The following is a 576,716-nucleotide window of genomic DNA, read 5'->3' as shown; positions in this document are numbered from 1 at the left end:
CATAGAGAACTGACTAAAATATGAGTATGCCCAAAGGGTTCCTCATCCTCTCATGAAGATACTTGCTAAACAATGTTCATTGCTGCTCTACTCATAGTAGTCAGTGTTAGGAATATTTCCTAATGCAAGCTCTCTGCCAACGCCAAAAATCCCAATCAAGCCGAATCACAAGAGGCTGAATTAAAGGATACCCAGGTTTTAATGAGATTCCTGCACTCTCAGGTGATCCCAAGATTAAGAGAAGGGACTCTCAGGAGAGCAGTTTAAATAAACTGGGGGAATGGTCAAGGTTTGACAGATTGCCTTTATTCATGTAATGAGTAAATTACAAGAAAGACGAAAAAAATACCACTTGCTAGACATGGGTGAATGACACAGAATGCCCCAACTTATGAGAAAGAATTAATGTAGCATGATTATAAACACCCAGAGAAAGAATTTGGCATTCAGCCTGAAGGTCAGAAAAACAAAGCAGCCAGTCACTGGTTCTTACTTCTACCTCAGTCCGAAATGGTGACCCTGCCTCCAGGAATCTCAGAATGAGACTCTATCTGTGAGCTATCTTCTCCCATTTTATATTCCTCTCTAGGACTGAGATTAAAGTTGTGCACCAATGGGTTTAAAGGCATTCACCACCTGGTTTCTATGGCAAACTAGTGTGGCTACAGGGATTAAAATATGTGTCACCACTGCCTGATTGGTAAGGCTCACCAGGGCAGCTGTTTTACTCTGTGAACTTCAAGTAAGCTTTATTTATTAAAATATAAATAAAATATCACTACAAATTAGTACAAATTTGCTTCTGCAGAAGCTTCACATATCTGGCTCATCGCAAACATGATACTTTAATAATGAAGTTTGGCATAAAAGTAAGTCAAGTACAGAAATTTTCCCAGAGTCATCAAAGTCTGCCACACGACTGTGTAAAGGTATGGAGGAAACATTTTTTTTTTAAGCTTAAGCTTTGTGAATCAGAACTACAATTGTCATGTACTGCAAAGGCTGCAGGTAAGATTCAGTGTTACTCAGCAGCACTAGGAAAATGTCAACATGGGGGTCTCTAGCTCAGAAGACTGCCAGCAGACATCTGTTTAAATGTAAACATTTCTACTGGGAACTCTACATTTGCTTTGTAGCTTAGTATTCTTTAAATTGTAAATCTCTTAGAATAACTTACTTATAGACAGAGCATTTTATAGGCAATATTGGTCTATACTAGGTGCTTCCTAACAATTTTTTTAGGAACTATGTAAAACAGCTTGTCAAGAAGAGCCAGCAGTTACCACTGTTTACAAGCTAAAATCATCAGCCCTTGCATAAGCGTCAACTGCTCAGAGGAGATTTGAGGAACTCAATGATGTTACAAAATTCAAATGTGTATTTGTCTTGATTAAAGTTCAAAAGAGCACTGACTTACAGAAAAATTTCAAAAAAATTAATCAGAGCCCTCAAATATATTGTGAATAAGACAGCACACTTGTGAAACAGGAACATGGAGAAAATGCTTGGCATTTCAATATTATTTTTTCCTGTTATCCCCAAATATACTAAACAAAGAATGGTACTAAACAAAATATACAGGTAAATATCAATAATTTCATAGTTCTGTATGTTACCAAGCTATGCAATTGGAGATACATTTTCCTTTCTTTCAAAAGTAGGAATAAATCAATTGAATGGAAGTAGAACTTAAATAATTTTCTTTAGAAGTCCTGCAATATTTTTTAGGTAAACTTATCACAGTCTTCCAGGAGAAGGAGAGGTGACATGGTGTCAGTCTTACTTGGAGTGGCTCTCCTTCTACATTGTCTGTTGCCCTCAGGTCTTTTTCTTTCCTAATTTTCCATTTCAGTCTTGTTTGGGCAAAAACATAGAACACACACAGATCATACATTGGTAAAGTAGAAAAAGTGTAAGAGGTAACTTCTACTGCGGTTCAGGTTCTTGCAAAAAAGGAGAATGTAGATAAAGGTTTTATTCTTCCAGTATTGAGTTTTCTCATTGGCAGAAAGAAAGTAACTCACAAGCAGCATATCTAAACATATGACAATTCTATAACCATCAGTTCTGTAGTCATTATGAAATTGAATATATTATGGGCTGGATTCTGTCCATTTGAAACTTAGATGCTGATTGCATAATATCAAGTGCGCAGGAATGAGACCCTGTTTGGAGACAAAGTCTTTGAAAATACAGTGAAGGACACCCCAAAATTCTGCCACCTCTATGCCACCCTGCTCATTGACTCCTGGCTGACAGATTCAAGAGGAGATATATTACTCTTGTAGAGTTATTCTAGCTAAAGAAACTGTCTTGTGCATGATGCCTTATGACTAATACTCAACCAATATTTAATAATATGCATAATAAAAAGAATTGTCCTTAATGTCATTCTTATCTTTGTTAGTCACAATTTTGCTCCTTAACCATTTCAACTAATAGAAACACACACCCATACACGCACACACCTAAAATTAGGAAATTTCTCCACTTGCACACATTTAACGACTATTCTTTCCATATACATGTCTCAGTTGGGAGATGACTCCAAGCTTTTGTCAAATTTTGAGTTGCATTACTGCTATAAGTTCAGGAGATACTCCTTAAGGAAACATTCCAAGAAAAGAACCAGAGATAAAAAACCAAACACAAGATATAATATTTAGAGGCTCAAGTGATGGCTGAGCTATTGTGAGTATTTTTCTCTTTTCCAGAGATTGAAAGTTCAGTTGTCAGCATCACGTAACTGTAACTACAGATTCAGGAATTTCAGTGTCTTCTTCTGATTTTCCCAGGCACTTGCTCACATGCTATACATACATAGCCTCCGATCCACACATACACACATAAAGTAAAATAGAAATAAAATAATTTTTAAAATGTATGACTAATGCATTAGATACTAGCCATATTTGATCAAGATTATGTTAATGACTGATAAAGAATCATCAACCTGATTTGAAAGAATTACAAGTAGCCTTAGCTCTTTTTGGTTTACATCCATTGTATTCTTTTCCTTAACTGTAGCCACTTTATCTCATGTTATCTCACTAATTCCATAATGTCAGACAAAATATTCTGCTTTCCCTGCTAGCATCTTTGCCATCCTGAAATTCTATAGACTTTATAGTTCTTTGAAAAGATTGTAATATAAAAAGAAGTACTGGGGAAAACAAAAAAGTTAAACCAATGGGAGACCCTTAAGGCATCAATGATAAGTCTCTATTGTCTACTTTTGCATATTAATAAAATGTTATTGATATGAGCCAGAGATTTAATACTACAAATTTCACCATGATACTTCCTTTAAGAAACCTAGGAGTAATTCAAGACACTTTCAGATGACTGTTAATCAACCAAGCTTTCTTGTACACTTATTGCTCTTTCTCCCACTTATGTTCTTATAGTTGATCGTGAGCCAACTTCTCTATAATTTGGAACTTTATCTCCTGGCCCTCATTGCCAGTGATTTTCCCATGGCTCATGACCCAGCCCTTCCATTATCTGTATCTGTATTGGCTGCAGCTTATTTGCCAGTCTAAGAATGTTCAGATTCAGCCCCCTTATGGCTTCACAGGAGACCTGTCACTCGTATTCATATGTTGTCTACAGCTCTAGTTCAACCAGGTAGTCAATCTCATTTTCTTTGCTTTGAGAAGTGTAATCTTATTATACTTTAAAAGAAAAATACCAGTTTACCAAAACATCGAAAATATGTACAGTTACAAAAGTACTATGCACTTTTCTCAAACATGGCAGATTAAATGGCAATTACTCTCAAAGTGTGGTCGCCAAATCATCAACATCAGTGTTACCTACCATACCTATGACCTGTTAAGATATAAATTCTTAGCCCTTTTTAAACATTAGTTTAAACCAGAACTCTGGATTGCAGACTGTATGCCAAAAAGTCCTACCCAAACAGGCTGAAAGATAAGAATCTCTGGTTTCCAGTTCATTCTTCTCAACCTTGGAGAAATGTTAGAAATACATAGGAATCTTCGTAAACAAATTCTGGAATCTCATACACAATTCCAATGATACTTGTTTCTGCTTTATTCAAACACCAGTAAAAAATTTTAAAGTTTTTTGCCCCTGGATGAAGCAAATGAATGCCCAAGATTCTGAGCCACTTGACTACAATATTCTTCGTTGAGTGTCTTCATTGGAGGAATGAAGTGCAAGTTGTTTTAATCCAGTAAGACCCAAAACTATATAATTCCTGGATTCCTCACTTTGTCGGTACTTACAAGCGCTTAATTATATGTAAGCAACAGTCCTCTGTTCTAACCAATCTGTTTCCTTATAACTACATTTTGCTAGCTTCTATTTCTTTGCAATCATTTGTTTAAACTTTATGAAATCTAAGATTAAAGACCTGTCATCCAAATCTGGGATCGTAGTTCATTTTTATTTGTATGTAGTTATTATCTGCCCTGGCGAGGGGACCCAAAGATAGCTGTAGGAGAACAACCAAACTGAAAAGACATTTGCCTATGTTTGTGCGATGCAATGGCAATATGCTGCACAAAATTAAAAGAACTGGTGTTTATTTCACTAGATTGCAAATCTTGTAACAACTTAGAGTGTATATATTACAAATGGTGGAGGGAAATATGAGCATTTGCAAAGCGCTACATTAATCTTCGACTACCCACATCCACCCAGCACCAGTTAGAGCTTTTCAAAACCATTAAGACTATTAGTTCTGACCAGAGATAAGCAGAATAAACACAAGTTTTGCTGAAGTGGATTCAGCAGTGTAGTCTCTCAACAGGCCCCAGTGAGGGTTCATGAAACTCAAAGATTTCGCTGATATGTTTTCCTTGTTCCGTGCTTTGTTGACTCTGCTTCTCCCATGTCTAAGAACTTAACACTTAAGTTACTAAAAGAGCTTTCTGCTATGTCTTTCCCTCTTCTGGCTCCTGTGAGAGGGAAAAGGGAGTTTTAAAGATTCTGGGGTTTTTGATTGCGATTATTTGGCCTTATGCAAAGAAATAAACCACATTTTAGCTGGAAACAATTTAAAGGAGCAAAAAGCCAGCATCAAAATATTTGAATTATTTGAACAAGTGGCAACATTAACTACAGCTTAAGCATGCCTAAGGAAGTTGTCCCATAATAAAGTAAAACTCAAAATATACCTCAAAGGAACTTTTGACTTTGATTTGAATTTGAAGACCCAGACCAGTTCATAACAATGTCTACTGGTGCCATTGTGAGCAGGAAGGGCAGGTGGCCACTGTGTTCCTGAAGCTCCTGAGGCTCGAGCCCTCCAGATTAATCTGAAGATATAAAAGTTTAGAGAGGTATTGTAATGATCTGTAAAGCAAATATCTCTCTCAATGATGTATTTTAAATGACTTCAGAAGCTAAAAAAAAAAAGATTTAGATAGGACAGAATTAAACCCTTTACTCTGACCAAACACAACCCACCATTAGAAATACTTAACACAACTTCTCGACTATTTCTAAAGATCTATATGTTGGCTTTCAAGATAATTCATTTAAATGTTCAGGGTCAGAGTTTATATAGGTATTTTGCATGTAGTTTATCTACTCAGTTCTCCCATATCATAAATATTCTGCCTCTACACCCACTACTAAAATAATAAGACCAACCCCCAAGAACATACCCACACTATCCAGCAGAGGTTTTATAGCAACTTCAGCGCATTGATAATGTGAAAAAAAAATGTTTCAGTACTAGAGAAAATATTTTATCCATAGAGCTAAACAGTATTCCAAGTGAATAACTAACTGATGCGACATTGTAAAGTGACCTGGTAGGTAAAAGTCATTCCAAGTGTTAATATAGAGTCAGGTGACTCCACTAACGGCATCCTGAAGGTCAAGGTAGTTACAGAAGAGAGCTGTACAGAAACATTCATGCATAAATGAAAGCATGTGGGCTGATCTCCTGCCTTTTGGAATGGAAGGTTAAGTCCCAGGTGCTCCTGCGGCTGAAAGAGAAAGCAGCAGCCCTTCCGGTAAGCAGCAAGAGGGGAAGGGTTCTCTGTTCAAAGCCCTACAGAGGTGCCCTTTGCAGCCAGAGTGTGGCTAATTAAGCAATTAGCACGAAGTCCATGATGGAGCATGGTGTTTAATCATGTTGATTTGACAAATAATTAGGAGATAAATCACTCAAACTATGAAGCTACTGTATCACAAAAATACAGTTCAAATACTAATGATGGTGTTTACAATGGCACATATTCATTTAATTTTTCATTTTACTGAAAAGAAGGTTAAAGCCAATTTATGTGACAGCCACCTTTGCCTGTAAATACTGCCAAGGGTTTTGCTTGGGAACACTCCAATCTTTCATGAAATTGGACTCTGCGTCTCATTCAAAGGGTTAAATTGAGAAGTTATAAAATATAAAGTATGGTTTGCAGTCCTTTTTTGTTAGCTGTGGGCAAATGTGTGCCTTTGGGTGGTGTGGGAAGTACCAAGGCATATTTATGATCTTGAAGGGTTGTCTGTATATTGCTGCGGAGGCAAGCTCTTAAGGCTTCTTGTACCCCCTTGAGCTGTTTAAACTTTTAGAGGAAAAAAAGGGCAGTGTTCTATCTTACTCTAAAGAATTTTTAATTGAATAAAAATAAAATGTAAGTGAAATGATCTAAGTCCTTATTTGTTATTCTTGAAAATTCTGCTATGAACATTTATAAGGAATCCAAAGAAAAATCAGGAACAATATGTAATTGAGTATTTAGTTAAAGGTTAAGAAGCTGAAATTTAAGCTGTATGAAACACCTATAAGTGTATATTGGTAAGACTATTTCATGTTATATTTCATAACAAAATGAAAGATAGTACACCTTGTATTTGTTTACAAACCTCTTCTCCCTGCCCCCACATCCTCTTTCTCTCTCTTTCTCTCTCTCTCTCTCTCTCTCTCTCTCTCTCTCTCTCTCTCTCTCTCTCTTCTCTCTCTTCTCTCTCTCTCTCTTTCTCTCGTGTCTTCCAGCAAGATTAATTTGTTTTTGTCCCAAGTCAAGTGAGAGGACAAATCATAAAACTGTTCAGACACCTAGCTATTGAAAAAGTCTTGAAAGGAACTATATATGGTTTAATAAGCACAAATTAATCTCAGCAGTTTGCATGGCTTTGCTATTATAACTTACAGCTGTACTCGGGAGAGATCAAATTACACAACTATTTCTTTCTATTATATGCTATGTAGATATTGTGAATAACTGCCTCATCTTTTTAAATTGTACCTTTTGAGATATCTCATCCCTAAAGAGTGACTTTTCACAGATTTTTTTCACATTAACTATGAACCATTTTGCACCACGTTTGCCCAAAGAATTAAATGATATTCTAGCATAGTGTTCTATCTCAAAGGTTTATAAATATCTAAATGAGTCCACTTTGTTTTTAGGATGTAACTGAAGTAGTATAATTTCTTTAAAGTTATAAATTGAGCTGACAAGTTTGAGACAAGAAATGAACACTGAGTCTTCGGTTGGGCAACTTGCCCCAGGGCACGTGGTAGTTAGAAAAGAATTTTCCAAGAATGGACTTGAAATCTCTCCTTTTACTCATGCAACATGTCACTTTCAGGGTTAGCTCAGTGAAGGTCCTTCCCTTACAGGGTGCTTCATGGCTTTTGTAATGACCATTGTGATCAGAAGAATATTCTTGAAGTACAACTCCTCTGATATCTAACATTTTCCATAGGTGTTTATCCAAAATTTTGAACTCTCCCAACAAAATATTACTCTAGTATTAAAAAGCCCTCTCCTGATAGGTAAAACTGGGCATTAAGAACAGAGTGATAAGAGAATAAACTATTTGGAAAATTGAATTACCTAACATCTATAATTATCATCATCTATAATTAACTCATGAGTATAGAAGAGAAAATAACCAGTGGGTAATAGAGGGGAAAGAAAGAGCCCTATAAACAAGAGAAAAATGAGTAAAAATGTGCTTGATCATGTACATATGGACTTGGGTATTTTAGTTAAACACAATGTAAACTTTAAAATTGATGATCAGAGAAAAGACAATTCCAGATTTGCAGGGTAAGTTGAGAAAATCTATATAAAGCATGGTACGTGCAGCTAACAATTCAAGATGTCAGTATACTGAATCCAGCGCTAAACTTACTATTTGGCAGGTTTTAGATTCACCTCAGACCATTCTAAAAATAGATATTTGATTAATACATCCTGATATCTTTCACGTACAAGTTAGATGTTCTAGTAGGCAGAAGAGATGCAACAGTGAAGAAGTAATTGCTACTCTTGAAAAAAAAATCAGGTTCCTTATTGTCAATGTCAAAGTATGAAGGCTTACAAAGTGATCCATTATTTGAATTTAGTGGTCTCCAGAATTATGTAACTTTATTTCTGGGGAACACTGCTTTGATTCTGACTTTACATTTTAGGTTTCTCAGTTCAAAACTGACTACCCAGAAGAAAGCCAAACTTCTTATGACAAGACTTTGATTTGTTTTATGCTCTTTGGAGTTCTAGCCACTTAATGATAGAATAAGACTAGATTATCAATCATATATTAAAACTGGGGAAATGCTTAATGGTAAATTCCATTTCTTTCTAAAAACTATTTAGTTGAAGAATCTGGGAGAAAGAGATGCTATTAATTGCCTAGGATACTCTAAAAGTAAATAAAAAGGGTTTATTCAAATTCAAGGGGATGGAATCAAGATCTGTTTTACTTAATAGCTAAGTTCCATTTTTAATATGCATTTCTGTTTCTGCGATTAAAAAAAAACTCTGAACCAAAAGTAACTCGGGGGAGGCAAAGATTCACTGTCGCCTTTTCAGAAGTAGGAGGTTTGGGTGTAGGTAGAGTCAGTGTTCTGACCTGGTCAGCAGATGGCACATTCATAAGCACATAGTCCATTGGTTTACAGGGAAGAAGGAAGGAAGTCTGTCCTCTCAGTCTCCCGTTTTACTCCCTCCTTTTCCCTCCTCTCCCCTATAAGTCACCTTCTACTTAAATGTCTGAAACTATGAGCTAAAGTAAATCTTTTCTCCTCTGAGTTTACATTATTAGGATTCTGACATGATAATAGGAAGTCAATGCATACAAAGTATACTAATCATAACAATAAATTCCTGTCATATCTCTGGACATTTAATTGTAATATTTGTGGAGAGATCTCATTAACATGTGATTTAATAATTACATTCCTGTGAACTGTTATCATGAATAGTTTTGTTCTTCAAAATTCTCATGTAAGATGAAATTTGATACAAAAAAATTCATTTTTTTATTTTTATTGAGCTCTACAGTTTTCTCTGCTCCTCTCCTTGCCTATCCCCTCCCTTTCAACCCTTTCCAAAAGTTCCCATGCTCCCAATTTACGCAGGAGAGCTTGTCTTTTTCTACTTCCCATGTAGATTAGATCTATGTATGTCTCTCTTAGGGTCCTCATTGTTGTCTAGGTTCTCTGGGATTGTGATTTGTGGGCTGATTTTCTTTGCTTTATGTTTAAAATCCATTTATGCTGGAGAGGTTGTTGGGAAAAGCGAGCACTGCTGCATTGCTGGTGGGAGTGCAAGCTGGTACAGCCCCTTTGATGTCAGTGTGGTGATTTCTCAGAAAATTAAGAAACAACCTTCCTCAAGATCTAGTAATACCACTTTTGGGTATATATCCAAAGGATGCTCAATCATGCCACAAGGACATGTGCTCAACTGTGTTCATAGCAGCACTGTTTGTCATAGGCAGAACCTGGAAACAACCTAAATGCCCCTCGACTGGAGAATGAATAAGGAAAATGTAGTACATTTACACAATGGAGTACTACATAGCAGAAAAAAATAACGACATCTTGAATTTTGCAGACAAATGGTTGGAGCTGGAAAACATCATTTTGAGTGAGGTAACCCAGACACAGAAAGACAATTATCACATGTACTCACTCATAGGTGGTTTTTAAAACAATTCATTTCTCGAATACTATAAAATTAGTGAACTGAACATGACGCTTAGCAAATGTAGGTAACATACCTACATTGTTACTTTTAATTCATGTCTCAGTCACTCTTCTCTTGCTGTGCTAAGACACATGATCAGTGCCACTTACATAAGAAAATGTTTTATCAGCTTACAGTTTCAGAGGGTTATTCTTTGATCAACATGGTAGGGAGTTTGTCAGTAGACCCGTAGGCATGACCCTGGAGCAGTAGCTGAGAGCTTAAATCTTGAGACAACAAACATAAAGCATAAAAAGAGGGAGATAACTGAGTATGGTGTGGGTATTTGAGCCCCAAGTGTCACACTTCTTCCTTTAAGACCACACCTCCTAATCCTTGCCAAACAGTTTCAAAAATTGGGACTCCATCATTCAAATACATGAGTCTATGGGGGTTATTATCATTCAATCCACCAATACAGGACCTTTGTTTTTGAAACTCCAATTATTTTAATTGTGTTGCTACTTCATGATTAATAAAATTTTAAATGTAAGAAAAGTTGTATTTCAGCTGTGAAGGAAAAGGTGAGAAGCAGCAGGGAACTGCTCAGAAGTCAGACTTACTTAGGAATTTTTTAAAGGAAGTTTCCAAGGGATGAGATTTCCAGGGTGGGGACTACTGAGATTTCAATTCCTCACATTCATGCAAGCTCAGGAATTGGTGGAGTTTTATGCTTATGAATTGGTAGGTTTCCGTGGGTTTTCAAATTTGGTAATGGCTTGGACCTTTTACCCTACAAAAGCATAAGGGACATCTTCTCCAATGGTGCAAGCTGACCGATGAAGTATCGAACTGGGAGGTAGATATTGAATTTGTGGTCCCACTTTTCTCTCTCTCACAGCTTCATATTTGCGACTAGGATGTGAGCTCCAGCTTTCTGTTCTGGCTCCAATGCCTGCCCCTTGCTGCCATGTTGTCCCTGCCATAAGGGCTTTTACCTCTCTAAAACTGCAAGTCAAAACAAATTTCTTCTTCAAAGGTTATGGTGTCTTTTCACAACAATGCAAAGGAAAGTATTTCCTAAACAGACCCCAAAAGGACAAGTCTTTAAAATGTGTTTTGGGAGAAGAAACGCCAAAGCTTCTTCCCTGATGGCAATTGTTACTTGACAACTCAGCAGGGCTAAAATGTGCCAAACATCTGGAAAAAGAGTATTCCCAAAGGCGATTGTGAGGAGCCTTTAGAAGATATCAACATTTGAATGGTAGCCTGAAAAGGAAGATTCTTGCTCTCCACTGTGGATAAAGATCCCTCCATTGAGAGACTAGAACAGGGCCATTGAGAGACTAGACAGGAGAGTCAACTCGGGCTCAGTCTGTGAGCTGATGCATTCATTTCCACTGTCCTGAGACATTAGTGCTGCTTGACCTTCATGCTTTGAACTCAAGACAGGACTTAGGACCTCTTTGTCCTATGCAAATACTACCTCAGGCCTTTGTGCAAACTGAATTATATGATTTTCCTTTTCTTTCCTTCAGCTGTTTTTCCTTTCTCTTCAGTTTGCAGAAACCAGATCATGGGACTTCTATGCAGTTTCAGAGCCTGAACAAACTATCTTGCACCTGTTTTATTATATAATTCAGCTATATCCGAAGTCCTTAGTTTTTCAAGAGATGGTCTCATTATGAAGCTGTGGCTTCTAGAAGCAATGATCATCCATCCTCTCCTGCCTCAGCCTCCTTAGTGGTGGGATAGGTATATGGTACTTTGATTAGCTTAGTTCATGGCATATCTTGACTTCCTTAACCATCGTGTAAGTTCTGTTTTCTGTTGCCCCATACTTCATTATGGTGGCTGATTTTTTTATTAATTTTTTTAATAATACCAATCCAAATTCCTACTCCCTCCCCTCCTCCCACTCCCTCCACACAACCTCCCACCACACCCCTCTCTAATCCTAAGAAAGGGTAAGGCACTTTGCTTTGTACAAAATCCAAGGCCCTCCCTACTACATCTATACTGAACAAGGTATTTATCCTAAGAGAATAGGATCCAAAAAAAAAAAATGTACATGCAGTAGAGATAAATCTCAGTGCCACTACCAGTGGCTTCTCAGTCTGCCCCAGCCACATTCAGAGGGACTAGTTTGGTCCTATCCCTGTTCCTTCCCAGTGCAGCTGAAATTATTGGATGCTATTTTAAAGAAGCTCTAGAGGAGAGTACGGTGAAACCTTATTTAGCAAGCATAAAGTGTTTCTATAAGTTTTTGTATCTAGTTCTGCCTCTGCTTTTTGCTAGACCTTACACAGCAGAATAAGGAAAGACTCACAGAGAGACATACGCACTGTGACTGAGAAGATACCCTCAGATCTGTGTGGTTCTTTAGAAATGTTATTACATGAGGATACTTTTGGTCTAAGACAGGAGGCACTAAGCTAACTGTGAAATTGAAGTTCATTCTTCTAATGTCTAAGTGTCATCCCTGTCTGAACCAATAGGGAAAAAAATACCAAAACTCAAAAGCTTCATCTTACTCCATCCTGAGCACCAAAAGGATCATGAATCAGTGCCTATGATATCCAGGGAAGTCACATCAATGAGACACAGTTTTCAGTGACAAATGAAAGCTGAATACCTATGGTGCATTAACAATTACATGTTCATTTGAGAAATATGAATGCTCATATTTCTCAGAAATGGTGCTCATTTAGCACCAATTTATAATTGCCATGTTGTAAGACTAGAGATGTTATATTGCTCTTATATTTCCACCAAAGCCAAAAATAGGATTTTATTAGACCAGTGTTTCCGTTTTTACTTTTTTAATGCAATGCAAGCCAAGGCAAACATACCTATGACCATATATGATCTTTCTCTCGATCTACAGTCCATTCCCATGACAACAGAGTGAGGGGCTTTCTAAATGCACAAATCAGGTTGTAATTTTCCAATACCCATTTCCCCTGGTAGAAAATCAAACAGAATTTCATGAGTTATATGATCTCGTTCATGCCCATGTTTCCAAACTTCTCTTCTTATGCCAAGTTATTTTCTAACTAACATCTTAACTTCTATCGTTCCCTTTGTCTAGGGGTTATAGTAATCTTCATAGAAATTCTCTTTCATGAATGCTATTCAATCACTCTTTCTTCAGGGCACATTTCTAGCATACCTTTCCTCTCACTATAGTTTCCTGCCTTTCTCTCCAATTTTGTTTTATTACCTTTCTCTGCTGTTTCACTTTATTGTTTCTGTAATATAAGGACAAAAGCAGAGGCATTTGATCTTGCCACAGACCCTGTTTAGAAATTGTGGCATAGCTAGCAGTTTAGTTAAGTTATCAACTTTTTGTCTCTTGTCTAAATCTACCTTTTTTTTTCTTTTGGTTTTGGTTTTTTGTTTTTGGTTTGGTTTGTTTGTGACACAGTTTCTCTGTGTAACAGCCATGCCTGTACTGGAATTTGCTTTATAGACCAGGTTGGCCTTGAACTCATAGACATCCACCTGCCTCTGCCTCCTGAGTGATGGGATTATAGGCATGCAAAATCCTTGCATGGCTCTAAGACTATAATTCTATATGTCTCTCCAATCCTGTTTCTGTGCAATTTGCACTCCCATTACCAGTTGGGTATCTATTATATTTTAAAAGCCAGAGACTGTGATATTGGAAGATAGAACACTAAGTGGCAAGAGAATGGGCTCGTTTCTTGTGCTTTCCCTGCTGGTCTGGCAGCAGTAAATTATTTTGACTTTTTAGTTTATGGATTTTGTTTGTTTTGTTTTGTTTTTTCTTCAACTTGGAAACATCTGCATAGAAACTTGTCAGAGATATTAACAACATTCAACCAAAGGTGTCTGCATAAATATCAGAGTTCCTCCTTGTTAAAACCTGCTCTTCAGACACTTAACCCCTCTATATAGTAATGAAACATCCTCTCCTTAGGAGAGCTGGTCTCATGAAAGTAGTCAAGGGTCTGGTTTGCTAGAGAAAAAGGAGCAGAGAGAATGACATATAGACAAGAGAGGTCAATGGGTGATGAACATTATCAAAAGATGCTTTTATACATCTATGGAAAGGTTATAATGAAGTGTATTAGTTTGCATAATTAATATATACTAATAAAATATATTTTAATATGTGCTAATCTTGTCCGCATTGATCACAATCAAGAGTTTCTGATTTTTAGCAGCTGGTGCCTCTTTTTTCTGTGTCCTAGAGTAAATAGTACTTACTATGTTGTTGTTCCCTTGCCAGTCTCAGTCCTTCAAAGCCCGTCTGATTCCTCAAAGAATCCACCCTTAGTGTGACTTTGTGCTCTTCCTAGGGTTTAGCTGATACAATAGATGTTGAATAAATATTTAACACATTCCTTCATAAATTATTGTGGCCAACAGACATGCCATTTCCAAGATGTGACCCCAGAGAGTCTCCCTGTGGAGTTCTTATGACAAGAAATAGTTTTTACAGTAACGCAACTGAGGCATGTTTCCCAGTAACCCACTAGAATAAACTGATTAAAAACCATGACCTCATCTGCTTTGACTGCCATTCCATGACCAAGAGTAAGATGGCTTCAGACTCAAAAAATTATAGATTTTCCATTGGGAAATTCAGAATAAAACATTTATAGAGAAAAAAATATGTGTTTGTAAATTACCCATGAGGTTTGCCATATTTGTACTTTCTCATAATTGTTGACTTAATCCCTACATAAAGCAAATTAAATGTCTTTCAGTAAAACAATTCTCTAATTTTAATGTCCATACTTTCTTAGTATTCTAATAATATTTTTTTCTGTTTTATAATTGATGCAGTATTCCCCTCTGTACACTATTAATGTCTCAATATCATTGCTAATAAAAAAGCCGTTTCGGCCTATGTCAGGGCAGCATATAGCAAGGCAGCAAATCCACGCAAAGATAGAGAAAGAAAGAAAGAAAGAAAGAAAGAAAGAAAGAAAGAAAGAAAGAAAGAAAGAAGGTAGAGTCAGAGAGACACCATGTAGCTGCTAGCTGCTGCAGGAGAAGGGCACCAGAACCTTACTGGTAAGTCACAACCTCATGGCGATTCACAGATTAACAGACATGGGCTAATTTAAAATATGAGAGTTATGTAGGTATATACCTGAGCCTTTGGTCAAACAGTGTTGTAATTAATACAGTTTTGTGTGATTACTTTGATTCAGGAAGATGGGAAGCAAAAGTGCAGTTTCTGTTTACACATAATCTATATATTTTTTTAAATATCTATTTATTATGTATACAATAGTCAGTCTGCATGTATGCCTGAAGGCCAGAAGAGGGCACCAGACCTCATTACAGATGGTTGTGAGCTACCATATGGTTGCTGGGAATTGAACTCAGGACCTTTGGAAGAGCAGGCAATGCTCTTAACCACTGAGCCATCTCTCCAGCCCCATAATCTATATTTTTTTTATTCACATGATAAAGTTAATATATGAAGAAAGCAGTGAAGGACTAAGTCTCTAGGCTAAGTCAGACACAGAATTATGCCTCAACTACTTATCTTCCAGAGGGAAAAGACACATTTCCTATTTTGTTTTTACATTTTAATTCTCTCTTTTCTGTGCATGTGTATATGTATGTGGACATGCACATGACATGGAACAAATGTGGAAGTCACACAATAACTTCTGGGACTGTTTTCTCCTTTCATCATGTGGATACTGGAAATCTAACTCAGATTATAATTGTTGGTGGCCAGGCCCTTTACCGATTGAGCCATCTCATCTGCCCTATGAACCATTTTATATTACTACCACCATAACTTCCTCAAGCTTCCACATTTACTGAATATTCATTATCATTTCAGGATGTCTTAGGTATAGCTCTCTGGTAAACACTTGTGTAGAGTGAGGAAGGCCAAGAATCACCATCGAATGCCAGCAAAGAATAAACAAAGTTACTGCTATTGTTAGGGACATCATGGATACAGTACCATTTGATCATCACAAAGACATCAAGATTGAACAGCTGAGTATTATTCATAACTCCACAGAGCCTATTAGGATGCTGAGAACCTAAAACATACTTCATAAAGCATTGAAATGTAACAGCATCACTTTTAATATTTTTATTTGTTTGTTTTGGGACACAACATCACTATAAAGTTCAGGATGGTCAAGACTTTAATCCAGAATACACTACATAAATTAGACTAGCCTAGAATTCATTATTCTCCTGCCTCAATATACCAAGTTATGTGTAATGAACCTGGCACCCTTTAACATTCTGAATAACACATAATATGTTAGGATTTATTTAAGTTACTTAGATGTACTATATATCATTTTGCAGAGAACAATACTATATATAATATTTTTCATACAATTTACCCTGTGAATAAATGGTAGAAATCAATAAATTATTCCCACCTTTAACCAATTCTTGGCATTTATTTGGTGATAATAATAAATAAATAGCTTTATGAAGTTTACAGATATAGCTTAGAAAATGCTTTGTAAGTTACTGTTTTCACAGATTGCTACTCTTGGCTTTCTTCAGAAATGATTGTCTTTGCAATGAGCACCAGTGAATACACAAGATCATGGTCAAGGTCAAGGTGCTGAGAATAAGTACAGGTAGAGTGCTCGTCCACAGACAGACATTGATGCCTTTCTAAAACTCAGGAAATATTGCAGGAAAAGAGACAGGGAATGTCCGAAGACAGGAACAGTTCTCTGAAATGCTATCTTCTAGGGATGACACAGCTGTTGCAGTCATGATCTCATGTCAGGTATACTTGCTTATACGTGGCCTACACAAGACAGAAAATGTCATCAATAAAACATGAGTCAGAATAGGCTATTGCAACATTACCCCTCCCTCATTACTCAACTCTGAGGTTTCGGTGGATTCTGAGAGGACAGTCATTGTGTTCATCCATATATCCCCTGGTGAGTCTACCACGTTCCAATGGACACTTCAAGGCAAATAGTCACATACACTGATTTAGTAATTGTGCCACAAAACAGTATAAAAAGACGTGAATGTTGCAAACAGACTTATAAGAAAGATGGAATATTGATGAGGGAGGAGAGATAATGTGAGGTGAAAAATAAACTAACCATAATATATTATTTTCATTTATGAAACTGTCAAAGAACAAATTTCAAAAAAATATTTTAAATTACTATCTCCAACTAAACTCTGTGTCATCTGATTCAGCCATTTATATATTTTTCACATTATTAATCCCCCAAATATGTAAATATTAACATCATTTTTATCATTGGTAGTTCTAATTTATATATCTTTTAGTTGATGACACAAATTGTGATGATTAAGTCAAACACATGTAGTTCTTACTAAATTTCCTTAATTTTTTTTTGGTTCTTAAAACAATATCTCAAATCACAGTTAGACCCTGTATGTCTGGCTCAATCTCCCTCTGCAGTCCTGATTTTAATCAGTTTTCTCCAGGATGATGTCTATCCACATGAGTCTTCCATGCTTCAGGCATTCTAGAGCTTTCGATTTCATCTGCTAAGTTTCCTTCTGCCCTACCCATCTGTAAGTAGTCAATCCTTAATCATTCTATGGATCTAAAGTGTTACTGCATTCAACAGTCTTCTGTCTTGGTCAACTCTTTGTTAGTATACCTTAGTCATGCTACAAAGCTTTTTACAATGTACTAATTTCAGAATTCAGCATGCCTACAGATGTTAAGCATCTATATCCTGAAAACAGAATAATTTCTGAGACCAGAGCCTGTCCTTAAAAAGACTTTTCAATGTCCAACACCTTTTACATATGCACCCAAATAAAAAAAAGGTTTAAAGTTCCCACACACACGCAAAAAAGTAACTTGTTGTGTAATATTCCTTTACACTGTGTGATGATGTGTCACTGTGATTGGTTTAATAAAATGCTAGCCTCCCAATAGCTAGGCAGAAGGTATATCAGGGACTTGTGAACTGAAAGAGCTCTGGAAAGAATAAAGGCAGAGTAGCCAGCCAGACACAGAGAGAAACAGAAGCTGCAAGATGGAAGAGAGGTAACATCATGTAGTGAAATGTTGATTAATATAAATAGATTAATTTAAGTTGTAAGAGCTATCTTAAAACAAGCCTAAGATAAGGCCAAACTTTCATAACTAAAAATAAGTCTCAGTGGCATCATTTTGTGAGCTGCTGGCCCAAAGAAAAGACCTACTACAAATAAGCAAACAACTACAATTTCAGTCTCCTTATATTAGTGATGAAAGTTTCTACTGTCACATAAATTTTCAATTGTCTGTATGCATGATTTTAATTATTTTAATAGGACTTGCTACGTAACTCACACTTATCTCAAACTTGTGATCCTTCTGCCCTTCTCTCCCTGAAGCTAATGCTACCATTGTAACCACCATGACTACTTGTACCTTGAACCTTGCAAAAAAAATCTAGTATTAATAGCAGATTTTATTTTCTAGGCTTTACTGTAAGATGTTAAATTTTATGTGAACTGACATTCACAACACTAAAGTTCTGATGTGATATTTGGAGGTTCTCAAAGAAGGTAGGTAGATAGATATATGGGTAAACAGACAGAAAGATAATAGATTGATGTGTGCCAAATAGACAATAAACAGATTATATATATATATATACATATATAATACAGATTTTATATATATATATATATATATATATATATATATCATCACTGTAAGTCTTTTAAAGTTTCTAAAAGCACCATTTCACAACACTGTGAAGATGTCAAACAGCATTAGATAAAGATAATTGTCAAAATGTCACGGTATAAATGAGTGTACCTTGTGGCTGGTGACCCTCAAATTTATTTGTAGGTGCTCATTTCAGCTGTCAACTTCTGATCACTAAAATAAGTGCTGCTATCAAGGCCACTGAAAAGAACTCTGATGTCCCAATATTGTGTTGTCTGTTACTAAGGAAAGCTATGAATGGCTATGGATCATTACACCAGATTTAATTGATTTTTTTTCAAAACCATCCATGCATCTTAGCCCTGGCCAATGTGCTCGCTCTGTCTACATGCCATAATTTGGTTTTACAAGTATGCGTGAGATGTGTGGCATACTTTCAATATCTTCCCCTTGGAGAGTCATTTTTCCCAAAAATCTTTCACCTAGGAAAATAATGTCATGATATTTTTTTGATTAAGAAATTATCCAGGAAAGTTTTGAGCAACCCTCAACAATAATAATCATCCCACATGTTTTCAAGAAAAAATACTATCAGCAAAATTTCTATATCATTTACAGTTAAAATCAGATGGATTATACTTGAAGAATTTACTGGTAAATTATGAAGCAGTAAAATATGCAGTGCTATAATTATAAAATCTTTTTTTTTGGTGGGTATATGGCCATAAACTTAAAAAGAGATTGATATTCCTCCAGTAAAACATACCATGGTGTACTTGCTCTTCAGGGCTTAGACAATCTTTATTTCTATTTTAGAAAGTCATGATCTATGCTCATTAACAAATAGTAGTTCCTTTGAGTTACACACACACAAAGAAACAAATTCATTCAGCTTTACTCCTAGAAACTTTAGAGAAAAAAGAAAGTGGTAGAAAAATGCTGAGAGAATAGTAAAGAGGTCAAAGAAACAGATGTGTAAAATTTTAAGAAAGTAAAGAAAATTTCAGGAATATTTTATGAAGGAAATTGGCACCATTGAGAAGAATGGTGCAGAAACAACGAAAATGCAGCATCAAGAAGAGCCATTATGTTTTATACAGAGTTCCCTAGTTAATCTCAGGAGTTATGTTCTGTACAGAGAAACCTCTGGACAGTCTTAGGAACAAATAAAGAACTGAGCAAAGATCTGAATATAGTGAAAGCGAAGCATCAAGGGTCTTAACTTCTATCAGAAAGGGAGAGTCTAGAAATGCATAAAGCTCATGTAAATGTAGATGAACTTTTTTTTTTTGGTCTCACAAGTGGATTTAGAAAGGAGAGGTCTAGAGATGTAGGGTTTATATAAATTTAGATGAAGCATTTTTAATACTGATTTTCATTCTCATGTGTGTGTGTGTGTGTGTGTGTGTGTGTGTGTGTGTGTGTGTGTTGCAGGCTCTTCTTTTTTGTGTTAAGTTTGAATATAAGAACTGAGAAGAGAAATTTGCAGGGGTAAATTCTACCTATTTTTAGCTACTTTGTGTTTTCATGTTGTATTGCATATTTTGAGCACTTAAATAAGAGTCTTTCAGTTGTATACTGGAAGAGACCCTCTGAGAATGACATATGACTTCTCTATGGCAATTATTTCCTGTACTTAAAGATGCACAATAAAAAGGGACTCCACAGTGTCTGGTGTCTATCAAATAGCTTTCTGACTACGCTACATGAACATACCTTTAAAGTAGTTGTAAAGTAATATCAAGATCTTATTTTTAGGCCTGAGCTAATTTTGACTTATTTTATTTCAAACAGCATTTTAATTTTTAAAGACATCTATATATTTATAATTGAACATTAAATATTGGATATTATTTCAAAAATTTTTAAATTTTTTATAAGAAGAAAAAGGCATTATCAAGAAGGAAACACACACACACAACAAATATCTAATTCCAAAAATGTGATACAAAGAATATAAAAGTTTTGTTCTAATTTTCCAGTATCTTCTTTGGTGTTCACATCTTAGGCAGAAAGAAACAACAATGAAGATATTTCATTGGTAATAATAAGTTAACTAAGTAAGCATGTTAAATTATTAAATTTGGAGAATACATTGTGCTTATTATGTTACTTACCCTTGCAGTGAACTAGAAAATGAATGTGGTCATTCCAGACTGGTTAAATTGGAAATGTATTTTATACAGATGTGTCTAATGTGGTTCCCTGGCAGAGGCATACTGCATACAACTTATATTTATAAGTATACAAATCTGGCTTTATACAGCAGCACAGTTCTGTAAAATAAGATTTCCCTCTCTATACCTTGTTTTTCATTTTCAGGATGTATTTACCTCCCACCCCCCAAATCATTTAAATTATCTTTATTAAAACACTATTTTTTTCAACTCCTCCAACATTGGTTTCATTTATGGGTAGGCTGGGAGTTGAGAATTAACACTGAAAGTTTAGAATAAACAATGAACAATCCATGTAAATTAAGGGATTCACCATCCTTCATTAGTATTAAGTTGATTTTTTTCAAACATCCATTTCTGCTGCCAACTCAGCTGCAAATGTAGTTCCTTCTTATTTTCTCTTGTATCCTTTTTTCCATGCTAAGTCATTTCCCATGCCACAGTTAAGACAGCTCGATACACTCAAGTGTCAGGCCATTAATATCTCTTTAGCTGTTTTCACTACGTCAATCTAGTCATGAAGACAATAGAAGTTTATCTAGCTAAATTTCCTGTAGATCTTCCATTTTGGGGTGTATGTTTGTCTGCTATAATTACTACAATCATTTCAGTGCATTTATTTAAAAATAAATATTGATGAACTAAAGGGGTGTAGTAACTAGGTATAACACTAGGTTTGCACTATTGAATAATAAATATCAATGACCTAATAGTTGCTGTTTGTGGTACTTCACCAATTCTTTCTATGGCTCTAATATTTTCTCAAAATTAAATTTGTACTAGATTTGTTAACAGTTCATCCCATGCTCAGGACCTTTTTTTCTCAAATAAAAGTTTATATAATTGATTTTCAAAAATACTATCATCTAATGGATCACCCATTTACCAAGAAAACTAATAGTACGGATTTCATGTTAAACGAAAGATGATATCAATATCTAAATAAGAGTCCCTCTTTGATATCAGCTTACTTTCATTATATGTGACACACATTTATGCGAAATACAATCTTCATCTTTTGAATTCCTTCCCACATATTTTTTATAGAAAATCTCTTTAAGGAGAGCAAAATAGCATTCTGAGTACACATTTGTATGTGACTCTATTTTAAATATCAGGTCAGAATCTGGCTCCATCTTCTGTTGTTTGTCTATATCACCAATAGGTTTTCTCCGATACTTGAGATTGATATTTGAACCTCAAGGCTACATTTGGCATGCAACTACTCAACTCAATCTTGTTTGGTTCAGTTCAGTGTTATTTGTTTGTTTGTCTTATGAACTTTGAGAGGAAAATGATGTGTAGCCATAAAGTTTCCTCTCAATAACTTTAGTTTGTCACAAAAAGTTGCATAGAACTCTGCATAAAGTATTTGGCAAATCAGCAGTAAGTCATTTTTTTTATCCTTGTCATAAATAAAAAGTAAAGGTATTTTTTAAAACTTTTTTCCTCTTTTAATTAATTAATTAATTGATTAATTTTACTTTATCAGCTTTGGTGTTTTGCCAAGGGTGTTGGGTCCCCTGGAACAGGAGCTACAGACAGTTGTGAGCAGCAACATGGGTGCTGGAAATTGAACCTGGGTCTTCTGGAAGAGCAGTCAGAGTTCCCAACTATGGCGCCATCTCTCCAGCCTCCTTGTTGTTGTTGCTGCTGTTGTTTTGTTTTATTTTTTGCTTTGGTTTTTACTTCCATTTATTCTTTGAAAATTTTATACATATATACAATGAATCTTGACTGTACTCATTTCTCACTATATTACAGACCCTTCCTCTTTAGATCCCCATTACAGCTCTCTCCAATCTTCCATTCCTTATTTAGTTAAACTCATTGAGTGCAATTAATGCACATTGGCATAGGAAACATCCACAGGTTTCTATCTCTCTGTCTTTCTCTCCCTTTCTGTCTTTCTGTCTGTCTCCATCGCCCCCCTGTTCCCTTTTTCCCTCTATCTTTGTCTTCTGACCCTTTGCCACGCAATGATGTTTTAAGGTCTTTGCTATATATGAGACTGTATTGTCACCTTTTTTATTGCTCTAACAAAATACTTAACAAAACCAACTTAAGGACGATTTTAAAAAGGCAACCTACTGAATGGGAGAAGATCTTCACCAACCCTGCATTAGACAAAGGTCTGATCTCCAAAATATATGAAGAACTCAAGAAACTAGACATTAAAACTCTAATTAACCAATTTAATTAGATCTGATCTAATTAGACTGATCTAATGGGAGCTCACCAACGCCAGCTGGACTGGGACTGAACGAACATGTGATCAAATCAGACTCTCTGAATGTGGCTGACAATGAGGGCTGACTGAGAAGCCAAGGACAATGGCACTGGGTTTTGATTATACCGCATGTACTGGCTTGGTGGGAGCTAGTCTGTTTGGATGCTCACCTTCCTAGACCTGGATGGGCGTAGGGGGGTGACCTTGGACTTCCCACAGGGAAGGGAACCCTGACTGCTCTTAGGACTGGAGATGGAGAGGGAGGGGGAATGGGAGGAGTGGGAAGGAAATGGATGGAGGGTAGGAGGTTGAAATTTTTAATAAAAGAAGAAAGGAAAATAAAGAGAGAGAGAGAGAGAGAGAGAGAGAGAGAGAGAGAGAGAGAAAGAAAGAAAGAAAGAAAGAAAGAAAGAAAGAAAGAAAGAAAGAAAGAAAGAAAGAAAGAAAGAAAGACAAAAAAAGATTTATGTGTTTTCAAGGGCAGGAAGGAATAGCAGCATAAACGTGAGACAACTTGTCTTGTTGTAGCTGTAATCCGAAAGCAGAATATAATGGATGTTGATGTGGCAATGGCAAGCATCCCAGAGCTGCTGCTTGACAAAGATCACAGTGCCCAGCTGACTTGGACTGACCCTTCCCTGCCCTTGCTGGAAGTTACCGCACAATTCTTGCCTATGTCTTTGACATGTTTAATGTGTAAACTCCTTGTTGTTAAGGGTCCATCACCAAAGGCAAAAACATGGACAATGTAACAATTCTTGTGAAAGCTGATGTTAAGAATAAGCTTATGGTGATTTCCTGGGTGAATTAGCTGTATAAGAATTGAGTCTTCTAGATTAATTATTACTTAAATGGTACTAATGAGATATAGGGTCTGGAAGAAGCATTTAAGAACAACTCAGGAAATTTTAGAAGTTGAGCCACATGATGCCCACCATGCCTCCTTTGGTTTTCATCTCCACCTGTAGCATACTTGTGAGACTTTCAATGTTTGTACAATTTGGGGATAATGGATTGATCAAAAATTTCTTATGAATCATTTCTGCCTTTTCCAAGGAATACTATTTCTAATCTTCCCAGGGACTGTCCTGAACATACTATTCCCCTGCTTTAAGGAAACATTCTTACCTACTTGCAGGTCTTCTCTACACTTTAGAGGTTGTGACATACATAAAGAAGACAGAGGTCTCCTTATGAGATATGAGACATTCTTGAAACAACTGTCCTTGTACAGGAACAAGATAATCAAAACAAAGAAAAATTTAAAATGTCAAGAAGATTCAGTGGGCTAGAGGAGTTGGCCCACAGATCAGACTGAAAGCCTTTTTCCACCATAAACTCAAGCAATTGCGTGGCACATACAGCAACAAAGTTAGATTAGCTAAAGTTACCTCTGACCTACACAGAATCTCATAAAGATGGACAAAGAATGGTGTAGAAAGATGATAAAAGAATGAGATGTCAGGGTCTCCATTTCTTAGAAAAGTTAGTAAAAGGAGCAGCAGGCTGCATCCCAACCACCCAGTTCCCGGCCGCCTGGCTAGCTTAGCCCCGAAATAATTACACAGAAACTGTTTTCATTTAGACACTGTCTGGCCCATTAGTTCTAGTCTCTTATTGGCTAACTCTCACATCTTGATTCAACCCATTTCTATTAAATCTGTGTATCACCACGAGCTCCTGGCTTACCAGAAAAGATTCAGCATGTCTGACCTGGCAGCTTCAGGGCCGGCGGCTCTCTGTCTCTGCCTCCTTTCTCCCAGCATTCTGTTCTGTCTACTCTTCCTATCTAAGCTGCTGCCCTATCAAAAGGTCAAGAAAGTTTTCTTTATTCAACCAATGAAAGCAATACATAGAAAGAAGACCCTCCTACACCACACACGCAGAGCCACTGTGGTGTCTTATGACCAATTAACAATAGATTATGTCAGGATTAGACATATAGACAAGTTTTATAAAGATATAAAATGTAAACTCTGTATTATGCCAGAATTTGAATAACATCTGCAACAGCTTTGGCCTGAGGATTTTTCATGAGCACTATAACCATTAAGAATTAATAATATGCTGCTTCGGACATGGCACTCTTCCCAGGTTGGCTTGAAGATTTAGTTTTGGTCTAGTGTTCTTGAAGTAACTAGAGCTTTCAATCTGAGAACAGGTTGTCATATGCCTCTAGATCCTTAAAAAAATAAGTTATGGGGTTAATGATTAGCAATAACTCTGATTATCACTGATGTCAAAACTTGAGGGAATGTGATTGGAAATGATAACTCTATTCTGTCATGGTTTATCAATGACTAAAAGACAAGCAAAGGAAAGTTAAACATATGTCCAAAAACAAAAATGATGTGTTCTGTGTTTTGGAACAACATGAATCTACCCCTACTTACTGAGTTCTGTATAAATAAAGAAGCACTCTGGCTGCTAGTCACTCAGGTTGTAAGATTCTCATGACCACTATGGCCTGGCTCACTTCCTTCCTCACCAACTCCTTATATCCTCTGCTGGGTGGGACCCACCCTTAAAGACAGCTCCTGGCATTGATGCTCAACTTACTTTCTCTTCTTTAATCAATCCAAGACCCATCCAGAAGGTGATGCTGTCCTATTTGTGGGTCGTATTACATCATCTAACTATTCTAGAAACTTTCTCACAGACATAATCAGATGTTTTCATCTGGGGTGATTCCAAATTATTTCAAGCTGATGATCAAGATTAACCAGTACAAGTTAATAACCCTCAGTTTTGGGACCTTGGCCTCCAGAACTATATTCAGTAAATATCTGTCATTTATAAGATATGTAGTCTATAGAATTGTGGCACAACAATAAAAAGCAGACTAAGACATTTCCTTAATGTCTTGACCAGCACAAATATTAGTGTGAATGGAGTAGGTTAAGTGGAATAAAATGCTTCAGGATATGGGAAGGGGTCTCAACAGTAAAGCACTAGCCATACAATAATGACGACCAGTTGCCTAGAACTATTACAAAAGCCAGGCTTTGTTGCACACATCTGTAATCCTATAACAAAATTAAAATCTCCAGGAATCTCCAAGAACTCATGAGACAAGACAGCATGGCATATACTATAGTGAACAAAACAATACCTTGTCTCAGATATGATTGAAGGTGAGAACCAACACCTAAGATTCTATTCTGATACATGCTCTGTGACACACACACATACACACACACACACACACACACACAGAGAGAGAGAGAGAGAGAGAGAGAGAGAGAGAGAGAGAGAGAGAGAAAGGGAGAGATGCAAGGATAACAATAGAAACATTCTGGAAGATAATATTGATAAATATAACAATAAAAACTTTCAAAACTTTGTAGGGTCATCTTACATAAAATGAAATACAGAGATTTCAGAGAATGGACGAATGCTAAGATGTATTATATAATCCATATTTATGCAATTATTCTGACTGCTTTTATGATAGATAAAATTTTGAGCTGGGCTCAAAATTGGAAGGTAAATCATTTTATTATGATTGAAATTCAGATTGAAGATGAATGGCCAAACTGATTAGGCTACCATCAGTACAATTTGTTAGAAAACACTACTTCCTAGAAATATTTTGGAGATTATAAAACGAACAAGTATAATATGGGATATACAAGACAACTCAGGGTTGATTCTAGAGTGTTTCCCCTAAGAAAATTAAGAACTAAGAATAGTTGGTACAAAAAAGGGAAATGTGTTAAATGTGAATGAGGTAGAGTACATGTGCATTTTTCAAATGCATAGAGGTAGAGAGCCTTCACATGTATAGTGTGCAGGATGGTCATAGATGCATGATCATCAGAATGGTAATGTGATTAATATTTTGACATAATGATTAATACAGAAGTCAGCTTTTAGCCATAACAAAGAAAGGCTTAAAGGCTCACTGAAGACTCTCTGATTTATAAAGTGAAGAAAAGAAAGAGGTAAAAGTTGTTCAGCATACCTGTGAAAGCAAATTTAACCAAGTTCTTTTCCAGAAGCTTTGGAATTTTGCAAATACCGTGACAAAGCTAAAAGACTCAGCATTCTGAGGCAAGAGCTTATCCCTAGGCTCCTGAAATCCCAGATGAAGCAGCTTGGCATAATTTAAAATAATGAAGAAGATGGCTATGAGCCAACTTGGTATGTAGCAATCAAATATTCAGCGACTCATTTTGAGGAAAGATGTTATACAGACTGTGATATGGCAAGGATTAAGTTACAGATGGCGATGACACTTCAGAGAACATACAAGCGCTAAAGTACTGTGAAGAAGCACAATATAGAGCTTACAGAGGGTCATCAGCAAGGGAGTTTTAATGGAATGCTAATTTCACTGTACTCATCATTGATGTTTATGTAAAAGTATGTGGTTTCTCCATAGTACCAAATTTTATAAATGGAGGAAATGTGTCCTGTATTGTATCAAATCATGTGGATCCTGTAAAATACTTAATGGCTGTACCTTCCTCTTTTCTTGTATTTCAGCACACTGATTGGACTGACCAATAAGATTGGCTTTTCCTTTACATCTCTGCCAAGGGTTAACAACCTTCCTTAGACAGATCTTAGAAATGAGCAGTGAACAACAGACAAAACATCACAGAAATGGTAAGAAAGATAGACAGATAACACAAGCTTTGAGTAACAGAATATCAGGTAATATGCATAGAAACAAACAAACAACAGGTATAATGAGAAAGACATTGTTGTCCACCCTTATTCAACAGGAAAATGTAAACAAAAACTACTCATCAGAAAGGCCATCATTAGGGATACACATGAAAACATTGCTAGTAAGGTTATATAACCAGGGAAGATACTGTGTAAATCAGTTCAGAGATTTTTCAGATTAGAAACAAAAGTGGCTGATTACTCACCTCTATCTGGTCACATACTCAATGGCATTAGTCCTATTTTAATGATTCTTTTTCATGCATGTTTATTGCTACTTTCATCACAATAACTAGGAAATGGAGTCAACATAAATGTCCATTGGCTGATAACTAGGTAAAGAAAATATTGCAGTTTCAAACAATGAAATTTTATTACTAAATCTTAAGATATAGGTAAATAGATGGGACTAGAAAATAAATTGTGTGGGGTGAGGTAACCCAGACCCAAGGGGGAAAAGGGTATATGTTCTCTTTTATATGTCGATGTTTCTTCATATATTTTGTTTGGTGTATTTAACTTTAAGTAAAAGATCAGAAAGTAAGAGTGAGCATTAAGAGACTGTATCATCAAGATGATGGCATATACAAAATCTGAAGCAGAGGGAGAAATACTAGGTGTAGAAAGTTTTAATCAGTGAAAATAGTAGGGTTGTGGAGATCTATGGAGTGGGTTAACCAAATAAAGTGTGCATGACAAAGCAATAGTCACATCTCTTATTATGCAATTCAACTAAAAAATATATTTGGAAAGGACAGTACAGCATACGTGACATTTAACTGAAATGGGAATGGGGATCTTGGAGATGAGGGTTCAAAGTATGGGTTCCCAAAAACTATTGATGTATGGAAAACCCTTATGGGAGGTCAATGTTTTGCAAGCTTATTAAAAAGTATAAATTTTTAAGAAAAACAGTTTGGGGGATATTGCTTCTCCCAGAAAACATGGGTTATTAATGAAAATCTCAATGCCAGGCTTGAAATTCTTTCCTATAAACCATCAGTCAAGGAGACCTCAAAGTCCCCCAAAACAATATAACCAATTACAATTCTTAGTTGCCTACCATAACTAAATCATAAGAATCTATTGCTGAAGGCAGTACACATAGTGTTCCATATGTATATTCTACAACTACACAGGTTAGCTTTCATATTAATGGAAGTATCTATGTGGATGACTGAAGAAAAATAATATCAGTGGTCTTTACAAAACCTGAATGGTATATGCTGCAATATCGACCTGCCAGGAAAGATATGCCTGTGGAGGCAGAAAAAAATGTGAGCCTATTTCTACCTTGTCTGATAGTAAGAGAGTTTGGAGCTGACTAAAAATTGTTTACAACAACCAGGGCTACACATCCTGTCTCAAGTTGTGGTTACTTGGTTCTTTTGACATTAAGACTGCACAAGGTCTGCTTTTTCTTTTGTAACAGGAGGTTTGACAAGGGAATGAATGCCTTCAGGATATGTGAAGATGTGGCTTTACTGCCTAAACAACAGAATGTTAATGGGTTGATGCCTCACATTGTTGAAACAATTAACTGAGTTGTTCTTTGTATCATGTTAATGAAGTCTTTTGTTGCCTTCTTCCCCTTTTTGTATTGCGATAAAAAAGTGTGTGGAAAATTAAACCCAAGCATTTCAGTATTCACTGGAACTCCCTCCCAATACTGTTCTATGCTTTCTGTTTTATTATTTTTATTCACATCTTTGTTTTCATTACTATTTTTCTGATCCCCACGCCCTTACACTGACAATAGATATTTTTGTTGAGGCTTTCAAATGGCAGCCCAACATCGCATGGGCCCTGATATGTGTCCATTGGAGTAATAGAGGTATTGTTATTACGAAGGTTAAAATGTGCTTTCGCAATGGACTTAAAGATGTTCTATGGACAGCGTTAAGTTGGGAGCATAGTCTCCAGGCCTGGGAGTTGTATTGGTCTGAACTCCAAATCCCAGCATGCTAGGTCCTCACCCCTCCCACAGAGTATTTAAGTGAACTCCCAAAGGAGAAACAAGTGGTCTCTTTCCTTTCCCCCTGGTGGTCATGTTTGCAGCTTCTGGGTTCCCCGTGAAGCTACCCAAGAATACAGGAATCGCATTAAACCTGAATATTTCTTAATTTGGCTTGTTGTGATTTGGCTTGATTGAGATTTCTGTATCAGCAGAGAGCTCTATTAGGAAAAATCCCTAACAGAAGGAATTAAAATCATTCTCTGTACTGTAAATCTGATTAAGAAAAAAAAACAACAAAATATAAACAAAACCAAAAAACCTTCTATCTGAAGAGGTCCTAAAGGGGACATTTATTGTTCTGCTAAATGGACATGTTGTCAAGTAGCCTTCTTCTAAGAATTTATGTTTATTCTCATAGATCTGTGTTACTATAATCCTTGGTCAAGAAATTTTATTTTTGCAAGGGGCAATAGTTAATTCATATTTATAACTAGACAAAAAGCTAAGAATATTTGGCTATAAGTATTCTATCTTAACTAATGCATCTGTATCAATTTCCTCACCCAAGATGGAGGAAGAATTACAGAACCTGGAGAGAAGAGATTGTAAAAGTCATGGGCTGGAGAGAAGGTTCAGTCACTAAAGGGTGGGCTGTCAATGTCAAGAGTCAGAGGATGGGGAGAAATGCTATTAAATGTTCTCTTTTAGATCTGGAATGTGTATTACAATCATGAACTCAGTGAAGCTATGGTTAACTTCAGAAAATTCTTGCAAGATCAGTTCCAGCATGGACTGGGGAGGATTCCTGAGGTCTTATTCCTATCTGCATTGCTATTGGTATTTTCTGGCTTTTGAAAGAGGACTCATTTTCTGTAGGAATACAGCCACTGGTAGATCAATGTGTCCTGGGAGATAACCATTGCTCCTTTGCATATGTCAATAGGCTTAAAGAAAGAAAAGAATAGGAGATGAAATTGGAAGAAGAGCATGTTGGTTGTGGCTGGGGAATAGTTGAAGGGGCAATGGGAGATATATACCATCAAAATGGATGTGTTTATACATTCTTCAGGGATAAATTTTAAATTTTTAATTAAAAAATATTCATTGTAGAAGTTTGACGTGCAAGGTCTTCTAAATTTCAGAAGCATATCTGCTCACCTCTAGAGCTGAAATTCTACAGTAACAAGGTAGAGGCATTCTTTGATCAGCTCCATGGGAATTTGCACTCTGAGGATGGAGAAATATGAGGGCACTACACACTAACATGGCTTAAGAGGTTAAGTTCTCAAAATTTTCTTATATTGCAGAGGGATTGGGTCTCCTATCTCAATTGTTTCCCTCAGTCTATTTTCTTTACCATATCTGTACATTTGGATGCAAATCTTCTCTAAGCCTAGTAGTGACTATCTACAGCTCCCTGCTCCCAAACCCCTCGCTTCTACTCCCACCATTTCAACAATCTTCAACAGAGAGCAGGGCTGTCACCTTACAAAGGACATCTACAGAAACTGATGGATTGATTTCTTTCACCTCTTCCTCTTTAGACAGAGTTCTCTGTCAGAAGGGGCGGGCAAGGCTCTGATACAGCACCACACAATCATTATCTTCGTGCTTTTACCCACGTCCTATTTCCATATAAATTCTCTGCCCTGGTCTGTGTTGTTATTGTGCTCGATCTCCATCGTGATGCTAGCCAGGTGTGCTCCGTGACTGTATCAAGATGGTAATCATTGGGGTTTTCTCGGATGTTTCATTTGTCTTCAGCTAAGACAAGGTTCCAGAGAGCCTGGATGCTATGGAAACAGATTTATATAAATGCTTATACAAGAAATACATCCTGTCAGAAGAGCTCTTCATTGGCTACAGAGTAAATTCTTAGGCTGAACTCCTTCAAATAATCACATTGGAAATGTGTGTTGTCAGACCATGCATTTTTGAAATGCCCTTTCTGTATCTTAATATATTAATCATCACATACAACGGAAAATGTCACTTCTGAGAGCTGGTTGACAAAATTTTACTCAGTACATCACATCTCTTTTTAAATCATTAGTTTTAGCAATATGATTTCTTATTAATTATTTATTTATTAAAAATTTCCACCTCTTCCCCGCCTCCCTTCCCCCCCCCCACCTCCCCCTTCCCACCTTTCCCTCCCTCTCTAGTCTTAAGAGCAGTCAGGGTTCCCTGTCCCGTGGAAAGTCCAAGGTCCTACCCCATCCATACAGGTCTTTAAAGGTGAACATCCAAACAAACCAGGCTCCCACAGAGTTAGTCCATGCAGTAGAATTAAATCCCAGTGCCCATTGTCCTTGGCTTCACAGTCAGCCTTCACTGCCAGCCACGTTCAGAGTGTCCATTTTGATCACATGCTCCATGGCTCCCAGTCGGGCTGGCCTTGGTGAGCTCCCATTAGATCATTCCCACTGTCTCAGTGGGTGGACGCACCCCTTATGATCCTGACTTCCTTGCTCACGTTCTCCCTCCTTCTGGTCCTCATTTGGACCTAGGGAGCTAAGTTCAGTGCTCCAATGTGGGACTCTGTCTCTATCTCCATCCATCGCCAGATGAAGGTTCTATGGTGATAAGCAAAATATTCATCAGTATGGTTATGGGTCGAGGCCAGTTCATGCACCCCCTCCTCTGCTGCCCAGGGAACAATCTGGGGATCTCTCCGTGGACCTGGGACCCCCTCTAGAATCAAGTCTCTTACAAACCCTAAAATGGCTCCCTTAGTTGAGATATATACTTCCCTGATCCCATATCCATCCTTCCTTCATCCCACCCATCCCATCCCCCCAAACTATCCCGAATCCTCCCCTTCTCCCGTCTCTCTACCCAACTCCCTTTACATCCATCGCCCCCCCCAACCCCGTGCACCCACGTTTGCTTGGCAATAATGTCTACTTCCAATATCCAGGAGGATAACTATATGATTTTCTTCAGGTTCACTTTCTTATTTAACTTCTCTAGGATCACGAATTATAGGCTCAAAGACCTTTAATTATGGTTAGAATCCACTTATGAGTGAGTACATGCCATATTTCTCTTTTTGGGTCTGGGTTATCTCACTCAGTAAAGCATTTTCTATTTCCATCCATTTGCATGCAAAATTCAAGATGTCATTGTTTTTACCGCTGAGTAAAACTCTAATGTGTATATGTTCCACACTTTCTTTAACCATTCTTCTATTGAGGGGCACCTAGGTTGTTTCCAGGTTCTGGCTATTACAAATAGTGCTTCTATGAACATAGTTGAACAAACGCTTTTGTAGTATGATAGGGCATCTCTTGCGAATATTCCCAAGAGTGGAATTGCTGGGTCCTGAGGTAGGTTGACTCCCAGTTTCCTGAGAAACTGCCACACTGATTTCCACAGTGGCTGTACATAAGTGACCCCAAAAACTCTACCAAAGAACTCCTACAGTTGATAAACACCTTTAGTAATGTGGCAGAATACAAGATCAACTCCAAAAAATCAGTTGCCCTCCTATACACAAAGGATGAAGAAGCAGAGAGAGAAATCAGAGAAACATCACCTTTCACGATAGCCACAAAAAGCATAAAATATCTTGGGGTAACTCTAACCAAGGAAGTGAAAGACCTATTTGACAAGAACTTTAAGTCTTTGAAGAAAGAAATTGAGGAGGATACCAGAAAATGGAAAGATCTCTTTTGCTCTTGGATTGGGAGGATCAACATAGTAAAAATGGCAATTCTACCAAAAGTAATCTATAGATTCAATGCAATCCCCAACCAAATCCCATCAAACTTCTTCACTGACCTTGCGAGAACAATAATCAAGTTTATATGGAAAAACAAAAAACCCAGGATAGCCAAAACAATCTTATACAACAAAGGAAATTCTGGAGGCATTACTATCCCTGACTTCAAACTCTATTACAGAGCTACAGTATTGAAAAGAGCTTGGTATTGGCATAAGAACAGAGAAGTCGACCTATGGAATCGAATAGAAGACCCGGATATTAACCCACAAACCTATGAATACCTGATTTTTGACAAGGGAGCTAAAGGTATACAATGGAAGAAGGAAAGCATCTTTAACAAATGGTGCTGGCATAACTGGATGTCAACCTGTAGAAGAATGAAAGTAGATCCATATCTATCACCACGCACAAAACTCAAGTCCAAATGGATTAAAGACATCAATATTAATCTGACCACATTGAACCTGGTAGAAGAGAAAGTGGGAAGTAGTCTACAAGACATGGGCACAGGAGACCACTTGCTAGGTAGAACCCCAGTAGCACAGACAATCAGAAAAACCATGAACAAATGGGACCTTCTGAAACTGAGAAGCTTCTGTAAAGCAAAGGACACTGTCAGTAAGACCAAAAGGCTACCTTCTGACTCGGAGAAGATCTTCACCAACCCCTCATCAGACAAAGGTCTGATCTCCAAAATATACAAAGAACTCAAGAAACTAGACACTAAAACTCTAATTAACCCAATTAAAAAATGGGGTACTGAACTGAACAGAGAATTCACAACAGATGAACTCCAAATGGCCAAAAGGCACTTAAGGTCATGCTCAACCTCCTTAGCGATCAGGGAAATGCAAATCAAAACAACTTTGAGATACCATCTTACACCTGTCAGAACAGCTAAACTCAAAAACATCAATGATAGCCTATGCTGGAGAGGATGTGAAATGAGGGGAACACTCATCCATTCTTGGTGGGAATGCAATCTTGTGCAATATGATTTTTAAGATAGATAAAATCAGGTAAAAATTGTGTCTGTATAATTTTCTACTACAATTTAGCATATTTAGGGAACTTACTGAATTACCACAAATTTATGATTGAGGAGATCTATTCTCTTGTGATAATGAAAACAATGTACAGATCCACATATATATGTTGACTCATTTATTGCTTATTTTTATAAGAATTTAATGAGTGCAGAGTACTCATTACTGTAGCAGTGAGGGTGAAAGTTTGAATGAAACCTTCATTATTCATCCTCACAGATGAATACTAGAGGATCCATTTGTAAGTAAGGATATAATGGCATGTAAAACTCTGAATATATTCCTTAAGAATGTAATCATTTGTTTCTAAAATATATACCATAAATTTCAATTTACAGTAATATTCAACAGCCCCCTGAATACTGATAATTATAAAAGTGACATATAGGTTTTGCCATGGTAAAATATAATATGCTAAAATTTAACATTAAAATCCTTAAATGACTAGACAGATTTTCTTTTCCCAAAAGTAGAAATTGAGATAATAAGAACTACAACCAGGGCTAGAATCTCAAGATGGTAACCCAGCACCCAAATTGCCCTTAAATCACAGAAAATCAGATTATGACCCCATTTTTTAAGTATGAACAGTTATTTGATATTGCTATATTTTCATCATCTCCCAAGCCATTGAAGATTACCAACAAAATTTAGATTTTTTAAATATCAGTTGAAAACTCTTTATTTTTAAAATAGTAACTATGTACCTATGTATTAGAGTGGGAAAAAGAAATATTCCTTAGTATATACCTCCATTTTCAAGCACAAAACTAGCTGTAAGCTTAAAACTGGTTCCAGAAAATTAATGATATCTTATACATCGATAGCAATAAAATATTTATTAAGTATAAAATAAAAAATAGCATTCAACCTCTGGGTTTTAGTTATAGTGCTCATTTTCTTGAAGAAAAACTCTTTGATGTGGAAAGACCTGACAATGCCACTGTATACAGCAATAGGAGGACTAGAAGGTATGCAGGGGAGAGAAATCTGTAAAATTTGGCCATGCTTAGACCAAGCCTTCCATGGGATTAGCAAATAGAAGCCTATTGTAAGTTTCCAAGCAATGGAAGAGAGGGGAAATCTCATGTCTTTTTGGTAAAAGAAAAAAAATAACCTACATGTAATCTCATCCAAAGAGATGTGGAAAAAAAACAATAAATTGGCCAGCAAACACTTAGATATTTTCAAATCTTAAAGATCAGTCAGAATTGCCAGACAGTGATGGCAGAAGTCTTACAAAACAACAACAGCACAACCAACCAGTCAGAATTCCTCTTTGTTTTTCCCCAAACCAACTGCACAGAATAACTACCTAAGATTCAGAACTTCTGGCTGGTGATCAAGCCAGCAGTCATTCCACCAGAAATAGCATTTCCTGGACTGACACAAAAGCAGCATTCACTTCTATCAACTTTATCCTCTCCACATAACTTTTCATTGATACTCTGATTGTTGTCCTTTGTTACAAAATTATGTTTCAGCATATTCAAATGTTATTGCAAAGTAAAACTTAAAAGAATTGCATAGCAATAGCACCATGTGATAATTAACAAGGCCTAGCATTTTATAAACATCTTCAGAGATTAAAATATATTTGCCACACACGCTGTCTTATATTTTGTAGTGTTTTTTCATTTTTTATTCATGCTACAGTTTTCCTAAGATTAGGAATCTCCAGCTAAAACATGTCTCATGATATGCATATAGTCTCAACGTCGTGTGGGGAAGTTATGAAACTGGCAGCTGATCGAGCTCCCAGGGTGAACTCAATTTGGTTTGTCATGGTTTCTGTTGCTTTCTCCAGAGCAAGACTCTTGTGGGTACATTCATGGTGGTAATTCCAAAGAATATAGCTATCCCTTCAACCTGAATGCCAGGAAAGTCATCTTATATTTAGAAGTTCTTCCTCCTCCTTATCCTCTTCACAATGATTATAAACATTAAACAATGTTTTGTCTTCTCTCTCACTAATTTTTTATCAGAATTACCCTTAAAAATGATAGTGTGTTTTTGTTGTTGAGTGATTTCTGAGAAATAATTCATAAGCCATTTCTTTTGACTTACAGATTCCATATCCCATTTGCCTCTGCTTTCTAAATGATACACTAACATAGGTTTTTTTTATTACATCAACTCTAGAAAATTGATACTTAATTTTGTTGAGAACTTTATGGTTTCAGTCTCTATAAAATGTTACTTTTCCTTACACACACACTATCATTTTTATTGCCAACAAAATCATATTGTACCTGCTGTGACTTACACAGCTTCAATATTGACCTGACTAGGGCGATAGGAGAATGAGGAAATGGCTAACACATATGCAGAAAAGCTGAGATGAGGTGGAAACTACAGGTTTTGATGGAGATTCACTAATGGCAGCTCAGAAATTCAGTGTGTTTATTAAATAAAGTGTGCACAACGAAGAATCATGTTAGCTAATCTTATTAGCAGTTCTCAGTAGGGGAACAATCTTAGGTTGCAGTCTTCCGAGAGGAGGATGCTGAGGTTCATAGTGCAGTATGCATTGATTTTAGCTAGCATTCAAAATCATTTGCAAACATTGGCACTCAAACCAAGGTAAGGTGTTGCCATTCCCATGGATCTGAGCCATTGGTATCATTAACATGGCTATGGTCAGGTCAATAATAAGCGTCCACTCAGGACGTCATTCATTTCTAATGTATCTTCATCTTGAATAAAATCTGTTGTTAACTAAACGACTGTTGTTTATAACCAAACAAACCAACTTTGTGGTTATTTTTCTCCTGAGGAATTTTGACTGAGATTTTTAAAAAACATTCTTGTTTAACACAATGATAAATTTCTTCTTCTTTGTACAGCATCAGGGATATTGAATAATTTGCTATTTTTATTACTTGTTTGCCACTCCATTTATTTATTCTGTATCATTTTCACAGAGTCTATGCCCAACTCTTCCACTCTCATTTCATAAATACTCATTTGTGCTCTTGCTATCCTAGCTCTTCTTATTGTTTCTTCTTACTCAATGAATATTTGTATGTCTTTAATGAATCACATATTTCCTCTTGATTTTGTTTATTGATTTGTTTCGCATGTTTATTTGCTTTTAAGACAGAATCCAATGTATCCAAGATTGATCTCAAACTCTTTGTGTGACTGATAATATTCTTGAAATTCTGATCCTCCAGCTTCCTCCTCCAAAATACAAGGATACCAAGCTTATAGGCATTATGTTATACAGCACTTGTGTTCAAATCAAGGGATTCATACATTCTAAATGAACACTGTGCCAACTGAGCCATGTATCATCCATTTTCTTGGTTTAAAAATCACATTTGGATATATCTTATCTTCCACCAATACATAGACAATCCCTGGGAATGATTACCTGTGGTTTCCATTTCTGAGCATGAGTCCTAAACACAATTAATTCTGAGCATAGATTTAAAAACATCAGGCAAATACACATGCTTTCCCTTTGTAAATATGAGTTCATGATAAAACATAGGAACTTTAGAAGCTTTAAATTTAGAAAAGGAGTTTAGAAAACAGGTGTTGAGGTGGGCACTTTTCAATCTTTTTCCTAGATTTTTCAGGTCAGCAGAAATAAGAGAAAAGGTTAAGGATAAGGCAAGTTGGAGGTTATAGTGAGATTCCTAAACCTCCACATAAAGCAAAGAATACTGTATGCATTGCTTTTTATGACATGGGGAACTAGGAAAAACTGGAATACCTCAAGGCTGGATCATGAAGATTTGTGATTTTCTGAGCCTGGGTCAGGCTCAGATAGGAGGAAAAGTCTCTAGGAATTCCTGAGATAGAATGTTGAACTGTTGTTCTATTTGATTAGAGTTCCAAAAATTGTTTCAGGATAAGTCAATAATTAAGTTCTTCCCAGGTCTGTGGTAGTTCTGGGTACTGGGAAAAAATAAATAATTAATAATAAAGCACTATAAAAAGTCAGGAGAAACTATTATAATGGATTTATAACTTTAAGAATGTAAAGGAGTAAAAGCATCCTCCTAACTTCTGGACCCAAAGCTGACACATAACTCTAAAATCATGGCAAAAAGAACAAGGTGAAAATCCAAATCTAGATAATTTGTAGAAAAAGTCAAGACTAAGCAGCAAAATGTGATGTAGCTGAGGAACTGTTATGGTAGGAGAACATTTATATAAATTCCCTTATTTATGAAAACAATAACTGTTAGGAATGGCAAGGATAAATACTCATTTTGAAAATTCCAGGGAAGCTTGGAGATGAGCAGATGCTGTTTGCTTTTGGTTTGTTATCTTATTCATGTTCCTATTGCTGTGAGAAAACACCACCAACTTTTTAATGAAAGAGTGTGATTAGGACTTCCAGTTTGAGAGGTTTAGGAATTTATTTTCTTCAAGACAAGCAGCATGGCAGCAGGCACACAGGAAGGCCTGGTGCTTGAGCAGAAGCGGTGAGCCCATATCTAATCCACAAAGAGGAAAATAGCACACTAGGGATGATAGGGAGCTTTGAATCCTCAACTCCAACTCCTTCTACACATACCCAGTGACACACCTTGCCTAGTAAGGAAGACCACGCCTCCTAATTCTTTTCAAACAGTTCTACCAATGGGGGAACAAATATTCAAGCACATAAGCTTAAAGAGTCCATTCTCATTCAAAGCACCATAGCTGTGATGGGGGTAACTGCACAGACCAGTCTATGCAGTGTGATTCAAATTAAAGTTCCTAATAGGATGGGATGTAGGCACAAAGGTTCATATCATTTAAAATACTTTGGAGTAGGAATTTTAAGAATCTCCTTGCCCTGCTTTGGCACAAGGAACAAAGAGTAGAATCAACTAGTTGTCTGACATACACTCTGCCTAGAATACTGAATCCCTTCTCTGTATCCTAAACACAAAATGAAACTCATCTTCAATGTGATGTGAACAAGGTCAGAAAGAGGTGGAGAAATTCCCTAGATAATTGCACTCCCTTATGGCAAATAAAAGCAAGGAGTGAGATTTAAGATGATTTTTTTTTTAAACTCAGGACACATTTTCATCCACCAGATAATAAAAGAGTATAATATATGTTTAATATATAGTATTTTATGTTTTTCTGTTAAACATTTTATTTTCAATGTCTGCATGTTCTACATACTCTAGAGAATTACATTGGAGGTCTCAGTTCTGAATATAAAAGTGCTTTGATCTAATTGAAACTGATTTTATATGCTGCTGTCTATGGCTTTCTGATTCTCTACTGTGTTACTTTGTAGAAAATAATGCAACTATTATAAACTCTTACATTAATGGAAAATCTTCGATAAGCTTGGATGATATTAAGCTTTTCACTAATTAATGTGGCTTTGGCACATGGTAGGTCCCCAGTCAATAAATAATAAGTAAATAGACCTGATTTGTCATTTTCAATTCTACAATTTCAACTGAGGCAACATTAAAAGGTTATACAATATTGCACAAATAATAACAAGGTCAGAATCAAATTGCAGAAGTAATGTAAACATATTTTTTCTTGGCATGGGACTGATGTTCCAAACTTTGAGTCATGATCTGCTCTTGAGACCCGAAATTTCTGTAATTGGTCAGAAATGACTTTTTTTTCCAATGATATTGAAATAGAAGAATGGTAGAGTATATGTAACACAGACAACAACCCAGAATAATACAATTTAGGCTAGAAAATAAGTCAAAGCAAGCAAAAGAAAAGGTGCTATATCAAACATAATAAGTCTTAAGGGACGTTCTGTAAAACTTCTATATACAATAGGTCAATGAAGAAAAATATTTGTACTGCTTTAGGTCTTAGCAGAAAATGTTAGAAAGCAACTACAGTAGGTCATTTGTTTTCCCTAATTAATTTTTAACATTTTCAAGAAGAAAATAACCTCTTTTAACCTAGATTACTAGATTGTCTCTTCATTTGAACTAGGGTTAAACTTGTTTTTTAATGGTCATAAGATGTTCTACATTAAAAACAATAACGAACAATAATAGAGGTGACCTATACATAGACTGGCTGATTGTGTTTTCAAGCTCCCTCAAGCCCTCCTCTTGCCGCAGCATTACTTTCTTCAAAGCTTGCAGACTTCAAGGGGAAATTTGCAACAGCACCCTCAAAAGATCTTCTTGGTATTGCATTCTTTTCGACAGAAGTAGCATTTTTAGAAACTGCAACAGTGTTTGAAATTGGGAGTCTCACATGGAATGCTATAATTGTAGTATCTATTTATCTCTCTGTAATTCAATGATGTGTTGTTTCAAATGTTGGTCATTTGGGTGATTTTTACTTTATATTTTTTCAGTTTAAGAAAAATCTAACATTATTACATAATCACAACATTCCTCCCTTCCCATTCCTCCTTCCAAACCATCCCGTGTACCCCTTGCCACTTTCATTCAAATCCATGGTATTTTTTTTAATCAGTTAGTACTGCACACATTATGTATATGTATATACATATAAAACAAGTATGATGCCAATAGGCATTACAAAGTGGAGCAGGACAAGCCCAGAAGACCTCAACTAAAGATAAAGATAAAGATAGATAGATAGATAGATAGATAGATAGATAGATAGATAGGTAGGTAGGTAGGTAGGTAGGTAGGTAGGTAGGTAGGTAGGTAGGTAGATAGATAGATAGATAGATAGATAGATAGATAGATAGATAGATAGATAGATAGACAGATGACAGAGAGATAGGAAGAAAGAAAAGAAAAACCTATGGGAAACGGAGGAAAGCTAGAACAGAGTATCAGTTGTTTGTCGACCCTGAATTGTCATTTCCAAATGCATACATAAGGGCAACATTATACAGACTGAGCAGGTTATATCGTTATCTATTTTTTATGTGAATCTTTCATCCTGTGACAGACTCCTAGGCAGTTTCACAATCACTATTACTACTATCATCCTTATCTTTTCTACATGTATACAGTGAGAATTTCACTACTTCAGATGTCTGGGAGTTGAAGTGGTCTACCTTGTGTCTAGCAGATAGATTTAACATTGAGAGACTTGAAACAGTGATTGTACTATAACTCTCACCACAGCATACAAAAATTTTTTGTTGTCCACATCCTTGAGAATACTGATATTTTTCAGATTCTTTTCATTTTTAGTATGTACTGGCTAAGAAATTGATTTTTTAAATTGTTTGTGAGATGTAATCTCTTTCCTGTCTTTATATATCCCTTGTATGTTTTTATTGCGATGGAGGGTTTGTTTTATTGATTGATAGAATTCCTTGTGCATTCTAAGTACTAATTTTGCCTATGCATATGACAACTCTACTTTCTAGTTTGCGGCTGAGTTGTGAACTTCATGACAGGTAGGTTCATGGTAGACTATCAATATTATTACTGTGATATACTTTATGAATTGCTATTTATTTTATTTAAAATAATGTCTATGCTAACATTATAAATATTGCCTTAACATTGACTTCCAGATTTTTTAAAGCATTTATCCTTTTACATGAACCTTAATATAGAGGAAATGTGTTTGTATCTGGAGATAAATGGAATCTGGTACAATTTTATGTCAGTTATTTAGCTTTGAATTATTTATAGGTTGTCATTACTAATAGTGTTCATATTTACATACATTCATGTGTATGAAAATACTTACAACTTTATATATTTACTCTTATTTTTATACTAGTACAAATAAGATCTTAACTAGTTACAACACTGTCCAATGTGCTTTCTCCTCATTCTTCTTTCTTCTCTTCTTTAAGGGTGCCTCAGGTACTTCTAGGTCATCATTCTAATATTTAAAATTTCATATTCCATAAAAATTTTCTTGAGAATATTACTGAAAGTAAAATATTAGTTACTGGATAATTGCTATGCCTATAATTCTGAATTTTTCCTACAAAAATCGGCATGATATTTAAAATATTTAGATATGCTTTCATTGTTTTCATACTTTCATCAGATTTATTTCAAGAACAAATAAGTATTTGATCTAATTTCATACTTGACATTTCTTGTGTTTGACCACTTTGTCTTTTGTTGTGTGTTGACAACATGACTGTACCTGAAATAAAATCAATAATCAGACGCCTCTCCTTTTTTAAAAAATTTATTTATTCATTTATTAAAAATTTCCACCTCCTCCCCACCTCCCTTTTTCCTCGCCCTCCCCGCCTCTCTCTCCCTCTCCAGTCCTAAGAGCAGTCAGAGTTCCCTGCCCCATGGGAAGTCCAAGGTCTTCCCCCCTTCATCCAGGTCTAGGAAGGTGAGCATCCAAACAAATGAGGCTCCCACAAAGCCAGTACATGCAGTAGAATCAAAACCCAGGGCCATTGTCCTTGGCTTCTCAGTCAGCCTTCATTGTTAGCCACATTCAGAGAGTCCCGTTTGATCACATGCTCCATCAGTCCCAGTCCAGCTGGCCTTGTTGAGTTCCCATTAGATAAGTCCCACTGTCTCAGTGGGTAGACGCACCCCTCGTGGTCCAGCCTTCCTTGCTAGTGTTCTCCCTTTCTGCTCCTCATTTGGACCTTGAGAGCTCAGTCCAGTGCTCCAATGTGAGTCTCTGCCTCTGCCTCTCCTTTTCTATGCATAGTATTGCAACATTGTTACAACTATCCATAAATAATTGTTAGTCTATCTGTATTTATATAGATAATTATAAACTTTCATTTATGATTTTATACAATAAATCATCATAATAATTTTCTGTAAGTATTTATACTCCACAGTCCCAATGTTCATTGTACCTGCTTCTGGATTTAGTTCTTGCTAGTTTTCTATCACTTTATAGTTGTGTTTGTCAGCCTTTAATTCCTTTCCAGAAGAAGGAGTTATCTTGTGTCCTGGTTTCAAAGGTCTTGGTCATGTACAATTGGATCCTTGGCTTAGGAGCTGCTATATGTTGAGCCAGTATGCCCTGGCAGGAAGCACCAGTGGAAGGAGGTGGATTACCCCAGAGGGACTGGGAGGGAGTGGTTGAGGAAAATGCACTGCCTTCAAACGCATGTTCTTGTCTACCCACTCTACCTTCAATTAAGTCTTAATTCATTATTTTTGTTAATTGAATGTATTCATTAATTTTAAATACCAATTATTGTTTCCCCTCCCTCTTCTCCTCCCATTCTCTCCCCATGCCTCCCCACTCCCCCTCCCAATCCTCCTTTGTTTCTGTTCAGAAAGGGCCAGGCCTCCCATGGGTGTCAACAAAGCATGGCATATTGAGTTAAGGTAGGCCTAAGCTCCTTCTCTTGTATTAAGGTTATTAACTCAGAGTCATAGCAAAGGTACTTTGATATTCTTGACTATCATACATTACTACACATGCAAGGGAATGATATAATACAGTGTTCATAGTATGTGCTCAGACTCATTGGAAGGAAAGAAATTCCAGTGAGAGTCTTAAGCATTATCTTATAAATCTGCCAAACACAATTCCTTGTCTGTATTTGAGAATTTTCTTGGTGTCTTCATGAGGTGAGCTTAACTGAAATGAGACTGATAGATAATGTTTGTATTTAATTCAAATGACTTTACTCTTTTTTTCCAGAGATGTCAGCCCCACCCCTGCTGTTATGCTCTCTAAAAGAACATTTATCTACATCAGTCTAAATGTGTACACAAGGAATATTTTACACTTTTTATTTTTGAGTTTATAATGAGGTTACATAATTTTCTTCTTCACTTTTGTTCCTCAAAACCCTCTCACATATCTCCACTTGCTCTCTTTCAATCCATGGCATCTTTTTTCATTAATTGTTGTTATATGCATGCATGCATGCACACACACGTGCACACAACAATTGCATATAAGTTATATTTCTAACTTGGTGCAGGAGAATTGTCTGTATTCTGTCAATCATGTTTTAAATAAACACTGATTGGCCAGGCAGAGGTATAGGCAGGAAAAACAGACAGGAAGTGGAAATGATGCAAGGAGAGCAGGAGAATTCTGGGGAGGAGGAAGTTGATTCCTCCCATTCCTGCCCAGATCACCGAAGCAGCAGGATGTGAGCTGCCCCACTGAAAAAGGTACTGAGCCACACGGCTAACAAAGATCAGAAAAATGGGTTAATCAAGACATGAGAGTTAGCCAGTAAGAGGCTAGACCTAATGGGCCAATCAGCATTATAACTTACGGAATCCTCTGTGTCATTTTCTTTGGGCTAAGCAGTTGGGGGGCTGCGCAGTACAGAAAAACCCCCAACAAACAGGTTCCCTCATGTTACACTAACTATAACCTACTTCATCTGCATAATGACTCGTGTATGTTTCCAATGCTGATCATTTGGTGTTGGATAACCAATTGGTGTGCTCTTCTTGGGGAAGACTATTTCCCCCACCCTTAATATTGCTCACTTGCCTATAGTTCTTTGTGAAGGTGGAGGTATCCTGGGCAAAACGCTGATGAATCAGGCTTTACATTAACCTTGTTAGCTTAGAGCATAAACACTAACCTAGTCATTGTATATTTGGAACATTGTTGCTTGCTTTGTGCTTTGGACTGGTACTTGAATATTTGCATTTATGTTGTTTCGAAGGTTGTTCCAGCTACACTAGGACATATACATAGCGTTTCGTTGTTATTGATCTATTGACGAGCACTCTGACCATCAGATCCACACTGTTTAAATGATATAAATACTTTTCAAAAACATGCCTTTCCATCAATCACCAAATCTTTTCTTCTTGCAAAGAAATAGGATACATGTGCTATACAGTCCAGAGTTCATGGAATATATACTTGAGGAACTAAGATTTAGTTTCAAGTTAGCTGTTTTTTACCAATATATTGTTGAACAATAAATTGTTTTCTATTTTATGGTGGGAGATAGCTTTCATTAGACTTTCTATATTTCTTTGTGCTATAGGCTTTTTACAAAAGAAATGACAATATTTGTAAAACGTTGACTGAAAGACAAGTTTGCTTTGATGCCCTAAGTAGTGCATTGCTCCAGACAGACAGATACTTACTCTGCCAGGAAGCCCTTCATTTTTATCCCATTGTAGAGACCTTTCTCCTCCATTCTAAAAGAGGACTCCATAGTCAGTTATCATATGGAGTTTTCCTGGTGAGACAGATTAAATATTTTTACAGAGTAAGTATAGATATGTGTCCTAGTTAGGGTTACTATTGCACAATGAATCCATGACCAAAGCAAATTGGTGAGGAAAAGGTTTCTTTGGCTTACACCTCACTATCACTGTTCATCATCAAAAGAAGACAGGACAGGGACTCTAATGTGACAGGAACCTGGAGACAACAGCTGAGGCAGAGCCTATGAAAAAGTGCTGCTTACTGGCTTTCAATACATGGCTTGCTTTATTGTTGAACTCAGGACCACCTGCCCAGGAGTGGTACCACCCACAATGTTCTGGCCTCTTCCCCATCAGTCTCTGATGAAGAAAATCTTATAGGCATTTTCTCAAAGTTCCCTTGTCTCAGATGACTATAGCTTTTACCAAGTTGACAACAACAACAAAATACAATAGCCAAAACAACATACAGTGGTGGAAAAGTGGTACAGGAGCTGGGCGGTGGTTGCACACGCCTTTACTCCCAGCACTTGGGAGGCAGAGGCAGGAGGATCTCCATGAGTTTGAGGCCAGCCTGATCTACAAGAACTAGAAGAACAGTCTCCAAAACCACAGAGAAACCCTGTCTTAAAAAACCAAAAATTAAAAATAATAAAATAAAATAAATAGAAATAAGGAAAAACAGAAAAATGTTACAGGGATTGGAGCAATGTCTTTGCAGGTGAGAGTGCTAACCACACATACATGAGCATCTGTGTGTACTAGCACTACCATCAAAAGCATGGCATGGCTGCCCAAATGACTGTAGCGTCCAAGAAGTAGGCATCTTGCTGAAACATGAGGAAGCAAACATACTTCAGGTTCAGTGAGAGGCTCTGTTAAGGGACTGACACATAGTGAGATAGAACAGGACACTTGATATCTTCTTCTGACCTTCACACCCAAGAACAGGCACCAGCACTTGTACACACCTGTGTATCTCTCTCTCTCTCTCTCACATACACATACACACATACACACACACACACACACACACACACACACACACACACACACACGACAGAAAAAGAGACAGATAGACAGACAGAGGTATTAACAGTTTTTATATGACCAGAGGCATGATAATACTTAGAGTTAGAGATGTCAGTTATTCAATTTTTCTCCCCTCCATGCAGTTTATTTTTTGCAAAGTAATGCTTTTCTGCTTACTTGCTGTATCTGTCTCTATAGGATACAGAGACGATGAAAAGAAGTCTTCTTACATCTTAAGATGCTACTATACATCTTACAGCTTTAAAGAAAAACATAACAAGATGTTATTCCAAAAAGAAAGAAATACTTGCAAACTTAAACCAAAATAATTAAAAGTTATTTTTAAAAGTTCAAATAAAATTAAAGGTGCATCTTGTCTATTATTAGGCAAAGATAGAAATTAGCAAAGAAGCCAAAATGTGCTTAGTAAAGGTGTCCAAAAATTACATTCCTCCTCACTCACATCCCCATGCTCCTTCCATACTGCAAAAGAACACCCATTTGTGAAACGTGATCCATTGTCCTTGTCTATTCACAGGCCCTACTTTTACCAACAGACTATACGTTTTATAAAGTTAGGAGATATGAATCTCTACTTTTTAATTTAAACGCCTAAGAATTACACAGAGTAATGGAACACATATGTGATTTGCAATGCATGAAAGAATTAAGAATACAAATGAGGTCAAATGTATGGATCCCATCAAAATTTTTTCCTGAAAGATTCTTACTCCACAACTTAGGCTGGTCTTACCCTCAAAATTATCCTACTCCCTCTGACTCACAAGTGCTGGGACTGTGGGCATGAACTACCATGCCTAGATTTTCAGTGTTTTTTTTTTCTTTTCAATGTTCTTTGTCAATCAGTTACTATGAAGATCCTTCACTGATCACCTATAATAACACGCAAAAGAGAAGGAAGTCAGTTTTTAAAAATTGAGAAAGAGAAAGATAAAAGTATCTCTACTTCCAGTTTTCAGGACCAGGATGTTACAGAAATAAGAATCAAGATATGGTCACTAAAGACTTTCATGAATAAGATCCCCCCACACCGTCTCTCCCTTTCTCCCTCCCTCTTCTCTCTTCCTCCCTCTTTCCCTCCCTTCCTTCCCCATCTGTATCCTTCCCTTCCTCTCTCCTCCTATCTCTCTCTCCCTCTTTCTTTCCCTTTCCTGTATCTATATCAAGTCTTTCTGTCTGTCCCACTAGCCAGTTCCCAAATTATTATAAGGAGATTTATTAATTATGAAAGCTCAACAGATAGCTTAGGCTTGCTTTTAACTAGTTCTTATACCTCAAATCAACCCTTTTCTATCCGTCTGTGTGCTGCCCTGAGACTTATCTCATCTTTCTACTTTACATCTTGTTTTCCTGCTTTCTCCCTATCTTCTTATATCTCCATCCTTCTTCTTTCAAGCAACCTCCATGCCTAGAAATTCTGTGTAGCATTGGCCATTCAGTTCTTTATTATACCAATCAGAGTGACACATCTTCACAATGTACACAAACATTATTTGCACAACACTCTCCTCTCCCTTCCCAGCTCTGCATGCTTGTGTGTGTGTTGTCATTCTCATTTTGATTTATTTTATCAGCCTTAAATAAATGATGTTCTTCTTTTCTCAATCACGTTGTCTAGAAACCACTGCTTTTAAGATGATGGAATTACAGTTCAGTGGGTGAAATCAACCTTATTAAATGTTGTCAGTGATGTCTGTAACTTTTCTTTATTCTTTTCAAAACTCTGTTTCTTTATGGTGAGCAGAAATTAATTATTGGCATTTCTCATATTTTTCTGAAAGTGTTGTTTAACACTAAAAGCAATGAAAAAATAGTGAGTTTAAAGACGTAGCAGAAAAAGAACTACTGAAAAGGATTTTGGAGTCTGAGCAGTGTGCAAAACATTGCAAGTATTTTGGACTGTATGTTCCCATCTACCGTTGCTTAAATCTTAACACTGACTCCAAAATGTCTTGTCTTTTCTATCTAATAGCGCCAAGTCAGATCCACAGTATATTAACTTAGAGAAATTAATTTACACTTTCATTTTCTAGTTTTTCTCTTCTGAGACTCTTAGCATAAATATATAGTTTTAATCTGGCATGAAGCTTATTTTGTTATGCAAGGCATTATATAGAATTGAATTTTGTGGTTCAGTTTGCTAAACTTGGGGTTGAAAACTAAACATTTCTTGGGGAAAACGGATAAGAATATCTTACATTTGTTGAACATAGCCAAGAAATTTATTTTTAATAACTGAGCCACAGATGGGATGCCATCTGTCAGCATATGGCTGGCTCTTAAAGCAGTGTTTACATCTGGGGGTATGGCGCTGTCTTTGAGAGTAGAAGCATTGTTGGACTAAACTTGAAGAGGAGTTATTTGAGAATCATGAATATTGTAAACTGCTAAGGATAGAATCAGTGTGTTTATATGCATACAGTTTTCATACATTTGGTGGGTAACATTAAAGAAAGTCTGTCCATCGAAATTGTGTGATGAAAATGAAAATAATTATAAATTTTACATCCCTAGACATTTTATCCTCCCTTGATGGACAAAACTGTGATTATGACATGAAAAAATAATTGAGTTTGAGTGTTTTATGCTTTCTATTTCACTTATAACTCTCCCTGATAATTACTAACATGGTCTTTTAATTTTGATCTTTTAATTTATTCAAAACTTGTACAAAAGACACATTTCACTCTTTCCTTTTTAAAAATTATTGGTGTGATTTTATTCTGTTTAATTATGCAAAATTTATCTTATTTTAAGTTGAGTTTACAATTTAAAACTTATTAAAAGACTTTTTACGATGAAACTAGTAAATCAAATTTTATAAATGCTATTTAATATATGCATTAAAATGTAAAACAGTATGCAAACTCAAGAGTGCCACAACAATTTCGATAAACATGTATATCTTGTAATATTTAAAATATAAAAAAAATGTGTCCTGAAGCATTTATTATTTCTCCATGGTAAAAAACATTCAATAATCTTTTTCTTTGACTATTTAAGAGCAGGAGCTCCATGAGAAGAAACCTACTTAGGTCCAAAGACTAAGCCAAATAATACTAATCTAATAAAAAATTAAAAATGTAGAGTTAAAATGAATCATAATGATATCTTGTTATACTTATAGATCAGTGCCATAGAAGATGGAGAACATCAACAAAACAAGACGCTCTAATGTGAGAGTCTACTCTGTGTGCTGTTATTACCATTAATGAATAAAGAAACTGCCTTGGCCTCTTGATAGGGCAGAACTTAGGTAGGCAGGGAAGACAGAACTGTATGCTGTGAGGAAGAAGGCAGAGTCAGAGAGATGCCATGGATTCGCTGCCAGAAATAGACGTGTTGAAACTTTGCTGGTAGGCCACAACCTCATGATGATATACAGATTATTAGAAATGTGTTAAATTAAGATGTAAGAGTTAGCCAATAATAAACTAGAATGAATGGGCCAATCAGCGATTTAATTAATACAGTTTCTATGTAGTTATTTCTGGACTAAGCTAACCCGGTGGCCAGAAATTGGGCAACAGGAACAAACAAGCTATCCTCCCTTCTACAGATTGGTGCCCCAACATGTGCAAGCTAAATTCATGTAAAACCTGAGAGGGCTTGAAAAGGAATTCTAGACCAAAAAAGAAATACAGAGTTTAACACAACGTCTTGTTGTTTGCTTGCAGTTTGCCATTGTTCCTTTAAGAGAGATTTTCCTGACTCAGCTGCAGTAGAAAAAGAGCAGTGGTTTCAAAATGCTTTCTGGGCTGCCAGCACAAACTCTGACTCTTTCAGGAAGGAGGTCTGACTACAGAGCACTTGAGTTGAGTTGTGAGCAGACTGCTGCAGCTTGCTTAATGGCAACATGGACCAGCTTTGTGCCTGGAACTGGGGCAGTGTGTGTGGCTCAGAGGCACAAGTGATATACAAGTAATACTATTTCGCTTCTCAGGCCTTCAGTGGGATTGAACATTAGAAAATGGTAGATACTGTACTGTTATGATCTAGCAAAGCCATTTCCTATACAAAATAAGACTCCATAGAATAGAATGTTTATTAAAATGTTTAGCATAATATTGTTTATGCTGGTTGTAATTGCAATTATACTTGATATGTGTTCCTGGTGTATATAGTTTTGTATTGGGTTTGGAACTCTTTTATTTAAACAAAAGGGGGAGGTGTTGTTGGAGCAAATTCTGCTCCTTCAGCCAATAGCCTTTAAGATAAAAGCCCACTTGGGCTCTTCCCCCCTCCCCTCTGGGGCCACAAGATCTCACCAGAGCTGCTCCCTTGCATGCTGGGCCTGGGTTGTGGGCTCAGTCCGGCAGGGGCAGTTCCTGTGCTTTGAGAGCCTGCCTAACTACAGGCAAGCTCTGTCTCAGCTCAGCCACATTCCTGGCCAGCAAGAGAGAGTGAACTTCTAGCAGACATCCATTGGAGGAGGGATGAGTGTGCTACTGGCCCGAGGGCTTCGGCTAGGAGGAATTCAGATGTTCCCCGCCCTCCTCGACTTTCTGGTAACCCTGCAGTGGTGGCACCTCCCTGTGGAGTTCTCCCGAATCCCGTCCCAGCCTTGATCCAGGCACACCTTCCTCTCTTCCCCCCTTCCCTCTGGGGCCACAAGATCTCCCCAGAGCAACTCCCTTGCGTGCTGAGCCTGGGCTGTGAGTGCAACCCGGCAGGAGGGAGTGCCTGTGTTTCAATAGACTGCCTGAGGAAAGGTAGGCCTTCTGTCAGTGAAGTCCCTGCCCAACAAGGGAACCTGACCTGGTACCAGAAGATCCAATAGAGAGCATTTGAAGGAAGAGATGGGCAGACGCCAAGGCAAGAACTCCTCCAATAATCTAAAAAACAACATGAAAACACCAGATCCCAATGACCCTACAATAGAAGGACTTGAACCTCTTAATTCAGAAGAAGCAGAAAAAAATGCCATTATGAAAGCAATAGAGTCCCTTAAACAGGATATGAATAACTCCCTTAAAGAACTGGATGAGAAGTACAACAAAAAGATTGAAGAAATGAATAAAGAAATGGGTGAGAAATATAACAAAAAGTTCGAAGAAATGAGTAAATCCATGAATGATACACTGGGAAACCAAGAAAAAACAATCAAACAGGTAATGGAAACAGTTCAAGAATTGAAAACTGAAATGGAGGCAATGAGGAAAACACAAAACGAGGGCCGGCTGGATATGGAAAATCTAGGCAAACGAACAGAGAATACAGAATCAAGCATAACCAATAGGATACAAGAGATGGAAGAACGAATCTCAGAGTCTGAAGATACCATAGAGAAAATAAATGCTCTGATCAACGAAAACAACAAATCCAACAAATTCTCATCACAAAACATTCAAGAAATCTGGGACACAATAAAAAAAACCAAATCTAAGAATAATAGGGATTGAAGAAGGAGAAGAACTGCAGATCAAAGGACCAGAAAATATACTCAACAAAATTATAGAAGAAAACTTTCCCAACCTAAAGAATGATATTCCTATGAAGGTTCAAGAAGCATACAGAACACCGAAAAGACTTGATCAAAAAAAAAATCCCCTCGCCATATAATAATCAAAACACAAAACATACAGATTAAAGAAAGAATATTAAGAGTTGCAAAGGAAAAAGGTCAAGTAACTTATAAAGGTAAACCTATCAGACTTACACCGGACTTCTCTATGGAAACCATGAAAGCCAGAAGGTCCTGGATAGAGGTACTGCAGAAACTAAGAGACCATGGATGCAAACCCAGACTACTATACCCAGCCAAGCTATCGTTCACTATCTATGGAGAAAACAAAATATTCCAGGATAAGAACAAATTTAAACAATTCGTAGCCACAAACCCAGCCTTACAGAAAGTAATATAAGGAAAATTGCAACCCAAGGAATCCAACATTGCCAACACTGCCTACAATAACTCAGACATCTAGCGACCCTTCACGAGCTTACTCAAAGAAGGGACACATACAAACTCTATTAAACAAATAAACAAAAAATAATAATAACCAGAGTCAACAACCACTGGTCATTAATATCACTTAATATTAATGGACTCAATTATATAAAAAGGCACAGACTAAGAGATTGGATACGAAAACAGGATCCAACATTCTGCTGTTTACAAGAAACATACCTCAAACACAAAGACAGACATCTACTCAGAGTAAAGGGCTGGGAAAAGGTTTTTCAAGCAAACGGACCTAAGAAACAAGCAGGTGTGGCCATTCTAATTTCCAACAAAATTGACTTCAAACTAAAATCAATCAGAAGAGATGGAGATGGACATTTTATACTCATAACAGGAATAATTCATCAGGAGGAAGTCTCAATCCTGAATATCTACGCCCCTAATATAAAGCCTCCTACTTATGTAAAAGAAACACTTCTAGAACTCAAGGCAGTCATCAAACCACACACACTAATAGTAGGAGACTTCAACACTCCTCTCTCATCAATGGACAGGTCAATCAGACAGAAACCTAACAGAGAAATAAGAGAATTATTGGAGGTATTGAATCAAATGGACTTAACAGACATCTATAGAACGTTCCACCCAAATAGGAAAGAATATACCTTCTTCTCTGCAGCTCATGGAACCTTCTTGAAAATTGACCACATACTGGGTAACAAAGCAAACTTCCACAGATACAAAAAAATATAAATAACCACCTGTGTCTTGTCAGACCACCATGGATTAAATTTAGAATTCAACAACAGTGCTACCCCCAGGAAGCCAACAAATTCATGGAAGCTGAACAGTCAACTACTGAATCACCCCTGGGTCAAGGAAGAAATAAAGAAAGAAATTAAAGTCTTCCTTGAATTTAATGAAAATAACAACACAACATACTCAAACCTATGGGACACTATGAAAGCAGTGCTAAGAGGAAAGTTCATAGCACTAAGTGCCCAATTAAAGAAAACAGAGAAAGCACACATTGGAGACTTAACAGTACACTTGAAAGCTCTAGAAAAAAAAGAAGCTGCTTCACCCAGGAGGAGTATAAGACTGGAAATAATCAAACTGAGGGTTGAAATCAACAAAATAGAAACACAGAAAACAATCCAAAGAATCAATGAATCAAAAAGCTGGTTCTTGGAGAAAATCAACATGATTGACAAACCCCTATCCAAATTAATCAAACGGCAGAGAGAGAACATGCAAATTAATAAGATCGGTAATGAAAAGGGGGACATAACCACAGACACAGAGGAAATTCAAAGAATCATTAGATCTTACTATGAAATTTATATGCCACAAAGTTGGCAAATGTAAAAGAAATGGACATTTTTTTTAGATAAGTACCATATACCAAAGTTGAACCAAGAACAGGTGAACAATCTAAATAGACCTGTCAGTTGTGAAGAATTAGAAGCTGTTATTAAAAATCTCCCTACCAAAAAAAGCCCAGGACCAGATGGTTTCAATGCAGAATTCTACCGGAACTTCCAGGAAGAGCTAATACCTATACTCCTTAATGTATTTCACAACATAGAAACAGAAGAATCATTGCCAAACTCTTTTTATGAAGCTACAGTTACCCTGATACCAAAACCACACAAAGACACAACCAAGAAAGCGAATTACAGACCAATCTCACTCATGAACATTGACGCAAAAATACTCAATAAAATACTGGCAAACTGAATCCAGGAATACATTAGAAAAATTATCCATTATGATCAAGTGGGCTTCATCCCAGAGATGCAGGGCTGGTTCAACATACGCAAATCTATCAATGTAATCCATCATATAAATAAACTGAAAAAAAACCATATGATCATTTCATTGGATGCTGAAAAAGCATTTGACAAAATTCAACACCCATTTATGATAAAGGTGTTGGAGAGACTGGGGATACAAGGATCATACCTAAATATAATAAAAGCAGTATACAGCAAGCCAACAGCTAACATCAAATTGAATGGAGAGAAACTCAAAGCCTTTCCACTAAAATCAGGAACACGGCAAGGCTGTCCACTCTCTCCATACCTCTTCAATATAGTGCTTGAAGTTCTAGCAATAGCAATAAGACAACATAAGGGGATCAAGGGGATTCGAATTGGAAAGGATGAAATTAAACTTTTGTTATTTGCAGACGATATGATAGTGTACATAAGCGACCCCAAAAACTCTACCAAAGAACTCTTACAGTTGATAAACACCTTTAGTAATGTGGCAGGATACAAGATCAACTCCAAAAAATCGGTAGCCCTCCTATACACAAAGGATAAAGAAGCAGAGAGGGAAATCAGAGAAACATCACCTTTCATGATAGTCACCAATAGCATAAAATATCTTGGGGTAACTCTAACCAAGGAAGTGAAAGACCTATTTGACAAGAACTTTAAGTCCTTGAAGAAAGAAATTGAGGAGGATATCAGAAAATGGAAAGACCTTCCCTGCTCTTGGATTGGGAGAATCAACATAGTAAAAATGGCAATTCTACCAAAAGCAATCTATAGATTCAATGCAATTCCCATCAAAATCCCATTAAACTTCTTCACAGACCTTGAGAGAACAATAATCAAGTTTATATGGAAAAACAAAAAGCCCAGGATAGCCAAAACAATCTTATACAATAACGGAACTTCTGGAGGCATTACCATCCCTGACTTCAAACTCTATTACAGAGCAACAGTATTGAAAACAGCTTGGTATTGGCATAACAACAGAGAAGTCGACCTATGGAATCGAATAGAAGAACCGGGTATTAATCCACAAACTTATGATCACCTGATTTTTGACAAGGGAGCTAAAGCTATACAATGGAAGAAGGATAGCATCTTTAACAAATGGTGCTGGCATATCTGGATGTCAACCTGTAGAAGAATGAAAATAGATCCATATCTATCACCATGCACAAAACTCAGGTCCAAATGGATTAAAGACATCAACATTAATCCGACCACTTTGAACCTGATAGAAGAGAAAGTGGGAAGTAGTCTACAAGATATAGGCACAGGAGACCACTTCCTAAGCAGAACCCCAGGAGCGCAGACAATAAGAGAAACAATAAATAAATGGGACCTACTGAAACTGAGAAACTTCTGTAAAGCAAAGGACACTGTCAGTAAGACAAAAAGGCTACCTTCTGACTGGGAGAAGATCTTCACCAACCCCTCATTAGACAAAGGTCTGATCTCCAAAATATACAAAGAACTCGAGAAACTAGACACTAAAACTCTAATTAACCCAATTAAAAAATGGGGTACTGAACTGAACAGAGAATTCACAACAGATGAACTCCAAATGGCCAAAAGGCACTTAAGGTCATGCTCAACCTCCTTAGCGATCAGGGAAATGCAAATCAAAACAACTTTGAGATATCATCTTACACCTGTCAGAATAGCCAAACTCAAAAACACCAATGATAGCCTATGCTGGAGAGGATGTGGAATGAGGGGAACACTCATCCATTGTTGGTGGGAATGCAAACTTGTGCAGCCACTGTGGAAATCAGTGTGGAGGTTTCTCAGGAAACTGGGAGTCAACCTCCCTCAGGACCCAGCAATTCCACTCTTGGGAATATACCCAAGAGTTGCCCTAACAAACTACAAAAGCATTTGTTCAACTATGTTCATAGCAGCACTATTTGTAATAGCCAGAACCTGGAAACAACCTAGGTGCCCCTCAATAGAAGAATGGTTAAAAAAGGTGTGGAACATATACACATTAGAGTTTTACTCAGCGGTAAAAAAACAACAACATCTTGAATTTTGCATGCAGATGGATGGACATAGAAAACGCTTTACTGAGTGAGGTAAGCCAGACCCCAAAAGAGGAATATGTTATGTATTCACTCATAAGTGGATTCTAACCATAATTAAAGGTCTTTGAGCCTATTATTCGTGATCCTAGAGAAGCTAAATAAGAAAGTGAACCTGATGAAAATCATGTAGCTATCCTTCTGGAGATTGAAAATAGACAAGAGTGCCAGGTAACCTCGGGTGCATGGGGGTGGGGGGGGGCTGTTGGAAGGGGTGAGGGTTAGAGAGAAAGTAGTAGGGGAGGAATGGGGAAAGATCGGGGGACTGGGATGGGGGGAGGGAGGAAGGATGGATATGGGATCACGGAAGTCTATACCTCAACTAAGGGAGTCATTTTAGGGTTTACAAGAGACTTGATTATAAAGGGGATCCCAAGTCCAAGGAGAGATCCCCAGATTGTTCTCTTGACATTGGAGAGGGTGCCTGAACTGGCCTTGGCCCACATCATACTGATGAATATTTTGCATATCACCATAGAACTCTCATCTGGCGATGGATGGAGATGGAGGAGGAGACCCACGTTGGAACACTGGACCTAGCTCCCTAGGTCCAAATGAAAGGCAGAAGGAAAGAGAAAGTGAGCAAAGAAGGCAAGAGCAGAGGAAACCTTCATCCGAAGTTGTATGGCGATACAGACGGAGACCCATATTGGAGCACCGGACTGAGCCCTCCACGGTCCAAATGAGGAGCAGAAGGATGAAGAAAATGAAAAAAGAAATCAGGACCGCGAGCGATGCGAGCACCCACTGATACAAGGGGACTGATATAATGAGAGTTCACCAAGGCCAGCTGGACTGGGACTGAACGAGCAAGTGATCCAACCAGATTCTCTGAATGTGGCCGGATTCTCTGAATGTGGCTGGCCCGGAGCCTTTCTGAAAAGCCATTGACAATGACACTGGGACTTGCTTCCTCTGCATATACTGGATTTTGGCGATCCAGTCTGTTTGGATTCTCACCTTCCCTGGACCTGGAGGGATGGGGGAGGAACTTGAACTTCCCACAGGACAGGAAACCCTGACTGCTCTTAGGGATGGAGAGGGAGGAGGAGAGGGAGTGGTGGGAGTGGGAGGGTGTTGGGAGGAGGGGCGGAAATGGAAACTTTTATTATTTAATAAAAAAAAATTTAGAGCTAAAAAAAAAAAGATAAAAGCCCACTTGGGCGTGGTCTCTTATACTGTAAAAGCAGCTGTAACTATGCACCCACTCTCTTGATTCCAGCCTCTGGTTCCGGCTGTTAGAGTTTGTTCCTGTTTGCTCAGAGGACCATTATCTAGGACAGTGATCTGTAAGTTTTCCCCTTAAATAAATAACCCTTTTTATTATTCATAATTCTGTACTGGTGTGGGATTGTTTCGTGACTTATGTCATCAACCCTCTATATCAACATAAGCAGAGTTCATGAGTTTGCAGAAATAGCATTCTCAGGGCCTGCACAAGTTTGTACTAGGCCCTCTGCATATATATTATAGCTTCAGTTCAGAGATTATATAGGGTTTATAGGTGTATAAAGGAGGAGGTCACTGATTCTTAATCCTTCTCTTAGACTCTTTTTCTCTCATTGGATTTTGGTTTATCTTATTATATTTTATTTTGCTATAGTTTTTAAAATAAATTAATGAATAAATGAATGAATGAAAACCTAGCCATTAACATGAGGTTAACAATTGAACTGTCACATAATTTTTGGGAGCAGAAAAAAATTTAGGTTTCTCTAATAAAGTCACACTTGGTAAATCAACTACTACAGTATAGGCCTCATGTTCAGGAATAGTTGGCCAACATATAATGGACACCACAGTTTTTTATGTGTTTTTATTTGGTTACAGGGTTTGGCGAATTCTATTGGCTTTATTTTGCTCTCTTGGGTTTTGTGAATTTTGTTATTACTTTGTGTTTTTGGATGCTTGTTGAGAAAAAAATGTAAAGTTGGCTAAGTCTGGAGAGATATTATCTGGAAGGGCTTGGAAGAAGGGAAGAATATAACCAAATGTATATTTATGCTTAAAAACTCATTAAAATACTAAATATATAGTAAAACACAGGCACTTACACAAAGAGTGTGTGACACTTTTTCATATTTCATAGTTACACTATTCTAATGAAATACAAAGGGACCGTCATTGTTATCTCTCTGCAAAGTAGTGTTCCTTGATCAACATCTTCTACTGGACACTGGTAGTCACATGGTACTCTCAGCATCTCTGAAAGCACACCATCATTTTAGATTCCACACATGAGTAAAATCATACAGTACGTTTCTACCTCTCTGTCTTATTTTAACTAATGTGTGTTATCACAAATGGCAGGATTCCCATTCACTTTCATGACTAACTGGCATTTCACTGAAAATTTGCACTGCATTTTGTTAAACCACCTATCATTTTATGACTATTGTGAATAGACCCACAATTAAGTCATGAGCTGAGCTGTCCCTTTGACATGCTGATTTTATTTCTAGGGGATATATGCACTGTTATGATTGCTAACCATATGAAAAAAATGTACATCATATGTCTGATAAAAAGTTAATATACCGAGTCTAAAATGAAGCCTGACATCTCAAAAGCAAATTAAAAATCTTGTTAGAAATGAGCAAGAAATATTTGTAAAAATAATGCCAAAGCTGTTGAACATTCATAACAATAAAATATGAATCAAAGCATTATGACTAGTCACTTCACTCCAGGAATAATAGCTAATACCGAAAAAACTAAAGATAGCAAGTTCTGGTGACCATGTAAAGAACAGGGAACACTGTACACTTTTCATAGGAATGTAAATTAGTAGTCATTTTGTAAACTAGTACATAATTACTCAAATAATTAAAATTAGAACTTCCATATGATCCACTAAAGTTTAATTGCCATAAACATGTAAAGAAGTTGTTTGATTTACTTGCAATTTACTCCCTAATCAAAAGTAATTTGAGCACATTTTAATGAATACCATTTTCCTATCACCAATTCAAAACATATGTAAAGTAAGGCATCTCTATTCCTCCATCTACAATAGCTAAAACTCACTGCTAATATTAGGAAATTAAGCAGGTTGTAAAACTCTAGTGAACATAGGTTGTAAAGAAATGCTCACATACACACACACACACACACACACACAATAATTAGAAAAGGAAGAACAAGCATCACTTTACATTATGTTTAATATAGCCTATGCATAAAGATTTTTAAATATTATCTCACATCCTAATAATGTTTTAGTTTTGCATGAAGTTACGTAACTGCAAAATAAGTTTAGTAAGGTTAATAGGTCTGTTATGAGATCATATATCCTCTACTATATGATGTTGCCTCCTAAAAATATTGATCATAAATGAGAGAAAGACTAAATGCACTGTTGATGACAGTGAGAAAGGAACCCACCTTGAAGTAACAATTTCTATTTATCAGCTAGAATATTAAATTATTAATTACTCTTGTCAAAATTTAAAGAAGTAACCAAAATCATACATTTCAAATCTGATTTTATATCTATGTTTGGGACATACTAGTCAAAATTCTTAAAAGGTTAAAGCTTTAGATACATTCTCTATAATATGCATCGATTTGAATAAACTAATATTCACTGTTGAAGAGTTCAACTGTTGCCCTTTTTTAAAATTTTTCCATTCAAAAATTTGCACTTCCTCCCTTCCTCCCAATCCCCTCCAACTCCCCTACTGCTGTGGGAGTTCCTTCAGCTCCTTCAGCCAATCGCCGCTGAGTTACCAGCCCATTGGGGCGTGGTCTCTCTCCCTTTAAAAAAAGCAACGGCTGTCCTCCACTCTGTCTTTGTCTTCCGGCTCCGTTTCTGGCCCCTGGACTCCTTTCCTGTTCGTGCGGAGGGGCTGTTGTCTGGGACGGTAATCTGTAAGTTTTTTCCCCTTTGAATAAATAACCATTCTATTAATCATAATTCCAAACTGGTGTGGGATTGTCTGTGACTTACGCCTTCATCTGGCGCCCCACGTTTGGTTGTAGAACCCCCCCTTCCCCTCCACTCAACTGCTTGCTACCAGCTCGGCTAGTCACGAGACCTCCCTCAGCTGCGGCCTGTGCCCTGTATGTGGAGCCAGCAGTTCAATTAAACCCCACGCCTCCCAAGCTCCACAGGCTTGGGACAATCTCTGCAAGCCTGGTTTGCTCTTTTCTGAGTTGTTTTTAAATTTCCCTTGTAAGTACGGTGCTTTAGTGGCATGAATCAGAACGACTCGGTCACGTGGAGGCATACGCGGCTTCCGGGTTGCTCTTTTCTACCCCTGGATTCTGGGTTTCTGGTTCCGTGTATGGAATTGATTTAATTAAACTTTCTTTCTTGAGCAACTTATATTTCCTAGTTTTTAACAAATACTAAGGCAGACACTGAAACAGGACCTGTTTAAGTCACCTTTGCAGTGGTTCTAGTCGCAACTTGGCAACAGCGCCGCCAACTAGACAAGAGGTAATATGGCAGTTTTTGTTTCCAACGCCAATTTTACTGTTTTCTTTATTAATACAATGGATTATGTCATGCAAGGTTTATATGACTATGGGAATATATTAATTTACTTGTTACTAGGTTTCAGTTTTCTTTTCAATATTTTATCATTAAGAAAGATACGATTTTTACGGACTAATATTGAACAACTAGTTGAAAGGATTAAAATTATTGAAAATCAGGGGTTATCTGAACAAGTGGATACTATGATAGACAAAATTGACTCCATGTCCAAGGGTACTAGGAAGTTACCTGAAAGGGTACAGGCTGTTGAATTTGACGTTCAGACGTTACCACAAAGTTTTGATAAGGTAACAGATAGAATGAACCTCCAGAATGGGAACCAAAAAACTGATACCTTAGTGAAATTACTAGAAACACGGGTAGGTCACGAGATTCAGGATTTAAGGGATACAATGATAAAAAGATTAGAAATGATTGAAGAAACTATTGGAGCTGGTGAACAGAGTAAGAAGGCACAAGGACAGGATACAATGCCACCACCAGCTGTTAGAACTGGCTTACCCAGGGTCCTAACAACATACCCTGTAATTTATTCTGACAAAGGGTTAACTTCCAAAGGCTCAAAGGGAGTTAAAGAAGCTAGATGGACACCAATAGCAATGAATGATTTAAAAGAAATTAAGCAAGCTGTCGTTAACTTTGGCTTGCACTCTGCATTTGTTAAGGAAATGATAAGGACTTGGGCTTCTAATGTCAGAGCTACCCCCCATGATTTCTCTCAGCTAGTGTCTGCAGTTTTAGATGATGGGCCTTCCTTGATGTTTGGAATTTATTTCAGAGAAGAATCCAAACATATGGAACAGCAAGGAAGAGCAAAAGGTGTGGAGGTTTCCCAAGATCAAATTCTTGGTGTAGGAGCATATGCTGATCCACAGGTCCAAGCTCTTTATGATGAAGAAGTGCTGTCCTTATGTCACAAAGCAGCCTTGAATGCTTTGAATAGAATACAAGATCCAGCAAAAAGGGTCGAATCATATACCAGGGTTAGGCAGGGACAGAGAGAACCCTTTACTGACTTTGTGCAAAGATTAATTAAGGCTCTGGACATAGGGGTAACAGACCCAGAAGCTAGACGAATACTTCTTGAATCTCTAGCTTTTGAAAATGCAAATACTGAATGTAAAAAGATAATTGGGCCTTTAAGATCTAGATCAGCACCAATGGAAGAATGGATACAGCATACAATGAATGTTGAGATGTTTAGCTATAATGATGAATCCTGGGTAGGAGAAGCGATTTCCAAAGCTATGAGGAGACATCAAACTACCAGGTGTTTTAATTGTGGTAAATTAGGACATCTGAAAAGGGATTGCAGGCAAAGAAATCCTAGGAATAATATCTCCTCTGGGAATGACAAAAGTAGGAGATCTCAGCCTTCAGGTATATGCAGGAGATGCGGTAAAGGCCGACATTGGTCCAACGAATGCAGGTCAACAACAGACAGACAAGGCAACCCGATATCATCGGGAAACTCCTTGAGGGGCCTCTCGCAGGCCCCCAAGCCAAAAGTGGCCCAGTCATTCCCAGTTACAGTCGAAAATGTGTCTCACCAAGAAAATTAAAAACTCCAATGTCTGCCGTAAAAGGTAATACTGGTCTAAATGATGAATTACATGTGGAGAATGAGTCAAAAAATTCAGGAGGACAGAGTAAACGTATATTTTGGCAAACGTATATTAACGATCAAAGACCAAAGCTAAGAGTCTGTATAAATGGCATTTTTATTGAAGGCTTATTAGACACAGGTGCGGATGTAAGTATAATTACTCCAGAATCCTGGCATCCGAATTGGCCTCTTCATGAGGTAGATGTTCAGTTCCTGGGAATTGGAACCCTATCTCGTGTAAAACAAAGCACAAGATGGGTGGAATGCATAGGGCCTGAAGGGCAAATAGGAAGATTAAGGCCATATATAGCAAATATTGCAATAAATTTATGGGGCCGTGACCTGCTACAGCAATGGAATACCCAGATTAACATTCCTGTAGTTCCAGGAACTCACAATTCTGGGAAGGATATAATGAGGTATTATGGAAAAAGGTCACCAGCCATTCAGGCTGTACAAGAACACACAGCCAATAGCAAACCTTTAGAGGTACCAACAGTCCTACCTTTAAAATGGCTAACTGAGAAGCCAATATGGATCAAGCAGTGGCCTCTAGCTGAAGATAAGTTACAGGCTTTGGAACAGCTGGTACAAGAGCAACTAGATGCTAACCATATTGAAGAATCAACCAGCCCTTGGAATTCTCCTGTGTTTGTTGTAAAAAAGAAATCTGGTAAATGGAGAATGGTGACAGATCTAAGAGCTGTCAACAAGGTAATTCAGCCTATGGGTCCGCTACAATCTGGAATTCCTTTGCCTTCTCTATTACCAAGAGGATGGCCTCTTATAGTTATTGATTTGAAAGATTGTTTTTTCACTATACCTTTGCAAAAAATGGATAGAGAAAAATTTGCCTTCACAGTGCCTACTTATAATAATTCTCAGCCTACTAGGAGATATCAATGGACTATCCTCCCACAGGGGATGCTCAATAGTCCCACATTGTGTCAATATTTTGTTAATAAGCCACTGGAAATAATTCGTAAGCAATTTCCCAAGTCCATAATTTATCATTACATGGATGACATTTTATTATCTGATTCAAATAAAGATATTTTGGAAAGTATGTTTGAAGAAGTAAAGAAAGTCTTGCCTAGGTGGGGATTACAAATTGCCCCTGAAAAGATTCAAAGAGGAGATTCTATTAATTACCTAGGCTACAGAATAGGGTTAGAGAAAATTCGAACACAAAAGGCACAAATTAGGAGAGACCGGTTACGGACTCTTAATGACTTCCAAAGATTGTTAGGAGATATTTCCAGTCTACGACCAGCTGTTGGGATAACACCTGATCTAATAGTTCATTTAAACAAAACCTTAGATGGTGATAAGGATTTGAATAGTCCCAGAAAATTGACAGTTGAAGCAGAAAAGGAACTGACAATGATTGAGGAAAAATTACAGGAGGCACATGTGGATAGGGTCAACCCGAATCTTAGTTCCATCCTAGTCATACTGCCTTCCAGAATTTCTCCTACAGGGATTTTAATGCAGAGGGAAGATATTATTTTAGAGTGGATATTTATACCTCATAAACCAAGTAAAAAATTAAAAACTTATGTAGAAAAGGTTTCAGAATTAATTATAAAAGGTAAACTGAGACTTCGTCAACTAGCAGGTATAGACCCAGCAGAAATTATAGTGCCTTTTACTACTGAGGAAATAAGAAAGTTATGGGAAGATAATGAACCATGGCAAAGAGCTTGTGCTAATTTTTTGGGAGAAATTAGCAGCAACTATCCCAAAAGTGACAGACTTAACCTCATAAAGAGAACTTCTTGGATTCTTCCTAGAATTGTACGTGATGCTCCAATAACTGGAGCTCGGACATTTTATACCGATGCAAATAAATCAGGGAAAGCAGGTTATAAATCGGAAGAATTGAGTAAGGTGGAACAAAGCCCTTATAATTCTGTCCAGAAGGCAGAATTATATGCCATTCTTATGGTGCTAAGGGATTTTAAAGAACCTCTTAATATAGTTACAGATTCACAATATGCAGAAAGAGTTATCTTGCATATTGAAACCGCTGAATTCATACCAGATGACACAGAGTTGACTTCATTGTTTATCGAGGTACAGGACATAATTAGGAATAGGCTTTGTCCAATGTACATAACACACATCCGGTCCCATACCGGTCTGCCTGGGCCTCTAGCACAAGGTAACGCTGAAATTGACCAATTATTGATTGGAAGCGTTCTGCAGGCCTCAGAATTTCATAAAAAACATCATGTCAATAGTAAAGGCTTAAAGAAAGAGTTTTCCATTACATGGCAACAAGCTAAGGACATTATAAAGAGATGTCCTACTTGTTCTTTCTATAATCAAACACCGTTGCCTGCAGGGAGTAACCCAAAGGGTACTCAAAGGAATGAAATCTGGCAGATGGATGTGTTCCACTTTATGGAATTTGGTAAATTAAAATATGTACACCACACCATAGACACGTATTCAGGTTTTCAATGGGCAACTGCCCTGAGCTCAGAAAAGGCTGATTCGGTAATCACACATTTATTGGAAGTTATGGCCATCATGGGTATACCTGCACAAATAAAGACAGACAATGGTCCAGCATATGTATCTAAGAAAATGAAACGCTTCTTTGCTTATTATAATATAAAACACGTTACAGGTATACCAAATAATCCTACAGGTCAGGCAGTTATAGAAAGATCAAATCGTACTATAAAGGATATGCTAAACAAACAGAAAGGGATGAAAGATACCCCCAGAAATAGATTGCATAATGCTTTATTAACCTTGAATTTTCTTAATGCTAATGAGAAAGGAACAACAGCAGCAGAGAGGCATTGGATAATGGAAAAAACTTCTGAACTAAACCAACCTGTTTATTTCAAAGACGTGCTGACCTCTCAATGGAAGCCAGGAGATGTGCTACGTTGGGGAAGGGGTTTTGCTCTTGTTTCCACAGGAGAAGAAAAATTGTGGATACCATCAAAATTACTAAAGGTTCGATTTGAAGAGGAGAAACCTCTTGGAAAGGAGAAATGACAGCATCTACAATGATGATAACCGTACAGGTGATAAGAAAAGCATATAGAATGGGGGCAGGGTTCTGTTCTTATCTCCACAGGAAAACACTGATCTTTGAAAAGTTCAAGGGACCCTGGATATTTGAATACTGACAGATGGAAAATAACGGCCCAATAGGGACTATCAAGAAAACTGAATAGGTTCTGTAAGTACCATATACTAAATCATATTTCTAAATTTATAGAACTGGTTTTAGAGTTGGACTCTGGCTCAGTCCCTCTCTAATTCCAAGCCTGTTGTTTAAAGAAAAACCCAGAGTTTCTGGAGTTTCTGTCTCATGTCAAGAGCCATGATATGGGACAGAAAGAAATATGAGTTTAGAAAACATCTTTACTTTTCTTCATATCTATCATACCTTCATTAAATATATCTATCATGTCTCTCATTGAATATAGGTATTCATGTATATGTCTATATAATTAATGTTTAAGTTTTCCACAATGAACAATGAGTTTTTCCTACAGTGACATTTGAAGTTTCCAGGAAGAAGATGAGGCCCCATAACAACAACTCCACCTGGTTGATATGACGTCATGATACTGATAGCGCTACTACAAGACCTGTTTTGGGTACCAGCTGCACAAGACGGTTCCAACGTGCTGAAATGGTGCACATCTTGTACAACATTCTGGCCAGACCTCCACAAAATACTCAGAGACTATTTGCAATTTTAAAAGACATTGATCTTGAAATTTAACTATCATTTTACTTTCACAGGATCCCCCAGAAAGAACGTCGCCCCCATGACAGCTGGAAGTAATTCTAGAGAACGACGTCCCCTCTCCCAGTAAAGTTTGTCCTTGGGTTTAGGGACATCATTTAGGGGTTGGTTATAATTAGTATACGGTTGAGGGTTGGGGGAGGAATTTTATAAGCACAGGAATCTTAAAAAAAAAAAAGAGGGATAATTGGATTATGGGATAAATAGATTTGTACTTGTGAGTTATTGCTTTTAGACAAACATATTGGTATCGATTCTTATATATTGATACAAAGTTAAATTATGTTGACTATTTTATGCATGCATGCTTCATGCTTCTACCTCTGTTTAAAACATTTTTATGTATTTGTATATATATATTGTATTGATATATGTATATTTACCATATTGCATTGTACACTTCTACCTCTGATTAAGATACTTATATATTGTTTATGTATTGATATATATATTTACCATATTGCAATGTATACTTGCACATTGTTTATATTTGGAAGTCACATTGTCCTCATTTATTGCACAGTTGTTTATTATCTCAGTTTTTAAGTTAGATAGATATTGAGAATTATATAGATCAACAGTCATCTAAGTTTGTCATTTATAATTAGACTAATCAGGTTCTTTAGATATATAGAGATTATATTCAGTATAGATAGATAATCTTCAACCTCTTCAAAGAGCTGTAGAAAATGGCCTTTAATCTAATTCAGAGTTCTATGGTAGGGAGACACAATCACTCCTGGCAACACTGATCTATGCCCGAGAGAATGTTGAGCACCAAAGACACTCCACCTGGAGCCTTTCTTCTTGGCAGAACTGGCCTTTGGGTAAAGAAATGCTCATACCTCAACTACTGACAGAGTTACAGAATATCCGTAAATGGATAAAACAAGACTGTCATATCCTGCCAAGACAGGGTAAGATAGTTTTGAAGTTTCTTGCCTTTGAAAATGGTATGTCAGTTACATCAGGCCTTAGCCAAAGTTGGTTGCTTCAACGCTGCAAATGTGACTTTGGGTGTTTGTCCAGGTAGCCAGTTGTCTCTGCGATTTGGTACATGTTCTGGAAGTTGTTTGATTGCACTTCCTAATTACTCAGATAACATTATTTCCCTTCTCAGATCTTCGATGGGATTGAAGATTATATAAATGTAGTTACTTTCCTTTCATGACTTGGCCAAGTTATTTGTTATACAAGACTTAAGCTAGTTAGAATAGGATATTTGTATTTATTGTATATAATTTCGTAGGTTTGTACTTATTGTATATAATTGCGTAGTAGGCTTAGAACTCTCTTACTTAAACAAAAGGGGGAGATGCTGTGGGAGTTCCTTCAGCTCCTTCAGCCAATCGCTGCTGAGTTACCAGCCCATTGGGGCGTGGTCTCTCTCCCTTTAAAAAAAGCAACGGCTGTCCTCCACTCTGTCTTTGTCTTCCGGCTCCGTTTCCGGCCCCTGGACTCCTTTCCTGTTCGTGCGGAGGGGCTGTTGTCTGGGACGGTAATCTGTAAGTTTTTTCCCCTTTGAATAAATAACCATTCTATTAATCATAATTCCAAACTGGTGTGGGATTGTCTGTGACTTACGCCTTCACACTACTCACTCTCCTCCCTCCCCCCACTGCTTGAGAGAGTGCAGGGAACCCCCCTGTGGGAAGTCCAAGGCCCTCCTCCCTACATTCAGGCCTAGGAAGCTGTGCATCCATATAGACTAGGGTCCCAAAAAGGCAGAACATGCCGTAAAAACAAATCCCAGTGCCTTTATCAATGGCTTCTCAGTCGCCCCCCATTGTCAGCCACAATCAGAGAGTCCGGTTTGGTCACATGCTCTTTCAGTTCCAGTATCACAGTGATGATTATCTCGAATATCACCATAGAATCTTCGTAGGGCTACAGATGGAGATAGAGACAGAGACCCTCATCAGAGCAATGGACTGAGCTCCCAAGGTCCAGTTGAAGGGCAAAAGGAGGGAGAAGATGAGCAAGGAAGTCAAGACCGCGAGGGTTGGTCCGCCAACCGAGGTCGTGTGCCTGTTCTAATGGGAGCTCACTAACTACAGCTGAGCTGGAACTGGTGCCCTTTTTTGCTGCAGAAGAACGTCAAGGAGACTGGAAGTGATGAGGAAAGCATACTTTAGTAAGATGTTTAAAACACATAGCACAAAGCCTATTTTTAAATGTTCCTAACAAGGTGCATATACACATTTAAAATACAACTCAATAAATATAGCAAACCAGGGAAGACTTGGTGTGAGAGGCTCCTAAGTATGTGGTGTTCTTCATGGAAGAGCCCATTGGCTGTGGAGATGCTCTCCGATATGCAGAGGTAATACACAGGAAATCAGTCCTACAAGATGCATGTGAAGAACCATGATTTAAGATGGTAGAACACTCCACAAAAAAAGTTTAAAAATGGTTCAACATAGTCTAGAGGTTGTGGGAATACCTTCCTATGTAGACTTACGAATGAGATGTAATAAGTGCTGTAACTATAAAAATTATAGGAATGTATACACATGTATGCACACACTCACACACATATGTATATAAGCAAGTAGGCAAATTGAAAACTTGAGGTATTTTGTAATTTTATGTCAAATATTTGGGTATATTTTCTTTGACCATAGTGATTTTCAATAAAGATTGAATGTAATTACAACAATAAATATCAGAAAACTAACTCTAAAGCACAAGTTTTAGAGAACATGATGGTGACTATCTAAAGAAGACATACTTGAAAGCCACTGGACTCACTTTTTCAGCATCTCCTCTGTGAAAAGAAAAAAAATAAGAAAAACAATTCTTACCAACTTTTATCAGATGTTCAGTATACAGAAACTTAAAACTCTTTCTTCTGATGTACCTTTAAATTGGCAGGTAGTCATATATAGTAATGTGCCTTGTAAGGCCAGAAAACTTTCTTTCAAAAAAAAAAGTTAGAATTCTCTCTCTCTCTCTCTCTCTCTCTCTCTCTCTCTCTCTCTCTCTCTGTGTGTGTGTGTGTGTGTGTATGTGTGTGTGTGTGTGTGTGTGTGCGTGCGCACGCTCACACGCACAAATCAACCACACTTACACATGGAACTTCCTAATGTGACTCGTTTCCACCTACCAATTCCCTAAGAGACTCTCAGGATAATAACAGGCATATTTTATATATCAGGTTTTATTAGGATCTGTGAGTCATTTCTCTGCATCAGAGGCAAAACAATGGCACTACCCTAGAGTCCACTATGGCAGAACCCAGCATATATTAAGTAACTACCTATTGCATCAATTGGAGCATAGACTCAGGGAATGCATATTTCTAGCATGGATTCGGAGAGATTTTGATGGGTAGGCCACTTATTTGTTTGATTAAATTCCTGACTCCACATGACATTGCCTTCTGCCAGAGAAAAGATTTCATTCCAATTACTTTGAACAAGAAATGATATATTGATAGGTATTGAATGATATTCTGAATTATTTAGAATCATCACAAGCAGACAATAGGTTAACAATCTAGAAAGATTCTCAAAGGCACTCACAAAATCTAGAATCTAATGGAAGTGTCCGCCCCTTTAAACATTAGAGGTGAGGATACAAGACAGCATGACCATCTCTGGCCCATGGCCATCCACACCACATGAGCAAGCTGGGTGCTCTGTGACTCATTTCTCTCTCGTGTCAGCTCATCTCTGCTGTCAAATATTGTGCAACCATTTTGGATTAGTAAAGCCTTAATCAATTCCAGAATAATGGTGAAAATTGGTCTGAGAAAAATTTAGTTTTCTTGTTTTGTCAGTTTATAAAGGGAAAATAGAAGGAAGTTAAAGGAAAATAATGAATTGATCAAAATATTATAACTGTTATAATAACAAAATTTATTTATTGTCAAATTAAAGCTGTTAGTAAAATCATGACATTTCATATGGTGCATTGTTTAATCTTTTAAATTAATAATTTTTTTCTCTTGAAACAATTTGTTATCCTTCTGAGTTATCAAATTAATTAATCTGGAATTCTTCACTAACTGGGAACACTCTCCATCTTCTGTAAGCATAAATCCTTTTCTTATTAGTCCAGAAAACAATTGTGAAATCTTTGCAATCCTGCCTTATCATGTAGCTCTAAAACTCAAGGTAAGTATTCTCACACAATGTTCACAGGAAGGAGGTTTTACATGTGCAGACATTCTTTGACAATCCTGTGCTTTGCTTTGTGGATTTGTATAAGTGAATGAACAAATAAAGTCTTAGACTCTGTTGTTGGAGGTTTTGGCACTTATGAATGATATTTTTAGTAATGTGAAGATATTTAGAGCAGATTATATATGCTTGTGCTTAACCACGATGAAAAAAATATCATCATGTTGATACAAAGCCTGGGAGGAGTCAATTTTGTGCTTGTCATCTATTTCAGGAATAAATGTCTCATCATTTCAACAAGATTTATTTCTTGCTTTCCTCTTTACTCAGTTTGAATTCCATGGATGACGATTATAACTACTTATCAGAATAAATCTATTTTACCAATCCCTGTATTCTTGTGTCTAGAGAAACAACCTTCTCCCCACTTTCTTCCTTCATTCTCCTAACTGAACGTGCCCAGGAGACAAGGCAGCCTCGTTTAATGATGGATTTGTGATTGCTGGCCTTCATGGACACTCAACAAAGCTGCCGTATTGCTGTGGGCGGTTGTTCTCTCACACTCAAAGTCAAGTTCACATCATATTCTCCTTCTTCCAAACTGCAACCGACAGTCCCACCCTCATTATTACCTAAAATATTTCTTGTAGAATTTAAAGTACAAAAGCCACCTGAGCAAATTTCCCAGATCCTATTGTATAATGGCATATCTACTTTCATCTATGCCGTACCCCCTGCCTTGACTGTGTCTCTTGCCTTCTTGATGGCTATATTCTGTGAATTAACCTTCTCTCTGGGAATCTCGGTATCCAGATTTCTTTCTCCATGGACTGCATTACGTCATAGTACACGCTGCCATCAATAGTTTTGTCTTGCTTGGGAGAGACTGAAATCCTCAGCGCCACACAACCCAGCTGGCTTTGCTTTTTGGTTACTTTGTTTATTTGTTTGGTTTTTGAGACAATGTTTCACCCTATAGTCCTGGATGCCCCAGAATTTCTTATATAGAAGAAATTTGGATCAAAGTCCCAGTTATCCTCTTGTTCCTGTCTACTGAGTGCTAAGATTACAAACATTAGCCACAATGACAATCTTTAACCATATTTTGGGGTTAAAATAAACTATAATATGACTTAAAATGATATTTAGTAATTAGATATTTCCCTTTGTTTGCTGAGATTCCTGAGCAATTACTGTAGTTCTCACAGTCCCAGTGAGATTGTTTATTCATAACCAAAATTATCTATGTGTTCCTAAGTCCAACAGTAAATTATTTGCCCTTATCTTCTTGGACCTGTCAGAAATATGTGGATCAAATCACCACTACACCCTCTCAAATACTTTTCTTAACTTAGAATCTGAGATACCATACTTTCATGTTTGTTCTTTCATACGACCATCCACTCCCAGCTGCTCTCCCCACGCCTTTTGTTCAAACTGATCACTTGCCATTAGAATTTCCTCTCCTTGGCTCTTATTCATCTTTGGTTTAACATGTACAGTCATCTAGTCTCATATCTTACTCTCTCCAACTAGCGCTCTCATTGTCCGAACTCCTGAAGTGGTATCTACGGTAGAATTGCTAAAATCCCAAAATCCACACATCTAAAACTAAGGCTGTGGTCTACTCTTGAAAGCTTAATTACTTTTACTACAATAATATTTTCCCCCTCAGTAATCATCAACACCATTGTCTCAATGAATTAAGTGGAGAAAAACATCCTGAACCCCTCTTTATTGTCCCATGGTCTACATATGCATTGTATCTGTCATCAAGTCCTTCTGAACTTTGCTTTCAAAATATGTCCTATATCAGCCCACATTTCCACACCTCTGCCAAAACACTCCGAGGCAAAGGTGTTATTTGTCATGATGATCTTTTGCCTGGATTATGTCAGCGGTCTCTAACTTAATCCACATACTCCCTCACCCATTGGCAGTAGGTGATTTACACAGTCATAAAACACAAATCAACATCCCTCAAATCCTCCTCAGCATCTCTTCTGTGCCCTGAGCAAAAGCTACCATCCTCACCTCCAACTGCACAATTCTCCTTACCTTTCTTTCCACCAATCTAATGAGACAGAGTAGCCAGTTTCTATTCCCTAGTAACAAAAAGTGGAGCAGGATTATGTTTGTCCTTGTCTCTTTGGTTGGTATTGTTTTCTTGTTGCTCTGGCTGCTGTAGTTGTAATGGATCCCAAGATAGTTTTGAACCCTCAGTGTTCCTACTTCAGCCTCTCTAGTGCTGGGATTAGGACACGAGACACTACACCCAGCTGGTAATGGGCTTTAAATTGAATCAGGGGAAGTCCATCAATATATTTATTCACTTGTAAGTAGCCATTTTAACTTCCATAATCAATAATATTAGTTACTGAGAATATATTATTGAACGACAGTACAGGAACTTCATCTGTTAAATAACCTCTTCAAGAAAATGTAATATACAAATAATGAGACACAAATTAAATGCAGCCGCCTCCACCCCTGGGAATCTCTGAAGGTACACAGAAAAATAATGTGATCTCTGTTGAGGAGCTACATAAATTTTCATTGAGAAAACAATATGGTGCGTGAAAATTGAAGAGAGACTGCAAGTGGCAGACAAGGTGACTGGGACCCATGTGAATAAAACGATTTGTGCAAAGGTAACGAGAGAGTTTGCCTGTGCTGAGAGAGTATGAAAAGTAGGTTTTCTGAGTGACAGCTGCACTAGACTTTGTAAATATCTCGACTTCTCCTGTTTTAGGTTATTGTTTCTTTTGTGTGTGTATGTTCTGTTTGGTTTTGAAAAAGGAACTCATGATCAGCCTGCCTCTTCCTTGAAAGTGCTGGGATTGCAGAGTAGGATCTCCCACTCAACTTTTAGGCATATAAAGAGCATCTCAAGAAAACAAGAAGCCCTTAAAAGAGAGATTTTGGTTAAAGAATAATGTCTTGTGAGTGCTTTGTCTGAATCTCCCTCTTTCTGTTTCTCTCTGTGTATGAACTTGTGTATGTGTACTATCTATGTGCCTCATGACTAAGGAGACCAGATCATGGCATATGATTTCTAGAGTAGATGTTGGAAGTTAATCATAATGATTATGGTATAGGTAAGGATCACATAAGATTAATGACAAATTTTCATCAACTGAAGATGCAGTGGGAAGCAAATGGAGAAGCACAGTCAGACATAAAAAGGGTTCATGTATCCTCTTCCTAGGCAGGCTTCTATATATGCCAATTACAGAAGATGCTGAGATATTTTTCCCCATCACAGTACACAGAAGTCACACAGAGATCTGCCTTGCCTCTGCAGGCAGGTGAATCACAATGAATCTGAGGTGAGCACGAAGAATGCTCAACCTTTGAGCAAAAACATTTCTTTTTGTGATATTATAGAACATTAACTAGATCAGCAGAGTAACCATGCCCAAGTCTTTAGGTACCCAACTGACCAGACACAAGGGATGCTGGATTTCCTTCTGAAATACATGAGTACCAATGAAATGTATAGCTGTATTTCAGACATAACATGAATACAAGATATGAACTGATTTTTTTTCTTCACAGAGTCTTTAGGTTGACACTCCAGGCTCCAGTATGACTGACAATATATATAGAAAAGGAGTTTATAGAAGTAATTAAAGCTAAATGAAATCTTTGGTTAGGACTTGAATCATCTATATGTAGAGCTCTTATTGGAAGAATAGACCCTGGTTCTTTCTAGCCTCTCCTTCATTCAACTGTCCTCTTCTGGCCATGCGAAAGAGAATGAAACTCCATGTGAAGACATACAAAATATATGACCACTTATAAATGAAAGAGAGAGAATCCTTTCCAAAAATCAAGCATGCATATTTCCCATGGATTTTCATATTTTAGAATTGCAAATAAATAAATAAATCTCTGTTGTTTATGTTCTTCACCGTGTGGTGTTTTGTTAAGGAAGTCTCAGTGTACCAACTGTACTAGCCTTCAAACAATTGAAGAATGAGAAAATTCTTTCACAAGCTCCCAATACAATGGCCATACAATGCAGCTATTTTGAGAGATAAACTGATGATTTAAGAACATCTCATTAAAAAGTGTCATTTGCTAAAACAGTCCCAGAGAGGAATTGTCTTATGGTGCCTATAAGAAAACAAAGCTATCGCTCACAAGGGAAACAGAGATGTGTTTTATGTTCTTTTCTAAATACGGCCTCAGTTATGTTGCCAGAAATGAGTCCTCTGGAAGGAATGGAAAGAACAGATAAGATAAAAAACAAAGCTAGAATTGTATTAGAGACATTCAGACAGTGAACAAAGGAAATTAAGATACTTGCATTCCACGTGAAGGTGACTTCAGCAAAGGAAGAATACAAAAGTCAAGTAGATAGTAGGTCTCATTCTGTGGACAGTCACCCTCTTTCCCCAGCCTCCCACACTAAGTCCAATGTGCTCGTGAGTATAGAGGCCATGGTGGCAGACACGGAGGTTATGCATGGCTTAGCCAATACGAACTTCTGAAACTCACCAAAGCTGACCTGGCTACCACTGCTGCTGAGTGCCAGATCTGTCAACAGCAGAAACTAACACTGAACCCCAGATATAGTACCATTTCTCGTGGTGACTAGTCAGCATTTTGGTGTTATGTTGACTACATTTAACTGCTTCCTTCCTGGAAATGGCAATGCTTTATCCTTAAGGGGAACAAATATTTATTCTTGTTATAGATCTGCTTTTCCTTCAGACCAAACTACCATCTCTAAACTTAAAAAAAAATGTCTTGTCCACCATAACTGTATTCCCCACAGGATTTTTTCTGACCAAGGAACTCACTTCATAGCCAGAGAAGTGGGACAATGGATCTATGCTCATGGAATTCACTGCTTGAACCAGCTAGTATGATAGAAAGGCTTTTTAAAGACACAGGTACAGCACCAACTTGGTGACAGAAGCCTGGAGGGAAAAGACAAAGTTCTTTGGATAGACATATATACTTTGTATCAGCATCCAATATATGCTATGGTTTCTCCAAAAGCCAGGAGTCATTAGTCTAGGAACAAAGTGCAAGAAACGGGAATGGTTCCACTCACCATCACCCCTAATGACCTAACAGAGAAAATTTTTACTTTCTGTTCCAGAAACCTTAAGTTCTGCTGGTCTAGACGTTTGGTTCTAGAAAGGGAACACTAATATGGGATATCTTTCTGTATATATGTTGCTTGTATTGATTAATGAATAAATCTGTTTTGGTCAATAGGTTACTAGAGTAAAGCCAGACAGGAAATCCCAACAGAGATAGAGAGAGAGAGAGAGTAGGCAGAGTCGGGGAGATGTAATGTAGTTGCCGAAGGAGAAAGGTTCCAGACCCTTACCTTTAGGCCACAGCCTCATGGTGATACACAGATTAATAGAAATGGGTTAATTTAAGATGTAAGATTTAGCTATAAATACACCTAAGCTATTAGTCAAACAGTGTTGAAATTAATATGGTTTTTGTGTGATTATTTGAGTCTAGGCAGCTGGGAAATGAAAGAGTGTTCTGTTTACAGAACACTCCTTCCAGAAGCTACAATAAACAGTCTACATTGTACTGGAATCTTGGGCTCCCCTTTGACCACTTTGGGCTTCTGATGTCCTTACGCCAATAGGCTACTTATTGATCTGTACTACCAGGGGAAAATTGGATTACTTATCTACTGTGGATGTATAGATGTTTAGGTCTTGAGTGTAGTGGATCTTTTAGAGCTTCTTTGGTGTGACCGTGTCTATTATGAAATTCAATGGAAAACTACAACAAGTCAATCCAGGCACATGCAAAGGCCCAAGAACCTTCAGAAATGAAGGTATGAGTTATTCCTCTTGGAAAATAATCAAGACTAGCTGGCGTTTCTACTGAGGGTGGAGAAAATACAGAATAGCAAAGAAAGGTATTTTTATCTGAAGTCATGTGACTAATTACAGAAACATGGATTATAACCAACTTGAGTGTTTTTGTTCTATTTTGTTAACCTGTTTCTGCATGTATACACACATATCAAGTAATGTTTGTGTTTTCTTATCTGCCATTTAATGTAACATCAATTGAAAGAATGTCAGTAGTTAACATATTTAAGTTATGAAATGTTAAAGGAGTGCCCATTAAGGGGTATTTCTCCCTATTCTAAAGTGCATAATGTGTTTGTGGCTTTATGCCAGATAGTAATGTTAAGTAGAATTATGAACTGGTTATTGATTTCATTTAGAAATTAAACATAGCATAAGTAGATAAGATTGTGTGCCAAGGTAACAGGAGGTGTTCTTGTGATGGCTAGTCTTGTTTCTCATCTTGCTACAAATGAAATCACCTAAAGCTTCTGAAGAATTTTCCTGATGAGGTCATTTGAGAAAACTACCCTAATCTGGGTCCCACTTTATGGTAGCAGCCTCCATAGAAAAAGAAAGAAAAGGAAACTTTTATTTTTTGCCTTCCTGCCCTCACTCTGGCTGACAAGTTCATCTATTTTGTTCCTGAAACACTCATTCTCTGCTTCTATAACCCACTTCTTTGAGATTCCTACTTAGCCTGAGGACTGGAAATTCTCTATGACTTCCCTAGTACTCCAGACAGACCTATAGTGCTACTGCTGAGACATTCAGTGTTTTGGTCTAAACAACTACTGGATCCTTCACCTGTCTGTCAGGAGACACATAATGTTGGGTGATAACCTGGAAGTGACTAACTCACTCTAATAAATCTGTCACATGTATATATAAAACATCCATACATATTCTATTAGTTCTGTTTTTTTTTTAGAGAACCCTAATACAATGACTGTGGAAGTGATAGAGTCAGATCGTAATGATTATATTTTAAAACACTGAAAGAAAAACAGAAACTTAGGATTCTATTCCTAGAGTAAATGCAAAGACATAGGTTAAAACTAGTTGAGAAAAACAATAGCCATGAAATGAAATGAAACACAGAGAAGAACATAAAAACACACAAAAGACAAATTAAAAATGAGTCGAGAAAAACAATGGCCATTAAACCAGCACAGAGAGGACTAGTAAAGAGACTTATTTCAAGGGCCTGATACATGGCTCAGGAATTAAGAGCATTTATCGTTCTTTCAGAGGATCTGAGTTCAATTCTTAGAACCCACACTGGGTGAATCACATGCATAATTCCAGTTTCTGAGGATCTATTGTTTGTTTCTCGATTCAATGAATGCATACACACAAACGCATACATATAATTAATGATGAAATGAATTTTTGAACCAAGTAAAAACTGTTTTAGCTCAAATAAATGATAGCAAATATAACTTAGTATCTAAAGCAAGGAATAATAGCTGACATATAGGAAAATGCAAATACTAATTTTTCTTTTAGGAAAGTTCTAAAAAGACAGTTGACATTTAAATATAAAGTAGTAGTTTGTGGATTATTAGACATAGAAACAAAATACAGAAGACAAAGAATGATGGGACAATAAATTATAATGTATTGTTCTCTTATTTGTGAACTTTTATTATATTAAGGTGAAATTCATAGTGATATGCTAATGGTTTACATTATGATTACCATGGATGTTTGATACATAAGATAAAAAATGTTTAAGCTTTTCATAAATATAAATTTTCTTTGAAAAATGCATTACAATAGTATGATTAAAGGCCTAATAGAGGAAATAAAACAGAAGACTAATAAAATTAAAGAGGATACTGGGACACCTTTGTATTTTTTAATACTGGAAAACATTGAAACACTATAACATCTAAATTTAAGAAAAACACACTTAGGTAGTTGATGGACTCAAGGATAAGATATAACCTATAAGAGAGAAAAGGTCTGACTGCATTGCAAATTAATAAACCCATCTTACTACAGAGGAGAAAGTTGTTAGTGAAATATGTAAGCAAATTATGAATTCTGATATTGTTGTATGGTTACATTGGAACTGAACAAGGAAAAAGATGCAAGTTGATAGAAGCCAGGTTTTTTGTTTGGGGGTGATTGTCTAGTTGTTGAGACAAAAGTATCTTACAAAAGCAATGTAAGAAAGGGTGCATTTTGGTTCATACCATGAGAATGCAGACCACAGCGAGAGGGAAGCTGGACAATGTGGTCACACTATCAGCTTGGTGACAAAACAGGAGGCAATGAATGCTGGGAAGCTCAGCTTCTCCATTTTATTCAATTCCTAAGTTCAGCCTGTGAAATAGTGACACTCACAGTTAAGGTGAAGTTTCTTATTGCAACTAGCTTCTTATCTGCAATCTCTCACAATCATTATCATGAGCTTGTCTACCGGGTGACTCCAGTTTCTTTCAAGTTAAGAATCAATATAAAACATTACAGTGGGCTAATATTGACAGAAGAGAAGAAAACTAGACTGTTCCATATAATACTGGACTAAAGAGACAGAGAAATCAGGAGAACTCATATTTGACTTAGTATAAACATAAATCATCCTTCATAAGAACATGTATGTGAACTTATTAGTAAACATACATACACTTGCTTGTGAAAGCCTAAAACTATCCTACTTCAAGATAATTGAACATGCCTACCATGTTGCAGTCTTTATGCCACTGAGCAATAAATCAAGAACCAGGACCCTTGGTGAAAAGGTTGATTCTAATACTAGATAAGGGAATCTCTAGCATGAGCTAAAACATGTAGTAGTATAAAATGAGTCCTTGCGCTCTCCACGTAAAATAAACATAAATAAATAAAATACATAAATAGCAAAAATTTAGGATCTAAAAAAGGAACCCAGGAGTCTACTGAAAAAGCCACTGGTGGCCAAAATTGGGAACATTTTGATAACATATCAAACAGTACTAGGGTATTAATAAAATTACAAAATCAATGTCCATAAGTACAAAATGACAGGAATAAATCAATAAGTAAATTAATATAGGAGGGGAGGGATAACAAATAACGTGTAGTAGAATTTGAAGTAATTTAAGTAGCATTATCAAGAAAGCAGACAATAATTCGTCGTTTCTTAATTGTGCTCTGCGCAGAGTGAATTCTTTATAAATATAACCTGGTAAATAGGAATGAAGAACAACTCTATAGTAAAGAAACTCAAAATCGCTTTGTCAGCTAGGTATTTGAGTTGAACGTTCTTCGTAATAAATGCTCCCTCAAAAGGAGATGATGAAAATGGTAGTGACTGTTCAGGTCTTCTTCCTCAAATGTCTAAAAAGAGACTAACATCAGATGAATCCCAATCCAAAGAATATCTGTAAATGGACCAGTGTCCTCGTTTGCTTTTGATCACTGTGATAAACACCACAACCAAAAGCAAATTGGAATGGTTCACTTCAAATGGGAGGGGGTCATCTTACAGTTTTTAATCTATCATAAAGGGAAGTCAACACAGGGGTCTCAAGGCAGGGACTGAAACAGAGACAAAGGAGGAACCCTGCCTTCTAGATTTCTTCTCCAGCTTGATGACCTTGCTTTCTTGTACAGTCCAGTTTCAAATGCCCAGGAGAGAGTCTAACTACATAAGGCGATGCTTTCCCTCAAGGATTTGCTGTCAGAAAATTGCCCCACAGACAAACCCAGATGTCAAACTCTTGGAGGCAATTCCCCAACTATGGTTTCTTCATCTCAGATATATATGTAAGTTTATGTGCAGTTGACAAAAATTAACTATGACACATGATTATGCAAGGCTTTCAAAATAACTAAAAACAATATCGTGACTTTTTCCATGCATTGTATTAAATTCCTTGAAAGAGAAGGCACTGTTTAAAAGACAAATTCAATTAAAACAAGGAAGCACTGTTCTGCTTTCAGCAAATATGCAGTAACAGAATCCAGACTGACACTGCCACCCTAAACAATAAAAACAGCAATGCTCTATCCAATCTATCATCAGTTTAGGCTCATGAGTCATCTAGCAATGATCCCTAAAAGAAGCCAGAAAACGAAGGCAACACCATCATTGCCCCTAGCCTATCTTGAGACTTTCCTGAAGAGACAATGCTAAGTGATGTGGGTTCTGAGAGAGATTCTTCAGAACACAGAATAAGGGGGAAATACCTGCATGCAGAGAGCATGTCAGATCTACAGTTGATCCCCCTTCAGTCTTCAATAAGTGTTGATTGCCACATGCACATGCTTTTGAGACCAGGGAATGAAGAGTAGCAAAAAAATTGGTCATAATAGTACCAGAGACTGAGACAGAGCAAAGAGAGGGGGAAAACAAAAACAAACAAACAAACAAAAAAACTCCACAATTCTTGAGACACTGAGTACAGAGAATAGCAACATACTATTTATGGACTGGATCTTAAAAGCAACAATCTAGAAAGATTATAATGTATCTGGCTAATTTAAATGAATTTTAAAAGGGAAACTGAATAAGAATATTACAGAAGTACAAAATGTTGAAACCTAAAACAAAATCATCAAGTTGATGTAATCTAATTAAAGTATCAATAAATGTGTTAAGAAGCAGGAAAATGTAACCCATAATTTAGAAAAACAATTAATTACTCAACATCAACTAACAAATCATAGAGGTGATAAAATGGTGAATGGGATATTAAAAATTATAAGCTTGCTCTTCCAGTTCACAAAGCCAGAAGACAATGGTCACATTAAAAGGAAACATGAATGATCTAAAGATTGAAATCTATGATGTTTTAAATTTTATTTATACATGTCTATTGGTATTATGTTGTAGGTAAGTCTTTTAAAGAAAAGAAACAGTTGAACAGAATTTAAGACCAATCTGATGGAAAGAGTCCAAAATAAAATGCATGAATAAAATAATAGTAATAATAAATACATCACAAATTAAACAATCATATTACATATTTAAGTGAAGACATTAAAATGATATAAAGAAAATAACAATTTCTCTTTCTCAAAATTTAAAGAAAAATATGAACATATTTGTTTTGTGAAACTCAGAGAAACTTGAGCATAAGAAATATGATGTAATCTACAAGTTATATCATAGCAGCAATAATAATGAAAACTTCACCAGCAGCCTGCGGAGAAAGGCATGTTGCTTCCAGAAGAACAAAGACACAAGTGACAAGTGTCTTCTCATTAGAAAGTACACTAGCCAACTCAAGAAACAGAACTCTTAAAACACTGAAATGAAACATAATACAGCCTGAAGGTCATATCTACAGAGTAGCTGTCAAGAAAAAGAAAAAAGACTTTCTCAGAGACACAACTGAATACACTCATAGCTGGGAGAACACGACTTGCTAAATCTGACACTTCTTCAGGTAGAAACACAGGTTTGCATTAAGAACTAGAGATAAACAAGTACGGTTGCACTCAGGAAAAAATTATTTTAATAATTAAGGAGCTTTTAAAGAGAAATGACTGTTTAAAGCAGAGTGAACATCAGGGTGCACTGAGCTTTATACCAGCAATTGTCATGTGTATGATGATAGAATCAGTAGCAGCTAACTAAGCTCCTGAAAACCACTGCTATTGGCTTTTCACCTTCATGTGAGATAGCAAAACCTTACCTGGAAGTTAGTAGCTCACTAATGTTTACTATTTAACAACTACTAGATAAATATGCATGCTACAAATCTCAAACAATCACCAAGAGAAAACACCAAAATTTATAACCAATAAAAGAACAAATACAATTAAATTATAGAAAATATGCGATAAACATAAGACAAAAATAAAAGGATCGTAATACATGTGCAAAAGGAAACAAATGGCAAGAGCAAATTGGTAGCTTAGCTCATCAATCATATGAAATATAAATTATCTGAACATTCCAATTGGCAGGCACAGTGTTTCTGGTGAAATATAAAAGCAAGTCCAAATACAATGTATACTATTATTTTAAAAACTCACTTCAACAGTAAAAATACTAATAAATTAAAAGTAAAGATTATCTTTACACATTTAGTAACCTTAACAAAGTCATAGAAAATGTTAGTAGTATTTAGAATACATATTTTGGATTCACCTATGGGAAATAAAAACTTGAATATGAAGCCTACTTCACAGAAGGAATTTCATAACTAGTATTGTAACCCTGATCTGAAGCACATGGTAAAGGGGAACTGCAGGCCCTGAGCCAAAACTTCTAATCTTTTGCTAAATGATCATGTTGTCAAACTACGTCCTAAATAATTATATTTAGATTTTGCATCCATAGATTTCTGCTGCTCTCAGCTCTGATGAAAAAAAGCAAGCTTGTGGATAGAGTTAAATGCAGAAACTGGTCAAAGTGCCAGGTATAAATAGCTTGAGGACTCAACTGCATATGTGTTGTCTATATCCATCTCCTATCATCCAAAGATCAGAGAACTTCACAGAACATAGCTCAGAAAACAGTATAAGAGTCATCAGATGAAGAGGGAAGCTATGAAATGCTAACTTCAAAATACAATATAGCTGTTGCACATCACAACTCATAGAAACCTACAAAGGATTTGCATTAGATTGAGCCAAAATTGACAAACTTCAAGACAGATAGAGGAACAGCCCTCAAGACTAACCATATCAAAGACACTGCTGATAATTCATGACTTCTGAGAGAAGAAAATTCACTGTCCTTTGACGACATGGCTATTGACAAGGTTCTCGTGTCATGGTGTCATGGTAAATGGTCATTCACTCATGGGTAGCATTAACTGGACTCAGAGATGTTAATAGCAAAGAATACCTTATGACACAAAGCTAGAAAAGAGATGGAATGTAGGATACCAGGAGAATTGGAGGCAAGTAATATTATGTAATTGTGACAAATATATATCGTATAAATGTATTTATCTTCCAAAAAAATGTTGGGGTCCAACTTCAATGGAGTTCACATGTTCAAAGGTAGGGGTGTATGGTTTAGAAAAATTAGGTAGATGGAACAAAGATTTTAAAGAAATACAGAGACGAAAGACAAAAATCAGAAGAGCAATCCAGTAAATACTGAATATGTCCATGTTTATCTTCCATATGCTTATATATCCCATTTCAAAAGGGGGGTGAAGAAGAAGGTAAAAGACTGCTTTAACACGAAATAAGGAACACATAGATACAAACATCTGCTTGAATACCTGAAATATCAAGAAACTATAGCCTGAATTAAACATTTTGTTGTTTAGACAGGACATACAGTGACTACACCTTAGACCAAGTATTTCTAGACAATCACTCCCCGGATGAAACCTCCTGTATCAATATTCAAAATGCCTTAAGTAGAGGTGCAACCGGTGGCTATATGAAAAGTCCTGAGCCACTTCGGTTTTTTTTTTATTTTATTTTATTTTATTTTCTGCTTTGATGCTGGTTAAATATTGAAAAATATGCTTTGTTTGACAAATTAAAAGCAATTAAATCAATTCTGTACACAGAGCAAGAAGCCCAGAACTCACGAGCAGGGAGCACAAATCGAAGCCGCACAAGTACCGACAAAACAGGAAATATGGCGGGGGTAGGGGTTGGGGGGTGGGGGGGTGGTTGGGATGTATGCGTGCTTGAGAAATTTTTAAGTCGCCACATGCAGTTAGTTCCGCAGTGGTGGGGGTTTTACAAAAACCACTTAGTAGGTAAAAGCAAATCAAATGGGCAGGGATGGGAAACTTTCTGGGCTGTGGATCGGTTAAGCTTTTAAGCCAGTCCAACTGGTAGGTATGGAGTTCGGATCCACTTTGGGCACCAGATGAAGAAGCTTGCTAAAAGGAAATCCCACAGTAGCTCAGAATTGAGTATAATAAAGGGTAACTTATTTGGGGGTAGACTCACAGATCACAATCCTCTGAATGAATGGGGAACAGGAACCAAATTACACCACTGAAAGAGAGGCCAGACTGTAGCTTCACGTCGGCATATATAGTATAAGATGCCGTGCCCAACTGGGTGGGTAACTTAAAGGCTACTGGCTGTAGTAATTCCTACAGCACTATCTAAATATCACAGACTATTTACAAAATATGTAAGTAAGGTCCTGTGCTGAGGACACAATTTACTTACATCATCAAAACTAGGGAAATAGAGCTAGTGTCCAAGTAAAGACTTCTTCACCCTGATGATTAGCATTTCATGGGACTGGAAGGTACTTTGCACAGTAGTGGAAGAAAACAGTAATCATCAATATGACCCGGTGACTGTAAACCCTGTGGCCTGTGTTCATGGACGACTGATACAATAGTGACAAATCTTACTGAACTAACCAACTACTCTTTAATTGAATTTAAGTCTCAGTGCATGAGATAGAACCCATATCTGGCACTGCTAAAGTAGACAAAAATTGGAAACCAGGTAGCTTACGGGTCATAGGGGAAAGCTCTCTATTAGCATTCTGATAAAAATCATAACAATAAAATTATATATTGTTATAGAATAAAACACTGCTTAACCCTTATCACAGAAGCCTTTTCTTGCAGTAGATGAAATTTATCACAAAGATCCACGCGTGGACAATGTTCAGAGAGTGAGAGATTTGGAGCACTGAACCCTAAATGATATGTCTTTATCAAAATGTTGCCCTCAAGACTCAGAGATCTCTGTGAAGAGGAGTCAGGAAAGTTTAAGAGACAGAGGTTGTGGACAATGTAGAGGAAACAGCATCATTCAGACGGGGCTGATGCACACATGAATTTCCAGAGACTGCGACAGCGTGCACAAGACCTGTACAAGTGCAATCAAACAGAATCCAAGCACAGAGAAAGGAAAGTGAACACACAGTCCCATCCCTAGTTAATAAACTATTTGTAATTGCTTCCTGCTGGGAAAGGGAACATTAGTTTTCATTTTCCCCATTGGGGAGTCACTGGGTATATCAAACTCACTCTGGGCCAAGCCCAAGAGTAGCTGGCTAACACAAAAGGAACTCGTGTGTGTGTGTGTATGTGTGTGTGTTTTGTTTTGGTAGTTTTTGTCTTATTGAACTTTGTTTGTTTTGATTTTTGATGTTGCTTGTACTTTTGTTGTTAAGGAGGAGAGAAAGAAAATGAAGTGAGATGGTTCGAGAGGTAGGGTAAACCTGGGAAAGATTGAGGAAGAGAAAGTATATGATCAAAATATACTATGTGAAAACATTAATGAGAAAATAAAACTGGAAACATCACAGAGGAAAATAAAAGCTTTTAAAAGTTGAAAAACTGTTCATAGTCATGGATTAGCATTTACAATACTCTTCTAAATTGCTCTTGGGATTTTTAAAAAATTTTTTGAAATTACAATAAGAATCATTTTTCTCCAATTCTTCCATTGCCCCCTCAGTCCTCAAATGTATGTGTATGTAACAATATTCCATTATAGATAGATAGATAGACAGATAGATAGATAGATAGATAGATAGACAGACAGACAGACAGACAGACAGACAGACAGATAGATAGATAGATAGACAGACAGACAGACAGACAGACAGATAGATAGACAGATAGACAGATACAACTTCCTGTGCCTGGGGATTATGGGTATAATGTAGATGTTCCACGTGTGCGTGAGCATTGTACAGAAACTTGGTCTCGCCACCTTGGCCAGCTTTGACTGTCTTCATTAACTACTGTCCGCTACACAAAGGAACTTCATGAAGATTTCTGAGAACTGTACTATGCTGTGAATATAGAGAGACTTGAGGGAGAGTTTGATCATAAGTCCTAATGGCAATATTCTCAAAATTAATCTGTACATTCAATTATCATAATTTCTTCTGCATTTTTTTGTAGAAAAATGTGGAGTTTTAAAAGGTCACAAAAAATGAAAGGGAGCTCAAGTTCTTCTTTTACTTATTTTTACTCTATGTGTACAAGGTTTTGCCTCCATACTTATATTTGTCTGACATGTACATTTGAGGCCAGGAAATGTCCCGCGCTACCGTCTTGCCAGCAAGAACCACGCGGTACACATAGGATACTTCTGCAGTAAAGCTTTAATGCCCCTTGGGAGAGCGGGCATCAGCCAACATGGCGGAGACCCAGATAAGATGGAACCCATCCCTTATAAAGGAAACAGACCCTGCTTCGGACTGTCACTCTTGGATTGGTCAATTGTCCATAATCCCAGGTGAATGCCTCGGGAGTAGTGGAAAAATACCAACACGTGTGAGCTTTCTAGCTCACCTGGCGGTGCAGCGCCATCTATGGTGGAGAGTGTGGTTGTGACCTTCTACATCTCCCCCTAATTTTACTTCTTAGCAGAAAGGCAACTCCCTCGGAAGGTAAAGATAGAGGTCGCACTTCCCAAAATGAAAACATTAAAATGGGCTTACACGGAATCTGTCCCTAGGTTCATGACACCTGGAACCTATCCGGCCTGCCCTCTGCCAATTTTCTGGGAAAGGGAAATATATGGCAGGAAACCCTTATGCAGAGCGACTTATCTCTCAGAGAGGGCCATTCTCTGTGCGATGCTTTTCAGCTCCACAACCTTCAGGGCTAGCTAAGCCAAGCACTCCACCCTGTGCAATGGACCACAGTCCTAGGGGTGCAGGAGCTGGTTGGCTTAAACCTTACTGCTTCAACATAAATAACCACACATCAGTAGAGGCTCCCTGTTCCAGGGCAGCCAGCGCTGTGCAAAAACCACTTTGTCCCTAAGACTTTGGGATTTGAGTCAGCAGACCATCCAGAGGAGAAACACTATTCCATAGCGTAGGACCGTTCCAAAAACATTTCCACCCCCACCCATTCTTTGAAGTAGGGGATGAAGGACACAATCCAGGACTGGAATCCTTTGGCCAGGCTTATGTCCACTCGCGTGGAGTTGATTGTCACGATGGACCATCTCAAGGAGGACAGCAAATCATCAAAATTCTCCTGCAAGATACAAAGACAATTCTCGGGACAAGTTAGCCACTTTTATAAAGTTCTCATATGGTATACTGGTCACACATAAGGCTGGAGTTTTCCATACATAGCCCAATTGGGCAAGCTGCCATAAGATATCCACCTGTTCTTTATTCTACCTCTAATAGATGTATCTATGGTAGCCTGTTGATCCAGGGCTGTAGCCACTGTGGTAGATAACTGATTGAGGGTCTTTGTTTTTCATGATATAGGCTGTGCTGTCCCAGTGGCGCCTAGGAAAAACCCAGGCCCTGTTTGTTGATATTAGGTTTAAGATTTATTGGCTCCCGTATTTCTTGCCAGTACGGTGGCCTCGGGCTCCAGAGCCCGCCCGCCATCCAAGGGCTGTGTGTGGCCCTGGGCCTGCTCGCTGCGTGGATCCCCATGTCCCAGGCCAGGAAGTGGCGGCTCCACCCCCAGGCGCCCCTGCCTTCCCCGCGGGGCTAGCCTAGTTCTCTGAGGCTGTGTTGGTGGCGGAGTGTGGCGGGAGCTGACACTCAGACTGAGGCGGCACAGGCGGCAACATCTCAAGGTCCGCGCCAGAGCCGCTAAGGCTCAAGGGGCCGCTTTCCTACTAGCAAACTTTCAACACCTGTGCCACAGCAAAAGCGGCTGTAAACTCTCACAGATCCAGCCAACGACCCAATCACCCCAAAATCCAAGGGCCCTTCGCATCCATCTCCCTGCGGATCCTGAAACACCAGACAAGCCAAGCGTATACACAGCAATCTTTCAGGAGGACTTGAGTTCTTAAAAACCTAAGTTGCACTATGTAGATGTAATACGGTACTGCCTGTTTACTGCGGCTAAACCTTAATTGCGCTTTTATTATGATAAATACGACCAGCCCTGCCTGAAGTCAGCATCGTTTAGCATAGCCAAATGGAACCAAAGCCATTTTAGCCTCAGAGACCCTCACAGTTTTAGGTACATTGTAAGCCTTCTGGCCCGGCTGCCTGTGGCACCGCTGTGACATCCTCCAGGCCAGGCACCAACCGAGCCGCACCAATTGAGCCGGCGCAACGTGCTCCCCACCATAGCCACAGAGCAAAGCTCCGTTCCAGCCGCCCTCCAGCCCCAGCTGCACCCACTCCGCGCCCAAACCGGTGTATGGAGCAAAGCAGAACTCAGAGAAGCAGGCTTGCAGATCTGCGATCACTGAAAGGACCTCATTTAATCTTTTAGGGAATTTGGGCGTCGTTTAGTCTCTTTGGCTGCTTCCTGCTGTTATTGGGCCGTTGCATTCTTAGGGGTATACACTACAACATTTCAGGAGGTCTCGGTGATTCAAACCACGTAAATCCCAAGTACACCCTTAGGCTCTCCTTTTCTGTGGAGACGAAAACAGAACCTCTTTTCCAAAACATCATATCCTTAGCAGTTTCTAAATTTAAATATCTTTCTCCTATCCAGTACACAAAAGACAACATGAACAACATAACATAAAGCTTTTGACCTTGTAAATCAGCCTTCTCCCCCATTTTTACTTTCTAGAATCATTGGGGGGTCCTTTTTAACTTATTTTCTTTTCTGTCTCCCCCATTCTTTACCGGAGGGTCATTTTTTAACTTATCTGGGTGCGCGCACAACCTCCCACTGCTGCTCAGTTTCTGATATGCTCTCTGGACTTTAGAGCGTACCTCTCTGAGCACGCATGCCTGCAGTTCTGAATCCTCCTTGTGTCCAAGGGGTCTCCGGCGGTGCAAAGTTCTTCTTTTTCTTCTTCCTCTTCTTCCCGGGTATGGCACCAGATGTCCCGCGCTACCGTCTCGCCAGCAAGAACCACGCGGTACACATAGGATACTTCTGCAGTAAAGCTTTAATGCCCCTTGGGAGAGCGGGCATCAGCCAACATGACAGAGACCCAGATAAGATGGAACCCATCCCTTATAAAGGAAACAGACCCTGCTTCGGACGTGTCACTCTTGGATTGGTCAATTGTCCATAATCCCAGGTGAATGCCTCGGGAGTAGTGGAAAAATACCAACATGTGTGAGCTTTCTAGCTCACCTGGCGGTGCAGCGCCATCTATGGTGGAGAGTGTGGTTGCGGCCTTCTACAAGGAAAGAGCATTAGATATCCCGAAATTTGTATGGCAGACAGCTGTGAGCTGCTATGTGGGTGTTGAAATCCAAATACTAGATCTCTGCAAGAGCAGCAAATACTCTTAACCAATGAGCCATCACCCCAGCCCCACTCTGTTTGGTTTTAAAGTTTTAGTAATCAAAACATTGTGGTTCTGACTTCAGATGAGACATGTCCATAAAAATCCAATTCTTCAGAGCCCTAGAAATAAACCCACAAGTTTCCTTCATAGCTAATTGATTTTGCACATGGCTGCTGAAATAAATAGTCCAATGGGGAGTGAAAACAATTTTTTTATCTTTGTCTGTCTGTCTCTCTTTCTCTGTGTGTGTGTGTGTGTGCTTGTGCGTGTGTGTGTGTGTGTGTGTGTGTGAGAGAGAGAGAGAGGGGGGGGAATTATGTAGTGCAGGCTGGTCTCAAATTTGCTATGTAACTGAGGATAATCTTGAGTTCCTAATTCTCTACTATGGAATTCTGGGATTATGGGAAACACATCACTGCCCCTGGTTTCATGCAGGACTTCAGACTGAAATTGTTTTTTTTGGATATGCTAGGTAGACACTCTAACAACCGAGCTTCAACTAGAGTCCATGAACATCTTTTAAACAATAGTCACTTTAGGCAAATGTCACAGAAGAACATCACACCAAACCCACAGGTCAAAAGGAAAAAAGAAACAGGAGAAATAAATAATTTGGCTTTCTTTAAGATCACGCAAGGCCAGTTGGAACCCCAAATCTGAACTTAAGGAGAATAGACAAAACATGTCATCAAAGAGTAGTGTCCATTTAACAGAAGGATTAAGAAGTAATCTGGACTAGGGAGATGACTCAGTATACTTGTGGCTAGAAGATAGAGGCCATTTGAGGGGAAATGAGCATATTCTTAAATAAATCACTTTAAATACAAATAAAATTTCTCTTCCTAGAAGTCTGTTAGCCAGTTTCAGATGACGATAATGATCAGATTGCTGGAACTATCAGTGTATCATAAATGTGATTTTCTTGACCTAGTGATGTCATATGCCTATTTTTGCCCTTGGAAATCATTCAGCTGTATACCTAGAGTTTATGCACTCTTCTGTATCTATGTTTTACTTCAAAAGAAAAATATGTAAAAAGCTTTTAAAATTTTATTTGTGTGTGTGTGTGTGTGTGTGTGTGTGTGTATGAACACTTTGTGAGAGGACCTATGGAGACCAGAAGCCCCTGGAGCTGAAATTATCGGTACCTGTGCATCACCTGACAGGGTGTTGACAACCAAGCTCTAGTCCTCTGAAAGTATAACGGGGCTTTTAATCGCTGAGCTGTCTTCAACCCCTAAATAATTTAACAAAAAGTAGCAACAGGAGTTTAGAAGTTTCAGTGGTTTCTAGTTACAGTAGTGACAGGGGGGTGGGGCTAAGCGAAGAAATGCCTGAAACATTTAGAAGTTTTCATTGAATCAAGGACCAATCATTGTCAAGTTCTCTCTTACATATTGACCCTAACTCTGAATCTTTTAGTGTGGAATATATCACTTTTAGCCTCAGTGGATACTAGAAAGATGAAAAGGGACCTTGGGGTGCTGGAATCCAAGAAGGAGTTAATAAAAAGGGGAATAATAAGGCACACTTGTTGTGAAGGAGAGAATGGAAAAAAAGAAGGCAACCTATCCAGGGAAATGGAAGAAAGGGCAGGACAGAGAAAGAAAAGGAAAAGTAGAATAAATAATCACAAGAATGTCTAAAAATACCCTAAAGGTTATACTTATGTTGACTTAAAATTAGGCATATTCAAGGGTATGTGTACACATATTTTTTTAGATAAAGTTATACTATGTAAGGTGATAATATTCTCAAAATAGTCTAACCATCTAAATAAAAATTCCAGTGTCTCCGACATGGGAAACTTTCATTCCCGTTGATGGATAGAGTATAACAGCTTCTAACACTATATTGGTTATTGTTGTCCATACACTTTAGACAGCAGACTTGAGAAATGGAGCTGGAACTTACTCGGAAGCCTCCTCCCTAAGAACTAGCTCTTTTTAGTGCCTGTGGACCACAACAATGTCCAGAATAGCAAGATATCCTTAGAAGTGGATAGCAGTCCTGATTTCCTTTTTCATGTTCTTCCTCCTGAGGAGAGGGAGTGGGGGGGAGTGGGAGGGTGTGGGGAAGAGGGGCGGAAATGGAAACTTTTATAATTTAATAAAATTACTTTCAAAAAAAAAAGAAGTGGATAGCAGCACTTATACCCTGGCAGTGATGAAGAATTGGTGAAGTTAGACATGAAGTTTACTTAATAGGAGGAATTTATGCCTAGTACTACAAACCTAGCCCACCACCTCTAGTTGGTGAGGCTATAGACCCTAGAGGAGAACTAACCACTGATTCTTCCCTAAACCACTATAATTTCTAATTAACCACTACATACCCCAAATACTCACAGATAGGGTGGTTCTCACTCTTCCTCCTAAAGGCTTCTCTTTTTTTTTGCAGCAGATGGACACAATTACAGAGTGCTATAACTGGTCAAAATTCAGAAAACAACAGGTCATGAGGTATTAAGTCTGGGTTAACACATCTGCAACAAAATCCTACGTCCTCAGACTCTGGGAATATTTTAGAAAAAAAAAGGATGTGGAAAGATTGCAAAGACAGAATAACGGGATTTCTATTTTAAGATCATGTCTTCCATATATGACACCATGAAACCTCAACAATATAGTTGTTTATCCAAGACCAGAGTTATGACAACAATAGCTGAGAAAGCAGTGGGAATGAACAAAATCTGGGAAGGCCTCAGCGCTAGATAAAGAGTTGTGGGTACAGACAAAATTCAGATACTTTTCCTATTCCCAAACATTTATCTATAAACACAGATATGAGCCACACTAAATGAACTCAGCAGATTGCATTTGTAAATTCTCTCTCTCTTTCTTTCTTTCTCGCTCTCTCTCTCTCTCTCTCTCTCTGTGTGTGTGTGTGTGTGTGTGTGTAAAATAAAACAATTTTCTTAAAGAGTTCTCTCTATATATCTGTCTATCTTTATCTATCATATATATATATATATATATATATATATATATATATATATATATATATATATATATGGTTTTTAGAGACTAGGTTTCTCTGTCTAGTCTTGGCTGTCTTGGAGTTTGCTCTGTAGACCAGGCTGACTTAAAATTCAAATACCTACCTGCCTCTGCCTCCCACATGCTGAGATTAAAGGAACATGCCACTATACATACTACTCCCAGTTTAGCCTTATTAACTGATGGTTTTTAATAAGCAGGTTTGATTTAAGCAGATATGTTTTCCAGAAAGATTACCTTTAATTAATTCTTAACTCCTCTAGCTAAGGTTATCAAATAATAAGTCGAAGCTCCCAAGTTTCATCTATTGGGACACTCTGCTTCTATCTTCATATGTGTTCTCCCTGGATCTTTCTTTCCATCTCTGTATGTTCAAATGAGACTATTCTGTGTTGTGAAATATTAACTTAAGATGTGTTAAATATGGCTATAATGTGAAACATTTATTTAATGATGCAAAGATGTGTTGCATTCTTTTAGGTTGCATTTGCCTAACTTTGTGAAGTGGTGTTACTGTGCCTGTCTAAAACATATGAGTGGTATAATAAAGAGCTGAATGGCCAACAGCCAGGTTGAATAAAGAATAGGCATGGCTGGCAGGCAGAGAAAATAGATAGAAGGAGAAATCTGGGAAAGGATCTAGGAGGACTCCAGGGGCCAGTTATCCAGCTACACTGCAAGCCATGGGGTGAGAAGTAAAGAAAGGTATACGGAAACAGAGAAAGATAAAATCCCAGAGGCAAAAAACAGATGGGATAATTTAAGTTAAGCAAAGCTGGCTAAAAACAAGACAAGCTAAAGTTGGGCATTTACTGGTAATATTAAGAGTATGAGTGATTTATTTGGGAGATGGGAGACAAGAACCCAAAGAAAGCAAAGAGCCAAAGGAGTAAGAAACAACTCACAGCAAGTCATTAAAAGTAGTAAAAGCGAATTCCCGTTATTACTTCTAGTCAGGTTAGTTCTGGTTAGTTCGATCCCTTGGGATGCAGGGGAAGAAAGAAAGTAGAATAACGTTCATGCTGAGGGCGGATAAAAGCGTCTAGCTTTTTCTAGCAGCGTGGTGATTTACCACCTCTTTTAGGGTTCCCTTATCCCCATTCACACCTCTTTAAATAGTTTCATTATAAAATGCTACTTAATTGGGCCATCTGAGTGTACCTTCTGTTTCCTGTCAGGATCTTAAGTGATTTGGTAATTGACAAAAGTGGTCCCAGGAAACATCCTTAAAATAGGATCTGGGGTTAGGCAGCTCCCATATTTGAGGCACTCACAGAGAGCCTTTTTGCTTTGGGAAATGAGACACTGATAATCTCTGGCATGTTGTGACATCGTGATTGGTATAATAATCACTGGTGGTGGCATAAGATAAAGTGCAGAAGCAATGAAGGCGTCCGGAGATCAAGTGGCTATGCCACTTAGTCACTATGGCAACAATGGCTATTATAAAGACTGTAGCAGGAGGGGACAAAATGAAGGTCCGCTTCAGGAAATGAATGAAAAATCAGGAAGCTTCTATGGAAGCTTTAAAAGGGTGCTTTATCTCCAGTAGCCACGGAGCAGATATGAATGAGAAAAATCAAGTCCAAGGGCTAAAGGTAATTGCACAGCTGTTAAGTTCAACTATCTAAAAAGTCAGCCAGATATCTCCATGCCAAAATAGAGGTATTCATAGGAAAAAAATATGACCTTAAATACCTGACCATACAGAGGAAAGGGTAAGAATTTTGAACTTCCAAATCCAAGCATCTCACCTGAGTTCTGAAAGGTGATGGAGGTGTTTAAGAACCTAAGGAATGGGATTCATATGCAAAAGCGAAGATAATGGGAGCCTGAGCTCCAAAGAATCCTGAAGTTAACAGGATGTCTTACAATGGCTCTCAACCCTGGCTACCTTGAAAACCATCCTGCATAAGACACACTCCTAAAGAGGATTTTAGTCTATCATTCTGACAGACTTTTGGGGACTGGGTTTTGAAGCTCCCTACATGATTTTGTGGTGCGGTCAAGCCTGGAAATGACTGTAAGCGAAAAAAGAATCACAAAGATTTAGATGATGGGAATTTTAAAGTAAATTTACTGTTCATTTCTTCTCAGCTTCTCTCCGGTTTCCAGGAAGGAGCCTGCAAGACACCTCCTGTATAAAAACATCTCGAAATTTCTCAGAGGTATTTGTTTTACAACCCAAACATGATTGGTTGTAGAAAAGAATGGTCTCCATAACTCAGGAGGAATAATGATGTGCCAGAATAGTAGAGGTCAGATAAAAGGGATTCAATAGAAGGCACAAGGTGCTTAAAATCACATTAGTAAGTTGTGTGGAGCACTAGCCATCAATTTTTGACCCACATTAACCTGTGTCAGTAGCTTACTGGACCCTACTCCATAAGAGTAAATTGAGTGGGAAGCCTACGGGAATACAGCTTAATATATCAAATCACAAAAATTGTAGCCTTAACTTACAAATCTCATTCAAATTATAGCTTCTTATTCAGTAAAACAATGCACAAGCCCACAGTCCTTCCACCAAAAGGGTTAATGGTTTCCTTTGAGAAACTATTTGTGGCATATCTATTGATAAACGCTCATTCATAGATCATCATTTTTACCATTACCATTTTTACCATTTACCAGGATAGACATGGGTTGGTAGAAGGGAAACTACAAAAGCACTTTCAGTGGCAGTTTCTGAACCACTGCTGATGACCAGTCTGGCCTATTCCTAGTGGGCATTTGTGTATTAGAGTACCTGGAATCTTGACCATTTCTTGACCATTTCCTTATTCTCTGGGTTGTGTGTGAGTTCTTCCTATAGGAAAAAAGAGGAAAGACAAAAAGAACTTCTGAAGCTTTATTTACTTCCAAGACAGTAAAAAGTCCTGGAGAAATGCAGAGTTGAGTGACCATCATATACCACAAAGAAGCAAAGTAAGGGTTGCACAACATTTTAGATATACATACATATACATATATATATATATATATATGTACATATATATTTGCTCAAACAACTCACATCCATGTCTGATGGATAATCAGAAGAATCTTAAGAAATTGACTTTGGATCATTTTCTAAAAACTTATTAAGTATTATTGTCTATATTAGCTAATTTTATATGTACTATTTTTTTTTTTTGCTAGAGAAAATATCCCCACCATCACCTAATGTATTCTGGTGCAGGAGAATTGCCTGTACTCTGTCAATCATCTTTTAAATAAACGCTGATTGGCCAGGCAGGAGGTGTAGGTGGGAAAACCAGACAGGAAGTGGAAATGACTCAATGAGAGCAGGAGAATTCTGGGAAGGAGGAAGTTGATTCCTCCCACTCCTGCTCAGATCACTGAAGCAGCAGGATGTGATCTGCCCCACTGAAAAAGGTACTGAGGCACATGGATAACATAGATCAGAATAATGGGTTAATATAAGCTACAAGAGCTAATAAGTAGCTTGGCCTAATGGGCCAATCAGCTTTATAACTTATAGAGATCTCTGTGTGATTTTCTTTTGGGGCTAAACAGCTGTGGGGGGTACCCGGAAGGACAGAAAACCCCAAAAAGCCAGCCCCCTATTTTACAGTATTCCTCAAAGTGTGGCTCTTGACCAATGGCATACTTTTTAATACAAAGAATATTAGCAATACGAATTCTTGTGCAACACTTCACACACACACACACAGACACACAATCAGAAACTCTAAATGTGAAGTTCCAACTCTCTGTTTCAAAAAACATTCAATGTGCTCCATGCCTTCCATCACAATTTTCTAAAATACTTTCCCTCCTCAGTTCCATCAGGGAAAAACAAATATGAAAAAAAATTAGGCTAGAAATTAATCTATAGTGGTCTCCTTCATGATATAAACTGAGAACTTAAGCCTGTTCTTGCCTCCTAAACATCACTCTGATCTTGACACTGATGGCACTATGTCAAATATAGAAGAGGAGGACAGCACTAGAAGCCTAGCTAAGACATAATAGCCAACACCTCCATATCACCTTTGATACTTCCCCTGCCAAGTCTAATTTTATGCCTTTTTTCTTTCTTTCTTTTTTTGCTGATTTTTTAAATAGCAAACTAATTTCAATACATGCTGGGCATGTGGGCATGGGGGTGGAGCCATTATTTAGAGCTCAGTGCTCAGTCTCTCATTCTCAGCATTTTGACCAACTACGAATCCCTTTATATACAGTTGCCTACAAAGTTTCTGGTCTAAAGCATCCTAGGTCCTATGTGATCCTCAACCTGGTTTTCCAGCTTCTGCCAAGAGTTGTAAAATTCCCCATGCTGTGTGGGCCTTAAGTTGTATCAAATTTTACCCCCTCCCCCTTTTAAGAGATGTAAAACTTGTTGGGCCTTACTGAAGATGAGTTTACTACATTTAGGTATGGTTGTCTGGTTCACATATCAGCTTATCATAAAACATTCAGGGTGTCTTGGGCCATGAGTTAAAACAGACTCTGCAGTATGTCTGGGTTCCAGGGCAAAATGTGATCCAACTTGAGTCTTATGATCAGAAGAAGTTGTTTGAGAAGACAGAGAAGTTACACTGAAGGAACTTCTGGGAATTAGCTAAAGGAACTTTATTGCAAAATTCTTTCATTATGTGTAATGCTACTTTAGAGTTCCCTGCCAACAATATATCTCCATTGAAAATTAACTTCATTGTAGAGGGAGGAACTGCTTGCTATACCCAGCATCCTAGCTAGCTTATCCCTGAAATAACCACACAGAAACTATATTAATTAAATCATTGCATGGCCCATTTGATCTAGCTTCTTGTTGAATAACTTTTACACATGGGTTTAACCCATTTCTACTAATCTGTGTATCGACAAGAGGCTGTGGCTTACAGGGTAAAATTCCCAGCATCTGTCTCTGGCAGCAGCTCCATGGCATCTCTCTGACTCCACCTTTCTTCCTCCCAGCATACAGCATTGATTTTCCTGCCTACCTAAGATCTGCCTTGCTGTAGGTCCAAAGCTGTTTCTTTATTCATTAATAGTAATCACAGCACACAGAGGAGACTCCCACATCATTTCACAGTTAAATTTGGGCACTTGCTGGATGGCCACCCAGAAATATATGAGAAATGGTCACATTTTTTACCTCACTTTGGTATTCTCTTTTCCCTTTATAAGTTCTACTGGGCCATGCTGAAAAATCAAAGATAATTTTCCATGTTCAAAACTCTCAACTTGGTTGTATCTGTAACATGATTTTGCAATATAAGGTAAAAGGACCAACATTATCATAGAAGATAATGTGAAAATCACTGGGAAGATTTTCCATCTAAGACACCACCCAAATCTCATATTTGAGTACTAATGCCACTATAAAGTTTAACAAAAGTGGGAAAAATTTAAAAGCTCATCAACAGATAAATGAAGTAAAGGATGTTATAGTTCCTTGCAGTGTAATATTATTCAATGTTTAAAAAATAGAACAAGCCCCTGAGGCATATAAAAACATTGATAAATTACATAATAATTACATCTAGTGAAAAAAAACAGGAAAGCTGTATCATACACAATTTTATTTTTAAAACTGTAAAAACATTCAAACTAATCTATAGATATAGACAAAACCATCATCAATTTAGAGACATTGCAAAGAATAAGGAAGTTTTGAGGTGATAGATACAATCATTTTCTGGATTACAGTGGTTGTCTCAGAGATACATATGTGTGTGATGTATATATTAATATGTTACATATATATTTATACACTGTATTAATGAGTTAGTTTTCCTCTTGAACCAAATGATCAGTTTATTCAAGTTAATATTTAACTCAAATGCTGAGAATGCTCAATGAATATGAAAGGACTATACTTCAATAGACAGGTTTAAGAAAGAATTTTCTAAACAGAACTCCAATAGCATAGGCACTTGATCTAATATTCAACAAGTAATGCTACACGGAATAATTTGAAAGTATCTCTGCACAGCAAAGGAAGCTATCAATAGAGAAAATAGTTCACAGCATGGGGGCAAACTGTTACCAGACATCATCAGAAATAGTCATTAAGAAATATTCATTAAGTGACAAAGGCCTGAATGTATGCATGTGTACAAATACACACACACACACACACACACACACACACACGCATGTGCTTTATGGTTTGACAATAATATATTTTATAACAAATACACCATTATATAGCTGCTTTCAAAATACTTTTAGTAGAATGTAAAGGAACTTGCAAAAATGACACATCTGACATAAGAAAGCCCCCGAATCAAGTAAATTATATGAAGTCAGATGTTTACATGCCCCAGAGAATTTTCAGTCCTTCCTTGTACTTTCCCCAATTTCTAATCAGTAGCCCCATGGGAACTTCTCTATAACCCATTAACAGAGGAAGTGAACATCAAGCTATCTTTATGGATGGATTAGTACAATAAGCCACACCAGCTGGAAGTAAATTGCTGCTGCATTATAAGGACATCTAGAAGTCTTCAAAAAGCAATAATTAAGGAAAATTTCTTAATTGGGAAGAATTTCTGATGGTCTCAGGAATGGATTCAGTGAGTCACTAGCAGTAGCTAAAAATAAATAGGGAGATTACAGACAAGATGTTGAGGATAGAGATATGTGTGTGTTATATATGAGTTTACAAAAGGTGTCTCTTGTGAATTCAGTTAATTTTCTAGAGAAGATTTCCTGCTGACTACAATATTCTGATTCCTTTTCTAGCTATCCTATCACATTTCAGAAGGTCAGGTACAATATGACCGTAATTGAGTATTGGAGATAGTACACAAGAAACTTGCAAGTAGAGAAAAAGAACATATATTAATAATCAAACTACATGGATTTATTTCTATACCGTCATTCTAAAAATAAAAGAGGACAATCTAAAACTAGTTGATTGTGTAACATTGAATGGAAGACTTCATGCTTCAGTGTCTGTGTCAAGGGTAGTAACTCTGATTCTGAGAGAGTTTCTAAGGTACCTATTGGATCTTGCGTCTAATTTTCCTCTTACTGTGCTTCTTGAGAATAGATGCTCACAAATTTAGGACAAAATTACATAATTAAAACTTGATTGTGAAGCAAGATATATTTCGCCCTGGAAAGAAAGGGTCAGATAAAAGTTCAAGGCAACATCATCAAACTTTTTTTTTTAAGTTAAATGTCAGTTTGTAGCTCTATGAACTTGATTTGAAAATAAGTAAGTACACAGGAGATCGTATCTAGTTTCTTTTCCCAGATGCATTCATGCATGTCTCTCTTCGGGTCTTCTGGGCGGTCTAGCTTCTCAGGGTTTGTAAACGGTAGCCTGGTTATTCTATGCTTTGCATGCAATATACTCTTACGAGTGAGTACATTAAGTGTGTTGAGGGCTACTTCACTCAGAATAGGTTTCCTAGTTCCATTCCACTTGCCTGAAATTTTTGAGATGTTATTGATTTTTACTGCTGAGTAACTCTCTTGTGTAAATGTACTTCAGTTTCTTTTCCCATTCTTCAGTTGAGGGACATCTAGATTGTTTCCAGGTTCTGGCTATTACTAATAATGTTGCTGTGAACATAGTTGAGCAAATGTCCTTGTGTTATGAAAGTGCCTCCTTTGGGAATATGCCCAAGAGTGCTATTGTTGGGTCTTGAGATAGATTGATTCTCATTTTTCTGAGAAACCAATATACTAATATCCAAAGTGGTTATACAAGTTTGCACTTCCAACAGAAGTGGAAAAATCTTCCCTTTACTCCACATCTTCTCCAGCATAAGGTGTTATCAGTAGTTTTGATGTTAGGTCTCCTGAGTAAATTGGGAGCATTGGGGAAAATGAGGGGAAAATAAGGGAAGGAGATAGTTGAGTTGGAGGAGGGACAGAGAAGTAGAGCAAGAAAAGTTATATCTAAATAGAGGGAGTCATAATGTGTTGATGGAGGTTTTTGTTCCACCCGGTCCCACAGCTGATCAGTCCCAAAGAAACACACAGAGGCTTATATTAATTATAAACTGATTGGCCTATTAGCTTAGGCTTCTTATTAGCTCTTCTATCTTACATTATCCCATAATTCTTGTCTGTACTAGCCACATGTCTTGGTACCTTTTATCAGTGAGGCATTCTCATCTTCCTTTCTCTGCATCTAGGTGATGACTGAAGACTGAACCTTTCCTCTTCTCAGAATTCTCCTGTTCTGATTGCTCTGCCTATACTTCCTGACAGACTACGTGCCAATCAACATTTTATTAAGCCAGTACAAGTGACAAATCTTTACAGGGTACAAGACCATTGTCCCACATCACTTCCCTCTCCCCTTTTTTTTTAAAGCAAGAACTCTGAATTTTTGTCTAGCTTTTTTTCCTGATAATTATTCATAACAATTTGCAACCAACACTCTAAACAAAGACGAAAATCCATAACCCAGCTTTTGTGAGTATGGGTGTAGTTTTCTAGGCTACTTCCTGCTGATTGGAAGCACTGACACTCTTATGGGGACCTAAAGAAAATGTAGGATTATGGCCAAGACCTGACTGGAATATTCTGTGAGGCTTGATTATCTCAGCCAACATTCTTGATGCTGTTCTGGATGTAGAACTCAGAGAAAATTCCAATAGAAGTCCTATGAAATGTTGCATCATCTGGGCCATTCACTCCTACTGGAGATGTTCCAGGAGTCTGCCTTGATCAAACCTGATTTTTCTTAACCCAGAATTAACCCACAACCTCTCATTTCTTGTGGAAACAAAGCCAAACCTCTTCTCCAAAGTAATATATCTTTTGTCTTAAATTTTGAAGTCAAGCCATTTCCAAAATACATAGGTTTGATTAATTCAGAAGTATTTATAATCAAATGCCTTCTAGCAGCTGTTGTTCCTTTCTCAGCTACCAAACAACTCAAACACAGCACAATAACATACCCTATCCAGATTCTGTCTATATTTTACATCTTTACATGGCTTTATTTTAAACTCTATTTCTTTTATTTTTATTTTTAATTTTTGGTTTTTGAGACAGGATTTCTCTGTGTATCTTTGACTGTTCTGAAATTCACTCTGTAGACCAGTCTGCTTTTGAACTCAAGAGATTCACTTACCTCTGCCTCCCAAGTGCTGGGATTAAAGTGTGTGCTACCACACTCAACTACACTCTTTCTTTTCTTTTCTTTTAAAGGATTTTATCCTCTTTCTTTTATCTACCAAGTCACATATATATTTAAATACACTTTAAACCATTTAGAGGTTTGTTTCTTTTTTCACCTGAATCTATCTTTACTGTATATCTTTCTTTTTGTGATCACATGAGTCTTTAATTTGGTAAGCGATATAGCTAGGATTAAAGCTGTGGCTTTGGTGGCTGGATCCACCCCATTCCTTAGCTTTCTGAGAGTCCAGCTTTATGGTAGAGATACTGGTGGAAGCAATGTTTATTGCCACAACTCTATGGAGTTTCAAGTTTCCTGCCATCATCAAACAGCATGCTGTTGGCTACTCATAAACATCATTTAAGTGCTTTAAAGCAGAGCCTCTTAAAAGGGCTGCAAGGTATTTTGCAGCTAAAGATGAGTCAGGAAGCCTCTCTTAAATGAGACACACTTGCCTTTGACAAACAGAGCCCTCCCAAGAAAATGTTGCTACCAAGAAGCCATGCTTAACTCTGTTCTTTTGTGTCTAGAATTACTTCCCAAGCTCTTTTAGGTTTTATGTGAATATGGCTGTTCACAATGATGCCATGTGTTGACAGAGGTTTCTGTCCTGCCCAGTCCCACAGTCATTCAATGCCAAAGAAACACACAGAGGCCTATATTGATTATAAAACGGGTTAGCCTATTAGTCCCAGCTTTCTTATTAATTAACTCTTACATCTTACAGTAACCCATAATTCTTGTTTGTGTTAGCCACATGGCTTGGTATCTTTTATCAGTGAGGCATTTTAATCTTGCTTTCTCTGTGTCTGGGCAATGACTGCAGACTGAGCTTTCCTCTTCTCAGAATTCTGTTATGTTTGCCTTACCTATACTTACTGCCTGGCTACTGGCCAATCATCATTTTATTAAACCAGTTTAAGTGACAAATCTTTATAAGGAACAAGACTATTGTCCTACAGTAATAATGGGCAAAATTTGATGCTAGGGAAACTCCCAGGAAACCACAAGGATGACCCTAGCTAAGAGACCTAGCAGTAGTAGAGAGGATGCCTAGACTGGCCTTCCACTGTAATCAGATTGATGGCCACCCTAATTGTCATCATTGAATCTTCATCTTTACCAGATGGAACAGATACAGAGAACTACAGCTAAGCACTATGCCTACCTCCTGGAGTATAGTTGAAGAAAAAAGGAGAGATTATTTGAGAAAATATACCAAGATCATGATGGGGAAACCCACAAATACAGCTGACCCGAGCTAGTGCAAGCTCATTGATGCTAGATTCATAGCTGGGGAATGTACATAGGACTAAACTAGGCCCTCTGAATGTTGGAGATAGTTCTGTGGCTTGGGTAATCTGTAGGGTAATCAATGGGATGAGGATTTATCCCAAGTAAATGAATTGACTTTATGAACCCCATTTCCTTTGGAGGGATACATTGTTCAGCCTTGATAAAGGAAGGAGGAGTTGGTTCTATCTCAACTTGATATGCCAAATTTTGATGCCTCCCCTTGGGATACCTTACCTTCTTTGAGGAGTGGATGCAGGGTTGGGTGGTGAGAAGGTGGGGGTACTACAAGAAGGAAAGGGAAAGAGAACTGTAGTTTGTATGTAAAATGAAAAAAGCTGTTACATAAAAATGAAAAAGAAAGAAAATTAGAAGGTACAATATTTTCAACGACTACTAAAGTCCCACATACCCTCAAACTATTATTTCTTTAGAAATCTTGAAATCTTTCAAATTTTTGTATCAACTCAAAAATCAAGGCTACATTTACTTTTCACAGAACTGTGTTTAACCAATATGCCAATAATTGTGCTTGCTTTAAATTGAACTTGTTGTGATTTTACTTTCATTGGAAAGCTTCTATATTATTTTAATATATTTTATTGATGAGTTGATTTCCTCTTGAAGACCCCCTTAAATGAATGCTTCACTGAAATGCTAAGAATGTTCCATGAAAACAAAGGTGATACACTTCAATAGACAGGTTTCAGAAAAAAAAAAACTTTCTGTACAGAACTCTAATAGCACAGGAACTTGCTCCAAGATTCAGCAAATGGGACTACATGAAATTTGAAAATTTCTACACAGCAAAGAAAGTTATGAGAAAACAGCCTATAGTAAGGGGACAAATTTTTAATAGATATTGTCAGAAATTGCAGTAATATCTATAATTGACAACTCTAAAAAAATAGATATCATATAAAAAAACCCTCTAAGCAAGAAGTGGGCTGATGACATGAGCAGTTATCACAAAGGAAAATAAAAGCAAAGGCCAATGAAGAATTTTTAAAGTATTCAACATTCCTTGTTATTAAGATAATGAAACTAAAAACTGCTTTGAGATACCACCCAGTAAGAGTGTTTATAATCAAGAAATCAAATGACGGCAAATAATAACAAGCATGTGGGGAAGAAGAATCCTTGGTCAGTCCTGGTAGACATAAAAACTAGAATAGCCATCATGAAAAGCAGTATGCTTGTTTCTCAATAAAGTAAAACTAGAATTACCATCAGATTCAATTATAGTACTTCTGGCAACTTCTCAAACGACCCTTGTCCTACCATACAGATACTTGAATATCCATGTTTACTGTTGTTCTATTCATGAGAGCAAGAAAATGGAATAAGCAAAGATGCTTTCCAACAGTTGAAAGAATAACGAAACTGTATCCCATATATACAATTGAGGGTTTTTTTTCAGTTGTAAAGAAAAAATAGTTATGAACCTTTATGGGAAAATGGATTAATCTGGAAAGTATAATGTTAAGTGATGTTATCCAAATCCAAGAAGACAAAAAAGGTATTTCTCATATGTAGATCTTAGCATATAATTTACAAATTATGTATAAATAGGTTTTTATTTGTGAGCAACACCTTAAAAACTAGGAAAGATACAAGAGAGGTAAAAATATGTAATAGTTTTGGCCTGATGAAGCAAATCAATTGTAGATAAATCCTTGTTCTGTTAATGGCATATTTTATCTACCATACTACCCAGACTTTGTTTACTAACCTCAACATCAGAAAATGGCTTTAACTTTTTGCTGTTAAGCATTCAACCACACAATTAGCTTTTACAAAAGAAGTCTGAGTTCAAAGGAAAATTTTTGTTGTAGAGAAGATTCACTTCATTTTATTTTGTTTTCTAGTTTCAGCCATTTTGTCTTTATACCACAGCCCTTAAAACACAGTGAATTTTGTAGCACGTTTTACAGCACAATGCCTTCAAATATACAAATAAAGAGAATATAATGGCGTACTACACAGCAGAAAAAGTAACGACATGTTGAAATTTGCAGACAAATGGATGGAACTAGAAAACATTATATTGAGTGAGTTAACCAGTCCTAGAAAGACAAATATCATATGTACTTACTCAAAAGTGGGTATTAGACATAAAGCAAAGAAAAACCAACCTACAATTAACAATTCCAGAGAACCTAGACAACAAAAAGAACCCAAAGAGAGGTATTCATGGATCTACTCTACATGGGAAGTAGAAAAAGACAAGATCTCCTGAGTAAACTGGGAACATGGGGCCATGGCAGAGAGCAGAAGAGTAGGGTAGAGGACAAGAGGGAAGCATAGAAAAATATAGCTCAATATAAGCAATACAAAAATTACATATTACATATGAGTGCTTATTGTGTGTAACATTGTGACAAGACTTGTCATTTACAAAGCTCTTGCTTCGGGATTCTGCAGTCAAGTCAGAGGAGAGAGAGAGAGAAAGAAAGAGAGAGAGAGAGAGAGAGAGAGAGGGAGGGAGGGAGGGAGGGAGGGAGGGAGGGAGGGAGGGAGGGAGCGACCTTAAAATGTTTTAAGAAAGTTTGTGATATTGCCTTAGTCAACATACATAGTTATCTTGGGCCGTATGTTGTTTGCACACTGTGTATTGATGTTGGACACTCTTGATGTAGAGAAAAGCAACTCCTGAGTTTTGAAGCACAATACCTATGGATTGTGGAGATTGTGCTTCATTTTTCTCTTGAAATCTAAGGTATCCTCTTCTGATACCTATCCTAGACTGAAACCATGAATTTCATTAACCTTTAGCTGAAGAGATTCAGAGAAGAACTGGTATCAGCTAAGGGCTAGAAGGCAGAAGGAGCATTACAAAAGCATTTCCCCCTTGCCTTCTCTTACAATAAGGTCATGGATTGACATGAGAGTCGAAGGAGATACTGATCACATGTATCTCAGGCAATCAAAGACTGCTATGTATTGCAATGGCACTTTCTTATTTTCATTTTCTAGAAAAGAAATCTGCTCTCATGTACATGATTTGCAATTTTCAGTATCCTTAGGAAACACATATGACCTATTTAGAAAGAATTAACTGCAGTTTAGTGAAAGGGCAATTTACAGTATGTGGGCAGAGATAAGAAAACCAATAGGGACCAAAAAGCATTCACATGCTAACAATAGTAGAAAGCCATGATTAAATCCGGGGACCAACAGGGAGGATAATACAAAAGCCCCACTAATTCCACAAAAACTGACTCTAGTTAAGGGGAGACAGACTGTTTATTAGCACACAGATTACTGGAGAGAATAGATAATGACTATCTGTCTGTCTGTCAATCTACCTATCTATTGATCTATCTAGCAATCTACCTCTCTATCTGATGCCGCAGGGCGATTGGTAATGAAAAATCCCCAGACTATCTTAATACAAAATATACAGCTTTAATAAACAGAAGTAAGACTTACAACAGCTTACACCAGAATTCAAACAATCCGTCCAGGCGCAGGAGCCAGGTAAAAAAGAGCTAGCGGAGCTTGCTAGGTTTATAGGCAGACTTTAGCCTGAGGGCGGCACTCCCCCAAAACAGAATGTGATTGGATGAACTCCCCTATGATCTATCTACCTACTCCTTGCCTTCCTCCCCCTTTCTCTTGCTTTTCCCTGCTGTTCCTCCAACTGGATATAAAAACTACCACATAAACAACTAAGAAATCAAATATCACTCTACTATCTATAAAGTAAGGATTCCAGAACAGACAGCAAGTCTAGACAGCAGAAAAGAAAAATTTAAATGTTTGGTCTGAGGGCCATACAAGGTGGGGTGACTGAGGAAATGACTCGTTTTTTCAGTAAAGATTTTTTTTCAGCATTCAAGCATAAAGTCCTGTGTTCAGATTCCCAAAATGCATGTAAAAATATGTACCAGCAAATGAGGACCATAGGAGGATCCATATAAAAGGTTGGCCAGTCTATACAATCAATGAGCTTCAGATTCAGTAAAAAGTATATTCTTAATATTTGATAGAGGTAGAAAGAGGCTTGTGGAAAAAAGTCATGATTCTGCAGTTAAAAGTACCTTGTGATCTTGCATAGGACTCCAGTTAAATGCCAAGTACACATTTCCTAGTTGCCTATAATTCTAAATCCAGGGCATCTGCCATCCACTTTTGGCTTCTGTGGACCCCTATAACCATGAACACATACCCTGAGAACAATCACACACACAGAGGTCATTTAAAAATTAATTAAAATCATCTAAAATATAAGTGGAGAGTGACTCAGAGAGATTCCCAGGGTCAACCTATGATCTCACATACATGTGCACACAGACACATGCATGCACATCTGTGTGCATAAACAAACACACAAGGAAATCATTTTTCATATGCTTGTTTGATGAACATTGAAAACAAAATACTGGATGGAATGTCATAAATCAAATTAACAATTCAGAAAAAAATGCTTTGCCAAGCAAGAACATTAACAGGGATTCTGTGATTCACAGAAAACTTCCAAGCAGCTGGCTCAAAGAGGACATCTTTGATTCCTGCTTCCTCTTGATCCTGCAACACGTGTTATCTTTTAGCTTTCACCCAAAAAGATGAATACTGGTGTAGATTCCTTTACATCTGTGCAATGACAGCTTTGAAAATGCAATTGTTATTAATAGCTTCATTTCTAGCAAAATTATGTTATGCAGAAATCTTATAGAAGCAGAGAAAACCCTCAAAATATTGTCTCACTACTAATAATCACATGATATAGCCAGTTGAGAAATAAAATTTTGCTAAAATGCCTCTTTGAATTATTCAATTTTTTCTTGTAGTTAATTACTTTAGACCACATGATCTATGTAAAGCAACTAAAACAAACAAAATTCAAATAATTGAGAATTATATTTGCTGATAGCATGCTTTAACATTGATACTGTGCTTCATACATCTACCATAAGTAGTAGAAATTAATAAATTAAGTTAGAGCTTTTAATGAATTTTATATAAAGAAAAATAAGTATAAAAGTCTAAATGCTTAACTATATAATTTGAGGGAGCGAGAAGGTATTTATTGCTATCAGACACTTCTTACTGAGGTAAGAAGCAGGTCCAGTTAATGCATCAAGATTCAAGTCCTACCTTATTTTCCTCATTTTCACTGTGTACCATTTACAGCTCTTATATCCATTAGCTGGGTCCTTCTTGATCAGATCATCAGAAGGGAACTTCTAAGGATAAATAAGACCATATGTTTAACAAAAAAAGACAAATGTATGGTATTCTTAAACTCATTTACACTAAGCTGCTACCTTACTATTCTAGATAGAGGCCTGGAAACATCTTTTTTCATTGAAATCAATATTCATCCTAACACTTCTTATTTTATGAAAGAAGAACAATAGAATCCAGAAATTCTAATCCATTTCTTTGTACTAACAAATTTCATGATAAAATTTTATTTCTTCTCATGACTGAAGAAAATGGCATATGTATAAACATAACACTTGCTTTACCTACTTATCTGTGGTGGATGTCAAAGCTGATTCAATTTCATGTCTATTAAGTTTGCTGCCATGAGATCATAGATGTGCAGTTATTTATGTGTCCTCTTATCCTGACACCATGTAGAATGATATAAATAATTACTTAAGTGTTTCCAATTTTGCATCATATTACTTAAATTACAGATTTTCAAAGAAAATACTAAACATCACTTAAAGACTAATTTCTAATCTGGGAAGCAGCTAATATGTTTTTAGTTGTGTTTCAGGTAGTTATATCAACTTATTCAAAACTAAAACTTTATATTTCCCTGTTGTGGATGACAAAAATAGCTTGAGAAAATATGTATGAGTGACAAGTTGACAAAGCATGAATTTATTTGTTTTTTTTCTTTTTTTTAAATTTACTTATTTATTTATTTATAAAAATTTCCACTTTCTCCCCTCCTCCCAATACCCTCCCATTCCCCCCACTCCCTCTCCTCCTCCCTCTCCAGTCCTAAGAGCAGTCAGGGCTTCCTGCCCTGTGGGAAGTTCAAGTTCCTCCCCCCTCCCTCCAGGTCTAGGAAGGTGAGCATCCAAACAGACTGGATCCCAAAAAGCCAGTACATGCAGACGAAACAAGACCCAGTGCCATTGTCAATGGCTTCTCAGTCAGTCCCCATGTCAGCCACATTCAGAGAATCCGGTTTAATCACATGCTCGTTCAGTCCCAGTCCAGCTGGCCTTGGTGAGCTCTCATTAGATCAGTCCCCATGTATCAGTGGGTGAACGCACCCCTCGTGGTCCTGACATCCTTTTTCATGTTCTCCCGCCTTCTGCTCTTCATTTGGACCTTGGAGGTTCAGTCCAGTGCTCCAATGTGGGTCTCCGTCTCTATCTCCATCCATTGTCGGATGAGGGTTCCCTCTGATCCTGCCTTCCTTACTCACGTTCTCCCTCCATCTGCTTCTCATTTGGACCTAGGGAGTTAAGTCCAGTGTTCCAATGTGTGTCTCTGTCTCTATCTCCATCCATCGCCAGATGAAGGTTCTATGGTGGATTTATTGTTTTTAATTTTTAATAAAATGTTTTTACCATTTTGCATACGAAACATAATTCCTCCTTTTGTTTCACGCTCCACCCACATTTCCTACACCCAATCCCCTATCTAATCCTCAAAAAGAGTAAGGCCACCCCTGGGGAGTCAACAAAGTCGAACATATCAAGTTTAAGCAGGATCAAATCCCTCCCCCTTCTATCAAGATTGAGTAATGTATTCCTCTATAGGGAATGAGCTTCAAAAAGCCAATCCATGTACTAGGGATGAATCCTTGTTCCACTGTCAGTAGGAGCACACACTTCTCAAGTCACAGAACTGTCACCCACATGCAGGGGGCCAAATTTGGTACTATACAGGTTCCCCAGCTGTCTGTCCAGAGTTGGTGAGCTATCACTAGCTTAACTCAGCTGTCTCTGTAGGTTTCCCTATAATGATAGTGACCACTTTACTCATATGATCTCTCCTCCCTCTCTTTCACTGGATTCCGAGAACTCGGTCCAGTGCTTAGCTTTGGATCTTTGCATCTGCTTCCATCAGTTACTGGATGAAGGTTCTATGACAGTGGTCATCAATCTGATTACATGGGAAGGCCAGTTCAGGTACCCTCCCCACTATAGTTAGGAATCTTAGCTGGGGTCATCCATGTGGATTCCTTGGAGTTTGCCTACCACCAAATTTCTCTCTAACCCCATAATGGCTCCCTCTAATAAGATACCTCTTTCCTTGCTCTCTTTCTCACTGTCTCTCCCCAACTCAACAATCCCATTCCCTCATTTTTCTCCTTCCCTCTTCCCATATGCTTCCCTCCCCTTTCCCCTCCCAATTTACTCAGGAGATCTTCTCTATTTCCCTTTTCTAGGGGCATCCATAAGAGATGGATTTATAATAGCTAACCAACTTGATAGAGCTATGGGATGCTCGTCTATCCTGTTGAATATTATTTTTAGGGCTGTCAATGAGTAAGCATGTAAATCAATGGACAAAGTAGGATATTCTTTTCCCAATTTCAGTAGACATCAACTCACTAATTGATAAAACAGAACAAAATTATAGAAAATAGTTGATTTACTTCCCTAACTGTTCTAGCTGAAACATAGATCATTCAACAACTTGGGCCTGACTTTCAGACCCTGGGCAGATAATATATACCTTGAGAAAGATGCAAGTGACTACCAGATTAATTAATATTATTATTAAGGCTAGCATTAATATTACAAACCCATCAAAATTGAAATATCCAAAGCTCTATTTGTATCTCTCAACTCACCATCAGGAAAACAAAACCATTTCTTAATCACATGATTTCAATAATAAGTTCCATCAGAAATAAGATGTGACAAATATTGGACATCCTGCAGTCATTTATTATTGAACAATAAACAATTGGCAAGATTTGGAAAAGAAAAAGCTACACAAAAGAGAAAAATGAGTGAATGAATAAACTTACAACTAGAAAAACATATAGAACAGTAAATAAAGCTAAAATCTAATCTTGTGGGAAATAACTAAACATTCAAACAATACAGTCAAGTAAAATTGAAATTATTAAAATTAGAAACAAGAAAAATATACAGTATCTCAAACAGGTAAGTTGTTGCTTTTTTTAAAAAAAAAAAAGAATTACTGTAGCCACATGGTTCTCTCTCTTGCATTCAATAAACACAGTGAAAGAAATATTTATCCTAGAGAAATTGACATTACTGAAGACTGCAGATGAAATAGAAAAATTTGAATAAAGCGGTAACTGTATAAGGAAAGGAATTACCCAGAGAGGGGAAATTTTCAGAAAAGAGGTGTTTTACCAAAAAACTCTAGCAAAGAATATTTTTGGACTCTAAAGATTTACGAAGCATGGGAGAAAAGGAAGCTGCCATACTTCGTGGTATTCGATTAGCTTGCGGTTCTCTATTTGCCCTCCCACACTCAGTCCTAAACTGTCAGAATGTGTAATTTAATGCCTCAAGCATTTGTTGAACCCAATCTCCTTTATCTTTTGCAAAATGTCATTGAAGAGATTAAACGAAGTGTTTTTTTATGGAGAAGATCAGCTCTCACTCAGGGCAGAATTTCCTCCATACTGGTGACACACAGAATTTCCTCCATACTGGTGACACAGGGAAGAATACAAATCTCTAAGCTTCCAGGACCTGGAATTCTTGTTCTGGGATGGTTTAAAAAACAGCAGAAATTTTGAAGAAAATGGCAGCATAGACAGCTGGAACTGAACAGTGGTACATAACCTCTTAAGAAAGTCAGAGACCTCCAGGCGATGATGGTGCACGCCATTAATCCCAGGACTTGGGAGACAGAAGTAGGCAGATTTTTGAGTTCAAGACCAACATGGTATAAAAGAGCTAGTTCCAGGACAGACCCCAAAGCTACAGAGAAACCTTGTCTCAAAAAAAAAAGCAAGACAAACAAAATCAAAATCAAAACAAATAAAAATATTAGAGACCATTAAATAGACCATTAAATACTATTGGTTTGCAACCAATGTTATAGTACTTTGTAAAATTATTGAAACTTTATACTAGCTCAAGGCATAGGAAAGAGAATCAAGAATAATTGGTATTGAGTTTCGTACCAACTCAGAAACTTACATGATTAAGATGGAATTAAATTGATTTAAAATAATAAAATGGTGGTATTTCTTTCACAATCGAGCTGGTGCATCTAGATTCATACCCACCACATATAGATTTAAAATAAAATGCATTTCTGGTACATTAAATCCCGGAGAAAAAAAATAAATCAAGTACAGTTAATGCCACAAATGTAAGGATGGTTAAATATTTAGAAACCTTTTCACAACACTGATCATATTAAAGACCATACTAAAAGATAAAATTGATATGAGCTGCTGATAATGTATCAGAAAAGTTCAATATGTATGAGTTTTAGAAATTTATTTACTTAAAATTCTTCAACAAGATTAAAAATAAGTGTATGCTCCTCTACTACATACTTTCATATTCTATCACATTTTTCCCTTCAGAACCATCTTATTAACAGTATACCTGAAAATTTGTACTAGAATGATGAATAAAGAGACCCAAAAACATTTGGATTGTCAGTTAATGAAGGTCAAGTGTAGGTTGTAAAATTTTACCTTGTAAAATTAAACAGAAAAACGAAACATAAAAGAAATAACCCCGGTAAATGATAGAACAAAAATAAAACAGGTTTACTTTACTCAGAGCCCAGGGTTTTCTTTTCTTAAAATAGAATTGTTTGTTTCTCTGGTTAAATTGTTTATTCTTTGATCATTATCTTGTATGTTGGTTATTTTTATTCTTTTTGCATTAATATGACATTGCACTTATACTATACTCAATGTTGCGCCAAAGATTCACAAACTTCATTAGTATGCCTTATTTGAACAATTAACATTTTGTATAGATCTTGTGGCTAGGGGTGATATTAAAATTGTTCAAAACTTTACATGCCAGAAACACCAGTCAGCAACAACCTGGTTTCTTTGTTACAGTAAAGATCAGCATGAGCCTTGGCATAGTGAAGAGCACAATATCCAAGTGCTCCTACCAATGAGGAAATGATATCGGAATCCCCCAAATCATCTGGTTCAACTTTTGCTACTACCTTTGATAGAGCAGTTTGCACAGTGGTGAGCATCAGATAGCCCTGACTCTTGCTTAGAGCCTACTCTCTAGAAACTGCAGGGTTCACACCCATGACATCGGAGTCACATGAGTCCAAAGGAGTGATTCCTGAGAATTACAGTTTCCATGATATAAATCTGAAAGTTGAAAGAGGAGATTAGTGATCTTTAGAGAAGTCTTCACTTCAGAAATTGTTGGGGCACCATGTAACAGTACATTTTCTGAAGATCTGTATGGATAACTACCTCAAAAAAAGGAAGAAGGTTGAAACAAACTTGAAAATATGAAGACAGACTGTTTTCTAAGGACATTATATCTTGGTCACTGGTGATAGTTATACACTTAGGAGTCAGAGTTCACCCAAAGAAGCAGAATCAATATGTTTTTAGATGCACTCTAAGGGAATTATCACAATGCATATACTAATTCAATTTGGGGTGTGGGCTCAGAATTCTCCATGTGTCTGTTTCCATATCTTCCTAGAGGTCAGTACAGACAGTTGAAAATGAAATCTTCAGCAGGCTGGAAGATTCCTAAATCCAACCAAGAATCCCACAGGGACAATCTGAAGTCTATACTGACTTTTATGACCCCACAGTGGGGAAAATGTACTGTGTGAAAGTTCAGACCATCTTCAAGATGCTGCACCTAGTAAGTAGGATAAATTAAAGATCAGATAATTAAAGTAAATAACTACAGAGCCAGGCTTGCTTGATGCCAAGGAGATGAAGCAACAGAGCAGCATTGACAGATTTTGCCACAAAGCAATTTCTGTCTTCTCCTTTTTGAAACTGGAGACAATGACAAGGATCCTGCATCCTACCTTGATGAAACATCTCCAAGGAGAAAGGAAGGAAGAAAGAAAGGAAGGAAAAGCAAAATTAAAAAAAAAAAGAAAGAAAAGAAAAATCTTCACACTTTGGGAAATATAACTCACCATGGCCACACTGATAGAGCTCAACATTACCACATATGTATTACCCCCTTACATTCAGATAAAATATATACATTATTTTAATACAAATAGAATCACATCACAAATGAAAAGAAAAAGTAATAATAAAGGCCTTGCATGTGCATTTTTTTCAAATTTACTACAAAAATATTCCAAAATGTTTTTTAAAATCCCCTCAAAATCATACTAACTTGGTGCGGGAGAATTGTCTGTATTCTGTCAATCATATATTTTAATAAAACGCTGATTGGCCAGGCAGGAAGTATAGGTGGGTCAACCAGACAGGAAGTAGAGGCGGGGCAATGAGAATAGGATAAGGCTAGGGAGGAGGAAACTCCCTTAGCCATTCCTGTGCAGACCACTGAAGAGGCAGCATGTAACCTGCCCTGCTCAGAAAGGTACGGAGCCATGTGCTAACATAGATAAGGATAATGGGGTAACATAAGTTATAAGAGCTAATAAGTAGCCTGAATTAATGGGCCAATCAGTTTATAACCTTATGGAGTCCTATGTGTGATTTTCTTTGGGCTTGCCGGCTGTGGAGTACTGGGCGGGACAGAAACCCCAACAAGCCAGCCTTCATGTTACACTAACTAGAGTGGAGGATGTTTCTGGTGGTCTTGTCTGATGTTTCTCAAATAGCTTTGAAATCAGACAGGTAACCACATTTTAGGAGTAGAGTTAAGATCTTCTTGAGCAAAACAGGGAGGATTAATGTAGATGATTTTTCAAGATTCTTCCAACTTCGTGATTGTGTTGTAAACCAAAAGGCCTTTAATTGTGTTTACTGCTATGGCTTCAACTAGCTTACTTGCAATAAAGAACTTTTCAGTCTCAGAAAATGCATCTATAACTTGTTGGCTACAACAATTATTTTCCATGAAATGCCATAGGAAAAACATAACTTTCAAAAAGAATAAATGCTTCCAAAAAATAGCATGGAACAGATATGCACTTACATCTTCTGCTTATGTATAGTATACATGATCTGCCTTAAAAATACTTTCTTTTTGTAAAATTGTTCAAGATTAAACATTAATATTTAATAAAATCTGGGCTTACCAACCTTCTTCCAGTTTACCTAGACAGTTTATATATTATTAATCTAGCATTTGAAAGAAGGAAAATACCTTTATTTGTTAGTTTTTCTCTACTTTCAGAGGCATCCTCCTTATCATTTTCTGAACCCTAATTAATTGTCAGCCTACATTCAGGGTTCCTCATTATATGAAAGAATAAAGTACGGAATTGGAAATAAAGCTCAGTGATTAAGAACATGCATTTTTTTTTAAGTTCCAAACCCCCAAATCATGTGTCTTACCACCGCCTCTAGTTCCAGGGGCTTCTGACACCTTACTTAAACATACTCTCACATATGCACAACTTAAAATAATAAAAAGAAAACCTTACAGAGTAAATAACACATTTCACAAATATTTCTGATGTTCTCTATAGTAAGACACTAGCAACAGAAAACTACAAAGAGTCACTCTCCCTGAAGGATATCATTATTGAATATATTAATGGCACTTACCCTGAAGTCCTCAAGCTAAATTATCGCATCATAACAAATATAAATCGTGATCATTCCTTTGTTGCACTGCAGATTTTGCAGGTTTCCCAGTTCATCTATCCACTAGGAACTCAAGTTAAAAAATGGCAAAATGACTCAACACAGACAGTGTGAACTTAGATTCCGTGTGATACATAACTTACTTTCCAAACAAACAGCAGGATTCATGAAATTATCTTAAGTCACAGAATTGTATGTTAGATTTGAGGAACAAAGTATAAGCTTCTCATAGTCTGATAATTTATTATCTACAGTTCTCCTAGCTTGCTTCCCTTGGATACCTCTTAGGGTGTTCCTACTTAGGGAAGACATTGATAATCTTAGACACCAATACAGATTTTTACGTACCATACCATCAGGCAATTATATGACTATGTAAGGTTCAGCTTGATGTTTATTCAAGGGGATGACTGCCCTAATTTTGGCAATATTCTCAGAATGGAAAAGTATTGTCATCTTATAAATACAGCAAAGTGGCTTAAGACTCCATTGGTGTGTTTACGTTTTGACTAGAGTATGCTTTCAAATGCTAAATAGATATTGATGATGTTTACTAGTCTTCAATTTTTTTGAACAATTTAAGGCCTTTTGAGTTTTCTACCCCCATGATCCTGATACATGCTCCTTTGCTCTGAATAAACTATCTTGAGCAAACTTGAAACAAAAAGCCTGAAAGACTTTTTCAACATCAAATGCTTGTTATGAAACACTTGGATGGGCCAAGTATAAAAGAGCCAGAAACATAAGGATTAAATTTCCCTTGACATCCACTTAAGTTATAAAATTAAAAAACAGTGATTGGCGAAACAGTTTTGGAAATTTTGTAACATTTGAAAGGCGTTCAAGATGTTTTTCAGAACTTGAAACAGGCTAGGTTCTTCCATTCAAAATAAAAAAAAACAATAAATATGTACACATGGGGAAGGAAAGTGTGTGTGCATGTAGGAGTGAATTCACTTGCTTCTGAATTTCTCAATTTTAAAGAGCAAGTTTCCATTTCTGTTTCCCCTCCCCTTTTAGAACTCAATGTTGTTCACCTGGTCTCATTGCTTAAATTGTATTTCAATTATTTGTGTGAGAAGTTTTAAAATATGGAAAAGTAGTTGCTTCCCAAACAACTCCTATATTGTGACACCTAGAGGCTAATCTCCAAGTGTTCGTTCCCTCAGCAAGTGAAATCCTCCAGTCATGAACATCGTTTGTGTGTTGGAATTCCAGGAGACTCTATTCCATTGCTTATAGAATACACTAGATGATACCTAAGGCTCTTCGATTTGCCTTTTTTTAATGGGACATCCTAATTCACTCTTCTGGCAACTTTTCTAGGAAGTGCTCTAGGACATATTTTTGAACGCCATCTGTTTTTTTTTTTTGGGGGTCTTCCACCACTATCAGAATTGAGTCTGTTCTTAATTTGAGTTAGTAGTCATGTGGATGGACTTCTATAGATTTACTCTACTAAAATGTTTTACATTAAACTACACTTAGATCTTTATACCTCTTCTAAAATGTAACTTCCCAAATGTGTGTTGTGTGAGCCTAATATCCCAAAATCAGAATAAAATACTCAGCAAACATTTACTAAATAATTGCTGAATAAAATTAAAGAAATAGATAATATATTTGTATCACATCCTTTTTTGATCAAGAATTAAAAAAAACCACTTCACACTCTAGTAATTTCAAAATTGAAAATGCAGGCACGTCTTTTCCCAAAAATCAGATTTGTATATATGAACAGTTAGCGAATTGTCTCCTTTTACCACCTTCAGTGAATTCTAACCCAAACTGAACACATCACTTGTTCTATGTTATGTTCTCTGTAATTTGCTGAAATCACTTCAGCATTGCCAGTGGGACCCATGTGTTTGTGTTGGTTTTTATCCACACCCTAGGGCTAGCCAGTTGCCTTAGTCTGGAACACACTCTTAAGGATGGATTGCTGGCACTTATTTAAAAGTCTGTATTCCAGAACTGCCTGCCTCGAGTGATTCAACTATCTTTCTTTCTAAGTAGGAACAGAAGTAGTGTTAATTAGCACAATGAACATCAGGGAGGAGATTTTCTTGATGAAATGAGTGGTACGCAAGATGTGTTCATTGGCTAAAACGCAATCTAGGAAGCTAAAGAGACTTACAAACTCTGCACTTCTATGAAGAGTGCTGTTGTCTAACATTCAGCAGCCCATTCTAAGTGTTCTAATCCACGTGACTAGCTAAATTCTGCCACTAGGATAAAATTACATTCACCTCAAGACAGGCACTTATGTGAGCTACTCCAGGAATCCCTAAAAGAATCATTTGTTGGGGTGGGAGGTCCTTCTGTCTATGTGTTGCTTTTATTGGTTAATGAATAAAGAACTGCTTTGAGCCTCTGGCAGGGAAGAACAAAACTTGGCAGGGAAAGCTTGGTTGTATCCTGGGAGAAAGAAGGGTGGAGTCAGAGAGATGCAATGGAGCCGCCCCCAGGGTCAGATGTGCCGAAATGCAGTAAGGCACTGTCACATGGCAATATATAGAATAATAGAGATGGATTAGTTTAGGATATAAGTTTAGCCAGAAATAAACTTAAGCTATTTGCCAAGAAGTATTGCAAATAATATAGTGTTCTGAATGGTTATTTTGTGGCTGGGCAGCTGGGATGAACAAGCGACCCTTCCTCCAACAATATGTTCTTCCCAAATAGGTTGTATGTTTTTTTTTTTTTATCTGTAGAAGGAACGGTGGTCTGCCCAGCTAGCTTTACCCGAAATAATTACACGGAAACTGTATTCTTTTAAACACTTCCTGGCCCATTGTCTCCAGCCCCTTATTGGCTAACTTCCACATCTTGATTCAACCCATTTCTAATAATCTGTATGTCACCACGAGGTCGTTGCTTACCGGGAAAGATTCAACATGTCTGACTTGGCATCTTCATAGTGGGCAGCTCTCCTGACCCTGCTTTCTTCCTCCCAGAATTCAGTTCTGTCTTTTCTGACTACCTATGTTCTGACCTATCAGGCCAGGCAGTTTTCTTTATTAATTAACCAAAGAAAGCAACAGATAGATAGAAGACTCTCCTACGTCATTTATCTGTTGTTTTTGAGCTTTCTAGATAACAAATACCTTTAGATAAGACATTATTTAACTGAGAACACTGTCTCTTAACTTAGGAACAGTATTAAACAATTCTACATGTAATTCTACATCAGCAATTCTTTATGTCCCTTTAGAAACTAAAAGTATTGGACAAAATAACTATGTGTCATCAACTAATAAGAATCAAAATTTTCCTTCCTCTTTATTCCTTTGTAAATGAGGACTCCTCTACTCTTCCCATTTTGCCATCCAATATGTGTATCATTGGTAAGGTTTCTTGGTTATTCTCCATCACAACTTGATTTTAAGCCCTATTATTTTGCTATCACACATTGTCAGTTCATTGTGTTCCTTCCGAATGAACTCCCTTATTAAAGCATCTCATGTGGATTAAACTAACTGTGTCTTAGTTATTTTCTGTGGTGATCAAATTGAAGTATATTCTACAAATTGCAAATAGAAAATTATTCAAAAGAGCATTTCAGTAATGGTTCTTTAATTCACAATTTACCTTTCTCTGATGTTGTACACTATCTGCAAAAGTGTCCAGACAAGGAAACAAAGGCCTAAATTTGGAATTTGCTATTAACAAAAACACAGAGACTTAAAAAAAAACATTTCTTTGCAGACTTTACTTGGGGGTGAAGTCAAATGACAGACTGATAAAAGACAAATTTTGTGAAGTCTGTAATTACCACATCATGAAGAGCCTTGTGAAGAGCTAGTGACTGTTGCATTTGAATTTTTTTTAAAAAATATTTACTCTATAAAGACAATATAAAATTGGGCAGAATTTCTACTCAATTAAAGCTCTGACAAGTATTACAATTCTCATTTAATTCAGTTATTTCATTCTTTACTGAGAATAGAGAATATACAAAACTTTTGAATTCTTACAAGTATCTATTCAATGACTTCTATGTTATAAAAGTGTTTACTATTAGCCTCAAATGCTTTTTAGTGTGCTTAAAAAAATGAGTTTAAGCTTTGCTTATGACCAAGAGTGAAAAAACATTTCTTTCTCATTTCTCATGCTGGCTCTTAATAGATACTTAATTGTCAGAAAGAGAACAAGTAAATGCCATTATCTGGTAAGTGGAAGCCTCAGAGAAACCAAACTGTGAAGATTTTCTGAAGCTTGTTATAAAATAAGAGGGGATAGGCTTCAAAGCTATCTGCTTAGTTGTTTATATTGACTTGATAGTTAACATGAAACAAACCTAAATAGATCTGAGACGAACACCTTAGTTAAGAAAAAGCCTTCATCAAACTGCCTCAGGCAACTGTTTAGTTCTTTATTAGTTAAATATTAATGTGGGAAGGGCACCTCCTTGGAGCCTGTGCTACTGCAGATGTGTTCTCCAGGTGGTATAAGAATGAGGAAGGGTGGATATGGGAGCAGGGAAGTAGATATCTTAATTAAAGGAGCCATTTTAGGGTTGGCTAGAGACTTGACTCTAGAGGGGTTCCCAGGTGTCCAAGGAGATGTCCCCAGTTTGTTCCTTGTGCAGCAGAGGAGAGGGTACCTGAACTGGCCTTATCCCATAGCCACACTGATGAATATCTTGCATATCACTATAGAACCTTCATCTGATGATAGTTGGAGATAGAGACAGAGACCCACATTGGAGCACTTGACTGAGCTCCCAAGGTCCAAATGAAGAGTCAATAGAGGGAGAACATGAGCAAAGAAGTCAGGACCATGAGGGGTGTGTTTATCCACAGAGATGGTGGGACTGATGTAATGGGAGCTCACCAAGGCCAGCAGGACTGGGACTGAAAGAGCATGTGATCAAAACGGACTCTGTGAATGTGGCTGATAATGAGGACTGACTGAGAAGCCAAGGACAATGGCACTGGGTTTTGATTCTACTGCATGGACTCTCTGTATGGGAGCCTAGTCTGTTTGGATGCTCACCTTCCTCGACCTGGATGTAGGGGGAGGACCTTGGACTTCCCACAGGACAGGGAACCCTGACTTCTTGTATGACTGGAGAGGGAGGGAGAGGGAGAGTGGAGAGAGTGGGAGGGAAATGGGAGGAGGAGAGAAGGTGGAAATTTTTAATAAATAAATAAAGAAAAGAAAAAAGAAGAATATATGCCAAGAGTCTTAGCAGGGGTCACTGTTGTGGGTTCCTTGGAGGTTCCCTGGCACGAGGTTTTCTTTACCCATTCTTTGTTTCAGGGGAATCTAGGCTGTTTTAAGGTTATGGATATTATTAATAATGCTGCTAAAAACATAGCTGAACAAGTGTCCTTGAGGTATGGTTGAAGATTCTTTGGGTATGTGCCCCAAAAGTAGTATTGCTTGATCTTGAGGCAGATTGATTCCCAATTTCCTGAGAAACTGTCATATTGATTTCCAAGGTAGCTGTACAAGTTTTCACTCCCACCAACAGTGGAGGGTAACTGAACTGGCCTTTCCCTTTAATCAGATTGATGACCTAATTGTCATCATATAGCCTTCATCTAGTACCTGACGGAAGCAGATGCAAAGATTCATAGCCAAGCATTGGACCGAGTTCCAGGACTTCAACTGAAGAGAAGGTGCAGGTATTATATGAGCCAGGTGGGTGTCAAAACCATGACAAGAAAACCCACAGAGACAGCTGAACTGAGCTTGTGGAAGCTCTTGGACTCTAGACAGATAGTAAAGAGCCAGCAGTTTTGGACCAGAGGTCCAAACTAGGACCTCTGCATCCGAGTGAAAATTGTGTAGTTTGATCTTTTGTAGGGACCCTAGTAGTGAAAACAGAACCTGTCCCTGATGAACCTGGCTCTTTGGAACCTATTCCCTGTGGTGGATGACTTGTTCCGCCTTGATGCAGAGAGGGGGACCATAGTCCTACCTCACCTTGATATATCATGCTTTGTTGATTTCCAAGGGAGACCTTACCTATCTGAACGAAGAAGGTGAAGAAGAGAATAGGGTAGAGTGGAATGGAACTAGAGGGAGAGAACAGTAGGAGAGAAGAGAGGAAAACTCTGGTTGGTATGTAAAATACAATAAAGGAAAAATACAAAATAAATAAATAAAAGCTTGCTTGAAATCTTAGAAAAAAAGAATGTAGGCTGAGAAAGCTGTGTGGAGCAAGTCAGTGAACAGCATTCCTCCATATCTTCCGATTCACTTCCTGTCTTCACGTTCCTGCCTTGAATTCCTTCAATGGTGGAATGTGGCCTGGGAATTATTTATTTGAAATAAACCCTTTCTGCACCAACTTGCTTTTGGTCACAGTGTTTCTTCACAGTAATAAAAACTTTGACAAAGAAGGAAGGAATAATTATAGAAAGATATGAAAGAAATGTGAGAAAATGGTACAGTTTTTATTAAACTTTTTGTGTTCTGGTGCCTTTACGCTAACTTTGAACTTCTCTTTTAAATCTTTACCAGCAATTCTAATGTATCTGGTATTGCTGGTGTACCAGACTATATTATTGCTGCTGAATTTTCAGTTGCAGTACCCTATAGGTTTATACATCAAGAGTGTTATGAACCCTGTACTGTGGAATAATGCTCTTGTACACGGTCAAGATTTTTCACTCATATTAGTTTAATAAAACACTATTGGCCAGGCAGAAAGTATAAGCAGAGCAACAAGACTAAGAGAATTCTTGAAAGAAGAGAGACAGATTCAGTCACCAGCCAGACACAGAGGAAGCAAGATGAGAATGCCTTCCTGAAAAAAATTACCAAGCCACATGGCTAAACATAGATAAGAATTATGAGTTAATTTAAGTTGAAAGAGCTAGTTAATGATAAACCTGAGATAATAGGTCAAACAATTTAAAATTAACATAAGCCTCTGTATGGTTTTTTTGAGACTGAAAGGCTACAAGACTGAGCAGAAAAGAAGCTCTCTCTATAAATGGTGCCTAAATATTTGGCAAGAATTTCCATATAAAGCCTGAGAAACCTTTTTTAAAAAAGGTTATAGACAGACAAGAACAGAGTCATCGCAGCTTCTTGGTAATCATCTTTACTCCAGTGGCTCTGCTAGAGGAAAACAGAGGTACAGATCCTTTAAGAAAGGCTTCATGACTCAGTATTAGTAGCCAAAAAGGCATGGCAGTTCCTTTAAGAGGTTGTACCATGAAATACTTAAATGGTGTTTATGAGCTGCTAGTGGCACACTTATTGTTGGTGGCATGAACCTAGAAACTTTGCAGAGTAGTGGCAGTAAACATGGTTCCCAGTAACACTTCAGTCAAGCTAGACTCTCAGGAAGCTAAGGAATGGGTGGAGTCGGTTGCCAAAACTGCGGCTTTAATCCTAGCCATGCCACATAGGAGATTAAAGACTCATGAGGTCAGAAGAACATAGAGATATACAGTAAAGACAGATTTAGATGGGAAAAACCCTCTAAACTGTTACAATGTGCTTTAAAATATACATAGGCTCAGGAGAGAAAAGAAAAATGATTGAAAATGTCCTTTATAAAAAGAAATAGAGTAGTCATATGTGATGACTCATGCCTTTAATTCAAGCCTTTGGGAGTCAGAGGCAGGAGGATCACTGTGAGTTCAAGGCAAGCCTAGTTTGCAAGATGAGTTCAAGAACAGTCAGAGATACACAGAGGAACTCTGTCTCAAAAAATCAAAAATTAAAAAATAAAAATAAGAGAAATACATTAGAAAAAAGTCATGCAATGTTATAAATACAAAGAGAATCTGGATACTGCATGTTATTGTCTTGTCTTTGAGTTGTTTGACTACTAAGGAAAGGGCAACAGCTGCTGAAAGACATTTGATTGTAAATGCTATTGAATTAATTGAACCTACACGTTTTGAAAGTGCCTTGACTTCAAGATTTAAGTGAAAAGATACATTAATTTGGAAAAGATGTTTTGCTTTTATTTCTGCAGGACATGAGAGGCTGTGGATTCATTATGGGTTATGAAAAATGAGGTTTAATCAAGGAATACCCCCTGAAAAATCTCTAATTGGAACAGTTGATCCAAGGTTTTAAAACACATCTTTTGCAGTTTCCTCTGAGTTCTACATGGAGAACAGTCTTGAGATTTCTGGGTGAGATCGTCCAGCATCACAGAATACTCTGGTCAGGATTTGACCATAATCCCAAATTTTCTTTGGTCTCTTTAAGATTATCAGCTCCTCCAATAAGCACGAAGTAGGATAAAAAACTATGCCCATATCTCCCCCCAAAATGGATTATTGAAGTTTATGTTTGTTTAGAGTGTTGGTTACAAGTTGTTAATGGAAAATGGTCAGAAAAAAAAAAGCTAAACAAAGAAAATTAAGTTCAGGGTTCATTCATGTTTTGAAAAGAAAAAAGTATAAATGCTGTGGGATAATGCTCATGAACAATGAAAAGATTTGTCACTTGTATTGGTTTAGTAAATTGTTGATTGGCCAGTAGTCACACATTAAGTATAAGTGGGGCAACCAGACTAGGAAAATTCTGGGGAAAGAAAAGGCAGATATGCAGTTGCCTGCCAGATGCAGAGGAAGCAAGATGAGAATGCCTTCCCGAGAAAAGGTAGAAAGCCACATGGCTAAACATAGATAAGAACTATGGGTTAGTTTAAGTTGTAAGAACTAGTCAATAATAAGCCTGAGCTAACAGGTTAAACAGTTTAAAAATAATATAAGCCTCTATGTGTTTCTTTGGGGCTGAACGGCCTTGAGACCAGGCGGGACAGCAACTTCCATGTACATCCTAGCCACCTCTCATGTCTGTCTTTACACTTTTACTACATATTAAGTTTCTAAAACTGATTATTTCCTTCCGTCAAGAAGATTTTCTTCTATTATTTCTTGATTATTTCTCTTTCATTATTTCTACTTTACTCACTATTGTTTATATTAGAAACATCACATTTTTAAAAGTGTGTCTTAAGTAAAGTTATCTTTCTTCTCCATTTCTAATATATTTCTAAAGAAATTTCATCAGTTTATTTTTTAACTTAATTCAGTTTTTCATTATATTCCTCCCATATATGAAGTTTACTTTTAAATAGTTAACAATAAGATTCTTTTTCCCCCTCAAAAACAAGATTGCATGGCCTCAGAAGGTTCTGTATTGATCCAGACGTTTTTGATGTGACCATAAATACAAACGAATTGCTGGTTTTTCTGCTTCATTATTTTATGGAGTTCATTTCTCAGAACTGTATCTGATGAGACTTTCCAGCAAGTCTTCTTCGGACTCCTGAATTTCTTCATGCACATGATGATTTTGTTAAGCAGAGAACTTTTCTTGTCTGGCAACATAATTTTGGTTTATTTTACAGACATCATGTTTAAGTTTTAGTCTTCTGCCAGAGAGGAAAATAAAGCATATATTTTGTGTAGTTTGATTTTCTAGACTGGAGATCCACATGGGCAGGAGCATACAAAATTTTGCATCTTTTTCTTTGCTTGCAGGTCCTCCCATGAACAAAGACACAGCAGGTGGCTCATTTATAGCCCGTTTTTGTGCATTGGGTGACCAATAATTGATTGTGAATTTTGTTTTCATATTGAAAGACAAGAGTCCCATTTTGCTAAACCTCTAGAAAAACTGCTTACTATGATGAGTAGTACAGTTTTCTCGTGTTCCATAGTTTAGTTGTCACTTACAAGATAAGTGTACAAACTCCTGAGCCACGTTCCTTGAATACAGAGACCTTGAAAATACACTGCTCATTTCCAAATCATTACTCACCTATTACCATATTTGTGTCTTTTTTTTCTGAGACATTGAAACTCAGACTGGCTTAGAACTCACAACTCGCCATGTGGATCAGGCTAGTCTCGACTCATCTTTAAATTTCCCAAGTGCTCGTATTTCAGACATGAGTTACCATACTGAGTTCTTCCCCTGCTCTTTTTATCCCCAAGGCAGACTCCAAAAATATAAGTATAATTTCCCTTATATTTTGGTAAGAAATCTGTCCACCTACTTAGTAAGTTGTCCTCTCCCTTGCCTTTATCAGTGTGGTGTTTTGTAAAGATTTTCAATATCTAACGACAACAACAAAAATCTCACATTCCCAATGCCATGATCGAGGCACTGTTATTTTAAGCTTCTCAGATAATTGCAATGATATATGAGGAGTGAGAGGAAGGAAAAACATGTGCACAAAGATTTGTTTTGAATCCCAAATCTGGAAATGTGGCTTCTGAGCCAAACCACTGTGTAAAAGCCAATTCTCTAAACTACAGACTACAGCTTAAATGGTTTAACTACTCAGCATTCATGCTTACTTGAAGAAAATATTTTAATTGCTTTTTGAGAAAGAAATGTGTCCTTTAAGATATTGGTAAATACTGCTTATACACAAATATTACAAGGCATAAAATACGTTAACTTCATCTCCAAGCCAGGTTTGGTACAACTTGAGAAGAGGGGAACTGAAATGGTAAGCCCAACATTTTAGGCTTCCCATAACATATTTTAGAGTAGCTTTGTTCTCATAGTCCATGTTCATTAATTTAATGCTGACAATTGTAATTGAGGCCCATACCTTAAGACCTGTAAGACAAATGTTCATATCTAACTAAATGTTGATAATAACCTACAAGTCAGAAGAATTTTTGACTTGGTTATTCATTATTAACTCTACTACATATGCCTTTACTTTCCTAATTATGCATGTGTTCATGTATGTAGGTATGTTCATATGGGTATGGGTGTGAGTGTTCATGTGCGTGTTTGAACTTGGGCATAGAAGCTAAGCATTATCACTATGTGTCTTCCTCAATTATTCTTTACAATTTTTTGAAACAGGTTTTCCCAATGAAGCTGAAGCTTGCCTGTTGACTAGAAATAACTTGCCAGTGAACTTCAAGAATCCTTTGTTTTTGCCATCCTAAGACTGGGCTATAGATCTGGGACTTGAGACAAGAATATTTTTAAACCAGCACCCATATTCTACTGTAACAACTGTACTGTGTTAGATGCTCTTCAAATTAAAATTAGTATGATGATTTCCCCGTGACCAATAAAAACTGCTGAAGTCAGCAATATCTGAACACCAGAATCCTCCCTGATGCCAAACTGATTTGGCTTATCTGGCAATGTTTATAATAAAGGAAAGTCATTTCATTCTATAAGCTTAAAAAGTTGTAAAATTATTTAATGAAGAAGTCACCAAAGAAAGCACTTGATAATAATTTTTCAAAGAGCTAAATATAAAATATTTGCTGATAGGTGTGTTGTGATGAGAAGCATCATCCCTGCTGTGCAATTTCACAGTATGAATCTGTGCCATATTGGCTGTTGGAACAAAAACTGCAACAATAATATGACACAGGAGTTAACCCTGTGAGTTCCACTAATGAGCACCTGAAGGTATACATGTGAGTATCATAATAACACAAATGTAATAGTGCAACCTTTTTGATATGACTTCCTTCTGGAGAAAGAACACATAGTTGTGGACTACTTAGTATGATATAACACAGAAACAACGATGTGAAGTTGAGAAAGGATGCTAAAGAGGAGAAAGTGTTCCCAGGGGGAAGGGGTAGGAGGAGTAGTAAGAATAAATATATCAAAATACACTAACCGGCCAGGCGCTGGTGAGCATGCCTTTAATCTTAGTACTCGGAAGACAGAGGCAGGTGGATCTCTATGAGTTCAAGGCAGGCCTGGTTTACAAACCAATTCCTAGTACTGCCTCCATAGTTACTGGGAAACCCTGTTTCAAAACAGAAGAAAACGAAACAAAACACCAACAAGAACAACAACAACACATGACCCTACTAAAATTATTTGCTATGGAGACACATCATCCAACTGCCCTCTAGTAAAACACACACACACACACGCGTGTGCACGCGCACACACACACACACACACACACACACACACACATACACCTTTCAGTTCTCATCAGAGATATTTCTTTCTGTACTACTTGGCACTTAATGTGGATAATGACAACTGGTTAATGTACAGAAAATAAGTATCTATGACGAGTTCGGCCCAAAATGGGACATATAACACATTCTGTAACACAGGTTCAGAGAAAAATCACTGAAAAGAAGATGAAAAATATTTTAAGAAATAAGGTTGTAGAAGACAAGCTTAAAACAGTATCCTCTGGATGTGAGAGGAGCAGGTAGAGAATGGAGGATGGAGGATGGAGGGGCTCATGAATTCCTGTCTTTCAGTAAAAAGTTATTAGTAGCTGATGGATGCTAAAAGAGGACTTGGTTTTCTCTAGGGATATGGTTCCTGTTAGGTTTATCATGCTCCAGTGGATAAACCGACATCCATGAATATAGAAACATCACACATTCGACATGGTGGAATATAAAGCAGAAAGAGATGTGAATTTGGAGGTGTCTAAAGGAGAGAAAGAGAACATGTACATTGCAAGCATGTTTGAAATTATGAAAGAATTAATAGCAAGTATATTTTTACAAGGAAAAAAAGCAGGCTTACTACATTACATCCTAAAATAAAAATCAGCACAAATGGATATGACATGCAGTCTTTACTTTCCTCTGTAATAGTAGAATGTTACAGAAGCCATGGCTCCCACAGTGCAATGGGATACTGTTATTTTGCACACCCAGTCATTCATACTATGTTGAGACATGGAGGTAAAAACAGTTTAAGAACATTTTTATCTTGAACAAAACCTTCCAGCTAGTCCTTTCTAGATCTGATTCCCACCAGTTGCCCTACATTTCTGTTTCTTCCTGGCTAACTCCTCTGAAGCTACAGCCTACTTTGAGGAAATAAAAATAATCTTCACTGAGGTGCTAGCATTTGCTGTGTTCTTCTTGAAATACCTCTTTCTGTGCCTTCTTTGTGACTCCTCCTCCATTCTTTTAAGACTTCTGTTTAAATATAAATTGACACTCTTAGAAAGAAGTACTAACTGTCATACGCTATCCCTTTCACTTGATGAAATATCATTGGTGAATTCAACAGTCACAATTTTATAATATGCATGCTTTTCTCCAAAATAATATTTTTTTATTATTTGGGAATGTCACATATTGCATCCCAACCACACTCACTTCACAGGTCCTCCTAGGTCCATCTCCCAACCCCTGTGCCTTTTCATTCTTGAAAAAGAGAAAAGAAAAGAAAGAAAAAGAAAAATATCAAGTCCAATTTGTTTAGGTCATATAATTACTAGAACATGGTCAGCTCATACTGGTCCATTTCTTAAAGAAAACTTGAGTCTTTCCCCACCCCTGCCAGAAGCCATCAACTATTGAGAACTACTTTTCAGGATCCCTGTCTCAATTTTTAATACTTTTCTTCAATGATTTTATGTCTAGATGTTTTCTTTGCCGGGGGTTCAGGGAAGGAGGTTACCCCAGGAACCTCCTATGTCTTTTATTCTCAACTCTGAGTCTGCAGTCATCAATACGACTGAAAAAGAAACTTTCTTGCCCTTCACAGTAGGCTGCAGTACAGACCATGGACTTCTACATGGTTTCTGTCGATAGCACATAACATGAGCATTCACATGATCCCAGTGTCAGAACAGACTACAGACCTCAGCATGGTCTCCAGTGGCAATACATATCATAGTGCTTAACACAGCTTTTGGCCAGGCACAGCACAGGCTACAAACAGCATGGCATCCATGGCATAGGGAAGAGACATCAATATAGTTCCTGATGGCAGTCTGCCCCCAAAACATCAATGAACATCAATGTCACTTCAGAGAGCAATACAGACCACAGATATCACACAGCCTTCAGAAACGATATGGCCCCAGCAGGTAGCCTGGTCTATGGACATCAACATTGCTTCAGTCAATATTCCTGATTATTATGTGGAATTCCCTTGCCTCTTCCTCAAAGCTGTGGGTTTCCCATGGGCAGAAGTTTTGTTTCCTTTTCAGATGATAATTCCTCCTTGGAGGTGCACATCTATCCTATCATATGGTCGAAAGTCAGCCAGTATTGGATGAATGAAATAGTGCATAACTAAACAGGAAAATAAAAACTTATTTTGCTGTTTTCATTTTGCTTTCATTCACTTTTACCTTGTAGGCAAAGGCATATGATAGTTTAGCTTTTATGTTATAGAAAGTGAGTATTAAATGGTTGCATTAAAGGGAACTGGACATGGGAGATATTGGGAGAGAGGTAGAAATTATACATTCTCGTGTACGAAATTCTCAAAAAAAGTTTTTATTAGAAAACAAAGTAACTGGATGAGGTGTAAAAACTCAAATTCTTCTTGACTCCCCAGTTCATAAAAGTTGGACTACACTGGTTTTAAATCACTGAACCGGAAAGACTTTAAATCATTTCTGATCTAATGGTGTTCTTTTTTTGTTCTTACATAATAAAAATATTTAATAAAAAGCTTATATTTATCATGTATACATGATTAAAAATTTATAGTTACTGTATCATAACCTCAGGCAGAAAGTGTAAAGAGTAAAGGTTGTTTCTAGGTGTGTCTGTGAGGTTAATTCTGGATTCTATTAAAGGTATGATATTTGAATCAAGAGACTAAGTAAATCTAATAACTCTCCAGTTCACGTAAACATCTTCATCCTCATTTTGTCCCAGAATGCCTGCTTAGAATGTGCACATTTTCTCCTGACCTTCGTCTCAGATTTACCTTATTGTTGTCCCTAGTTCACATTGTAGAATATATCATTGACTTTTCTAGGTGCCCAGTGTCTTAATTGTAGACCCTGTGATTGATTTGACTTTAATAATCATGTAAGCCGGTTCCCCATTGGTTCTATTTCACTATAACATTGTTACCAGTATTCTAATGGAATAATGTCAAGCGTAGATTTTCTTGGAGTCATCATTGGTAAGTAGAAAGATTATGGATTACTACCCTTTTTATCTTTCAAGCAAGCCATTTGCCATAAAGAAACATTATGGATGAATATCCAAGTTTGTTGGGAGCGTTCTTGATTTACACTTGTTATATTGGCACAACAATAAATTACTCAAAAGATTCTCTTGATCACCAAATATCTTCACATATATGTGTGTGTACTTTTATGGAGTGAGTCCATGTGAACTTTAAACAACCTGTTACAATGCTTTTCTAAATAATTGGAATGGTTTTTGTCTCTTGTATATAAGCCTTACATGTGCGACTATAGCATAGCACACCAAGCTCTCAGTGTCTACATGTAAAAAGCTGGAAGGAATGAGAAGACAGATCTCAAATTACCTTTTTTTAAATGTCTGTGTATCTGGTCTTATTTTCTAAATCACCATTTCCCTTTCACCGTGATCATTGCATTGATTTCTCGGTAGCTTCTAATTTTCAGAATTCTCTTCTGTTTGTCATAAAACTATGGTTGAGATAAGAATTTAATACATGAACTGGAGAATCAGGGGGTGGAGAGTTGGATCACTGGTTAAAAGTGTGCTCTAAGAGCACCCAAACTGAGTTCCTAGCACCTACATCTGCTGTCTCACTACTGTCTCTAGCTCCTGCTTCAGGAGATCTGGTCTCCTTTTTGATATCTTCAGGTACCTACACTTATGTGTACAAAAAAATTCTCCTACAATATTTACATAAAAATAAATGAAAGAACACATGTGCTGGCTCCAATCCTCTTATGAAGATTAAGTGAATATGAGCATGGATGCTCTAGAAAAAGATGGTGGCAAAACATATGGTGAAAGTGCAAGGAGATTCAGGGAGCAATGAGAGTCAAGGAACACTTTCTGAGCATGCCTTATTATGTTTATCCTGCAGACACAGTTCTTGAAATATTAAAAAATATGTACAAACACATGTTATGGGATAACTGTCTCCTCATTTTTACTTGCATTGGTCATCAGGGAAACAGTTTTAGAGATGATTCCAACTTTCTATGAACCAGAGATGTAAGATTATTTTAAATTTTATGTCCCCAGATCTTAATGGATTCATCAGATTTTCTCTGCAAACTCTTCTATTTTCTCTCTCATATTCTCCCGGAGAGCACAAAATTTCATTCTTCTCCTTTAGTTTACACTCTTCCACCCCATCTCCTCACATCTCTACTCATCTCCCTCCTTTATTGAGTTCTCAACTGGAAATCTCTTCAACTTCAGAGTGAAAAAAGAAATAACAAGAAAAGAAGTCTTTGCAGCCATTATCTGACTTCTCTTGACTGTATTAATGACTTTACTTTCATCTCATCAAAAGAAACATCTGCCCATGTTTCAAACAGCACTTCTTCAATTGCTCAAGCTCTCAGTAAATTTTCTGCTACCTCCTTTGGGACTTCATAGCTCAGTTTTTCCCTACTTCTGGTATTTTTCAGTTTTCCTCCTGGGTATGTTATTGTCACATAAAAACAATTTCAATGTTAATCCAGTGATAATGGAGGAATAAGAAGAGCAACAGTGATCTATTAGAATTATTTCTCAATCAAGCATCTCCTTTGTCTTCTCCAAATAGTACACTCTTAATCATCAGTTATATATTATAAAACATCTCCCTCCATAAGCAGTGATGGGTTAGTTGAGATTCTAATATTGTAATAAATACTAGAAAAAAATGACTTTCAAAAAGGAGACATTTATTTGAGTGCATGGATTCAGTGGCTTCAATAACTGGTCACTTGGGTAGATTGTCTGTGGGCCTTTGGTGAAGTAATATATCATGGCAGAAGCACAAGGAAGAAGAAACTGTTCATCTGACCTTGATGGAAACCAAAAAGCAACAGAAGAGGTGATGGAGTTGCAATATGTCCATTGAGGGCAAATGCCCAATGATCTACTTATCTTAAATATGGCTTCTGTGTGAAGAGAAAAGTGTTCCTAGAGGAGATTCACACTTTCTATTACATACAATTGTTCATTGTGGAGGGCGAGGTGTCCTACACACCAGAGTGCACATACAGAAGTCAGCAGAGAAGTGAAATGACCCATCTCCCAGGACTTGCTCTAAATCACAAAACTTCAGATGAGGTTATATGGGAAGGCAAGCACAGGCTACATTCCTGATAACTGAGAGATGGAGGCATTTGCCAACATTCATTACTTTCTGCCCTCAATAAAAGTACTAAACACTCCCCCTGAATATCAGGAGAAATTCACAAAAGAAACTCTTAAACTTTTTGGATTTCAGCAAACCTCACACGGATGATATGTTTCAGCTGTTTTTTTTTCAAAGTTAAAACACTATTATCACCCTTTAAAATTTTCCTTAGAACCATAAAGTACATTTGGCATACAATGTCTTTATAAAAAAAAAATTGTCCTTAGATGGTTAAAGAAATCTTGTTTCAATCATTGCATTCCTTCAACAGCAATTTATTTCAAATATTGACGATATATTTAAACTCAAAATATTCTGGACTTTCTCGCATTGATGATTTAGTAACAGAAACACAGAGTGTTTGGATTTATAGCTTATACAATTGCCACTGTGGAGTGTCATCTATTTACTGAAATTGTAAAGCTCTTTTTAGAAAGTCCTAGGCAAGCTTGTTATTCAGTGGCAGTATCATGTCATTTGCCACAATTTCTCAAGGGCAGTATGGAAATCCCCTTCCTTCACCATCACGCTGGCTAATTTGCTTTTAATTGAGTATCAGTGTTACTTAACTTCCTCTAACTTTTGGCAGTTTTCTTCCATTTGAAGCAACAAGCTTTTTGTGAGGAAAAAAAATATTTACTACAAAGTGAAAACAGGTTTCTCTGTGGGTGTTCTGATAGCTCTGTCGCTTTCTCATCCTAGAATGTGTTGGCAGTTTAAATGCCTGTCTGACCTTTATAGAAAGTTTTGAAATAGCTGTCATGCTTTAGCATCATTTCCCAACATCTTTGAGTTAAACTTTGTTTAGAATTTTGCTTTCTGCAAATATCGGTATAGAGAAACAGCCTTAAGTTGATTTGGCAACACATAGAATTATGTGGTTTACCATCCTATACATGGAAATACAACCATGCTAGAGGCAGAAAAGACTAACCTGACTAAGAGTGAGTATGAGCATTGTCTCAACAATTCTGTTTTTAAGATGAGGAGACTTCAATGCAGAGAGGTTGAATGACACATCTAAGGCCATAAGGAGATGAATAAAATCTGTTGTCAGTTCTCAAGGCTGATATGCACTCTCTCGCCACATACTGACTTCATATTTTGGAATTTTTGCATGAATTCCTCCATTGAAAAGGCTGTTGGCGTGGGCACTGGATAAAGAAGAATGCTGAGACATTTTTGTGGCTTTAAGACAATGAACAAATCATACATTAGTCAGCCGTTTTCCCTTTCCCACCCAACTTAGAAATTTTGGAGAGACAATAAAGTATTTTCTTTTGTTCCAGTAACTCTTAATAGTTCTAACAAGTAAAAGACAAATAGAAAATGCATACAGAACTTGTTCCTTCATCTGAGCCATAGCACACATTAAGTAAGAGGAAAACATTCATAAATACTGAAGGAAGAATGGTTTTCTAAAGCCTGGTATTAGTAAATGCAAGGTAACATGTAAGTTAAGAGCTTAAATGCTAGATCAGTCAAAAGGAAGGGCAGTGGGAGACTTTGCTGCTACAGTGCAAGCCTAAATGAAGATTAATTTTAAGCACATTTCTAAAGGAAAGGAAATAAGGATAGCACGAGAAAGAGAGCAAGCAAGTTCATTGTTCAGTGGTTAGATCATCTTAACTGTAGAAAAGCAGAGATGGGGAAACTCCTAGACTGGGAGAGAAATGGAAACACTTGGAACTGGTCATCTATGAGGTTCAGAGTTAGAAAATGTAGTAAAAAGGAGCAGCGGGCTGCGACCCGCCACCCAGCTCCCAGCTAGCTCTACCCAAAATAATTACATGGAAACTGTATTAATTTAAACACTGCCTGACCCATTATCTGCAGCCTCTTCTTGGCTAACTCTTACATCCTGATTGAACCCATTTCTATTAATCTGTATGTCACTACAAGGTCGTGGCTTACCGGAAAGATTCAGCATGTCAGACTTGGCAGCTTCATGGCAGGCAACTCTCTGCCTCTGCTTTCTTCCTCCCAGAATTCAATTCTGTCTTCCCCACCTACCTATGTTCTGAACTATCAAGCCAGGCAGTTTTCTTTATTAATTATCCAAAGAAAGCAACAGATAGATAGAAGACTCTCCTACATCATTTCCCCTTTTTCTGTTTAAACAAAAAGAAAGGCTTTAACTTTAACATAGTAAAATTACATATAACAAAACAGTTATAAAGCAAGAATTACAGTTACAAAATCTATATCTATTTTTATCTTTTATCATAACTAAGGAAAACTATAACTATAACTAACCATTCTTCAATTCCATCAAAGACTCCAGAAGGATATAATATTACCTAAGTAAACAAGAAGTAAGCAACTTCCAAAACTCTAGAAATGACAGAGACATCTCGCTGCCAGGACAGTCACCCAAAGTTCCTCTGTACCGTTGGGGCATCCATCTTTGGCCTTCAGGCCCATAGTATCTAGCAGACATTTCCATGAAGCATGAAATTTCAAAGACAGTTCAGTCACTATCTGCTGTGTCCTGCATAATGTCTCGCAGACTCTTTCATGAATCAGGAACCCCGAAAGACCATCTCACTTTTAGGAAAGTCCAGCAGTCCTCTCTCTGTGGGTTCTTTGTGTCCAGTTTATGCAACAGTCCAGGCAAGAGCAGTTTCTTGCCCAAATGGCTAACCAACTCCATAAGGAGCCTCTTCGATGCCCATCTTCCTCTTGAAGTAGATTGGTGCTGCCAGGAGCAGACGTGTCTCATTGTCATGAAAAGCCCTAAGTTATTAAAATATTAAAATGCCATATTCTGTGGTCTTTGAAAGATATGAAGAATGCCTATCTAACTAAAATATATCTCTATATATCCAGAAAATCCAACTAACACAACTACAAGCTTGACTATCATTGATGATTATCCATTAACCTATATTTCTTAATTATACATTACATTTTTAAAATGAACTACACAGTCACAATACCTTAATAAAGATCAGAAATACATATACATATAACAAAATTGACCTTAGAATCCATACCAATGCAAATTATTCATATCTATATCATCTCCCCCTTTAAATTTAAAAGAACATTTATAAACAATATTTGGGAATATGGACATAGTTATTTCTCTCCAAACTTCTTCCTGCTGTATGGGGGCGCTGTTAATCAGGTCTTTCATGGTATAACCTGTGTGCCAGGTTCATCTCAGTCAGTAGTTTAGCAAAGTAATTTCTTGAGGGTGTTCACAGGAACCTTTCAGGAGGACGTGGTCTATCGTACCATATTGGGATAGAAACAATCCACAGGGTCTCATCCTCTGTGAAAACAAAAGAAGGACTTTTCCAAAGCATTATAACCTTAGATCCAAATTTTGAAGTCAGGATACCTTTAGAACATAGATGTTGGATCAGCTTAGCAGCCCACACAATGAAATGCTCTCTGTATTTAGCTCCTTCACAGTCAAAAGATTCAAAGAAAACACAATGATACAAAGAATCCAGACTCTTTGTGTATTTTCCATTTTTACGTGGCTCATTTTTATTTATCTCTTTTAATCTATAACTATCTGTACTCTGTTTCTTTAAAGACTTTACCCTTTTCTTAAGACATTAACTTTATTCTCCATATTCCTTTCCTTCTCTCTCCCAAGCCTACATACACTCATCCAACACTGTGACCCATTTATGTCTGAATCTGTCCTATTGTGAATTTGTAATTTTTTACTTTCCAGGAGCATTTTTGTTTTGCATTTTTACATCACTAAGCACTTAATAATCTAAGCTGTGACATTCCTAGGTAAAAAAACAGGTACTGCCTGCTTGCCCTGCCCAGCCCAACATGGCAGAGCCGCTTGTGCCTCTGAGCCTTGCACACTGCACTGTTAGCATGGTGGAGGCGCTTGTGCCTCTGAGCTGCAGCACGCAATGACTCCCTTTTAGGCACACAACAAGTCTAGTTGCCATCAAACAAATCATAGCACTTTACTCCAAATGTTCCATTCAAAAGCTCTGGCTCCCACAGGAGCCAGACAGAGATCGCGAAGGCAACACAGCACAGAAACTGGTATTTCAAAACCGCCACATTCTAGTAGACCTGATCCCACTGCTTACTCAGGCAGGAAGAGTCACAGGCATGGTCTCAGCTACTTTGTTTCTGACCCTGAGTAGGGCCAGAAATGCTCCATAGCCAGAGTTTGCACCAGTGGCAGGGCCCAGGAAGCTGCGTTTTAAAACGGTGCAGGTTTTTTCCTGCTGAGGTTGCTGAATCAGGAAAATTTCTCTGCATCACACCCTAGCAAACAGCAAAAAGCTGTGTTAAACTCTATATTTGTGTCTAGAATGTCTTTTTAAGCCCTCTTAGGTTTTACGTGGAGTTAGTTACCACTTTGGGCACCACTCTGTTGACGGAGTGGCGGCGGGCTGTGCTCCCGCCGCCTGGCTAGCTTGACCCGAAATAATTACATGGAAACTGTATTCTTTTAAACACTGCCTGGCCCATTGTCTTCAGCCCCTTATTAGCCAACTCTCACATATTAATTAACCCATTTCTAATAATCTGTATAGAACCACGAGGTGGTGGCTTACCGGGAGGATTCTAACCCACTTCTATCTTGGGCAGGAGAAGCATGGCGACTGCCTCACTTCCTTTCTTCCCAGCATTCTGTTCTGTCTACTCCGCCTACCTATGTTCTGACCTATCAGGCCAAGCAGTTTCTATATTAATTAACCAATGAAAGCATCAGAAATACAGAAGACCCACCTACATCAAGAAAATAAAAACTTCTTAGAAGTTTTTGGAGGGAAAAGGGTACCTATGATGTTCAAATCGCTCCCATCACTCACATGTGTTTCTATCTTTAGAGTCAACTCTGTTTGAGTTCTTAAGGTCAACCCCCTCGCATACACATAGACTTTCTCCTCCTTCTCTCCCACATTATCAAAGTGATGCCAATTATAAAATTCACCCAGATCTCTTTCATCTCTATCAGTACAACTCTAATACAACTTTCCATTGTCTTTCTCATGAGTTTGATGCTAAAATGATCCCTATGTTTCTACCCTCAGTCAAACTATTCTTCAATTCCATGTATTATTACAGGCTTCTGATAAAGAAGCTACTTGCAACTTTACTGTCAACCTTCCTCATTAACACCCACCTGAGATTCCAGCCTCATTTCATAATTTACATGTAACCCCCTGAGATTCCAGGCCTGCCTGTATCCACCCCACTACTCTAAACACATTACCTTTATTTGTATTTTCTCTCATCTTAACTGTGATGATGTTAGCCCATTATTTAGATTTTCTGATAATATACATATTAATTCATAGTCATTTGATTTACTGACCTAATTAAATTTTCCTTCTGATATCATATTATACTAGTTATAATACCTCGAAACCTTCAACACTGTTATTATTTCTTATTTATTTTTTGATCATTTTAATAAACTCAGTATCCTTCTCTGGGCTATGAACTTATTGGATTTTAAGGTGTTTTTATTTTCTTCCTTATTATATCTTAAATGCACAAAAGAGTGTCCAGTCCATAGTAGGCATGCAATTATAATTTGAATAAATGAAAGCTAGCTAATATGTTTTTAGTTTTACTTTAATGCCAGCTACTATATTAACCATTGTTGCATTTTTCTTTAATTCCCAAAGCAACTCAACAAATGTGATTTGATTATTTTTTTCCATTCCATACAGGAATATAGAGGATAAGCACATTGTTTGGGTTCATGTGGATATTATCGGATAGAGCCAACTTGGAGAACAATCCTTGGTTTCTGGAACTACATCTGTGTTTGCATGTCTGACAAATTGATGGTGGACAGAAAACTAATGGGTCTGTATCAGCACTTGGTTTTGGAAACAGTAGTTTGGAAATAAGGGAGTGGAGAAGACTAGAGGGTTGCAATGGCAATCAGACGTTTTAATCACAACTGATAATACTAATGAAGAACACTGGAAAAGCACACCTACCTACAAAGCACTGAAGAAATGATGAGTGGTGCCCAACATGTAAAAGCAAACCTGTAAGAGAAAGTTGTAAATGGAAAGTGACTTTGTTTACCAGCCGCCCAGACCAAATAATCACACAGAAACTATATTAATTATAGCACTGTTTGGCCAATGGTTCAGGCATATTCCTAAGTATCTATTAGATAATAAATTAACCCATTTCTATTATTTTTATATTTTATCACAAGGCTCATGATTTACTGGTAAGGTTCTGGCATCCTGCTACTTCAGCAGCTACATGGCATCTTCCTGACTCTGCCTTCATTCTCCCTGCATTCAGTTTAATTTTCCCACCTACCTATATTCTGTCCTGCCATGGGTCAAAGCAACTTCTTTATTAACAAATGGTAATTAAACATGTTCATAGCATACAGAGGGGCATCCCACACCAGAAAGTGATAGTAATTTTGATATTGCAGCCTGTGGAGCTGGGGAAGGTAATGCTGAATAACTTTTGTCAATATTACAAAGACATTTTTACAGATTTTGTATATTAGATTCTCCAAATGAGTATGGTAAAAGTTTCTCTCTTGTACCCTTCAGTGATTGAATATTTTTTCCAAGCTTGGAAATTCATCTGGAACATATTATTTATGTACCATTGGGCTACATTGTACAATGAGTTTCCAATGAATAGACTTCATTTGTCCTATTGTATGACCACTTAGTATTATTAATTGATCAATGACATCTCAGCCATTTTATTTTTTAATTTTCACACAATCAAATGCCATTATTAACTATTATTCAGAGATAAATTATTATTATATAATGCAGATTCAGAAACCAACTCTGTGTGGTTAAATTTACTCTTCAAATTAATAGATGTAGTTTTTTTGTAAATTTCTTTTGATTAACAAAATTTTAAAACTTTATTTGGTTTTTGAAAGATTTTACTAATACAAATAGACAGTTTGTTTGAGTAATAATAATAAAATATTTTATATATCTTTAAAAATAATAGAGCCTCTAACAAACCAGTCTAAGTAAAACAAAACTGCTTAGATGAACCACTTGAAAAGGTCTATAAAAATCCATTCTTTTTGTTCATTTGTAAGCATATGTTAGATTTCTGTGAAGCAAGGGTAACCACATGGTGCTCTCTCTTTGTGAAGCAGCTTAAGCTGAGCACTGAAAAATGTAGAAAGTCATGCTACTGAAACCTTTCAGAACCATGTAGAGTTACTATCACTTTACAGACAGAAGATAATGTAAAAATCTGTAACTTTGAAGGTGTCACAGATGAGATTTAAAAGTATTCATATGCAGTCTGTCTATGTTCTTTTCTACAGAATTCTTGATAGAAACATACTGCTTCGACTAGTTTTGTTTCTTTGGCTTTGTTATTTAGCTTGCTAGTGGTGAAGAGTAAGGGAAAAGTAGGGGGATCACTTCTGTGTGCTTCTGCAGGCTTAAACTAGTGGTAGGAATGTAAACTCTACAGTCTGTTGGCTATTTTTCAACTCTGCACTAATTAAAAACAAAGACTGAATTTCAGTGCATCACTGTTTCTTGGGAAGCTGAGCTGCCCAAGTGGCAGCAACCACATGGAGTCTTTGCATGAGTTTGTTTGACTGTATAGTATTTGGATGAGGTTCTGGCATTTAGTAAATATACAACCAAGTTTAGCTCTTTCCCTTGCTACATGTTGCTGATGACCTCAACATTTAACACGTCAGTCACATTTCAAAGATTTTCATAATTCTCAACTTCTTTCAAACCTCAAAACAGTCTAAAACATCACAAAAGTTCATATTCAATTCTAATCCTAAGCACCTACCAGGAAGACCCATGTCTTCCTAAACTAATATCCACTATACCATAAATACTATACTACTTTTAATACATCGGTTTATAAAACTCCTTACTACACTTATTACTTAGTCGGCAATCCTCTATTGATGGAAACTGAGAGAATATTGCTTTTGCCCCACTATTTTATTGAATCAATATACATACTTATAAATATTAAAATTTAATCCCAACTTTATTAATTTAAAATCTTTCAAAATTATGTTAAGGTTTATAGGGAATTTTAAATGGTAGTTAGTTGCTGGGAAGAATGTACTAAATCTGGGAATCTTTATCTTCAAGGTACTAAAGTATCCCCTAAAGTTGCAAGAATTCAAGAGTCCAAATGACGTAGTACTGAAGAAGAAGTGAAGGCCAACCAATGACAATATACAGAGAGATTATAATCAATATTCACAGCAAAGGCACACAACAAAGTGAGAAACAAATTGGAGGTCAGGTGCATGTTATCAATGCAGTCCCCAAAGCTAACAGCAAAAATCAAACATTAATTAGAAAAAATAAAACATAGCATTTATTCCAATGACAGTTTTGTTTTCATATAATGATATGAATAAACTTATTGATAATAAAATATCTTCTTGATTAGAAATAAAACATTATTTATTTAAAAGTAAAAGACTGATAACTTTTGATACAGTAATTCAATTTCCAAGAATATAACATAAACAAGACACAAAGAGATACAAATTAAACATTTTTGTAAGTTTACAAAAATCATTAGTAAAGTACAACAGATAGACCAAGTACATGAGAGAACAAAAGAGAGACAAAAATAAGTACCATTTTGTTCATCAGGGAGCTATAACTAATTAATGAAGAACTTTATTTTCATATTAGTGGAGTTAGAAAATGCTCACAAAGATCAATGTTTCTAAAGATTAGAGAAGTTTTCTTCCTGTTATTTTCTAAAGGACTAGGAAGAGAATCCAGCTTTGTAAGCATGCTCAGCAAGTGCTCTACCACTGAGCTGCATCCTCCACAAGTGTGAAGCTTCAACAGCAACTTTAAGGCTTTCCAAATTGCTTCACCCTACCCCCCAACCAAAACTAAAGCAAAGGAGCCAAAGACAGGGAAGGTGCAGGACATTTTAATCAGCAGGGAAATGAAAGAACAGTGTTAGACACAAATGTCAAGGAATTTTGACTGGTGTACTACAGATGGAGACAGATTGAATGACAGACTTATGGTACTCTTTCCAAGAAAATGATGCAGAATGGCAGGAAGTATTAAAAAATTCTGGCATCACATCATAGCCATCCCTCATCCAGAGAAACAAGGTTTATAGTCAAGAGTTTTCTGCATGAGTAATGTGGACAGCTACTTGTGGTCCTTTCCTTTGCAGTGGATTAAACATAATCAGACACAGCATCTGTGACTTTCTGGCCTTCTTGATCTGTTTGAGGGATGAATGCCTAGGGCCTCGTTTCTTGGATCTTGACCCGTTTCTCAATAGAAGACTAATGTGGGGGTCATATGTGAATACAGACAGGCTTTGTATCTTATGGTTCCATTTCTTCTGAATCTGAGAACAGTAATAATTTCTACTTCATAGAGAGACAAAATAATGTGATGCAAATTCAAACCACAAGACTCTCTCAGGATGTCTTGAAAATCACAACAATCCTAACTAGAAAATGTGATAGTACCGCAGTACATTAAAGAGATGATCTAGACACTGACTAGTAACTCTATGCAACCAAATAAAAGAATTCCATCTCTGCCTGTTTTCAGGTAAAGCTTTGAAGATAGAAGGATTGTCAAGCATGGGTCACTTTTCAGTAGGGTCTAACTTTGAAAGTGGGATAAATACATCCAAACCAGAGGAGGTCTCGGAAAAGGCTTCATAGGTTGGCAAACAAGAACCAGTGCAAATAGCTGGGAAATCGGCTACTAAATCAGGAGGCTCAGATGCTTCCTACAACAGTCATTACAGAAGGAACTTAGAAACCGAGACATAGGACAGTTCATATCCCAAGACCAAGGAGGAGGACTCAGGCAGGAGACGTTATCTTCCTTAACTATATTTTTATTCCAAACACAAAAAAGAACTTTTGAGTAAACTATAGACTTCCTGAAAGATATCTTATTCAAAACCAGAAAGCAAAAACTCCAGAAGGCAAAAATATCAGGACTAATTTCATGATTACAAGTAACAGATGCAAAAAAACCCGAATATCAAAAGGCCAAAGTTGGAGTCTACTGCAGAAGTGTCATGAATATTACAGGAAGAAAATACAATGCAATTGTGTAGAACCTTTTACACCAGTGAATAATTAAGAAAATGCTTCATAGATATTGCTATAGACCAATCTGATAAGAGCAAATCTTCAATTGCAGTCCCCTCTTCTTAAGTGACTCTTGGTTCACAAACAGTCGAAGGTGAACTATGATAGTAGATCAACATAAAAGAAGTCAAAATAGTGCACACTGCATAATTTCATTGCACTTTCTGAGCAGAATACAAGTATTTTTTTTTAACATATTATAAACTTAAACTAGCAGGCAGTGACACACTTAATGGAACAGTACAGTGTTCATCAAAAGAAATCAGAAAAGCATTATGTTTCCATTGAGGAGACAAGTGGTTAACAGGTTCAGACATTGCCATGCAATCCTTTTGTTATTATTGTTACATATTGAAGTTGAAAATAAGAGTCATAATTTGCCAGAAATACAATTATCTAAAGACATCAGTATAGTCAATTGAAGGCTTGCTGGAATTAGAAACATGGTGGATAGAAAATAAGATAACATAAGTGGATTGTTTAAACACCAATCAGAAAACATACTGAAATAATAGGCTACATATAATAGCAAAAAGAAAAAAAGTATATCTGGTGATAAATATAAGAGTAGCTTGTTTCTCTAAAAGAGAAATGTCTATAAATCTCTTATAAAAGACAAAAATAAAATTTTAATAAACAAGACTTATTTTTTGCTAAAATATCAATACAATAAAATACACAAACATCTCCCCTATACAAATGTAATATAATATAAAAGAAAACAACACAAATATGTTTATAAGATGACAAATCATCTTATGAGATCATCTATAAAGATAAATATGAAAACAGCTAAATATATTTTTACAAAAAATTGTTGTAAGATGATTTTTATTTAAATATTTGAAAAACCTTATGTAACTATAAAAGTAAATGTTTAAAACTAAATAGTACGACAGGCAACTTGTTGGGAAAGAGTGTACTCTTTCTTAGTGAAAGGAAGTGGAGTTAGATTTCTCTTTTATTCTTTATTTTAGTATATTTTAGAGTCAGGTATAAAGGAACACACCTGTAATATAACACTCAGGAAGTTGAAGTATAAAGATCATGAATTTAAAGCCAACCTGAGATACATAGACCTTGTCTTAAAAAAACAAAAGTAGCAACAGCAACAAAACATGCACACACATACACACATGCACAAACACACACACGTATAGAGGCGAACACCCACAAACATATGCATACATATACACACAAACTCATGCTATATACAAATCTACATTGACACATGCACACACACTCACAAGCATGCACACACGTGTGAATACACATGCACACACAGAATCATACACATGTGTGCATGTATACAAAAGCAAGCATGCATACACACATGCATGTTCATTATCCTTTTGGTTGTAAATAGCAACAACAAAGATAGAATAGGGTCAGACATCATAAGAAGGAAAATATTGCCAAATACTAAAACAATCTGGGAACTGAGAAAGATCTAACATTGTGCCAATATCTTAAATAAGTTTTAACGGTTGAGACACAAATGGTCTGATATATAATGTTAGCCTAAACTATTTTGGCAATTCTGTAGAAAAGTATCTTAAAAGAAAATGAAGGACAAATCAAGTGGGGACTCAATTTTAATGCATCATGAATATGAAGAAAACTTATAAATCAACACAAAGTAACACCCCAGTAATGCGTTTTTCTATTGTTTATTGATTTGTTCAAAGCCGCAAACTATTTCCCATTAATTTTGTGATATAGTGATTCTGTTACTTGTGAACAGATGGTTTGAAATAATGTTGTGTGGACGCTCACAGTGTCTCCTTGGCAGATGTAAAAAACTTCAAGGGAATGAACCCAGGAGTGTCCTCAACTTTGCCACATGGCACTAATTAGTTTCCAAAGCATTTATTCCAATAAACACACCCATCCACAGGCACTATGAAGTAGGCCCTTCCCCCGTGAACCTTGGCATTGTCAGACTTTTTATAATAAGCCCATATATAGAGACTAAAAGGGTATTCTTGGGAAATTTCATTTGTATTTCCTAATTGCAACACAAGCCAGATTTTCATATGCCTATTGGTTATTCATGTTTTCTCTAAAATGCCCTGTTATATCTTGGTCTTCGGAGTGAGCTGTCAGTTTTCAAATGCATTGGAGTTTGATGGTCACATTTCCAGTTTGTCATTTTTTAAACTAGTCAGGTTATGAAGAGAGAGTGGGGGTCTAAATGACACTAATAACATGAATTATTTGAGACAATCTGCAGTCTGTCCCCAGGAACACGGTCAATATCAAAAATATGAGCCTAAAAGAGTAAATCATGTCCAGGTGTGTTGTGTTGAGTCAAATATGACTATACACCTGATTGAGCTCATTGACTCCTGTTTTTATCTCCTCAATCAGTCCAGTTCTGAAAGCAGAATGTTTGGACTTCCAATTACATTGATATATCACTTCCTGATTCTTGTGTCTTTCTGGTAACTTGACCCTTGCATCATTAACAAACCGTACCAGCTTTATCGGATTTAGCATTTGTCTAGTACATCATTTTGTATTATTTCTCTTGTAACTATTTTGAATCTCTGGTTAAAGAAGTGCACATGTTAAACAGAAAAAAGTAAGAAATGTTGTTCTAACTTTTACATGAGTGAGTTCTCAAATTTATGTTTTGTAATTACTGCTATCTCTGGAGTTATTTTTAGCATCTTACGTTCTGCTTACTATGCTCCTTTCTTAATTCTCTTCTGTTTGGATTTTAAACTTGCAAATTTATCTGTTTAGCCTAACATAAATTAAGATATTTATCTTCCTCAAGAAGAAAAAGGAGCAAACATTTAAACTTTCATCAGGGAGCTTGGGGCTTTGTTCGGTTTGTTGCGTATTGAAGAAGCCTCCTTCACTGTAGAAACAGGGCAAGACAACGTAGGCCTGTAATCTCAGTTATATGTAGGCCTTAGCAGGGTAATAGGAGTTCAAGGTCAGACTCAAATAGCCTGGACAACATGATAGCCATCAATGATTAAATAATGGACTCTAATTTTCTATTCTTTCTCTCTTTCCTCAATCCTTTCTCCATCTATAGTAACATACAGCCCCATGTTTTACTTACCACTTCACACCGTCACAAATTCCTTTCTCACTAACTTTTCAAAATAAAGACCACACACACCTTTTTTTTTTTTTTAGGACCCTCTTATTTCTTTCTGAAATGCATCCATTACTTTAGAAATTTAAATTTTAAATTTTATTCCTCTGTAATGGCTGTTTCTGTATTTGTTCTTAAAGCAGTATTTTGCCAGCTATACAGTGTCAACTCTTTTTACTTGGAATACTAAGCATGTTACTTTTTCGTGTTTATTTATTTATGGGGGGGGGTGGGGGCATGTATCTGGAAGTCAGAAGACAGCCTATAGTAAGATTTAATTCTCTCTTTCCACACTGTAGTTGTCAAAAATCACCCTGGTCTTCACAATTGGCAGCAAGGACTCTTATCCTCTAATTTTCTTGCTAGTGTGCTTGAAGAATATTATTTTATAAAAAGAGAACATTATTTTTGTTGCTATTGCTAGGCGTCTTAGCTGGGGTCATCTTTGTAGATTCCTGTGAGATGTCCTTGAGACAGGTTTCTATCAGATCCCAAAATCTGCCCGCTCCAGTAGTTTCTTTAAGTAATCTTTCCCTCTGCTTTCCATCCCCGATCTGATTGCCTGCATTCCCATCCCTACCCGCCCTCAGTCCACTCATGAAATCTTTTCTATTTTCCTGGGGATACATAGCCTGAACTATCTAACAGCTGCAACCTGGTTGGTGCCTAGCCCAATTGTCATCCAGGCTTCATCCAGCAACTGGTAAAAACTGACACAGACCCCAGCCAAACATTAGGCCAAGCTCAGGTAATTCTTCAGAAGAGAGGGAGAAAGGATTGCAGGAGGCAGAGGAGTCAAAGACACCAAAGAAAATTCACAGAAGCAACTAACCTGGGCTCATAGGGTCTCATAGAGACTGAACCAACAACCAGGGAGCCTGGACGGGACTGACTTTGGCACTCTGAATATGTTACAACTGTGTAGCTTGGTCTTCTTGTGGGACTCCTAACAGTGGGAGTAGTGACTATCTCTGACTCATTTGCTGACTTTTTGGACCCTACTCCTCAACAAGGGTCACCTTGTGGAGCCTTAATAGAAGGGGAAGAGCTTAGTACTCTTACTGTAATTTGATATGTTTTGTTAATATTCATGGGAGACCTGCCCTCCCCTAAACAGAAATGGAAGAGGAATGGATGGGGGGAAAGAACACAGTGGAAGGAGGGAATGGACTGGGACAAGAGGAGGGAGGGGAAACTGCAGCCAGGATGTAAAATTGATTAATTAATTAAAACAAAATTTAAAAATTGAAATAAAAAAGAATATTGTTTTCCCCCTGGTTCTGTCATATTACCACATCTGTGTTTTGGAATTTAGCAGGACTTTTTTCTAATGAGTTTAGTCATAAGTATCTTATTTATCCCCCTTGAAATATTATGCTTCCCAATCCTGAATATTCTTGGCAGTTATCATTTAGAATATTAATTATTAAGGAATAAATTAATTAAGTATCTAAAATTTTAAATTCTCAGCTTTTAATTTTTGAGATTAAATCAGTAAATAAACAAAAGCCCATATTCCACCATGGAGCCACGCCTTCTAACTGCAGCCTGAAGTTGATGAGAAATTATTTTACTGATTACTGCCTCAGCTTCCTCACCTGTAAAATGAGATAACAACAATAATAATATCAATATTACAATGTAGCAATATTTCCCAATTTAGTTGATAATCATTTCTATTTTTACCATCTACAAATCTGTTCAGATATTTGTAGGATCATGAAAATTCAAAATTTCTTTGGATAATTTTTCAATAGTTCTCCTCATTGCCCTCCAAGTTTCCTCTGAGATATGTTTTTATATTTATCTTAACTTGAACTTGATAACAAGTACCAGAAAACTCTGCTAGCTTACTTATTAATTTCTGACATCTTCTCCTCTCACTAATCTCTGCTACTTGACCTCACAGATTTTCATATAGAGCGTCTTCAGCTCTTGTATGCTGTGCTCATGCTTTTGAGCATTAGCATGTATACAATGATTCTTTAAAGCAACAAACAGGCATTTTACTGTATTAAGAAAACCTAACATGGTAGAACATGGTGGCACACGCCTGCAAGCTCAGCACAAGTGCCCAGGGTGATGGTGATAGATACAGGAATATCTATTGAGTTCAAAGTCAACTTGGTCTGAATATCAAGTTGCAAAAGAGGTGGGTGAGATCCTGCCTAAATACAATACAAAAATAAATTTAGAAAACAACATTTTTAAACTTGACTGTTATTTTCACTAGGAAAATGTGATCCCTGAGTTCGTCAATGACAAAGGTACCTTTTGTCTCTCAAGTTGATTAGACATCCCCTCATGTATCTTTCCCGTGTATCTCCAACATCGCACCTCTAGTTTTCCCTCCAAGCAACTCCTTAGCTGGGTTTTCAGCGCCTTGGACTGCGAGCTGTTCATGGTGTTTTGGACGGCGGCTGCCCATCCTCCAAGAGTCCAAGCCAGGCTCCTGACCTTTAGCTCCAGTGGGAGTGTGTCTTTGGCATTTTTGGAGTAGCTGCTACACAATAATGCTTCACAATGTGATTTGTTTGTGTTTTCTTAATACCCCTCTGCCCTTGTGGAAACTCCTTTACTTTCTGGACAGATCATTCCTCTGCAAGTTGGAGAGTTTCTTTAAAACACATTTCTGTTACATATTTTTTAGTAGGAGGAGATTTTAGAAGAACTCATCTGTTATAATGTCAGGATGAGTAATTGGTGCTTAATCTCAAAAGTTAAATTATTTAAGAATTCAACCCAATGAATATGTCAGCATACTAAATTTCTGTCATTAATAAAATGCTTTAAAGCAGAAATGGATATTTATGAATCTGAGAAATGTGTTTGATTTTCTTTGACATGAAACACACACAAACGCGCGCATGCGCACGCACACACACACACACACACACACACACACACTACATAAACACATGGTTGGGAGAGAGAGAGAGAGAAGCTTTATCAATTGCATTGTAATAGGTTTAGCTTATTAGAAATTAGACTGTATGAAAAGAGAGATTTTCAGGCAGTAAGGACCACCATAGCAAAGGTAATTGATACTTCTACTTCTCCCATTTTTGACAGTAATTGATTTGCTCTATTTTAGTTAGTAGAGCTATTTGCTAATTTTTTTTATAATCAGGGCTAGTATGTCTCAACAAAAGAGGCCACCCAATCTCAAGAATGTTATGTAACTTTTCCCTAAGCTAAAATTGAGCACAATTTATCAAAGCCATTTTTGCTTAGTAAACACAGTTTTAAGCAAGTATTTATATCAAACTTTATTTATAATCTGTTTTCCAAAAGGAATCTTCATGTGAAGAAAAAAACTGCAGATTTTTTCTGTTAGATACTCAGAATACTTAACTTTAAATAGAGATGAGAACATATTTTACAAAAGGAAATTTCAGCAGGAAACTCAGAGAGCTGCTCTTCAAAATGTATTCAATGGTTTTCTAGAAAGTACTGTTCCCCCCCAAAAAAAACCCTTTCCTCTTAATACCAAATATCAATTTGGTGTATAATACATAGATGGAGAGCTCTAAAATTATTCATTCATTTTTCTATCTATAAAAGTTCTGAAATAATTGTCTAAGCAAGAAATATTTGCAAAACGTAAGATATAGGAGAACAAGGTTCCAGCACTATGAAGAATCTGCAAACATGTCTGGTGATTTGCTGCACAAAAACCTTCAGGACATTCGTATGTTAGGGAATATATTCACATTTTCTAGGGATGTGAAGCTCGGGAAAATCCAGAAGTGTGATTCCTGACAGCGGGATCGTGGACAATGTTTCATGATAATATATCACAACTCTATATAGATGTATGTATGTACACATGGAGAGACAGACAGACAGACACACACACACACACATGCACACACACACGCACACACACACACACACACACTATTTCTGAGAAACTGTAAAACTTTCTCTCTGTGGTTGATCACTGATATTCATTAGACCCTATGTTTCACAATAATTCAGACATACACAAGGGGAAATGCCAGTGCTTCTAACTCTGCACCAAATTAATAAATAAGTGTGTAAATAAAGAAAAACATCTGATTCCAAAATTTTCCCAATCATCTTACTGACTGAAGATGCAAATGCCAAAATAGGTGACATAAAGAATGGAGTGAAAGCCAACAAGACAGTAAGATGCTTCTCTGAAAGCCTGTTTCCCTTACAAGTTAAAAGATTGCACCCTTTCTGAATGTTTGATGCTATTTTTTGGAAAGCAAATGATTGATAGTCTGTCTTGGATACTTCAATAGTTTGCATCATTGTTTATATTAAATTAAATAGACTAGAGAGTGAAATATGAAACAAACAAAAAATACATGATTGTCACACAGTTTTCAATATGTCTGCCAGATCGTCTTTTCTGATTTTGATTCTCAAGTATAGGATGTTTCTAAAACTTTTTGAAAAATATTAAATCTTTGTAAAATAATATACACATTCAGTAAGTTGAAAGTTTACTATTGCTCTCTTGGAAGGACTCAATACATTATTCATTTCTTTGGTCACTGTTTTATGATTAAATTAGATTTAAATCAGTACTATCATGTGAATTTAGTACTTGTCTCTTTCTAAGATATATACAAACTTGCCTTCCTGCATCTTTCATTTCTCACTTCTTCATCTTCTCTTCTCTATCTTCTCTTCTTCTCTTCCTTCTCCTTCATCTTAATCTCCCTTCTCCTTTTACTTCCCCTCTCCCATTGCATTTACCCCCAATTCACTATGCGACTTACGAAGACCTTGGATTTATGATTCCCCTTTTTGCACTTCCTGAGTTCTGATTTTAAAAGAATGCTCCTCCATGAAATCCTGGGAATCAAACACAGGATACCCCATCATACTGCAAACCATGCAAGCTATGGAAGTATTCTACTGGTGAACTTCATCTTCTGCAGAAGCTTGAATAGTGATGGATAGTTCCTGTGAAAAGCTTCCTCTTCAAATCTGATGCTCATTATTTCCTTTGCATCATCAGCTTGCTAGGTTTGATCTTCAAACTGTCCCAAGAGAGTGTTGCAGAGAGCTTGAGTCACTTTGCTAATTCTGCTACATGACTCATTGACTTATTCTGAAATTTATTTTTTCCTGAGTGGCTACAAGGTGCCAGGTACTCTTGTGTATATATGTGTGTATATATATATATACACTAAACTGAGCATACCATAAGTCCTATTATTCTCTTGGGAATATATATATACATTGAACAAATGAGAAAACTGAGAATGTTTCACATAGTAAGTACTATAAAATCAAATAAGTTTTTATAAAAAACATGTGTATGAATTGTATGTGTTTGTGTGTGTGCCCAAGAACTTGTGCATGTAAGTATTCATACATACATAGAGAAGAAGAGAGGAGAGGAGAGAAGGCTAAGTGTATTGAATGTGGTTAAGAAACACATCAAAAGTAGAATAACAGTTTGCAAAGACAGAAAAGAAATGAAGAAACATGGCAGCTCCTTTGGAAGAAGAAGGCTCTTACTAATAGAACAAAGACGAGAACAAGAACAGAGGCAGGAATGTGTCTGATGTGCTTAGGGATCAGCAAGAAACATTAAGCATCAGTAACTTGAACAATTTGTGCACTACTTACTGGAAGAAAGGAGGCTAAACACATCCTTCTACAAGTTGCCTTGGACATGGTGTCGTCCAGTAGCAATAGAAAAGTAACAGCAGCAAAAAAATAAAGAAGTAGCAGCAATAGAAAATATAGGGACATTGAAGTCATGCTATCAGAGTAACACTAGAGCTCACAACAGTGTGTGTTGATATGATACTAACAACACATGGAATGATTCAAAAACCCTGTACCCATGTTGCCTAAAAACCTCTGTGAACTGCCAAACCTTTTCTTGCCTCTGGCCTGCCTCCTCCCCTTGTGAGTTTATTACCATTACTTAAATAATGACAGCATGTGCTAGCTCGATTACTTGTGTCAGGAACATAAGAACCCGAATTCCCTGTAGAAGTACCCCCAACATAATATCAGCCAGTATCAGTGATATTCTACATCTGAATGAATACCACTCAAGAAATTGTACCTTGTTATGAGGATATATAACACTATATGTATGTACGTATGTATGTATATGTGTGTGTGTGTTTCAAACTATTTTCTTATTTGAAAGTAAGTTATTTATAAATATTGCTGGCAAGAAAATTTCTGAAAATGTGACTGATACATCCATTCAAAACCTTTATTTTCTGTGAAAAATTGGGGTTAGGAAGATGGCAAATTATTAGAGTGTCTGGTGCTCAAACACTGTGCCTAAGGTATGATCACAGCATTCTGGTGAATACTGAGCATAACGGCATGCATCCATAACCAAAGACTGGGAGGAGCGAGGAGGAAACAGGGAGATCCTAGGGCCTTTTGGCCAGCCAAGTCTAGCCAATCAATGAGCTTTGACTTCAGTGGAAACTCCTTTCTCAAAAAAAAAAAAAAATTAAAAAAATAAAGAGAGCGCTAGTGAGATGGCTCTGTGGGTAAAGACCTGGAGATAGAAACAGAGACCCACATCGGAGCATTGGACTGAGCTCTCAAGGTCCAGTTGAAGAGCAGAAAGAGGGAGAATATGATCAAGGAAGGGCTGGTCCACCCACTGAGACAGTGTGCCTGAGCTAATGGGAACTCATCAAAGCCAACTGAACTGGGACTGAACAAGCATGTGATCAAACTGGACCCTCTGAATGTGGCTGACAATTGGGGCCTACTGAGAAGCCAATGATAATGACACTGGGATTTGTCTCTACTGCTAGTACGGGCTTTTTGGTTATTTGGATGCATACCTTCCTAAGCCTGGATGGATGGGGGATGGCCTTGAACTTCCCACAGGGCACAGTACCTTGCCCTCTCTTAGGACTGGAAGGGGAGGGGGTGAATCGGGGAGAGTGAGGGAAATGAGAGGAGGGGTGGAAGTGGAAATTTTGAATGGTATTATTTATAAAGCAATTAAATAAATAAATAAATAAAAGACCCGGGCTGCCGACCCCAGAAACCTAAGTTGGATTCCCTGGTCCCAGGTGGTAGCAGAAGGGGTTGACTTTCACAAATTATTCACTTGTGCTTACGTAGGTATATATAGGCACACATAAGTATACACATGTATGCACACATACACACATATACACGGAGGTGGAGAGGAGGAAGAGAAAAGAGAGAGACTTGAAGATGATACCATGCTATCTTGTTAACTCTGAAGATGAAGGATGGGGCACAAGTCAGCAAACACACGTGACCAGCCAAAGTTTTTCAATAAAATGGATTCCTCTGTAGTCTCTATAGAGAATGCGATTTTACCAATAATTTTGTTTTGGTATTTCAGACCCCAAGAACTGTAAGATAATAATCTGAAATGTTTTGAATCACTGAGTTTATAATGATGTTTATGCAAATCCAAGAAGCATATGTAGTCAATTTTAGAGCATTGCTGTGTTTGAAAGTTAAGAGCTGCTGGTTTAGAGAACAGGCATGGCAGGTCTATTTAAAAGCAATCAGAAGTGAGTATCTTTGGGGAATTTTCTAAGGACACAGAAAATTACTTAAAGACCAAAATGAACTCCCTGAAGCTTAGTAAATGGTTTATCTGAAAATTTCAGAGAGAAATGTGTAACTTAAGTGCATTCTGTTTGTCAAACACATACATAAGTAGAGAAACATAAACTTAAGAATTAATAAAAATTTACTAAGTCATCTCTGACTTTTCAAGGTGACTATAATACTAACATAGATTTCTTTGATGTACCTTCATTGAAACTGTAGTTTGGAAAACCTATATTTATATGTAATGAATATATTAGTCTGACTTTGTGAACTCTAAAGATAAACACAATAACGTTATCCATGGATCCCTTTCCCTTCAAAGAGTCAATATCAACTGTAATCATTTCTTTTATACTTCTTAATCAGGAAATACAAGTGGAATACTACATGTAGTTTATGCTTGAAGAAGTTAGTAGACTGCTTCTTCCTCCTAAAAGAAATAAGGGATAAACCTTTGAAAAGGAAACAATGCTGGAATAAATATCATCAGGTTAGGTCTACATTATTTATAGAAGTTTTGACTGTGTTCTAATCTATGATATATGAATATATTTTCCTCTAATAAGTTATTAATCTTCATTTCTTCAGTAAAAAAATGTTGCTTTGTTTTAAAATATTAATGCTTTAGAAGTTTGGAAGTTCTTGAACACTCAGGCCTCTAAAAATGTAGCAATCGAAATAGCATTGGATTACCCTAGCTAAATGTTGCTATAAACACACTTTTAAAATAATTTAAAGTCTCTGCTCACCTATTTTTTCAAGTTGCACATTTTCAAGATGCACCATAGTATTATGCTTTGCTTCCAAAGGCAGATCTAAATGAGCTTTCTCGGTACAGTACTCTTTAAGGGTGATATTGCTCTTAGAGCCCATGTTACTTTCTCACAGCACAGTAATGGGACTCTGTGAGTGAGAGATGGGACTGTGATCTAAAAGGAGACATAACAATAAAATGTTTTGTATAATCAAATCATTCAGTCGTCTTGGACACACAAGAATGATTTAAACCCGTCTTAATTACTTTCTTTTTGCTGTGGTAAGACAGCATGGCCAAGACATTTTATAAATTAAATCATTTTATTCGGAGCTCACTCCTCTACAGGGTCTATGACTATCACAGTGAGGAGCATGGCCACATGCAGGATAGCAGGGAACTGCAGCAATAGCTCCGGATTTGCATCTTGATTTACAGGTAGGAGCCCTAGAGAGCAAGAATGGGACATTTATGCAGTTTTGAAATATTAAAGCCTGCCCCCATTTGAACCTCTCTTACAAAGGTACACCACCTAATCCTTCTCAAATAGTTCTACCAACTGGAGACCAAGTATTTAGATATTTAAGGCTATGGGAGCCAGTCTTTTACAGATCATTACAGAGTTTCACACTGAGGTTTAAAGCTTTTTTTCAAATGAAAAGCATAGCTTTAAGGGCCTTAGATGCCTCTGCAGTATTGGCTTATTAGAAGACATGGCAATATAAGTTGTTTTCAAGCAGCATAGGTTGTAACTGTCACGTTTTAACACTAATCGTTTTTGTTATGCCATCCTAGTGTCCTTCTCAGAACTCCAAGCATACGTCCTGGCCAACACACCTGAAGAGAAACTGAATATTGAACGCCCTATGATAGTCTTGGCTGGGTTTGCTTCAAAGTTACAAGTTGGGACTTGGTCAACTTCATGTTGGAAATTTTTAGGAGCACAAGAGGTAAAAACAATTAGCATACAAGCACATCTGCTCATTACAAATCTACTAACACGTCTGCCTCCTCACTGACCCAAGTAATATCAATAGAGTATCAATGAAATGACTGGCTATCATGGAAAAAGAGTAAGGAAAATACTGGCAAAACTATTATCACATTCATTAGGGACTGGCTATCAGAGCATAGCTTAAATAATCAAAAGGGAAAGCATAAAAAGATAAGCATATAAAAAAAACCATATGCAGCCAAAAGAGATTGACTCTGTAGATACTGCCTCTCTGTCATTGAGAACCAAATATTTTGTCTTTGTGGCTTTCTAGTCAATTTTATAGTTTGCAAATTTAGGTTATAGCAACCAAAGGCTGACTCTATAGATACTGCCTCTCTGTCGTTGGGCACCAAATATTTTTTCTTTGTGACTTTCTGGTCAAATTTAAAATTTCATGAAAAGCAAATCTGGCTTAATTTGGGCCATGTGTTGCTCCCTAAACTAGATGATCAGGCATAAGCATATGTCTATCATCTTTTTCCATTCTGTCTTTCTTGTTTACAATTTAAGATGAAGTGTAAACTTCATTTTAGGGAGTGTGAGAATAAATTATGTACAACTGGCTGTCAGCTTTGCTGTGGTTGAATGTGTAAGTACATCTAAGATGCATGCATTCCATTTAAGCCAAATATTCTGCCGTATCATTCTAGGAATGAGTCCTAAATAAAATCTAGAAAATGTTGATGAATGAGAACTAGTAGACATCCTAATATTGGTGGTGGTAATTTTCCCATAAACCCACTTGAATGAGTATCTTGTGAAAAAGGATTGGAGAAAATGGGTAAAAGGAAAAAAAATCTATCAATATCAATCTAACAGAGAAATAGAGCTATCATTTTAAATTCACTGAAATCATTCTACCATTCAGAGATCTCAGCCAATCATATATGATCACAAACCTATAAACATTTGTAAATTTGTAATTTCAGATATTGATAGAAGAATACAATTAACACTAAATAAACCAAGAAGAATCATTTATGATTAAAGTCCTTATATAATAGCAACACAACATAACATATAAAAATTTATATTACTTAAAATTTTATTTTCCCAGCACTTGGGAGGCAGAAGTAGGCAGATCTCTATGAGTTTGAGGCCAGCCTGGTCTACAAAAGCTAGTTACAGAACAGGCTTCAAAACTACAGAGAAACCCCTTCTTGAAAAGTTAAAACAAAACAAAAAAAAATATCTCTAGGGACCAATGAGATGAGTAAGGTGATAAAGGTGCTAACCATGCGATCTGATTACCTGAGTTTAATCACCAGAATCCAAATGGCAAAAGAATAAACCTCTGCAAATTGTTTACTGACATCTATATGCACATCATTAGATGTAATCGTGCATCTGCTCAATTACACAAAAAAGCAAATAAGTGTATACTTTAAATATACATATAGAAACATTTAGATGACATATTAAATATAGTGCTTATCTTACATGTTAGCCACTGAATGAACAGTGACTAGTGTAATTCCCATTTTTCTTTTATTATTATTGTTGTTGATTTTATTAAATTTTTCATACAATATATTTTGATTAAGTTTTTTACTCTTCCATCTCTTCTCTTACCTCTGTACCTACCCAACTTTATATATTCTCTTTCACTCTTTCTGTCTCTTTCTCAAAAAATAAAAACCAACATAAAAATTAAAACAAAGGAGTTTAAAAATACACAAAGTTTTCAAACAATCAAAAAAACATACAAAAAAAGAAAACATGCATTCAATTTTGTGTTGGTGAACTTCTCCTGGACATTGGGCCAGCCTTGAAGTGTGTTTGATATACCAAGTGTTGCTCTATTGTATGGAACTGGTTTTCCTTTTCTAGCAAGTATCAGTCAGAAATATCTTCTTGAATATGGATAGAATATTGTATGCTTCTACATGTTAGAATTTTGTCTGCATGAACTTGTTGAGATGTTATCTATGCTGTCAAGGATTTTCTGAGTTCATATATATATATATATATATATATATATATAAACCTCTTCTTCAATAGAACTTTATGGGCAGGTTTGGTAAAGACATCCTTGGTGCGGGAGAATTATCTGTATTCTGTCAATCATATTTTAATAAAACGCTGATTGGCCAGGCAGGCAGTATAGGCGGGAAAACCAGACAGGAAGTAGAGGTGATACAATGAGAACAGGAGAATTCTGGGAAGCAGGGAGGTTCCTCTGCCACTCCTGCGCAGAACACGGAAGAGGCAGCATGTAACTTGCCAAGCTGAGAAAGGTATGGAGCCATGTGCTAATGTAGATAAGGATAATGGGGTAACATAAGTTATAAGAGTTAACAAGAAGCCTGACCTAATGGGCCAATCAGTTTATAACCTAATGTAGACTCTGTGATTTCTTTGGGACTTGCCGACTGTGGGGTACCGGGCGGGACAGAAACCCCAACAAGCCGGCCCTCAGGCTACACATCCTATTTAAGGCTGCATGTACCAAAGTCTCCCACTCTCCAGTTGTAAGTCTTTGTGTTAATTTCCATCTACTGCTAGAAAAAACTTCTCAGATGATGTTTGAGGGTTGTTCTTCTCCACGGTTATATTAGTGTCTCATATAAGAGTCATTTATAGTTGTGTTCCTTCAGTAGAATTATAATCGCAGTAGTTTTTCCCTAAGGTTCCTGAGCTATCTAGTCTCAGTTTCTTGGTAGTTTTAGCAGTATCATATTACGGATTCTATCTTAGAGAATGGGCCATAAAGCCAATTAAAAAAGGATCCATTACTCCGATAAAATGTGTGTCACTATTGCACCAGTGTACTTTGGGGGCAGGTAGCTATTGTGTAGAAACATGATTCATAGCTGGGTGATATTAAAGGTTACTTTCTCTTCTGGTAGTACATATAGTAACTGTGCTGGCTTGAACAAAAATGGTCCTCATAGGTTCATATATTTGACTGCTTGGTTCCCAGATAAATGGTCAAAGTGTTTGGGAAGGATTAGAATGTATAGCATTGGAGGAGGTGTCATTTAGTGCAGGTTTGGGGGTTACAAAAACCCATGTGATTTCAAAGTAGCTCTCTCTATCTTGTGCTTTAGACAAGATGAAAGCTCTCAGCTACTGCCCCAGTTCTATGCCTGGCCAGCTACCTGAATGCTACTGTACTCTGTATAATGGTCTTCGACTTACCTTTAAGATTGTCAGACCCAGTAAACACTCTCTTCTCTCAGTTGTCCTGATCATGCTGTCTTATCACAATATGAGAGTAACTAAAACAGCAGCACCTTCCAGCACCATGAATGACAGTCAATAGAAGTGAAGCTTCTAGTTGTGTATCAAGTTCAATTTCTCCATATTCTGTGACAAAAACAAGTGGTGTCTTCAACAACACGGACCTAAATACTGTCATGTGGTTGAGAGTAACTAATACCCTTGACAATAACCAGCAATATTTGGAGGTAATCTGTGAAATCCCTTTCTTGAGCAGTTCAAGAAAATGTAACTCATTACTGAAATGGAGCCTTTATTTATGGATGTAAAATGTCTCTTTGGGGCACTGTGCTGACTCCATTTAAATTTTTTTCATTTATATTCATATTTTATAAAGTTCTACATTATTAGTTTTCCTTGTAGCTTTCCAAAATGCCTTCAGTGTTAGTTGTTCTTCCCTGTCTTCCCTCCCTATTAAATTCTAGTCAACCTTCTCCTTTTTCCATTTGTAATTCGATATCCTATTTCCTCTTCCTTGAAAGGTTCCTCCTACACACTGACCTCACCCCCTGCCACCCCATTACTGCCTACCTAACCTCTGTAATTATTCTAATTAAAAGACATATATCTAAAGCTTAAAAGGTAACTTCCACTTAAGAGAAAACATGGAATGCTGATCTTTAAGAGTCTCAGTTACTTTACTCAGGATAAGCATATCTAGCACCACCCATTTACATGCAAATCTGATTGTTTTCTTAACAGCTGGATAATATTCCATTGTATAAATGTACTAAATTTTCATTATCCATTTGTTTATCAGTTGATGGACATTGAGTGCGTTTCCAATTTCTGGTTATTATGAATGAAGGATGAGCTATCTCTTTAGTAAGATGTAGAGCCCTTAGGATATGTGTTGAAGAGTGGTGTAGCCAGGTTTTATTGTAGATTTATTTTCAGATTTTTGAGGAACCTCCACATTGATTGCCATAGGATCTGTGCCCATTCGTATTTTCATCATTGCCATGAGCAATAGATAAATTGTCCCGTTTCTCCATAGTCTCAGCCGGCATCTGCTATTATTTTACTAACCTTGGACATTCTGACTGGTTGGAGTAAGATGTAATCTCAAAAACATTTAATTTTTATTTTTCAGATAGTTGAGGACATTGAACAGTTTTCTAAATGTTTTTCAGCCATTGTTTGAGAAATCTCTGTTGAGTTCCATAACCCATTTTTAAATTGGTTTATTTGTTTCCCTGATGTTCAGTTTTTTAGCTCTTTGTATAGTCTAGATAATAACCCAGATCTATAACTGGTAAACAATTTCCCCCATTCTGTAGGCATTTAAACAGCAAGCTTAATCTTAACAATTTTTTATTCTTTAAAAACTGAAAATGTGGGGCTGGAGAGATGGCTCAGAGGTTAAGAGCATTGCCTGCTCTTCCAAAGGTCCTGAGTTCAATTCCCAGCAACCACATGGTGGCTCACAACCATCTGTAATGGGGTTTGGTGCCCTCTTCTGGCCTGCAGGCATATACACAGACAGAATATTGTATACATAAAAAAATAAATAAAGAAATATTTAAACAAAAATTAAAAAAAACTGAAAATGTGAGCCACAATCCAAAACAATGAGATTACAAAAGAGAATTATTTACATCACAATCACAGCCAAGGATAAAACAAATGACTCTGATTTCCTCTTTCACAGTAATGAAAATACAGTGACAAAAGGATCCAACTGGAGATGGAAAAACGAAGTCTGTACAGTTTGATACATTCGTACTGTGTTTTAGATTCTGGTCATGGAAAATATCTTTCTTATCCTCTGATAGCAGGAAGATATTTGCAGCAAAACACAATCTGACTCATCTAAATGACAATGCATTTCCACTGGATATACATAGTTGAAAAATTAATGAATCCACAAATGTTACATTCCAATATAAAGTATTAATAGATGCTGGAGAGTTGATTTAAATGGCAAAGCAAATGCAGTGTAAGCAAGGGGACCTGAGTTCAGATCCCTAACATCTATGTAAAAGGGAACCGTGGTGTTATTATGCTCCTGTATTGTCAGCACTGGGAAGTAGAAGCACATAGACCCTGTTGTTCAAGGCCAGGCAGTCTAGTCAAATAATAAGCTGTAGATTCAATGAGTGTCTGCCTCAAAAATAAAGTGAAAAATGATTGAGAAAACAAATAATATTTACATCTGACCTCAATGCACACATGTTCACTTATTCATACACCACACGCATGCACACACACTAGCAATGAAGCACAAGTAGCATACTTCAAATTTTCATATTTGATAAACTAATAATAAACATTAATAAAGTTAAATACCAATGTAGTAAATACTTTCAATAACAACAAGATGTTTTCATGACTGTTAAAGGATGGCAGTTAAAGAAAGAAAAGCCAAAAGACCAGTTTTTGTGAAAGCAGTTAATAATTTGTAGCAAGCATAATTACTTATATAAAATGGATAAAAGTTGACAAATTAAATGTTTGCTTTTCTGGATAACAAGATAAAGATGAAGCTACTAGTCTAATGCATAATCATGTAAAATAAGAAATTATGCATAATTTTTTCCAATTTTATTATGCCAGTTGTCAAAGGCTATACTGAGCAGGGAAATTTATGATTAGCATGGCTGAACTCTCACAATAAATAAATAAGTTGGTTTTCATTGGTTTTGTATCTGTTAGGAAATGTGTACTTTTTGACTTAATAGCAGAGTTTTTTCAGTCTTCAGGTCTGGCATAAAAGATTTTATGCCTGGCAGTGGTATTGCATGCCTTGAATCCCAGCACTCAGGAGGCAGAAGCAGGTGGATCTCTGTGAGTTTGAAGCTAGTCTGGTCTACAGAGTGAGATCAGGACAGCCAGGGCTGTTACACAGAGCAACCCTGTCCAAAAAAAAAAAAAAAAAAAAAAAAAAAAAACAAAAAACAAAAAAACCAAAAAAACCCACAAAAACAAAAAAACAACACAAAACACAAAACAACAACAACAACAAAAAACCCAGAAAACAAAAAGCAAACAAAAAGACTTTGCACAGCTATGATCATGTTGTTACCATGTATAATGTTTAAATGTCTAGTCTACAGTCAGAACATGAAAACTTATTAAAAACATGGATAAAACATAGTGAAGTCTTGTGCTTGAAGACATGTCAACGTATTCTAACACAATAATACTGGGTAGAAAAAATTTATTTCTTACAGGCTTTTTAGATTGGTGATTTTATTCTTTTTGTTTGTTTTTGCCCTATTTTTTTAATCCTCTTGAAGATTAGAAATGGAACTTGATAAAAGGAACAAAGGAGGGGTGCAGAGAAAAATGTATAGCACAATAAAAACAAAAAAAAGTTTTAAAAAGTTAAAATATAGATCTACTGAACACACTTGGATACGTAATTATAAATGTAATTAAACACCACTAAGAACATTTGGGAGTATTCAGGATATGAAATATTATAAAAGTCCAAAGCAAAACTAACAATTAAGAAAAGTTAATATGAGTGCTTTTAAAGCTGGTTCAATAGGTACTATTATTGTTGTAGATAATCCTTGATTAATTACCAGCAGTCACATGGCTACTCAAATCCACCTCCAACTTAAATCCCAGGTATCCATCCTCTCCATGCCTCTACAGTCACAACTACACATAATAAAACAGGTATCAAGCAAGAATTACAGTTACAATATTTATATCTACTTTATTTTTTATTATAACTAAGGAAAACTATAACTTTAACTGTGAATTCTTTAACTACATCAAAGACTCCAGAAGGATATACTATTACTTAAGTAAAGAGGAAGCACATTGCAAGCAACTTCCAAAACTATAGAATTGACAGATGTATCTCACTGCCTGGACAGTCACCCAAAATTCTTCAGCCTACAGGCCCATAGTATCCAATAGACTTTTCCATGAAGCAGGAAATTTCTAAGACAGTTCCACCTATTTGTGCAGTTTCTCAGTCACTTTTTTCTGTGTACTGAAGAATGTCTAGCAGACTGTTTCATGAAGCAGGAATCCCGAATGATCATCTCATTTTTAGAAAGTTCAGCAGTCATTTCTATGTGGGTCCTGCATGTCCAGTTCATCAAACAATCTAGGCAAGAGTTGTCTCTTGCCCAAATGACTAAACCAACTCCATAAAGAGCCTATTCGATGCCCATCTTCTTCTTGAAGTAATTGATGCTGCCAGGAGCAGACGTGTCTCATTGTCATGAAAAGTCCTAACTTCTTAAAACATTTTAAACACCATATTCTGTAGTCTTTGAAAGGTTTGAATAATACCTATCTATCTGAAATACATCTCTGTACATATAGAAAATCTAAATAACATGACTATAAGCTTGCCTATTATAGATGATTATCTATTAATCTGTATTTCTTAATTATACATTACAGTTTTTAAATGAGTTGCACTAACACAATACCTTAATCAACAGCAGAAATATACATATAACAAAATTGGCCTTAAGTGTGTATCAATAAACCAAGATACATACCAATACAAATCTCTATAGCATATAGTCCTTTAAAGGTAAGAGAACATTTATAGACAATATTTGGGAATATGGGCATAATTATTCTCCAAACTGCTTCTTGCTGTTTATTGGACAAAGTAATTTTTGAGGGGTGTTCAAAGTGACCTTTCAGAGGGTCTTGGACCATCAAACCATATTAGCTTGGAAGCAATCCACAGGTTCTCATCCTCTGTGGAAACAAAAGAAGAGCCTCTTTTTCCAAATCAACATATCATTAGACCCGTATTTTGAATTCAAGATATCTTTAAAATATATTTGTTGGCTTAGTTTCACAGTCCCTATTCAAAGAACATACAATAGTATACATAATCCAGACTCTCTGTGTATATTCCATCTTTACATAGCTTATTGTTGTTTTTACTTTTGTAAATCTATGACTGTTTATACTCTGTCTCTTTAAAGGCTTTGTTTATTTTTTATTAAAATAATTTACTTCTTTTCTAACACTCTATGCTCTTTTTCTTCTCTTTCCCAAGCCCACATACATTTATCCAACAATGTGATCCATTTAGAGGTCTATATCTGTCAGAATCTGTTTTTATTGTGTATCTGTAAGCCTTTTCTGACCAAGACGACTTCTTATAATGCTAAGTACTTGTTAAAAACTTAAGCCATGTCATTGCTAGGATATATACAGGACTTCCTGCTTGTTCCACCAAGTCCAGCAAGGCAGAGCCACTCACCGACTCTGAGAGTCACACATTATCATCTCACTTCCCGCCCCCACTTCCAGGCACACAGCTGGTCCAAGTTCCCATCAAGCAAGCCGCAGCACACTGCTCAACAACCCCGTCCAAATATTTGGTCTCCCGAAAGAACCCGAGGTCTTTCTGGCAGCATGGCCCAGAAAGCTGGCATTTCAAAACAGCACAGTTTTTTTTTTCTGCTGCCACTGAGTCAGTTAAACCTCTCTTAAAGGAGCTGCAGACAAAAAAAGCTGTGTTAAACTCTGTATTTTTGTGTCTAGAATTCCTTTTCAAGTCCTCTCTTGTTTTAAGTGGATTTTAGTTAACCATGTTTGTGCCAATTTGTTAGAGGAAGCCACTAGTTTGTTTCTGGCCAATTCGCCCTGAAATAACAACACAGAAACTGTATTAATTAAATACTGCTTGGCCCATTAGCTCTAACTTCTTATTGGCTAACTCTTACATATTAATTTAAACCATTTCTATTATTCTGTATATCACCACGTGGCTGTGGCTTACCGGCTGAAGTTCCATCTGGCTCCATCAGGACTACATGGCTTCTCTGTAACTCTGCCCTTTCTTTCTCCCAGCATTTCATTTAGTTTTCCCTGCTTAGCTCTGTTCCCCTATAGTTCTGCTATAGTCCCAAAGCATTTCCTTTATTAACCAATAATATTCACAGCATACAGAGGAAAATCCCACATCAGGGAAAAAAATATAAAGTAATATGATCTCAGATTAAACTTGAAGTTAATACCAAATATGTGCTTTTGTGATATTTGATTTTGGATTGTTCTTTAATATTAATAAGTTATTAAAAAATTGAGGAGTACCATTGGTATTTTGATGAGGAATGCATTTGTCCCTTCCCTAGAGTTGATGAATCCTGAAAGAGTAAAGCTAATAATGATGCAGTCTAAAGCCTCTTTTAATAGTCAACTTTATTCAAAGTCTTAGACAATTTATACTCTGAGTGTTAAAGAGAAGTCAGTTTAGTAAAATTCTCATGAGTTCAAGCTGTATGCAAGCACAAAATAATCCACACATGGCAAAGCATGTTTTTCTATAAAAGCATATAAAAATAGTTTAAACATTTAACCGAATTACACCAATAAGCAATAATGGGTAATCTGAAGAAAATTCACTCCTATGTGCTACATCTTGGAGGAGCATAAAAATATATTCCAAGAACAGTTCTGTGTCTTGAAGAAACTGAGGTCACAACACTTTTGTTTGGATTTCTTAGGGTGTTCTCACAAGCCCTTGTAATACTACTCATAGGGCTCTATTCCTGGACCCTCCTCCAACATGCACTGAATTTGCATATCACTTTGTTGTGATGTTTAAACTTGTTTATTTTTATTTATGGGGAGGTCACAAGACAACTTTTGACATTTTTCTATTTCCACAGTACACAGCAGGGCCTGGATTCAAGTCACCAGGCTTGCAAACTGGACTCAAGTTGAAACCATTGTTTCAAACATACCATTCAATTTTACTGTTTTATTGTAATGTGCAAAATATAAGAATACAGCATATTCATTAAATGATTTATTAACTTCATGATTGTAAATATCTTGGTATACTTACATGTTCTCTTCTCTAAGGTTAACCTTTCATGTCTTTTGTTAAAATTTCTGAGTGGATAGTAGTAGTTTATATTTGTAGGTTATGGTTATACAATATAAGCTGATATAAGAAACAAATTATGAGTTTAACTTCTGGAAAGCCAATGTTAACCACAGTTATGTTGAAAAGGAGGGGAAATGTGTGTAATTGTGCAAGTTATATCCCATCTAAACTGTGGATATAGAGATGTAGGAATTCATCTTTACACGTTGTTCACTGGACATAATAGTTAGAAATCAAAGAACATTTCTACAAACGTTATATAAACAGATACAATATAAATCCAAAGGATAAAGTCTAAGACTATGAAAGACTTTAAATAACCCCTTCTGTTGTGCTATAGGCATGAAGCAAATATAGAAAGCTAAGCAGTCCCCGGAGGAAGACGTTTTCTTATTCTTCATTCACTGCATATGAGGATATCAGGGCAGAATCAAATTGCAAGAGGACTGGATTAGAAACTTTCCCTAACTGAGTTTGTGATGAAAACTCAGGTTGCATATAACTATTCCTTCCTGCCATGATAGAAGGTTCTCCCTGTGGTTTCCTGATGAGATGTTGGAACCACTGAGAGTCAGATTCAAGTCTTCTATGCATTTTCTAATTGTCTTCTTTGCAGAGAGAGTTTTCAGAATGTAGTTATCCCATTTCTGTTCAACTACAGTGTATTTGTGAGAGAAGGAGAAGTAACTGAACTTGTAAGTGCACTGCTGTCCTTAGCTAGGGAACTCTCATTGAAATCTCTTGTCAAAACGCATGTCTCCTACCCAAAGTGGACATTGCAATTGATATCACATAGGAGAAACAGAGTGAGATACATATTTGATGGCATCAATAATACAAAATATTAAACCTTACTTCACTGAATATGTCTATCCTTTAGCCTTCTGGGCATGTGATATGTCTATTCCTCTTTTCATGTGTATGACCTAGAGTCAAGCTCTGGCCAAGGGGGTCACACATAAAATGGGATGTTACTTTCAGTATGGTTCGGATTGCATGATGAGCAGCAACCGTTCCATTCGCACAAATTTGTAATAGTCACAAAAATCATAGTCCACCTCCCACAAACTCTTTAGTGAGAAACGCTTGTGGTCGTGAGTTCTATGGAGAAAGGACTTGTTAACTGCAATTGCAGTCCAGGCTTCCCTGACTTCATCGGTGTCAGTGAACCCACCCATCTGCTTCATTGAGAAAAACACATTAGGTCTCCCAATAAAATGAATGTTAGAAATGCTCTATTGTAACGGCAGCAAAGCCACTTTGAAAGCACAAATGTTATCTTGAATTTAGTTCTGAGCCGATTTTGTTGACTCCATGGTGAAGTTCGGATCTGAAAAAGAAAAAAAGATGGTATTGTTTGCCATGAGCAGCAGAACCTGGCTCTTAGAGCCCCAGTTTTTCCCTCTACCTACAGGATTCACAGTTCTGCAGGTGGCGGGAAGGCTTTAGAATAATGGAAGCTAATGTGGCTCTTTACACCCAGTTTCTCTCCAGGATCCTTGGCAGTTTCTCTCAATCTTCTAGTTGCTTTCTCCAAACAGCTGGAACTAAATTCTGAAAATACGGAGAGACAACATTGTCCTACAGCTTTAATGGCCAATTAACCAGGTTTCAATTTATGAAACCACTTCATCTGTAATTAGAGATTTTAAAAAGATTTTAAACACTCCTAGGCTGCTAGTCTATATTCCTTATCTGGCTTTCCGGGGTTAATAGGTTGTGATTTATGGCTATAAATAAAAATGTTTTCATATAACTGCTAGAAATAAATACAAGGTGGAGTTATATCTCATATTAGTGAAAACTCAAATATACTATATTAACTTTATAAAGATATCTGGCAGATAATTCCTTGAAATAATACCACTGTAAGTTAATGCACAAGTAATAAGCAACAAGCATAAATGTAAAATTTTGGTAGACTTTATGCTCCATTTCATTTTCTATGATTTCATTCACCTTCAATCAAGCAGCGTGAATCTTTTTAAATAGAAAGATAGAGAAATAATTTGTAAGTTTTAAGTTATGCACAGTCTGGGTAGCATGGTGGAAACTGTTCCCAGGCTGTTGTGTACTCCACAGAACTCAGTCATCCTTTTGTCCAGAATATCTGCATTGGTTACACAGATCATCTCTGAGTCACTTAGTCACTGTTCCTGGACATATCTCAGTGCCTGTGTCCATGTCTTTCTTTAACTTACTCAGCAGTGGCCTCAAAGCACAGGAATAATGATGCTGACAAGTGAAATATTCACCAGAGAAACCTATCTTTCAGGGGAAAACTGGAATTTCTTGATTTTAGAAGAAACACCATGTGCTGAGTTATTACAAGACATGTGACAAGAATGAAATTTCGGTCCATATTATTGGGAAACAGGAAAGGGCAATTTGTATTAGTTGTGTTGTGATCCTTTAAACTACAAAATCTTATGATACTATGAAATGTAATTAACTAAGATGAAGACTAAAATTACATTTTTAGATCAGTACACTTCATGATACATGCATGATATAATAGTGCCTGTTACCAGTGAGACGTCTGTGCAGAGACTCTTAGTCAATACTAGAAACCAGGAAATGTACTGATCTAAAATGTAAAGCTGTGGTGCATATGCTGAGTACAAAATAATGTTTGGAGGTATGTTTTTTATAAAAAAAATTCTGAAACCATAATCAGTTTGATTGCATTGTATGGGGAAGCCAGCGGTATGAACTCACTTAACCAGTTCACAGCAAGGCTTTCATATTTGTTCCCAGCTGTGTTTCCAGATTTAGGTCCATATTGAACTGAAAGAAAATAACGATCAAGTAAAGTCTTATTGAACATGCTCTTTTTATTATTTAACAGTGTATGGATTTCTGTATTTCCCCATGACCTGCTACTTCACTCACTCCCCACGGACTCTGAAAGTGGTGGAAAAGATAGGCCATTTTTCTCCTTTCATTGATTAGTTCAACTAACAGATGCTGTTACTAAGACAGTCAGGAGGTTTATAAGACACACTTCATACATTGGGAGTTTATAGTTCATTGCCATTGCTTTGTAAACTCACCATTTAAATCGAACACAGAACTGCCCAGCACTGTAACGTTTACTGTGTGCAGTTCGCCTTTATAATCATGTAATTGTGTGTCCCATCTCTAATCAGCACATTTTTAGCAACAACCAATGTTTTCAGTCACTACGGTTTGGCCATTTGGTAAATCATTTAAATGTAGTAATAAAATGTATGTTGCTTATGATATTTACTTTTTTCTTTGCAACTCATGTAATAGTTTTCCTTTTTCACTGTTGATTATCATCCGTAATGTTGATGTATCTCAGTAAAGAATTATGCTTGCTTGTAGTTTGACTATGATAAATAAAGTATATACTTCCCTTTGGTGTGAACATAATTTCTCATTTTACAGGGATAAATATTCAAGAATGTGATCATTAAAATGTATGGACAGTGTATACTTATTGATGCTGCTTTATTAAAACAATAAACTTTTTCACAGTAATTGTACCTTTTTAGTTTCTCAAACTAGGCATAGTTAATCCGGTTTCCACATAATCATCAAAACGTTTATTGTTACTATTCTTATTTTGGCAGTTATACTAACTAGTGATACCCCAGAGTGGGTTTCCATCGTGTCTATGCATTTCTGTTTGTAAGTGGTTCAAGTGATTCTATGAATTAAGAAATCTGCATAGTAATCCTGGCTTCGCTTATAACTGATTCTGAACTCTTACTCAGACCCACAACTTGTGAAAGAAATTCTCAGTGTTCTCCACGTAACAGTATTATTGCTGCATAAATTTCCCCCAAGGCACCATCAACAATTGTCTACCAGGTAGGACACCAAAAACTGTCCAAAGAAATGGTATCATCCAGATCCAGATTGCTGAGTCAAGGACTTTCTTCAGGTTGTTGGTAGGATCAGAAGTGAGCCATGGTGAGGGGCTGCATTACTGAAAAAGTCACCCCAGCATCAACAATGACTTATTACTGCTGGGTCAGTGGCCTTCCCTGTACATCTTACAGGCAGCTCCGTTGAAGACTCTCCTCTCCCGCAGCAATTACGCTGCTTATATAACCTTCACGAGAGGCCTTGTGAGTCTTCTAACTCTTTGGCAGGTTTCCTGTGCCTCCTGAATTTTGTGAGTCTCCTTTCTTCTTAGAAAGAAGTTTCAATTTACATGAAACAGTTATATAACAAATAACAAAGATCATTTTAAGTCCCCATTTGCAGACTCAACAAAGTGATGACACACATAAGATAGTGTGTTTATTACTTTTGCAACACAAAACCACTGTTTGATGCAGAGAAAGCTGTTGCTTTTTAAATATTTAGGAATTGAGGCTCACACTGCTTTTCTTTTTAATTATTAGCAGGAATGTTTTTGCTAATCCTTTACCTTTTTTTTCCCTTGCTCTGAAGCAAAAATTCTTAAACCATTAAATATACATTACTTCTAGCAGTTGTTACTATCAACATTCATAAAAAGAAAGCATATGAAATCTTTAGCTTTTTAAATTATATTGTGAAGATGAGTCATAGACGTTACTAGCTTGAAAGACATCATGAACCATGTAAAGCTCATTCCAGACTGAAGCCAAAATTCAGCAAGCTACTTAATTGGCCTGATGGAGCCCCACTGCTCATTAACAACAGGTGTGTTGGGTCCGTGTAAAAATTATCCTTCCCACATCACTACACCACATGGTCTTATTTCTCTTTTTGGGGTACACATCTCTCTCAGGTCTCCTATGTGTGACTCCAGTTTCATTCATAAAGGCCCAAAGTCCTTTCTGCTTTGTTTAAATCTGTCCTTGCAAGACTTTACCCTCCTCTTTTATTCCTCGCCCTTTCATCCTCTCTTCCTCCCCACAAATTCTCTCTCCCATTCCCACCCCTACACATGTGTGTGTGGGGGGAATCAGGCTTACTCCTCTTCTTCATCTACTACTCTCAGTCACTTATATGAAGATGTTTTCCACTTTTCATAAACAGTCGTCTTTTCAGGGTCATCAGCTCCCTTCTCACACAGTCCATAAGCTGAAAACACACCAAGGGCCCTATACAGACCTTCTCCTCCCTACACCCGGCATCTTCTCTCACGCACACTTTTTCCTACATACTGCTTAGAAAGAAAGCATTTCATTTTTCCTTTTAATGATTTCCATAATTATACCATAACAAAGTGGATAATTTTGGTGCTTAATGTTTTATTTTTGAATTTTAAAATGATTACTCATGGGACGTTGCAAAGAAATGTCCAGTGAAGTCTCCTGTAATTGTTCCTCAGACCCTCCCAGTGTTAGCATCTTGCATAACCACAGTCTCAAGATATTGACTTTGGTACAATGCACAGAACCTTTCAGATCCCACTACTTATGCACCCATTTATGTGTGTGTGTGTGTGTGTGTGTGTGTGTGTGTGTGTGTGATTTCATCTTACCAATCAAATAAAAAAAACAAGATATTTAGTAGTGTCTTCTCTACAAGCCTGTCCAATACTACAATACTACCTTCTTTTTGTTTGTTTCTGAGATAGATTCTCAAGCAACTCAAATTCTTGACTCACACTGAATTTCCTATGTATTCCATGATCCTTTGAACGCCCCCACTTTCCATTTTCTGAGATTCAAGGTGCATAGTTTATAATGCTTTCCTTTAAAGTAAAACAAAGCTTTTCCTAAGCTGGTTCCTAGTCTATTTCGAAGTCATTACTCTTATTTCTTTCTCCATAATTTTGCTTGTATATTTTATAACAGCATGTCTTCTTCATAAATCCATCCATTTGTTCTTTTTTTTTTAAACCACAAAGGCATGTCTTGCTAATGTCTGCATTGTGAAAATCCACTATATCTGGTATTTGTAGAACCACTACTGGTTTCCTTGATGGTGACATCTAAATAAGACCACACAGAACGGCATAAAGCACATCATTTCCATACTTTCTCTTTTTACTTATCTACAATGTTATATTTCATGTGACCTTCTTCTTTTTCAGTCTTGGTTTTCTGCCTCTCGTCACTGCCACGACTACTTCCCTTTCACACAATGGAATAATAGATACATCGGAGCCTCGGCCTGCCATTTGATTTGTTTCCTTTTCTGTGGTTTTTCATTTTCTATTTTAGTTTTTTTGGCTTCCTGTAGGTTCTTTAAGCATCTTTTAGAGCTCTATTTTGAGTTCCCTCTAGTGCTTTTGAGTGTATCTTCATTTTTTTAAAAGAACCATTTTGTGATTATTTTAATTGTTAATACATACTAAGGAGTCATAATTTGTTATAATCTGCTTGTGTTGACACTTTACCTCTATTTTTATCTTTTATCCCTATGCACTTATAGTAGTTTTTATTTATAGTAGTTTTCCTCAGTCTTTTCTCCACAGGCATTAATAAACATATAAGATTTAACTTTGCTTCAGTTGTGAACGATAATTAGGAAAGCAGAAGAGAGTGAGACCTTTTGTCTTGATCAGCAGTTTTTCCCTTTCAGATTTTTTTCTACATTCGTGGAGTTCCAAGAGTCTTTCTTCCATTTCCTTTTTTTTTGAAAGAAACCCTTTGGCCATTGAGGGTGGGTCGACCAGCTCACTGCTTATTTCATCTAAGAATACTTGATACTCTATTCCAACATCTGTTTGGTCATGGTCGACACCCATTGGATGTCTTTTCTCATTGTGGTTTACTTGGGTCCATCCTTTAATTAATATTCTTGGTACTTTGATGATTTTATTAGAAGATTCTAGTGATTATAGATCTACTAACTCCCAGTCTTTTTTCTTCTTTCCTTTTTTCCTTCCTTCCTTCCTTCCTTCCTTCCTTCCTTCCTTCCTTCCTTCCTTCCTTCCTTCCTTCCTTTCTCCCTTCCTTTCCTTCTTTCTTTTTTTGTAACTTTCAGTCAGTGTGTTAGGTTTAGCATGAGTGTTTCAGGACTACTTCTTTTAGCCTCTAGCTACAATTCTATTATTCTTACAGAAGACTCCAATGATTTCTATGTCTTTGGACAATGTTTTTATTAATAAGTTGAATTTCCCAACATTTTTCACACTCTTTTTTTAATTCCCCCCCCCCTTGACTTCTTGATTTCTTCCTCACTTATCTCTCAGAAATTGTAGTATTTCTTCTATGCTTGATGAGGAAACATTTCCTTGGTCTTGGTTTTATTTAAGTGAGGTGAATATTTCCTGGGTCTTGATGGAAAAGAAGTAATACTATTAACAAAGGGGAAAGGTGGAAAAGGTTTGTGTTCACTTTAGTGAATTTTAGTAAGTCTGTAGTGAGGATTATTATGAATTTTCTTGCATTTACCATCTTTTTGTTGTTTTGTTTGTTTGTTTGTTTCGTTTTTTGAAGACAGGGTTTCTCTGTAGCTTTGGAGCCTCTTTTGGAACTAGCTCTTGTAGACCAGGCAGTCCTCTAACTCATAGAGATCCATCTACTACCACTCCACAGCACAGGCACAATCTTCAATTAAAAGTAATAACCATAAATTCTGTAAAAAAAAAGAGATTGTTATTTCACATACACATAACGATGTATGTAAACTTCTTTTGTAATCATAAAGTTCCAATAATGGCTCATGAATTAGAGAGTTTCATTTCTCTGGTCAGTGCTTCGGGGTTAGGATCCTACTCGGTCCTTCCCATGTTAGTTGACTGACCTTCATTCTGCTTGTCTCTCACCTTCCCTATCTCCATGGTCACACAGCTTTTAGAAAGAGCAAAGGACGAACTCTGGCAATACTTTCCACATAAAAAATGCTTAACGTTTTTTATTGTTAAACTCGGTTTTTCAGGAGGCCCATTTGGTTTAATAGATAAACAGAGGCTGTACACAGGAAATGGATAATCCACACATCTTACACTGATGTATTTTGTATTGAAATGAAATAAATTTAGTCATTTAAAAATGACTTTCGTTGAATTGCATTTCAGAACCAAAGAAAGGGAGCACTGGTAGATAATACTGAGGAAGTTATTTAGTTCTCGCCATGGAGAGATCACTTTGGGGGCTCAAAGCCCCTTTCCACAACAGTCTTTCCGTATTAACATAAGAAAACATGACCCTATACATTTGGATTAAGGCAAGGAGCCATAAACTGTGTGGCCAACCAAACCACACTTGTGCCTAATTTTGTTAGGTCCCTGACCTCAAAAGGAATTGTTAGCAACTGTTGCTTTATTATCAGCTTGATGACAGGAAGTGGCTACTTTGAACCCCATCTGCGTATCTGTCATCATTACAAAGAAACATTCCATAAATCTAACTAATATGCATGTGTTTCATAGCAAATGTTCATACTTTAATTTCACTAATAAGGAATTTGTGGAAATGTGTTTTCTCGTGTTATATGACTACAAGATACCCCTGATTTTGCCTGATGACATGAAAAACTTAAACTACTAGTTGTCTCTTGACACAAAAAGCTTGCCAATTATTGCACTAAGTCTTGAATGTGACCATTTAAAGAAAAATATCATTTGGGTCACCAAGCAGGCATTCACCTTGAACCATTATTTTTCCAACAGTGGTTATAAACTGGTTTTGTTAATTCATGTGATTTATATCTAAAACATGTGATATTATCTTTAGAGTTTAAAAGCAATATTGATTTTGATCTTGTGTTTGAGTAGCTTAAGACCACCACAGGCGGTGTGAAGGGTTCCAGTCCCTTTCTTGCTAACACAGAACGATTCATGTCTTCTCTGAATATGCAGGAGACATGATTAACTTAGCAGAGTCAAAAGAACAAGCAATTTAATGCTATTTCCAACACGGTATCTCATTTTTCTCAATAGCAAAAATCTTGAAAATTTACTTTACTTTTGTTGTATTTTCCCCCATGGGATTTTAAATGGCAATGTGCTCATTAACCTTGAATCTTTGAATATTAAGTCTCTCTCTCTCTGTGTGTCTCTGTCTCTCTCTGTCTCTCTCTGTCTCTCTCTGTCTCTGTCTCTGTCTCTCTCTCTGTCTCTCTCTCTCTCTCTCTCTAGCAGGCTTTTTCTGTATATCTGTGGCTGTCCTGAAATTCACTCTGTTGACTACCTGCTTCCCAATTCTGGGATTAAAGGCATGATGAACTACCACACTTGACTCACTTGAAGTATTTTTCCTTTTATTATTTTCAGTGCATTTTTTTGTTATCAAACATGTTTTGCTCTTGCTCAAGTATTTACATCATGTCTTTCTCTAGTCAATTTTCTATTATTATGCTATTTAATTTAATATAATATTATTGTGGTGTGTGTGTATGATGTTTATGAATCGTTGCTTTCTATCTCACAGTCCCATCCCCCAATGTGTATATATATATATATATATTTATCCAACATAAATGAACATATCACTAAAATGTATTAAGATCTTAGAATTTGAGAGGCAGAGCATTAAGACAAATTTGATGAATGGATTTTGTCATCAAATTGGAATTCTGATTTCCTGCTGCTTTCTGTCTCTATAAATGTGAACAATTGAATGGATGTCTGAGTGTTGGTTTTCTCCACTGTTCAGTCAGAATTAAGAAAAATGTCTTTAACTCATAGCCTTATAGTGAGATTAGAAAGAGTTAGTATGTACAGTGTGGCCAGCCCAGTGTTTGAGCACAGGCCTCTCTCAGGAGAGTTACCTTATTGTGGTAACTTGAAAGGCTTTCGGCTTCAACTGGTCACATCTCAACATCACAAACAAATTCGCTGAAAACAGAAAATCCAAGTGGCATATCTGAGGTTCCTTAAGGGTCCCCACAGAGCTGGCACACTCAGGGTTAGCCCTTCTCCTTTTAACTGCACAGGCAGCAGGCTATTTTATTATGGCAGTGGGAAAACAATTCCCCACTCAAAATACAGTGAAACATAAGCCTCATAAAACTAAACACTTCCATTTCTACTCATTTGCTCATGAAGTCTAAGGCTGAGCAGAGCCTCATCATTCTAAGGTGACTTGTTTGTTTGCTCCTCAGAAGACAACCTCCGGTCCAGCCCTTCCCAGGCCTCAGTAAAAGAATACTACAAGATCCTGGCATGGTGGCACTTCCCTTTAATCCTAGCACTTGGAAGAAAGAGGTAGGTGTATCCTGTGAGTTCAACACCAGCCCAGGTTACAAAGTGACACCTTGTCTCAAAAAACAAATCAACCCCCACCCAAAGGACAAGATTGTAAAACTTGCTCATGGGATTAAGTACCTATTCTTCTAATACAAATATTTCACATGCTGATATTAATAGAATAACAGAATTAGGACGTAACCATCTATTTAATAGGTACTCAATTGCACGAAGCTAATGCTGTTTAGTAGGTATTACTTTAATCTTCACACCATGGATACTAGGGACCACTGTTCTCATTATAAATAACAATAAACAGGATACATATATAAATTGTTATAGTTAATTAGTGGATACATTAAAATTAAGGAAGATTGCTAACAAGATCTTTCCAATTCTAAAAGACCTGTCCCAAGGAAATGAAGTGAAATTGGAGTCTGGTTTCTGTGGGGTTGGAGAGGAAAATATTTTGGTGCCCTCTAGAGGTGATCAGGGATGTACACCTGTCAAACCCTGGGAACCAGATAAATCGCAGGCCATTTAGCAGGAGTTATCTATCACTCTTGCCTCTTTTCCTCTCCATGCCTAGTTGATTCAAACTCCACAGAGCATAGCTCTGGAGCAGAGATTCTTGAACTTTAGCAAGCACCAAATTCAGTTTTAGGGCTTGTTATCATGCAGACTTCTGATTGCCAGTCTCCAAATGTCTGATTCTTTCTACTGACCTTTTCAATTCACAAACACACCTACTCCTGGGGAGTCTAAGGTTGCTCATTAAAAGACCATGTTTTGAGAACCACTGATACCTAGAAACATCCCAAAGCTCTTGGTGTGAACAGGTTAGGTTTCAAGACAATTGTAATGCCATGAACCAGACCTCTCTACCACATTCTCAGAGGACCAGAGTTGACAGAGAGAGGCACACATCTGATTTATGATGGTTTACTTTCTGAAAGAGTTAGATATTCCTTGAACTTTACAGTTTCATAGGATATACATATTCGGGATAAAGAGAAGCAATTGAGTCTGGAGACAGAGAATTCAGGTCCTAGCCACTGCTCAACATTCAATGCACTCTGCCCTCCTAGAAGAATAGCATCATCTTAGGGTAAGGGAGGAAGGCAGCAAGTGCTCATAGATATACTCCATCATGCAGCTTGACAGTGAGCAAGCATGAGACAAACTTTAGTCCATTCATAATCTATGTAATATTCGGGTTTTATATTCACATTTTCAATAAAAATACCATAAGAAAATTTGAAAATCAAGCACACTTTATAGCAATGGAAAATAGCAGCACAAAACCAGTTAAAAGCAAAGAATTTTTCTATGAAGTTTTACAAAGTTGATCAGCGCAATTAGTTAGTACTGCTCACTTTGGTAAAAGGTAGCTAAAATCTAACCAATACTTACCTCCTTTATAAAACAACTTTCTTTCCTTACTTCCCTTTCCCATGAGCCCCAAATGTCACAAAGCTTTGATCTTACACTGCAGTTTTTAACTGTATGTTTTTTTAAAAAAAAGTATCTAAAGTATTCCTACCATCTTTCACCAATGGGATTTCCTCTTAAAATAATAGAAGACTTGCATGCTGACTGTAGTGGATTCCACTTCCTTAATCCAGGTCAGGATTTATGGAGACCTCGTGTGGTGACAAGAGGCACCACAGAGGGCATTCTTGAGGCTGGCTGCAACAATCAAAGGGCAACTCAGAACTCATTTTTTTTTATTATTGATTTTTATTGAGCTCTAATTTTTTCTCAGCTCCCCTCTCTGCCTCTCCTTTCCCCTTCAATCATCTTCCAAGGTCCCCAATGCTCCCAATTTACTCAGGCGATCTTGTCTTTTTCTACTTCCCATGTAGATTAGATCTATGTATGTCTCTTTTAGAGTCCTCATTGGTGTCTAGGTTCTCTGGGATTGTGATTTGTGCGCTGGTTTACTTGGGGAGCAACAAAACCTAGGAAGAATGAAGCCTTGAAAGTGAATGTTAGGGATACATGTAAGGCATTAGCAAGCATCCTGAAGTGGTACTGTTAAAAGCAGGTAGGAATGTTTTTAAAAATGAGACACTTTTTCATTTGTGTTTGTTTCTTAGCTGAAAGCAGCTGATAGACAAAGAAATTCACTAGCCCCAAGCATTAAGAATTGCTTACAACCCATTTTCTTGATGACACTCATTGACATTATCTTCTTAAATAAATTTCATTTAATTGAAATGATTCCTTAGGCACATTTCAGTGTGAATAGTATTCAACCTGCTGTAGGTTTTATGCAGAATGAAAAAACAATCCGGGGGTGGGGGAGAATCAAACGTGAATTCATATTATTACATCTAATTCCAGTGATAATATTTTGAATGTGGATAATATTCTTGAAATTAAAATACACATAGAAAGATGAATCACGTATGGTGGATAAATTCACACAAAGTTTCTCTTACTATCAATGAAGTGTCAGAGTTGTGACAGCAAATGATTTAGTGTACCTGAAAACATGCCTCAATCACATAATTTATTATCATAAAAAAATTCACTGGTGGTGGGATTCTTTCAGGGACAATTAGTTTTGCAAGTGACATGTGTTCTATGTCTCAAGTCGTAAGGAAATATGACTATGGCATCTCCTTTCTCCTCAAGTAAGTTATGTAACAGACCTTTAAGCTAAAATCTAGAAGGACAAATGAATGCCTGGGTGGCAAATGTTCTGAAGCCTTTAAAAGAATGGTGCCCTACAACCACATGACAGCCAGATGAATAATCCCAAGAATTCCATCCAGTTTATGAGGGGACACCCTGCCTTTGTAAGGAGCCTCCGAAGGGTTTTTGGATCTGAGTTACAGGCAAAATGACCCGGAAAAGATATCCTGAAAAATTGAAAAAAGGCAAAAGTAAAGATGTTGGAAGATTTCAGGTTTCATAGTCTTGAGTGAAACACTGCTCAGGGAACCTTCTAAGTGAGAGGTAAATGTTAAATATCAAATCTGCTAAAGTGAACTGGAGAGACTTGGGGTGGGGGTCAAGGGGTAGCGCATATTACACAAACTATGCTACAAAACTGACTTTATGGGAGGGGCTTTCTGCTCAAAGACTTCCAAAGTGGACCCTGACTAGAAAGAAGATGAGGAATTTAAGATGAAGTGAAGAAGCTGACTCATTTAGATGTTATTTCAAACCTATAGAGGCTTTCGGTTTCTGCTGAGAGAGCGGGAGGTTGTGACTATTGCCAGACATTACACTGAGGAGGCAAGAAGAAACCAGGAAATCCACTTTCCAAAAGTGCCAGGGTGGGGGTGGGGGAGGTGTCCAGAGAGGCCCTGGAAACAAGAGAAACCTTCCAGCATAATGGGTGTTGCTACGATTATTTCCCCTTTCTGTTGCCACAGGGACTCATTCAAACCCTTGGAGTTGTGTGAGTTGGTAGCATTGCATAAACAAGCAACCCGCTGGCCTGGTGTTTTCCAGTGACTATAAAGAAAGGGTTAATTGAAGAGGGTGGCTTTAGGAAGGCTTGCAAGAAGGGTGGAAAACATTATTTCAAACTTGCTAAAACTCTGAATTTTTAAGCTTCCCAAAATCCACGTGTGTGTGTGTGTGTGTGTGTGTGTGTGTGTGTGTGTGAGAGAGAGAGAGAGAGAGAGAGAGAGAGAGATCCGCAAAGGCAGATCTATTTCAGTAGGATTTTTTTTTGTTTTAATTTAAAATCATAATCTCGCTGTTTCTCTCTCACAGCAGCGTTGCAAACCCAGAGCGAGGATCGCGCCTCAAAAGGCTGCGGCAGAGGCGCTGCCGGCTCCATTTATTTATGAGCAGCGTTCAAAGTCGCCCCTCTCCCCAGTCTCTTTCTGGGAACCTCGGTCTCGGATCTCGGGTCACCTCAAGAGCCAAGGAGTTGCGGGGTGAGGACCCGAGAGCCTCCTTCTAGTGGCAAACTTTGCCCAGGCGTAGGAGTCTCGGCTCGCTGGAGCAGGGGCGCACGGGAACGCGCGCCGCCCCCCCCCCCCCCCCCCCCCCCCCCCCCCCCCCGGGCGATAGCAGCCAGGGCCTCACCTCTGCCGGGCGAGCGAGGTGCGGGCTTTCAGCGCGCGTCCAGGGGGCGGGGCGGGGCTCGTGGGGGCGGAGCCAAGGGTGGGTGCTTCCCGCTGCTATATAAAGCCCAGCCACCGCGTTAACTTCGGACTTGGGTTTATTTATTTGTGGAGCGCCTGGACGGCGGGGGTTGGAGGAGGCGGCGGCTGTGGCTGCTGCAGACGGTGGTTAAAAAAAGGAGGAGGAGGCGGCGGCGGCGAGGGATGGGAGCGCCCAGGCTTCGGGGCGCAGGCCAGAGCTGCCGAGCTTTCCTGGGGCTGCGGGAGTACTGAGGAGAAAGGGGAACGTCCCGGGGGCCCACAGGCGACTCCAGAGGCGCGGGCTGGGGTCTTTTTGTTCGGCTGCGCTCAGCGCCCAGCAGCCAGAGCGGACAACTCCAGTTACAACAACAACCCACCTTCCAGCAGCCCGGCGAGACTTAGGCAGCCGCGTCCGTCCTATTGTTTAGACACTTGCCTGGGGCTCCCGAGCGCCAGTCCCCTGCTCTCTGTCTCCGCCTTCTCTCCCCCCCCCACCCCACCTTCCTCCCGGGAACCGCCGGCGCCGAAAGCCTCCCCGAGAGGGGAAGGGGCTAGAAGCTAAGCGCTGCCTGGACTGCCGTCGCCGAGTCAGGTGCAGCGTCCGTGGCTAAACGGCGTCTCCACGTTCGCCACTGGACTCCTACCGTGACAGTGGGAGACCGGATCCAACGCCTGGGGAAACTTCCTGCACTTTGAGGTTGAGGACCCACTTGCAGGAGCTGCCTGAGGGGTGGCTGAGAGGCCGTGCACCTCGGGACATCGCTGTTGTTTCTTCTACCTGCGCCGTCAGGTGTGTGCGGCAGAGCTGCGGCGAATACTGGAGACCAGAGCGGCTGACAAGAGCGCGGACACCAGACTGCCAGTCGGCTGTCGACTGTGATCTACCTGGGTAGCAGATCTCATTCTCCCGCCTATCACTTAGTATACCCATCAGGGCATACTAGCAGCACTGGCATCGCGGACACCTAGCCTTTGCTTTGCTTCTCCTGGCTTGCCTGGCTCCAAGTCTTGCCCCAGCCAGTTCCCACTCAATCTTCCTAGGAGCTCTTGCTTTCCTAACTAAACTTGGCTTCCTGGATTTCTGCAGAGGTGCGGACTAGTGGATTTTTCTTCAAGGCTGCAGCGGTCCGAGTGCCCTTTTGTCTCTCCGTGTGACCTCAGGGGCAGGCCCTGGTGCAGAGCGTCGCCAAGGACGCCGGGAGGGAGGCGGGATTGCCCAGATATCCTCCAGTGAAGTGCATGTGTGTGTGCAAGACATCCTTGGCTGTCGAGAGGCGGCGAAGACGGGTTGGGGCTGCTGCTGTGCTGCAGGAGTGGAAAGGCCCTGTGAGCTGAGCCCCGCAGCGCCGCCCGGCGCCCCCAGGGCTGCTTGAACACCCGGTGCGCCCCCGCGTGCGCCATGCCCAGTCTTTCCGAGGGCTCTGCTCTGGACCTACCAGGGTCTTTCACCTTTTAGCTTGGGGAAACCCACTTTGATCAGGGCCACCATTACTATCGAAGTCCCCTCCTCAGCCTTGCACTCTGCCAACTGGAATCGGATTTTCTAGAGGGTCCTTGGGGTCAGAAGTCCTCGCTCATCCTCAGGCAACCGATCCCTGCATCTTTGCGGTCGTTTTGAGTAGGAGCTCTTTTACCGCCAAGTTGAAGACGCGCTCTGTCCTCACAGCTGCATCGGGGTCCCCTCGTTGCCTAACCCGGGCCTATTGATATTCAGGACCTGAAGTTGCCCACCGATCTTCTGCTTCGCTCAAAAAGCGTGGAGAGTCAGGGAAAGGCGTGTGCTTCTGCCAGTTCTACTGCTTTATATTACTGTTCCATATTACTGCCTGTGCCCAGCGCCAGGCATCCGAGCCTTGGACACTGCCCAGTTCTCACTCAATAGAGAGCTAAAGAGAAGTCCCTCAAAGCAAGGAGCCTGTTGGGGAAGATGAGCAGCATTGGCTGGCAAACACTGTCCCTGTCGCTGGGGTTAGTGTTGTCGATTTTGAACAAGGTGGCGCCGCAGGCGTGCCCGGCCCAGTGCTCCTGTTCAGGCAGCACGGTGGACTGTCATGGGCTGGCACTACGCAGCGTGCCCAGGAATATCCCCCGCAACACCGAGAGACTGTGAGTATGGGCGTTTCGCCCTCCCCATTCTCTCTTCCTTCCCATCGAGGTAGAATATCCCCTAGCATCCAGCCTGAAAAGTCCGCGTGTGGTAGAAACCGGTTCTGGGGGCAGCTCTCAGAGGCTCTCCAGCACGCACATCCCCGGGGGTGGGCCCTCCGAAAAGGTAAAAGACTGGCGGGCACTAAACTGGGAGGAGCCTTTGCCAAGGAGGGGCGGATCATTGGCAGCTGCGTGTCTTTTTCCTGCTCCCCCGCCCCCCCCGCCCTCCCTCCCCCCCCCTGCCGTCTCTTGAAACTGCTTCTGCACTGTGGACCAGTTCTTTCTGGCCGGGGGGGGGGGGGGGGACAGGGAAAGGCGCCTGGGACTAGAATTCAAGGATGCCCGGGGCAAGGAAGGTGTGACTGTGTTTCCCAGACTGCAAAACGAGTCACCTTGCGGTGTTGCGTACCCCGGTTATTTCAGGACCTTGTTGCTTCAGACTGTGGCAAAGGGAGGTGGCAGGCTGTTCAAAGAGGAGAAGCTTTCTCTTCCAGGCTTTGTGTACCCTTCTAAATGCCGGAGGGGGGTGTGGAATCTTGGGGGTGCCCTGGGGTTCTTTTAATAATCTATGAAGGATGAGTGCAAGAATAGGCTCAGTAACAACACTCCTCATCTCCCGGCCACGACTTTCTAAAAGCCCTCTCATTTACAGGGAGGAGGCGGCAACCATAGCTAAGCGAACATACTTAGTAGGAGACTTGCGGGATGACTGTGTCCTAAGGCTTAAGTAAAGTTAGCTGAACTTCTCAGTCTGGAACTTACTGGGCCGGGTCCAACCGCTTTGGTGACCCTGTGGCCCTGGGCTGCTCCCTCCAGCCCTTCCCGCTGCGGCTGTGTGCCCTTGGGCACCTTGCTGGCAGTCTGTGAGCTCCTTCACGTGGTGGCAGCTGCTCTGTCTGCCCCTCTTCGCGCTCTGCCGCCCGCAGACATCCCCGCCTCCCTGTCTGCGCGAGTCTTTAATGAAGAAATAAACGCAGATCCAGGGATGACGGCCCACGCGCTCCTGGTGGGGCACTTCCCGAGTTAGGGAAGCGAAGCGCGGAGGCTGCTCCCTTTGTGAAGCGGAGCCCTCCGCTACGAGTCCGGGACGCGCCGGACTCTCCCGGTTGCACTTGGGTCAGGCAGGCGCCCAGGACTTGGGCTGGTGTGAACTGGGTTGTTGTGGCTTGGGGTGATTGCGCAGAGACTCGGGCTCTTTGCTAAGACAGATTTTAGCTGTCTGGAAAGGGAGACCCTAGGACAGCAATTCTGCACTCAAAGTCATCAGGGCCAAAGTTGCCTTCCTCTCGATAAAATCCGCACCCCCACTCTCAGTTTGAGGGCCCAAGTCCAGGATTTTCTTTTTTTGGAAAAGGTTTGCCAAGTCCCAGCTCCACTGGGGCTCTCCCCTGATTGTTTTTCTAAGCCCTCAGTGCCCAGCTAGTTGGGCCCTACCGCGGGTGTCTCATCAGGATGTGATGCTGGGGTCCGGAAAGCAGGAGATAACAAATAGCCCTTGACTTACTCCCACAACTTTAGACAATTCGGAGCAGTTGGTTGGGGGAGAAAGGGTGGAAAACGATGAGAAATTCTAATTTAGCTCCCGGAACACTGTAAACACTAACTTGTCAAAGCCCTGGCTTTTCAGAAATGGCTTTTGGAGTACCTAGTGGTTGAAAAAAAAAATCCTTATGAGAGATTTGTGGAGTTTTCAGGAAACCACACACTCGGTGCTTGTTTATAAAATTCTACCGTTAGCAAAGTAAACACTTTAAATACAGATTTCAGCAGGAAGTTTGGAAGTCGATAGTAAGAGAACTTCCAGGAAGGAACCCGGGGAAACCTCCCAAAGCCTAGTCACATTGTGAATGAATGAAGCCATGCAAATTTAGTTGTTGACCAGAAAAGAAGGTTGTGACTGAAGAAAAAGTCGCGCTGAAATGGAACAACGTGTCAAGGCCAAATCCTACTTCCATTATTGTTTCCGCTAGTGCTTTAAACTACAGTCACTGCGTTGGGGGCGAGGGGGGGCAGAAGCTGCAATAAAGAGTTCAACTTACCCGGGGACCTAGAATGGGAGCCGGGGTGTGTGTGGGGGGGTGAAGGTCTTTGAGATGCTGCGCTCTCCCTGATCCTGACACACACTATTCTTTGCCTCAGTAATTTTGGCTACAATGCTACCTCAAAGTGTTCTAATTTAAAAAAAAATTCTCCCCAAATAGTATGAGGAATTTTTTTTTCATTAAAGTTCATGAAAGAAAATTCTTGGGGGCTGTGCTAAAAATAAAAGCAACATTGCAGAATACCTCAGTAAATAAATACCCACATTCTTTAGGAAACCCAAATCGAAAGCACTCTCACACACAGGCCACAAACACACAACAAAAGCCAGGGTTAGTGGTGACATCACCACTTCGTTTTCTTGTCATATGTCAGCAAGAATTTTGTAAACATGAGACATTTATAAACTACTATTTCAAAGGCTTCTTCCCTTCGCTCCCCAGCTTACTTTTAAGCCACACTAATTGAATTAAGGTTTTTTTGTGTTTTTTCCCCCCTAAACCTCCAACATGCTTTGAATTTTACTTTGACCAAATATGACAGAAATGAAAAAGGAACTTTAATTTCTTTTGGTTCTCTCTTAGGGATCTGAATGGAAATAACATCACAAGGGTTACGAAGACAGACTTTGCCGGTCTCAGGCACCTCAGAGTTCTGTAAGTGTCTCCTTCCTTGGAGTCTTAAGTTTTGTTTTTAAGATAGCATACCTAGTTATCATCACGAAATGCTCATAGATTTTTAAAACTTTTTTGAAGACAGAAGCAGTAAAAAAAAAAATCTTCAAGTCTTCTTGTGTTTCTTTTTGTTTTCCATTGTATAACTTTTAGTGCACTTGTGTCTTTAAGAGTGGCTGTGTGATGAGGATAGTAGGGGTTAAAGGACCTCAGACCTGTACTCTAAGGGCATGGCATAGAAATGAAGAATCACTCTTTTCACAGTAAGTGTAAATAACGGAAGAGGTCCGATACTTGGAGGACTAACAGTTAACTTGGGAAGAAGGCTCAGCGGACTGCTCTTTCATCTTACTGAAGTAAGAGCATCCACATTTCTTTCCTTCAGAGAAGAAGTAGAGAAAGGTCTTTGCACCAAAACCGTGCAATCATCTTTTCATCGGGTTTTGGGGGACACTTACGTATCAGTTATCCTGGTCTCACTTGGGGATACATCCCTTATTTTGTAGTTTTGAAACTGACATAAAATATTGCAATATGCTTGATACACTGATTAGTGGTTTAACTGAGCTGTGAGTTAGCCATTAGCTGAGAGTCAATGTTTGTGAATTTATGTTGCCCCACAGGTTTGTAAATATTTACACCCAGGGACCATGTATTTTTGACTACTATGGGTCCAGAGTTAAGTTTTAAGGAATTACTTTGGTCCTTATGGCATTTTCCAATCCACGGTGTGCATGCCCAGGTCAGAATTAAACTCGGAATGTGCTGAGCTACTGAATTCCTTGGTTAGGAACACCAGTGAAATCAGTGTAAGCAAATGAGCTTCTAAAAGATAGTTTCTATTGTCAACTTACTTTGGAGTTTAAGGTTTAGATTTTACTTTTCACTAGTAACTTCTGCAAGAAGCTTCTTTAGTAATAATAATAATAATAAATCTCTGGTATGGAAGCTACTCCCCCCTCTGAGTCCTCTCACTTGCTTTATTATTAAATTTGCTGGTGACTCTGAATTCAGAGCAAAATGCAATGGACACATGCTAGAGGGATTGCGGGTTTTGGCTGCTAAGTTGAAGCCCCTCAGATGGCGACATTTAGAAGCCGGTTCTGTTTTGCATTTCAGTCAGCTCATGGAGAACAGGATCAGCACCATTGAGAGGGGAGCCTTCCAGGATCTGAAGGAGCTGGAGAGACTGTAAGTATTCTCCATCCCAAACCCATGACAGCACGTCTGCATGTTTAAAATCACTTGGATTTCAAGGGTTATGTCTTTAGTTTCATGGCCGAGCTTTTAAAGTTTCAGAAGAAAGGGCACAACTAAGTGTTTTCCGGCATAAAAACAAAGTCCCTAGGTAAAGAGCATGAACTTGTATTAAGGTATAAACGTTTAGGGCTTTCCTGAGACACTTATTTCCTTCGTAGTCATTGTTTTGGCACTAAAATAAGTACATGTGTTCTTATCTGTTTTCTGTGGCTTACACAGAAAGGACCATTGGAAATTTTATTTGCATTAATGATACTTTATGGAAAGAGAGGCTTGGCTAGGAATCTTGTAAACACCCATGTTGTTGCTGTTTGTAACATTGTTGATACTTTAGGACATTTAAAATAGGTGGCTATTAATGATTTATATTTTTTGGTATTTAATACTTACTGGGAACACTGATAATAACCACTGCTTCCAATTCTAGTTAATTGTTTTATAATACCTTCTAAAATATAACAGCTGGGAAAAATAAGTCACAAATTATTAAGGTAGGAATGAGTGGTCATTCACCACTGACATTTTTTTCCATGAAATTTAAGAGTAGATTTTGCACTTTAAAAACCATTGTTTTAGATATAAACATCTCATAGGTATATGTATTTCAAGAATATTATTGTCAAGAATATATATATTCATATTATACAAATGTATAATAGACAAAATTCATATCTGAAATAAATATTATAGACTTTGAACTATGAAATATGATTTAAATATTCCATATGTCATGATTTTTCTAGTTCAGTAAGTTTTCATTTTTAAGACAGGTAAAATCTGTATTAAAAGCACTAGTAATCATTTTAATAAGTTCCCATGCCTGTCCTAATAGTTACTTTAGGAAAAATAATTTTGGTAATTGTTATCTAATATTTTAAATTTTGGTATAGAGTATATTCAGATTCACTGGGTCAAGAGCAAGGTTAAGTCTGTCCTTGTTTAGAAGTGGAAAATTCCCTTGCAATTTTGTGATACATTTGTGAATATGTAGGACTATGTTTTTATTACCTCAAGCAAAGCATGGTCATATCTACTTTATTTTAATTTAAAAGTCTGTCCATTTCAGTGTAATTGTGGATTAATATGTAAATTGATTTAGCCACACTGAGGTACTTTCTGAGAAAGTGAGAACAAGATAAATATTTTTTTGCATGTATACCCAAGTCCTTCTGTTCATAACCCATAAAATTCTCTGAAAGTATTTATTCTTTATCTGCTTCATAGATGTTTGTCCATAGCTGATATACCTACCTAGTGAGAAACTCTCAAAGATATTTTAGACCACATTTTTTAAAGTGCCTTGGTAAAATGTAACTAATAGGTAATTAAATGTTCATCGAAATGCTAGACTTTGGTGACTTTGGTTAAGAGAGTCTTCTAGTGATCCTGATAGCTTGGTTCTGAAGCTCTGTTTCAGTCACAGGATAATCTATGACATTTCCTACTGCTCACATTCACTTGTATTGTAATTGTAAATCTTTAGGAACATAACAATGCACACTTTCTCATATTTTTTTAAAGTCACTTAAGAATGTCATTTGAACTTTCATCTTAAATAAATTAGCTCTTCCTAAAAAAAAAAAAATCCTACAGATGCCTTAAAATCTGAAATTTGATTAGAGCTGAAAGAGGATACTAGTTTTTGACTTTTCCTTCCCCTGAGAATGTCACTTCATCTCAGAACAATTTTCGATTCTAGAAAGACTAAGTCAGATGTTGCAGAGTGGGAGGAGGGTTTGTAATTTTGAATGAAAGCTAATATATATGCAAGACTTCTTTAAATCACCGCAGCTGTTGGCTGAGAGCAAATATTTCATATTTGTGAGGAAAAGCTGAGAAAATTCCATTTGTTTACAACTGCCAAGTCCATCAGATGGAAGCGCATTGTTATCTGACAGCCAATTCATCTCCTTGGGACTCTGGAATTCTAAGCCATTTCTTAGGAACATTGTGGATACACTTTTCAAATATTTATTTTTAAATATATTAAATGTCAAGACAGTTTTACTAAGACATGCAGTCAACAGTGTTGTGAAGAAGACTATTTTAAATTTTGTTCAGTTTACTTTTTTAAGAATCAAAAATACAAAACCCAACCTTAACTTGTGAGTTCCACATTCAAATTCTTATGGTTATAGCATCTACCCCTATTTTATTAATGGCGCACAAATTGCTTGTTTTCTTACAAAATTTCAGTGGGCAATGTAAGAAACAGAATGTTAAACTATGTATTGTATTATCTACGTGATTGTTCATAAGTTAGATACGAAATTTCAAATGGAACTACAAATTGCGAATGCCTTAGAATTAGTTTATGTTGTAAAAGTCATTCAGCTAGTAAAGCATGACTTCAGTTTTTTTTCTTTGTGTGTAAACCAAAACAGAATTGAAAAACATCGACTTTATTGACATACAGTTTATGGTTCTGAGTTGTTTTCATTTGGAAATGATAACAATAATAGCATTTGTCAATGTGAAGAAATAAAACTTCAGAGATACTCATTTTTCATGTTTGTGAAGTTATAACTTAATAAAGAGAAAGATCTGAAAATAGTAAATAATATCTGCACCTTTTTATGAAATTGGTTTTCAATTTGTAAAAAGCAAGGTCATTTTAACTTAAAGTTACCGTATGTGTAAATCAAAGCACTTTTAGAACAAAAGAAAAGTATTTTTCACTTAATGAAATAGATGTGATTTAAAATGTTGGTCAAAATGTTAAGATGTCCTTCTTTCCTCCTTCCTCCCTCTTTTTTCCTTCCTCCTGCCCTCCTTCCTTTACATTTTTCCTTTCTTTGCCAAACTTTTCTTTTCCCTTGTTCTCTCCTTCTTCCTTTTGCTGTTGTGGAGGAAACAGCATCAGATGATGAGGATTTCATCGGCGTGTGGTTCTGGGCCACTGAGAACGGGATAGGTGTTAATGGAGTTTGCACCCCATGAGCATATGACACTTCCTGTTGGCGAAGTTGCTGTCATACACCCAGGCCTGACATGCGCATGGCCAGGGTGTCTGGAATGCTTTGTTTTATCAGTAGTATTATTGATCTGGAGTTGGGAGATCATGGAGAATACAGATCATGTACCCTATAACAGCTTCCTGTTGTTTGATGAGACAGTTATAGAGGAATGTAATAAAGTGATTTTACCAGCTGATTCAATCCAATCAATTAAGAAAAACCAAGGGCCATACTTGTAAGTTACAGCACAAAGTTAGGATACTTGAAGTATGCTTTTTCTTATACTTCACAGAAGGCTGAATAGCTCTGCAGTTCTCTCTTAAAAGGTATTAACTCAATGTATATAGTATCTTCGTCTTCTTTCCTTCCTTCCTTCCTTCCTTCCTCTTTCTCTTCCTTCCTTCCTTTCTCCCTCCCTCCCTCCCTCCCTCCCTCCCTCCCTCCCTCCCTCCCTCCCTATGTCTCTTCCTCTTATCCCCTTCCTCTCTGGCTAGCCCCCCCCCCTTCTTTCCTTTTCCAACATAAAAATTCCAGAGGCTGCTGAAACCTTGCTGCTCACTGGCTCCCTGTTCACAGCTATGGTCATGCTATATTCATTTTGTTCTGCTCTTTTGCTTTTTATGGCTTTCTGTTGGGTCTTCAGCATTCTACTGGTAAAATCAATTCTTCTCATTTTGAAAATTCCCTCAAAACATGAGTGGCATATTATGGGAAATTTTGATATACCGACAGTGCCAAAAGGAAATACATGTTTGTCTAACTTATGTTCCTGGAGCAGCAGCATCCAGGAATACAAAAACATGGCTTTGTATGGGCAACACAAATACCACACACTCATTGCAGTAATTACAGGAGTAGGAAAGCACCGGGGATGTGTAGATGGCTTCAGAGTGCTGACTATATGATGGTGTTTTAGACTTTGCTGATGGGGGCATCACAGAAAGACAGAATAACAGAGGGGAAAGGGGCTGAATGAATTATCTAGCCACTATAAGATTTAGGCACCCTTTAATATCCTCTGCTGGATCAACAGTGAAAAACAGTCAGTTGTTTTCAATTCAACTCCATTCTAAACTCAGAAACATTAGACAGGAGAGCCTCCCACAGAGCCCGAATTTCATTTCTCCTGTGCAATCTTGATTACATGACTTACTCTTTAAAAACTTATTTCCCTTCAAATTAGTTAATCAGACGCCTCTATTGCATCCATACTGCAACTGTCTGTCTTTCAGACAAAACTTCATTCAACTAGTCTGCTTTTATTCTCTTCATATTTAAAGGTCACTTTTAGTTCTAGTGGCTTTGCCACTGGATAGTTTGTTTGAAAAAAACATAATTCTATAATACTGAGCTGTAGCCATGTGAAGATTCCCGGGAAATAAGTATGATAACTTAGATATTTGAAAATTTTACCAAATTCATAATCGTAGAACCCATCGCTTTTTAACATTGATGTTTAGATCCCTTTAGGATAAAGGCCCTCTTTGAGCAAACACTGTATTTCGTGAACCGATACTTAAAAGATACGTTCTCCTGTAAGATGGTACTGAATTCTTCCTTTTGACGTGAACATACCATTTATAAACAAGTCTCAATATGAGGCTGGGAGCTGTGGCACACACAGAGGTTGAGTTGTAGGTTGTAACACATGAATTCAAGTGGAGAAAATGTTGCAGAACAGGTCTGAAGGATAGCACTGTTTACCCTCTGTTTGTCCAGGCTGTATAGGACCCCTCTTCCCACTAATAATAATAATCCTGAAAGCTTATATGCAACTGAATACATACATACTTCTTATTGTAAAGAGCATCTCATAACGCTAATCTCCGTGGCAAAGAATCCAAGTTCATCTCAGGGGACTCTTCTCTGGCATCATACACATTGGTTTAGAATTCCTGTTGTTAACTTTGTAGACTTTTTTTCTTAAAGAAATATATCAGAGTATGCATACTACATAAAGTAAAACTGTGCTAAGCTATTGATAGCTGTTAAATGCCTCAATTCTGATGCACGTCTAAGCAGCATATGGACTTTTAAAAATTCTGTTACTGACTGTGGTTTTAGGAAGCTTTCATGAGAAGGTGCTTCTGCAAGTATAGTGGAACATTCAGTGCAGTGTGTTTTTATGGGCGCTGAAGTCAAAGGGTGCCGAGAAGACCCCTTTGCCACTGCCGACTATTTTATAAATTCCAAGGCAGCAGAGGGTGTTTATTTTTCCCACATCTGTTTTGAGCTCATCCTTTGTGACATTGTTTGCTGGATGCTGTTTCCTTTATTCTTCCCCTGAAATGAGGGTTGAGTTTGCACTGTTTCAATGTATTTGTGGAAACAGCGAATGTCAAATATTTTACGTTTAGTTCTGTCTTTCAATGCTTTTGGATACCTTTCCGCTTGAATTATGCCTTCCAGAGTACATTTCACAAGCTTGCATAGAAGGAAAGTTTTTTCTTTTTTTATGGACTTTACACGTATTGTCCTGTATTCAAAACAAGTTACATCTGCTCGACTGCAGGGTACATTAGTAATAATGAAATCTTGGGGACAAAAAGGCTGACTTCAAGTTGCGGGTGCTAAGTATCATTTTAAGACGCCTTCTATACAAGCTGGTGCCTGTCCTCTTTACAGCATCCATCCTCCCTGGGAATCAGGAAGATTGCTTTAGTGCAAAAGCAATGCCACATTCTGTGAGACTGTGGTGATAATGGTATTCATGTGGACTATCTAACAATTCCTGCTCTGTGGGGCCTTGTAATATCATCTGCTAGCTCACCAATGCAAAGCACTCATTTATTGTATTGTTGCTTGTGTTATCAGTAGGGATAGTTTCAAGTAGAGATAGTTATGAAGATCCATCTCACACTAACAGTGCAGGGATCGTTGAGATAATGTACACAGTTTCTTAGAACACATGGTACACTGTACTTAGAAAAACTGCAGTTACAGGTTTTAGTTACAGATTTTAACACAGCTTCTTTTTGAATTTTGAGTTTTTGAAGTTGAATTTAAAGGTATTTTATATCTTTAAGTATTAATATACTATGTTCATCCATCTGTATTTGTTACTTTCACTTTGAGTTTCTTGGGATCAGATGATATGAAGAAAATGAATATTTTTATCAGGATTTTTAAGGAGTATTTTATATTCTCTCTTGATATGTAGAGTAACATTAAGTGAAGGATGTCTGCAGGAAACAGTGTTTTTATTAACAAGATCTGGCTTCCTTACCATGGGGCACAGAGGATGAGATGATCATTGAGAATGCTGCTGGAAAGAAAAAGAAAGAAAAAGCCTTCAGCCATGTAAAGCAAGCTAGATGATACAACTGCCCAAAATGTAAACTTTGGTATTATGTAAGATAAAATCATTCGCTTTACAAATGTCAGGAAACAATACTTTAAATGAGCAAGTAGAAATTTCATCTGAAAAGTCAAAAATGAGAGTTTTTAGCCATAGGATTGACCATTTATGCATGAAGAGGAGGAGAGCAATGGGACGTTTTAGGGCAACCTTTACTGAATAAGGCATGATACTGAAATATATGTGCATTGATTTGTGGATATGAAGCACACAGGTTTTTTTTTTTTTCATTGGCTTTGGTAAACTCTTTTAAGTTTGCATTTTGAATTAGATGGAAGGTTATTTTGAGGTAAAGTATTAATTGAACTAATATGAAGGTTAAGAAAAGTAAGTATAGTGTCCATGAAAGGATAAATCACCAGAGCAGATGGAAGATAATAATTTAAGAAAATGCACCTGATCCAGGTAGTCAGAGACCTGCGGTGTTTTGATAGCTCTGAGATCATTTATCCATCTGAAAGTCATACTCAGAAGCAGCAGGCAGTGTAGACCTAGGATCTTTAATTATCTTGGGTTTTAGAAAAGCTATCTCAGGGAAACACACCACACATATCTTCCTGAAAGCATGAGTCACCATCCAGAGAATCCTCAAATGGCTGTCGGATCCTGTGGGCAGACTGTATCCCAGGGTGATGACACAGAACTGGTGTGACTACGCTCTGTCATCTGTCCTTGGGCACGACTGCGTCTTTTTCCAGAGTACCTTGTGTGGTCTCTCATCAATAATCCTATGCAACACCCCTTCACTGTTGTCCTGTCCTGGGACCATCACGTTAAATGTCAGCTCATTTGCATTCGAGTTCACAACGTGACACTCCCCTCCTTAAGTCACTATGATGTTTTTCTTGTGGTATTTGAAACAGGATTGCTGTTTCTCCAGCCCTGTTTGGTGATTGTTTTGTATCTTAATAGTCTCCAAAGTAACTGTAGATTTAAAAATATGCCCTTTAGGGATTTAATTTCTGATATTCATAAGAATCTTCACTTTTAAATATTTTGTTGAATTTGAAGGACTCTGGTGACTTTTTATTGAAAAAGTTTCCATCCATTTAACCTTATTTTGCATACATGTCCATGTCCATGATGGAAGAGAAGTAGAGCCAAATATATCCCTCTTCCTTTAGTATGCTTGCTATTTTTGTGATATTTCCCTGCCTCATGCTCAAAATGAAATGCATCATGATTAGTTTAGACAATTCAGTGTCATAAAGAAATAATTAAATTCGTAAAAATACTAAATATTATTATTAGTGCATATGTGTGTGCACTTGCCTGCACATGTGTGTGTACATGTGTGCGCTCATGTGTGTGCCAGATTACACAAGGAGGTCTGCATGCTAAGGTGTATATGTGGAAGTCACAGAACTTTGTGGTGTCGTTTCTTTCCTTCTACATTTTTTCTTTAGAAAATGATTTATTTATGTTTATTTTATATGTGTTGGTTCTTTTGCCTGCATGTATGTCCACGTGAGGATGTGGATCCCCTAGACCTGGAGTTGCAGACAGTTGTGAGCTGCCATGTGTTTTGAGAATTGAATCTGGGTCTTTTGAAAGACCAGTGCTCATAACCACTGGACCATCTCTCCAGTCCCTCTTTCTACTTTCATACTTGTTCCAGGAATCAAACTCACATTGTCAGGCTTATGATTTTGAGTGGCAGGCACCTCATCCACTGAGCCATCTTACCAACCGCCCATAGATAATGTCCTTTAAATATTAATTTGAGTGTCATATTTTCATCTGATTAGCTCAAAGGTGTTTCAGAAATGGACTACATAGCACTGGTTTTCTCAAGGAAACTTTCAGCATTACATCATTTTGAAACATTGCTGAGGAACAAACATTCATGGTGATGCCTGATGTGTGGGATCACAGCACCGGAAGTCACATGCAAGCTCTCCTTGTGAGCTGTAGATTTCTTGCCAAAGCACGTGGAGTGTTAATCATTGTGAGGATGTTGGGACAAGAATGAAGGGATCCACATAGTCTAAAACACATCAGGTAGGGTTTGTGGTGTCAGTTAAGAAATGCTGGGAATGTGAAAATGGTTACAACCATAAAGAGAAAGACACTACCAGTACCAGGACTTCAGTATCTACGTTCTCATAATCTATGACGTTTTGCTAATGTATGACCAATGTATTAAGAAGTTTAGAAAAAGCTGTCCGTCACTTTTGCACTAAGGTTTATTTACATATACTACATTCCTTTTGCTCTTAGCTGATGCTCACAAAGTGTGGTGGGTGAAGAAGGAAGGGCATATTGAGGGTAGGTACAAGCATGTTGGACGAGAGGGATTCAGATAGCTGGATGCTGGCTGGTGGCTCAGGGAGCATGCCAAAGTAAAGTGGTCCCAATGTCAAGTGAATATACTGAGTTCTCGCTGAACTGTATCAAAATGCAAAGAGAGCAGTTAGTTCTCATTCAACACAATACGAACCTATCAAATGCCAGGGAAGATTGGGGGGTGCTGAATGAGAGCAGGAGATTGCTTTGTATTTTTTTAATGCAGTTCTAACCTAGTAAGTGCCAGAGGAAGAAGAAGGAGAACAAAGAGCGGGTCTTCACATTTGAGAAGCTCGCAGCCCAGTGGGAAAGAGACTAGCACACGAGTCAATATAATACAGTGCAAAGGGGTCTTATCAAACGCTCTGGGGACACAGCCAAGGGAGGCACAGAGTTTACAGAGGATAGCTGGGGTTTCACAAAGGATGTTAGAAAGCACTGTTTGGTGGGAAGGGCAAGCTCTCTATGAAAAGCTGCCTCTCTCAGGGTCTCGTTTTGAGCCTTGAAGTAGCATGCCTATTTGGGCTGAAGAATCAGCTGAGAACTGTTAAGCCAAGTGCTTGGGATATGATTAAGAAACCACTCCATGTCTGTCATTTTAGAAATCGGGATAGGCATTCTCTGCATACATCTCCCAAAGAACTCCTGGAAAGATTGTCGTCAGTCTTTCCAAATGTAGATGAATTTTTGATGCTTGTGAATGAGTTTTCTTTTGTTTTTCTCTCTTTCTTAGATGTTATCATCACAAAGTCACAATGAAGCTAATTTGTTTACAGTGGAAAAATGGTGGATACTGAAAGTAGTACCCCCTCAGCATCATGCCCAAGGAAAAAAAATAGAATAAAAAGTTTCTGTTTCACTTTATGATGTGGTTCTCATTCATAAAAATCAGTGCACGGATGGTGGTAAATTCACCCTTTCACCACTAGTTCTCCTCTTTGCGTTCTATGTACCTTGGAGCACATTGTGATTGGTCCATATTTTATGACGTGCTGAGCATGGTTCTGTCGATGAGCAGCTTCTGAGCACGCTCAGAGACCACAGCACTGGCCACCCTCATCCTTCTGCTCTCCTGCCAGGCAAAGAAAAATACATAACGCTTCTTCTTGGAACCATCGAATTGCAAATGGAGAGTTTCTTAATGCTGGTCTTCTTGCTTTAGGGTGACTTTGACAAAAGATCCCTTATGACCTGATTACGGTTAGGGTCATATCCACTTTCATAGAAAATACGATCACTGGTCTCATTGCTGCCTGGTGGAGATTAAGTAAGCAGCGTCTTAATTACACCTAATAAACCTTTAAAAAATAAGTCAGGACATCTTTAGCATCTATTCTAAAGAATAGTTTCTGCATTTATCAGGGTGTCATTGTCTTGGATGCCAGCCACATTGTATGTCATTTATAGATAGCTTCCACTAGCTACCCATCAGCATATTTAGATTTGGGAGAAGCAGAATAGTTGGCAGTTGCTATTCAGTTGATTAAAGTATTTACATACAACTGGTAGGGTTGGGTTGTTAGGATATCAATGATGGCTTTTGCTTTCTAGTAGGTTTGCACAGTCCTATCGAGCTTAATAGTAGACTGGGTCTGGATAGAGTTGTAATTAGATTCCTATTAGAGGCATCTGAAACATCTAAAACAATCTTGCAATTAGATTCCTCCTCAAAGCATCTCAAACACCCCCCAAAATAAAAGCAATGCAATCGTTTAGCTCACTCACACAGAAAGTAAATCAGCTTTGAAATGTTACTTATTCACACAGAAAGTAAACCGATTCAGTGATTGGTAAAGACCTGTGGATTGAGGTTTAGAGCTTTGTTTTTTCTTTAAAGATCTATTATATATACAGTATTCTGTAGAAGAAGGCTCCAGATCTCATTCCAAATAGTTATGAGCCACATTGCGTTTGCTGGGAATTGAACTCAGGACCTCTGAAATGAATAGTCAGCGGTCTTAACCTCTGAGCCATCTCTCCAGTCCCTAGCTTTGCTTCAGTGGTGCAATTGTTTAGCACACTCACACAGAAAGTAAATCAGCTTTTTCTTTTTTTTAAAATTCTGACTTCACCTATGATTAGAAAGTCTTATAGACACTGTCTCATGCTCTACCCCCAGTTAAATAAATAGTAATAAAATTGAAATTTCTGTCTACTGTGCCTTGGTTGAAAATCTTGACCTTCTGAGAATCTGAATTCTTTTAACATAGCTTACTGTATTAATATGCATATCCTCTATTGAAGTTGTGTCTGGGTTAGGAAGTCCCATTTAGTCATGTGTGCCTGATGTTGCAGGGAGTGTGAGTTGAGAATTTAGGTCTCAGTAACCATCTGATTAAGCACAAGGGAAATTGTGGTAAAGTGCCATGCAACAAAAGGTGTAACCAACTTTGGGTTTGCCACGCATGGATTCTCTGGAATGTCATTCCATTGTTTCTAGAAATGCAGGATGAGGCACGATGCTACCAAAGCACAGCCTCGTCGTTACGTATTTTCCGTGTAACATAAGCTCTGTTTTTCTTTGTTTTCTCCAAAGGCGTTTAAACAGAAATAACCTTCAGTTGTTTCCTGAGCTGCTGTTCCTTGGGACTGCGAAGCTCTACAGGCTGTAAGTAGACACAAGTGTTCCCTGTTGCTTTTGGTTGACCTTGCGTTTTATTAATAGATTTGTGGGTGTTTTCTTGCGCTTTCCTGGAATCCATGTGTTAATAGATTCCTAGATTGAAAGTTTGCCCGTTTGCTTTTTGAAGGAAATGGAAGATCTCTGGTGGTTCCAGTGGCTTTGTTTATGTAGCATTTTGTGGCTTAATTGTTTGTTATTGCAGTTTTTGGTTTTGATTATGTGGTGATAGAGGGGTTTGCCTCGTGCTCAATAGAAACTGGATTTTTAAGAGGAATTTTACTACTGGTCTTTCATTTAGACAGTGTTTTCTGTAAAGTTGGGTTCTTTTTATTAGCTTTTTTTTTGGTAATGTTTTGGTACTTGAGGAACCACATTTATTAGTTTGTGCCTATTATCTATCCTAAAGCATTTAAAGATGTAAATTCTCTCATAAGAGTTTCTTTAGCCAGAATTAGGAATTCTGCAATGTGAACTGCTGGAAGGCAAGGCTTTCATATCAGATTATCTCATAGGCTGTTGGGGAAGTTGTTCTTTTAAAAAAGCACATTGTGAGTATTAGGTGGGATCAGTTTTTCCTCCCAGGGATGCTTGATCACTGACCTAATGCGTAAGAGTGAAAACACGTTCACGAAAGCCTTGAAAATTAGACTGTTCAGCTGTGTGCATGCTTTTGCACAGATGGCCGATATGCTCCAAATGTTGGAAAAGATAAATACCAATGGTTATCGATGCTCATGTATGCCATGAAATGACGGCTGGGCTATGTAGAGTAAGTAAGTTTGTCTGGAGTGGCCCCACCTGGGTGCTGGGGAAGTCCCATATGGAAGCGTTTGCAGGGAAAGTGAACATGTTGCTGTTTTCCGAATTCGATTTTGTAGCCAAAGCTTTGTAGCCTACAGGTTCAATATTGTTGTTATCAATTCCAGCAGTGCACGTGTGTGCGTGTGTGTTGGGGGGTGGGGTGGGGGGTGGGGGGTCCTCTCATACTCTGTCCCACTGAAAACAGGATGTCTGTGAGGTCAGTGTTCCTGATACTTCATTTCACAACACAAAGATCTTTCCCAGTCGATCCCGCCCCCCCCCCCAAACACACACACCTTCTCTTTCCTGACATCACTTCCCTTAGGAGAATCAAAACCACAGTCTGTATTTCTCCTGTTTGTGAGCTCTGCTGTTTAACTGGCACTATTTCAGTGACATTTTAAAAAATCAAAGAAACTTCTCTTAACAAATGATCTCGAAGGGCTACTTATTCCAAGAAGTAGGATAAGTAGGATGTAGCCTTCCATAAAATTATGCACACATACATACATATGTATCAATTGAAACATATTTAAATAGTTGCACTTAGTGGCATAATGGCCAGGTTTGTTTTTAAATAGTATCATTCTTTATGTTTTAATTGTTGCGGGTAATAAAGAAACTTGTAAGAATTTTGAAACTTACATCCAGTGACCCTGCAGGGCTGTGACTTTGTCAGCAGTGTGCATACAAAAACAGCACACAGTGTCTTTGGAGTGCACTTTTGGTTGTTTTTTTTTTTTCCTTATGTACTGCAGAAATGAACTTAAATGGAATGGCCGTGGTCTTTTACCAGTTGTACTATGAAAAGCATAAGAAGTAGCCTCACATTTTCTCTTGAGAAGTGCTTGGAGTGATTCCCCAAGGAGCTGTTTCATGACCTAATGCACTGTCGAAGTCCCCAGCAGCAAATTATACCATTTGGCATTTAGACCTCTTTGACAATATCACATAGTGGAACAAAGAAATTTCTCCTTAAATTTTAAGATTTTATACTTTTCAGAAACTTCATTATGATGGAACATATGAAACCTCTGAGAAGTGGCCCGAAGAGGAATAGACCCCACCAGACTGTGACAGAGTTTTCTGATTAATTGAAGGCATGTTCAGAAAGGGGACAGGGCAGCTAGAAAACGTTCTTGGGATATTTATGTGCCTGTCTGGCACAAATCATTTTCCCTTGAGAATATAGAAGCTAAATATGTTTATCACTTGTACCTATAGTTATAATACATATATAAATATTGTAGTATTCCTAAATTTAGCATAGCATCATGGTTAGTAATGACAGAGTATCTCTATGTGACGACTGACATTTTCTTTAATTAGAAGTATGGAGGTTTACTTTTGTCTCCTTTCCTTTCCTCCCTCCCTCCCGTCTTTCCTTCCCGACTCCCTATTCTCTCTCCTTTTTCTTCCATCCTGTAAGCCATGACACCCTAGAACACATTATACAGCATATGCTAGCTGTGATTCACAGCAGTTTTCTTGCTTCAGTCTCCTAAATGTTGACCTATAGTCGTAGGGGTATGAGTATTGCCTGTACATTCACATCAGCAATATTTTTGCTTTGAGCCTAGGATCCGATGCTTCACAAGAATTGGATAGATGTTGGTGAACTGTTAATTGTAGGATTCCTCTTGAGAGGAAAAGTTATGAGCTAAACTTTTTAAATGATACTACCAGTGAAGCGAAACAGTCAACATTAAGGGTCTTTGGGAAGCAGAAAGAATGATCTGACTCCGACCCTTGGACTTGTATATCTACGGAGGCCAAGGATGTAGGTTCATTGGTTTTTCACATCACATGATACAGGTGTCTAGTTGCTGTCCTGAAATACATATGGTAGTAGATGGAAAAATGAGTTCAAATCCACATTCAAAAGTACCTTCTGAATGCTCCTTCAAAATGAGTCATTGTACTTGAAGAGTGAGTAAGGAAGGGACATAAGAATTCTGAAAAACAACAGGAAAGGAATATTAGCATAAAGAAAATATTTGTCTTGTTGCTTGATGTATATCTTTAAAAACATCCATTGTTGCCTGGCTGAATGACGTAGTAGAGCCATGCATATACACCGTACCAGCAAAAAGCTTTCGTAGAATTTATTTTTCTTCATAAGTTATGCTAATTAATACGACTTTATTTTTACTTATCACATATTTTATTTAATGTATTTTCACTGTATATTCCTAGTCAAGAAAGATAACCAGTTTAAAATATAGTTTATAAGCTGGTATTTGTTTTCAGCATTGTTAGCTTATATGAAAACTATCTTGATACATTGGACATTATATAGATTTCTGTTAGATTTTTGTAATGAATAGTCATCATTTGACTTTTGGCTGAAAATGAGATGCCGGTCACATATGCATTTTTGCAGATTGTAAATGTGATATGAAAGCAAAAGGGGGTACACAGTATATGAATTATGATTTGACACGGGTGATTGCTGCTAGCGGCCAAACACGCTTTCCCTTTGCTGTCTGCTCCAATTTCTCTTAGGAAGGGCTGAGAGAGCACTGCGTGTTCAGGTCAAGATGTTTGCTCAGAAATAGTAGTACACTCACAGCTGCGTTGGCTGGGGCAGGAGACTAGTTTAAATAGCATTACCATTTATCCAGTCCATTAACAGAACTCTGTAAAATAATCCCGACTCTGTGTAAACTACAGGACAGTGTAATAAAATTACAAGCCCTTGTTGACAGATGGGAGGTGTAAGGAGCAGGAAAGCACGGGATGAGAGAGTGGAGGTTAAAAGGGACAGCGCCGGCTCCCTGCCTTCGACAGGGAGACTCTTTCCTCCCCTTTGTGCCTCTCGTTCTGAGGTCTTGCATTTTTTTATGATCCACCTAAGAGTGGAGGAGAGTTCTGTTCAGGGCAATCTGGAGCTAGTTAACTGCAGCAGACTGTGTTGAAGTTTGAAGAGGGTGGCCACTAGGGACTGAACCCAATGAACAGCATATGTAAAACTCAGATAAGTCTGTCCTGCAAGGTAGCTCGCAAGTGTGCGATGCTCCATTTCCCGTCTGAGTTTGCAGCTGCTTACTCAGGCTCATTTGAGAGGAATTTCACCGATGGTACCATGAATAAGCATCTGATTGAAGATGTTTGTTTTGTGGTGTCCTGTTTATTTCTCTGAGTATTACTATATTTACCCAGACATCTAACGGGAGTTGACGGGTCCAAGGCACTTTACAGAAACTCATCTTTCTCTAGAATCTTCCAAATCCCAAAGAAAACAATAAAATAAAATAAAATATTTCTACCTATGTCCTCATGGCACACTTTATTACACTATTCTTGAATAGAAGTTTTATTTGTGGTTTCGAAGTAGGAATTATTCCTTAAGGATTTTGAGGCCTACCAAAGTTCCTCAGATTATAAATGTTAAAGCCAAGCACTTTTTTTTTAATGGCTAGTGAACTATTACTGAGGATGAATAGATTTCTTTTCACTGCTTAAATTGATTGGTCATGTGGCAACCCTTCTCTTAAGAAACCTCAGCTTGTCAGACTACTTTCGGATCACTAGAGTCAAGGGAAACTTTAGAAAGGAAACTGTGGGCTTTGTTGTTGTTGTTATACTAAGGTAACAAATTAATTTCTCTAGTGTAACAAACACTCATCTAAGCTGTCTTTATTTCATTTTTCCTTACTTTCATAGCACAATTCTTCATTGACGTTGGTAGTTTCAAGAAAAGAATATGCTGTTGTTCATAAAATTTTTAAATTCAGAAAACTAAACCCATGTTTCCATTTGCAAATTCTAATCTAAGTTTTGTTTTATAATTGTGCTTATCAGTAGTCTCTGTGCATATATTATGAAAATGACTTAATATCCCCACGGATCTGCTGTGAGACTTGACCCTTGTGAGGTCTCAATAACTGACGTATTGAAATCAGTCTCTGTTGGGTTCCGAGTTTGCAACTTGAATGAGCAAGTGGTGACTCTGGGACGGCATTATGAATTATGGAAAACCAAATTTAATTTAAGAGATAACTTGACTAATTAAATGCTTGGTTCCCTTGGGTTTTCTAAACATTGAATGGTTTCAGTAGACACAGTGCAATCAAAATGATACCCCTTTTATTTTTTCATTTAAGCAAAATATACCTTAGTTTGAGGCAATGTTACTTATGTACAACTGACATTGTTTTGGGAAGTCAAAAGACTCTCATTAGGATGCCTGTAGTCAACCATAAAGGCAGAATACGACAGTGGAGTCCTGTAAAAATTCCTCTTGAATTAATTTCTGCCAGCTCTGATTAAAGTGCGGGCCACTAGAGGTGTCAGGTGCCATAGTTTCCTGCTTCATTTTACTCTTGGCCTGTTTGCCCCTGCCACAATAAATCTGACTTTGCCTGTGCAGGAATTGCAGGTTACCGTTGCTAAGGTTACCATTGTCCGGACTGGGATCATTACTCTTGGAGGGAGCCGCAGTGATGGCTACTACTGACTTCACTGCTGAGCCCGCCTGAGAGTCTCAGGTGCTGAGTGAGTGTGAAAGTTCTGCAGGGAGAGCCCATCTGTCTGGTAGGACCATTGAGGGAGCTTTCTGTGTGTTGTGAATTGAAACTTCAGCGAGGGATCCGATTGTCTGCTTCTGTGTGAAAACAAAGAGTCTTGAAGACAGAAAGTGTAAAAGGCTTAACTTCCATTAATTAAAATGCCAGCCCTGTATTACTTATGAAGTACCACATTGCTTGTTTCTACTTGGCCTGAGAGACTGGTTTTGCCACTAGATATACACAAGAATTTAAGTTTAAAAAAATTACCATTCAACTATTTATTTAAATGATGTTTATTTACTGATTTATCTATCTACTTATTTATTTATCTACTGACTGACTGGCTGACTTATTGAGACACCTCAGTAGGTAGCCATGTGTGACCTGAAATTCACAATGCAGACAGGACTGGCCAGAACTGTGACACTCTTCCTGCCTCGGCCTCCCAAATACTACAGTGACCACCATTTCAGGTATCAAAGGCTAATTTTTAAGTGTGTGTAAAAAGAAAATTACAGAAGTGTACCTGTATATACTTCAGAGTAACCATTGCCACAGATCAGCAAAACAATGCGAAACAAATTATTCAAAAACACTACTTCTGATTTTTTTTAAAAAAATAATATATTTGTAGAAGGAGTTATATGTCACAAATCTAATGAAATTAAAGATTGTAATTAAGATTATCCCAACTTGTTGTTACAGCTTTTCTTCAAAGAGGTAGCTAGTAGCTTTGTTAGTGGTGATGAGCAAATTTCTGTGACACCTGCCACGTGGAGTCTGGCTGTGAAATCTACAACAGAGTGCCCGGCACCAGAAAGCCTAGAGCAAGGAGATTGCTCAAAATCTGCTTTAAAAATGTCAGTTTTTCCCATACATATGTTTGTAATCATTATATTACCTGCCCTCATAAGTACTCATGGTATTCTGCTTTGGGTTTGGAGAACACTAGAATATGAGAGGAAAATTTGGCGTGTTATGTAACCTTTACATGGGAAGTGATATTTAAACCTCAGCTGTAACTAATATGTAAATTAAAACCTAGAGAACTCATCAAGAATCGTAAGGTTTCCTGAAGCATGTATTTACATGTCTGGTTTTCAAGTCCCCAAAATCTGTCTGTCTGTCTGTCTGTCTGTCTATCTATCTATCTATCTATCTATCTATCTATCTGTAATTTTTTAAACCTTGGTTATAAATTAAACCAATAAATTAAAATAAATTAAAATTAAATAATTTTAAACCTTGGTTATAAATTAAGTTGTCATGGCAATCTCAAGATTGTAATTTGGGAACTAGATTCTTTATAAATTTTATCTGAGATATATGTACTGATGGAAACGCTGAAGGAGTTTTAATGTATGTACATGTTTACATTGTATTTTAGTTCATTTAAATCAAGTTGATTTGCCTCTGAAGGAAGTGTTTTGAAGTATTGTATAGGTCACATTGAAAATCTGGGATTTATTTTTCTCTGGAAGTCACTTGCTTCTTGAGTCAAGTTTTCTTACCAGTGAAATTGGAAGGATCATATTATTTACTTTCTGGGAGATATCACAAGTTTCATTCAGATTCTATATTCAAAGTAACATTGTCAGCTTTCTAGGAGGGTGGAAATTCTTTTTTTCTGTTGTTATTAATGTCCCCTTGCAAGTACAATGAAGATAAGACTCGCCCCTGTAATTTTCCCTCAGTCAGCCAGGTTCCTGAAGCTACCACTTCACCTTGTACTCCATCTTCAGTTCAGTAACTGGTAGATATACAAAGTCACCTGATCTTTCCAGCGTCATGTGCTGACATAAGCTGTGTGCCTGTACTATTTCATTTCTCTTGGCTTCAGAAGGTTTGTCATAGCCGGGGTACTCTTTATGAGTTCTTATCTTGCTCTCCCAGTTGATAACGAATGAGTTTTAAACATCATATATAAAATGGATCAGGGTAGAAACAAGTTAAATGTGTTCGGGCACATTTAAATTGCTGTTTTAAAGATGTGTCTTTCTGGATGAAAAAGTGAAGGGAAAATAGATACTGAATAAAGACTTTCAAGAGTATCAGAAAAGATTCTGAGAATGTCTTCCCAATTCACAACAGTTTCTTGCTTTAGGGTCATTTTCAGTACTACTGGAACTGTCTATCTTAATTAAGACAATTTCACTCACAGTATTTTCTCATAAAGTTTTGATAATAAAGTCTGGGGCATTGTCCTCTGTATTTTAAAGAACATATGTGGTTTTAAAAGTATTTTCAAGATTTTTTTTCAAAATGCGGTAAAAATTGCAAACTCTTTTTAAGCATTGTTTTATAATTGAATGAATCAGAGACAGGGGATATTTTTGTTTTCATCTGCTCTTGTCCTAATGCTGGTATTTCTCAGTGTTCACAGGCTGTAGTCAGGGTATGTGGTACCTAATCACCTAATCACCTGTCCTTCATAACCACACTGTTTCTTCATCCTTGACTTTTTGCCGGGGGGGGGGGGGGTTGTTCTTTAGATATTTTGAGAAATTGTGATTTATGAAATCTTTGGACAAAAGTTGAAAAGGGTAGTCAAAGAAAAGGAAGAGAGAGGGAGAAAGGGAGGGAGGGAGAGAGAGAGAGAGAGAGAGAGAGAGAGAGAGAGAGAGAGAGAGAGAGAGAGAGAAAGGAAGGAAGGAAGAAAGAAAGAAAGAAAATAATAATGAAAAGGGTTGCCTTCAGTATCATCCACACCAGGGCATACCATTTGTGGTGTAAAATGTTTTTAGGGAAACATCCCTGCTGATTGGAATGACCCCAAATGAATGTTTATGGGTGAGTTTAGCAACTTGATTTAAATGTTTAAAATAATCTGAAAGAAAGGAGAAATAAGCTAAGTCTGGAAAAAGAATGGAGGGAAGATAGCTTTGCTCCATCACTATAGGCTTCTTCCTGAAGTGAAAGCTTAAAGCTTGATGTGAATAGCTGAGTGCAGCAAGGAGAAAAGTTGATCGCTGCCCCTCCAACTGTTCCAATTGATTGAAAAAAAAAAAGCCTAATTTAAAGTTCTGTTTGTTCTATGTCTTAAACCACCAGAATTCTTGTTTAGGACCGGAGGAATGCTCCAGAGGAAAAGAATCCAAGGATAAAAAGTCATTGCAAGCCAACAATTGTTCCTAATCCTCACAAAATGCTGGAGAAATTAAATTTATTCTTTATTGCTCACAGTGTTACCTAGGTCACTAGGCGATGGGAAAATTGGACTGGGAGTCGAGTAGGCGCAAGCTTTGTTTTGTGTCTGGATGTTTAACCTTAGACACTACAAGGCATCTTAGAGTGTTGTGGGAACTAAGTTCAGAGCCTTTACACCGAGACTTTTATTACCCTGGATTTATAACAGGCTGTGCTGTCAGGAGATGAAAATGGTGTGTGTACATTGCAGTGTTAAATGATCATTTAATTAACACCTAAGGGGGGAAAAACCTTGTGAAATTCTTAGCAGCTTTCACTGTTGGTTTCCTGGGAGGTTTTAATATCCGAGTTTCATTGAAATTTCTCTTTCTAAGTAGAGACACAATAGACATGATAAACTTTTTAAGGAAGACAAACAGTTTAACCTTGACCCCCTCTTTTTCTATAATAATAATTGAAATTCAATTTTCAATGTGGAATTCTTATTTAAAGTTTCTAGATTAATAATTTAAAATACATCTTAATTAAACATTTTGGGTAAAGATTTCTAAGTTTGTAAATGTGTAAATATATCAATATTGGTTAACTTTTGACTATAAAATAATACAAATTAACATCATTTATAAATACATAAATTTATTTAAATTACCTCCTAAAATTTCGACTACAAAGCAATCAAAGTTATCAATCAATCTCAATTAGTTTAATAGATTTGGAGTGTCACTTTTAAACATTTTTTTCTTTTAATTTACTGTATATATATTGTTTTATAAGTCTGGCTCAAAGTAGGTACTTAGACATTAGAAAACTTTATGGCAAAAAAGTACATTGTTTTATTGCAGTTACTCTGGAGACAGCTACTGCTTTGATGAAAGTTATATATAGACAATGGAACAGAATAATGCCATTATCCTGAAAGTTCTAAATTACCTCACTAAAATATCGAGCGAGAGATCTCAAATATCTTCATTCTCTCTTGCTCTTTTATGAGCCAGTGACTAAAAAGGAATGGTCGTCTGCAAGATGGGTAACATGGGAAGCACAAAATGTGCTGGGAGGAGCTGCAGCTTGCTTGCTGACACTTCCAAGATGCGTTTAAAAATGTGCATGAGCTTCTCTCATTTCACCTGGGCGTGAATTTCGATCTGAACATGTGAAACTTTGAAGGTTTTGACCAGATTGTATACTGACACAGTAAAATGTTTCTTAACGTTTTCTAGGAATTACCATACTATCATAATGTGGTGTTTCTGACTTTCCATGTTAAAAATGTTATTGTATTTGTTAATGTTGCCTGTCTGGGTATGTGTCTGTGTGTGTATGGATGTACACACACTCACTTCTATGATCTGCATGGAATGGTTTTAGGAGAACGTTGGAGTTGGTTGTTTCTTCTACTTTTTGATACAGCTTTTCTCTTGGTTGCTGCTGTTCTGAGTACTCCAGGCTTGCTGGCCTTTGAACTTCCCACTGTGTTGTGGGAGGCTCCTTGTTTGTTCCCAGCTGCCCAGAACTGAAATAATCACACAGAAACTATGTTATTTGCAATACGGTTTGGCCAATAGCTTAAGCATATTTCTAGTCAGCTCTTATATGTTAAATTAACCGATTTCCATTAATCTGTATATTGCCACATGGTTGTGGCGTATTGGAAAGGTTCCATTGTGTCTGTCTCTTGCAGGCGGCTACATGGTTTCTCACTGACTGCCTACTCTCCCCTCTTCAATCTGTTTGACACTCCTGCAATGCCCTATTCTGCTAAGCCAGTGGCCGAAACAGATTTATTCATTAACCCATAAAAGCAAAACATAGACAGAAAGTCTTTCTACACCATCACAGGACCAGTCTCTGCTTCCCATTTCTCCAGTAGAGCATATTGGGATTATAGAAGTGAGCTGCTATATCAGGCTTTCTTTGCATTCTGAGGATTGAATTTAGGCTGTAGAAGGCACAATTACTTTATGAACAATCTTGCTAGCCACAATGGGGCTTTTCTAAGCACCCCCCTTTTTTTTGCCCAAACAAAAAGAATTTATCCCTGTCTATGCACTTGTTTTTTAACTCTCAGGTTGGCTTGGAACTCTCATGTGGCATAGGAGATGCTCTTGAACTTCTGATATCCAGCTCCCACACTAGCATGCAGGGATTACATCTGGTGTTTACAGTGCTGGGGAGGTAGCCCAGAACCTCCAGCATGCAGAGCAAGCACTCTGTCATCCGAGTCTCATGCCCAGTTACTTATCTAACTTAATTTTAAATCAAATATCTAAAAGCGAATCTATTTTGTATGTTATTCATGGTAGAAGACCTTGAGAAGTGAGTGCTCTTAAAATCGTTTACAGTCACCCTACTTTGAACAGAGAAATGTTCTTACTTAAGAAATACTGCTGGGTGTTTTGGGGTTAGGTTTATATGTTTTCCTTACTTTGATCCAAAGTCTGTATTACTTTAATATTCAGAAATCTTTTTATTCCCCAGTATAGTTTATTTTCTCAGATTTTATTCACAGACACAAGTAGGAAACTGTTGAAACTTTCCTTTCCTTTGTACAAGAATCTACCTTTTGGTTGGGGGTAGTCAGAATATCAAAACCGTAAAAGTGAAAGAGACAAAATTCTGAATACTAATGTAGTGAGTATCTAGTGTATAGGGAGTGATGTAGTTTTCTCTGTTATCTGTAGTTCCAGGATGGCCAGGTGGTATGTGTGGAGATTCATGACACACATATTAAGAGGTAGTTATACTGAGAGTGAAAGAAAGAATTTGTGAATGTCAGATTCTTTGACAAATAAGTATCTTTTGGAATTATAGAAAACGATTTAGCTAGACAAAAACTTGTCATTTTTATATTGAGAAAGTCACAGTTAAAATTCCATATACTAGCTATTTTGAAACTCTTTTTAGATCTACAAAGACGGATTCCAGTTTTCCTTTTAGGTAATCTCAGTTTGTACCTTAAAAATAGAAATATTTCTTATATATATAATTATAGTGTAGCAAATGAGCTTGGTACTCGCTCAATGTTCTGTAGTCAGGAGATAGGATGTCCAGCCATGCTCTGCATTGTCTCTGGCAGTGATTACATTAGTTAGAATTAACTTCTGTACTGTATCAATTTATTCTTTCAGGCCTTGAAGACTCACGACCTTTTAATTTCCCGTTACTTGTTACTATTATCATGGCTGCAAGTTGCACCTCAGGGCAAGCAGATGTGTGTGTGTGTGTGTGTGTGTGTGTGTGTGTGTGGTGTGTGTGTGTGTGTGTGTGTGTGTGTGTGTGTGTTGTTACTTAGAAATTCCCCATACATTTTTGGGCTCTTACCTTGCCTCCTAACACAGAAGTACATTTAGCCTCCTCCATTGAATTTTACCTCCATCAAGCCATTTTAAAACTCTGAGCTCCCCGCCCCACTTTCATTGTAACCTAGCAGTTGTGAGTGCACACTCTTTATGCATTACTGGCTTTGGAAGACTTAATGGATAACTCTGGAAATGTTACTCAGTTACCTGCCCCACACTTCAAGTTTATGTATAAAGCAAGGACATTTTTAGAATGAACCTTATTACGTTGTGTGAAGTAAATTTTTCACTAAGGACACACTGCAATTTGTGTATTATGGTGCTTGGAATACAGTAAATGCTATGTAACTAGCTTGTGCTACTTTCTGTCCCAAGTAATATCCTTTCAAAAATTATTTGTTTATATATTTTTTTGCAGAGATCTTGTCTTACCTTTCTCTTGTGTTATATATCATATGAATTCTAAAATAGATAGACTGATAAATAAATATTTTCCAACAGATACTGAATTGAAAAAAAGACCCTAGGAGTACATTGAATTTGGAAATAAATAGGCTGTGTGACAAGACTGTTTCAAGAGAAATCAAATTGTTTCTACTAACTTCATTCCGTGAAGTCTTTCTCACAAGCTGCAAATGCTGAGCAGAGTCACCTGACCCTTTGGAATGTCTCTTTCTTTGCTTATGAGGTCTAGTAGGCCCAATACAAACTTGTAAATTTACTTAAAACATCGAGATATTTTGCAGGAATATATATAAATTTGTAACTGGATTGCCTAGTTCTGGAAAGAAATTTGTAGATAGCTGTATTATGTCATGATTTTAGAAGATTGAACACTGTTGAATAAAGGCTCCCAGACTCTAGTGGATGGTTAAGAATAATTGAGAGAAGATAAAGAGAATGTAATGTATCTAAGATATTTTTATAGTTCTTTCTCATAAATTTGTTAGGGATTCTTTATAGAACTTGAAAGAATTACACTGGTTGAATTATTTACTACAACAAGCCAGGGATTGAATTATTAGGTCTGGAAACTGGGATTATGAGTGATTTTGGGACACTTCTCTTCTGTTAGCATTTTTTAATGTAAGGAAGGTTCTTTTGTTAAATAAATACAGCCTGTCTACATTTTGCACAGTTGTTCTATTGAATGGGAATTACCTAAAGCCTTAGCTTAATAAAGAGGGGTACATAACAGAAGATTGTTGGTTGTCGTGAATACCTATCTTGATGCTTGATCACCCTTCAATATACAGTGAGTGGTTAAAACTGACAGTGTTAATAGCTGTCTCCCTCTTAAACACTAAGAACGGTAGCTTGAAGAGACCGATTAAGGTTCAGACAAGACAAACAAATAGGAAATAAGAGATACACTTGATGAAGGGTTACACATTCATATTTTTGTTATTATCTTTATTGTATCAGGCTTGAGAGAAAGGGCCATGGTTCTCAGTCATTTTCTATTTGCGATGCATTGTGCACCTGGACAATCAATTCTCCAAACCTTTTGAAGAGCAACCGACATACCTGAAGGCAATTGACACCTGGGGTCTGTTCTTCCTAGGGGAGCTGCTCCCTAGCTGAGATGCGGTGTTGTCAGCCCCTCCCTTTCCTGGAATGAATTACACACCCAATTGATAGTTTACAGCAAAGTTGTTAATCAGATGCTCCAATTTACCACTCTGGATTCTTTCATTTACAGACCCATGGGGGGAGGGATGAGGGGGAGAAAGTTACACAGTTGCATTTAATAAATAGAAATACCTTTTTTTGTCTTACCACGAAATACATAATCCCTTGTAATTTAGTTGATGTGTTTGACATAGTGCAGCTGAATGGACAAGAATAACATCTGTAGCTTTAGTAATTATGTTAAAAGACATCACAAAGTCTGTAGTTCAAACTAATAAGCCCCACCTAAGGATATTAAAAAATAATATTTTCTTCATTCTTGGCAATGACTGTGCTGGCATTCAGATTCTTAGCACTGTAATGATTTTTGTTGTCATGAGCTAGCCTATAACATGGTTGCTCGCCAAGGGAAAGGATACTTAGTCAAATTTAGATGAAGCAACCTCACTAAATCTTTCGAAGAAATAAGAGTTAACTATAAATTTGGTAGTTTTTAAATATGGACAACTGTGTTTGACCTCTTTCTATTTAAAAGCCTTAGTGTAATTAAAAAACAAAAAGAGCAAGTCATCATAACAATAGTGTCCAGATAGAGCTTCTTCTTCTAAAGAAACTGGGTTGAAGAACAGTATTCAAATATAGGCAGATACAAGAGTTTTTGAGCTAAAAAGTCATTGCTTGCAGATTAGTATTATATACAGTCATCCTTGTGACAACTTTTATAGGATACTTCTGTTGTACTTTCATTAGAATGATTCTCTTTAGCTTTCTTCTGTTTAGGCCCTCTTCTTAGCTCTCCTGCACATAATATTTTAACAAGTTGTATTTTTTGTACACTAATTTTATGTCATGTAATATGTTAATGAAGTGATTCTTAAATGTTCTTGAAGACCCAAGAGAAAATTCCTGTGGTTGGAACATGATAAAAAGAAATCTCTGATGCACTTATACATCAATCTCCAATGTCCATGAAATATATCTTATAAGAAAATTGTTCACAAAGTTATTTGATTGGGTGGCCTTTCTCCTTCTTCATTTGACCTATTTATTCCTGTTAACCCAAATAAGAAAGACTACCATTAACTCTTCCAATTAATTATTCCTCAGTAGTTCTGATTGCATTTTTAAATTAGAAATTATTTTAGACATGGTAGTTTAGGCATATAATTAATTACCTTTCTGGTATCAGCATGGTGAGGTACATGAATTTGTGCAGTCTTTGTCTATCTTAACCACTATAAAGGTGACCTTTGCATTCTGAAATTGTGCTGAAGGTTAGAGTAACTTAGATTTTTATGTAACAATTTTATTAACTTAGGAATCGTATTTGTATTAGGGGCGTGTATATGTGTGTGTGTGTCTGTAAGTGCTTATGGGTGGCTATGTAAAACCAGTCAGCTATACTTGTCATGACTTTAGCTTAGCTTGACTTCTTTCCCTTGCCCTTGTCATTGGTAATTCTGGAGTGTGCTGTGGAGGCCCCTATAGAGTGTACATTCTTACCCTTGTCACTGGGCATCCTGGAGTGTGCTGTGGAGGCACTTAGAATCTACATTCTTTGAGCTGAGTGCATCCTTTATGAATTCTCACCCACTCCACATAGATAATGTTGCCAGACAATGGTGTTTTATGTGCAATTTGTCTCTGATTGAAATCACTGCAGAGCTAATGTGTTCCATATTGTACCCAAGACAACTTTCTAGCTCTAGCTGACAAGATAACTGAGATATGAAGGATTTAACACAGGAATGAAATAAATAGAAGTAATATTATTGTAAATCTCCAAAGGTAAGTTTTAAAACACATTTCAAAGTGCCTTCAATATTTAAATTATATTTTTGGATGTTATTAAATGCTAAAATGATCCCCTTTGCAGTAGTTAATGTTTTCTGCATAGTAAAGCATAGGCTCACACTATACCAAACTCTTTTCCGCTTCCGTCTTGGTTTTCTTCTTGAGTTCCAACACTGCTACCTGTCCTGAATGTTTTGTTTATGTATGCTGTTTTCTGTCAAAGCTAGAATGGAAGCATGGAGAAGGTAAAGAGTAGCGGCTTCTATCTAAGCAATATTGCTTGATTGAGTCAATGTGGGCTCAGTCATTAGCCAGCGTCTGAATCTTGACGCCAGTGATTAGGAGCCGTATGACTTGGAACATGTTTGGTCATTCCTTTGTCTCAGTGTCCTCTGCTGTAAGACTAGAATAATGCTGAGTAAAGACAGAAAAATGCTGTCACTGAATAATAGGAAGATTCACAGACATATCTGTTGCAGAGTTCAATTAATGGTAGCTATGATCCATAGATCAAATGACTTTGGCTTAGGAAAAATACCCAGAGGTTTACAATAATATTAGAGTGATTTGTTGTTGTTTTGGTTTTGCTTCTGGCTAAATTCACCTCTTTTCTCCATGCCTTCCTTGGTGTTAGAGTGAAAAGCCTAGCAATGCAGAGACAAACCACTAGCTACTTGCCCTGACCTTCTACTAGGAACTTACTGTAGGCAATTCATTATATTCTCCTGGGATTTCTGTGTTTTCACACATGCTCCTTCAATATGGAAATCCCACCTGGCTTTGTTACTCACCAGGCACTGTTTAATTTCCCTTCAACACAACAACTGCTACTCAGTAGGTGCTACTACAGCTCCTGGCCTCTTTCTTTTTTCTGCCATGAATGTCGAAACAATAGAGACCAAATGTTTCTATTTACTTGTTATTGTGGTCAGGCCACAAAATTGTATAGCCTTGGAACTTAAAATTGTGCTTCTTTGACTAAGTCTAGCATATTATACAATCATTTTGTGTGTTAGGGCTACTAATTAACTAGTTAAATGCTTTCCATAGGTTGAACAGTCTTTGAAGACTTGGCTATATTCTTCTCTTGTACTAGCAAGGACAATAATCACAAGGAAGGAGCACTTAAGTATTCCTAAGTGGAGAGAAAAGGGGAGAGAGAGAAAGCAATAGATTCATAGAATCAATATTCATGATACATAGACTACAGAAAACACTCAGGCCTTTTTTTGAAATATCTTTGCATTTGACTTTTATTACTTTTCTTATTTTATAAATTATAATATAATTAGGTCACTTCTCTCCCCTTTCCTTCCCCATTATGCTATGCAGTACCCCTTCTTGCTATCTTTCAAGTCCATGTCCTCTTTTAGCTTGTTATTGAATGCATATATTTATATGCTTAGACACATATATTCCTAAATAAAAACTGCTCACTTGTTACAGAATTACTTGTATGTATGTTGTCAGGTCTGACCATTTGACCTTGGACAACCAATGAGTATGCTCTTACCTGAGGAAAATACCGTTTCTCACTCTCAATACTCCCTAGTTATCTATAGTTCTCAGTGCATGGTTGAAGCCTCATGGCTTTTTTCCTGTCTACTTTAACGTGTCTCTTCTTGTTGTCCATTTTTGGATCATCTTTAGGCAGTCATGTTGGTGAGAGTATATGGGTGTATATTACCAAGAAACACATAGTGTTTCAATTTAAGGAGAATAGCAAACATACACTACACCAGAGACTTTTGTACCAATTAATTCTTTGGCATGTAAAATATCTTAATGATGAAAGCCCCCAAACAGTCCTATTCTATACCATTTGGATCATCCAGTCAGCAGTTATTTCCAATACTTTGAATGTATATATATATATATATATATATATATATATATATATATATGTGTGTGTGTGTGTGTGTGTGTGTGTGTGTGTGTGTGTGTTTGTATAGTAAAGTGACTTGATTTATTTGACTTGCAAAAAACTTTTTTTTCCTCTGAAATGACCACAAAATGGAAGTTAATCCTGCGGTAGGAGGAATTGAGAGAAATACTCTTATTTCATTGTTTTGTGTCCTTGAATTGCTGAGGCACAAGCTTTTATCGTTCAGTGTGTCCCCACGTTCTTTGCCATTCTACCCCATGGGTTTGTGACATTTTTATTAGTCTTTTCTGCTTGGTCACTATATCCAATCCAGCAATTTATTACCATCCTCTTAAGTTGTATTCTTTGTACAGGGAGTGGGGAAAATCCACAGTGCTTGCTCATAAAAAGTCATTATCTGTCTTAGCAAATGTAGCCACACAGAACAGGGAATCATGACAGCTCTGCTGGGGAACATTGGCCACATTATGAAGGGCAAGAGAGTGGGAGTGAGGCATGATTAAGTTCTAGAAAGATGGTAAGTCCTTCAGTTGTGGCAAATATGAGTAGCCCTGCCCTGATTCATACCTCAATTGACAGTTTAATATATTTAGTAGGCAGATGAAGTTTATGTCAGGTAGTTCTCTCATTCATCATCATAATTTACTTGGCACCAGCCAAATCCAATCAGGATAGTTATATTACTCTCGTCAAATCAAAGCACCTTTTATTGCACACACACACACACACACACACACACACACACACACACACACACACGAGGCATGCACGCAAAGCACATGTGAAAGAGAGATACACTGACACTTGATATTTCTTCCATCTTGAGATTGAGGTCATGTTTTATTTATTATACTATCATCTTTTGTTTGGTTCCATTTGTTGGAACTTTTTGTTGAGTAAATGACTTCATGATAGTACATTTCAAATCTAAATGTGTGTTTCCTCTGCAAGGCTCAAGCAGGGGAGGAGGATGTAAATCTGAGGCTCCATATTTTCAGTGACAGCTACAATTTTCACTTGTGCTTCAAATAGTTTAATAGAACAGTTGTCTCTTCACAGTAAGTTTGGCCCTCATCTCTCTCTCCTTCTTAGTATTCAAAATGTTGGTTACAGATTGTTCTTAAATTTTGTGATTCTCTGAGAAGTTGTCATAGGAGCAATCACATAGAATGAGCTAGATAAATTTTTTAAAATGTAAAAAATAACTAAAAAAGAAAAGTGCCTACCTCAGCAGCACATATACTAAGATTGGAATGATGTGGAGAAAATCAGCGTGGCCCCTGTGCAAGGATGACAAGCAAATTCATGGTGCATTCCATCTTTAAAAAAAAAAAAAACCTTGCCAGGTGGTGGTGTACACTTTTAATCCCAGTACCAGAAGGTAGAGGCACGCGAACCACTGTGAGTTGTAGGCCAGCCTGGACTGCAGAGCAAGTTTCAGGAAAGGCTACAAAGCTATAGAGAAACCTGTCTTGAAAAAAAAAGTTTAAAATATGTATTTGTCCTTGTGTGTGTGTGTGTGTGTGTGTGTGTGTGTGTGTATACACTTGTTTGGGCACATTGTACATGCAGTGCCTAGAAAGGCCAGTAGAGGACCAGGATTCCTTGGAAATCGAGTTACAGGTAGTAGTGAGATGCTTGGAGTAGGTGTAGGAAACCAGACCTGGTCCTCTGCAAGAGCAGCAAGTGATTTTAATGAATGAACCGTTTCTTCATCTTCCACCAAATAAAATTAACAAAAGCCTTTTTTCCTTCTTTTAAAATTTTGTTTTGAAACACACACACACACACACACACACTAAAGGCTTTTGCAGATGTAGAGAACCTTGACCAGCTCCGAGAGTCCTGTTGAAGAAAGACTGGAGGGATTGTGTAAGCCAGGGGTTCAAGGTCATTATGAGGGAACCCTCAGAGACAACTGACCTGAGCTCTTGGGAGCCCATAGACTCTGGACTGACAGATAGGGAGCCAGCATGGGACCAACCTAGGTCCTCTGCATCTGGGTGACAGCTGTATGGCTTGGTCTGTTTGTGGAGCTCCTGGGAGTGGCATAAGGACCTGTCCCTGGCACTCGAGCTAACTTTTGGGAACCTAGTCTCTATGCTGGGTTGCAAAGATTGGTCCTGCCTCAAGTTGATATGCTGTGCTTTGCTGATGTCCATGGAGGCCTGCCCCTTTCTGCAGGGTAACAGACTAGATGGGAGGGTTGGAGAGGGAATGGGAGGAGAGGAGGGAGGGGAAACTAGGATCAGGAGGTAAAAAAATGAAAAAATTAATTAATAAAACAAAAGGCTTTTCATTCTTTTCCTCCACCCCAAATTTCTACCAAAAATGGGATAAAATGGAATAAAATGCAATTTCAGTAACTTTACATATGATTTTTTAAACAGCTCAATACTTAAAAATAACAGTGTATTTATTGTGTACAAACTGAAAACTCAACTGATTTCCTGGCCATTGGTGTCAGTATGTCCATCATGTTATCATGAGAACATATTCTGGAAATTTATTTTGAATTTTTTTGGAAAAAAAATAGCTTGTAAGCCAGGTGATGATGCACTTATTTAAACCTAGCACTTGGGAATCAGAGGTAGGCAGATATCTATGAGTTCAAGGCCAAACTGGCTTATAAAGAGATTTCCAAGACAGCCAGGGCTATTATTACACAGAGAAACCCTGCCTTGAAAAATCTAAAACATGAAAAGAAAAAAAAATAATAGTTTTTAGGTTAACTTACTGTGGAAGAGAGAGAACACAGCATTTGTGTGCTAGCGGGAGGAGCTAAAATGTTGGCATCAGCATGAAAATTCGGGCCTTGTCTCACCTAGGCATTAAAAGTCTATAATGTGCATTTATCTTACTAAGTTATTAAAAAGCCTGCATGTTGCCATGGTGTCAGTGAAGTACGCAAACTCAGTAAATTTTGAGTGTCCTTTCACTGTGGTGGTATTAGGAACCCTGACAGTCTTTAGAGTTCATGTGCTATACATATGCTTGCCAGTGAGGATGTTCCCATCACTCTCTGAAATACCTGAGTCTTAACTGTAGCTAACTTCTCTGTGTCCAGCCTCATCCACACTCCCTTTTCCAGGGGATCCCCAGCTGGATGCAGTGTCCGATCCATTCACGACTCATAGTGGCAGGCTGCCTAGTATAAGTGAATCAATACATTACATTTCTTTGTTAATTCTTTAACAGGAGTCTTATAGTTCATGATGCTTTTATCTTACAAAAGAAAGAGACTTAGATAGCCTCTCCATAGGTGTTGTCTCTTGTCCTTTTCCTCCCTTCATTTTTTTTCTTATCTTCCCCATTCTCTGTTTCTCTCTGTCTTTTACTAAGTCAGGAAGCATGGGAACCCGGTCACACTGGGGGTCATGTTGAGTCCAGGAATGAAGCTGTTGGACATGCTGACCTTGATGATGAAGCAATGAGAAAGATGCTACAGTCAGTGCATGGACCTCCATCCCTGAGATGCTTGCCCTGTGAAATAGCTAGGTTTGGATAGCTTTCAGTTACGTGCAAACTAACGTGAAAAACATTAATTAACTCTGTGTCAAGAACTAGAGATAGCCTTCTTAGTTAACATTTTTTAATTTGTGAGCACAAAATTATGTTTCCTAAGATTACAATTTCTTTGCCTTCTTTTTGCATGGAGTGGGTAGACTACTATTTTTTAACTATTTAAAATCTCTGTGAGCCTCAGAAATTTTCTACATGATAATCTTTTCATTTTCTTAGTTAGAGATTCTTTCATTCTATGGTTGCCTCATTTGTACATCAACTTTTTGTTGTGTTATGGCTTTCTTGAGAAGCCCACCACACAACTCCCAAATAAATTACACATAGAGGCTTATTCTTAGTTATTAATGCCTGGCCTTAGCTTGGCTAGTTTCTTGCAAGCTTTCCTTATCTTAATTTTTTTCAACTACCTTTTGCCTCTGGGTTTTTATTTTTTCTATTTCTTTTCTATCTTTGTTTACATCTTCCTTCATGACTTGCTGTGTAGATGGCTGGTTGGCCATGGATGTCCTCCTCTCCTTGTTCTCTTGCTCCTCTCTCCTAGTTTCTCCTATGTTTCCTCTCTCCTGCCACTCCTGCCTATCCTTGCTCCTGCCTTGCTATTGACCATTGATGTCTTTATTAGGACAATCAGGTGTTTTAGACAGGCACAGTAACAGAACTTCATAGAGTTAGACAAATGCAGTGTAGATATAAATCACACCCCTGAAAAGAATATTCTCCAATAACTTTCTTTTCAAAACTTTTGCATTATGACAACCTACTCAAGAGAAAGCACACAAAGATATTATTTTTTCTCTCTTTTTTACATGCATTTTACATTTGTTCAAGGACTTGTTTAGTCTATGTAGAAGTTTTGTGGCATGGATAGTATCTGCAGTTTGCTCAGATCCATTTTATCTGCTTCTTCATTTAAAACGTGCAGCCTCAACAAAGTTTGGTCTCAGAAATGGCAGGTGGGCAGGGTTCGATGCTCTACCATGGTTTGATGAAGGAAGGGAGAGAAATAGAAAGGGAGAGGAAAGATTGAATGTGACCTACAGAGCTTTAGGAACTCTTGCTTTTTCAGATATGAAACTGTTCTTAAAGGACCTCTGAGGCCTGTACACCTGACATACTCTGGACAGCGTCCACTGTCCTCTTGTCCCCCTCTGGGCTCCAGTTGTGGGATTTCTGTAGCTTCTGAGGTTTGCCTCCCTCCTTGCCTGCACAGACTTTGGCATTTTCTCTCTGTCTCTCTGTCTCTGTCTCTGTCTCTCTTTCTCTCTCCCTCTCCCCCTCAACATGTCTCTGTTTATGTGGTTATGTATGAATGCTCTATCTTCACTACAGCTTAAAAACAAGCAAGTGTTTACTCATTCCTCTAATGGTTTGCCAGTTATATTAGTCATTCAATAATTATGTATTGAATAAATGCCAGCAAACATTGTCTTGTCAGCCTACTTCCAGATTTCTTCTTACTAAATTGCACTTATTTTTTATGGAAGGTTTGTTTTCATATTATCTCTTCATGTATCCCTAATAATAACCTATATAAAGGAAAGCTGTGCTCATTAGAGATAGATGTATCCCTGGATCACTCTTGTCGTGTTTCATTGCCTTATTTGTGGTTCAGCTTATGCTATGCTTTGAACCTGATCCTCTAACGTTCATGCATTGGAAGCTTGACCCCTAAGTTTAAATGGTAATGATATTTAAATATGGGGCCTTAGGGGTATTGTTAAGATTAGGTAATTATTGTGGGATCATGCCCTTGTACACTGTAAAGATATGTCACTCATATTGGTTTAATAAAACACTGATTGGCCAGTAGCCAAGCAGGAAGTATAGACAGGGAAACCAAAGTCGATTTCTGGAAAGAGGAAAGGAAGGCAGTCAGTCATCAGCTAGACACAGAGAAAGCAAGATAAAAATGCCTTACCAAGAAAAGATACCAAATTATGTTGCTGAACATAGACAAGAATTATGGGTGAATTTAAATCATAAGAGCTAGATAGTAATAAGCCTGAGCTATAGGCCAAACACTTTACAGTTATTATAAGCCTCTTAGTGTTTATTTGGGAATGAATAACTGAAGAACTGGCTGGGACAGAAACTTCTGTCTACAGGTAATTTTATATGAGTGTTTCCAGGGGGATGCAAAGAATTGTCTGTTCATCAAGATAGAGAAGAGCATAGCAGGCAAAGCAAAAGTCCCTTGTATGTCCAACTTGGTGAGTGTCTTAGGGTTTATATCACTGTGATAAAACATCATTACCAAGAACAACCTGGGGAGGAAAGGGTTTATTTCACCTTTGAGCATGTAGTCCAACTTCCATGGAAGATAGAGCAGGAATCTAGAGACAGGAACTAATGCAATGGTTAAGGAGGGATGCTGCCTCCTGACTTGCTTCTCTTGGCTTTCTCAGCCTGTTTATTTTTTAATAGCATTTAGGATCACCACGGTGGTTGGCACCATCCACAGTGAGTTAGGCTCTCCTATATCAATCATCAATCAAGAAAATGTATCACAGGCTAGTCTATTGGGGAATTCTCTCAATTGAAATTCCATCTTCCAAAATGACTCAGATGATGTCAAGTTAATATAAAATCAGCTAGAACATTGAGTCAAAATTAGTTTATTGGAGTTTGTAGTGACTCCAAGGCATTTACTTGTTCTATTATATTATTTGCTAGTTTATAAACTTGGGGATCAACTTCATAAAGATCTCATGAATGTGAATGAACTGTTGGATTCCCATGAGCCCCATGAGCCTTTGTCTTGTGAGCATCCCTACTCATTCTACAAGTATATGCTGATAGACCCTACCTCTTAAGGTTAGACTCTCTGATTAAAGATGATCTTATTATTTGAGACTCCAGTGGTCATGAACAACAAACACGACTTCCTACTCTGTAACAGTATAAATGTCCTTTTAACAAAAGGAAAAGATCCAAGCTTGGGCACACATGCTGTCTTACCATAAGACGCTTTACATGGAGTTTTAGTGTAGCAAGTAAATCACCATCAGATCCTGAATATGTGTTGTCAATAACTCATAGTACTTCTTAGCCTCTGGAACCAGTACCCTAAAAACAAATGTTTTCTTTATAAATTACTTAGTCTCAGGTATTTTTTGTTGTACTAGAGAACAGCTTAAGGCAACATAGAATTTGCTTCCCAAAGCTTCTCCTTATTCAAGTCTGGATTGTACACTGATCTGTAGGGCTCTGAATCCTGTTAGCACTCTCATTACTCATCTGCTTTTTGCATCTGTCTCTCCAAAGTAGTTTCAGAGTCTAGTCTGAGATGTTTGTCTATAGCTGAGCGTAGAGCCTGGCATAGTCAGCACCAGAGATACTTTTGAAGTGGGTGAGTTAATGAATGCATGCCTTACAATTGTGTGATATTCCCCAGATGTCTAGTGTATTTCTGGAAAAACATTCAGTAAATATTTATAATTCAATTCTGTGTCTTCAATGTAGTATATGCATCCGTCATGGCTGCTCAGGAAAGTCTACTTTTCAGTGATCTTATATTTAGGGAAATTTAACAATGTATATAAGCAACTGGGAAGGAAGAAAATGGGGTCCAGAAAACCTGCCTCCTGTTTTTTGTATCTTTTTGGCCTCCCAAGAGGCTGCCTTTCATTCTCTTTCCACTGAGATTCTATAACAAATAGAGGGAGAAAGAAAGTGTTAGGATATTCTGCTTTCATTTTTAATTAGATTTTTTCTATCAATTTTTTTTAAATACATAACATCTAGAGAAACTAATACTAACTTATGAACATGTCAGCAAATTACAAATGGCGAAAGCTTTGCTAAAAATATAGATACTATGACATTTGATAATAAATTACAGAAAATTTTTAATTTAATAAGTAAGATAACTGCAATAGTAGTAATTTGCAGGTTTCTTTTGATGATCTTCTCAGAAGGCTTTAGGAGGGAATGGATAAAGCTAGTGCAAAGACATCTGGGTAGTCCCAATTGCCATCTTATGCCCCAAATGTGCGCATGTGAAAATCATGTGGCTGTCATTGGTTCGAGTGTATGCTGAAAAACGGATGGCTTGTTGCTGCAGTCCAGTTCAAATCCATCACAAGGCAGTCCTGTTCTGGAAAAGCAGATCAGCTAGTTTCAGGAATCACTTGCCAGTTATCCTCTCGGGGGAGCAGCTTATGACCAATCCCTCATCTCTCATGTATGCGCATATGCTACGCCTTGAAGTACAGAACAGAATTGTAATTCTCTGCCATGGGGCATGGAGAGTTGATGTTAGGGCGGTACCTTCAAAACAGACATGGTGATCAGGTCTCCGAGTTTCTTAAGTACAATCACACAGCCCTCTTCTAAACTTTAGGTAAAGTTACTCTATTCCTTGGTGAGTCCTTTTTTTCCCCTCTGTAAAGTGGAAATTGTGTTAATTAGCTCACAGGTTTTTATAAGTAGTAAGCAGGAACATTTTCACATGGCTTGCCTAGTACCAAACATATAGCTTGTTGAGTGTTAAATTCTGACATCCCTTTTCTTGTCTATGAGTGGTAATTACACCGCAGCTTTTGGAGTCTAACATGATTGAAGGAAAGATCTGTTCCTTTGGTCTACTAAGCTGGTCAAAGGTGACTACATATTTGGACAGATGTCCGGATAATGAAATTACTTGGCCTTAGACAGTGGCAGGCCCTAATCCTACTTTTACCTCTGTACTCTAGGCACCCCAGTCAAGTGGTTGAGTAATGAAACGAGACAGTGCTTCTGTCATTACTGTTTTGACTCCCGCGAGACCCAGAGTTCTTGGAGACCGAGATGAATTTTACTAGTATATTTGGAATGACAACATATACATTTTATTTTAAGGAATTTTCTGTAGCTTCTAAATGTACAAGAGGAGGAGAGGCATTCATGTGGACAGATCAATATTAGCTGATGGTGTTGGAAGCTGCAGTCTGTGTCTGCAGAAAAGATCGTGTGTTGCACTAGTCAGTTCAGGAAAGATAGTCTAGGAAACGTGGATCGGGCCATGTTGAGGGATGTGACCAAGAGGTTAATGACTTCAGTGACATCTACTGGTGGTGTTTGTCTGATCAGGATCACAATTGGCATCTACGATGACTGTGGTTGAATTGATGTGACTTCTAGCCTAGAGGTCAGTTACATACATGATAACACCCTGGAAAGTCCTCCTTCAGGAAGAGGGAGGAAGGCTTTATGGAGAGATGCTTTGTAGTGAAATCATATATCTGTTTAATAGTACGATGATTTCACATAGAAAGAATGATTTTTGATTTGCAAGAAAGCCTGTATAAAAAGAAAAGGGTAATGCAGTTGCTTCAGCATTTTGATTACTTGAGACACTAGATATAATTATCAAATGAAACTTTAAACACAAAATCATGTAAACTAAAATCACAGTTCATAAAACATTCCTTCTCTTTCCGTTCTGAGTAACATTTTTCTTTTACCCTGACCCTGTGCTTCCCTCTTCTGCTGCTTGAGCAATTAAGGGTGCGACCTTGGTTTTCTGTAGTAGAATCAAAGGATCTCCATTGTGACAAGGGTCTGAGAAACAGTTGAGGCCATAGGAGCCAATGAGATGCTGTGACTTGCTCATGGCAATCCCTACCATGGGAGGGCAATTGCCATTCTCTCTGTTGCGTAGGTTCCAGACTCCTTGTAGGAAGACTCTCTGAGATTTCAGGCTGCCTGCATTCCACCTGCTCCAGGGGCACGGGCTGTTTCCATTTGTTGTCATTGAGGACATTTCCCAGGAAATATGATGTCCATACTACCAGCATATGTAGGGTGCTACCCCATGTTCTGTATGAAGTCAGGACAAGAAAAGTTCAGTCTCCACCGTGGCTATGTTTCTCCTCCTTCCTTGAAGTTTATATGCTGATGCCACTGCAATAGAGGCTGACATTTCAGTTTCTCCCCAGAAATTTTTAGTTGCACTTAAGTGTTTGGTTTTTAATTTTGACCAATGTTTTTGACTCTGAAAAAAAAAAGAGAGAAAGGAAACTCACCATTTCTTTCTTTATATTTTGGGTAGAGCTTATATGACAGATCTCTTTGTATTAAGAGAAAATTGTTATATGCCTTAGGTTCTGGACCAGAAGAAGAAAAATGAAACATGACTAATGAAAGATAGACTCATGACTGAGATTCATGTCTTCCCTGGTCTTTACCCATGAAGAGGCCGTCACTCATGACTTACTAGCAATATTGACAAGGTGAAAGGTTTTCAGATAAAACTGGTCAGGGTAATAAAGTGCTAGATAAAAGAGTCAATTAGAATAGATTGAAGGAACTTGGAGGGCTCACAGATGACAAACAGTGTAATATTCAATTATAAATGTTCAAATATCTGAGATATCCCTTTTTACAAAATAGAACACAGTAAAAACACTAAAGTCATTTGGCATAGAAAGTAACTGTCTCACGACCCTGAGAGACAATGCGGGGTCCTGTAGCTAGCATCTTCACTGATGGGAAAATGTCTAAAAGTAGTCTACTAATTGTTTCTTATTTTTAAGTTTTCTGCTGTTAAATTCTATTAATATAAATTAACATAGAAAATTTACTGCCCGGGATTTCTGTATTTGAAACAAAGGTAGTAAGTAGCCCTCCTCTTGCAATCTCTCTAGGCTCCATCTCTGCAGCCCTATGTGTTTCAGCAATCTTAGTTTGAAAAACTCTGGCATTATGTGTTTCCAATTTTCATTGCAGTGAAAAGATACTACTTTAACTTTGATTTGAGCAAGGTCAATCTGTGCTGTTGACTGTTGTTCTGTTAATGACTCGAAGTAAATCCGCAGTGAGCTCAATACTTAGGCAGAGACCATCTATTCTCCTAACAGTTAGCCCATCCTTGATTCTCATGTGCCATCAATTTAAGCAGTCATGGTGCTGCCCCTTCTTGAAAGTTATTCTAGGTACTCAAGGATCTGCTGAATACAATGCAAAATCTTATGGAGTGTGATTTCCTAAATTCCAAGGAGGCACTTCCAAAGATTTCTTGCTGTACACAACGAGATTTGCCTTCTAAAAGACTTAAACATTATGATGAATCAAGAAGGTGGGATTATAGAGAAATCTTTAAGTTCATGGGCTATGCTTTTCTTTTCCGAATACTTTTGAAAAAAATAAAATAATGAGAGAAGGAAAAGACTGAGTATCAGATAAAGTGTTACTGAGTTGGTGCTTGGATTGTGTGGTCCTTTCTTGCTATTGCTACAGTGGAGACTCGTTGCATTGTATTTGAATCATAGTCTGGATATATATTTAACTCAAGGACATATCAAAGAGACAGGCGTATGTTCATTTATATTCTCTATTGATGGCCATCAATTGACATTTTTACATAGAATAAATTTCCAAGACACACTAACATTTAATCTACTTAAGAAAATGAAATCAATAAATAGTCCATATTTTGTGTGTATGAATTCAGTGATAGTAGCTAAAATTTTTTTGTTTTAATGTTCCACCTACATATAATAATAGCAAAGATTGTGAAAGAAAGTAGTGAATAATTGAATGTTATGTTAAACTATTTGAAAAAGAAGCGAACAAAGTAAGGCTAAAATCTATTCTGGAAGCTAGTAAAAAACACTTGTTGTTTTTTGTGGGTTTTTTTTCATCCCCTCAGGGGCACAAAAGTTACCATGGCATTACCTTTCCTTTTGTGTGTGCTGGTGATTCAATTTAGTAGTTTTAGAAAACATAAAATGTGCTCATTGCTGTGTTTAAAATTTCTAATTACGAAGACTGGTGAAGAAATCTTTAACCACAGCAGATGTTTGTAGAGGACCTGTTAGACTGACAAGTGATTGACAGGTAAACAACCCCACTGTGCCCTGATATTTCATTCTGGGATGCTAGGCTGTGGATAACAAGTAAGCCTCAGGAAGTAAAGGCCTTCAAATATTTATTAGCTACTTGGCTTTGTGCATTTCGTAACATTATTGTGTCTTAACCGACCTACGTGCCACTTGCTTTTGGGCTATCTGACTACCCTGATATCCTGTGATGGGGTCTCTATGAGATGAAGAAATGGGAATTTTCCTTTGCCTTGTTTATAAGAATTGTAATCCCTGCCAAGCAAAGTGCAGGTTGCAGCAAATCAATTGGTATCATCTAAAGGGGAATGAGGAGGACACCATGTCCACACTGCAATGTTCTGATTAGGGCTGAGTAGGGCAAGTGTGAAATCATCCTTTTCCCCTGCTAATGCGAAGAAAAGCTCATTGCTCAGTACTCAGTACCTTTAAAGTGCATGGAGTCAGAGGCCTGCATAGTTGACCTTCAGTATACTTTGCGTTAATGCGTCTTGATTTTCAGAGTGTCCGTCTTTTTCTGCTCTTAGGCTAAGGCTTTTCTTCTTTTTACTTTTTATTTCTTTTCTTTTTTTCCCCCCAACATTTTGTTTGAGTTTTGATTTTCAAGATAGGGTTTTCTGGAATGCTCCTGCTGTCCTAGAACTAGTTCTGTAGACCATGCTGCAATATTTCAAATAACATTTCATAGGCATTTCTTTTGTATTTCTTTCCCATCTTTTATAAAAATAAAACCCATCATTTAGATAATTTTAACAACATATTTTGAAATACTTGATAAAATAATTTATTTAATAAAATATTAATTTAATAAAATGTTGAAATGGTTAATACCATAGATGGGAATCATTGTAAATGGCCTAAAAACAAGAAAATATGTTAAATAATAAACTTAAAATAAAACAAATACCTAATGTGAAATGTCATATTTTCTTAAATTTTAAAATTTTGAAGAAAGTGCTTTTTTCCTTTTAAAGAAATTTATTCTTATATTATTTCTTTTATTTTTTTTCAGGTTATATCATAATTGCATCATTTTCTCCTTCCTTTTCCTCCCTCCCTGTATCTCTACTTGTTCTTTTTTCAAATTGTTGGCCTCTTTTTCATGAGCTGTTGTTAAAAACTTATATGAATTTGCACAGACAATGAACTTTTTTCTTGTTTTTATTCCCCTTTTATTGAAACTATTTTTTCTCACATAGTATAGCCTGATTACAGTTTTTCACCCCCCATTCCTTCCAGCTCCTCCCCACTCTCCTGCCATCTGGTTCCTCTTCCTTTCTGTCTCTCATTAGAAAACAAATAGGTTGCTAAAGGATAATAATAAAATAGAACAAACACTGGCTTATAGGCATAGGGCAAAACAAGCAGAAGGAAAAGAGTCCAAGAAAGGGCACAAGAAACAGTTATAGGAGTAGAGACCCACTCATTAGTACCCTCAGTAATCCCACAAAAACATAGAACCAGAAATCATAATTTATACACAAAGAGCCTATAGGCTTAAAAGAAAGAGAAAAAATAATTATTAAATTTAGTTTGAAAAGATTTTTTAAAATCCTAACAATATTATGACACAAGGAACCTCCAAAGATGCCTTTGAGTTCATTGAGAAGGCGTTTTAAAAAAAAATAACGAAATTATGTTTCTAAGATGCTCTAATGATTGTCTGAGAGTCTGGAGGCAAAATGTTCTTATGGGTTTTTTTTTATACTTCAAATTGAATGCTAAGAACTTGGACATTTTTAAATAAGATGTTTGACAGCCGATGTTGAGTCTTTCTTTAAAATAAGAAGCCTAATCAGTATAATATGTTTGCCAACTGGCAAAATTTGGAAACTTTTCTTGAGATTTCCTCAGCAAAACTGTCCATCTATTCCTGAAAATAGCTCACTTAAGTGGGGACTTTATGATGGGATTTGATTATGTTGGTTAGAGATTTATTTTGTGTTCATGTTGCTAATATAAAACATCCATAGGCCTTTTCAGAACAAAAATGAAATACCCGTGCATATATCATGAGAATTATATTTTCTGGACAAATTTAAAAAGGAAGTGGAAGGTTAAAAAGTGATTTAAGGTAAAATAACTACATCAATTATAACCGATATCCTGTCTTGGTAATATATGTTAGTAGAAAAAATTTAGATCAGTTTATTATAAAAATTTGTAAGCTATTTAAAACTTGGACAATGTTTTTCCATAGAAACAGTGTTGTAAACATTGGTTCAGTTCCCAGCCCAGTGTACAACATATTTAACCCATATGTATGGAAGAAAAAGTACGAGTGTCCACTTGAGTGCTGACTTAGTCCTAAAGGAATATGTATAGAAAAGTGCACAAGATGTGTGCTCTATATCCTTTTTCTTTAAGTAAAAATGTCTCTGTATGAACTTTAAATCAAAAGAACACCAACAATTTCATTATTTGGTTTTTCCTTTTATGCCTCTTGTGGCTATGGGGAAGGCAGGACTGAAAAATTTGGTACGCAACTCATGGCTCTTTAATTGAGAAGCAAACTGCTGCACTGAATTCCGGTGCACAGTAGATTTTTGTTAATTAATAAGAGGTTCTTAATATTAATCATCTGTTACTTTAAAAGCTCAATCTTAACTTTTTTAATGAGACTTGTGAAGACCACGCTGATCTCTTGTGTATGTATGAAGTGAAGCATACAGCTACAGAGCTATGATGGGAACATCCCATTATGTTTCAAGAAGCTTAAAGTTTTGGAGTCTAGTTCTTAATTTTTCTTTACTTCTTTTTCTCCACATCAGGCTACAATTTATAAAGAAAAATGTTTTACACAGTAGTCCTCATTGTAATGATGGCAGAACGGCAGGAGTGTGGTTGGTAGTGAGGTCTTTGTTCAAACTCGGAGTTGAGACATACTGTCTTGTTTCTCATTAACTGCAAACTTGCTATGATTCACAATTGTAGATTCACGCTTCTCTCAGTGGTATTCACTTTTCTGTGTGCATGAGTGAGGAGGGCTTTTAGTTTACTTGACTCCGTGATTACCTATCGTGCACTCCAGTTCTTTTCAGACCCGCTGAGCAAATAGGTCAAGGAAAATCTACCCGTCGTCAGAGTCTCGCCATAGCTCTGTCCTAACTACTACAAACTGCTTCTTGGTAAGAAAGCACTCTCCACATAAGTTATTGAGAATATATATCAACAAGGATAGAAAAGGACTTTTACCAGAATGCTGTCTCTGCTTTGTTTCAAAGATATCACTACTTTGCATTCTTGTATACTAGGTTCATAAGATTATTTATTCATAAGATTTTATATTTTTATTTATTTTGGTTTTTCAAGACAGGGTGTTCTTTTCTGTGTAACAATCCTGGCTGTGTTCTGGAACCTGCTCCGTAGACAAGGCCAGCCTCAAGCTCGAAGAGATCCTCCTGCCTCTACATCCCAAGAGCTAGGATTTAATGTGTGCGTGTCACTGCCCAACAAGATTATTTTTTTAAACAAAAAAAGCATTTGTGAGATTTCACTTCTTGTTGGAATACTTTGTGTTTCACCAAGGAGAAAACTCCTCTTATTTTCTTTCTCTCATGATGTATATTTTTTACGACTTCTCTTCATCTAGAAAATATGGCAACACATAGATATCCAATTAGCTGGGAATCTTTTAGTTTATATTATATATTTCTTTTTTAAAGTTCTATGTTGTAATGGTCACAACTGTGGACTTTTCAGGCCCAACAGGGGGAGCTAATTCCATGTTCTATTGAGGTTACCTGGGATTATCACATTTGCCCATTTGTCAGAGCCAAGCTACCTGATTTGCATTAGCTGTCCTCAGGGCCCTGTAAAAGACATGGTAAAAAATGATGCAGTATTTTGTAATAATTATCATCTAGTCCGTAATGCTAAATGTATCAATCTATTAGTTATGCCAGGAACTCTAAAATAAGGGTTATTATTCTAAAATGTGGGATATATTTGCTTGAGATCAACACAGTCTTATAATAATTGTAAAATAAAAATCAGTATGGAAAATATAGACCATTTTCATTCTTGCAAAGTCCTTTAGCTATAGTATGTTATGGTAAATTAATGAACATGATAATAAATCCCTTTTCCCTCTTTGCCAATTACATATGTAAAATAATGTAAATAATGTTATTTGTTATACTGATTAAAAACACATACATTTCTATTACTCAAAAAGAAATAAAGACTTTTTAACTCAGGTCAAAATATACCATAATGATACATTTGGGTTGATATTGAATTTCCTTAATTCTTTATTTCTGTGTTTTATTTTCAGTTAGGAAACTGGATGGTTTTATTTGTTGAACTACGTGTGTATTTTAATATGGTATGTTTATGGAGAATATACAAAATTTCTATCAGATATTTACTGTGTTTTGACCAAAAATATGGACGTATATTACACAGGACTCTTATTTCTTTTCAGTTTAGAACATATAAATACCATCATCTTTAAAAAAAAATTAAAAACTTTGTCTCCTTAGATTTCTGCATATGATTATATCTGGTTTATGACATATAAAGGGTGGGTTTGAATTTTCTCTCACACATGAAAATATACACACAGCTTTGTTAAATTGTGCACATGCACCTGTGTTCCTTATTTGCTGTCTGTTTAGTAGCTAATATAGTAATGGACTCATATTGTATATTAGAGAACTGATTAGTTATTGTTTAACTTTTTTACATTATAAGAGCAAGAAACTTATACTTTTCTGTTTAATTTTATTAAGCTTTTCTCCTCTAGGGAGTTCTTCTTCCTGTATCTTTTTAAAGTTAGTTGCCACAAGAGCTTCATTAAAATATGGAAATGCTACCAGGAGACTAAAATGCAAAAGCAGAGTGAATTTGCACCTTTATTTTTAAAACATTGGTTCTATCATTTAGAGTCTTCTCATTGAAAGATTTATCTCAGTCTGGCGAGGTACCTCAGATGAAAACAGTGTTTGTTCTGCATGGACCAGGATATGAGTTAAATCCCCATCACCCAAATAGAAAGCAAAATGTTGACTGTGTTGTGCTCTTGTACCCCCAGCCCCAGGACAAGGAGGTGGAGACAGTAGGACCACTGGAGCTTTCTGGTCACTAACCTAGTCAAAAACAAAACAAAACAAAATAAAACAAAACTATGAAAGATAATATTAGCGTGAGACCCTGTCCTGATGGGATCATAGACAATAACAGAGGAAAACATCTCCTCATCTATCCTTTGCACAGGCATTCATGTGGTGTGTACACATGTTTACACCACACACACTTGTGCACATATACACTCACAACAATCTTGCTAGTTTTATTATTTCTTCAGCATAAGGACACCTTGCCCCACATGAAACAAAGGCTTCATAAAATTTCATACACTCCTGATAGAATGAATGAACAGGTGAATACTTACCTGATATGATCTTGTATGTTATACTTGTACCTGCTTTACTCAGAGCTGTGGTAGGCAGATGGCATCATGTATTAGTTATACATATTTAGTTATAAATACTTTTTAACTATGAGCATATCCATATGGATAGTACTAGAGTTTTATAATTTAGAATAGTGATATTGGGCATAATCTTAAACTGAAAGAGACATTATTAGCTGGTATTGTTTGCCAGTTTTGATGTGATGGCACCCAGTTTTGGCAATGTGACAATGAGTCATGCTACATTAATGGCTAAAATTATATCCTTATTATTCCCAACCTCCCTTTTAGTCTTTGTACTTGAGAAGATCGTTGTGTCCTTATGACCAGACTTGAGTGAGACTAGCTAGTGGTACTTGACCTGTCACTAACCATTCCACACTCTGCTTTGAACAAAAATTAAATTTTCATATCATTAATTGTGTTTCCCAGAAGAAGTAAGAGATAAAAGTCCACTGAAACCTCCTTAATTTTTTTAACATTTTTAACGTTTTTTTAAAAAAATAGTTGATTATTTTGATTAATGTGTTATCAGTAAAAAATAATGGGTTTTCATTTGTAAATAAGTATTGAGGTTAAAAAAAAGTTGTAGAAGGCCATTTTAGAATAATCATATCCCTCATGAGAAAAGTTGTCTTGACAACTGTACTGCTCATAATTAGAAATGATGAATATTTTATTACTCAAAGGAAAATTATCGCTAAGTGTGCCAGACAGTGATTGGGACATTTGTCCGACTCAGTCATTTCCAACACAGATCCATATTATATTGACTGGCTTGAGTTAAATTGTAATCAGGCTTTGTACTTTAAAGGAAATAATTTTTATATAAATTTTCTCAGTTCATAATATTTATTTGCTTTACCTATGAATGAAGAATTAAGTAAACTTGAAATATTCCATATGGATTTCAACCTTCCTTGAATATTCCTGATTTAAATAAGTGGCTGTTTAAATTCAAAAATGAAATGGCGACTTTGATTTTGCCATCATTTATTATCCCAGGCCTCGCACATTTGTCAAGTGTCTACTGTGTGGCAGCCAATGGCGGATGTTCTGGTTGAATGAAGCATAGTTCCTATGGGAGGGACTTGGACCTGTGCTTATGCAGAGCAGGGGTCAGCCTGTTGAGGACTGAAATGGAAACTGCTGGGTGATGTCAGAAGGAAGATAGAGTATTTACAGGAGCTCGGGGAGGAGGGGAGGCTTGAAGAGGTCAAGAGAAAAGGGAGTGAGTTAGTGGAAAAAGGGGAACATGGAGATCAGGAGGGGTGAGATAAGCAGTCAGTGGCAAAGAAGAGACTGAGTGATTAAGGGTACTATGTAATGTTAAACAGAGCCCGAGGCTTTTGGAGGACCTGGCGACATTTTAAACAAACATTTTCCATCTCATAAGATCTCTTACAGTTAATTCAGCAACCTGGTAGGATGCTCAGTTGTTTGTGTCTGGTTACATGTGATATGGGTCTTTCTTAGTATAAATTCGCATCTAATCACTGCCTGTCATATTATTTCGAAACCTATTTGTCTAATGAAGTCTTACAATTACAATAGAAATGTAGTTCTTATGAAATAGGTTTTTGCTATTCATTCTCGTTTTAAAATTTTTTGGTTATTTTTTATTTTTATTTTTTATTAAAAAATTTCACCTCCTCCTCTCCTCCCATTTCCCTCCCCTTCCCCCCAATCCCCCTCCTCCTCCCTCTCCTGTCCAAAGAGCAGTCAGGGTTCCCTGCCCTGTGGGGAGTCCAAGGGCCTCCCCCCTGCATCCAGGTCTAGGAAGGTGTGCAGCCAAACAGACTAGGCTCCCACAAAGCCAGTACATGCAGTAGAATCAAAACCCAGTGCCATTGTCCTTGGCTTCTCAGTCAGCCTTCATTGACAGCCACATTCAGAGAGTCCGGTTTGATCACATGCTCCATCAGACCCAGTCCAACTGACCTTGGTGAGCTCCCATTAGATCAGTCCCACAATCTCAGTGGGTGGGCACACTCCTTGTGGTCCTGACTTCCTTGTTTATGTTCTCCCTCCTTCTGCTCATTTGGACCTTGGGAGCCCAGTCCAGTGCTCCAATGTGGGTCTCTGTCTCTATCTCCATCTATCACCAGATGAAGGTTCTATGGTGATATGCAAGATATTCATCAGTGTGGCTATAAAATAAGGCCAGTTTAGACACCCTCTCCTAAGTTGCCCAAGGAATAAGCTTGGGACGTCTCCTTGGACACCTGGGAACCCCTCTAGAGTCAAGTCTCTTGCCAACCCTAAAATGGCTCCCTTAATTAAGATACCTACTTTCCTGCTCCCATATATACCCTTCCTCCATCCCAACCATTCCATTCCTCCAAGCTCTGCCCATCCTCCCTTTCTCCCTTCTCTCTCCCCATCTCTCCTTACCCCCACCCTACCCCTACCCCCAAGCTCCCAATTTTTGCCTGGCAATCTTGTCTACTTCCGATATCCAGGAGGATAACTATATGTTTTTCTTTGGGTTCGCCTTCTTATTTAGCATCTCTAGGATCATGAATCATAGGCTCAATGTCCTTTATTAATGGCTAGAATCCACTTATGAGTGAGTACATACCATATTCATCTTTTTGGGTCTGGGTTACCTCACTCAGGATAGTGTTTTCTATTTTTTTCTGTTTTCAATCCATCTGCATGCAAAATTCAAGATGTCTAAATGGGACCTCGTTTTAATTTGAAAACTTAGGGGCTGGAGAGAGGTCAAGAGCACTGGAAGCTCTTCCAGAGATTTTGAGTTCAATTCCCAGCAACCACATGGTGGCTCATAACCATCTGTAATGAGATCTAGTGCCCTCTTCTGGCATGCAGGAATAAGTGCAGACTGAACACTATGTATAAGAAATCTTTAAAATTTTGAAAACTTAAAAGATTCTGATACCACATGTTGATTTTAAATTTAATGCAGCTGTTACTTTTTTTCATTTTATTACTATTTTTCACTCATCTGTTTGTTAAATATTTATTTATGTCTGTTCTGCTGCTTTGTGTTTCCTGAGATCTTACATAAGTGATACCTGTAACATGAAATGTCTGGGCCTGGGCCTGCTTGTTTGTTGGGGTTTTCTGTCCCTCCCCATTCCCCCAGCCTTTTTAGCCCCAATGAAAAATGACACATGAGATCTCGATAAGTTATAATGCTGATTGGCCCATTAGGTCAGGCTACTTATTTGCTAACTCTTACATCTTGATTAACCCATTTATCTGATCTATTTTAGCCATGTGGCTCAGTACCTTTTTCAGTGGGGCAGCTCAAAATAAAAGAAATAGAGGTTAAAATAAAGCTGCATAAAGATGGAAAATATACAGAGAATCTTGATACTGTATGCTATTATGCTCTCTTTAAATTGTTTAAATGCTGAGGAAGGAGCAACAGCTGCTAAAATATATTTGCTTATAAATGCTGCAGAATTAATCCAAGATAGGTATTTTGAAGATACCTTGGCTTCAAAATTGAAGTCAAAAGGTATGTTACTTTGGAGAAGAGATTTTGCTTTTGTTTCCACAGAAAATGAGAGGATGTGGATTTATTCAGAGTTACGAAAAATCATCTTAGACCAAGGGAGACCACCTGAGAAATCTCCGGTAGGAACAGATGGCCCAGATGTCTGAGTTCTTCATCCAGAACAGATTCAAGATGCTGTCTGAGATGATCAAGACTCACAAGATACTTCAGTCAGGCAGGACTTGATCATAACTCTAAATTTTCTTTAGGTCCCCATAAGATTATCAGTGCCCCCAGCCAGCTGGAAGTAGCCTGGAATACTATGCCCACATTCCCCTCCAAAAAAAATGGACTATGGATATTATCCTTTGTTTTTTTTAAAATGTAGGGGGATGTGGTGTGGGAGAATTGTCTGTATTCTGTCAATCATGTTTTAAATAAACGCTGATTGGCCAGGCAGGAAGGGGTAGGCGGGAAAACCAGATAGGAAGTGGAAATGATGCAAAAAGAGCAAGAGAATTCTGGGGAGGAGGAAGTTGATTCCTCCCACTGCTTCCCAGACTACCGAAGCAGCAGGATTTGAGCTGCCCCACTGGAAAAAGTACTGAGCCACATGGCTAAAATAGATCAGAAAAATGGGTTAATCAAGATTTAAGAGTTAGCTAATAAGTAACCTGACTTAATGGGCCAATCAGCATTATAACTTATGGAGTTCTTTGTGTGATTTTACTTTGGGACTAAACAGCTTGGGGGCTGAACAGAAAACCCCAAAATCCCAACAAGCCAGCCCCTCATGTTACATAATGGCACCCACGTGGATAACTTCATCCACAAAAAGCCTGAGAAAGCTTGGGAAAGACTAGCGTAAAACATTTCAGTTTTCAGCCATAGCAGGAAAAAAGCTGCGCTGTTTTAAAATGCCGGCTTTCTGGGCCATAGGGCCAGGGAAAACTCTGACTCTTTCAAGCAGGTGGTTCTGACTATGGAAACACTGTTGCAGCTTGCTTCCTGACAAGGACCATGAAATGCCTTAATAGCTTTTGAGTGTTGTCTTCTCCATATTCCTTAGCAAATTAAAGACCCACATGGTCAGAAAGAGATATACAGTAAAGAGAGATTAAAACAAAAACAAAAACAAAAAACCTCTAAATTGTTTAAAGTCCTTAAAATAAAAAAGAATGAAAGAAAGTAGTTGAGTATGGTGGTACACACCTTTAATCCCAAGGCTTGGGAGGCAGAGGCAGACAGACCTCTGTAAATTCAAGGTGTGGTAGCAGACACCTTTAATCCCAGCACTGGGGAGGCAGAGTCAGATGGATCTCTGGGAGTTCAAGGATAGCCTGGTCTACAGAAGGAGTTCCAGGACAAAGATATGCAGAGAACCTGTCTCAAAAAGCCAAAAGTTAAAAGTAAAAATAAAAGAAATAGAGGTTAAAATAAAGTCATGTAAAGATGGGAAATACACAGGGAATCTTGATACTGTATGTTATTATGCTCTCTTTAAATTGTTTGAATGCCGAGAAAGAAGCAACAGCTACTAAAAAATATTTACTTGTAAATGCTGCAGAATTAATCCAAGATAGGTATTTTAAAAATACCTTGGCTTCAAAATTGAAGTCAAAAGGTATGTTACTTTGGAGAAGAGATTTTGTTTTTGTTTCCACAGAAAATGAGAGGCTGTGGATTTATTCAGAGTTACGAAAAATCATCTTAGACCGAGGGAGACCACCTGAGAAATCTCTGGTAGAAACAGATGGCCCAGATGTCTGAGTTCTTCATCCAGAACAGATTCAAGATGCTGTCTGAGATGATCAAGACTCACAAGATACTTCAGTCAGGCAGGACTTGATCATAACTCTAAATTTTCTTTAGGTCCCCATAAGATTATCAGCGCCCCCAACCAGCTGGAAGTAGCCTGGAATACTACACCCACATTCCCCCCCCCCCATCCAGAAAAAATGGACTATGGATATTATCCTTTGTTTTTTTTTAAAATGTAGGGGGAAGTGGTGTGGGAGAATTGTCTGTATTCTGTCAATCATGTTTTAAATAAACGCTGATTGGCCAGGCAGGAGGTGTAGGCGGGAAAACCAGACAGGAAGTGGAAATGATGCAAGGAGAGCAGGACAATTCTGGGGAGGAAGAAGTTGATTCCTCCCACTGCTTCCCAGATCACCGAAGAAGCAGGATGTGAGCTGCCCCACTAAAAAAGGTACTGAGCCACATGGCTAACATATATCAGAAAAATGGGTTAATCAAGATATGAGAGTTAGCCAGTAAGAAGCCTGACTTAATGGGCCAATCAGCATTATAACTTATAGAGATCTGTGTGTTTGATTTTTCACTGGGACTAAACAGCTGGGGGGCCGGGCAGGACAGATACCCAAACAAGCAGGGCCATCCATGTTACAGATACTCTAACACCAAGATTAACTACCAGTCCTTTAAAATGTTATCACATAAGATATGTTTAATTTTATACTGTGCAAGTCTTATTTTAATACCTATTTACTGTTTGCATTCCCTTTGTAAAAATGTAGAATTTGATGTAGGATTTCCATTGGTTTGACTCAGAGTTACATCCACAAGTCAGTCATTCCATTTAAGAAGGCTTTTTGATACAAGGGCTGAATCAAAGTGTGATGTCTCCATTTTTATTTTATTTCTTAAGTTTTTAACTCAGTAACTATTATTAACCTCAATTCATCATTAGAACATATGTCTCTTTGGAGCATCTCAGAGGTCTTAATTCTGATACCAATATTTTCATGAACAGGATAATGCATGATAGAAAACATTTCCCAGAAATGAACAGTCTCTTCTCTCACTCTCTGTCTCTATGTCTCACTCTCTTTGTCCTACTGCTTGTTTTCTTTCTCCTTTGCTCTATGTCTGTGTTTGAAAGAGTCGGGTTCTGTAGTCCTGAGTACAGGCCCTCAAGGAGCTGACACCTCTTTCTAGGGAAGAGTCACAGTGAATGCAGTAGCGTCTGGAAGAGGCATGGTCCTCACCTGTACAGGCAGATGTGTGTTCCCAACAGCCGATTGTGGTCTGGTAAGAAGATTACATGTCCTCAGGACTAAAGACAAATCAGGGAAGAGATTCTAGCTGTATGGAAAGGCAAGGATACACACACTCACCTACTGTAATTGAAGTGGCCGCAGAAAAAGCATGAAAGGCTAGTGGAAAGGAGGAGTTAGCCTTTGGATATCATCTGTTACTCTGGAAAAACCATTGAAAATGCCGATGAGGTGGTGTATCATGCTTGAAGCCTATAGGATATAATTTTCACATTTGACATGGTGTTGAGGAACAGAGCAAACATCCTTCCTCTGCAGAGGTAAGTTGGCAGAGGCAAAGATTTACTAAGTTTCTCTTTGGTCAAATTTCTAGTGCAGTGAGTTGGTGTTTTATATGCAATTTATGACTGTCTTCCCCACCTATTCTTAACTAAGGACCCTGAAGAAAGATTTTAAATGGAAAGGGAGAGAAAAGACAAAATGGAATGATAAAAGAATGCATTTAAAGGAGTTCTTGAGGAAGAATCCAAAGGAACTTTATTGTAAAGTGATGTGGGACATTCTAGAAGACTAGTCTGTTCGTAACAATGAAAGACATCCCCCAAATTTGTTTCCCTTTCCTGAACCTGATGCTGAAATATATCGCCAAATGAGTAAGTGAGGTTCAAGCAGTAGCTTTACTAGGATGTAAATATTGGAAAGTGTCTTCATGAAATGCTGATTTTCAGAGGACAATAGCTCTACAGTGTGAAGAACATCAAGACATGATATCGATGAGAATGGAGATTCAGCCACACGACAGTTGGAACCCCAGCCAGTACCAACATCTACATGAATTTAATAATCTGCAGATACTGCGGTACCCTACTTCCATAAAACCAAGCATGAAAACAGCCTTTTAAGGGGCTCACAGAAGTTTGAGAAATAACTGACTGTAGTTTTATAAGGTATTAATATTCTGGTCATTTCTTACAAAATAATGTATAACTTTAAAAAGGAAGCAAGAAAAGTTTGAACACAGACTTGAAAGTGGATGGGGTGGTGGACACCTTCATGCACTGAAGATGGAAAATGTAAAAAGAATGGTCTGTTTGCTCCTGCACTTGACTCTGAACTCCTAAAAAAGAATATGTATTTTTCATCTCATTTCAGCACCAACAGATACATAAAAACATCTGCTGGATGCAGAATTGGAAGTAAGCCATACTTAGGATTGACTAATATGCTACATTTCATCATAAGACTGAATGCTTTGAGGAGGGGCCTATTATTTTTATCTCTTCATTTGCTTTTTTTTGTCTCTCATAGATTTTTGTCACTTAAATAACCCCCAAGCTATCACAACACACCAAGAAGGAAGAAAATGTGATTATCAAACTGGACATGGTTAGATGAGAACTCAAGAAGAAAATTAAGGCCTTTGCCACCTGTTAAAATAACCTAAAATTAAAATAAAAATGCACAGATATTTGTAGCATAGGAAAAGCCAGACTCATACTTTATATTCTGCTGAATCTAAACTCTGAGACATTAGATGTGGGTAATCTGTAATTATATACACAGCTTGTGTACTTAAGTAAGAAAGTTTGGGTTACTGTCAAATGAAGGCAAATGATGTGTGTGGGATTAGTGATCACTTTCTGAGAAAAACGTGTAATTGAGCAGTTGTGAATAAATGGTGCATGGAGCATTTCTTAGCTGCACACCGGGAGCTCAAAGCTGTAACATATTCCTATGTATTTTTGTCTAGTTATTATATCTTCAGGAATACAAAAGCTCAGATTTGCCACAAAACAAACCTTAGAACCCTGGTCATCCTAGAAAAGGGGATGCTACACAGTTAAAGGGTAGATAAAGGCAAGAGGCTGAGAGCAGGTGATGGGCAAGAATCTGTCAGCATCTGAAAGCAGCAGGGGGCAGTAAAACATTTGAGTCTGGTCCAGAGGACTGGAACTGGTCAGTGGAGAGAGACACGACCTTCCCTCAGGAAATGTTTTCTCTGTTTTATTCCAAAAGACTATTCCTTATTGCTTCCCGCGTCTCCTTTCTCAGAGTCCTGCATTGGGGGATAGTAAGATATAATGAACCTCCATATTAAACAGAAACTACTCATTCAGAGAAATAACTTTTGCTCCTTTCTTAATTAAATCCGAGGCAGGATCCATTTTCTCGCACAAAATATAATACCTATTCATATTTGGACCCCGTTTTCTACTCCTGTGTAAGTTTGTGTGACATTCTTAATAAGAAGGCTAGAGTGAGACAAATGTGGATTATAAATGTGATAAGAAATGGAGTGCTCAGACTTTCTCTGTGTTCGAGATCGTCAATGTAATCTTTTTTGTGTTTTAATATCAGAACCATCTCATTCCATCCTCACAGACAGCCTTTGTTCCCGATTGCATCTTTCTCTAGAATCCTCTTTAGTGTGTTTCCATGAGTCCTAGCTAGAATCATTTACTGAGAATTGACTTCTGATTCAGTTTGCTGTTGACTACTTCTTTTATTTTCCCAAGGGAAAAAAATACTAATATCTTTCATTAAATTCTCAATAGAATTATTCATGTCTAGACTCCATACACTCAATTGTCTATATTTAAAAGAGGAAAAAAACAATAACAAGGCTTGAGAGACTGAGGTTAAAGGATCAGGAGTTCAATGCCAGCCTCTGATGCATGAGTTCCCGTTCACAGAAAAATGATCAGTTAAGTAGAATGTATGTAGTTCTTAAAAGATGGTAGATACCAGCCTCTGGGCACACAGGCTGCAGTATGACTTCTCTTCTGATCGATGCTGGATGTTTGTCTGGACCATAATTGCAATTCCTTTCACGGAATCTTCCAAGTGTTACATTGAGATAGTCTGGAAGATAGGGATGACAAGACAGGATGCGACATTCATCAAGTGCTTAAGTGTGTTCTCGTGACTCTTCATGTCAGGTCTTGTGCAACCCTCATTCCAACCCTTCAAACTAGGCAATGTTGTGCCAGTACGGCAGAGGGTATGAAGCTCGCAGGCTGAAGCTTGCCCAAGCTTCAAGTGAAAGCATAAGACAGCACTGAAAATGAGATCAGCCCCTCCCCCAAGCACATCCAGAGAGCACAATGTTTTCACTACTTGGAAGTTATTTATTATCTACTCTGGGCCATACATGGCTTTAAAACTATTGATTCCACATTGAAGACAATATTAACCTGTCTTTGGAAGGATCACATTTCAGCAAGGGAGAGATTAAGGTAATTATTATGATTCTCAGTGATAAGGACTTAAAAAAAAATCTTATGGGTACCAAGAAAGACACCATTAGTTATATCTGCCAAGAGATGCATGTCACGCCAAAATGTAAATCAGAGTTTGGAAATGAAAAATCATAGAGGATTACTAGTTCACTAAGGGCAAGTGCAGAAAGGCTGCTCAAACCAAAGAAAGAGACTGAGGTCAAGAAACTGGGCATCACAGCAGGCAAGATCAATCCATCACTGGCTGCAAGTGGAATTCAGGGATTGTGTATGTACGATGAAGGGCGAAGGGCTACCACCTCAACATAGACTCACAGTCCCCAGAGTACTCCAAGGTGTCAGTAAAAAACCTGCTGTCTTTAATCATGTGAGCACAGAGGTTTATAGTCTACAAATAGGCTATCAAAGAGGTCCTTTATACTGACATCATAAGGTCAGTGGGTCAGTTCTGGGAGGGTATATCACCAGTACAGAAAACATAAGCTTTGAAGTCCAATAGACAAACTTTGGGCACCAGATTTCACACCTTCCAGGCTTAACCTACAAGCCAACTGGTCAGAGCTTCAGTCACTACCTCTGCTAAGTGAGGAAATCACTGACTCAAAAACAGGTGAGAATTAGGAGGATCCAACACCCACCAGTACAGGGGTTTAGTCAACATGGACTTTGATCTGTGCTTATGTTTCCTATATTTCAGTATAAGTTAATAAAAGTGTTACCCAAACAAGATTATGTTTTGAAGATAATGAAATTCTATATATTGATGTGTGACCTGTAATGCAGCGCTAGTTATACTTACAGACTGGGCTAAATACACATAATCCTGCATCTAGAGAGCTGTCTATCTTTAAACATGTCGTTATGTAATTTAGCGAAAGGCTAGTAGAAGAGCTTGGAAATGCTTTTTGTTTTCTGCTATTTTCATTTTCCATGGAGTCTTATTTTGATGTTTTGAAAATAGGCCTAATTTTAGTATTTTATCATACGACTCATAATATCATCCTGAATTCCAAATTACAAGCTACAAGCTAGACAATGAATGCAGTTTCTTTGGTTTGCAGGAGTGGATGATTAACAGTCATTTTTTTTTTCTGTAACTGAAAAGATATTTGCACTGAGATACATACACTTTTAAAGTTAAAATGGTTGGTGCACTTTTACAAAGCTATTATTGTGACCTTCAAAAACAAATTGGTTATTTTCCGATTCTTTTTAAACAAAAACACTAAATAAAGTATGGACTTCTCCACTTTAGCATTCCCTGGGATAAAAACTCTACTTGCCTGCAGCCTCATGTTCAGTTTCTGTATAAGGCACAGGAAATGCCTCTTGTTTATACCTACTTCATCTATTTCTTTCTCAGTCCCATGTGGTTACTTCCACAGAGTCTTCTAATCTGCTATTTCACTTTCTCCTGTTTTTTAGCGTATTTATTTTAGCTCCTTTCTTCAGCCTCCACTTTCTTCAGCCTCCACCAAATCATGCCACCACCACTTCCAAAACCACCAATACATTACCATCAGATTGAATGAAACAACTGTTCATTAGATGTTTCCCAGCTTTGGAAAGATGTTATCGCCTCTTTACGCCCGTGCTTCTTGTAATCACGTGTCTGTATCTACTACTTATTTTTTAAAACAATTGCCCAGTTCACTGTAATCACCTCTTCCTTTCATCCTGAACCAACTAGCATTGTTATTGAACTTTTAAATCTTCATCTAAATTTGGTGTTGGGTGAGTATTGGTCTTTATCAACTATTTTAGGCAAAATATATTACTATTGCCTCCTGATATATCATTACTTTTTCAAAAAATTTCCTCATGCTCTTTTCTTCTAGGAAATGCTTTCTGAAGAATAATATCATTTTAAAGTTTTAGCTAAAATTCCAAATATACAATACTTAAAGCTGTACCTTTGAAAAAGATCTGATTCATGAACAGAAATACTGTCTAAAGAACATCGGGTAAAAGCCTTGAAACCCAATTTAAGAAGACAAAACTATGTTTTTGTGGCCTTTTCCTCCATGTAACCTGAAAGTTGTTCCTTTGTCCATGTATGACTGTATCTAAACACGTATCCATGTTTGTTTATTTTTGTGATCTGTAGCACACACATTTGCAATTCTGATGAAGAAATTAAGTTACAGAATAAGTGGTGTAAATTTGAAAACTGTTGTCAACTTCATTTTTTGGAATTGAGCTTTGTGCCTAGATGAGCTATGCATGCATTCTGGCTCTGAGTTACAGCCACAACCAATACAAAGAGTTTTGGAATTTAAACCCCATCTCATTTAACATCAAGACAAGATGTCAAAACAAAGTATAACAGCAGATATTCATGTGCAAAAGACAAATATTGTACCCTTTTTCAAATCATGAAATGTTGATTAAAAGGCATGTCTGAATATTAGCACTGTACCTGAAGAATGAGGTAGTCTCTCTAGAACACTTAGTAGAAGATTTGCTGCAGCATGCCTCACCATCCTGGGATTTTTCCTAATAAAAGTTAAGCTTTGAAGGTAGGGAATGAAAGTAAAAAGGTTGCAATCACATTAAAATCTCAAAATTTAAAAATTAAAAATAAAAAAGTTAGAAAATAATTGGTTTAGGAGAAATTCAAAAGAATTCTCAAAAAAGTTGAGATGTAAATGAATTATCAAATTTTGCTATAATTTTTTTTACTTTTTCCCTTAATTTTACATTACATGTCATTATTGTCTCCAAATAGTACTAGTTTGGCTTGGAGATTTTATTCTGATAAATACTAACATTTCATAGAAACAGAAAATCATCTACTTAGTGTCTCTGAGTTTCTCTATCCTGGTTAAAATCGAATATTATTTATAGAAGACCTGTTAAATTGTGCATGCTATTTTAGAAACTTGACTCCTTGCAGAATTAATTTAATTTTCTTTAAAATAGATTCTGTTAAGCCACTCTAAACGTGTACCTAATAAGTTATTTGAGTTATTATTCAGATGGGTTCTTATTGAGTGCTTGGGAGCCTTTACAATTAACTTTATTTCCGTGAGAAGTTTGGCTTTCCAATACATGGAATGCGATTTACATTGTTACTGCCATAAGCTATAGGTATTTTCCCCGTTTTCCAGGCATAATGGAATAATAGTGTTTAGTCACAATGTGGTGTTTTCTAAAAGCTCATAAACTATTTCATGAATAAGATTAGGTAAGGAATTTAGTCTCATTTTATGACCATGACAGTTTAGGTGTGCAACATGAGACCTTGTGTTTTCTGAACAGTCTCTCCAAGTGTTATTTTAGGGAAAATGAAACTCTTTCTTACAGAATCTGATATTGGGTTTCCACTAACTGCGTTAAATATCTGGTTTTAAGTTACAGCGTGGAAAATTAGGTCTATTCACCTATGTAGATGTTTTATTGTGACCCAAAAAATGTTTAATGGTTATAATTATCCAGAACTGTTAGACACAAATGATGTAATTATGACTTTATTCTTTATTGTGATGTAGTGCGTCCCCATTTCCTCTTCTGCAGACTGTCTTTGGAGCTTGCTGTCCTCTTCCTCAAATTCCCTTTTTCCTACTTTGGTTTAGCTTTGCCAGAGCCTGGAGGAGCATGGTTGGGGACTAGGCAGAGATGTGACACTCAATTCCAACACAAGATTGGGACATTCTTTCCATCTTTGAGGAGTTAGCAACTCAGGCACTTTTTTAGGATAGAAAATGTGCCCAAGGAATGACAATTTACACTTCCCTGTCAAGACTATTTATTTGTATTTCAACACTGACAATTTCCACTGAAATTCTTGGTCTCTAAAAAAGTCACTTTTGTCATAAAGAACTTTTAAAAGCCTAGAAAGAGAAAAAAAAAAACACTGGCAGAAAACACACACACATACACACACACACACACAAACGCATATACACAGACTCACAGACAAAGATGGACACTTTAAGACCACCAGAAACAATGGTTAGAATAGGTGTTCCAATTACAGTCACTTTGGTGGCTTACTAAATTGACTCCAGTTCATAAATAACAAGTATATCATAAAATAAAAGCATAGACTAATGAGAATGATTTTTATACCACCAGGAAATTGTGTATGTGTGTGGGCGTGGATGTGTGGTTGTGTGGGTGAGATGAATCTTAGTATGACTAAGAAATGAAAGGTAAATTACATTTTATATATATTATAACTTCATATTAAGGTAAATTTTCTCCTTTGAGAAAATGATTCTTCACTTATTTTAAGAGTGTGAATTGCTAATATTGTCATTTTCAGTACATAATCAGCAGTATGTTAAACTTTTTTATAAATTTATAAAATGACATTTAGGTTGAAATAGATTGTACAGATCAAATAAACATTGAAAGTAAAATTCTCCTTACATATCCCCATCACTTTAAGTGAAAAGTGGAAATTTAATTTTTGTGTGTGTGTGCTAATGATGATTTTCTTGGCTTCATATTATCAGAAATTCATTTTAACTTTTCCATCCTATTTCAGCAGATGGTATTGTTGTTATTCAGCCATTTATATGCTCAACCTCAGACCTTCCTACACTCTTTTTTGTTGTGCTGTTTTGTTTTTGGTCTGGCAATGAGTGTTTTCTCACATATTAAGAAGATTGACAAGAAGGGAAAGTGCCAAAGATGAATAGCACCGGTTCTGAATTGCCACGGCCAGCCACGTGGTCATTGGGAGTCAGGTTTTTCATTTCATGGTGTGAGTCAATGGATTTCACAATGGCATTTTACTCCAGCAATGACTGTTTTGGATCCAGCTTCAGGCATGATGGCCTTTGGTCTGTCCCCAACACTTATTTTGTTCCTTCCTGCCTGTATCAGTTTTTTAGATGAGAAATTCTTGTTTTGATAAAAATCTATAGTGCAAAGAGGACAATCTGGGTCTAAATATCAGAGAAGTTAACAACAGCAGCAATAAAAAATAACCAAGAATAGCCTACCATTTCTGCTAATTTTAAACGCATAGCTAAACGTGTAATAGCCTAATGATAATACTCACTTGTTTTTATGATATACAATTCAAAAGTTAAAAGCCGAAATGTTTTACTAGCTTACCTCAAAGTACTAGATTTTAGAGTTATGAAAAAATATTCTAACCTGTTATAATTTCATTTTGTTCAGGGGTTATGTTAAAGCATGACATTTAGCGCTTTGAAGTTTTTATATGTCCCTTTATGATGTTAATATATTTATCATCATTCATTACTGTTTAATTATCTTATAACCTCAAGTGTTTGCATAGTTGAGTTTTATACAATGAATATCTCTGACAATTTCTAGTATAATTGTGTTAGAGTTTGTAGCTTGTCATGATTAAAGGTTTTTTTCTTCATTCGCAATTGGGATAATGTTTCTAGACTGCTTATACAATTTTGTTTGTTAATCACATTGATTTGATTAACTGCTTTCACCTGGAGTCTCTTTTCTCAGCATTTAGTGTCTTCCAAGATGTAGCATCCTGATACCTTTCTTTCTTCTGTTTCATCATTCAGCATCAATCTTCTTCAATGCCAGAGTGCCCTGGAATTCATGTAGTTTTAGTTATCATAAGATATGCAAGAAATTTATATATTCTACTGTTGTGTAGGATGTCATTTACTGAGAGCTTGTGTTGGCCAGGTTCTGTTTTAAATCCTATGTAATATCTGTATAGGTCTTTTACCGAAGCAAATAACCTTGTTCTCTAAACCTGGACAAATCAGAGTTAGCCATGTAAGCTCTCCTTCATTGTCCATTCTATTTTCTTTAAAGTCTTCAAGCTAAGCTCTTGAGTCATAATATATTCAGATTCTCATGGCCTGGTTTATAAAAGAAAAGGCTGAGCAGGATAAGTGTCTTTTATTTCTCGTATAAAACCATGTTCACGAGTTGATTAAAAAACGGGAAACCATGTAAAGGAAGTGGAGTAAATGATGTTAGCAGGTAAAAAACAAACGAAGAAACACAGCTGGCTAATAAATTCATGGAAAGCTGCCCAAACTCACTAGCAATCAAGGAAATGCAAATAAAAGTGAGGATATCCGCTTTTTTTTCCCTCTCTCATAAAACTGGAAAAAGGAAAAACTGTTGATACTGCCCAGCATTACTGAAATACAAGGGAAATGAGCACATTTCTAGAGAGAGATCTGGAGCAAAACTTTCCTGGAACGTACCTTGCATCACCTAATGAAGCTTCAGCAAAAAGAGACCCGAACTTTTGATTTGATTCAGCAGTTTGTACTTTGGTCCTTTGTGTTGTGAGTTTGACACACCAAGATGCAAAACTGTCTTTAACACTGCACAACATTGCAGATGGAGATAGAAAAGAGTTACAAAGGAAAAACCTAGGTTTCCTCATCAAGAGCCTTTCCAAGACAAAGTAACCCATCCGTGAAAAGATGTCTCCAAGCAAAACAGCTTCTTTTGAAAACCATGAAAAAAAATATGACCATTCATCCCAATGAATTTCAGTAAAGTCTGGTGCATGCAAAATATGCAACATCGTACTATAACTGTGAGTTCAACCCTAAGGTGAATGTCTATGCTCATTTCTTATGTCAAAAAGCAAGGTGGCCTGCCGCCAAGTTACTATGACCCCACAGGTTTTATTTTATTTTTTTTATGAGACAGAGTATCAGGTATCCTAGGCTGACTTCAAGTTCACTATGTAGCCAACATTGATCTTGAACTCTTCATCATCCTTTCTTTGTCCCCCTAATACTGGAATTACTGGTGTTCCCTGTCATGCCTGGTTTGTGTGATTCTGAGGTTGAGTACCCCACCAACTGAGCTGTATCCCAAATCCCCCAATACACTTTCAAAAAGTGTATATTCACTGCCTATTTCAAATTTGACACAGCTTTATAAACATAGAGAATAGCTGAGGAAGTTATATCAAACTGTTAATATTTGTCATTTCAGTGAGAAGGCCTTTAAAGAAATAAGGGCAGATTCTACCCTTTATATTCTTCTGATTCAGAGTTAGAGCAGTTATCACTTGTAGTACTGAAATAAAAAACACCCACAAAGATATTAAAATATTATGCTGTCTATTTTAGCATACACTGATATGGCTCTTACCCACAAGCAGGCAAGGGCATACATCTGGAGTAGTGATTTGCATTATAAGAGGTGTCTAGTGGATATTTTAGTCTCTCTTTAATTGAAATGTATCAAGAGCCCGGTATCTAGAGGTTTTTCAACACCCGTTAACACATACCAAATCTACAATGTCATTATCTACATATTGACACATAATGTTTTGAGGAATATTATGTGTGTGGGTGCCTATAATGAAAATTTTCTTTCTATTATTTTGGGCTATTTAGCCAGAGTAAGTGGAACAGAGATTGTAACAGCCACAGCACACCCATTTCTGTTGTATCTTTTCATTCTTGAGAAGGGTGAGCTGGTCAAGGTGGAAAGACAAGAATGATTCATTCACTCAGCTATCCCAGGGCTTATTACATGCTAAGTTTTGTGGGAACCTCAAGGGCTTCTTCACTGGTATTTTTGCTTTCAAGCAGATTTTAAATCTACAGATAATAAGTGAACCACCAATTCCATGGTAGGTAGAAGGCAGAGGCTCTATAGATTGTACAAGGATAACCTGGCACAAGCCACAGATAGATCCCAAAGGAGGGCCGCAGAATTCTGCTACTTATAAAACACACAGGGAAAATGTGTCGAGATGTGTGCCTTCAGCTTCTGGGAGATGAAGATGTCAGATTCTTACCTTGTGGATAAATGACAAACAGTGCTTTCTGACCCCTCGAGATTCTTAAGAAGCTACCTCACCCCCTCACCGCACTTATCTATCACGCACCATTAGTCATGACATAGTACATTTTGATCTAGTTAACAAAGGACAAAAAAACTTTCATTTTTGAGTTCCAATTAGCTAATAAAATTACCTAAGTGCTTTTACTTTCTGGTATTTCTAAGCAAGAATTAGAGGAGTGAGACTTCAATAAAAATTACAGTAAGCTCCTCTTGCACAACAAATTATGCAAGTAGTTGTTTAAAAGAACTTGCATTGAAGAGGGATGTCTGTATGTGTGCGGCCTCTGTGGGAATTAGTGGTTACTGGTGCTGATGCTGCAGTTTCTGTTATACCTGAATTTGAATCATTGCTTTCCTGTCAGATGGTGTAAACAGAGTTATCTAAACATAATAAGCATCCGTTTCTGTGTGTGCAAATTAGGATACCAATAATCTACTTCTAAGTTTGTTATGGGAAATGAGTAGTTATCAACTGGTTCCAGCCCAGGCTTGGTGTCTGTGCTGCCAGGAGCTGGTAGCTTGGCATTCTATTGTCACATAACAGAATTGTTGGTAATGAGTCACTACTGCGAAGGGTAAAGCTATGATTCTGGCTACAGGGATGTATTTCCCAAACTTTCCTTTCATTCTCATTAGAAGATAAAAGAACATATAATGAAGCAATTTAGAGAATGTACAACCCCATATTGGGGCCGGTTCTTCACAGGAGTAAAAAGACATTTAGATAAAGAATTTCCATCAGATGTCTAGCACGAAAAGAGAAGCATTCTTCAAAACACTGGCGTATTTTTTATTTAATGATGCGCTCTTTGGGAAGATGGTCCATTTTTCTGAGTATTCATCGTAGTTCTAAAACTGTGAGTTTGGATGAAAAGCATGCAGTACTGGCCTTGTTCTTACATCAGAAGAAGTTTTCCTTTTGTCCATTTTATGCTTGTTTCCAAGGACTTAAAATGAAAGCTTTGTTTCAGCAATAACGGCTTAGTGTAAGCTTACATTGTTGATCCCCTCAGTAGATGCAATGTAATCCACTTTGGTAATGTGAATTTTTAAGCAATCATAGGCCTCTGCCATTAACCCTTCTCCGCTAATGATAATACTCCTTGAAAACTACAAAGGAACTGGGGCCCTAGCTCCACATTAGACTTGGAGCACACTTAGCTGAATTTGCATTTCTTATTTTAGCAGCGGTGAATTGGTGAGCATATGTTGAACCTCATCAATACCCGAAGCAGAATAGGTGATTGTGAATCTAATGTTCAAGTGCGAGCATTCAAACACAAACATGGCAAACTAGGAGAAAATAATGATGAAACGAATCAAAAGTGCTTTCCCTTCCAAAATTCCCACTGAATGTGCTTTGGCTGCTGTTGTTTTCTTGCAATATTTTTTAAATTGACCTGTTGCTTTCTTGGTTCATTGTAGTGCAAATGTCTCAAATAAAGCTGTACATGAGTCATTTTTTTTCCTTCTCAGGCTACTTAGATAATAGCTCCCTTTGAACACAAGCAGGGGAACCTATTGAATGCTTCCTGCAGAAAGCCTTCAGGGGTTTGCACCGCAGCTTGATGTAGTTCTTTAGGAGAGAGAAATGGCAAATTAGCCGAAAGGAATTTTATTCTATGACATATTTCCAAACTAACATTGAGAACACATTTCCACCTCACGTTTAGATTCTACATGGGGGACTTTGAAAAGGTTTCCTGCATTTGGTAAAGTTACATGCGTGGTCGACAGCTAAGTTAAGATGTTCTTTGGGGATTTGTAGATGTGGAAGGCTTTGCTTAAACTCGAGAGATCTTTGCTGCAATTCACACTGAAGCTGCAGCACTATATGCCTTCAGGGGTGTGGATTTAATAAACAAAAGATCTGTCACCAAGCTCGGCTCACAGTAGGGGGTAGATGTAATTATATACTTTAAAGGGGGGGAAGAGTGTTGTTATTATTTTACATTTATTGAGTGCCAACATTTTGCAATGTGCTGTACCTAACGTAGAATTAGACATAGTCCTTGCCCAGTGGACTATCGATCTCAATTAGACACAATCTAAATATTTCTCTTAAAAAGTAGTTGTGTTTTCACGTTTGTTACACAATGTCCTGCACTAGTGTAGACGTACTGCTGTGTCTGCACACGTGAGCAGTTCTCTAAAGGCATTCAGAGACAAGATGCAAATGTTAGACTGTATACTGTCTATGTTCTCAAAGTGTTTTCCTTGAAAATTATATATTCAGCTTATAATATTGTGCTTTAAACTTGGAATCTGATGGATGCACTGTTTCAGTTTTCACTTGGAAGAAAAGCAGTTAACAATAGATCTATTAACTGAGTAGGTCTAAATGATATTTATTTGTGTTCTTTAAAGTTGATTTTAATCTGAGTAGAATTCTCTCAGGGTCAGGATAGTTTCTGAGACATTCCCTTGCTCTTAATGGGTACTCAATACAAAATTACTGATGTTGCCAAAGTAATAAATTTATAGAAGAATTTTTTCATCTTCTCAGGACTCGATTCAGCTTTTAAAGACCCTGTCGGGGCAATGCTCTGCTGACTTTGGAACAACACACACACACACACACACACACACACACACACACACACAGATACATACCCAAAAGTGAAAAAAAAACCCAACAACAATAAATACCCAAAGCCAGAAAACGTTCCTGGGAATATCTTTGAAGAAGTCAGGCTTGGGACATCTTTCTTTTCTAATGAAGATGTTTCTTGTCTCTCAGCAAGGCACAGACATGACGACACAGTGGATCCTGGAGAGCTGTGACAGAACGTAGAGCTGTCTTGATCCCCACCAGTGATCAAAGGGCCTTCCCACACTGCAGGCTGGTTTCTAGGGATGTAGTCACTGGGCACTCTAGTCGGCTTATGGTCTGTTGTGGAGACACACAATCCCCCTCAACTCTGTTATAAATGGGGTGTTGTTAGAGGGAAACGTGTGGCTGCAGAAAGAGACTATGTCAGCTGGATTATTGATGGGTTTGCCTGTATCCAGAGGCTATTTTCTCCATTCTCTGAGGTATGCTGGGCTCTAGTGTGCTCCTTCAGCTCCATTGTGATCGTCCAAAGTGCACATCAATTGTGTTTGCAAGACTGGAGCCACTCACTCAGTAAGCAGTAAGGAGGATCGCCCATGTCACAGTGTGCTCACCAGGCCTTCAATTTGAGTCTTTTACAACCTCCTGTCCTCTGGACAACCTTGTCAATTTACTCAAGTTCTCTGAGTGTCAAGCTCCTTTGATATAAAATAAGAAAAATCTTTAGGCTAAACTGGTAGAATTTGAGTGAACATTTGTCTGATCTATTTAACGTACACTGAATATAACATTACAACTAATATTCTTCTTGTTATTATAAATTATTGTTTTATAATGGTTTAGCCAAGTGTGGGTATTAAAAGTTCCCCTGAATAACATTGTTTTGTTTTGATTTACAACAAAATAACATTTGTTTTTGTTTTTGATTTACAACTTATCCATTTGATAAGTCATTATTTTTATGATCTGCCAGTATTATACATGGAAAGCTTAGGAAATATTGAGCCCCTCTTTTGGTAGGTTTGTTTGCCACTCTCCATAGGGAATCATAGATGGAGCTTTGCAAATTGAACTAGTTCTGAGCTACTCCTCAGTACAATATTTTTAAATATAATTTTTCTTTTAGATTTGAGATTGTAATATAATTACATCATTTCCCCTTTTGCCTTCCTCCCTATAAGCACTCCTATGTACCCTCCTTTGCTTTCTTTCAAATCACACCCTCTTTTTTATTAGTTGTTGTTACATGCATAATATGTATGTGCACACACATGTATATTCCTAGATTTAATGTGCTTATTCTGTATAATGTTACTTGTATTTATGTATGGTTTTATGACTGTTCATTTGGTATTGACTGTCTAGGGAAGACTATTTCTACTGCTTGCATCTGTCCTTATTGCTTGTAGTTCTTTGTGTAGGCTTGAGGACTCCTGGGCTTCCCTATTCTAATTTGGCATATCTGTTGTTGCTATTCAGATGATGGCAGTCAGGTTGTGAGACTTCATTGAGGTGGCTTAAGTTTGTTCTGACTTAATTCTTTACACTTATTCTGCCTGCTTTTCCAATTCCCACTGTGTCTCTACTTGCCCTTTAATCTAACCAAACTCTAATCTTTGCTCATTTAAACGTCAATTATATCTCTTCAACAGTAGTCTTCGTTCCTATTTTGGAGAACGTCTGACCTAATTTCCTGAAATATTTCTTTTGTTTTCCTCAGTACATTAGTCTTACCCAGTGGTTATCGACCTAATGATGTGACCCTTTAATAGAGGTGTTCATATTGTAGTGACCCTACCCAACCAGAAAATTATTTTCTTGTTTTACTAGTTATGAATCATAATATCTGTGCTTTCTGATGGTCTTAGGCACCCCCTATGGAAGGTCATTAGACCTACAAAAAAGTTGAGACCTACAGATTGGTAACCACTGATCTAACCTTTTCCCTTCAGCTCCAGCTGTAGCGCCCAAACTCTAGTCCATTCAATAACTTACTTGCTGAGTTGTTTGTGAATTTTTTCCAATCTTGTGCATGCTTATGATCCCCAGGTTCTGTTATTGTTCTTCATCTTTCATCTCTCTGCTCAGTATTTTCTTGTTCCTTTTCTCCTCTCTCTGCTCACTGAATGTTCTTTCTCCTGGCTGTTGGATAAGATTGCTTTTCCAACTTCACCAATCACTTGCCTGTTGCTAAATTCAATGACCTCATCAACAGCATGCCTTTTCCAGCTCCAGTATTTCTCTTGTCTTGCCTTCATGGGACCCATTCTTCAACTTTTTTTTTTTACAAATTTAATAGAAGTATGTCTGTATGTGCTTTTTGATTCCTCAGTCTCTCCTCATACTTTGCAATACATGCTATAAAACTGTATATTTTACTCCAAGTAGTATCCAGACTTTAGGCCATTTAACTCCCATGCTGAGACTGATAGGTCCACCCTTTTGTCGGGGGTGGCAACAGTGGGTGACACATCCACTCATCTCCTCTTGGTTTTCTTGATCCTGTTCATGATCTGAATTTCTCTGAAGAGAAACCTTTAGACCAAGCAGTTAGGAATTTGAAAGTCAGTTGACACCATGTCTTTTCTCTTCTCTGTCACTTCCTTCCCTCTCTCTATATTTAAATCTCATCATCCTTTTATTTTTTGACTCTGTAGAGAACAACTCCAATACCACATCAGTTTTAGTTTTGAGAAAATCATAATTTAAAAAATGTAAACTCAAATTGGAGTGATGGACCCCAGTGACTAGATTCTGTCCCCATAACTAAGAGAACTAATCATGAGCTGACTACTCCCTGCTGATTCACATATGTGAATTATGTTACTACTTTATTTCAGATGCTCCTACCTCATATTAGAATTTCATACATACTTGCATATATATATATTTAAATATACTTACATATATATGCCTCTGTGAAGTGAGTGCTCTTATTTACATACACAGATACACACATATACATGCATACATACATACATTTGCTTTGTTTTCCCTTTTTCTCCTCTAGTCAAAATATCTGCCAAATCAGTCTTTCTGTGAGCTAATTTAATCCTTATTCTCTTGTTTATATTTTTAGTAGCTTGTTTTTTTTTTGAACGTACAGTGACTTTCAAACGTGCCTATATGTATTGCAGCATGAGTATGGGCAGGGATGTTAGAGGAGCAGGTCTTCATGCTCCATCTGACACCCGTAAGGCAGACTCCAGGGATGGTCCTCAATGCAGTTTGTGTAAGCGCTAACAAGAACCGAGAAGCTGGAAGTACTGTGGCCGTTAGTTGGGCTAATCAGAATTTTCTCCTTTACTATTTTCTTGAATTTCTCTTCAGTAAATTCATCATTGTCATTGTCATCATCATCATCATCATCACTATTGTCATCATTTATGCCCTGCAGTGCTTAAGCATGCATGAGCAACCCATTTATGTTGGTTCTCCAGTTGTTCCTATCCTGGGCAGTCCTAGGTACTTGTGTTATTGTCATACCCAAGGTTCCACAGTCTTCCTTTATGCTGTCTATCCAGAATTTTGGGGGCCTTCTTCTTGGCCTTATTCTGTGCACTCCTCCAAGCAGTGCTATCTTGGGGTATCTGCCATCATTCATTCTCATAACATGGTGGAAGTATCTCAAGTGCCATTGCCGTATCCTGTAGTCTACTTCCTTCTGTAGATGGAGATGTTTGATGTCACAAAGACATCATTGTCTTCACGTGACACCTAAGCTCATCAAAGGAAAAACAGAAAGTTTATAGGCTGAATTAGGTTATGCCACCCGAATAATTGTGATATGACTGTCTGTTGTGGATTTTTTTTCTTCAGTTGTTTCCACATGCCTTGTACTGTATATGCCTCACGTAATATGGTCAGTTTGTACCTTCTGAGTCATTTAATGGATTTCCTAAATATTGTTAAATTGGAATTTTATAATATGACCCTGAAGGCATAATGGAGGACCTATGATTAATGTCAACTAAAATCTTGCTAGGCAAAAATATTAAACACGTAATGAGGTGAACACATAATAACACTGGTAGCAGCTGCAGAGACAGACAGAGAGGGAGAGACAGATTAAGAGTTTACGGGTAGATAACTGGAACTGGATTTGTTCTAGGGTTGGTTTCTCACCACAGCTCAAAGAGACCAGATAGAGCATCAAATCAAAAGGTACTTAGGCTATTTGGAGTGGAATTTCCAAGATCAGAACTTTGGGCTAATGTCTCCAGCTTTGGTTGCTTCCATGAATCCTGAGAATTACGCCAGTATTGTTGAGCTGGAACTGAGTTACGGTTTGTTATTGCTTACTTAGTTCCTATCCCTTCTTGCCTTGCATGGATTTTTAAAAAGGGGGAAGTGATTATGGGCTCTTAGTTTCAATGATCCTAAAAAAATAGCAGAGACGTGCAACTAAAGGGCAAAAGCTGCAAAGCCTCATGAAGCCTACAAATAGAATCAGGAGTTTAAATGCCATAGGGATTTACACCAGGCAGTCTTTATTTGTCTCTCCACTTCCTCCTACTCTCTTCCCTTTTCTCACCCTCTGTGTACAAGAGGAATTTCAGTCATTGAGACAAAGTACCTATACAAGACAACTATGAAAGAGAAAAAGCTCATTTGGATTTTGTTTTCAGAGATAGTAGTTCATGGTTGCTTTGGAGGGCATCAAATTTGTCTTAATTCTTTCTATGGGAACAACCTCGACTTAGGAAGAGTGTCTCAGAATGATGCTCTGAGAAACAGGAAACCTGTAGGCAGGCTGTTATTTGATATGATTGTCTGTAGCCAGTGATGTAAGCTGGGAAGCACCAACTTAAATGCTGGATGCTGGAGAGATCAGAGACAGTAAGAGAGAGGAGGGGAGAGGAAAAGGGGGAGGAATAGAAAGTAGAACAAAGAGAGAGAAAGAAAACAAGGAAGTGTCTCATTCGGGTCTCAGTAAATGTCCTCCTAAGGTATTATAAGCTTGTTGATTCTTTCCCATTTCTAGTTGTGATCACCATGATGGAGCATGTCGACATGGCAGGTTAAAAGCTGTCTGTCTCCACTCGAGTCAGACATGCATCACTAAGTTTCTCAGAGGTTTCATTTTAGAAGCCAACCCTAGCTGAAACACTTTATTTATTTATTTATTTATTTATTTATTGCTTTGAAAGATACCATTGCTTCTTGTTATAGTATCTTCCATTTAAAATGTCAGTAAACGTCACTTTGAGTTCAAAGCTGGAACTAGTGACCTTCCTCGTATTTTCCTAGAGTTTTCTAGGTAAATATCTGTTTCATGATGGAATAAAGCAAGGAATGAATGAAAGCTACTTTATTTAGCTTTGCTTTAGTCTGCAGAAGTTCAGTCCTCCACTTGTGTTCAAATGCTCCGGGTTTGTGCTAGCTTACTCTCACTGACAACTAACTGTTCTTTTTTCAGTTCTCCCCGATCTGTGCCCTTTAAAAGTCTGTTTAGGAAGTAGCTGCCGTATAAATAGCATTAAAAATAAACTGCTTATTCTGACATTTACAGTTGTAAGGATATTTCCATTTTAGGGATGATTCAATTTGCAAGAAAAGTTATTAGTGTCATGTCTAAAATATGCTTAGATAATTTTGACTGTCACACATCCCTTCAGGCGAGCATTTCTTATTTGGTTGTTTTTCTTTCTAATCAGAACATATCTCTGACTGCCCAAATATGTCTGATTTAGGCTGAGTTTATTTATGAAGTGGATCTTTTGAAGGATGGTTAACGTCCCTAAACCCTGTCTTAAGTCCTAACATTTGACACACTGTGTTCATTCTGTTATGGATATTTGTACTCCAAACAGAAGGCTGTCTGCCTAACTCCTTTACAACTTTGAATTTTTATTCATTATTCTTTAGGATTCCACTACGTTAAAGTTTGTTCATTTGTTTCTTTGTCTTTGCTTTTCAATGACTCTCATTCTCTCTTGTCTTTCAAAACTAGGCTGAGGTCTAACTACTTTGGTAAGAGGTACATAATGACCTCTAAGTGACTCTTACTGTAACTCTCCTTGGAATTCTTAATAAATTTTTATATTATTAATTTCCTCTTATTTCTATGTCATGTTGAATGCATACTGAGGGAAGATTCCTTTTCCTTTAAGTACTGAAATGAGTTCTGTTTTTTTAGTTGGGAGATTTGACAGTGATTTCTGAGATTGTATCTATTTTACCTTTTATTATTCTCCCCAGTTCATAGAATTCAGAGTTCTGTATGGTGAAGGAATGCTTGTTAAATATTATTGGCTCCTAGGTTCTTGGTTAAGGCATAGAACATCGATTATGTTTGCCTAAACAGACGTTTTTTTAGGGCAAAATAATGGCAACCATCCCGGGACCATATTAACTTCGTTTTAAAAAATAAGTGAAACCTCGCCTTAGATAGACCTGTGTGTCACACCATCCCAAGCAACAGGTTTCTCAGTGAGGCTTTGTTTCTCCTCCCATTATTCATATTCATTCCAGATCGATTGAGGCATATGGCTTTAATTATCAAGTAGAGGCTGAGGCCACGCAGAGCTACAGTCTTCCCCCGGCTTTTCTAATGAAGCTCGTTCCTAGCAGCAACGTGTGCCAGATTATTGTATTGCATTATGACATTAAACATGAACCAGCAGAGGTCTGGCTAATTGGGAAAGATGCCTTTCTCTCACTAACTGCTTGTTTATTTTCTGGGAAGCTAATTTGCTTTGGTTAGAAAATGAAACCTCATAATCCACTATAAATGAGTTTGGTCATATAATATTCATAGCTAGGCTAGGGAAAATCCTATAAATAAATAAACAAAAATACTAAGAGAAATTATTTAACAAAATGACTAAATGTGGCTTTGTTGCTGTTATATGCTGGTTGTGAAACTCGAATTAACACTGACTGTGTGTTTTCCTTCCTTCGTTAATGAATCAGCAAACATTATTTGTAATTCCTGCATTAATTATTCAAAGACAAGTACTCTTTTAAAAGCTTTAATGTTAAAACTGGTTTCTACCCTTTCACCGGAGAATAAACAAAACTTTACCGTGTTATGTTTAAAAAATAAAGTAAAAAATTATAAACAGTTTAAATAATATGCTTTCCAAGATTTGCAATTTGTACATATCAAGTTCTCTAAGGATTTATTTTTAATCTTGTGTGTATGTGTGGGTTTGCGCATGTTTGAGTGTGGGTGCCACTTGAGGCAAGAAGAAGTTATCAGTTCCTCTGGAGCTGGAGTTACCTACTAATGGTTGTGGGCTGTTCAAAGTGTATAATGGCAACTGAACTTGAGAGCATTGCAAGAGTTGTAGAGTCTCTTAGCCTCTAAGTCATCAATGTCTCCAATTCCATAGATCAAAATAGCATAGAAATCATCTGAAACTATATAGTGTAAACAGAGACTTCTTATTTGTTACCCAAATATTCATGCAGAAACTTTATTAATTACAACACTGTTTGGCCAATAGCTTAGGCATATTCCTAGCTATTACATCTTAAATTAACCCATTTCTATTAATCTGTGTATCACCATGAGGCTGTGACTTACTGGTAAGATTTGGCATCTTTCTCCTTGGTCATCAACATGGCATCTCTTTGACTATGTCCACACTCTCTCTACATCTCTGTTTGGGTTTCCTGCCTGGCTTTACTCTCCTAAGCCATTTGCTGAAACAGCTTTATTCATTATCCAATAAAAGAAAACATATACAGATGGATAGCCTACATCATCTCCCCTTTCTGTCTAAATAAAAAGAATGGTTTTAACTTTAACATAGCAAAATTGCATATAATAAAACAGTTACCAAGCAAGAATTACAGTTACAATATTTCTTTGTGAACCTAAAGCTTCATATATAATTTATCTTTTATCATAACAGAAACTATATTAATTCCAACATTGTTTGGCCAAAAGCTTAGGCATATTCCGAGCTAGCTCTTGCACTTTACATTAGCCAATTTCTATTCATCTGTGTTATACCATGAGGCTGTGGCCTATCAGTAAGTTTTGGCAACTTTCTACATTTTCCTTTCTCTCTTTGACTCTACCTACTCTCTATGTCACTGTTTGGATTTTCAACCTGGCTTTACTGCTAAAGCCATTGGCCAAAACAGCTTTATTTATTATCCAGTAGAAGCATATATAAAAAGATATCCCATATCAATATAGAAGTAAATACCTGCTTACCAACACTATTCCCATTACCTATTCATCTGCATTTTGACACTCTTTCTTCCAAGCCCTTTGATAGCTGTTAAATAAATATTGAAACTTATCAACGAGTGATAAACTGAAAGCTGTTTCTAAATGTGAACCTTTGTGTTTTGTTGATTTCACAAAACACAATGTTTTTAGCTTAGAAAGATCATCTATTAAGGAATCATGCAAAACTACATAGGATGCAGTGGCTATCCAAGGTTTTCTGACAACCATTCTTGGAACTACTCTAGGGGTCTCCAGGCAGGAGAGGGAATAGTCAAGTGGGTATTTCTACTTTAGTTTCTTCAATGATTGTAATAAAAATATTAATTCAACTTGTATGCAAGTGTTGATTAAAACAATATCCAACAGCTTCTTTTGTAGGTGAGAAATTGCAAAGGCAAATGAAGTAAAAAGGATAAATGTTATCTGTAAATATTTACCAAAGCTTTGATTTGAATCCAGAGCCATGAACTTGTAGATAATTCCTCTTCACAATAAACATTCTATAATTACTCATATTAGAGAAGAATAATTATATTAAATATTTTATCAGCAAGTGAAATGATTTTAAACAATGGAACATACTGGATTCCCCAAACATGCTTTAAAATTTAAAAATGTTATTGAAAACAGCAAATTGTACGTTTGTGGCCTATCTAGTCTTTATCTGCACTGAGCAGTAACTACTAACTTTTGTTACAATAAAAAGTAAGTTCGAGGATATATTTGAAAATACATCCTGTCAACATATAGAGCTTCAAGAAAAAAAAATGCCAGAAGTTGTTTTTGCATTTTTTTATATTAGTCATCCTGATAGACAATGTAGATTAAAAAAGAGTACATAAGAACTCTACAAAGAAGTATTCACAATTCAATTAACAAGGCAGTGTAAGCAGTCATTGTGGTGGCCCAGAGTGACACTTCTAGTATGGAAAAATAACAGTCAACAGAGCCTTTCACTGAAATCTGAGGCACCAGAAAGAAAATAGAATGTGTGTGTGTGTGTGTGTGTGTGTGTTTTCCTGTGTGTTGTCTGTCCGTCTGTGCGTTGCAGGGAGAATGAGAAAACAGAAAACAGAATAAAGATTGGATTAACTGTTTCATGGCGAGGTGATTAAAGCTCTGGAAGTAGAAGAGAGTAAGTCATGTTGAATTCCTGATTATCTCTAGGGACCTGGTAGACAAAAGGGAGCTTAGCCGTTAGGCAAGTAGTAAAAGTTGGAATTCCTCAATCATGCATTTCTTCATTCAGAAAGTAGTACTGGGTGTTAACTGTACCTCCAGTTTCATAGACAGTATTTGTAAAGGGAGTATAAAGAAGAAAAGAAAGGGACTACTTTTTAATATATAATCCCTCAAGGAGACACATTTGTAAAAACACTACGGTAAAGTTAAGAGATTCCTAATAAGCAATTTATGAAACAAAATGAATTTAATTAAAGCATGTGGAAGTCATGTTAGAATAATTATGATTTTTCTTTAGTTGCAAACAACAGAATTATACCTCATTTTTAGAATAGATAATTGCTTTAACGGTAACACACTTAAATTATGTTTATTAAACAGAAGAAGCAGCAACTTGTCCTGTCTAGAACACATCCAGTAGAGACTGCTTTTGTCGAGGATTGAAGAGCAGTACTGAAAGTCCGTATGAGCATTTGAGTGAAACTGTGGGTGTCAAGTCTGTGTTCTATACCAATCAAGCCTAGAATCCACATTAAATATGAATATCAGACAAGGAGGTGGGGACTTGCCATCCAAATCCTGGGAAGGAGAGACACAAAATTCCCAGTGCTTTTTGCCTAGTCTTTCTAGATCACTAGTTTTCAAACTTTCTAATGCATTGTTCTCATATTGTGGTGATCTCCAACAAAATAAAGTTATTTTGCTGCTACTTCATTATTGTAATTTTGTTGTTATGAATCATACTGTAAATATCTGAAATGCGGGATATCTGACATGCAGGTCCATGAGAGGATCATCTGACCCCTGAAGGGGTTGTGACCCACAAGTTGAGAACCTATAGTCTATAGTCCTGTCTTAGCTCCTAGTTCAACAAGAGACTTTTTCTTGAAAAGTAAAGTGGAGAGTGATTGAGGAAGTATCACAATTGATAGTGTTAACCTGTGGTTTGCACACACAGAGAAAAAAACAAACATAAAAACAAACAACAATGAAAAGTGAGATTGTATAGAGCTCTCTTGTGCAGCCTCATTTTGGAAAATGCCTTTCTGCTTCCTCTCGTACTCTGAGCTGACATGATCAGATGAGCACAAAGCAATGCCTGATATTTACGTGTGCACTGAGGATAGTCAGACGACTGCTAACGATTTGCTTCTGATAGATGTCACTTTATAATTGCATTAGTGGATGGTCCTTTTTTTTACCAAATATTCACCATCCTGATAAATACAGTCAGCCTTCCTCAGGGACTGTTCTTGCTGCTATCTTTGTTTTATCAGGTTTTATGAGTAGGGGGGATCCTATGAAAGATGTACAGCTCAAGTGACCCTTGCAGGTCCCACTGTGGGTGGGATACCTTGGACAGGCATGGTACCACGGGGATGGAGACTGAGTGTGAAGTTTTATTAATGGGGGCTGTGGAGGGGAGAGAGAGAGAGAGAGAGAGAGAGAGAGAGAGAGAGAGAGAGAGAGAAGGACAGAGGGAGCACAGAGACGGAGAGCTGCCACTTCATAATTAAAGGGGGAGAGAGTGAAGGGAGCCTAGACCAACTTGGCTTGACAGGAAGGGAAAGATTGAGAATGGGTGGAGCTTGTCTCTTAAAGGGACAGGCTACTGTCTGGGTTCCTCCTAACAGGTGACAAAGAAGGTCAACATAGTTCTACATTTGCCTTTTTTTTCTATTTTTATTTTATTTTCCATCGTTTTGTGTCCCTCATTTAATGACAACATTACTTTCTAGTTTTTCACTTTAAAGCACCTAGGAATCATGAAGTGTTACGTATTCTATAATTACATGTTCTTACTAGATAATTATTAGTCTTTATTAGCATTAAATATAATTTCTCATGCTTTAGGGATTTTTTCTATTTGGCAAGCATATTTTTATTTTCTGAAATATAGTGATGAGAGAACAACCTACTGAAGAATATTTTTACTAAAATGTGAAGCATTTACAAGTTAAGTTACCAAGTCATGACTTTGTAGAGTTAGAATTTTCTAGATCATACAATCCAGCATTCCACAAAGAGGAGTTCTGTTTTTTGTTTTAGTTTTGTTTTGTGTAACTAGATCTCACAATGTAACTCTGACTGTAGTGACATGCCCTATATAGTCCAGGCTAGCCTCAAACTCAGAGACCCACTTACCTCTGCTTCCCAAGTGCTGGAATTACAGGCATGTACCACCATGCACAGCTAAGAAGTCTTAACATATGTGGAGATCAAATGTGAGGGATGAGATGGATTCCCTTGCATATAGGAAAATCTGTTTACCAACTAGAGCTGTCTAAGCACATAAAAGGAATTTAGCAAAAAGAGAAGTAAAAAAATATAATCAACTTATCGTAGACTGTCATACTCCCATAAAAGGGAACTTAGCTCTGTATTGAGAGTTAATACATGAAGTGGTGATATAGAGTGCATGTGCATTTCCACAGCTGTATGATTTGAGACAATGTTTGCTGTGTTGTCCTCTAGTCCTCTTGCTATACTTTTATTTGCTCATGTTTTAAATAGAATCTCAGAATGTGGCCAGGCTAGTCTTAGGTTACTGGACTAAGTTTCAACTAATCCTCTTACTGCTGCTATTGCTTCCCAAATAACCAAAGGAGCATGCTATCATCTCTAGCTTAGTACTCAGAGTTTCCAAGAATGATCTGTCAGTAAGTTTTTGGGTAATGAATATAGTAGCTATAATATTTTTGATGAGCAAATATTTGACAAAAAGCAATTAAAAGGATGAAAAGCTTATTGGGCTCATGATTTAAGGGGACATAGAACATCCTGTTGGGAAGACATCGTAGCAGGAGTGACCTGTGGGTGTAGCAGAAGAGTAGAACGAGTGGTTATGTATGTCATTGTGGCAGTCAGGAAGCAGATACAAATGATTTCAGATGTTTTTTCTTTTCCTCTCACAAACCCCCTCTCTTTTTAGTTAGGGACCACAGCACAAGGGGACTTATTACCCACTCATTTCATCTTCTACGGAAATAGCTGCAGAGAACCACCAAAGGTGTGCTTCTTTAATTTTCTAGTTGTTTAGAAAATTGTCTTTCAGTCCAACAAAGCTGACAATTAAGGTTGCCAATCACAGGGAACCTGTGGTACTCACATACAAAGGGTAAAGAAGGAGTTGGAATGGAGCCTGAAGATTGGGAAAGAAGGCAAACAGGCCCTTTAGTGTGCTTAAGGAATGCCAAACCTTAATTTTAAGAGTAGACATCGTGTCTATATAGAGAAAAATAAAATAGTGGCTTTATGTATAATGAATATGTGAGAAATCTGACACTATATAATTTATTACCTTTATTGTGATGTGAATTAATGTATTATGAGTGTTAGAAAGCTTTTCTTAAGAAATGGAGGGAAGAAAGAAATATGATTATTCAAAGTTTGGATTTACAAGACCACCAGTCCCCCATATTATTCTTGGGCAAGGCACTGACCAATTCAGGAGACTTCCCTTTTCCTATGACAGCTCAGTTTCACCAGGGTGGGACAGTCAAACTGAAAACCTCTACTCCCCAAAGGCTCAACTAGTTTGAAAATTTATACCTACCTAACTTACAGATTGAAAAAAACATTTGTTTTAGGATTGCTACTTGGTAATAACACTAATATGGAATTAATAGTAAAGTAACATTTTGAAGGGCTAATTATTTACCAGAGATACTATATGTTTAAAACTTTTAGATCTAGACTTTAAGTCTAGGCTTTTATTTCTAGCTACAGTCATACTCTGAAATAAATTGCAAGATTTTCTTTATGTCTGCCCGGGCAGTATCTGAAGTGTAGATTAGTTAAGTAACCAATGGGCTGATGGGGGTAATTGAGGACTCCATAGTAACACGTTCAGCTACTTCCTGCAGTGCGGTGAGCTCTTTTACCTTCCTTCATTTCCCTGTCGTTCTTCTTGCTCTTGGTGTTAGGTCTTACCTGTCAACTTAATCTCTGCAGTGACTGCTCCATGGTGGGTTTTATTACACTATAACCTGGATACCACCTTACACTGGAAACTTTGAGATATAGTGAGGCTTGTGATTGTTTTTTTGACATTGTGATCTCAGGATGAACTGATAATCTCTTATGCTTTAAGGACTAGCCGTAATTGGCATTTTTTGTATATAGCACATAGGCTACTGTGCTGGATAGTTTTATGTCAACCTGACATAAGTATCTTATTTTAAAAAGGCCCAACTTATTTTGGGTGGTGTCATCCCTAAGCTGGATGTCTTGGATTCTATAAGAAAGCAGACTGAGCAAGCCATGTGAAGCAAGCCATTGAGCAACACTCCTCCATGACCTCTGATCAGCTTCTGCCTTCAGGTTCCTGTCGTCCTTGAGCTGATGTCCTGACTTGCTTTGATGATGAACTGTGATGTGGAAGTGTAAGCTGAATAAACCCTTTCTTCCCAAGTTGCTTTGGTCATAGTGTTTCATCAAAGCAGGAATAACCCAAACCATGACAGTTACCTTCCTGCTATGTGATAGAAGAATCATAGGAAAATGGAAAACAACATACTGCAAAGTCAGCATATAATTAACACTAAGAAAAATAAGGGACAAAAGCAGAGAAATAATCAATGGAGATACTATTTTGGTTAGGACAGTCAGGAAAAGCTACTTCCTAGAAATGCTGTCTGTGAAGACAGAGTGACTATGGGGGAATTAATATCCCTGAGAAGGTTCTGGCAAAGTTCAAAGACCTTGAGTGTAGAACTTGATTCTTGACTGATTTTTTTTGCTGAAGTCCTTAGTGATCAGTGTTGTTCTGCCACATGGTCTGTCCAATAACAACAAAGAGACATGCAAAGAAGTGAAATACTGAGTTTAGCGGAAGAATATATTATATATCAATTATGTATCAGGTACACAAATGACAATATATGACATTCCGTTCTCTGGCAACATTTAGGCACTTTGAAGTTTGTTAAAGATCAGATGTTTTTTATTAGTATTATACAGCTATTTTTAAATATTTTTTATTTTTGAGAATGTTTTCCTTCTATATGCTTATATATAGCACGTGAATATTTGGTCATGCAGAGGTGGGAAGCCAGCATCAGATCCCCTGGAACTGCAGTTCCAGAAGATTTTGACACATGTGAGTGCTTGGACCAGAACCCAGATCCTTTGCAAGAGCAGAAAATGCTGTTAACCCTTGAGTGCCCTTTCCTCCTCCTTAAGGCATTTTTAAATATTTTTTTTTCTGTTGCCCATATTTTCCCCGGTAGAAACTTCACAAATTTTTTTTGCAATGAGGTGTAATTAGTTTCTACTTTCGAAGTTAGAGATGTGAATTTCTATAGATATGCCTGAATACAACATGAAAAATTCTCATATGTTCTTTTGTGAATGGATTGCCTGTAGACTATTAACCTTTCAACTGCTCTCCTTCCCCTATTATTACTGTGTCCACTTAACCAACATATGCAGCGTCTTGGATTAAAAGAGTTAATACCCTGTGGAACTAAAGTTCTGGCCTCCCTTCCCCACCCTTTATCTCATAAATACACATGCATACATACATACATGTAAATATATTTCTTAATTGTCCTCTTGATAAGATCCTTATATGGAGTTGGCCCCTAAGGAAGCAGTTATAAACTTCAGATCTCTTTTAGCTTTACTAATGATTTCTTGTTTCTGTCCTAAGTATTTTCAAAGAATTTTGCTGAATTTCTTTTAATAATAAGTAATAGGAAATAGATGCTAGTGTTGCTTTTTTAAATGAAGGTCATGTTAAGTAACCAACCTTTTTGCAGTTATTTATTTCATGGGTTGTTAGCAAAGTTAGGACAGTAACTTAGAAACCTGGCATTTAATTTAGCTATTGAACTAGAGCTGAGAGACAGTGTGTCATTTCTACATGAACTAAGTCAAATTTGGACCTTTATATATTTTCTGACTCACATATACCTGAGTAGACAAGAAGTGAAGAGATTGATCTGGGCAGTCAACAAGTGGCTTTCAGGTTCTTTCCTCAACTTACTCAATTTTGGACTTTTCTTTTTCTGATTCTTTTGTTTAAAATAATAACAAAAGTATTTGAGGTACAAAGCTGATTTATACTTTATTAAAAACAGTATTATTAAATATGGCTATTTTTTAATTGTACCAGCACCTTGAGTTTAGAAAACTTACTTGAGAGCTATTTAACAAACTAGCTGTAAACCTGAGGGAAAAAGGAAGAGAACCTCCGATTTTTCACTCATTTGAAAGGGCTTGCTCATTTTGGATAAATTATTGGGTAATTTTTCATGGATATCGCTCACAAGAAAGGAGTTTGGGGGCATATTTCAATGATTCATTTTGGGCGCCTCATACATTTTTAAATTACACTTATGTAGATTTTCCCATCAGACAGGGTTGTGGTTGCCGTAAAGGCCTTTTCTTCATTACCTTAGAATCACAGAGGATTTTTAAATATCTATTGCTACCCAGTCCACAAAGGTCAGTTTTACTCCACAGAGAGGATTGCTGGTCACAGTGACTCTGGTTTTGATGCTGAAAAGTATTTCCATGATAATATCAGAGTGCATTAAGCTGTAGTTTGTCCCTAAAAAGATTCAAAACAGGATTCTTTGATGTCAGCTTTGGAGCAGGATATACCCAGCGTCCCATTTAGTCAGAAATATGAAAGGTCTGTGCTAACATGATTTACATATCACACTTCTGTAGATGTTCATGGTAAATAATAGAAATGTGTAAGCATTCCTACATCAAGGCAAATTCACTTTATTCCCTGACACACACAGTGAAGCTTATTTTGGGATAATGGCTACATATGTTCAGGAAATTGGGCTCCTGAGTCCACTGTCAGAGCATTTTCCAGGAAAAAAAATGCATGTATTGTTTGAAGACAACAGGGAGAGGTCCTTCCATTATTTATGCAACGACTTTTTTATGAGAACCAGTACCAATATTTTATTGCTCTCTTGCCTAACAAATAGACTATCCATTATGGTTAATTGTGTATTTTGACAAAATGACAGATAGTATATATTCTTAATATATTGCAAATGATTCTAATATTCAAACCATGAACAACTCTTTAGCATGACAATGGAGCAGAACCTGATTTTAATTTTTTTTAATTGAATAAGGAATTTTAGTTTCTCAGGAGCCTACTTCCTCATGCATTCAACAAATATTTGTTAAAAGCCATTGCATGGCGGAAGGAATTTCAGTGGCAGGACAATAAACAGTGACTTCAGGAGACTCAGAATTTAATACCATAATAGGTACAAAAGTTATGCTTGATGATTCTTTTTAGAAGTATAGAAGAGTCGTCAATTATTTTCCGTGTACTTTACATAAAGGCTGTGGGGCAAAGGCCACTTTAAGAAAGCATAGCTGCAAGTATAAACTTAAAGAGGATAAGGTGGCTAGGCCCTTTCTGGGTACCAACAGGATTTGGTGTGGTTGAAATACAGATTGTTTTGAAGGTTGTAACAATAATCAAGTTCTAATAGAAAGACAGATTGTCTTCTGATTCTGAAATGGTCTGTAATCACTTGATTTGGATCTCTATCATGAAGGGCCTAAGTTGTAACAATTAGAAAGCAATGAAATTTCTGTCTAATGAGGTTCAGAGGACTCTTCTGGGTCTTGGTATCATTATTACTTTTCTAAGAATCAATGTCCCTAGCATGGTTTATAATACATTGTCAAATTCGTGTAGAATTATTCTAGTTGTCTTTATTAGTAAATTATTGCAATTCATTGCTGATCCTGTGTTATAAATACAAAGCCCACAGACCTCCCTCTCCCAAAACTTTGATTTTTTTTCCTATTTTCCTCATTCTTATTAGAACTTTAAAAAAAAAATAGAATGCAATACCATGCCATCATATTCACTCCCTTTATTCTTCTTCACCTTTCTCCTACTACTTTGGAATCCCTTCTTTCTAACCTAATCCCCCCTATTATATGTTCATGGTTTAAATGGCCACATAACTAATATCTAGATGACAGGGTTTCATAAAATTCCCCAAGATTTAACTCTTCAAAGATCCTAGGCCCTTATTTTGTGGTCTTCCCTGGGTCTTGAAGGGAATATTATAAATGACCCCTTATGTGGTTGAAGACTCAACATCCTTTTGTTTCCAGCACTTTGACCACTTATGGATCTCCATATTAGTCATTGTCTGCCACCAAAGGAAACTTTCTGATCCAGACTTGAATGCTGCTCTTGTGGATATAAACACACATATGTAGAACACAGTTTGATAGTTGTTTAACAAATCTTTAGTAGGAAATTCCTATCTAGATACTATAACATCCTAACATATTCAGGTTTACAGACAAGCATATGTGTATTTCTTACCAAGGAACGGAATTTAGATACAATTAGAAAGTAGTTCATGTCTATCATGTCTTCAGCAACAGAGACTTTCTTTCTAGTTCTGGTGGGCAACCAAGAGTAGTTGCAATAACTTTTAGTGTTTACTGAGTATTTGGGAGCTCTGTTGCTTTTCCTTTCTCGAAATTAAAGTTTGTCCCTCTTGTGCTACCTCTCTTTCATACGCTTCTGGTCTCTAGATAGAAATGATAAGCACACAAACAAATCATCCCTGGCTGCATGCAAATGTTTATTTCAGTTGGCTGTTTATTCATAGTACTCTCTTCTTAACATAGGATATATTTGCATATTGTTTCTTCATGAAATAGTATTTTGAAAATCTTACAGTGCTAACTTTCTTTTGGGACTTAGGAAATATTAATGAAGCACTACCGTCATTGATTTTTATGTATTTGATTGATATTTATAATATCAATTTTTATATATTGACACATATTAGTAGACAATAGTTTTCTGAGAGAAAAAAAGTGAAAAATGAGATTGGTTAGTTGATTTCAACTTTGATAGGGTGGAGAGACCAACCTGGCAAAGAATATGAAATATGGACTGTTTATATAGGCAGAAAGAAATACAAATACTCAGGAATGGCAGATGCAGCCAGCACAGGGGAATTAAGGAAGGACAGTCTACAGGACCCTCACTGGAAAAGACCTTGCTCTTGGTAGATGTGTGTTTAAATATATTGCTATAAATAGCAGGAATTAAGCGAAGGCTAAAGGAATTGCTTTTCCCATCCGTACCCATAAAGAATGTATCCTTTGTTCTTTAAGATAGAACTGGATGTGACATTAACCCGACTCAGTGTTTGACACGCTGTTTTCTTAATATAGCCAGCTAGTCACTGCTGTACACAACTGGACCTATTATTGCTTTCTGTATGGAAACTTTTGGAATTTTGTCAATAGATTCTCACAAGCATTCTATGATTCTTGCTTCTGAAAAGGGTAAAAAGAAACTTTCCTTCGAGGCATTTGTCATTCCTAATTTCCACAGGAACCTGAAGCAGTGAGGGAGGAGCGGAGAATTCTATCTGCAAGTTGATCTGCTGGAACTGACACTGAGTGCAGGCATTGGAAAGGGGGAAGAGTTGTATCACAGAAGTCTTGAGGGCTTAGCTTTTTGGTAAACATCCTGTCATTCTAAAGTTGTGAGAGGTTGAAAACTAACACCACCTGCCACAAGGTCAACTAAATTTCATTGACAGACATGGTTTTTGAGAGATTAGTGCTATTAGTGGCCTATATATGTATGATATACTTGGCTACATCAAGTATTGAAATCACCTTGTCTTTTATTTCTGTAAGGCAAATAACCTGATTTTCCCCTTCTACTATTGATACCAAATCCTTAATCATTTATAAATGCACTGGCGTTAGGTTCTTTTTAAATTAATATTTATAAAACTGGAATGTTGTAATTTTGGTTTGAAATTACATTTTGGTCTATTTGGTTACTTGGAGTCTGTTTGTTTCCAGAAGTCAAAATCCAAAATGGATTTTCTTAGTTCTAGAATTAGTTTAGAAAGCCCCTGTGACACCCAACTTGTGGTCATTCAGAGGGCTGAATTCTTTTGTTAAATTTCTTATATAACTGGACAGATTGAGACATGATTTTCATAAACATGGACACTAATGATTAATCATGTTTCTAGGAAGTTAATGTCCCTTAAGTTTTCATCCCACTAGGTCATTAAATTATGTTCACATCTGCTTAGCACTGTGTGCCAAAATCTATGATTGTTGCAGTAAACTCCATAGGTCCTGTTTCTGATTAGTGGATGCATAATAACATAATGAGAAGAAAGGTAAGTTTCCAATATTTCATCTTACTATATTCAATAACAATGACAAATGAGTGTGTTGTTTATTTAATTATTGATATCAGGGTAAATAAAACCCATCACATTTGATATCCAAACAGGAGTCACACCCAGCCATTTTTCTTAACAGTTTATCTCCGTGTCTGTAGATGTAGAAAGAAGAAGGCATGTGTTTTGACCAATGCTACACCCACAGCTGGCTCATATGTCTTCTAAACTTTATATGAGGCTACAAGGCATAAAATAAAGTACAAATCTCTCAGGCCAGAATCTAAATTTAAACATCCCCTTTAAAAATAGATATACTTTATTTATGTATTTCCCCTTTTAATCTTTAAACAAAGGTATGCAATTATTTGTATTGATCTATCAAATCATTCAGCAATATTTTTCATCTACCGTCTTTCTGACACTTTCCAGTTGCTGGTAATATAGGTATAGTAAACAGCATAGCTATAGGTAGATTGGCTCATGTTAACCCTCAGTTGTTAGGACACAGTGAAACACATTTGTGATAATGACTTTGCTCTTCAAAACCACAGAACTTTATCTACTATTTTGTATTGCCATCTTTTCGGTAACATTTTGTTTATTTGGGACCTCACGTAAGCATAGTGAGGTGCTTTTTTATTGTAGTTGAAAATGCAAAGATGGAAACATTAAGTCTCTTTCCTATCCCAGCAATCTAAAAGGGAAGACAGACACATGGAGATAAAGTTGCTGTGGAAAGAAATAGAAACAAATTCTCGCAGGTATGCTAGAAAAGAAAACTCATTCTGCTTAGGGAAATCTGGGAGGGAATCTCACACTCACTTTCTCAGATATTATCCATTGAATGTTTTCATGAAATTCCCCCCCCCCTACACACACACTTCTCACTTACCCTTTCTAGCTACTGAAAGGCCACACTGGTACACTATTCGACACGTAAGAGTTTATATTAAAATACCCATCATCTAATGTGTCAATTGAGGCAGGGCCATCACTGTGTCCTCTATAATCCCTTTCTTGCCACTTTACTTAGATACAAATTTATCTTTTTCTATCTAAATTCTTAACATACTTGAATCCTATATCAAACACCAAATGTTTCTTTCACTTTGCGAAATGTGGCTTACTATACATTGCAGATGAATGTAGCTGCCTTGAACATCTTTCCTTCTCAGGAGAGTACTTTCCCATACCCTTTCTTTTCTTTTGTGTTAATTTGAAAGCTATTATTCACCTCCACCTTTTGGAAGGTTAGAAGGTATGGTTAGTTTTATTCCCTCTAATATCTACATTGCCAAACACATAATAAGAGCTCTCTAAGTACATGTACATTAATTTAGGGTGATTATATTTGTGGTCTAACACTTAGTTATTGATGTTAGAATGTACAGTGGATATAGAAAATGTTTTACTAATTTCTATTAGAAATGTCGTGTTAGTGTCTACCTTTGAAATGAAAGTGATTGAGCTCAAACTGATATGCTACAAGATGTGTAGGGATTTGTTTTTTTTTTCAGAGAAAGTGGGCATTTATTTAGTGGGTCATTGAAGGTTAAAAGAAAGGGGGGAAGAAGAGAAGGAAGAAGAGCAGAGAGAGAGAGAAAAAGAGAAACAGAGGCAGGGAGAAGTGGAGAGAAGGGAGAGAGGCAGAAGCTGCCTTTCCCCGAGAGAGACGGAAAGGAAAGGCAGGCAGGAATTTTATTTTAATTGTACTAGAATCTTCCAAGAACCTATTGAAATTGAAAGTGTTAACATTCAAAATTTGGTTGTGTGTATTTCAATTAGTCTAAATTTGAAAAAAAAAGATTAACTTTTGTCCAAGTCTCTATGTGTCCTTAGAAACTTGTGGTTCTTGGTCTCTGGGCCTCAATCAGGGCTCAGGAATTTTTGCCAAGTTAGATATCTAGAACTCACCTCCTATTTTACAATAGTCTTGAATCAATCCCAGGGCCTGCCTTGCATTAGGCGTGCCTTCTACCAATGAACTGTACTTCCAGCCCTATATATGGTTGTGATTGCCCGCATACTACCCTCCTGGAGAAAACTTCCTGAAAAGAAATAAAAAGGAGCAAATAAGATGCCTGTAGGCAAATTCTACACTTGTCTATATAATCCAAGTATTCTCATCTTAGAAACTATTGACATTTTGAGCCAGATTATTTTTCTTTGTGGATAGCTATTTTGTTTATAGCAGAATATTTAGCAATATCCTTGGTTAGTAGTATTCAACACCATCAGTATTTGAGAATATGAGGTCTCTCGACATTGCTAAGTATACACCAATAATAAAAATGGTGATGAAACACTGTTACAACCCATACTAAAGCCATTAACACTGCCCTTTTAATTTTTATTTAAAATGTTGAGTTTTGTAGTGGGATAGTTGTAGAAAAGGATAAAATGTGAAACACCCGTGTAGTGATATTTTATTTATATTTTCATAAATAAAGCTTACCTGAAGATCAGAATGCAAAACAGCCACATTTGTCAGCCATACAGGCCAGGTGGTATGTGGTGCATGCTTTTAATCCTGGCGCTGGAGAGGAATATAAGGCAGGGTGAGACAGGAACTCTCTTTCAGTCTGAAGATTTCATAGAGGTAAGAGCTCTGTGGAGGCTTGGTTGTTTTGCTGTACTGATCTGAGGGTGAACTCTAATATCTGGCTCTGGGTTTTTATTATTCATGCTGCACACCCATCAATTCATTCACATATTTATAGTGAACATATCAAGAAACATTACAGTCTATGTCTATTTAAACTACCTTTACAGTGTTGTTAGACTTAACTCTAAGCCTATGGTAGCTCTTTGCTATGTTTCTAGACTCTGGTTTAGGACATCGGCAACAACTAATGCTGATTGTGAATGAATGAAGTGAAAAAAGGTGTGGGTACAAAATAAATAAAAAATGTCTGAAGAAAAAGAATAACAATCAAAGGCAAAAATGAATCCAATGTCTCCTCATACTCACAGCAAAAGTAATGTGGCAAATTCAAGCAATGTAAGGGCAAAATGTAGGTAATAAAGCTGAAGAACTGGGGTCTGGGGTTGGGTCTTTTTATGCTGTATTAATAATCTTAGATTTTATTTTCTAATTCACCAGGGAACCATTGAATATTTTTAAGCAACCACATTGCCTTGAGGACAGATTCTTGTTTTTGAAAAAAAAAAAAAAAGAAAAGAAACACTAAAAACTCTAATTTCAACAGTGCTTGGGCTGGGTCAAGTCATTGAAAGAGGAGTGCAAAGTTCCTCTTGGGGCAGTTCAGTTGAGAAAACAGGACCTGTGTAAAATCAGCTGGGTCAGTAGTGACGTTTTATTATTATGTAATCATTTCATTTAATCTTATCTAACTGAAAACTTCTTAAAGTTTGTTAAAATCGACTGATAAGATTCGGGTTCTTATACAGTAGTCTGGAAGAAGTCCAAGAGTTTGGTTTACTTTCACGTGTCCAGTAATACTAATGACTGTAGTTCATAGCACGTGCTGGGAGCAGCTGTGTTCTCTATGGTAGACATAGTGCCGGCTTCTGGAAGAAGTTACAGAATGTAGCTTGAAGATTTTCTTACCGGACTAGAACATAGAAACCCCTGTCATCATGAGGAGTGCTCTTACCTAATGTTTCCATCTCAACCTTAGACGAGTTTCACTTTGGTTCCACATGGAGGTTTCTTGGGCCCTGGACAGCTGATCCCTCCATTTCAAGGTTCCCTTTTCAACAGTTGGTTGCATCACAATGAATCTTGTAGCTTCACATAAGTGATTGAAAACAAGTCACTGTAGCAGAAATACTGCTAGCAAATGGCACAACTGCTTGTTTCAGCCTTCCTGCAGCTACAGTGCGTGGTACATAAACTTCATTGGAAGTACTTGGCCTGCTAATGTGGAACAGTGTGTGATTTCCAGGAGAACATTAGGAGGCTGAACTAGAAAGGTGATTGGATTTCTTCAGGAGGCAGCAATTGTTTGTCGATTGAACAGATGTTATTATCAAATATTCTTACTTTCGCTGAAAAGTTCACATAATGCCATCATCCTAAAAAATTACAGTTAATTTTTGGCTAGTTATATCCAGCGGCAGATTTATGTCACTGCAATTAAGTAACCCTTTGATAAAATGGTGCTTACAAATTTCAATAAAATGATGGATGTGTTTCATTTGCAACCACCAACACTTCCTGTGAGGGATGTGTGCACCTGTTGGGTTCTGTACTACTTCTTGACCTTCCATTACGATTGGAGACTGCCACCCAGATTTCCTGTACCATTGATTTATGAGTAGCCATTCCCCCTTTGCCTAATCGCAAGCACATCTAATGATGTCAACAGAAGGAATGCAATGTGAGTGCCCCATTGTTGCATGTTGGTGTTTCCTCAAACAGCTGTTGAATGTCACTGTGTTTCTCTAGAAATTTTAATGTATTCTGAGCTGCCTATTGAATTTCCCAAGTTGCCTTTGTACATAGATCAGGAGACCATGATCCTAGAAATTTCATACGTGAAATTTCTTATTAGGTTTCTGACTGGGATGAAAAATGAGATATTGACTATCTGGATTCAGGTCAGGCAAGATGTCAGGGCTGGCAGAGCATCTCAGCATAGGTGTCTGCTTCCTACATGAACTTGTCTCGGTTAGTCCCTGTACCGTTTCTTCCATCCTAAAATCTGTCTGTTATTCTGCTCCATAGCTTTGTGAATCTGTTTGGCCTTTGTCTTTTCATCTTGAATGTATGGATTTGGTAGTCTCTGTTTAGTACTCTGTGTAGTGTTCATTTTGCTTGTCTTTGCATTTAAATGAAATTGCAAAAAATACTGACATTTTTGTTCTTGATTTCCCTTTTTAAGCTTGAGATCTTTCACCTTTTGGTAGAAAAGATCTTGGCATGTCTTTTCATTCTGATTATACAGTTTCCAAAGCATAGTACTTTATTCCTTTAAACTCAAATATGTGTTATATAGTTTAATATATAGAATCTAAGTAGAGGTCACTTTTAATCTTGAAGTAGTTTGCTTCTTTAATTAGGTGATAGTATTATTTTCTTATTCATTTGGCTCTTTTCTTAATTATTGGTTTTAATAATGGAGTGCTAATGCGTTTCCACCCAACTTTTAAAATACCTTAAATAAAATTTAAAACCATTAGATTTCCCCTGAAGAAGGAGTCAGTCTCATACTTAAATTTGTTTGTTAGACAGGGCTTCTCTGTATAACAGCTCTGGCTGTCTTGAAACTAACTTTGTAGACCAGGCTGCCCTTGAACTAACAGAGATCTGTCTGCCTCTGCTTCCCAAGTGCTGCAATTAAAGGCATGTGCCACAACCACCCAGCTTTTTTTTTTCCTTTTTTGAAGGCAATGCTTCAGTCTCTCTAGTTCATGTATGAGATATGATGAGTTCATGTATGATCATTGTATTTCTGCTGCCCTCTCATAAGAACCACACTTTTTTAAAGGACATCATTCCTACAGATGGTACACAGTTGCCTCAGTTATAGTCTCTCCTAATTGTCCAGAAACAAAATGATTTGAAAATACTAAGTAAAACAACACTTTGTGGATATAGCTTATGTTTCTAATTCCAAAAATAGAAGCTACTGATAATTATTCAGTTACCATAGTACTACAGTGCACATTATTCTCCTTAGATATTAACATTATTTTCACCTTTATTCTTACGTGGTATATAAAATAAAATACTTACTTTTTCCTGATAGAGTACTAATCTAGTAACTTCTTATAGTGCCAAAGAAATATTCATAAGTAATTATCAGAACATTAGCAATTTTTTTACAGTATGTCTTGAACATGGAACTTCCCAATGCTCATTTTGGTTTTGAGATCTGTTTATTAATTGTGATGAACATTGCTTGTCTGTGACATGCTGTGTTGACATTACATGATTTTCAGAAGAGCAAGTCATGTGTCTTAGTATGAGTTATGTCCTATAAATAATAGAGCTAAGCAATGCTCTAAATTGAGCAACTGGATTTGCTTAAGATCACCAGCATCAGCAAGTTCCATAAACAATAAAAATCATTTGTTTTGATATTAATGGTTATCCTCCTGGAGAGGATTGTTGATAGATTTTATTTTAGCCTTTTTTTTTTGGTCAGCATTTGTTCATGATTGGCATATGTCAGTCATATGCCTGGGTTCTGTTATTTTATTTCTTTTAATCATACAGAGATTTAAATTCATTCCTCTTAGGAGAAGATTGACACTGCATCTGCTGTGTGTTGAATAGACTCTCAGTTGATGCTAGCGGGATGTCAAGTCTCCAGACTTCTATGTACGTGATTTTCCTTTTGTACAGTCATTTTTCTCTTAGCATTCAAATGATTGATTGATCCCTATGCTCTAGCTGTATTTAACACGTAACTTATTGAAAGTAAAGGCATCGCTACACCTTATCACATAGCGCTGCTCATCACCGTTGGAGATGTCACTTGTGTTGATTGTGCAGAGCAAAAGCCTCTTCTCACCTGCTATTTTTTTTTTAAAGAAGTGTAACAGGTATAGTTCCTACATTTCCTATGCTCAATTGAAAAAAAAAGGGGCAATTCTTTCAACTTACTTTTTAGGAACTGAAATGGGTTTTCAACACAACCTCAAAAGTGGAACAATCAGTTGATTTGTAACACATACAAATCATCGAGGCCAGAGAGTTTTAAGACACAAATAGTTTAACTGAGCCAGCAATGCACAAAACTTCTGGCTGTTGGGAAGAAAATTTGAACTTGGACTTTCAAGTTGACTGGTTCTCAAAGGAGCTCTGCTTCTTAGAATACTGTAAGGAAAACTTTTACTCAAAGGATGCGTTTCTAATAAGAGAAGAGCCACCTAACTCTAAGGCCTTTATGAAATGTGCTTTGATCTGTGGGTGCATTTGGATGCAGGAAGAAGCATCTAATAAGTGCTGGGAGTAAATCCCATCTTGCTTTTGCTGCAGTTTAGAGTCTGATTTCTGTTAGAGGTCGTACAGTGAAGTAAAAAGCTCCTTACTGGTTCAGATTTGGGGTGCATTCACAGCAAATATGACTTAAGTTCTTCTGTCAGTGGTTTAATTCATGCTAAAGGTAAACTTAATCAATATGAAAGTTAAGATTTTAGCTTTGAAGGAAATTTACCCCATTGGATAGTGTATAATAATTACAGAATTTAAGCTTGACTCAATTATTTATTTTCTGAGCTGAAGAATTAAGTTCCTGAAAGATAGTCTTCACAATTAGCAAGTATGACAAAAATATGATAGTTAATTGTGATGAAATGAGAGAAGGCTTTTTTTTTTGGTCTTTGACTATATCCATAATGAAGCTTTCTGAATTTCTCAACCACAAACACAATTAGGAGCGATACGAATCTAATATAAAATGTTCCGTTTAAAAAAGAGCATTTTATTTTTTTAAAAATTTTAATTGGACTATATTTTTTCTCTGTTTCCCTCCCTTCTTCCCTCCCCTTCTACCCTCTTCCATGATCCCCACGTTCCCAATTTACTCAGGAGATGTTGTTATTTTTTACTTCCCATGTACATTAGATTCATGTATGTCTCTCTTTGAGTTCTTTTTGTTGTCTAGATTCTCTTGGATTGTGAATTGTAGGCTGATTTTTCTTTGCTTTCTGACTAAAAGCCACTTATGATAGAGTTCATATTATATTTGTCTTTCTGAATCTGGGTTACCTCACTTAATATTATGTTTTCTAGCTCAATCCATTTGCCAGCAAATTTCAAGATATCACTACTTTTTTCCACTGTGTAGTACTCTATTGTGTAAGTGTAACACATTTTCTTTATCCATTCTTTGGTTGAGGGATATTTAGGTTATTTCTAGGTTCCGGCTATGACAAATAATGCTGCTTTGAACAGAGTTGAGCATATGTCCTTGTGGTATGTTTGAGCATCCTTTGGGTATATACCCCAAAGTGGTATTGATGGGTCTTGAGGTAGGTTGTTTCCTATAATTCTGAGAAATTGGCATACTGATTTCCAAAGTGGCTGTACCACTTTGCATTCCCACCAACAATGCAGGAGTGTTCCTTTTATACCACATCCCCCACAGCATAAGCTGTCATCAATGATTTTGCTCTTGGCCATTATTAAAGGTGTAAGATGGAATCTCAAAGTCGTTTTGATTTGCATTTCTCTTACAGTTAAAGATGTTGAGCATTTCCATAAGTGTCTTCAGCCATTTAAGATTCAACTTTTGAGAATTCTCTCTCTAGGTCTGTACCCCATTTTTCATTGGATTATTTGTTCTTTTGATGAATAATTTCTTGAGTTCTTTGTATAGTTTGGAAATCAGACCTTTGTTTGATGTAGGGTTGGTGAAGATCTTTTCCCATTCTGTAGTCTGCTGTTTTGTTTTCTTGGCTGTGTCCTTTGCTTTACTGAAGCTTGTCAGTTTCAGGATGCTCCATTTATTAACTGTTTCTCTCAGTGTCTGTGCTACTGGGGTTATATTTAGGAAGTGCTTTCCTGTGCCAAGGCTTTTAAGTTTACTTCACACTTTCTCTTCTGTGTGGTTCGTGTAGCTCATTCTATATTGAGGTTTCAATTCATTTGGACTTGAGTTTTGTGCATGGCAATAGATATGGATCTATTTTCATTCCTCTGCATGTTGACATCCAGTTATGCCAGCATCATTTATTGAATATGCTCTCTTTTTTCCACTTTATATTTTTTGCTTCTTTTCAAAGATCAGGTGTTCGCAGGTGTGTGGACTGATATCAGGGTCTTTGATTCGGTTCCATGAGTCTTCCTATCTGTTTTTTATACCAGTAACAGACTGTTTTCAGTTGTAGCTGTGTAGTAGAGTTTGAAATCAGGAATTGTGACATTTCCAGATGTTCCCTTTTTGTACCGGACTATTTTGGCTAGCCTGGGACTTTGGCTTTTCTGTGTGAAGTTGAGTATTGCTCTTCCTAGGTATCTGAAGAATTTTGCTGGGATTTTGATGGGCATTGCATTGAATCTATAGATTGCTTTTGGTAAGATTGTCATTTTTACTATCTTAATTCTACCTACCCAAGAGTATGGGAGATCTTTCCATTTTCTGATATCTTCTTCAATTTGTTTTTTAAAAGATTTAAAGTTCTTCTTATACAGGTCTTTCAATTGTTTAGATTTACTTCAAGATGTTTTATGTTATTTGTGGCTATTGTGAAGGATGGTGTTTTTCTGATTTCCTTCTCAGTCCATTTTTTTTGTATAAATGAGGATTACTGATTTTTTGAGTTAATCTTGTATCCAGTTATGTTACTGAAGGTGTTTATGAGTTGTAGAAGTTCCTTGGTAGAGTTTTTGGGGCCATTTATGTAAACCATCTTGTTATCAGAAAATAGTGCGAGTTTGACTCCTTCTTTTCTGATTAATATCCCCTTGATCCCATTTTGTTGTATTATTGCTCTAGTTATAGCTACGTGCACTGGGTACATTGCTGCATAGCATTCCCAAGCCTACAGAGCTTTTTCTTGCATTTGAACATTGCAAACAAAGCTTAAGAATGCTTTGAATCCTGACGTTGACTACAGACCATGACTCTTTAAAGAGGCAGTGTATCATCTGGATTTCTATTTGTATATCAGGGTGGAATTGGTGAGTAGATATGGTCTCTGGGTACGACTTCTTCCAGACAAGAAAGTGATTACCTCATAGTAGAGAAGAGGACTGGGGTAATAACCTGGAAAGAGGCGACCAGCACCATACTTGTTTTCAAAACTTTATGTAGAATTTCTGAAGAACTGTGGTGCTCAACTTTAAAATGCTTTGAACTTCAGTCAGGAAGACTTTCAGAGCACTGGGTGTTCAACTTGGGAAAGAAGAGAAACAGAATAATGTGGGTTTTCATGGGAAAGCCACGGCAAGAGGTACAGACTCAGTGATGCAAACACCCTCTCAGTCAACGAAAATGGATAATGGATTTTTGTAGTCGCTTTCATTTTAAATGTCAGACAGACATTATTTTGTCATGTTTCTGTACTCCATAAAATATTTAATGCTAAATCAAGATGGAAAGGTAGGGGTTTCTTTTAACATTTTCTTTCTGGAAAAATAAATCAAATATTTATTAACTGCTTTCTATTGTTGTCTGTTTCTTTAGAAGGTAATTTGTGGTCAGTGGAGCCCAGCAGGGAAGCCCTTTCCCCTCCAGATGGTTGTGACATTTGAGAAAACCTTGGAGGATTAAAGGCACTCTGGTGAGCACTCACTGCAAAGTCCTGACACAATTTGACAGTCCTAATCTGGGTTCTCAACTGTTTGGATGACCAAAGGCACCAAATTCTCATCCAACTGTGCAGTCACTATGCACATTCTGAAGGCCTCTAAAAATATTCCAAAGTTTCTGAGACTGTTTAAAAAGAAAATAGGAACTTTGTTTCTCATGATATGATCCTGGAAATACTTGTGGAAGCATTTTATTTGGCTTTTTAAAAAGCTGACAATGTTTTTGCATGAATGAGCACAGCATGCTATAAATGTCTTTACTCTTTATTAAGTTGGGTTTGCAAACAATCTAAAGGGTTAACTGGTGGAGGGCACTATAGGAACGGATCTCCATGCAGAATGCCTACTAAATCTAATTATAAAGTTTCACCCTCTGGTGAAATGTGTTGGCAGAATTAAAACTATTGTTTTCAGAATTTGTAAGCAATGTTTTGAAGTAAACTAGACCTATATGGTGTGTGTGTGAATGCCTGCATGTGGGCTTGTGTGTGTGAAATGTGAAAGAGAGAGACAGAGGGGAGGGAGGAGAGAGAGAGAGAGAGAGAGAGAGAGACAGAGAGAGAGAGAGAGAAGTAAAATGAGGGAGAGAGAGAGAAAGAAAGAGACAAGAGACAGAGAATGAGAGAGAGAGAGATTGGGAGAAAGAATACCCTATGTGTTTTTTTTTCTTTGTTTTGTCTGTTATCGTTTAAAAAAAAAATGGAAAACATTTCACCTAAACTTTTATGTTATTAAACTTACCCAGTTTGTATAAAAGAATTTTAATATTCCAATTATTTGTTTGAACACTGAAGCATCTAAAATTATCATAGAAACAGATGTGTTACCATTTACAGTGTACATAGTTGTATTGTGAACTGAACTACTTATGGATGACTTAATTGTTAATCAGACTGCTTAGCACCTCCTCCCCTAACAGACAGATGACACTTTGTCCATGACTGTAAATTGATCCTGATTCTACGAATGCTATTCAAATACACACCATTGGATGAGAAAATTTGTGTGTTTGTGTATTTTCTGATTTTATTAGTGTATAACTAAAGATCCAACTCTACACCATTTAATGAGAAAAATGTGCTTAATTATTACCCATATACTTATTTTCATGGAAAATTTATTTCCATATTACTTGTTCATGTGCCTCTAATAATGATGTGTACACCACACAGTGTGATCAGCAAGAATGAGAACTGGGTCCCTGATCCATTCTTCTCCTTCATCCTCTCACTTATTTAGCTTATGATTCAGTTTGTACAGGATCCTTTAGTTTAAGCACTGGACGCTTAAGCGCTATGTTTATATGTATGGCAATAGTGTTTAAAGATGCTCCAGCATACACAGGCCCTGCCAAGTTTCAAACCAGAAAAACATCGCCTTGTTGAGAAAATGAAAAGGTGGTTACAACATCCCATTCCTTCCTAAGAAGCTGTTTGCCATTGATAGTTGCTAGGAAAGAAAAATCAGTTTTCTCAAAAAAAAAAAAAGTTGCACTCTTAAGTCCCCAAGCTCAGCAGTAGTTAGCCACACACAAAACAGACTTCAGGGAGTTTTCTATGCCTTTTGTTATGATTTCTTTTGGAAGATTTTATCTCACTTTTTTTTCTTTTGAGAGAGAAAGGACATAAAGTTGCATAGGGTAGGAAACAAGGAAGATCAGGATAGAGTTGCAGAAGGGGAGAATATAATGAAAAGCATTGTATGGAAAAATGTTTAAACTTTCTTCTCAATTATAAAAGAAAAAAATCTTTTTCTAATGAATGTGGGTAGTCCTTCATGACGCAGCCATGAAAGAGAAGTTTGGAATGAAAATACAATTGCAATCAAATTGACTTAAAAAAGAATGTCTCCGTTTATAAGTATTATTTTACACTGATTTCTCTCTACTGATGGGCAATAAGTGATATGGAGATCTAACTGTCAGATTTTGCTCCTTAGACCTTTGATCAGTCAGTATCAAACTCAGAGATTACCTTAACTGTAAACTGAAAGAGGTAACAGTTTACTACTACTCAAAAAATATTATTGTGCATAGCAGGGTGTTGTGTTGTGATGGTGATGTGGGTATGTAGGTGAAAGTCATGGGTCAGAGGACAACTTTATGGAGTTGGGGTTTCTTTCTTTCTTTCCTTCTTTCTTTCTTTCTTTCTTTCTTTCTTTCTTTCTTTCTTTCTTTCTTTCTTTCTTCTTTCTTGTCTACCTTTGAGTGGCTTATGAGGAAATAAAATCAGCTGGCTAGGCTTTCAAGGTGGAATGTACCTACCTGATGAGCCATCTCACTAGCTTCGTTTACCACTATCATTGCTATGATTTGGTCACCCAATACCCAATATTATCTAATTTATAAATCATCTGTATTTCCCAGAATGACAGAAATAAGCAGGCACCGTAAGAAATACCACTAAAATTCATGAATCAAAAAGAGCTGTTCATAATACCGTTAATTAGAAAGCAAATAGATGGTGGCAAAAATTGTACAGATCTCACTTTCAGTTTCTCTGGTTGAATTCGGATTATGTTTAGGAATACCATTCCATAACTTGAATTCATTGAATGCAGCATGCCCAGTATTAAAATAAAAGCTAGTGTGAGAGGGTATATTCAAAGTTGAAGTTGAGTCTCTTGTGTGTCCTGGAAAGATAATCCCCTGAAAAGCTGGGCAGGATTCCTTTGGGTACAGCTTCCTTCCCCGGGGTCAAATATCACAGTATGTGGTATCAATTCAGCCTAATCAATATTAATTTTGGTATGTTTCCATTTTTAAACAAAGACAGCACCAGAAGTCGAGGTGACCAGTGACAGATCAGATTGCCTCGTTATTAATCAGTGCACAGTACGCTATACCCTAATGTGCTCTGTTCATACTGCGGAATGGCAACTAGGGAGGTGGAGAATTCATTTTGAAAACTGTGTTCGGGCACAGACACCATTGAAAGAAAATGGTGGAAGGACTGTAGTTGCTCTGCACCTGTTTCCGAACTATTTCTATTTGCTCCAGCTCAATTTTAAGCTCTCCGTTATTACTTTCAGAAATGGAGGCACACACTCTGAGTACTTCTGCAGTCTCCCCTTTAATGGATCTCTGCCAGTGTCAACCATTGTTTCGGTGGCAGGTGGCTGCTCAACTGTGTTAGGTTGCCTGGAAACGCTACTTCAGTGCACAACCCTTCAGCCTCTCTCCATCCCTCCCAGGCCATTGCTTAAACACTTAGGGAATCCCACCACTGTGGTTCCTTTTGAAATCTCCCTGCTAAAGTAATGATCTTGTAAGTGCAGAAAAAAGAAAGTTTCTCATTCTACGAGGAGTGTTTCTTAAAAAAATGGAACAACACACACACACACAAATTCTAGATAACTTTTATTTTAAAAAATTAGAATTCAGAACATGTTTATTCCTTAAAGAGTCTGCTATATAATTCTGTTAAATTGTAATAGGTACTGTTACTTGGAACTATCTTATTTACATTTATCACAATTTCTCAACCTGGAGGTTGGGGGGCTGTTGTTAAGTCTGTACCATATTCTTATGAATTCATTGGGCAAAAGGGGAAATTTAGCTATTTTGTCCTGGAAAATTTCATGCTCTTTCTACATTGTAAAATAAGCACTATGGACTATTATTATTGTAAAATAAGCACTATGAGAGAATAGTCCATAATTTAACTTCTTTCTTGGTTAAATGTGGTTGCACCAGCTGTGAGTGTTCTTTGGACAACAAACTTGTGTTGTTGGATAATACTGACTGATATGGTCATAGCTGGTTTTGCTATGGAAAATATAACTCACTTTAACATTAATTTGGACAGGGAAATAGTTGAGATATGCTTTCTTTGTTTAGCCTGCTTTACTAATGCTGAAATGTAAGATTGGAGTATTATATCATTTTGTACAAGTTAATTATATACTACTATATTATTCTTATATGTAATTACTAGTCTTAAAAAGATTCTTTAAGGCACTATTAGTCAGAAGTTTCCTTCTTTTATTTTTAAGCACTTAAACATTACCAGCTTGTTATATAATTTATATATAAAAACAAAATAAAACGCATGTGCTCACTAATGTTTGAACATCCCACTATCAACTGATGTGACTTTCTTAAGCTTAAAATGACTTAGAGTTGGTTCCATAGCGATTTGTTTCCCTTCAGTATTTTTTATTCAATTTATGCATATCATAAATGTAAACATGCGCCATTAATATTGCTAAAGACACATTTCCCCCCAACTCTTTGATTGAAGGTTATATGTAGTATGAGGTCCAGCTTGTTGGGGTTTCCGTCCTGCCTGGTACCCCAACAAGCCAGCAAGTCCCAAGGAAAATAACACAGAGTCTACATTAGGTTATAAGCTGATTGGCCCATTGGGTCAGGCTTCTTATTAGTTCTTGTAACTTATATTAATCCATTATCATTATCTATGTTAGCCATAATGGCTCAGTACCTTTTCCAGCGGGGGCAGCTTACATGTTGCTTCTTCAGTGATCTGCGCAGGAGTGGCGAGAGAGCTTCCTGTGTCCCAGAAAACTCCCAGTCTCTTTGCTCCACCCCTACTTCCTGTCTGGCTTTCCCGCCTATACTGCCTGCCTGGCCAATCAGTGTTTTATTAAAATATGATTGACAGAATACAGACAATTCTCCCACACCAGTTATATAGGTTAAGTTATTCATTATGTATTACAGCTTATCTATAAAGTATTGTACATTCAGGTTTGTCTACACAGGCTTCCCTAAGTTGCTATGCAGTAAGTTCCTCCCACTGATGTCATAGCTGCACTTTAAGATGGTCCATAGTTTTACTGTTAACAGCTGTAGCACATGAGGTTGACTTATTGACTTCGTTTATTATGTTGTTTCTAGAGTGGAGATGAATTGTTCAAGACACTAAGAAATATCCCTTCCAATTCTCTTTCTTTTATATTCATGCATCCTTTAGATCACAACATATAGTACATCAAGTGCTCCTAAACTGGTTTTGCATTTGTTCAAAACAATGAGAAATATCCCTTCCAATTCTCCTGCCTTCTATACTAGTGCATCCCTTAGATAATCGGATTAGCACATTAATTGCTACTGTTTTTTTTTGCTGCTTTGCTTATCTGATATAAAAATGGAAAGATATTTCAAAACCAAAGCAACTATTGCACACTTAACATTGATATGAAGCAATTAAATTTAGACTGTGAATTTTGTAATAAACACATCTGGTGTTCTCTATGAGATTTCTCTACCCAGATTTTTTCAAAATTAAATTGGTAAAGCAAATGGATTTCAGAATAGGCTTATGAGTGATTTTGATGCATTTTCAAGGCAATGACAAAGGAAAGAGACCTACAAACACTTTTGTGAGGCAGTGTCCCTAGATTGCTTAGCTGTGGTATATCATTTAGTTTCAGGTGTAGACCTGTGACTTACTTAGCATTGTTCTTCTCATACAAGCTCAGAAATTTGTACATATAAAGATAAAGTATTTATAGACTTCTCCAAGTAGTTTCTGGATTCCAGAGGAGATTTTCCCCTTGGACTTTTAACTTCCTAACTACAAAAAAAAAGACCTTATTGCTGATAACTCATGAAACAATCACTTTAAGGGCAATTAGATCTGGAGTTCCAGGACTTTGTCTTCGTCACAACAACATTGCACCAAAGCCATACAATGGGTTCCCTAGGTGAGAAATGATGAGATCTAGAGAAGAATTAAAATGTCTAAAAGGATTCTGAGAACTTTGACAAAATATGTTGTTCTTAATAGAAACAGACAGATTTTGGTAGATAAAATGATACTGGCAAGCAGGAAGTACCAAGTCTTTGAGGAGAATTCTGCTAAAGTGCTTTCTAATTCCAACACTATATACTGTCTGAGAACGGGTACCCATCTCATTCATAGCAACTATGGATTAAGGGGATCAGATTGGTACATTGAAAAAATGCTATTTGAAGGACCCTTGAAATCAGGTAAAAAGAGAGAAGCTGGGGTCATTATATCCATTCTATTACTTTCCTCACGAGATGCTTTGGGTTACAGGAAAACAAAGCCTGGGAATAGAACCAGATTGGTGAATAAGACTAGAAAAGATAAGTTAAGAAATCGTCAATAAATGTGATTCACTATAGTTTTAAAATGCTACGAATCCAGTGGCTCCCGCACAGGGCAGTTGAATTTTCTTTTTCTTCTTTTCTTCTCTCTCTTTTTTATTTCTTGTAATAGATGAATACTTTGGTTGAGGAAGAAAAGAAAGGCTGATGCTAAAATTCCCTAAATATTAGGTGCGCCATAGCTTAACAGACCTTGCAGAGTGCAAACTGGAAATGAATTAGTTATTAGGTTAGCTATGTTGGGGTAATGCGGCTGTGAAGATTAAGAATGTGAAGCTGCGGGGTAGTGGTTCCTCCCTTTAGTCCCAGTCGCTGGCAGGCAGAGGCAGATGAATCTCTGAGTTTAAGGGCTGTCTGGGCTACAGAACAAATTTAAGTTGCAGAACTGACTGGAATACACAGAGAAGCCATGCGTCTGGGGAAAAGCAAAAGAACAAGAATGGGAATATGAAACTATTGGCTCTTCATCAAACTGGAAATGCATCTCAGAAATGTGAGAATAAGGTACTATGTTGGAAAAGAATACTGTATGTTGTACAAACTGTGTAACACTTGCCAAGAAAAGTGAGGAATTAAGGATCTTTCATGTTCTCTTCCAGCTGTGACCAGAGGACAGGACTACTTCAATTCTGCTCATTTATGTCCTTTTCTATGGACAGATACCCAGGACTAGGGAGACTCTATTACTGTCTGTCTGCTCTCTTTCATCCTTTCAATTCTCCTAATTCAATACATTTCAATAAAGGCTCACTGAAAGACGATTATTACCCCTATTCAGTTGTGTTCTCATCAGTAGTAAATTCAATACAAGATTTCCATTACTACGTGACTGGGGAATTTTGAAGTGTCTGAGAGTGAGAGATACAACATTTGACCTCTCAGCAACATTTTTTTTCTTGGAGTGCTTTATTTCTATCAAATGCTGGAGGTCTTCAAGCACCCAGTCTGTGAATATATGCTTTCTTTTATTTAGCTTATGTTTAAATAATAAAACAGGAGTTTTCTTTTCGCTAAAGACAACAGCTGCACAACTCATTGAAGATGGAGAAGTCCAGCTGGGGGGTGGCTGCATAGAGCCTTCACCCGTATGATCTACAGTTTTGGGTACAAGAATGTACTAGCATGATAGTGAAGAAGAAACACAAACACCAATACCAGCCACAAATACTTTGGTCTGTGATAGAGTCCTGCCTGCAGGATATGCTAGGGCAATGGTGGCACAAAGCTTGGTAGGATAACCAACCGATATCTAATTTGATCTAGGCTTCCTCAGGAAGATGGAACACAGTCCTAACAGTGCTTAGGCAACCAAGAACCTGAGACTATATATCCTAGGGACCTAGGATAAGGCCAGGCATAGTGGTGCAAGCCTTTAATCCCAGTCCTTGGGAGGCAGAGGCAGAGGCAGAGGCAGGCAGATCTCTGCAAGTTCCAGGCCAAGCCTGGTCTACTTATGTAGTTTCAGGATAAGCCAGGACACTGTAGAGAGACCCTGTCTCAAACAAAACAAACAAGCAAACAAAATGTAGCAATAAAATGACTCCTAATGACATTCGTCTATACTCTAAATCAGTGTCTTGCAATAGACAGGGATTCTTCCTCCTGCAGCAGATTGAAAATAAATATAGAGAGCCACAGCCAGAAATTGTGAAGATAATGGAGACCTTGGAACACTCAACTCTAAATGGAATGTCTTCATCAAATCTTTCCCCTTGGAGCTCAGGGAAACCTGTGAAAGATAAGGAAGAAAAAGGAAAAGCAGACAGAGGGCACCAAAACATAAAACCATCTAAATCAACTTGATCTATACCAAAGATCACATAAATACATCGAGATTGAGACAGCAGGAACAGGGCCTGCATGGGGTGGTCTGCACCAGTTCCTCTGTGTATATATTATGGCTTCCAGTTTATAGTGTCCTTTATGGGATTCCTGAATGTGTGAGCAAGTGCCTCTCTGCTTTTTGTACCTTCTTTTGGGTACTCTTCATTCTGGTTGTTTACTTTGTCCAATTCCTACTTGTTAGTTTTGTTTTATCTTATTACATTTTGTTAATACAAGTTATAAACTAATCTTGCACCAAGAATCAGAGAATTCTTTATGCTACAAATCTTTCCCTCTATGGTAATAGATGTGGGAGCCACAGTATTGGGGTGCTTTCTCATGTGGTGTATGTGATCACTCCTGAAAAATGTTAAATTTGTTATGAATAGTAAGTTGTTATGTGAGATTTTTTAAGACACCAAGCCTTGATGGTTTAATTGAAATGATTAGGATCCAAGATAATGAAAGCTGATGTGTGGGAGTTGAAATCTTGTTGAAAGGAAAAATAATTATTTCTTGAAGAGTGAAGAAAATAATCAAATTAATTCAATGAGTTTAATTTAATATTTAGCCTGGAATATATCTGAAGCCACCCTCCATTTGTTGAAGCATCATCACTATCTTGTTTTCCCCAGTATTCTCACATAGCTGAGGATGACCTTTGATTTATGATCCTTTAGCTTCTATCTCCCATGTATCACCATGTTGGTTATAAAGTGGTTATGAAGCCCAGGACTTCAGCACTCAACAAACTGATCTAACCCACCATAACCTCAGGTTTCGGTATTAAAAATTAGATAGTAAATTAAAGCCTAAACTGAAGAATAATATATTTGAAGTAGTATGGGTCTGTACCTCCACTGTAACTGTACACTGAAACATAACAGTGGCATCATACTGTTATGTTTGATACACATCATACACACACACACACACACACAGTGCTAGTAATGTGTCTGTATGCTATTACATTGGCCTTTCATGGCTAAATGTAAATAGAATTAAATGCTATATCACTTTTGTAAAATTATTATAGTTGTAAAGACCCTACATCAGAAAAAAAACTTTAGCAAGAAATGTTAGCTCTCACCACAATATTCCTGATACACTCATCTAGAACGATTTTTTTTAAGTTAAAGAGCTTTCAGCCATAACAGAAACTACAGTGCCTGTGATGTTTTCACACTTACTTGTTTTCTTGTTTAACTCTGCTGTATTTATTAAGAAGGAATTAGGGAACAAAAATGACTTGATATTCCTGGTGAAAATTACTTTCTAGTGACATGTGAATTACCGTATGTGCTCTTTGTTCACCCCTTCTTACTTCCTCTCCTTCACTGGATGGCTTTCCCTTAAGAGAAATGAGGGTGTCTAGAACTAAAGATAGGGTGATTTTACTTGGGGATTTAAGACATTTGATCAGATTGGTTCTGTGTGTGCATGTGTTCTGAGAGGATTTCTGATGGGATGTGGAGTCGGTCTGAGGACGATGAGTGGGGATGACATAGGTCAGAGGGCAATGTAAGAATATAGAGCTGAGTCTTAAGGAAATCCAGAAGGATGCTAGCCACTGGGGGGATTGAAGGGACTCTGACTGGATCCTTTTATTGAATTTTGAAATTTTGATTGAGACAGCTTGTTTCTCAAGCCCTAGATTTTTCAATCTTATTCTTAAATAATCTTAAAGCATTATTTTGATTTATAAATTCTAACTTTGTAAATGTATAATTTAAAAAATATATATCTATTTTCTAAAAATGAAAATTTTATAAATAAGACAATCTAAAATAATTTCACAAATCATTTTCTTCTAAAATTAGTTCTTCAAAGATTTCTTATTTAATTCTTTGAAGTAATATATTTTAACTGAATCTCCTTTTTACAGAACTTGAGAATTTATTGTTTTTTCATAATATTAAGCTATTTCCATTATATTACTTGTTTTCTAAAGGGAGGAATATTTGAAAGAGTGATTTAAAAACCTACTAAATTTATTATTAAAAACCTTTAAATAAATAAAACACACCAAAATTAACCAGATCAAGGTCTATTGAACTCATTCATCTTCTGTCCAGTCGTTATCATTTGGAATAGAAGCTTGAAGCTTCACATTAAATTCTACACTTTGGATAAATTTTATGTTCATGAGCTTCTTTAGGATTCTGTTTGTCAATTAAGCACCACTTCCGGTCATGAGATTATGCCAGCACTTGTCACCCCAGCAAATGTGAGGACAAAGGCAAACACACACACACACACACACACACACACACACACACACACACAACCTTCTAGGACAACATTCTACTCAGTGTGTCGTTTAAAATACATGTTTCAAAATACCTAATGTAGCGCGAGATGAAGAAAAATGTCAGCAGAGGAAAGAACCACCACAGAAGCATAAGAGAGACATTTGTGATTCATTTCACTTTGTTACTTTGAAATGTATTTGATCTTTATCAGACACCACAGAGAAATTTCAAAATTATGTGTTTATGTCAGAGTGCCATTTTGTCAGCAGAGTAGAGTAGAGGTGCATTCCATTAGTTTGCACAAATCATTTCAATTGCAGAAAATTTTCTGCCTCTCTGTGATCGTCTCTGCAGACACAAAGAATATGTTTGAGGGAATTTGTATCCACACTTGTTCAATTTTCTTTCTGGCCTGAAGTTTCACTTTCTCTCCCACGGTACTGTGTGGAAGTCAGGCCACCTGTTTTTATTGTAATATATGTTTGTGTTAATTTTTATGACATAACAATGTGCCCCTTAATCAGAATTTTCTGCCATTTTGAGGTAAGTTAATGATAACAATAATATTAAAAAATCAAACCAAACCCAACAATAACAAAAACTCCCCCCAAAATCCCACAGTCAATGGAATTAATCCCAGAAAGAATTTCCCCACAGTGTTCCGAAAGGAAGCAATCTAGTAACAGATTCAGCCCCCTGTGTGTAAGGTACAGCTTGGGAACTTAGTTCTTGAAAAAAAAATCAGTCTATTTCTGTGAGACTCTGAAGGACACATTTGCATGTAAAAGTGAAAATATACGGTCTAAGTAGCACATATTTTCCTACGACAAATTGCAAAAGAGCATATTACCATTGTGTAGTTTAGTGAACTGGAAGTGTCTCCGTCTTCACAAAGAGGACTGAGAATTGTGGAAAGTGCAAGAAAATCTACTTGGGCTTGGGAAATCGGAAAAGTATTTTTGAAGTTGTGTTTTCCCGTTTCTATTTTAAGTGAGCAAAAGGGAAAGTTATTTCCTTGTGTATGTGTCAAAAAACATCAGATCAGAAAGGCCATCTACAATTGATTTTTCTACTTGAAAGGAACAAGGCAAGGAAAGTTGGTCTTTGCTCTCGTCCATCAGGGTATTATGCCTGTCAGCTTGTGTGCAAATGATTTATTTTGAAAAGCCGACTTTACACCTAAATAAATTCTGGGATGGGGCACCAGTGCCCCTTGGAGTGTGCAAAGAGAACTTTATAGCCAGGAAAACAGCATCCTGCCTTCTGCAGGCCTGCACACATGCGAGCAGAGGTGTAAATATTCAACAACAGTTCAAGTTATTGAAACCTAAAGAGGAGTCACTTTATGGTAGCTGGAGAAATTGCCCACTAGTAATTCTCACTGTAATGAGAAAAGCAATCAAAATTGCCCATTTTCACATTTTATCTGACAAAAGAATAATAGCTATTATTGTTCAGTAAAATACTGAAATCTGAGTGAGTTTTATAACCTAAAACCTAGAAAATAGTCATATTGCAAGTTTGTTTTCTAGTTTCCACTTTTAATACAGACATCTCTGATTAATTTCTTCCCTGCCGTCTTGTTTAATTATATTTAAATATCTTTGTGCAAGATGCTTTTCTGCTCTGGAGATGGCTTCAAGGGAAAATTTGATTTTCTCTTACAAACATATGTAAATTAGCCAGCGCAAGCACCTGCTTTCTGTAAAAAGCCAAGTTGCATTGGAGATCCAATAATTAATCATATATTTGATAGCCCTACATGCCCATCCCTTTTGAAATGCACGTTAGAGTAAATTGGAGGCACAAGAAGGCTTATCTGTACTTTATGCTGTGCTGGTTTACAAGTTAGCAGAGTGTAATCACCATTAACAGTCTGATCAATATGCCGTGTTTCATCTACAAATGTCTTTTATATGTTCTCTCTTAAAAGATACCATGCTCCCCAAGTATTACTTTAAATTTTTCTCAGTCTGCTCCTATCATCATTTGAGTTTCAACTTTGACTGCTTCTTGCTCTTCCACTGATGAGCCTCACTGTTTGTATGATTGTTCTGAAGGGAGAGCCACAGCCTGAGTACAGGAGTGACCTCCTCATGTCAGACATTCATAGATTGACAGCCACTCAGCTTCTCTATGTCAGTTGTAATGCTTTTTTATGCATATCCTGAAATTTCTAATATCCTTTTATCTTTTTAGAGTGTGTCATGTAACAGATTCTACAATTTACTGACATGTAAATACACTTGGTGTTTATATAAGAAAAAATCTACAGGTAGTTCTGCTGCTCAGAGGTGCTGTACCTTCTCTGGGGTGCCTTAAGAATATGAACTCTTTCTTTCTTTCTTTCTTTCTTTCTTTCTTTCTTTCTTTCTTCCTTCCTTCCTTCCTTCCTTCCTTCCTTCCTTCCTTCCTTCCTTCTTTCCTTTTTCCTTCCTTCCTTCCTTCCTTTTTCCTTCCTTCCTTCCTTCCTTCCTTCCTTCCTTCCTTCCTTCCTTCCTTTCTTTCTCTCTTTATTTCTCCCTTTTTTTCTTCCTTTTCAATGTTTTTTATTCTCTTGAGTTTTCTTTTCAGGATGGTCACCTCATGTTCACAATATGGCGGCTGCCCATTAATGAACTCATTCTTTATCTTGGTAGGAAAATTAGGAAAGGAACAGGCAAGATCTGCCAGCTAGTGTTGTACCCTTTCCCTCTTCATTCCCCTTCCATGAAAACAGATCACTCTTAGAAGCTGGCTCCTGTCAACCTTAGCTCACATTCACCGAGGAACACTTTCATGACTGCCCTGACCTGAAAGTGGATAATCAAAGGAGTGTTTATAAGCATAAGACAGTAATGAACAGTGTTCACCATGATGCTACCTTTTACTCTGCCCCATACCTCTATGGTGAATGTTTTTCCTTTATATCCCTTATGTTCATGTCTTGTATAGAAGCCATCCATTTTTCTTTACACCTCAACAAGCTTTTGCCAACTTGCAATAGTTCTCTAAGTCAATATTGCCTTCAGAGTAAAAAGGTGACATAACTGTACTTTGCTATAAGTAGTTGTGCCTTAATCTTTAGGCAAGAGATGTTATCCCTGACTCCACAAGACACCAGGGTAAAAAGCAATTTAATATAATTTTATCATAAATCTATTTGTCCATTTATGTTGGAGTCAAGGAGTTGTCCGGTTTAACACCGCCTGGAAACAGAGACTGAAATATTAACATTATAGTCTTTGCATTATCTCTTATCCCCATTGTCTCTCTAAGTCACATGCTGTTTCCTTTCCTTCCTCCTAGTCCTCTTCACACACCCTCCCTGTCTTTTCATCTTATTTTGCTTTCTTCTGTTATGATCTATTCTGAAATTGTTTGTAGCACATTGTTTAAATGAGACATTCAAGTCTCCTTCTCCCAAATGAATCTATCAGATGTTTCTACTATGAATATGGTTAGCATTTGTTGGATACATTTTATTATTTCATTAGTCATTGTGGATGATAGAGGAGTTTGGCAGTCTGTTTCTAGATCACATGACTCTTCTGGTTGCCTGGAGATAGATGAAATACCGTACCAGATAGATTCACTGAAACCAGGTATAATGTTGGAGAAAAGTGTCAAGACGGATATGAAATAGATGCTTGGAGAAGATCTTCCTGCTGCAACTCGCTACATGAAATCGTTAAATGAATGAAAGTCTGGTTAGGAGAGCAACTGACCTAAAGTGCCCGCAAAAGGAGAACCTAGGGAACTCGTTATCACTGAAGAGCTGTGTTGTTATCTCTCCAGAAAGCAGGTGTACTCTAGCAAGGGTAGCCCCATAGGTTGAGTACATTGAATCCATTCTTATGGAGGTAACAGGACCAGTTTCTAATTTCAGTAGGATTCCCTGGAAAAGAGGTCCCTTTCCCTTTCATTTATGGAAAGAAAATCAGACAAACTGTTCTCTTTCTGCACTTTCCTTCTTTTTTTTAAAAAATCTTTCCAGAAAAACATGATAACTGTGTACAATAGGAGTTTTTACCAGACATATTTTGTATATACACATTATATTGTATTTTAAAAAATAATTCTTGAAGCTGAAGGAGTTTTAATTGGAACTCTCAGCTAAGGTAAAATTACTTATATAATTCAGCACTGTGCTGTTGGTTTCGAGATAATATTGATGAAATAGAAGACCAGAAGATAGAAGAAAATGACCAGAATAATGGAAGAGAGAGACTTGAAAGAATTTCTAAGAGGTGTAATTCCACAGGTTGACTCAGATACAACTTCTGAAGAGTATCTTGGAAAGAGAAATTAATGAACACAATTTTGATGCCTTTAAAAAATGATAATTGAAAATAATTATGTACTTATGCAGTCAACCAAGCAGGCTTCTTTATTGTGGTGCCTAAAATAGATTCCACTAGAAAAAATTAATGAAAGGGTTTTACAGAAAAGTAATTTTGAATTCCAGTCAAACAAAAATCAACTTCAACATAAAATTTCAGCACCTATTCTATGTCCTAAATCTTTATAGGAATTTTAAAGTTTTTTTGTTAAATCATTATTATGCTTTCATTCTATGAATAAATTTTTTAAAACAACTCATAGTGATAATAAAATTTGACAGAGAACTGTAAATATGAGGAATTTAGGTAACATCTACTTTTGGCGTATACTCTAAGGAAGTGTTTTATTTCCTGACTCATATTTTAGGTGGGACTCTTTAGAGATACAGAATTGCTGACATGATATATTTTGTCTCTCATAACAAAGCTGACATTTGCATATCACACTCTGGAATACAAAAACTGTTGTTTGAATTTATTGATAGCCAGTATATCCTCAATGATAAATAGAGAAAGGAATTTTGCCAAGTAAGGGATTTCAACCACCTCTGGTATATTTTATGTCAGGAATGGGTCTTCTCTGAGTGAGTCTCTGCATTTCTTTCATATTTCTTCCCCTGATGGTGCTGGGAGTAGAACAACGTTCTCATGTCCTCATGATGACAAAGATGTCTTGGTCCTTTTGGTTTTTTCTTTACTGGTTTCTTGATTTCTAATACTCTAGTCTATCAACATTGAGACGTTGTTGATAGTAACACTTGTACAATTTATAGAAGGTAAAGGTGCCTTACCTTTGGTGTTTGAATTCTCGTGGTTTCTATACAATCAATGAAATGCACCCATGCATGCAAACAACAGCTGCATGGGTAGTCAGTTGCACAACTCCCCGCCATTTACTTACTAATGATCTAGGGGTATTTTATTAATACTGTGGTTTCAAGTAATACCATATTGTCTTTGAAACTTGCATAATTATTTTGTGTTAGGGATATTTTCCACATCCCCTTGATGGCTAGAGTATTTAGGTTGTCTAACTCTTTCTGTCCCCTTCTTTTTGACACGGTCCAAGTACACAGGGACAAATGAGTCTTCTGTATGGAAAATCATACCAGAGGAGATCAGGTTCGCTGTTTTTCTCTGTAATCACAATTGATGTATAAAGAAGGAAGGGATGCATCGCTTTATCGCAGCCCTCTTTAGTCACTTATCATTTCTGAAAATCCTTGACTGACAAGTGTGGGGTCTAGTTCTAGAGACTTTGTGGCATGCATCCTAGATACAATTTTCCTTCTTCCAGCCATTAAATACTTTCTTCCTACATGGAAAGAAGTTACCTTACACAAATGTATCTTGGAGTTTTTTCTGCATGCCAGAAACACCGCACCATATGAGAATTTATTTTTAGATTTATTTATTTTGTTTACAGTGTTCTGTCAGCACGTATGCCTGCAGGCCAGAAGAGGGCACTAGATTACATTAGAGATGGTTGTAAGCCACCATGTGGTTGCTGAGAATTGAACTCAGGACCTCTGGAAGAACAACAGCGCTTTTAACCTCTGAGCCAGCTCTCCAGCCCCTGAGAATTTTTTGGAATTTAAATTTTGGACTAGTACCACAAGAATGTCCAGGGATGGGGCCAGAAAAAGTAGCTATCATGTGTACTGTCTATCAAATAATGCTGCCCCCCCCCCCAGGCATCAAGGATGCCAGTTTTAAATCATATCCAGCACTAAAATGAGGTGTACTAAACTAGCATGTGCATTCTAAAAATCATTCTAAGGCTCTCTTGATGTCCAAACAGCAGCTTTCAAAATGTAGGACCCCCCTTTCCTTATAGGCTTCACCCCCTTTTTTGTTTTAGGTTTCATTGGGTGCATTCAAGCTTCTGTTTGAGAATCAATCATTTATCTTCATATATCTCAGGTATAAAAATCAATTCAAATCTTTTTTGAGTCAGTGACTGCAAATGTCTTAGTAAAACTTGAATAGGCACATAAAGACATCATATTGGGTTTAAAAATGCCAGATATTCCTAAATAAGTGCCCTCTTGAATGCATTTGCCATGCAAATATAATCTAATGATAGAGGATCAGGCCAGAAGTCTGTAACACTTTTGCTGAGTCTGTTTATCCTATAAAGGTAATAGTGAATGCAAGATGGTAAGAATCTGCATTTATCAGCTATGGGCATGTCATACTTGGTAGCTGTGAAAGACTGATTAATCTACTCTTTGTATTCAAACCATCTCATGCTTACAGTTCTTGATGTTAGTAGATGCCTGTGTATTAGAGCCGATATTCAGTGATGTTGAAATTGGATTGGGTTGAGCTCAAATATCAGTAGTATCATCTGTTAGCTTTATAATCTTCAGAAACAGACCCGTCAATGTAGACTTTTTCCTGCAAAACAGAACATGTTTTCAGTCCTTTGGGTGGTATTTGAGAATTGCAGAGAAAGCTTATGCCTGATTAAATGGTGTTTACTCTCCTATGCTTATACAACATCCTCTTAAAGACCAGTCAGTGAGCCTCTGTGCGCTGCTGCATTCTCTCGCAGAAACACACATTGACCGTGGAATTGTTCCAACAAATTGACTCTGTTAATACTGAACTTTGGTTACTTTGGGAACTGACAGAGTTTCTCAGCACTTCTTATCTTTCATCTTTTTAAAACTGCCTTTTATAGTTATGTAGGATTATGACTCATTAATGTATCAAAGGAGAACAATTAACATTTTTTGCCAGGTAAAGATATGTCTACATATTCATAATAATATATAATATTCATAATACTATAACACACAGTATCTTCTTGACATACATTCTCACATTCACACACAAAAAGACATATGTATATCCTTATACAAATTTGTATTTTGCCCATATCCACACACATTTACAGTAAAATTTGGATCTTGCGTATTTTTGTGCCAAAAGAACAGGTGTTTCTCTAACACATTTGTGTAAATGTGTGAAGAAAAAATACCTCACTTTGTTAATCACACATAGGTGACAGGGGCAGATCTGCCTTGCCCTCCCTGTCTTTTTCAACAATTGCTTCAGAATCCAGCAGACACATTGCTTCTTTGGAATTTCTGTATTCACATCCCTGTATTGGCTTCTGTACATTGCTTTCAGAGCCATCCACATAATAGTTAATTAATTATTCTCATGCTGGTCACCTGCCTCAGAAAACTCCATAGAATCACACTGGTACCTATCATTGTATAGAATCCGAAGGGGTGACAAATTGTTTTTTTATCTACTGAATGGGTGCTGAGATGTGTGTTTCATCTAGATGGAACTGTGTGTGTATGAGTGTGTGCAAACACCTTGGTCTTACCACAGTTTTTAAATTTGATGATTCTACATTTATTTATTTTTAGTTGTAGCAAAAAGAACTAGACAAGCAGTTTTTTTTTTAAAAAAATGGCTTTGTGAAACATGCCTGACTATTCTTAGGGATTAATCAAGAACTATTCTGCAGACTCCAGTTTCAGCATAGAGAGTTTCCATGTTTCATCACTGTTTGCATCACTGTTCTCTAGAGACGAGGAGAGGCTCTTTTCTTGTTCTTTGACCACTTCTAGAGAACTCACATTATCTGACACTTCCTATGTGTGCCACATAAAGAGTGCATTTAGTTACTACCTGGTTCTCGAGTAAGGGATGTACTTTCCTGCCCTTCCACAGATGAAGAAGCATTAATTAGAGGAGCATCTGACAGGATACATATGGCTGCAAATTCAGTTTGCCTGCCTTCAACGCTGAGATCTCTTGAGCATGGTTCTTACACATTCATTTTGTCTCAGGATGTTTTATGAAATTTTAAGTGGAGCACTAACCCAAAGAGAAGTATAAAGCATTGCATAATGAAACAGTCCACTGGGTCTTTAAAGACATCCTGATTCAATGTTACATTTTAGCAATTACTATTTAACTTACAATATTAATATTTTTCTGCTTGTAATTGATATTTACTAGGTTTAGACTTTACCTGCATCCTGACACTTATTCGATGTTCATACTCATGCTAAGAAAGGCAGCTATTTTGTATTTTTGAGACGCTTCTGGATGTATGTGGGTTTTTTGTCTTGATTTTACAAGTGACTTTTGCAAACATTAGCTAAAACATACCAAAGACAAGACAAAGGAATATTTAAACCTGCATGCACTTCAAGTATTATAACACCCAAACTGAAGGCATGCACAATTATATTGACTTGCAATTATTAAGTATGATTTTGTTGTCAATGTATTTAGAACTAGGTAAAGATCATATGCCATAGGCATAATGAAAAGAGGTGACTTGAAATTATCTGTCAGTTATGAGCATCTATTTAGATATACAAACATGATTTTCTTATTGCCTGCTGAGTTTTTAGTGAATAATAGTTGCTAAATGCTAAATGTCATTACATTTATAGGTGACATAGCATTTCTGATCTCACATCACTTCTTTTACTTCCTCATTTGTCTTGGACTCTCATTTTCCCCTGGGCATGTTCAAGTTTATAGTGCATTTACTATTGCAATTAATTCACCAGCTTTCTGAAAGATAGAACCCAATGTTCCTTGTTGGCAGAAAAACATCAGTGTCTATTGCCTTACTCAGGAAAATACTTTCTCACTCTATTTATAAATGCATTGTTGACTTCTAGTAGATCAGGTTCACCACATTTCAACTTATATAACATGAATCTTAGTTTTGAAATCCTTAATTCATGAATATGCAAGTTGGTGTCATATAATAGTTTCTCTTCCCTGAGTGAAGGTTTTCAAGAAAATACACTTAATATATTTGTAACTGAATAATACCCCACGCTTAAGGCCTTAATGTTAGTCCTACTGAACTTTTTTTCTATTTTTTTAAAATATTCACACAAGGGAAGAAAGATCCCTGACTGTGTAAATATGGGAAATGGTGTGTTTGTAAAAGTTTTTCATAGCTATCGTTTGAAAATGCTCTCAATTCACAAGTCACGAATGAACATTATTTTTGTGCTCCATAAAAACATCATAGGTATATATTTATAACCATTATTAGAGATAATTATAACATTTCATTCAAAGAAACGAAGTCAGATATTGAAGGTGAGGGATAAAGGCAGGTGTATGTGCTTCCGGACTGAGTGCTTCCTTGGGATACAGGGGTTATCAGTGGCACCTGATGGAGGTGCCTTCTGCAGGTCTTTTCTGCTGATTATTTGTTAAGAGAAATATTTCTTAGTGACTTAATGATGACAGAATATGTGTTCTGTGTCACAATTCTATGAATATGACCTTTGGATTACAATGCTCATTTCTATATTCTGTGGGATTGGAATCACTGTTCCTGGTTACCATTTCCCTTTTGGCCATCTGTCCAATAAACGGACTCTGATAGTTGCAATCCCATTTCTGTTGTTTCATTCGTGCCTTGCCCCAACTTCTCCCTTTATTTAACTGTTCATATGTATGTATGGTTGCCTATGTTTGTGTGTATGTTTGAATGTATTTGTTTTGTATGTGTGTGAACTTATATTCATGTGTGTTGTGATATAGCTGCCCTCACTCCCCCTGACCAACAGCAGAACTTTCTTGTGGTCTGTAATAGACAAGGATGTTTGTGTTCTTTCTGGCTGGTGGTTTTCCACAGAAGCAGTAGAAATATAAAAGGCTTTAACTCGGGGCAAAATAAAGGTTGTTGTTCTTCCACCTGAAAAGAAGTCTCCATATCTCAATCCCTGCACCCCCTTCCAATTTTGGTTTCCAAGCTGCGCTGGCATGGCACATGTGCGTGTTGAAGTCTGAGGTTGATGTCAGAAATCCTCTTACGGCTTTTCCACCTTATGCATTGAGCTAAGATCTCTCAACTATCAGGACACTAATGTGACAAGTGTAGTCTCACCTGACAACTTCCTCTAGGATCTCTGCCATCTGAACTGGAATTAAAAGAGGGCCACCAGGCCTAGCTGGCACTTCCATGCCTTCTGGAGATCAGAATCCTGGTCCTTATTCTTCATGACAAGAGATTTCACCATTGAGCCATTGTGCTTTTTTCTCTTCTCTTACCTTCTTCTGTCTGACTGCTTTCCCCTCTCTCCTTCTTAGTTCTTTCTTTTGTTGACCCCTCAGCTTTGGCTCTTCATCATGTATTAGTCTTCTGCTCCTTCCACAGACGATAAGACACACAGTTTCAGTTGCTATTGAACTTGGTTCTATGATCACTTGGAAGAAATCATTTGACAGTTTCTTTGATCTGCTAAAACACCGCGAAAGTTGTTCTCACCCAATGAACCAATCACTTTATGCCACTTAGGAAACCTATCACTAAGACTCTACGATGAAAGCGGTTCACTTTCTAGGCCTCACTCTGTTGTTAGGTTTACAATTTTAATCTTATTTTATGATTTGGGGGGGCAGTTTTTTGTTTTGTTTCGTTCTGTTGGTTGGTTTTGCCTTTTCTTTCGGTCTTGTACCATTTAAACTAATTCCTAGGAGATCAATGGGAGATATAGGAATTGCCATGTGGGGTGTGTGTGTGTGTGTGTGTGTGTGTGTGTTTCTCTGTGTGTGTTTTAAACAGTTCGTTCAAAATTTGTGTGAATTCTAAAAATTTGAATATGGTGAACTAGTACATTTTATACTGATTATAACACTTTTTGCATTGCAATCTGAACTGGATTGATGAGGGACAAACATATACCGATTGTTCAGTGTTGGGAGGACAGGCAGAATCATTGTTTCTTGGAGGGAGTTTAGTTTTGAATTTCTTGAAAAGACCACATACGGTTTGTGCTTATGTGGCTAATGCATATGTTATATGCTATTTATAGACTAAAAATTAAAATATTCATTTATTATAACAAATAACTTGGATGCCAATATTGTAAGCATATGCTTATAAAATGTATTTCTCACTGCAAAGACAAAATTGTTTTTTTAAAAAGCACTCTTTTATCTTTGCAAATCTCTTTAGTATTTGGTTCCTTATAAAAACCTAGGCGCATCTTTCTGTTTCCGTCTTCCAGTTGTCCTGAAACCACACAGTGTGGAGTCTGGAAATTTCAGCATGCGTTTATGAGAGGCTGAAAATAAAAAACATGGAAATCATATCTTTGAACTGTCCTGAAAATCAATTTGTCCAGCAGAGATTCCCTGGAAAATATCACAGTGATTCTAGGGGATTGTGTAAATCACTGTGAGAATGGCCTTCTACACTGAATGGTGATACAAGAAACTGTGGCTGCTAGATTTCTTGTGTGTGTGTGTGTGTGTGTGTGTGTGTGTGTGTGTGTGTGTGTGTGAGAGAGAGAGAGAGAGAGAGAGAGAGAGAGAGGCTAACCTTGTTAACTTTGGCTATCATTCCCCAGGTACTGTCCATTACATTTCCCCGGGAAGGAGCAAGGTCTCTTACTGGAACCTGGGCATTCTGAGTAAGCAGGGATGTCTGGCCAGGAAACCCCAGAGACCTGTCTTTCTCTGATTCATCTAGTACAGGAATTACAAGCATGCACCACCTTGACTGTTGCCCCACCAAAGAAGTACTGAGAATTGACTTCAGTTCCTCACACTTAAATGGAAAACACTTCACCATCTGATCCATTTACCCAGCCACAAAATTGGGAATTCTGTTGTATCATCTACTAATTTGCAAATTAGACTTGAGTTATGATTTCAAAATGATATTGAAACTATCCATCTGAGCATTTCTCTACTACTTTTTATGAAAATAATGATGAATAAAAAAGCTTCCTTCATAGACTGATTTCCTTTGTAACTCCTCTGAGGTTGCTATAGTTTTGATTTTGACTGTGTACTCATGACTTGTGCATTGGTGACATCTTCATTAGCCAATGGTGCTACTGAGAGGTACTAGGCAGTTTCAGAGGTGGAGCTTCCTGGGAAGAGGTAAGCCCTTTGGGGATTATTGCTTCGGATGATGTCTTAGAATGTAGTCCTTTCTGTCACATCTCTCCTCAGCTAGTAGTGACCAGAAGGTAAAGGAACATCTTTTCCCAAGTTTTCTGGTATGATGTGCTTGGTTTCCATGTGCTCAGAGCAACAAAAACAGTGACCATGGATTTGAATCTCTAAAATGATGGGCTGAAACAGATCTACTTATAGATTGAGAGTTTTTATTTAGTTTCCCCATAGTGTTAAGCAGACTAGCATGAGAGACCTTATCTTTTCATCTGTGCCCTTCACTTGACTATGATCTTTATTAGAAGAGGAATTTTCAATACCATATCCTACTTATTTAATTTCTCAAAGTAGGGATTAAATGACTGGTTAAAAAAAATAAGATGCCGTGAAACAAATGAACATATTAACAAACCTAAATAAAGTGCCAAGTCTGTGCTTGGGGAAATTAGTTTTTTAATATCAAAATCCTATTCAAATAGAAAAGTGATGAAAATTTAATTTTGCAGTCAGTACACAAATACTTCATAGTCTCTCCGGTACAATTTGAAGTAGTTCAGTAAAAATGAATATGTTTATTAATAGAATTAAAATAATAATATATACAAGTAAATCTGCTTCTCTGAAGTCAAGGAAATGCTTACATCTTTATCTATTAGACTTGAAGTATGTGGGAACTAAGTAAGATGTGCTCTATTTTCCTCTGTCAGAAAGAGCTGTGAAGACTCATACTCTGCTTGGAGTCAGACATAGAAGTTTTGGCACTGATGGTGAATGGCAGCCCCATCATGAGGTCCATTGCCTTTCAGAGCTTATATGTCCTTTAGTGGGAACACACTAAACTTGTATTAACTTGTGGTCTATTAGGAAGTTCTTCCATTGGAATTGAAGTTCAAGTAGATATGCTATATTTTTACAAGACTGAACTGATTAGTGAGCAATATATGTAGTGAGAGCAATGACAAATAAAAACAATGTCAGACTAATGAAATCATATGTACACTAAATAATCTTTTTCATGTCTTCTAAATGGGGTAACCATGAACTCTCAGAGACTGTGGGTAGCCGCCTTGAATGCTTATATTTATTGTCAGAAGGTGTTTGCTAGTATTGTAATGCATTCCTCTGTGATACCTGTGTTTTAACATACACTCAGTAAAGGTTTATTTCCTATAAAATGAGCTTCATTACCTTTGTTTAAAAACACATTATAATTTTACTAGATACAATTTTCTACTTATTTTTAATTTTAAACATTTTTCTCCGTTTTTAATTATCATACATTCTTAAAATACACACACACACACATACACACACACACCAGTGCACACAGCTCTTAAGTCAAATTATAGTTCTAGCATATAATCTCATGTTCAAGTTCCAAATTTTAGCTCTTGTATTTGTTCTTGGTTTGTTGACTCACTCAGCTTTAATGGAACTCTGTGTGCCAGAGATCAGCATGAGGGCAAGACTGTATTGGATATAAACTTGAATAGATACACTTACAATTGCTGCAAGTGATTTGCAAACAAATGGGTGGATTATGCAGACACATTAAGTGATAGCGCAATGGGGAGCAATAAGAACAATAACCAAGTTATTTGAGTCTCTAGATTGTTGCTCTCAGATCTACATGTCTTTTAGGATTGATATTTTTGAGCCCAAGAGTGGGTAAAGAGATTAACAAAATGTATATCTAGAATTTGTTTGCAGTTTGAAGCATCTCAGTTTGAAAACTAAGGATAAGAGAAACATATTGAAAGCTAAAGTTACCCTGATGGTAGGTGTATAAAATTATTCTCTTGACACAAGTGATGAAGAGATTTTATTAAGCCCGAATGCCCAGAGCATGTGGGTGTGGCTTTCTTGTAGTGGCAATTATTATATTGAGATAGGGTGATCCATTTTTATTTCACAGTTAAATTAGCTGACTTTGGGAAAGGTTGAAAGAATCATTTATATTGAGAATCTTATCTTTTTTTTATAAATTCTTAATTTTCAGGGAATCTCTTACATTGAAAGACTGAAACAGCTCAGAAAAATATGTTTGACAAAGGAGGCTTTGTAAAGGAGTATTCATTTTTAAGTCTTACACGTAAGAAAAAAGAGAATATAATCTTTATCAAGAAGGTAGGAATTTTCAACACATTGCAGAATGACTCTTCTTGGTGCAGACTCTATAGCTGTAGTTTATGTGTAGAGTTCCCTCAACATAGTCCTTTTTGTCAGATTGGGTAAAAATTAGAGCTGTCGACACTTAAAGTCTCTCAATAGTTAAGAATCGGATGTAAGGGTTTTGAGTCATGGTAGGCAGCCAGTGCCACAGATAAAACATAAAGATAACAATCTTTCAGCATTTCCCTGACTCCTTTGACCAGAAACAAAGTCATATAGACCTGGCAAGTTTATTCTCCAGTAAGTAGGGCCTCCCAGCCAGCAGATTGATTCAAGAAGTTCAAGGCAGGACCTAGACATGCTCACTCCAAATTAAGCACATCCCAATCTACCTGTCTTTGATCAAACTGACCAACTGTGAGTAGAGAAAGAGGAGCCCTCAAATACCTTTAAAACACACAGCCCTGGGGAGAGACCTGGCTTCTATTCCCTGATCCTTATTCTGATTTGCAGACAATATCTGAGTGCCTATCTCTCTCTCTTCTATCTATCTGTCTGTTTATCTATCTATCTATCTATCTATCTATCTATCTATCTATCTATCTCTACCTTTGATAAAGATGGTCTCCTTAGTTTTAAAAAGAAAGAAGGAAACTGACCAGTTAGCCTTTTGAGATACCTGGAAGTCCTTATTTTATGTACTAGAAGGTATACTGAATGTTTAACTTGTTTCAGAAAACATTCATCCACTTAAGAAAGTATTATCAAAACTTACATACATGTAGACATAAAAAGATACCAAGGAATGCATGCACTCCATGTCTGTCTCCTAAAATCCACAGTTGTTTATATTGCTTTAAGTTTCCTTTGTGTGCGTCTCTATGTGAACCCTTTCAATGTAAGCATATTCTTTTGTGACATGAATTGGTAGTAACCAGAAATTTTATCTAATGATATTAGATATATCATATTAGATATTAGATTTATCTATTAGATCACTTTGGAAGACAGTTTAGCAATGTCGTATCAAACTCAGTATCCTTGCTCATAATATTTAGCGATTATGTCCCTTTCTAGTTCATTACAATGAGAAAAATCGTGTGAGCACAAACACACAGACACACACACACACACACACACACACATCTCTAAAAAATGATTCTTTAAGAATTGTTACTCATTGCTGTCCAAACTGATAGGGAACTAATGCATCCTTTTCTAGACAATAGATAGAGATTTTTTTGTGTGTTCAGACAGTAGAAATAATTACTGGTACTGGAACACCATAAAAGAATTTTAAACTTGTTCTGTTATGTGGGACTAACAAACCTAAAGAATAGCATGTCTGATTTTAAAGATGTCCTTCTGGAAAAGCAACCATGCAAACAAGAAGTTCAACGGTTTTAGGGAGTTGAAAAGGAGATAAAGTCATCAGACACAGAGGATTATTCGGGCAATAAGTCTTTCTATCCAGTTTTGCATTGAGCTTAATATTTTTTAAAGACATACAGCTTGTTTGAAACAAATAAACAAAAATAAACGCTGTACAATAACTTCCTGAGTTATCTTGAAAGGACACATAAATATTTATGATGATTTTAATTTTCCCTGGCAAAAATTGAAATGTAGAATATAGCACTTGTAATTTCTGTAAACAATATAAAAATAAACTTTGTATTCTTTATGGTGTCTGACCTACTGGGACTAGTTTAAGTGGTTGATATTCAGTAGGCTTCCAGGTGTAATAGAATAAAAGCGATGAGATTTACTTTAGGTTTGTAAAGAACTAGTGTGGGTGCAGTTATCCATTCAAATGGGGGTGAGGTGATTGATTCTGGATGCAAATATGAGTGACCATGACCCAGGCACACAGATTCAGATTGCTCCCTATTCCGTGCTCCAACACAGTAACTGTTACATGAAGCTTTTATAGTAACAGGACAGGGAAAATCATAGACTAAAGTACTTTACACATCCATTGGTGGAATCACCAGGTATGCAGTTACAACAAAGCAAGGAAATCTGCTATGGACTCAAGTAAGAGATGATATTATTAAGTCTGATTTATGGAAGCTACTTGTTTGTTAATACATTCCAAACAGTTTCACCTGATCTGAGACATGAATTTAAGGTTCCAAACAAGATAAATTGTAGTCAAACTCTTAACCTGCAACATAAAATTTCTCTAAAATGATTAAACTTCGAATCAGGTGATCAGCCTTAGAATGTTTATTTCCAGGAACTTTCTTTCACACTAGAAAAATGGCCAAAATAAATCAAGAAATAACTACAGAGGCTAGTCCTTAGATTATGTAAAAGAGAGAATCAAGATGCTATGTTATTACTCAGGAATACAGTCTAAAGGGAATACAAGGTTGCATTGCTTGGAATTGGCTGCCCCAAGAGAATTGCAGATTTTTAAGCAGAAGAGAAAAATGTTGACTTAAGGGGACAGCAAAAGTGCTACAAGGGAAGAGGAAAGTAGCACAGAAACATCTGTGTAAGAAGGCCCTCTGGGGACCTGCAGAAAGTCCGTTCCAATCTACGGTGTTCTGGATCCTACTGAAGAAAGTCTGCCAGATTAGACAATGAATCACTGGAAAGGACCAGCCAAGCCAAGAATTCACACAAGGAAGAACGTAAAACCAATCACACAGGACCTGCGTTGAGTCCTCAGAAAGGAGCCATCTCTGTGGCCTTCACTCACAGATGCTGCTAGCCTTGCCTTCAGAAATTATAAAAGCATTTGCCAAAATATTCACATTAGAAGCAAATAACTCAGCAATGCCTCACAATTTATGTCTTTTAATGTTTAATTGGAATGTACAGGCAAATCTTGAGACACTATTGTACAAATTATCTTAAATGCAATAAAAAATGTTCAAATATGTAAGAAACTAGAAAAAACATGACAGATGGGGATAAGAAATAAAAGAAATAGACACAGATGATCCTATATAGAGTGACACACAGAGCAGATAAGAGAATGGTAAAAAAAAAAAACAGTGAATACATTGAGCCAACATATAATGAATCTCACATAATTACAAACACAAAAAGAAAGCTTGAAAAACATGGTGAGGAACATGGATAGAAAAACACATCACTAAAGCACAAGTCCACTCAATAAATAGCACAAGGAAAAACAGTGACAAAAAAATAAACATATTGAACAATGAGGAAATGTAAAAACATCGAAACAAAATGAAACCAAATAGCATTGTACTCTGAGACAATCTCATATTGCATAACATAAATGTGGTTGGATTCCAAAATATAAGGGCAATGGATAAAAAGATGCTGTTGAAAAAACACTGGTAGATTTCCCCAACTTCTTGCTTAAAATTACAAAGTTCTTATTAATCAGATGCACTGGCAGGAAAAGCACAAATCAAATATTATCCAAATAAAACTATTGGAAATTACCATGAAGACAATTGTGTATAAATAGGCAGACAAAACAAAGGCACATCACATGCATGCAAGGAAGAGCACATCATTTATCTGAAAAAAACACAAGCAGGAAGGAACCAGATGTATGAAGCCATCCAGGTATACTTAATCAAAGCTGATTGCCACATTCTCACAAACACTAAGAGTTCAATTTATTTTATCCCCTCCCCTCTTTCTTTCTCCTTCACAACAGGAACTAACACAGACAAGATAAGAAATCACTCTCTAGTCCTGGATAACTTAGACTGGTCTTGAAACCTAGGTAATGCTCCTCTCTCAACCTCTAGTGGGTTGATACTATCTATGGTCAAAAGTCAGCAAACCAGGTTAGTTGGGTATTGTCTGATTTCCCTTTTATATTTTCTACTTGTTATATATTCTTTAGAGTTTATTTCTCCTGCTGAAAATTCTATTACTCACATAGTAAATAACATGTGTAACATGTATTGATTTAAAAATATACAATAGTTTAAACACTTTTCACACACACGCACACACACGCACACACACGCACACACACACACACACACACACACATACACACACACACTTAACAACATGATCCCTGACGTCAAGCTCTACTATAAAGCTATAGTAATGAAACCAGCTATACTGGCATAAAAACAGACATGTGAATCAACTGAATTAATGACCCTGACATTAATCCAAATAGCTATGGACACCTGATTTTTGATAAAGAAGCCAACATTGTACAAGAAAAAAGAAAAGCCATCTTCAACAGATGGGTCTGGCATAACTGAATGTCTACATGTAGGAGAATGCAAATAAATCCACATTTATCACCGTACATAAAACTCAAGTACAAATTGATCAAAAAACCTCAACATAAATCCAGTTGCTTTGAACCTGATAGAAGAGAAAGTGAGAAGTAGCCATGAACACATTAGTACCGAAGACATCTTCCTAAATATAACACCATCAGCACAGACACTGAGAGCAACGATTAATAAATGGGAACTCCTGAAACGGAGAAGCTTCTGTAAGACATAAGACATGGTCAATAAGGCAAAGTGGCAGCCTACAGAATGGAAGAAGATCTTCACCAACCCCACTTCTGACAGAGGGCTGCTCTCCAAATATATAAAGAAGTCAAGAAACCAGACATCAAAATATCAAGTAATCCAATTAAATATGTGGTACAGATCTAAACATAGAATTCTCAACAGAAGAATCTCAAATGGCTAAAAGACATTTAGATAATTGCTCAACATTCTAAGTTATCATGGGAATTCAAATCAAACTGACATTGAGATACCATCTTAAAAACTGTCAGAATGGATGGCTAAGTTTAAAACCACCGATGACAGCTTGTGTTGGAGAAGATGTGAAGTCAGGGGATCACTCCTCCACTTCTGATGGGAGTGCATACTTGTACAGTCACTCTGAAAATCAGTATGGTGGTTTATCAGAAAACTGGAAGTCAATCTACCTCAAAACCTAGCAATACCACTATTGGGCATACACCCAAAAGGTGCTTATTCATACCACAAGGACACATGTTCAGGTATGTTCATAGCAGCATTATTGATAATAGCCAGTAACAGGAAACAACTTACATGCCCCTCAACCTAAATAGATTTTTAAAAATGTGGCACATTTACACAGTGGAATATTACTCAGTGATTAAAAAGACAAAATAATGACATCATGAAATTGTTGGCAAATGAATAGAACTAGAAAAATAATCATCCTGAGTGAGGTAACCAAGACCCAGAAACAAGAACATGATATGTATTGACTCATAAGTGAATATTAGATGCAAATCAAATGATAACCAGGCTACAATCTATAACCCTAAAGAAGCTAGGTAAAATGGAGGACCCTAAGAGGGACACACATGGAGGGCCCGGGAAGGAAAAATAGTTAAGATCTCCTGGGTAAACTAGAAGCAGGGCTGGAGGGTAGAAGGGAGGGGATGGGAATGGGAACATGAGGGATCAAGATGGCCGAGTTGTGGGAGGGATGGGAGAGGGAGAGCTATCTTGATCTCTCGATAGAGAGAAATAGAAAGAGATATCTTGATAGAGGGATCCATTGTGGGAGTAGAGAGAAACCTGATTCTAAAAAAAGTTTCCAAGAATTCACAAGGATGACCCCAGCTAAAGTTCCTAGAAAGAGTGGAGAGGTTGTCTGAGCTGGCCTGTCCCTGTAATCAGATTAATGACTATCCTAACTGTCATCATAAGACCTACATCCAATAACTGATGGAAGCAGATGCAGTGATCCCCAGTAAATCTTGGACTGAGCTCCCGGAGTTCAACTGAAGAGAGGGAGGTGGGATCATATGAGCAAGGGAGGTCAAGATGCTAATGGGGAAAAAAGCACAGAATCAGCTGACCTGAGCTAGTAGGTGCTCATGGACTTAGACAGACTGGGGAGCCTACATGGGTCTCTTATAGACGCTCTAAATGTTGATGACAGTTGTGTGGCTTGATATATCTGTGGGACCCCCTGGCAGTGGGAGCAGAACTTATATAGGTGCAGGAACTGGATTTTGGGGGCCCATTCCCTTTGGTGAGATACCTTGCTCAACCTTGGTGCAAGGCTGAGTCCCATTCCTGCCTCAGTTTGGTATGTCAGACTTTGTTGACTCCCCAAGGGAGGCCTTACCCCTCTGAAGAGAGGATGGGGGTGGGATGAGGATTGAACTGGGGGAGGTGGTGGACAGAAGCAGGGGAGAGAGAGGGAACTAGGGTTGGTATGTAAAATAAAAAAAATTAAGAAAAATAAACTATATAGCCTATAAAGAAAAAATGACTTTAAGTCCCTTAAGAGTTTTCCAGAAAATAGAGAAGTTGGCAACACTCTTTTTAACATGTGAATAAGACCAAGTAATAACAAAAATATCTGAGAGGACAGTGAAGAGGACCGCAGGTCAGTGTCTTCACACACAGACGTTACATAATTTTCAAAAATGCAGTGAATTATTGCAGCCTTAAACCCAAAGTTAAGGCATCATTACAAAAAGTCTACCTTGTCGATAAAACCTACCTAATCTCTGGAATAGAATCCTGCGTTTACATAGGAGCATCATGGTTCAGCAGAATGGCAAAGGCTTTTGCTATAAAAAGTAGACAAATTTCATAATATCTTTATGAATTTAAATAAAATCTCTCAAAATAATAGAAACAGTAATGAAACAATTGTCATATAACAAAGACCATCAGAGTTGATCCAATGCAGTTACATTACTTACAGAAACCAAAGGTTGGCTGGTACCTTGCAGCAGTGTCAGGTGGCTCACAACTGTCTATCACTCCAGCTCCAGGGGAATCTGATGCTCTCTTCTGAATTCTGTAGGCACCTCTGCACATATGTGTACATACATTCTTTTAAAGAGAAGTCTTAAAAGAACCTCATTTCTTAAAAAAAAAATAAGTAAGAAATGTGCATCACTGTAAAAGTTCTAGTCAAAATTTCCTATTACAGGGAAGTACAGTTCCCTAGACCTCAGGAATGTGGCAAGGATGTCCTGCTATTCATATTCAACTTTTCTTAACTTGTCAAGTCCTAGAAGTTTTAGAGAGATGGAAACATACAGCTTGGAACGAAAACTGCAGTATTCTCCAATCCATATGTCCTTGCTGAAAATCTTGAGGATTTTAAAAATTTTATTAGTAGCAAATGGGTTTATCGAGATTGTGATATTAAGTGCTAATGAGTTAAGTAAATTTTATAACTACAAGGAACTCTTTGTGATTGAATGCGTAAACCATGGTTTACACTGAAATCATAAAACACGAACTATTTCAGAAAAAAATCTGAATACAGAAAACCATAGAACATTGCAAAGACAAATGAGAAAACATCCAAGTAAATATACAAACATAACAGGTTATAAGTTGGAAAGCCTGATGTCTTTTGCCATGATAATAGTCTACCAATTAATCTGCAAAATGAATGTAATTCCATGCACAGCTCAAAAGGTTTGTTCTGTGGGCATTGGCAAGGTACTTCTAACACTGAAATAGAAAAAGAAAAAAACACGAAGAGTCCGATCAGTTTGAAAACAGTCAGAAATGGAGAATGTATCAAGTGGCTTTAAGACTGAATGTAAAGCTCTAGCCCTGTGAGCAGTGTAATTTAGAATAATGGTAGACATTCTGATCAGAGAACTAAGCAAGGAAGCCAGCTACAGAAATGTGATTAATCACAGATGAAGAAAGTTACTAGGGGATCTAAAAGAGGAAATAATCTTTTGGACAGATAGTTATTGGACAATTAATTCTTATATATAAAAGCAAATTGGCTCTACTCCATATTACATACAAACATTAACTCATTTATCGTCACAGATCTAAAAGTAGTATCTAAAAATCATGTAAGTGCTAGAAGAACGTGCAAGGAAAAAGATCTTACCTTTAGCTTGGCAGAAGATTTCATGGGTAATAAATATACAGACAAGGGGATCATTATTTTTCCCTTTGATAAAAATGTATTAAAATAAAAACGGAAACTGCAGATTGAGAGAAAGTATTTAAGAAACACTTTTAAATATTTGTGTTCCTGAGCTACAAAAACGCTTAAGTCGATGGTTTGGTAAAAACCTAAAAAAATAGCAGACAAAATATCTGGAAAGATTTTACAAAAGATGCTACGAATATCTATAGTAACTTCCACAAATGACAAATTTTCAGGTAAAGAATCAATTGTTAATAAATGATTCCCCTCTGATTAAAAGCACGTGTTTACATCAGGGGTGGTGGACCACTCCTTTAATCCCAGAACTTAAGGAGATAGATGCAGAAGGATCTCGGTGAGTTCAAGGCTAGTCTGGTCTACAAAGTGAGTTCCAGAACCCCCAAAGCTACCCAGAGAAACCCTGTCTTAAAAAAGAAGAAAACATGTGTGCAGCTGTTTGCAGTGCAGTAGATTGTTACTGCTGAGCAAACTCTCGAGTCATATTTTGTGAGAGAAGCCAGCAAATAAAAAGCATGCCATGATTTTATATGTGGTGTTTCAAAGACATAAGTTTACTAGTAGAAACACACCAGTGGTTGTCTGGCATTGAAGGAGATAGGGAGATGGGTCACCAGATTGTCATGAGGGAATTGGGGTGTAATATAATATGATGACAGTTTGGGTAATTACCTTACTGGCCATAATTTGTTAAAACTCTTAGAACTGTACACGTAAATTTAGCTAAATAATTGTTCTTAAATTATACTTCAATCTAACATACTTAAAATAAGATATAAGAATCTATATTCAGACAGATCTTAACAAGTAGACTGTCAGTTGTACCATTAAGGATATTTCTTACTAATTGGTTCCAAATTGTAGGCTGCTGAGATAGATTAAAGCAAACTAAGAAAAGAATTTAATATTATTTCAGAGAGGAACTTAAAGGATTGTCCTGGAATAGAAGCACAAAAGAGGAACAGAATATCATAGTCAGAAGCTTAAAGCTTCTGGTGTTTCATTAAATTGGGCCAAGCAGCAGTACTTGCTGGTAACCAAAATGGTGGTGGCACATTGTATATGTATCGTTACAGATTCAATGATATTAAAATGTTATTTTCCATAGCATGAAGGACCCAAGTACCCGAGAGACCATCTGGCCATGGGAAAAATGCATCAAAGTTTTTGTAGGTATAACATAGAGGAATGCGGTCCAGAAAACAAAAGAACTCCCAAGTCCTTAGTAACACTCTGCAAGGTTACCTGCTTTTATCTGGTATTTCCCTTGGGGAATTGTACATTTTGTAACTCACTCACTGTCATTTTAGAGTGTAAAACTTCTCTTGGACCCCTTTCTTTTTCATCAAATATTTATGGGAGATTTTTAAACTTTCTATATCAGAGATGAGTGTATTCAGTTCTTTGTATAGTAAGTGACATAGTACACATTCAGTAAATATTTGTTGAATAAATTTACTGTAAAAATTAATAGCTGGATGTATGGAGACAGGAATAACTCAGAAATCTGAGCCATTCTGTGAGCCAATCAGGGTTGCACAGCCTGGTACTCAATGAGAGAAGACAATTAAACACAGAGTGCAGTTGGCTATTCTGACTGTGGCTTTGCAGTCACACTGCACCTTCTTTACTAAGCTTGAGATATTTTTCACTTGCTAGCAATGAAGGCTGACTGAGAAGCCAAGGACAATGACACTGGGTTTCAATTCTACTGCATGAACTGACTTTGTGGGAGTCTGGTTTGTTTAGATGCTTACTATTGCAGTCCTGGATGGAGGGGGGAAGACCTTGGACTTCCCATGGGGCATGGAAACCTGACTGCTCTTAGGACTAGAGAGGGTAGGGGAGGTGGGGAGGGGGAGGGGGAAGGTAAAGGGAGGCGGGGAGGAGGTGGAAATTTTTAATAAATAAATTAATTAATTTAAAAAAGAAATAAAGACAGGAGCTGAAGCTAGTACCTCATCATTGTAACCATATTATTCATCTTCCCCCGCCTCTTCCTGCTTTTCTTCTTGCCTCCTTTCCTTTGCCTCCTGTTCCTCCTCCCCTCAAGACTACATAATGATAACGGGCTGCTTTTTCCCATGCCTCATTCTCCAGTATTGATTACTGGTTTCCTCGCTCCTACCTGACATTTACTCATTATGATCTTAAGGTACTTAGAAGAGAGTTACTGTTTACCAAACAAGGAACATACACCAGTTCATTATAAACTACGTAGGTAAAATTAATGGAACCTCCTGATAATGACTGTCCATTTGATTGAAGAAAATGAACACAGTTTTGTTCTTAGCAGAAAGAAAACCATGCAGTTTTTTAAAATTCCACACTCATTGAAGTTTTGCTTATATCTATCTATTTATATTATTCTATCTATTTTAGGTGTTCTTGTAGATCTTCTCTTTATAATTGCGCAATATTTTTTAAAATTAAGCTAGATCTAAGTCATGTAGAAAACGATTATTGCTTACTAAAATAGAACCAAAATCTAGGATGTAAATTCAGACTCACATCTCTAATTCCAGCATTTGAGAGCAGGGGATAGTCAGGACCCAGAGACCACATTGAGTGGCATAGTAAGCATTGGAACAACTTGGGATAGAGCAAAGTCTGTCTCAAAATATAACAACAAGGAAACCAGATAAGCATGAACATGAAAGCCAAAATTAAATAATTTCACTTCTAAATGCATAACTTCTATCTTGCACATGGTGTGTGTGAGTGTGTGAGTGTGTGAGTGTATGTGTGTGTGTATTCTTGATTTGTAGGAGAATAATTTTCACTTACTTAGGCTTGTTGACTGTTTTTGAGCATAATTCTATTATGCTGAATTATCTGATTTTCCCACACTGAGCTGATTAAAGCAAGGGAATTAAAGGATTGAAGAAAACTAGCAACTGTGATAATTAACAGTTTTTCACAGATTGTACTTCTCAATAGCTTAGCAATGCATTGTTTATAGCTTCTTGAGTGCAATGAAATTTTAATTTTGCTAAAACATGTTTCATTGATAGAGCTGCCTTTGTGATAAGTAAATGACTATATCTTTGTAAACCATGCCAAGCATTGATATAGGGAAAAAAATCAGAAATTGAAACTAGAGAACTTGCTTACTGGTTAAGGATATTTGCTGCTCTTCAATAAGACCCAAGTTCAGCTCTCAGCACCCACGTTAGGTGACTCACAATTTCCCGGACCAACTGCTCCAGAGGATTTGATACCCTCTTCTGAACTACACAGTCATCTGCATACACAAGGTATATATACTGTGGTTACACAGTTACACAGACATCAACATAAATGACCAATAAAAAATATATCTTGTATCCTCATTCATAAGAAGCACTTGTAGCCTAAGCATTGAATTAGATATTTTGGAATATTGATAACTACGATCCTGCAGTGGCACCAAGTAGAATATGTGTTCAAACATGACTTTGGCTTGTTTCTTTGTTTGTTCTGTAGTTCCGGCGGGCCTCAATCTCCCCTGATCCTCTTACCTTACCTTTCTGATAGTAAAACTAATCTGAAAACTCTATTCTTAAATTTTAGCCACATGTGTATATAATATTTTATTAATTATGCTATATATTGTATTATATTGCCATAGAATACTGTGTGTGTGTGTGTGTATGTGTGTGTGTGTGTGTGTGTGTGTCTTTTCTTAGCATAGGGAATTGGGATAGATAGCTTCATTCTATGCATAATCTGAAGATGGAGAATGAATGCTTAAAAGAGTAATTTGAGAATATTGAAGTTGCTGTGTAAATGATGTCAAAAGCCTTTTCTTCTGTGCAGGCAACATTAAGTGCATTGTTCTGTTTAGAAGACATTGTTGTCTGAATATAACTCTCATCCCATTAAATCAGGGATACCATGGTGAGCTTTGTGATTTACCGATTCAGCTTCCAAGCCTTATGTTTACTTTCCCTTAGGAGACATCATCACAGCTTAAAGCTTGATGGAGGCCAGTGTGGTTTTTGTATATTATTTAAAACACTGCTTGGCCTATTGGTTCTAGCTTCTTATTGACTAGCTCTTACATATTAATTTAACCCATTTCTATTAATCTGTGTATTGCCACGTGGCTGTGGCTTGCCAGCTAAAGTTCCAGCGTCTGTCTCCTGCAGGGCTACATGGCATCTCTCTGACTCCACCCTTCTTTCTCCCAGCATTTAATTCTGTCTTCCCCACCATCTCTGCTCCACCCTGCCATAGGCTCAAGCCAGCTTTCTTTATTAACCAGTCATGTTCACAGCACACAGTGGGGAATTCCACATCAGCTCAGTGGATAAAGCAATTATTGTGCAGTCCTAATGGTCAGTTAAAAGTTGGGGAGGCCTGTAATCCCAGCATAATTAAGTGATCCTAGTACAAGACTGATATATACAAGACTTTGGATTGATACAATCCAAAGACCATGAGATCTAGACTCAAGCCATAAAGTGAAAGGTGATACAGGAAGATGCCCAAACACACTTTTGACCCTCTGTATGCATGTGTATGACCTGCAATCATGTTTTCTTAACTGAATGCTAGCAAGCACAGAGCACCACTTATATATTCAAAAGAGAAAAAGAACAGAAATAGAAGGAGGTAAGAAACACGGAGAAGAAGGAACAACACCCACCCAACCTTCCCTAGATAGCGTCTTTTGAGCTTGTGCATCCTGTTTCAGCTTTAAAGGACAATAGTATATTATTTCACTCCCCCAATGCACTTCTCAATATCTTTATGAGTCAAAGAGGATATCAGAAAATGCTTAGAAGATAAGTCCTGTTAGTTTTATTAGTATTTGCTTATTACAATCATATATGCAGTATGATTCCACTATCAGGAAACCTGAAAGCGAATGCTCCCTTAGTGCCTCCAAAGAGCAGTGGAACTCTGCTGACACCAAGATTCAACAACTGCTGAACTGCAAGGAGTACATGCTGCTTTGTGCCTCCCCCACTGCAGACAATTGATACATCTGCTAAGAAGTCAAAGAGAAAAGCTTTGGATCTGTGGCACATATCAACAAAAAATGTTGGGCAACATTCTATCTGAAAGCCTTTATGTAGCTAGAAATTTTAGTAGCATCCATGAAGGAAAGATATAGATCATCCTTACTACCAAAGGACCGAATGCAAAGATTCCTTTCTAAAAATTTCATTTCATTTCATTTCATTTTATGTATATGGTTGCTGGACTGCATATATGTCTGTGCACCATGTGTATGCCTGAGGAGGTCAGAAGAGGTAATTGCTGCACCCGAGACTGGGGTTTACAGATGGTTATGAGACACCATGTAAGTGTTCAGGATCAAACCTGGGTCTTTGGAAGAGCAGTCAGTGCTATCATCTGCTGAACCCTCTTGCTATATACATATAGCAAGGTTGATATCAGAAATGCAATTCTAAACTACCAAATAAAAACGTTTTTATACTTTATGATTTGAAATTTTTTTAAATGGGGATGTTAAAAGATGAAATGTCAAAATTCAGATTAGTAGGAAATGTTTACAAATCTGGTAAAGTCTTCTTCTTAGATACAACGAATTTATAAAAATTCTCAAATAAGAGCAACCAACCCAAGGAAATGCAGTGAGCTTTGAGCCAAATTTAAAAATGTATAGGGTATACACAGAAAAGAAAACTTGAAAGGGAAATATGATTCTCAGGAAGAAGACAGGCATTAAAATGTTATTGAAATAAGCAAAATGAGGGCTAAATATATGATGCTAAATTCAGTGTAACTTGTACTTTAAATGCTCTATATTTTTGTCTGTGTTTGGTGACTGCCTGTGCAGTAGATACCAATAATTCTTATCTTTCAAAAACACTATCGTCAAATGAGATCATTTCTGTGGGTGTAATTTTTAACTGTAAGTTATCATGAGAGGTATCATTATCTTTAAAATGTCATTATAATTATTATTATGAGTTCCTAACACCATCATCAATACAGAATATTGTAATTATTATTGTGAAGGATGAGTTAGTATGTTTTCATAAAATATATACTAAAACAGGTAAATAGTCTATAAACATTGTTTTGAAAATAGTTTTGGTCTAGTAGTGTGGAGAAATTCCTAGACCCTACTTGGGGGTGACAGCTATAAAGCTGGACCTCTAACAAGACAACAGAAAGCAGGGTCCCCATCTATTGTATTCCACAGCCCTATAGCTGAGTCCTCTGTAGCAGACTTTCTAGGACCTCCAGTCCCCAAATAATTACATGGAGCTGCCTTATTTGTTATGCTTGGCCTTATCTTATACTTACACTTATATCGTATAGTTGTTCTACTAGCTTTTATAACCTAATTTAACCTGTTTCTCTTCATCTACGTTTCGCCTCAGGACTTTTCACTTTTCATGTACTACTTTTTCTGCTTCTTCTGCCTGAAGGTTGCCTGGCTGGCTGGCTCTGGCCTTCTCCATTTTTCCATAGTTCTCTCTTCTTCCATTACCTCTTGAGCCTAGATTCCTTCTACTGATTCTCTCTGCCAGCTAGCACTGCATATCTATTTACTGCTAACTATTGGCCCTTCAGCACTTTCTTAGACCAATCAGATGCCTTACATAGTTAAACACATCTTTACATAGTTAAACAAATGCAGCATAAAGAAATGTAACAAATCTAGACATAGTTAAAGTCGTATTCTACAACATAAACAAATGTAACACATCTTTACTTAGTTAAAGTAATATTCTGCCACATATACAAATAGAACACATCTTTGGGCAGTTAAATTAATATTCAAAAACAACCCTGATATACACTGTAATTCTTAAAAAGAGTAAGAACTAATGTGGTTGCTTTCCTAACACTTGAGAATGTTTCACTGTTATAGGGGAATCTAGTCCATTTCAACTCTCATACTTCCTGTCACAGTATAGGAAAATCCCAGGTGCTCACTTCTCTTCTAGTCACCATTTATAAGTCAATTATTTCTATCTGGTCTTTTACATATGAAAAATTGTTAAGATAAACATAGAAAAAATGATTCATTGTAATAGGGAAGTTTCTATAGAAATATCTAGAGTTCAGTGGTGGCAAGTCAGAGTTCTACTGATGTCTAGATTAGAAAAGATAAGTAAGTAATAAAAAAATACTTTGTAAAATCTTCCTTTGGTTCTTACTTTATTGTAAATTTCATGTTCAGTATTTCCATAAATTCTATCCATACAAAAATTACTTAGAATCCTATTCCTCACACCCAAGAACACCAGCTACTTCAGTAAAATCAGCAAATGAGGCTTTGCCATGTAAGGAATTAGAATATAAAACTCTCCATAAGTTTCTAAACTTCTTTGATCATCTATTGAAAAAAATGTGAACACATAATTCCAATATCCTTTGCTGTCAGAAACTAACGTTTGAAGATTAGACAAGTCTTGCTTGATCAGAATTCATTATTCTAAAGTGGAGCCTCAATGGCCAAATTAAATACATGCAGCTTTCTGATGAAAAAACACAGCATTCTAGATAAAAAATATGAGTTCATTGAGTAACTGACATTCTTGATCTTGCTTCCCACATCAACTACCAACAGTGCTGAGGTTAGTTCTATTCAGACATTTTAAGGTTGTTGCATTGCAGTGACAATGAGGAAAAGTACAGCCATATGGGACTAGGCTGTGCAGATGGTTGTGAGCCCTCATTTGGTTGTTGGGAATTGAACTCAGGATCTTTAGAAGAGCAGGCAGTGCTCTTAACCACTGAGCCATCTCTCAAACTATAAGAGTTCAGTTCCTCTAAATATCACACTCTTCCATAATTTTGTTTCTATAATTGTAACTTTGCTGTGTCCATAAGTAATCATTAATGGTTGGAGAATACACATGCTTATTGGAATAATCAGTATTCTTGTTTTTGTTTTGTTTGTTTGCTTTTGTTTTAGGCAGGGTCTCAAAGGTAAAAATATTTGTACCTTTCAGGTACACCTGCCTCTTCCTCCTGAGTCCTGAGATTAAAAGGGTATGTTACCAAGCCTCTCATCTGTCCCCTTGTTTTATCACACATATTTAACTGACTCTCAAGACCAAAAGGCCTTCTGTATTAAGTGTTAATTACAGTTTTGGGCGACCATCCATTGTATAAATGTATACATTCCATACATATTGTGTGTGTGTGTGTGTGTGTGTGTGTGTGTGTGTGTGTGTGTGTACATACAACTTGTTACCAAGTTCTGGAGATTTCTCTTGTCGAAACCCTAAGAATATTTTAAATTGCATCAACCATGATGTGCATAAACCCACCTCAGAAACATCCTGGTACTTCTGATGCATGAAATAATTCCTTTAAGCAACAAGCAGAATGTATTTAATAGATATAAAATAGTAAGACATAAGACAGACATAAGAACAGAGACACCTAGAGGACTGCCAGCAATTTCATTGCACTGAGTGCTTATTTAACTGTGCAAAGATCACATTTGGCATAGGAATCACATTCTTTGCAGAAGCTGACTGCATTGTTCAGCAGATAATTGCTTTTATGGCTGATGCATCAGACTGAAGCTGGAGCTTTATGATACAATTCATTTGCTGAAACCGTATTGTTGAAATTCCCAGTACTAAAAGGGTATATTTGAAAACATGTTTTAGCATGATTTGTGATTCATCATGTACACAGTACTGATGATAGAATATTAGTGTAAGTAATTGGTGACTTGCTTTTCTTTCTAAATTATAGGTTATGTTCCTCCCTAAACTGACATAGGTTGTCAAGAGAGGTCTTTGAATCAGATCATTTAAGAAAGTTGATTCAGGACAGAATGCTTGGCATACAAGTACATCTTCAGTTTATGAGTGGTAAAGACATCTTTGTTGCCTAGGATAAACATGTTAAAAAAATACTAACATTGACTACATTAATGTGTTGACCCCTGGGGAGAGGAATAAAGAACTAAGATAGACATTAGCATGGGATTGCACAGAATTTGAGCAATAGATTATTAATTAAATAAGCAGAAGGCTGTTTGTGTGCTCAGGAGCAATTGACGGTGTACCTTTGTATGGAATACTTAAATGATGTGTATCTTCCTCATTGGTGTTTGATTTTTTTTTCGATTTTAAAACTCCTTAAGACAAAAAAAAGGTTGATTAGGTTTCATCCCTGTGATTTCTTAATATGTTTCTCTGCACCCTAATCCTTAGAAAGGAATACTGAACCCAGGGAGAGGTACTGAGCAAAGGTGTGTAATGAGCACTTCTAACAACGATTGACACCTTTGATGTCATTTGTGAGCATGTTTTCATAGATTACTTTTGCTCTTACAATTGGAAATATTTCATATTTTAACTATTTTGATGTCATTCTCTTAATTAATTTAGAAAATATGCAGTCTTTCCTTGAAGGCCATATGACACAAAAGCATTTAGCTAGACATTGTGTCCTTAGGAATTGGAAGTATCAAATTTAGCTGGGAGATGAGAGTCTCGCAGACTCTGTCATGGAGTGCTGGTATGCTCTCAGCATGTTGCCCCTCCTTTAGTAGTTTTTCGGCAAGACCTTCCTCCCTACGAACATTAAACCATTGTTATTTTTTCAATTAGACTCATTGCTGACGATTCATGTCTTGTCACATTGAACTGGGTTTACAATGCCATCTCATATGGTACGGGCACTGATGCCTCACTGCCGTAAAGAAACTCAGGCTGCTCTTCACTGTCTGCCACTCAGTCTTATCTTGTCTCCTTGGCTCCGTATGCAGAAGACCTTTTCACCACATGACGTCATGAACAGTGTCTCTGGGTATTATTTGATTATAATAATGATGACTTCTCCAACACAGTAACATTGGGCTCAACACCAGTCAGCAAATTCTTAGGGGCTGTAGTGTGAAGGATGGAAGGATGAGAACTGTCGCCACTGGGAGACAGTGGGTGGTGAATCCAATCTGTGGATTAATAACAAGCAGGCTGACAGGGTTTTCAGAGGGGAGAAAAACAGTGTATGGGTTTATAACCATTAAAATTGTTTGGGAAAAATTACTGCATAAGCCCCATTTCAAGATTGCATTTAATTATTAAAAAGCTGTGTGTCTCACTCTTTCCTAATAATGTACATACAACTTACTTAAAGTTTCCCTTAAGAGGTGTCAAATTGAATAAAACCCCTATTTAAAGGCTTTGCTGGATTACTCTTTCATGTCCACGGGTGTGCTCTGTAATGCTGCACTTCTCTAAGTAACCTACTAATCTTTTCTTTTTAAAAAGGAATTTTTTGAAAGCACTATGTCCTCTTGTAAATAAATTTCCGCATACACACCCTTCTTGCCTTCAAACTGGAAGACCACGTGCGGAGAGACACCCAACGCTTCCTAAAGTATCTGTGCTACTCCCCTTTTCATGCTTCCCAGGTCTGAATCCATTAGAAGCCAACAGAACCCTTCTGTGTTACTGTCAGCACACTGTGCCTAGAGATAATGCAGCCAGAAGGCATTTTGATAAAAACAGCTTTCAAGATCTATTCTTTAGAAGGCATTTGTATACTCATTATGCAACTCCATTTTTTTATATCCATAGGGAGTTCTGTAAATAAAACACCGAGGTCATGTGCTCCAGTAGCTGATGGCAGTCATTTCAGACAGAGTAATTTCTTTCAGTACACATATTGATAGCACAGAGCCAGACATGAAAAAGATAATCTCGAGGCTTTGTTCATGGTGATTGCAGCTGTCTGACTTGGTCAATAAACTGTAATGGCCCAGAGACTCTCTGGTGGAAATATTGCTTTCTGTTTGTATATACACCTGTTACTTGCCCTAAACGACTTCTTTTCTAAGGTAACATAGAAATCTACTTTTCTCACGATCATGGCCATCCATGTGCTGCCATATTAATTACATAGGTATGTTTACTTTGTATTTTGTACACACGAAGCATTTACAATGGGTATTTTGGTAGGTGACATACGTTGGAGGTAATACCTGATCTGAGCTTTCAAGGAAGAACAAAGCTGCATGGCCCAAGTAGGAAGAAATAAACACAGATTTAGATAGGAAAGCATGCTTCTACTGTTTGTTTTTTCCCCAGCTAAAGCCTTTTATACCTCTACAGCTTCTGTGGAAAACCACCGGCCAGAAAAAAACACAAACATCCTTGTCAATTACAGACCACAAGGAAGTTCCACTGTTGGTCAGGGGGAGTGAGGACAGCTAGATCACAACACCAACTAATGAAATATACATATTTAAGCATTTTTATTATGTGGTACTAGAATTTTCAAAATACCTTAAATAAGGACATTGTTTCTTTCTTATGTTTAACCATTAAAGAATAAAAGCTAGTATTCATAAAAGAATAAAACAATGTACTATGCATAGTAAGTATTTTAAAATATCTTCAATTTATATATTATTATTATTCATCCTGAGATCCATATAAAAACCTTTGAATTACCTGCACATAATGAAAAGAAAAAAGCTAATAGAGTAGGGACAATGATTTTCTGTTCATTTCTGATCATAAATTTTAGTAAGTTTCCCTTTCTATTTTTGAATATAGTAATAAGTATGGTTTTCCTTATGTCTCTCTCTCTCTCTTTCTCTCTCTCTCTCTATGTGTATATATATATATATATACATGCATTTAGAAAACCATAAGCCATCTTTATTATGTGTAATATATTGTTATCAACATGTTTTCACTTCTTTGTGGAATGAATGAATGAATGAAAATTAAAGCAATATGCTCATTAGACAAAACCTTAATACCAAGATGAGCCATTTGCTATCTAAACATTCTGTATCATCTTTTGTTCTCTTTCTGGGAGATTTTTAATATTCTATCCTTTTCACATATTAATCTCTAAGCCTCCGACCTTTTATCACCAGAGATAGTAATAGATTATAGATGTGGAATTGAGAGAGTGACCTTGAGCTTCTAAAAATGTGTTCCTTTTTTTAATACTTCATGGGACAGCCAGTATCTCAAAAGATCAGTGCAAGATGATCTACGTCCATTTCAGACTACTCTAAAATGGATTTTCCTTCTTTTTGTTTCTGCCTGAATTCTACTTAACCTACTCATAAGCAGTTTTGTCAAATATTGTACCAAACCACTACCTATCACTTTCAGGATACCTTTGTATATATGTGAACATGTACATACATTATTATTATCTAATTGTTTATGTATTAATAGTGATATGTATTATATGTACGAATTTTGCCAATAAGTTTATCATTGACCTTAAATATAGACTGTTTAATAAGTGACTAAATTCAAGCTTGTGTAAATGTACTTTGTAGTATATGATCTATCTGTTAACTCAAAGTTATTTCAACTTAAAGTTGAAATACTAAAAAAAAAATCATCAGAATAAAAAGAAACCTGACCACATGCATTTTCCAGATCAGAAATTTGACTAAAGAAAAATGCTTAGTTTTATTCTTGCTATAGTACAAATAGATTATAGAAAAGTAGAGAAAAGTAGCACAATATAAGTTTTAAATTTTATTTTATTTGGCGTAAGAACAGTATTCCAGGCAGATTATTGAAGAATGTTGTGCCCACAGTACAGATCCAAGTCTGAAGCCATAGAGTTGAGACACAAATTGAAACCTTCCATTTTTGACCCCTAAGAATCAGGGAAAATAAAATGTCTCTTGACCCTCAACGCAGTTTATTGGAAGGAGGTCGCTTGTTGTTTCCAGACTGCTCAGCCCCAAAATACTCAGACAGAATCTGTATTATTTAAATCACTGCTTTGATAAATCATTAATGCTAGCTTCTTATTGGCTAACTCTTACATATTAATTTAACCCATTTCTATTAATCTGTGTGTCACCACATGGCAGTGGCTTACCAGTAAAGTTTCAGCATCTGTCTACAGGGTTAAATGGCTTCTCTCCGACTCCACCTTCCTTTTACCTTCCTATAGGCCAAGCTAGTTTCTTTATCCATTAACCAATAAAAGCAACACATAGACAGTAAGACTTGCCACACCATTCTGAATTTATACAGTGAAGCTGACAATGGTACCTACATCACAGACAGTTTTAAGTTTTAATTCTTTTAATATAGATTAATGAAGTACTAGAGAGATCACTCTGTAGTTAATAGTACATTCTGCTCTTTCAGAGGCTCTCAGTTCAGATCTTAGCACCCGCAGAGGGAAGCTCACACCCACCTGTAACTCCAGCTCCAGGGACAACCAGAACCTTCTTAGATACTTTCTCCTACTCATGCAAATAATTGAAAAGACATAAACCTTTAGATAAATGGTCAGTGCTGAGTGTGTTGAAAGTCATCTAGCTGTTGTTTGCGAGCACTATAATTTCTAGGCAGATTCTGTTCTCTTTGATTTAATATGAACACCAATGGGGATGACATATTGTCCATACAAAGAGTTATCCTGATAATGACTATAAATGATAGTCATTTCAGTAGAGAGTGAGATAACTGGACTCTTTTACTAATCCACGTAGTAGACTTAATTCTAAGAATCAGGTTAGACTCAGACACAGTAGTGTTTGCCTGTATTTTTAGCTGCTCAGGAGGCTGAAGTGAGAGGATTGCCTGAACATTTCAGGTCTAGACCAGGCCAGGATGGGGAGACTCCAGGTTAAATGTGCTGTGTAATCTCCTCCAAGTGTTCTGACTGTTATGAATTGTGTGGTCTGATCTCTCTTTTGTTCCTTTCAGAGACTTGACCATCAATGTGCCATGAATACTTTTGACATATAAGGTAGCATAGTAGGGTCTTAATGCTTAGAATACTTTCAGTCATTGGCTAGAGACAGGTATAGTCTGTGGAGAGACAATTCCGTGAATCCAGTAAGCACTTAAGGTAGGAAAGAAGTTACAGAGATACTGGGCCACATGAGTATATTTACCTACTTTTATTATAAACCAAATAAAAGATTGAAGATTTTAGATACCAGAGAAGGAGAAGTTTGAGGAAGTGCCCCAGGAACAGAGTACAGAGTAACTGAAAGCTGTTTATATGACTCATATCCTATGTCTTCTAGTTCATTTCATATCTCATTTCTAAAAGCCATATGTATATGACTGTTGAGAAAAGCAAGTTTGAAATGAGACTTGAATAAAATGCAGAGCCTAATCTAAACTAAGTAACTGTTTGGAAAGAAGACTGGTTTTATCCTAAGTATTTTAGTTATTAAGTATTTTATTACAACCAAAAGTGAAATTGCTTTATGATTAAAACACAGAATGTCATTTATAGATGTGTGCTCTTTATTTCTGAACTGTATGAATTTGGTTTTATGAACATATCTACAAATCATGTATTTTATTTTTATACTTACTTTGGGTACCCTAAGGAATTTAATTATTTCTGAGCTGGGGATGTGCACAAAGCAGTTAGGAGGCAATCAAGGAATGTCAGAGAGAATTTGTAGCATCATGATCTAAAAGCATAATTAAAGTTGAAAGGAGAAAGTTGATTTTAGCATATTCAGGAGATGGAATATGTGATATCAAAATTTTGATAGACACAAAAAGGGATGGTATAGCATGGTTCCAAGTTATGTGACTTTGGAAAATGAGATATAAAGTATATAACAAGACACCAGATATAAGAGTATTTTCAAGTTTAGCATGTAATATTTTCTCTTTAAATTAACTCTAGTTTGGATTTAACACCAAGAAAACACCAAAATGAGTATGTATTTCTGGAGGGCAGAAGAAAGCCATGAACTGTCAGTCAAAATACGGAAATATTAATGTAGACATTAAAAATGAAGTCAAAGAACTGAATAGAGTTACAAAGGAGAAAGGAATATAGAATAACAATGATAGAAATCTGGGAGCTATAGAGGAAAACAGTAACATATCATGTCTTAGATATCTAGGCAAGAAAGCTGTGAAGAAATAGGCAGTGAACCCTCTAGGTGGAATATCATTACTAAACCAAGTAACACAAAGGCCAAGGAGTCAATGTTTTGCAATAGTTAGAGAGGTGCCAAATTAGCTATTGAAGCCACGTATGGACTTAGAGGAAACAGTGGCAAGGAGTAAAACATAAAGCAAGTAAGGCCCTTGGATGATATTGAGCTTTGAAACACGCACAAACACATAGACACACACACACACACAAAAAAAAAAAATAACAAAAAAAACTGTCTTAAAGAGCAAAGGAAATTAAGGAGTGATTTGTTAATCCAAAAGTAAATGTTTTAATTTCAATTTTATCATTTTAGTTAAATGATTTGCATTTACATAGTGATAATAAATGAAAATTAAAAGGTATCTAAAAAGTATCTCAAAACAAATAGTCAAATACGAAGAAATGTGTTGTAACACAGCTAAGGATTCAGAAGTATTACTGATAAAAGGAAAGCTATAGTAAAAATTAAGAAAAAATTATTTTATGTACATATGTGCCATGTATTTTGGGTTGTCCAAGGAGTCGGAAAGAGCATTTTATTCACTGGAATTGAAATTTTAAGTGGTTGTCAGCTGCCTGAAATGGGTGCTGGGAACAGACCTCTCATTCTCTGGAAGCTGAGCCTCCTTTCCAGCTTCTTAGAGTAAATCTGAAGACAGTTCCTAACAGAACATCATCTGTGATTTAAAACAATTAAAAGTAGCAGCTTACGATTTTGTAGGTGTTTTTATTTATTTGACATAGGCAGTTAGGTTTACTTCCTGAAATGAACCAACAGGTTACAAAATAGAAAGGAGAGTCTGTACAGGAACACTGTGACAAAGGAAAAAGATCTCTGCAGGACCAGGTTAGAGTGTAAATTCTGATGTGGCACATTAATGCAAGTCCTGTTGAGTACCTACATATCCCTATGGTGAATAAGATGTACAGGATAAAGAAGACTGAAATAATGGGGAACAGAAAACTTAAGTGTTGAGAATTTCATATAAGCATTCGGGTTGCCTTCTTGGAAGTGTTCACCATTAATTTCATACAGTTAGCAACCTACTCCCAGATTCACCATGAGTGCTAGGTAGCCAAAATGCATATACAGAGAAGTATACCCCTAAAGATTCCTGTATTATTGGGAACTTGAGGACCTATACAACAAAAGCCTCCACGGTAGTTGGATTTGGGTTCTAGGAAAGGATATAACTGCAGTATTGAATCACTGTCTCCAAGAAGAATGGTCTTCAACTATTAACAAGCCATGGACCAATGTCCAGCAATTTTCACTGAGCCAGTGGAACAAGAGACTATTGAATGAGCCTCTGTTGTTGGGACCCTGGTTTGTGGATAGCTATTTTGTGAATATGATGAACTAATTGACCTAACAGGACTCCCAGGAGAAGAGCAGTTTCTGCTTAGTTCATCAGGGGGACAATTTGTTGTTTCATTTCCTCTTCCCATCCCATTGGGGAAATTGAATTGTGAAGAGAGTACCTACTGGGAGCATTCAGAGAACACGTCAGAATAAGAGACCTTATTCATTTCTTTACTCACTCATTTGATATTGCTTTAATTAGCGAAAAAGAAATAGCTTTATTAGGCAGGAATGTGCTGTGCTTTTGGTTCACATGAATCAGTTAGTAAAATTATAAAGACCTATCCAAGTGAGGGTCCCTTCCAAGCACAAAACTTAAATGACATTTTAATTTGCAGTGGTAGAGAAACGTTTTGTCTTCCTAAGTGCTAGACATTCCAAGTACATATTTAAGACAGTCAGTGGGTGTTAACCATGTTTATAACAAATTAGAAGTTTAGAAGAATTAATATTTGGGTCACATAAAAATTTGAAGTACTTTTGCCTCAGTAAAGATGAAGTTTTTCTTTTTAATAATGACCAAATGTAAGTAAGAACAGTTTACCCTCAAGTTTTAATACCCTCAGAATTTTTTAACGACATTATGTTTTAGCATTACTTTTTATCTTAAGCAGCCATGGGGATTAAAAGATATAAAAATAACGTTGAGTAAAGTTTGGTAAGTTATTCTGTATCCTGTGTGTTAGGCCTTAGCGAATTCCTAACTATGTGAAGCAGCCTGGTTTATATTCAGTCTAAATGAAAGTCTCACATATCTTCATGAGCACATTCTTGTCTTGAGAATAATAGGCAGAGGAGTGGAATGGTATATGACTTAAAGTTCAGGGTCCTAGTCTAGGAATCAAACTATCAGTAACTTTGTGGCTCTGGACAGCCGCTTACTTTATGAATGCCAGGAGGTTAAACATGATGGGTGTTCATACAAATGAAGCACTGCTAAGAAAGAGTGCTGTACGTTCAAGACTTGACAGGAGCATTTAGTACTCACAGAATCTTTCTTGAAGATCTCACATAACACTTGATGCAAGATGGATGTTCAGATACATGGTTCGTAGAATAATGTGGTGAGGGAGAATTGTCTGTATTCTGTCAATCATGTATTTTAATAAAATGCTGATTGGCCAGGCAGGAGGTGTAGGTGGGTCAACCAGACAGGAAGTAGAGGCGGGGCGATGAGAACAGTAATATTCTGGGAAGCAGGAAGCTCCCTCCGTCATTCCTGCGCAGACCACCGAAGAGGCAGGATGTAACCTGCCCAGCTGAGAAAGGTACTGAGCTGTGTGGCTAACGTAGATAAAGATAATGGGGTAACATAAATTATAAGAACTAATAAGTAGCCTGACCTAATGGGCCAATCAGTTTATAATCTTATGGAATCCTGTGTGTGATTTTCTCTGGTGTATGCTGGCTGTGGGGTGCTGGGTGGGACAGAAACCCCAACAAGCCAGCCTTCATGTTACAATAATGGATAAAACCAGAGTAAAGGCTGCCTAGAAAATCTATAATCCTTATCACTCAATCTTTTTTTTTCTCTCAATCTTTGTCTTCTCTAGCAACCATTATTTTACCCTCTACTTTAGGAGATTAACTTTCTAAACATGTATTTATTATTAATAGGCAATTTCTGTTTGGGCCTCTAAGGCCAAGATTAAATTATCCCAAATGAAAACACTGCATCAGGCACAAAAACAAATCCTTAAAAACACAAAGTGAAGTCTTAGGTTGAAAACGTGACAACTCAAAAGCACACATAGCTTCTATTATATAAACTTTGTTTCTTTTAATCCAAGAGTCTTTAATAAGAATAAAAGTCATGTTTTATTGTAAAGACCTAAATGGTTGAGGTCTTTTGGGGGATGGGGTTGTGGTAATGTTTTGTGGTCTTGTTATAGAGATCCAGATGGGTTAATTTTGCTAACCTTCACAAAGAGTTGAACTCAGGAGATTTAACAATTATAATTCAGTATTATCTGTAAGCAACATTAATGGACCTTACATTAACAATATCAGAAATGGCACGAGCAGTAATTTTAATAGAGCATACTTTCTTACTGTTTTCAGGTTGTGGAAAGGAAAACTATAGTGGAAGCCTTCTAGCATTTTCTCTTTTCTTTTTTGCTCCCCTTTGTCTTAATCAAATTTGTCATCTTTTTCAATGACTTCGCTACTGCTTTTACTTGCTCTATTCAGCATCACTGCTTGGCAGGCATGGGTGAGGACTTGGCTTTGTAATCACAGCGGCTTAGTTCCAAACAACCCAGCGGAACATCAGAACATGCAACTGGCAGAAACATGAAAGTACCTTTGGATGGCTAAGTGCTAGGATATGAGGTCTGTGGTCGCCCATCTTTTGTGTTGGAGTAAAACTAAGAAATGGCAACTTGAGAAAAATATGAATGTTCTGTACTCTGCAGCCTTTGGCAGAGTTCTGGGCTTGGAAATATTTGGGGAAAACAAAAAGTTTCTTTGCAAAGATCAGGCCCCTAAGAATCCGTAGTGGAGGAAAGCCAAAGACTGGAGATTTTATCTGTGGCACTTTTGAAAGACCCTTTCTGTGATCAAAAGAAAAGAAATGCAGCAAAACACACTGATTGACAGTGCTTATGGTAGCTAAGTCTTTTCAACCGGACTCTGAACTGGGGCTTCAGAGGAAGGAAAACAGAGGAAGTAGAGCAGTGGTGGTCAACAACCCTTTATCTCTACCTGTGTCAATCATAGCGTTTAATTAGTGCAAATAAATTATGAAGTTCTGCATGACTCCTGGTTAGGTTTATGCCTGGTGCTGTGAGTTTCGCTTTGAGCCATTTTAAAACAGAATTAAACAATTTTTCCTACCTTATTAATTTTTTGCTAACTACCTTGAGAGACACTCTTCATAGGATATGGCATCTAGTTCCAAATGTACAACCAAATGCTAGGACAAAGTAGATACAGTACTGTAAAATGTGTATGTGTATGTGTGTGTGTGTGTGTGTTTAACAGAGTTAGATCAAACCAAGGTTTTCAGCTTGTAAATTGGAATCCCAGGTATAATTTTATGCAAAATTTCATTTCAGAATTGAGCTTTACATTTTCTAGTTGAAATTTAGGATTTGTGTGTTGTTAAGGTTTTGCTGGGAGAGGCCACTTGTTTGTTCCTGGCTGCTCAGACTCAACCACTGAGAAACTATATTATTTAAATCACTGATTGGCCAATGACTTAGGCGTATTGATAGCTAGCTCTTACATCTAGAATGAACCCATTTCCATTATTTTATACTTTATCACAAGGCTCATAGTAAACAGGCAAGTTTTAGGTGCATCTGTCCCTGGTGGTGGCTCCATGGCTTCTCACCGACTCCACATTTCTCCCAACATTCACTTTAGTTTTCCCACCTAGCTCTACTCTGCTAAGCCACTGAGTGAAACAGATTCTTTATTCATTAATGAATAAAAGAAGGATCTCCTACAGGGTTTTAATTCTATGATGAGAACTTGTGATGTCCTGGCTCTGTAACATAAACATTTCATATTGTCCTCTATCCTCCTCCATCCAAACCACATATTTTCATCTTCCTCACCTCTAGTAAACTAAACTAACTGGTCTTCTTTTTATGTCTCTACACTGGTTTTTCTCATGGTCAAGCCCTGCTAAATTATGATTGGGCCAAGATTATTTCTTTCAAATTCAGCATAGAATCCTCTTTTGCTCTCCACTAGCATCTAAGTTAATGGTGAATGAGCCTCAATATAGAAAGCCTGAAGATCAAGGTGATTCAGGTGCTAAGACAGGAAAGAAAATGTGTGAGGTAATGGCATTTAGTGTTGCTGTATAGTTATTTAAGTGGCAATGTTCTTGAATACACTTTTTGTGCTGAACTATTTGTAAACAGAGACAGGACAAACAGTCCAGTTGAGTATACTCTCCTTTGGGTTCTTCTACAGCCACCTAACTAAAGCTGCTGTCATATTTGCTTGTATATACTTTCCAAGGACCATTGAACTGCAGAGGCATTTCCAAAGGAGTAGGTCTAGGGTACTGGCTTTCTTGTATTTATGTTCTTAAAAATAATCTGTTCAGGTTCTAAACTGAAATTTGTAATGCCTTTTATTTAAAAATATTAATAGATTATTCTTAGGCACCTAGTTTGTTATTTTATCATAATTATTAATAATCAGCAACTTATGAGATAAGTCAGCTTGTGAGATACTATCTTCACAAAATTGAGGACATTAGCTAAAGTGGTTACTAATTCATAAGAGGTCTTCCAAGTTGTAATCAGTAGATCTGGAGTGGAACATTGGGGATCTTTGTTTACATCTATGTACTCTGTAATGCTTCTAAAATCTCAGTGTAATGAATTACTTCAGTTTTTAGTAGGAGGCAATATGGCTAGATTCTAGTTGCACTTGGGGACTTCTTAAATGTGTAAAGTTCTTCATATGTTCTTTTTTAATCTTACTATTACTTTTGCTTTTTACCTCTCTTTTGTTTATTGAGTTGATATTAACATACTTAATCCAGTATTGATGTTCTATGGATTTCTAAGACTAACAAATTTTGATTGAATTTTATATGCTATCATATTTTGACATTTGAAGGAACTCTTTAAATACTTAAAGTAGTTGTAGCATTCTTTTTACTTGTTGAATGTTTTGTATTATATTTTTGCTAACTATGGTAATACATAATTAACCATATTGGCAGATATTTAACATCTACTAATATGCACTGGAAGCAAGAAATAACTTATAAATTCATTTATAAATATTTAAGTACTTGGAAATAGAGGGCTGGACACATGGCTTAGTATGTAAGAGTACTTATTGAGCAAACATGAAGACTTAGACTGAGTTTCCAGAACCAACATAAAAAGCTCAGGGTAAACAAGAGCATTTTAAAATCCAACACTGTGGGAGACAGAACGAGGGGGATGTCTGGGGCTTGTTGGTTTCCAACCTCTGCCTCTACGAAGTAAGATGAAGAGTGGTAAAGCAAGCCACCTAACATTCCATCTGACCTCTTTGAATACAATTACATGCAGATACATGTATATACACCATACACACATATACCCACCCACAAACATACATACACGCATACTCCAGGTAATGCTCCTAGCAATGACTCCAGGTAATGCTCCTAGCAATGACTCGTGTGTAGCCTGAACTGCCATCTCCCATGATCATATTCATGCTGAGTCCAGCTAGTCATCAGAAAGGCTTCATCCACCAACTGATAGAAACAGATGCAGGCCCAGAGCCAAACCTTAGGTGGGGTTCAGGGTATCCTGCCAAAGAAGGGGAGAAAGATTGTAGGAGCCAGAGAGGTCAAGGACACCACATACTTTCCTTAGATAGATAGAATCTTATGATTAGGTCATTGACATCCTAAGAGTAGGTTCAGGTTTATAGGCCTTCTCAGGAGTAAACTACCCCAACTAGAAGTAGTGAGTTCCCGTATTAGCTTCCGTGGTCTCTGTCCTTGGTGATCAACAGAATAACTTGTCACTATTGAGAAAACTTGAGATGTAGCACTTCATATATAATGTGATTCTTCATTCTCATCATACAGGAGAGACAAAAATGTAAGACTCAGAGATACTACCTATTCTGCCAACATGATTTTTGTTGTATTTCATAGGTATTGTAGTTATATAAAATTAAATTTAGAAAGATGAGTTATGATTACCTTATTGATAAGATTTTCACTTACCAAATGTTTACCCTAAACTGCAGAAACATATTAAACAGGAAAAGCACAGTATTAAAATCAATCATTTATATATTCTGTTCTGATCTCATTCTGGAGGCATGTTTTCAAGCTCAGGGTTTTTTTTTTTTAATTTCTTTTCTATCTAAGTCCTTGGGGACAGAAGAAACAGGTCCTCGTGTTGACAGTGTAACTCTTGGATATGTCGTTGCCACTCCTCTTCTCTCATGAGTCAGCACTGTTAGAGCAGAATGCCCCAGACTGGGTGTTTTGATCAGGAATTACTAGAACTCAACATTTGGTGCCTAAGAATTCAAGACCAAAGTTCAAGCTCTACATGTGACATGAAGCCTGGCTAGTTTTGACTTACAGATGGTCACCTTACTACGGTGTACAAAGATGGTCATTCCTCTGTAGGAGCCCTCCACTAGTGACTGTCTCTCATCTATTAAGAAGACTTTTCCTATGGGAATATGGAGCCTAGACTTATTAGCTCAGTTAGCATAACTGGCTTGGCCTGATAGGGTAAAATGTAGGTAGGTTGGGGAAACCTGAACTGTATTCTGGGAGAAAGAAGGGTGGAGTCAGAGAGATGTCATGTAGCCCCACTGGAAACAGATGCCAGAACTTTAACTGGTAAGCTACAGCCACGTGGCCATACACAGATTAATAAAAATGGGTTAAATTAGTATGTAAGAGTTAGCCAATAAGAAGCTAGAGCTTATGGGCCAAGAAGTGATTTAATTAATACAGTTTTGTGTGATTATTTCAGGGCTATGTGTCTGGGAACCAACAAGCGGCTCTCTCCTCCTACCGTACAGAATGATTTTTTTCAATCATTTCTCTGTTTATTGTTCTTCTATTATCTATCTTTTTATTGATTTTTATTGAGCTCTACATTTTTCTCTGATCCCCTCCCTGTATCTCCCCTCCCCTTCAACCCTCCCCCAAGGTTCCCATGCCCCCAATTTACTCAGGAGATCTTGTCTTTTTCTACTTCCCATGTAGATTAGATCTATGTATGTCTCACTTAGTGTCCTCATTGTTGTCTAAGTTCTCTGAGGTTGTGATTTGTGAACTAGTTTTCTTTGCTTTATGTTTAAAAACCACTTTAGAGTAGTACACAGCAGAAAAAAATAATGACATCTTGAATTTTTCAGGAAGATGGATGGAGATAGAAAATACCATTTTCAGTGATGTAACCCAGACACAGAAAGACAAATATCACAAGTACAGAATGATTTTAAAGCCCAAGAAACCTCTTTAGAGGTCAAAATATCCTAGCAACTCCCTCTCTTTAGATTTTGAAGTTACAATTCTTATCAAAGTGTTGTTTAACAAATATTATTAAGACACATTTTCTAGAGTAGTTCTCAACCTTCTTGACCCTTTAATATAGTTCCTCAGGATGTAGTGTGACCCAACCATAAAATTATTTTGTTGCTGACTCATTACTGTAATTTTGCTACTGTTATGAATCATAATGTGAATATCTGATATGAAGTTTATCTGATATATGACCACTGTGGTAGTCATGACCCATAGGTTGAGAAACACTGTTGTAGACGCTCTAAAGACTATTATGGAGTTTAAACTTTTTAACATTTAAGAAATTTAATAGTGGAAAAAATGTACTAAAAAGGAAGAATTCCATACCACTCTCATTCACTCCTCTCTCCATTCATATGAGAGCTATTTGGAAATTTGTGTCTGCTTAGTTAAAGGAACCATGTCTGACTTATTTACTGAATCAATCAAACTTCCCCAGTTCTTGCAAGCATAGCCTTCATGACAACTTTTTAAACATCTCTAGTTTGTTGTTTTCACCCATGTGTGACAAGCTTAAATGTAACTTTATAAGCATATAGAAGCACTGAGTTCAACATGAGCCTTCCATGAGGCATTGATGGATGTACATTACCTTAGCACTTCATTGCTTTATCTGTAAACTATGGACCATGACGTACGGTTCACATGGTGATTGTGGAAGTTAAAGAAAGCTTCATTTCAGTTGCTGTGTTTGGCACCTCCTAGTTTCTCTACATTTACTCACTCTTCCTATGAAGCATCACCTTTGTTCTCAACCAAAAGCCCAGTTTCAATTGAAGACAGTCACTGAATGCCCTCTGCTAAAGTGAACATTTGATTTTCTTTTGAGTAGAAAGTTGGCATATTGTAATCTGGCAAGTGTGAAATTTGAAGATCTCCCTAACTCAGCTCTGGAAACCCATGATGCACAAAGGTATCACACACTTGTTAAAGTGTGTGTAGATTCACAGTATAAAAATTCCGTTCATAACAGTCACCACTCGCCTATGTAATGGCATCTTGGAATTTTTTTTTCTTCCTGAACATACATTTTGTCTTATATATATCTCAAGAAATAGAGGGAAAGCAGCACATAGATACAGACACATATGGAAAGGTGTTTAATTAAAAGGTAGAAAATCATGTGAGAGGTGTGATGGAGTGCTATTTGCTTTTCAACAAACTAAGGCTACCCATTAACCCTTTCAGATAAGCACCTTACCATCATTCCAATTAACGGAATATTTCAGGGTAATTAATAGTCCAGCAGCTTCCCAGTAGATGGCGCCATTGTGACTCATATTGGTGCTGTCCTTAGCGAAGGAACAATCATGGACAGTTTAAATTTCAAACGTTTGTAAGTGCTGAGATATAGCAACACTTGTAAACTTGTCTTAAAAAGCTGGTGAAAGACAAAGATTGTCACACAGACCCTTTAGTTAGAATGTGTGTAGTGTATTTTACAACACACAATTTTGATAACTACTCATTTGGATGAGGGTAATAAAAACAGCATATAAATGCATATCTGGATATATAGACATATTTTCCTCTAATAATTTCAGAAATCTTTCAAAGCATGTTGAAAATTTTTACTATTTTAGTCACAAACAAGAGGTGACTAGCTATAGGGGATCAGTAAATGTAGCTTTTTTTTTGTGCAGAAACAAAGGATTCTCTCTCCTCTGTGATTGATAGAGATTCATGTTACCTTAATGCACATAATTTAAATAGAGCAAACATGACTTTAGGACCATACCTCTTAGTAAAAATTACAAGAGTTTGTAGCTTGCTCTCTAAATGTTAGATAGCCATGTATACTCTGATAGCAACATAAAAAGAACTCAAACTTTTTTATCTTAAAGATTTCTTGGCAAGTGTGTATGTAGAATCAGACATGTTTATTTTATGGACTGATATGTTATTATAGCTTGTAGAATTCACAGGGTTGTTTTAAGCTGAGATCTAATAATTACTCTGGGGCATTGAAGCATAATGGTATATGATGAAAGGGTGAATGTTTGGTAAGGATCAGTGAACTATTTACTTTTATCAGTGAATTATTTACTTTTAACTTTTAACCATTTATAAGTATTTTATTTATTTATTGTCACTGGGTTAATTGTGACAAGTGAGTCATCAAAGCAGAAAGTGTCCATATACATCAGGGGATATGTGTGCCCAATTACACCTGAAAAGAAGGGTAAGAAAGAGGTTTGGTTTAAGACTGAGAGGAAACATGATTTCAGATAGTTTTCCAGTTCCTTGCTTTATAAAAGCAATTGTTATGTAAAATTGATCAAGGAAATTGTTATAAAAATTGATATATTTTGCAATAGTAATATTGTTAAAGGCCAGGAATTTAAGAGGGCATGATAGGGAGGGGAGGAGTTGGAAAAATGTTATTTGATTTCATCCAATGATAAGTATAAAATGACAAGAGAAATGATTATAGAACGTGTCAATAATAAATACCACTATCAAATAAATGCATTCTTAATAGAGAAAAACTTTAAAATAACAAAAGCTTTAAAAAGAAATTCACACACACATACACACACACACACACAATTGGCATTTGACACTTTGGATATTATAGCGTGCCTTGATCTACAATTCTCATTCACACCTCTAACCTCACTGGGTCTGGCATTTACTCCAGGTTATCAAGACCCTGGAACTTGTATCTCTACCACAGGGCTTCTTCCCAATGTTGTGTTTTCACCTGTCTTTGACTTTTTGCCTTCCATACTCCAAACAATGCCTTCTACCAACCTTACCATAGAATACTGTCCCCATAAGACTTTAGAGGTGATGGAAAATCTTAAGATAAAGGAAGTCAACACTCTTCACTAGCAAACTATAACTTTATAAAAACCTGGAGGCGATTTCGTCAGGTTTACTGTTTAGCCCCTTATTAGCTGATATATCTGTTTGCTTTATTTGAACACATGTGAAAACTCTGAACCATAGTTTGCAATCTGTTGAATATAGTAAGAGGTTAACTCCACAGAATACTTATGAAGCTTGAATGAAATATTTCCGGTAAACGTTTCGTATAGATATTGGATGCTTAAGTGCTCAGAAACATGTATTACTTATTGTTCTTAACCACAGTGTTGTTAGTGTTATTCATGTACTGGCAGTCCCTAGCCATATCATTTTTGTACTTTGGGCTTTTTTGTATTTCTGTGTTCTCGGAGTCCCCCATTATGAATATCTCTCTCTATTTGGATAATCTTAAATAAATTTACAGAGTTTTGGTAAATAAGAATTATATCTCATTGATACAGAAAATCACAAGTTAAGAAAATACTTTCTCATCATTATGAACTGATTTTAAAATCTCTATTTTCTTCTTTTCTTTCACCAAAAAATTAACCTCAGAAGTTTAGGGCACATATATTGAACATGTATTTTAAATATCTTGTCTGTTAGATAAGAAAATAGTAGCAAATGTCTATGAAAAGTGAGCAAAAGTAAAAAAAAATATTTTTAAACATATATGATCAGTATTGTTATTTAAAGTCCTTATTAGGAATGGATGTTAAAATAGCAATTATCTTTTTAGATATTTTAACTGTCATACTTTATTGTTTTTGCTTATAGTTCTAAAAGAAGCAGAAAATCTCTAATTGTTATGGGTAAATCTCTTTAGAGATTTCAAATATTTTTCATACATTATAACTCATAAATTAACACTATTATATAACCAGTTTATTTACAAACAAAATATTTATTTTTTCATTTTATTATTATATTTTAAATTTTATATTATCCATATACACACATTTGTGTCTGCATGTGAGTGCAGGTGCCTATGGAGTCCAAAGGTGGTTGTCAGGTCCCCTTGAAGTTACAGTTACAGGTGACTCTGAGTTACCTTACATGGATGCTGGGAATCAAATTTGGGTCCTTTCTAAGAGAAGTATGGGCTTTTAACCACTGAACTATCTCTCTCCCACTAAAACTAAAAATTGAAAGATACACTTGACCTGAAGGTATATAAGGTTAGAGTCCAAAGTGAACATCAACACAAATGTATCATATACATATATTTGATATAAGATATATTTTAAAGTATTTCATATATAAGTTCTCTATTATATGTATGCATATATATGAGCTCGAAATCTCATCATAGATGAGTACACTGAACAGAGACAAATGGAACAAAACAGTTTTATTTAAAGTTAGAGATAAAGTCAGTCAGGAAAGTTATTTTGGTGTTAGGCCAGTGTTTAAAAAAATCATTTACTATCACAAGCAGTAGTCAGATTCTAACACCAGCTTATGGGTTCCATACTGAGATCTGAAATTCGCAAGGTATTTGATCTCTTTATCTTGAGCACAGACACCAGACAGCTTGCCTATACCCACACTCTCCTCATTGCATGAAAACACAGGGAACAGAGCCTTCAGGGTAAACAGATTACAATAGCTTCTTCAAAACCCTGAACTCCAAACTTCCAGAAACTAGGGAGCATAATGCTTATGGTTTAGCCTCACACTTATATGCTTTTGCTGTGCCATCCTGAGACTTCTTAAAGAGCTTTTTCTCTTTCCTGCAGCTTGATCCTGGAGCAAAAGCAGATGCAGTAAAAGAAAAAGTTAGTCAATAATATCAACCTTTTAACCCAGATATTAAAAACAAAATAACTGTTAGTTCTCCAAACTTGATTGTAGTATGTGGGACTGGCTTGTTGAGGTATCTGTCCTGCCCAGTACCCCACAGCAGGCAGGCCCCAAAGAAAATCACGCACAAGACTCCATAAGATTATAAACTGATTGGCTCATTAGGTCAGGCTTCTTGTTAACTCTTATAACTTATATTAACCCATTATTCTCATCTATGTTAGCCATAATGGCTCCATACCTTTCTCAGCTGGGCAAGTTACATGCTGCCTCTTCAGTGGTCTGTGCAGGAGTGCTGCTGAGGAACTTCTCTGCTTCCCAGAATTCTCCTGTTCTCATTGCATCACTTCTACTTCCTGTCTGGTTTTCCCGCCTATACTGCCTGCCTGGCCAATCAGCATTTTATTAAAATATGATTGACAGAATACAGACAATTCTCCCACATCACTTGATGAAGAATCTGGAGAATTACATCACTACGAAATGTTCATCACATTATGCCTTCTTCCAAGGAGTCAGCTAAACTCGTCAATTCAAAGTATGTTAAGAAGCGACAATACTAAGATCCGGACACCATGCTTAGAATTACTCCTTTTGCCAGTGGAACATTTTGTAGTAACATTTAAAAATATAAACATTTTATTCTCCGCCTACAGTGAAGAGAGCTGATTCACGATGTACTCACTGCCCCTCCCGGCACCATATGTCTCTCCTCGGCTGTTGATTTCCTGTTGGCATTAAAAGGAGCAACACATATGAAGGAAGGCATAGTGAAGAGGCCTGTAGATCCAGTGCTGCTTCCTTAAAAGTGTGTGTCAGATTTTCTCACAAAGTTGTTTAAAATAAGTCGCATCATTTCTTTCAAAGTATGTACAATTTCTGTGTGCATCACCCCGTATTTCCTTCTCCTAGTCTTTCAACTAGAGAATTCTTTTTACATTCATCTTGTATTGCAACATCTCTGTGCTGTAATGGGGATCCTATCAGTAGTGGTTAAGTCTTGTTATTCAGTAGTGAAACCTACTACAACCAATGTCAGTGTTACAATACCAAGCGTTTTATGCTTCCTGAGAAATGCTTCCCAAACTTAGCCTTTCCTTCTTTTCCTCTTAGCAGTAGTTTTTTGAGTTCATACAAGATCATTTAGCACAGCTGTGCTTTAGTTTCTTGTTAATTTTTGTCAAAAAACATAATGTGAAGGCTCATAGTTGTGCTCATGGATGCCTGGCTAGGACAGCATCAGAAATTGTTACTTCCCAGGTACTTTGGCAGAAGAATCTAATTGTATTTCAGAGGCTTTTCCCATATACTCTTTTTATTTTTTGGTTCTATTTTTGCTTCATGGTACGTTTTGATTTGCTAATTCAATGAGATGACTGAAATTAATATATATCTAACTTATGCAAATTGTAACTTGGAAGTTTTATGCATAAATTATAGATATATACTATATTAAAAACTCTTCAAAGTGTTTCAAAAATAAGATCGGGAGTTAAATTTGTGAATTAGAATAACTTGCATATTTAACATAGTGCAAAATAATCAAGGCATGCTTATGTGTTCAGCTGAAAGATAATGGCACATACTGTTATTATTTGAATAGTTTTGCTTCGTTTCAGGTATAAAATACTAGTTTTGGTGATAAAAGTTGTCAATATTTGATTATTTCAATGAACCAAAAATTATAGCAACTTCGCATGTCTTTTTATTTTTCATTTCATGATACTATCTCAAATATAACAGGTTTATGCTATCATGGGGTTATTTGGATTTTGATATGCAATGCTTTTCTCTGCATTGGGTTTTTTGTCTATCCTAAACCCAATTATAAGAGAATGCATAATTGCAGATTCAGAGACCATATGGGAAGAATTTGGTAAGGAAGATGGCTGTTTATAGCAAGCAATGAAAGCCGTATGCAGTGGGAAAAAAATGTTGAGCAATGCCAACACTGATGACATTTTTATATCTCAAATTAGAAATAATGAGTCCTAGCCATCCATTCCTGTGTGTGGTCTGTGTTCATATGACCATCCAAGAATCTCTACTCTTCCCTACAGATATGAAAGTGTTTATTTTGTTAGACTGCAAAAATTTGTATAAGGGTTAACATTTTTTTTTCTATTTAGTTCTCCACATCTCTTATTCTTCTTGCATGGCCTTCACTGTTCTAGCCTCAGGATCATTGATATGGACAGATCAGTTAGGATGACTGTCTCCAAGAAGCTCACAGTCTAATGGAAACATGCCAATACATAAATAACATGTTCTTAGTGTTAAGCAGTTCTAGTGGCAGGAAGGAGCACATAGTAGTATATCAGTGCGGAAGGCCAGGCTTGTATTCCTTTCTATTTCAGAGCTGCTAATTCTGTCTCCTCTTTGGAACGACCTGGCTTGGCAGGATTTTGGATTATTGTATTTATCCCGCTCTCTCCATTCTTTCGACTCCTTTTCCCTAATTTTAAGCTTTCTATAGGTTGTTCCTCCCTCTAGTTTGCAACACGCTCCTCTTGTGGTTCATCTCATATACCTGACTGACAAGATCCTATAGCCACATATTATATAGCACACTGAAGATACTCGCAGACACAAAGGAACATATGGGCACCATTGTAAGACAGGTCCTTATTTTCTTATTGTCTTAGAAAAAACACTTACTTGGAATGTGATGAAGGTATTTAAAGACCAGAATAAGCAGATTCAGAGCAAAGGAGATAATAAATAAATAAAAAAATACAAGTGCCCGTTGTCTATTCTTCTCCAGCATTCTGCCTAGATAACAACGTTAGTGAGCCTGCATGAAAAGTTCACTTTTATTTATTATTTAATTCTGGCTGAGACAGAATTTCAGAAATGCATTGTTTAACAAGTGTATGTGGATTGGTCATGTAGAATTGAAATTATATTTCACGGTGGAAAATGAAAGTGCTCTTAGAATTATAGAGGGGTAAGAGGCAGAAATACCGCTTGCCTGAAGTGACCTGCAGGAAATTCCCACCACTTAAAAACTGGCTTTGGGATTCTTTAGGTTTTCATGTTTATGAAAAATAAAGTTTCTTCAATTCACAAATGAAAGATTGAAGTTATAACTTAAAATATAAATATAAATGCTGCATGTTAAATTGTCAATTAAGGAACATCCTAAATGCAGTATTTGTATATACTAGCAATGAGTTATGGATATAGGTTCTTTCAAGTTTTTGAGTTTTAGATTTTGCATTGGATTGCTTATCCTTTCTTAACAGAATGCAATGACAAGTCATGTGGCTGACAACATACTGCTTGCAATGTCCGAAGTCTATTGACAGTATCAATCTTTCTGTGTCTGTTTATTTTTTTGAAAATGGTTGTTCAAATAAAGGTAATATTTTGAATTCCTTCCTCGAATTGCTAAATTAAACGAGCAAGGGAAGCCATTTGTTTATTGTCAAGTTAGTTTGAGCTGGCATAGGCTCAAAATGCATGAATCTAATGTTTTTATTGGAATATATTCCACTGACTACTGCCACTTTTAAGGGATGCTAAATTGAACAAACTGGGTTCCAAAATACCATGAAACACATTTGCCTGCTTATCAGTCTCAGGCCCTTTTAATTTCATGAACATGAAGTCTCACTGTTCTATAACAGATATTTTGCTGAATTTAAATACTTACCTGTCACAATACCTGTGGAATTATGGACTCCTATCCTAGAAAAATTTTGAAAACAAGTTGAAAAAATTAAGTTGGATATTAAAAAGATCTAAAATGTCATAGATCTTTCCGTAGATTCAAATATATTAACAATTTTACAGCATGATTTATAGTTTTATTAATTATTATATGATTATTGTTTGTGTGTCACTAAATTAAGTAAACAAATATAAGAGAATGTATGAAATAAGGTACTTCTATAAAAAACTTAATTTTATTAAATAAGTTTCATGATGTTTTAATATTATAATATGTTAATATTGAAACATACCATTAATGATTTTAAGATCATCTCAAAACACAATTTATATGTCAATAATGACTTATTATAAATAATAAACATAAATATGAAATATAAATATGTAATAAATTACTATAAAATATTATACAATGTTTATCATATATTATTTATATATTATGTGGTTATATTTGTATAATATATCATATAATTATATTATATAGTGTATATATATATATATATATATATATATATATATATATATATATATATAAAATGAGAACCCAGCAGGACTCTGAAGAATTCTACACCCTAGTTTAATATTACTGTTGCAAGGGGAAGGCCTGCTTGTTCTTCCCAGCCACCCAGCTAGCTTAAACCCAAAATAACCACAGAGAAACTGTATTCATTAAAGCACTGCTTGGCCCATTAGCTCTAGTTTCTTACTGACTAATTCTTACATCTTAATTTAACCCATTTCTATTAATCTGTTTATCGCCACGTGACTGTGTCTTACCGGCAAGATTCTAACCAGCATCTATCTCAGGCAAAAGATCCATGGCGTCTTACACTCTGCTCTTCTTTCCAGCATTCAGTTCTGTCTTCTCTGCCTACATAAGTTCTGCCCTATCAGGCTCAAAGTAGTTTCTTTAGTCATTAACCAATGAAAGCAACACATGAACAGAAAAACCTCCTATACCATTTCCCCTTTTCTGTTTAAACAAAAAGGAAGGCTGTAATTTTAACATAGTAAAATTACATATAACAAAACAGTTATCAAGCAAGAATTACAGTTACAATATTTATATCTACTTTATTTTTATCATAACTAGGGAAAACTATAGCTATAGATCCTTCAACTCCATCAAAGACTTCAGAAGGATATAATATTACCTATGTAAACTGGAAGTGCATTGTAAGCAACTTCCAAAATTCTAGAATTGACAGAGACATCTCACTGCCTGTACAGTCACCCTAAGTTCTTCTGTACCATTGGGGCATCCGTCTTTGACCTTCAGGCCCATAGTATCCAGCAGACTTTTTCATGAAGCAGGAAAATTCAAAGACAGTTCAGTTTCTTTCTTATGTATCCTGCAGAATGTCTTGCAGACCCTTTCATGAAACAGGAACCCCGAAGGATCATCTCACCTTTAGGCAAGTTCAGCAGTCATTTCTCTGCAGGTCTCTGAACCTGGACTGGAAGCAGTCCAGGCAAGAGCATTTTCTTACCCAAATGGCTAAGGAGCCTCTTGGATGCACATCTTCCTCTTGAAAAAGCTTGATGTTGCCAAAAGCAGACATGTCTCTTTGAAAAAGCCCTTAGTTATTAAAACATTTTAATGCCATTTTCTGAAGGTCTCTGAAAGACTTGAAAAATGCCTATCTAACTGAAATATATCTCTATGCATCTAGAAAATCTAATGTGACTACAAGCTTCACTATTAAAGGTGACTCTTTATTAACCTATGTTTATTAATTATACATTAAAATTTTAAATGAGCTACACAATCACAATACCTTAACCAATATCAGAAATACATATACATATAACAAAATTGACCTTAAATTTGTATCAATAAAGCAAGATCCATAAAAATGCAAATAAATCATATCTATATCATATCTCCTTTTAAATGTAAATAAATATTTATAGACAATATTTGGGAATATGGGCACAGTTTTTTCCCTCCAAACTGCTTCCAGCTGTATGAGGGTGCTGTTAATTAGGTCTTTCATGTTCTGTCCTGTGTGCCAGGTTCATCTCAGTCAGCAATTGAGCAAAACAATTTTTCGAGGGTGTTCACAGCAACCTTTTAGGAGGCCTTGGTCCATGAAACCATATTGGTGTAGAAGCAATCCATAGGTTCTCATCTTCTGTGAAAACAAAAGAAGAAGCTCTTTTCCAAAGCACCATATCCTTAGACCCAAATTCTGAAGTCAAGATACCTATATAATATACATGCTGGTGTAGCTTAGCAGCCCATACAATGAAATGTCTCTCTGTACTTAGCTCCTTTACAGTCAAAAATACAAAGAAAATACAGTAATACATAGAATCCAGACTCCCTGTGAATTTTCCATTGTTACATGGCTTATTCTTCTTTACTTCTTTTAATCTATGACTATCTCTACTCTGTCTCTTTAAAGACTTTACCTTTTTTAAAGCTTTAACTTTTTTTATGACTCTCTATCCTTTTCCTTCTCTCTCCCAAGCCTATGTACATTTATCCAACACTGTGACCCATTTAGAGGTCTTTTATGTCTGAATCTGTCCTTATTGCATTGTCATAATTCTCTACTGTCTAGAAGAGCTTGTAAAATGCTAAGCATCTTGGTTGCAAGCTCTCTGGATGTTGGTTCCGCCTCTCTCCAATTTTAAAATGGTGGAAGCACCACCAGTGTTAGCTCTGGGACTGGCAGGTAGAAGCCGCATTCAGCAGTCCAACCCTGAGAATGAGTATGCAGCACATAAACCCTTTTTATCTCAGGTACAGTCAAATCTGCCAGCATTTGATAGGAGTGTGTTGGCTGTCCTTCTCTATTCAGAGATTAAATCTCTCTTACCCTTTGTTTTCTGGCTCTGGTAATCTGTCGGTAAGTACCTCATTTTTACACTGTCCCAGATTTCAAAGTGACAGTGAATGGATTGACCAGTGTAAGGTTTCAAACTCCCAGTAATGTCTACATAATTCTCCTGCTCACATGCTTACTGAAGACCTTGTCTTGTTGCTCAAAGGTGGTGCTTCCTTATCTACTGAATTCTTATCTTGTTTTGAATTTTTCATTTTATTATTGAGTTTTTAATTAGATTATTTCTTATTCCCTTTTTTCCTTCCAAACCATGCCATATATTCTCCCTTTCAAATTCCTCACTACCTTTTTTCATTGATTGTTGTTATGTGTATATATAAATGTGAATATACGAATATATTCCTAAATATAATCTGCCCAGTCTGTATAATGATACATGTAGATATGTTCTCAGGCTAACAATTTGTAGTGGATAACCAATTGGTGTTCTATTCCATGAGGAAGATTATGTCACCCATTCTTGACATTCCTTTCTTGCCTTTAGTTCATTGTGTAGAGTTGAGAACCCACCCTTTCAACATTAACATAGCTTTTGAGTTCTTACTGATCAGATCTGTTTAGGCAGTCAGGTTAGTGAGAATTTACGGGAACAGTACCAGACATTGCTAGGAAATAGTCTCACAGCAAACTTTGGTATAGTCTTTCTGCCCTCTCTTCTGCAATGTTCCTGGAGAATTATGTATGATAGTTGTTTTGTAGATGTAACCATCTGGATTGGGCTCTACAATTCTGCCCTTTCTTTGTCTGTGGTTTTCTGTAATGATCCACTCTGATGCAAAGAGTAATTTCTTTGATCAAGGTTGAGGGCTACACTAATCTATGATTATAAGGACAAATTTTAGAATGTTGCTATGGACATGCTAGTTTAGTAAGGTACTGGTTGTATGTTGGAGGAGGGCCACTTGTTGCTTCCCGGCTGCTATCTACTTGTTCATCCTGGCCATCCAGAAACAAAATAATCACACAGAAACTGTATTAATTGAATCACTGTTCGGCCCATTAGCTCTCAGTTCCTATTGGATGACTCTTACATATTAATTTAACCCATGTCTATTAAGCTGTGTATCGCCATGTGGCTAAGTAGAACCTAGCTTACTAGGTAAAGTTCCCAGCATCTGTCTCTAGTGGCTCTATGGCTTCTCCCTAACTCTACCTTCTTCCTCCCATGCTAAAGGCCAAGTCAGTTTCTTTATTCATTAACCAATAAAAGCAACACATAGTCAGAAGAACCTCCCACACCAGTTGTAGGTTAGTTCTCCTATAAGTTTCATGATTTCACTAACTCTGAATATTTGGCTGCCTTGCCAGTACCAGGCATGGCTTCCTTTTAGTTGAGAGAGCTGAAAGTCTTATTAGAGAGGTGTTAGTTACCATCAAGATATGCATGCCACTAATGCACCTGTAGGGCTATCATTATATGCTGGCTATTATTATAGTTCATGGATATCATTACTGGGTAGGACTTTTGATCCTTTGGAAGCTTATGCAGTGATGTTTGGCACCATGAAATATAGTACTCAGGGAAGAGGAATTCAGGTCATTTCCAGCTTAGGGAATCTCTGGGCCATGTGTCTGAAGTGAATGATATCTTTGAGAAGGTTATCAAGTGTAATAACAATATTAAACTGCATTGTTAACGTAGCAGTTGGAGAAAACTGGAGGTTGGCTTTGTTATTAGCTTTGTAGAATTGTTTCCATTCTCCGCTTGTACTCAACATTTGTACCCTCTGCTTCCTACACATTCCTTTGCCTGACCATGTATTTCTCAGGGTCTTGTTCCATCCTTGTCTCTCCATTAGGTTTTTGCTATTGACTTTGATACCTCCCTCTATCCCACGAATGTGTCAGTGAGTATTTTTGGTACCTGTTCTATTTTCCAGGACAACAATGCTGCTGCCTTCTGTGTTGCAGGTACAGGGGTGATTCCCAATTTCTGTAGCCCACTGTGGCCTGACCTGAAACAGGTATTAGAGCCCAAGCCTGAAATGCAGTGGCAGAAGTAAGGAGAAGATCCCATTGGGACTGTTAGCAGATAAATATAGCATCGATAAATCCTCAATGTGTGAAAGACAGGCTAGAATGGAGACTTGAAGATTCTACAAAAGCAGAGGTAGTAGAGAAAAGGTGTTGAATCTAGAAAATCAAATTCTTTAAGAAACAGAGAGATTAATGCAAGGAAGCAAGTAGAAGAAAACTAGGTTTGAAAATAATCATGTTTCGTTTGATATGGCAGATCATTATCTGATAAGCAATGATCTGGAAATTTTCCCTGTGTAATACAGTGGTGATAGGAAGAGTCTGGGATTCAACAAAAGACATCGTTTGTATATGGACAATAAACTTAAATTATAAGGGACAGGTAAATGGACTACTTTTGGTTTAGACATTTATTAGAGATGTAAAGACAAGAGGGAAGACCTTGTATCATAACCTGAGAAAAGGGAGTGGGGCCCAAAGGACAGGAAATGAAACTGAAAAGCCACAGATACTTTGTTGCAAGATGACATGTTTTCTAATAATGAGGGAAATAGGATTATAAAGAGTTTATAATAGCATCCTGGTTTATATTATTGTTTATAATATATATTTATATGTTTATATTATTACTTATAATATATATTATTATATATAATAAGTCCTGGTTTATATTATTATTTAAAGCTCAGAACCTAGGGAAGAATTCACTGCTTTTCTTAAGAAAGTCAACATGTATGTAACTTGTTGATGACCCCATGAATCATGACTTTTGTCATTGTGCCAAGATCCTTCATGGGGGCCTTCCAGTCTGTGATTTTAGCAGACATTCAACAACATTATGTGAGAGGTCTTCTAGACATAGACGTCTATTTCTTTGATCTCATTGGATCCTCAGAAAAGCTGAGCGGTAAGCCAGGAAGGTGATACTATCCTCATCTGAAATAAACACATGCTCACAGGAAAAAGACTCAATGAGAACCTCCAGGTTATCCACAAAGTGGTACAGCCTGCATCACAAGCCTCATCACCTAACGTCCTCCCGGAGTCCATTGAGCCATGCCTTTTCCGCAGAGAGTGCTAGTTCTACTGGAAAACCTGTGTCCCTTCCTGTTTGTTTGCCTGATGGTATGTTTCTCAGAGCCTGGCTGTGCCATCCCCACCTCCTTCATTTATGTCTTTTCTGTCACATTTCCCCCCATACCATTAAAAACTCGAGGAGTATTGTGGGGTCGTGGCAACATGAAAATATGTTTCTCCCACCATGCTTAAAATCTACAGGACACAGTGTGTTCTTACACAACACACCTGCACCTCCAGACATAGAAAACATTTAGTTTGGTTGGTGGGTGGAGGTTTATGAGTGTTGTTTGTTCTGTTATCAAGATATCACTGTAGATTCCACAGATAAAGCACAGAACTTGGATTTAAAACCCATTTTTTTGTGAGGATTATGACATTTTGTGTCTAAGACTCATTAGAATATTGCAGACTAGTCTTATAGAATCCCTGATTTCACATTTCCAGCACCTTTGAACAGGTAAAGTAAAGCTGCATAAGGATGGGTATGGGTTTGCACTCTGGAAAACTTGTTCAAAATTGTTAACTCTACATTTATTGACTCACTGTGTGTGTGTGTGTGTGTGTGTGTGTGTGTGTGTGTGTGAGAGAGAGAGAGAGAGAGAGAGAGAGAGAGAGAGAGAGAGAGAGGGAGAGAGAGAGAGGGAGAGAGAGAGAGAGAGAAATGTATGGGAAGGTCAGAAGACATCTTATGGGACTCAGTTCGTTTCTTCTACCATTTATGTTCCAGGAATTGAATTAAAGTACTCAGGCTTGATGGCAAGTGTCTTAACCCCTGACCTATGTTCCTGTCCTCAGTTCTAAGTAAAGCATTCAATGAATGACAGTCACAATTCCCAAAGGTTTACTTTTTTAAAAAAATTACCATATTTAAATATAGGTATAATCACATTTCTCATTATATGTTCTTTAATACTTTTAGCCATATTTCGGTTCGTCTCTAAATCTTCCTGCTAATATTGCTAACTTGGATAAATTAATGGTGGGGACTAGCGAGGTAAAGAAAAGTCACCTCCCTCCTCTACTCCATAACAACAGCATCACCCATTTCTACTCTTCACAACAGCCCTGCAAAGCCAGCATTTTCTGTCTCTTCTACCAACCAAAAATCAAGACAAAAAGCAGATTTAAGCCCATTTGGTCCTTAAGGTTGTACATTTAATCTCTGTAATGAGAAACACTTGGTTTTAAGTCATTTTAAAACATTACACCAACATGATCCCTTCCTTGATTCCTTCTGTGGTTGATAGCTGTTTTTTAGCCCATCTAAAGGAAAGTACTAGCCAGGTTTTGTGGTAATCATTCCATTGCTTTTCTTCTCCTTAAAATGTGTTTTGGATTTTGCTGTTGTTATTGTTACCTAAGAAAAGTTAACCGTGCTCACACGAGAAAGACGATACTCACTAGGTAATGCAGGAGTTTGCTTATTTTACATGTGTAGTTCTCACACCGAAAAGCTCTTGAATTTCAGACACAGATGACCATTTCTGGCGTTTGAGCGCCCCTAAGCGGCCCAAACAGAAAATACAGTATTATGTAGTATGGGACTTTTTCTGCTTTGATATTGCAAATAAGGTTTCTGTCTCCCTGCATCCCACCACCAAATCTCAGTACTTAGATTCAGCTCTACTTACAGAAATGCTTTTGTGAAGTATTAAGTTTAAGTAGGAAATTGCTGGCATACTAAAGTGGTATCAATCCTGTACCCCACTCAGATTCCACTTCAGCCCTGTGAGTGTGCTCTGCATCAGCTGCTGAATTGACAGGGCCAGGGCCTGGGAGGTGCTAGTTAGTGAATGAAAGTCACTTTTCATCCATGTTTCGTGGGCTTTGTGTCTGAAGGAAACACAGTCATTTGCTGTGATTTTGCTGTGAGCTGTCAGGTTCTCACTGACATGGATGGGTGTTTGACTCGGCTTTTACTGTCTTCTGAAGCTCCTTTTTGAGCTTGGGTTATTTTCTAGCACATGCTGTTTGTAGAAAGGTTCATGGCACAGGGGGAGGTTTGTTGCTAGGACAGGAAAGAAAGCAATTAAATATCACTTTGAAGTCATTCTCTCAGTGGGAGTATTTTCCTTGTTTCAAAAATCTTTTCTTAGCATGTCAGCATGGAACCTCAGATATGGCACTAGCTTTACCCTGTGTCTGTGATGTGCAATGCCATGTTGACACATGCAGACTATGAAGATATAGACAGACAAAGTAAGAATTCCTGTTGTTATAACATTAGTATCAGTATATTTTCTCATTGTGCTTTCTATTTTGTGTACATGTTTTCTGTTTGCATTTACTTGGTTGTTGATATTGATATTTGAACACCTAGCTCATGGGAGAGTCACATGTTCAATTGTAAAAATTCTATTTTAGAGGAATCTCTTGCTCTTATGCTCTTGGCTCTTCACTGGGATGATAAAGACACTGCTGTGGCTGTCTTCAATCTGGGTTCGTGCCACCCCTTTTTTCTTGTGGCCTCCCAGGCAGGTTTTTTTTCTGTTGCAGAGTCAAGAATAAAGTGTTTGCCCCTGCATAGATAGTATGCTTTACTTAGCAAACACATGGTATCTTTCTTCTGTGACAGTAAAGCAGAACTGTCTATAGCTCATCTCTCAGCTGGGGCCTCTGTATATTTATAACTGCCAACCTTCATCAAAAGCAGTTTACCATTTTACTTGTCATTCCGTTCTGTCTACTCATTTATTTATCTCCCTAAAATCCTTTTATACTATGCAAATACCATAATATTTCTTGGTACTTACTCAAGCCCACCATTGCCAAGTGTGCATGTACTCATTATACCTTTATTATCAGGAGAATATACGGCACACATTCCTTGAGCTCATACTTCCCTAAGAGCTGTATCTGGGAAGGGAGTCATTCCTTTCATTCCCCAAATCCATTTACATGTATGCCCAAACCATAGACATACACATATTTACATCTACTGACTTCCTTGTATATCAGCTAGCCAAGAGAGAGGCAACAGTCTGTCTTCAGTAGATTATTGGTTACTAAAGCAAAGAGTTGGCCAGAGAATAAGTACTTGGCACTTGAATGTAGTTACACTAGAAATTTTATATCCATATAAAATAATTGTATTTAATTGTTATCTGTACCATTTATCAGATCTTAGAAATGAAATATTTTTCATCCAAAAACATAGCAATTCTTTTCAAGAAAATAAAAAAGAGGAGATACTTGTCTTAGTGTAAAAGAAGTTGACTTCGTATGCCAAGAATAGAGACATTCTTTGTAGGTGGGAGGAGGGATGGGCAGATCCTGGGAAGTAACATTCTGAGTCTATGGTTAAAACAAATAAGTGTTCCTGCTATACCGAGCAGATAACTCAAGAGCAGTCTGTGCAGAAAAGGCAGGAATGGAAGTCAGGACACATCGTTTATGGAAGTCCAATCAATTCCATGCTCTTTAGCATCAGCTCTGACTACAGACCTGTAGCCGCAGTCTGGTTGCCTCCCCAGTGGGAACAAAAGAGGAAAAAAAAATGATTAAAGTTCTCTCATTAATAGACAGCAGGGGGCAATGGTCTTGGCTTTTTCCATAGAGAGTGAAGAAGAGAGGGAGAGAGAGAGAAAGAGAGAGAAACCAGAGAGAGAGAGACAGAGAGAGAAGACTCTTTCACAAGACTTGTGAGAGGTCTTTGAAGAAAAGAAGTTAATGCTCCAAGGGCTGGAAGAGGTCTGTCGTAACATTTGCTCATCTTCTATTCTTCATAAGGTTTCTTTGACTTCCTGGGATGTCATCACCCTCCCTATTAAAATGTTCCCGATAAAAAGAGAAAAGTGAAGTGGAGCTTCTTTTGGGGGCCAAAGTTCACCAGCCTCTACTGTGAAGGGGAGTCTTTAGAGCCTGGCTTTCGCTTTCACATGATTTCCTGGCTGATGCGAATGGGAGCTAAATGCAAGTGTGTGTGTGTGTGTGTGTGTGTGTGTGTGTGTGTGTGTGTGTGTGTGTGAGAGAGAGAGAGAGAGAGAGAGAGATTCCACTCCACAGAATGCAATGAAATAAGTGAATGGTGAAATGAGTGCAAGATTTGTTTTCTATTAGGTGGCCTAGGAGGCTGGACAGCAAGATTGGCTTTTTAGCTTTGAATCCAGTGAACTGGCTTCAGTCTCCCCAGACCAATCTCCCCAGGACCAAACCACTGGCCTTTCTTTTTCTTCAAAACGGAAAAAAAAGTTTGCAATCAGCATTCAGCCATTCTTTTAACTAATAGGATTAGAGGCGTTACAAAGGGATTTGAACAAGATAATTAGTTTACTGCCTGGTCCACAGTGGAGCAAGTAAAATCCTTCTGAGAAAAAGGCAGACAAAATAGGTCAGAAAATGTGTGGGAATGAAGTAAGGCTCTCCACGAGGACCCTGATCTACTTGAATGTAATGAAAGGACTCCGGAGTCTTCATTCATTGCTGTTTGCCTTTTTTTTCTTTTGACTTGGCCACCAGAGGTGTGAAGAAAATGACTTACTTAATTTTAGAGTTAATGGGTGTTGGTCCTAGGCCGGAACATTCAACTCTAAGTGTATAAACGCTGCCTTCAAAGTGTCTCTCACAATGTGATATAACGGCGGTGGTGGGGAGGTGGGGGTTCTGGAAATCTGAAAAGCACTTTATCGGGTTATTTCACAACTGGAAAAAAAAAGCAATTAAGAAAACTTGTTTTTAAAATCTAATTTTGTTGAATACATTCATTACTTTAATTGCAAGGGGGAAATCTCACAAGTCAAAGAGTGAGGTGCACCCTCTGTTTAATTGAAGCGGTGAATTCTTTGTACTCTGATTTGAACAGTTTTACTGGCTGGCCTAGGCTTGAGCATTATTTGATGTTTAAAATTCTCAAAGAGTGATCTTCTCCATTCTTAGTACTATTTTGTTTTTCTACCTCCTTCCTCCTTCCCTTATTAAATGGAAGTGGTTTATTTTATATTTATCAACTGTGATATGAGTATCTGAGACTTAAACATTTAATTCCAAAAGAGGACTCGGTGGGAAACATTCTCATAGTGTTTCTGCATATGTGGACATTAATGGATCCCAGTAGCTACTAGCCCGGTCAACACCCCCAGAGGCTTCTGAAAACCTTTTATGCTGTGTGTGTGGATGGATACAGCAGGTGTTTTGGCTCGTGAGGTATCTCTGACTCCAGAGAAGAACCTACACCGGAAATGTGACACAAGTTGCCAGATACAGAACATTATTATAGACTTTAAACCGTTCTGTAAAACACAGCGTAATAATGTAAAGTTAATGTATGTGTTGTCATAGTCCCAGAATTTGGCTTGTTATCATCCCGCCCCCCACTTTGAATGCAGGACCACACAGATAACTGTTACTTTCGGCATATTTTCCATGTAATAATAAAATGCCATGCTTTAGAGCAAAGTGTGAAGCAAACTTCTCAAAAGGAGGAGTGTGGGAATGCAGGGACGAGCCAGAATGCATTGCTCTGTGGCGATGACCGGGCAAGAGTTTAAAGGACAGCATGTTTTCATTATTGGGCAAAGGTTCTGCAAGGAAGAACACCAAGGAACCAGTATGCATTTGCCACCAGCTTCACTTTGCTAGTAGAAGTAGCCTCACCTTTCTAACTCACTGAAAGATGCTATGAATCCGGTTGTGGGTTGTTAATGATTGATACGCATATTTAAGTGCTGGAAGCAATACTTAGAGAACAAGCTTCTTTGAGTAGCTTCAGGTCAAATCAATATATTAAGAAATGGTTTCTAATGAGCATTTTCTTAAAATTCACATAGCAAAAGACCAGATCCACAATATTTATCTAAAATGTAATGGAATTAACAGACTCCTAGAGTGTTATGTTAACACGGTCTCATGTTTTTCACTTGGAGAAATGTCATTGTGACACACAGTTTTGGGCCTCCAGATTCTATTTCATTTGAATAAGATACAAAGAATAATAAAAGCATGGGTGATATGCAGAATGGGAGGAAGAGAAACAGGAACATGGGGGGAAAGTGGCTGTTTTAGAAAGTCCTTTATCAGGCTAAGTAGTCCCCTCCCATAGGACTAGCAAGAGACCTACAGGTAGAGGTCAATGGTAAGGACCCTAGAAATTGGTTGACAGCTGGTGATAAGAAGGGAGGTGTATTTGGGGAATGTTGGAAGTAGTAAGGGGAAAAAGACAGTAAATGCTTTAACTAGAAAGGATTGAACAGCTAAGGTCTGGGAGAATAAAGCAGAGCAAGAAGGTAGGCATGAAAAGAAGACATAGTGAAAACTTAACTTATGACATCTGCAAGGTTGGTTCACACCAGCTTCACTCATTGCTTTGTAATGAGCACATTTTGACACTATTAATTCTTTTGGAGTTACCTGTTACTGCGTGTTTAATGATAGGCAAGACACTCTATCAAATATTTAGTTGACTTTTACCTGATTTCATAAAATTTTTAAAATCAGAAGTTCTTTGAAGAGGATATCTGCACCAGAAATATTGGCAGCGTTGCTCTTAAGTGCCTTGTTCTGAATACCTTAGATCATGCGCTTATCATTTCATTCCTGGCTTAGGAGAAAATGTTCTGCATGCAACTTCTTGCTAAGGTATAGACTACATATGGTTTCTGGAGGACAGAAGCTTGCACTTTCTAATTGTTAAGGCAATCAGTAATACATGCATGAAATAGCTAGCCATTGACCCCTGTGCTGAAGGCTCCATCCTAGATGTCCCTGTGAGAATGTATGGTCATCATGTGGCCCTGCACTTAAAGGAATCTGCAGTTCATTTGGATGGTATGCTTTAGTGACATGAGGATCTACAGCTGAGTGCTGCAGTGCTTCAGCAATCAGTCCTGTAAGATTTTAGAGAAGAAACAAGCTATCATTAATTAGAATAATATAGAGAGAGCAACTGAATTTATTTTTGATAAAGAAGACCCTTTCATTTCGTATAGAACATAGGAAAAGAAGTGCCATGGGATATACCAAGAAAATTGTATAAATTAGCCTAGGAGTCTTCATTGAAAGACATAAGGTATTTAATAACCAAGTAAACTTATTCTAAATAAAATTTAAATACAGGTACACTTTGCTTTTATCCGGCTTATAAGATCAGAGTACATGTCAATTTTACTGGTCGATTATATTGTATTATTTTTAGTCTTTGAAGATTAGACAATGAAGATTTTTTCTACAGAGTAATTCGACTTGAAGGCCATCTGCAGGCTGGCTAAGAGTAGAGTTAAAGTCGTAGACCACAGAGTAATGAAGTCACACATGGATGCCAGGAGTGTCTGGGCTACAGGATGAATTGAAGAATTGACTCCATGACAGTTTGTTTCAAGTCTTCTGAAAGCCCTAGCATTGATTCAGTACCTGCTTTGTCCCTGCCATGTGATGATTCTCACAAACTTTCGATCACAGAGTTGGTCTCTTTCTTCTGTGTTACTTAGGGACCTTGTTGATCGCCGCCGTAAGAATAAGCATAATATTAGGGATAACCGTTTCCAACTAAAGGGTAAAGACTTCAATTTATGAAATGAATCCTCCAAATGTGCACTGGCTTCTCCAAGTTTCATGCCCTGTTTAAGCTTGCTCTTTGTAAAACTGTGTGGCAAATCCCGCTGTTGTCATGTAACATGCCCACCTTCCCAGACACATTCCATTCCAAGCGCTCTCTCTCTCTCTCTCTCTCTCTCTCTCTCTGTGTGTGTGTGTGTGTGTGTGTGTGTGTGTGTGTGTGTAAAGCCAAGTGTCTTCCCAGGCTTGTTACATGTTTATTTATTTTTTTAACCAGAATTTTCTACATTGTGGAACTGGGAATCTCAAGGGCGCTGCAGAGTGAATTCTGAAAACAGTGACTGTTAGTCATGGCCACTAACATTTACACTGATGGGAAATAGCCTCCTTTGTGCAGTGGGCAAAGTCTAAACTTCAGGGGGAATGGAAAACGTGAACAATTGATTCCCCATAGAGTTAGTTAAGAGGATTAATGCAGTCGCCTATATAAAGCATTTAAACAGTGGCTGGGAATGTCGCAAGCACGTAGGAAATGTCAGCATTTTGCCTCATTCCCATAGCGATCTCTCACATTCTTTCAACCTTAAGATCTCAAGCAATCCCTAAAGTGCAGGGCTTTGCCAAGACACAGTTTCTAAACTCCTCACTCACATCCCACTGCCCACCCTGCTTATCCCTTGGTTCTTGGGCTAGCAGAATCTACATAAGGAGATACAAAGCTCAAGGTTTTCTATTCTGCCTCCCAAACTGCCTTCTTCCCTCAGTTCTTATTAATTCACTGCACTTTCCGCATTAGAAGTCATCCTGACTCCTCTTTATTTCCCATTCCACATTTGTCCCAGCAGTAAACGCCTTTAACTTTACTTTCAATGACAGCTGGAATCTGCCCATTTCTCATCATCTGCACAGCCTAGCTACAAGTTCCCTGTCATAAGCATTGACTGCTGGGATAAGCTAGGATCTGGTTTTCAGGCTTCTGCCTTTCCCTTCTATGATTGACTGAATACCAACCAGTAGGGTCCCATTCAAAGTGAGACTGGGCCAACCCTCTACCCCTCATTGTGCTGTGGTCTCCAGGCAGCCCCTGTCTCCCCTAAGACCACTCCCCCCTCTCTGACATCATATCTTGCTCCTCTTCATAGATTTGCCTATCAGTACTTGCCTCCTCTCTATCACCATAACATGGTAGGAAGAGTCCACTTTGCGGTGGGGAGGGTCTTTGAAATTGCTGTTTTATTTGAATAAAAGTTCTTCAAATACCTCTGTGGTTGGTGCCTTTTTGTGGTAGTCCGTGTTCTCCAGTGCCGTGCTAATTTGAGAAGCTCTTCCATTTTGATTTGACTGTGACTCTTCCAGAACCTCCCGTAATTTCACTTCTGGAACTAGAACAACTTGTTTTTCTAAGTTCTTCCCTCCCAAACTCACAGCCTGTGCAGAGACATTCTGACTTGTATTATGGGTTACTCATCCCACTCATGAAGCATGCAACTTCCCTCCTCTGAAATCTTTAAATGGTGCACAGTGCTCCTCACACCGCTTTGCAGCCCCTCAGAGTCTCCACCTCAAAGCAGTCTGTCTATTATTAATCTATGGGCCTCACAACTCTTCTAATAAATCTCTCACTGCAAACGGCAATCAATATCAGTTTCACCTTAGAACCCCAAACCTGAGACGTCTCTCTTCATCTTTTTTTTTCCTAGATGCTATCTATGCTGGGAATCTTATATAAAATGCTTCCCTTCAACTCCTCCTTCATATTCTGCTTCTCTGCCTATTGTTGTCTCCTGTTTCCTATCATCTAGCATGCTATAGTGTTTATTGATTTCTTTGCTCTGTTTGCTCCCATCAGAATCAGTTTCATGAGCTCCAGTCTGAACACCTATCTCTCTAGAATCTAGAGCAGAACTCTGTACATACAGGGTGCTAAATAAATCCTTGCTTCTCACATCATTTTTTTTTCTCTTGCCATTTTCAACTCTCCCATTTGTTGAGCACTCATGTGTTGCAGACACAAGGTTGACACATTATTTCTATCTGAACGACAGCCTCAGAACAGTGAAATGACTTTGTCTAAGTTACTATATTATTTTTCCATGACTGTTACAGCCAAAGTATGACAAATGAGGTAGCTTAAGCTACAGAAATCGATCTGCTTATGGTTCTTGAAGGTGGAAGTCTGGGCATAAGGAGCTGTGCTCTTGGTTCCCTCTGAGAGCCTGAAGCAATTCTTTTCCCAGCTCCTGTTAGCTGTGGGTAGTTTCCTGACAGTCTTCAATATTCATTTCCTTGCATGAATCCTTCTGATATCTGCTTTTGTCTTTGTGACAGTGTTCTCTGTGTTCAAGTTTCCCCTTTTATAAGGCCACCATTCACCACGAATTAAAGAGTAATTTATTGGGTACATTTGAGCTTATCCTTTTACTTGATGGTTTTAACTTATAAAGGCGTTATTTCCAAGAAAGATCATATTCAGAGTTACTGGACGTCAACATTTCGACATATGAATTGGGATCTGCGGGGAAGCAATTCACTTCATTAGAGTGTTTCTTTTAATTGATGATATGAATGTGATTCATATTTGACTCCAAAGCTCACAGTATACTCTGAACATCCGCTGAGGTTTAGCAATGTATATCAAAGGCCTTATTTCATGCTGGGGAGTTAGTAGGACCTATAGATAAAGAAGATATAGACCCGCCTTTGAACTCACCACCTATCAACAGAAAAAACATCATAAAAGCTAAGGCTCATGAGGTAAAAGCATACACAAAGCAAATCATTTGACATTTTTGATTTAGAAAAGCTTTCTTTCTATTATGGGTATTTTGCCAGATCCTTCTAATGAAAGAGTTCCACCATTTAATTTCATTTTTAGTGGGATTGCCAGGGAAGTATAATTAATTGTTAAAATTCCTAGTGCTGAGGTTTTACTTCTGGAAGCAGTCTGACATCTTTATATGCCATTAAATCTGATCATATGCTTGTCAACCTGGCAGAACATCATGACATCTTGATGAGACTTGACGAAATAGGGTAGAGAAAGTAAAAAAGAAGGTATTGTCAGTACTACCCTGTAGCTTTTACAAACATCAATGCGTGCACCACTGGGTTAGACCTATCCATCACTGGGTTGCATCTCCCTGGATTTGAAACTACATCTGGGTTTGGCAGGGATGCATTATCACCAGTCAGAGAAGGGACCATGTGTCAGTCTCCCCAGGAAGATAGATGGCCTTGTGTACTCTTAGGATTGGATATGCTTATGTTGCAGACTTTAAATCAATTGCTGAAACCTTTCCACAGATGTTGACTGCTGCAGGTCTGTAAATAGCATAGTATATTGTGTGCCTCAGCTGATGCGCGCAGCCTACAGAACACTGATATATGGGGTAGCACAAAGACGAAAGATGACAACTCCAAATTTGCTGAAGTGACTTCCTTTGTTTAATGGCATGCTTAGAATAAAATTACCTCGAAATCTGAATTTGCCATTTTCCCAGACCATTGCATATTCTTAGGTAACTGTACAATTTTAAAAGTGTCTTCTATAGCCATTATTATTTGACATGGATTAAATTTGATTGTAAAATACGATGTACCAATATAGTGATTGCTTTCATTTCTTATTAAATATCTGACTATAATATACTTAATTCTGCTATGTTTATGGGAGTGTGAGGGTACACATCTGAGCAGATCCCTTAATGATAACACTTCTGTGGCAAGGCAAAACAAGACCTTAACGAGGTATTTAGTTTCTCTGTGTTTTGTGCAGTTGATTGTTAGTAAAATAAAATTATAGTTTTACTCCTCCTCAATAAAATATATTTGTGTTACCTAGACAAATCATTTATGCCAAAATAAAGTTAAAGGAACCAAAAATTTTTCTATGAAGAAGGCATCATATTGAGATGGGGGTGGGGACGTCTTCAACACCAGCAAACTGCTAACTAATAGGCAATGCGAAATTAACATTGACGTTAGAGTCCCCCTCAACCAGAAGCGTGTGAAAAACTGGTCAGTAAAGCCAAGGGTTACTGTTATGTCTTGGTTCAAGGTAGCCTTCCCAGGGTTTAAACTTTGTGTGATTTGCTTATCAGTTTTGCTTTTGTGCTATTGCCTCTGACAGGGCAGTGTTGTTGATAATTTTTGTTTCTTATTCATCATTTTACATGTTGTGCACCCAAGATAGTGTTTTTACATCAGGTCTTTATTCCACAACTAAATAAGTTTCTATCATCTGGTGAAACCTGGGTAAAATACAATCTTGTTTTTACCATAATTTCTTTATGGAATCTTTGGGAATTTCATGTCATGTACCCCAACTCAGATCATCCCCCACCAGTCCCTCCATATTCCCCTCTCTTCCATACAGTGTCCCCTGAATAAAATTTAAAACAAAACAAACAAGGAGAAACAAAAGAACCAAAACAACACAAAACAAAATTACAATAATCAAAACCTCCTTTTTGATCCTCCATCTCTCCTGCCTCTCCAGCACCTCTTCATTCATCCTGGTGTTTTTGAAAGCCTACATGTGCCACACAGTAAACCATTTTATCCAATCAGCATGACTTGCAAAGGTTCATTGTATGAGTCACTGGTCCGGTTGAAGGCCTCTTACTTGTACACTGTCAATTACTAGATCCTCACTAAACTCCTCTCTAATTTCACATGCTTCCCCTTGTCACGGGGCATGGGTCCAAAGGACTCTTTTCACGAGCGTTAGCAGGTCCTAGATTGGGAAGAAGATAGAGTGAGCCAACCCCAGCCTGACTGTGGACCTCATGGGAATTGTGCTGGTCCATACAAGCCGTGGGGATTGCCCCCCTTAGCTGAGGGGTGGGGTCAGCTCTCCTCTATACTTGTCTTCAGGGTCAGCTCTTGCCAGTTCATGGTAAGGAGTGGGCCCATCTCACCCTAGTGCTTGGGGGTAGGGTAATTCTCCCAAGGGGTCAGGCCAGCTCTTTTGTTACATTGTTCAGCTAAGGGCAGGGCCAGATATCCCAGGACCAGGGAAAGGTATATACAATCTTAATTTAGTCAACTTTTGCTACCTTGGCTTGAATGCTTCCAGTGCCAGGGAAAAAATAGTTGTATTTGTAATTGTGTTCTCACCAAACGCTCACATTGTTTTCTCCAGACCCTGTTTCTGTCCCTTCTCACTATCTATCTCCCTTTCCTTTGCTTCCCCCAACTCTCTGACCTTCTGTTATTCAGAAATAAATACAAAGCCTGATCCAATGTATGGTATCAGATACCTTTAATTTACCTAGTGTAATTCCTTTGTATCAAGATTTTCATCAGCGAGTCAATATCTCAAAACTCTACATATTAACCATTTTATGCCCATTAAATAGAAACCAACCAGGAGGTATTTTATACAGAAAATCAGCTCTAAATGGCACATTCCTGCCTTAATTTTTCCTTTAAAGAGCTTAACATATATTTGAAAAAATATTTTACTAAATAAGGGTACAATTTCATTTAACTGCAATACTCATAAGGCAAAGGAAAATACAATCTTATCACTGAAGCTGGAAAGCAAAAATGGATGAAAGGCAACTTGGGTTAAATGGAGCTTCTATGGACTGGTGAATTTCTTTCATTCCAGGATATGAGGAAAAGAGGAGAACTTAGATAGGGCAGTGGGGACCGAGGTATCTGCTAAAGTGTTGTGCTGAGGAATGATCTTGGGAAGGAAAAATACAACCCTTTGCAGACTTTGGAAGACCTGCACTGTTAGGAATGATGTGGCCACATTTGCGCTCTAGCGACAGAGACATGAGCCACAGAGGATGTGAAAAGGAGCCAGCATTGCTCCTCTCTGTGTTTTCTCCTAAGCATATAGAAGAAGATTAGAAAGCTGCTGTATTACCAGAGAGTCTCATGGGGTTTTCCCTTCAGTGGCGTGATAGCTGATAGTCCATATCTACATAGTATTTTTATAGGGAATATTTTTATGAATTACAGATTAAAACATTTTCACATGAGATAAAGGACTAAAGAAAAGAAACAGATGTAAAAATGGGCCAATAGCTTATTAAGATGACAAGCAGCTCCTTAACCTCACTCTGATAGCTTGAGTATAACTAGAGCAACTCATATGAACTGAACACGATTCTGTTGCTTACAGGTCACATCATGTCTGGGGAAGCTTTAGGTTCTTTGCAGTTCCATATTAAAGAATACAGTGATATTGTCAGTGGGTGCTGTCCACATTGATTTTGTCTGCACGCATAGCTTTGCTGATTACAAAGTCTTTTCTTGAAAGGATAGGACAGTGCACAAAAGATCCACCTTAGCCTCTTGAACAAAGGACATTCTGGTTTCCATTGACATTGTGTGAAGACACAATCAGATTGCCTGCAATTTCTTTCCATGCAAGAGTTTGATTCCTTTTCAAAGCTGGCGCAAAGTATTTTTACAGGGCAGAAAACTAAGGGTGGAAGGTTCAAAAGATCATCATTGCTTTAGGGGACAAGGTGTGGAAATGATACACCTTCTCAGAGACCTGAAGTGTAGTTTGGCCCAAGGAGCTAACTTTTAGCCCAAGGCACTGCAATGCACCAGCCGTTCACTCCTTCATCACAGGCTCAGTGAACCATAGGGGAAGCGTCCAGCCACATTGCCTATAGGCCAGAGTGACAACGGAACAATCATAAAACCACAAACGATATAATTTAAGGATGTAAAATTGCTGTTTGCATCTAGATTGTGTATGGCTTTATAGTTGTAATTAGTATGTGTTGAATACTTTGCACCAGATGGTTGTAGCTGCTAGATGTATTTACTGTAAACAATATTTTGGAATATTTGAAAAGTAATTGAAATGTAGAAAGTAGGTACCCCAGAGGGTCTCATCATCAACTAGACAAGAAGAAATATAGGATAAAAATGAGCTCTCAGTGTGATAAGATAAATAGGAAACAAAAGTGGAGCTTCTGGGAAAAACAAAGAAATCAAAACGTGAGATGGAATAAAAGTTGGACTGTGTTATCTGTTATTATTTCACGATCAAGATGAAATGAGCTTCCAAACTACAAGAGACATGTAGGAACAATGATGATATTAAACTGTTGATACATTTGAGGAGGAGATGGAAGGTTCATCAAGAGGATTTTTACTGTAAAATTGAAAAATATTTTTTCGACATTCAGCAGATCAAGTGTGGAGAGAGAAGTTTAAAAAGGGCAATGATGTAAGCCGTCATGACCTGGCATTCAGAATAGGCTCTCTTTAAAGAGCTGCTCAGAGATACAGCTAAATGGAAAACTCTGTATGGGAATGCTATGCACATTCATTTTATTCTCTTGTTTCTTTAAGTTTTGTTGCAGAAAAATTAATTCCTTTGAGGTATTATTCAAGTTGAGCAGTCCTATAGAATGTTTGTGGTTTGGTGGTTCCTCTTCTACTGAGTAGATTCCTCACCCCAGGTTCTCAAATGAGCTCATCCATGGCAGAGCCTTGGCAGAAGCTAAAATCGGTAGAGAAGGGGTGTTTTGACACTGCTATGACATTCATTTTAAAAGCCTAGCAGTAGTGTAGTAGTGAATAGAACCAATGATTTGCCAGTATTACAAATGATTGCTCATACTGACATCATTTTATTTCCTACTTTTCATAAAGCATAGTTTATATTGTTATTTAATTTTTAGAGAAAAGTTCACTAAACTCATATTGCCTGAGCCTTCCACTGCTTTCCAGCCACACCCACTCCACTTAGCTTTCAGGAATGATGCAGATTCATGAGCTTCATTGTGCTCCCCAGCATCTATGCCCAAGTTACACATCTTGGCAGCTTTCTGCCTTGGTAGGCTAACCTATTCTTTCTTCAAATTTTTATTTCATCAGACTCTCTGGACACATGTCTTCTGTGCATGGCGTGACTGGACTGGAGCTGCATTGTGCTGTGATTCTGACAAACACGGACTGCACAAGTCGCTCCAGTCCAGCTAATGACCGTGTCAGTCTATGCCATTCCCTGCACTCCCTCCTGGTCATTAATGCAAAGTGCCCTATACCCAGCTCTGTTATTAAAATTATCAGCTATTAAAATGATACATTGGTTTCTGCTTCAGTAATCCAATGTGCTTGAAGTCTACTCTCTCTAGAATGTTGCTTTTCTATTAATGTGTTACTTTATTACCTGAATGGCATATTTTCAAGAAACCACCATTGTTATTAAAAATTTGGACTCGTTCTAAAAGATATAATTGAGATCTTAAAATTAAATGCACTTTCAGTGAGGAAGAACTATAGAGATGTGCATTAGCGATTAACTTTAGAAGAATATATGGGAATATATTAGGATACGATATACACCAGCACTCTTTTAGACTCCACCGTCTCTCCTCCAGGGCTTTACTTTCACTGTGTAGTCAGTCTCCATCCGTGCTGGTATTCTCTGAGCCACAGGATGCTTTCATTCAGGGAGTCTGTGAGGGGCTTGTGCTTCATGCACTGGATGTCTCATCGTAGGGGCATGGTTTTTATATTTTTTCCAGAAAAAAAATTGAAAAAGTAAAAAACAAGTCTACAGACTTCCAAAGCGTTCCTGAGGTTCTAAGATGCCAGTTGTCTGTTAGAGTCGCTGCTGTGGTGTGAAGGACTTTTCAGTGCTATGAAAGTTAAGTCAAAGGCAAGGTCTGCCATTTACTAGTTCTTCAGACCAGTAAAGACATTTTCTATTCCCAGTTTCTCAAAAGGTCCCTGAGAATGTTGACTAGGCTAAATGACACAAGAACTGCAAACCTTGGGTCCAGTGGACACTTCAGAAATGTCATGGAGCCTTCTTCAATCTGTCCAGAAGTCCCCATCTTTACAGCCACATCATTCCACTCTCTCATTCATTTTCCATCGGAGAAGGGAACCAGCTGCTCAAATCTCTGTGCAAATCGGTCCCTGCACTTAAAGTACTTAAGCACACCCTTGCCTGCTTAGCCATGGGTTAATTCCTTTGACCCTTCTTCCGAGACAGTTGTCAGAAGGGAATTTTCACAGTGGTTTGCTCACTTAAGACAGCCTTTCTCCCCATGAGAGCACTGGAAGTGGAAGCAAAGCCTTGCTGACTACAGGGTGCAGTGAGGAGACCGTTTCTTCATTACTTGATGATAGTCTTGCCTGGTCCTACCATAAATTTGAAAAAGGATTATATGTCTGGGAATTAGACAGCACTTCTTCAATGATGCTCATCTGCCCTCAATTCATTTCTACCCAGAAATGTCAAGGAGTTCTGAGGAATTGCGCTGTGTTTGTCTGTCAAGTGGTAAATAAAGACGGGAAGAATGAAGCTGCAAATATAGGAGGGGTTTGGAAAAGTGTTTCTCTCTGAATTTTCCAAAATGACTGGAAGCCAAGCCAAGCCAAAAACTATTATTTAGAACCAGACATTAAGTTAGCTCTTTCCCTACCTTGAAAAATAAGTCTGGAAGCTTTTAAAACCACAAAACTTTACAATATCAAAAATTGAAATGGAAGAGTAAATGAAAGGAAATAAGCGTCATGTGGAATAGAAAGCTGCATCAATATGGTCTCTCTGCTCGTTTATCTGTTCAAATAGCTGAGTAAATTTCTGATGCAGAATATTATAAACATAATCTCAAGACCAGAGATTCATATTATACACCATATGCACAGAGAACAAATTGACATCATTACTGAGATGAAGAATTTTCAGAAAGTCCAATCTATAGCTAACTTCCTTTGTTGTAGCAAATGAAATCATGTAGAAATTATAAATTGGAATTTTAGAGAAAATTTATTGTTAATGTTTTACTCAAGCAAAGGAAGTACAAAAAATAAGCTACAGAACCTGGATAAAGGGAGAAGGGGAAGAGTAGACACTTCACAGAGCGGCAGCCTTCATGAATGCTTGTCTAAAGGGCAAAAAAGTCTAATATTATTTGGAAGGACACATTTATGAACAATATCAATTAACTTTCCCTGTTAGTCACATATTATCCATCAATTCTGACTTCCCTAAGTTGATTAACACCCATAAGTTATTGGGAGAAACTTTGACATCAAGCAATCTTCTTTGTCACGTGGCGGTGGACACCCTGTCTATGAGGACCCAATGCAGAGAGGAGGCATTCAAACATCTAATGAGCAAGAAAGATGATGCTCAAACCACATGCCTGGGTATCAGATAAACTTGTCATGGTCATTCTTACACAGATGTACAGCGTTCAATTGATTGGTGAATCATGATCACAATAAATTCCACTTACAGAAGCCTGTGCCAGGATTTCCGAATCCATGATCCCATTTGAATCAAAACACACTTTATTGATTTGAAGAGACAAAAACATGAAGTTAACAGATATGAAAGCCTCCTAAGATAGTGTAGTGCACCGTGTTTCCTGGAAGATGCAAACTGGCAAAATCTGTTAGGCAAAAGCCAAATGGAATGCTCCTCTTTTTGAAAGAGAAGGGCTAAGAAAACAGGCCTGTCTTCTTTCTTTACCAGTAGTTAGGTGAGAAACAACTCTTTATTAGAAGTAAAACTGGAGAAAATCTCCTTTCACTTACAGTGATGTGTTCATCTGCACACACAACTGTTTGTGTGTGTGGAGAGAGAAAGAGAAGGGGGAGAGGGAGAGAGAGAATTAATGAGAGAGATAGATAGATAAATAGATAGAGAGATAAAGAGAATATTCATGAAGATGTAAAAATAAATGTAGAGGAATCCATAGGTTTTCCTCAATGAAACAATATGATTGAATCTGAAGCAGGAAAAAGAATTGGTCAAAGGTAATGACTATTTCCTGGGCTAGCATTTTACCATATCTACCCACACAATCATATTAGATTGCGGAAAGTATGTGGTCAGTTTTCATCTTTCTTTCTTACCTTGTCGTTAATTATCTTTCAAAAGGCTTCAGTGAAGTTTATTAGCATGAAATATACTATATTTTCTTTAAGTCACCAGTTCTATAGTACTGATAACTCTTTAAACTTCCCCAAAACATAAATTTTAGGAATAATATTCATTTTAGGGATGGTTAAAAAATAGATTACTCCAACTCTGTCTAGAAACCTTACAGTATTTAATTGTTTATTGAATTGTGTGATGAATTGTAAAGATTTGTTGCTTTAAAGAAAATTAGGGTAATTTTTTTCCAAAAGCAGTTAAGCTGACTGCCTTTCAATAAAATAACTGTTTATATTTTGAAGTACTAGTAGTCTATATATCTCCAGGGTTCAACCGAGAGCCAGGTAGACCTACTTGGAAACTTACTTAAGATTTATGGTTACTATTTTTATTAATGAGAAACTTTGTCAATAGGAAATTATTGAATATTTTCTTTTAATAAGATTGTTTAAATGTTAGAAAGAATGTATTTTATATTATATTGAGGAAATGTTTTTATACTTTCATTTTCTTTAAAAGGAGAAAATATCACTGGATTAAAGTACTAAATAAAATAAAAAATTGCTTGCGAATTAAAAATAGCTGATTTTAGAACCTGAAACTTAGGGAAAACACGTGATGTTTATACCAATGTCTTCTGAATAGAAAAACACAGAATATATTAAATGTTTCAGATGTATGAGCTTGGTATTATAAGTTACATGGTATATCATGTTAATGTCAGAGAAGCCTGTACTAAGTATTAACACAAAAGGAATGTAGAAAAGTCCCTCATTCCTTCCCTTTACCTATCCCAGAGAACACACATGGATTATTCCACATGTGCAAGGCTGTGTACTATTTATGAAAACCACGTGTTTGTTCCATCACAGCCGTTTATTCCTGGTGAAGGAAAACTTTGATCTAATATGAAATAGATAACATATACCAGTAGGGTTTATCTTTATTCTGACCTCGGCTGATTTTTCCAAATTAGAATCCTCAAGATACTTGTGCACCCGCAGTATTTTCTAAAAGCATAGTGTAAATCTTTCTTTGGAATTACAGTTTCTCCTATATATAATGAAAGCAATGCTGTAGTATTTTTCAGTTATGAGCTAGTCAGTTCTCACTTTGGAACCCATTTTTAGGGGTTGGGAGTTATCCTAAGTTATAGAATTAAACAAGGAAACACCATGTTTATATCATACCATCTGTCTTTAAAGAAAGGTAACAATATACAAGTTCATACAAAATTTAAGAATAGGAACCTTAAAACATATGAATTTGTGGGTGTGTATATGTATAAACAGTGTTTCACATTTCCCTAAAGTATTTCATATTTCTCCCATATTTAAGACACCCAGAAGCCCAGGGGCAAAAAATACGTCTAACCTCCGAGTTCTGCTCTGCTGCCTTCTAGCATCTCTGCAAATCTCTTGGAGTTTGTTCTTCTGTCAACTGCTGTCAAATTCAATCCCAATTACTGATGGGATGAGCGTGTCTTTTCTCTTTGGGGTAGAAATAGAACACATTTCTCCCAAACTTAAAGTTGCCATTTCTTTGAATTAACCCACTGACATTTACAAGACAATCCAGGCAATCCCGACCCTCTTTCTTTTACGGACGACTTCCTTGTACGGTTCATGCTACTAAAAGAAAGCCTATGGAGCAGAAAAGGACATAGGTGATTGTGCTAAGATGTATATAGTTTACCGACGTCGTAGGGAATGAAAACTCTCAAACCTTGGAATTCAGTGCTCTAGTTTTATGAACATAAATGAATGCGTGCCTTAAAATTGTTTTATCAATAGCTGCCTCTCACAAAGGTATACTGACCCAGGAGTTACACTCAAATGTGAGTCTTTAATCTGCTGGGGTTAATTATCTGTACAGAATGGCTCTGTATAGCTGTGCATAGATTATTTTGCACATGCTACCTTTGTAGCAAATTGATGTAAGTGCCTTTTTGGAATAATTGTGGGACTGAATTGATTCAGTGGGCAGTAGATTGGCTTACATTGCAGAACTGGGCTAGAGTTCCTTCTGACATCCAGATAGGATTTTAACCAAACAGAAGGATCGGTGCCGTGCAGTCTTCCATCAACATAAGCTGGGCAATGCTATCACGTCTTTTATTAAAAGGGCTTCAGGAAAGTGTAATGGGTTAGGATACCTTCTGAGAACTGGCACAAGAACAAAACGTTGCAGTGACATTCTAAATTCAAAGTAAATTTTGTCTCAGGGAAATGGCTTCACACGGTCTTGGTAGACCTGGGGAAGCCTTCACAGTTAACGACATCACACACGGAGAGCTGGGTTTTAAATATACATATGCGAGACATTGGTCTGGCTTCTCCTGAAATCTCTTGCCTCTTTACACAAAAACGCTAGATGCACCCTGTGTCACTTGAGGTTTCGACGCATTCGGAAAGACTTTGGGGATTTGGAGTTTTTGCTGTTTCCTCCAAAAGCCTTCCTTATAAATGTCTATTAAGGCTTCTCTGTATTAAAGGCACTTTTGCCTACTTCTGGAGGTTGCACCTATTATGTATTTAATGTTTTCTGCAGCTAGAGCAATATCTCAAAGATAAAACAACCCCTGCTGATTACATAAAAGCAATAAAGGGTGCAGTTTCCGAGCTCCAGCTCTGGCCCTCCTTTCTCAAACACACATTGTTCCTATGATAGACCTTGCAGTTATCTTTCTTCATTTTGAGCCCCCTTTTCCTTTTATTTCGTCTCCTTCTTTGACATCTTTGCTCTTTTGCTCTAAACTCCTATATAATCCCTGTCACATCTTTGCTTTTCCATCTGTAATTTAATGTGACTTTCTTCCTTCCTCATAAGGGTGATGTATCTGTGCTGAGAAATTCCCTTCATCTCCGACATCCAGACCTTCATCAGATCAGAGTTGATCGGGCAGTAGAGTTGCCAACTGATCACCTTCATAACTTCTATCGAAGAAGCCACTATAGTATTCATCCAAATTTAGAGGAAGAAGTTATCATCCAGATTTTACTTTTGTGGACAACTATCTCTTGTATGTAATTTATAAGTCACAGTATCAGGAAAATATGACTTTGCATCCCTAAAAATGTTTGCTGGCTTTGTACGTCTAATGAGAACATTCATTTATGATTATATTTCAAAAATTATAAAATGGATTTTTACATGCAGTACAACCTAACACACCAAATATAACTTCTAAACTCTCAGTGCTTCTTTGTAGTTCAGAAACTGTATATGATGGATTTAGATTTCCTTAATTTAAACTATATCAATATAACTCAGAACTTACTGAATTTTTTAAATATTTATTGATAAAGACAGCGATATAATTCACAAATGTAACACTTAACAATGAAGAAATGTGTTTTCTGCTTAGTTCTAAATTTTACTATGGAGGATAATATTTGTGTGCTAAATATTACCTGAATTTAGTATATATATATACCCCAAATCCTGCTCATGGATATACTTTTCTACTTTAAAATGATAGTATGCAACATCTACTGAATGTTATCAATGTATGGAGGGCTCTTTGCTGAATATCTCATGCAATCTGAAAACAGTTCTATGAAACATGTAATACTGATTTCCAAAGTGCCTTTATAAGGTTGTACTCCCACCAGCAGTGAAGTGTGTTCCCCTTACTCCATATCCTCTCCAACATAAACTGTCATCAGTGGATTTAATCTTAACCATTCTGACAGGTATAAGATGGTATCTCAGAGTCATTTTAATTTGCATTTCCTTGATGACTAAGGATGCTGAAAAATTTCTTAAGTTTCTTTTGGCCATTTGAGATTCTTCTGTTGAGAATTCACTGCTTAGATATGTAATCCATTGTTTAAATTGGATTATTTGGTATTTTGGTATCTCGTTTTTTGAGGTCTTTATATATTTTGGAGATGAGCCCTCTGTTAGATATGGGATTGGTGAAGAGCTTTTCCCATTCTGTAGGCTGTCATTTGTCTTATTTATCATGTCCTTTACCTTACAGAAACGTTTTAGTTTCAGCAGGTCCTTTTTATTGACTGTTTTCTCTCAGTTACTGTACTGCTGGTGTTATATTTCAGAAGAAGTTTCCTGTGCCCATGCATTCTAGGCTACTTCCCCCTTTCTCTTCTATTAGGTTTAGTGTACATAGATTTATGTTGAGGTCTTAGATCTACCTGAACTTGAGTTTTTTGCATGGTGAAGGATAAAGTTATATTTGCAGTCTTCTACATGTGACATCTAGTTATGCCAGCACAATTTGTTGAAGATGCTTTCGTTTTTCCATTGTGCAATTTTAGCTTTTTTCTCAAAAATCAGGTATTCATAGCTGTGGTGGTTAATGTCAAAGTCTTCAATTCCATCGGACCATGTATCTTTTTTATTCCAATATCAAGCTGTTTTTATGACTATGGCTCTATAGTAGAGTTTGAAATCAGGGATGGTGATGCCTCCTCAAATCAGTTTGGTGGTTTCTCAGAAAATTGGAAATCAATCTACCTCAAGACCCAGCAATATCTATCTTGGGCATATAGTCAAAAAATGTTCAATTATATTACAAGGACTTTTACTCAGTTGTGTTCATAGCACCATTATTTGTAATAGCCAGAACGTAGAAACAACCTAGATGCCTCTCAACCAAAGAATGGATAATGTAGTACATTTACACAATGGAGTATTACTCAGCTGTAAGAAACAATGACACCATGAAATTTTCAGGCAATTGGATGGAATTACAAAAAAATAATTCTGAGTGAGGTAACCCAGATCCAGAAAGACAAACATGGTACGACCTCACTCATTAAGTGGATACTAGATGTAAAGCAAAGGATACTAGACTACAACCCACAGCTCCAGAGAAGTTACATAACAAGGAGGACCCTAAAAGGGACAAATGGATTGCCCTGGGAAGGGGTAATAGATAAGATCTTCTGCATAAACTGTGGGTGGAGGTGTTAAAGAGGAGGGGATTGGGGATGAGAAAATGAGGGAAGAGTATGGTAGAGTTGGGGTCGGAGAGTAAGGAATGGAGGGAGCCATATAGGGCTAGGGAGAAACCTGATGCAGGGAAATTTCCAGGAACCCACAAGGATGACCCCAGCTAAGATTCTTAGTAAGTGTAAAGGGCGCATAAGCTGGCCTTCTTCTGTAATCAGATTGGTGGCTGCCCTAACTGTTATAGCATCTTCATCCAGTAACTGATGGGAGCAGATGCACAGATCCACAGATCCACATCCAATCACCAGGTCAAGCTACCCAAGTTCAGTCAAAGAGAGGGAAGAAGGATTATATGAGTAAGGGGTAGAGGCCATGATCATAAGAGGGAAGCCTGGTGTGGGATTTCCCTCTCTGTGCTGTGAATCTGTTTAATTACCATTGGTTAATAAAGAGAGCCCTTTGGCCAACAACTCAACAAGACTTAACTGATATATCTGTGGTTTTACTTTTTAGTATAAGATGTCTGATTAGTCATTGTCTCCTCCATTATAAGTTGGCTCCATTTAAAGTCATTTCACATATGCATGTATATTAGGAAGCTTCTACAGTAGTTTGTTCCCATATAGATGTTTGAAAGGCTTTTAGTGTTAGTTGTACATCTCTAAATTCCTGTCTATGTCGTACCTTCCAATTTCCAGGCGCTGCCCTCCCATCTTCCTCCTGCCTCACTGGGAGTGGAAGTTTAAAGAGGCTGTATTCTTTGCCAATGTGAGTAGGAGAAAGAGATAAGAATTTTTATGACAGGAGTCCATATGTGGATTTAAATATTATGGTTTGAGGGACATGACTCATGATACATGACACATTCTCTCTTGTATTTGCTGGAAGAAATGTGTCCTGTATACCTGCTCTATGCAACTAGACTTAACATAAAAATACAATACATTTTACCATTCATAAATGGGATTTCCTTCTACTCCCTTCACAAACAGTTCCTTTGTAGAGAATTCTCAACCAAAAAAAGAAAACAATGATTGGGGAAAACATTGTAATTCCAAACTTCTCTTATGAGAATCCATTTTCCTGTGACCTTTGGGATAATCTATGCTTATCCAATTGTTCTGAGCATGAGACTGATCTCTGTTGGACTAATGCAGACATCTACATATCTGAAGCTTGTACTTCTTTGGCATATAGTGAGTTATTTGGAAATCCATATATTTGAAAATATTTCCTTTCTATGACATAAGATTTTACTAGATATTTTAACAAAAAGATCTTTCTTGAGTAAACAATACATATAAAAATCAGGAATTTAAACCATCATGATATTTACAGGTTGACATATTTATTTCCCACTAAGTTTTATTTTTTGCCTACCCAAAGTTTTAAAATGTGGATAAATATTTACCTATCTTTTCTCGGTTGTTTCTAGAGTAGTTTGTGCAATTACAGATTTATGATAGTCCTCATCAGTCTCTAAGAGAGGTTAAACACTGGAGGAAAATAAAATTACCAGTAATTAAATTTACAGGCAGCTTTGCCATCTAAAGCAAATTTATTACTTCATAGTGAAATATTGTTAGAACACTTTCACATAAAGTGGATCCATTTTTACATGATATAGGTATTATACATTGCCTTTTCAATTTATATAATTAAAATGATATCATTGGACTCTGAGGTTAATGGGATACTCCACTGAGAACCATACGTTGTGGGCAATAAAATAGTGCAGCATTGCCGTGTTGGCTATTTCCTGAAGAGCTGATGCAGTAATTCAGCAACAGTAGATCACACTGTCCCTTTAAAGATCCTCAGACATACTGAATGTAAGGAAGAAATAGAACCAAAAGTCATCCTTAATTTGTAAAAATAAAAATCCTCTATAAAGAGATCGATAAAGAGTTCTTAGAATAAATATATTGGAAAATTCTTTTCCTCTTACCCCACTGTTCCTGCTCTCCAGAGTATGCTACATTCAAGTGAGGCTTCTAAAAGTGTCATGCCCCCAATCCCAGCCCACGGGTGGTTGGGGAAGCTCATTTTCATGAATTAAGGCTAGTCTTTATTATATGGTAATTCCACTAGTATTGGGCATTGGAGTAGTATCCTGTCCCCCCAACCAAAAAAAAAATCAGACTTCCAAGATGACTTGGTGGAGAAAAGAGCTTGCCATGGAAGCCTGCTGATCACGGAGGACGCTTGAGACGGGGATGGTGGAAAACAAGAGCTCACTCCCGTGATGCCTCACACACACACACACACACACACACACACACACACGGTGGCACATCTAAACCACACTAAACAAATAAATAAATTTACAAACAAGTAGAAAAGAATGTCATTCAGAATATAAATGACCAGCCAAATACTACTGTTTTTTCTTTTGAGCATAAAAGATGAAAATGTAGGGATAGAAGGAAGACTCAGTTGTTAAGAACATTCCTTTCTACTCTTGTCATAGGACTGGAGACATGCAATACATGTGTACACACACATCCAAATAATGAAATTAGTATAATTAAAATAATGGAATTTTCTTATGATAGCATACACATGTACATGCAAATATATGTGTGTATATATACATATATGTACTTTAAATGAGTAAAAAGGTTTGATGTGTAAATAATATAGTTGAAATCTACTAATTTTTTATCTTTGAGGACCATTTTTATGCCATGTTTTCCTATTTTATTTATTAATTTCAGTGTGTTTTGAGTGAGCAGAACTCTTCTATTGAAAAACATTTAAAACTATCTAATAGTGGGTGAAATATTTTCCCCAAAATGAAGCATACCAATTTGTTATCCAACAACAATTGATCAGCACTGAAAACATACATACAAGTAATATTTTATAGACTGATCAGGTTGTATTGAGGAAAATGCATACATATGCATGCTTGTACACACATATTTATGTATGTATGTCATATAAAAATCTCTTCATTCTTCGTGTGTGTGTGTAAAGTGAATTCCCTTGTTCTGAAAGAAGTAAAATATTTTAATGTTCATTGTATGACATTCAAATTCTATAGTTTACATTGAGTAAAAGCATTGAAGACAATTTTCCATTTACAATACAAAGTACTTATGCTGACGCTATCATTTTAATTAAATATCATTTTGTTGCAGTAAAGACATTTGGATAATGATAAGAATACCTTCCCCATATGTTAAGTAACAAAAAACTAAGTACATTTTTACTTTATTTTGAAAAATTAGAAGATGAAATATTTATTCAGTGTCCTGTGTGGAAGATATCAAGTACCTTTGTAAATAAGGAATCTACTTGAGAACATAAATGCCAGTGAGTGTAATCCTAGTTTTCTCTCACTTCTTGCATAAAGTGTCAACACATGAGCTAGCAATTGTGACACGATAGATTTTAGTTATGTATTATAAGGAACCAGACTGCAAATAAAGCGGCCTTCTCTAGCATTCAGGCATTTCAAAGAAAAAGTTTGAGAGAGAATAAGAATACTAATGAAGCATAGCATATGAGCCTTCTAGCAGTGGGAAACCTTTACCTTGGATTAGAAGAGAAAATGAATGAAAAACTGATTACCCAGATATTACAGGGATATATGGATATACTTAAGATCCATGGCAAATGTTGTTGACTAAAATCAACCATCCACAAACATGCCAAGAGGCATGAAAGTGTGTTTTCATTAATATTTTGAAACATTTTAGGTGTTTCTATTGATCACTGCTCTGATCACTCGAGGGTCACTCAACCTCTATGATTTACATTAATCTAAGCTTTCTGAGGGCAGTCTGCATAAATCGTATCCTTTAATGTTTAATACCTAATAGTCCATATGCTTGAAGACTACCCACTTAAGTGACCAGTGGAGAGGCAAAGTTTAAGACTTGTAGTGTCTTCAGATGTGGAGAATGGGTGAATAAATTTACATGTTTACATGGAATATTTAGAAATAGCTCTTGTAGACCAGACTGACCTCTAACTCACAGCGATTCGCCTGCCTCTGCTGGGATTAAATAAAGGCAGGTGCCATCACCACCTGGCTAGTACTAACCTTCCTTCATGGGAAGCTTGATACAACAGAGTTCAGTGGATTTTCTCGGAGCTATAAATCAGGAATCAAAGAACTTTAGTACATTGACCAAGATCAAGTAATCATGCAATTTCTAAACAGTAGAGCCATGATTTCTCTGAGAAACCTGCTAAAGAACACCACAATTTATAGCCACACTTCCTGAATCTGAGATATTTTCAGACCACTGCAGATTGTTACGTGCTCAGGTATAACAAGAAACCCAGCTTCTTCTATAAACATGGGTCACCATGTCCGTTGCTCGTCTTTAAAAAACACACAAGAGGTGTATTTTGTCTTTGTCTTAGGCACTAACTTTAATCCCTTACCTGAAGCCTTTGTCTGATTAAGTGTTGCCTTCTGAAATATTCTTGGAAATGTTGATGTCAATGGGGAAACATTGTTTGGTATCTAATTTTGTAGAGAAAGGTTACAAAGTTTTTGTGCTTTGAATATTTCATTATTTAAAGTTGTTTTCATGGCTGTAAGAATTTCATAATGGTAAATATGTTTCTAAAGTGGTCTGTTGGAGCTGAGGAGATAGCTGCCTGTTTAAGAGTGCGTAGAACTCTTCTAGAAGACCACAGTTTGGTTCTTAGTGCTCACAGCAAGTAGGTCACAGCTGCTTGTAACTTCAGTTCTAGGAAGGAAATGGGACCTCTAACCTCTGAAGAAACTGGTACTCAAATGCACATACTCAAACACATACCAATAATTACAACTAACAAAAATAAATCTTAAAAAAGAGTGGATGTAGTAATACTGCATGTGAATGGTAGTGATATCGCACAATAATGATAGGCTGCTAAATCTCAGGTTCACTGTACTCTAAATTATGATAGATTTCAGGATATATATATATATATATATATATATATATATATATCTCATCACAAAGTCTTCTTTCTTTTCTCATGTTCCTTTATATGCTATGCATATTTGACTTAATGGTTTTACTCAGTTTTGTTTTTCTATTGATAATTATGTCTCTGATTTTATGCATATACACAAACACCATACATGTAACCCCAAATTAACGAGACCCTTAGAGACAGCATTTGCTAGAGATTTTTCAATAGAATGCTAACATGGTTTCCAAGGGCATTGGTCATAATAGTTAGCTGGCACACATATGAAGGCATCCATTTTTTGATCTCTGTGCTACAGATTCTATTTAATATAAATGGTTTGAAACTGGGGGTCTTTATTTTTATTGTTGTTGCTGCTTGTTTATTTGTTTGTTTGCAAGAAGCACCATAGTGAATTCTTTTGAATGGCCCTTGGTTCACACAGTGGAACCACTGTCCGAGGGACTGAAGAACAATGCCAGATAGCTCTCTGAGTTCTGGAGCTCTTACATAAGGCATGTGGGAGTGGTCAAGAGCATGAGCTGTGGGGAGCAACTGAGTCAAGTACAAATCCTCTCCCTTAATGCCAGAAGAATGACTTCAGGGTAGTTATGTAACCTTTGTAAACCTCAGTTTACCTGAGATTACATCCTGATATGTTTATAAGTAGAATTAAGGAAACCAACGAGTGTTGACTAACTGAGAACAACCATAAACCATAAACAACAGTAACATAATATTTGTGTTGGTATTGACTATTGTTTAATACATCCTAAGATACATACGTTTTCACACTTAGATATCAGTAGACTCACAAATGTCACTGGGAGAGTATAAAATCCTTCCATGATACTTGATTTAGCATGAATTACTAGGAAAATTTGTGTTAGAAATTAGAAGAAAAAAGATGTCTATGACTAATGTGCTCACTAGAATCTTGTTCGCTGGGTATTCCAAATTGCTCGAGAGAGAGTCAAAGCCCAAATAAAGGATAAAGGGTGAATTAAAAGCACAGGATTTGTGTGTCACATATTGAGACACACATGGAGTCATAGCAGGAATGCTTTGAACTAAATCATGACGTGCAATTACCAGGAAACCCCAAAGAGGCCAGTATATCTGAAAAGGAGTAGGTGAGAGCGAAAAATAGATGTCAAAGGCATGTGTTAAATAATCTCTTTGGGGAGAGTTATATATCTTTGTGATGTTTTGAGCTTCTCTTTGTATTGGATCAAGATACTTCAGAGTTTGTGTCTAAGAAGCAGAAATCATAGAAACACGGAAGTAGCAGCTGAGATTTACTTGCAGGCTATTAAGCCAGACTATTCCAGTGGAGGTCAAGATAACAGCAAGGCAGACAACAAATTCTGTAAATACTATGAACTGGATGAAGGTTTGGCAATAGTTTGGCATCGGATATATAAGATCCCTAAAGGCCTGAGCCTGTGTAAGGATAATGCCCCTAAACTGGAATGAGTAAAACTTCAGGACAATGTAGTTGGATATAATTTCATTTTCTGATATAATGTTTATATAGGGTCAGGGTACTTTTAAAGTGTTCATAAAACAAGACAAGGAGAAGAGATTGAGTTATTTAAGAAATGAGGATGGCTAGTCATGCACTGATACCCTAACAGTGGTCAGGGGAGTGGAGGAGGAGGAAAGGCTGAACCACAGGCAAGGCAGTTGTGTGGGGAAGCGCTGAGCATAGAAGGATGGGGTTTCAGTGCTAAAGCCAGGGCTCTGACATGGTTTTGTGTCCCTTCTCAGGTGTACCTCCTGGAATTTTTTTTTTCACATGGATAGCATGTACAGGGCTTTCTGCTGCAATCATCTGACTCTCCCCTCCTGCAATCATCTGACTCTCTCCTCCCTATGGAGACTACATTCTATTTGAGAATAGACTTGGCGGTCCTTTAAACATCCCCGACACTTTTAAGAAAGTGATAAGCTTTCCCCCCCCCCAAGAATTTCAATATTTTCAAAGCTGAAGAGATGACTCAGAGATTAGGAACACTGGTTGGTCTTGCAGAGAGAAGACCCAAGTTTGGTTCCTAGCACCACACAGCAGCTCACAACCACCTGGGACTCCTGTTTGTGGACCCTTCCCCCTCTTTTTTTCCCCATGACTAACAAAAATGCATATGGTGCACATGCATAGGTGAAGACAAAACATGCATACGCATACAATTTAAAAGAAAGCATTTCAGTATTTTAAAATTCCCCAAGAAATGTTACATCTCAACTGAGATTTCAGTAATCGCCAAACTGGTTCATCATCTGGTCTCAACTTCCCAGGACCTGGCATAGCAGCAGCACACTTGCTTTTCTTGGTTTACCTTTTTGTCTCCCCACCCTCCACTGCTCAAAATCTTCAAGTGATTCGAAATGCTGCTGAGATGATAGTCACCTTACCTTACATCAAATACCTTCCAACTGGAGCCAACTTCAAATTGTACTGCCTAATGTTCTCCTATAAAAGATACCTCCAGCGCTGGACTCTAGCCGACTCTTGGAGGCACTGCCTGGCACTTCTCTTCCCATTATCTCTGCCTGCTTTGAAGTTCAATTTCCAGATTAATCTTCCTAAAAATCAAGTCCAATCAAGTCATTTCTCTGCTCTCAACCAGATTTTTACACTCTATTGCCTGGTGATGTAATTACAAATTTCCTCCCAGGGTAGCTCCATCCCACACACTCAGTAGTCCTGACTCATTGTGCTTAATCTACATAGCTCAGAGAGCAATAGACTGCAATTAGAGATGCCTCCTTGTGTCTTCATTGGTGTTTAAGGAGTAGAGCAGATCCAGTGAGGTCTAATCACTCGTTTCTAATGTCAGTATGCAAGCAGCCAACATATCTACGGTACTTTTATATTTAACTATTTACCTCATCTTCCTTACTTGATTTTAAATTTTATAGAAACGGGACAATAACTTCACTCAATTCTTTAACCTCTAACATACTGTCTGAAACTCCACATTTAGTGGAGAGTAAGTAAATAAACATGACTGTAAACCATATGTACTTATACGGAAGAAATAGGAACTGCTATTAATATATTGCCTAATTCATCATTGTACAAATTACATAAGACAATGCCTAGCATGGGTTAAGGAAGCCTTCTCTGAGTTTGTAAATGCAGGAAGAGCATATCAAAGTGAATTTGTAATCATTGTTAGAAGTTCACAATTCTGGGCTCAATGTTTATCTGCATTTCTTATCTGTTTAATAATTAGTCTTACTATGTAGCACTGATAATGTTTTCATAACTTCTCTCCTACAAAAGGCTCCTCTCCTATAAAATTGCAATAATAATGGCTGTTTTATACGATGGTCATGATGATAAGAGCATGGAATGATACATTCTTTTTGAAGCACCAACTATTGCTTATGTCAGGTTCCTTCTTTCCAGGTGAACAGGCCCCATTCTTCAAAAGAGACCTGGAATCTATAATTAAAGCTGCCTGACAGATTGGACTGGGCACTCATGCTTAGAATCCATTCCATGCTCAGGAGCTATCTATCTAGGGGAACAGCTACACTCAGCCATCATGAGCCTCTTGGTCTTTCTTAGGCTTAGGGAAAGGGAAGATTGGTGACTATTAGCCAAAGGAAGCTTTTCTATGATCTAGGGATCTGTCTTGGGTAATCAATAAAATTCAGGAGTGATATCCCTCCTAAAGTGCCGCCTGCCACTGTTATGTTTATTTGAACCATCTAAAGCAGCTTTACCAATGCCATCCCTCTGAAGGTAGCTGAGAGTCTGGAATGCCAGCCTAACCAAGACTAAAGGGAGGAAGGGACCCTAGTTATAGAGATTAAAAGGGCGCAAAGGCTAGAGAAAACTCAAGAACTGAAATAATTATTTTTGCCATCATTAAGTATACGGTCTCAGAAGTATTTCTCGTTTGTGAAGTGGAAGGGGGACTGATTTGAAAAAGGGAAGCAGTGAGGGACATCAGGGTAAGAACAATCATTTTCAGCAAGTAGGATAGGTTCGTTTTTGCCTGAACTCCTCCTTTTTTCCCTCTTCATTCCATGATAATTTCAGGTTTTTCTTTCTCAGATATCTCTTTGTTCTGTGGCCTCCTCTGAACAAATCTTCTGCCATCAATACTTTAAATATATATATATTGCTAAACATTCTAACCTTGAGGTAATTTTGAAAGGAAGGAAAGGAGTCAGGCCTAATCAATGAGAAGTGGGAGAAGTCAGCGCGTTTTAAGGAAATGCAGTTTTATTGCTTATAAGGAGGTACTGGAATTATTGAAAGCAGTAATGAGCTACAATGCCCTAGATGTGCTTCCTCCATAAGCACAAATGAGTAAATTTACACTTGGAAGTAAAATATGAGCTTTTGGTTGTTTCTCTTCTCCTCCGTCTTTCTTCTTTGTCTTCATTTTTTTTTTCCTCTGCTGAAGGCCTTCTGTCATCAAGTAACTAACATTTACCTCTTTACAAATTGCTTAGCAAACATTTTTCACTTGAACATTAAGCATATTGAGATATGAACTCAAATCTCATTTGTTTAAAAGTCGGCGCTAATGAGGTCAGGACCACACACTAAATCTCTGTATCAGCCAGTCCTGTCCTCTTCCCTCTTGTGTGACTAGAAACGTGTGAATGATGAGCTCTGCTTACAGGCAGCTTGGAGGGAGGGAGTGTGGACCAACCTGCTCGGTGTGCATCCACATCCGGAAAACGGCTGCCTTCGTCCTCTGCTGTGTGTCTTTGGTCAGTAGCTTCAGCTTCCTTTGTGAGAATGGGAGACCTCCGAATTGGAGTCGCATCATTGGTATTTTAATAGTTTGCTTGATATTTCAACTTCTTGCTGTATACTCATGTGACTAGAACCCAGAAGGCAGTTTTCTCTTTCGAGGGGCATATCTTTTCATTGTGTGTATTTGTACTTTATGTGATAATGCTGTTAATACCGTCTAAGCTGTGAGATTTGTCTGAGAATTGACTCTGAACTCTTGGAAGGGAGCATAATGATCCATTTCACGATGAGTGTTTTATTTTTCTCCCAAACTCTTCATTTCAACACAGAGAGAGCTTTTTTTTTCCTCGATTAAAATGTATTTCTTAATTAAATTAAGATGTAAAATAGACTCTAAATTTGTGATTCTAACAAATTTGGGGGAGGCTTCAATTCAACCTGTTATTAATATTTCATTCAGCAACTTCATTTTATTGTTTAATGAGAGCTGCCATGTTCCATTTTTAATATGACTAAAATTGCAATGTAAGCTTAATTATGTGCTCTGAGTATAGGCATCCTTAGTTATTTGCTCGGAGTACCATCATTCTTAGTTATGTGCTCTGAGTATAAGCATCCTTAGTTATGTGCTCTGAGTACCGTCATCCTTCTCCAGGAAGCTAAGTACAACAGTGGTTTCCAACAGACATTAAGTTCTAAAGCTTCAGAGTCTCCTAAAATTCAGTTATGAAAATCAACTATTTTTCTCAATGAAATAGTTCATATATTTTGTATAAAATTATGCTAACCTTTAAATCAGAATACCATATTTTATGATAGAATGTAGATTAAAGATACTTAATTCAAACTTTAACGTATATTAGAATTACAAATTAATTGTTTAGGTACTTGCTTTGTTTTTGACTGTCTTTTTCCTTGGGGAGGGTATTTGCTTTTTGTGGAGTAATTTTGTTTTTCTATTATTTATCATTTTGATTATACTAAGCATAAAGTATGATTTCATAATCTTATCCCCCTTTCTTTTGTTATTTTTAGTGATCTCAGTGAAAATCAAATTCAAGCAATTCCAAGGAAGGCTTTTCGTGGGGCAGTCGACATTAAAAATCTGTGAGTATATAAGCACATCTTAATTTACAGTTCTTTATAAATTATAATCTGTTTTGGATCAGGTTTACATTTTTAATTATCAGAAAAATTAAATACTGATGTAATTTTCTTGTTATTTTTAAGATCTTCCAAAACCAACATAGTTTTTTCCTGTTTGTACAGATGTTTGGCAACTCAAGTCATTATAAAATTTATTTTTAAACATTATGATTAGTGTTTTATAATTTTCAAGGAAGGAAATGGTATTATGATGTGTTTTTATCACTTCCAGAGTCCTCCCTTGTTCACTTTGCAGTTTCTGTCAGGGTATGCTAAACTTCAACTTATAAACACTTTTATTTTCTTTTGGTAATAGTAATATTTCCAGCTGAAGATACAGATGACTCAGAACCACAGCTCTTTCTAGAGATTGGATGTTAAAGGTGTAAAAATGATAAATTCATGCTTTTCTTTAAGTGAATTTTTCTCACATCTCTTCCCTCCTATCTTTGAAGTACTATGTGAATAGCCACCCTTAATCAGAAGAAAAAAGAAAAGAAAAAAACATATTTCTTTATTTTCCTTGATAAATCTTTAATCTAGTTTCTTTCTCGGTGTTTAAGTGCCTATCGCTCTCAAGCTACCTGTGAGACAGAAGCTTTCAGTGGCAAACCTAATATTGTCAATATATGTCTTTATAAATTTCAAAATGCCATGTTGGTCTTTTTAAATGACTTCACATGTTGAGGGTTAAAATGTTTTCCAGAGCTATTGCAATACCTTGGAATGTAGGGGTGAAGAGCCCTTGGGTGCCAAGATTAACTCTTACAATCCAATATTTCTTAGCTAGTCATAAACAGGGCAGGCAATTTTTCAAGAATTAACTCATATTCAGAATTCTCCATGGGAGAATTCAGTTCCATTTTTCTTTAGTAGTGAAAGTGAGACAGATGTTGTCCTTTGTCAAAGAAGACAAGTGTTGATAAAGCCACAGAATTTGGCCTTTACATTTCCCCAGTAGAAATGCGTTTTTCTTTATCATGTATCTGTGCTTTCTGAGTGCCCAAGTAATAACAGAAAAGTACAGCTTTATGGTTATAAATAGACCAAGCCATTAACATCGTGACGGTGGTGATTTTTTATGTGCACTCAGACAAAAAATATTTTTCCTGCTTTCTTTCTCTCTTTACTAGCTGGGACTTTGAGAATGTTTAAGTCGGCTCACCAACAAAAAGGGGGATCCAATCTGTCTCAGTGCATTATGTGTGGATATGTTATTACTTAAGAATTCATAGATGTACGCTCAAGTTGCAGTGGCCACAACTGGCCACCCTGCAGTATGTTACTTGTAACCTCACAGTGGGGCTGCCATTAAGCACTTTGTACAAGTGCATTTAACTATTCTTCATGTATTCAAAGAATTCAAGTCACCAACTGCATGTTCCTATGTGGGAGTCTACATTTAGGACTACTGACCCATCCCAGGGGATTTTTTTTTAAAACATGTTTTCTTCATTTAACTGAAAAGCAAGTGCAGAGATTAAGTGAAAAGTGAGAGAGTAAGATGGCTGCCTTGTGAAATGGGTGTTTTAAATATTTCCCACATACACCACTGAATTTTCTCAAGTTCAAAGACTTACATATACTGTACCATGAAGTTAGGATTACAGACTGAGACACTTTTCCTGTAATTTGGGTTCTTGCACATAAACAATCATCCAGCTACTCTTGTCCTTTAGTACTTAATTTCACAAACTGACTACTGATTACTTGGGTTTGTTGTGGCTATTAGGCAAATGAGGTACAAAAGAACTTTAAACCACTAAAATGCTGGGAAACTGTAGTGTTATGTTTCATTATACAATTATCCAGTGAGTACTTCATAAAGTTATCCACGAATAAACTGCTCACAGAGGAGATAGACTAGTAGAATATAAGATATATTTCAGTATTAAAATTTAATTAAAAGATCATTTAAATATGCATATGATTCCTGTGAGTCAGACACAGAACTTCAAAATGAATAAAAGCGTTTATGCAAACATTAAATGAACATACAACAAAAACAAGATTTATAAATTAGAGACCACATGCTATAGGGATTCAGGGAGGAACAACTTCATAGTATTACGAAAAAAAAAATGTTAGAATTAAAGAAAATGGAGGAAAATCTAAGCTATTATCTTATGTGTGGGTGAACACTACATAGGAGCAAACTGAGGGAGAACATGATACCAAAATCAAAATGCAAAAGAGTTTCGGTTTGGTTGTTTTTGTGTGTGTAAGAAATGGAATGTGACTTTTTTTAAGTGAAGCAGTGATGAGACATCAGGGGTCAACATGTGAGAGGTGCAGGCTGACAGCTTCCTTACAGAGTCAGCTTTGGACGTGTATGTTTCTGTGGAAGAAAGGACGCGTAAGGGGCAGTGTAGACCTCAATAGTAACAATAAAATAAGAAGAGGAAAACAAATCCTATTCTCATCATCTTCCATGAACTAATGCAAAAGGAAACAATGTTTATTCAGCTTAAATAGCTAAAAGAGACTTCAGGATTCAAAAATATTTCAAGCCATATTTTCAAAAATCATTCTGATTTCATGGGTCAGGGTATAATGTTTAGGAGTTTTTTTTCTTTCAACCAAAGGCAGCATATCTTCTAATTTCTAAGTAGAAAATTTAATTTGCCGTATTATTGAACTGCTAGTCCCAGCCATCTATGAATCAGCATCAGACCGCTGATGGCGACTTTAGTACTCCTTGGGACAGAGGAGGTATTTTGTCATCTTTACTGTGCCTGTGTGTTTCCTCCTAAGTTGGTTGTCTTTCATGCTGTCCCAATCAGAGCTGCACAATTATTCACAGGTTAAAAGAGGAAAGAAAATAAAGGTAGAGCAGCAGGCATCAGTGTGGAGCAGAGCAAAGACCCTGCTTCCTGGAGAACTATTGGCCATCCTCTGCTACCCTAGTCTAGCAAGTTTTCCAGATCTGCCACTGCTGAGCCTGAAGTGAGGCAGTTCCCATTCCTACAGGATTTCGGTGACAGCACTTGGTTTACCCTTGAGGTCTGGCTAAGCACGCTCTAAGCGGCATCCTGACAATATAAAATTGATACTGGCAAAATGTTGCAAATGACTACATTTTATTTCCCTTCCTCCAGGAAAGCCCCACTTAAACTATTTCTGACAGATGAACATTCATCTTGGTCTTAAGCATCTCGGGGGAGAACTAACAGTAACTTTTTTTTGGCTATCTCTCTTTATTTCATAGCTGGATTAAAATACTTTTCGTATTTTGCTGTGTAGCCTCTTTCTACCCTGCACCACGTGCCCCCGATGCCAGCCACAGTTCCTATCAATTTCTTTTTACTTGACATTTTAGACACTCAAATATTATGAAAACAAAATTGTAATACAATATCAACAGAATAATTGCCGTTCCAACAGCTTCCAGCAGCAGTGTTTGTGGAATCTCCATTTGTGTTATTAAAGTTACAAACTGTGAACTATTGATGGCCTGCTTTCACCAAAGGATGATTCTTCAAAAAACTAACTAATGCTTACAGAAGTTTTTATTAAAGTCTTTGTATGTGTAATTAGTAGATTAATGCTGAAGTGGTGAAGCTCTGTGCCCCTTAATCAGATTGTAAAAGAAAATCTTGCATTGTATTTTTTTTTCAAGCACCTGGTTAGATATTTCCATGTACGCTTATCCTCTTAGAGAATATTCCAGTCTAATCTGGCCTGAATTATGAAACTTGTTTGCTTCCTTTTACTTCGTGTTCTTTGTCTTCAGGTGTATCTTAAGCATCTTTTATTTTATATGGAAAAAGCTATCCCCAATTCTATTTGCTCTGGAACGTAAGTAAAAAAAAGTATCAAAAGAAAAGCTTAGGATCAAAGCAAGTTGCAGTCAGTCACATCACAAAGCTCATGTTAGTAGTTTTACTTTACGACTATGGGGATAAATACTGAACGTAACTGAATGATTGCAAGGACTATTTTACGTCTGCGTAAAGGGAACTAAACACCTTCTTCTTCCTTCTTTGCTTCTGCTATTTATCTTCAAGATATAATCTATGATTTTCGCCCTACACACTTCCCTGTCTATATTCTCTTCCTGTTAGCTTGTGCCTTTCCAGTCCCAATTACCCTACGGGTATGAATTTTACTCTCTTGTTCTAAGAAAAAATAATCCTTGTTGACAAAATAACAGCTTTCCTTGCATGAAAATAAACTATGCTTTTTATGGGCACTGAAGAAAACATTAAATAACTTTATGTGCATTAATCTATAGACAGGTGTATAATTTACAGAATGAGGCAGCATGGTTTTCTTAAAGCAATTCAAGGTATTATTTAGATAATAAATATGCATGACCATGACATTTTCGGGGAAAACAGTCCAATTTGTGACGCATGGTTTATTGACAATAAGAGAATTTGACAAATACAAAAGAGAATTAGTCTGTTGTTACAAATCCATATGCATTATTCATGAATTGTGTTGTTTACTGTATTGCCACCACATTTCTTTTTTAATGTGCCATTTTGTTTTCCTTCATTTTATTTTTTTCCAATCAATCCACTTCCTCACGTAAAATGTGGTTGTGGTCAACTTTACGTGAGGCACATAGAGAGCCCAACACACTTCATGGATTGTACCTTTATCTAGTTTAAACTTCTTTCCTGGTGTCTCTTCACCATTATTCATATAATCAGGCTGATGCATGATCAAGAGTTTGCCATATAGTATAGAACAAATAGATAACCTCCAAAAGGAAGAATGTGTAAGTTCCCCTTAAATGCAAGAGATTCCATATATCCTCTCTGGTCAGTTACCAAGTTTTATTTATTTCTAATTTTTCTTAAAACTAAAATCCTTTAGCCATCAAATTAAAGTTATCTGTTCATATCCAGTTCTCCCCTAGTGGATTTAATTAGATCCAAGACTAGAAATTCTTTGAAAAAGAAACAGATTTTTTTATTCATGGACATGGATTTCAATAGATCGTAGAACCTTCTGAACTACCTGTAGTCATAGTTCTTCAAGGAAATGATACTAAGCAATGAATTTCATGAGAGTCATTCTTCACAAGTTCATGGCCCTGAATAACACATACAAAATACAAATTATTTTGATGAAAAAGAAAGTGGTGTGACCAGAGGAGAGAATGGGCTGATGTCACACTTAGAACTTGGGTACTGTCCGTGGTCCTGCACTATTAGTCTTTTTCTCTAACAAAGCATCAGAATTGTGACCTTTCCAACAATGTCATGAGGTAACCAACCATCAAAACTCTTTCCTATTTTGCATATTTTGGTCTCCACAGTGCCTGAAGAACTTTTCTTCAATAGTGGATTTTGTTCCATGACTATGTAATATATGTAATGTATCATCAAAAGTGCATCCAAAACAGAACTACAGCGAACAAAATACAAGAAAAGATGATTGATTTTTGAACACGAACAAAACAAAAGCTAATATGAATAGTGCTGTTGCCTTTTTGTTCAATGTAGCAGAACTAACCTTCAGATTTCTTATGTCTCCAGTGTGGGTCAGAACACTTTGAAACCTATGAACTATTACAACAGCATCCTAATTGATTTTGACATCCAGGTTATAGTCTTATTAGATAATTCTAACAAAGATACTAGATTCCTAGATATTGTTTTCATGATGCAGAGGATTTTCTATCATCTACTATCTGGTCTTAGTAGACATTCTGATTAGTTTTGATGTTCTGCCTGTGATAAAGTCTTCCTGATTTTCACTATGGCTTCAGCACAGAAGCTCGATGCTCAGCCCCAAGCAACCTGGGTCCAGAAAACAATCCCTTAACACTATCGTGCCCATTGGAATTTAGAAAAAGTGGCATGGGGGAGAAAGAAGCCAGACACCAGAGTTCAGGTGCAGGGGATTTTTTATTGGGGGATAGTGAATGGGAAAATGAGGAGAGGAGAGGGGAAACTGGCCTCTGGGGAGAGAAGAGGAAAGAAGAGAAGGAGAGAGGGAGAGAGAGATAAAGGGAGAGAGAGAGAGAGAGAGAGAGAGAGACAGACAGACAGACAGACAGATAGAGAGACAGACAGATAGAGAGACAGACAGAGAGAGAGAGAGAGAGAGAGAGAAGGTGGGCAGGTCCCTTAAAAGGGAATGTCGTGAATGTGCACAGGTGGTGCTCTTAGTGGCCACAGCTGAGAGCGTGTACCCCAAGGTCAGGCCAGAACAGATGCCTGAAAGCCAACAGTGCCTGTAGTCAGACTGTTTTTCATGGAGCTGATCTTCTGTAGGTAAAATTTTCATTTCTCTCTAACTAGGTATACTCTATCACTGTCTGTCATCTATGAATATCTATCTACCTACCTTTCTATCTGTCTGTCTGTCTATGTATCTATGTATGTATTTATGTATCTATGTAACTATCTGTTTATGTGTGTGTGTGTGTATGTGATATGACAACTTGAATATGATATAGGGCTGGAAATTAATACAGGTCTTAATGCTTGCTAGGAAAACTTTCAACTGCTGAGCCACATCATAGTCATTTAAAGAGATATATGTTTTTTTTCTACACTAATTTAAAATCCCCCACCTAATGGAATCACAGTCTTTATAGAATATTACACTACTTCTTTGAATTGTGCTCATACATTTATCTAAACATTCACCTGAAGCAGAAAAGCACTGTGAATTTGCTTCCCCAGGTCTTGGATACTGTGTGGGAACTTTGGAAATACATCATTCTCAATTACAATCAAAGATAAACATAATATTGGCTATTTACTGGATACAAATTTTCAGACTTTTGAGTCTTGTTATTTCATATGTGCAATAGAGGTGTTGGCAGTATTTACCTTCTCAATTTACAGTGAAGGATAATTAGATTGTATATCAATGAATATGTAACATTCAGTGAAAGTGTAAGTATTTATTATAATCAGTCTTAGTGTCAAACGGGTTTGGTTAATTTTTCTAGAAATTTCAGAACCCAAATATCATTCTAGTTGTTTTTCTTCTATTTTCTGTTACAAATACTTCTTTTACTTTGGCAGGCTTTTTTCATTCCCTCAAACGGCAAGTACATATACATTTGTAATATAGAGTATTCTAGTGAAATTTAAAGTTTCTTGTTACTGAAATACATAAAGCATTGCCTGAAAGACCGTAAAATAATTAAAACTAAGATAATGAAAATTCCTGAAATTCTTTGAATAGTTTCTCACTTTGGCATTAAGTGCCCCAAAACCAGGCTCCTGCCAGTGTGCTCCTTCTGAAAGATATGCGGTTGTTTAGCTTAATATTTATAATATTTATTGATTTAGCCCAAGTTGTACTGTTTTTCTATTTTTATATGTTATCGTTTCAATTACAAAATGTTGTTTGAATAGCAGTAGGCATGAGATATGGCTATTTACAATTTAATATAGGCTTGAATTTTACCCTTAGGGAAAGATACTATATCCACATTAAAAGAATTTCCTAGCTTTTCTTCCCCAAATTTATTGAGGTTTTTTTTGAAAAAATAAATCAGGTTTCTTTACATTGCGAAAGACTTTTATTGATTCTGACCATTTTTATTTGTTTTAAATTATCTAAAGTTTTATGTCCTTTATTTTACAGAAGCAATATAAATAACACACCATTTCTAGCTCTGGAGATTAAAAATATAGCAAAAGTGGGTCATTGTCAAAGGAACTCCATTGAGAAATTGGTACATCTTGCTTGGATCACACAGTATTATGTATTTTTATGCTCTGTGATATTTCACAATTAAGTCTATTTTAAACATTCTAATTTTTATGAAAGAAAGCCAATTAGCAACTGGATATTATTTCTTGGATGTTAAAGAAAAATGTATGTTTGCTATGGATAGAGATGCATTCATCTAAATTTAACACTATGAAATAAGCTTTGCATATAAGATTAAAATACAGTATGACATCTAAATTTTAAAGCAAGGATATAGGAATTATTTTTTAAAAAACTTTAACAAAACATAATACAGTATCTCCAGCTCTATTACATTTATCCTTTTGTCTTTATTATACCGGTTTTAGACTTACTTTTAGAAGGTTATATATTGTTTCCATTAATTACACTTAAAGACTGCTTACTGTGAAATAAACCAGGGAAGTTTCATATATTCAGTGTGTGAGTCAAAGAGTACGCTGCTCAGTGTCCGAGTCTGTTGGCCTGAGACTATAGCCACCCAAGCTAGGAGCCATCAATATGGGGAGCCTGGGGCTCCCTAGGTATTCTTGATTCTTTGTCCACCCGTTGCTGAGCATAGGACTTAATGCCTAACAGGATGAGGATGAAGGTGATGATTCCTTTTGACCTCTCTATTTGAATGAAATCATGCATTGCTTGGAAGACCAATCCACAGATTAGGACAGTGGTGGAGTGATTGGAGAGATTTCCCATCAGAAAAGAAGCAAAGTTTAGATTACAAAATGGAAATTACTAAAACAAGACAGACACCCATGCTAATCCATGTTGATGGAAGAGCTCAGAAATCTAACGATAATAGTTTTCTTTCTTCAGATAAATAATGAAATCTCCTCATGGTGATCAATATGGTAAGAATCAGACAGACTTACCTGCTCTCCCTAATGTCCTTCTCATTTGAATTCTTAAGATAATAAAATTTTGACTGAATAATTAATTGGAATTTTAGAGAATTAATACAAAGTGTCTGCATCCTTAATTCATAACAATTCCATATTGCAATTGGAAATCACAACTAAGGAAACTCAGACTTAACTAAAGGCAAGATCAGACACTTTTCTTGTTTCCAGAAGGCACAAGCCCCCAGGGCTGAAGGCCGTTGAGAGGGATGTATGCAGAGAGAGAGAACCAGGGTACGGCAAGAGTCCAGAAACCCCCAAATAAATTATGCTGTTGGATTATTTTGACAGTTTGTTTTGAACCCTGTAGACAAATGGAGTTCTGCACGCAGAGATTGCCGCACAGCAATCATGAAAGCCCAAAGTTTTCTGTAGCCACTCACTTAACTGTCAAAATTCACAATTGATGAAGAAATTATTCAACAATTTGCATTTGCTTATCTTTACTTACTCATAACTCCATGAATTATTTTCATCCTTAGGAAATGTGTGTCCTGAGATTTGGTGACATTCAAAAAACTTAAAAAATACACTCATGTTTTACTTTTATGAAACTCAAACATTCCAAATATCTTTGACATAGAGTTTACAAATATATTTTAAACTGTCGAGAACAACATGTAACCACACAGAATACCAAAAGGGAGTTCAAGTGCCTAAGTTTCCAGCAATAGTACAAATTCTGCCATAAGGAAAGCGATGGGTCTTTTAGTCTTGTAGAACAGGATTCGCCTGAGTGCTTTCTGGCATGCTCCAGATTCCCCTTTGTGCATTGAATGCATGATTTAGAAGCAGCTGTGTCAGCACTGATTTATACATTGACAGCTAAGGATAATAAGATATGGGCAAACATACAGCTCACCCTTTTACAGATTAACCTGGAGACTGCATTAGGCAAATTTGATAGCATTAAAAGATTTTGCCAATTTGTCTGGAAACAATTTCTCTTTTGTAGCATGTCAAGGGTAACACTTCTTGCCACTGTACTAATTTAAATGGCTTTGATAAATTGTTCAAGGGGTTAGAGAATGGTAGTGTAGATATATATTTGGCACTTTGAAATAAAAAGGCTATTAACTTAATTGTTAAATGAATTTAATCTTTAAAAATCAAAAGTGCTCAAGGATCTAAGTGTTTTCTTGGAACCACAGCAACCATATTATATCACGAGGCTTTAAATGTCTTCCTGGAAAATGAAATTATCCTTCTGCATTGCTTCCTAATAAGTGGGAAAAGCTTTCAACTATTGCAGTGGCAGGAGTCCTGGGCAGTATTAGGGAAAAGCTAAGGTTTATAAATGTAGTGGAACTCTATCTTTCCCAGAATGCACTTGCTTTTACATTGTCCTACATTGGACTATTTACGAGATATCAGGTAGTACTATCTATGATTGTGTTTCCTGGAGACTTTTTTAAAACTGAGATGTGGCATTCATGAGAAATTCTCTACATACATACTTTCTAAATAAGGGATCTATGGGGACCTCTCTGAAAGCTAGCAGATGCCATCACGACACCTCTATTCAGTAGCCCTGCGAGAAGACCAGCTGTTTCATGAAATGTTCAAACAGTTCTTTCAGAGTGAACCTCAAGTGTGAACTGGGTCTCTTGGTAAACAAGATGCGTTGATATTTTGATGGTAATCTCACTCTTGTACATCCATGATCCCAGAGCAGTCATGGAGGGCAAACATTTAATTTCTCTATCAAGTGAAACATTAAAATACATTTTCTCTACTGGAACAATAATGTCTCTAAACATCAAGGTACCACTGTGAGAACCACTTGTTGGAAACAGGACAGGTAGTACTCAGTTCTTTCTTTCAAGGTACTTTTCTATGTATTGTTGAAAGTGCTTTCTTCTCTACAAGACATAAGATACAACATACAAGGCATCCCTACCACAGTTTCCCCTCCTCCCACATCCTTTCTTCCCAGATTGGAAGTTAATTTCTTAACATGAACAGTAAGATTTTTAATTCAAACAAAAACATAAGAAAAAGAAAAAAAATCACAAGCAAGTTTGAGGCATCCGTTTTATCCTGTCTACAACTGAATATTGATGTTCAGTCTTTAACACTAAAGAAGAATCATTTGTTTGAATGATATATGATTGAGTGGGCTGAAATAAAGGTAAAACTGTTTCATAATGGATATGCTATTGTGACAAAATTTTTATAGTGATGTTTTTCATTTTTTTATTGGTTAGGGCTACAGATTAGCATCTTAAAGAAAATAACCAAAGTTTCATTTAAGTTTTATTGAATTCATTTCCATCATGTGCTAATATTGAACAAACAGTTTTCTTTAGGAATCACATTCTGAAAGCTTCTTAACTCAAAAAATTCATGACATTGAAGAGAATTTGTATGTAACCATAAATGCCAATCTGAATTCTAGTGAAGCCTGGTGTACAATGACTGTAAGCTTTCTAATGTGTGTTCTTGGTTCGAAGGGTGGGGAAATGCACGGCGTCCTCTCTTGTTTTCAGTTTGGAGTCTGGAAAGAAACTGCCTTTAAAAGATGGAAACCCGAAAGTAGCCTTACTCCTCCTTGCCAAGGATAGTGAAATTAACATGCAGCTGGGCTTCTCTGATAAATGGATTCTGTTAGGTCACTGAGGGGGTGCATGTGACATTAAGTGATTTACAGCCCTTTACCTTAATGAAATTGTTTCAGCAAGATGACGCTGAAAGCTCTTAATGGATAGCTTTTCTTGATGTAATGAAATTGCATTCCTATGGCATTTAATATAAGGTGCAGTTATTATTTACTGGAGCTTTCCAAGGGCTGCTATTTGCACAGACAGTTCGGAACAAAAAGAGACTTCCGTAGCTGCACAGGGAGGGCAGGATGGCTTGTGACAGTCTTAAGCGGATGAGTGTGTGTGAGGAAGCCTTTCAGGAAGTGTGATCAGAGTGTCTGTGCTCCTTCAGGAGTCTTCAGGTCTCCTACACCCAGCTCCTGTGCCTTTCTGTTACACAGTCTTTTAATCCATTTAACAGGCAACTGGATTACAACCAGATCAGCTGCATCGAAGATGGGGCCTTTAGAGCGCTGAGAGATCTAGAAGTACTGTGAGTATGGCTTATTTCTCTGACTCTATTCTAGAAAGTTGTTTCATTGTTTCGAGAGAGTAATAATGGGATGACTTAGCTGCTGTCTAATAGCTCTGTGTCAAAATGTTTTTCTAACAGCAACGGCAACAACAACAACAGCAAATACTCCTTTGGAAAAAAACAAACCTGTGAATACACAGAAGAGTAGAGATGTACGTGGGCGAAACCATGCAAATGTTTCTATGTAGACATTCTATGTTTAAGAAGAGCACTTGAAAGTTTACTTTTTATAAAATATCCTCATAGCATTGACAAATGTTTCCAAAGTTCCCAGATCCCTAAATATTAAGATAAAAATCCAAATTAAACCACTATTTAATTATCTATTTGGTGGTTATTGTGAAATGGAAAGGTGTTTTTATTTAATCATGCAATTTTCCATGATGACATAAGTTAACTTCATTTTTGTATGTTTATTTTGAATTTGGGTTCCTAATTCGAATGGGCCATGGATGAGATCCATTTCAGAGACTTCACTGCAGTTCTCCTTGAGTGAAAAGTTTTTTCCATGCTTTAGTTCCATCCGCAAGACAGTCAGAAATTTAATGTGTTCAATATGAAGTGGTTTTGAATTTTTCATCAGTTTGTTAAAAGTTGTACAAGAATTAACAAGTCCACCTCCATAAAAGGGGGGTGAGTTAATTGAGGAGTTTTGAGCCACTGAATATAATCTGAAGATGAATAATATTTCAACCAAGGTAGCTTATTTTGCTAAGAATGCTATGTGATTTTTATTTTTATTACACGTTAGAGAAAAGTTTCTACCTGTCCCCGATCTGAGTTAACATTTTAAAGAGTTGATGAAAAAAATCACAAATGTTACTCGTCTGAATTGTTCTGTACATGAAGGTCATGTTTACTACTGTTGAAAAAAAATCTTTTTCTGCTTCAAATACGGTCAAAGTGCTTATGTACACTTTAGATTAAAGCCACTTTTTAACCAGTGTGCAAGGAACTGTGCTGCTTGTGTGTGAGGGTGGAGGTGGGGGCAATGAGTAAGTGTAGCAGAGGGAGAGCAAGTGTCAATCCCACAAACTGAAGTGTTTAATATACATAGAAAACTATATAACATATATAACTACAGATTTACTTGAATAAGAAATAGTCACCTTGCATATTGTTATTTTCATCTTAGCAAATTTCTAAAGATTAACCTTTTTGAGAACTGTTACTATGCAAATGAAATAGAAATTTAAACATTGGGATATTGTTATTTTTATCTTAATAAAATGTCTAAAGTTTGACTTCTGCAGGAACCATTGCTATGCAACATGAAAAGGAATGATAATTCATGAGGTTAAATAAAAATCTAAAATATTGGAATGAGGCTCTTAGTTTCATATCATAGAGATATATGATGATTACAGCCTGCTTACAGATTCAAATAGTTAAATATTGTCCACTATAAGAAAATGTTTGTATATTTTTAAAATATTTCAATGTTTTTTGGTAAAATTTTGTGATGTCATGAAAGTAATGTGTATAATTCTTAATGATAATACAGCTAGTGCATTTTAAACAGTATTTACATAATTTGATTGATAAATGAGAATGGGATAAAACTCTTTGAAGATGGAATTACTAAATAGACCTATACTAAATGATATTCCTGAAAGAAGGGTGACAATTCTGACTCTATAAATTCTTTTCTTCTGATCTCATGCAAAGAATGCAAGAATAGCAACTTAAAGTTCATATACAATTTCAGATACCCAGAATTTTAATTTAAGTTTTATTTTTATTCCATGAGCATATAAGACTGTCTGACACTATTGAACCAAACAAGAGAATTTGGTCTAATCATGCTGATCACTGATAAAATGTCTAGAAAAGGATTTCTTTTTAGATAGAGAGTTAATGAAGTCTGAGATTCCAAGAGAAAAGTCAGGCTCAGTGAGACAAGGGTCAGTTTAGCACTCTTCCTGTTTGATTCTGGTTGACAGAATATACAATGAACTATGTATTTTTACTACGAAGAAATGTCTCAATAACACTGAAAACTAAATTTCTCTATATTTTTTTTCTTATTAGGACATAGGACATAGAAATGAAATGAAAATGCTAGTTTTACGCATTTTTGCACATATTAAATGAGAACATAGTGAGTCATATCCATTAAATACTAGACTTTTTGCCAAGTCCTGCTCTTGTTTGGCACTATGAAATAATAGCAACTAAATCATCATCAAATTATAACATGTACGTCATCATTTCAAGGGTAGTCTTTTGTATTTTTGCTCTAATAAAACTTTTTTCATAAAAACATATTCTGGTAAAAAAAAAAGAGTGAAGTTAAAAATTGAGTTAGTTCACATGCAGGAAAAAGTATTAATAAGTAATCTCCCCAAATCGTATCTCAGTATACATTGTACCTTCAAAGATTTTAGTTATGTTGAATATGCCTATATTTCGAGAGTGGGAAAAGATGTCAGTTGAAGTCAAGTCCCTTTGAAAAGAGACACACCGACAGAGATGAATAAGACAAGCAGAAGATACTTAGAGTTGGTAATAGTAATGCACTTTTTGGGTTGTTTGTTCACTTTGTGAAATATTCCGGGGGTGAAGTGAAAGTGAGGGACTACAGTTTATCGAAGGAGATTATGTGATCTGTGAAAACAGAGTGATTCTTTGCGTGGGAAATTGACAGGACACCCGGGGTTCTGCCCATATGAAAGAGATACCCTGATGAGCCAGATGGATGACATTTGAGCCTCGTGAAGAGTTTGCACTGGACTTTTTAACTGAACAGTCTGTGGAGGTTAGACAAGGGACATCAATGAAATAAGCCAGCAAAGAGACAGAATGGGCAAGAAAATAGACAAGAAGAGACAGGCCTCTCCTTCGTGGAGTCTGCAGGCGCACCTGAGTATGTCCTTCTTGTTCTTCTGAGCACCTATTGTTTCCTCTATCACCATAGTGAAGGCAGGCATAAAAATATCTTCAATAAGACCTCCAACTACTCTTGAAAGAAAAACGAAGAAACAAAGCACAAACAAGCAAAAGAAAACAGAAACCAAAAATGGACTGACAGCGGAGGATAGTGTGCTCCTCAGTAAATCAGACATGATATTCGCCGTTGTCATACCTAGTGTTGTTCAGTTGTTTCTTCCCCTGCTGCTCTGGAAGGTGGCCAAGTAATATGAATCACCCAGTAACCTCAAAATAGACATTGTAGATCAATCTCCAACTTATTCTTAAAAATACTACTAATTAATTCTTCTATTTTGTTTTGTTAGTCAACTGTGTTAGAACTAGAAAGAGTACATTTGCAAAGCCTCTTCAGTTATACCATCAGGTGTGCTGGATTGTCCGTGGCATTTTCGAGAGACCAGGAATTGACTTCTTAGGGAAGTTGGTTACATCAGCTGTGTACTTAAAACACTGAATCCTACCCAGTTTTGAAATGTATATACAGATAAAATAACTAACCTAATGACTTAAAGTCACAGACAGAGAATACGTAATTCACGAGCATCTATAAAACATTGAATCCATAGCCTCATGTTGTCCAAAATATGGTATTTACTTATGCTCTGCCATCATGGACTACTTGTGAAATCCTGTTACAATAAATCTGATGTTTGAAGTAAAAAGTTTACTTCGCAAAGGAATTTTCTTTCAATTGATTCTCTTTCCCATTTTCAACATAATAGTAACTAATTATATTAACATGTATGTGAAGGGAGAGAAGGAGCAATCTGAATCAAGCAACAATTGTACCTTTCACCAAAGCTCCTTTGTCCACCTGTCTTTCTGACTCTACCTCACTACATGATGACTGAGATTGTGACCCAACAGAATTACACAAAGGACAGTATGCCCTGCTACAACTAAAAAAAAAAAATACATTAAGGCTTTAATATGCTGCCAGAGCAAGACACTTCATCTCCAAAAGATGAAAATGCCAAATATATAGGCATGCTATTTCACCCAAGCTTAAGGAGTAGCCATTACCCACAGTAGAGGGTAATTAAGTAGTCTTTTATAATAACGATTATGTGTTGTTGGTATGGGATGTCAGCTGAAGAGTCCAAGAATGTGAGCGTCACCATGGACACTAATTAAACAAAGAAATGCAAAGTCCAATTTTCTAACTCATTTTGCTATGGTAATCAAGCAGGTTTAAATGCAATAGTATAATGTAACAAAAATGTTCTGACCTAAGCCATACATATATATTTCACAAGTGTTTAATAAGATGGAATGCATAGTGATATCTTTAAATATGAAAATTAGATATCATATTTTCTCTAAAATAGTGAGTTCTCTATGTGTTCTCTACAAAGAAGTTAGTTGTTTACATAAATGAAGTCATAAGAAAATTTTGATGTTAATATAAAATGATCAATGGTTTTCCAAATCTAACTAAAAATTTTAACTTTTTTTTATTCTACAGCACTCTCAACAATAACAATATTACTAGACTTTCAGTGGCAAGTTTCAACCATATGCCTAAACTTAGGACATTGTAAGTAGCCAAAATGTACAGAAAGATGGATTTAATTAATTAAGACTGTTTCTTCAGTACAATTTTGAATAATCAGTGTATAGGACCATTAGCTCATTATAGCATAGGCAAAGAAGGTGATACTTGGGAAGAATGTTAGAAATACTATTTTAGAAAATGAACTGTTACTCTGAAAACTTGGTGTCCTTACAAATGATATGCATTACAGAAAGTTTGGAGAAAAATAAAACATTTACTTTGAGCTATTGGAGAGGTCACATTTCATTAAGAAGTGGAAGACTCCTTGATTGGTTGTCAGAAATGATAAATGGGAAATCTTTATGATTTTATTACTGTATTAGAAGCAGACCTAATACAGCTAACGTGTGCTCCAGCGTTCTCTGTAATGTAAAGTCAGGGCATCACCCACTGGTGCTTGCATAATTAAAGCTGTGTCAGCATTTATATTTAAAAATATCTTTCCAGGGTCACACACAGTCATTAAGATATTTTTGTGAAATAAAGTATGAACTACAGCTTATTTTTCTCTCTCCAAGAAAAATGAATCGTTAAACCCCAACATGCAGCCTTTTAATTTTAGTATTTTAAGACACGGATCTCTTGTGAACTGGATTTCAAAATCACCCAGACCTAAAAAGTGAATTACTAGAAACATGGGACTAAAATCAAAGATGTGGGCTTGTGGTGGGGAAATGTATTTTTAAATCAGTTATGTTTATTTTGATTAATTTTTCAAAATATTTTTCTTTTTAAAATAGCAAATAACCAAGCTGGGCATGGCAATGCACAGTTGGCAACCCAGTCATTTAAGAGGCAAAACTGAAAGTTCAGGCATTCAAAGCTGACCTTTGCTACATAGGGAGGTCAAAGCAACATGAGTTACATGAGATTCTCCCTTTTAAAAATAAAAAAATAAACAAATCAATAAGCAAACAAATATCTGACACTTGAAGACATTCATTTTATTTCTTAAATAAACATACACTGAGTTGTGTGTGGTAGCAAGGCCTTTAATCTCAATAATCTCAATATTCAGGTAGCAGAGGCAGGTAGAGCTAATGAGTTCATGGCGAGTCTTGTCTACATAGTGAGTTCTAGCTAAGGATGCATGCTGTGATCTTATCTAAAAAATAAAATTAAAAAGTGCTTCAATTTATAAGTCTTTTAATTCCTCGACAATGCTAATTTAATAACTAAATTTATTTCCCTATCAAAATGAGATTGATTAATAACCTCGTTTACCTAAACTGTTTTTAACAAAATCAGTTTAATATTAACATTATGTAATATATGTGTAAAGAAAGAATTATGATTTTAACACCTGTAAAAAGAAATTTACTTAAACTGTAAAACAACATATCATTGCATTTTCGTGCCTTTTCCTGCTGGTAGCCATATATTAACTTGTCTTCCAAACCAGCTGTAAATTGTTTTTCATTTTTTAAAACTTTTTCTTGTTGATTTTATTGAGCTATACATTTTTACAGTATTTTTTGTATCGTTTCATCACTCCCTGTTTGACATGGCCATGGAAACAGGCTATGTTTAGTTGAACATATTTGGTAAGAATGGTGAATGAAAGAGGTATCAGTGGCTACTAAAGTCTGTATTTTAAATTCTCAGCAAACTAAGGAGCTGGTCACTCACCGTTCCAAAAATCCAATATTTGACCTCAGGATATCCATTTTAGTTTTGATGCAGGGCATCCTGGTTCTTATACAAACACTCAAGGAGAATATGGCCATCATTTAATTTTAAATTCCCTCCCTTTTGGTTGGCTCATTTTTCTATAGCATCGTTGGTACTTGAAAATTCCATTTTTATACTTGGATTATCTTTCTAGGCTGAGTTCTATATTTTACAATCCATTATCATTATTGAGTTAGAATTGAACACATCAGCTAAAAGGGGCTAAAATGGTTCCACTGTGTCATAGACAATTCTAGAAATGATGTTTTGATTTATAGCATTAGGTGCCCTGTCTTTAGTTTGAGCGAACGTAAAGCACAGTTTGAAGTCATTTACCTAATTTAGTGGATACATTTGCCTGATATTTTATTAATGGAGAAATACTATTTGCAATTTGGAAGGAACCCATGATCTTGCATAGATTCTGGCAACATAAAGGGGTCTTATTTAATTTCTCCTGTCCCAGCCACTTTTGCCTTTTAATTTTACTCTTTGCTCTTTGAAGCTAGATCTTAAGAGCTAAATTCAGCTAATCCCTTTTCTGAGAGACTGGGCCCAGTGGGGTGGGGGAAGAAGAAGGGAGTGAGGGGAGAAATTGCAAGAGGTATGTTAAAATCAGACTCTCTTATATTGAATTATTATTCATCTTACTCAGCAAAATAGTGCTATGCTAAAATGACTTTGTAAGCTGTTGCTATAGAAACTAATAATGGTCTTCACTGATATTTGACCTATAAGCCACATCATTTGTTCTAAATACTTACTGTCCACCCCTCTTCATGCCCACAGCCTTGGACCACCTCCATTGGCTTTTGTTATGGTGTGGATGGAGAATAATTTGCCCCGAGCTGATATTTTTTTTCTCATTACCACTTTGAATGAATATATGCAAAATAACTTCATAGTCCTACTTCTGTCTTTTTTGCCTAGCTCAGTAAAGGACGGGAACTGACTCATGTTTATGAACTAGTTTAATTATCTGAGAAATAATTTTATTAGGGATTTATTAGAAATTCCCTAAGGTGTGCCTGGATTGGTGTTTGTTTGTTGTTGTTGTTGTTTTGTTTTGTTTTTAGAGAAGTATATCTTTTTACTAATAAAGTTTGAATTAACTGTCTCCTGTTTTCTTGCTTTGAACTCCTCCCTCTTCTTTAGTCGACTCCATTCAAACAACCTGTACTGCGACTGCCACCTGGCCTGGCTCTCGGATTGGCTTCGCCAACGGCCTCGGGTGGGCTTGTACACTCAGTGCATGGGCCCATCCCACCTGAGGGGACACAATGTCGCAGAGGTTCAAAAACGGGAATTTGTCTGCAGTGGTAAGATCAGTGGGGTTGTAGGATTTTTTTTTTTTTTTACACTCTGGTGTAACAGGTGTGAGGAATTCAGATTTCAAAGGTTCAGATTTGCTCCCCAGGAAGTCATCATGCCCTCATCACCATGGAGACGCTGCACGAGAAGAACACTAGATTCTAGGACTTTTGTACCTAGGGCAATTGATGACTTGGATAGAAAAATCTGTCCAGTTGCATGCCAAGGGAATATAGGAAATTCTCAATTGTAACCATATTTGTGAAATATTGTTTTATCTTTTATTGAAGATTATTGTCTACTAACTAGTGAAAATGACTAGTAATCCTGAATACTTACCCAAAACTCAATATAACTCAACTGTATTTATAAAATATAGAAATAAATGTATAATCATATATATATATAATGATTCAATTTTACTAAAAATAAGTATATAACTGCCCTATGTACCAAAACATCTGCAAACCATGTTTATCAATAGCTAACATTTGCTAAGTTCTGCATGTCTAAACAGTAATGTAAATATTTCACACATAGCTCTCTCACTTTACCTCTCTTGAAACAACTATAAGAACAATATAAATTAATCTCTATATTAGAGACTAAAATATCATATAAAATAATAAGCTTTTCTAATTTTATATGTTCAAATTCAAGGATCTCAACCTATATAGGCTATATTTGCATACATATATGTACATATACACACAAATAAATTATATACATGCATGTGACTGTGTATTTTATGAATATATGGCTAGGCATGCTTCAGAACAATTTGTTCAAAATATAATGAAACACATAAATTTTTGATTGTCCTGGGGATAGTCCCCAGGCTCGTGTATATTTTGACAAGAACTCTTCCAAGCCTAACACAAAGTTTGAAATCACAATATAATTGGCTTTTCTTATTTATTTGCACAGATATAGATTCAAGCAACCAGCATCAAAACATTTCTAAAACAAATGATCAGTACTGAAACTTTACCATCATGTTCTTGTCTTTAGTCTGTAAGCAATGCACTATTGTAACAAATATTTGCATATCATTTATATTCTATACATTGTTGTAAGTAATCAAAAGATGACTGATATTATAGAGTTGATTTGCATAGACCTTTTTCAAATATGATCTTACTTCATAAAGGATCTTTACAGTCACTTGTTCGGGTATGTGTAGAAGTCCTCGTCTCTTCACCCATGCTTACCAAGCATTGAAAGCAGTTCACATTTTTAAATCACTGGAAGAAAGTTACTAGCTCCTTTTTGGACATTTAAAGATACCTTTCGGGCGTTTAAATGTATTTCCACACTTTGTGGTCTACCTGCAGTTTTCTTATAATACCCTGAAATATTCTCAGTGTGTTTGGTTGCTTTTTAAAAATCCAAACAAATCACGAGCATTTCTCTAACCATCGTTTTTCTCTTTGTTTGTTTTCTCCGTGCTGCCTTCTAGATGAGGAAGAAGGCAAGTTTATATCTTGTGTTTGTGTTTTCTTCCTCCTTGCATTTTTTGTTTTAGACTTAGAATATTGTTGCACTTTGAGAACTAGTGTGGAAGGATGGGTTTAGAAGCGAGCCCACAGTCTTTTCCTGGCACTCTCTCACACCGGGAGGGTCCCTTCCCAGTAGATCCCAGAAGATTGTCCTGATTTTCTCCAGAAACCATTACTAAGCAGGCGCCTGTTTAGTGAGACCTGGCTGATGATGTTCTGGTTTTCATTACTCAGACTGGGAAATCTGATTTCAGGAGACTTTTGTGTTCAGACACTGAGCAGTGAAATTACACATCTGCAGGTGACTGCTCATAGCAAAAGTTTCTATCAGATGAAGCCCCTGAAAAGAATCATTTGGACGAACAATTATAGAATGTTCTCCCACAAATTACCATAATAACTTCAAAGAAAGCAGTAATTTTGAATCTACCCAGACATCAAACTTCTATTATCTAGTTTTCTCCTCCATTTGTTGGCATGAGCTAACTTAATTTGACCAACAGTTATGTCAATCAAGATGGAAGTCCACTGTATTTTTTTCTTTTTTTTTTCCAGAAGCAAAGTAAATTATGCTACATCAGTTTGATTAAAACCAAGCTCCAGTTAAACTTATTAGAAATTATATAGCTCATTCTGAAATATCTGCTTTTTTAGAAGTCATGTTACTTTTCGATAGAATTCTGGTCTTGAATCTAAATTTAGTTTTACTAACCTTTCTAAGTTTTGAAAATGTTGCAATTGTTATGATTTCTTATCTTATAATATTAAGATATAACTGCATGATTTCCCAAATATATTCTAGAAATATTAAGGATGCTTATTTAATAAACAAGCATGCGAGAACTTGATCTTTGTCTCCTGCTTTCTAAGATGAACACAGTCCATATATCTCTCTATTGTGAAATTCAAGAGAAAAATCTAACTTCTGTTGATTTTTTTTCTCTTTTAGGTCATCAGTCATTCATGGCGCCCTCCTGCAGTGTTCTGCACTGCCCTGCTGCCTGTACCTGTAGCAACAATATTGTAGACTGCCGAGGAAAAGGCCTTACTGAGATCCCCACAAATCTTCCTGAGACCATCACGGAAATGTATGTGCCCCGGATTTTCTCTTTCTCTTTCTACCTCCCTATTAATCCAATGCATGGTTTGCTTTCAGGAAATCTGGGCTCGTCAGGCATCTCTAATTAGTTGCTTTAGGCAAATCATCTCTTCAGAAACGTATCAACCTTTCCTATGTTCAATTATATACATTGATGAAATGATTATGATTTGGTTTTATCACAGATATAATTAAAAGGGATATTTTTCAGAAAAAAATATATTTGAATAAGCATTTAGGCTCTTTTAGAGACAATATATGCTTCTCATCCTGACGTTAAGATCAGTAGGTTTAGTGATGTTGGGTTTTGGCTAAAGGAATGGAGTACAAAAAGGTGGCCAACAGAAGTACGTTAAGCACAACGAGAGGGTTGCTGCCTTCTCAAAAACTCAGGTTTAGAGTCAAGTCTCATGATCCTTTTTAAATGCATAGAGTATATAAAGTATGGAATGTGCTAGACTGTAGCAAGTGTCATCTATTACTTAGCTAGAAAACTTTTTAAAGTTTGTAACATAGTCACTACTTCCTTCAAAAGCTCAGTTCGCTTGACTATTATAGACCTTCTTTTTGTGACACTGAGGATTGAGCACTAGTGTCCTTGTGAAATATAAGTCATGTTCATGAAACAAATGCATATAAGATGCAATTCGGAACGTCAGGATCATTGGAAGTATCGAGAAAAATTCTGATCTCAGTTTTTATTAATGAAGACGGTATCTCTAACTGCCTAGATTATCATGTTACTGTTTTATAGGGCAACTCTAAATTGTAACACTGTAATCAGATTTTATTGTTTTTTTAAATTAATAAAAGAGGAACAATTTCTCATAAAAAGCAAAAAGAACTTTTCAAGAACTACCCCTTTCAACCCATTTGTTTAATTTATATAAGTGAACTGCTTCAATTTACTTTATGTGAGAATAATCTTAGTCCAAGAATATATGTTATCTTCAAGTATAATATGTGCTTAATGTGTTTAGATAATTGGGATAAGAAACATGATCTTCTACAGAACCTCCAAAATCCATTGAGATTTTTATACAAGCACCGAAGCATAATAGACGCTTCATCCAAGGTTTAGTTGGTGGAATAATATCTTACGATTTCTACGTGTTTAGTTTTGGCTGGGAATTGAAAGAAGAATGAGATATGGTTTGGGAAGTAACAGTTCCAATTCTGTAAGAAAGAAACACTAGGAACAAATAGCAGGTGGAATTGAGTGGTAGGCAACAGAGATTATAGAGGTGAATGGGAAGATAATACTTTCACTTTGAGGCATGGCAAAAAGAAAACACTGTTGTAATAAGTCTCTGTTTGTCATTGAAGGCATTGTTACCGAAGTTTTTTAGCTTAGTTAGAACATAGAAGAAAGCCTGACGTATATTATGAAAAGAAATTCACAGTAATCGTTAATCTTCACAAGATTTGTTTTTACAGATACATGAAGAATATCTGATAGAGAAAATGCACAAGCAGTGCATGCAGTCAATAATCCTTATTATTTAAAAGACTGCATCTATGTACTATAAGCTTACTGATGTATACTCACATATAACATTGGACTTCATAAAAGCAATTTCTTTCAAATATCTCATGCCTGTGATCATATTCACCCTAGTTCTGTTTCCTCCTCTTGCCAACTTGCATTTCCCTTCTGCTAGCCTCTCCTTCCTTACCCCAGACTCTATTTTGTTTTCATGTTTTATATGGATATATTTTTGTGTATTTATGTGTGTATACATATATGGCTTTACATTTCTATAAGAAATTTTTAGGACCCACAAAGAAAAAAATCATGAAATGGGAAATATTTTTTTGCTTTTCCTATCTAGTTTATCAATTTGGTATGTTGATTTCCAGTCACATTCACTTTCCAGAAAAGTATATATGTCTTTCTCCTTTAGAGGCAAATAAAATTCCACTGTGTTTACATGCAGGCCACATTTTCCTTATTCATCATCTGCTGACAGTGGCCTAGGCTGATTCCATAACTTAGATATTGAGTAGTGTTACCATAATAGATCTGCATGTACAAGTATCTCTGTGATGTATTGACTTCAGTTCATGGGTTTTTTTTTTCTTAAACAGTGAAACAATATAATGACCTATCCAGAAACAAAAATATATTTAGTATATAAAGTCGTCATCAATTTTTCAGAGATTTTTCTTTTAATTAATGACTGGTTCTTTAGTAATAGCATTTAATAACTATGGAATGAGGTATCAAGTATTCCTTGTTAGATGAGTGGCATGCATGCAAAGGCCAGAGGCATTACAAAAGCAGAGAGGGGAGGCCAAGATACAGTGGGTAAGAAGAGTTGATATATTTTGTTTAGAATCCCAGTTTTATCTCTCATTTACTGACTCCGAGTTCATGATTAAGTTATTACTCGTCTATGATTTCATCATTTTTGGAAGCCAAAACATTTTGTTGTTAGGAAATAAAATAATATGTGTAGAACTATATACACATCATAATCTAGAAACCCATAAATGATACCTCAAACCTGGAACACAAAGTACAAAAGTAGCCCCTGCACTAAGCCCCATAGAGAGGTGGTGAATGGAAGGAAACTCTCTGAGTTAATAAAACATTGCGAAGATGGACAGATTATATAGGAATGCTGCTTGGGTGACATGTCATAACGCAGAGAACAGAGAAAAGGACATTTAAAAATGGGTCATTGCAACTTCATAGAGGGTTTCGATACTATGAAACTCTTAGAATTTATTTGGAATGCATCTGAAAACAGGTATTTTTAATTGAATCTTTCAAAAGAATTAGTCTTAGGGCTGTATCTCAATGGACTTTCAAAGCAGAAGATACCTAGGAATCTATTGCATTGACCTTTGTAGATGTTGGAAGAGGAGGAAATGTTGGGCAATAATAAGAAGGGGACAGGGAAACCGATGAGAGTTACTACAGAGGATTGGTTAGTAGGGATTCATACTACTGGTGAGGATTTATGGGAAAATGCCGCAAAACCAATGCCAATTTCAAACCTAAGCAGGGGAAGACTGATTCATTCACTGTAAATAACAAGTAAAAATTGTAAAATGGTTTAGGCAATAACATAATGCAGGTTATAATAATTTTAAGCAAGGAAAGAACTTGCCTGAGCCAAAAATTATGAAGTAACTGACCCCCCCAAAAAATCTGTGTTGAGAAGTAATTTCATCAAGTAACCAAGGGAAGGAGAAAAGAGGCAAGAGAGCAGAAGGCTAGGACAGTGAAAGCGAGAAAGCCTCCAGGCAATGTGGTCCCCTTGAGCAAGTGTTGCTGCCTTTGAGCCGGCTGAAGTCCAAAGCAGTTCAGACTTTTAACCATTCATATGAAAGGATCCAATTTTGTCAACAATTTTACAAAAGCCACTTATCCATGTTAAGACTGGGAATACCAAAGGGTGAAAAGGAACAGTTCAAATCGTTATTAAGAACAACTGATTTTAAAATCCAGAAACCTGCAATCATTAGAAAATTAGAATAAAAGAATATCTTTGAGAAAAAAAATAAAGTTAAATAAAACCGGTGAGGAAAATCAAGAGTTAAAGAACGTGTATGTGCACATAGGAAGAAAGCGGTTAGATCTGCTCATAGCAAAGAGGGACTAACGGATGTTCTAGAAGAGCAAGCTAGGGGCAAAAATGTATCAAAAGCAATACAGTGATGTAGGACATTTTAAATGGCTTGCCCTATTAATCATTTTTATTTTTAACTTTAGCCCTTTGCCTCTACCTTGCATGCTCTATAGACTTCACATAATGTTGGAGTTTAGTAGCATGGAAGTTATGCTGAATAATGCATCCCGTTGGGTTTACCCATATTAAAGGGGTGATATGTCATATTGTGGTACCATAGCTTCAATTTATATTGGTATAAAAGCATTTGTCAGGCTACAGATGAATTTTATTTCTCTGATTATTGCAGCATTATTCAGTGGGAATGAAACACCTTCAGAAATGTAACATACTAGCTCAGTGACTCACATTTTTATCTGCTGAAAATAAAGAATATTGGTAGTATTGAAAAATCATGCAAATGGTACTCAAAAACATTGTTTTTCATTTTTAGAGATAACTTTATTCAAATATTATTGTTCACATTATTATTGTTTTAGTATTAAAATATTTATTCATTTTATTCAAATATTTCTAAACAAGGTTTATTATGAGTTATCTTGCGGCATCTTTATTTCAGATTGAGATATTTTAATAGTGTTAACATGTTTGTTTTCTTAGGCTGTGATATATCTTTACTAAAACATTCATAATTGTAATAAAGAGAAAGTATATATGCTCTAGATGAGTGAAGACCTGACTGTAATCTAGGTTACTAAACAATATGCAAATATTCCCTCCATTTTAGTTTGTTTTTAGCAAGCACAGATCATATTTTGGTGCTTTACAAAACATTTTTTCTTGGAGATATAAAACATCATAAACTAGAAATAGGTTAACATCTATTTAAACTCTTCAGCGCTGAATGCTTGCACACATAGCATATAATTTGAATTTTCATTGACTCGTGTGATGAGTTTTACAGAGTAGGAAAACCACTTCAGAGGCATGTTCAGAAAACCCTGGGGGAACTCTCCTCAGGAAGCCTGACTGCACAATGATTTTATCATGGCCAATGGTTTGCATTTGCATTCGTGGGCTGGGAATAGGTTTTGACTGTATCTACTGATCACATTTTAATTTATAAGTTTATGTTATTTTTTTAATTCATCGGAAGTTTCAAATAGCATGTTTTGATATCTACCTCCCTTCCACCATTTCTTCACAGATCCACTCCCCCCATTTTCCACCCATCTAACTTTGTGATTTTTATTTTTAAACCATTCAAGACCAATTTGTACTATACCAACATTCAGGGTATCCAGTCTTTTACTGAACCACAGTCAGCTTCTCGAGAGCTACACTCTTAGAGAACATGGTCTTTCCCTCTCTCAGCAGCTGTCTCAATCTATTCTGGCATTATAACTGTTATGACTTAACTATTTGGACTGTATAGAACTAAAATGTTTTGTACAGTAAAAGGGAACCATCCCTCATGTAAAAAAGATGACTACAGGAAGGGAAAATTCTTTAGCAGATATGTGTATTTGTGTTTTTAAACGTCTTTTAATACTAACGTTTGAGTTCTAAGAAGGCAAGAACAAGTTCTCTCTCTATTCTAGAGAGAACCCTAACCTGTAACAAATCTAATACCGTGGCACACCAAAGGACTTTGATAAGCAGTTGATGAATAGTTATTGGAAGTGAAAGTATACACAATTCAGAATCAATCAAGCACTTAATGTTGACTTATCTATGAGAAAGCTGTTGTACCAAGATTAATAAGTGTAACTTCAAGGTCGAGTCAGACTTTCCTTGTTGACATAATGATTGCTTATAAGCAGAATTTCCAAAATTTGAATAAATAAATTTAATTTTAAAAATGTCTGATAGTCTAGGCTAAAGTGGATTAGAAAGATGAAAGAATTCGTCAATGAAATTTTCTTCTTACATATAATGCTTTGAAGTACACTGTAAGTAAGTGTTATATTTCGTTTGGCTGCATTCTCTGATGACCAACCCAACATGTTGTAATTACTCTCCTTCTTGAGAGATGGATGCTTTTATCACCTTAAAGATGATGCATGGTTATCTTTCTTTGAAGTCATATTTCTTTTGTAATGCCAGGGCATAGATATATAATCCTTCAAAGACTAACAATTTCATTTTCTGGCAGAAGAGAGGAAAGGAAAAAAAAACAGATGAGTTTCTTACTTAAGTAAGATGAGAATCTTACTAAAATAAAAAAAAATCAATCTTGAAAAAGCTCAGTGAGCGTTTATTTTGTTACTTTAAAAAATATCAATCCAAGTTCCCACTTATTCCCCTCCTTCCACTCTGCTCCAACTCCCTCCACTTACCCTCCCCCCAAGCCCCTTTAATCTTAAGAGAGGGTATGGCACCCTGCCCTGTGAAAAGTCCAAGGCCCTCCCCACTAAGTCCAGGTTGAGCAAGTATACATCCAAAGAGAATGGGATCCCCAAAAGCCAGTACATATAGTAGAGACAAATCCCAGTGCCATTGTCATTGGCCCCTCAGTCGGCCCCAACTGTCAACCACATTCAGAGGGACTAGTTTGATCTCATGCTTGTTCATTCCCAGTCCAGTTGGAGTTGGTGAGCTCCTATTAGCTCAGGCACATTGTCTCAGTGGGTGAACCCCTTGTGGTCTTGACTTCCTTGCTCATACTCTCCCTTCTTCCACTCTTCAACTGGACCTTGGGAGCTCAGTCCAGTGTTCTGATGTGGGTCTCTGCCTCTGTTTCCATCTGTTGTTGGATGAAGGTTCTATGGTGATATTTAATATAATTATCAGTCTGACTACAAGACAAGGCACCCTCTCCTCTATTGTTTAGGGTCTTAGCTGGGGTCATCCTCGTGGATTCCTTGGAATTTTTCTAGATCCAGGTTTCTTGCTAACCCCAAAATAGCTCCCTCAATCAATGCAATGTATATCTTTCCTTGCTCTCCTATCTGTCCTTCCTCCATCTCAACTATCCCATTCCCTCAAGTTCTCCCCAACCCTCCCCTTCTCCTCTCCTCTTCCCCCCTCCTCTTCCCCTTCGCTCTTTCCTTTTACCCACCACCACCCCCACCCCCATGCTCTCCAATTTTTGTCAGGCAATCTTGTCTGTTTCCAATTTCCAGGTGTATCTATATATGTTTTTCTTTGAGTTCACCTTATTACATAGCTTGTCTAGGATCATGAACTATAGGTTCAATGCCCTTTGTTCATGACTAGTATCCACTAATGAGTGAATGTATACCATATTCATATTTTTGGGTCTGGATTATCTCACTTAGGATAGTGTTTTCTAATTCCATCCATTTGCATGCAAAATTCAAGATGTCATTGTTTTTTACCGCTGAGTAACTCAGTACTCTAAAGTGTAGATGTGCCACACTTTCTTTATGCATTCTTTCATTGAGGGGCACAAAAAAAAATGAAGGAATGCAATCAACAATATTCTTGGAATATGAATACCTGTTTATAAACTGAATTTACATGTTGAGACTACTTAAAATTTCTTCTTTTTCCACTTCTGCTCAAACGCTTTCCCTCTTACTTTTGTGCAGTTCGTCCTCTTTGCAAGCCTCTTCTCTAATTTCATCTTCCAAAATTTTGAATTTTCCATTGCTTATAATAGTATTTATTCAGTATTTTCCCAAGTTATTTAAAAATCCTTTCAATATTTACATGAAATAGTAAATAATTAAGATTTGATCAGCTTGTGTTTAATCTTTTCTGAATTAAATAATTTTAAAATGACTTGCTAAGTATTCTGTTTTATACTATGTTTTATAATACGAACACTTGACAGACTGAGGCAGGAGTGCCATGAGCCTGAGTCCAGCTTGAGCTATAATGAGTTAAAGACCAGACTGGACTAGAATGAGACCTTATCTCAAGTAAAAAATAAACAATAAATAGAAATATTCAATAAATCCTAAATAAACTTTATTTAGTATACACTTAATAATATCTCAGTTACTTAGCTATCACTTGTGTGATTAATTTTCTTTTAATTATTTCATTTAAAAATAAGTTTTAAAGATAAATAAAATGTGCAATATTAGGCTGGACAGTGGTGGCACATGCCTTTAATCCCAACACTCAGGAAGCAGGCAGGCAGATATTTGTGAGTTCGAGGCCAGCCTGATCTACAGAGTGAGTTACAGGACAGGCTCCAAAGCTACACAGTGAAACCCTGTCTTGAAAAACAAAAACAAACAAACAAACAAAAATGTTAAATTCCTCACAGGATATATAAAATAATTTGTATTTACACCTTAGACAGTGTTGAGGAAATAGCTAATGAAAGCAAATGATTCAATTTCTAATGAAATTTTTTATGTAGCAAATATATAGCATACAATTTCACTATTTCTTAATTTTGAAAAGATTTACTTTTATTTAGGTGTGTGTGTGCATGTTTATGTGTGTGTGTGTGTGTGTGTGAGAGAGAGAGAGAGAGAGAGAGAGAGAGAGAGAGAGAGAGAGAGAGAGAGAGATTTGTACCACCTGTGAGTAGACAACCATGGAGGCCAAAGTGGTCATATGGAGATACAGGTGGTTCTGAGCTACCTGAAGTGGTTTTCAGAAACCAAACTCTGGTCCTCAGCCAGAGCATGACCTGCCAAGCCATCTCTCCAGACCCCAATTTCTCTTAATTTTAAATAAGTTAATAACTTCAAAAAAATTGTTTTTCTATAGAAAGTTATTTTCTTGTGCTTGAAGAAAATGTAGAATTAAAGATTGGGGTGATTTTGCTTTAGTTCACAATATTAAGAAGCTATCTCTTATTATCTAAAGACTAGGTAAGATTTTCAATATATTCTTATTACACTCAGGATCAACTAGCCTAAAGCATGACTTGGTTCTGTGTTCTATATTATTGTAACTTTGTGTTCATTAATCAGCTAATATAAAAATAGTATTTATGCCTGTTGTATGTATTTATAACACTTTTAAAAGTTGTCTTGTGTAATAGTTAACACAATGATAACGATATTCATAAAAGATTGTGAGGCATGAAACTTTAAACATGAGGTTGTTTTGTTCACGTTTCTTTATAAATGAAAAGGAGTACAATAAAATTATAAAAAATGTTAAAAAAAATTAGAGAAATGAGGACATAGATGATATAACAACAACAATAACAACAAAGCAGTACTCCAAGAGATTCCCTTAAAAGGCTCCAAAAGTCTGTGAGTTAAGCTATAAAAGAAGAAAAATGTGTATGAAATGGTATCTTTCATTACACTCTGCACTTGGTCAGTATGAAAACCCCCCATTCTGCGTTGGCCATTAAGGTTGAAAAGCACACTGACTGCCTTCAGACAGCTTACAGTGCAGAAAGCCGAAGCCTTATGCAGAGTAGTTGAAAGTCTTGTGAGAATCATAAATTGCTTTCTCTGAACAAGGCCAGAAGAGCACATGATCTGCCTGGGAGAATCACGTCCTTCTGGTATGAAGATGTGCTTTTGTATAGAGAAAATTGAAAATCCTTATACAAAGGAAATATCACGTAACGACCCCAGGAAGGTGAGAAAGCTCTGTGCTTTGGAGGAAACTTTAAGTTTGCAGTTATCAATAGGTACAACAGTAGCTAAAGCTTGAGGAAAAGCTGGATTGTAATATAGCACATGGGAGAATGGTTTAGGCAAGGGGGTGGTACGAATAGAGTTCTTTGTTGTAAATATCACCGTGAAGCTCGGCAAGAAAGAAAGAAGCTGAAACACACCTTTGTAACAGACCCTAGCAAAAATGGTAAAGGCAAGCCTGGAAGCAGGTCCTGATGGGATGTTATCCCAATGTGCCTCTCTAGCACTGATGTGACTGGTTCCCTTAACCAGGTAATACTGCAAAAACAAACTAGACAACTCAAACTGTAAAATATGCTGAACCTTACATAAAATGAGAGTATCTGGGACCAAAATATCATTCATTCGTCGAAGGATCAAAGCTGCTACTTTAAAAAGAAATTATATCATGGATTTGTGGATAATCAGTTGCAGGTACGCAGATTAAGAATTTAGACAGATATTTGCAAATGAAAATAATTAGCCAATTTGAGATATAACACAAGGCTTGATACATGGTAATTATCCAAAGGGCTTCAGTTATTATTTTAAAACAAAACAACAGACTCCTTTTTTTCATGTTTGTATTGATTAGGATATAGATGATAGGTAGATAAAAGATAGCTAGTTAGATAGTAGATAGATAGACAAACAGGCAGACAGAGATAGATAGATAAATAGATAGACAGATAGATAGATAGATAGATAGATAGATAGATAGATAGATAGATAGATAGATAGATAGAAAGATAGATAGATAGATAGATAGATAGATAGATAGATAGATAGACAACTGATAGGCAGATACATATATACATACTTACATGCATACATACATAGATGGTAGATATATATAGATAAAAAATTAATTTTATTCACTTTGTGAATCTCACTCTGTCTCTATAAATACATTTTTCAGGTTAGGTGTAAATGAATTCATTTTTCTTTTAATTCATTTATCTATATCTGAGTGAATTTTTGGACTTGGAAATGTATCTACGTGAATAAATGCAAATAGCTCTAGCATTTACCCAAGAGATGTGCTCATGCAGACAGATCCACATTTTCATGCTCACGAATAGTCCTGTATTGCTTTAGAGTAAGAGACCTAGTGGAGGATTATTCCTTATGATGGAAACTACAGTTGAGTGTGTGTCTGGGCATGCGTATTAAAATGGCATCGAATGGGGCTAAGGAAGTGGATAATTCTCAGGAACAACTCATCAAAGACAAAAACAGCTGATAATCAATTAGTGTGGACACAGCCCAGAGGCAAATGTGTTAGCTATATGCAAAATTAAACACCGAGAGGGCAATATTCACTCAGCTGTGGAGACAGTTATTAAACTGAGGAAGTGTCAGTGACAATGCTGAGGAGAAAGAAATAATATTTTAGCATAAAACATGCTGTGTTGATTTTAGTAGGTACACATCAAGGAAGCCAATAGCATAAACCCATTGCTAAAATTTGAAACTAAACATGAAATACTGGTTTCAAAATTATATGTACTGGGTGCCAGACTCCCCAGTTTAAATAGAACCTTTTTTTTTTTCTGTCTGCAGATACTGGTGTTTACTATGTCCAGACTATCTTGGCTGCATCGCTCAATTTAACTTTCAAAAGATAGAGTCATTGCACCTTCCCTCCCTTCATCCATTAAACCCATGTTCCATTCTCTGACAGCTGTTTTTGCCATTTATGTTAACAGCAGATGGAGAAAATGCAAAAACATGTCAGTTTTATGGCCATGTATAATCAGCATCTGGGCTGTATGTTACAGGCGTAGTCAATCGAAATTCTTATCTTACTTAGTATTGTAAAAATCATTTGTAGTTTCTAAGGCAGTAAAGAAAAAGCTAAACATTAATAAGTATGATTACAGATCTTATCATCAGGTTTTTTTCAGTTTTGATGTGAATTATATACATGTGTTTATTATAATATTGGAACTAGCTGAAAGAACTATATTATGATTTCACTCTTAAATATTATTTCACCATATATTAATTTCACACTAGAGATCATATCAGGTTGCAGATATATTGTTTTAAATAATGTGTGTTGATGACCATGATTTTCAGATATTTTATTGAATAATATATATGTGTAAATGTCAAATCTTTATTCACCTACCTTAGTGCAAGGAAATACAATATATTTTATTTAAACTGCACTTCTTACCAAGTAGATGATTTTCATTATTTTGCAAAAAGAAGAAACACAAAGAATGAAGAACCCATATAGCTGTATCGGTACAAAGTTCATACTTTATCCACAAAGGGTGAATATTTTCAGTCTTGAATATATATACATATATATATGACTTTTTAATATTTCTTATGTGGGTGTTATTTTGTGTTATTTTAAAAATAATTCTACTCGGAAAACCCTTGAGAGAGAGGGATGAGACGTGAATGTTAAACTAGACTAATTTGTCTAATATCTCATAAATATATGCATAGCTCATTTGGCAATTTCTTAAACACTGTATCATGGTGGGTTTAATAAAACTTGTGTGTCTAACAGCTATGCCATTGTAACCGCTGCCGTGTATTTTAGGTCGCAGAGGTGCATATCAGCAGTGGCACTGTGGTACCTTCTGAGCTCGCAGCTAAACCTATACAGTTCCCATGCTCTGGGGTCTCCAGTTTCCCAGCACGGTCTTCCTGTTTGTCTAATTTTTGAAACAGACCCTGAAGTTCCTGTGATCAGTTGCTGTTAGGAAGCACAAACCAGCAGAGATTCAAGGCATTAATCGAAAGAAAAAAATACAAGAAAGGTCGTTATTGGCTAAATCTTGTGAGGATTTGGGACTCATCCCCACTCAATACAATTAAATACTTCATCTCACTGAGCAGAGCACTAAAATACACTTCTAATTTTAAAAAAGTGGCAATAGCCATATCTTTCATTACATATATTATGTAGAATGATATAGTGTAGTGTATGGGTATATGAAATAAACATTTACACCTGGATATCTGTCTATTTATATATAATATGATTATAAAATGTTGTGGGTTCGGCCACATAGATCCTATTGAATAAATTGGTCCTAGCAGCTTTACATGAAATGCATCAACCTTGTGGTATGCAGGCCATAGAATTTCTACCCTGTTCACTTTGTTTAATTTGTTTTTATTTTCTAAAGGAGACACAGCATAATCTCTGAAGGATTGACATTTGGATAGCTCTTAATTATGATATGTATTGTCCTAATCATGCAAATATGTCGTACCCATTACCATATCTGTTTCCATAATCTTGAAATGTTTCTAATTAGATTCTTCATGGAACAATGGACTCAAATGTGCACTCTTTGAAACTCAGCAGATTCTATGCTAATAAGCAGAGATCAGAAGCTAACAGAGTTAAGAAATGTAAATATAGCCTGCCGTTTTCTTAACCTGAAAATGCTGAGGTTTTCTTTCTTATTCACATCGTCTGGTCAAATGCTTTCTTCTCCCCCTCTTGGGATCACCATTAGAGGTGAACGTTGTTTAGTTTGTCAAATTCATTCTAAGGTTCTTGTCTAGTAAAATAAATCATTTTCTTCAACAAAGCTAAAAGCTTAACGGAATTACATAATTGTTCGTTGTCCATTAAGTATGAATTAAGTGAAAACGAGACATTATAAAGTATATTTGGTGTCTCTTCTGGTAGTATGTCTTCTCCAGTGAGAATCATTTTTTTCTTTTGATGGAGGAATGCAATCATGTTGGTCCTAAATGGACTGCTGAGACAGTGTAATAAAACAACAACAACAAAACAATTAGCTGCTAAGTGTAAATAGAAGCACAAGCTTTTTCAAAGACCCGTTTTAGCTACGTTAAAAATAAGCAAATAAGAAAAGCCAGCAGGTCCATCTAGCATGCCATTCTTCAGTGTTCTGTTGTCTAAGTTGTAGATGAAGCAGTTTTCAATGTGAAATTTAAATCATGGTACATCACAATAATGAACAATACAGATACTGTCATTAGTTACATGTGAGGCCTTGCAATTTATCTAATTATCTAATATAATTTTATAATTATAATTATCCAATAAACTTTCACCCTGTATTCACTGTTTTATAGCTATGATAGTATTCATTAGTCCATTTCTAAAAAGATTTATTATTCATACTTGTGATTGATTTAAATATGAATATTTTCAATGGAATTGAATATAGACTAAATATAACTTACCATAACAACAGGCACTGGTAGGCAATAGAGGGGGCAGAGCAGTTAAGAATACTTGCTGTATAATGATGAATATGTGAGATCAAATCATAGAATGCATTTAGCTAGTGGCGTGTCCTACAAATGCCCATAACTCCATCACAGGGGGATCCAGCACTCTCTTATGGCCCCATGTGCACAAGCATGAACATCTGAGTGTGCCCACGTGCATATATTTATGCAGACAAGTGCACACTTTTAAAAGAAATAATAAGTTTGAACACAAATATTAAAATATACTTAGTTACCACTGGAATAATTAGAAATTATAAGTATGCTAGGTACAGAAACTTTAAATCTACAAATAAATATTAAGCTTTCCATGGAATACCTCAAGTCCCCTTAAAGAATAGAATTAGTCTGTTTAAATTTATGGGTTCAGAATACCTTTCATCACTATACAACCCCAAGCAGCACCATTTGTAAATATCTATAAAGAGTGAATCATTTAATGATGTTCTTGATTCCTTTATATTATTTTCAACAGTCTCACATAATATTATAAAAAGTTAACTGAACAAATTTTTCATTGTGTTAAAACAACTCAAAAACATTCCTAGTTTTCATAATCATTATGTTACGATGATCCAGCGATTAACTGATATGTAAAGTTTCCTTGGCATAGACAGATTATTTGAATTTTTTGTAGTTTAAGAATGAATCAAAATTGGAACGAGTGAGATCTTTAAAGCATCATTGCCAAATGACTATTAGAGCAAAATAACTTTGTCTTGGCTATATTTAGAGCCTGTGAAAAATATGTTTTCTAAGACCTAGACAAATAATTCAAATGCTAAACTGTGGGTATGTGTGTGTGCACTCAGTCAGCACTAAACCTTCTCCCCTGGTCTTGAATCCATATATAGTAATGTGATGGTTTCCTGTCTTCTGAGATAAATCTGCTCCCAAAAGCCAACAACCTGATAAGGACAAAATATGCAATATTCAAGCACAAAATAAAATGCATTTATATGCATTTTCCATATACCTATCTATATATGTGTGTGTGTGTACCTATAGAGAAACATGTATGCACATATAAGTTTATGAACGTGTATATGCTTATTATATATAAGAACATATATACACTTATTACACATGTGTTAAGTACACATATGTGTATATATTTTTAAATCTAGATAGCAAAATATTATTTATTCCATGTAGTTTAATGTAAGACTTTAATATAGACAAATTTCTGAAACTTGTAGGAAGGTAATACAGAAGAAAAAAGTTCTACTTAGGTTCAAGTCTACAAAAGCTAAAATAAAATGATAAAAAGCCAATTTAAAATGATAAAGTATGAGGCACATCTAGCAGAAGTTGAAATTATGATGACCGCGCTGTGGCTTCTGGGGTTATTCCCTAAACAAAGGAAAAATACACTCTGGACTTTTCCCTCTGGATGCTTCAGTCTTCACCAACAACTCTCAGTGTCTAAATCCTACCACAGTGGTTCCCTGGAGTCAGATCTCCAGGATCCAGAGCAGAACTGAAAAGAAAGGCTGTGAAATGACTCGCAGGTGCTGATATGGGAAAGAACAAGGTTGGGTGACATTGTTATTTTGTTGAACAAAATATTTACTAAGTGACTTGGTGAAACCTTCCCCTTTGTGTGTTCAATGGCTGGGCATATATTTCTTATTTTTCTCCAATAACAGAATCTTAGAGTAGATGGTGTGTGAGAGTTGAACTTTACTCTGATCTTTATCATATCATAAAAATATTCCACCTATGTTTGACTGTACTTTTTTGAGATAATTTTTACCGTAGTGGTCACATAGCACATTAGCTGATTTACATTGCATACTGAAGATTTCTCCATCATTTCTAGGTTTATAATTTAACACTATGCCTGATACATGGCTTCAAAATTAATTTTGTGAGTGTATCAGTTTCTTCAACTGACAGTGTGCTTTCTTTAAAGGGTAAAGTATCTATAAAATTTGATAGAGAGCAGTAATTTCATTTTTGAACTTAAAATTATCATTAGAACATATGATACATCTAAATACAAGACTTTTGTATATTTAATTTGCTCATAGTTTATTAATATACTCCTAAATTTGTATCTACATGTGCTTCCTACTCGGTGTAAGGTTCCTGCCCAACCCATGACTCGGTGGTACCTGGGTGGTACTTTCTGCTCATTATTATTCCAATCTTGGTTCACTTTAAAGGGCAGCACATTCAATGTCAGTCTGATGTTTAGAGGAGAAGAAGAAAAGATCTCTCATGAAAAGCAGTAACGTCCCTTCTTGATGTGAAACTTATGTCTGAATTAAACATGTCTAGATTTTTACTTTTCCTCCTAAATATCGATTTTTATTACTTTCCTTGCAGACGTTTGGAACAGAACTCCATCAGGGCTGTCCCTCCCGGAGCTTTCTCGCCATATAAAAAGCTCAGAAGAATGTGAGTTAACAATGTTGTATAAGATATGTCATTTTGTAAATTGTGTAGGCCAAGGCTGTGTAGGAAGAACTAAGCATGAATATTGAAGAGATTGACAGCTTAATGACAGTCTGAGGCCCAGTTCTATAATGGCACTCTAATTGTAGTAGTGAAACCTTATAATTTTTAATGTCCTCTGTAATTTAGTGTACTGGTCGCCACAAAAATGGTCATGGCATCTTTGGTATGCTACTGTCTAATTAAGACACGCCATCCTTACTAATAACTTAAGTGAATGGATACTAGTTGTTTGGCAGTGTGTGATTCACCTTTAAGTTTTAGGATTTTCTAATATTTTTGTTGAATGTTGTACATGTCTTCATAGACAATGTGTACAGGTAAATTCTCTTCTCGTGAAGTCAATGTGCCTAGCATCTCCCATGTCACTTAACCTAAACTTTTTTCTGTGTGTAGAGACCTGAGCAATAATCAGATCTCGGAGCTTGCCCCAGATGCCTTCCAGGGCCTGCGCTCTCTGAATTCACTGTAAGTAGCCGCAGATTTTCCCAAAGGAAATCAAAATTTTCTCCACAGTCAAGAGTTTATAAATTTTCAGATTAAGACAAGAAAAAAAAATCCTTCCTTTCTATGATGAACTATGAATTCTTAACTACGGTTGTTGTCTGTGGACTTCATCATCTCACGAAGGTCTAGCTCTAACACCAGACAGTTTTTAGGTAGATTTTTTTTTGAACTTTGTCATTAAAAGAGAAGATTTCCATTTGGGGAATATTATTCCCGGCTGTAATGAGTGAACAGTTTATTTTGAAGTACTTTTCGCAAATCTAGATTTGTGGGCTCTTAGTCCTTAACTGCTAGTGCCTGAGCACGGTGTTGGTCCTTTTAGGATGAGGAAGGCAAAGTGTTGCTGAGGACAAATAGGCATGGGACAAGTCATTGAATCCTTCCTTCCTCACAGGAGGATCCCTCCCCCACCCCGAATAGACTCATAATAAGCATTAGTTATAAAGCTCAGGAGGAATTTCAGGAAGATAGCTATCAGGAGACAGTCTAAAATAAAGTTACTAAAGGTTACCCTTCTTTTATCTTATAAAAACTTTTCAGAGTATATCGAGTAAAATAACCTTTAGCTATTTTATAATTTGAATTTAGAGCCTGGCTAACTTACTTATTATTCGTTCCCGTGAATATACACCGTGGCCATCTTCTCGGTTTCTAGAGTCAGTTCCTCCCTCCTCCTGCGCTGCAGTGTCTCTTAATAAGTAGAACAAAATCTGTTTCCACAAGTTTCTTTCATTCCTCATCCTTTAAGTTCTTTCTAGAAACATCCTCAAGTATGTATTTATATTAATTTGATTAATACATCTGTTGTGGGGAGGCCGCTTGTTTCCTGGCCACCCAGTAGCTCCGACTCCCCAAATTATCACACAGAAACTGTATTATTTAAAACACTGCTTGGCTATTAGCTCTAGCTTCTAATTGGCTAACTCTTACATGTTAATTTAACCCATCTCTATTAATCTGTGTATCACCATGTGACTGTGGCTTACAGGCTAAAGTTCTGGCATCTGTCTCTGGTGGGGCTACATGGTTTCTCCTTGACTCCATCTTCTTTCTCCCAGCATTCAGTTTAGATTTCCGTGCCTACGGCTATTCCCTGCACAAACGCACGACAGTTTCTCTATTAAGAAATGGTAGTCACAGCATACAGAGAGGAATCCCACGTCATACATCTACTGAAACTGTGAAAATATTTTAAATGATACAATATCAAATACCTCTACAGATTTTTTATTAAAGAAATACAATTTATTTATTAAAGAAAATAAACAATTTGAAATTGGTATTTAATTACTAAAATATTCTCATGTCTTAGAGAAGACATGCATTGTACAGCAATTTTCAAAGCCATTCTTAGTATGTACAGCATCGTTTGATATATAACATTGTATATTTTACCCCAACATATTAATATGTTAGAATATGTATTGTCAGAACAATATCTTTTAAAAATCATACACTAATGGAATGATTTTATCCTTAGGTGTAGAAAACGACTGCATTTTATATTTATTTATGTGCATAGGTGTGCTTTTGTGTTGTGTGTATGGGTGCAGAACAGAGGACACCTTCCAGGAGCTCCTCCTTTCCTTTTAACTGTGGAGCCCTGGGACTGCACTCGTGTCCACAGTTTGTGCTGGCCCCTTTGCTCCCTCGGGCCACCTCACTGCCTACTTCGTGGTCTTTGGTTTTCCTTACTGTAACAACAACAACAACATTACTGTGACGTTTAGAAGTTACTCTTAGGGTTAGCGTATTAGAATCCTGCTGCTCTCTCCTCTCTGTTTCACATCTTGTGGGAGGAAACAGACATCGGTTCCTGATTGAGTGCTTGTGAATGAAGAGGAGAAAAGAGCTGTGGGTGTAGATTTCTGCATGATCTCCTTGTCTTTGCCATGGGACACTTCAGGCTGGCTAGCCTGGGAGCTACACATCCCTGTCTCGTGCCTCTCACGTCACAGAAGCAATGGGTCACCCATGCAGCGTGGCAGGGGCTTTGTCCCATAGTGCTATCTCTCCATCTCACTACAGCTTCATTGTTTTATTTCTATCAACTCATCATTTTGTTCTGATTCAGAAACACCCTTTCTTGGTGATCAAGTAACTGCTAAGCGGAGTAACACAGTGCCAAGCTTACACTGTAAATATTGTGATGTTTTGTATTCAGTCCCGGTTTCACCCCCTTGCTAGCTCATGGCTGATCAAGTTACTAATTGACATGTGCCTCAGTTACCCTGTCTCTAAAATGGGGAGCAGAGTCTTCCCTTGCTGACTTTACAGAAGTAGGGTGCAAACTTCTGGAGGTAATAGGTATAATCATAGCAGATTCTTCATGACTGAACATCAGTTTGGATGGTTCTGGATTTTAAATATTCCAGAGAATATCCATGCCCCAAATCCTTAGCCTATCAGCACCTTATTTTCATTATTTTAAATTAATATATTTATATATAATATCACTAACAGGGCTAGAGAATGCCTAGGTGTTTAACATTTTATACTACACTTGTGCAAGACCCCAGCTTATCTCTCAGTACACATGTCAGATGGAGACCCCAACACTCACATGCACATCCCCCCATACATGCATATATTAAAATAAAATATATACTTTTTTAATTTAACTTTCTGTACTTTTGTGTCTTCATCACGTCATTCCCAGTTTCTGTAGAGGCCACAGTATAATGCTCAACTGAGTCTCCTGTAGACTTTTCTTGGACTGCAGTTCGTTCCCCTGCCTAGTATTACATATTTCGCGACTGGACTTTCCATGACAATGAAAACCTATCCTCTCCATTTATCCCTTGCTTCCTCCTTGCTCTGATTTCTTAAAATTGTTCACTATTACAATTCTCAATGTACATCATGTTCTTAATTTATAGGATGAAGTCTTTGGGCATGTCCTTTAATGACAAAGTCGGCCCATAGTAAATCTTTTGCAATAGGCAGTACGTTTTCCTGCATTGCATATTTTTTTTCTGCTGTAGGAACTTTATCTTTTGCCAACTTTCAGCAAGGCAGAGTTTAAACTGACAAACACAGCTGCTGTTGCCCATTTTCCTCAGTCAAATCCCATACGTTTTAAGTAGATTTGTGTTCTTAGCTTTGCTGCTAGTGGCACAAACAGGAACTTCCTTAATGTGCCTGTGCTGTTATAAAGGACCTAAAAAGTCTCCCGCCCCATCTAAATAATCATGTTTCTCTGGAGACAGTGTGTTATTTGTGATATTTGGATTTGATCCAACTTCCTGTTCAGAGGAGATCATTTATTTTTTCTAGTTTTTTTTTGATATTTTAATTATTTATGTATTTAAAAAGCATAGGTGTTGGGAGAGCAGGAGCCCCGTTGTCCCTCAGTGTGTGGCCCCTGGTGATTTCCCCAGGCTCCAGGGGACATCACACGTCTAAAAGTATACAGACAACACAAATTGAACTTGAACAGTCTAAAGTTTTTTAAAACAAAAGAGAGGACACAGAGTTGTGTGGGTAGAAAAGGGAGAGTGGGCCTGAGAGTTTTTCGGTGGGGGAGGGGGAGCAAGTGTGACCAAAATACATTATACAAAATTCTCAAGAAGCAATAAAACATTGCAAAAACAAAACAAAAAAAGCCACAAATTCTTTGACCTCCTTGCATTTTATATTTTTATGTCTTCTCTTCCCCTCATCTTTATATATCTTATCTTATTTTCTTGAAACTACTTTGGCTTTGGATAATTTTGACTTGTTTTTCTGCTGCTGCCATCTTTACACCATTCTCATGTAAGAACAGTGATTCTATCTGTAATCCCAGCTCTGTATTGGTAGCTACAGTAGGATCCCTTGCGCTGACAGAAAAGACAGTCCACTCTGTGAGTGAGGTCCTGGATCAGTGAGCCACTGGATCTCAGAAACTAAAGGGTGGACGTGATTGAGCACACTCAGGTTGGGCTCTGTGCTAAAACACGCATACCCACATGTCCATGTGTACACACATGTTCATACACAGACACAGACACACACACACACACACTACAATACATTGTACCCTGGCCTCACATGGCTATGCATTTGGTAAAGAAATCTCATTCATAGGTTTTTAGTATTTGTTGACTAACTTTGTTTGCGGTTGCTAGACCACATACCAAGAACATCTCTCCAGTGTGTTTCCTGTGTCCCTGCGTGAGTTCCTCCTTTCACTGCTATTTTCTATTTTCCCTTTTGGTCTGATACTAACAATATTAACTTAGTCATTTTGTAACATGATCCTTTGACAACCCACATGGTACTTTGAAAAAAAATAATTCCGTGGTAAATTAACGACCTTTCTCCTAAACAAACCACCTTAGATGCTTCTCCCAAGTGAATAACTCGTTAAATGATTCACACTTTGATCTTCTTAAAAGTGGGACTCTCATGATTTATGAATGCCTTTGTTGATTTTTAAATATCAGTGGATTAAAAAATATGAAATTTAGTTACACTTTGAAATGTTCCATTGATATAAAACCCATTCATCTAGGCCAGATCAGTTCTATGTTTCCACATGGCAGACATTTACAACTTACTTGTTGAATTTAATTGAACTGGGTGCCATGTTTGCAGTCTAGCATACTTGCTGACGTGTGCAAGGGCACTTGGCTATTGTTGGCTGTTTCAATTCAATTAAATATTGTGAGCTGATGTCGTATTTATCTGTCCAGTTGTCTCTCCCCTTGATTGCTTTTATTCTTGGTCTCAAAAACATACATTTCCCCTTTTTTGTTTCTTGATCCTCACTTCACTTTCTCTCTCTGACAATACAGCATTTTTGCTTTGGTGCTTTGATATTTAAAATAAATTGCTTCTTCTCTAATTGATTTGTTTGATTCTCTAAAGAAAAGTCTCTATCTAGATTCGATATAAGTGCCTTTTCAAGTGTGCTTTAAAGTTGTGGCACTGGCATCTGAACAAATGGACTGTCTCCCTGCACTATGTAGCACCTTGATTTATTTATTCTTTGGAGTGTTTTCTTCCTACTCAGTAATACATCCCACGGCTCTCTGGCATCTCAAAAGGTAAACAGTATGCCCCTCACTCAAGTAATTTTTTTCCCTCTGCACCTTCATCTTTCACACACTAGAGTCATTCATTGGTGTCAAGAAAATTACTTATTACAAATCATCTATTCAGCTTTTCCTTTGTATACCAAGACACTCATCTATCCTTACCCAGTTCTGAAATTATGTTTATTGTAGGCACTGTGTAAACATGAAAATGAAAGTGCATGTAAATAGCCTCTAGGAGGCAAAGCCCTTCCTACTTTGGCTATGAATTTATATGCCTGTATTTCTAAAGAAAATTTATATGATATTATTAATAAAATTTTCTACATTTAAAGTACTTATCACATTATAAAATTTCCATATTACTAAATATCTCTTAAATAATAATTTTTAATCCTATAAAGTGTAAAATTCCAAGTTATCATTCAGGTTACTTGGGACAGTTGAGTTTAATTTTCCTGTGTTTCAAATTATGCATGGTTAAAGTGTTATATATATAAAAGGTTTATACATATAAAACACTTTACCCATAATATACATATATATATATATATATATATATATATATATATATAGTGTGTGTGTGTGTGTGTGTGTGTTATCTGGGTTATTTTCTTAACCAGAAATTCTTAGAGTGTCTTATGATATATCCATAAAACTTATGTAAATATGTCTATGATTTTTATATAATCAGTCAAATGGCCCCAATAATTGCTACACATTTTTCTTTCACTCCAATTGCTGTAATAGAAATTATTGGGAACCTATTTTTAACACTTACATGATCTTTCAATCACTTCCGTTCGGCTCATTTACTTTTTACACCATTGTTTCACCCCGCTTGGAAATATATTCCTTCATTATTCTCAGCTAATTTATCATCGTTTCACTTGTCAATCCAGTACCAGAACGTCACTGTGTACTAACAGATGTGCTAGGTGGCAGATGTCCTGATGTGATTAAGTCCAGGTCCTTTCTCCTTAATATCTTCACTTGATGTGCAATCAGATGTCAGGATCTTCGCGGTTCGTTCCGCTTCACACTTGTGGGAGGGGAAATATACACTTGAAATGTTTTTAATTCGATTCATAATCATTATTCTCTAAGATCTAATGTTCCTCATACATAAGTCTTGTACCTTTTGTTTTCGAAGTCCCTGCCCTTATATCTGGTTCTACTTTTACAGCAGTGTTTTGAGCATGAAATCACTCATTTAATGAGCAAGAGTTTCGATACTGATATTATTTTCTGCATACATTGTGCTCTGATTGCCTACAAGTTATGTGCATGCATATAAGTAGGGTGTTATTTGTAGAAAACATTACGGTTTGACAAGGATTGTTTTCAGAAAAGTCAAATAAATTGTAAATTGTTTTGTATTCGATGAAGTCCAAATTATGTACAGTAGGCTTGTATATTATCGATAATCAGACAGTTTTTATGTTATTCAATTTTCATATGGATGCTATAATATGTTAAGTGCTTACTAATCTCCCTAAGTGTGTGTGTGTGTGTGTGTATGTGTGTGTGTCTGTGTGTGTGTGCGCGCGCACGCACATATAAGAACTAGCCAGGCTTGTATCATTCTAATTGTTATATCATTGTTTCAGTGTCCTGTATGGAAATAAAATCACTGAACTCCCAAAAAGTTTATTTGAAGGACTATTTTCCTTACAACTACTGTAAGTATTTCATTGCTATGAATATATAGAACTTAAAGTTTTTTTAATACACCATCTCTTAATTATCTGGAGGCTTTAACCCAAAATGGCCCAACTTAATGTGACAAAAATGATTGCTAAAGTTGATCATAGCTATTTATGTGAAAAAAAACTCTTTAGAATTATCCAGGAATGTTTATCACAATAAAATGAATGATTGTGTTCTGGCTGCCCCACTGTGGAGAGGTTATGTAGTGATAAACATCCCATAAAACTACTAATGAGTGAGTACATATGATAATTGTCTTTCTGGGTCTGGGTACCCTCACTCAAAATGATGCTTTCTAGCTCCATCCATTTACCTGCAAAATTAAAGATGTCGTTATTTTTTTTCTGCTGTGTAGCACTCTATTGTGTATATGTACCACATTTTCCTAATCCATTCTTCATTCAAAGGGCATTTGGGTTGTTTCCAGGCTCTGCCTATGACAAACAATGGTGCTATAAACATAGTTGAGCACATGTCCTTATGGCATGATTGAGCATCCTTTGTATATATATCCAAAAGTGGTATTATTGGGTCTTGAGGAAGGTTGTTTCCTAATTTTCTGAGAAATCACCATACTGATATCCCAAGGGGCTATACCAGCTTGCACTCACACCAGCAATGCAGGAGTGTTCCCTTTATCCCACAACTGCTCCAGCATAAGTTGTCATCAGGGTTTTTGATCTTGGCCATTCTTAAAGATATAAAATGGAATATCAGAGTTGTTTTTACTTACATTTCTCTGACGACTAAAGATGTTGAGCATTTCCTTAAGTGTTTTTCAGCCATTTAGATTCCTCTGTTGAGAGTTTTCTGTTTAGGTCTGTACTCCATTATTTATTAAATTATTTGTTCTTTTGATGACCAATTTCTCGAGTTCTTTGTATACTTTGGAGATCAAACCTCTGTCTGATGTGGGGTTGGTGAAGATATTTTCCCATTCTGTAGGCTGCCGTTTTGTCTTGTTGACCATGTCCCTTACTTTAAAGAAGCTTTTCAGTTTCAAGGGGTCTCATTTATTAATTGTTTCTCTCAGTGTCTATGCTTCTGGGGTTATATTTAGGAAGTGGTCTCCTGTACCAATGCGTTCAAGTGTGCTTCCCACATTCTTTTCTATGAAGTTCTTTGTTCTTAACATCATACTGTTTTAAAATAAGCACCAACCTCTCACAAAACAACTTCTTTTAGCTTCTTCAGAACTACCTCTGTTTCCTCATCTTAAATATTTGTTGTCAAACTTCTTTATTCAGTCAGCATATGAATGAAGGAACATTTCCAGCATTGCTTGTATTACTTACTGCCAAGAATGGAATGGTAGGTAGACCTTGAACTCACCAAACAGAAATTAAAAAAAAAGTCCAGGACTTTAAATAAGTTTTAGATGCACCATAGAGAAACTTAAAACTTCAGCTCCTGATGGGAGAACACAAAGTACAGAAAACAAGATTATCAGGAGACAAATACAGCCTCAGATATTTATAAAGAATGCAAAAAGCAAAATCTAAATCTTTGTTAGTTGTAAACAGTTTACCATTGTCTAATGAGAAAACATACTCATTATGTTACATAATGAGAATTACCCAAACCACATAGCAGGCAATTTTGAGCTATTAAGTGTTTTAAGGCTCTAAATAAAATAAAAAGGTAGAGACAGAGAACATTGAACAAGTACTGCAGAAATGGCTGAGCTGTATTCGGAGGAATGTGGCACTCAACTAGAAACAGGTAATGAGACCGTGTTGCATTACCTACCTACTGTGCTTAGGAAGAGTCATGGAGAGAACAACCCATGCTTAGGTAGCAATTGTATTCTGGAAAGCATGCATGGCACCAGTGGTAAGACACGGTCACATATAATCATCGTATTTATCCTACATGAGTGATGCCTGCCAGTGTATGATCTCTAAAGCATCCTTCACAGTTTATTGATGTAACCTAGGGGAAGAGTGAGATTGTAGGTTATTGTGTTAGGTGGGTGTTTATACTGCAACTACAGCTTTGAATGTGGCAGTGCAACCTTTGATCTAAGAGCAATATTATGTCGTCATGTCACAGCAGATATATTGGAGCATGTAGTATGTACTAGGGGTGTGTGAAATATGAGGGAACAAAATAGAAAAATACCCATGACATCCTGGGTACAGATGACAGTCATTGGTAGCATCAATAGCTACAAAAGACATTACTTTTATGCATTATATATATTAATATGTGATATATATATATGTATATATGATACATATATGATAACGATATATATATGTATATATATATATATATCGAAAATAGAAAAATAGACCAAATATAGCCAACTGAAAGAACTAGGGTTTGGAAAGCGACAGAAACCTAAAAAATATATGAATTAGTTAGGGTTGAAGAGTAACACATTTATGTCTTGAAGAATCCAGAAAAGCAATGTGACTAGCAAGCCACAGATCTGGGAGAAATTTCTGCATAGAGGACAAAAAAATCTGATCTTAATGGAAAAAAACAAGGTATCAACTGGAGTAGCCGCAGGGGAAAGGGCAGGGGACTGAGTAAAGCTGTGGAGTCCCAAGAGTGAGCTATAGACCATTTTTATATTAATTTTTAAGGCTGTTCTCTGTCTAGAGTCTTACTCAGACCATAGGTGCTGCATGGTCTGAGTAGGTATGTCATAAAGGACCACTGTGGTTGCTGTTTTAGAAGGAGCCTGAACTTCTCCCAAGTGGCTGGAGACAATAATAATGTTTTAAATTGTTTTTCATTTGATCTTGATAAGAGAAGACAAGCCTCTTCTACTTATGTCTATGGCTTTACTTCTAGGTAATCCTTTGTAATCTTCTGATCATTTTTACTGAATGCATTTATGAGAACCATTTGATTTCAGTTCATTTTACCATTTGACTCTCATTTTTTAATGTAAACCCCTAACCTCCCATTCATAGTGCCTACATTATTATTAAATTTACAACATTAATATTAACATTAAATGTCTTTCTCTTAATTGGGTTTCCTCCAGAAGGGCTATATTACAGGTGAATTAATGAGATGCTGCACTTTAATTTTATGACTGTTTGATCAAACAGATTATTGAATGCCAACAAGATAAACTGCCTTCGGGTAGATGCTTTTCAGGACCTGCACAACTTGAACCTTCTCTCGTTATATGACAACAAACTTCAGACTCTTGCCAAGGGCACCTTCTCAGCTCTCAGAGCCATCCAAACTATGTATGTATGCTCAATTTGAACCAAGTATAATGATGATTACTTTCACTGTGAATGTGAGAGCCAAGTCATACGCAAGTCATGTGTAAAACTCTTCTGCTGTGTTTCTGAAAGGCATTTGGCCCAGAACCCTTTCATTTGTGACTGCCATCTCAAGTGGCTAGCGGATTATCTCCACACCAACCCAATTGAGACCAGCGGTGCCCGTTGCACCAGCCCCCGCCGCCTGGCTAACAAAAGAATTGGACAGATCAAAAGCAAGAAGTTTCGTTGTTCAGGTAATTTCTCACTTCGTGAGACATTTCTTTAGGACCGAAGGCTGTGGTTACTTGAGAATTAGCAACAGCAGCTGCCTTCGCTTGATTAGCAAGCATTGTGCAATCTCCTTTTTTTTTTTCTTCTGTCTGGGGAGGGGGAAATCAGGAGAAATATTGATGCAACCCAAATAATATAGCCAGGAAAATGATTATCAATCAAATGAAAAAAATGTCTGGATCCCTCATCGTATGTCTTAGGGTTTGGATGTAACCAGGACCTTTCAGATAACTTAAAATACAGTTTTTAAAAAAAGCAGTGTTACTTCTTCTGTTTGTTGTACTGGTCTCCACTGATCAGCATCAAATAGTCAGACATTCTCTCATTTATTCACAGAGCAAAATAAGACGTGATTACATGTTTGTTTGTTTTTTTTTCAAACTCAGAAGTAGAGGGTAGGAGTCTCCTGATGCCTCATTTCTTTCTATGATACACTGTGAAGCCACATTTTTTTTTTTTTGAGACTATCTTTTCACATGTGGGAAAAACTGCATTTACCCAACAAAAACCCTTGTGTAACCATTAACTGGGAAGCTTACTCCATTGTTCATGGTGGTCTAGTGTTATATGTTTTCTGGTGCTAGGAAACCTTTGCTTTCATCTGAGGAGTGTGCTACCTAACTCTTCTGGGCACATTTCCCACTGTGTGGTTAACTCATGTTAAACATCTAATATGAAAACTAGATTTGTGATTGTCCTTCTTTGTAAGTTTGTCACTCACTGTGTATTGTTTTAGTTCTGGGAATACACTTTGTCACTTAGTTATCTGTGATAACTTTAGCCCATTCTTAATCTAATATAACTCATATCTCTGCTTGCTGACATTCAGGTACATCTTCTATTTTTTTCTCTCTCTCTCTTTTTTTTATTTAGCTAAAGAACAGTATTTCATTCCAGGTAGGTTTTTGCTCGGTGGTAGGACTAACTGCAGACACCCTGTCCTCGACTTATATAGCTTCTAAACATTAATGTGCATGCTTTTGGGAGCACAGTGAACACTCCATAGATAGATTGACTTACGCTTAGATCACTTGTCGCTGTATCCTGAAAGACCTACCTCTGCATGCAGCTTCTGATGTTGAAACTCTATTGAAATAAAAACCCACTTTCTCTCCTTTCCCTTACTCCTTTGCACATGATCTGCAGTTTCTCACATTAGCCAAAGTATTTGAACCTATGGCTTACTACTTAAATCATGTTCCCCCCTCCATTGAATATTTAATCTTTCAGCCTGTTTTTAAAATGTAGCTTACTAGGCTAGTTTTAAAGACAGCAGCTTCTCTATTGTCAAAGAGCTAGTTCTATATAAAATCAGGTATAAACATGCAGAATTGCATTTTCGACAAAAAAAGTCACTTTTTAAAAGCTTCTTGATTTGAAAAGAATACTTTTTGCTTACATTTGTTTTTTAAATATAAAACAGCTGTTCCGTGCTGATCTAGCTGCACTTGTTTTTTATTATTAATTTACTTGTAATTATACGTTCTTGCCTGTCTGGAGTCAGATTATTACTCTACAAAAGGGGATATTCACATCCATCTTGAAGTCATTAGCAGCTAATGGGAACTAAATGCCTTGAATAATCTAAGCAGAAGGAGAACATGTTTCTACAGATTCAATTGCAATGTTTCATCCCTTTGCTGCCAACAAACACCTCCAAACTGATGAGTCTAGAGCTAGCTCTTTAAAATGTGTCCCTTACTTACTTTATTCTTGCCTGCCAAGTGTATAAATTCATCTTGACTTGTTTGCTTTAAAACACTGTATAGTAAAATATTTACAAAGTACTGATTGATGTTGAGGATGTATTTATTCCTTACTCTTAGCATTTAATTAATTGTATATATTTACTAGATTTAAGTAAATTGCTTAATTTGAATTTCAATGTTCAATTAATACTCTACATATTGTATCTTGTATGTATAACCAAAAATGTGCTGAAAACAGCAATTGATTGGTCTTCATCATCAGTGTATAAATTTTGTTATTTTTAGCCAACTAAGTGCAAAGTCACCAGACAGTCGAGATTCAACTGGAAAAAGGAATACTTTGAAAACCAGACTGTGCATAGGATAGCACACCAATATGATTTGAATCCCAATATTATGGCAATTCATCTAATAATTATCCAAATCATTTAATTCAGTTTCTTAAGAATTTGAACACAAAAGTACCAGTACAACTCGATGCAATAAAAAAAATCACATTGTGAAAGTTATGTTTTCTGCTTCTGCTAGAAGAAAATAAGAAATAAATAGAAAATAAGAGCCCAGATATTTTTTAGGAAATAACTTCTATATCAAAGATCATATCTTGATTCTCATGCTTTGATAACTGAGTTTGCATTTTAAAATTACATGTGGACGTCGTGGCACATAGACTACCTGGTCCTGATTTTGCTCTTTTTTCCACCTCGAATACTAATTAAGATTTGTATCTATCTAATAAATGTTTTTTAAGTAAGCATTGTTGATTGCCATTGCATTGACTATATATTTTTGAAATGCACTCAGTGAACCTTGTATTGATACTTTTAACAGAATTCTTTTAGCTTTCTAATGGCTTGGTCTCCAAAGACAGAAAAAAATAAAACAACAGATTCTTCAACAAATAGGAGGGCACTTATTGTTGTAATGGAATGTGACACCTAAATGTTGTTATATTTGGTATTTCAACATTTTGTTGGAATTCTGATTATGTTCCAATCGAGTGATAAACTTTAAAGCTTGGAGGTCATTTAGAAGCATGCGACCTACCGCCTAACTTTTAATGTATATACTCTATCTATAGCCCTTCTTTCCATCACTGGCTTTTCATTCATTTTATAGGTGCATTCATAGACATTCTGATGCTAAAACAATAAAAACAATTCTGTCTCACAGACAGTTCAACCATTAAGGGAACCCACAAACATTTAATTTTTACTGTACATCTTTTATGTCATTGCATTTTCTGTAAGCGGTTATACTTCAAAAGTGCTATCAATTTTGCAAAGCATGACAAACACATCACACAATGCAATCCCATGTCTGAAGTTGCATAGAAACAAGGAAGAGAACATAGTTTGGTATATATGTGTCTATTAACCTTAACTGGGATGATTCTGTCTTTCTTTCCTCCTTGGTGATCTTTTCTTTTGCAGGAATTCACCATTTGGCTTGTAAGTAAACGCGTCCAATTTGAAATGTAACACACCCGCTTTTCAATCCCCGATGTACCTTCTTCTAGTCTTGATGTTTTGCGCCTATTTTCCGTGAAGAAACCACAAATCTCTTGAGCTTCTCTGTTGTCCCTGTAGCTTACCTTCAACTTCTTCCTGGATGTTCTTCCCAAAAGCTGTGGTTTCCACTCTGCAGTTCTGAGGAACTCGGGAGGCACCTTTCCATATAGCCCCTTCTTTGTGTTTCCAGGCACCCTTCGGTAGTCATGGTCTCTCTCTGATTCTACGGGAAGAATGCATGTCATGTTAACAGTATGATGCTTCCAGATCGTCCGTAGCTTTCCTCCTCCCTTCGTCTTTCCTCTCGGTCTTCCCTCTGGCCTAGTGGTTGGTGTAGTGATAATGGAGCGAGATTTTCTGTTGTGCTTGATCTAACCATGTGGTTGCGAGGTATGAGTAAAACATGGTTCCGTCAAGCACCATGGAACGTCACGCAGCTTTCTACAGCATGGCAAGCTGCTGAGGCTCAAGGCAGGACTTACGTGGCTTTTTTATAGAGTCAAAATGAAAACAAAACAAAAAGCAAAAAGAGGGCTTTGGGGGTGTTTTTGAAGATTATGTGAGAGGGAGAGAATAATAAAAGTCCATGGAAAAACTTAAAACCTAAGTATACCGATTTTCCTTAAAAGCCCTACTTTACAGTAACATACAGGCGGATGCTTATTACTAGATATGTTTTCAATTTTTGACTCAGAAAAAAAAATGAACTCGGTTAACAATTCATAGCCATTGTGTGATTAGCTGTGAATCAGACTAGCATGGCTCCGAACTGGATCAGCAGAACGTACAGCTGTGAAAGCTCAACTTTATTAATGTTTTCCTGTCATGTGAATCTGGTCACTCTTTTTTTCCAGAAAACTCCAAGCCTTTCTTTTAATCCTCTCCTGACATCCATTGACCAAAGTTCCCTAAGTTGTCTCCCTGCTGCATAATCTATAGTTACCCTCCTTCTTTTCTCCCTGTATATATTAATGACTATTCTAACATTCAACTCAGAATTTTATCTTTGGCTTGAATCCTCAATAGGCACAGAAGATTATCGATCAAAATTAAGTGGAGACTGCTTTGCAGACTTGGCTTGTCCTGAAAAGTGTCGCTGTGAGGGGACCACAGTAGATTGCTCCAATCAAAAACTCAACAAAATCCCAGACCATATTCCCCAGTACACAGCAGAGCTGTAAGTTCTCCTGACTACAACATCCTGGCTGGGAGGGAGCAAGGGACAGAGTGACACTATGTGAGAACATTGGAATTTTTGTCATGGCATTTTAATTCTCAGTAATTGAGTTCACTTAATTAATACACGTTCCATTGAGAGATCCTCTTCTTTGTTCAAGATTATGTTCAAAACTACCTTAGTTCATTTTCAGAGTTACAACTGAACAATCAAATCAAACAAACAAATCAATCAAATCAAAACATTCGCTCAAAATTCAGTCATTATTTACTAACGTTAATGATAACAGGAATATCTAATTATCATTGGATGATGATTATGGCAAAACAGTTATAAATGTTTCATAAATTAGTAAGAAAATTATTTCTTCAACGAACCAAACAAAATAATTTGGGACTCACCAAATCTGTCAAGAAGTCCTTTCTTCCTGTTTGACGACTTCTCAAGCACAGGTGAAAAGACTCAGGGATTGCCAGCTGAAGGGCAAGTAATAGTTGTTTATTTGTTTATAAACAGTGACTAACAGATCAGGGAAAGCTAAAATCTCAGACATGATCAAATTTATATTGACAAATTTAGCAAAGGATCCAGGGTATGAAAAAGTGTAATTTTGGAATTAATTATAGAATCTCTGCCCATGTGTAACTCATCTTTCCTGGTTATAAAAGGAAGCTGCACAATGTAAGTTTTCCAAGACCCATGAAGACAATAGGGAAATCTGCTTTCTGAACATCTTAGCTCTGTTTATTTATGGCACCATCTGGTATTTGTCATTTATTGATTTTCAAAGTTGCTTGTCTGTGTGTATGCATAAGCCTTCTGTCTGCAACTAGATTGCCGCCCCTTGATTGCTAGGACTGTATGTTATCATTTCGGCCACACTGCATCCATACGCATGCCTGTTACTTAATGAATTTAAATCAATTTGAATAATTAGAAACAATGTCTTTCAAATGGTTGACACAATCTAATTTCTTTGTGGTTCTGGTGATTTTTTTTAACCCCCACTATTTCATGGTATAGTTACTAGCTCAACAATTTTAAGAATGTCAGAGAACATGTAGCAAGATTCAGGAATTATCATTTTGTGTGGCTATGTGTAGACTTCTATTTATTTCTCGTAATATTGCATGCAAATGATAATATGTTAAGCATGATAATGAATTAAATAAGTTATTCTCTAATCTATAATTCTATTACAATCTAGTTTGTAAGGTAAGACTCAGAAAAAATTGTTTTAAAAGTTTAATAACTTTTCAAATAATGCACATAAAATAAATATTTAAGAGAAAAATGTTGGCAAAACATGCACCTAATAAAGGATTTAGATTCAGAATTTTTACTAGTCATATACTCACAGTGAATTTATATCCAGAATATATTAAAAATATTTCAAAATCAACAATATAAAGCCTTTGTTGCCTATCAAATGGTCAAGTTATCCATGTAAACATTTTTTCAATGAAGATATATGATTGACCAATAACCATATGAAATAAAGGTCATTATAAAATGCAAAACTGGGGCTAGTGAGATGGTTAAGTGGGTAACAGCACAGGCTACTCTTCCAGAGATCCTGAGTTAAGTTCCCAGGAACCACATGTGGCTCACAGGCATCTGTAATGGGATCTGATGCCCTTTTCTGCCATACAGGTGACCATGACAATAGAGCATCCATATTTAAAAAAATAAATAAATTTTAAAATGCAAAACTATTTTTTTTTTTGCTGCTGTATTGTAGGAGAAACGGGTCGCATCCCGCCACCCAGCTAGTTTAACCCCTGAAATAACCACACAGAAATTGTATTATTTAAATTACTGCCAGGCCTATTATCTCTAGCCTCTTATTGGCTAACTCTCACATCTTGATTTAACCCATTTCTATTAATGTGTATCACCACTTGACTGTGGCTTACAAGCATGAGTCTAACCAATGTCCTTCTTGGGCAGGAAAATCATGGCATCTGCCACACTGCCTTCTTCCTCCCAGAATTCAGTTCTATCTCCCTGCCTATCTAAGTTCTGCCCTATCAACTAGGTCAAGACAGCTTCTTTAATAACCAATGAAAGCAACACAAATCCAGAAGGAACTCCTACACCACTGCTGTGATAAAATAGCATTAAAAATAGCAACTTTTAGAATAAAGAGTTTACTGTTTCAGAAGAACCCACAGCAGCAAGAAAGGAATGGAGCTGTCTGAACACATTTAATAAACAAATAGAAGTAAAGATTGAAGAAAAAGTGTAAGGTTTTATACTCTTAAAGCTCATGACATACTTCCTTTAGAGATGACTCCTAAAAATTCTATAGCCTTCCCAGGCAGTTCTATCAACTGGGGACCAAATGTTCTAAATATGTGAATGAAACTCTAGAAATTATTTTTCTTTCAATGAGTCAAATTACTCATCCTGATCTGCATAGGCTCACTGCCATCTCATGATTCAAAATACACATCATCCAACATCAAAAGTACCCCTGATCTTTAACAGTCTCAACACTGTTCAAAAGTATAATGTCCGTTTTGAGACTGAAAGTAATAGTTGTTCCCAGTAAACCTTAAAAAAATGCATCCCACCTACCATGGCACATATTATATATTCTGCAACTCAAAAAGGAGGAATGGGGTATACTGAGTAAATATTGGACCAAAGCAAGACTATAAGCCAACACGGCAAACATCAAAGCCTGAAGTTCCACATCTAGAATCTGAGGCTTCCATTTCTAAGGATTTGGATGGCTTCCTCCTTGCAGATTTACTCCCTATGTTATACATTTCCCTCTGGGGCTGGTTCCACTTCCTGTGTGCAGCTCTCCTTGGCAAATGTCTCATGATTCTGGTGTCTGCAACACTGGAAATCTTCAGGACAACATAGGCTTTATTCAGTGTCTGCTCAGGGCTTCTGGACAGGGACTCCACCTCTGTCCTGATTGCCACAATTCATTACTACTTTGTATCCATACAGGAAGATCTCACATGTCCCTCAATCTTATATCATCTGTGTCTTCAAAACTGCTACCATGTTGATGATAATGCCAAATTTAGATGACAGCTTTGCATAGACGTTTTTGTCCTTGGTATTAGCTGCTTTTATGTGTTGTTGCTTTCTAAGAGCAAGGAATTCCTTAAGCTCTTCCACTTTGCATATTAAAGCTGAGCGTGGTCTTCCCCTGAGAAGGACTCTCTGACCCAGTGGAGAGGAAGAGGCCATTAAGCTCCTTAATGATTACAGCTTCCTTTGCAGCCTGTACTTTGGGGACAAGTGGAAGATTTCTTGTGCTGTTTTTCACTCCATGCCTCAAGTCTCAGATTTCTTTGTGCGCCACTTGGCTCTTTATGATGATAGATATGCGTAAAAGTAATCAGTACTAGGCATTCTAGAGATGGTTAGGCTGTCTTGAAATCATGCTATCAAAGAAATTAATTCATTACTTTTTAATTTAGTCTTAAGTACGTTCTTAGGACATGTACAGAATGAAGCCAAATGTCATACAAATTCCAAAATATCATACAAATGACCTTTGGACTGTAACTGATGGAGATGAAGTTTTTGTTTCCATTTTTGCTAAGGATGAATCTAAAATTTCTGCATTACTCCCAGGATTGCATGCTTCCATATTCTTATAGAATGGTTGCTTAAGTTCTGCCTGTAACAGTCAACTACTTTTCTTTTTTTCCTTTTTTTCTTTTTAATTTAATTAATTCATTTATTTATTAAAAATTTCCACCTCCTCCCCACCTCCCTTTTCCCTCCCCCTCTCCACCTCTCCCTCCCTCTCTAGACTTAAGAGCTAATCCAGAGGTCCAAATTCTTCCAAATTATCTTCAGAACATTTACACTGCCGTGTTCTTCATAGCAACAACCCAAATTCTCAATACAAATTTCTATATGAGTTACTTTTCTGATGCCGTGTTGTTTTCCTCTCTTGTTCAAGTTTTATATTTCTGTGTACATCGCTTGCACAACATATAAATGCCGTGACCAAAAGCAGTCTTTAGAAGGGAGTATTTTTATTTAGCTTTCTTGAATGAGAGCTCATCACGAAGCAGAAATAACAGCACCAGGTAACAGAAGCAGGAACGTGCTTGATAGGACACGTATCGTAGACACACAGAAGGTGAGGTGAGGCTACAGACACTTAAAATCTGCCCCCAGTGATAAACTTCCCCCAGCATGACTGGACTTCCTCAAATTGCACCATCAACTTGAGACCAAGTGTTCAAACATGTGAGCCTATGGGAGAAATTTCTTACTGCCCTCACATAAAAAATCTGGAGGGGGAGGGGGAAAGACAATGATATAGGGAAGAAAAATATACATTGGGATTTTAAGTGTAAAATAGTATAGACATGGAAAAACAGTTTGTTCTTCAATGTAGCATGCATTGGTCTACCATAGGATCCAACAAAAGCTACTTCTTTGTATATATAGTAAAATAATTTAAAAGGTACGCCCTCACAAAAACCAGCATACCATGTTCAGCATAGCATTTTCATAGTAGACAAAATACAAAGTTGAAGAAGTGTCCGCCAACTGATTAATGACTGAATGAATGTGGGGTGCCCATTTTGTTACTCAGTTATGAAAAGCAATAAAATACCAAAAATACCATAACATAAATCAAAATTAAACATCCTAAAGAGGCCAGAGAGGTGGTTCGGCTTTTTAAGAGAACAAAGCATGTGGCTCCTACAAGACTCAAGGTCAAGTTCCATCATGCGTGACAGCTGGCTCACAATCACCTGCAACACAGCTTCAGGGGTTCAGTTCCATCTTCTGGCCCCTATGGGCACCTACACTTATTTAGCTACCAGTAAGTCGATACACATGCCCAGATGGAATTATCTAATAGGAAATAGAACAAAATCTGCAGAACATCCTACAAGATGAAGCAAAAGGTATAATCTGTGAGATTCCAATTAAATGAAATGTCCAGAATAAGAAAACATGGTTTGTGTGGCACAAACAAGGGATGGTAATAGAAAGATGGCTGTGTCATAATAAGAGTGAATTGCCAATGAAAGGTATTGATTTTGGAGTGCTTTTTGGATAATGAAAGGTATACGGAACTAGTAAAGACTGTTGTGCTGGGTTTTGTTTGTTTTTATTTGAGACAGTTGTTTATGTTTTTGTTTGAGATGGAGTTGACTCCCTGACTGCCTGGAGATGGGGTTCACCAGGTTGACTACACTGGCCTTGGACTTGCTCTGGTCCTCCATCTTTGCCTCCTGAGTACTGAGACTACATGCATGAATCCTTTAACCTGGCTTGCAATATTACAAATACACTGAAATGCTATACTTTAGGTATTTTATAGTATCTGAATTGTGTATTAATTGATCTATGAATGATTAGGCTAGGAAGCAAGTACTTGTGAAGAAACAAGGCCTAGAGACTTTGGTATGGAGATTCCTGCATATGAGCTGGTTAGGATTATTCTTTGACTTGTTTAATATTTAACAATTTTTTGTTTTTGAAATTTTTGATGAAATGATAGAAGCATAACTAAATTTTATAAATTCCCAGTTCTATCTGTGCTGTATTTCAAAGCTATCATTAAAAGATGTAATAACTTAATGTGACAGATACAAGCTAAACCCTTTTTACCAATGAGAAAGCCTTTATCTTCTTTTTGGTTCTTTCCCCAGGCGGCTCAATAATAACGAATTTACAGTGTTAGAAGCTACAGGGATATTTAAGAAACTTCCTCAGTTACGTAAAATGTAAGTCATTTGTTAGCTATTTATAGACTGTCTGCAGTGTGTTTCTCTTGTAAATTTTACATCTCTTCCCATTTTATCCAAGTGTCTTTTGAAACAGGAAAATGTATTTTTTAAAAAAGAGAAGTCCAGGGAAATTTCCATGTGACGACTGCACAGGGCATGAACTTAGGGTACTGTTTAAAAGGCACTTTCCCATGTGTTCACATGATGCTAAGCCAACCCTTAGCAACTTCCTCTAGAGCAGACAGTTGGTCTATAATGCATCCGCAGCAGGAATCCAGCAATCTAAGCGCATTAAGATGGATTCAGCGATGTTTTGTAACTGCCTTTAGTGTTCTCCAAACCGTGGTGCCGGTTCTCTTTCAGCACATCCACGGCAACTGTTTGACTTTTGCTTCATTAAGCTTTCATTATGAGATAGTCAAAATTAATGATTAGTAAACTGGCCAGACTGCTCATCTGTGTTACTTCATGGCCACAGCTCATATTTCAGTGTGAATTCTTAAGCTCAGCATTTTCATCAACATTCCATCACTGTCCCATGCCCTTGAGTAAAGGGAGAAGTCAGACAAGTGTCCAGTGTGCAAGGACCCAGGAATGCATGAGGAGGAAGCAGATGCATCATCCCACACCACTTACCACCCTCAGTCTCACAGAAAGAGCTCCCCAGTCACTGACACTGTTTGGAGCAAAGAGGACCAAACCTATGCCGATGTCCTTCTCTATGTTAGGCTCCCTTGAGAACGTCTTCTGATTTCTTAATGATTTTCCTTCACGCCACTAACCCTACTGTCTTTTTAGCAATAAGAGGTTCAGTGTTACAGGTCTTTCCTGAGCAGTGCTTTATAAGCATAGAAAATCCCAAAACAAAGTAACAGGATTTCTCCATTGGTAAAGTGTTGGTCGTATAAACACAAAGAGATGGCTTTGATCCTCAGGTAAGGAAATCCAAATATAGTGGCCTATTATCCCAGTGCTGGAGAGATAGTAACAATTGGGTTCCTGGAACCTGGTGGCCAGTAAGGCCAGCCTACTGGGCCACATAAGATCTTTACATAACCAAATAATTGGCTTTAATAATTTTAGACTTCTGGGAATCATCGCAGTTCATTTTGAGTAAAATTAGGCTTTATTTTGCTTTAATGGTTATTCTCTCTTAGTGTTACTCTTTTTCTGGCTTCATGGATTAGAGAAACACCGACACGCTTCTATAACTCTTGCAGTGAAAAGTCTTACAAACTGGAAGACTTGGATGTTTATTCAGTAGATTGAAAATGACCAGATATATTTTTTTGGGGGGGGGAGCATCTTGTGTTAGTGAGCAGGCATTTTAATCCTTGTCTTACACTGTTTATCTAGCAACTTTAGCAACAATAAGATCACCGATATCGAGGAGGGAGCATTTGAAGGAGCATCTGGTGTGAATGAAATTCTTCTCACCAGTAACCGTTTGGAAAATGTTCAGCATAAGATGTTCAAGGGATTGGAAAGCCTCAAAACACTGTAAGTATTTCTGATTCACATTAAACTGGCTTAGACTTCGTTGCTCATTATCGTCTGCGGAGGCAGGTGAGATCTACTTTCCTCCTAGCCCAGTGACTCAGACTTTCAGACACAACATCTAAACAGAAGAACTGTGTTCACCCAGAGGATACATTTATCTGTCCCTGTAATGCATCAGTAGAAAAGAGGCAATGGTTGTGATAAATCTTTCATTCTCTATTGCTAAGAAAACATGCTAAGGGTTTTGTCCACTTGGTGAATGATAGGGAGTTTGGAAGGAATAAATTCTTTATGTCTAACAAAATTTGTTTATGTAGAGAAGATGAGACTTAGATCAAACAGTAAATGCAACAGTTTGTCTTATTGAATTATTTCGGGGCGTCTTTGCAAATAGTGTTTGCCAAAAGTAGTAACTCATAAATCAGAAGAGAGCAAAACCAAATTCTACAGCCATTGTCAGAGCACATAAAAGAATCTCTTTGCAACCAAGAAGCAGCCTTTGGCAGTAGAGTAAACATAAGCTCCAGCGACGGCATCTCACCTGACCCTGAAATCCATGTATGATGGGAAAGTAGGAGGTCCCTGTTCCTTAAGACAGGAGGAGGGGAAAGGGTGTTTTCCTCTAGTCAGGGGGATGTGTTAATATAGCCCCAAATTTAGGTATAGTGTGTGTGTGTGTGTGTGTGTGTGTGTGTGTGTGTGTGTGTGTGTATCCCCTGCACATGGGAATAGATACATACTGTAACTTTGAACAGCTATCCTGGAATCCAATAATCCAGCATGACCAGCATGTCAACCACAGACCTCTCTCAGGGACCAGTTTTGAATCAATCTAAAATGGTATGCAAACAGTTGCTAAGTGTGTTTGTGAAACATATACTGAGAGTGTGTTAAAGGATAGCCAAGAAAATGCACCATCAGGCCTGCATCTGCACTTCCTTAGGCTATTTCAGATTACTAAACAAATGGCAATACCTCCCTTCTTACACAGAAGTTGAGTGCTCATGTATTGTTAATGTTATCCTTCTTTCACACACCAGTACTACGGAGAATGTAGGGGGTATAGATTAGAACATCACCCATTTTAGCCCATCTATGCTGCCACAGTGGGAATACTCCACACATACTTTATATGCTTCTGGACATAGACATTCACTATGGAGGTGAATTTGTGTTTCAACCCTCTGTTGGCCCAGGCTTCCTTCTTGGCCAGTTTCTTGCCATAAACACACATGACCTTCGTCTGCATCCTCAGGCAGAGAAAGGGAGAGTGAGGGAGATGGGTGAGATCTCCGCCGTGTCTTCTTTTTATGTATAGGCTTATAAAACTGGGAAGACCTTCTCTAAAAGCAGTCCCATTGGTGATAAAAGCTTTAAGGTAGGAATTAGGGGAGTCACAGTTCAGTCAACAGTATTACCCTAACAACATGTCAAGCATTTGATTCTACGAGATACAGTCAAAGGACACGGCCTGGGAGATCTCTGAAATCAGCTCTCTCCGTCTTATTTCCACTGATGGGCTCCTGCTGGTTATGCTGTAACCTGTGAATAAAGCACCTGCAAGAAGTCTCCATACAGTTGTGCCAGGGAGAATGGAGCAGCCAAGAGTCAAACAGCTACTAGAGTAGATGTGTCTGGTTCTATCTATCTGTTCTTCCACACTGTCTCTGAGGTTTGGTGCTCTAAACATTTGAAATTACGTTCCACCCTAAACCTCTTAATGCCTCTGCTCTAGTCAGCTAACTGGTAATCCGTGTATATATTTCAGCAAGTTATAAAACATCCCGAGACATCAGACAAAGCTTGCCGTATGCATGAGCGATGTTTGTTTGTTGGTTTTGTCTTGTTTTTGTTTTTTACTTTTTATCAAGAGAGGCGTTTACTTCAGTTCCTCCCAGGGTCTCTTAACTCCAGTAGGATTAAGACCACAGATCTCCATTATTCTTGTCAAAGGATACTGTGCTATTGTGCATTTGTTTCTGACTATTCAGTGATTTCTGGATAAGAAGACAACATCTCTCTTCTTATCTACAGTTTAGCAGAAAGAAAGCATTCTTATTCCTGGTTTATTACCAAACATAGAACTTGGAAGCAACAACGTTTTCAACATCTGTCTCAGTTGGGGTTTGTAGTGTTGTGACACAATGCAATGACCAACGCAACTCAGGGAAGAAAAGTCTAATTTCTTCTTACACTTCAACATCATGGTTCATCATCAAAGGGAGATGTCAGCAGAATCTCAGGGCTGGTATCTGGAGGCAGGAACTGATGCAGAAGCCAGGAATGAGTTCTCATTGCTTGGCTTTCTCATCATAGCTCGTTAAGTCTTCCTTTCTTCTAGCACCAAGGATCTCCAACCCAGGGGGAGCATTGGCCACTTTAGTGGGCTTTCCAATACCAATCGCCAATCAAAAAAATCCACCACAGGCTTTTCCATGCACCAATATAGCAGGGGCTTTTGTCAATTGAGGTTTTGTCTTTACAAATGAGTCTACTTTGTGTCAAATTGACATAAATCTAGCCAGCACATTATATTTCTCCTTTTATATTTACCATTCTATTGGCAGAGCGATTACTGTGGGTATAGAAAGATGGCTAAATTAATTTTTCATGAGTTCTGAATAATACGTAGTGTGATTACAAATTTGTGTATGAGGTTTTCATCCTTTTTGAAAAACCTTCAAATAAACAGCTCAGGGAGGGAGGAATTGGGAACTAAGCCAGTGCTTTAGCAGTGGTAAGGAAATAGTAACAGTGTTAATCCTGTTAACAACGGTGTCAAAAAAAAGAGATTATTCAAGACGAACCTATTTAACCTTCGCTGTATATTACACTTATGCTTTTTGGGAGTTCTGAACTTGAACCTATGAACAGATTTTTCATAAATAAAACAATCTGATGCAGGCTTTGTGGATGTGCAGTCACCCTTACTTCCCTCTGCTCCTGTCAGACAGTGGGTCACTAAGTCCCCGAGATGCCCTGCGCTCTCCTTCTGCAGTGTCTATTGATTCTCTCTGCCCTCTTTTTCTTCTATCTCAAATGTCACACTATTCTAGATCCATAAATCACTGGGCTCCAAGGACACAAGCAGGTGACTTAGGACATTATGTGATCAGGCAGACATAATTATATCATCCAAAGGAAGCATGTTACCCTCATCATGGGACTGTAAATCCACACAGGCTCAGCATGCTTTCTGTGACTGAATATAGGCAGTGATTATTCTATGCATTCTCTTATTGCAGGATGGTATCCAGAATATACCCATTCCTAGGGAAACAAGCATTCAAAATAGTGATGAGTGCTACATGTTTGCAAAAGGAAATGATTTTCATTCTCTAAGGGGCAGAATTGAATGTCTGATGTTTTATCTCCATAACAGTGTTCTTTCCCTTCCCCCAGGATGCTGAGAAGTAATCGAATAAGCTGTGTTGGGAACGAGAGTTTCATAGGACTTGGCTCTGTGCGTCTGCTTTCTTTATATGACAATCAAATTACTACAGTTGCACCAGGGGCATTTGATACTCTCCATTCCTTATCTACACTGTAAGTAGAAAATATTCCTTTCTCCCAGTGGCTCCCAACCTTTCAAATACTACGACTCTTTAATACAGTTCCTTAGGTTGTGGTGACCCCCAACCATAAAATTATTTTTGTTGCTACTTCCTATCTGTAATTTTGCTACTGTTATGAATCATTATGTAAAGATCTATGTTTTCTGATGGTCTTCGGCAACCCTGTGAAAGGGTCATTCGACGGCCAAAGGGGTTGCAACCCACAGGTTGACAACCCCTGCCTTTATCTATGATTTGTTTTGGTTTATTATAAATCTTATTGTTTTTTAGTATTCTTTTAGTGAATTAGTAAATACCCCATGAGAACACAACCAAGTATTTGAAAATTTTGAAAAGGACAAACTTATGTTAAACTTGCTTTAGTTATTCTAAAATTATCACCACTTTTATTAGATAAAATTTAATATATATGATTATTCCTCAGTTATTTGTTCTTATAATAATGGGATCCACAATGGGGCTTAGATTTAGAATTGTAAATTATTCTTACATGATAATACTGTAAGTAAATGTCATAGGTTTTCTCTCATATCCTTAACAATAAATATTTTCATCTATAAGTACCATAAACACTGAACTGATAGAATTATTACCAACCAACCATTCTCTACAAAGATCATTTATACATGATAAGAGGTATATAAAAATGAACAGGCCAATAGTAAAAGCCATTCACTAGAGGTTATTTACTCTGGCTGCAAAAGTATAGAAGGAACGGGTTGAGTCTGTCTGAGATAATATTTTATGTAAACAACTTGAAACCTGTGAATACTTCTAGGCCTACAAACAGAATTCTGCAAACACTTAAAAATAAACCTTTAACAAGTATTTCAGGCCTTTTGTAAATCAATTTCTGAACACAATGTTTGCTGTTACAGCTCTAATAATGGATGATATCCTGGCCACAGCAGTTTCTTAATATCCTAACCTAGCTCAACATAATGGGAAATAAATATAGTTAGAACAATTCCGAAAGCATGTTTGGCTCTGTTCAAGTCACTGAAAAAAAAAATGAAGCATCCATCCATCAGGAAAGTTCTTATTCCCTTTTCCACATGAAGTGTGACATTTTACATGGAGTGACTAATCTGCGCATATTAAAGATGGCATGTTTATAAATAATGGGATTGTCGATAGGTTTGCGCTTAAGTATGAGATGCCAAAAATATTGAGATTTGTAGAAGTAAATTCATTTTTGTAACTGGCATTTAATCAACTCAGTTGTCAGTTTAGATAAGAAAGCTATTCTCTGGAGCAAACAAGAGATGGAAATCGTGAGGTGACAAATTAAGGGAGTAGCTGTTGTCAGGTTAAACTCAATAATATAAGGTAATCAGCCTTCATCTTTATATTAAATTACTACTTCATCAGCATGAAAGAGTATGACAGTAAGTTAGATTTCTGACATGTTTAAATTATTCCTAAGTATGGCATCTGTCAGGATTCACTGCATAAACCCTAAATTGGCTGCCTTCACTATTTTTTGCATGAAGTTATTCGAAGAATTCTCTTATGAGATAGCATTGTCTTTTGGTTCCTGACATACACATTTAGGAAAAAAATGTGCATGACATATTTTGTGCGTCGTTGTGTGCATCTAGGGGAATGGACATACAAAGACGAAGAAAATGTATTACTGTAGCCAAAATAGTGTGGAGCAATGGTCACCTAGGATTTAGAAAAATAAGAAAATGAACTCTAAACTGTGCATTGTTTGTATATGGTGCTTAGAAACCTTTTGGCCAATCCTTTCAACTGTAACTGTCATCTGGCATGGCTGGGAGAATGGCTCAGAAAGAAAAGGATTGTAACAGGAAATCCGCGATGCCAAAAGCCCTACTTCCTCAAGGAAATCCCAATCCAAGATGTAGCCATTCAGGACTTCACCTGCGATGATGGTAAGAAATGCATGGCAAATCATGGGTCAGTAGCCCTTCACTCAGAGGACCAATGACATGCTCTGTTGTCTGAGGGAGTATACTTCCTTTAGTACAGTAGGACAAGGTAGCAAGCAGGGCTTATGGTCTGGCAAGAATGCTGACTTAAGAGCAAGCAGCCCTCATGTCTCGGTCCAGTTCCTACCTAAGGACTGCGCCATGTTCTGCTTTGTTCTGTTTTTTTTTTTTGTTCTTAACGGCAAAGCAGTTTGTTTTAGGGTTGCCCTTTCACATTCAAGTCTACTTCCTGCCTGTTTATAAATGTTCTAGGAGACTTCCAAGCTCCCAACTTGTAAATGATTCTTATAGAGCTTATTTTTAAATTTTCCTCAGCGTGTCTTTTAGAAGCTACCATATCCAAAGGAGAAAAATAAAACATAATAAAAAAAATCATTGTAACACAGAAGTCCTAGCAAATCAACAAAAGTCAGTCTCCCATTTCTAATGCTCTCTGCCATTGCTTTTCATGCTCATTATATTCCTATGAGGTGGGTGGCACAAGTTGTTTTAATGCCAGTGAGCAGGGAACTGATTCGAATTCTACATTTTTAACATGAGATAATCATGAAGTTCTCCTAAACCTTTGAAGGAAATCTGCCCTTTTATGTACATTTCTTTGCGATTTCTTTTTAACCCAGTTTATGTTGGAATATCCTTACTTAAAAGTATATAAATAACTGAAAAAATAAGTAACTGTCAAAATTGTGTTAGTTATTTAAATCGTAAGCTTTTTTGAAATTCTACTTTTGGGAACTAGAAAGTAGTGCATATATAGTGTCAATCTGTAAGTGATTTCTTCATAAGTTGTCGTATAGCTCAAGACCCTTGTGTTTGTCAAATTCATATGAATGGATAAACTCCACTCTAGCCCCTTCGAAACTGCAAATTTGTGGTTTTCTGTATTCCATGTGGTGTTGTAGGAAACGATGACAATAGTTGCTCGCCACTCTCTCGCTGTCCTTCGGAATGTACTTGCTTGGATACAGTAGTCCGATGTAGCAACAAGGGCTTGAAGTTCTTGCCTAAAGGTATTCCAAGAGATGTCACCGAGCTGTAAGTAGAGCTTGTTGTCCTGCTTTTCTCTCTGTTTCGTGGATTGAAGTCTGTGACACAACCAGTGTTACAAGAAACAAGATTTATTTTTCATACAATTCCAAGTCGATCTTTACAGGAAAATTAAGTCAAGAACTAAAAGCAGCTGGTCATATCACCAGTTAGGAGTAGAGAGAATGAATGTATGCATATCCATTTATGCACAGCCCCTTTTTATACTTCATAATGGATGGGAACAAAATCTAGGGGATGATACCACCCCCGATGGGCTTGTCATTCCCACAACAATTAATGTAATTAGGACAAACCTGCTCTAGAAAACCTCATGCTGAAATTTTGTCCCTAGGTAATTCTAAATTGTGCCAAACTGACTTTTAAAACTAACTCTCTCGCTTGTTTTTCTCTTTCCTACACAACTCTTGTTTTATATATCGGGGGATAAATATCTAACAAGAATTTTTAGGATCCTGTTTACAGGTCACATTCCTCCACTGGAATATAAAGTAAAATTATAAAGGAGTAATTCAGAGGCCACTTCAGAGGAAAGCTTGGGGATCACTGGTTATACACACTGCCCTTTGTCCCAATAAGCTTGCTCGGTGCCTTTGTTGTGTTTTCTGCAGCATTTAAGCTCCAATAAGAACAGTCAAACATACATAAATACTGCACTTAGAATTCCTATAGCCTCTTATTTTTGTTCATGGATCATTTAAAAAATGTTGTTCCATAGATTACAGTTTGGGAAGTGTTGCATAGTATATTTATTTGCAATTTCAAGTGTGCTCTACGTTTGACTCCTATCAAAATTTACTATATAGGAAAATAATTATTTAGAAATAGAAGAAATTGGCATAACCTTTGTGTTTTAAAGGCGACATTGTCTCTTTGGGCTCGTCAGTGTCCTTTAGATACGAAAGGCATGTGGCCAACTATTTTTCATGCTTGCATAACTGATATCTGAATATAAGTTGCATGGCCAATATCCATTTAAGTAGAGCTGCGGACGTCAGTCCTTCAGATCAAAGACCTATGGCTAAATCCAAGCCACATATTCAGAATGTACTACAACAGAAAATCAGATGCAAAAATAGAGATTCAACTGCATCCAATTCATTCCACTCCTTTACAATTAAATGAGAATTTTATGGAAAAATGTTTTATCTAAATCAAAGGGAGTCACATAATACTTGTTTAATTTTTGTTTATACAGAATCATAGATCAGTGTTTTAAATCTACATGTGGCTTCTGCTGATATGTGCCTATCATTCACGGAAGTTCATGAAAGGACACCATATAATCAGCTCTCAACAACATCTGTGCAGTGTGCAACATGGCTAGCGAAGTTCAAGAATGTTTTTGCTTATTGGCTAAGATCAAGTGAAAAGCATGTCTCTCAGTATGCCAGGGTCTCATTTTTCAAGTCATGTTCAGTTCATGGATCCTATTTTGGTCCTAAGTAGAACACTCAGAGAAGAAGACACAGTCGTAGCATATGGGGAAAATGTGTTCCTTAGGTTCAAAATGATGTTAAATGTTCAGTTTCTTTCTCTTTCTAACAAACACTAGAGTTAATTGGCAGTAACCATTGTGTTTTGTGTGTTTAATTACACAAATGTTGTTTCAATATTTTTTCAGATGATATTTGCCCGTAACCCTTCCCTACTCCCTATTGCTATAAGACTGCATTCTATATGCAAAGTGAAGCTCTATAAATAATCCAGTGAGGAACATGACATTCACATCCTCTTTGATATTAAATATTTTTCTTCCATTTTTGCTCACCTTTTGTCTTTATCTTATTCAAAAAAACATTAAACATTCTTTAATGGGTGTATTTAGCTCCATTTCTTGAGTCACCATATCTATGCTATATATGTATTTCTTCACTTAAGTTGGGTCTTCAGTCTGCATCACACTAAAGCTCATTTTTAAATAGTTTAAGTTTCTTTTCTATAAATAAAATTTGTTCTATATAGATCAGGAGAATACTAATTCATTTCTTGGGATTCAAGTTTTACCTCCTAGAGAGATTATTCTTAGAGTCATACCAAGTCAGCAAGATCCTTCTCGCCAGTCATATATATCCATATATTAGAAAATGTGCATGTGTGTATTGCACTAAATCATTAAGAACGTCGCATAATTACAATGTATTGCTGGACAAGTATAAGCAAATGGTATCCATTAGTTTTAATCATTGCCATGTATCTTCCCATTATACTGTTGTCCATTTAGACTTGCAGATTGTTCTGGGTCTTTTTGTCCTGCTGCTCCATTTCTGGGATAAAAGGAAAGTGTTGAAGTTTGTGGAACACTGCTTCCCTCTAGTGGTAGGAAAACCGAAATGAAACAAAACAAAACAGCTAGAAAAATTAAGGAAACAAGGCAAAGCAGTGCATAAATATGTACCAGAAATCTGAGTACTTAATCAGAAGTCATAATAGGATTTGTAACCTCGCATTGACCACATGTATGTATAGCCTGTGTATTTTATAGAACTACTTATATTTTTAAATATTATACCTCAGTCAACTTTTTGGCTTTTCCTATAAACATGACAATTCTAACTTCAACTTCAAGATTGATCACTGCACCGGAGCAGGAAAAGCCACATCTCTAAAGGGCCAGAGTTGTTACCAGTTCCCTCGCAGGCAGACGACCCGAGTGCTGCAGGCTCTTAATCTAGAGTCTGTTGTCTGGGAAAGTAAAGCTTTGAGAAAAGATTTTTTTCTTCTTCTTGTGACATCATGGATATAACTCCCAACCTCCATTTATTTTGTGTCCTGTCAGTTAACTGACTTCTTTGTGACTAGGCTGTGTTATGACCCCAATACAAGGGCAAAGTTGTACTTTTATTTGAAAAATACTTTTGCATTCTCATGCTTCTTTTTTGTACTTAAAAAGTTTTATGGTATTCTGTGAAGGTTCTTGAGACCCCTCTCACCAAGTACATATGTGACACTAAATCTACTTTGAAGTTATGTCTAATTGCTCTCAATTATCTCCTTAAAACTGTCCAATGTTATTTAACAATTATGTCGAGATATGTATATATACAAGCAATGAAAAGAGTACTCAGACTCAATAGTTAGGTTTAGCTAATAATTATTCAATTTTATGGTGCTGTCTCTACATAAATACAAATAAACTGGAGGCCACATAAAAACTTAAGTCACTGGGTGGACCTTTTTACTGGTACAAAAATGGCTAGATGCTTGGCTTACTTTCCTGGCTAAACCACCAAGAACTGGACTCAACATTCTGCCCTTAGGTTTGTGCATCAGCCTAAGTGAGCCACAAAGAGTTCTAGATTGCACCCCCGTGTGATGTGCCCTTTACTTGTCTTGAATAATGATCTCAGCTTGGAATATGATCTCTCAAGGAGAATACTGCCAAGTTGTGCCTCATCTCTGTTCAAAGTAAATATTGTTCATTTGCTTTGTGATTTTCCTCTGTCACTTTGTAAGGCGACCTTGTTATGTCCTTGTTTTTAGGTATCTGGATGGGAATCAGTTTACACTGGTCCCCAAGGAGCTCTCCAACTACAAGCATTTAACACTTATGTGAGTAGAATATTTTCCCACCTTTAACTTATTTTATCTCATTAAAAGGGGAACGTCAAGTGGCTGAAGATTTAGAGAGCCTTTTGTGTAATATAAATCACTGACAGTGACTCACCCGGATCCTGGATCACTGTGGTTCAGGATCTCTAGCTCCATCTCTGTGGAATAATAATCATGTGATGCGGTGTCTCAGGGAAAACATTTCTACTCAAAGAAGCAGCAATCCAATAACGTCTCAGCAGGAAGAAAAGCTTCCAAACAGTAAAACTGGATTATTTATTGATAAGACTATAGATATTTGTTAGAAATCATGAAGAGAGTGGGGAATATTTTATTTTATATAGTAAATGAAATAGGTCAAAACTTTGCTGAAAATACATGTTTTGCTTGACTTTCTTATATGAGACATGGTAAAATAATTTAGGGACTATAAATATTAAATTTCGTTTTATATGAAACAATGATCCTGACATTCTGAGTATAAATTTCAAAATACTAATTATGCATTAATTTGAGATTTCTATCTTTGAAAAATAACTTGTTTCTTTTTCTGTGAATGAAATAATTTTATGGTGACAGTTGACAGTTTGAACCATTATAAAAATACCTTTTATAACAACATGTAACTTTTTTTAATTTGGCATAGAATTTCAACATCCAAAATATGGATTATAAAGCTCCTATAATGTTCCTATCATTTTCACAATTATGTGTGTACCTTTTGCTTGTATTTTGGAAAGTAAATACAAGAATAGATGACCCTTGCCTCTTACTAATCTTCCATTTATTCATGTGTTGGACTTGGATCCAAGAGAAATAATAGCTACCTATAATGATTATATATACACACATATATGTATGCCAACAAATAGACATGTGAATGAATGATGTGATCATACAGAGAATATAATAATATCCATGAAATATATCTTTCAAGTAAAAATACACAATACCTTCTGAAAAATTCAGTTAGCAATATTCAACATCTTTACATATTCACTAAATAAATATTTATTGAGGAACTTCTCAGTCCGTGGTTTAGACAAAGGCCAAAGCATGGGTGTTTTTATGATGACAATTTAATTGTAATGAACTTGGGAATAGTTTCAATTAGCAAATTTGATTATGTGTATTAGTGAACATATATGTCAATTGTGGTAGAGAATGGAGAGTTTATGGGACAGTAACAATTGGTGATTTATTCTTAGCCCTAATGGACCTGTAACAAGTGGTGGTTTATTTCTAACCCTAAGAATGAATGCTTTGTTATTCTAGTTAATAGCAAACACTGTCTTCTCTTTTCTCTTTTAGAGATTTAAGTAACAACCGAATAAGCACCCTTTCCAATCAAAGCTTCAGCAACATGACCCAACTTCTCACCTTGTGAGTGTGAAAGTGTGGATCTGAATATTCACTTCTTCGTGAGGCAGGAAGGGTTTACTAGATGAGTTCTGCTGAAGAAGAGAGAATCTGATCTTTTGGAGTGTAAATACCATCTAGAGAATCAGACAAAGCTTCCATAAACCACAAAGAGAAAAGTTACTCAGAATGTTGGTTTGGTATAAAACACAGAAATATTTAAGTTTATGACTGTTATGATAAATCCTTACATTAAGCTTTCAGGGCATCTTGGTCATTGTCCTATTGCTGTGAAGAGACACCATGATTATGGCAACTTATAAATGAAAGGTTAAGTGGGATTTGCTTAGAGTTTCAGAAGTTTAGTCCATTGGCCTCATGAGAGGAAGCGTGGTGGCATGCAGGCAGACATGGTTCCACATCTGCATATTTAGACAGGAGGAAGAGAGATGATTTGGGTTTGGAAAGGGCTTTTTGTAGCCTCAAAGCCTATGACACTTCTTCCAAGAAGGTCACCTCCTAACCCTTTCAAATACTGCCATTCTCAGGTGACCAACTATTCAAATCTCTAGGCCTACGGGGGCCATTATCATTCAAACCTTCACACAGGGTGTGATATCTGAGCCAGAGAATAAGTGAGGCATGTGTACACAGTGGGGAAAGTTTCTAGGTTGCATTCAGGAAATGTGTCATATTAAGATTAGAACACATAGGTGAGCAATGTAAATGATGAATAAATAAGTTCAATTTATAAACTGTTCAAATAGCCAGTCTCTGAATGACTTTGTTTGAAAATAAAGTTTGTATGTTATTAGGTTCCCAAGTTAAATAAATTGACATGTTTCCAATTTCAGAATTCTCAGTTACAACCGTCTGAGATGTATCCCTCCACGAACCTTTGATGGATTGAAGTCTCTTCGATTACTGTAAGTATCCTGTGTTTAATCACCTTTATGGATAATCTTTATGAGCTATCTTTTGAGTGATGCCATCACTTTGTTTTTCTTGGCTATTTCGTCATGTATGTGCTACGTTTTACTGAAAATTTGAAATTGGTACAGTTGTCTTATATGATGTCATTATACAATCACTTTGATGAATACAGTATAATCTCCTCTTTGGTAAAACTCATTGCTGTGGTAATCATTTACTGATAATCTATAAGACTAAAGCATACATTTCATTTATCTCCAGTTAACTATGATAAAAATAAAAGAACATAGTTTCTTTAGAAATCGCATTATGCTTGATTACCGTTTCCTTGAAATGTATGTGTTTGATGCATTTTCCCAGACTTTTTTCTTTGATTATATCCTTATATCCTAATATCTGTAATCCCACAGCTATGTAACTCTTAGCAGACATGAGTAGAATCCTTTTTTGGTCTTCTATTAGCTACTTTCTTTTAACACTTTAGTATGTTTCTCTTCTAATGTGTGTAGTTGGTTCTCAACTATTTACCAGGTACAGGGTATTCCTTAGATTGTAGAAAACAACTTTATTAGCTATCTCTATCCTCACTATCATTCAGATTAATGGCAAGCTATTATTATTTCTCATAACACTCAAACAAGCCATCTATATTTTCGTTTTGCTACAAATGCTCTAACGTGAAAACGTGGTTTAGAAGGGCAGTTCTGTTCATGATGTTAGGATAGTTCCAGAACTGTCAACTTGTCCCCCAGACAATATTTTGGTCAAGTAATTAACAGATTCTCTTTTCCAGCCACAGTTTCATAGAGTACTCTTTTCAAAGCACATTTGTAACCTTCTCATAGTAGAGTTTTAAGAATCCTTTTGCTTTTCTCTGGCACACTGGAAATTATGTTTCCTTGCTGTTCAGTTAGCATTTCTAATGACTATAGCATTTGACATGTATGTTTAATGAACATTTGTGGTGCGTGTTCTAGAGAAGCCTGATGGCTTCATTACCCATGACCTGTTAGATAATCTTCACTATGAGCACAGACATCTGTTCTGTTACTATTGGTTTTACATTTGTTAATTAAAGAATTAAATGTTTTTTTTTCCTTCAGGGTTCTGCTATTTTCCCTCCAGGGTCTTGCACACAGCCAGCCCTTTAACAGATTTTATTTTATAAAATATTTAGTATACTTTTTGACGGTCTCTGAGATTTATATTAGAATTTAGAAAGTTTTTCCCACTCTATGACTATACAAATAGTGTATTTTACTTTTAAAAATTGCTAATTTTAATTTTATATTTAACTCTTCAATCTGAAATTTATTCTGTGCGGAGGGTATGAAGTATGGGCTGAGGTTTTGTTTTTTTTTTTCTTAATAGATACCTGTTGTTCAAACCTAGCTTCCAGAATAAATCACCCTCTTCCATTGACTTAAGCGTTTAATAAAAATGAAGTTTTTGTACATGTAGGGATATTCTTCTGAACTTTCTTTCTTCCTTTTAGGTCTCTACATGGAAATGATGTATCTGTTGTCCCAGAAGGGGCCTTCAATGATCTTTCAGCCTTATCACACTTGTGAGTACCTGGCTCATGGTTGCAGTGCTGTGATCAGATGCTCTCTGATGATCACGTTCGGGAGTGTTCTCTACCTCCCCTTTGCTGGAATATAAGTCATACTTGATTTCATCTGTGAAGAAAATGCAGAGAGTTACAAATTGGATATCTTATCACCTACCAAGTAATTTAAATTTCTCCTTTGGACTGGCCATGTCCGTTAGTTGTGTGGATTCTGCTGAGCTAAAAGCGCCCTTTCTATGACCATAGAATCCCAGCAGCACTGTCCTTTTTTCCCTCACTGTTCTCTGATTCTTCCCCACCTCCACTTCCCAAAGCTTTGCCCCACATGCCACTTCCTCTATGAATCATACACTGGTTCAGTCAATCTAGATTCATTTATACCACTTCGCATTGACAGTAATGCTGTGCAATGCTATCATTGACACTACTCAATATTTTATAGTCAGACAGTGCTTTGTGACATGTTGCTTTGTATATGCTCTCTCTGCAATCCATTTCTCATCTCAGATTTATACTTGCAATGAATATTATACTTGAAATAGAGGTAGAAATGGATCATATATATGGCTATATATGTATATATACGAATGTATATATGTATGCAAAGAAAAATACATATTGTAAAATTCAGGAACCAAAAGTTAGCACTGTTGAATGGCTTTACCCTGTTACTAAATGTAATATTAAGATATCAAACCTAGAAGGAAAAAGATCTGTCCAAGACAATGAAGCCTCCTCATGTGACGCTACATTTGAATCCAGCAGTCACATTTATCTGGTTTTTCCTGAGTGTCAAAGAGACTATGACCTCAGTAAAATTCGCAAATTCCAAAAATATTAGATATTTAGAAAATTCAAACAGACAGTGAAAGAATAATATCCTGTAGTTAATCATGTTTTGCCTGAATTTGCACACTCCTCAAATGCTCTGTTCATGAGATACAGTATGAGTACATAGTTATTTGGGTGCTGTGGTTGTCACTGTCTGAGAGAATGCTAAAGAAAGGAGGAAATGGATTTAGGGTCCTGTAACAGAAAAGGCCACACAGCGTGAAAGATGGCTATACTGCTTGACCTGAGAAAAGAGTTCTTTAGATGACTCTCACCACAACAGTGATCCAGTTCAAATGTCTTTCTCTTGTCCCTGATCAGCCTTGCTTCTCAGTTATGCATTTTGCTTTCATGCCGAGGCCATTAATAACTCTTCTCACCCACTTCTCCTCTCTCCTCTGATTCAGGAGAGCATTTGCAAATGTCAATAGACATGAGAACAAATTAGTCAAAAACACCATTCTGCTCATGTTTTGATTTGAACTGTGTCGGGCAAAAGAAACAATTACTTCATTGTGATGCTTGATTCAAATTGGACATTTATTCTTACAATATAAGGTTTTATGATTTTACAGATATATTTTAGAGGGTTTCCTAAAGATGAATGAGATAGATTATGATTAAACTATAAACAACTGTTAATAATCATAAGGTATTAATTGTGTTTTTAAAAACTGCCTTACATACCATAACTCCTGTGTCCAAGCATGGCGAGTTTCTGAACCTGCTAATAATCCATACATTAATGATAATAACTTGTTATTAATATTACCCTCACATATAGCTATTTTAAATACAATTAGGTAATTATTTACATGAGCAGGTTATCCCAGCTCCTGCAGGTTATAGTGATGTCAGACATGACAGCTGCTATCTCTTGTCTCCTCCATTACGATTATTATTTGTATAACTAAATGCAGGGTTCTAAAGAGAGACCAAAAAATGGAAGACCAGAGAAAGTGTAAATAAGCTCTGGAGAATGGGCTTCATTTGTCTTGATGATGGTCCTTTAACTGAAGCAACATCCCTAACCTTTTCCATCTAATCAATTTTCCCAAATAGTGTAGACCTTTCATATCCACTGTCACCTCCCAGAGAGGCCAACCTGCACATTACAGACGTCTTCTAAATTTCGCTGCTGTGTAGCTACTACTGAGGATGACTTGTGTTTGTCCATATTTCGGTTCCTTAGAAATGAGAGTTCTTTGTGGGGGGGGTGTCAAGAATGAGTCCCTGTTTATACTAGAATCCTCAGAACCTTGCGTGGTAACTGAGTTCTCAGTAAATAATTGGAGAATGCAAGGAGTGCTAACTTGCCCTTAGAATGTACTTACATCCGAGGTAAACGTGTCTCTCCACATATGAAGATACCTTGTAAAGCCCAAGAAACTGTCATCATTTGTCTCAGCTTCACCAAAATAAGGAAAGTGGTAATCCGCAGTTTCGCCATTTTCTTCTAAATTGTTGGCATCAACAAAACCATAGGGATTTTCTACTGAGCATCACTGTGAACCTGTTCCGTTAGGAAATAACAATACTTCCATACTTGTGTGTGTGTGTATGTGTGCTTTTGTGGTGTTCTTTTTCCAGAGCGATTGGAGCCAACCCTCTTTACTGTGATTGTAACATGCAGTGGTTATCCGACTGGGTGAAGTCGGAATATAAGGAACCTGGAATTGCTCGCTGTGCTGGTCCTGGAGAAATGGCAGATAAATTGTTACTCACAACTCCCTCCAAAAAATTTACATGTCAAGGTATGGCTTTTAAGTATTTGCATTTCTTTTGAAAAGCTCTCTGCGTTAATTGCCACAGAAATGGCAGTCTCTTGTGAGTGAACTTCAAAGGTCTAGTTGAAAAGGGTTTATGGTCTCTGCCCATCTACTTGAACATGGGAGGCCATTTCCTGTGATTCCTAATTAATGAACTGTGCTCTTCAAATCCATCTTAAATCCACTAGAATGGATAGATTTTCTTGAAAATGTAGGTAGAAATGCACAAATTGAAAATGCCTTTCTTTGTTTCTAATCAATAAAATGTTTTGCTTTTGCTTTATCTGAATATGCCCCCGCTCCCCTGCTTTTAGGGTTGCCAGGGCCTTGTGGCTTTCTCATCCCAGGTAAGCAGAACCAAGCCAAGCCTCCCAGTGTTCCAGCCAGGCATCCCCACTCATCCCTCCCCCAGACCAGATTCCCTGTGTGAATACTCCCTCTTGCTTGCTTCTGCTCCTGCCTCTTCCCTTACTTGCCCCTTTGCTGATGCACTTGTGCAGATTCTAAATCGTATCTTCTCTCATTCTGAGAATAGTAAATGTAAACATTCATAGTACAAAGAGAAAATCTAAGTGGAGAAATAGAAACATTAGTAAATATTTTTTGCAAAAAAGAAATAAAACTAGGTATTGGTCACAGTATTTATACATGATCACTGTTAGAATTATTTCATGTATCATTCTATTCAGGAAAATCAAATATGTGGATGTAGTTGATAATTTTTGTCATTCTTCTTAACTTGTTGATACTTCTAAAAACCTACTCAGCATTACTAGAGAAGAAAAGAATATTGAAAGTTCTATATGTAAAGTAAGAAAATATAAAGCATAGATATTATGGGATACAGAGCAGTTTGTGGTGTGATTAATCCATTCTACATTTTCATTCACTTCTAAAAAAACTAAGCTTCTAAAACTTGATCATTTACCCATAAAAAAAAACTTATTGAAGTAAACAACACTGTGTAGTGGATCACCTCATTCACTGTGAACCCCAGTCTACCTGGTTAAATTAACGGGTTAGTTTTCCAGTACCTTAGGAAAACCTAATTTCATGACATAACCAAACTGTGTCTCAGGTTCCTCATGTGTGAATAAACATGCTAGTACTAGCCTGAATTAATTTTAAGATTAAACACGTGGACAAGGCCGACGAGGTAGCTTAGCTTGTCAAGTGTTTGCCTTGCACGAATAAAGACTTGTTCACTCTCTAGAACACGTGTGGCAAAATAAAACAAGCAAACAAACAAAAAGCCAAACAGACAGAGCTGCACTTGATTAAAATCCCTGGAATGGTTGAGATGGAGCCCTAACGTTCAGTAGTCATCTAGCCTAGTATCTTGACTAATTCCAGGCTACTGAGATAAGAAAAGAGGGAAAGGACTGGAGAAATAGCCCAGTCACTAAATTCTATAGCATCTCCATGATAAATGATTGCTGTATAAACATAAGAACCTGTGTTTGGCTTCTTAGTATTTGAGTAAATGCTTGCTAAGGTGGCACATGTGTATGACCCCAGCTCTGTCTAGGTGGAGATAGGCAGATCTATGGAACTCATCAATCAGCTAGTCCAGGTGTATTAGAAAATTTCAGGTTCAATGATTGTGTCAACTTGTCATAAGCTGCAATAATCAGAGAGGAAGGAGCCTCAGTTGAGGAAATGTCTCCATGAGATCCAGCTATAGGCATTTTCTCAATTAGTGATCACTGGAGGAAGGCCCACCCCATGTTAGGTGGTACCATTGCTGAACTGGTAGTCCTGGGCTTTATAAGAAAGCTGATTGAGCAAACCAGGGAAGCAAGCCAGTAAACAGCACCCTGGCCCTTGGATCAGTTCCTGCTTCCAGGATCCTGCCCTGTTTGCCCTGTTCCTGTCCTGACGTTCTTCAGTGATGAACTGCAATGTGGAAGTATAAGGCAAATAAATCCTTTTTCCCCAGACTTGCTTTCTCATCATGGTGTTTTGTTGTAACAATAGAAAAGCTAAGACAGTTGGATTACCTGTCTTTTTTTTTAAAAAAAAAAAAAGGGGGGGCACAGAGTAATTAAGGACAAGCAACACTGGTCACTGGCCTCCACCCTCCACGGGCACATGCACACACATAAACTTAAATACCTCCATGCACCATGTGCACAGTCATACACACACACAAAAGAAGGTGGACAGTGCTTGAGGAACAACAACTGCAGTTGTGTTCTGGCCTTTATCCACTTGCACACTCACACAACACTTTTCTACACTTCTCAATTATGTGCACACACACATATTTTACAAAAATGAAATGACTGGGAATGTACAAATCACACTGCCTTAAGCAGAGAAAACACCCAATATTGCTATGCAGTTAAGGGCATTGCTCTAACATTCCAAGACACCAACAACATACCATCAGACAACACCCCAAGTTGGGATAATATTTAAGAAGAATCTAGAGAGATGAGCTAATTTTATCAGAAATAAAAGCATGATTTCATTTAGTATGGTGCTTGTTCTTTAATAGTAACAATAACAATGACTTTTCTCTGGATTGGGGTTATTTTTCTCTATCTGGAGTGCTTTGTCTTCCCATGATTCCTATGTAACAACTGTGCTCTTCCCACTTGAGATACCAAAACTGTAGTTATAATGATTGATTCCAAGTAAAGGGGCTACAATTTGAACCATGAATATCTGCCATCAGAACTGACTACTGCTTCACTTAGAAGTTTCAGTAGAAAGGTTTTTTCCATGAACCACTGGTAGGAATAGGCATATAGCATTGCTATACTGGTATGCCAGGGAAATCAAAGTTGAGAACTCTACACCAGTGATGGTTTGTTTGGCTGAAGGCAGTGCATTCTAATCTACTATTGAAACAATCCACTCACGGAAATCTCATGAGTCCTGTCTTGTGAGCTTTATGATCTTGAAGGCAGTAAAATGATGTGGCCTTAAATATTTTATAATTTTATATTTTCATATTTAAATTAACTCCCCCATTATTTATGGCAGTGTAAAATGTTTTTACTTTATTCATGAGAGTCAGCTAAATACAACCTCTTGTTTTAAGACTTATCAATATGCAATCAAATTATAACAGGAAAGCAAATACTTTTTATTTAAAGACACAATTGTATTGTCAGGTATAAGTGTAGTTTTTCTACAAGTAAATATCTGTACTATTATTTTGTGTAAATGATTTTCATTAAAGTATGTATTCTCCATTTTCACTATGTTTCCTATATGGCAAGCCACATTTTATGAAATAAAAAAAATAAAGGAATTAGATGAAGTAGGAGGTCATAACATATTTAGTTAGCAACCAAGTGAGAGCGTATTGGATGGAAAAAGACGTTAGAAATCATGAGGCACATGTTTGCCCTCTTCTCATTAGCGCCGGCATGATCAAGTAGTCTTCAGTCATAAAAAGAGTCTTTGCCTTTTCTATTTCTAGTTTTTCACTGAGAAAACCACTGTGATTTATTGTCATTGTTAACTTCAAATACCCCTTAAAGCTCCTGGTTTAGTAAGATTTAACTATGCACTCAGCTAAGTTATCCACTTATTCCATTTAATAGACATTCATTAGCAGCTCAAATGAACGAAGCAGTGAGAATTCTACTGGAAATATAAGATATCTTCTTTTATCCATTTAACGGATATTGTTGGAGCTCCTACCAATTATAAAGCAATATTCCAACATGTTAAGGACCCAGTAAATGATAATTACACTCATATTTGCATGAGGCTTGTGATTTTACACAGTTAATTCTAAAATAATAGAGAATCTAGGTGACAGATACATGTATAAGATAGAAATATATAAATATATCTAATTAGATCAAACAATTATGGATTTTAATGATAACCAGAATTTTAATGACATCAGGAGGTTTATAATGTGGCCAGGGGACGTGAGAGTAGAACACAGTGGAAAGGACAAGGACTGAGATGGATGTTTCACAGCTAGAATTCCAAACCAGACAGGGGGACTACGAAAGATAATTAGTATATTGGGACTTACAGGTACAGATGTATAATCCCATTTACTCAGAATGCTGAAGCACGGAGAGCTCAACGCTGCCTGAGCTACATACAGAGCACTCAGACAAATAGGGATTCCCTTTATCAAGGAAAAAAAACTGTAAAAACAGAACTAAGGATGTTGGTGTGGATTGCCTAGGATGCTTGAAGTCCTGGTTTCAATGCCCAGTAAACAGGAGTGTGAGGAGCATGGGAAGAGAGAGAGAGAAGAAAAAGAGAAGGGAAATGAAGCAGCAGGCAAAGTGGAAGAGAAAGAGGAGGATCATCTTCATCACTTCTTTACTTCGTTAATTTTTGTAGAAAAGCTCAAACAACAAGTAACATTAGGGACTTCTTAAATCCTAAAATATTAGGATCACACCATAATCTGCTTTATTGCATTCCTTCACCTAATTTTACATATTAGTAATCCTGCCCATTCTCGAATTGTAAGGGAAGATACATATCTCTCCATAACGGCATTGAAATAGTAGTGGTTTCCTTAGAGAGATTCACATTTTCCTTTGGGGGAGAAATTTTGAACAGCTTGAGTTGAAGCCTCTGGCTTTGTGCCACAAAATTGTTACATAAGATTAGCCTTAGTTTTGAATCAAGGTAAGGAAGGTTAAATAATTTAGCTTAAACTACAGATGATGAAAAATTTGCTGGTTAGACCAGCTTGGAAGCATTATTCAAACCCAGCGCAAACATTTCACATTTTCATATCTCATGCCACTAAATTATAACCTTATCTTTTAAATAACTTTAGTTTGGAGGATTTTTTTAAATGTGTTCATCATCAGAAGAAAATGGATATATTAATAGTTATCTGCAAAAGGCATCACTCATAAAAATAAGAGAGAGTAAATAAATTTTTCATTACACTTTTTAACATTTGAAACTGCGAAAGATTTAACATGCATTTATTTAAAGATAGATAGATAGATAGATACAGAATTTAAAATTTATAGTCCATTCTTGAATATTTTATAACCATATCTCCATGATAACACTAATTACATGGAACATTTACTGTTTATCCTAATCCATCCTGGCTCAGGAAGTTCTTTCCTGGCCAAAGGCACATATATACAGCCAGAAAGCAAATCCAGTGGGCTAAGAGGATTTTTTAATTACCCATCATCAGATGCCTTTTTCCTTTCTATGCTGGGCATATGACAAGAGCAATGACGTCTATCCTGCTGAATCCAGCGACATCATTTTAATTATCTTTATTAGCTCTTCTCGTCTACGTTAGAAGTAGCCACTGTTTCTTCTTTTACATTTTCTTTGAGTCTTTCTTAATGTATTTTTCTGGTAATGGATTATTTTCTTAGCTGTTTATTGAGTTCAAGTCTTATTAAATGCTGAATACATTTCCACCAATGGCAACAAATAACTGGCCATGAATTTCCTCCTGGAATCCATGATCCTATTTCAATTTCTTTCATACATCTTCTGACATAACAGTGTATACAAATTTAAAATGTGCATTTCATCACATGTGCTATCATTGCCCTGATTTTTTCACACTCATTGGCACGCGCCTATCTCTACTGCTGATCTGTAAGGTTTTGAGGAAACTCAGGCATTTCATCTGGATTTGATCCTCTGAAGCCTAGCATCTTACATAAAGTAGATGCCCATTAATATTTGCTGAATGCTAAATATGCCTTTGATAATATTGCTTAAGAAATTCTGTAATAGCAAGTATAACATACAGCCTTGCTTTTAAACAAGGTCTCCTTTCAGTCCGATTGCCTGGTATCAAAAGTCCCCTATGTGGAGTTTTCTTTCATGTACTTTGGACAGGAGTTTGTTGTTGGACTAGTGTTTCCAAAGGTTCAGAGAATAAAGGCAGGTTCTAGGATTATAGTTAGAAATTTTTGTCTGCAGCTTTTGGTAATAAATCAAAGTGAGATAGAATTCTCAGTAGTGGCCACACTAGGGGAAGGTGCATAGCTAGCAGTTGGAGTCTTGTAAGCAGGTCTACCCTCAGACTTCAGTGGGTTGAAATTCAGCAGTCTCTCTATTAAAGCAGGTTACAGAGACAGAGTGCTAACAGACTTTCTTCTCGTTTTCACTGTGAAATATTAAGCTATTAAGCTAAACACATCTCTGCTCATATAGCCAATACTGCAGTGGTTTCTTAAACTATGCTTGATCTAAATCAAACAGGTTAGCATATACTCGCCTCCTCCCTCTTTCAAACAGCCTTCTCCGTGAAAGGAGATGACTTTCTCGGTGGCGCACATCTCATGGGGGCTAATTTGTTGGCAGGAAATAGCCTTTGGAAACAGCTTCAAATTAAGGAAGAGAAAGGAAGGGAGGGAAGAAAAGGGGAGGAGGGAGAGAGAGAGAGAGTGAGCGAGAGAGAGAGATTGAGAACCCACGGCTTCTTACCATTGCTGTATTATTTCTATTATTCATGGTCTACAACAGATTCACAAACCAAACTCATGTTTCTTCAACTATTAAATCATTAACTGACTATTATTAATCAAATTACTCCACCTCTGTTCTCCATGATCACTATATAGTCGCTATAGTAACCCTGAGACAGGATCAAGTTATTATTCCGCTTGGATTAGAGGGTGTCAGGAGAAGATATGCAGAGAATATGCGGCAAAGAAAATAAATTGCAGATTGGAATCAAGTAAAAGATAGATTATATGACTTAAATACTGAAATATAAGTAGGAAAACTTATAGAAACCATCAAGGTGCCAGGGAAATAATCCTAAAGGATTGGAATATGGAGAGAAGCAAAACTGGCGTAATCAGGGAGATGTAAGGAAGACTATGAAAGCTGTCAACGGAGAAAAGCAATCAGTCATCCTCTCTAACTGAAATGCCAAGGAACCAAACAATGCCTGGCAAGAAAAGATGTTCCAAAGGATGCAATAGTGGTACCTATATTCTGGAGATTACCAATAGCTACCTTACTGAACTTAAGGCCACTCAAAATGGGAAAGTTCTTGCCTGGCACTGTAAATTCAGCTAACTGCCTCAGTTTTGGTAACGTCATGAGACCTAGAGAAGAACTTACTATTACCGCTTACCTAAACAAGTATAATTTATAATTGCATTCTAAGTACTTATTCTCATATACGTATATGAGGGTAGCACTCACCGCTCATCACAGAAGCTTCCCTCTGTAGGAATGGAGAGCATGACAGGAAGTCACAACTAGTCAAAATAAGGAGATTGACTGTCTACTCTCAATTAATGTATTTTAGCACACTGCATACATTTAAGTCTCATAAGAGCCGGGGGACCAGAACATTTGCTGTGAGACACATCTAGGGAGGGGGGCATGAAAAAGGAAAAGATGCGAGATATGTTGGGTTAAGTTAACCTAAGGAGTTACCAAACTGATAGGCTAATGATGGCTTTGGGGTGCTATACAAGTGTCCCCAAAGCAAATACCCTGGTTATTGTGCTAGGAATTGTGCAATGAAATGTGGGATTGAATTGGCCACTACTTGTTTCAGTGACATAGGGACCCATGCAGAGATTGCTACCGGCAAAATATGATGGACGTTCATTTTTCAAAGTAATTGTACCTTCTACGTAAAGATGCTAATTTGCCGTTCTGCCAGCCTAGCGAAGTTGCAAAAAGGGAAACTACGGGCCTCTCTCAAACCATACATATGTTAGCATTAAAGGAACATGACTTTGCAGAGAACAGTTTAATTTTCACATTTTGGGTCACAGGTCATAAAGTGCGAACAGTAGAAACTTTCTGGGGCTGATCTGTGTTAATCAGACTTTTCACAGATGACAAGGTGTCTGTAAAGTGTGTTACAAAATGTGAGACTGGTGGGTTCATTTCAGCGGAATTTTGTTACTAGAGAAGATAAACTGGAAGTATTACCTGCCACATCTTGTACTAATGAACTAAATGACTCAAAAGAATACAAAGGGATATATAAAAGACACTACATTTTCTAGATACTGCCATATACATAAAATAGTACTGGAATTTTTATTAAGCCAACTGAGGTTGAGACAGAGGTTATTGCTATGTATAGTTTTCAGAAATACTATTCAGTGCTTAAAGAATTCATATAATGACCGTGGTGTCATTAATTTCAGCTTCTAATGACCTAAGCTGTGAAGCCAGAGTCCCATTGTTACTCAGAAGTCTCATATTGCCCAGAGTTCGAAGGCCTCCTTAGGCATTCCTGGGCATGAAGTGATGATATTAATTTCTGGTACCATCCTAGAAGAGAATCATGTGAAGTTGAGTGAGAACTTTACACAAATCTCACCGTTCTACTAAGGAATATAAATGAACTTAGGTGATGACAAAAGAGAACGCATCCCTGTCTCACGTTTGTCTATGCATTTGTAGGTCCCGCGGATGTTACTATTCAAGCCAAGTGTAACCCCTGTTTATCCAATCCATGTAAAAACGATGGCACCTGTAACAATGACCCAGTCGATTTTTATCGATGCACCTGTCCATACGGTTTCAAAGTAAGTCCAAACCACAGCTGAGAGATAACACTTCCAATTGTATGTTTTCTTTCTACTATTTTGTTCTCTGTGTTCTAAGAGCTGGCTTGTTTTATTTATACTTAACACATGCGTTTCTTCTCCAGGGGCAGGACTGTGATATTCCGATCCACGCCTGTATCAGTAACCCATGTAAACATGGAGGAACTTGCCATTTAAAAGAAGGAGAGAATGATGGATTCTGGTAAGTAGCCTGGTTGTTACCTCCTCTGTCTGACGTACAGTAACAAACGTAACTAAACAAATGTGCACGATCCTTTTCAAATAAGAGGCCATTGTTTCAAGAAGAATGTTAATGTAGAGATCACATATAGTAACTTGGAAAATGTTCATATTTTATAGTTACAAAAAGCAAATCTAACATTTATTTATTGTTGCAAACCCTCAAGGACATTACACAAAGAATTGCAGATAAAACAATTTTAAAAATCAGATTCAAACTTAATTTTAATCATGTGAATATGTATATCTGTGTGTGTGTGTGTGCGCGCGCACGCGTGCACACCTGAGTGTAGTTGCCTCAGAGAGGCAGAAGTGTCTGATTTTAACACAGAGTTATAGGTGATTACCTATAACTACTCGATGAAGGTGCTGGGAACAAAGCTTGGGGCATCTAGAATAGCAATATGTGCTCTGAACCACTGAACACAACATCGGTGAGAACAAACAAAATCCCAGAACAAACGGAAAGAAGCTCATAAAGTCCTGCGGTGCATCACGCCTGTCTGTGCTCTATGCGCTGCCATACAATTTGTGAACCAGGCAAGGGGCTGGAGATTGAAACACACAAAGGCACTTAGACAGAGAGAGACACGGGTCATCCTTGATGCCAGAATGCCCCCTTTATTGTGTCCAGGGGCAGCTTACGTAGAGATAGTCACGCCCCAGCCAAATGCACCAGAAACCACTCCCCTGCCATCAGGAACTCCTGGGGGTCGCATGCTCAGAGCAGCTGCATTACAAGTTGTGTACCAGAAATTCAGGATCTGGGGGTTCACAGCTCCCAACAAAGTCTACCCATAGCTGAGGCACTATTGGCGACTGAGTGCTGCTGGTCGAGTGGGAGTCAGTTTCTTTCAAGGACAGTTGTAGCCCTTGAAAGGCTACCCATGTTTCAGAAGAAGTGTCTGCACCAATGCACATATAACTGGCACCAAGTGAATTCAGTGAGTTACAATGTAAGAGAAAACACATGACATTGGGCAGGAAATGTGATGGGGAGATAAGGGGTGAACTAAATGGGAGACAAAAGTGGGCAGACTCAATCAAAGAGTGTTATATCCATGTATGAAATTCACAAATAATAAAAAAAATAGTTAAAATATCAGAGCCAGTACTTCTTTATTTATAAACAAAGAGCATGAATTGTTCCCAGCTGGAGAATAAACAGGATCTAGGACTGTGTAGGAAATATTGCTTGTCCTTTGTACTTGAAAATATATTGGGATTTATTGACTTTTAAGATGATGGATCCATTTGCCATCATTTAGCTCCATAAATTTTCCTTTTTAAATGGTCTCTGGTTTGTTAGCTAGTCCCTTATAATTTCAAAGCATTTGAAAAATCAATTTTGTGTAGTTAAAAGCTTTGTAACTGGTGTGTATATTTATGCTTTTTAAAAATATTTTGACCACAAAGTTTTAAAATGCACCCAAAAAAATGTCTTGGCTTTACTCCCTGATGTTTAGGTGTGCTTGTGCTGATGGATTTGAAGGAGAAAACTGTGAAGTCAATATTGATGATTGTGAAGATAATGACTGTGAAAATAATTCTACATGTGTTGATGGAGTGAACAACTACACATGCCTTTGCCCACCAGAGTACACAGGTATGAAGGATAGAAAATGTCATGTCATCAATCAGTGAAACAATAGGAAAGCATCATCACACTATTTATTACATTTATTTACAAAGCCATTGTATTAAATAACTGGGAAATTTAATTGTAGTAACAGAAATACATAAGGAGCGTTTCATCCCACCAAGATGCAGCAAGTTCAGTTCAACCCATACACCCTTTCTTTAAGGTCATGATCTCTAGAAGAACAAAAGAAGATGCTGTCATGCTGAAACTTTTGGACCCCATAATTCAATGACATTTTCTTTCAAACTATTTTCTTTGCACTATTTTGTCCGTATATATGTTTGTGCATTTCCTTATATAGCCCCCAAAACATTACACAGCATTTGACATTAATAATGCCCATACTATATCTTCAGTAGCGAAGACTTACTTCCGGTAAGCTCTGCCCTTCAATTTGAGCTCCATCGGGAAGATGAGTTTTTTGAATGTCTTAAGAGACTATTACTTTTTTGCCGACATTTTGTCTCTGGTTGATAAACCTGATCAGACTATTCAAATTGCTAAACTTTGTTTTCAATTTAGAACAGTTTTCTATAAAGTCAGCACCACATTTCTGCCTTGTTTATTTTGAAAGAATAACTTTTCTGTGTTTGTGTGACTGTGCATAAGAAATGCCATAGTCAGTATTAACAGAGCATCCAGAGATGATGGAGAAGGATGATGGTGCCAGTGCTATTTCTAAAGATAAACACAGAAGTAGATTCTATCACTGTTTCAGGAGCTACTATTTTTATCTTATTTGGTGGTTTTCATTGGTTGTATTTATTTTCATATAATAGTCATAGTTAATTTCAAATAGTGAAATAATTATCTAGGTAGCTAAGATTAATAATTCTAAGCATCAAATACAACCATAGCTATGCAATTAACTTTCCCAGAGTTCAGAAGGAGCAATCTTTAAAATTTCTTGTTATGGAAAATATAAAAATTTGTGTTGTTCTAAATGTCTTTCTTGACAGGAAAGTAATTTTTATTATAGGAAATTGGAAAACAGAATAATGGGGCTCAGTTTTAAAAACCTAGATGTTCTTAGATGTTTCTAATGTTGCCCTTTCAATGTTGTCACACCAGTAAAGCATTGGATGTAGACAGATGGATAGATAGATGATAGATAGATAGATAGATAGATAGATAGATAGATAGATAGATAGATAGACAGACAGATGATCTATAGATAGATAGATATAAAATTTAGATAATTATATAGATACATATATAGATAGCTATCATGCTAGGAGTCAGAATTTGATCATTCTTTACTGTTTTGCATTAACAAAGTATAGCAAGTGTGTGGTAGACAGATTTTTGGTGTTATACAGGTTTTCCCACCCATCTCTACCACTGTATACTTGTCAGATATCATCCTGTAGCTTGTGACCATAGATGTAACTCCCTTGTACATAGGCTAAGCATATGAGATCTATTGGATTGGCCATTTATATGTGTTTAAGAAGTACACTATTAAACAAGAATCTGTTTATTAGTCATACCATGGATAAAACTGCTTTCTCTCTCCATCACTCTTCAGCTAATAGAGAAGGCTTATAAACCCACGTAGTTTTGGCTTCTATGAACCCATTATATTTGATTCCACCAGAGAAACAAACTTTGTAAGATTATTAAAGCTCTGTATGTTGTTCTAAGCACAAGAAACCAGGAATTTATATCTACTTCCTTCCTGGTGTAACTGAGGCTTGAGATGACATGTGTGCAAAGGTCCTTGTATGCCTTTCTATAATGATTTGCATAAGGTATAAACACGTCCAAGTTAGTTTGGAGCAGGCCCCGCTGCACTGCCATGCAGTTTCCTAATTCTTACTCTGATAAGCCACAGCAGTTCTTGAGTGTTTCTCTTACCTGCTCTGGTCCAGTTCCCAAACACTGCTGTGCCTTCCTAACAATTCATTTCTCTGTGCCCTCCTCTGAGACAATGATGCAGTCTTCCTTCTCCAACGATGTCAGATTTCATCTTTGCACTATATCACAATAATTCAAAGCTTAGCCCAACCAGTTCTTTGCCAAAATGTGACATTCATAAAAGTAGCCACGAATGACCTCCACTGTATCTATCTTTCCAAAGCATCTGACTCTGAAAAAGAACTTAGACAGCTTTGCTTCTTTCACTTGCAGTTATTACAAATAATACTTTGCCTTCATTTGGGCAAAAGATCAAGACAAATATTGAACTAGAGACTGTGAAGGACGTAGAGCAGAGATCTTACCTTTATTATGTTGGCCTGAGTCCCTGGGTCATGAAGGGTTTGACAACTTGGCAATTGAGAAGATATCTAAATGAGATGAACACATAATTCATCTCTTAACGGTAGAGTTTTGTGCACATTTGAAATGAGAGCATTTATAAAATGTCAAACAACCATCTTCAGATTTTGATATTGGTGGCATATAGGTGACCTTCAAGGATAGTGATGCTTATGTCCGAATCTAGAATTTTATGTCCTGTTTAATCCATTGCATTTACAGAGGGATTGCCTCATAATATATTTTTATTGTTTTACATTTAGGATGCAATTTGATTAATGAATGTGAGTTCTGAAAACAAAAACTCTCCTTTACTCACAGAATATAATAATACTGCCATTGTTTTCAAAAATCATCTAAGATGCAAGTTTCTTTTGCCTTATGATTTTTTTTTACCCTGAATCTCAAAGGCATACAATGAAAACATGAATTGCATGTGATAGCAGCAAATAAAGCTTCACCATGAAAGCTCATAAATCATCATGGTGACAATGCTTGCATTTAACATCTATGTCAAAATGAACCACTTGTCCATGGAGAAAAGGCAGAGACCTGAACAGAATCTGACAAGCAAATCAGGAAACGACAAGTAGCCTATAAATCTGGGCTAAAAGTAGTTGAGCAAGATGGCCCAACATTCATCCATGTATAAAGGCACAGATAAACCCAGAGTAAGCAAACATCACAGCATGTAGTTTATGAGTTATTCCCTCCCCACCTCTGCTGAAAAGATTCAGAACATAAAATGTCTGGGTCAATGGTGTTTTTCTGTTATCTACATTTTACTGGATTCTCTTCCACGTTACTGATCATGCATCATTCTCTACACACTAGGCCCCGTCTCTACTCTCCTAGCCAGAAGAAACCTCATTGCTAGTGTTATTCAGCAAAGTTTAATTTTTAAAAGTTTAGTTCCCTGTGATTTATATTAAAATCAGTATGGAGAAAAGATTTGGAGATATTAAATTGTTTAAAAATAATTCTGTATTTTTAATTTAGCTTTGGAGATTTGGGGACTTGATTTGTTTAGTTTTTTTTCCTTAATTATTACTGTATACTTTCGGGAAATAACACATTTCTTATGGGAAAGTTTTCAAGGAATTCCTGAAGTTAAATTAACTCATAATATATAAACTGAAAATTGGGAATCTGGTATGACTACAGTATTGAAATCCTGGAAAATTTTTCTTAGATGGAATTAGATCTGGAGATAATAAGGGACCAAAAAAATGTTTTCAATAGTAAATATTGGACTGGGGATGTTTTCCAATTGTCTTAATTCTGGATCTGTTTTGTCAGGAATATGTGTGTGTCTTCAATAATCTTACTCTCACAGGGCCATATAGAAGTATGTACTAGTAGATAATATTTCAAGATTTTCTATTAAATAGAATTCTTAAGCATAATGTCAGTGTCCATTTTAACTGGACGTGTTTATTTTCAGAGTCTGTCTGATGGAAAATATAACGAACTCTTTAATTTTCCCATTTTGTCTCTGGGTCCCTACACAAATGATTTTCACATCTACTACCAGTAAAGCTGCAAGTGTCAACCACACAATTTAGATGTCAATCTCTAGCTCGCTATAGTGGCTTTTACTTTGGTCCTTTTCTTCTCCATGTCTGTATGTTCAGCCAGGTGTAGGTAAGAAGTCTAAGCCTGGCTGCAGTTTGCTCTCCCACCCTTGCTTCTCTGTTGTTAATGCTGCGCGTGGCTTTGTGTGTGCTACTGTTGCATTGCAATGTAAAATGTGTTTTGTCTCTTCTGTCTTTGTCGCTGCCAGCTGCTAATCTGAATGAGGTGGAAAAAGGTTAGTTGCTCTTTTTAAGTCTATTATGGTTCTCCTCTGTCTTTTAAAGCTACTAGATTTTACTGGATGTTCTGGGTAAAGATGTTGACAAGAGATCAAGTCAGAAAGTGTTACATCCAATCATTCCTAGAGATCCTTGGTATATGTATAGCTGCATTAAACACTATAAAATGGTTCATTGAAATGCAGTTAATTTCTAGTTTTCTCACCATGATTGGGAAAAATTGTCCAAAAGTTAGAAATTATTTTATATTTCCTACTTGTCTATGTGTTTCACACTTTTAAAGATATCATAAGAATATATTATTTATATAATGAAAAACATAGACCTTTTCGTACATTGTATTTACTCTACTTAGTAAAAACATTTAAGGTAGTGATGTCTTTTTATAAGTTTAATTTCATAGCTTTACTTTTATGCACTGTGAAAAATATCTGAAAATGTGGATAGTAATTGAAACATTTGCCAACTTGTAGAGGACCCTGGTTCCAACCCCAGAACTACAAAAAAAGTAAATGTAAAAATAAATTATATATATATACATATATATATATACTTATATATATGTTTCTAACATACATGTGAATAATATAGTGATAATATATGCTTCCTATACATGTGTATACATAAAAATGTATTATATATGAAATGCCTTACAAAATAAATTTGACAAAGCCAAGAAATTGATTTATATGGTGAAACTGTCAAATTGATATTGCTGAATTCAGTGAGCTCTAAGCAGTTTTCTTAAGGCATTAGAAGATTTGGTGCATAGTCACTAACCTCAGTGTAGTTACTGGGTTCCCAAACACACCCAGAACCAAGAAGGGGTCATAGAGTTGGTAGATCACTAGCCACGCTGAAAGCATGTCTCAGAATCTTCATGAACATGTGTTGCATAGACTAAGCATTCTTACTAATGGCACTGTTTCTTAGTCATTTGTGTTTCTGAAAGACTCCAGGTCTCAAGTGCAGGAAACAACAATGTAAGCTAGAATGAATGGGTTCTGGTAGAGAGGAAGCACTGGCAGGATTATAGAATGATGCAGAAATACAGAGCATCTCCTCATTTGTTGTTGAGGACTTCCGTTTCTGTTGCTGTGTTCAGGTGATTACTGACTTTGCTCACTTAATCACAAGTTGGAAAACACAAAAAGCGGTTTCATCTGTTAGACTAAAACTATGGATGGCTATACATCTGCTAATGTACCCAGTACTTCCTTGGCTTAGTATCATCTTTCCATTTTATAGGTACAAAAACTATTGATGATCTGCCTGAGGCCAGCTCTATCTCCAAACCACACCATAAACTATTCTGTCTCAGGAATATATACTCAATTAGTAATGTGTTCACATTCTCAAAAACAAGCTTGTTGGTGTACCATTGCCTTAAATCACCATGTGGTTTTATGTGTTGACTGTATTTTCCGCTTATGTTCATAAAAAAAAATCTGTTATTGCAAAGGTTTTGTTGTTGGTTTAATTTTCTTTTAAAGACAAACCTTTGTGGTTGGTTCTAATGGCAGTAATTTTTATGGCTATAAATAAAAACAATAAAAATGCTGAAGAACAGCATTATAAATAAATGACACTTTATGATACAGTGTGAACTTACTTGAGAATATGAACCATGTAAGTATAGCGTCTACCTGAACCCACAGCATCCACTGTAACCGAGACATCTTTTGCTAAAACCTATCCCACTAGAAGCTACTTTTCACATCACACAATATTGCTAATTATTTATGCAAAACAAGTTTTTCTTGCTGTTTCCTCTGATTGCTATACACAATCATCCTTGTGGACTTTTGAAACAATTAATCATGTTCCCAAAACTCAAATGCATGAAGGCAATTAATTTTATTAGTTGCCATTTAGAGAAAGGACTTAATCAGTGCCTTACCAATAATTCTGAGAATGAAATTACACTTTGCCCCCAAGATAATTAATAGTGGCTATAGAGGACTGGAAAGATTTAGTCTTTAGACGTCCTATCATGGAACCAATGTCTATAAAATTTAGGACCTCTCTGGTTTAGTTATTTTCTTCTGTGACACAGGAATGATGACTCCGGTCCTCCTCCATGTAGATGTTTGAGAATAAACACCAAGTAAACCATCTATAGGAAAACATAGAGATAGGAAATTTTCCTACTTCTGGAATGTTGGGGACCCGCCTGCTTTAACAGGTTTTGCATTATTTAGACTGTCTGATGTCATTCTCTCATGTAGAAGAATGAAAATTTGATAGATAGCTCGACCTGAGAGATGTGCACATAAAATAAATGTTTCACTATTTTTTCACTACATTTGCTTTATTTTTAAGTTTTTACTTTTTTGTTCATTGTAAATACAAACACTGTATTTAGGGCTAGGTTGTCATTTATCTTAGCCCTTGACATACTGGCACTTATACAAGAACTTATCTACCAAATGTGTTGGACAAGGACATTTTGAAAACTGAAGAGCTCTTGACAGGATTTTTAGGCTTCGTACATCATTTCATTATTTGTGATCTCTTCATAAGAGGAAACTACCATTGTTTCTTCTGCATCAAAATATGCAGTCTACATTTCAAGGTCACTATTTCTATGGACATAGCTGATGTCTTTCAGTTAAGAAAGTTAGTGATGTAGTCTCCTTTATCCACTTTAACTGAGAAAGTACTTTGGCAGTCTTGCAAGGTCATTTGGTTTCTATTCGTCTTCCAACCTTTCAGAGCTCTTAAATGCGTTTGAATCACAGAAAACATTTTTAGAACTGTTTGCTCTCATTAGTTCATGGGCAGTGCCCAGTGAATCTGGAACAACAGTTTAACTTAACCAATCTTAGTCCTAATTTGGATTTATTTACTTTGAAAAGAGAGTCTAATATTTTTTAGACTGTTAGTAGCTGTTGAAATTGGCTCGATTCTTCAGTCATAGATATCTATGGGGGAAGTATTAAAAGACACACCCTTTTCATATTTGTTTATTTGGAGAAGTAAGACTTTCCATTTAAAAATGTATAAAATGTTTGCTGAGAAAATATCTAAAGTAGCACACTGTGCTAAATATTGAAAGTGATACAAAGCCCACCAAGCATTTCGATGTTCACCAGCCAGTCCTAGCTGTGGTTCTCTGCTACAGGTTCAAATCAGGTCATGGGCATTGCTGCTGCAAAACCATCACTTCTCATATCTCAGGTACATTCACAACTAAACGTAAGTGTGTTGCTAGAGATAGACTTTGCCACTGTCCACACTGATTACACTCTGTGGAAATCAAACATGATTGAACAGATATTGATACTTTCATTTGGAAAGCATAAATTCACCCACACGAGAAAAATGTGTCTCGCATCCTATGAAGCATCGAGGAGCCTGCCTGTGTAGCACATTCTTTTGAGCTTTTCTATGCTGAATTGTGATTCACTTTAAACTCATGCAGGTTGCCTGTAAGACAACCCCCATCGTGAGCAAACCACATTTGGTGCGCATTTAAGACAGAGAACAGCTGCAAGTAGCTCATGCATCTTCAAGATGTCACAGCCCTCTATACTACTCCCCCTAATATAATAATGATTGAACTTCATTGTTCTTAGAAAATGAGGACTATCATGTAGGTCACAGTCATATGTTGAAGGTCAGCTAGTTATTTCTAAATAAGAAAATAAGTTTCAGAATGACACACTCCAAAAAGCAGTAGACTGTTGAAGAGAATCCTCAGGAATCTACCCTCACTTACTGACAGAAGTTAGGTCCATCATTGTTGTCATCACCAATAAGCATGCTAAATATTTACACAGGACATTTGACATTGATTTTGACTTTGCTAAAATGCTCTGGTGCCTAAACCTGAAATTTTCAATACAGCATGTAACATAGAGCTGACTTAGATCAATAAGTAAGAATGAAACATAAATGTAGTCTATCCTTCATGTCTACAAATTGCTCATCTGTACATTCAACAGACCACCAATCAGGAATTTATCAGGAAAATGATCTCTGAACTAAATACAGATATGTTCTTTTCTTGTTCATATCCCCTATAGCATAACAACCATTTGCTTTTATATTTTGTTAGGCAGATTGCATAATCCAGAGCTGGTTTAAAAGTGTATGAGACAAGGAGCTAGAGATATGACCCAGTGATTAAAAACACTGGGTGCACTTGCAGAGACCTGGGTTCAGTTTCCATCGCTCACATCATGTGGCTATCAACCAGCTGAACTCCAGCTGAAGCTCTAAGAAATACAATATTCAGTGCCCTCTCTCCAATTTCTTTTTTATTTCCTTTTTTTTTTTTTTTGGATTAAGACCAAACCCAGAAGGCTTTATGCTTAGTAGGCAAGTGCTCTACCACTGATCTACAGCCCACTCCCCAATGCCCTCTTCTGAACTACTGGGCACATCCACAAACCATACAGATGAGCTGAAGTACGTGCACACACACACACACACACACACACACACACACACACACACACACACAAACAATTTAAAAATAATAAAATAAGCCTATATAGATTATGCCTAAGTTTAATCAAATCCTAGTACATTTTGCATAAGGGGTTGAGTATAAGCAGTGGTTGTTTGAACAATCCCCCAGAGTTCTCAAGGCTGACTGTACATTCCCCAAGCAAGAACACATTGGACACCTACAGCTTCTATGAGATTGTTTTCAGTTTTATTATTCAGCAAAAAGAAACACTGAGGTCTGCTTATCTTTACCGTTCTCAGACACACCATTTGTGGGCTAATAAGCACAGTCTCTCTGTTCCTGGGTTCATCTCCTTGATTTTCTACCGTCATAATCATTGTTCTGCAAAGGAAACTGTAAAATCCTTAAAGAGGCAGCAGATGGCCGACCTAGGATAATGGTCAAGGCATGTGTGCCTCAGAACACAGTCTCCAGCTGGTTCACACTGTTGCTCTTGAGGTCACCTGTGCCTTCGATGCCTTTTTTAACATTCCAAAAATGTTTTCCCACAAGAAGCAAGGAAGGCAGTCCTAACCTCTCCCATTGTGTTTTTTCTGCTGAGTACATGATTGATGGGAATGGTTATTTCCAAAACTGTACATAAAGGAGTCCCTTGCCCTCACATAGCTTATTTTAAAGAATAAAATTCCGTGTGCTGTATCTGGTGGCCTGCTTATTCCGACACCTCCACTTGCAGATCAAATGCAGATATGACAAAAATTAGGACCCCCTCTCCAGGCTTTTCTTCCCCAAAACCGAAAGCATAAACTTTGGAAGAGTGATGTGTTTTACTTTGTAGAAGTATGTGTCCTGGGAATTCTGTTAGGAATTCAACCAGACTTCCTCCCTTGTTACAACTGTATTTTAAAATGTCATAACCAATTAAGTTCAACACTAGAATTCTGATTCAGTTATTCAGATAACTGCCCTGGGTCCCCTCTCCCTCATAGCAATATTAATGATACTCCCTCATACAGTCAAAAATCCTACTTTGATCGGATTTCAGAATAGCCTGCACGGTCGTCCTCTCATCTGCTCCCATGCATTCATGCATCCACAGCCCTCAGAATGGATTCCCAGATCGTATGTCTTTAAGCAGAGGGAGAATTGGGTCTAGTTTTATTTGCAGAAGTTAACCAAAATTTGCAGACGTTAACCACAGTAGAAACTATCAGTTGAGTCTCCATCCACACGCTGTAATTGTCTTTTCATTCCCTTTTGTTGTAGACATTTCTAGCTGGAATTCAAAGTTTGGAATATTAGAAATTTTGGATAGGCTCTCGTTCATTTACTAATTAAGTACCCTTCCTGTTGTTCCATTTTGTGCAAAATACATCAATAGTTTAAATAGTGGATTCGAGTTAGAAAATTCCAGAAATACTGATCCTGGTACAAAAATGACCACATTATTTTCTGAATAGAAAGCAATCCATTGTCTTCCCCATACCTTTGGAAATGTTTCTTCTATTTGTTTTACTTTTGTAAGGTAACTAAACTAGAAAACACTGTGGCCACTGCTGACTCTATAGCCTCCCCTTGGAACGCTGCTGTTCCTAGCTCATTCCTGGCCTCTCATAGCTTTACTCTCTACCTCTCTACCACTCATGTGATATCTCTAAGTCTCTCTCATTCAGAAAACACAATCTGTTCTTCCCCACAGCACCCTCATTTGAGAGCAACCAGGAACTTTTCTTGCTTAGCATTCAAGTCAGAAGCATTGTTCAACGTGGTTGTTTTATTATGGTTTAATATTTCTCTTTCCCCTCTCCCTCATGGACAACTTCCACAAAAATGGGAGGAGCTTTTCATTGTCATCACAACTATACCTCAAATATGTTCATAGGGTCTGATACATAGTTGACATTAAAAAATATGGAATGACACAGATAAGTGTAGTCCTTACCCTTCATCAAGCAAACTTCTCTTTTGAACAGATGGAGACAATTATAGGAAACCACAACCAATCATAATGCAAAGTTGTGGAATCCAATCCCAGCGTGTACATTTACAAGACACACCCATACCTAAGGCTCAGGGAACATTGTAGACGAGAGGGTAGAAAGATTATAAGAGCCAAGGATTAAGGAATTAGAGGTGAGACTGTGTCTACTACTAATGACAAAAGCTAAACTCATTAAGTCTCACCAACATGATACCTAAACATGAGAAAAACAAAGTCAAGGGCAATATATATATATGTCAAAGCAAATGAGCGAAAATGTAGAAGACCTTAACCTCAACATACTGCAGGAAACCAAAAGAATGCTGAGAATGGGTGAAATGATCTTCCCCAAGGAAGAGCATACCCCTTGATTATCCAGTACCAATGGTCAACCTTGAAAACAAATAGACAAATAACAACTATATAGACTAACTTGCTATGCAAAGGGCAAATCTGGTAAGAAATACTTGCTGACTTGTTAGTAATATTATAAATTCTATAAAGATTAAAGTCATTAAGGCAAATATTACTTTAATTAAGTTAAATGTCCTTTAATAAATGTTTTTGTGTTAAAATTCACATTTGTTAAGAATTACTACAATTAAAACAGGCATAAAAAATATTAAGGACTACTCCAGTAAATTATAGTAAGAAACTTGAATAAATAGATTTGATATGAGAAGGGAATTAAGAAAGATAATAAACAGAAGAGGCCCATTGTGTTTTTTTAATAGGAATAGTAATAACAGTTAAGCACATGTATCTGAAATAAAGCAGGAGTTAAGGCCCACTCCAGGTACGGTTTTCCAGAGAAGTCTTCAGTGTATATTGAGGCTTCTGTCTCTTTGCTTTATTGGTACTGCAGGGGCTCTGGCCTCCTGCTGACATTTCTTTTTCTCGCAGAACGAAATAATATTATATTATCTTGCTGAGTGTAATGCTCTCTGTTACTTTCCTATCAGCATTATTCATCTCTTAAGATGAATTTTTCTTTCATAAAAAGGCTATTTTCGAGACAGAGTTAAACTTTACATCTTCAATTCTAAAACCTCTATTATCAATGAAGAGCAGAGAAATGAAACTAATGAAATTGTCTGTTTTCATTGCAAACAGACAATTCTTTTACATTGTATATAGTTGCAGAAGACTATATCAAGAAGTAACCGAAAAAAGTATTATTATTTTCACCAAGGACACTAATTTTTTTGTCAGGATCTCCTTCTGCTGGGTCATACTTCAGTCCAAATCAAACAATGTAAGTTATGATGATCCAGTTTTTGCTGTTCCACCTAGGAAGTGATCATCACATTTTTTTTTTAGTAAATTTTATTAAATTATAAAAGTTTCCATTTCCGCCCCCCCTCCCAACACCCTCCCACTCCCCCCCTCCTTCCCCTCCGTCCCCCAGGGCAGTCAGGGTTTCCTGCCCTGTGGGAAGCTCCAGCTCCCTCCCCCTCCCTCCAGGTCCAGGAAGGCGAGCGTCCAAACAGACTGGATCCCCAAAATCCAGCATATGCAGAGGAAACAGGTCCCAGTGTCATAGTCAATGGCTTTTCAGAAAGACCCCGGGCCAACCACAGTCAGAGAATCCGGCCAAATTCCGAGAATCTGGCTAGATCACGTCCTAGTTCAGTCCCAGTCTGACTGGCCCTGGTAAACTCTCATCAGATCCGTTCCCTTGTATCAGTGGGTGATAGCATCCCTCGCAGTACTGATTTCGTCTTTCATGTTCCTCCTCCTTCCGCTCCCCCTCCGGACCTCGGGGGGCTCAATCCGGTGCTCCAATGTGGGCCTCCGACTGCATAGCCGTCCTTCGCCAGATGAAGGATCTATGGTGATAAGCAAAATATACATCAGTATGGTCATGGGCCACGGCCGATTCAGGCACCCTCTCCTCTGTCCAGAGAGCAATCTGGGGGATCTCTCCTTGGACCTGGGATCCCATATATAATCAAGTCTCCTGTAAACCCTAAAATGGCTCCCTTAGTTGAAATATATTGTTCCCTGATCCCATATTCATCCTACCTCCCTCCCCCCCCCAATCCCCGGTGACCAAGCTTTCCCCGTTCCTCCCCTACTCCCTTCTCTCTAGCCCTCTCCCCCTCCATCGACCCTCCCACCCCCCCATGCACCCGAGGTTACCTGGGACTCTTGTCTATTTCCTACCTCCTGGTGGATAGCTAAATAATCTTCATCAGGTTCATCATCTTATTTAGCTTCTCTAGGATCACGAATAATAGGCTCAAAGACCTTTAATTATGGTTAGAATCCACTTATGAGTGAATACATACCGTGTTCCTCTTTTTGGGTCTGGCTTACCTCACTCAGTAAAGCGTTTTCTATTTCCATCCATTTGCATGCAAAATTCAAGATGTCATTGTTTTTTACCGCCGAGTAAAACTCTAATGTATATATGTTCCACACCTTTTTTTTATCCAAACAAAAATGTACTGGAATATCAGTCAGTAAGTATTCTGAAACAACAGGTGTAAAGGAATGTTATGAGCAAGTCAGGATAAATGGTCACATTACCACTACATCAAAATATACAGAAAAATATTTTTATGGATGTTGAGTAACCAATGATTTCCAGCTGTTTCTCAAGGGTGAGACTTGGTAGAATTGTACTTTCTCAGATACATGGGTACCATTTTTCCCATGCTCCTTCATAGCTCATGCAGTATGGTATAGACTTGTGTTCATTTCTAACCTAAATTTTTAGCAGTCAGACATACTCAGAGAAGTTGATCAATCTAAGAACCAGGCATAAATTTGTCACAAAAAAAATAATAATACCAATATTTAGAACATGTAATATGTGGTGTGTTGTCTTTGCGATGTTCTGACATGGACAGGTGTTATTTGTAAGCTATCTGATGACTACATACAATGTTTATTCATTAGTTCCTGTCCTAAGTGGTGTTGCCAGAGGTTTCTCTCCTGCCTGGTCCTGCAGACATTCAGTCCCAAAGAAACACACAGAGGTCTACATTAATTATAAACTGGGTGACATATTTGCTCAGGCTTCTTATTAACTAATTCTTGCATTTTTAAATTAGTCCATTATTCTTGTCTATGTTAGCCACATAGCTTGGTACCTTTTATTAGTGAGGCATTCTCATCTTGCTTCCTCTGTGTCTGGCTTCCTCTGTGTCAACTGCAGAAAGAGTCTTTCCTCTTCCCAGAATTCTCCTGTTTTGTCACCACACCAATACTTCTTTCCTGGCTACTGGCCAATCAGTGTTTTATTAAAATACAAGTGACAAAACTTTACAAAGTATAAGGCCATTGTCCCACAGCACTCCCCCCCCTTTTTTTCAAAACAAGGACTCTGACTCTAATCTCCCTTGTTTAGCTTTCTTTCTGACCATTATTCATAACAACTTGTAACCAACACTCTAAACAAAGGAAAACATCCACAATCCATTTTTGGAGGAATGTGGGTATAGTTTTCTAGGTTACTTGCTGCTGATTGGGGGTGCTGTTAATCTTTTGGGAATCTAAAGAAAATTTAAGATTATGGTCAAATCCTGACTGGAAAATTCTGTGAGGCTTCATCATCTCAGCCAGCAGTCTTGAGACTATGATGTAGAACTCAGACATCTGGGCCATCTGCTCCTATTGGAGATTTCTCAAGGAGCCTGCCTTAATCAAACCTTATTTTTCTTAATCCAGGATGAATCCACAGCCTCTCACTTCCTGTGGAAATAAAGCAAAACCTATTCTTTAGAGTAACATATTTTTTGACTTAAATTTTGAAGTCCAGGCATTTTCAAAATACATTGGTTCGATTAATCCAGCAGCATTTATAATCAAATGTCTTTTAACAGCTGTTGCTCCTTCCTCAGTCATCAAACAATTCAAAGACAACACAATAACATACAGTATCCAGACTCTCTATGTATTTTCCATCTTTATGTGGCTTTATTTTAAATTCTATTTTTTTTTCTTTTTAGTTTTAAATTTTTTTTTGATACTAGGCTTCTCTGTGTATCTTTGGCTGTCCTGGCACTTACTCTGTAGACCAGGTTGTCCTTGAAATCATAAATACCAAGAAACCATGATAGCCCATGCCATTGCTTTACCTTTGGGACTTTTAGGAATTCAAAGTAGAAAGCAAGTAGGATTTCCTGAGATTCACAAAGTCAAAGTGTGTCTGGGATCCTGTCTCTTGAGACGTTGATAGGTACAGCCACTGAACCATCCCTCAAGTACAATGGCCTAATCCAAACAAAAGGACTGGCATATTTTCTCATAAGGACCTGCTGATTAAGTGCCAAACTAAACAGAATAGAATCAGAATATGTCTGCCTTGTTTTTCTTTTCTTCTTGAAACTGATGCTCTCAAGCAAAAGAGCAGTCATTGAAATTACTTCATGCATGAGACCATAATAAGCACAATTCAATTTCCTTATTTTCAGTTATTTCCCTGCTGAGAACTAACTCTGGATACATATGCTTAGAAAACTAAGTGAGATACCCTTCTCATTTTATGAGGGCTGGGTGACTTTTCAATAAACAAGGAGTTTCACTCCAGCTAGAGTACTTGTTCCTATTCTTCCTTGAACAGTAGTGCCATTATTCGTGTGTACTTTCCCTTTGATGATCAGATGTGCATGCGAAGCACAACCTCCATCAAGGAGATTTATTTTATTTCCTATATCAAACGCAACTCCCAACTCCCACACTGAAAAACAATGTTTGAGCTTTAAATTTTTTTCTTTTTGCAAATGTAGCCGAATTAAATACAATTAGGAAATTAAATAAATAGCACAATGAATGAATTTACCTTAACAGTCAGTCTGGCAAAATTTAATATACAAACTTAAGAGCCCAAGTACATTATTAGTGATGATTGAGTTATAACATATAAAATTAAGAAAACATATAAAAATTGAAAAACTGACCTAACTTGAGTATGACTAAACAAGCTGGAAATCTTGCCTTCATTGTTGCTTATTCATTAGATGGTATCTGCATATAGCACCTTATACATCACAGCCTAGGAAGATGCAAAAGCAAACACATTAGGATTTTGCTTAGTATGATCTTGCAGTCAAGGAATGGGTAAAGCCCAATAATTTAAATACATATATAACAACATAAACTTACAGTCCTACTATATAGCCATGCTACAGGCACAAGCATGAAGGAGGAAATTGACAACTTAAATGTAAGCAGAGCTTATCCAAGCAAAAGAGAAAGGAAACATTAGTTGAAGTCTGGGAAATTAATTTAATGATTGAAATAAATGGGTAGAATCCAGTGACAAGAGTCTAAGTACATGTTGAGTTGAAAGATGTGTTAAATGGTAGATACAAGCACCAGGTGACTTTGTGGACATTCTTAGTGATTATAGGAGCCTCTTTGTCTTTGAAGTAATCATCCAATAATATCGGACCGAGGGGGAGAGCATGTAATGGTCACACACACACACACACACACACACACACACACACACACACACTTTTTTTTATATACAGCTTCAGCTTCAGTCATAACTAGCACTACTGTTATGCTATTCACGTAAAGATAAGAAATACATACATGACATTAGAGTTGTTTTTCTTACTTAAGTTGAATTGCTCACTCTTAAACCACTCACAAAGGACTTAGCAATATGTTTAACCAGCATTTCCTGAAACATTTCTCTTGCCTCACTCCTTAACATATGGAATCTAGGGAGAAATTCCTCAGTAAGAATGGAAGGTCAAGTTTTGTGTTTTCGTTTAGAGAAGAAAGCAGTCTAGCAGACAGGAGAAAGTGTTCTCCTATCTCTGTATTAATTTCTGCCTCTGCGTTGGAAACCACCTTAATGCATTGCTGCTCGCTTTATGTCACTAGCCCCTGCATCTGTCACAACTCCACAGTCTTGATGAACCATAGTTTACCCTGTTACAGTGACTGGGCCAGGGTTGAAGTGAATAAAGTAGGAACTCCTTGATCTTCCTTACTACTTGTAACGCAACTTTATATTTGGAAATAAACCAAAATGTACATAGAATTGATGGTTTCATTTACAATAAGTTTTTGTAATTGATTTTTATTGAGTTCTACATTTTTCTCTGCTCCCCTCTCTGCCTCTTCCTCCCTGCCACTTCAATCCTCCCCCAAGAAGATCTTTTCTTTTTTCTACTTCCCATGTAGATTAAATCTATGTAAGGCTCTCTTGGTGTCCTCATTTGTTGTCTAAGTTCTCTGGAATTGTGATTTGTGGACTGGTTTTCTTTGCTTTATGTTTAAAAACCATTTATGAGTAAGTACAGGTGATACTTGTCTTTCTGGGTTACCTCACTCAATATGATGGTTTTTCACCTTGTCCATTTTCCTGCAAAATTCAAGATTTTTTTTCTGCTATGTAGTACTCCATTGTGTAAATGTATCACATTTTTCTTATCCATTCTTAGACTGAGATAACAATAGATGAGTGCATTTATATACTTGCATCCTAAAAAATGTTCTTTGGTGCCTAAATAAATGGCCCTCATTTAATTGGCACACATGTATGTCAACAGATAGTATGCTGTGTCACAGAACAGGCTTGAAACAGGAAGGGTGCCTTGCGTGTCCTAACGTCATACACTGACAAAATAACATTCTTGGAGGAAGTAAGCCCTTGTTTCTGTATGTCAAGTAATTTTCATTTAGTGAACTAATATAATTGAAAAGCTAATTTATAATTAAAATATAAGTTGATAAAAAGAATTTTCAAAATATTGACTTTTGAGTTCTATACCATGATTATGGAATCTTTTTGATGAAAATTAGACTTTAGTCAATGTATTTGAAATAGTAACTGCATAAATCATTGGAAGAAGTTTCTTCATGGACTATTGAAAGTACAGTCATTTATAGAGTACCTACTATCTACATGATTATGCTCATAGTTTATTCAATGATAAAATTATTAGAGAGTGGGTAGAACACACATACTTATATTCTCACTCTTCATTCATTGATAAAAGCTACACTTCTTAACCATTTTGATAGTCCTGGAGAAAGAGTTCTCTCTCTCTCTCTCTCTCTCTCTCTCTCTCTCTCTCTCTCTCTCTCTCATATTTACTTTTACTTTCTTTTTCTTTATATCGCATAGAGTGGTTGGTGAATATGTAGTTCATTGAGAACCAAAATGTTTTCTTTTCTAAATTGAGAAGACCTTAGATAATACAAAAATTACATTTTCAAACATAAAACTACAGAATAAACCAAACTAAAAGAAGGATAAACCAAATTTTTCCATTTAAAAATATTCTGTTTACATTAAAGTTAAAAATGTATACAACTATTATCTTGTCAAAATAGTAGTCACATTGGGTGTATTTCTGGTTCTAAGCAGAAGGGTGCGACGGAGACTACAGGGACGGGGTAAATATGTTTCTGGTTATAGAACCTGGTCACTTTGAATAGGTAACTTATGGATCATGTTCATTTGTTTTGTGTCTATATTTTATACTTCAATGTATGATTAAATCATACATTAAAAAACAATGTATGATTAAATGTAAAAATTAGGGAACGAAGAATGAAAAGCACTCAAATTCCCTTACCATGAAAAGCACTCAAATTCCCTTACCTTAATCCAATAATATCTGAAGGGTTTCACACACTTTATCTGCATTGCGTGGAGCCTGGAGCTTGTGCAGCAGCAGAACCAGTGTTGAACTTAGATGTGTAATCTTCTGGCCCCCTATCTTGTGGGGGTCCATAGATGTGTGATCTTCTGGCCCCATATCTTGTGGGGTCCACAGTTTTCTTTCGTTTTCAACCTCGAGCTGTAATGACTTGAAGCCTGCCCACCTACCTTGGAGAACTAACACTGCTCCCCTATTGCAGGCGAACTGTGCGAGGAAAAACTGGACTTTTGTGCCCAGGACCTGAACCCCTGCCAGCATGACTCCAAGTGCATCCTGACACCAAAGGGATTCAAGTAAGTCTGAGGCCACTAGGGGCTCACGGTGAGGTGGAGGTTGCTTGGGGAGGGGGTTTCATTGAGGAACCTGTCTCCTCCACCATCCTTCGCTGCATACTTTTACTGAAGATTAAAAATGGGTCACACATACCCTGGTGCTTGTGACAGACATGCATATATTTCTGTGCATCATGGACCTTTATTAGCACACTGGGGAAAAAAGCAAACAGGGAAACTTTTTGTTCCTCATGATGTCTGGGAAGCCCTTTATGAAATGGAATAACCATTAAATTGTCTTTATTGCACTTATGTAAAGGCCAGTCCAATTAAGTTTCTAATATCCCCCAGGTAAACTTATTTTAAAATTGAGAAACTGGTTCTGATGTACCTGAAAAGTCTATGGTCTAAAACAGTCAACTGACTATCTAGGCAGGGAAAAACACTGTGACACTGTGGCCAGGTTACTCCGGACATTCCTAGCTTGTGTCTGTTCTCTTTATGAAATTATTTAACTTGTTTTTGAGATCTCAGGCTTCCCATTCACACTTCATAGAGATCTCTCTCAAGTGAGCTAAAATATTTATCAAAATCATTCCCCCCCCCCAGCAGTATTTCTGAAATATGTGTGGCACCAAATCAGATGATACTTTTGCTGCAACCTTAAAATATATTAAGGAGCTATCAGGAATTTTAGAGTTGGCAGTAACTTAAACATCATCCAGACTAAATTCTTCATTTTTGAAGTATTTTTAATTACTTAACTTTACCCAGCCTGATTACATCTCCCCTTGTCTCCTCCCAGGCTTGCCCAACAACATCCCCTCCCACCCACCCAATGCTCTTCATTTCTCTTTAGCAAAGGCCAGGCCTCCCATGTATATCAGCCAGCCATGGCATATCAAGTTGCGGTAAGACTGAGGAGATGACTCACAACCAAAAACGTAAATTCTTTGTTTTAAACATAAGGAAATATTAGCCCAGAGAAGTCAGATAGCTGTGCAAAGACCACATGCTTATTGGTAGAACTGAGACTTGATACTTTGCAGATATGTGATTTGTGGAATCCATATTTCTACTAACAGGTTTTCTGGTTTATTAGTAACACAGATGGCTTGGAATCAGGATAGACTAGATTTGGGGGATGACACAGCTATATTCAGGAATTAAGCCATGCTTGCATAAGACAAGTGGCAAAGGCAGCTTCCACTTCATCAGCCAGTGTTTATGAAGTATCTACTGTCAAAGGTTAAACTGAATTAACTGATTTTAGAATTTTCTTTTGACAGTATCATCAGTTAGATTGATTTAAAACCAAAGTTTTTAGAATACATAGAGTTTAGGCATATACCTATTATATTCACTACTGAGAAGGAAAGGCTGTTGATCTCAGTCCATCTTTCATTGTTTCAATTTACAATTCTAGACCAAAACTGAAATTCTTGTTAATTTTTTTTATTTTATGCACAATGCTACATTGCATTTTATTCTAAAAAACTCTGGAGATAAACTGCTTTAATTCCCAACGGCTTTGATCTGCCCGCAGTTAAGGTTCGCAGGTCAAAACTACATCACTTATGTGGATCAAGACCCACCACTTTGCAGAGTGTTAACAAGGATGCTTTCCTGGGACAGTGTATCTGATAAACAGATTTCACGGGACTTTGTGTAGTTCTAAGACAAGTTATTAGCGAGACTTAATGGAAACAATCTTAAGCGAGGAGAGCTTGTCTTAAGCAAAGGACTGGGTCTTAATTAAGCATTTTCTATTACTAGCAATTAGGTTGCATACTCTCAAGAGTTTGCCTTGCTGGAGTCTGGAAGGATGGATTTGAAAGCCCACTGCTTTCAGCAGTCAGTAATTCACGAGCTCATTTTATAGCTGTATGTAGTTGAGCTGAAAACAGGTTAAGTCGGAGTGTGTGCCATTACTCCCATCTTATAAATAATTGCACACTGTGGGAAGTATCGTTGCAGAAAGAAAATGGTCTTGAAAACTGAACAAGGGGAAGCCAGTAGAGAAAATCTTTACCGAGAATTGTTTGGACAAGTTGTAATGTTACTTCAATTTCATTTTCTTATTACTAAGCTAACGGAGCTGGTTTTACTTTTCATCTTTTATTATACATTTCATAAATCTCCTGAGTTGCTTTGAGTTATTTTTAGAGCATGGTATGCCAACAGCAGTATTTTGAAGAATACGTCTTTCTTAGTTTGCATTTATAGTCATAAACAGTATAGTTTATATTTTATATATCCTCCCTCACTCCTCCTCATATAGTAGAATTGAAGAGATATGATGAACTTTGTTCATAGTAGAAGGTTTAGGGAATTCTTATTTAAATGTTTCTTCCTGCTTTAAAACAAGAGAAAGACAGAATAATCGGTCATGATATAGCTGCTAGTTCCGAAGGGCTTAAAAGATAGTGTTTGGGGGAAAAAGAGGGTATAAACTATCTCCTAGACAGCTACTGTGTTAAATGTGGTGTGGTTCTCTTATCTTTTACTTTGCTTTCTTTTCTCAGATAAATAATTCAGAGCATTTCAAAGTGTGTCTTCTTTTTTTAATGCTCAGCACTTCAGTGGCGCTGCCCACATTAACAATGATGGAAGTTTCCTTCCAAGACCAGTCCATCTATTTGAAAATGTGTATGACCACTTAGGGTCCATTTAGTGTCAGACTTGCTGCTTGCTTCACTTTATGGTGATGTAGTATTAAAGCCAACCAGTTGAGGTGCAAGCACACTTATACAGTGGGCTCATTTTGTTCCTAAGCCACACATGCCACCTGAACGGCTCTCTAAGAAGAAGTGTTCTCCTGTTTGTTTTAATGCATCCACTCTCCAGTCAAGCACCTGAGTTTGCATCTTTAGGCAATGCTCTTGGCACTCTGTAATGCCACATTCAATCAGGAAGACTTTTAAACTATCTTTATTCACTTAAATACTTAATTTTTTTATAGAATACTGCTTCACTAGTATATAATACATATAAAGACCTTTCTAGAATTATCAAGACTCATAGTTAAAAATATGATAATTGCTTTTTGAACATGAAGGTAGCTGAACAATATGATAATGACTTTATATATAACAGTTTACTTAATATTTAACATGCTTGTAGAGTAGGAATTATAATGCCATTCTACAGATAAGAAAGGAAAAGTTAGATTCCATGCCTTAGTTTTACAAAAATGCTGTTTTACAGCGTATGAAATAAGTCTGATATAGGAAGACAGATGATATGAGATGTTACTTCTATTTGGAATTTTAACAGTAAAACTCATAGAATCAGAGTATAGAGGTAATGCTATGATATCGGTGTAATGGAAATGGATGAATGTTAGTTCCCAATATTGAGATTCTATAGTGAAGAGATGAGTGAGTTCTGAGACCTAACTAATGTAGGAATGATGGCTAGAGTTAACTACATCCTACATTTCCAAAGAGATAAGATTAAATTAAAATAAAAAATTAAAGGTTAGTTGGGAGGGGAAACATTAGTTTCTTCTGTTGATATCACAAAACGGCCTGACAAAAACCACATGGAGGCAAAGGCTTTTGTCCTGGCTCCCAACCCAATGTACAATCCTTCATGGCCAGTGGCTTAGGGTGACAGGAACAGGACACAGCTGGACAGATCTCATCATCTGAGAAAGCAGACAGAAAGGTAAATATAGACATCTGTTCAACTCTCTCTCCTCTCTCTCTCTCTCTCTCTCTCTCTCTCTCTCTCTCTCTCTCTCTCTCTCTGCCTGTAAAGTCCGGGATCTCAGGCAGGAAATGGCACCACCCACCAGGACTGGGTCTTCTTGTTTCACCTCTGTACATCCTCAAAAGCATGCCCAGAGGCCTTTCTCCCATGTGACCCCTGTCAAGCAGACAGTGCTAACCACCACAGTGAAGTGATGGATATTTAATTACTTTGATCATGGGTATCATTGCCCAATCTGTACATATATTAAAACATCCTGTGGTGAATGTTGAAAGACACAGTTTCATTAAGCAAGAAAATATAAATGTTGATTTGTTAGATAAACAATTACACACTTAACAGTGAAGCCAGAATGGAATATGAATTGTGCATAACTGCAAAGCCCAAAGTCTGTGGGGAAAAAATATAATTTTCTGTCGTGAGTGTGTGTGTGTGTGTGTGTGTAAAACATAGAAATGAATCTTCCTTTAAACTCAAGAGAAAGACACTCGTTGAAACCCCATTATGTTAACTGAACAAATCACAAAAGGAAAATGCTATGAGGAAAGAGTGATCATGGAAAGGGCTATGACAAGAGTTATCCCCAACTATGACCAGACCTGTATAAGTTCCAATGTCCCTGCAGCTTCACAACATATATGGGAGTATGACTCTTATCCATAATATGTTTGATATGCTAGACACTACAAATTCCTATATAGAATTATTTTTCTTATACTTTTTAAAGATAAAATACAGCTGGCAACGTAGGTAAAAGAAGAGACGAATAGTTATAAATAACAAAATTTTTAACAAGATGCCATAATAAAAATTATGTAAAGGTATCCCCTTGCTCTCAAGTATTGTACTAAACTCTGTTCATCTTTCTTTTTTTATCAATGAAGCATTTTTTTATTTTTCTCCACAGTTTATTTTATTTATGTATTTATTTATTAAAAATTTCCACATCCTCTTCGCCTCCCTTTTCCCTCCCCATCCCTACCTCCCCTCCCTTTCTAGTCCTAAGAGCAGTCATGGTTCCCTGCTCCATGGTAAGTCCAAGGTCCTCCCCCCTCCATCCAGGTCTATAAAGGTGAGCATCTAAACAAACCAAGCTCCCACAAAGTCAGTCCATGCAGTAGAATCAAAACCCAGTGCCATTGTCCTTGGCTTCTCAGTCAGCCTTCGTTGCCAGCCACATTCAGAAAGGTCTGATCTCCAACGTATACAAAGAACTGAAGAAATTAGACACTAAAACTCTAATTAACCCAATTTAAAAATGGGGTACTGAACTGAACAGAGAATTCTCAACAGAAGAACTTCGAATGGCCAAAAGACACTTAAGGTCATGCTCAACCTCCTTAGCAATCAGGGAAATGCAAATCAAAACAACTTTGAGATACCATCTTACACCTGTCAGAACAGCTAAACTCAAAAACACCAATGATAGCCTATGCTGGAGAGGATGTGGAGTGAGGGGAACACTCATCCATTGTTGGTGGGAATGCAAACTTGTGCAGCCACTTTGGAAATCAGTGTGGCGGTTTCTCAGGAAACTGGGAGTCAACCTACCTCATCTTTCTTATGATATGTCAGATGATGCAGTGTCAACAAGATTTGAGCAACAGGCATAGTGACATTGAGTGTAATTACTACCTAAGGGTCCCCTTAACACGTCATATTTCAGTACTGTAAAAGCGGATGTGATTACAAAGGCTTTATTTCATTCCTATTAAGAATGTAACAGATATCCAGCATGCATATGTGGATGATAAATCTTCAGGAGTGGACACAGTAGACAGTACAGGATCTGATGCTACTCTAGAAGATGCACAAAATAAAACACAGTGTTGTGTTGTTGTTGGTATCTGAACTCTGTGAATAATTTACACCATGGATAGCTGTAACCATGATTAAGTGAGGGCTACGGTAGTCGGTAAGCCATTATATTTTGCAGTGTATGTGATTCCCTAGAGGCTCATGAAGTCCTGGCTTCTTAATGCCAGAGCTGGAGTTTGCAGTGGTCAGCACCAGAGCAGAGTTTTGAAAGGAACCCTTGAGCAGCTGGTTATCCGTCAGTGAGGTACACTAGCTCAGGGTCCAGGCTCTGGTCAAATTCTCTAGATCCCACATGAAGCACTTACAAGTGCTTACCAGTGAATATGGGCTTGAGCTTCTTCTACCACAGTGACTATACCTGTACAGAGGACATAACGTCACAGAGTTGTAGAATGCTACAATGGGTTCACTGAACCCATAGTCTTAAAATGTGTACTGGACTGAGGAGATGCTCAGTGGTATAATTTGCATTCCTCCAGTCTCTTATTATCAATACAATTGACACCTTTTCTGCCTCTACACAATCTGAGTAAAGAATCTAATGAAACCTCAGAATTTTGGGGACCCTACTCCCCATACTGAGTCGCCTGGCCCAGCCTTCATACATAGGGAGGTCCTTAGTCTTACTACAGCTTCATATGCCATGTTTTGTTGTTGCTCATGGGAGACCTGTTCTTTCCTAAACAGAAACAGAGGAGTGTATTGGGATGGGAACAGAGGGGGTAGTGGGGAGTGACTGGGAAGAGAAGAGAGAAGGGAATTCGAAATTTTGTATTTCATCCAGTATCCCAACCTATCAGTTCAACCCAATTTTTCCATAATTAATAAATTTAAATTAGGTTGTCTAATATCATTAGTTTCATTTTCTTAAGTCATGTTATGTTCTAGTTTTCTAGACTGTGAGAAAATAAAATTGTTACTGCTTTTAAAATATAGTTCATATCCTTTGTAAATGGGCCAGTCACGGTCCCATTTGACTGTAACTGCAGAACTCAGGAGTCAGAGGCAGGGCAATTGCAGCAAGTTTATAAATCTCCTTTATAAATCAACATATAAAACTTTCACTATCAAAATGGATCATGGAATTAAGAAGAACAGAAATAAAGGGCATTTCAGGCACTCTGGGGCGAGAAAGAGAAAGGGAAGAAATAAAAACCCTGGTACAATGAGCTTCTTTGTGTTTTGATTTACGTTGCCCCATCATCAAGGAATTAATGGCCTTTCCTCTGGCAGACAGTAAGAAACCCAAGCTTCACAGTGTGGCCTGTACTGTTTTGTAGATATCTATTAATTACCTTTTTATGTTAAGATGGCGCCGTTTTAGTCCGATGCAATGCCACTGTTTTCTGTGATCTTTAGACTAAGTCAAAAGTTTGCAAATTTATCTCCTCGCTGAAATAGGTGTGACTGCACCCCAGGGTACATTGGCGAGCACTGCGACATTGATTTTGATGATTGCCAAGATAACAAGTGCCGAAACGGTGCCCACTGCACGGACGCGGTGAACGGTTACACGTGCGTCTGTCCTGAAGGCTACAGGTGAGGACATGATGGCACGTTTCTATGTAGGGGGATAGTTCGAGGACTCTAGCGCATCTAACCTAATCGAATTTGTCTTTCTGTTTCCCAGTGGCTTGTTCTGTGAGTTTTCTCCACCCATGGTCCTCCCTCGCACCAGCCCCTGTGATAATTTTGATTGTCAGAACGGAGCTCAGTGCATCATCAGGATCAATGAGCCAATATGCCAGTGCTTGCCTGGCTACCTGGGGGAGAAGTGTGAAAAATTGGTCAGTGTGAATTTTGTAAACAAAGAGTCCTATCTCCAGATTCCTTCAGCCAAGGTCCGGCCCCAGACGAACATTACACTTCAGGTGAGTTGTCCCCTCCAAGGAGCTCAACTGATTGGGGGTCACATTTACCTGACTGACACGGGGAAGAAAATCTTCCCTGTGTGAAAAGCTTCAGAATTCTTCCTTTCAAGAGGCAGTATGTTAATTCACTAAAGGATGAGGAGTGGGGGGGGGCATCTGTTTTAAAATTGCCACTCTATTTTATACTTTAAGTGAAGTTGTGCCCATTAATTTTTAGAGTTCTGCCCTTAATCTCTGCACATGGGAACTGTGTTTTGGGAAACTTGCCGCTGAGAAGCACACAGCTGAGGCACAGCATCTTGACTTGAACATCACCTGTAACTCTCCACACAGAGCCTTGAGGAAAAGGCATGAAATTAACAAACATTTTTATGTCTTGCTACTAAGACAATTGCCATTAAGCAAAATTCTTGTACCCCTAATGTATGAATTGTACTAGATTAGGGATAATATATGTACAGTATTTTGGACAAATTGGGCTACATTCTTGCTTAATAAGTAAATGAAATTATTTAGTATATTTTAAATTTAAATGAACTTTGACCAACTTCCAGCGACTTTTCCCTTCTTTTATTTATTTATACTTTTTGCTGTGACACTGAAAATAGGGGCAGGGATTCTGAAATTATGAGGCAAGAACCCTGGGAGGGAGGCAGGTTTCATTTAAGTATCACTCTTCACACCCCAGCTTCTAGTGCTTGCCATGTTGAATAATTTTGTGAAGTTCACTGGTGTTGGTTCTTTTAATTCCTAACTTACACTTAAATACTTCAAAAGTCCCCAAAAGAATTAAAAAAGGTAATGTAATAGCAGATGTAGCCGATTTATCTCTACATGACATGAGTGTAAATAACTTTGTATGAGAATCCATTTTGCTTAATATAGTCACATTTAGTATATGCCAATAATAAAGCTTGGAGTAGGTACAAAACAAATCAAAATAAAACTACAGACACATAAAAATGCCCAATAAAGACAATTCTCACATGACATCTAACACGTTTCCTTAAATGGTTATTATTGATTTTCTAAATTTTTTTTGATTTATTTACAACAGAACAATTCACAGACAAGTTACCTTTAAGCAGTAATTTCAACAAGTATTATTTTCTCATAACCACCAGACAAACCGTAGTGAAAAGCCCTCACTCACTTATTTGCCTGTTTCTTTGGATGAATACATTTGGTTGACTGTGCATCCTAACATCAGGGCTACCTCCTACTAGATTGCCACAGATGAAGACAGCGGCATCCTCCTGTATAAAGGTGACAAAGACCACATTGCTGTGGAACTCTATCGAGGGCGAGTCCGAGCCAGCTATGACACCGGCTCTCACCCGGCTTCGGCCATTTACAGGTGAAGATCTCTCAATTACTGGTAAAGGTGAAAAAGCTTATTCAATAAAGAACTGCTTCTCTTCTACAGTCCTATAATGGGAAGGGATGGGAATATTTTGGTGATAGCAGGTGGCTTAATTCTTTATGAAATTCTATGGCAGGATACTGGAGATTGAGTAACAAAAATATCAGAATTTTTTTTATATAATTTACAAACTAGAAAATCCAGGATAAGGATAGCCACATCTCGTAAAGTTGAACCTTTGCGCGGTATCATCTTCTCGTAGAATGCAAAATGGCAACAAAAAAAAATATGCCAAAGATGGGGGAGGGAAGAGGGCTGATCTTTGCCTTCCACAGGGACCCACTCAAGCTAACTAATCCTCTCCATGAAGCTTCAGGCTTTACCCAAGGGAGAGTAGAGTCCTTATGATCTAATTACCTCGTAGTAATTACCTCATAGCTTCCCTACTCTTCAACACTGTTGCATTGAAGTTTAGATATTTATTTAGATATTAGATATCAGCATAATGATATACTCATGCTATTGTGTAGCCTAAAACATAAAAACTCAGAGACAGATATTGAGGTTCAAGCTGAAAGATCAGAGAAGCAAAGCAAACTACCACAAGAGAGTGCTTAATTCTACGGAATCTTCAGACTGAAATGAGAATGAGTTCCTGTCTCATCTGGCCTTATATTCCTCTCTTGTGCTGGTAATAAAGATGGGCACTACCACAGCCCAGACTCTATGGCTAACTAGTGTGGCTGCTGGTATTAAAGGTATGTGCCACCATTGCCTTGCCTAAATGGTTGACTAGCGTGGCTAATTTTGTGCTCTGATCTTCAGGAAAGCTTTATTTGTTAGATCATAAACAAAGTATCCAATAATCCTTGATCATGCAGCAGACATTACTTCACATGTAAAACTAACAGTAAAAATCATCTTTAGATCAGGCTTCATAATCTAAAGCATAGTTTTTCCAGGAAGGTAACTTAAATGAATTAAGCAAGTCAATTGTAGGGAAAGACTAGGCTCTCATACTTTCATTTTTTAAAAGTCTGCTTTGTGAGTATATGAGACAAAGAACTCTGAGGTAGGCAGTGTAGAAGAAGTGATTGTGATGATAGGGAAAGAAAATCAAATCTCTCTTCTACTCAGTTCTCTTTGGTTGCTGTCATGCAACATATTGTTCCAAGTCTGTCGTTCGTTTATTTTCTCACTATGATTTTTTTTCTTTCTTTTACACGTTGATTCACATTGTTGTAGTTGTTGTTGTTTCAAGACAGGGTTGCTCTATTTAGTCCTGTCTGTCCTGGAGCTCTCTCTGTGGATTAGACTGGACTCTAACTAAGATATCTACCTGTCTCTGCTTCCTGAGTGCTGGAATTAAAAGCCTGTATCACTATGCCTAAATTGATTCACATTTACGGCACCATATTTATGAGCAAAACACATCTGTAGGTCAAAAACACTTGACTACAAATGACTGTGTGTTGATTCTGACTTAACATATAGTAAATTGTCTCAATCTTATTGGTGTTATCTGTGCATATACGAATGTGCTTCAAATGCCTCCATGAGCTTATTGGCTCCTTTATAAACAATTCTGGGAAAGTAGATACTAATTGAAGCCATGAGTGGAATTTGATCAGTTCTGTTGGTGGTGAGCTAGCCCACTTGGGACTATTTTATTTAGAGCATGGAAATAGATACATAATTATTTATTTTCAAGTGGAAAACAATGCCCCCAAATGTTGACGAATTACTGCCAACATTATATATTTTATATATATATATATATATATATATGTTATATAAACATGTTATATTTATAATATATATAAATATATATCTTTAAACTTTAAATTATATAGTGTTTCAGCCCATAAAAAGATTCTATACTGTGGTTCATTTTATTTTATTTTATTTTTGCTCTTTCATGACAATGAAGCAGTATAGAACTCTTCCAAACCATAGTGAAGATTCTTGTGCTGGCATACTAAAGCTAGTTTTCACATACAATATACCAAAATATTTCTAGATAAGTTGAAGGAACTCAAGTAATTTTATCCAGAAGAAAACTTACTGGAAAGGGCATTTTGTGTTTGTTTGATTCTATGTTCATTGCCATTTTTTGCCTCAATTAAAAATAGCTTATGTCCTGTGACAGTTATGAAAAGAATACCATGTTGCTCTCCACTCTCCATTTAAAACCAAAAACTCATGTTTCTGTTTTAAAAATTATAGAATAAGAACATGTATTATCAGGTATTGGCACATCAGTTCTATTTAATTCCTGTTTCTCAAATTAAAACACACAGTTTGAGAAGGCTATTACTTTATTTTATAGTTTAAAAAGGCAGGAAACAATTACCTAAAGTTCAGGTGTATATTAATTGAAAATGTTTGAAAGTTAAGAAAATTAATAATATTTCTAAGGACAAAAAGGTAAAAAGTTAGGGAGGAAAGAAAAATGGGGAAATAGTGGCAAGAAATTGAGATTATCAATGTGTAATATTCAATTTAAAATAAAAACTGGAGGTAGACTGTAGTGGCATGCACCTTTGATTCCAGAACTTGGGAAGCAGAGACAGGTGAATCCCTGGGAGTTCAAGGCCAGCCTGGTCTACCTAGGGAGTTCCAAGATGGCCAGAGCTATATAATAATAGAGAGACTTTGTATAAAAAAAATTAAGATAAGAAGTGCAAAAGGTGTCAGAGGAGATTAAAGGAATGCAAGCACTCATATTCCAGGTCTTTACATGAAGTAACGATGGACATTAAAAGGGAGGGTGTGGAAGCATGATTTCTGCATGGATGCCACCACACATTATTTTGAGTTTTAGACCAATTGAATGTCATCAACACTCAAACAAAATCATGAAATAATAGAGAAAGGACTATGCCCCGGAACTGTGGGTTAAATACATCATCACCGTCTAATCTTCACCTAAACATGCAGATAATAAATAATAGTTCTTTCCTGTGGGATTATGTGGGAAAGCAAAATAAGCAAACTAGTTAAACAATATAAATAAATAAATAATAATAATAGCTTCACTAATTAAAAATTCCCCAAAATTACATTTTGTTTTAAGTTTCTTCAGTACAAAGCCAAATATCCATCACATTCTTCATTCACAGGCTGGCTCCGTAGCATCTGCAGTGGGATTGGTTTGTGTCTAATCCTCTCTTTCATTCCGTGTACACTGTGCAGTTAAATACTGCTCTGACTTTCTGGCTTATCTCCAAGAGTCACAAAATGGTACAGCCTTTGTGCTTGTTCCCCCTTTTCTAGAAGTCATGAGAGAAAGACTCCACTTCCACATTGCTTTAGTAAAAACCCATCAATAGCACCAGCGCAGCCAGCCAGCTCTTGTGAGTTACTTTATATCCAGTTAAATTAATGTTCAAATCATATTCCTTATCAACTCTCTAGAACATTATTAAAAGTATATAAATTTATGTTGCATTAAAGGACGTAATTAAGTGTTCTTATTTTGGATAACTGTTCTTGTTTGTGTTTGGTTTCCTTGCTTGTGATTTATGTGATGTAAATTTCCCTTTGCTGAGCGACATTTTTTTTTCTACATTATGCATTGCTTAGTGCTCTTGAGGAAATTGCATATGGAAATTAACTTTTTTACATTAAGTACACTTTATCATTTGATTGATTCCTTCTCAACTTTGATTAAGGTGAAGTTTATTTTGGGATATTAGAGAAAATCATGTATCTGGTTATTTTTCCTATAGGATTATTCTTAGTGGTGTCAGTTATTGTTTCAAATAAATTAGCAGAACGATAATGGTTTCATAGGGTCAGATATACATTGATATATTTTCCTTCAAAGGTGTTTTTTCTCATCTAGATAGAGAGAATATTGTTTTTAATAAAACATGACTTTTTTCTTTGATTAAACAAAGGTCATTTTTTTCTGAGAAAATAACAGCACTGTAAACGCCATCAGCTGCTATTTATAAATTAGAAAGGCTTCAAATAGTTCAGCAGATAAGCGCACTAGCTGCTTCCAGAGGAGTGCCAGCATCCACAGTAGGAGCGCCTCTGACCTCTGCGGATATCTACACTCACGAGCATACACCCACACGCAGGCATATACACATAATTTGTAAAAAATAAAAAATAAAGTTTTAGAAAATTGAGAGAGTAGCTAACATACCTATGGATGTTGATGAAGCAGAAGATGTAAATTTTTTTGCTTTTTCAGTACTAATAAAGTAGCTTGTCTTACCACTTATTTCTTATATCATCACAGAAGACTGTGATCTTTTTAAGAAATGTATAGATTTCCAGCACCAGGAATACAGGCAGTAAGAGGAAAATACTGCCCCCCATGCTTTATTGATTCTGGGGTCTCCAGGGTGTGAAATATTTTATGTCTTATGAACTCACAGGCAATGCTGTCTTCCATTGAGTAGACTTTAATAACAACTTGTGTGAGCAGAATAACTTAGGCTGTGTTTCTGACCTAAAATGTGTGATCTCAGGCTTGATGCTGTCTTAATATCAGCCACGTCCATGACATTTCTAATGCAGGAGTCATCAAATGCTATGCATACAGACTTTCTCTCCCCCAAAGGCTGATTGCTTTGCCTTACAAACTACAGGGATCTGATCTACAATAAACAAATGTGAAGTAAGCGGTGTAACAAATGACGGAACACATGCTCTCCGGGACGGTATCACCATGAGCAATGTAATGTTGAGCAAGTTATGCCGTCTCTCTGAACATCTTCCATTTCATCTCAAGGGTTAGAACCGCACGCTGTTGGGAAATGTTGAAAGGGTACATACAAATGCCACAGTGCTGGACGGGACATCTGGGAGGCTCCCAATACCTCATACTGTTGGTGGTTTGTGGATTGTCCTCATCTCTGGACAATGGTGCATAGAGATACTGCTGAGAGCCCCCTGTCTCACAGACTGTAGTTCCCTTCTGTCCATTTCAGTAGATTTTATTTATTGAATCCGTTTATATAAATACTGACAAAAATACATTATTTCAAAAACTAGAAAAACTGAAAAACTCTAATGCATTGAGTAGATATAAATATCTTTACTCTCACTTGGCTTCCCACTTCCTTTAATTTAAAAACATAGGCAGAAATGTTTTCTTAACAGATATTATTATCATATACTCTATATGGATGAGTCATCCCCAGCATAAGGATATCAACATGAGATGATAACTCTTCTTACCTACTGCTAGAGTCCTGTATCCTTGTACGAATTTTGTCAACAGATATTTAAATCTTTTAAGGCAAAACAACTGGATCCCACTGTCACAAAAATAAGAAAGAAGGAAAGGAAGAAAGGAAGGAAGGGAGGGAGGGAGGGAGGGAGGGAGGGAGGGAGGGAGGGAGGGAGGGAGGGAGGAAGGGAGGGAGGGAGGAAGAAAGAAAAGAAGGAAAGGAGAGAGAAAAAAGAGAAAACCAAAAAGAGAAATGGGAGACAGGGGAAGGAAGGAAGGAGGAAAGGAAGAAATGAAAAGGATTTTAGAATTTTCATCCTTATTAAATTATTGAAATACTTACAAACTAATAGTTTGCACAGATATAAAACCCCATTGTTAATAAGTTCTGCTGTGTAGAAAGATGAAAGAGAAGGGTGAACATTTTAGAGTTTCAGTTTTCTTTCCAAATTTTTAAGCTGTTTTTATGTAGTAAACCACATGGTTGGAAAATTGCATGGTTTTCTTGTAACGATTTTCAGTGCAGAAGTTCAAATAAACAAAATCTAGGGTAATAGATGAAAGTAGTGAGCCTGAATTACATATTAATGGTACTAAATAAAATTTACGCACCCAGTTGGATGGGGCATGGCTAAGTGGTTCAGTGGCTACTTTTTGTGAGTCCTCACATATGTATCATTCCCTCGGGGAGTGGAGAAAGGAAGTTTATCAATATTATCGTAACCCCAGAGGGCACCGTGCACCGCAGCAGGACCTGGAGGGAGGTGACTATGATGGACTGTAAAATCAATGGCATCTCAGTCTTATTGTGGAAATGTTGGAGTGCCTATATTGCTTTAACTTTAAAAGAACATACCAGTAAAACGTTCCTAAATAGCCCAGCGCCACCCTTACTAGACAAGATAGCATGAAACACCAATTTGGGTTTGGAATATTTTTCAGTCAGACATAATCATTTGAGGTCCTGTGGTACCATATTTTTTCAACAAACAGAGACACTAAAGTCATTAGCTTTATAAACCTTTTAAAAGGTCAAGATCAGGCCTCACTTCTTTTTAGAATTGTAAAAATAGAATCATCCTCAGTAGTTATTATTATCAGGCTTTTATCAGTTTAGACAGTAAGACTGTTGAGTGAGAGAAAAATCTCACCGTGAATCTTACTCATATTTGGAAAGTAGGATACAGACCCCATGTGCAAACATACTTAATATGCATTTGTATAACCTTCAGGCCCTCGTCGTGAGATTGCTCAATCTTTTTCCAATTCAGTGATTTTCCTTAGGTGTACCAAGTTGCACAATCCCCATATAAATTTACTTAAAATGTAACAAATTACAATTCTTCCTGAATTATTTGGAAGGTCTTGGAATAGCAGGTTAACCAGGATGCTTACCAAATATTACAAGCTTGTTATGGGTACAGTAATTTTTATTTGAAAAGGTGTCACGTGATAATTTAAAAGCATAGAGACACAAAGCAGGTGTCCTGGTTTCGGCTCTGTTTAGCCGCCAGCTACTTCCGTCATCTTTGGTGACACGATGTTCAGCTCTTCTGAGGCTTCAGAGAGCTATTATAAGTGTGTGTAATGTGCGTAAACGGTACTTCACTCATAGTGTCAAATAATTTTTGCCCTTATTACTTACATTTCTTCAATGATGAAGAAGAAATGGTCCCAACTGCCCTAGGACACTCATTCCATTAGAAGTAGGGCAAGCTAAGCAACTTATACCTCTCAGCACTATCCTTAGTAATAATAATGCTTTTGATTAAAATATATCAAAAAAAGCCATTTCTAAATATGCCAGAAGCCTATTGGATATAATTATTGCCTAGTAATATAGCGAATAGCAATTCCCGACATCTTTAATATGTCTCCCTTTTATTTATACAGCTTGCTTATTGAGTGCCTAAAATTTATCATATATTCACATGAACACTTGAAAATATATAGAAAAAAATAACATATGGCCCTTACTTTAAAGTAGCTTACAATTTAGCTTGCATTAAAGATGTAAAACTTGAAAACAAATGAAACGTAGAACAAACAAGAAAATGATTGGTAAGTAAATTGAGTTCCTGATGAAATGACCTACCTCTTGCTTCCCAGCTGGAAGGCTGCGTTAAGGAGCAGAAAATGTTAAAGGTCTTGAGTCACTCAATTTTACTGCACCAAACACCTTCATTAGCAATGACATGTCTGGATTGATCGTCTAAAATCAATATGTGAGCAAGAGCTCATTCCTCAGTAGATGTAAGCCTTTTCTTCTCAATTTTAAAGAGGAAAAAAAAAGGTGACTCTGTATTAATATTTATAATCTAATTAAGGTCAGTGTTTATAGAAGATCCATATAAAACCATTTTAAGTTGCATATGCTCTCAGGGGGAGCATCCATTGGCTATGACCTTCGCTCTGTGTATCTACTAACTTTGTTATGTTTATCTATACTTTAGTGCTTCAGTTTGTAACTTTTGGTCCCCTGAATAAGATATACCTCAAAGAAGTTACCTTTTTATTGATTTTTGGCATTTTCTTTCAAGTGATATATTAAACTGAACTAAATCAAACTTTTGCTTAGGATTTGAGAATATATTGTATGATGTTGCTGATGAACGTATTGAGACTAATACCTAATATTTAACTTGTTATGCGGTGCATGCTTTTAAAATGACTTCTTCTTGAAGCAAAGCTAGCTGTGAAATGGGGAAATGTTTATAGCATTAGCCAGAGAGAACTGAAGTGTGTTGCCGTAAAATAATTTATGAAAGACTTAATAAAATAACTTCTCAAACATTTAATAAAACAAAAGAAGAACTCTAATCCAAATTTACCTCAGTTTAACCAAGTGCTTACAGTAAAACTCAATAAATCTCTTTGGAAGAGGGGCATTTTCTTAATTACTTTTTATCATTTGAAATTAAAATATAATTATCAAAAACTCCATTTCTAGGGAACTCAATGCCTTCTTCTGACCTCTGCATATATTAAGATGATGTGTGCACAGATTTACACATAGGAAAAAAACCATATATATAAAATAATAAATCTTTAAAAGGGTGTAGAAGAAAAAATGACATTATTTGCTTCCTGCTTCCTCCTTTTCCTGTTTTCAACCCCTTCCATGTAGTATTTTCTTTCTCTCTTCTAAACTCGAGTTTTCTATATTTCTTTATAGTTGATACATTTTTCACTCCTAAATATGTAAATACAACGTGCACAGTGTGTAAAATGTATGTACATTTCTTGTATGTACATGTTTTCAGACTAACAAGCTGGTATGGGATAACCAATTGCAAAGGTCTTTGCTAGGGAAGGTTATTACTCCTGCTCTCAGCATTCTTTAGTTGCCTACATTTCTTTATACAAGGCAATGGCCCTGTAAGATTTTCTTATTCTAATTAGCATGTCTATTTGTATAGTCCTATCTTTTCTAGGATTCACGGTGCTGTTCCTCCGGTTTATAATCTTTCTGCTCCTCCTCTGCAATGTCCCCAAGTCTTAGGTATAGTGTTGTAGATCAGTTTGCTGGGTACTACCGCATGACTACTGTGCATTTGGATGAGTTGTCGTTTTCTGTAATGCCCTATCGGTTGCCAAGAGAAAAGTATGTGGTGAGAGGTGAAAGTTACATTTTTCTGTGTGTGTAAGTATTTAGAATGTAGTTAGGGACTGTGCTGGTATGGGAAAGTGGTAGTAGTTGTAGATTCTCCCATTGAATTTAAGATGTCATTGGACCTGGGTAGTTTGCTAGAATTCCAATACCAGGCATTAGTTTCCTCTTGTTTGCATGGCCTCAAGTTCAATTAGAGTGCTGTTGGTTACCACGAAGATACACACACCCCACTGTTTCATTCATGATGGTTGTTGCTACAGTTCATGGGCATTAGATCCTCTTGGTCCTTTGTTCAAAATGCATAAAGGAAGAAGCTCATATTTAAACAACCTTACACTGCAAAACTTTATTAGGCAGTAAATTGCCTCATTTGCTGATTTTAGTATTGCTGAATGATAAGATAATTAAATGTGTAGAAGGAAAAATATCAATTGACATGTCCATTTAATTTTACTTTATTTACTACGTGTGTGTGTGTGTGTGTGTGTGTGTGTGTGTGTATTCCCACTCAAGGCATGCATGCATGCACACGTATGACATAGCAGGAAGTCAGAGGAAACATTCGAGAGTCAGATCTCAGTTTCTGGGAATAAAATTCGTGTCATCAAGCTTCAGCAACAATTACTTTTGAAGATGTGTTCTTCCATCCCTTGACCCACATATTTATTAATTTCCTTTTTCCTTTTTTATTGATATTTTGAGCTATATATTTTCTCTGCTCCCCTCCATTTCTCCCCTCTCCCCTTCAACCCTCTCCCATGGTCCCCATGTTCCCAGTTTATTCAGGGGATCTTGTCTTTTTCTGCTTCCCATGTAGATTAGACACATATTTATTTCTTAAATGATATGTGAGACAAGGTGTCAAAGACCCCTGCCAATGTGAACTCTTTTTTAAGTGTGTGTGTGTGTGTGTGTGTGTGTGTGTGTGTGAGAGAGAGAGAGAGAGAGAGAGAGAGAGAGAGAGAGAGAGAGAGAGAGAGAGAAAGAGAGAGAGAAAGTGTTGTTTGCAAGTATGTGCTCGTGTGTGCATCTTTGCTTATGGCCACAAAAGGTTACTCCCTCCATGACTCTCTGCCTCTTTCCACTGAACTATTTGATGCTTACAGATTTATCTATGCGTTTTAGCCCAAGTCCTTTAAGGATCCAACTGTGTCTACTCCTTTGGTATTGGGGTTACAGAGTACATTGTATCCGCTAGCTCTTATGTGGACACGGTGGATGTGAATTCATGTCTTTATACTTAACAACGGGCACTTTGCTTGTTGAACCACTTCCACAGCCACAGTCATGGGAACTTGTCACTGCTCTACCAAAGATTTCAAACATCTTCATATTTCTGAACAATGTTTTAAACTTTCCTCAAATAAAACCTTTTTGGTTTTGGTCAACAAGCAGTGGGATATGATTAGGTTCTGGTGGTGAAAATATGCAGAAATATTGGTGCATTTTTCTGTTAGTTTCTACCCTTGAACTCTTTGAAAATTTAAGTATTAGTACCAGAAAATGGACCAATCATTTTTGTAACCAGTGTTATGCATTCACATTCACAAACTATGTTTCTATCACACCCCACACATGTCCATGTTTGACCCTTTGCTAAGCCATTTAGACAGTATTGCAGTCTATTAGGTCTTTGATGTTCAGTATTTGTTGGTTTAACCCAGCTTCTTTTGTGGCATCTTTTGTCTGTGTATTGAATTGTGGGAGTCTTCCTGACATGGCACTGAGCATTTACCCTGCTAAGATTTTAGGCCAGTTTAAAACCAAAGCTATGTATAGTTTAAAACAGTTAAAAACCCATACAGCATCTATTAACAAATTGAATCACACTTCATCTTATGTTTTAATCTTCATTGTTTGTTAGCATCCATTCCTTAATATTTCTCCTCCTATCCATGCTATGGATTTGCATTTTCTTAATTTCTTTAATTTTCTTAAAGGTTTTTAGAAGGAAAACGTGATAGTGGTTGTGGGTGTGAGTGTGGGTCTGTTGTGTGCATGAAGGTGTGACAACAAATAAAGAAAATGAAGTCAAATTAGAACAGCAAACCAGTGTACATAATAAAGGTTGAAGGACAGAAAGGTAAGGGGGAAATGATGCAATTATATTACAACCTCAAAACATTTTTAAAAGAAAAAAAATGTGTAAACAGAAATTTCTGTCCTGCCAGGCAGTTCAGTTCCAAAGAAACAAGCAGAGGCTTATATTAATTACGAAGTGTTTGGCCTATTAGCTCAGGCTTATTTTTAAGTAGCTTTAACAACTTAAATTAACCTATAATTCTTGTCTGTGTTTTTAATTTTATCTCCTTCAGAATAGTTTTTTAAAAGTCAATCTCTTTAATGTTGGCTATGCATGTCTCTTCTGAAGCTGAGATTATTGAAGTTTGTATTTGAACTATGTTTCAAGTTTTCCATTTATTTCTTTTCTTCCATTGCAGTGTGGAGACAATCAATGATGGAAACTTCCACATTGTGGAGCTACTGACCCTGGATTCGAGTCTTTCCCTCTCCGTGGATGGAGGAAGCCCTAAAGTCATCACCAACTTGTCAAAACAATCTACTCTGAATTTTGACTCCCCACTTTACGTAGGAGGTGAACTTCCTTCCATATCCAGTGGTCTTCCAAATCTGTGCTTCTCATTATAGATCAAATCTGAAGTTACTGGTGCCTGGTGCCATGATCATTGACACTGATCAATCATTGTAATTGAATGAGATGGGAGTGTCTCTTAAAGGACCATTCGGTCATCTTGGTTTGGGGTCTAACTCAGTATGTCATCGGTCAGAGAAGGGTATTAGTTCTTCATCTATGTCATGCTAGCTAGGTAATTTATATATAGTGTCATTTAATTTTATTACTGTCTGCAGACAGAAGCAGAAAATTGGTTAGTAATTAAGTTAGAAAATTATAAAATAAGACTAGGGAGCCACCTCAGTGTATAAAGTGCTCAAGAACCTGAGTTAAATACCCAGAACCCATGTGAAATACCAGGCATTGTGATTTGCTTACAATTTCAGTGCTGAAGAGTTTGACAAGCAGATCCCTAGGGCATAGTAGATCTGTTTGCCTACTATCCAAATGGGAGATCCAGGGAAATGGGAGAACCTATTTCGAAAGAAAAGGTACAGAGATGCTGAGAAAGGATTCAGAAGTTGTTTTCTAGCCTCCACACACACATGCACATACACATGTGTTCATGTACCTGAACACACACACACACACACACACGATTAAACAAGTTTAATACAAAGTAGGAAGAATCTCCAGTCCAGCTCCCTTAATGATGCAGATAATATCAGCTCAACCCAATGTTGTCATGCTGATATTTCTGGAAGTTCATCAAAGTTAAACTGATAGATAATTGTCATTGAAGCTCAATGAAATAATCAGCGGCTCACATTGTAAGATTTTATCAGACTAGTAGGAAGTATATTTGCTTAGATAGGCGTTTATAGTGAAGGAAAAAGAGAAGACCTTGGCAAGGTCGACTGGTGCTAGAAATGGGACAGTCACTCTAAGCAGTAAGAATGAAGTTGGGGAAGAGAGACAAACAGAGACAGAGGCAGAGAGATAAAGAAGTTGGAGGAGAAAAACCTGTAAAGAATAGAACTCTATCATTGTCTGTGTCTGGAAGAGAAAGTGTGAATTAGAGGCAGAATTGTAAAATTCAGGAAAAAGACAATAAGGCATGTGATATTGAATTGAAATATAATAAATTAAATCATCAAGGTCATAAAATTAACTTAATTAACAGATAACTAAAGCCTCTAAACAATTCAACACACCTCAGATAAGCATTTTTATGATGTTCTCAATCTCTATAAAAGACTAACTTCAAGATGCTATTCAATTATCTTTTTTATTGATTTTTATTGAGCTCTACATTTTTCTCTGCTCCCCTCCCTACCTCTCCCTTCCCCCCTTCAGTCCTCCCCCAAAGTCCCCATGCTCCCAATTTACGCAGGAGATCTTGTGTTTTTCTACTTCCCATGTAGATTAAATCTATGTAAGTCTCTCTTAGGGTCCTCATTGTTGTCTAAGTTCTCTGGGGTTGTGGTTTGTAGGCTGGTTTTATTTGCTTTATGTTTTAAACCTTCCAAACCTTCTATGAAACTATTTCTTGTAATTGTGACCTAAATTCAGAATATTTCCATTTTCAATAATTTCAATAATTAAAAAATCATAGAATATTGATGCTGTTATAAAAGGTTAGGAAAATTTCTGCACCTTTCATTCAATTCTATCACTGCTGATAGGGTATTTCCTACATCCTGAGAACCACCTTAATGGATCATCAGTGTCACAAAATTGAAAAATAAATGTCACTTGACAAAGTGATGTCAAATGACATCATGAAGCATACAGACACATTTCTGAGTTACTGATGTGGCATTACAATTGCCATCTTGAAGACTGACTATACTCGGCAAACTAAGTGACCTCACCAGTTCATAGGACTCACAACTATGAGTATTATGAGATACTTTTTTTAAAAATTAGTTACTTGAAATGATGAGTTTTGATTGTATCCATCCCTCCCTCTTTTCCTTATTAATCTATCACACTTTCCCTAGCCACCCACATCTGTGTCCTTTTTTTTTTCTTTAAACAACAAAGCAAAACAAAGTACAGTTTGCGCTGCCCACAGTTGTTCAGTGTGTGACGACTTCTACTGGAGTTTGCTCAATTTCCCTGGAGTATCACTTAAATAAGACTTCCCTCTTCCAGTACAAATTATTGTCAGCAGTTCCTAGGAGGTGGGTGGGACTTAGTGCCGCCTCCCCTCTCCATCTGAGATTGCCTCTGGCTTAAATTTCTATTTTCACCCATTCTGCAGTGAACAGAGTTGCCTTGCAGTGTGAAAAGTCAGCCTTGAGGGTCAACCACGATGGAAAAGGGATGAGTTATATATTTTCAGCATTTGCTGGAACCAACATAGTGCTTGCTTCTCTTTTAAATAGTGTTTTTATTTATATGGCACTGCTTTTAGTGGTGCAACCTTTCATTTTCAGGGGAAATTGAAGTAAAACCAGAAGGTAAACAATATTTTCTCTATTTCAAAGTCCCAAAGGAACAGCCTCAAGAATTTTATAAAGCTTTTCCAAATTTGCAAAGCTAAATTATAGTAGACAATTATTTACGTCCAGGTCTTTCTGACCGCAATGCAGCCTGCATTGCCACTTTCTTTTTTACAAAAATCAGCAAACAAAATGGCTTAAGTAATATGGTTTTGCCTTTCCTTCTGAATTTGTCCTTGACTTGAATTTATGGTGCTTTTATTCAAAAATATTTCAATGAATGCTTTAAGAGCTAATGCTTTAATGCTTCTAGAATATGGTCTTTAGGGTTTTTTTAATACAGATAAAATTGTTTGAGACAGAACTTTTTTTAAATGGGGGAAAAATTAAACTCTCAATTGAAAAGTGCTAATCCTCTCAGATTAGAGGTCTCAGAAGAACCCAGAAGCACCTCTGAGTATTCAGGCCTAAGGGAAACCACCTTGGTATTAGCCTTACTGCCCAAGACCACACCCAGCCCATCTACTTCTTCCCCAGAATGTGGTCTCAGTGGTGATTCTGACTGTAAAATGCAAGGAACCCAGAAGACCACATTCCAACTGTCACATGGCAGAGGCAGGGGAGCTGAGTCAACAAAATGAAAACAAGGTTAAGTCTAGTTAAAGCCAGAGCTGTGCCTGAGGAGAGTACCCTCATATATCCTAAACATTGGTCCTTTACAGAAGCATTCTCTGGGAAAAATGCAAACTGGTAATGCAGCTAAGCATGCTCCTGCATTACTGACTATCATTGATATTGTCTTTATGTAACATAAACCAGAAGAATGTTAATGTTTTTCCATCTAATAATTGAACTAGAACACTTATTATAACTATCAGGAGAGTGGGTAAGACAAAGATATAGGTGTCTAGACATAAATTACCAAAATAGTGTTACCTTTGGACAAAAGATTTCAATAATGACACTCTTCCCCTTAGAGTAATTTTAAAACATAAAGAGACTGCAAAGGCGCTTTTTAAAAAAATCTATTTACTGAGTTATTTACTGATTGATTGATGGATTGATTTACTTCCAACTATAAGTCCACAAAATGCAAAAATGTGTTTAGAAGCAAAATCTTGGATTACAGAATCCAAGGATTGGCTGAAGCAATGGTGTTTATGGTTCCAGGCCGTCCTCAGCTGTGTTGTAAATTACAGCTTCATTAAATAAAGATCTGCTTCTGTTTATCAGCTAAAAACCAGTGCTCTAACTATGCATTTGAAAGTTCTGCCCAGAATAGTTCTTGGTTACAGGGGTAATTCAAGGTAGAACATGTGGTTAGTATGTTAGTGGAAGGTGTATGGGTCCAATCCTCAGGTCCAAAAATAACTGAGAAAAGGTTTTAATTTTATAGGCTATTGAAAGCTGAGTCTGTATATGGTGTGTAGCTGTGTTGTTTTATAGATTTTTTTTTTAACCATCAAAACTACACCATCTGTGGTTGTAAGCTTTGGGACTAAATGAAACAAGTTCATGCATTGCTTCTCCCTGCTGAGGACCTTTGCCAGTCTCAATTTAGTCTGGATACGTGCACAAATAAATGTCATATCTCCATCCAAATGGGCATCAAAAATAGCTTTGGAAGATGTCCATTTTTAACTGTTTTAAGAAATGACCCAAAATAAGGGTCATGTTTGTGATGGGTAAACGCAATTTAAAAAGACTTTCCCCACAGGAAAAAATTTCCTGTCAGTGGTACTCTTCTGGAAATGGTCAACGGCCTGCCTCAAGCTTGGTGTAGTAGTACACTCTCCACAGCCAGACACAGATCTTTAAATTAAAGACAAACAACCCAGGACCTCTTCTAGTGTGGCTGTGCACCCCCACATCAGAATCACTTGTGTTGCATATTGACATTTAGAATTTTGCGCTTGTCCTCTTCCACCTAAGATCAGCATCTCAGGATAGGCAGGGACAGAAAGATGCTCTTTGAACAAACACTTAGGCGAAGCTAACGAATGACTGCTCTTGGCTGGAGCAGTGGTAGAGGTGAGGCAACTGAGTCCCAGAACAGGAAAATAACTAGCCAGGGTATACTCCCTAAGTAACTTTTCTGCTTGCACTGTCAGTAAATAAATAGACTTGAAGAAGAAAGGGTTTATTCTAATTTATAGGGTCAGAGAGCACAGTGCATCTCAGTAGGAAAGTCATGAACTATGAAGCAGCTAGTTACATTGAAGCAGTCAGGTAGCAGTGAGAGGAATGCAAACACTCCATGCTGTTTTTTCTTTGTATTGAACCTTCGATCTCAGCCCCTGATACTTTAACAGCCACGTTCACCATCTGTCTGTCTCCTTGTTGTGTTAAACCTTTCTGCGTATACCCTGAGTTGTATTTCCCAGTGAAGGATTATTTAGCCTTTGAGCACGGATGTGAGGGTTAAGAAAATTGAAGTGTGACGACCCATCTTAGTAAGAGTGTCACCATTCCCTGGGCGGGTATTCGGGATTCTAACATGTATAAAGTGAGCTGAGTTCCGGCTTGCCTCCATCTCTGCTTCCTGATTCTACATGAGATGTATAGACTTTGTTGCCGTGATGGACTGTAGTCTTGAACTGAACGTTGAAATAAGTCTTTCTCCTTTGGGTTGCTTTTGTCGGGGAATTTTACGACAGGATCAAGAAGAGAAACTCAGATACACAGTGATTATAAATCATGTTAACTTGTTAATGAAGATTAACCACTCAACCAGTATAGAGACTCAACCTCTACACTAGCGGCTTTGCATACCTAGATGACTGACTTGGGTGCCTGTTAAGACTCAAATGAGAAGAACCCCAGAATTTAATAGTCCCCGGGAGAGTGGAGCCCAGTTTATAATCCCAATCAGTAGCTCAGATCAAACTCCCAACACTGTTGAATCATGAGCCCTGAGAGGAAAGTCATTAGCGCGAAGGCTTCCAAATTCCTCCCCTCACCTCATCCATTGTCCAAGAAGCTCCTCTGTGTCAAGGACTGTCGAGGAACTATTTCAGGGTCTGGATCGGGTCATGGAAAGATTCTTCAGCTTTGCCAAAATAGCAGTAACCAGATGACTGTCACTTCTGGGGTATATGCTTCAAGATTACAAATGTTGTTTGTGATGGAATGTATTCTGTATTTTTTATTATTTGATATAAAGGCTTCATGATATGAATGAGGTGTTATCCTGATTAGAAGCAACAATGAACTCTTCAGGCAGAGACATGCTCAAGTTAGCAGGGACGTTGTCCCGGAGGTGCTGAGTTAGTTGCTAAGTTAGAAGTTGACAAGTTTGAGGTGGGTTACTCCGAGCCCCTGCTCTCACTCCCAGAGTCTTGGTAGACTGATCCTGGGCTCCAAGAGTCAGAAGGTTAGGCAATCAGCAAAATGCTGACATGGTTGGCATGGAACCTGTGGCTCAAGCTCTCTATGATCTATCCTTTGATTTTATAATTTGAAAAAGAATTAATCAGAATTATAAACTATGACTTCTCAGTCTGCATGGTGTCTGGTACAGACTCATAGGGAATAGAAAAAACAATGTCTACCTCTAGTTTATCTTTAAGTAGACCTTCTTGAAGATTATATATATATATTTATTATATATATATATTCATTTATATTACAAGTTTGTTTGAAAGAAATGTACCAGTTGAAAAATTAGCACTATAAATTGGGTTTATTTTCATTAAAAGTTAGAATAACTTCCTACAGCTTACCAAAATGCAAAACAAGATGTCCAGCTTTCTCTACTTCCTCATAGGAGCACACATATTCCAATTTAATAGAAATGAACTGATGAACTTCAATATTTCTCCGTAGCAAATGACCTGTAAAGATTCTTAACTGACATACTGTTTCTTCCTAGGCATGCCTGGGAAGAATAACGTGGCATCACTGCGACAGGCCCCTGGGCAGAACGGCACCAGTTTCCATGGCTGTATTAGGAACCTTTACATCAACAGTGAGCTGCAGGACTTCCGGAAAGTGCCCATGCAAACCGGAATTCTGCCTGGCTGTGAGCCATGCCACAAGAAAGTGTGTGCCCATGGCACGTGCCAGCCCAGCAGCCAATCAGGCTTCACCTGTGAATGTGAGGAAGGGTGGATGGGGCCTCTCTGTGACCAGCGAACCAATGACCCCTGCCTGGGAAACAAGTAAGTTCCAGAGTCTTGGTACTAAGTGCATATGTTAAATTCTCAAAGCAAATCTAAGAGAAGAAGGCAGGAGGTTGGTAGGGCAAGGGCAGGGGATTAGAGAAATCAACACATCAGAATTCTTTCCTCTCTATTCAGACATGTTTTTCCTAACCGCCATACCTTCTGAACTCCTGTATCAACCTGATTTTCATTGCTCTGTTTCTCCTTCACTGTAGATGCGTGCATGGCATCTGCCTGCCCATCAATGCCTTCTCCTACAGCTGTAAGTGCCTGGAGGGCCATGGCGGTGTCCTTTGTGATGAAGAAGAAGACCTGTTTAACCCCTGCCAGATGATCAAGTGCAGGCATGGGAAGTGCAGGCTCTCTGGCCTCGGGCAGCCCTACTGTGAGTGCAACAGTGGATACACCGGGGACAGCTGTGACAGAGGTAAGCTACCTCCACTTCACATTCACAGAGCGGAGTGACATCAACCTCATCCATGGTGAAAGAGACAGAGCGCAGCGAGGAAACCCTTGGGTTGGGCGTGGCTTGTGGCTACTGTTGTGAATGGTTCTCATGTGGTAATGCAGTTACCGACAGTGAAAAGCGTTAGACTCCCACCATAATGTTCTTCCATGGCCATCAGAAATCTTACCGCCACTTGTCTTCCTGGGGAAAGTCCCCTTTTCTCTTCTTCAGAGCACAGCCGCCCAGCTCACCTTCAGCCACTACCCGACCCCCTTACTCACACGTACTACTAATGCAGCCTCAGACACAGAGACCACGGAGGTGGTGACTCTGCTCTGTTTCAGTACAGAATCAACTTTGACCTTAGACTCGACTGATTTATCACAGTAAATTATGCAGGTGAGAGGGATGGAAGCCGGCTGAGTTTTCAGGCCACCTCTCCCTGCTTTGTTGCCGAGATCCGAACTTGCCTGGCCTCCAGCTGGCACCGATTTCGGTGCATCAGACAGTACGATGAACGTGCCTGCGGGAGCCTTTAGCAGATGGCTCTTTTTTGAACTACTTCATACTAGCGTAATTTATGAAGTTAGTGGAATGTTACTTGTATTAAGTAACATATTGGATAATATTAAATTCTGGGCCTAATAAATTAAATTGCATTCTCTATGAAACTGCTCCCCGTGGTAAACAAAACCAGCTGTTAGTCCTGTAGAAACAGAAGATGTGTATTTTTTTTCTCCTCTTTTTTTTTTTTGCAATAAAGGAAAGGATTTAGGAATCCAATTTTCTTGTCAGAACAAACATGTTGTATTTATTGTCTACATATATAGCATTCGCTTTGCTGGAAATAGAGGCCTAAAAAATGGATTTTCGAAGAAGACTAGATCATGCCATCAGTACATAAAATGGGTCTCAAGCATCACACTAAAAATGGCAGTCACTAGGTGGAAGGAAGGCCAGTGACAAAATGGAGATCTTGACTTTTCTTTGCTCACTCTACCAAACCTACAGTGTCTGTCTTTTTTAAATGCTCTTATTTCCTTGCTTTCTAGAAATTTCTTGTCGAGGGGAACGGATAAGAGATTATTATCAGAAGCAGCAGGGTTATGCCGCCTGTCAGACAACAAAGAAAGTATCTCGCTTGGAATGTAAAGGCGGGTGTACTGGTGGGCAGTGCTGTGGACCTCTGAGGAGCAAGAGGCGGAAATACTCCTTTGAATGCACAGATGGATCCTCGTTTGTGGACGAGGTTGAGAAGGTGGTGAAGTGCGGCTGCGCGCGATGTGCCTCCTAATTGCATTTCTGGCAGCCTCCATCTTGGGCGAAGGTTGTACACTTGTTGACCATGTTGGACTAATTCATGCCTCATAATGGAAATATTTGAAATATATTGTAAAATACAGAACAGACTTATTTTTATTATGATAATAAAGACTTGTCTGCATTTGGAAAAAAATAATAAAAGACACACTTGTACTAAAGCTTCCCCTACACTGGAAAAGTGTGAAGAAATGCCACACTTGGAGGCATTAGTGCAGCGGTGGGGACCATTGCAACACGGAGCCATCTCTGGAACATGCTAATACTAGCAGAAGCACATATGCAGGGGCCTAAAACGGGACTGTACACTCACAGGTGATTGCCCAGAGCATAAACCCCATGACCCCCTTCCCTTCAGTGCAGTTCACAAGAACACTTCAAGCACAAGCATCTCAATGAGACTCTGAGGCAGGGGAATGGAAATCCAGAATCTGTAGAGAGAGCCAAGGGATGAGAAATATTTTGTGCAAGATAGAGAGTGTCCTGACATCTGGGTTTCATTCAGAAGAGAAATGGGTGTGGAGTGTTGAGATGTATTTTATTGTCTTTGGCAATGATAGCATATCAGCAGAAACAGCACACGAAGGTGTTTATCTACCACTTTCCAGTATTAAATTTTTGTAATATAAATGATAAAGCAGATGATAAAGAACCAATAGATTATTGATAAATAAAAAATTAGTAATAATATGAATTTTTGTTTCTATGAGTTCTAAATAGCCCTATACAGTATTCGTTTTCAACGAGGAATATTTATTGTATTAAAGTACATTGTACTTAATGATTTAGGTCATCACTTTGGACTGTTTCTCGATGCTTTAATATATATTAATTTATAATTATCCTGATATTTTTGTACATTTTCAAACTTTAAAAAAATCAGGATTTTTTTTGGCAATAGAACTAACATAGGATGTTATTTTGTTATCTTGGGATAGGTATATGTTGTTCCTTTGGCTGACCTTGACATCTAACCACGGATGTCACTGACCTGTGGTCTCTTTCTGGACACTTACAGAGGGTTTGCAAAGGCTGTGAGTAGAGACAGCAAGTGCACCCATCTGCTACATGTCCTCACAGGGAGAAGGAAATTATCTGTAGCAACGGACAATAGGAAGTAGATGTTTTACCAATTAATTAATAGATATTTCCCTGCCATGTTTTGGGGAAGGGGGAAGAAGAAAGACTGTTATGTCAAAAACTGTAATTTTTCTCCAAATAATAAAACTCCTTGATTACCTTACTGCTCCCATGTTAACAAGTTTGCTTCTAAATTACAATGTAGAGTTGATAATGATTTGTAGTAGACTGTGCTCTTCCTTCATGAAAACTCCAGGGTGCCCTGTGAAGATGAAGATGTTTCTTTAAAAGAAAAACCCTTTTTAACAATGAGAATTATGCTTTGTCTTTCTCCAGACTAATATCGGTTGCACTACTGATGTTTGTAAATTAAAAAATATCTACTTCATTAACAGCTTGTCCGTTTTCTTAGAAACCACATTGCTTCGCAGGTGTTTCATTATGAACTTGATACAGTGACACGAAAGGAACCAGAAAGGAAACTTATACCTTTATGTTAACAAAAAAAAAAATTGCTTTGAAATAAACATATTGTCACATCTAGAGGCTGCATAAAAGAGATAAATAGAATAACATACTCTTTGCCAGGGAAAATGCATATTAATAATATTCAATTAAATCCCCCTACCAAAAGGAATTATGAGATGAAACGGAGCTAATACAATGGGTCTTCTTTGGGTCTCACTGCCTTTACTAGAGCCAGCTATGCAGAAGTAGCAACAGTTCAGATCAAGGAAGAGTCATTGTCTGGGCAGAATATTAATACTTGACCTCTACTGTATGAGGGATTTATCTCTTTTTAAAACACTCATGTGTGCATGTGTGTGTGCACACACACATACACACACTAATCCGGGTATGACCATCAAATTGTATTTCTGTACATACTTAAAATTACTTTAGTTGTATTATATAAATATTAAATAACCATTATAAAACATTCATGGGTTCCTATGAGTTGTTTCCTTTTTCAGATGTATTGAATCATTCTTTACGCAAGGAGTCAGCTACAAATATAACCAGATTTCCACTTGATGCACCAGATAAACAGCATCCTAATGGCTACTGTTTACAGATTGCTTTTTGTAAAGCAGAACCTATGCTATGAGTTTTATATGTAAAATCTCTCTCATCTATGAAAGTAATTTGAATCCCTGTGTTCCCTAGTTAATAGCAGTATATAAGGTTGGAAAACAAAGAAGCAGGACCCAGTACTGGGCAGTTCATACTAAGGTGTTTGCTAATGATCCAGACATCGTTCAGTCACAGATTGCCTCTGCTTGGGGCTTGCTGAGTCTTGAAGCCTTACTTTCATGATTATTGATCATATGTTTAAAACCCTGAACTAGAGTTTTGACATTTTGCTCCTTTTTAAAAGAAAAAAGAGACATCATAATGGTTTTCACATGATTTTTTTTTTTATTCTTCCTGATTATAAGGTCACAAAGTTCTATTTCTGTGTGACTGGAGCAGTGTTAGCTTCACAGGGGTCATATTTTAATATTTTAGTTGCTTTCCAATCATGAGCATTGAAGAGAGAAAATCCCGCAGCCAGAAAATTATTTGCAAATCACACAAATTAAGGGCAATCATTCATATTAAAAAGTGCTCCTGATTTATAAGCCAATAACCACAACACTTTTTTTAAATAAAAAATACTATCCTACAGCTTTTGTGATAGAATTCAATTTTTAAAAATACAAAATTAAAATTGTCACATACAACAATGGCCATTTGTAATTTAATACATAAAGTTCTTAAATATTCCTAGCATGACTGAGATACCATCAGGGAACTGGAATGCAACCAATTGAAGAATGTGATCAGGAATAATAACCACCTCAATCTTGGAAATTTTTTCTGACCATAGACTGAAATTGCTTCTAAACAGTAAGAGAGCGTCTCTTGTTTTAGAGTTATTCTGGGCATTTTTTTAAATGGATGATATTCTTTGTCAGCAACATTTCCATCTGCAGAAATGATTAAAAGACTTGAAATGAATTCAGGACATAAGGATCCTGAACTTTATGGCATCATCTGCCTCATGCACTGACCACTGTTTCTGAAGTGATGCCCGTAAAAGCATATAAGCTATAAAAAATATATGAGTTTCATGCGAGATATTACATAAAGGAGAGGAAGCTATAAAAGTGTAGAAGCTATTTTCTTTCTTAACCCTCTTTGGGTACTCGCAGTCATTTAACAGATGATTTCTGTTTCCTGTCTCCTATCAATTCCTAGAAAAGATGGCTGATAATTCATGTCGTTTCAGATAAAGCAGACAAGGTCTGGCATATTAGAGCTTTTGCTTCACGGATACGGGCTGAAGCTAGACTAGGTAACTATTCTAGCTAGTTTTTTGTCAATTTAGCACAAGTTAAAGTCATTTAAGAAAAAGGAATCTCAGTTGAGAAAAACAAAAAAGCTTTACCTGTGGACAAGCTTGTAGTACGTGCTCTCGATTTTTGACTGACACGGGAGGGCCCAGATCACAATGGACAGTACCACCTATAGGAAGGTAGCCCTGAATGCTGTAAGAAAGGAGGATGAATAATCCTTAGGGAGCAAAGAAGTAAGCAGCACTCCTCTGGAGCTTCCAGTTAAGTCCCTGCCTCCAGGTACCTACCTTGACTTCCTGCCCTGTCTTCCTCTGATGATGAACTAAAAGATGTGGAAGTTTGAGCTACATAAATCTTCTCCTCCCCAGTTACGTTTGGTTCTGGTGTTTGATCACAGCAATAGGAAGTTAACTGAGGACACATAACATCAGAATGTGATGTACCTTTAAAGATATAGTGGTATGCTAGAAAAAGTACAGCCAGAATATGGATGTTGCTCAGTTGATATAGTACTTGCTTAGCATACCCAAAACCATGGGTTTGAGCCCCTTGATCTAGCTTGTTTTTTTTTTATTACTGTGATAAGCACCACAATAAAAACAATATGTGGAAAGAATTTATTTCTTCTTACAGCTTCCAGTCTATCAATGGAGGGATGCAGCCCAGGCAGGAATGTAAAACAAGAACGATTATACAATATATATTTCATTCCCACTATATAGAGAGCAAAACCCAAACTTTTATTTTGGTATGCTACATTCCTAACAAAGAAGTATATTGTCATCCCTCTGTAGTTATTCTTATGTTGACAAATGACAGTAAGGAATATTTTAAAGCAATTCATGGACTCTGAAATGTGGGCGATGGAAGAGCAACAGTTGTTCCCAGTTCAGTTGGTAGTTGAAGCCAAGGAAATGGGTGAACCAGTTCAGAAACATGTCAGAATGAACCAGAGGAGTAACATCTGACTTCGAATAGTGCTTACATTTTCAAAGGAATAATCTGATTCCAGAATGTAGATAAAAATGGGGTAATTCTAACACAAGCAGGCATGACTAGCTAATCATATTTTAGGGACAAAAGAAGATGGCCAGGGGGCAACTGGAAAATAAGATGGGATCATATATTTGCCCTTTGATGGGTCAAGCAGGAAATGAAGTAGAACCACAAAACACTGCTTACTGCTTTGTTCTGCATAACTCCCTCAACTGCTTGCATATTGTTATACAAGGAAGACCACTTGCTCAGGAGTCCAGCGGCCCACACAGGGTTAGACCTTCACAAGTCAATCACTAAGCAAAATGACTTACAGACTTTCTTACAGGCCAGTCTGGTGGAATTATTTTTGCAGGTGAATTCTCTCTTGCCAGATGACTCTCACTTGTGTCAAGTTGACAATATTCAAATGAGCATTTTTGTCATGTGATAAAACCAATGTTGGTGGTGCTGTGTTGGTGCTGTAGCAGCTCTCCATCATGGGAGGCAGGATGATCGGAAGTTCAAGGTCATCTCTGGCTACATTAAAAAATACAGCAGAAACTTTCGATCACATAATTATATAGCAGGAGGTGGAATGGTTCCGTGAGAAAAGGGCTTTCAGCTATGTCATAAAGGATACAGTAGAATGCAGGAAGGAAGATTGTATGTAGACGTATTGGGTTAGGTTGTCCAAGGAAAGCAGCTGGCCCATAAAATTACAGAGGAAGAAAACTTTGTGCTATAATGGAAACTAAAGAATCTGATGGGTCCTACATGTCGCAAGCACTGGTTCTATATGTGCAATGCAATAGTGTCTACTTACTGTGTGCTTTCTTCTATTGCATTCCTATTTGCAGTGGATTTTTCCAAATAACAAATGAAAGAGATTTGCCTTTCAAAATACTGGCTTCTTAGCTACACCTAATTCAGTTATTTGCAACTTCCAAAAGAAATGCCTCTGAAAAATGACGTCGGATAATAGCATCAAAATCTTGCAATAATAATGTTTCCCAAATCTCATAGGAGTGTTCACAAGCTGAAAGGCTGATGAAGCTAAATTGAAACAACTGCTGACCAATCTGTGCTGTGAAACTCATAACTCACTCTCCCTTTCAGTTTATACCAAAGTCCGACACTCAGAGAAACTAAGTCAAATAGCTACCTCAAGACCTAGAAATATCACTCTTGGGCATATACTGAAAGGATGCACGTTCATATCACAAAGACATTTGCTCAACTATATTCATATCAGCATTCTTTGTAAAAGTCAGAACCTGGAAAAAACCTAGACGCTCGTGAGCCAAAGAATGGATAAGGAAAATGTGGGATATTTACACAATGGATTATGACTCAGTGGTTAAAAACTATACAGTGACATATTGAGATCTGCAGGCAAATGGATGGAACTAGAAAAACCCATCCCGAGTGAGGTGACCCAGGCCCAGAAAGACAAATATAGTATGTACTTGCTCGTAAGTGGATAGTAGACATAAAGAAAAGGATAAGTACCTTTAGTGCATAACCCCTGAGAAGCTAGGTAACAAGGAGGGCCTTAAGAGAGATGTGATGTGTACCCCTGGGAAAGGGAAAGAGATCAAATCTCCTGAGTCAATTTGGAGCACTTGACAAGAAGGGGATGGAGGGTTGAAGGGCAGGGGGAGGAAAGCATGAGGGGAAAGGATGGTTGAGTTGGGACAGGAACAGAGAGGGAGAGCAAGGAAAGAAATATCTTGATAGAGGGAGCCATTATGGGTTTGGGAGAAACCAGATGCTAGAGAAATTTCCAGGAATCCACAAGGATGACCCCAGCTAAGACTCCAACCAACAGTGGAGAAGGTGCTTTAAGTGACCTTCCCCAGTAATCAGATTGATGAGTACCTTAGTTGTCATCATAGAACTTTCACCCAGTAACTGATGGAAGCAGATGCAGAGATCCACAGCTAAACACTGGGCTGAGCTCCCAGAGTCCAGTCAAAGAGAGGGAGGGAGGAGGGAGTATAACATCAAAAGGATCAAGCTCATGATGGGGAAACCCATAGTGACAGCTAACCCAAGCAAGTGGGAGCTCACTGACTCTGGGCTGACAGTTGGGAAACCTGCATAGGACTGCACTGGGCCCTCTGAATGTGGGTGACAGTTCTGTGTCCAAGAAGTCTGTGGGGCCACTGGCAATGGGACCAGAGTTTATTCCAAGTTTATGGGCTTTTTGGAGCCCATTCACTATGGAGCAAAGGTTCAGTCTCAGTACAGGGAGGAAAGGGCTTGGTCCTGCCTCACCATGATATGCCAGACTTTGTAAACTCCCCCTGGGAAGCCTTATCCTTTCTGAGAAGTGAATGAGGGGTTGGGCGGTGGACTGGGTTGGGAAAAGGTGAAATCTGAAGAAGGGAATGGAGAAGGAATTGCAGGTATTATGTAAAAATGAAAAAAAAAACTTTAAAATAAAAAATGAAAAGAAACCCATACATTAAAAATGTCAATAAAAATATAAACTTTAGTTACATTGTGGTATCCATATTGAGCCTACTATACCTCAAAAAGTGAAAGATGATCACCTGGAAATACTACACATTTTTCTGCAGTGTACTGTTCAGTCTATGGAATGAAGCTATATATGCCTATAGATCATGGAAAAGTATCTTTAATTCCCACAATATAGAAAACAAGTCCCAAAAAATTATTTCAGAATGCCAGATTCCTCACAAGGAAGTATTATTCTAATCTCTCTATGGTTATTCTTATTATATAAATGGCAACAAATAATATTTAAAAGCAGATCATGGACTATATGATGAGAACATTGGAGGAGCAAGAATTGGTATTAATTCAAGTGATAGGTGAAGCCAAGAAAATGAGCACATTAATTCAGAAGCACATCAGAATCAACTTGACCAGAGGGGTAAGATCTGACTTCAAATATTGCTTAGATTTCAGAGAGAAAAATATTTAATCTCAGAGTGGAGACAAAAATGGGGCATTTATAACACAAGCAAACAAGACTCTTTAGCCATGCTTGAACAATAGAAGATGGTCAAAGGGGTAACTAGGAAATATGATAAGATCATAGATGTGCCATTCAGTGGTTAAGCATACATTGAGTTTGGATCACCATAGTAACTGCTCCCACAGTGCAGGAATAGACCCTGAGAAAATTTTGATGACTATTGGTGTGGAACAATTCTGTATTTTTGTCAATTGTGTTTTAAATAAATGCTGATTGGCCAGTAGTCAGACAGGAAGTATAGGTGGGACAACCAGACAGGAAATAGAGGCAGAGCAATGAGAACAGGAGAATTCTGGAAAGGAGAAAGCTTTTTCCTCTGCAGTCCTTCCCAGACACCAAAGAAGGAAGATGTGACTTGCCCTATGGAGAAAGGTACTAAGCCATAATGGCTATGGGAACTGGGCAGAACAGAAACCCCAACAAGCAGGCCCATCATGTTACAAATGGCACCCACGTGTGGACAACTGCATCCACATAAAGCCTGAGACAGCTTGGGGAGTAATTCTAGAGCAAAATAACGGCAGTATGCATGGTTTCTTTGTAGCAGCAATTTTGGATCTTCTCTGCTTGCTGAAGGCAAATGCTCTCATTAAAAGAGGCTTCCTGATTCAGCTTTAGCTGTAAAACCTTGCAGCTCTTTTAAGAGATCCTGCCACAAAACACTTAAACAGTGTTGATGAAAAGTTGACCTCATGCTTTTTAGTTTTCAGCCATAGCAGGAAAAAAGCTATGCTGTTTTAAAATGCTGGGTTTCTCAGTCATTCTACCAGGGCAAACTCTGACACTTTCAGGCAGGTGGTCTGACTACAAAGCATTTGAGTGTGGTTTGTGAGCACACTGCTGCAGGTTGCTTGCTAGCAGGGACCTTGAAATACCATTGAGTTGTGGCAATAAACCTGGCTACAGCTGGTACCTCCACCATGAGGCTGGACTCTCAGAAAGCTAAGAAATGGGCTCGATCCAGCCATCAAAGTCATGGCTTTAATCCTCTCCATATTGCTTAGTAAAATAAAGACTCATGTGATCAGAAAAAAAGAGATATATGCAGTAAAGAGAGATTCAAAGACAAAGAAAACCTCTAAATGGTTTACAGTGTGTTAAAAATATATTCAGGCTAAAGAATAAAGTCCTTAAAATAAAAAAGAAAGAAAGAGAGTAGTTGGGTGTGGTGGCACACAACTTTAATCCCAGCACTTGGGAGGCAGAGGCAGGTGGATCTCTGTGAGTTCAAAGACAACCTGGTTTACATAGGGAGTTCCAGGACAGCCAAAGATAGACAGAGAACCTGTCTCAGAAAGCCAAAAAAGTAAAAATAAAAAAAAATAGATTAAAGTAAAACCACATAAAGATGAAAAATACACAGAGAACCTGGATACTGTATGTCATTATGCTCTCTTTGAATTGTTTGAAAGCTGAGGAAGGAGCAACAGCTGCTAAAAGATTTATGTTTATAAATACTGCTGAATTAACCCAAGGAAGGCATTTTAAAAATACCTTGACTTCAAAATTGAAGTCAAAAGAGATTTTGCTTTTGTTTCCACAGGAAATTAGAGGCTATGGATTCATTCTGAGTTTAAAAAAAAAATCAAGTATGTTTAAGGAAGACCATCTGAGAAATTTCTGGTAGGAATGGATGACCCAGATGTCAGAGTTCTACATCCAGAACAGGTTAAAGACTGCTGCCTGAGATGATCAAGACTCACAGGGTACTCCAGTCAGGACTTTATCATGATTCAAAATTTTATTGAGGTCCCCATAAAATTATCAGTGCCCCCAGCCAGCAAGAAGTAGCCTGGAATACTACGCCCACATTCCCAAAAGTGGACTATAGATATTTTCCTTTGTTAAAAAGAAAAAGAGGGAGAAGTGGTGTGGGCAATTCTATATTCTGTTACTTATGTTTTAAATAAATGCTGATTGGCCAGTAGCCAGGCAGGAAGTATAGGTGAGACAACCAGACAGGAAGTAGAGGTGGGCAATGAGAACAAGAGAATTCTGGGAAGGAGGAAACACTTTCCTCTGTAGTCCTTCCCAGACACTGAAGAAGGAAGATGTGACTTGCCCCACCAAAAAAGGTACCAAGCCATAATGGCTGTGGGAACTGGGCAGGACAGAAAACCCAACCAGCAGGCCCTCATGTTACAGACTACAATGAAAATGCACAATGGAGCTTAATTATCCATCGCACTGGCTAGGTTTGACCAAGACAGTTGAAATCTGGAATGATGAAACAAGATGCCAGAGAATAAAAAAATGGAAAATTCCCAGAGTGTGGAGCTACTTAGGCATAGTAACTCTTACCCAGAAGGACTTCTCTGGTGACTTCCTCTTTCTACAACCAAGGGAGAAAAGAGAGCACTGAAATGTTCTACCACTGTCTAGAAAGACAAAATCTGAGCAGAAACCATGCCCAACTACATTTCAAACTCGCTTTGTCTTTGCATCAGTGTGTGAATGGTTAAATTTGGATTCAAAGAAAATAAACATTAACACTCACACACATAAAAATGGAAACTGACTGGCAAAAGAGCCACAGAGACAATTGTCTATGAGACTTGCTGTCATTAATCCTACTCTGCCTTGGAGAAATAGCTTAAATATCCTTTTTATTGTCTGCATGGATGGTGGCAGAGATATTAACTGACTTGCCCAAGGTTACACAGTCCAGGTCTTCTGGCTCTCTAACCATAATACATTATTGATTTTGCTAGAACTGATAGACAGTTTAATTGTATAATTGTCTAGTGAGATGTTGGGAGATGGCTAAATATTTCCCAAGAGACTTTTTTATAATGCCAATAAATAAACTCAGTAGAGATACATTAAAACATTATTATTACTAATCATTTTGAAAGAAAAAAATAGTTCTTTTATGAGATTTCCTCGCTATATCAGAAACTAAAGTGAGAGGATTTTTTTTATAAAATTGTATCATTAGCTTTGTACCTCCACAGGCTGTGCTGTTGCCTAAGAGAGTCACAGGATCAAACACTACATGTATTCTCACATCCTAGAATTCATTCATGGCCACAAGCTCATCTTTGTAAAGGAAAACAATATGAAACAAAACACACAGACAACACTCTGTTTGTATGAGCACAGACATCTTCTCATGAATCTCAGACGCCTGCTTTATCACAGGAAAGAGACAGATGTACAGCTGAGTGTCCAGCCTTGCAGGTACTCGATGGGTGCACTATCACTGGATCCCTCCCACATCTCAATTAAAGTTCTTGCTTTAACTTACATCTTCACATGGATTTTTTTCCTTCTGTTATTCTGAGATTAGCTACAATTCTTTCTTTCTGCTTGTCAACTCCTTTTTGGAGCTGTGAAATCAACAAGGACACATTCCTGAATGGCAGACACATTACTGCTTGATTAGGAAATAAATCTCTTATATTTGGCAAAGAAAAGGGAATGGTGATTTAAAAACTCAGAAAATGAAGTGAAAAATCCCTCTATGTTTCTTTTCATTTAGCCTTGTTTTCCTTTAACATCTTATTTTAAATGAGTTCATTTTTTTAGATTACAAATACAGGCTTGCATAATAGAATAGACAGTCTAAGAACACAAGGTTTTAGGGGAGTTATTTCTAACTCCACACCCCTCGCAACTCAGGACAATAGATAGAGACTCAGTGTACCAACAAAGCAAAAGACTCAGCCAGTCCCTTAGAATCAGACCTAGAGGTGCTCTCCCACATTCTGATTCTCTCTGTGTGTGTCTCTGTCTCTGTTTCTCTCTCTCTCTCTCTCTCTCTCTCTCTCTCTCTCTCTCTCTCTCGTTTGCTCAGACACACACATGTGTGTGTATCTGTCTTTCTCTCAAACATACACACAGAGATAGAGACAGAGATACAGAAACAGAAAGACTTTCCATCTTCAAAACTGATAAAGGAACTTCTGTTTACTACACTTTGCTAGTGTGAATCAAACTAACTAACCCACTCAGTACTTGCACTTAGAGAATGACACGCTATTTTTTCTTTCCTATGGAGCTGCTAACCCCTCACTTAGGGCCCTTCCTGGTAACCTAATACAATTCTAATAAATATTCTAAACCCTTGACTATACATACTACCACTGTCATTATTTCTTCACACAAGGGTTGGGCTTTCATCACATGAATTTGAGGAAAGCATAAACATGCAATCCACAACCTGATAGCTCTCATCAGAAACAAGAAAAAAGTCAAGTTCTCTCTGGCATAACTACAATAGTTTGTGTCGAGAAAAAAAAGAAATAAGAAAACAGAGAAGTAGCTGGTGCAGGAGAATTGTCTGTATTCTGTCAATCATGTATTTTAATAAAACGTTGATTGGCCAGGCAGGAAGTATAGGCGGGTCAACCAGACAGGAAGTAGAGGTGGGGCAATGAGAATAGGAGAAGGCTAGGGAGGAGGAAGCTCCCTCCGCCATTCCTGCTCAGATCACCGAAGAAGCAACATGTGAGCTGACAGCTGAAAAAGGTACCAAGCCATATGTCTAACATAGATGAGAGTAATGGGTTAAAATAAACTATAAGAGTTAACAAGAAGCCTGAGCTAATGGGCCAGTCAGTTTATAACCTAATGTAGACTATGTGTGATTTTCTTTGGGACTTTCCTGTTGTGGGGTGCCAGGCAGGACAGAAACCCAAACAAGTAGCCACCCCTCATGTTAAAAGTAGCTCTCTGATATTTACAGTGATCAATCAGATGATCACAGAAAAGATGGGTACATTAGTGACTAATGTATTCTAGAATACAGTACTCCAGAGTATAGCCACTTAAAAAATCAAGGGACTTTTTGATATTTCAGTTTCTTTTGGTGGGAATTTTGAGCAAGTCTCATTTCTGAGTTTTTCCGGGTCTGAACACAGTTTGTGCTTCACTGCTTCTCCATGTGGACCTCCTTCAAAGCTATTTGAGCATCCCAGGCCATGGCTTCTGTCTTCTTCCAAATAAAGCAATGCAAGCCCTTCCATGGGAATATCCCTGTCAAGGCTTATCCTTGAAAGCCATTGACACTACACCTGAGATATTCCATAAGGTGCAGATTCAATTCTGATTCATCTTCAAAGGAGCCTGGACCTTCACATAAATAGCAAAGGTGAGAGTTACTGGAGACAACTCAAAGCTTAAACCCCATGAACACTAAGACCAGTGCTAGCAATTGCATAGGAAATGACAAAGGAAGAACAGCACTTATCTAAGACCAAACACTAAGTAGAATGTGCCTGGTATCTCTCTATATGACAAAACTCTGTGCCATTACTACTTATACTGAATCCTTTTGCTGTTTTTAACTATTCAAATATTTTTTTTCACAACAGACTATTACCACATAATATCTAATGCTTTCATCTTCAATATTAGAAATATTCCAAAATATATAGAAGTTTAGTAAATTTTGACATTAATGATTTCAATACAGAACAGAAAACACTGAACAAAAATCATGCTGATTTAAATCCTTGTGAAGCTTATCACATCACAGGATTTGACAAAAAGTCAAATAAAACCAGAAATAAATAGGTAACCTATGATAAGGTCTTTGAGCACTACTGTAGTAGAGGACACAATAATAACAGGGAAGAAACTACTTATGGAAAAGGGTTCAGTGCAGAGGTGAAGTCTGAGCTAGTGAAATGAGATAGAGGACAGTTAGGTCAGAAAAAAAACACCCCAGGTAGAAGAATCACCCTAAAGATCCCAGTATTGAGAAAAATCTCTGTGATCAATAGAAAGTTCATGGTGAAGCTTAGTTAAGAAAGCAGAGGGAAGCAGAGGTCACATCAGAAAAATTCAATTAGAGAAAATATTTGAATTATTTTTAAAATCCAAGAGCTTTTTTTGGAGATGCCATGGAGCCGCTGAAGAAATAACATGCCAGAGCATCACCAGTAAGTGGCAATATAGATTATTAGTAATAGATTAACTTAATTGTTAATATGTAATATGTAATAATATGTAATATGTAATATGCCTGAGCCATTGGCCAAACAATTGCAATTGGAAAAAAAATATTTTTTTGAATGCTCGTGAATATTAACTAAAAGCATACTTTGCCCTACTAGTATTCATATTTTCAAAGGAACTTGTTCTTCATTAACTTCTCCCTCTGGGCACTTCCTACCATGATCTTATATATTTCCTTCCTACCAATAATCCCACAGATATTCCCCCTCAGTCCAGTAAACTCCTATCTCTACCTACTGGTGATGATTATTCTGTGATCACATTGCACAGTCTGACATTACTTCTGGAATGATTTCAAAATGAAGACAGAATGAACTGCTCTTTATTTTTAGTAATTAAAAATGAGTTAGACCTGGTAGCACAGTGTTTCCTGGTCACTTGTAGAGAACCATGTATATGAACCCACACATGGTTCATAGGTCCCCAAAGTGACATCTTCTCCATTTCTTCTAACCCAAACTTTATCTGATTCTGGAGTTGCCCCCCCAACATAATTTGTTTATAAGTTTCTTGTGCTAAAACAGAAGTCTGAATTATTATTAAATGATGATATGATAAATATTCTCAGACTTGTGAACATTTGGTTTCTTCTGGAGCTGCTCAATTATACCTCACTAGCCAGATACAGCACATTAGTAAATGAAGAGTTACAATTCCATAAACTTTCATTTATGGACATTGACATTTATATTTCAAATAATTTCCTTTTTCTATCATAAATTTGTAACATGAGGGCTGGGCTTGCTGGGGTTTCTGTCCCACCTGGTCCCCCAAGCCATTAGTCACAGAGAAAAATCACACAGAGATCTCCACAAGTAATAAAACTGGTTGGCCCATTAACTCGGGCTACTTATTAGCTCTTGTAGCTTATACTAACCCATTATTCTTATCTATGTTAGCCACATGGCTCGGTACCTTTCTCAGCAGGGCAGCTCACATCTTGCTTCTTCGGTGATCTAGGCAGAACTGGAGGAATGGGCTTTCTCCTTCCTAGAATTCTCCTGTTCTCATCGCCCCGCCTCTACTTCCTGTCTGGTTGACCTACCTGTACTTTCTGCCTGACCAATCAGCATTTATTTAAAACATTATTGCCAGAATACAGACAATTCTCCCACACCATAAAAACTTCATTTGATTTGTTTCAAATATTAAAAATGTAAACAAAATCATTTTTAGCTCATATAGTACAAAAAAGGCAACTCTTCTCTAGCCTTCATTTGCTGACACAGAGGAAGACAACTGATATAGAGAATAAAAAAAAAACAACTATGGTCCTTTATTCAGAATAAACTAGCAATCATGTCAGAGACCTAGAAATAGGAACAAATGGTGGAAGTACCATAAGGGCAACATTGGCAAGGAGCAAGGAGCATTAGAAAAAATATCTGTCCAAATGAATGTCACCTTACAGTTATTACATTGTATATCATACTGGAATAATATGAAATCTGGTTAGTATTAATAAAAATATCTCAACGACCCTTGCTAAGGACTCAGTAAATGCAAATGAACAGGTGGGACACTAGTTATAAGTAGGTGCTTATTTGTGATAGCTGATAGTATCCTTTTAGGCCCCCTTCATTCAGATATAAATTTTTCAAATGATTTTTTATGTTTTAATAACTGGACTCATTGATGGCTAAAGTTTTGCTCTCAGAAAACCTTTATTACTGTCTCAGAACAACCACCACAGGAAGTCAAAACAAATCAAAATGCAGAGTTGTAGAATCTAGTTCTATTGGGCATACTTACCAAACACTCCTGCACCTAAAACTCTGGAGATATTGAAGGAGAGAAGTAGAGATTGTGAGAGTTGGAGGATGAAGGAGTTTGCTGTGAGATATTCTCTTCTGGTAATATCAAAAGCAACACCCATATAGTTTCAATGATATGAGTGCTGAAACTTCCAAACGTATGCTGAACAAGAATGATCCCAATAAACATGCCTAACTAGACAGGAAATGCCCAAGAGGACTCAATACTCACAATAAACTATAGGTAACTGAGAATAACTGGGCAAAGGAGAAGTGTTCTTCCCAAGGAAAAGTACATCAATTAGTTTTCCAGAGGCAAATGCTCAGCTCCAAAAACTTGCATACAAGTAGCATTATCTAGACTGAGCAGGTTATATTTAAGAACGTGTCTGTATATATAAGTACAAATATGCATGCCACAACAATTAGTAAACTACAAGACCATAAATTTTAAGGTGAGCAGGGAGAGATATTTGAGAGAGTTTAGAGTGAGGAAAGGGAATGGAGGAATGACATAGTTATTTTATAATCACATTTTTTTTTTACAAAAAAAAGTATCTCCTTTGTTTACATGTAAGTTGCCTGAGTTCCCTTTACATTCCTCACCAAGCTGTGTGTTTTTGACATCTTCCCTCTCCCTGTATTCCTGGCTAAGAGTTGTGAGGAGGGTTTTCATGACAGCATACAGGATATGCTTACTGGGAATTTCCTCCACCAAATAACCAAGCCCATTACTCTTTAATTGAGCCTAACTCCCATTTTCAGGATAGCAGCAGCATGTAGCCAGATGATTTGCAGATGTAAACTAGATGGCCCCTAGCCCATTTCCTGATTGAGTTTCATTCCACATCTGAAACCTCATGACTGCGGTCTTTATTGTCTACATTTCTATCAGCATGCTTAAGTTTTGAACTCTCAGCAGAATGTCTTATTAAACTCTGCTTACAGGATTCTATAACTTCTATGTCATAGGCTGCAAATCTTTGCACTTTTCTCCCACAACCCAATTCTAAACAATCCAGTTCTGTGGATAACATAGCCATCAACAGTCCCACTTCTGCCACCAGCCATCTATGTTAGTCTCGTTATTCATTTCTGTGATAAAATACCTGATAAGCAAGAACCTACAAGAGAAAGGATTTATTTTGACTAATGCTGCAAATTCATCACAGTAGAAAACACAATTGTGGGGAAATCTCAAAGATATATGGTGACCAGAGTATTAAGCTTTTTGTTCCTATCTCCAGAGTGTGGGAAGCAAATAGATGACAGCAGGGACCCAAGAATTATATACACCCAAGGATCTGCCCATAGTGGACTACTTCCTTTAGGTAGGCCCCACCTCCTACAGATTCCACAGTCTCTCTAACAGTATCACCAGCTGGGGACCAAGTGTTCAAATACATGAGCCCTTGGGGGCCATGTTACATCTAACCATAACAGGAGTCAAGGAACCACGAGCCAAATCCTGAAAGAATGGGCCTAAAATAACTAACTCTTTCTCCTGTAAGTTGTTGATCTTCTCACATATTTTGCCAATAATGGAAAACAGAGTCTTAACGGACTAGAAACATGAGCATAATTATAGTATCTATGTAATGGGATTGTTACAAGAGTAGAGTGGATTATATATGGAGAATACTTAACACAGTATGTGCCAAGTAATTAGGAGTCTTTAATGTCTTTATTATTAGCTATTAAATTATAATAGAAAGCACATAGAAATTAAAGATGAATATATCTGTCTTCAATAATCAGCACATTTAATATCGCCACTTGTTTTTTCTATATACTAATCCCAGTTCTCCCTTCCTCCCCTCTTCTCACTACCCCCACCTTTGCTTCACCCTGCCACCGATCCTCAGAGAGGGTAAGACCTTGGGTAGCCAAGGAATTCTGTCTCATCATCATGTTGAGGCAGGATCAAGACCCTCACCCTCGTATCTAAACTGAGCAAGGTTTTTCTTCCTAGGAAATGGGTTCCAAAAAGCCAGATAATTCTTTATCCCACTACCCGTATCCCACAAACTTCCAAAACCACCCACTGTCACTTCCTTTCGTGGGGCCTGGAGAAGTCCTATGCAGATTTCCTGGTTGTCTGTCCAGAGTCAATGAGCTCCCATCAGTTTGGGCCAGCTATTTCTGTGAATTTCCCCTTCATGGTATTGACCACTTTGCTCATATTATTGCTCCTCCCTGTCTTTGACAGGACTCTGGGAGTTGTATATGCAGTGATTAGTTCCACAACTAACCACTCTGCATCTGCATCTCTGCATCTGCTTCCATCAGTTACTGGATGAAGGTTTCGAGAGATCATGTATAGTTCACCTTCCTAGGCGGATCCATGTTTCTCTTAGGGTCCTCTTTGTTACCTAGCTTCACTGGGGTTGTAGACTATAGGCTGATCACCCTTTGTTTTATGCCTAATATCCACCTGTAAGTGAGTACATACAATATTTGTCTTTCTGGGTCTGAGTTACCTCACTCAGGATGGTTTTCCACTTCCATCCATTTGTCTGCAAATTTAAAGATGGTCTTTTTTTTTCTTTTTACCACTGAGTAGTATTCCCTTGCATGAATGTACCACATTTTCTTTATCCATTCCATGGTTGAGGAGCATCTAGGTTGTTTCCAGATTCTGGCTATTATGAATATATGAGCACAGTTGAGTAAATGTTCTTGTGGTATAAGTGTGTCTCCTTTGGGTAAATACCTAAAAGTGGTATTGTTAGGTCTTGAGATAGATTGATTCCCAATTTTCTGAGAAATCACCATACTGATTTCCAAAGCAACTGTATAAGTTTACATTCTCACCAGCAATGGAGGAGTGTTCTCTTTCTCCATATTCTCCCCAGCATAAGCTGTTGTCAGTGTTTTTGATCCTAGCCATCTGACAGGTGTACGATGGTATCTTAAAGTTGCTTTTATTTGAATTTCCCTGATGGCTAATGATATTGAGCAATTCTTTAAATGTATGTCAGCCATTTGAGTTTCTTCTCTTGAGATTTTTCTGTTTAGATCAGTATCCCAGTTTTTAATTGTATTATTTGGTATTTTGGTGTCTAGTTTCTGGTGTTCTTTGTATATTTTGGAAATCAACCATCTATTAGATGTGGGGTTGGTGAAGATCTTTTTCCATTTTATAGGCTGATGGTTTTTTTTGTCTTGTTGAACATATCCTTTGCATTATAGAAGCTTCTCAGTGTTAGGAAGTTCCATTTATTAATTTTTGCACTCAGTGTCAATGCTACTGATGTTGGTGTTTTATTTAGGAAGTGATCCCCTATGCTGATATGTTCAAGGTTATTTCCCACTTTCTTTTCTATGAGGTTCAGTGTGATTGGATTTATGTTGAGATTTTTGTTTCATTTGGACTTAAGGTTTGTATATGGTGACAGATATGGATCTATTTGCATTCTTTTACTTATCAGCCTACTGTTATACCAGCACCATTTGTTGAAGTTGCTTTCATTTCTCCATTTTATATTTTTACCTTCTTTGTCAAAAATTAAGTGTTCATAAGTATGAAAATTAATATCAGAGTCATCGATTCAATTCTATTGATCCACATGTCCACTTTATGACAATACCAGGCTGTTTTCATTACTGTAAGTCAGAGATGGTGATGCCTTCAAATGTTCTTTGTATAGAATTGCTTTAACTCTTTTGGGGTTTGTTTTTTTTTTTTTTTTTTTTGGTTTCCATATGAAGTTGAGTATTGTTATTTTGGTGTCTATGAAGAATGGTGGAATTTTGATGGGGATTGCATTAAATCTGTAGATTACATTTGGTAAGCTTGCCAAGGGTAGGTGTTAATCCTACCTTTCCAAGAGTTTGGGAGATCTTTCCATTTTCTGATATTCAGTTTCTTTCATCAAAGACCTAAAGTTATTGTCATACAGGTCTTTCACTTGTTTGATTAGAGTCACCCTAGGTATTTTATGTTGTTTGTGGCTATTTTGAAAGATGATATTTCTCTAAATTCTTTCCCAGAACATTTTCATTTGTTTATAGGAGGGTGTCTGTTACAAGGAGAGAGGGAGCCTCTTGTTCTTCCCTGCCACCCAACTAGCTTACACCTGAAATTATCACACAGAAACTGTATTAATTAAATCACCAATTGATCCATTAGCTCTAGCTACTTATTGAGTAACTCTTACATATTAATTTCACCCATATCTATTAATCTATATATCACCATGTGGCAGTGGCTTACTGGCAAAGATTCAGCATGTCTGTCCCTAGTGGCTTCATGGCATCTCTCTGACTCTACCCTTCCTTATCCCAGAATTCCGTTTAGTCTTTTCCACCTACTTAATTTCTACCCTATCAGACCAAAGCAACTTTCTTTATTCATTAACCCATAAAAGCAACACATAGACAGAAGGACCTCCTACACCATTTCTGTTTAAACAAAAAGGCTTTAACTTTAATATAGCAAAACTACATTTAACAAAACAGGTATCAAGCAAGAACTACAGTTATAATATTTATATCTAATTTATCTTTTATCATAACTAAGGAAAACTATGACTATAACTATCTATCTATTCTTCAATTCCATCAAAGACTCCAGAAGGATATATTACCTAAGTAAACAGGAAGTACATTGTAAGCAACTTCAAAAACTCTAGAATTGACAGAGATGTCTCGCTGCCTGAACAGCCACCCAAAGTTCCTCTGTAAAATTGGGGCATCTATCTTCAGCCGACAGGCCCATAGTATGCAGCAGACTTTTCCATGAAGCAGGAAATGCCTATATTGACAGGTTCTCAGGTGTATTCCTAGCTAGCTTTTACATCTTAAATTAATCCACTTCCATTATTTTATATTTTACCATGAGGCTCATAATTTGTTACCTCTTGCTTCTTGGGTGTCTTGACTCTGTCTACTCTCTTTTCATATCTCTGTTTGAATTTCCCACCTGACTTTACTCTACGAAGTCATTGGCCGAAATTGCTTTATTCATCAACCAATAAAAGCAGCACATACAGAAGGACATACCACATCAGAATTCTTCACTGAAACCATCTGGTCTCTGGTCCTGTTTTTCTTAGGTTAGTTGTTTGTTTGTTTTTGTTGTTGTTGCTTTTTATTAGGTGTCTGTCTTTTCTATTTCCTTAGGGGCAATAGGTCTATGCAATTTATTTATCTGGTCTTGATTTAATTTTGGTATATGATACTTATCAATGAAATTGTCCATTTCCTTTAAATTTTTCACACCTATAGTAAAGTCTGATGATTCTCTGGATTTTCTCAGTGTCTATTGTTATGTCCCCCTTTTCATTTCTGATTTTATTCATTTGGATATTCTCTCTATGCCTTTTAATTAGTTTGGATACAGTTTTGTCTATCTTGATGATTTTTTTTTATCCTGAAGAACCAACTCTTTGTCTCATTGATTCTTTGGACTGCTTTCTTTGTTTCTATTTTATTGATTTCAGCCCTCAATTTGATTATTTCCAGCCATCTACTTCTCCTAGGTAAGTTTGCTTCCTTTTGTTCTTGGGCTTTCAGTTGCGTTGTTAGTTTGGAATTTCTCCAACTTCTTTTTGTAGGCACTTAGTGCTATAAATTTCCTCTTAGTACTATTTTCGTTGTGTCTCATAAATTTGGATATGCTGTGCTATCATTTTCATTGAATTTTAGGAAGCTTCAATTTCTTTATTTCTTTCTTGACCCATTGGTGATTCAGGTGAGCATTGTTCAATTTCCATGAGTTTGTGGGTTTTCTACAATTAGTATTGAATTCTTACTTTAAGCCATGATGATTTGATAAGATACAGGGGGTTATACCAACATTTTTGTATATACTGAGATTTGTTTTGTTACTAAGTAAGTGTTCAATTTTAGAGATGGTCCCATGAGGTACTAAGAAGAAGGTGTATTCTTTTGGATTTTGGTGAAATGTCCTATAGATATCTGTGAAGTCTATTTGAGTCATGGCATTTGTTACTTCCTTTATTTCTCTGTTAAGATTTATTTGGTAGACCTGTCCATTCATGAGAGTAGGGTGTTGAAGTCTCCCACTATTAGTGTCTGGGACTTGATGTGTGATTTAAACTTTTGTAATGTTTCTTTATACAAATGTGGGTGCCCTCGTATTTAGGGCATAGATGTTCAGAATTGAGATTTTATATTGTTGGATTGTTACTGTGACAAATGTGAAATGTCCTTCTTTATCTCTTTTGTTTACTTTTAGTTTAAAAACTATTTTGTTAGATATTAAGATAGCTATACCAACTTGTTTTTTTGGTTCATTTGACTGGAAAATTTTTTTCCACCTTTTTACTCTAAGGTAATATCTGTCTTTGCAGTTGAGGTGTATTTCTTGTATACAGCAGATGGATGGATTCTGTTTTTTTATCTATTGTGTTAGCCTATGCCTTTTTATAAGTGAATTGAGTCCATTGGTATTAAGCCATATTAATGATTGGCAATTGCAAGTTACTGTTATTTTTGTTTTTGTTGGTGGTGGTGGTATTATGTGTATTGTATGTGTGTTTCCCTTCTTTGAGATTTGTTGCTGTGGGATTATCTGTGTTGGGATTGTAGAGCCACACTAGTTTCTGAAGGTACTGTATTGCTATTGATGTTGTTGAGTATATTCTCACACTGTTATTTACTCATTTCTTCCTCCAATTGGTACAGGTACTGTGCTTCAGGGGTTCTCTCTTTCTCCAATTGGTGTAGTTGGCAAGGATGGCTCTATTGGTCACTCTTCTAAGTGCAGACAGGGCATAGCCTCCAGGAATCACTCACTCTTCTACCGGCAGGGGGCCTAAGGCTCAAATGGTCACTCCTACAGATACAGGCACTTCTGAGGCTCCATAGGTTATTGATGCAGCAACTAATAAAACTCAGAGACAGAAATTGGGGTTCAACCTGAAGATCTAAAAAGAAAAAAAGCCAGCCACTGCCTCTTACCTCTACCTCAGAATGAAATAGCAAGCCTGCCTCCAGGAATCTAAGGATGAGACTGTATCCAAAACCGTCTCCTCTTGTTTTATAATCTTCTCTAGGACTGGGATTAGCATCAAGCACCACCCTGTTTCTATAGCAACTATTGTGGCTACTGGAATTAAAGACGTGTTACCATTACTTGGTCTGTAAGGCTGACCAGTAAGGCTATTTTACTCTCAGATCTTCAGACAAGCTTTATTTATTAAAATACAATTAAATGCCACTAAATATCACATACAGAGAATGGCTCTGAGGTCTGGTTTGCATACAGGCACTCTTTCCTAGAGGAACTTCTCACTATTGTTTCTGGAAGTCACTGTTGCCATTCATGCTTCTGCTCCTCCCCTGTGGGGCCACATGATCTTTTTAATTGTTACTATGAAAAGCTATTGATTACTCTAAAGTTAAAAAGTTTTTAAAGATTGAGAGTAAAGTTACTCTCAATCAAATAAAAGGATAAAGTAGTAGTGTATGCTTCAGAGGAATTACTAACACATTGAATTTAATTCTTCACTGCTCATTTGCTGAGCATTAACTCTGCTAGTTATCGTGATGAATTCTGGAGACACTAAAATGAAATAAGTCATATCCAGAGATCAAACAGGAAGGATTAAATTAACAGAGGCATGTACACTAGCTAGTATACAGTGCCTGTCCCAAAGAAAGCCTGCATGGAGGGCTGACAGCCTGTCCCTGATTCTCTTCCCCTGTGTATCAATAGATCAGGCAGGTGACATTAAACTCACTTTTAGTGACTGAAGGACATTTTTGAGGGCAGTGAAGAACACTGATTAGGATGCAGTCATCCAAGGTCAGGCTGTACCATCTCATTTACTGATGGTATAGCTTTGCTAGTGACAATGCTCAGTCGCTAAACTAGTGACAGAGGTTCAGATGTATACAATTTATTGAGGAACTGATCCCCAAAGGCATGTGAGGGATCAGGGAAAAGAGATAGAGGATTGAAAAAGAATAATGGAAGACTGTGTTAGTTTGCTTTTCTTTTGTTGGCATAAACGCTGGCTGAAAGAATTTGAGGGAAGAAAAATTTATTTGGCTTGACTTTTACAGTCCATCATCAAAGAAAGTAAAGGTAACAGCTCAAGAAGGAACCTAGAAGAAGTAACTGAAGCAGACACCAAAGAATGTTGCTTAATGGTTTGTCTCCTATAACTTGCTCAACTACTTTTCTTAAATAGCCCAGGCTCACCTGCAAAGGGATGACATTACCCATAGTGGACTAGGCCTTCCTACATCTTCTGTCAATTAAGAAAATACCCTACAGGCACAGACACAGGCCAATCTAATAGATGTATGTGTGGATGTATTCTGTCTGCAAATTATGTTAGTTTAAATTAAGAAGAGAAAAACTACCAAAACAAAGTTATATTAACAATAAGTCTCCTACTGTGGAAAGTCATGGCCTGTTCTCATCTGGGTCCATCTGACATTGCGAAACTTTTCTCAGAACTGTATCAAGGTGATTAAATAATATTTACTTATGAAAAATGTTTAGTGCTAACTATGGTGTCATTAATATAAGCCCTAGTACCATTAATACTATTCTCCATGACTGGACCTCCTTTCAGCAAAAGACATTGAGGAACAGACAGACCCAGTAAATGGTAAGATTTAAGTCTGTAGATGGAGCCCTGATAGAGTCCTCATGGTGAGACAAGCTCTTCAAATCTATTTTTGCATCCTATAAACTTTAGTGAAAGATTACCTACTTGTATTATCTATTTTCCCTCTGCTCCTGCATCTTGTAATGCCTAGTAAAACCTATTATCATTTGCTACTCATAAAAGAGAACTAGTACCTGGATTTACTGCTTTATTTTTAAACTCTCCTGAGGTCTGACCTGTCACACCAACACAGCCTTGCCAATGGGGTGCATTTTAAGGGCTTTGGGCATCTAGAACTTGGAAATAAAATGTCCTTTCACCTTCTTTCCTTCCTTCCTTCCTTCCTTCTTTCCTTCCTTCCTTTCTTCCTTCTTCCCCTCCTCCTCCTTCTTCCTCTCTCTCTCTCTCTCTCTCTTTCTCTTTCTCTCTCTCTGTCTTTCCTTCTGACACTTGGTATACCAATCTGGGTGGCTAAAATACAAACGTGGCACACTCTCATAAATCAGGTTCACTGGAAAAACCCACATAGCACAACCCGGGTCTCCTCCTATTGTCCACTTGGAGCACTGATGACCTAGCAATCCTCGATCCTAGCATCAGGGCTGTCACAGGAGAGATCTGCATGTTCTGGTACCACACATGGTGATTTCCATTCCTTCTGACCTTTGCTTTCACTCCCAGAGTACTCCATGAGTGGCTGTTAGATGGTGAGAATGACTACCTGCATGAAGCACTAAAAATGTTTATCTGATAAAACTTTGACAATAATTCACCATTGTAGTAACAATTGGTGCTTCATTAATTCTAATATTCTAAGGATTATCTTAGAATCCCAAATATAATTAGATATATATGTCTATAAAAAGGCAAGAACTTAAACCTGAATATACAAGCTAAGTATCTATTTACTATAACAATAGTGTTGACCTTGGCATGGGACACACTTTGTATTAGCCTCTGCACTAACGGATTCATCTACACTATTTGATGCAGCCTTACAGATCTGCATCAAATAATGCCATACTTATTATGGCATTAGTATTTGAACCTTTGTTTTACTTTTGAAACGTATTCATGAAAAGCTGAAGCATCAATCTTAAAGGCAATCATCATTTAGAATGAATGAAAGCAAAGAAATCCCCATCATGTTTCGCATTAAACTCCCAGACACTTGGAAATGTAGGCAACTTTTAACAGGACACAATGAATGACAAAGGTGCAGGGAGTCGTCTGAAGAAATGTTAAGTAACATGCAACATTTTAATTCCACTCTGTCTGGCTTCTCCACAGCTCACTCTTAAGGGATTCCAATCATTAATCACCCAGAGACTTCGTGTCTGTGCTTAGGCTGCCTTTTCTGGGAAAGTGATATATCTTCAATGCTAAGGCTGCTCTAATGATCCCCATGTGAGACCAGGATACAGATTTTACCATCACCCACACAGACAGCATTTCTAGGTCTCCTGAACAATAGTAACTTTCTCTCCATGCTGATGGCTTTACATACGTATGCATGCAAACATGATAAACACTTTATTCAGAGAAAGTTTCTGCAAGATCACTTTATAGACTCTCTTTTTGTTAAATAAATTAGTAAATTTAGTAAATAATGACTAAGGAGATAGAAAGCCAGCTTCCAACTCCGTAGAATAAATTCCCTGACATGCAGAAATAGCTTATGCTTTCCCAGAGAAAAACAGTAATTTTAGGTCCCATGGGGAGATCACCTTCACTAAGATCATGCGACCATCAACCATTTATATTCTTCAATCTGTCCTCCAATGCTTTTCTCCCTTTCTTAGATTGAGACCAGAAGAAGTGGAATGGCAAGCAAAGGCAGCAATCCGTCCAGGGTGGAAATTTCTTAACTTCCAAAAACAAAGTGAAAAGCTGAAATTTCATTTGGAAAATGCAAAGGAGTGTCCCGGAGACAAATAAGACCCTGTCATAAACAATTTCCCCATAGTGACCATGAAAAGAACTCCTTCCTTACTTGACTGGATTTTAGTCTGTCTCCTTTCAGCTGTCTTCTCCACTGTATCTGGTTATAGATGTGCTGTGACCGGTTTTCATGCCTAGTATGCTAAGGCAGCGCATGGAGAAAGCTCTCGCCTTCCATAGACAATTAACCTTTTTCCTTACCATTGATCTCTAGCCAAGAAGCCTCTCACCTCTACACTTAACACCCAACAACAGTTCCTTAGTTAATTGCATTCCACTTCCTAACTGTGCCCAATGGCTATAAACTTCTGGTTTTTTTTTTTTAAATTTTGTGTTTGTTTGTTTTTTTTTATTCCTGGTAGTATCCAGAATCAAGCTCAAGCCCTCTCCTTAATTACACAGTCTTGGCCACCATTGTAATTTTTGAACGGATTCATACTAACTGTTGCTAGATTCAGTGCAAAGTTTTTTTTTCCAGTCTTAGCAATAGGGTTCAAAATATTTACGTGTTTTTACTTCTAAAGAATCTGGTTATATTATGAAGTTGTCTTTAAATGATCTCTCTGCATTTCTTCCTAAAACATCTTCCATTCTTTCTCTCTTCTCTCACCCTATTTGCTTTTGTCCCTCTTTTGTAGCTTCCCCTGTAGACAAAGCCATTTTCTTTCTGTCTGGTAAATGACATTTTCCTTCATACCTGATACCTTTCTTTGACTCATTTTCTAAGTAGTTTTCTTTTTTTCAAACCAGAATCTTTCAAAGCCTTTCTGCATATCATACAGGGACATTAATGTTTTTAATCCCTGCCTTATTGCCATTTTATGTGTGATCGATAAAAGGAATATTGCATGTGAATGCATCATGCAAATTACTAGAGCAGTAAAATTAATAATTTCTCAAGCTTTTCAGTTATCAATTTTAAGTACCTGTCATACTGTATTCAGTTGATAACTGAATGTTGATTTGTCCTTTTCCTGACCCTTCACCCAAGCTCTGAGAGGGTCAAGTATCTTCTTAAATGATGTGCTTAATGCCTGTCACAATGTAGATGTTCATAACATATTTCTCAATATTGTCTTTGCTTTATTGAACATAGAGCAAGCTATGGATACTCTTTCTGGTTCTTTTTTGAGTATTTTCTTGGAAATTCCTTAATAGTACAGACCCCAACTAAGATCACTGGACCCTCCATATCTGACCAGCATCTGTATTCCATCACATTCTTTCACCAATGCCAAACATCATGTCTTCAGCAAAGATTTGCCTAGGTTAATTTACTTGAATCCTCCTTCTCTTGATGTTACCTCAGGGTAAATGTCCACCCATCACCCATATCCTGATTCTTTACTATGAAGTTTCCACTTTGCCATGATGGATTAAAACTCTCTTCCTCAGTGAAATACCCAGTTGAAGTGATTGTTCTACCTACCACAAAAGGTTTGTAAACCTCCCTAAATACTTTGTCTTTAAAAATGGAAATTTAGTCAGAGTATCAGTACTTTGGAAAGAAAAAGGACCATAGATGAGCCAGGGTTTGGACCCCAATCTCCTTTTCTAAGACAACAAAATGAATTAAGTTTCTCAAGCTCATTTTCACGCTTGCAAACCAAAAAGAGGTATGTCAGTTACCTCCAAAATCAATGTGCGATTATTGATTAAGACACCTTAAGTGCTTAGAATAGTTCCTGGCAACTGAGAAAATCCTCTTAAGTATACTCTATTTATTATGATTACATTTAAGAGGCCATACTTACCTGGATGAAAATGTACAGAAACTCAGAGGCCCAGAGACAGACAAAGATACACTCCGCTTCTATTTTCCATTCTTAGGTATCCACATTCCTGTAAGGGAAGTATAAAAATAATCTGAAACTTCTCAGAAGCCTCAGCCTTCTTGTATTCCCCAGTATTGTTCATAGGCAGCAGCATCACACCGTCCAGAAGACAAGTGTCATAGAGGCAAGTTTTGCATCTGCTTTGTATTCATTTTATCAAAAAGCATTGAGCATATTGATCTAAAGAGTATCTTATCCCAAGATGCCATATATAGTGAAGTCAACCCTTTTTATAATTTATTCTCCTTTCTAGAAGCCTTATATATGAATATGGTTAATCTGTCAAAAATAAAACCAGAAGAATGATTATTATCACTTCTGCCTATTCAATACAGACTGAAATGATACAATCATTAGGATTAGCATCAAATCTCCAGTGCTGTGTTGACTTAAATATATTATACCAGCAATATTAATCTAGAATCAATATTTATATGCATTTCTATGTGCCGTTTCATTTAGTCTTCATAATAACCCAGTTGGGACTGTGATATGGGATTCCCTTCTGTATGCTGTGAATATGTTTTATTACCATTCGTTATTAAAGAAGTTGTTTGGCCAATGGTTTAACAGAGCAAAGCCAGGTAGGAAATCCATACAGTGATACAAAGAAAAAGTAGGTGGAATCAAAGAAATGACATGTAGCTGCTGAAGGAGGAAGATGCCAGCCATCAGCCAGAACCTTACCAGTAGGCCACAGCCTTGTGGCAATTCATAGATTAATAGAAATTGATTAGTTTAAGATATCAGAGTTAGTTAGAAATATTCACAAGCTTTTGGCCAAACAGTGTGGTAATTAATATAGGTTTTGTGTAATTATTCACTTCTGGGTGGCAGGGGAAAGGAATGAGTAGTCTCCACCTACAGGATTGTAGAAAAGAAAACAATCTACGCTAATAACTATATCCATATCCCATGGGGTTTTCAAAATAGAAGCTAATGTCTCTTTAGGTAAAAAATAAATATAGAAAGGGGTGTTTCACTAGGGCACTGAAAACTGCCCTTCTCTCACATTATGATCTCTTCTCCTCAATAAGACTTCAGTAGTAGACTGCATCTCCCTAGTGCAAGAAGCAAGATATGATTTCCATAGCAAGATAAAGAGAAAAAATAGGGTTTAGTCAAAGCTAATATTGAATATCTTAGAATATTCAATAACTTGGTGTTTGAATATCTTATAAATGGTAAAGAGGCTGATGCAAGGTTCTAAACTGTCTAGTAACCACAGAAGTGGAAAAATGATCACAGAACCCATCCAATAGCAATGAATAAGGAAATGGATCAGTTGTGCAGAGAAACCAGAATCTACTGACACTGAAGTTGGGAGAAATTTTGCAAGAGGGAGAATGGTTTAAGAAGTAGGTCACATATAAAAGCCAACCCTCAAATCATTAGCACATTTTCTAGAAACATCTGTCATAATTTCCCAAAAAGACCTACTACCAAAACCAAACTCAGAAAAAAAAAAAAACCCTATAACAAAGCAAAGTAGAAACAAGCATCTTAGCATCTTTCTGGCTTTTAACTTGACCCAGGGACAACATTCAAGGATCCACAGGAATGAGGGAGCAGCTGCTCAGTGGTTGGGTATGTGCAAGAAAATACAGGGAGAAAGGAAATAAAAGATTTCAACTTTCAACTGTATTTATTTTCATCCCATACATTGTATCTATGTTTGTTTTATAAGGTATGCATTTTTATGTGTGTATAAACCAGTTTAAAAAAATAAAAGTCAAACATGGTGGTTTTCTTAGGGTTTCTATTGTTATAATAAAATACCATGTCCAAAAGCAACTTGGGGAGGAAAGGGCTGATTTTTATTTGACAATTCTCCAATCACTGAGGGAAGGCAGGGCAGGAACACAAGAAAGGAACCTGGAGCCAGAAACTGAAGCAGAAGCCATAGAGGAATGTTACTTATTAGATTGCTCCTTATGGTTTACTCTGCCTATTTTCTCATACAATCTGCAACTACCTGCCCAGGGGTGGCACTGACCCCAGGGAGCAAGGCTGTCCCATATCAATCATTTATCAAGACAATACCCCTGTACACTTGCTTACAAGTCAATATTTGAAAGCATTTTCTCAATTCAGAGTCCCTCTTCCAAAAGAGGTTTGTATTAAGTTGACAAAAATAATAAAATAGCATAAATTTACATATGCCTGTAAATTTAGAATTTGCGAGACTATAAATCCGAGATCATTTTTGAATTTCTTTTCTGTGCTCCTTCCTGTTGTAAAATACATTTACAAAGGTATCCTACGGGAGAAAAGTGTGATTCTGAGTCACAGTTCAAGGGTACAGACTTCCAATGTAAGGTTCTTACTAAAGCAAGAGCTAGGAAGAGCTGATCTGCAATCAGAAAGCAGAAAACAATGAAAGCACATTCCTGCTCCACTTCCTTTCTCCTTAAAATAGCCTGGGACCTCAGGAGAGGAGTGGCAGGGCTCACAGTGGGAAGTCCTCCCACCTGAATTAACATAAGAAAATCCTTTTTATGCATACCATCTCCTAGGTAAGTCCTGTCAAACTGACAATTCCAACTAAATATTCAGTTAGCATGGTCTATAGGACTATATAGACCATTTAGGGAAGCTCTGTCTAAAAATAGAAATAATTAAATATATTTATATTGGACAAGATGCTATTAATTTTTGGGGTGGGTATAGAGCTGATTTATTGGGTTATAGAGTGGAAATGGAAGGGAGGGAAAGAAACCATAAGGTAAGACAAACCCCTTTCCTCCCCAAGTTACTTTCGCTCATGATGTTCTGTCATAGCAGGAGAGCAATAGATGGCAAAGTAAGCTGCAATCTTACAATTCATCAACAAGTAAATCAACAGCATTCTGTTTATGTGAATAGTGGAACAGTAATATTCTTCAAAAGGAATAAGATTCTGATCCATATTTCCATGTGGTTGAACCTTGAAGTGAAGGACCCCAACTTCATTGGGGTCACAGTTAAAACTGTGGTTTTAACTTTAACCACAGTTATAACGCTCTGCAAAGGTTTTCAGATAGCAAGCTCCATTAAAGGCCGGGATGCTGAGCAAAGACACCTGAGCAAAGACAGCCTTATCTGGCTGCGAGACAGGATGGATTGGTCATAGGAACAAAGAAAGAGAAGATTGCGAGGCCTGAGTCACGTAGAAAGCGAGGCTCGTCACAAGTCAGGGGCTGTGCAAATCGCCAGCCAAGCTAGGAAGGCAGGAAGAGATAAGAAAAACAGGTAGCACAACCCCCTCCAGGTGGGTCTGGACAACCCCCTCCTTGGTATTTAGGTAAAAGGTCAAGAATGTGCCACTCAGCTTAGCCTTATTTGAACTGACCAATGAAATGAAAGCTTTTCTGCTTCTGTACCCGCGCTTTTGCTCCCCTATAAAAACCCCTCATCCCCAACCTGCAGGCGCGCAAGCTCTTCGAGAGACTTGTCGCCCAGGTACCTGCGTATCCACCAATAAACCTTCTGCTGTTTGCATCCGGCTGCGTGTTTTCGACTGGTCTCTGGGCACGGGGTCCTTCCCGAGGGAAGACGCCCACGAGGGAGCCTTTCAGAAGAAATAATGGAAAGTAAATAAGTCAGGCATATCAAGACCAAGACTTTTATGAAATAACTAAAACAATCAAACTGATACAGTCAAAATAAATAAATCGATGATAGATCAATAAATCAATAAATAAGCCAGGGTAGATACTACCAAGGTCTGAGAGGAGAAAGCATTAGGAAATTGTTTAATGGATTTTGACCCTAGTTTTAGTGGAGATGTGACTTTGGTTCTGGAAACAAAACTGATGTTTGTCCTCCAGTGTGAATGCACTTAATGCTACTGAACTACACAGTTAAGGGTGGTTACCATGATGAATTTATGTGTAGTTTATCACAATTAAGACAATTCTGACTGGGTGAACATATACACGAAGAAACCTATGAAGACTGAGTTTATCTTTTCTCATGGTTGAGCTTCTGAGCTTCTGATAGAACCACAGAAGCTACTTAGGCAATGTGCTCTGGTCAAAGCTTGCAAGCTTTTCTTTCCTGTTTCTTCCCATTTCTTGTTCTGTAACAGTATCTCACTGGGTAGCACACCTGGTCTTGCCCTTTTGATCCTTTTGTTGCAGGCTAGGAAGATTTGGGGATATAAGTATGCAAATGTAAAATCCAACCGTTTTGAAAGCATTGAAATGGACAAATCACCCACATTTGGTGACTTATGTTATAGTATCATCAATGATGAATAGAGTCATAGTCCTGCTTCCTGGTCTGTAAAATGGTGATGTCACCCTTGTCTGCTTCCCTTTCTATAGCAGCTGCTTAGGCGCATACGTCACTCTAAGGTTTTACTATCTTTTGCTCAGACAAGATTTCAGCTTATTCATTTGGAAAGAAAAAATTGCTTCTTCCCTAAGAGCTTTGGAAGGCTGAAATTGAACTGGAGTGAGTTCCTTCAAATGATGGAACCATCATCGTACTGAAACTGGGCTCAGATACTTAATTTGTATATTTTAGATGAAAGAATTCCTCTTGGGGGGGTAAAAAGTAAGCATTATGATAAAGAGATAGCCAGAACCCTTCCTCACATGGTGTGAAATTCTCTATCCTACTGGGAGAAATGTGTAAGAAATGCAATCTCTGCAAATGCTCTGCTCTCCTTGCACATCACGGGAGCTCCTGCAATGCGGCAATGCAGTAAGCTCCCTCTCCTGACAAACGGCAAATTGTGAAACTGCATTTTTTAGCACACATCACTTTGCCATTCTGGTTAGGTCAGTTGACCCTTAGTGCTCCATTTTCTTATCCACACGTGGTATTTACCACTTAGAAAAAAAGCATAATAAACCATCACTAAGTATTAGTTAATATTACCAGTGACCTCCCATTTTTATGTGTAGTGTTTATATTGAATTTTTTTTTTTTTTTGAGGCTGCTGCCTCTGCTGAAATGAAATCCCAAACCCAACAGGAACTTGTAAAACAGCTGAATGCCCTTGATGAGACCCGTTTCCTTCCTTGATTGGAAGCCTCTCCCTTTGCTGGGTTTCTACTGAGTCATTAGCCTAAACTACACCCTACATTCCCGAATTCCTGGCCAGCTGGGCTGCTCTGTGACCACAGAGACATCTGCCGCCTCTAGATTTCCCAGGGCCTCTAATTCTAGTCTCAACCACTTCTATCGGCAGAATGGCATCACAAAGAGGTCATCTACATGCCAAGGTCTGGAAGCCACAGAGTCATGCTGTCTTCCCTTCTAAACCTCACTCCCCTGCTCCCCACTTGCTTCAGGGAGTGACGTCCCTGTGAAAGTTGGGATCTCTTTCCAGATTCTCACCTCTTCCAGGCATTGAACTGAGAACTTATTTCAGTTTCTTAGTTTTGAATTTTTCTTTTGCTTTATTTGATATCATCTAAAGCTAGTTGTTTTAAAGATCTTCTGAACAACCCCTTGTCTTTTTCCATTGAGGCTAGCATCAGGAAATCATTTCAATACGAAGTAAGAATTAAGTTCAATGACTCATTAACTTCTTTGGGGTAGGCATTTTGGATATGCTAGGTATTCAAGATCCGGTCAAGAGTTGAACCACAGTGACTTGTGAAAACTCCCAAACTGTCAGAAATGCTAGAACTAATTAAGAACACAATTTCTTTGTTACCATCAGATGTGGAACAGGCACCAAAGCAAACCTAGTCTGGATTCTGAAACTCCATTATTGTAATAAGATGATTAATTAGCATAATGAAGAGCTGATTGAAAGGGACCCAGCACTCAAGTCCCAGATCCTATTTGAGTGGAGATTATCACCTGTGGAGATTCCCCTCTCCCCCTGTACCCTGAGTTCCAGGTTTATAAACTGGGGATAAAAGTGTTTGTATCCTGAGTAAGTATGGTGCTGCACTCATAATGTTGCCTTTGGAAAGCTAATGCAGGAAGATTTAAAATTCAAGTCTAATGTGGGCTACAATGTGAGTTCCTGTCTGAAAAAGAAATAGCACCTAGACCACAAGACTGTATAAAAGATTAATAGTAATACGAGCAAGGTGAGCAGAGCCATGTCTGGCATGGACGGCTTGGTAAATAATGAACTATGATTCTTTTTTATCTTTCAAGAAGATGGGTTGTGTTTTCCTGCAATAGGTCGGCACTGCCTTTCCTTTTGACTAGGAATTTATGAGCATAGGGTCCTGACATCGGTTAGCTCATGCTGACCAAGAGCTGTGATCAGCCATTAGAGCTGTCGGTGCTTTAAAAATCAAGAAATAAAGTCTTCAAGGTTTACAGCCAAGCGAATCTTTCACACAATGAAGCTCATAGGTGAAAGATGACACAACAGAGTGAGGACAAGCGGGCACCATTAGAGAGCAGGAGTTTATAAGTCACTGCCCACTTGGAGCAAGCCTTTGAACTGCTGAGATGTGACTTCGCCATCTGGGGGATGGGCATGGCAAATTCTGTCTCTTTATAGTTATGGTGGAAAACATGAACTAATTTCTAAAATGTTAGTACTGGCCCAAAGGACTGTCGGGTCTCCACAAGTGAACATTGTGATTCTCTTTACGGGAAAATGATAGCAATATATCTTCAGTCTTCCTAACTCCTTTATGCCCTGCAACGAGACCAAGCAGACGAGAGAGGGAGTCTTATTAAAAAGGCTGTTGGAGCCCTATGTGTGATGTTTAGTTTAGACTGCAGTCCAGAGTCAAGTGCCTGCTTCCACAGTCTTGTTAATGCCACATCCTTTTCCAATTTCTGAAACAAATGGCCATTCTTACAATTACTCCACAAAGGAAAGGTCTTAGTTATTTGTCTTCAAAACACATGATTAACTTTTAAAGCAGCCTTTGTTCTCATTGCACACTCCTGTCTCCTTGGCTAGTTTCTCCCTTGCCTCTCTAATGGAAGGACTCCTTCAATACTCACAAGTGTGTGTGTGTGTGTGCATGTGAGTAAATGTGTGCGGTGTGTAATTGCTTTAGTGTGTGAATTTCTATCAATACCAGAGATCTGTCCATTTTGGTCTTGCAAGAGAAGGGTTTCTAAAAACGGAGTGGGGGAGGAGAAAGCAGAGCAAAAGCCTCAGAATCATCCTAGCTTCACTTGGCATTTGTTTCCATCTTTGATCTTGGATGCAGTGAAGTGTCAGCCAGACCAAAGTCATTTTATATATAGGCCTGCATAAGCAAAGTGGAGGGACTTCATGGTTAATTGATTAAAATGTTCCCAAGAAGGTGCAAGATCAAAGGGCCTCTCACTGGTTTTATGTTTCTTTGGAGTCTCACGGGACACGTGGGTGACACAAGTGACCTTGGGCGTGAGAGCATTCAAAGACTGGTGTTTGTTTGTTTTATTCTTAAACAAGATTTGTGTTTCCCAGGGCTGCCTGGTGACAGGTTGTATTGTGGGCTCCCCATGGCCCCTGTCTGTGCTTAGGGGGAGCATCCAATGGAAGAGCAACCATGGGTAGGCAGGCATGACCGTGTCACGCTGCCACCAGCTCCTCTTTCTGCCAAACCCCAAGGAAACAGACTCCATTATGTTACTGGAAGGCAAAGACCACAGCTTTCTCTCTGCTTTTTTTTTCCTTCTTATTTCCAGTAAGCATCAAGTGAAGGTCACAAAGTGGAGGGGCAGACTTTGGAACTAAGACAAAAGGGAGCCTGGGAAACTCATTGTCTCACGCCAATCTGATAAGGGAGACAAGACTCTGCCAGACAAGCAGTTCTAGCAAAGGTTCCAGGTTATCAAAAAGTAGAGAAGGGAGAAATGATGGTAAGAGAGGATCTGCTGTCCAGAGACGCTTCATAAATTACCTCCGTAGACAGTGAAGAGGAGCAATTGTGTAAGAGTTTTAGGATGTGGCGGCTAGTTGCTAGACCCTGGCTTGAGTAGAGCATAGTCTATATATAGTCTCATGGACTCTGCCTCATGATGGTAAAGATGAGACACCACAGGCAATGAGATCATCTCTATCCTTTCCACTTTCTTCCACTTAGTACATTGCATGTATTCTCTTCTGGGCTCTGGAACACTCTGTTTAGTGTGCTGTCTAGTCTTGACACACAAACTAGAATTAACTGGGAGGAGGAAACCATAAGTGAGAAAAGAATGCCTCTGTAAGATCCAGCTGTAATGTATTTTCTTAATTAGTGATTGATATGGGAAGGCCCAGTCCATGGTGGGTGGTACCATCCCTGGGCTGGTGGTTCTGAGTGCTATAAGAAAGCAGACTGAGCAACCCATGGGAAGCAAACCAGTAAGCGACACCCATCTATAACCTTTGCATCAGCTCCTTCCTCCAGGATCTTGCCCTCTTTGAGTCCCTGTCCTGACATCCTTAAATGATAAGCAGCAATGTGGAAGTGGAAGTAGAATAAATCCTTTCCTTCCCAACTTGCTTTTGGTCATGGTGCTTTGTTACCACAATAGAAATCCTAACTAACTAACGCAAACAGGCTGGACGTAAAGAGATTCAGGTTCTAAATAGCAAATAAGCCTATGATTGGGACTTGAAACTGTAAATAGTAATGAGCTATCATAAGCCTGAATTCCTAGACATACCTTATGGTTTTGTATCAAGTAACTGATGTGGACAAAAAAGAAGACATTTCATAACAGAGGTAAGTTTACTACAACTGATTAATAATGTGGACAAGAAATAAAGTATTCCATAACAGAGGTAAGTTTACTACAGATGATTAACCATGTATCTGTAAGGACGATCAGGAGCTATATCAGAGATAATAGGAAATGTGAGGACTAGTGGGAGAAATAGGTGTAGTGAGTAAGAATAAGGGACAGACCTTCCTATAGAAGAAAATCCTTACATGGACAGGAGTCTTAGGGTGTTTGAGTGACTTTAGCAAATTTGAAAAATGTAGAGCCTCAAATATAACAAACTATATATATATATATATATATATATATATATATATATATATATATATATGGTGATTTTAGGTGTTAGGAAGTGTAAGAGTCAAGACCAATGTGGTATCATGTAGAACAGCACTTTCTGGTTCCTAGATTTCAACTTGATGTGTTCTCCCATGGTAGAATACAGAGTTGTTTCTCACAGCTTCTATTTTGAGAGCCCAGGTCCCTCACTATCATAATCAAACCCCAAAGGCTCTCCTTCATAATTTCATCTCCTTTAACATATCAATTTTGTGAGAATAACTCATTCTGGTCATATTATAAGTGAATCAGGATGAGGCGTGAAGATTAGTGCCCTTAGTGTCTCCTCAAAATGCAAAGCTATGTGACTCAGATGGTAGTCTTACTTAAAGCTAGTGTCCTTACACACTCAAGTGGTTAAGTTCATCTGGGCCTCAACTAGGTACCAGCACAAAAGGATGGAGTCTTTACAAGAAAAGACAGGATACAGGGAAGAAGGCCATGTGAAAATGGCATAGAGATTGGAATTACGGTCTACAACTCAAAGCACCAAAAATTGCTTGGAACCACGGAAACCATTAAATATCAGCTAATATTCTCCCCAAAACAGTGCTCACAAGGTACATGGTCCTCACTCCACACCACCACCAGGTTTTAGCGTCTAGAAATGTGAAAGAACAAAGTTCTCTTGTGTTAAGTCGTTTGGTTTGTGATAACTTGGTACAGTAGCCATAGGAAACAGACTGGCAAAGAACAAGACTCTCTTCACTCAGACACAGGTTGGATCACATCAAAGGTGACAGGTCAACCCACATCCAGATATTTTTTTTATTCATTCCAGCTGGCTGAGATGCTACATTCCTGTAATCTCAGCACTCAGACTTGGAACATGATGATTACTGTTGAGCTGGAATCTCCCCTGGGCTATGCAGTGTTCCAGGCTAGTTTTGGCTGCAGAGTGAATCAGAAAAACAACAAAATTTTAATTCCTTTTTAAATATGGATAGGTAATGAGAAATGTTGCCATAAACAACTTTTGTGAGAATTAAGTGATATAAAATACACAATGTGTTTGTCCAGCATACCATCTGACCCAGAACAAAACATTCAGTTCACTTCTGTTTCAGTTACCACCGTTGCTCATTTTAATTATAGTATGTTAATTTCTCTTAATCATTAGAGTACTGAAATGTGGGTGTGCGCAATATAATATTTCCTACCCAATAACCACTGTTTTTACATTGTACTTATAGCCAAATATCGTATACTGGGTAGTCTAAACAACAGACCTTTAATTCTTAGAGCAGAGCTGAGCAAGACTGAGGCCATGGTTTGTATAGTTACTGGTAACAACTTTGCTTTTGGTTGTACATGACCTCCCTCTCACTGGAGTCTGCCTAGCCTGTCTCTATGTATGCCCAAGAAGGACTGCATAGATGCTGTGTTCTCATATACATAGTAATCCCACCACCAAAAGCTTACCCTCATAACCTCATCATAACTACCCACAGAGGTATATTTGTCCCATCTCATTGAAGGATTGAGTCTTCAGCAGACACATTTTAAAAGGCATAAATATTTTGTACACAACAGTTGCTTCAACTAAATAGAATTTTCTGATGCAAACTTGTACTGAGCGATACATGGAAACCTCAGTAAACTAATGCCTATCTTTTTCTACAAATGTTGAGTTTTCTAGAATGAAGTACACAATAGAAGACTTCCCATTTTCCAACCGTTTCACGTTTACTGTACACAAGAACTAGCAAAGGACAGGTTAGAAATGTTTTTTCTTGGAAAATGCTGGGTTGTTTGATCCTAAGCATATGACTATGGCAGAGAGAGAAAGCCGAGAAAGAGCAGAAAAAATTCAGGTTAAAATACAGTTTGGTAAGCCAGCACAACCCACACCAGCGACTGTCTTGATCTGTTCGAACCTATATCGTATCATGCAGACGATGTCTTGAGAGGAATGTTTTACCACATGGTTTCAAACCTGGATTTTCAAATCTGTTAAGTCTTCCCCTCTTCCCAGCTTGGAGAGACTGGGAGGCAGTTCTGCTGTCAAAGTCTTGCCGGTGAATTCCTCGGGGTTGCTCTTCCAACCTGCAGAGCTATTCATCATTTTAGCAGGCATCCTCAGAGGAGGCCTTTGGTGATTTACATGCTCCAGATAAATTATGATGCCTCTCGTGATGTTATCATCATTTCTGCTCACGGATTTGAACGCTTTATGGGAGAGGACTTTTTTTCACCCTTTCTTAAATGATAAACAACTCCCAGACAGATTATATTGTAGTTATCAAGTAAAAAGATATAGATACGTTTTCTTAAAGATAAACAACCTTCCACCACAGCTCCTCAGCCTGACAACAGGAAAGCCTGGTCCACTGAGAGTGGACTGCTTACTCCACTTAGAACAGATCTTAAACTTTCTTGGTCTTCTATTCTGACTGTCCACACTGCCTATCCTCCTGTATTTTGTCTAGACTGTATACAGTAGGCATAAGCAACACGTAATAGAAGATCCACTTCTCTGTTCCAAAAAATCCATTAATATTGGTGCTCAGATTTAAGCCATTCTGTCCTGATGTGCACATGCTTCACATTCATCCTTGTGCCCAGAGCACTTGATAGAACAATTATCTTCTTCTGAAGCCTATATTTCAAAAATCCTGTGGGTCCTCAGGGCAGTGTGTTCTTTCACGGGTTAGGTACTAGAAAACGTATGATGTTTATTTAACACACACATTTTATATATTTTACTGAAAATAATTTTTCATGCAATATATTATGACCATGGTTTTCTCTTCACGCACTCTTCCCAGACCCTTCCCACCTCTCCACCCACCCCCCAAGCTCTAACCCTAGAAAACAAATGCAAAGAAATAAAAAAAGCAGATATTTTGTAAAAACAAAGAAAAAGCACAGGAAACACATACACACCAAACAAAATCTATAAAAACAGGAAACTGAGAAACAATATACAAGCAAAAAGCTAGTAAGAAAAAACTGACCAAGGAAAGTCACATGAGACCAAAAGTCTACAAACATGTCATTTAGTTCCTTCTGTTTTAGCCATCTACTGCTGAACATGATACTTGCCCTTAAGTCTGGTTAGTATACTCAATGAGACTCCATTGGAAAAAATAATATTTTTTTCCTTTGCAAGCTGATGTCATTTAGAGATAACTTGTTGGTTAGAGATGAGATCCTGTGTCCACTTCCCACTCTTAGGCCTTTAGTCATCAATCCAGACCTGGCAAAAAATGACAAACAAACAAACAAAAGACCCAAAACTATTTTACCCCTTCAGAGATTCCTTCAATGATGTTTTCATTCCTGCCACCTGTAAATGTGCTGTAACACATGTGGTCTGAGGAAGCCCTAACTGGCCACGTGTACCTTCGAAGTTTGCACAGATGTACAAGCCAGAGAAAGCAGGTGCCCCTCTGTAAGGTAGAAATGAATGGGAACGTGATGATTTCCTACATCTCTGGCAAGGAATATCATCCTTCAATGGGTGCTAGGGAGTGTGTGTGGGTGTGGTATGTGTTCATGTGTGTGTGAACACAGGTATTATGTTGGTATGAGTATAAAGTATATGCGTGCAGATCAATGCTGAGCTGTCTTCCTCAGTTGCCTGTTCTCTGAGACTTGTTCCAAAATTATGATCTAGTAACTGTGTTTTGTTTTCAGTCATTGCTTTTGTTGTAATTTGTTAAAAAGCATAAGGAAGCTTATTATAGAAGTTGAGATATTTTAGCATCTTCCTCCTTCAGAGGACCCAGCACAAGATATCATACGTGTTTGAGTGAATGTTATGTTTCCCACATTCCAAAGCAAACCTGTTTTCTCCTTTGCTGTTCCTGACACCCCTGGAGGAACTTTTTTCATTGTTTTTCTGTAAACAACGCCCAGTCTCTCTCTATTTGAAAAGAATTGGAGAGCATTACTTGAGCAGCCTACATAGAGACTTCAGGATCTGCCCCTAGATGATCCTAAATGATTTATCAGTAATTCATGGTGAACTATCAATGTTTACCTCACTTCTCTTCCTCATTTTTCTCCTTGCATCACACCAGGTGCTCAGGCCTCCTCCAGTGCCTAGAATCCATGCCTCTATAACACATCCAGTGCTCTCCCTCCGTGATTTTCTGTGATGAGAATCCCCTTTCTGTATTGACTCAGGTGATGGACATATATGGTAACCTCAGTAGACCTTTTAGATAAAACTGATCGAATCATTCTGAGTCCTTCTTTTAGCATCCGTAGTATGCTATGATGTCATTTATTGCTTTGTACATCTCCTCCTCCTGCATGTACTGCTCTCCAGTTCAGTGCTGGCAACCCATCCAGTAACAATACTCATAACCTGCAGAGTCTCCATTCACTTGCCTATGAGTTAATAAATCGATACTAATTAAGAATTCTTCACATTTTCAGAAAGATGTTTACATTGGTACGACATTGGCTTTCTACCTAGAAGAGAGACTTCTACCACATTCTGCCCTAAGCTACAAAGAGTCAAAGTAAGTAATTTTATTTTCAATAGTATATTGAAAATATATATTTACTAAACAAATCACTAGTATATGTTAGAGTATTTCTGACGGGTTTTGAGATAAAACTACCTTGTGTGGAGTGTTTGGTGGTTGACGCTCAGTGCAGAGTAGATATTTCATTTGATTAATTTTTACAACCTGCTGTCTATTTTAGTGGAAAGACTAAGTAAGGATGAAGGTAGCAACGTAAAGTGTTTCTAAGGATAGTGAATTGAATTTAGTACACTCAGTTTTAAGAAGCCGCTTCTAAGTAGGAACTTATGGTCATAATGGTTTTTCCCTCCTATTTGTTGAAATCTCCTAACGAAAGGCATAGACTGAGAGAGAAGGGAAAGGTCAAGTTTATGTAACTATATCAACTGACTTGCTGCTTATTTTGGTTGCCCTTGTGATTGATTTCCCTGTGTCGTTCAGAATTAGTCAAGAGAGAACTCAGGTGATCAGATCAGCTGAGCCCCATTCTGGTTCACTGGACACGTGTGACACGGTTAAGAAGTTGTTTCTTCACATGTCACTTCTATCGACCATCAACTAGAAGGGGAGTGGGTGGGCTTCCCTCGGGGAGCTGCAATTCTGAAGAAGAGAGCTGAGGTGTAGCCATGGTCAGCGTGTAAAGGGAAGAGCAAGTCTGCGTCTGGCAAATGGTTCACACAGAAAAGCTGGTGTTCAGGATGTCTTGGGTCCACATATTCAAGCCAGAGTTCAACATCTGCATGAAGTTCATCGAGGCAAGCTTCCCAGCGGATCTGAATTATTCCACAAGCATCGCTTCATTTGAAGAGTCATTTTAAAAGACTTTGTGACTAAAGGAGCTAATAAAGTTACAAAACTTAGTAAATAAACGTGTAGGACTGTGGGATTTTGCAAATACAAATACAGGTCACCTGATTAAGTTTGAATTTCATAGAAGCAGCAAGTTTTTAACTTACGAGTTTGTCTCACATACTGCCGGAGAAATACATCGAGGAGGAGGAAGTGCTTATGTGACTCTGATATTTACATTTAGCTTGACATCCTGGTTTTATCTGGCCAATTTCATAGGAACCCCCTGGGACGTACAATATTTAATGGCTCTAAACAACTGCAATTTCATCAGCAGATATGTGAAACCGACTAAATGTCCTTCTAATGATGGTCTTTAAGGATTTGATTAGAGAAGTCATAACTTAAAGGATGAAGAGTAAGAACCAAGGCTCGGATGCCTTTGCTAAAAAGTTAGTGAGTAGCGCCGGGAAAGAGGACGACACTAAGTAATGATTCTGGGAACTGTGCCGGGAAAATTTACAACAGACACACAGTACTTCGTATTCCATTTGATATGTTAGATGGGATTACTGCCATACAAGGAGAAGAAAAATATACCTTGTGGATATTTTGGTAGGGAAGATAATAGAGAGAACTTGTTCAAGGAAATGTGGGAGTAGAAAAGGAAGCTAGGGGTTGGAGTTCATCAGAATAGCAATTACCCAAGTGGGTCAATTCTTCTTCTTTCTTTCTTTCTTTTCTTTTTTTTTAAGGAAATGGATTTTCATAATTAAAGTCCAGGAGGAAACCACCTGGTTCATCCAAAAGGCCCTTCAAATTTCAAATAGCCAAGTGATTTATGTCATTTTAAAACACTGTATCTCCAGTTAATGACTAGTCTCTAGGTTATTTGGGAGGGAGAACAGCTGGGCCTTATAATTATTATTATGGGATTTGGATCAATAAAACAGAAGACTCTGTTCTTTGAAAGATTTCCTCTGTAGCTTCATGTGCAGCCCACTGCCCACCCTCCCACCCACCCTTTGTGCCCCTTTGGATACTTAAGTACTATGCCACTTTTAATCATTAGCTCCATCAATAATAACTCTCCAAAGAATCTCGCCAAGGAGTCAAATTATTAGCTAGCCTCCCGATATTCTGTCTGCACAACTCCAAACGTATTTTTTTTAAAGAAACAGCTGAGTCTCTGGCTGTGATCAAACAATGTGTGCCTTTTTCCATTGTGAATATTTGACCTTGTATAGACAAAGATATAAATAACAGTACCAAAGGGTGCGTTAGTATACTACCTAAGCAATAGCTTGATTCTAACTCAGTTACTTTCTAAACCAGGGTTTCTCAAGAGCAGTGACATTAGTCATAGGAGTAGGGTTAGAACACAAAATTCTTCATTGGAGAAGTGAGATGATGCCCCGAGTTGTTGGATGCTCAGTGGCATCCCTGGCCTCTATTCCGTGGACAAAAGAAGTAACTTGATTTTTCACTGCAGATAACCATAAAGTTTCAGGAGTTGCCAGATGTCCCTTGGGGGAGATAGTTAGGATCCACTATCCTAAACTGCTAAAGCTGAATTTAGTTTGTTGAGGGTAAAGAGCTGCAGGGGAAGGGCTGGTTCGGGGAAGCAGAGAACTGGAGACAACAACATCCATATTGCTCACTGAAACTGCCTGTTTTAAACAGTCACTAACCCTTTCATTCATCTATTCATTCTCAGTTTTCAACATTCGACAGGCAGCGAGGACATAATGGGATGCTCCAAGGGCTGAAGATTTGGAAGAAAGGAAGCAAACCCAAATGTCTCTCCCATGAAATTGCAGCTCAAATGGTGGATGGGGGCCAACGGACAAGGAGGGTTCTAGTGTATCTGCTCTCGAAATGTGTGGTGATGCAGTGTTGTAAGGAACGGAGACAGGAATGAGGAAGAAGGTGTAAGGGTCTGCTGGACAAAACCAAAAGCTAGAAAATCTCAAGTCCATCTCATAAACAGGAGTTTAGGACAGAAGTGGATTAGCAAGATATGTGAGAACTACACAGGTTCCTGAAATGAAAGGAGAGCTTAAGTCGAAAGTGCGGGAAGCTGCTTCTTCCTCTGGCCAAGGGAAGCAAAGAAAGCAAGGTGGATCATTAGAAACTAGAAACCTATGTTACATGCTATGCAAGCTGGGAGCTAAGCTTCTGAAGCATTAGGCCTGCTGAGTGTTGTTAGCCCCTACTGGACTGAAGGAGCTCAGGAAGCTGTAGTGGGTGGCTGGCAGGACTGTCTCGGGGGGGATGAATTACTGCTTCTTCCAAACAAATGAAGAAAGCCGTTTCACCGTAAGCAGATGCTGAACCGGCTTTACATCACTAGAGATTGAAAAGTAAGCATGAGATACAACTCCTTGCATCATGCCAACAGCTATTGATCCTCTTCTTGTGCCCCGTAAAGCCAGTTTGTTAGGGAAAGCATCGCCTGGGATGGGGTGTCACAAAATACATTGGTGAACGGTGAGTTCGAACCTAGAAGAGGAGTTTTAAAACAAGCACAGAAAACCTGCTGTTCTTCATGAGTCTGCCCAACTTCAAGGAATGGCTTGATCAGTTTGATGAGAGAATGACTGTGCTTTTGAAAAACACTATTGAACATGCAGAAATCTCCTTTCAGGCAGAGATAGCTTGTTATGTTTCTTATGCCATCATAACCAATAAATATCTTTATTTCTTTGTTGAATCCATACTCAAGTTTAAGCCCTTAATATCAGAAGTGAACAAAACAGGCCTAGAAATGAAGCAACAATAACTGACATCTGATGAGACTGGAGAAGGGGAAACTGTCTCGGGATGTGTGTATCTGACTACGAGTGTGTGTGTGTGTGTGTGTGTGTGTGTGTGTGTGTGTGTGTGACCAACTCACGGCAGTTCAATAAACATTAAATAGATACCAACGATGTACAGCTCTTTGTATCAGACACACCACAAGCTTCAAAAGGAGTTTTCCTAACGGACTCAGAATATTGATTCTTCTCTGTACCATCTGGCACGTATCACTATTTTTAAAAGGTCTTTTCTTTGATTTATTGGGACCCTTGGAATCTTATTCTTTTCTCCTTTTAAAGGCATTAGCAGTGCACATCTCCCCTCACCTCTTGGCGACAGTCTCCAACTTCATCTCTTCATGATCAGAATAAAGTAGATTTCCTCCCAGAAGTGGCTCTGAGAGTAATTGTCTAAAGAGGGGAATTAACCCTTTCAGACTCCCCAGGAGCCACTACTAAATGCCTTGTAAGACTCCTTCCTAATTACTCCCCGGAGGGAGAATGGTTCTGGAGAGTGGCAGCCACCATGTGCACTTTCTCTCCATAGTCACCTCACAGAGGAGACAGCAGGCCCTCATTCTGAAGGGAAAGGAGTCTGGTGTTGGGGGAGAGAGCCATGTATTCATCCCGGCTGCTAAAAACGAAATAATCACACAGAAACTGTATTAATTAAATCACTGCTTGGCCCATTAGCTCTAGCTTCTTATTGGCTAACTCTTACATATTGACTTAACCCATTCCTACTAATTTGTGTATCACCATGAGGTTGTGGCCTACCAGCAAGTTTCTGGCATGTCTGACTCTGGTGGCGGCTCCATAGCGTCTCCTGAGTCCACCCTTTTTTCTCCCAGAATTCAGTCCATCCTCCCTGCATACCTAAGTTCTGCCCTATCAACAGACCAAGGCAGTTTCTTTATTCATTAATGGTAATCACAGCACACAGAGGGGACTCACACATCAGTTTGGGGGGTATTTATGTAAAAATAAAAGCAGGTCCTGGAGAAGGTAGCTCCTGCAGCCTGTACTGAGCTGTGTGAGGATCTGGGTTTAACCCCCAGAGAAGGAGGACTGTGCTAACTGAGGATGATGTTGCTCAAAACAATTCTAGAGCAGAGAAAAACGTAGATCTCAATAAAAATCATTAAAAAAATCCACTTCTAAACATCGGCTTCTTGGAAAGCCTGAGTGTGGACTCTTGCACGGTCAATGCTCAGTGAGGCTTCAAATGAAGGAACTGGGGCTGCCTGAGCCAGGGTTGTTATGCTGACTTTGTTGGCTAATGACTTTTTGTAGCCTATCTGCAAGATCACAGACAAATTTCATATTTAGATGTTTTAAATCTGGATAACCATTTAGCATTTTCCCTTTGGAGAAGCGCTTGATTGAACACAGGTATCTCCCTCTTTGGTTTGAACAAGTTTGCAATGTCTATGAGTATCTCAGTCTTTATTTGCGGGCTTTAATATTCCTCTCTCTAGGTTTTTAGAAGACAAGGCCTACACTGTTCATTGGAATTTTTTAAATATTCTTCTCCGTTTACCCAAGATTTAGAATCCTGCTTCTAAACTTTTCAAAACAATCGAAGGCTTTTTAAAGGCACTGACCAGGTGATTGCTAAGGTAACTCTAGCTTGCAATCTGACCATCACTGAAAGAGCATAAGCAGAAACTGAGTGTTCAAGGAAAGTCTAATATTTAATATAGCCCAAAGTGCCAAGTTGTGATCAAATTTAAGTCCTGGTCCTTCAAGCAAATGCTCTTAGTGGAACCGACTCTCCTTACTTTCAGCTAAAATTCTAAGGCATAAGGCATTTTTTTCTGGAATCCAAGCCCTATTGCTATTCTTGAGGCCAGGTATGATATAACAAAAAGCAGTCTATTATACGGGGTTAAAAGTATCTCTCAAAGCATTTCAGCAGACATTTTATATTCTACTTATTTGCCTGCACTCGCTCTTTGGTCAAGATAAACATTCCCAGCTAGTGCCTACTGCATTTAGCCTTACCGCATTTTCCTATGTGTTTCTTTGCTGATCCTATTTCGTGCTTTTAACTGTACAAATATATAACAATAAAGACAATCATTTTGCTAGCAATTGAATTACAAAATCTGTTCTGTTCTCCACTAATGAAACCTTTATCTTGTTCAAAATCTCCAGCAAATAGCTTATATATATATTTTTTTTTCTGCAATTTGCCAGCTGACAATAGAAACCAGTTAAGGGAGACACAGTGAGGCGCAAAAGGACCAGAGTTAGTTCTTTAGTGCCATCTAGTGGCGATGACAAAATCTGACCAGGGTTTTGAATCATCCCCTTTTCAACCACCACATCCATTATTTAATTCTTGCAAAACTTCAAATAAAATAACAGCACGTAAACAAATCATTATATTGAAGTTTATTTCAGGTGTATTATTCAGTCATCTTGCAATAATGTTGAATTAAATTATTTACAAAGAACCAAGTGATAAAAACAAGACAACTGTAGGCCTATCTGTCTTCTCACTGAAGACAATAAGGTTGTATCTAACTTCACTGATTTTATTAATTTAATATATGCACAAAATGATGGAATAAACATAATCATTTACCTTTATTATGTCTTTTTGTAAAAGTTTAACCTATTCCCAGCACTGGCCTCATTAGATTCTGGTAAGGGCCAAAGATTAAAGTCTGTTCATGCCTCCAAGTAGGAATAAGTGTTATAGAGGTTGTGACATTAAAAGGTGGAATATGAAATCCCAGATGAACATTTTCATATATCATTGGTGCTGTATGCTACAGATCTGTGTGTGTGTGTGTGTGTGTGTGTGTGTGTCTGTGTGTGTCTGTGTGTGTGTGTCTGTTTTACACACCTGTCTGTGTCTCATCCACCTAGGAAACTGAGGCAGAAAGATTTCTTGAGCCTAGGTCTTCAGTCCTAACCTAAGCTGTGTAGTGAGTCTCTTGTCTTAGAAAACAATGAAAGGGAGAGAGGGAAAGGGACAGGGAGGGAAGGGTGGAAGGAGCAAGGGAGGGAGGGAGAGAAAGAGGAGAGAGAGAGAGAGAGAACCCGGGGAAGAACTGATAATACAGAATGTGTGTGTAGATTCTCAGCTGCAGAAAAACTTTTTGCTTTATGGAAAATAATTTCTCTTTTCCATTAAGTCCTTGAGCTAATTGTACAAGGCCCACTCACATTAAAGATGCTACTTTACTGTAACTATTAATCTTTTTACTATTTAATTGAAATTTTACATACCCCCTCCCACTCCTGCTCTCCCCACCTTTCTCCCCAGTCCACTCCTTAGAGAGGGTAAGGCTTCCCATGTAGAGCCAACAAAGTCTAGCACATCTCTTTGAGGCAGGTTCAAGGCCCTCACCACTATACCTAGGTTGAGCAAGATAAACCTCCAAAGAAAATTAGCTCAAAAAAGACAGTTCAAGGGGTAGGGATTAATCCTAGCTACACTGTCAGTGACCCCACAGACTGTCCAAGTCAAACAACTGTCACCCACATTCAGTGGGCCTAGTTTGGTCCTATTCTGTTCCCCTGCTGTTAGTCTGGCGTCAGAGAGCTCCCATTAGCTCAGGTAAGTTTTTTCAGTGGGTATTCCCACCATGGCCTTGACCCCTTTGCTCATATTATCGCTCCTTCCTCTCTTTGACTAAACTTTGGGAGGTTAGCCCAGTGCTTCACTGTGGATCACTGCATCTGCATCCATCAGTTGCTGGATGAAGATTCTATGATGACCAGTTCAGGGGAAGACCAGTTCAGGCACTTTCTTCACTATTGCATAGGGTCTTAGCTGGGTTCATCTTTGTGGATTCCTGGGAATTTCTTTAGTGCCAGGTTTCTTGCTAGCCCCACAATGGTTCCCTTGGCCAAGGTATCTCTTTCCTTGCTCTCCCTCTCTGTCCTTCCTCCATCTAGACCATTCCACTACTTGAAGTTCTCCTTCTCACTCCCCTGCTTCCCCTCCTCTCCTTCCACTCTCCCTTGTCCCCCACCTTCATGCTCCCAATTTTGTCAGGAGATCTTGGCCATTTGAGATTCTTCTGTTGAGAATTCTCTATTTAGATCTGTGCCCTCATTTTAAAAATGGATTATTTGGTATTTTGATGTCTAGTTTCTTGATATATTTTGAAGGTAAACTTTCTATCAGGTGTGGGGTTGGTGAGGATATTTTTCCATTCTGCATGCTACTATTTTGTCTTATTGACTGTGTCTTTTGCTTTACAGAAGCTTCTCAGTTTCTGAAAGTCCCATTTGTTTATTGTTTCTCTCAGTGTCTATGCTACTGGTCTTATATTTAGGAAGTGGTCTTCTATGCCCATGTGGTCAAGATTACTTCCCCCTTTCTCTTCTATTAGGTTCAGTGTGGCTAAATTTATATTGAGGTCTTTGATCCATTTGAACTTGAGTTTTGTGCATGGGGATAGATAAGGATCTAGTTTCATTCTTCTACATCTAATTATGCCAGCACCATTTGTTGAAGATGCTTTCTTTTTTCCAGTGTATAATTTTAGCTTTTATGTCAAAATCAGATGTTCATAGGTGTGTGAATTTATATCAGGGTCTTTGATTCGGTTCCATTGATGCACCTGTCTGTTTTTATGCCAGTACCAAGCTGTTTTCATTACTGTAGCTCTAATAGAGCTTGATGTCAGGGATGGTGATGCCTCCAGAAGTTACTTTATTTTACAGGATTGTTTTGGCTATCCTGCAATTTATGTTTTTCCATAAAGTTAAGTATTGTTTTTTCATGGTCTGTGAGGAATTGTGTTGGGATTTTGATGGGATTGCATTGAATCTGTAGATTGTTTTTGATAAGATTGTTATTTTTATTATGTTGATCCTACCTATTCAAGAGCATGGGAGATCTTTCTGTTTTCTGATATCTTCTTCAATTTATTTATTCAAAGACTTAAGATTCTTGTTGTACAGGTCTTTCACTTGTTTTGTTAGCATTACCCCAAGGTATTTTATGTTATTTGTGGCTATTGTAAAGAGTGACGTTTCTCTGATTTCTTTCTCAACTCCTTTATTTGTATGTAAGAGGGTTACTGATTTTTGGAGGTGATCTTGTATCCTGCCACATTACTGAAAGTGTTTATCAGCTGCAGGAGTTCCCTAGTAGAACTTTTGGGGTCACTTATGTATACTATTATATCATCTGTAAATAGCAAAAGTTTGACATTTCTCTGTCCAATTTGTATTCCCTTGATCTCCTTTTGTTGTCTTATTGCTCTAGCTAGAACTTTAAGAACTATGTTGAATAGATACATAGAGAATGAACATCTTAGTCTTGTTCCTGATTTTAATGGAATTGCTTTGAGTTTTTCTCCACTTATTTTGATGTTGGCTGTTGGCTTGCTGTACATTGCTTTTATTATGTTTAGGTATATTGCTTGTATCCCTGCTCTCTACAAGACCTTTATCAAGAAGGGGTATTGGATTTTGTTGAATGCTTTTTCAGTATCAATGATATCATATGAATTTTTCTTTCAGTGTATTTATATGGTGGATTACACTTACATATTTTTTTATGTTGAACCATCCCTGCATTTCTGGAATGAAGCTGACTTGATCATGGTGAATAATTTTTTTGATGTTCTTGGATTCAGTTGGTCAGTAATTTATTGAGTATTGCATCAATGTTCATGAGGGAGACTGGTCTGTAATTCTCTTTCTTAGTTGAATCTTTGTGTGGTTTGGGTATCAGCCTAACTATAGCCTCATAAAAAGAATTTGACAATGTTTGTTCTGTTGCTGTTGTGTGGAACAATTTGAGGAGTATAGGTGTTAGCTCTGCTTTGAAGTTCTGGTAGAATTCTGTTATGAAATCATCGGACACTGGGCCTTTTTTTTTTTTTTTGGCGGGAGCTTTTTGATGACTGCTTCTATTTCCTTAGAGATTATAGATCTATTTAAATTGTTCATCTGAGCTGGGCAGTGTGTGATGTGTGATGTTCTTCTGTATGTGCATTGCTTTTATTGGTTTATAATAAAGCTGTTTTGTCTAATGACTTAGCAGAGCAAATCCAGGTGGGAAATGTGAACAGTGATATATATAGAGAGAGAGTAGGTGGAGGAAAGAGACACAATGTAGCTGCCAAAGGTGACAGACACCAAATCCTTACCAGTAAACCACAGCCTCGTGCCAATATACAGATTAAATGAAATGGTTTAATTTAACATGTAAGAGTTAGTTAATAAGAACACTGAGCTAATAGACCAAGCAGTGTTGTAATTAATAGAGTTTCTGTGTGATTTTTCGGGTCTGAGTGCCTGGAAAACACTGTAGTCTCTGCCTATAGTGGTGACACAAGCCTTTGATCCCAGCATTCAGGGAGGCAGAGACAGATGGATCTCTGTGAGTTTGAGGCCAGCCTGATCTACAGAGTGATCTTTGCCAACTGAAACTACAATTCACCCCACCTGGGAAAATGGCTGTGATTTACCTGAGGAAATTTCTCTGAAGAAGCTACCTGTCAAGTTTCCTCAGATTCTCCTCAAGAACTCTACTTCCCTTCTCTGTTTCTAGGCCAAAGACTAGATTTCCCACCAGGTACCCACAGATAAGGTATGAAATGTGACCCATGAGGAGTTATGCCACTCACCAAAGACGTATATGAGCTGTATCATTTGCATAGACTAAAGTCTAGGGAATGAGTGTGGGAATGGATACTCAGGATGTATAATAATAAGGACATGAACATAACATTGGATCAGGCTGAATTTACTGACATGGATATGCTAGGTTGAAGTCTTAGAAGAATTCTCATTTGGGGACTTCCAGGTTGTTTAAAACATGGTCTTTTAAATGATTTAAATGCAGTTGAAATACCAAAACTGCTTTGGTATGCTGTTAATAAAGTAACTAAAGACAGAAATATCAAAAGCCTCTGACTATCTTATTCTACAGTATTTGTAGTATAACAGATTTATTTATTCTGCAAGATCTGATCCACCCCACCCTTGGATCCACAACTGGAAGAAATAGACTTGAGGCCAAAATCCCAGGGTCCTTGAAGAACTTTGTAGTCAGTTCTTTCTGTAAGTCAGAAATGACAGTGGAGACTCCTATCACTGATCTAAGGTCTGTAAATGCAATGAGAATAAGTGAATGATGGGATTCCAGGGCAAAGAGATAAGACTTGTCCACCAAAGACAAGATGGTGTGGTTAACATAATGCGTGGTCTAACTGGAGCAGTGATGAGAAGAGTATGACTCACAGACACCTAAGATATTGGCTATCTCATCGTGTCCCTCGCCAAGAGATAGATGGGAAGTCTATTAAATTCCTACCTATCTGTGTTACTAGGAAAGCTTATGGGCCCAGTAACAGAAAAGCCCCTATGCATCACCCAAATCAAGACAGTACCAGAGTGCCCAGTCAGAGCTCCTTAAAGAGACATAGCTTGAATCCCTTGGAGGAAGGACCTTGATAGTTGAGTTGTGTTTGTGCGTTAATCCCTCTCTGATAACCTGGCTTTATTGAGATAACCAGTCCATTTATCAAAATCCCATTATTTTTTTTAAAGATTTGTACAGTGTATAAAAAAGATGTGCACAGTGTTCTGTCTGCATATATGCTGCCAGGTCAGAAGAGGGTGCAAGATCTCAAAGATGGTTGTAAGCCACCAGGTGGTTGCTGGGAATTGAACTGAGGCAATGCTCTTAAGTGCTGAGCTATCTCTCCAGCTACTCTTCTTGTTTAAGACAGTGTTTTGCCATGTTTGCCAGGGTGGCCTTGAACTCTCAATCCTTCTTTCTGTCTTAGCCTGTCTATTGCTGGGACTATGGTATTGCAGCTCTGTGCCCTGCTCCTATTTGTTTCCAGTCAATGACATCATGTTTATGTTTTACCCTGAATGATTGGAATTTTAATTTCCTGTGGAGTTCTCCTATTTGCCATTTGGATTTTTAGAAATCTCATTCTTGCTGATACATAAAATAAAGGGTTCTTTGTTAAGAAAGATGGATGATTTCAGGTTACCTATGTGGAACTTGAGATAAATTGAAGACTCAGCTCATTCCTTATTTCCCCACCTTCTCTAGAGCAGTTATGAGCACCTCTCTAAGTTCATCAGATTCATTAGCTTGACTGCAGCATTTTAAGGTATCAAACACATGCTCGCAGAACTTTGCCTTTAATAATAAAGTCAATATTCATTATTCACAAATACTGTAAATGCTGATTCATCTACTCACTAAATTGTCTTTTTACCTTCAAAAGCTACACTTACAGCACTTTTGTAACCATTCACCAACTTGCATAGACCAGCAGAAATTTTTATCTGATGTAGACATTCCCAGTTGAAACTGAACAAGGTTGAACAAGGTGACATTCTGCCACCTTGTTTAAGATGTTATATAGACATGACCAGACCATAGTGATGGAAGGGAGCTGCAGCATAGAACAAAATGCTATATCTATAGGGCCAGTTGAGTAGAATTTAAATCCTAATTCTTGTCCCTACCTGTATAGGAGCTTCAAGCAAGGCACTGATGCTCATTTATAAGATAACAATAATCAGATCTGACAGGTAAATGGCATTTAGGACTTAAAATTGCAATCTGTGTGAGATATAGATACATTGTATTGGAATGGGTGTATCTGTTCTATTAGCCTGTGTTTCACAATCAGTAATACAGTGCTCACATATTTCTGTGAATAATAAGAGTCAAATGTATTTTTCTAGGATCAATCAATTATGATGCAAATCTCTATTGCCCCATTAGACTAGTGGACCACGGGAACTTTCTTTATTACATAAAATAGAAATATTGGTGGATTTAATTATATTAGAGTCTCCATTTAAACTGTTCCAAAATGAGTTCAAAACTGTATTCTTCAGAATTCTATTCTAGATCATCTTTACCACCCTTGGCACTTAAATATCCATGTAAGGTTTCAAAAGTCAATCTGGAGTTTGGGAGGAAGGTGTTGCAGAAGGGAGAAGGAGGAAGAATGGACAGAGAAAGGGAAGATTTCATGGAACTGATTGCAGTTGTTGAGGACTGAGAGATCTGAAATCTGGAGTGATGGAGTATCTAGAAAATCAGGCAAGGTTTGATTTCGTAGATTTGAGACAAAATCTCTTCTTCAGAAAAGGCCATTGTCACAATGCCTTTAAACTGACTTAATGAAATCTAGGTTATTTAGAAAAATCTGAAAGCAGACTAATTTTAACAGTTGTAAAATTAATCTATTTCTCTGCCCTTAACACCCCTTCTTTCTTCTTTATACAAATCACTTTCATTGAAATGGCCTGATCAGTGTATTTGAGTAAGTAATTGGGGGCTGTAGGCTGGGAAACTGAACATTACTTCCAACACATTGCTACACAAATTGCAAACTTGACCACACTGGTCCTTCATGTTCATTTTACAACTCAATATTTTAAGCTGTAATGTGTGTGTGTGTATGTGTGTGTGTTTCAACATTACCACATCTTAAAGAATTTTATGGACATTGAAATTTGAATTTGTAATTTTACACAGATCGTTTTCTTCTCATTACCTTTTTGTTTGATTGTTTGGTTTTGATTTTGGTTTTACTAGAGAGGCTGCCTCCATGATTGGCTGTCCTGTAATTCCCTCTGTAGACCAAACCAGCCTCAAAATCAGAGATTCACCTGCCTCTCTCTGCCAAGGGCCACGATTAAGGAGTGCACCACCAGAGCCCAGTGTCTTCTCATTATCTTAGGAAGCATCTACACTTAGCTGGTGGGCTATAGACAGACAAGTAACCAAACATATTTGGCCTGAAGACCATAGTCTTTCTGTTCATGAACTGAAATACCTACAGGATATTCATTTGTTCCTTCAGGAATACATGGTTGCTTACAGACAACATAAAGCCACACTCACTGTTTACAACCTATGCTTCCTAAAAAAGTATTGTTTCACAGTCACATGCTTCGTATCAAACAATTGAGGCTCCTATAGTCCCATCTTTGTGATTCTGAACTTGGGATGTAACTTACTTTGCCCAGGATTAATGTTAGGAAAAAGCAAGAGGCTTGTTAAGAGATTTAAGACATTGATGGATATCCTTTGTGAAAAATTTTTCTCGGAAGTCAATCACCATGTCTGAAGATTTACTATCCCAGGAGCACCAAGCTGTAAGGAGCTCTAAGCCAGCATGTGATGTGACACAAGGAATAAGACCCAGGCAACCAACTTTGAACCTAATGCATCCAAGTGAAAAGACCTCAGCTCATGTCCTGTAGGCAAGAATAGCACCCCTAAGTCCAGCCCAACTCCTGAGCCACAGAACTGTGGGGAGCAAAAAGTCATCACTGTTTTATGATAACTTTTTTTGGAGGGGTCAGGCCAATATTTTATATTTAATTAAAACTCAACAGTGTTTTTGCTGCTGTTTAGGTCATACAGTTTTTACTGCACTTTGTATGCCGCTAGGTTTTACGATGACTTATGCTAGTAGCTGGTAGCAAAAGGTTTGGTATTATAAATTTCTTTCTAATCATTAGTTAGAAGAGTTAGAAATAAATATGTAATACCCTGTTGCTGTCGCTGTCTTGATCTTTCTCATCAGTTCTAATGTTCATCTTGAATTAGTTGTTAGTAATGCCTGGGCTACAATTGTCTCAGCTTTAAGATAATGAGTCCATACTATTTGGAGAAAAATTTCAAATGCTAAAAGTTAAAGTGTGAAAGGTAAGTATTATTATAATATAAATGATCAGTATCTATAAAACAAATTGAATTATGTTTCACTTTTCTCCATAATAGTTTGTAGGTGGAGGCAGCTTGTTCATTTCCTCGCTGCCCAGACCCAAAATAATCCTATAAAAACTATATTAATTATAATACTGTTTGGCCTATTAGCTCAGGCTTCTTATTAACTAATTCTTACATCTTGAATTAACCCATTTCTATAATTTATATTTTACCACAAGGCTCGTGGTTTACCAATATGTTTCCTGGGCATCTGTCACTTTGGCAGCTACATGCCATCTTCCTTAATCTGCCTTTTTTTCTCCTTTATCTCTGCTTGGAATTCTCATCTTGCTCTATTCTGCCCTGTCATAGGCCCAAAGCAGCTTCTGTATTAACCAATAGTAATAAAACATATTCACAGCATACAGAGGGGCATCCTACATCAATAGTTGTCTTTGAAAACCCATATAATTAAACTGAGAAGTTTCCAAGCATGTATTATATTTCTTCACATACAGTTTACTCCAGTGTGCTTATTCATGACAGAAAGTTACTCAATTTAGGAATATTTTCAAGACTTGTCTTGACTATCTATTTCTTTATCCATGTCATAATGCACTTTTGTGAAGATGATTTAACCTATAAGTTTCTCCATGTTTATGTAGGTTATTATGTAGATGTATAGATAATAGTAATAAATATTGAAATGCCGAGATTCTTCTACACATCTCTCACACACAAACACACACACACACACACAAACACACATAAATATCCACACAGTAGATCATAGTTTCATTTTCTTTGGTTTACTAATGGACTACATACAATGCTATACAATTTTATTTTCTCTCTCAGAATAGATTGTATTGCATTCTAGATTAAAATACTTCTCATTCAGTTTTCATAATATCTGTGTAATAATCAAGAGTAATGGATGTATATTCAAGTTATTTATTGTGTTCATCAATTGAGTCCATCATGCCTAAATCCCATAAACCCAGGATCTCCATTTTTGAATATTTCTTCCCAAAATACTCCGGAAAATACCACTAAGATCTTTTGAAGATGCAGGTTGTCTTGGCTTTCCTCTTGCTGTGATAAAATATGCTGACCAAAGCGACTTAAGGGCGATAGGGTCTTTTCTGACTCATGTTTAAAGTATGCAGTACACTATTGTTGAGTGCTGGAGTCGGAGGATCTGCAGACAGCTGGTCACATGACATCACCTTTAGAATCATGAGGAAGGAAGTGATGGATGCACACTTCCTCTGTGCTACCATTCCCTACTTACAGTCCAGGACCCCAGCCAGTGAGAAGCCAAAGGAGCAAAGGTTTTGAGTTTATTAACAGTCAACAAGAGCAAAACCAGCTTGGGAGCAATGAACATGTAAGAAGAACGCTTCTTAGCTGTGAATTTCACTGTAACACTAGTTCCTGGGTGCTTTGATCAGTTTTCACATGAGGGTTGTTAGTACTCTTTTTCAGGGTCAACTGACCTACTGTTGCTGTCAAGACTGAAGATAAGGTCTGAGGACCAGTGGTCTCAGATTCTCAATTTCTTACAGAGCATCAGGGAATTTTCCAACATGACAATCAGTAAGGGAAGTCAAAGTTCTGTGTCTCCAACTTTGGTGACAGTTTGTCTTAGTCTTCTTAAATGATCTGCACCTGTTGGCCCTCATTTTTCTGGAGAGTGGTCACGTTGTGTTTTCCCAGGCACAAAATGTATACTTCTTATCATTTATATTAATTAGTTATGACAAAATGCCTGCTGAAAGTAACTTAAGGTTGGGTTTATTTGGGCTCATGAAAGTCATAATCGTAGGAATGTGAGGAAGATGATTATATTTCATCCATAGTCAGGAAACAGAGAGGCCTGTGAATGGTGGCTTCCAACTCACTTTACCCTCTTCATTCAGTTCATGACCCCAGCTGGAGGATGCTTCTATTTTCATCCAGAAAATCTTTCTGGAAACACCCTCATATACACACAAAAGGGTTTCCATGGAGATTCTAAATCTTGTCATATTGAAGATGAATGTTAACCCTCACAGCCCGCCTCACAGTGTTTCAGGATTCATTTCTGAGCTCTGATAGGTCAGTCATCAATATTCTCGTACAAATCTGTGTTGCTGCTGCCACTTTCTCTGCTTTTCCTTCTTCTGGGAGAGTGATGCGTTAATGTACTACAATTTGGTGGTGTTTAGAGGTTCAGGTTTAGGTGGCCATCTTCAATATTGCAGTTAAATTCTTCAGATTATTTTTAATTAATTATTTTCATTTCTTTTACATCCTGACCTCCATTTCCCCTCCCTCCTTTTCTCTCTCCCTCCCACCTCCCCTCATGGCTAAGCCATTAAAGGTTAGGTTCAGGGACTTCATATCCTGAAAAAAACCTACTTACCGTTCATGTTCAAGTTCAAAAGGCAACACATTACATCTCTTCACATGACCCAGAAGCAGAATGATGTTCCACCAGTCTTGCTACTTACAATATTTGTTGCGGAATATTATTTTTAAGGTGTGTTACATTTCTTCCTACTGTTTTTGTTTACAGTGCAAAAACAAGTTCCATTTGTTTGATTTTAATAAAATTAACCCCTTGTCATGAGGCTGAGTCAGCAACTAGCTGACAGGAAGTGGCAGGGGGAACCATGTGTAGAGTGTTCTTAAGTGGAAACTAATTGGATGGTCTCGTGGGTTTTTGGGAGATGTGAGCAAGGAGAGAAAGTGAGCTACTTGTGATTCAGCCTCGCTTAGTGAGCAGAATTTCACCTCAGTCTTTGGATTCTGAATTCTATAGAGGGGTCGAGATCTAGATAAAGTTACTGGCTTTGAGAGCTCTGATGCGCGAACAAACAGAATTCCTGTCAGCCGCGGCCCTGGCCACTGAACCACTGCTACCTTAGAAGACTTGAAGTTAGCCACAGAGTATGGAAAGATAAATGATTTATCTGACACTGATATAATACAGGTAATAAATATCATCAGTATGGTAATTAACATCGTGTCATAGTAGCCTTGGTGGGTTTTGCGCTAAATATGACAAGGGGGTGATAGGATGCAGGTCTTGGAAAGATACACTAAAGAAAAGAAAGAAAAATGATCACAGACAGAGGAATTTAGAGCACAATTTACCACACCATTGCACTGTGAAACTGAAGAGAAACAGCAAGCTAAGTAAAAACTGCTTGTGGTAATACAAGTACCGGCTTCCTACAGCAAGAAAGGTTGAATGATCAAACACACCTCTGATTGGGCAGCAAGGCTTGACTTTCACAAACTGAGAAGTGGGTGGAGCCAGCCCTTTAGCAGCATGAAGGACCCAGCTGTAGTTTAGCAGTCTAAATGTTGGCTCAGGCACTCAATGCTAAAAGAGCTGGGCAGTGGTGTCAAATGCCTTTAATCCCAGCACTCAGGAGGCCGAGACAGGAGACGGGCGGATCTCTGTGAGTTCAAGGCTAGCCTGATCAACCAAGCGAGCACCAGGACAGGCTCCAAAGCTACAGTGAAACCCTGCCTCAAAAAAACAAAAACAAACCAATTAACAACAACAACAAAAGGCTAAAAGATATGCAGTAAAAAAGGTCCAGGTTGCCGGGCTGTGGTGGTGTACGCTTTAATCCCAGCACTCGGGAGGTTAAGGCAGGCAGATTTCTCTAAACTTGAGGTCATACTGGTCTATAAGAGCTAGTTCCAAAGCTACAGAGAAACCCTGTCTCGAAAAATCAGAAAGAGAGCGAGCGAGCAAACGAGAAAAATCTAGGTAGGTAGAAAAACCTCTAAACAGGTTCCAGTGTGTTTTACAATGTGCATAGGCTTAAGATAGAAAGAAAATAAAGAGATTAAAAGTAGTAAGTAAGTCTTTTAAGAGACAGTAAGAATGAAAGAAAAAAGTCACACGAGGAGTCACACAGAACTGTGTTGATTTTAAATATTTTGATTGTTAATAGACAAGAGGCAGCTGC

The 576,716-nt window shown here is 37.3% G+C and overlaps 2 protein-coding genes and 1 non-coding gene across 5 annotated transcripts; 2 read left to right on the top strand and 1 right to left on the bottom strand.

Annotated features, from left to right (window-relative positions):
* Nucleotides 1-163,992: 163,992 nt before the first annotated feature.
* On the bottom strand, nucleotides 163,993-179,785 carry LOC146893864 (uncharacterized). Of its 2 annotated transcripts, XM_087909042.1 has the most exons (4): nucleotides 179,499-179,785; nucleotides 172,008-172,191; nucleotides 166,113-166,254; nucleotides 163,993-166,030 (listed from the first exon to the last, which is right to left on the bottom strand). In XM_087909042.1, the coding sequence occupies exons 1-2, from the start codon at nucleotides 179,783-179,785 to the stop codon at nucleotides 172,170-172,172; spliced, it is 309 nt and encodes a 102-aa protein (XP_087765168.1). In that variant the 3' UTR covers nucleotides 163,993-166,030; nucleotides 166,113-166,254; nucleotides 172,008-172,169. The 2 variants fall into 2 exon arrangements, with proteins under 2 accessions (XP_087765168.1, XP_087765169.1); XM_087909043.1 differs by lacking the exons at nucleotides 163,993-166,030; nucleotides 166,113-166,254 and adding an exon at nucleotides 170,121-171,889.
* Nucleotides 179,786-180,225: 440 nt separating this feature from the next.
* Slit2 (slit guidance ligand 2) lies at nucleotides 180,226-519,051 on the top strand. 2 transcript variants are annotated; one of them, XM_048415123.3, is made up of 37 exons: nucleotides 180,226-180,960; nucleotides 183,627-183,698; nucleotides 184,836-184,907; nucleotides 196,114-196,185; nucleotides 383,631-383,702; nucleotides 395,312-395,383; nucleotides 399,822-399,893; nucleotides 402,738-402,901; nucleotides 405,342-405,480; nucleotides 421,198-421,269; nucleotides 421,723-421,794; nucleotides 428,462-428,533; nucleotides 431,627-431,770; nucleotides 431,882-432,045; nucleotides 432,956-432,979; nucleotides 436,329-436,479; nucleotides 442,128-442,202; nucleotides 443,562-443,705; nucleotides 447,108-447,251; nucleotides 449,012-449,178; nucleotides 450,138-450,270; nucleotides 453,766-453,834; nucleotides 455,146-455,217; nucleotides 456,048-456,119; nucleotides 457,622-457,693; nucleotides 460,118-460,281; nucleotides 468,655-468,779; nucleotides 468,905-469,002; nucleotides 470,507-470,646; nucleotides 488,987-489,080; nucleotides 495,993-496,130; nucleotides 496,222-496,462; nucleotides 497,689-497,819; nucleotides 509,068-509,222; nucleotides 515,520-515,808; nucleotides 516,027-516,238; nucleotides 517,312-519,051. In XM_048415123.3, exons 1-37 carry the CDS (start codon nucleotides 180,782-180,784, stop codon nucleotides 517,551-517,553), a joined length of 4,590 nt encoding a protein of 1,529 aa, XP_048271080.1. In that variant the 5' UTR covers nucleotides 180,226-180,781; the 3' UTR covers nucleotides 517,554-519,051. The 2 variants fall into 2 exon arrangements, with proteins under 2 accessions (XP_048271080.1, XP_048271081.1); XM_048415124.3 differs by lacking the exon at nucleotides 432,956-432,979.
* LOC125387657 (U6 spliceosomal RNA) lies at nucleotides 214,488-214,594 on the top strand. The gene has a single exon (XR_007227941.1). It is a non-coding gene; the product is annotated as a U6 spliceosomal RNA (small nuclear RNA).
* Nucleotides 519,052-576,716: the final 57,665 nt, after the last annotated feature.

This window comes from Myodes glareolus, chromosome 8 (genome assembly GCF_982192425.1).
Source record: "Myodes glareolus chromosome 8, mMyoGla1.1, whole genome shotgun sequence".
NCBI lineage: Eukaryota > Metazoa > Chordata > Mammalia > Rodentia > Cricetidae > Myodes > Myodes glareolus.
This window is presented reverse-complemented; position numbering and strand designations above follow the sequence as displayed.

Excerpts from the sequence above, each read along its gene's own strand:
- LOC146893864 (XM_087909042.1), bottom strand. The coding sequence starts at position 179,785 with ATGGGTATACTAAGTGATAGGCGGGAGAATGAGATCTGCTACCCAGGT. Across the intron at positions 172,192-179,498 it reads TCCGGTCTCCCACTGTCACG|AATTTATGGTTATTACTTTT; the intron begins GTAGGAGTCCAG and ends TTTTTTTTACAG.
- Slit2 (XM_048415123.3), top strand. The coding sequence starts at position 180,782 with ATGAGCAGCATTGGCTGGCAAACACTGTCCCTGTCGCTGGGGTTAGTG. Across the intron at positions 180,961-183,626 it reads CCCCGCAACACCGAGAGACT|GGATCTGAATGGAAATAACA; the intron begins GTGAGTATGGGC and ends GTTCTCTCTTAG. Across the intron at positions 443,706-447,107 it reads TTGGAAAGCCTCAAAACACT|GATGCTGAGAAGTAATCGAA; the intron begins GTAAGTATTTCT and ends CCCTTCCCCCAG.